Source organism: Orcinus orca, chromosome 16, assembly GCF_937001465.1.
Source record: "Orcinus orca chromosome 16, mOrcOrc1.1, whole genome shotgun sequence".
Taxonomy (NCBI): Eukaryota; Metazoa; Chordata; class Mammalia; order Artiodactyla; family Delphinidae; genus Orcinus; species Orcinus orca.
The window spans coordinates 8,346,991-8,923,706 of record NC_064574.1 but is presented as its reverse complement, the minus strand read 5'-3'; the positions used below and the strand labels follow the sequence as shown (position 1 = coordinate 8,923,706).

Below are 576,716 nucleotides of genomic sequence, written 5' to 3'. Positions count from 1 at the left end.
ATAAAGAAGGGTCATACGTTCTAGCTAGATCCTGTTACCTGCCTAAGACCCACACCTGAGTCCTGCTCGTTCTGTTAAAAGATGTTAAAGAACTTCCGGCATCAAACTAAGATTTCCTCCTTGACAAATTAAAAGCAGTAATTTGTAACTGAAAGAAAGTTTCACAGGGAATAACTTTGCCACTTGCTTACTTGGTGAGTTAATGCTATATAAATCTCGTTTTATTTACAATGTAAAGATTTTTCTCTATCACCACTGGTAAGTATTCCATAATTTGTGAAATCCTAGTGTACTATTAATCATTTTTTAATTGAATTGAAAATATTTATATTACTACTTGGGTTACTTCTACCTACCAGCTACTATGTCAACCTATTATTGACTGAACAATCGCTACAATGTGCTATTTTTTTCAAATTCCGACAAAACTCTTTGAGATATTCTTTCATACTGTTTCTCAATTATTCCTACTGCCTGTTTTACAGATGAGGAAAAGGAGGCTTAGAGAAGTTAAATTTAGCCAGGTTTTCTCACAACTAGAAGTGAGTTGAAATTCAAACCCAGGTCTCATACTACTTGTAATAGTTGGAATTGCTTTGCTTGCCCTTCAGATCAACAACCAACTTCACTACAGTTTTGCCCCCTCAAACCCCATAGCCCTCACAAGTTAAGAAATCCGTAGTGTTCCAGTGGCTTTCCCCTGCCAGAGGGCTGGAATAGAAAACCCCTAGAAGTGTTCATTTTTTCCTTAGGAACAAGGGCGGCTGTGGTTTCAGCTCTCAGGATCAATCATAGATGTGACCCGTATTGAACTATATCTTTATCCAGGTGAAATCTGCTTACAATTAGCAAATAGACTACCTTGAAGGAGAACAAGTGTCTAAAAATAAGACAACTTACATTCTGAGAAAGGGGGAGTGGGGCCTGTACCTTCTTCCACAGGAATGGAGTTACAGAATTCTGTGGGTCAATTACAGTTGGGAGAAGACTTGATTTCTTTGAATTCCAGAAGATGGAAGCTTTTGTCATTCCTTCATCAGCTGCCTCCTAGAGGTATCTGTCCATCTGTCTACTCACTCATCCATCCAGTCATCCCCTTAACCATCCATTCACTTACCTACTCATCCACCCATCCAAATACCCAACCATGCATTTTCCCAGTTATCCACGCTTCCGTCCAGCCATCATCCAGCCACTCATCCATCCATTCTTCTTTCCTTTCAACATTTATTAAGCACTTATCCCATGCCAGGCCTTGTGGTAAGTGCTAAGATTACAAGAGGATACAAAGACACAAAAAGTATAGATTTGTCTGGGCCACAGATTAATAGGGAGAAACGCATGTGTATAAACTGAAAAAAAAAAGTGTTCAAACAGCAGGGGGAATACAAGACTGAGGAGGAGACACCCTAGCTCTGCCTCGGGGGGGAGAAAGCCTTCCTGAAGGAAGCATCTTACACATGAGAGCTGAACAGAAACGTGGCATTGGTCAGGTGAAAATCAGGGGTCTGGAGGGGTGGAGAAAGTTGCTTCTAGCACAGAGAGCTACATGTGCAAAGGCCCAGCGCACACAACACTGCTAGTAGTAAAGCGCTGGCATATGGGTCCCAAATTTTAAGTTCTGAGGGGATTGCCCGGCCTTGCTTGCTCTTTCTGGATATTCAGATTCCTGCTTGGACTCTCTCTGCCTAAGGACTTGGGTTTTCATTTGTGTTTGCATTCTGATGTTGGCTGAACCATGGTCAATATTGTCTCAGTTCGTCTGGCACCAGGATTAAATGCTACAATATTACTCGGAGCAATTAACCTTTAGTGTTCAGCCTGGCGTATCCACCATATCCCTGTGGAAAAAGGGAATGGGTGTTTCTCCAGCTCATTTCTCCTGGCCCAGGGCTGCTTGTTGGGAGCATTTCATACAGAATTATTTTGTCTGCAGACAAACGGCTTGGAGGTTCTCTCGAATCTCTGAGGTTAAACCAGTACAGGGCTTGCTTTCTGACATCTTTTTGGTATCCCCACTGAGGCCATGACCCACCCCAAGCTGTTTTATGGTGAGGCTGAGGATTGAAAACCACTATCTGTTTCCTTCACCCTTTTACAAAGAACACAACTTTATGACATGGGAGTACACATCACTAAGTCTATGGGCAACTCAAACTTGTCACTCCCATCCTACTACAGTGCCTGACATTGGTTTCATTTGCAAACTTAAGAAAAAGTGGGTTTGGAATTGGAAAGGTTGTGTGATCTTGGGCAAGTTACTTAACTTCTCTGGGCTTTAGTCTTCTCCACCCATGAAAATGAGATGATAATAGCGCCTACCTCATGAAGTTTTTATGAGGATGAAACAAGTTAATATTTGAAGGGTTCAGACAGTTCCTGGCACAGAGTAAGCAGAGAAATGTTTGTTAAATGCAACAAAGAAAGGTGTGCGGTATAGGACAGGGGATTAGAGCAGCGGTGCAGGAGCCAGGCAGATCTGGGTGCTAATGTGAGTTCTGCTACCTCCTAGCTGTGTGGCCCTGGGCAAGTTACTTCACCTCTCTGGTACTCAGTTTATTCACTGCTCAAATGGGGATAATGATTGTTCCTCCCTCTTAGGATTATGTGGGGTTGAAAGGAGATCTTGCACACAGCACCCTTGGCACAGTCTGGCAAAAAATAAACGTTCAGCATGATTATTATTCCTCAACTATAGCCCCAGCTGAGTTGGCCAAATTAAGAATTACGAAAGCAGATTTGCAAAGGGATGGGAACTCCATGCCCTCGCAATGCCAACCTCCTGCCCTTCTCCTGCATGTTCTAGAAAGTCCACTCTGTAACAGGGGTCTCTGTAGGGGGCATAGGGGACCTGGGTTCATTTTGACAACAGCCCTGGGACACAGGTAATATTAGCCTCATTGGATAAACATGGATTCTGAGTTTTGGTGACTTGCCCAAGGCAACCCGAGCACTAAGCAGCAAAGGCAGCATTTGAGCCCATGCCCGCCTCCCAGCCCACCCTTGACGAGCCCCGGGTAGCACTGAAATCAGACAGACCTGGGTTTGACTCCTTTTTGCCATTTACCGGCTGTGTGACCAAGTGAGTGTCACTGCCCTTCTGTCGCCCTCAAATTCTTCACCTGTAAAGTATGAAGAACAGTAGTAGCTACTCTCAGGGCAGTTGGTGAAGATTAAGCGAACCAGTGCCCGGAAAGCTTGGAGCTCGTGCCTGGCACACCGGAAGCACTGAATCTATGTTTGCGACGATTAATTTACTGTCGTTGGTGCTACTCCTATGATTCAGCACACTCTCAACGCTGCTCCAAGTTTCCAAAAGAAGAGAGAGAAGAGGATTTTTGAAAACGGGACCTATAGTTTTCTCAACCTCTCCTGGCATCATTTACTGCTGCTGATTTCCTGGGAATCATGTTTTTTCTAAGTTACAGTGTGTAAACTCTCATAAAAGGACACTGCCTTGTTTAAAAGCCAAGAACAGCTGTTCGGAGAGCATGTACCATCAGGAACTTCTCAAACTGTCCCACACCCTTGCCTCCAAGCAGATTTCAAGCCTTGACAATTTCTCCTCCTAAAAGGAAAGTATGTCTGTAACCACATCTTTCCCCATCGATTTTCTCCCCCTGTGTCTTTGAAACCGCAAGTCCGTGGCTAGCATCCAAGAGAGCCCTCCAGTGGTGTATCAGTGAGGGTCCGAAGGGAACAGATGGCACGCTCAAATGAGGACAATTCAAGGGAGATTAATCTCCTGAGAGATTCATCCCCAAGGTGTGGGTGGAGTTTAGCAGAAGGACAAGGACAGCGTGGAAACCCAAGGGGTAGCAGCCGTGGACTCAGAAAGAAAGAGAGCGGGAGAAAGCTGGTTGCTTTAAGCAGAACAGTGACTTTCTGTAGAAGGACACGGCCAGCCTGAGGTCACCTCACTCTCCTCCTTTTCTCTAACTTCCTGTCTGGTATCCCCAGGGGCCAAACCCAACCGGAAGCCAAGGGCACAGCACTATGTCAATTGCGTGCTGACACCGTCCACACAGGCTGGCCTTGGGAGGCAGAGCGCAGGTGGAGAGGGGTGGAAACAGTAAGGCAAACAGAGGAGACACCCCAGGAGAGATGAGGCTCCTGAGCTGCCTGGACGGGAAGGTTCTGGTGAAGCTAGTCCTAAAGACCGGCTGTATCACTGATCAGCTTTCGGGTTAGCGACTCAAGGTACCAATTAAGGACTTCCCCGGTGGCGCAGTGGTTAAGAATCCACCTGCCAATGCAGGGCACACAGGTTCGAGCCCTGGTCCAGGAAGATCCCACATGCCACAGAGCAACTAAGCCCCTGAGCCACAACTACTGAGCCCTTGTGCCACATCTATTGAAGCCCACGCACCTAGAGCCTGTGCACCACAACGAAGAGGAGCCTCCACTTGCCGCAACTAGAGAAAGCCTGTGTGCAGCAACAAAGACCCAACGCAGCCAAACATAAAGATAAATAAACTTACATTAAAAAAAGTACTAATTAAAGTTCGGCAAGTCTTTTAAAACAAGAATATCATGCTACATTCCAGTCCAAGAACTACTGTATCTATCTCAGGGAAGTACAATATATTTCAAAGCCCAGATAACAGAATGATTGACTAAAGTAAAATAGATCTTATTATTCACCTCTGGATTGATTTTTCCTCCATTCCCTCTATAAATAGACGGTTCTTTTATTTGCACACACACAGACCATAAAACACACTGAGGATGCCCACAGCACCTGGCGGCTTGTGGAAGTTGGTTATTCCATGGTCTGCGGGCTCCCTTTGTTCCCACCTGTTGAATTTTACGTTTATAGGACTCGTTATGTTTGCCCCCATACCCGCTTACAGTAGTAGCACCTGTTAGTGATCATTGAAATAAACAGTAAATAATTCAGTAAACTATCAGGATCAAAATAAAGAGAGTTGAGTTTTCAGTGTTTTCAGTGAGTTTTCACAGTGTTTTCAGTGAGTTTTCAGAGTTTTCAGTGAAAAGTTAGTTAAATGCTTTTGGGGGAAAAAACCTCAGCAAAGGACAACCTAAAAAAAACGCTGTCAAATTAGCTGCGAACAAGGCAACAGTGAACGACAGAGGGAAAACAAGAATCTGGAAGGATCTATTTGTAATTTATGGTTGTCAATCTCATATTTTCCCCAGTCCTCAATTCACGCTATCAGCCAGACTTTTAATATTCTTGCCTTAAGGGACCTTTTTTTTTTAAGAAGGGCAGAAGCTTCTGCTCTGAAGTCACTTGCCTAAGCCTCAGTAATTCCCTGGAATCTCCAACATCCCTTTCCTTTCATCCAAAGACTTTTCTCGTCCCCCTTTCCCTCTTGAACCCCAAAGTCACCTGGAGAAATTTCTTCATTCATCTCTTAACATTATCAAGGATGGGACATGCCCTTCACTTCTGACCATTTCTGCTTTATACCAAAATTCTTGAGGGAACTGAAGTAAGAGCATCCCTCCTCTCTGTTCACCTGGAACCTTCTGTATTTGCCATGCTGTATTTGAGACGTTTTCTTTCCAGGCCCATCTCTCCACTAGACAGCAAGCCCCATGAGCACTGGGACTGTGTCTCAGGCACCTTGTACTGCACCCTCCCGCTGCCATCCCCCAGCATCCTTGGGAACATAAATGCTTGTGGAATTATCTGAAAAGTTTTTGAACAGTGCTATCAGAGACACAAAGGGACACAAAGACTTTGCATTTCTAGGTAATAACATATTACCCCAACACTTTAAACCTGAAGGAGCTTCCAGGGCTAAGCTTGTTGAAGATCTAGTCTGAGTAACTCAGCAAAGGCAGAAAAGATCGAAACACTGTTAAGTCAAGGAAGTTGGTACCCTAAAGTTTGTTCAGGTTTTCCTAATGACTTATTTCTCCTCTTTGCCTGAAGGATTCGTGCATCTGTAGGGATAGTCTTAGCCACAAGTAGCAGAATGTCCAAAAACAGTGGCTTAAATCACAAGTACACTTATTTATTACTTAAGAAGTACACAAATTTGCAGCCCCAGGGATGATACTGGTTTAATAATGTCATCAAGGGAAGTAGGACTTTCCACCTTTCCACTGAACTGTCCTTGGAACATTGACTTTTGTCCTTAGGCTATTATCCCATGGTTGTATTGATCTAAATATCGCATCCTGGCATGGTAGCTTCCAAAGCAGGATGGAGCATCACTTTTGAGTGGCTCTCTCAGATGCAGGGAGAAAAATAGCTCCAAGAACCCCTCACCTGCAGACAAATCACTGGCAAATTGTAACACGTTGCCACGTGTGGCAGTAGGCTTGAAGCAAGCATGGCTCACTCCCTAGGGCTGGACGCATCGCTGTCTGGAAAAATAAATAGGGTTCTGTTTGCAAATAAGTGACACCAACGGTGTCAGTGAAAGTGATTTGTTACTGTGGAACACCTCAAATATTGAGATACTTATTTTTAATGTAGGACTTTTGAAATCATGAGAGGTTCCTTAAGGAATTAGCCAAACTGTCTGTGTTTAGTGTTTGTGCTTCCCTGAGACGTGGTTTTTGTGTCTCAAGCTCAAAGACAGAGGTTTCTAAACACTCCAAGGACAAGATTTAGGTTTTTCTTAAAGAAAAAGAAAGAGGTGCATAGAGGATCCCAGGAGGGAAGCTGGGGCTGGTGGTTGAAAAAGGGGGAGTGATTCTACCCTGGTAGACAGAGGGTTATGCCCAGTTCCAAGGAAGGGGCAACACTTCTTTTGGGTGGTTGCTGTTTTTGTTAGTGCCAGAGACCAGTGCCACCTTTGCTTTCATGTTCCCTGGAGGGCAGCTATGGGACGCCAGTGGAATCTAGCTTCTGAGAGCAGAGGTTCTAAGAGTAACAATGAGGGTTACAGTCTGAGCCTGTGGTCAGGGGAAAGGGGAGAATCTTTGAGCCCACTTGAAGCATCTGGGCTCTGCAGACGGAAGAACAGGTCGGTAAGGGGGGTAATTAGCAGAAACAGCAGCTGTAACTTCAAAGTGAATCCCTGGAGATGCTGAATCCCCAGTTTCCAATTTGGAAAATAGAGATTGTAACAGTAAGTATCTCATAGGTAGGATTAAACAATACGATGTGCTTAAGTGCTTAGCACAGCGCCTGGCACATAATAAGGATCATAAATCACAGCTGTTTTATTATTATTTTCTATTATTGTATGATTATATAAAAAAAAGAGCAGTGACCCCATAACCAGGACTGAGATTGAATTTCTCAGCAATCAAGTTAGTGAAGGTTTTCAGCTGGATTCATTTGATAACGAGGAAAAGAAGAGATGTGACATTTCTTGAATCTGAATGTGATGGAGCAAATTCCCATTCATCACACAGGGAATCGATCGAGGGTTTGAGTCCCTTTCAAAATCATGCTCTCTTAGGACACAGACCTTCCAATTCTACCACTAACAGAACCACAGCTGAAGTGGCCCCACTTTCATCCAGCTGGTTCCGTCATCTGTGCACCAAATTAGACGTATTTTGCTGTAGATTGCTTGTCTATCAATCTATTGATCTATCAATCTACCTAATCTGTATAATATGCGATATGCACTACATACGCGACGTGCACTGCAACATTATCTCGTTTTATCCTCCCCAAAACCCTGTAGGTGAGAATACAGGCTTTCAAACTTTTCTAATGGTCACTTGCAATTAAGACACACATTTTTTCATTAGGACTGTGTTCACCGAAACACACACACACAGGCATCTGAAAAAATAAATGCTCTTACTTACTCTATGTAGTACATTCTATTTCAATTATATTCTACTGCATTCTATCCTGGTCCACTTAAAAAAATTTCTTGTGAGCCACGCTATTGATTTTATGAATCATTAGTAGAATGAGTTCTTTTCCTCGGTCCACAGAATAGAAATTGAGAGAAGTTCAGGGAGATTACAGAAAAGGCCTGAAAAAACACAGCCAATCAGAGTCAGACTGGAATTAGACCAATGACTTCTCTGATGTCCGAACATCCACCATGATGCCCACATCCTCCCACAGTGCATCTCCCTGAGGACAGAGAGCCCGCTTGCTTCATGATGGAGAGCTGTCCGGCCCTGCCCACCTGTCTGCTTGCTCACTGGTTCTCAGCCCTGGCTGTACTGTACATTGGGCTCATCTAAGCTGCCCGCCCAGCAATTAAGTTTCCGTAGGTTCCGGGTGTGCCTGGGCAGAGGTACTCTGTATTATTTTAAGGCTACTCAGGTAGTTTCAATGTATACCCAGAGCAAGAATCCCTGTAGTGGGGAGCCCTGTGAGGCTCTCGCTTCTTCCTATTTTGGTGAGGGCTGAGACTGCAGCTTTGTTAATTTGCTGGGGCATTTCTAACCAGAGAAGATCAAATAATATGAACAAGCAGAAACACAAAGCATATCATTAAATCAAGCGTGTGTGCAAAGCAGTGTTCTTTCAATTGCAGTATTGTTTCCCTCTTCCCCCAGCTGGCTCCCAACTATGTAATTCCACTGCATAACTGGCTGTGGGGAGAAAAAAGTGGAGTGTGCTTTCCTGATTTTGACTGGAACCATCCACTTTCACTCAACCTTCCCTGGAGGAGAAAAGAACAATGCCCCCATTGAACGGGATTTGTAGCTTGAATCTGAATCTTCTTTAATAATTCCGGCTTTTCTGTTTGTGTAAAATTACTTAAACGCTCTGGGTCATAAGGTCCTCTCTAAATTGAAAAGCTGCTTTATTTTTATGTCTATGGCATAAGAAGCCCAAAGAATACAGTCAAACTGAATTTCCTCCTCCTGAATAGATGCAAGAATTTATGAACTCTAAGTGGTTTCTCCGTATGCACAATTTATTCTTGAAGCAAGAGAACTGTCCTCCATGAATCACGGAGGAGACCATGCTCAGTTAGGTAGAGTCCATTCCCTTCTTAGGAAGCAGCATAAAGAATTCCTGGTTTGTTTGTTCCCTGACACGGAAAAAGGATGCACCTTTTTAAAGAGCATAAACTCCCAAGCCACATATTTAGAAAATAAACAAGAATGAAAACCTCCTACTAAGTTCAAGACTTGAAGATGCCTGTATTCCTGTTGAGTCATGCAACGACTTTAGGGAATTCATGATAATGACTTTTTCCTAAGCCTCAGTGTGTCCAGCTGTTAAATGGGAAACAAGTCCCTCTTCCAAAGAAAGGTCTATATTCTCAAAGAAAACGATGACATGCCACCTTTATGACTAGCCTTGAGATTCATGGTTCTTCATTTTGAAAAAATACACTGTCATGCCTCATTAGAGCAATGATTATAGCTCATTATAATAGCTGGCGTTGATTGGATACTTGCTATGAGTGGGGCATCTTGTCAAATTCTGGATTTTCTCATTTAATCCCAATAATTATATTGGATGGGAAATGATATTAATCCCGCTTTTCAGATGACAAAACCAGGGTTCAGTGAGGTTAATAACCTGCCCCACATCACATGACCTACAGGTATCATTGAGAAGAGAAGGATGTAGGTCCCAGAGCTACTGAGGACCCAGTCACTTCTGCCCAAAACATGGTGGTGCGTCACTGGTGGAGAGGAAGATGCTATTAGGCTTTACAGAAGTAAATTCTGTGTAGTTCACATGACTAAGTCAAACAACAGATTTATCAAGTAATGTCATACACATGCTTTGACAGATATTACTTTGGACAAGGACAAATGAACATGGATTACAGGAAAAATATTGAGTAAATAATATCCAGGTAGCACATGGCAAAACTTTTAATAGCTTATTTGAATAGATAGAAAATAATTTTTTAAACAGTGGAAGAGAGAATGTAGTGGGCCCTTGATTATATTTTTTAATGAGTTATTATTTCTAGAATCATAGTCCCCAAATGGAATCAGAGCCCCTAACTGTCCAAAAATGGGCGTTTAGTCACAATTCTGCTTTTCCCATGGCACACCGCCTTGTGCTAGAGACTTGGCAATTTACCCTCAGTAAATGTTACTGCAAGGGTGATACGGCTGAAGGAGCCCAAGTGGCCTTGCTGATCTGTCATCAAGTTGCTGTGTGACCTCAGGCAAGTCACCTCACCTCTCTGTGCCCCAGACTGTTGTTGTCTTCTTTTTATAAAATGAAAGGGATGGAAAAGTTTGGATCTGAGGCATATTCCAGTGCTACATTTCTGGGTGGGGTGAGTTAACTAACCTAAAACATATTTATTGGGCACTTCCTCCAGCTGTTTTTGGGAGGTAGCATGGCATGGAGATTTAGAGCAGGCAACTCTGGAGGCACATTACCTGGTCTGAATTCTGTTTCCACCACTTTTTGCTGTGTAACTTTAAGCAAGTTACTTAAATTCCCTGCACCGGTTCCTGTAGGAAGCACGGGAGCAGCAGAGTTCATACGCACACATTGCCGAAGCGTGGCTACCCTGCATGTTACAAATGTTAGCTATCACTTCTTTTATCTCAATGTGCCAGGCACCGTTTAGGTGACAATCAAGGGACTGATTTATTAACTACGCAAATCATGTTTATGCTCTAAATAAAGGCGAGGAGGATGGTAGTTAGTGAGTGTCTCGCGTCCTGTTGTGTTTGCCAAGATTAATTTGCAATAAGCTGTTTTCAAACAGGACAGACACCTTTTTGCACTTCCTGAGATCACCAGCAGGTGGTGGAGTTGGATTATATTTTAGATGGTCAGGGCCTGGGGCTCTTTCAGCTGGGGGTTTTGTGGGACGATAAATACTTGTCTTTTTTTTCTTTATCAACACCCGGGATCATTAGCATCTGGAATAAATAACAGTTATCTTGGTCACTTAATGCTAAAAAATATCAAAGAAAAAGTTCCGCTAGTTAAGAGCACCAGTTCTCAAAATGTCAGCATCATTTGTACCACCTGGGGGACTTGTAGAAATGCAAACTCTCCAGCAGGGCTGAGTCAGAAACTCGGGTAGTGTGCATAGGGGCAAGGGGCACAGTGATTGTGATTTGCACGCACTCAGGTAGGAGAACCCCCCCCCCCCCGCTAGGGCTGTGCCTAGGACAGCCAGGTCTCGGTTCTGACTCCGAAGCTGAGTGCGTAAAGAGGGGGCATTTGCTGAGTCCAGGGACCAGCAGTTTTGACTGCAACATGGCAGTTGTTAGAAATGCAGTCTCAGGACCCACCCAGACATGCTGGACCAGAATCTGCATTTTAACCAGATCCCGGAGATTCCGCACAATCGCCTTCTTTTCCTTTCCCCTCCCCTCCCCCTCCTCCTCCCTTGGCTAGCCTCACCTCTCACCTTTTCAGCAACAATTCTGACCACGACCACGTGACACCTGCCGCCCCACCCTGTAGTGCAAGCTGCCAAGGAGGGAAAGGACCAAAGAATGGAGAAAAAAAGACCTTTCCGCTTCCTGTCCTGAAAGAACTTGAGAACAATGTCCCTCACCTGAAACTCACACGCTGTCTGAGTTTGCTCGCAAGGAGCGTGGTTGGTAATGGCTTGAGCTGGCAACCGACAGTTTCTGCCACCATCTAAAGCTGGGGGTCTCTAGCCACAGTGTCCATCAGGATCTTCTGGGGACCTTGTTAAACGCAGTTGCTGACTCGGTAGGTCTGGAGTGGGTCTGAGAATTTTTCTCAAGTTCCCCGATGCTGGAGGCTGCCGGTCCAGGGACTATACTTTGAGACCCACTGCTACAGTTGGCCCAAAAGTTCGTGCAGGTTTTTCTGTAACATCTTATAGAAAAACCCTAATGAGCTTTTTGGCCAGCCCAATATTTTAGATTCTAAATCAGCTTTGTGATGCTGAGTTGTGTGAATAAACCGCTCACGAGTGAAAACCGGTGAAGTAGAAAAAGAGCAACAGCTGACAGAGGGAGAGAGATGGAGAGAAAAGTGAAGGAAGACCTCTACTTGGGTTTCTAGAGGTTGTCACCCTCTCTGTGAAGCTATCGGACATGGATACATCTGCCCCCAAGGGTCCTGCCCTCCTCTTGGCCTGCAGCTCATGGCACACGCTGCCTTGTGTTGTACGTTTAGCCCCTCAGAAAGAGTAGACCCTTCTCCTGGCCCCAGGGGAACGAAATAGGGTTGGTCTACACCATGATTCTTCTTTGGAAATAGCAAGTTGTAGCACATCAGGCCCCCAAGAAGCAACAGATGGCACCAGGTGATTTAGGAGGGGTTATTAAAATAGAATATTTATAGAGGCATGAACACATGGGACTCCGAAAGGATAGTGAGGTAATTATAGGCTAGCAGCGACAGAGCTGTACCTTCCTCAGGCCAAAGGCATCAGTAGCGTCATCATAGAATTGAGGAGAGAGTCAAGTAGGGAGGACCCTCTTGAGAGCAGAAAAGTCCCCAGCCAGCCTGAGGTCACATCCAGAGAAGACATCTGGGGACTCGTCCCCCTCCCCCATCACTGTCTTTTCTTCCTCTGACCTTCTGCAGGGATCCCGCCTGGGCTGAAACCAGGCAGGGAATCTGGGAGCCCTGAAGTCCTTACAGGTATCCCTCACTGGTCTACTTAGAATGTTGAAGAAAGGATGCAGAGCTGGGGGGAACTGGAAGATATCCAACTCACAGGTCTGGGGGTGGGCAGATGACCCAGGCTGGCCAGTGAGATATGGGAAAGTCTGATGGGTGCTTCTGGAAAAGATTTTCTTCTCTAACTGTTACAGGAAGAAGGCTCATCCTCTTCCTTCCTGCTTGGGACGTTGTTGAGAGGATGTGCTTTTTTTTTGTTTGTTTTTGTTTTTGTTTTTGTTTTGCGGCACGCGGGCCTCCCACTGCCGTGGCCTCTCCCGTTGCGGAGCACAGGCTCCAGACGCGCAGGCTCAGCGGCCATGGCTCACGGGCCCAGCCGCTCTGCGGCATGTGGGATCCTCCCAGACCGGGTCAGGAACCCGCGTCCCCTGCACTGGCAGGGGGACCCCCAACCACTGCGCCACCAGGGAAGCCCGAGAGGATGTGCTTTTTGGACATTTGGGCAGCCAGCTTGTGACTACATGGGGGACGTAGAGAGAATTGAAAGAATATGGGAGGTGAGGTCAGCAAGGCAGAGAAGGAGTGGGTAAAGGTGGAGCCTTGCTTGAATGTCCACTGCTTCCAGCACATGGGACTCATCTCTCCACGCACTCTGCCTGCCGGTCCCTGTCTGCTCCACACTGTACCATTTATGCTGCTGAATCCAACTACACATCTGTCTCCCCGCCCCCCCTTGACTGTGAACTCCCTTATGACTGTGGAGAAATCTATGTAAAAATCGGAAATTCTTTTTCCACAGCAGATCGTGTTTCTTGCACTCCTTTCTGAGGCTGAACTATGTGGGCCATGATTTAATGGGGTTTCATTGTATTGTTTCAATCCAATCACCACCAGTATAAACTGTAAGAACCCAACCCATAATTGACTCCCTGTGATGCTGACCATGTGATTAAAGAGCTTGGGTTCTGTGTCTTGTGGACCTGGGGCCAAATCCTAGGAGCCTCCATGACTACTGGTGTCCTTGGGTACCTTAACTGACTTCTCTGAGCAAAATGAGGATAATAATACCCAGCACAATGAGTGAATACGAGGATTAACTGTGTTTAATACGTCCTAGCACAAAACCCATAGACACCCCTCCATAATATTTCCCTTTTTCTCTACTTCCCTTTTCCTTCTCGTTAAAGATACAACAAAGCCCCAAGACGATCCTTGGAAATTACATAACTAATAAAATTAACAGCCTGAAAGCTGAGTGAAGTCTCACCCGAAGATGCAGAAGTGATGAATGTGATGCTATTTATACCAAGCTTCAAGCTGAGTGAATTCAGAGCACAGGGGACCACTCACACACTGTGGCATTAATCACTTGGATAAGCTTAAAACGTGAAAAATTTTCAGAGGTTTTGAAAATTCCAGGCAGGCGACTCCCAAAGAAACAGGATCAAGTGCCCAACAAACGCTGAGCTTCCCTTTGACCTTTGGACGCTGGCTGACCGTCTGCTTTCCTTCTGCAGGTGTGGAGGCCAGCGAGGACGGCCCGATGACGGATGTGCTACAGCTGAGAGTGCGGCGCATCCCCAGACGGGTCACTGAGGGCTCTTGAGTCATCCTTCTTGCCAGGTGTCTGTGGTCACTGAGGGCACAGGTGGTAGAGCGCCCCAGCCTGTAGCTGGTCTAGATTGACCTGAAGAAGCATTCCCATCGTCAGTGCCCGCAGGCTGGAGGGGACATGCCAGCTGGCAGGGGCATGGCAGGTAACACCAGTGGATGATCCAATGGGGCAAGGATCACCAGGTGCATCAAAAGAGAAACAACTGCAATTTACTGAAAGTCAATTATGTGCCAAGCATCAGGCTAGACGCTCCTTTTGCAAATGAGGAAACCGAGTCTCAGAGAGGTTCCATGACTTCCCCAAGGGTGGCACCAGGATGCAAGTCTAGATCTACCACCAAACTCAAGTTGCTTCCACTATGTGAGGCTAAAAAATGGTCTAGCAAATGGCAATAATATGGCTTAGGTAAGCCCTATCATGCTGGAAAAGCAGAACTTTTGATCAAGCAAGAGGCAGGCTATGCCTTTAACTTTCGTGAAACCTTGAGACTGGCCTACTCTCTCTGAGTCTTTCCATCACCTGTAAATTGAGATGGCATTATCTTTGCTTGGCAGAATAATTAGTAAAAATTATAAAGTTCTTTGCCTCTTCTAGAGGCTTCTATTGTAAGCCTTCCTACCCATCACTAATAAACAGGCTAAGTTAGTTTACTGCCACACATAGAAGGGGCACGGCTTCCAAAGAGACAAGTGCCAGCTCTGCTGGTTTTCTCATTAAACCTCAGTTAGTTCATCTATAAAATGGGGGTAATAACCACAGGCTGTAAAAATTAAATTAATAATTTAAGCCATTTAGTTCAGTGCTTAGTAGGTGCCAACAGATGGTGGCTATGATAACATTCGTGTAGAAGAGCAGGGACTACAGATGCTGAGATCTGTAAGAAATGTGACTTGTTTTTCCTGGGCAGTGGGATGAGGCCAGAGTTAGGTAAGTGGCTCTTATCTTCCAGAAAGGGAAATGCTTGGGATAATGGGGAAAGCACTACCCTCCACACTGGAGAAATCCGTCCACCAGCTGCTCACTTGCCTCTGGGTCTCAGTCTTCTCATGTGTAAAATAAAGTCTCTTTAGATCAATGACCCCTAAGGTGACTGAGGTCCGTGGGGTACTGGTTCCCAAGGATGGGCAGCATGGGGTGCTTAATAATGAAAGCATGCTGTGATCCAATTAGTTAGGGGACATGAGTGCTAAGCAAATGAAACAGATTTAAAAATGATTATTATAGGACTTCTCAGAGACTTTCATGTACCAATGTATGGGATAGATCTCCAAGATGGGGTGCGGCAGACAGCATTTCCCAAACTTATCTGAACGACGCTTTGGAACTCTTACTCTTTCATCTGCGAAGCTCTTCTAGACCTGAAATTCTACGATTCGAGTATCTGGGGCATGTAAGACGGCTGGTTCTTTAGAGGTCAGCAACGACATTTTTCTCATCATGACTCAAGGTCGTTGATGAAGCAAAGCCTCTTTACCTTTTCTCTCTGGAGGTCTAGGCAATTATTCAGTCATTTCTCCTTCCTTTGAACTGGGTGTACACATTCAATTGCCTCACTTGTTCCTGTGCATTTTAATGGTAATGGTGCTCAGAATAACTAGCGAGGATGGTTATAAGCCGGACTCAAAGTGAGCACCGTCTTGTACTGATGAAGACACACTGAGATGACAAGATGACAGTGAGAGTTATCTGAAGCCCTTAGCACAGGACACGTGTGACAGCAGAGGCCTCTGGTGTTAGCTTTTCATTTTAAGATTAAGGTTATTTGTAAGATTCTTAAATGACAGAACTAATAAACAGGAAGATAACGACAGCTGAGAACTGCTGAAGAGATTTCCGCGTGCTCATGACTGTTCTGCTTCACTTGCCGTTGCATCATCAGGTCCGTTCTTATGAGACAAGTCCGATTATTTTCCTCCTTTTTACAGCTGAGGAAATGGGGGCAGAGTAAGTAAATTTTCGGAAGCTATGAAGCTTAGGCGGAGGGTCCAAATCCTGCATTCACCGATTCCTTGCCATGTGGCTCTGGACAAGTTACTTACTGACTTCAACATTTACTAGGTCCTTTGCAAGACTGAGATAATGACAATAGTATCTAAATAAGGGTGGTGGTGAGGGTCCAAGGAGATATTGCATTTATTGAATGCAGAAAGTTCCTGACACCCAGTCAGTACTCAATATATTAGCTGATAGGTTTTTTTGGGGTTTTTTTTTGCGGTACGCGGGCCTCTCACTGTTGTGGCTCTCTCGTTGCGGAGCACAGGCTCCGGACGCGCAGGCTCAGCGGCCATGGCTCACGGGCCCAGCCGCTCAGCAGCATGTGGGATCTTCCCGGGCCGGGGCACGAACCCGTGTCCCCTGCATCGGCAGACGGACTCTCAACCACTGAGCCACCAGGGAAGCCCATAGCTGATAGTTTTTAATGATTATTATCACGATGTTGACATCTGTGTTAAAGGCTGTTATTTTATTTCAGAGGTGAGTGCTTTTTATATAAAATGTAAATATAATTATGTGTATATGGGATACGGGATAAAAGTGATCCTATTTTAAGTTTTATGTTTATACAGTTTTTTCCCCCAGTGAATTAAAGGTGTTCACTGAGTTGAATGTGGACCAAAAATCTGGAATAAGATAGTACTGAAATATGCAGTGGTGGGAACTCTCATAGAGTACAGGTGGGGGCCAGGACTGCACTCACTTTGCAGAGTCATTCGACAAGATCGAATCAAAATGAGGATGTGCATCCCTGTGTCCTAGCAACTTCGTGATGCCCTGGAGGAGCCCTCACACCCATGCACAAGGAATGTTGACAGCAGAAGGATGTGAGATGGTTAAAAATGGAAACAAACTGAAGGTCCAGAAACAAGATGATGAGTAAACAAATTAGGATAAAGTCATTCAGTGGAATCTTACACCAAAGTTAAATAAATGCATTAGCGCTCAAGTGAATTACAGCAGCAAGGCGAGATCTCGAGCAGAATGTTGAAAAAAAGCAAATTGCAGAAAGATATATGCCGCCTAAAACCTGCAAACAATATCATATATTGATTATGAATATGTTCATTTGTGGTAACCATATAAAACATGTTTGGCAATAATGGATCCCAAATTCAGGAATTCAGGTTGGCTGTTATTTCTGCAAAAGGAAGAACAGGGGATTAGATTTGCTGAAAAGAAATCAGGGCAATTTGACACTATCTGTAATATTTTATTTCTTATAAAAGTGTTGGGGCCTAAATGATCAATGTTAAGATTTGACAAAGCTGGGTGGTAGATGCTTTTCGGTATGCTTGCAATGTTTCAGAATTTTAAAACTCGTATGTCATCACTTGTGTTGTCTGCTCTCCTCTTTGTCTGCTTTATAGTTTCAACACGTTTAGCACTTATGCTTAGATGTGCATTTTTCGGAACAGCATTTTATTCCTGCTATGAACCCTCTGTAAAAGGTTTTGGGTTTATGGATTTCAGTTCTGAGTGTTAGAACTTGTTTTCTGCTGGGTTCTTACGAGAGGTCGTGAAGTGCACGCTGCAGTCAGGGTTGAGTTAATCATTGAACATGGCTTCCCCTTGGTCTGTGTCAACTCCCTGAGTGCTTCTGGCAGCTAACTCCTTCCCATGCCGGGGACCCGCAGAGGGAGAGGGACCGGGAGGTGACTGATTGCCGAGCGCTGAAGGCTGGGTCACACAGCATCCCTCCCTCCCCGACCCATCAGTGTCTCTGTCGCTCGCCTCAACTGATCAACAGCGTGAAGGAGACTCATTGAGGGAATCGGGTGCTTGTGGAGCTGTTCCTGACCTACTGGGGAAGAGTTCAGAGAGGCCAAGGAGGTTTGTGACCTTCCTGTTAAAATGTGACTTGACCAAGGGGAGGTGAGTGGACAATGGGGGCAAGTGAGGCATCAAGTTCATGGATGAGATCAGTGTCAACGGGGTCAAATCCAATGGGTGACTACATGCATGTGTGTGTGTGAATGAGTAAAGGAGTGTGTTAAAATATATGTATTACATCTAAAGCAGATAGTATCGTACACAACATCTTCTAAGTTACTAACTCAGCACACTGTGAAATGTGAAATGTCTGACACTTAAACTATGAAATGACTCAGCAAAGATAGGGAAGGCTATTGTATCTTTAAAGGGCTTGTATTCCAAGGAAGCCAGGTAGAAACTCAAAACAATTCTTCTCTGTGGATGATTTTGTGGTGGGCTGGGTTAAAAAAGTTTTTTTTTTAAATTTTATCGTGCTAAGAACACTTCAGATGAGATCCACCCTTTTACCAGATTTTTAAGTGTGTGATACAGTCTTGTTATCTCTAGACCTGATGCTGTACAGCAGATCTGCAGAACTTACTCATCTTGCATAACTGACATTTTATACCCATCGGTTAGCAACTCTGCATTTGCCCCTCCCCACAGCGCCTGACCACCATCATTCTATCGTTTGCTTCTCCGAGCTTAATCATTTTAAATCCCTCATATAACTGGATCATGCAGTATTTGTCCTTCTGTAACTGGCTTCTTTTCACTTAGCATAATGTCCTCAAACTTCACCCATGTTTCTGCATTTTGCAGCATTTCCTCCTTTTTAAAGGCCAAATAATATTTCCACTGTATCTATAGACTGCATTTTCTTTGTCTGTTCATCCACCCAGATGCTTTAAAAATTTATTTTTCAAATTTCTATTTTGAAAACCTCAAACTACAGAAACATTGGAAGAGGGGCACCTTGAATACCTTTTTGCTTTTCACCCAGATTCTTCAAGTTGTTAACATTTTGCCACGTTTGCTTTCTCTCTGAGATATACTATATATTATGTAGTATGTACTGTATATAGTAAGATAATATATACATTATTTTTCTGCTAAATCATTTGACAGCAAATTGCTGACATCATGTCCTTTTACTCCTAAAACCCTCAAGTACTGCGTACGGCACCAGCATCCTCTCATACAAGCACATGCAATTACCAAATTCCTAAAGTTGATTATCGGTAACAATACTACCACCAGTACAGACCACATTCAAATCTTCCCAACTGCTCCCACCCACAAAGGCCATTTAAAGGGATTAATTCTGTGACCCAGGATCCAGGGTCACATATTGTCTTATTACGTCTAGTTCCCTTTGTTCTCTAGAATAGTTCCTTGGCCTTTCCTTGTCTTTTTGTACACGGACAGATTTGAGTGTGCAGGCCAGCCGTTCTGTAGAACGACCCTCAGTTTGGGTTTGATTTCGATTGCTTCATCCCAGTTAGATTTGGGTTGAACATTCGGACAGGAAAACACGAGTGGCGGTATGTTCCCGTCATGTGCATCGTACCGGGAAGCCCACAATGTCAATTTGCCCCTCGATGGACGATGTAAATTTTGATGGCTTGCTTAGGTGGGGCTTTGAAATTTTTAAGATGAAATTCACTGGAATATGTTTATTGCCAGGATTGCTTCCTTGAACATAAAGGTTGCTTCTCAGCAGGTCTCTCATGGGGAGAGCCCTTCTCTACTCCTGGAGAAGAGAGCAGAGTGTCTGTCAGGCCCTGCTTCGGAGCAGGAAGGCCACCTCTGCCCAACGCCCGCCCCACCCAGGGTTTGCCTCCTTTGCGGGGAGAGACAGGCAGTAAACAAGTAAATGCTATGAACAGCAAGTCAATTCAGATGGTGCTGTGTGCTGTGAAGGAAATAGGACGGAGAGGTAGGCATAGACAAAGTCACTCTGGATAAAGCAGAGTCCCTGCCACCCCGCAGTGCCCTTTGCCGCGTGGGAGACCAAAGGGAAGAAAATGAACACATTTACAGTGACTCAGGTAGTGATAAATGCCCTGAGGATGACACGCAGCTGCTACACGGAGAGAGAGTGTCCTGAAGGGTTCAGTGCATGGGGACAAAGACGACCGGGTTCAGGAGGTGACATCTGAGAGGAGACTGAGATGAAGTGAGGAGAGCACTGAGAGGCTCAGGGGGCGAGTGGTCCAGGCAGAGGGGTGGCCAGTGCATCGACCCAAGGGCAGGGACAGGCTTCGTGTGACTGAGGAACAGCATGGGTGCGAGGAGGGCTAGAGGGCGCCGGCAGGAGTAGGAGGGAGTGAGAACGCGGAGGTGGCCGGGCCCAGACCCTGGAGGGTTTCTAGGCCGTAGGAAGGACTTTGGGTTTTATTTTTGTTGGGATGGGAAGCCATTGGGAGGTTGAGAGTAAGGAGTGACATGATCTGTGTTTAAAAGGATCATTTTGGGGCTTCCCTGGTGGCACAGTGGTTGGGAGTCCACCTGCCAATGCAGGGGACACGGGTTCGAGCTCTGGTCCGGGAAGATCCCACATGCCACGGAGCCGCTAGGCCTGTGCGCCACAACTACTGAGTCTGCGCTCTAGAGACCGCGAGCCACAACTACTGAGCCCGTGTGCCACAACTACTGAGCCCACGTGCCTAGAGCCCGTGTTCCACAACAAGAGAAGCCACCGCAATGAGAAGCCCATGCACCGCAACGAAGAGTAGCCCCCGCTCACCGCAACTAGAGAGAAAGCCCGCACACAGCAACGAAGACCCAACGTGGCCAAAAACAAATAAAATAAAATAAATTAATCAAAAAAAAAAAAGGATTGCTTTGGCAATTCTGTAGAGAAATCTTTGCGGTGGGCTGGGTGTTGCCCAAAGGAAGCAGGGAGACCAGCATCCAGATGAAAGGAGAAGTGGACTCCGGCAGAATTATGACCTCATTTTGTGCACCTGTGTCTCCCTCGTGCCTAATAAGGGATGCTCAGTATTTGTTAAATGAATGAATGGGTGGATGAAATAATACATTTGCTTCTATTATTATTAATTTTCAAGTATAGAAATTCATCTTATGGGTGGTAGATTTGCACTGTGTCAATGTAGCTAAGGTAGGACATTTCCCCGAATTTGCTTTCCTGTGTATTTCCGATTGAGGTTGCCTGCCAGAGAAATCGGCACAGAATTGAGAAGAGGGAAGTAAAGGAGCCCCAACTTGCAAGTCCTTACTCTGCTCCCACAATCGGATAAGGTCCAATCCCATAAGAAATCCCTCTTCTAGATCACTCGGCATGGTTCTGGCTTCCCTGAACAAACCCTAAATGATACAGACTGAATTTGAGTATTATCCACCTTGCAGCTTCTTGATCTTTTCTATTCTAAGTTTTAAGGAAAAAAACCGATTAATTATTTTTAAGTAAGTATATAAAGATAATTGATCAATCTCTTAGCTGGTACCAATCATATTCACATGAAGACTTTTCAAATGGTTGAACCTGTTTCTCTGGATTTTATACGTGTTTGATGGGAGAGCAGTTTTTCATTGTTGGTTTGACTAAGGGGCTGGTAGAAGATATCTCTGATTCGGTTTCGTAATGCGTGAACCCAGTGACTGCAGTGAGTCGTGGAGGTGATGAAGTTCAGGTGATAATCACTGGCAGACCCCCCCCCCCCCGCAACATCTCTGTTTGGGAACTGTGACCTTTAAATGAGTTCCTGAGGTTAAAGTTTAGTCCCAGGGCGAGGCCAGATCTAAAGAATCCTAATTTTTTGAATTTATGAGAAAAAGAGACATGGCAGAGGGAGAGAAAAGGCCGCTTGGGATCTGGGCCATTGGCACAGGAGGAGGAGGCGGCCACTGGGTTTTGTAACAGTTAAGGGCTCTGTGGTCAGCCACAGGCAGACCTGAATCTCAGTAACCCCGTGTCATTGCTGTGTAATTAGAAGCAACTTACAGCATGTCTTCAAGTCTCAGTGTCCTGATTTACAACATGAGGTGATAATCCCTTTCTTATAGTGTTTGCAAAGATTAAATAGAACTGTATATGGAGGACTCTGTATAGTGCCTGGCACCCAGGGCAGTGGATAAGAGACTGCCTGACCTAGGTGACCTGAGACAAGTTACTCAACTGTTTGGTGCCTCAGTTTCCTCAGCTGCAAAATGGGGCCATCAATAGTATCCACTTCCAAAGTTTTCATGAACATTAAATGAGTAGATAGTAGTGTGATTAGGATGGCAAACGTTAGCTTCAAATTCTGGCTCCAATATTTAACTGCTGTGCGACCTTGGGAAACTTACTTAACATCTCTGAGTCCATTATTGCTTTTCATAAAAAAAAGCATGGTGGAATTCCCTGGTGGTCTGGTGGTTAGGACTCTGTGCTTTCACTGTTGAGGGCGCAGGTTCAAGCCCTGGTTGGGGAACTAAGATCCCGCAAGTTGTGTGGCATGGCCAAAAAAAAAAAAAAGAAAAAGCATGGTAACAACAGTACCCATTGTGTGGGGCTGTTGTGAGGGTTAAATGTCATCATGGGTGTAAGGCAGTTAACAGAGCCATGTGCTTCTAAGTGCTCAGTAAACATGGTTATGATTATTGCTGCCCTTATCATGAGGGTTGGCCATATTCCAAGGTCTGAGCTAAGTGCACTGTATGCCTCGAGACCTGGTCCGGGGTTGTTTTTAACTCTTACAACCACCCTGCTGGGTAAGTATTACATGGTTCCCGTCTGATGGAGAAGCCAATGGAAGGTTGAGAGCAGGGGCCAAGGCTATCTACCTGCTTGCTCATTGTTGGTCTGGGGAGCTGAGCCCCTAACTACTTTGCTCTACTGCCACCAGTGATTTTATCTAAGAATACCTCTGGAGGAATAAATGAGCTCAGCAGCTCAGTCCCTCCAGGATCCTTGTTTCTCTCACTGAGTGCTTGATAAATGCCAAGCAGCCTGGGGCCTGAGTGCCTGCAGTGAACAGACTGAGGGTTGTCTCCTGGGACACATTTGAAAAGCCATAAAAGAGAGGGTGGTCTCTCTGCGTTGGGGGCAGGAGGGCATTTTGGGGACTCTGCCTGATCTTCTTGTTGACCGCAGGTTACTACACTGACAGTGGGAATGCTGAGGGGCCTCTCAAAGGAAAATCACAAAACCCGACCTTTTGTATTCATGAAGCAACACTTGAAGGGATACCTGCTTTTTAACAATGGAGAAGAACACGAGGAAAGATAGGGAGCTTTTTCATAGAGGTTTCAGTTGAAATATTCATCAGTGAGGATGCTTGTTGTTAACAGCTGGGGAAATGAGACAAGATCTAAAGAACGGAGTCATTTTGCTTCTTTTGGGACTGCTGGTAAGTGAGAAGCAGATGCGAGGGGCATTGAGCTATGTTGATGGCCGAGGCCAGTATCTCAGGACATGAGATATATTGGATGACGGGTTCTTCTCTTATAGGATTTCACAGCTGAAGAAAACTAGAGAGACTTTTTCTTTGCCGACTTTTTGTCTTTTTTTCATTTTGGAGGTAAATAAATGGGGGCTGGAGTTAAATAAAGGACTTGCACGTGGTCCTTAACACATGCTAAAAGCCCAAATGCACAGAAGGTGGGGCAAGGTTTCAATGAGTGAGATAGACCAGGTGGGAAGTAGCAGGGAATGGTGGAGAGCAGGGCAAACCAGAGAGGGCCTGACCTCCTCAAAGGGCATTCTGTTACCTGGCTGTATCGATGGTGCCACGAGAAGCAGGCCCACAAGGAGACAGATCTAACTTTGAAGAGAAGTGAAGATCCCAATTTGGAGGATGGAATCTCCCGATTTTTAAAAGTTGTTGACAAATTCAAAAGTTTAAACCACAACATGCCGGCCAAACAAAGACTTTCTGAGGTCCACAGGTGGCTCGAAACCTGCCTGTTTGTGACCTGGGTCGCAGAATCTTCCAGCACCCTACGCCTTTCCTGACAGTGTAGTTCCCACCTCACTTCTTGTCAAGTGTTGTTTTTCCTTCCAAGGCAGCACTGTTTACTTAGGTCAGGAACCCTTGGTGTGATAAGTTCCTTAATTCTTCATTCTGAATCAGGACCTCAAATAAAGACAATATTTTACTTGTGTTTCCTCCCTACCGTTCACCGGCTTGTGCTTGTTCAGCCAGAAACGCAGGAACCACAAGGAAGGCTACTGAGAAGTAAAGAAATTTTTAAACTCTCATCCCACCCCAATTTTTTTTAAAGAATCTTCTTTTTATAGTAAACCAGAGAGAGGATGTTCAGAGTCCAGGTTCAGAAGGTGCATGGGTTTTGCTCAGCAAAGTTCAAAAATAGAATAAAAAATACAGTTTGGTAAATCTTTAATGTCCAAATACTACTCCTTCCCCCCATGAGAGCAGCCACTGGAACCACTTCCACCTCTGCGCTTGGAACAAGACACTGACCAGGAGGCTGGTTCCATTTTTCATGCACTGTTGATTCTGTGCCTCGATTCCATCTGAGCATTTTTAAGGCAACAACAAGAAAAACAGCAGTGCGACCCCAGGCTGGGCTCTAAGTCTCTCTCCTGCATTTCCAAGCAAGCCCAGAGAGTGAGTCAGAGATGACTCACTTCATAAACACATGAACTTCAGTTTCGGATTAAGTCCTTCATTTAAGACAAGGCATTTTTCCCAGATTATAATTTTTCCTCTTTAGTGAACAAATGTGTTTACTTTAAAATACTCATCAATAGGGCTTCCCTGGTGGCGCAGTGGTTGAGAGTCCGCCTGCCGATGCAGGGGACACGGGTTCGTGCCCCGGTCTGGGAAGATCCCACATGCCGCAGAGCGGCTGGTTCCGTGAGCCATGGCCGCTGAGCCAGCGCATCCTCCGCAACGAGAGAGCCACAACAGTGAGAGGCCCGCGTACAGCAAAAAAAAACACAACAAAAAAACCCCTCATCAATAAAGTCATTAAACAGACATTGTCTATCAAAGAAATGCTAAAATACTTTCTATTATGCTTCAAACAGCTTAGGAGAGAAAGATACATTACAATAAAAGAAAGGGGGATAGAAATCTGAGTTTTCACCTGTGAAAATTTGGGTGACAGACACACACACACTCACACACATACATACACATACACACACTTCCAAGACACAGGTAGTGAGCAAATATTTAGTGTGACTGGTCACATCAGTTCATTTCATGGCTCAGAGCTTTATCATCTGTGTGGCTCTAGTCAATTTCTTACTCAACTTCTAGTTGCCTCTGTTCCTTATCTGCAAAACACAGGTAATAATAGTATCTCCCTTGGAAAGTTGTGAAAATAAAATGATGTAAAACAGGTAGCACTTCTAGCACAGTATCTGGCCCATAAACAAAGGCCATAAGTGATATAAACAATACTAGGGCTACTAATACTTCCAGAGCTACTGTTTTTACAGATATCTTGCTTCCAATCATTAACTAACACAGACAGAACTATCTGATTCCAGAGCCCAGACTCCTTCCATCAAAGCCTATGACCAGGATAAACACGACTAAATTCATATCCTGCGTCTACTAATTGCCTTACATTGGGAGAGAGAAACAGTGGACCGTGAACAGTGCTTATCTCCTCAAATGTGAATGTTTTTGTGCCTATAAAGACCCATCTCCCTAGTTGTGTGTGTGCCTAGAAAGCATATATTCTCTGTGGAATGATGGTGGGGAGATAGAGTATCTTTGTTTGGGGACACTGAAGACCCCAGGGAAGAAATACATTTCCTGGGGGGTGTTAGATGAATTTTGCAGGCAGCTGTTGCTCATAAGATTTTACATAAGCTGTGCCCACAAAGCCCAGGAAATTTTGCTAAATAACCTGGTAGTTTAATCAACAAATAGCCCCGGTGATTTACCATTTCTTCTTTGTTGAGTCTACTTTTTCTTCAGTTTCCCACTCAGACTAGGTAGAGCTAAAATGGCAATACATTCATAGCTTTCCCTCTGTTTCACTGCGGGAGGTGGTGTCGTGCAGGGGTTAGGAGCACACGTGCTAGAATCAGGGCCCCTGGGTCTGATTCCTAGTTGTACCATTTTTCTTGGTTGGTTAATTTGAGGTTGGTAAAATGGGGATAATGAAAATAGTAGTGCCAATTCGTAAGTGGGTTGGGAGGGTTAAATGAATACTTACAACAGTGCCTGGCTCTGAGTACAAATTCAAGAAACATGAGCTCTACCAGCTCAGTCAGTTTGGAGAGCTAGTAGACTCTCAACTTCGAGCCCCCAGCTATGAACCCCATCCTGAAAAATCCTCACGCACACATCCACCCAAATGTTGATGGTCTTTCTAGGGTTCACAGAGCTCCCCTGCCACCACCTCCCAGGTTTAGAACCTCCGTGTAGAAAACAACTCGCAACAGACAAGGAAAGTGTGTTTTCATATGCAAACCGTGTTCCTCACTGTCAGGAGGCCTTCAGCCTTTATGTAAACAGGCAGCGTCAGAGGGAACTTTTAATGGGGCTCGAAATGGGGAAGAAAAGAACAGGCTCTTTCAAGCTGGTGCTTCAGCGTCCGGTTCCTTCAGGGAAACAAAGGGAGAGAGTGCCGAGGAGTATTCAGCCTCGACGGGAGCTGGGTTTGTGGAGCAGGGACCTTACAAAGTCAGCCTCCCCGCCCCAGTTTTTCAGCGTTCCTTACAGGGACCTGCTGAATCACTTCTGTAGACGACACATCAAAAGGCAAACTGCCGGTTTTATCAGGCTCGCCAAACCCAGTTAGGAGAACCAACAGGCAGGCAGGTCTCCGTCTGAATCACTCGGACCAGATGGAGGCAGTAGAGGTTACCAGGATGATCGGGCACAATTCCTCACCCTCACCAGGAAGGGAAGTCAAGTTGTCTCTTGTCAAAGAGTTGGGCAAGAGGACACTGCTAATTTTGTCCACCTCTTGGTGTCAGAGCAGACCCCAAGGGGGCTTAGAACATGTGGATTAGGCTTAAGTCTTGAAGAGGAATGTGGCTGTCATTCGGTGCTCAGTAAATTCCCGGGGCATGAATTCATGGGACCCATTGCTGTGAAAAATCGGCCAGCCAGTTAATTAAAACAAACATTTTTAAAACCTGACGAATTGAAAACAGAAAAGAATTGCTTTGGGTTGTTCTTTAGACGCTTAATCCAAAATGCAGTTAAATCTTTGATACTGCCCTCCCCGACCCACTTTTTCACAAATATCTTTTCTTCAAATTCAGGGTCTTCCACAGACATAGAAAACAAACTCATGGTTACCAAAGGGGAAAGGGCGGGGTGAGGGATAAATTAGGAGTTTGGGATTAACAGAGACACACAATTATATATAAAATAGATGGCCAACAGGGACCTACTGTACAGCACAGAGAACTGTACTCAATATTTTATAATAACCTATCAGGGAAAAGAAGCTGAAAAAGAATAGATACATATATATGTATAATTGAATGACTTTGCTGTACACCTGGAACCAACACAATACTGTATATCAACTATACCTCAATAAAAATTTTAAAGAACAAGTTAGGGTCTTCTTCTATCTGGAATATTCTACCACATACCATAACAGATTTAGCTTCAACCAAATCCCACACTAAGTCCTATTTTTATATACACATACACACTCATATAAGCATACACATATATACACATATGTACACATGTAGGTACTAACCTGAGTACCAAGTGATTATCAACATAGTTTTACATTTTCTAGATGTTTATGAAACATATATTGCATGTCATTTTGATATTTCTTCTTCATAGGTTGGAAATAATTTTTTTCCAGGCCTCAGCCATCTTTTCAGGTGGTTGTGAAAAAATCAGACCCTAATTTAGTCACAGCCCTACGGCCGCTGAAAACCTTCAGGGGAATATGTGTTTTATGGCCTCATCAATCAGTGAGCATATTCCTGAGGTTCTCCTAAGGCTAAATGATTCCCAAGGTTTTCAGAGTTTCTGTACTTGATGTTATGTACCTGATTTTATAGACTTGGTAAATTTTGGTGGTTCCTTTCTGTAACTGGCTGATTGGATACTGTGCTGGTTTGGACTTGTGAAGGTAAGGAAGTAATCTCTCCTGTTCCAGACACCTCAGGGCGGATAAAGAGGGGGTCACGTGTGTGTCACCCGGAAACGGAAATTCTGAACTGAGTGTGTGCTTTAAATAATACATGGATTTGGCAAATCAGATGCTCTTAGAAATGTCATCTTCTAAGGAGGACAACACATCAGAGGGTCTCTGTAGGAACAGGTCTTAATGACCAGAGACTCTCACCCCTAATGGAACCAAGCCACCACTCAAGGCTCACTGCTCCACGAACCGCTCAGTCTTGATCAGGGAGCGTTGGGTGAATGTTCTTCTCTCCCACCAGAGCTTCACGGCAAAAGGGACCGTGTCTGCTTTTGCTTCCCGTATCGTACACCCTGCACCAAGCATGGTGCCGGCACACAGAAATCCTCAACACATCCTCTTACTTACTACTTTTGGCAGGAAGGCATTAGAGCGTAGTCTTTACGTGTGTGGCTTGGGGGGGGGGTCCCCCTGCTGGGGTTGGGTTCTAGCTCTGTCACTGATCTTTGAATAGGTTACTTCTGTCTGTACCTTGGTTTCCTCACCTGTAAAATGGGGATCATAAAAGTATCTGCTTCACAGAGAGACTGTGCTTTCTTTTCATGGTCCAGTTTTCTGATATATAAGACCGTGCAGATTCACGCCGGCTTCAAGCTTTTAATTATTTTTAATGTACTAACTTTTTGTATGTTTAGTGTTTAAATGTATCATTGGTGATTTGGGTTATTCTTAAATAAGTAGTTTAGAAATTTGGATCAAGGAAAAGAATATGTGTGTGTGTGTGTGTTTTAATTGCTGGTACGTTGTGTCGAGCCAAGCTTTAACTATTTGTGGTCGGCACATCTTTATTTTGAGGAAACAGGGTCACACTTTATTTTAACAATGTGAAAATTTATCTTGGTAATGTCTTGAATGGCGTGGGATTTGGGAAGGATTGTGACATTTGAAGAAAGGAGGAGAAAAACGAGAATTCAAACTAGTACCTTCTAATTTCTATGCCCCAGAAAACATTGACGTGTGTGTGCTTTAATCGTTGCCACTCTGTCTGAAAGTCACAGAAGAACACTCAGAGGAGACAGGGGAAGAAACAAGTCTTCAGAATGGTCCCTAACATGAAGCAGCTTGGCAGGAGGGCGCGGAGGCGCGTGCTCGGGGGCGTGTTTTGAAGGGGCTGCATCACCTGGGTTATTGATGGAGCTGGTAGCTGCGGAGAACGGGACAACGGAGGGAAGTGCATCTCGCCTATTTCACCTTGTGAACCGATCATCTTAAGTCAAGAATGAACTCCTGTCCCCGCACGAATATTACAGAGTTGGCCCAGGCGTGTAGAAGGAGAGAGAGAAGGAAAGAGCAAAGGAATCTCAATGTTCCGGGACCAGACACAAAGTATTTATACGGATTTCCACAGAGGAGCCGGTTTATCTGAGGCACATTCCTTACTTGAGGTGTTTCAGGAGATTCCCATAACATTCTGTAATTATCCCAACCTGTGTTCAAGAAATAGCGTGAGACACCATGACATTACCCGACAACCTCAGTTTCCTGCGGACGATAACTGGCTTTGGGAAGGAGGCCTCAGATATTCCTGTGTGTAGCAGGCTATTATTAACCTTTTCTTCAAAAGAAATACCATTACTGTCAAATCAGAATCTTTTTAAGCCTTTAGATGCTTATTGGGTCTGACACATAGAAGTCTTCAACCCCGAGAAGCGTGTTAAGTCTTTATAAAATTGTTTCCCATAGTAGTTACCTTATTTCCCTTCAAATTTCTCTTCCATTTTCTCCATCACTTATTGACCACTTTTTTGTTGTTGTTTATTTTTATTTTTTATTGATTTTGGGTGGGGATGTCACACAGATTTTTTTAATTAATTTTTATTGGAGTATAGTTGCTTTACAACGTTGTATTAGTTTCTTGCTGTACAGCAAAGTGAATCAGTTATACGTATACATATATCCCCTCTTTTTTAGATTTCCTTCCCATTTTGGTCACCACAGAGCAATGAGTAGAGTTCCCTGTGCTATACAGTAGGTTCTCATTAGTTACCCATTTTATACATAGTAGTGTATATATGTCAATCCCAATCTCCCAGATCATCCCACCCTCCCTTCCCCCCTTGGTATCTGTAAGTTTGTTCTCTACATCTGTGACTCTATTTCTGCTTTGCAAGTAAGTTCACCTCTACCATTTTTCTAGATTTCACATATAAGCGATATTATACGATATTTGTTTTTCTCCTTCTGACTTACTTCACTCTGTATGACAGTCTCTAGGTCCATCCACGTCTTTGCAAATGGCACTATTTTGTTCCTCTTTATGACTGAGTAATATTCCACTGTATATATGTACCACATCTTCTTTATCCATTCCTCTGCTGATGGATATTTAGGTTGTTTCCATGTCCTGGCTACTGTAAATAGCGCTGCAATGAACACTGGGATGCATATTTTTGAATTACGGTTTTCTCAGGCTATATGCTCACGAGTGGGATTGCTGGGTCATATGGTAGTTCTATTTTTAGTTTTTTTGTTTGTTTGTTTTTGTGGTATGTGGGCCTCTCACTGTTGTGGCCTCTCCCGTTGCGGAGTACAGGCTCCGGACACGCAGGCTCAGCAGCCATGGCTCATGGGCCCAGCCGCTCCGCGGCATGTGGGATCTTCCCGGACCGGAGCACGAACCCGTGTCCCCTGCATCGGCAGGCGGAATCTTAACCACTGCGCCACCAGGGAAGGCCCTATTTTTAGTTTTTTGAGGAATCTCCATACTGTTCTCCACAGTGGCTGTATCAATTTACATTCCCACCAACAGTGTAGAACAGTTCCCTTTTCTCCACATCCTCTCCAGCATTTCTTGCTTGTAGATTTTTCGATGATGGCCATTCTGACCGGTGTGAGGTGATACCTCATTGTAGTTTTGATTTCTCTCTAATAACTAGTGATGTTGAGCATCTTTTCATGTGTTTGTTGGTCATCTCTATGCAATTGACCACTTAGTTAATTGGTTATTTTTCTTAGTCTTCCATAAAACTATGAGATAATAAACTAGCCCTAAGTCTGTGATGTTGTGCACCCCAGAGTTCAAATCCAATATTCATTGAAGGTATGGCTGATGGGAAAGAAGGTCCTATAGTTCGTGATAAAGTGCTCCTAAGAAGGGATTCTGGCACCATCCACAGTGGATAATTTTCCTCATTCTTTTTTTTTCCGTACACAAAGTTCCTGATGAGTTCACCCAGTAATTTTGTCACAGCACTGTTGGGGATGGTGATTCCTGGGCCATAATTGAACTCAGGGGGTTTGTACCTGGGCTATGGGCCAAAATATGTGGGAGAAAATATCTCACCGGTACGCCTGAAGACGCTTGGTCTATGTACTTTGGCAATAAAGTGCTCAAGAGTGGAATTCAACACAGTTTTCTGGTTTCTCTTTCCTGGTTGCTTCTTTTCTTGGCTTGAACAGTGAGTCAGTATGTTGGTCTGTGTGTGTGGTTCAGAGAAGCATCCAAAGGCTCCACCTCAGCTTCATGGAAGAGTGAATCTATTTGCCACCTTTAAGTCTGAGGTTCAAGTTCACACCCCTTTGGTTTATTTCTAAGTGTTTTCCTCATCAAAAATCGCTTCTTTCTTCTTAGAAGTCATCTCATCAGGGCTTCAAGTTCTTCTGTCTGGTAGAATGCTTTGTTTTTACTTAAAAAAAATAGCTTGCTAGCTTGGTGCTTAGTATATAATGACGATATCATTTATCTGCCATTGTAGGAAAAGGGAATTATTATTATTATTTTTTTTTTAGGGGGAAATGAGTTCATGTTGGGAGTACCTGATAACCGCTGGTTATCAAACACGTGTTTCTTTCATTTCTTTCATTGACTTGAGAGATCTTTTTAGAACATTACCTGTGCTAAGAACTTAGCCTGAAGGGGCAAGAAGAGGAAGTATTTTTTGCAGGTGCCCAGTGAGAGCTGAGGCAGCGGAGGATGGGTCCTGGAAGGAGACGTAGTCTAGTGGGATGAAGTTAGTGGCGGACACGTGGCCTGAGGGGTGACAGAAGCAATACTCTGGCCTTTCTCACTTCCCAGCCTCTGATTTCCTGCTGGTGCGTGCCTCCCATTGGCTAAATCCAAATGTAGCCAAGGGCAAAGGATCTGGAGGACCATGGAGGTCAGCCTCTCAGGAATAGAGGTGGGCACATATGGATCTGGATGGGGAAGCAAAGAGATGAATAAGGGTGATGTGACCCCAGAGAAGCCCTCCACACAGGGCATCCTTTCTCAAAGTCTCTTCCCAGCCATCACTACACGGTTTCTCACAGCCGGTGGATCCACCGCCATTCAGCACGTGAACTTCTCTGGCTTTGTTTTCCTCTGCTCAGCATCTCTCCTATTCCCCATTTTCTTCTTTTCTATTTTTCTATTCTTCATCTTCTCTCCTCCCCTTCCTCTTCTCTTGCTCAGTGTCTCTACTGTTCTTGGAGCCTTTCCTTGCCTAACAAAATTCCTAAACTCCCACTGAAAACCACGAAGATCTCTTTCATGAACTTTTTTTCCAGTTGAAAAGCAGAAGGATTCAGCAGGACAGTTTCAATTTTGAAACGGAAAGTTGCGTAAGACCTTCTCTTCAGGTTTTGAATCTTGGTCTTGATTATCAAAAAGAACCAAGATTTTTGGCAGAGTTCTTTTAGATAAATGAGTACTGCTTACATCATGCAGTAAGAGAAAAAAATAACAAAAAATTCTAAAAAAGGAAAAAGAAAACCCCATAAATATTGTAAATCTTTTCTCAGTACCGCAGGCCTCTCACTGTTGTGGCCTCTCCCGTTGCGGAGCGCAGGCTCCGGATGCGCAGGCTCAGCGGCCATGGCTCACGGGCCCAGCCGCTCCGCGGCATGTGGGATCTTCCCGGACTGGGGCACGAACCCGCGTCCCCTGCATCGGCAGGTGGACTCTCAACCACTGTGCCACCAGGGAAGCCCCTAACTGCCATTTTTGTGTTTGCTGTTTTCAATTTCTAATGCTGGTTACACCACTCAACTGACCCCTGGGAACATCCCAAGAGCTGTGTTTCAGGTTGGATGAAATGAAGACATTCCCAGTGCGACACATGATGCCTGTGGGCTGATAAAGCTGCCACATCAATCAGACTCTTATTAAGAATTATTGGTTATTAATCACCCCAGTCCCTGAACATGAAGATGGATTCATTATTGCCCTAGCGACAACTTTCAGAACATAAATGTACGCCTTTCATCTGAAAAGAGGGAAAACTGTTTCCCTTTCAAAATAAGAATTTATTTTCCTGGTTAGGACATCACCCATGTATTTAGCAGTTCTACAATGTGCTGAGATCCACTTTGAGGGGGTAATGATTCACGCAGACACGGAATTGGGTTTCAGACCCTTTGAAGCCTAATTTGCCCAGTTGTAGACATTAAGTAACATGCAGTTGGGCGTAGAATCCAAACTATTCCTGGGTTTGTCTTTAATGATTAAAAATGCCTGCATGTGATGTGTCCACAGCTTGTAAATTCATAATTGGGGCAAGGCTGCTGTGGCTCTAGTTGCCAATAACATGTGAATATCGGGTTCAGAGTGTCCAGTTAGGGTGGAACATTAAACCACGTGTGGTAGCGAATGAATACAAGATCACTCACGTCCTGGTGGAAGTTTCTTTGAAGCTGCACTGTGTTCTATGAAATTGGAGGAATGGCTTCCCAGGTAACACTGACTTTACCATGTGGCCATATTCAGAGGCCAGAGAAGTCGTGATGAACTAAAAGTGGGTCCTTCTGAAGCCTCCCCAGATAGGATCAGACACAGTGCAGGGATGGAGGGTTGGTCAAGTATGAGACTCCTTCCTGATACATCTGAACCCTCGCCAACGTGGCTGAAGCACCATTTCCACGCAGAAGTCAGCATCTGGTTTCGTTGTGCTGGGCCTCCTTCCTGGAGGTTTGAATTGAATGGCGGTTTGAATTCCTCCGAGGCTGAAGGTGTCTCTGTCCAGCCTCTCTGCTTTCTCAGTGTCTGCAGTTACTGTCTAACTGGCATTTCCTTGTTGTCAGTACGTGTACTGTTTGTGTAAGCCAGGGTTCAACCTATTCTCTCTCTTTGCTTCTTTTTAACCATCCATTCATTCAGCAGCTTTATATTATGATCCCACTTTGGCCAAGGCACTATTTAAGACACTGGGGAACACAGCAGTCAGCAAGATAGATAAGGTCCCTGTTCTCTTATATTCTTGTTGAGGAGATACATAAGCAAACAAACAAATAATTTTAGAAAGGGCTAAGGAATATGAAGGAAATAAAATAGGGTGATGTTGTAGGGCAGCTTAGTGGGAGTAGGGGGATGGCAACATTACACGCGACAGTTGTCTCTGAATAAGCTATTTTTACGCTGGGATCTAAAGAATGAGAAGGAGCCAGCAATGCAATGATCTGGAGGAAGAGTGTCCCAGGTAAAGGAATCGCAATCGCAAAAGTCCTCAGGCAGGAATGAGCTTGGTTTACTGAAGCAACAACAATGGCACCAACGGAATCAGTGTGGGGTATGCTTAGTGAGTAAGATGAGAAGGGTAAGAGATTATGTCAGAATGCATCAGGGCCTGGGGTACGTACACCATGGTGGGGAGTTGTGATTTTAATCAGTTATATCCATCCAACTGCACACCCTACATTCCTTCACTTCCTTGCTTATCCATCTTAGTTATCCTGATTCATCATTATAATCACTCCCTTGAAAACATCTTCCCCCTTTGTATTAGTTATCTATTGCTGTGTAACAAATTGCACCAAAAAAGTTTTGTGGCTTCTTGGGCAATTCTGTCTGAGGGTCTCAGGAGATTGCAGTCAAGATAACTATAAGTTATCTGAAGGCTTGAATGGGGCTGGGAGACTCACTTCCAAGTTGACTCACTCACATGCCAGGTAGGTTTGTCCTGGTTGTTAGCAGGATGCCTTAGTTCCGTGTCTCATGGGCCTCTCCGTAGGACTTCTTGAGTGTCCTTACGACATGGTGCTGGCTTCGCCGTAGAGAGAGTGATCCAAGAGAGTACAAGGTGAAAGTCACAATGTCTTTTATGATCTAGCCTTTCATAATATCTATTGGTCACACAGGTCATCTCGCTCAGTGTGGGAGCGGAGGGGCCCCACAAGGGCAGCTCATCTTTCTACACCTTTGAAGCATGAACTCAGACTCATGTAGTGTCTACTGTGTTGATGTGTTTTTTTACAGATACTCATTTGAAGACATAAATCATAGTGACTGTGAGCCCACGCTCTGGGGTCAAAAAGAATATTGGGTTCAAAGATCAGGTTTACCACTCCTTAGCTCTGCGAACTGTGGCATATTTCTTAACTTTCTAAGCTTCTATCTCCTCATCTGAACACTGGAGATAATTCTACCTCACAGCTCATGATTGATGTAAAAATTAAAGTAAGATAATGCTTATAAACAAACTTAGCCATAATGACTGTCACACAAATTCTCAGTAGATATTATCTACCACTGCCCTTGCTCTTATTCCTTTTTTTTTTTTTTTTATTACTGCAGAATGCAGCTACTCCTTGAAGTGTTTCATAAAGTTTAGTGATGTGCTAACACTTCTGGGAAGCCCAGCCTGCAATCAGTTTAGATTGGAGGGATGGTGGATTTGGTGGTCTGCATGATCCCCGGTAATGCATACTCAGGATGCCAGAAGTTCAGACATGTCATAAAAAATTCCCCTTTGGTATGGTAAAATTTGGCAGACTCACCATTTGCCCTCAGATGAGCTGGGAGTCAAGCACTGGGCCAGCTCAACAGGAGCATCTAAGTTCAACCCCAATGCAAAATCTAATCAACTCTCAAAGTCAAAGGATGAGCTGATGATTCAGGTATTTATATCAAAAGGTGTTACAAGATTATTTGGAACATGGTAGAGGATAAGAAACAGGATTTCAAATCCATTCCAGAGTTACATTTCTTGACAGTCTTCTAGGAAATGAAGCTATTGAACTTTTAAAGATCATTCAGTGTTTTCAACTAAGGTTTCTGAGCACTTACTACGTACCAGACACTAGACTAGGTGCTGGCAAAGCAGCTAAGAGCAAGTCTGCCTGAACCCCAGCTCTCATGGTGTTCAGAATTAAAGTCATCAGTTAGAGATCATAGCCCTTATTATTCTTTTTGATGGCTTAACTTTCTACAAGTTGCCAGAAGTTGCTAGAAACTTGAAGGATTTCCATCCTTATGTCCAAATGAATAATAGCATTAGTGATAGGGATAACATTTGTACCCAGTTAATCAGCCACCTAATTATTCAATAACAGATAAAAATGCATTAACTTGCTGAGACAAACGTGTTTCCCGAAGCCATTGTTTAGAACTGAATTACCAACAACATGTTTTGAGTAATAATGTCTTGTTCACAAGTCATTTTTCTCCATTGTCTTTCTGAGGGCTGATACAAGGTCCCTGGGAACTGTTTGTAATGCAAGATAAATATATTGGTAATGAACAGATTCCCAAAGCAATTTCAACACTGGATGGAAATCTATACACTCCCTAAACTTTCTTTGCTTCAAAGGCGGGCGGAATTCCTTCTGAAATGGGTAAATGGAATGCATTCGGTAAACTGCAGCTTTTGTTGCAGTTAACTCAGTGATTCATGTGGCTCCTAATTTTGTCAGCCTAATCTGACCTGACAAGCCAATTCTTTGTTTGCTTGCTAATCCATAGTACAGATTTTAATCTCCAACACTTAATAACTCACCCCTACATATCTTGGAAAGTTCACGACTGCCGGTGTAGGCATTTTTACAGTTGTGTGTACAGGTCTCTAGGGAGACAATACATGCTTGTGGAATGAATGCATGCTCCTTTTCATTCTCATTTCAATGGATGGAATTTGCATCCAACGCTTGAAATTTTGCACTATACTGAAGTGACATCTCAACCGAGAAAAATCCTAGTGTGAGCAGTAATTCTCAACTGCGGTGATTTTGCCTCCCAGGGGATGTTTGGCGATGTCTGGTGACATCTTTCGTTGTCACAACTGAGAGAGGGTGCTGTTGGCATCTAGCAGGTGGAGACCAGGGAAGCTGCGAAGTATTCTGCAATGCACAGGACAACACCCCGACCCAGGGAATTGTTTAGCTTTAAACGTCACTAATGCTGATGCTGAGAAACCCTGATTCAACCAGGGTTGGTCTAGATAATTCTGTTAAGAACTTCTGTAGGAAAGGGAAGACAAGTTACTTAATTTATCCAAACCTGTTTATTCATTCGTATCCCGGGGTTGGTAATAGTAAGGACTTGTTGCTGTCGCTGTGCATTTAAAAATGAAATAATGGGGGAATTCCCTGGCAGTCCAGTGGTTAGGACTCTATGCTTTCACTGCAGAGGGCCCAGGTTCAATCCCTGGCTGGGGAGCTAATATCCCGCAAACTGCGTGGCCAAAAAAATAAAAAATAAAATGAAATAATGTACGCAGAGTGCTGACTACATTGTTGGCACACAGTAAGCACTTCAGTAAATGATTATTATCATCATTATTATTATTACTGTTATTAGCTTATCTCCTAAAAGAAAATGTGGCTTCTGCCTTGCTCTCACTGGGAGAGGTCAGCTGGGCTATAAGTACACACAGGAAACTCTATGAAGATATCCACGTAGTGAAGAACTAAGGCTCCGTCCAAATGGCTAGCAACTTGTTGCCCCACAAGGGAGCCATCTCGGGAGGGGGTTCTCCAGCCTCAGTCAAGCTTTGGGGAAAAAATGTAAATGACTTAAACTGACCCAAGAAGAAAAAGAAAATCTAAATAAACCAATAATCGATAAAGCAATTGACGTGGTGGTCAAACACCTCCATGCCCATGTCAGGGCTGGGTCCATGGCTATGGGATCTTACATGGGCAGTCACATGGGACCCCAAGCTTAGATGGGCACTTGGTTTAATGCCTTGGGCCACTATCTTGAAATTCTTAATTTTTTTTTTTAACAAGAAGTTCCTCATTTTTATTTGACACTGGACCCTGCAAATTATGTAGCCAGTCCTGAGCATACCTGTGTAGTTTTATAGGTGTTTAACTTTTAAGGTACTAATAATCCAAAGCCTTTCTGAAAACAGGAAAAGAAAGCATGCTACCCAGTTCATTTCAGAAGGCTAGTGTAACTTTTCCAGCTTCCAACATCTCTTGATCAAAGTCACTTAGAAATTTAGGGATAAAATGTGATTTCATCAGATCTGCCAGAACATGAATAACTACCAAAGTCATTCATTACTGAGGAAGTTTGATATTGACCTACACAAATGAATTGTCCTTTCCTCAGATGAAGTTGTTTTCTGTTTTGTTGTTTTTTCTGGTCCTAACAAGGAACATGTTAGACAAACTTATCCTAAGTTCATTCCGGGCTAGTTGATGAGTTAACTATTTTAAGCTCTTCCGGTACTTGTAGACTTTTAAAGCCTTAATATGAATTTTTTCTCAGGTCATTTGCTAGTGAACCTTGGAAAAACTTGGCAAATTGAATGAGTGCTCATCCAAAGTCAGACTCAGCACCTTTAACCAGAAACTCTAAGAAAAATAGATGGAATTAGTCTTGGGAATTTCATTAAGAACACAATGGCCGCATATTCTGCTGTGTCTATGGCCCTGATCTAGCCGACACTGTACTTCTAGAAGGCAATCCTTCTAGAAGCTAAACTTCATGGCCTTGTAATTTTAGTTCCTCATTTTAATTAATAGTCTGCTTCTGTTATTTAATGAAAACCAGAATCCACTTCACTGATGTCTCGAAAACAGGAGTGCCCTCCCTTCTTATTCACTTTCATGTTTTCTTCCTTATTTTCATCTATTCATTTTCAATGAGAAGTAAGATAACTCATGTGGGATTTTCCCACAGTCAAAATGTACCTGAAATTAAAAATCTTAAACACGTTTGAGAACAATGATGTTAGATAATTTCCTACAATTTAGGTGTTAAAAAAGAACTAATCAATCCTATCTTGACAGGTGGGATGAGCTTGTCTCCATAGTGAATTACACTGTGGAAAGCAGAGAATTTCCAGAAGGGAACAAGGAACAACTCTTGTAACGTGAGAATAGAATTCCTTTATCCTTAACAAGTATGCAAGTTAATAGATATTTGTTGGATAAATCAGTGCATGATACTGTTCTGATGATTAATCTGGGACTTATTAGGTTCCTTTTTGGACTTTCCTTTTTAATAGGAGGTTGCCCTCAGTTCCGTGCCATGTGGAGCCCCCCCATCAGCCGCTTAGTCATCAAAACCTGCAAAGGAGAGAGTCTCCTGGGAGGACAGATGTGACAATCTTCTATTACATAATCAGGAGGTGAGGTCCCGTCACTTTTGACATAGGCTATTGGTTAGAAGCAAGTCACAGGTCTTGCCCATACTTTGAAGGGGGTTATATAACGATGTGACTAACAGGAGGTGGGAAACACGGAGGCCACCTGAGTGTCTGGGCTCCACAGCCAAACGTCCTGGGTTCAAATCCTGACCCCATCGCATAAGAGTTCCAAGAAACATAAGCATTTATTAATCTCCAAGCCTCAGCTTCCTCATCTGTAAAATGAAAAATCTCCTCACACCTTCATCCTAGGGTTATTAAATTCCAGAAATTCCTCATTTCCAGATACCCTTGTGCCATTTTCATGGTTGTTTTGCCTAATTTATATGCTTTGAGAAATATCACTCACTATCATTTCTCCTCTATAATGTAAATCAACTTATTTAAAAAGCAAATTTAATAGTACTACTAGACATTTAAAAAATATTAGTATTACAGAAGATAATTGTAAACACACATTATCAGTAATAAATGTTATTTGTCTGCATACCTCCAAAATTCACCCTGCACATCACTTGTGAAAGGTATATATGCCCCCTTGAGAGGTTGGGGCCAACAGAGCCTGCATGCCACAACTACTGAAGCCCACACGCCTAGAGCCCGTGCTCCGCGACAAAGACCCTGAGTTCATCTCCTCTCGTGAGCACACCAAAATCACAACTATCTGCAGAACAACCATCAATGAAAAAGACCAGAACCTACCACAAAAGATCTTCCACAACTAAAGACATAGAGAAGGAACCACAGCGAGACGGGTAGGAGGGGCAGACTCGTGATACAGTCAAGTCCCATATTCCCAGGGTGGGCGACCCACAAACTGGAGAATAATTACACTGCAGAGGTTCTCCCACGAGAGTGTGACCTCTGAGCCCCACGTCAGGCTCCCCAGCCTGGGGGTCCTGCCCTGGGAAGACGGGCCCCCAGAGCATTTGGCTTTGAAGGTCGGCAGGCTTTAACTTCCGGAGCCCCCCAGGACTGCGGGGGAAATAGCGACGTCACTCTTAAAGGGCCACACAACCTCTCACGCGCACTAGGGCCCAGCACAAAAGCAGTAATTGGATAGGAGCCTGGGCCAGACCTACCTGCTGGTCTTGGAGAGTCTCCCGGAGAAGCGGGGGTGGCTGCTGCTCACTCTGGGGACACAGACACTGGCAGGTGGCATCCTCAGGAACCGTCCTACCGCGTGGACGCTGCCGCTTGCCGGCTTCCGGCGGCTGTCCTGGTGGGAGCCTCCCTCCAGCTCATTGGTGCCAAGGCCTGGCCCTACCCGACAGCCCATAGGTGCCAGTGCTGGACGCCTCAGGCCAGGCAACTGACTGGGCAGGGACCCAGCCCCACCCATCAGCAGACGGGCTGCCTCAAGACCCCCTGAGCTCACTGCCGCCTCTAGACACGGCCCTGCCCACAAGAGGGCCTCGGACGCAGCTCCGCCCCCCCGCGTTGAGGCATCAGCTCCAGAATCCCCTGCGCCCTGGCCCTGCCCTCCAGGAAGCCGGCTCTGGCCTCAGGACCAGCCTCACCCACCAGGGGGCAGACAATAGAAAACCATAATCCCCCAGTCCGCTCGTAGCAGGCCAGGCAGGCCCTTCGCCGAGACCAGCTGGGCCTGGCTCTGGCCAGGCCAACACAATCTTTGGGACGCCTCAGACCCCATACCCAGATGTGTTAGGAGCTAGCTCCCTCCACCAGTGACCCGCCATCAGCCCTGAGATCCCTGGGCCCTGCAACCACACTCAGGCTGCTGGAGTCACCTGTGCTACCTTCTGTCGTAGTCACACCTCTGCTCTGAGCACGGATGGTTAAGTCTGCATGGGTTAAAGGTGCATATAATGCAACTCCCCTCCATCACCTGCTTATGAGTAGTAGTTGCCCCATAAATAATTTTCTACTATTCAGAGGAGCGGTGCCAATCTTGTGTGTAGAATCTTGGCTACAAACATCGAGGAAATCCCTTGATCTCTCGATTCTCTCCTTCCTTCCTTAGTTCTTTTCCCTCCCCTCTTTTCTTGCCTCCCTCTCTCTCTCCAAAAATTATCTGGACATCTCAAAAGACAAGTGGACAGCATTCCCAGTGTATCCTCATGAACTGGTTTCCCATAAGCACCCATTAGACTTTTGTTTGAGCTAAAGAATGGAGGTGGCCTTCGGGGAGACAGAATGGGGACTGGAGGAGACATAACGGTAAGCCACAGACGCTGAATGGCATGTATGATTGACAACAATCGTAACAGATCTGTCACGTTCACCTGGGCCGAGCAGTGTCCCACACACCCATCTACCAGGCTGTGGACAGGAGGTTGTGTGACTTGGCTGAGTCCTGGCTCAGCCACCTGTCAACAGGACGACTTTGGGGAAATGTGCCTGGATTTATTGGTCACCATAAAGTTCAGAAGCACTATTTATATAATCAGTTAAAAAAAAAACTTTTCATTGTGAAAAACAGTTAAAGTTTGTTTAAACTCTGAGCTTCAGTTTCCTCCTCCACATCTGTAAAATGGAGGCAATATTAGCACACTTTTAGAGTGAGTGTATCAATCGGGGCTCCCCCCAAACAGAGACCAACAAATAGGATAGAGAGAGAGAGAGAGAGAGAGAGAGAGAGAGAGAGGGAGGGTCAGCCTCAGCCTCTGGGGGATTTCGATCATCCAGAAAGACATCCTCCAGGAGGCTTGAGCTGTGCTGATTGGTGCATAGGAGAGATGAACAGGTGAAGAAAGAGTGCTCCAGGAGGAAAGACATCAGGTGCAAAGACTCGGGGGCAGAGAGTGTTTAAAGAATAGAAGAGGCTGGCAGAAGCCAGTGTGGCCAGAGTGCAGAGGCCTCCGGTGGCTCGGGTGCGCTGGGGCCTGTGGGTGAGTGGGCTGTACTTTACAAGACACCGAAGTCCAGCTTAAGGAATTGGATCTTTATGTGAGAGCAATGGGATGCCACAGAAGCAGGGCTGGGACACCGTCGGGCTTGGGTTTTAAAAAGACCAATATGGCCAATGGACAAAGAACAGTCTAGAAGGAAGCAAGATAGAGATCAGTTGGCAGTTTCTGCTGTGGTCCAGAGTGAAGGGGATGGTGGTGTGGATAGAAGTGAATGGAGTAAAAAAAGGAAAGTTATTTTGCCATTCAAATGATCATCTTTTGGTAAAGCTACTGTAAAATATTATTGTAATATTATATTGTAAACTAGCCACATGACAAAATTTTCTAGTGAGACAAAGTTTGAATGTTTAACTTTGGTTGTAAGAAATGCAGTGAAGGGGAGGGGCTTCCCTGGTGGCGTAGTGGTTAAGAATCCGCCTGCCAATGCAGGGGACACGGGTTCAAGCCCTGGTCCAGGAAGATCCCACATGCTGCGGAGCAACTAAGCCTGTGTGCCACAACTGCTGAGCCTGCATGCCACAACTACTGAAGCCCACACGCCTAGAGCCCGTGCTCCGCGACAAGAAAAGCCACCGCAATGAGAAGCCTGTGCACCGCAACAAAGAGTAGCCCCCGCTCGCCGCAACTAGAGAAAGCCCATGTGCAGCAACGAAGACGCAACACAGCCATAAATAAATAAATAACATAAATAAATTTTTTTAAAAAATGAAATGCAATGAAGGGGAAACATCTCACATATTTGAAAACTTTTATTCTTTTAGAGAATTCAAAGAAGATATACAGATGAAATCTGACAACACATGTGGATTTGTAATTCTAAAAAGAATTTCACAGCAGTGAGAAAGCATATACTTATTTTGGTGATGTGCACATATTTGTTCAAAATAAAGATATAAATGTACACTTCTGAAATAGTCTAAAAATGTAACCTAAAAAGGGAAATCTTTATCAAATATACAGAAACATATAGTATGCTTTTAGGAAAAGTAGTAGTAAAAACCTGTGCAAATAAACTACATGTAAACACAATTTTTAACAGTTTTACAAGTATTGCTTAAATCTATATGCCTTTTCCATTTATGAAATCATATTTTCCCAAGGCGTTCAAGTCACATAACATGGTTTACCTAGTTAATCTATAATGTATGCACACTTTACTACTGACCCATCTATAGCTGGGAAAATTAAGGCAGGGAAAGTCAATGAATATTTTTAAGCCATGACTAAACTTTAGAACATTGCCCTAAACTTCTAAGTCAAATATCATATATATATTTTTAAGTGATGTAAGCAAATTGCCATTTGAATACACACACACACACACACACACACACACACAATTTAAAAACTACTGATCCAGTCCTTAATAGATTAAATAGACTCAATGCCATAATTAAATAATTTCAGGATCCTTTAACACAATGATGCCACAGTAAATCATTAAGGCATTCTTAGACAGGTGGTTTTGACTTCATTAAAGTACTTCTTAACATAGAGGTTTTCTCTAATTTTCCAATAATGTTTCTATTTCAAAACAAGAAAAAAAAAACAACAGCTTCATAGAGACCTGGTAACTTTAACCAATATTTAGTTTTGCTTCTATTATTAAGCAGTATTTCCCCAAATATATTAAACGGAGTTACAACAAATGGATCGTCAATACTACACAGGCCCCCAATAATCTAGCTATAGTCGGTCTTTCATTGTGAAATGTAAACTTCTGAGAAGTGAAGATTCCAGCAGTGAATCTGGTAAAGCTAGGACAGAAACATTTAGTGACTTTATTTATTTATTTATTTTGCGTTACACGGGCCTCTCACTGTTGTGGCCTCTCCCGTTGCGGAGCACAGGCTCCGGACGCGCAGGCTCAGCGGCCATGGCTCACGGGCCCAGGCGCTCCGCGGCATGTGGGATCTTCCCGGACCGGGGCACGAACCCGTGTCCCCTGCATCGGCAGGCGGACTCTCAACCACTGCGCCACCAGGGAAGCCCCATTTAGTGACTTTTACCTGACCAACGGATAAGTGCCCAACTGCCCTATACAAGAGAAAACAGGATGATGAGCAATTCTGTGTAAGTCAGGATGGTGCTGATGTCAGTTACATGTAAGTTATGTGTAAGCAGGCGGTATACCCTGTAGAGTGCCTGGCATTCCAACAATCTGCTTTCCCTGAGCCAGATACCATCTTAATAAATACCATCAGCTACACAGACAGTACAGCTTCTAGAACAATTGTACAGAAGAAAGAGTATAAACACCTGGGACTAAATGTTCTTTACATGCTGTTTCATGCTCAGGGTTTTGATGTGTGCTTTCCTGTCATGCAGAAGTCCAAAGCCTCATTCTTGCAAAAGGGTAAAAATTGCTGTGCGTGGTCTTGGTAAAAAAAAAAAAATCTGGAAAATAAAGTATACCCCAATTATACATCAGAGCAGTATAGTTAAACAAGAGGAATTATTAGCAAAAAAATAAATGCTAAAACCAGTAGTGCCCTGGGCTCTTGTGTTTCACCAAGATAACTGTGCACACTGTCCCAGCTGAAGACTGGAAGTTTCGCAATTAAGCTAGAATTCCTTCATTATCCTACTTGATTCAACTCTGTTTGTTGGCATGTTCAGAATCTGACAATTGCCTAATGATACCAGACACGTAGGGAGGAATTCACTGGGCCTCAATCAGAAATTTCATCTGTAATTGCATGTTTCCCGAAATAATCCACCTATCAGCAAATACCCTTGCAGTTAGCAAATAGCAACTAGTTCTAGGCAAATTCTAGGTGATATCGTTGAAAGGGAAGAGTGATTAAGACTGATTTTTACCACTGGCACCTAATTCTATAAAGCTATGTATCAGAAATGTCATATTTTCACATCTGATAATACTAGAGATTTCTCAGGCTAACTTCTTATCCCTTCAGTAGTTGAAAATTCATTTTATTGTGGATTAGGGGGAAATAACTAGACTAAAAAAAACACCATTTCATCAAGGAAATTAGAAATAAGGCTAAAGTATACTATTAGGCCTATGTTAATTTAAAGGAAATAATTAAGCAGCAATTAAATAGCTGATATATGAATATGGCAAAAATTATGAAGCTGGCATGAGAACACCCACACTGTCAGAAAAGGTAATAAAGGGTATGTTGCAGAAAAAGTATGACATTGTATTTAATACAGGCTGGTAAATATCTCCTCTTCTATGCCAGGGGTCTGTAAGTCAAGACCCTATGGTCCAATAAGTACCACCACCTCTTTTTACAAATAAAGATTTATTGAAATACAGTACTGGTAGGCAGAATCATGGCCCTCAAAAAAGGCTGAGTCCCTAATCCCCAGAACCTGTGAATATATTGCTTTGCATTGCAAAGGGAGTGTTGCAGATGTGATTAAGGTTATGGACCTCGAAATGGGGAGATCATCCTGAATGATATCCTGTCTGAGAGATGCAATAGAAGAAGGATGAGGGATTTGAAGCCTAGACGCTAGTTGGCTTTGAAGATGGAGGAAGAGGTCATGAACCAAGGAATGGTGGCCTCTAGGAGCTGAGAATAACTCGTAGTTGATGCAAGAAAACAGAAACCTCAGTCTTACAGCCATAAGAAACTAAATTCTGCCAACAACGGAAATCTGTAAGGGAACAGATTCTCCCCTAGAGCTTCCAGAAAGGAACACAGCCCTGCCGAATGACAACTTGATTCTATCCTGGCAAGAGCTGTGTTGAATTTCTGACCTATAGAATGATAAAATAATAAATGTGTGCTATTTAATACAAGTTTTAGTAATTTGTAAGTAATTTGTTTTAGTAATTTGTTATGGCAACAATAGAAAACTAAGACAATAGTCACCCCTATTCATTGACCAGTTGTCTGAGGCTGCCCTGAGGTGGAGCAAAGTGGATGTGAGAGAGACCTTATGTCCTGCAAAGCCTAAAATATTTGCCAACTGGTCCTTTACAGAAAAAGTTTGCCCCCCACCCCGATATTCACAAGCAAAAACCATGACAAGCAGCTTGCATCTTGGAGCACTTAGTTGATGCCAGGCTCTGGGCCAGGTATTTTGTATTCATATCATCTTTCTGGATGGATACTATTTTGGTCCCCATTTTACAAATGAAAAAAAAAATGTGAAGGCAGAAAGGTTAAGTAACTGTTCAAGGTCACCCAGTGAACCAACAGTGAGCAGGGACTCCAAGCCAAGTATGGTTGACTTCCAAGCTTGGCTCACCTCTTGGCCATTCTCCACACCCCAGATGCTCACCTGAGGCCTCCTATCTCTGGTGGAAAGCAACGGGGAGCTGTCGGCTGGGTACCAGGATGCCCAAGTGCAGCATCTCCACAGGCTCCTTGTCTGTGGCCACGATGTCATATTTGCGGACGATCTGGAACACAGAAGCACAAAAAAGCAGAATCACCCCTCTTCTCCTGCCTTGAGGAATAGCCCAGAATACAGCTGCAGAAATCCCATCAGGGTCTTACCCAGCAGAGAGCCAAGTGCAGCTGGAGCTCGGCTAATCGGCGACCAATGCACATTCTTTTCCCAACGCCAAATGGAAGATGGGCAAAAGGGTTGATCTTTTTCTTGTCTTGAAGCCATCGTTCGGGTCTAAACTGACTTGAATCTTCAAAATTTTCTTCATTGGACCCCAACACATGGGTATTTAGCATCAATACTGTCTAAAAACACACAGAAACACAAAGCACTTAAAGAAAACGTTTGAATAGCAAAATTTACAAAAGCCATCACCTTACAAATGTGAAAGTAACCCACAAAGGTATAATAATGATGAATGCCAACATGTATTGAGTGCTTGAAATGTGCCAGGTGATACTGGCACAATAAATAGGTCATGAACTTTAAAATTTTACATCACATTCTCACAACAATCCCATGTGGTAGGTTTTATTATTCCCATTTTACAGATGAGAAAACTGAGGCTCGCAGAGGTTATGTAACTCACTCAAGGCTATACTTGAATCCAGGTCTGTCTATGGAGACAGAAGACCATTATTCCTAATGCTAGACTACACAACACGTCAACCATATACTGCAATCTACACATTTCCAAAATGAATGCTCTCCCAGTAGAAACGTTTAGGGAGATCTGATGGATATTTGAAAAGGGTAAGGTACAGACTGTACAAATTCTACTTACTCCTTTCGGTAAAGCATATTCCCCCAGAACCATTGCTTTGTCAAGAGTTCGAGTTGTAAATGGCACACTCGGGGTAAGCCTGAAAAAACAAGATCAGAGATGTCTAAGTGGGCACGGACCAAGTTCTAGCTCAAGGGAATGCAGATTCTGGTTAAATAAATAGTTGCTGCCTGAGTTCTCAAAAAAGGAACATGATCCCAACTCTTTACAAAGAAGTTCTGTCTCTTGCTTCCCAATATTTACACCTCTTGTTTATATTCTTTATCTTATTGTGTTGGTTAAACCCCCAAGTACAAGCCTGCTTCATAGCTGTTAATAGTGTTTGTTCAGTTTCATTCCCCGTACACATTCAAATGTGTACATTGACATGCTTCGCCCTCAAGCTTGTTGTTTGTTCTCGGTTTCTCCTAACTACCCTTCATGAAGTTAAAGATATTTCCTTCTGACCCTAAGACATTGTGAGCTTTGTTTTCCAGAAAAAGAATTTTCAAAGAACATTTTATACAGAGGCTCAAAACCAAAGGTGTCTCTATGTCTTATATAATAATATGGTTCCTTGCTGAGGTTTCATCTCACATCCTTCAATCGTGCCCCTAATCTTAATTATTGCTCATAGCGTCCATTAGAGTATTATGATTACTGATGTAAAGGGCAAGACTCTGACTTTCCAAGATTTAATAGAATTTGCCCAAATGATTTAGGAAATGAGTAATAGAAAAGGAATATGGTCCAAAGGCCCTTTTTTTTTTTTTGTAGCTTGGTAAATGTTTACGAATCAACTGTGGGAGCCATCTGTGGGAGGGCATCCCTCATTATGTGTTGCAGAGAACAGCCTTCTGACATATTCATATTGGCTTAGGCACGTGTTCTTACCGCATAGATTCTTTCAGACAGGCTTTTAAATATGGCATATTCCTCAAATCCTCTGCCCGTGGCATCTGATTCTCAGGCAGTACACTCTGAAGTTCCTTAAGAAGCTTTTGTTGCACGTGGGGATTACGAGATAAATTGAAGAGGATCCACATTAAGCTGTTTGCTGTCTGAAAGCCAAAGGGACATAAACTTGAGTTTTCTGCAAATAAACTGCCTTAAAACCAGTATGAGCTGAACCAAAGGTGATGCCTACCACCTCGTCATGAAAACATTAGGAGTGACGCCTTTTCACATGTCCTTCCTGGCTGTGCTTCAAACAAATGCCCTGTATGGAAAGTCAGATTTAGTTTCTAAAACACATCAATGAATAATAGCTTATTTCCTGAGGGAATCAAAGTAGAATTCTTTAAATAATCAGCTGCATTAGGACGTAAAATATAGTTTGGTACAAAAATTGAACACAAATGAGGGCATGTAGAACTGGCCCGATGAGAGTCGGATGGACATGGACGATTGCAACAGTATCAATTTCCGGGTTGTGGTAACAGTTTATCTTATGCACATGTTACCATTGAGGGAAACTTGGTGAAGGATTAAGGGATCCTCTCTATTTTTTTTCTTAGAATTGCATGTGAATCGATAATTATCTCAAAATGAAATTTGTTAATTGTTTAATATAAAAAATAATATGAAAATTGAATGAGGAGAGAGCCTAAGAGTGTTATTAATAAAAGTGTCTTTTTTTTTTTAATTTTGCAATGCAAATGCACAAGAAGTTGCATTCCTGGAATTTAACAGAAAGATTTTTTTTGCCACACCCTCAAAAGTTACCACAAAAATAAAAAGGCATTATCTGACCCAGGGTTTCAGCCTCAAGGAAAGAGCCCTGGTAGGAGGCGGCCAACACCAAAATAAGAAATTCTAGCGTCAAGTTGAGTATTTCAAAGAACCAGCCACAATTTCTGACAAAGACTCATGGCCTTTTAAGTGGCATCCTTTATTTCCTTTCCAAAGGCAATGAGAAGAGAAAAAATATTGGCAGAAACAACCAGTGCAGCTTTTAGCTTCATAATACTCACCACTGGTAGTCTTATGTATTTGTCTTTAGGCCTATTTTTGTCTAATTTAAGCCAAATATTCCCATAAAAATGGTCATTGTGTCCTCTCTGCAGACATGAAGACGCTTTTGCTAAGTGCTATGTGCCACTCACATAAATGAGCCAAGTGCAGGACAATTTGGAGCCAATGGTATTTATTATCTTTGGAAGAAGATGCCTCCAAGTAGCCTTCTTCCTGTCAGAGGACCGCCAGCCTCAGCTGCAAATAAACCGTGGATGTCATTATTACAAGAGTCCAATTTACAAAACAGGAAGAGGGCATAGCCACCAAATTAGATACACTTTCAAATTTCTCTGATTTTCCAAATGTGACTTTCAGAATAGCCAGGACTAAAAAAAGAAACAGATTGAACCGTATCAGTGGGTCCCTTACCGCAAGTACCAAATAGAGTTTCCAAAAGGCAGATAACTGTAGCTTTCACCAAAGCCCTGTAAGACAGCCCTGGCCTTTTAGGATAACTGCAGGGGCTGAATGGAGGGGAAGTGGCCTGAGAAACCTCATGGGCACAAAGTATCCCGGCTTGACCTCCATGGAGGAGACACATCTCATAGCGAGCTGGCCTTGCTATTTCCACTCTCTCTCTGCTAGGTCCATTCTCCATCCACCAGCCAGAGCCCACTTTACAAAACATCAATCTGATTAAGTTCCTCCCTTGTTTAAAACACTCCCAGAGATTTCCATCACAGGTGCAGTAAATCCAAATGCCTCACAAAGGCTCCTGGTTAACAGGGCCCATCATCTTCTCCCCTGTCAACTCTGACCACATGTGCTAGGTCTGCAGTCCATCCTTCTTTCTGCCCAGGACCTTGGCATGTGCCGTTTCCTCTACTTCGAGTGGTCTTCCATCAGCTCTTCCCTTGGCTGGCTCCTTCTCGTTATTCCAGTGTCAGCTCCAATATGACATCTCAGAGAGAGACGACCTCCCCTACCTCTCTATGACTTCACCCTGATGGCTTCCTCCAGGTCTTGGATCACTGTCTGAAATGATCCTATTTCATTATTTATTTACATGTCTATCATCTGTGCCCCAAGACCACTTAAGTTCCATGGGGGAGGGGGCTTCCCTGGTGGCGCAGTGGTTGAGAGTCTGCCTGCCGATGCAGGGGACACGGGTTCGAGCCCCGGTCCGGGAGGATCCCACATGCCGCGGAGCGGCTGGGCCCGTGAGCTCATGGCTGCTGGGCCTGCGCGTCCGGAGCCTGTGCTCCGCAACGGGAGAGGCCACAACAGTGAGAGGCCCGCGTACCGCAAAAAAAAAAAAAAAAAAAAAAACAAAATTAGCTGTTTCCTTTAAACTGAAATCAAGTGTTTCCCAAACTCCCTCTGTTGACAATTTTAAGCAGAAAAAAATATTATTGGAATTGCAGAGTATTCCAATGTTTTTAGACTAAATAACATCCACAGTTAGGCACTTTGGGGTAACATGCACAGCCTAAAATATATCCAGTTTTTAAAAACCTCGATTATCTACCTTGCTGTGCTGTAGGATTTTACTGCTTCTTAATGCCTGTCGCATTTTGCATATTTGTCGTAGCACTTATACCCTGAACCGGATTTCTGTCTCTAAAGCACATGAATTTTTCTATCATATGTTTAAGCACAAAGGCTGTGCTCTGGGTCTCCTGCACATCTCTAGTATGAGAATTTTTATGTCTGCTAAGCTAATGCTCAGTTAATCCTTATGGAATAGGTGAGTTGAATGACTACATAAAATTCATCATGAAAAAGATTTTACAGCCCGTTGATTTAGCAAACTAAAACCGAGCCCACCCTTACCGTTTCCACCGCAGCCAGCTGGAGCTCCGTCACAGCCGCATACAGTTCTTTCTTTGAAAGCTGATTGTGGTGATAAACATCACTAATGAAATCCATACTGGGCTGCTCAGAATATTTCTCTAACCGGTTGTCGACACAAGATTTGACTGTTGGAGAAGAGAAAAAGGGAGAGGAAATCAGCTGAAAATTAGGAGGAGGAAAAGAGTGAAATGGAACCCAGGATCAAATTCTCCTTGCAACATCTAAAGGGTCTTTGCAGGCAATCTGACAATTTGACAATTTGTCAGATAAGCTAATACTGCCTTGTTGTTAAGTCAGCAAGCCCTGACCAATGCCCACAGGAGCAGGGCTTCTCAAATATTAACGTGCACAAGAATCCCCCGGGCATCTTCTTAAAATGCAGCTTCTGATTCTAGAGTCTGGGGTGGGCCTGGAAGTCTGATTTCTAACAAGCTATCAGGGGATGCTGTTGCTGGGTCTGCAGTCACGTTTTGAGTAGGAAGAGGTTAGAGCTTGGGAGAGGGAGGTCATCATGAGACAGAGGTGGCATTTGGGTCTGTTCTCAGAATCAGAACTTGGTCCCATATCCAAGCATCTAGCAGATATGGTCACTGATACAGGCACAGTGGGATCTGGCTCCCAAATCCTGGCAGCAGAGGAGAGGAGAAACCCTCCACCACTGTTACCAAACATAAACACACACACACGTGCAGTGCCCATGCATGCTGACGGTAATGGTGATGTTTGTCAAGTACATTCTAGGCATGCACCTCCCTCACTTCAATCCATCATACAAGCCACCACCATAATAATAATCATGGTGATGATGGTAAAAATGATGACAATAAATGGCACAGTGGTTACAGTTGGATCTTCTGCCTGGCTTCAACCCTGGTTTTGCCATTACCTAGCATGCAATCTTGATAAAGTTACTTAATTTTGTGTCTCAGTTCTATCACTCAGGCCTAATAGAAAACCCTACTTTACAGGGTTTCTGTGAGAATTAAATGCGTGTGTGTGTGTATACTCAGAACAATACTTAGCACCAAATATTCCCTTCATCCTGTAGCAGAAATAGCTCTGATCCATTGAGATATTGGACTGTGCCAGGTTTTGTTTTTTTTAGGTTTTGCAGAAATTATATTACATATTTTCTTGGCAGGAAATAGTGACAGTTCCCACTACATCATAGCCAGGTTTTAAGTTATCTATATTAGAACTGAAAACAGTTGTACTGAGGTACATACTACTACTACTACTACCACTATTAACCCATTTTAGAGGCGAGACAACTGAGAATGAAAAAGAGTGCATTTGGCCAAGCCACCACACCCAATGACAGAGCTGGGACTTGAACCCAGGAATCTTTGACTCCAAAGCTCTTGTTTTTAACCACTCCTAGTTCCCAAAGAAGACTACAGAAAACTACCTCCTGCTTTTTCCTAGAATTCATCTGTACCAGGGCGATCCCCAAATTCATGAGTTTGCAAAGCCCAAAAGAATCCGGAGGAGCAACTCCATCAAAGGATGGGGTGCTGAGGCCAAGATCATCCAGACCTTCCGGCAGCAGCTCCGGAGACAGGGTTGCTGGGTACATGTGGCCACGTTACCCGATTTGAAAATGGTGTCCCAGGCCAGAGTGTGCGCCTGCCAGACCTTGGTGTTGAGGCTCTTGTGCAGCTCGACTGGCGTGACCATCATTCTCCCAAATGTGCTCATCATCTGTGGGGAACACAAATGCCTTTTCACCCCCGTTTCTCTTTCTCTCAAAGACAACTTGCACTCCTTGAGAGAAGCGTTCTAAACAACTGCACCCTTTGCTCCCCTAAAGGCCGGAATTCCAAGGATGCCTCAGGGCTCCCAGCACCAGTCCCCAGCCCCACCCTCCAGGGACATATGAAAATCATCTTTGGGATGCTTTTCCACTGGATGTGTTTCATAAAAAAATTGGTCTTATGACCTAAACATAAAAAAAGAAGGATACAAATCTCATATCCATTTCCATTTCCAATAATTTCCAAACTTCAGCCATTCCTAAAACCAGTTTCACAGGGTCTACTATCTCTACATACAACCTAAACAATCCCCCAAATTTTAATCTGAAAATTTTCAGACTCTTTGCACTAGTATTTTAATCAACTGACCTTTAACTGAAATACCTACTTTCACCTTGCCTGACAACGACTGAATGTGCCTTTTTTTATTATATGTATGTCTATGTACGTTCATTCATGAAAATATGCAACACATATTAAAATGAACACTTAACTACTGTAATCAAATATGTGTGGATGCCACTGTTGGGAAACACTGTGATGCACATTTGTTAGGTTCTGTAAACGTTTTATAAGGAAAGGTTCTCTACCTAGGAGATGCTTACTGTTTTGATGGCCATGATGAAGTTCAAAGCTTCATCGCCTGCATTCTTCTGAAGGAGCCCAAATCTCTTCTCATATAGCACAAGGCAGATGCCTGTTATTTAAAATAATCGACACTGTTACCCATTCACAACGACACTGGCGTCCATGATTAGCTGGCTACCAAAGGCTCAATTCTGTCTCCCATAAAAGTGAGGTCTTGGGCTTCACTGGTGGCGCAGTGGTTGAGAGTCCACCTGCCGATGCAGGGGACACGGGTTCGTGCCCCGGTCCGGGAGGATCCCACATGCCGCAGAGTGGCTGGGCCCGTGAGCCATGGCCGCTGAGCCTGCGCGTCCGGAGCCTGTGCTCCGCAACGGGAGAGGCCACAACAGTGAGAGGCGCGCGTACCGCAAAAAAAAAAAGGTCTTTCCGAAGAACAGAGGAAAAGCAAATTCTCTGAGAGAAAGGGGCCTGATTACTCTCCTCTCTTTCTAGAATTATTTCCAGGTCCAATGACTCACCCCTGCAGAACCTCCTGATCAGAAGAGCCACTGTGAAGATGCAGCCATTTTTGTACATGAGTGAATCTCTCCTGTAATGTCTTGATCTTCTCAGAGTTTACCCTTGATATCATGTGTAGTAGCCATTGTTAATGACCTACTCCATACTCATTCTTGCCCATTTCTTCCCTGAGAGAACCCCGATTTTATTTAGGCTGTCAATGTATCAGTCCTCAGGCAATAAGTCAGGATTGATCTAAGACAATTCTGTTCCCTCATTTCCCAGGCTTCCTGTAGCAGCCAAAGCAGCCACATAACCCAGGTCTGGCCAATGAGATTCAAGGGAGACACTTTTGCTTTCTTGATAAAGGGGAAAGCACAGCTGGTTTAGCTCTTCCCTCTTTCCTTCTTGTTTTTGCTAGAATGCAGGGGTGAGGCCAGGAGGGGCAGGAGCCATTCTGCAAGAAGCCAACTAGCTCAGGATGGATGAGAAGGAAGACAGAACAGGGTTGGGTCCCAGGGACATCACTGAGTGCCAGCTGTGGACTGGCTTCCTCAGGACTTCTCATAATGCTGGACAATAATTTGTCAACCACCATGGTCAGGTTTACTTTGACATGCAAAGAAATGCATTTGATATGATTTCCAAAACATACTCTTCTTTTCTCCTCTATAATCATTCCCTCTTTCCCTTAACACCTTCTGTGGATTTCTTATTGGCATGGGGCTTTCTCATGTGCTAAGATGACAGTCTGTAACTTTACAACGAGGTCTATCTGATGGGGGAGACAGGTCAGGACAAAAGCCTCCGTCCCGGGGCACCCTCTCCAGTCCCTCACGTTAGCAGTCAAGAGTGATCCTTCCGGCAAATCGGACCTTGGCACCTTCCTGCTAAAATCACTCTCCTATCGCTCCCAGGGACTCTGGGCTCAAAGCCAAATGCCCATCCCTGGTTTACAGGACTGACATGGGCTGGCTGCTGCTTCCTCCTATCCTCTGCCCTGGATATCCTCGTCCCTTGCTGGACATGCTCCAGTTACTCAGAACACCCTTCTTTCTCCTTAACGCAACACTCTCTGTTCCTTCAGCCTGGAACATTCCATCTTCCTTCACTTTCACCTGGGAAACTCCTGCTTATCCCCCAGGCCTCGGCTGAGATGGTACCACCTCTGTGAAGCATCCCTGACCATGCTCAGCTGAGGCAGCCGCTAGGATTCTCCCCCAGCCTTGAACCCCCTCAGTCAAGTGCTCCGCATTCTACTGCTACTGCCTCGTTCCCCTGCCTGCATACCGACTGGGCAGCGAGCACATCAAGGCAGGGCTTTGCTTTTATTCCCAGCGTGGTCCTTGAAAACAGTGACCATGCTCCCTTCTGTTCGGAACTTTCCATGGCTCAACATCGGACTCAAAGTAAATGTTCTTGCGGGGACTTTCAGGCCCCGGCTTAATCTTTCTCAGCTCCTCTTTCCCCTCCCCCCATAATCCACTCACACCAGCATCCTCGAAGTTCCCCAAAGACATTATTCATACTTTCACCCCAGGACATTTGCACCTCCTGTCTCCACAGTCCCAACAGGCTTCCCACAGATACCCCAGTGGCTTGCTCCTTGCCTTCCTTTAGGTCTCACCTCAAATGTCTCCTTACCAAGCAGACTTGCCTCACCTAGGAACCTACATTCTTTCTTGACTCCCTTACTCCTTGGCAGAGTATATATTAAAATATATTTACTAGTTGATTGTCATCCCTACTAAAATCTGAGCTCCATGTGAACAAGGATGTTGCCTGTTTTGTTCACTGCTGTGTCCCTAGTACAGTGCCTGGCACATAGCAGGTGTTGTATAAGTGTTTGTTGAATGACTACATAAACAGTCCAGAGGGTAGAGCATCACCTAAATGCCTGAAAGCATTAAGAGGGCTGCTATGGCCTTTCCTACTCAGCAATAGTGTATGATTACAGAAGAGTTGTCCACAGGGCCATGTCTGTTCTCAAAATCACTTGCAAAATCAAATGAACAAGATGTGAAGAAAACTTACTTTCAAATGACCATTTGTTCAGCTCGCTGTACAAGTCTTCAATGCAGCCTCGCTCATCACAGAGCTCACTTATTCTACCTGTAAAATCAGCCAAGACCTTAACAGAAAGAAACCACCAAAGACACATTTCAGTCACTGGAGGAAAACAAAAGTTTCAAGTTCAGTAAGTTAGCTTCAGGTTTTGCTACCTTGTATATTCACTGCCCATAATGTTACTCATTCTGAATCATCACTAATTATATATTCTCCTTGGCAGTTCATCTTCTGCCCCAACACCCTTGTCCTGGGTTATTTCCTGAGCTTTCCCTGCAGCCTCCCTGAAGCTTAGGTTTCAGCTTTTGATCTAAATTTAAGAAAAGGAAAACATTTCTTCTAATCAGAATGGAGAATAAACCACAAAGGAGGAATCAGCCCAGTGTCTCTGTAGGGACAACGTCTCAAGGACTCTGGCTACCCTGAGGTTTGCCACTTCCATAGCTGGGCAGGCAAACGTCTCCTTACTGGTTGGTGTTGTATGAAGCATGTTAAGCTTAGAGCCAGGGAACTGTAAGTTCTGGACGCAGCGCCTTTACGAAACAGCTCTGTCACCTTGGACAGGTCCTATACAGCCCCTAGAGGCCAGTTTCTACAATCAGGGTTTTAGACGACTAATGCTTTGCATTTAATGAGGCTTGTATAGAACAAGGCATGGTACAAAGTGTATTACCTTAGCTGATCCCCAAATAACCTCATGAGGTAGAAAGTACTGTCATTACTCCCATTTCCTAGGTAACAGATGAGAAAACTGAGGCTTAGAGAGTAGCTAAGCCACTCTCCCTTGGACACATAAAAGTGGCTCTGCTGGGGTCTGAAATAGGGTATATGTGACCACAAAATCCACAGGTGCAACTAATGGGCATGTTTAGTTTGTCCACATAGCATGTTAAAAAGTACTTTGAATTAGTTACCATCAAAAAATCCAGAGATTTCACATGAACATATGAATTTTCCATTAGTCATCAAAAAATAATAATAATTACTAGATCTGGTGACACTGGGTCTACATTTCCATGTGGCAGGCATTTGCCAGAGCTGGGGCAGCTGTCCCCTCTAGAAAGGGCATGCACTATTCTGCTTGCTAAAATCCCTATTGGGCCTGTCTTATACATTGATATTAATCACCTGGCCCTTGGAAGCTTCTGAATTTGCAATCTTTCACCTACATGATCCTATGTGGGTCCAGTTCAAAATAAATACTGAGAGTGAACAGGAGTAAAAAGAATCCTCTACATGTTTAAATCCTTCCCCCTTTGGGCCCCTGCTGGCTAAAGGATAACATCTAAAAACCTCAGCATGGCACAAAAATATTGTAAAGACCTGCCCTCTGCCCAGCATCATTTCAGAGAAAGCTTCACTTCAGCTGCACTAAATGTACTGTTCTCTGAACACACCATCTCATGCCTCCATATTTTCAGCAGGCTATGCTCTCTGCCTGAATGCCTTTTCCCACCTTCTCTGGCTTGCAGACTCCTGCTCATCCTAAAAAACCCAGCTCAGCTGTCACTACCTAGGAAGTTTATAGTGTTATCTCATTTAATCCTCACAGTAAACCTATGGAGTGGGAATTGTTACTCCCAGTTTATAGACTGGGAAAGTGAGCAAGTTAAATGGTACAGTCAGGTTACATAGCTGGTGGCGGTGGGGTGACGTTCAAAACGAGGACTGTAGAATGTCAAAGTCTATGCTCGTAACTGCTCCCTTATCATAATACTACTTTAAAAGGGAGTGAAGGAGGGGGGAATAAGGAAGGAGGATGTGGAGAGGAATGAGGAGAAAAGGAAGACTCCTGAATCATCCAAATTGCCTGCCTTTTCTTCTGCACTTTGTAGCTGTGGCTTGAAGCTCCACTAAATCCCTCCATCCCCAGGAGAACCAGGAAAGCGAACCCCGTCCTGCAAACCTCATTGATTTTATTGTCCAGCTTCATAATTTCCACTGGTTTCATTAGTTTCTTTTGAAAGGCACTCCTGACCCTCTGCCAGTCTTCTCCTTCCCTGGGAGAGAAGCAGAATTATATTTAGAGCAAACGGAAAGGAAAAGAATGAAGAAGCAGAGACACCTCCAGTTCTCTGACTTCATAAACTATATAACCAAATGAACACAGAATCGTGCCAAGAAACAGCCAGAGAATAATTAGTATTGGAATAGTTGGGGCTGGTTTGACAATACGATGAATAATCACTTTTCCCTTGAGCCAAAGATTGCACAGAAAGATAAAGTCCACATATTTGGGTTCAGAACTTTTGCTGTGCCCTCGCTGGGGTTGAACTGGGAGGCCAGTGGTCTGTTTCCAGCAGTAAGGGTGGGCACGTGAACACCCACTTCACCAGCAACTCAGATCTGTTTGAGGAAAAAAATCTTGTCTTCTTTCAATTGGGTTGAAAGGCACATTCACAGAACACCTCGAATTTAGAATTTTGCCATTGCCTTCAAATAACAGTGAGAGATTCACCGGAGCTGTAAAAAGCCTGTTCTCATCATGAACCCTTTTGCACTTGCTCTATAGATGACCACGCTGCCTGTGATGTATCATGCATTAATACCGTTTTTAATTCCAGTAATTAGGGCTTCCCTGGTGGCTCAGTGGTTAAGAATCCGCCCGCCAATGCAGGGGACACGGGTTTGATCCCTGGTCCCAGAAGATCCCACATGCTGCAGAGCAACTAAGCCCGTGCTCCACAACTACTGAGCCTACGCTCTAGAGCTGGCGAGCCCGCTAGCCACACCCAGAAAAAGCCGCAGCGCAGCAACGAAGACCCAATGTAGCCATAAATAAATAAATCCAGTAATTATATATATCCTGAAAAATATGACTATTAGGCATTGGGGGTAAAAAAAGTGCTAACGTATTAAATGCTAACAATGTCAAAGCTGAGGAATCATATCACATTAGAGTATTTCTCTCTAACATGCAACCTCCACACCCCTCCATGCCAGCTTGACAAGTAGGTCTATCTCCTAATTCCCACCGTTTCCTTTACAAAGGAAGGTCATTGTCAAAAGCAAAAGGAGTTAACTTCTGGCGTGTGAGCTACCAAGGGGGGAGAGGGGCGGGTCGCAGAATTTTAAGGGATAATTTTGTTTGTATAACATGTTTGCCTTGGCATGCTAACTTGACAATCTCATTCCACCCAAGAGTCCAAACATCCTAATTCGCGTAACCTTTTTTTTGACATTTCTTTGACGGAAAGGCCTGGCCCAGCCCCCTTGCCAGAAAGAACACAAGTGTTGCGTACTCAGCCCAGACGTCCCTCCACCCACTCTAGTCCACGCAAGAGCCCGTGACCGCAGCAGGTACGGGCTTCCGTGTTCTCCCTGCATTAGAAGGGTCCAACCCCAGGGAACCCTCATTCCCGTCCCTTCCCAATTTCCAGCCGCCGAACCCCATCCTGCTTCCTGGACTCACAAGATCAGCAGTCCGTAGCCCTCCTCGCGATAGTCGCGATAGGCCTTCCACGGTTTGATCTCCAGACGCTGGGGGTACGCGCTCTCCGTGCGGTAGAGCGCTTCCAGCAGACACGGCGAGCCCAAGTGCACCGAGTCGAAGGAACCCAACTTCATGCGGAAAATCTTGCCATATTTCTCGTGGTACTCAGCCTGCAGCGGGCCGGGCAGGGTGCGAAGTAAGCGCGCATCCGCTGCAGAGTCCCAAGAGAGCTTCTCCCTCCTCCCCGCCTCCTTCCTCTCGGGGACCGGGGCCCGCTGCAGCCTGGACACACAACCGAGCGCACCGTGCGCCCGAACCGCGCGCCTCGGGGAGGGTTTGGAGAGCAAGGCGGGGAGCAGAACGGGAACTGGGGGCGCGACGAGGCATTTACCAGCGTGTCGTGCTGTTTCTTGAGCCCTCCTTTCCAGAGAATCTCCAGCAGACTGCCCAGCAGTGGCCACTTGGTGGGACCGGGCAGGGCGGCCGCGTCTTGCGCCTCGCCCTGTTCCATCATGGGGCAGAGGGGCACCTCCCGCGGCCGACGGGGCGCGCACGCCGTAGATGTCACGGGTCTGGGGGGCTGCCCCAGGCTGCGCAGCTCCTGTAGGAAGGCGGCAAGGGAGCGGCTCTTGCCGATGGGGGAGCTCATGGCAGCGGGGGAGACCGGGCGCTTGGGAATGTGCGGGGGCTGGGAAGGGCGAGGTGGCTAAAGAGGCGCCGGCGAGAGCTGGGGCCTTGACGATTCTGCGGAAGGGAGGCAAAGAGGGGCAGCAGGTGTGATGGAGAGGACGGAAGACGGACAGAGGGCAGAAAGGAACTCGGCGAGGATGCTCGACGCTGCACCGCGCGGCAGCCTCAGGGAGCGGATGCCCGCCTAGCACTGGCCGCAGGGGCTGGAGGAGCGCAGCCGGGAGTTGGGTGGCTCTTGGAAGAGGAAAGGAAAGGACATGAGTCCGCCTGCTGGTTGCAAGTCTGACTTCCAGCTCTGGAGTAGCGAAGTGGAGGTGTCTAGGAAGGTAGAAGAGATGCTGCTGGCGCTGCGCTTTCCTCCTGTCCCTCTCCATGCTCCATGCCCGGGGACCATGTATTTATGGAGACAGGGCAGGCCCTGGGTGGCCAATGAGCACGCTAAGTGGGGCGGAGTGGGTTACGGCTGGCCAGGTCCGGAGGGACGCGGGACGCGGGGTTGGGGGTGGTGCATGGAAGTAGGATGGAGTCAGCGAGGTGAGCGAGGGCACCGGGCCTCGGGTGACCGGAGCGCGGCTCTCCGGGCGGGAACGCCGCGGACTCCACCCTGGAGATGATCCCCCAGGGAAGGCACGCTCACTGGAGTTCACCGGACGTGCGCCGAGCGCGCCTCCCCGCCCTCCCCCGGCGGCCGGGAACTGCAGCCTCGCGCTTGCACAATCGCGTCGCCGCGCTGGCGAGGTCTCCGAGTACCGCCCCGAGGAGGCTGCCGGCGCCTGCCGGAGCCCGAGAGCCCGCGCGTTGCCCGAAACCAGTTTTTTTGCCAGCCTGGACGGAAGTGTTTTTGGAGGAAGGTTGGCTTTCTGCACCTCCCAAGGTGGGGAGGGTTTGAGTCTTAGTGAAAGGCACCCGAAGAGGGGATTTCACCTTAGGGTCTTAACTTGGGCAAGGAGGAGCCGCTGAATTTGGAGAGTTTTCTCCCTAGCTGCTCCATTTTGGTTGTTATGAAGATGTAATGAGTGAGTGCAGGTAAAGCGCCTACAACGTAGTCCACCGTCAGCACTCCACCTGATGTTGCCATTTTAGCTGGTTATGAAATGAGAGGCAAAAGCAGGGCTCGTGGTTGAGACTGGGCATCTGCCCCTCCCTCCATTTGGACACCGACCACCTTGTGCAAAAGCTAGGCACCTGCACCTTCGAACCGCGGCCCCTACCATCCCCATCCATCCCTACAAAGTCCATCTTAAGCAAGCGCGGGAGGGAACACACCATACACACACACACACACACACACACACACACACACACTTCCTAGGGTCCTCGTGGCTGGCAAGGGTAGAACTCTCTGTACTAACCGAGGAAGAGAAGTTGGAGACTTTGCTGATTGTTTTGAAGTGGTTCGTATTCTTTCGTTCTGATCCAGTACAAAAACGACCGCCAGCCAAGGAGGAGGTGAGGGAAGTTCTGTTTCCTCTGAGGGTTTTCAGTCACGTGACTGCGTCATTTTGACCCTGGTGTCAAATCCTTCTCTCGTAAGTTTATTGTAAACTTTTAGCTGGTTTTTTGAAAACCTTTTGCAGGCCGACTTGAGCTTGAACTCTGTCATTTCAGATTTGTCTTGATTAAACGTTAATGGCTGTTAATGTTAATAAAAGTAATAGTTATATATTTATATAATTCATACATAATGTATTATATCTATATAGATAGCTATATATACACTATATAGTACATATTCTATAGCATATGCTATAGAATATATACTATATGTAATAGACACTATATCATATATACCATATGTTACTTAGTGTACAAATGTAAAGCTTTCTAGGGCTTATGATAAGCCAGGCACTAAGCTAGACATTTTTCGTAGAATTTCCCATTTCAGCCCAATGGCAAAAAAATAAATGAATAAATAAAGTTAAAATTTAGAGCGTTCTATAATTTGCCCTGTGTCACAGACCTTATCATAGTGTTATGTGGAAGTCAGACCCAGATTTTCTGATTTTGGCCTTTACTATGTACCTTCATATACAACATGCTATATTACATCACCCTTTCTTAAACCAGGAATATCTCAGAATATTGGAAATGTTTCTTAAATGGGAATATCTCCAAAACGGAGGTGGGTGGGATCAGTATATGTGGAGCTGTGTGGTGCAAATGTTGTTTTACGCCTCAATGGTGGTAAAATAAATAAATAAAAAGCCCCAAACAGAAGAAGCATTCAGTTCACCACTGTGTGCCTTTCTTCTGGCAGGGTGCTTGACACATAGTAAGTGCTCAAGAAATGCTGAATCCTATTGTTATGTCAGCTGTTGAGTTATCTGCCCACCCCCCACCCCACCCCCACCCCCGCTGTGTTTTCTTTTCTTTCTCTCTCTGCAGGTGTGCTTAAGCAGAAAGGAAAATAATTTCAGATTTGCTAGGTTTTCACATGAGTTTAGCATCGTTTTGCTTTATAAACTCCAAATAGATACTTAGAAGTGCAGGCAGTCATTAGTCTCATAATAGCCAGCAAGAAAATTCCTATTTCAGAGAAATTGTTTTCTCATGTCCAGTGGAGAAAGTCCCGGATTGCAGAAGAAAGCAGTGCTGGTTCTTTAAAACTTGGTTGACATCAACACATACTCGTCTTTGATGAGGTGCAGCTGAATAAAAAATGACTACTTTGAGCCCCTTCCCAGAAACTCACTCTCCCTCCCTCCCTCCTCTGTCGCTTGAGCCCCTATGAGTCATCCCGATAGGGATGTTGCTGGGAATTACTAATGAGAGATCTTGAAGCGCCTGGTACAGGCCCACCATCATTACCAAGACAGGCCCAGGCCCTCTGTTTTGTTCCGGGAAATCTTACCAAGTCCTGAATGGATAATTATACTCCAGCCCTCACACCAAGTGACCGCAGATGACAAAACTCTGTGTGTGTGTGTGTGCATGCACATGCGCATTTGTGTGAGCTTGTGTGATGAGGGTGAGGTTGAGGGTCCCGAAGAGGGCAACGGCTGATTTCTCTGTGCTGAGAAACACAGCACTCTCTCAAATATATCAAATGTTAATACATAGTTTTGTGCTTCAGAGCTTTGGCTAAACTAGCGAGTGTGTTGTATATCCACTTACTGATTGTGGAAACTTGAAGGACTTACTTTCCACATCTGTCGAACGGATGGTATTAGAACCAACCACACGGTAAAGGTCAAGTCTCCTGGAAATAAGAGTAATAAAAATAGCCAATCTCGTGGGGTTGCTGTGAGAATAATACATCTATAGTTCTTAGCACAGTAAAATGCTCGGTGAATGTTACCTACAATATTACTGTATTGTATGCCATGGTTTTTGCAAACTACATACAAGAGAGGCAACATAGATGTCTCCGTTGTTATACCGAGTGTTCAACTTAATACTGTAGTTTCGACTCAGGAAACTGTATAATTGAATAAAGCCAGAGGAAGACTAGCAAAGAAATGCTGGTGAGTTCAAATCCCAGCTCAGCCACTTAGGAGCCGGATCAACCAGAGATAATTTACTTTTATCTCTGTCAGGCTCAGGTTAGCTCATCTCAAAGTGCTGATAATGAGAGGACCTACCCAGTAGGGTTTTTCTGAGGATGACAAAGCACTGAAAGTCCTTGGCATATAGTAAAGGTTTTAAAATGTTTATTGTTAACATTAATAAGAATTAACAGGGTTTGGGCTCTCAAATAATGAAGGTCATAATCTCTGTTGCATCTGTCTTGGGGTTTCCTGCCTGATTAGACACACACACAAAAAATCCTTGAAATTACAGACATTGTCTCCTTTTTTTTTTTTTTAATCTCTGCTAGAGCAAATGACACAGTGCCGCCCCTTTTACCTTGGCCAGCATCCAATAAGCACATAATAGGCAATTGATCATTGATGATTTCCTCATTGCCAAATGAAAAGAGAAAGATTTGTATCAATACATTCTTTGTTTTCTGAGGAAGAGACTGTTGGAAAATCCCAGGAGGGTTTTATTTGAGTGTCATACAGGAAGCAATTCTATATGACAAAAAGAATAGCTTGGCTTTCAACAGCTTGGGTTGAAGCCAAGGCTCTACCACTCACTAGCTGTGTGACCTTAGGCAAATTATTTAACCTCTCTGAGCCTAGTTTCCTCATTCATAAAATTGGGGGTTACTATACTTACGTCTTAGGAAGGTTAAGATGAATATTTGAGATATCAGCCGAAGTGCAATCAACCATTGTCTTCACAAACGTCCATTTGGCCCCTGTATATGCTTGATAATTTCTGAGTAGAATTCAGCCCTTTTGGTAAATTATACTATGAAAAAATGTATCTTAAAGCCTCCAAAATGCAGTTACATGGAGAGAACTTTTGTAAAAGTTCGTTAAAAGAGCAGGTTCATTTCTAAGGAGATGAAAAACACAGGTATACACTCAAGTTTATAAGTCATTTTACTATTTATTTATTTAGGCCACATCATGAGGCATTTGAGATCTTAGTTCCCTGACCAGGGATTGAACCTGTGCCCCCTGCAGTGGAAGTGCAGTATTAACCACTGGACCGCCAGGGAAATCCCAACAAATTGTAATTTATTGAAGAGCTACTATGTCTGCCAGATATTTTGTATCTCTACTCACACAATTGGTAAGTTAAGTGTTATTTCCCATTTTGTGTGAGTAAACTTGTTTCTTATAGAGTTTAAGCCAGACCTGAGTTTGAACACACCATGCTACATATTACCAAACTGGTCCACCTTGTCCTCACCTGCAAAATGGGAATAATAATAGTGGCTCTTATATGTTATTATAACACTGTAGTTTTACTTGTAACTTGAGTTCTAGCTTGTTTCAGGAGGTCCCTGATGGCAGGAAGACTGTCTGTCTTCTGCTGTATTCTTAGTACCTATAACTATGCTTGGATCAGTCAAGGTACCCAATAAATAATTGTCAAATAAGATATTGCAAAATAACAAAGATTAAATGCCTTACGTGTTACAGCTGTACTTGTTCTATTTGGTTGATTCTGTGGTTCTGGTGAAACACAGTTCCTGTGTTTAATTACAAACCTTATATATAAAGAGACATTTTATTTCCTTTTTTCAGAAATATCTGGGGAAATCGAGGTCTGTATGTAGATGTGCCCTCTTTAAAGTAATAGAGCATCTCCACATAAAAATGGAGAAAATCACACAGAAACGAAGACCCAACACAGCAAAAATAAATTAATTAATTAATAAACTCCTACCCCCAACATCTAAAAAAAAAAATGGAGAAAATCAATTAAATGAATTAATATTTTGAATAGTGTTTTTTACGTGGTAAATAGTAAGTATTAGCAGTTACTATTATTATTATTATTAGCAGTAGTAATAGTAGTATTAATTTTGGAAGATCTAGATATAACTGTCTGGTCCAGAGTCAAGCTAAACTGACTAATGAAAAAAATCCATTGATTTTGAAAAATTCCATTGGTGCTGATAAATGGAATATTTATAAGTGGAATATTTCCTGCCATATCAATAAACAAAGGACGTCACAGTCACCAATGATTGCAGCCCTCCAGCGTGAGCTGGTGAGCCGTGAGGAAACTCAGGGCTGAAAAGAATACCCGCCATCTAGCTGCCGTCCGACTGCAGCCACTCCCTGCGGTGAGTCCTGAGGAAACTCAGGATGTGAAAATACAGGCCCTAGATAGCTGAGGTGCATATCAAAGGAATGATTTCAGTGAGCCCAGACTCTTGCACCTTCCCATACATAGAAAAGCACTAAATTCCTTAACTTGAAATATCTGGTTTTCTTTATTTAACCATAATTTTTTGATGTTCCCAATTACCTGCTCTTTGTTGCAAAACTCCTATATATCCTGGCCCCTCCCCTCACCTCCTCGGAGCAGTTTCTCAGAGCTATCTGAAACGCTGTCTCCTGGGCTGCAGCCCTCATTTTGCCCCAAATAACTCTCATGTTGTGCTTATAATGTTTTTAAGTCAGCAGTACCATATACGTTTCATAATTAACTTTTAAAATTACATCAGCAGGGCTTCCCTGGTGGCGCAGTGGTTAAGAATCCACCTGCCAATGCAGGGGACATGGGTTCGAGCCCTGGTCCAGGAAAATCCCACATGCCGCAGAGCAACTAAGCCCGTGTGCCACAACTACTGAGCCTGCGCTCTAGAGCCCACAAGCCACAACTACTGAGCCCGAGTGCCACAACCACTGAAGCCCGCATGCCTTAGAGCCCGTGCTTCACAACAAGAGAAGCCACCGCAATGAGAAGCCTGTGCACCACAACGAAGAGTAACCCCCACTCGCCACAACTAGAGAAAGCCTGTGCACTGCAACAAAGACCCAACACAGCCAAAAACAAATAAATAAATTTTTTAAAAAATTTCATCATCACATGGGTCTCCATTCTATGCTTTCTTGCATGATATAACTTGGTTAATTCCATCACGGTGAAAATCAGGAAAATTCCATGACAGGATTATTATTGCTAATTATTTTGGACCCAGAGTACATTCTGTTTCGTTCCTGTTTGTCAAGAGCCTGCCTTGACATATCTTACTGTGGCTGTTGGCTTGGATGAAGGATTATTGAGCTCTGATTGTGTCTTGCCAGAGTTTGAACCACTACACGTGTACTTCCACACTGGATTGGCACCTTAAAACGGAACCGATGGAAAGTACCTGCATCGTCAGGGTGAGTAAACTCCAGAAAGAATGGAAGTGGATATCCAGTTGTTTGCCAATATTCATGAATTGGGCCAGGTGAGCAATTCTAAAACAAGGAAACTCTAGAAGAGTCCTTTTATCTTTGGGGGGAAAACCGTTTAGCTAGCAGAGTACTTAGGCAGCCTGTGTGTAGCAGCAAATGCGAAATGGCCCTCACCGTTCAGATCTCATTACCTGATTTTTCCACCGAAAGAGAACAGCTGTGCAAATTCCTGTATTCTAGTTCTTGGTGATATCAAATGACAGTCAGAGTCCAACCTCATTGCAACTTGGATAGAATAGTCTGGGCTCTTGTATGTTTACATGAACACTGAGATTCCTCCAGAATAATGGGCTTTTCTGTTAAAAAATAATTTAACGTACGTTTCCGGTGGTCTCTTGTTTTGTTTTTTACTCTATCCAGGTAGAATGGAATTCTTTGGAAGTGGAGTTATTCCACACATGGTTACTGAGCACCTACTACGTGCCCGGCACCATTCCTGGCGCTGGAGATACAATGATGGATAACACAGACAAGGCCTCTGACTTCTTGGAGCTCACATGACAGACAACACACGTGTAATCAAAGAAATAGAATAATTTCAGATAGGCACAAAATAGGGAGATGGGATGGAGATAAATTGGGGTTATGTATGGTTACTGTGCTTTGGTTATCTGCAAAGCCCTTCCTAAGGAACTAACATTTGAGCTCAGACTTCAATTATGAGAAGTAGTTGGCCTCACTAAGACCTGGAAAATCAGGACCAGGTCCTTCACAGCTAACAGCTGAAGGAGCCCCACACAGATACTCACACAAAGAATCCTGATCAGAAACACAAATATATTTTATTCACCCTAAAGACAAAGGGACAGTATTTCCTACTGTCATCTCTAAACCTAATTATCAAATGGTTCCTGGTTGCCATGCTCTAGTATTGCAGAGGCATTTTATTATTTCAAGGTTTTGTTTGGTGACACAGGTGTGAATGTTAAAATTATTTAAATAAACACGAGTTGCTTAAAGTAAGAATTAAACTGAATAATGCTATTAAGACCATCTTCCATACTTTCCCAGTGCACAGGTGGAACCAGCTTCCGTAAGGTAAGCATCGGGAAGGAGTGAACTTTGGTCGATTTCTCAGGTCCTGAAATGTTGCACATAGAAGCTATCTGTGAGTCATTTGATCAACCAAACGCTGCACAAAATGCTCTTGAGCGCTAAGTTTAGAGGCACGTGGCCTCCTGTTTTCCAGCTCCTGAGAAATATAATGGTTCTGAGGACATGTGTTTAAAATAAAACAGAGCTGGGATCAGCGTGATGAACTTTTATGGGTTTTGAACCCAGCATCCGGGCTGTCTTCTGACTTCTCTTGGAGGTGTTGCTTCTCCCACCAGCACTCTGTGTGGTTATACAGGGTTATCTCATACTCCAAGGGAGGGATCACGATTTAGGACCAATCAGCATATTCCATCCCCTTGGGTAAGACGGGGTGCGTCCATCTGGAATGAGCTCATGATCCAGGTCAGTCAAATCAGTGAATTCTGGGACTTTTGCTGGAGCAACTGGGAGAGAGAAGACTCTTTCCACCGGGAGGGGTAGCTGAGAGCCCAGATTGGCTGGGTGCCACCACGTAGAGAAGGCTGCCCTAAGGGCAAAGCCAACTCAGAGGAAAGCAGAGCTAAGAAGTGGAGGTGAGGGAAAGGGAACATCAAATCGTGATGGTATCGTTTGGGACCACGTATCCATCCATTCCTGATTTTCTGTTCAGCGGCCAACACATTCCTCATTTTTGCTAATTCCATTTTGACCTGGGTTTCTCCTCTTGCATCTTAGAAAATACTGGCTAATACAGTCATACTAAATGTTATGTTGCTATCAGACCTTCCGAGGTTGTATTTTGTGCCCCAACATTGTGTTTGCAATACTCTTGCCCCCATCAGCACCTCTGCCACCGCATCTCGATGGCCTGCTTAGTGTAGTGGTTACAAGGGGTTGATTTAAGCCAAGTGTAAGTCCAGCTCCCCTACTTCCTGGCTGTGCAACCTTGAACAGACGGCTCAGAATCTCTGTGTCTCAGTTTCTTCATCTATAAAACATGGGTTACGATCATACCTACCTCCTAAGTCTATTAAAGTGATTGAGTTAATTCATGGAAAGCGCCTAGAAGAGTGCTTGGCCAGCAGTAAATAAATACAAAATAAATGGCTCTTTATGTGTTTTCGTCATGTCTAGTGCACACTCACTCTGTTACCCTTTCTTTTATCCACATCAGCTCTCAGAAAGGAAGCTGAGAATACTGGTCCCCCTCATTCTGAACTGGTTTCTCGCACAAGCATATCCTCAAAGGAAGCCCTTTCTCTAAGGGACTGAGAAATCCCTGCTAAGGGAACCTGAGGCATTTGTAGAAGGTCAGAGTGTATTTTCAGGGGCAGAAGAATCTCTACTCATAGAGCTCAATGAGAATGCCACCTATGCAGGGGCAAGGCAACATGTGAATGTAGAAAAATTAAATTCAGACTTTGGACAGGTGTCTGAAGGTATGGGGATGGAGGGAAATTATTTTTCATTGAAATAAATAGCCATTTTATGGAATGAACAAGAGCACCTCCACCTGTCGCCCTGCTCTGAGACTTGTGAGCCATGAGTCCTTGGTGTTTCATCAACCATAGTGTCCCCGGGGTGTCCGTCCATTCACTTTTACTTACACAACATTCACAATCAGTTAATCTCGCCAACATAAATAAATATAGTATCCTCATGCCTGAGCTTGTGACTTGATTTCAAAACCATTCAATCACATTTAGAGCTCCTCACGTGTTTTTGCTCCATGAAGTGTAAGTGACTCAGATATGTTGTTATTCAACAGGATGAATACCATGACGAGGCCACAGGGCTGCTGACATTTTCTGGGGTCTAAAACATAAAACAAGTAGTTCAATAAAATAGCTTTTCTCTAAAATGAAAATGTGTGCATCGCTCCGTGGTCCAAATCCTTGTCTTTATCTTAGAGGAGAAAATTGTTTAGAAAATAGACTTGGGCATCAGATGTACTTGGGTGCAAATTTCAGCTTCAGAATTCATCAAGTTCTATGACTACTGGCAAGTGGAATCACTTTTTCCAGCCTTGGCTTCCTTATCGGTGAAAAGGAGGATATTACCAAGCTCACGGGTGGTTGTAGGGACACCACTTAGACTATTATTGGCACATGGCACATGGCAAGCAGGTAGTACAAGGTAGTATAAGACTCAGATGGGGGAGCATGCTTTCTCTTCTGTAGGAAACCAAGGGTGAGGGAGGAAAGAACTCCAACAGAAGTGCTGTTTTTTGGCCCCCTTTTAAAAGCTACACTCTGGAAAGGTAGACTGTGTCCTGGAGCAGATTCCAAATGCAGCTCCTTTCTGGTCTGAAGAGCATTTGTGCTGGAGCACCAGGTGGATAATATTCCTTTTATCAACTACTTATTATGTGATCACTGATTTTGGAGAAAGTTTTTTATGTGGGATTCAGAGAAAGAATTGAAGCTTTAGCAGCTCATTCTTAGCAGTTATGAAATGCAACAAAATGTAAAATAAGCCAACAAAAATCACCTATAATCATATCAACCAGAAGAAAAAAATAGTGGCAATTGTTTAAAAAGAAAACTTTTCTTTAAGTATAATATACATACAAAAAGCAATCACTTTTGAAATGAAAAATATCTACTACTTCATCATGAACTATCTTCAGTATAAAGCATTATACTTTTAGGTATGAATTAGAGACTTTAAAAATGAAATGTACCTTAGGTTTCCATTTTTTTTCTTTCATTACATTTTAAATAGAATTGCTTTGCAGCATTTCCAGCAGGTGAAGATGCTCCTTTAGAATTAAGATCTTCAGAGAAGGATACCTACAATTTTAATCATTAACTTACTGAACCCATCATAACATAAGCTAAGGTGAAAGAGCCCACAAGTAAGAACATGGTAAGCGCAATTCATCCAATCCAGTGATGGGAAATACAAATTCCTGTAATGTAAAGAGTGTTATCCACGGGGAGGCAGGAACAGGAAGTCCCCGACTTAGAACACCTGAGTCAGGAATGGTACTTCCTGGACCTGAGCCCCATTCCCCACCACCCATGGCAACACCTGCCCTGTGTTCCCAATTCAGGAGAACGAGTCGGGGCTCGTGCTGGTTCTGGAAGCACTTGTTCCTTATGCAGATCCGGGCGTTTGACAAGCTTTTGAAGCTGCAGAGAGATGTTCTCTGAAAATGCATGTGAGGAATGTTGTAAATATTAGCGGGGGAGTATCAAGGAGTTCAGCGGTCCTGGACTCAGAATCTCCGGAGCCTGTGTAGATGGGGTAGCTATGTTACGTGCTCAGGTCTGAAGGCCATAAGAAGTGGTGGGAACGTCCTACGTGGTGAACTGGGAACTCCATGGAGTCACAGAAAACTCAGCAGTTGGGTTGTAAATCAGATTATAAATCAACTGCTGCTAATGTTAAAACTATACTTGACAATCCCTTAGGAAGCTGCTCCTTGGAGACCACGGTGCTTCCCAGAGACACACCTGACCACCCCTGACATTGCCATCTGTGCCCACACCCTGCCCTGGAAGGGATCAGTGATTCTTCATTTGGGCTCCAGAGGTTTAGGGAAGAGGCTGCATGAAAAAATATTTAATTACTAGAATCAAACTCACTATAGCAAGGGCTCAAACTGTGAAAGATACCCAGGAAAGGATCCTGGTGGAAGGAACAACATAAATCCTAGCCTGGACTTGAAGCCCCATGAGGACAGGTGCCTTATGTGCTTTGCTTGCCAACATATGCCTGAAACTTTGCACAATGTCTGACCCATAGATGACATTCAGGGGTCACGTGCGCCCTGTGCAGTCACGCAGCGCCCCTCATTCAGAAGATTCCCACACTTGGTTTAATGCTCTGCTGTTGCCATATTGAAATTCTTAATAATGTTTGAACAAGGGGTTCCCCCATTTTCGTTTTGCACTGAGCCCTGCAAATGACGTGGTGCGTCCTGGTAACATTTAGTAAGTATGTGGTGAATGAATGAGGGAGTGAGGAAGGCGAGGGTCACTCCTGCTTCCCTCATCTCCTTGAACTCTGGGTCAAGGTGAGAAAAATAAGGTTTTTCCTCCACCTGATCTAAAGTTGACCTCCCTCGCTCTCATTTGTCAGATCCAGGACAATCTCTTTCAGCGAGGAACTGCAGTGAGGCCATCCGTTCATTTCAGGGGAAAGCCCACTTGTACGCACACACACCTGGTCTGAATCAGTTCTGCAACAGAACAATTCCCATTGACGCCATCCATTCATTTCAGGGGAAAGCCCACTTGTACACACACACACCTGGTCTGAATCAGTTCTGCAACAGAACAATTCCCTAAGACTTTGATCCCTAAGATCAAACAATTCCCTAAGACTTTGGGAAATTTCCCAAAGGGGGTTATTTAATAGTCTTACGTAATAGTGGTGGTGGACATCAATATTTAATCCTGGTTGGGCTCCACTGGATTCAGCCCTGTTTTTTTCTGGGCTCGTAAAAAATGGTAGAGTCCAATCTTGGAGGACCAATGTGTCCTGCTGATAACTGGTATTAGTGGTGTTGGGCATCTTTAATGCCTTGTTGTATTTTCCTTGACCTGCCTTTTTACTCTGGCCATTGAGCTGACGGTGAACTCTGCACAGGTGCATCTTACCTCAGCTCTGCCTCTCCTCTTGGGGTTTTTCTGTTGGCTACAGGGTACAGGGAGCTCTCGCAGCCATTATGATGTAAGAACGATCCTGGAAGTGCAAGGGAGTTGACACCGCAGGGCAACCCTTGACCAAATAAGGATGGGTGGATAAATGCCGTCTCTATGGCGAGAACAATTCTGAGACACATGGTGCCTGATTTCTCCGAAGAGTTCCCAGGAGGAATAATCTCCGGTTGCCCACAGGGTAACCAGCTGGGCGACCAGCCCTTGGAAAAGCTTCCCGTCCTTGCCTTTGAACATTTTCTGAGCCCCAGCCCCTACCTTCTCAGGATCACCTCCCCAAATCGACTCCCTGCAGCAAGCCCTCGTCCCAGGCTCTGTTAAGACACTGATGTAGCCAGAATGTATCATTGGACACTCTTTTGATTAGAAATCACAGAAAGCTAAACCAAAGTTTTATAGGCAGATAAGGAACTTGTTGACTCATGTCATCAAAAAGCTCAGGAGGAGAGATAGCTTAGCTCAGTTTGAGCAGGGAAACACTTTTTCAAACTCAGGCCCTGTGTCATCTCTCTCCATTCCTCAGCTTCACTTCTGTGAAAACACTTCAATGAACCCGCTTTAATTTACATGCACATCCACAAGAGCAACTCACTCCACTACAGTATTATGGTATTTGTTCTGTGTTTGGATTTGAATCTGCTAGAGGCACCCTTAATTCTGAGCAGTGTATTGGAGAAAACAAGACTGAGTCTGAAGCTTTTTTTTTTTTAATTGAAGTATGGTTGATCTACAATATTGTGTTAGTTTCAGGTGTACAGCAAAGTGATTCAGTATATAGAAAGAATAATATATATTCTTTTTCAGATTCTTTTCCATTATAGGTTATTACAAGATATTGAATACAGTTCCCTGTGCTAGATAGTAATTCCTTGTTGTTTACCTATTTTTTATGTATAGTAGTGTGTATCTGTTAATCCCATACTCCTAAGTTATCCCTCCCCCCACCTTTCCCCTTTGGTAACCATAAATTTGTTTTCTATGTCTGTGAGTCTGTTTCTGTTTTGTAAATAAGTTCATTTGCATCATTTTTTAAGATTCCACATATAAGTGACGTCATATAATATTTGTCTTTCTCTGACTTATTTCACTAAGCATAATACCCTCCTGGTCCATCCATGTTATTGCAAATGGCAAAATTTCATTCTTTTCATGGCTGAGTAATATTCCATTGTGCATATATATATCACATCTTCTTTATCCATTTGTCTGTTGATGGACACTTAGGTTGCTTCCATGTCTTAGCTATTGTAAATAGTGCTGCTATGAAGTGTTCTTACAAACAAGAGAAGAGTTATCTACTTATATCTATATCTCTACATCTTTCTTTTTAGTATTGGGCTAATTATTGAAAGTTCATAGATTTAGTTACAGGTTAAGTTGGCAAAATAATTTCTTATAGCAAACATATTTACAGATTAAGTGAATAAATGTAATTTCTTATAGCAATCATATTTTATGGGATTTGTGCTCATCACATTAAAGATTAAATTTACAGAAACATTTTAAAAATGTAGTTAACTGTTTAACATCTCAGAAAGCTTCTTGTTCCTTCTCAGAAACTTAGGGCGATAATGTTGAGAACCTATTTAGATTTAAATCCTTTGCTTCTGATGATTGAGGTCCTGTGATTGGTGGAATGTGAGAATTACCTAACCTTTTTTATCTTTATTGAGAAGGTTAATAGCACAGTCATGTCTTTTAAAAAGAAGTTTCCCAAATATTATTAAAGTGATCATAATCATTAAATGAAACCTGAGAAAGTACAAATAAGAAAAAATAATTGCATTTCATGTCACCACCTGGTGACAACTACTGAGAATAGTTTTAGACATTTTTTTCTATGTATTCTGCCTATGGGTAGATTTTAAAATTCTAGTCGGAATCACCATATGTCCATTTTATAGCTTGCTGTTATCACTTACCATTACATCTTACATTATTATGTATCAGCTAATATTAATTTCTACATGAATATAAGAGTAATCCACATTCACTTTCAAAAATTTAGAAAATTGTGAAGATGCATAGTAAAGTCACCTTTAATTCCTGACACCTAGATATCAAATCACTATTACATAGCAACATTTTTATGGGTTTCATCTCTATATTTTTCCAAGTATATCTACCTATATCTATACAGATTTTTTTTTTTTTTTTTTTTTTTTTTGCAGTACGCGGGCCTCTCACTGTTGTGGCCTCTCCCGTTGCGGAGCACAGGCTCCGGACGCGCAGGCTCAGCGGCCATGGCTCATGGGCCCAGCCTCTCCGCAGCATGTGGGATCTTCCCGGACCGGGGCACGAACCCGCGTCCCCTGCATCGGCAGGCGGACTCTCAACCACTGCGCCACCAGGGAAGCCCATATACAGATATGTTTTTAAGAATAAAATTGGAATTGGGAATTTCGCATGCTACCTGTTTTTCAGCATGGTTTTCCATGTCACTACTTTTCAAAACTGTCATTGTGATACATGCATGTCACTGTGGGTGTCTTATAGGCTGAACAGAGGGTAGTTCATATGCTTCATTTTTATAAACTAACTGCTTTAATACCACTCTTGTACAGAGTCTATTTCTGGTTTTAGACTTATTTTCTCAGAATAGGTGGCCAGGAATATAATTATTCTTCAAACAATAAAAGTGCTCACTCATTTTCTTAAGCTGCTTTCTAAGCATTTCTAAGCATCCATCTCTCTTCCTGGGTGGCCACGTATGAGCATGAGGGCAGGGGTTGCTTTTTTGTTCCTCTCCTTAGCCTTAGTGCCTGCAAAGTATTTTGCTCTGAGAAAGACTAAAGAGACATCAATGATTGACAGCAAGGTTTGCCACGACATCCTCCATCTTATCCTTTGTTTATCGCCAAAAACGAACCAGGTTTCTCCAAAGAGACTAGTCACGATGCCTTTCGAGGCTTTATAAGCATTCAGCAGTGGCTGAGGCATCACTTCTCCCTCTTGATTGTTTTTTCCACTTACACGTGTAACCCGTATAGCTGCTTATTACGTGGTAATGGTGGGTGGTGTGCCGGTCTGGGGGCTTGCGGTTGACTTTGTGTGGTTTTGTTATCCCCTCAGCCTCATCTCTTCATTAAAGTCTGTGTCAGTGTGACACAAATGCAACCTACAGGTTACTTGAGTGTGTGCTATAGACGATAAAAAACCTTAAAAGTCAGCACAAGGTCCCTGGCTGTAATTGGTGTGCGCCAATAGTTTTTTATTCTCAGATAGAATTTCACCTCTGTAGTTATCACATCAGAAGCACCGCAAAACAGCCTAAAGAATATCACAGCCCTTTGTCCTTCAGCCCTTCATGATTGTCTTGGCTGAACTTACAATAATAACAAAGGAATAACTTTTCTCTAAAAATAACACCTCTTTAGGTTCTTTGTGGTAAATAACCCCTGTAGTAGATTCAGCAGATGGAGAATTTGGAAAAGCGGGTCAGAATGCACACAGACTCTTTGTAAGGGCAGAGGAATCCACGGTGGAGGCAAACATCTAGGGACGACGTTGAAATGACCTTGCAGGACTGCTGGCTGCTACAATCTCAGCACCTCCGAGCCTGAGTCACTAAGGCCAAGGCTTCTACTAGGACTGTCTTCCTGCTGCTTCAGAGAGCCCCAGCTTCCTCTGCTGGACTACCCTCATCACCAGGAGTGGGTTCCCCAGGCACCTGGCACCTCTTCTCATTGGTTCTCTTAGAGCAAAATCTCCCACTGGTGAGTCTGATTGGCTGGACCTAAATCCACAGACCGGCATCCTAGCTTAAGGGATGCTGGGAAATTGAGTTCTGACTTCTAGAATGGAGAGTTGACACCCATGACCTGGAAATTACCCCAAATATAGAGAAACGTGTTCAAGAGTTACTAGATGGTCACAAATACGTAAGGTGCCCACTTCGTTGCAAAACAGATCCTTTTATGAGCAGCATCTGTGTGAAGAGTTTGCCTGGCTCAGTGATAAGGGCAACCCAGGTTCTGGGCGAATCCTTGTTGAATGAATCACACTAGGGAATTTAGGGAATATATATATATATATATATATATTTTTAAAATAAATTTATTTATTTATTTAATTATGGCTGTGTTGGGTCTTCGTTTCTGTGCGAGGGCTTTCTCTAGTTGCGGCTAGTGGGGGCCACTCTTAATCGCGGTGCGCGGGCCTCTCACTGTTGTGACCTCTCTTGTTGCGGAGCACAGGCTCCAGACGCGCAGGCTCAGCAGTTGTGGCTCATGGGCCCAGTTGCTCCACGGCATGTGGGATCTTCCCAGACCAGGGCTCGAACCCGTGTCCCCTGCATTGGCAGGCAGATTCTCAACCACTGCGCCACCAGAGAAGTCCGGGAATTTATATTTTAATTTGAAGATATGCCGTGACTGCTCCTTATAACAAGTTCCGACTCCTTTCTCAATATCAAGATCGCTATAAGCGTGTATCCTTGAAATAAACAGTTTGGCTCATGGCCTATTTTATACAGGCCTTAAGCCAGTGCATACACTGGAGGGCTTTGGAAAAACCAGTAAAAACTAAGTTGAGAATTCAAACTAGTGAGAGGTGGTTATATTTTGGTCCAAAGACAGAGAGGGTTCCTTGCTTTTGTGCAATCTTGCTTTGTGGAGTGTACACGAGAATGTGGACAGTTCCTGAGGGTTTGCAAAGAGAAAAGTAAAAATGTCAGATTCTGGAGTCACAACCCATCTGGAGGAAAGAGCTATTCAGGCAATGAGTCCACATGATGACAATTTGTGACGTACGTTGTTTTACTAGATATACTAGCAAAAAAAAAAAAGGTGAGTGGAAATACTCTATGGACTCTTGTACATTGTTACTGAATTAATTCATCAACAGCTGTATTGTATTATATATTACTGTATGAATTCCTAAATACAGAGTCACTTATTCATACACATATTTATTTATTCATTAGCTAATATTTGTCAAGCACCTACTTCCCTGTTGGTGTTGTGATTACAGAGATGAAGCAACAAGCATGGTTTGTTTCCCTTGGTGCTCCTAGTATAACGAGGAGACAGAGTTCAAAACGAAACGTGCTGGGGAGGGCTACAAGGGTGCTTCAATGGGGGATACTGCTCTTTCTGGGTGGTAGATGTGTTAAAGGAGAGCTTCCCTGATGGAGCGACACAGAGGTTGAGTGTTGAGGATGAGTAGACTTTAGCCAGGTGAATAATGGGAAATAAGGCCCGGAGGGCGGCAAAGGCTCTGAGGCAGAAGGGACCAGGTGGCATTCACAGAACGGAGGCCCAAGGGATGGAGAATAGTGAGTGGAGGGAAAAACAGTATGAAATGAGTGAGAGGAGGCTAGACCCTGGTAAGAAAACTGTAAACTAAGAGCAATGAGAAGGCAGTGAAGAATTTCAAGCAGGGATTTCAAGCTTAGCCAAGTCCAAACTGACTACATTACCCAAGAAGAGTCAAAAGAAGTACAAGATAGAGAAGGTAAGGCATATACGGTGGTAGCTTAGAAAAGTACCAAATTGTGTAACAAGTACAGAATTTATTTTTTATTGTTTTTTTTTTTTAAATCAAGATTGTGACATTTTAATGTTTTTCTTGGCCACGCCGAATGGCATATGGGATCTTAGTTTCCTGATGAGGGATCGAACCCAGGCCCTTGGCATTAAAAGCTCAGACTCCTAACCACTGGACCGCCAGGGAATTCCCAAAAGGGCAGAATTTAAAGATGGAAGAGGTTAGCAAGAACCAAGGAAGGCTTTAGGTGTTGGATTAAATCTTAAGATAGATTTAAAGACATCCTTGGGTGTCAAGAGTCATGCAGGGGCACAGGAAGTTCATGATCACGGAACAAAGCAGGAAGGAGGTGAATTCAGGAGAGAATAATCAGGCAGCCTAGGGAGGACATTTTCCAGTAAGAGATGGAGTCCCTGATCCATGAAAGTGCATTTAGGGATGGAAAATTTGGTCCTAAGAACATTCTAGAAGATGTGCACCTGGAGAGGTTTACCAGAGGTCACAAATGGGTGGGTGGCCTGAGCTCTCCATCTGGTTGGTACAAATGGAAGTTTCGAATTTATTTGAAAAGAGATTTGAGTGAAGAGTTCGACACCAGGAGACTTCGCGTAAAAAAAAAAAAAGAAAATCTGTATTTCTGGTAAAAAGGGGAACTTCTAGTGGCTTTGAGTCCCCGTGGATGGAGTGGTCCCTCCCTAACCAGCGTCACTCAATTTACATTTCCTGCCAGGTCCCTGTGGGCCTTGGGAGCTGCTGCTACCCCCTCGACAGCAGGGGGGTGGGGGAGGGAGGAGGGGACATCTTGCCTCCCCAAGGGATTAGGGCCAAGCATGCGAGAGGCCTAGAGGTGGAGAATTTAAGGAGGCACTCACTCCCGAGGCAGCCCTGACCCTAGTTCTCCAAGCTTCGATCAAATCTCAGCTGAAAGAACTTCTTCCGAGCCTCCCAGAGTGGAGATTTGCTTAAGATCTGCTCCTTTAAGCAGGTGAAACTGGTTTTCATTTTAAGTCAGAGATGTTTAAATGCCCTTTTAAAATATATTTATTCTAAATTTTAAAGAGAGATTATTTGTTTAAATTAACAAAAAAATTAGTTCTGCTGGTGTTTTTGGCATAAAACTACCAAGTGGACTTGAGTGACTCAGGTCTGGGGAAGGCTACCACGATCCTCGGGCGCCCCCTGCAGGCAATGAGTAAATTACCACGTGATCACAGAGGTTGGCTTCTCTTTGCCTCTCACTCCTCTTTGAAGTCTTAGAACCGGGAGCCTGGCACGGATGTTGCAGGTTTTGGAGGGCACTCATGCACGTACGGCTATGAAATGAGCTCATTATCCCTTTGTGACAGAATCTAAATTAAGCTGGGACGTGTCTGGACAGTTTTGTAGCTTACATGTCAATTCAAACAGAGGTTTTTGTCTTTTGTTTTTCCCCTTCAACATACTTGCCATTTCTATCCTTGTATCTTCCTCATGGAGTTTTCATACTGGTAGTTACATAGTCTTTTGTTATTATTTTATGTGTTCTTGTTATAGCTATTAATACCACATGAATAGCACCTTCTAACATACTGTATAACATACTTATATATTTTGAGTATGGTCTGTCTCCCATCACTAGAATGTAAGCTGCATATAACAGGGCATTTTGTCTCTTTTTTTCAGTGCTGTAGCCCCACCGCCTAGCACCTGCCCTTATTGATCAGTTCCAGAGGCTTCGTTGGTTGCCCCATCCAGACACAGGACCCTCAGCGTGGTCTCAGGGCTGCAGCCCCAGGTGCTCTGATCTGTAGCGATGTACGTGTGCCAACTGTAAGCTCCCTGCTGCAAAGCACCTTGTTTGATTCAGCTCTCTTTTTGCAATAGCATCTAGCATGGGACAGGTGTCAAACAAAGGCACGCACAAACCCCCTCATTTAGATCTGTTAGAACAGAAGCCTGGGGGTAGCCAAGTTCATACGCCTGGAAGGCCTGACAGGGAAGCACACAGATGAGGCAGGTAGGGACCTGTGGGGACCCTGGAGAGGGCCTGTGAGCTAAATGGGCCACGTCCAATCAGCACCAGCAGCTGCTGGCACACAGGAATGGGGGCTGAAGGTCACCGGAATGCTGCTTTTACAAGCTCAAGCAAAATAAAACTCTATTTATTATTATTTTTTAAAACTTTTTATTTTATATTGGAGTATAGTTGATTAACAGCGTTGTGATAGTTTCAGGTGTACAGCAGAGTGATTCATTTATACATATACATGTATCTATTCTTTTTCAAATTCTTTTCCCATTTAGGTTGTTATATAATATTGAGCAGAGTTCCCCGTGCTATACAATAGGTCCTTGTTGGTTATCCATTTTATAGCAGTGTGGTGCTTCCCTGGTGGCGCAGTGGTTAAGAATCCACCTGCCAATGCAGGGGACACGGGTTCGAGCCCTGGTCCGGGAAGATCCCATATGCCGTGGAGCACCTAAGCCTGTGTGCCACAACTACTGAGCCCGTGTGCTGCAATTACCGCGTGCCTAGAGCCTGTGCTCCATAACAAGAGAAGCCACTACAGTGAGAAGCACGCGCACTGCAACGAAGAGTAGCCCCGTTTGCTGCAACCAGAGAAAAGCCCGCGCGCAGTAGCAAAAGACCCAACGCAGCCAAAAATAAATTAAATAAATAAATAAATACATAGCAGTGTGTACATGTCAATCGCAAACTCGCAATCTATCCCTTCCACCCCACCCTTCCCCCCTGGTAACCATAAGTTCGTTCTCTAAGTCTGTGAGTCTGTTTCTATAAAAACTCTAACATTGTTGAGTGAAATCTCCTAAGTTTCAAATGTTGGTTCAATTAAAAAAAATACTGTATGCGTCAAAAAAAAAAAAAAAAGCAACCGAAAACAACCCATATCTTGCATCCAGTCACTGGGTGGCCACTTTTCAACCTGGTATAAGGGAATGTGTTCATTCATCCCTGGGGGATAGTATTTCCAAGTGCTTATTGGGGTTTACCTTCCTGACCTGCAGTCTCCTATTGTTTTCATTTGTACCCCAGGCTTCTTTCTTTTGTTAGTCCAAACAAGTACGGACACGCTCCAGCTGGAAAAAAAAAACAGAAGCAAATGTTGGAAATACTCAATATTACGGAATGAGAGGATGCTTAGCAGAAGACTTGAAAAGTCCCCACTTGTACTTGCAGCACTGGTTTTCCTGCAGGAAAGGAGATTAGCTCAAAGGATGCTTTGGGCTGGGAAGCCACGGGGGTAGGGACGGCGGGAAATGGAGTGAGAAAGAAGACTTTGGAACCAGAGGGAGCCAATTCAGCACTAAGGTTGGGGTCGGTTCTGCCCACTGTCCGTCTGTCCAGGTTAAATGACACTCTCCTTATCTGCCCAGCCCTTTGAACAGCCCCGTCTGATGACTGAACTCCCAAGAAGAGGACCCTGCTGGCTGTTCATCCAACAACCCTTACTTCCTTCTTCCCCTTCCTTGTTTCCAGAAACCCAGCCTAGTTTTCTTTTTCAGCAGCCATATGTCCAGCCTCGAGGAATTAGCCATCATTGTTCAAGGTAATCATTAATCCGGTAGCTTTTGCCAGTGATTGAGGCGGGTGTAAGACAGACATAAAGGCAAGGGGGCTAGGAGATTCTAGGAAATACATTTCTCCTTGAGAGTGAGAGAGAGCGAGAGTGAGAGAGCACAGGATAGCGAGTCAGAGGAAGCATAAGCAGAGAGGTGCATGCTGACCCCTTTTCTCTCTGCTTGTGCACCTCTTGGATAAAGACATGACTCTTGCGGATGCAATAGCCGTCTTGTGATGATAAAGGGAAGGCCAAGGACGACAGCATATCCAGCTGGGAGCCGTAACTTCTGCTTTGGTCTGAATGCTTGCGTCTCTCTGCACCCCCCAGATTCATACCTTGAAATCCTAATGCCCAATGTGATGTATTAGGAGGTGGGCCCTTTGGGAGGTGTGGAGTTCAGGAGGGTGGAGCTTTCACGAGAGGGATTTAGTGCTCTTACAAAAGAGACACCAGAGAGCTCCCTCGCCCCTTCCTCCGTGTGAGGACCCAGCCAAAAGGTGCTGGCTGTGAATCAGCCCACACGTGACCATGCTGTTGCCCAGATCTCAGACTTCCAGGTTCCAGAACTGTGAGAGATAGATCTCTATTGTTCATAAGCCACCCGGTCTGTGGTATTTTATTAAAGAAGTCTGAACACAGGAAGACAACGTCTTTGAGCTGCTGATCCAGCCCAGGAAGCTCCTTCCTCCATGAGGGACCCCTCCTCTCCTCTCTTCCTCCCATTCTCTGTTCACTCAGCGGCCACCTCCAAAGAGCCCCTCGGGACCACCCCTTTCTGTTCTTCTCTGTCTCGGCATCTCATTTGTTTCCCCTGTCAGTTGCTTGGCACCATCTGTAATGATTTTGCCCTTTTGTGTTCTATCTCCCCCTCCACTGTCTGTTCCTGCAGCGCCTTTACATTTAGCTAGTTAGTGATCTTTTAAATGAATGAGTGTCATTGATCCAGATTCCACTCTAGGCCAGATCCTGTGAAAAGATCCAACCCTAAAAAAAACATCGTCGTTCAACAAATATATATTGAGCGCACATGAGCTGAGCACAGGGAAGACCTAATGCAAAGGGCTTGGATTCTGGAGCTGGGACCCTGACGGAGCAGGCCATGCCACGTGGGGCTAAGGGCTGTGGCAGAGAAGGTAGGGTGTGCTTGCTATAAGGCCCCCTTATCCTCAATTCCCGAAGAGGAAATTGGGACTTCGAGAAAGGAGGCTTGTCCAGGGCAATTCTCAAACCCCTGGGGTCCCTGAGACCTATTCAGGGGATCCCCGAGGGCCTCTCTTTTCCAACGACATATCTACGTGAGATCAGATTTTCTTCATATATAGCAATTAAACAACGTATTGCAAGAGGTTGAACGCAGAAGCAGGTATGCGAATCCAAACTTCCACTAAGCCAGATATTACAGAGATTTGCAAGAATGTAAAACTGTCATTCTTCTCAATATTTTTTTTGGTCTTGGAAAATATGGTTATCTTTAATTTTAAAATGTTGCTTACAATAACATGAAATGGATTTTAAAATTATTTTAAATTAATAAATACACTCAAAAATTCTGCTTCTAATATGATAAATGTTGAAGAATATAGGACAGAAATTCTTCAGGGTCCTCAAAAATTTTTAAGAGTGTAAAGGGATCCTGAGACCAAAAAAAATTAAGAATCGGGAGGCACATGTGTCAGAGTATACAGTAATTGCTGAATAATATTGTTGAAAAAAATTAACTACTAGGAGTACTTCCTCCTTTTTATCATCTGAATTATCAGGGCACATACATCTCTCACGCTATTGCCAAGGTCATTCGTTCTTAGCTCTTTTTTTAGGGATATGTATTTCTTCCACGGTTCGTGGGACTGGTGGAAAGCAACGGCCCTTCTGCTCTCTCGCGGCCCCGCCGCGCTGAGCGCCCCCTGCTGCCCGCTGCTGGAGCTGCGGCCGCTCGCCACACCCACCCAGTTTCTGTCGGCCCACAGGGAGTCGCCTGTCCCTTTAATTGGCACGTACCAAGTCTTTCCAGGTTACATGTCCTCCCCGAGTCCCAGACCTTAGGAATCACTGATCGAAGATCCAGTCAGAGGGAAAGTAGAGACCACTTTGTGTTTGGCGGGAGTCCTGCGTCGTCGGGGAGCGAGGGAGGGCGCGGGGCCGAGGCACACCTTAGCGGCCCTCCCCGCCTCGGGCCGTAGTCCAGTCCCAAGATGGCGGCCACCATGAAGAAGGCGGTGAGTGGGGCGCTCGGGTTGCGGGATGCTCGGCCGGCGGGCGGGGGTCGGCCGCAGGGGGCCGGCCGCAGGGTGCAGGGGGCGCGCAGCTCTGAAGCCCGGCGCGGGGCTCGGGGCCGAGACTCCCGACCCTGAGGGCGGCCCCGGGGCGAGGCCTGCCCGCGCCCGGCGTCTTGGGGTCTGGGACCCTTAGAGGACTCTGGGTCGCCTCTGGCGGAGCTGAGGATGATCTTGGAGAGTCTGAGGATCCCGCTGCCCAGTCCTTGTCCTTGGGGTGTGGGTAGCCTAAGGGTCCGGTTGACTGCGGCTGGCCATAACGCAGGTACTTTACCTGGGTCGTAACGTTTAACCCTTACAAGTTCACAAGGGTGGGCGGTCTGGTACCCTTCTTTGCAGGCAAGGAAGCTGAGGTCCAGAGAGGTGGAGTCACCTGCCCAAGGTCACGCAGCCGTAAGGAGCAGAGCAGGAACCCGCAATCCCCGGATTATCTGGCCCCTGAGCCACTCAACTCTACACTCGGTGCCCCTGCGCCCTCCAGGCTAAAACCATCTGTTATTGAGGATAGACGATGGGCCGGGGCAGAAGCCGTCCGTTTATTATTATCACGGATCCTTACAGCAATTTAGCAAGGGCACGTTTTTCCCCCACTTTACAGACGGAGAAACTTAGAGCGGTGAGCGGCTTCAAAGTGACTCAGCTAATAAGCAGAGGTGGAGTGCAAACTCAGGTGTTATTTTGTTTTTCCCACAGCCCACCTTTTATCCTACTAAGCAAGCAGAACGCGTCTTCAGGACTTATAATTTGTTAAGTCTACCCAGATGCTTAAAGAAATCTAGATAGAAAGAAAATGGAGAGGGACAAGGAAATAATATCTGATATTTATTGAGGCTTTACTGTGTGCTGGGCACCGGTTTAAGCACATTGTATACATTGTTTATTTTAATCTTACACTCCTTTAAGGGTGATGTTATGTTTAACCTTATTTTACAGATGAGAAAACTGAAGCACAGAGGCAAAATTAGGATTTAGATAAATAAACATAGATGTTCTGCCTTCAGAGCCTGTGTTTTCAACTTCCATGCTGTCTGATGAGAGTCCCCTGGCTGAAGGGATTTGCTCTGTAGGTCTTGTGTGTGTTTCCTTTCATTCCACTTCTAAGACCACATGGGAATGTGCTTCCATTGCTTTCCTGCTCAAGGGCACCTCATAGTCTAAGCCCTCCTGCACTTGCTGTAGGGTGACCAATCCACCCAGGTTTGCCTGAGATGGAGGGAGTGCTGAAACTGGGAAAGCCCCAGGCAAACCGGGGTGAGTTGCTCATTCTACTGGTCTGTCATCCACGAATTCTTATCAGGTACCAGAGTTGGGTTTAGGGCCATGATGATTGACAGAAGCTATGTGAGATTCACTTGGCCTCTGTTTTGTTTTTATATTGGGCTCTCTGTCAGGTATGGCCTTTAACTCCATGGAAGATACTAGTTGTGGTTCACCCTCATTCGACAGATGTAGAAACTAAAGTACAGAGAGATGAAGTAAACGTTGAGGAAATGGTGGAAGAATGGTTTGAACCCTGGGCTTGATCGCAAAATTCTTGATCAACACTTTTTCCTTTCATTCATTTAACAAACTTTTTGAGCATGGTCTACGGCACAGTTTCAGTTTTAGGTGATCGACATAAGAATGGTGAACAATAATGAAGTTTTTATCCCCTTGTCCTTACAGCATTGTAGAACTTACCCTCTTGGGGAGAGGCAGGCGTTAATCAACAGTCACACAGACAACTGTAAAATTTGCAACTCCGATAAGAACTGTGGAAGAAAGGGGCTTGTGAAATGAGGGCTGGAATAAGGTCTGCTTTGAGGTCAGAGAAGGCTTTCCTGAGAAGGTGTGATCTGTAGGATTCCATGAGGAGCAGAAGAGGAAGTTGGAGTACCTCCTGCAGAGGCCCTGCGTGCATTCAATAAAAGGATGGCCAGGATGACAGAGAACCCGGGCAGGGTACAGGCTGAACCATGGTGGTAAAATAACTTATAGAGGGGTAGGTGGCGGCCAAAACATAAGATTTTCCTTTTTATCTTAATAAGACTCTCATAGATGCAACATCTTCCTGTAGGTGTTTCCAGTGCTGTGGACAATTTCTGATAGGTTAGCGACATGTGCCTCTTTTCTCTGCCGACTGTAAGAGAAAACAGAGGCATGCCGATGTGTGAGAGTGAAATATCACAGGATAGCCCTTGGAGTTTAAGGAAAATTGTTTGCAGTCTGGAGTGCTTTATAACCCATTACCTCCCAGTGGGTCATGACTTTTTCTGGTGAGAAGTTAAGATGAGATGATTCAGTCGTGTCATCTCCAGAGTTCTGCTTTCTCAGACCTGGTTCTTGGCCATGAAAGGTACTGCAGTCCGATTTCTGTTTATCGTCCTGAGTACAAATGACTCTTCCTCAGAGAAGCCACCTTTGGCCTTCCCTTCAGTCCCCAGCCCCTCAACACTTCCACCGCCTAAACTGTTCTGCTTTCACTGTCACATGTATCACCATCCAGCAGAAACGCTTACCTTTTGCACACCTCTTCCACTAGAATATAAGCGTGCCAGTACTCTTGAGGTGAGGACTCATGAACACCCTCCTTTCACAGTACCTCGTACATACGAAACACTAAGTAATTTTTTTTTTTTTTTGTGGTACGCGGGCCTCTCACTGCTGTGGCCTCTCCCGTTGCGGAGCACTGGCTCCGGACGCGCAGGCTCAGCGGCCGTGGCTCACGGGCCCAGCCGCTCCACGGCATGTGGGATCTTCCCGGACCGGGGCACGAACCTGTGTCCCCTGCATCGGCAGGCGGACTCTCAACCACTGCGCCACCAGGGAAGCCCCCTAAGTAATTATTAAATGAATGACTGTTCACAGGGAAGGTGAATAAAAATACAAAGCAAAGTTTTATATTGTAGAAACTGGGTAGATACCTTTAAAAAACAAAAATAAAAGCAGACTACAATTGGCTGGAACTTCCTCCTAGGTCTTTAGAACCTGTGGGACCCTGCTGTGGGTCCAAATTGTGCTGGTGAAACCCAAAGTCAGTGTGGGCATGACTGAGGGTGGGTCGCTTTCCTCCCAGGATTCCGTGAGAGGCTGATGCTCCAGATGAGGGTGCAGTCATAGCGCAGGGAATTTTAACTTTCACCTTGAATCTTGGGCAGTCATATTTCTCTTAAGCCTAGCAGAATTTTCCTCTGGGTCTGGGTCTGAGTCTGTTCTTCTTTGTAATGATTTTTGGTAAACGTTATTCAGGAAATAAAGCACTTAGCTGTCATTTATTGAAAGGCGACTCCATCTCCAGGCCCTATGCTAGGTGCTCATTTTATCCCCTCTGCAAGGTGGGAATAGCTTCCCCATTTTACAGATGACAAACCTGAGGTGGCTCCAGAGAACTGAACAATTTGCCTAAGGTTCCTGCTTCCTTGGATTTGAATCCACTCTTACCCTTTCCACCACTCTGGTACTACTAAGTAACTCCTTCCTCCTTGAGTTATTTTGGCTTCGTGAGCGGTACTAACTACATCGGGCTTCTCTCCTAACCTTTGGGGGCGTGGGTCCCTTTAAGAATCTGATGAAAGCCATGAAGACCCTTCCAGAAGAATGCACATATAATACACAGCATTTTGCATAGTTTCAGGGGTAAATGGACCTCTGACAGTCGGTGCACTCCCAGTTTAGAATTACTCCCTCCCTGCCAAATGGAGCTTCCAGCAACATAGGAGTGTTCTAGATCAGTGAGATTAAAACAGAAGCCACCGCTGTAATCAGGGAGGGTGCTGACTTCTCACTTTCCACAGTAAACAGCCCTTCCCTGGGTGGCACGCGGTTTAACCAGCGCATGTGTTTGCCTCACACCCCAACTTGAGTCCTTAACCCCAGGGAGAAAACCACCATTAAGGAAATGAACTCCAGGGTCCAGCGTGTGCTGGGGGCTGCCGTTTGGTGAGGCTACAGCAGGAAACGCCTGCTTTGGAAAGGTAGAAGTCAGTTGGCCAGACTCTCCACAACTTTTCAGAAACCCTGTGTCGGTGAGTCTGATGGAACATGATTTAGATTCAAGCTCAGAAACAATGGATTAAGCCTCAGTTGTGTTTCAGCCCTGTGCTGGGTGCTTTCATGGGGATTACCCCAGTAAAGCCTCACCATGACAAGTGCGTCTGTAAATACATATTCAGGCTTTCAAGGACTCAATATTTGAATTCTGGAGGAGCAGGAACTCTAGAATTCTCTGTTCCCTGTTGGCTTAGAGAGTTGAGACTTCTTGTGCAGGCAAATGACTTGAATGCCAACATATCTGCATATGGGCTTTGCTTTGGCTTCTGTAGCATAGCTCAGTGTTTCCCAACTTCCATATTTGTAAAAATTATGCACCAGGGTGAACATTCAAAGCTACACGTATATCCCACTGTAAAGGATTTTTTTTCAAGATATCTGCTGGGTGTCTGATGATGGGGCTGATGCGTGTGTATTGGGTGATGAGAGCCTGGGTCAGAGGAAGGCTGAATTCTAGGTGTCTGCATTTATATTCTGATCACCAAGCTCCATACTGCTTGAGACAACAGGTTGCCTCAAATAAAGGAAATAAAAGTCAATTGTCAAGAGAGACGGGGTGAAAGGATGGGGTGTGGTTATTGTGAACCATTACTGTTATTGGCAAAAGAGCCCTAAATAGTCCTTGTTGAAGCTATATCTGTCTCTTTCCTGCTTTAAATTATCATCAAGTGCCCATGTTCCTCTTTTATAAATGAGGGGAAACTCTAAGGAAGTCTGTTATTTTTAAAAAAATGTTTAAAAAATATATAGTCCCTTGTTAATCAACTATATTCCAATATAAAATTTAAAAAAAAGAAAAGGGGAAGGAACCAAAAAAAAAAAAAAGGTGCCCCTTTGAGAATCTGATTAAAACCAAGGACTTCCTCCTCCTCTTCTAGGTATACACGATTGCGTGTATAAACACACACGCACGCGCGTGCACACACACACACACACTTTTGCCTTTAATTTCCAAGAGCTCATGGACCTGTCTGGACTCTGGAGCCAGATTACCTGGGTTGAAACCGAGCTTTACCACTTACTTGCTATGTGGCTTTGGGCAAATTATTTAACCTCTCCATGCTTTCTCCATCGGTAGAACAGTGGTACTAATGATCCTACTTAATAAGACTGATTGGAGGATTAGCAGAGATAATAAAGTACTTAGAAAGTTCTTGGTACATAATAAATGCTCAGTAAATGTTAGCTGTTATATGGTTTCATAGGTACTTTGTTGTCTAAGTAGTCTCATTTTATTTACAAATTTAATCACATAGTTTAAAAATATTCAATTTTTATCATTTTACAGTGAATTACACCTTATTCATAATTAAGACACATAAACAAGTTCTGCATTAAACGTAATTTTTAATGTGTGTGTGTGGAATATAGTCACTGAAATGCATAGTGACCCTCAAGCCAGTGTATCAGTTAGATTAAAAATTATAGAAACAGACTTCTGATAGCCTCAATAAACTTAAGCAAGTTTTAACTCTGAGAGAATAAACTAGTCTGAGGCATTTACCAAAATTAATTATCACATCACTTTTGTTCCCTGGGCTATCTTAAAAAATTCTGCTCTAGGCCAAAAGTTGACTGACTTGATTCAGGACTTATTCTTTTTTTTTTTCCTTGGGTTTTTATTTTGTGCCATACAGCTCAAAAGAGTTTGAATTGAGTTATATTTATCTCCAGAAATGGGTGCACTCCTGTTCTTGTCACTTCCTTATTACAAAGCCTGCAGTCCCTGGAGAGTTTCTCTCAAGATTTCGTCCCTGTTTCTGATTTTCTGGTACAACCCTCAGCTGTGGAGGCTGGTGGAAAATAGTTTTAAAGGTAGTGCAGTTTTGCTCTGTGTCGATTCAGGACTTATTCTTAATTGTTATTTATATTTGAAGTGTTTTTGCACGTTAGGCATTACTCCATAGCATATCAGAAGAGGTTATAGATTTATGAACAAGTCTTAAGCTTGTGGAGCAGAGACTTAGTAAGGCCTGTGTTTGTGATGTTCTGTACCTCTCGTGATTCTGGACTCTGAGGGCAGGTAGTTTATTGGGCTATTTCAGAGTTATATTAAAAGCTAACCTATAACTTCTCCATTAAAATTAACTCTACAAAACAATGTATATGTTTTTTCAGGCTGCAGAAGATGTCAACGTTACTTTTGAAGATCAACAAAAGATAAACAAATTTGCACGGAATACAAGTAGAATCACAGAGCTGAAGGAAGAAATAGAAGTAAAAAAGGTATTGAAAATACAGATCTTATTTAAGAAAAATAAAAGTTCTTCATGCTATAGCTTTTTAAAACTAAATTCGGTAATATGTGATTATATCTGTCTGGGCTGTTTGTTGTAGATGACAAAATGCACTCTAGTGAGTTTAAGAAGGAAGACGTTGTTTAAGGGAGGTGAGATAGCGTACAGATTGTTGAGGGGTGTGACCCTCGGCTGAGGGTCTAGGAGCAGGTCCCAGAACCAGAGAACTTGGCTGGTGATGGAGTTGCTGTTGTCGCCACTGATCCCAGAGCCAGCTGCCCCCTCCACCATGGGGACGCTGCCCCTCAGTCCTCGGAACACTGGGCTGCTGCCGTGCCCAAACCTGTGTGTCAGAGGCACAGCCTCTTCTCATGCAGCTCTCCTGGGTTGAAGTCCAGTTCAGGTGTCTTTGATTAGTGGAATTTATGTTATTATTTGCTTTCATCCTATCATCAAGCAAATGATGCAGGTTTGTGTTTGTGTTTTTATTCTACTATAAGAAGGCAGAAGTCACAAGGTGGGAAACAAAGTAGGAGACATTTTGAGTGGCCATGGATACCTCCACTGTCCGCCACAGGGGGCTTACAGCAATCTGGAACTATCTAAAGGACAGTGTGTTAGTGAGCTACGTGCTTCCTTATGAAATGCTATCTAAAAATGTAAGAAACTTATTTTAATGTGATGATACCTGTGTGGAAGAGTCCCTCAAAGAGTTGAGGTCCCCAAATTAAAATTGGCTTTTAGCCTCTATTAGGGAATTTTGAATACATTCTTCATTGCCGTTCACTTTTGTATTTACAGAAACAACTCCAGAATTTAGAAGATGCTTGTGAGGATATCATGCTTGCAGACGACGACTGCTTAATGATACCTTATCAGATTGGTGATGTTTTCATTAGCCATTCTCAAGAAGAAACACAAGAAATGTTAGAAGAAGCAAAGGTATGTTGGAGTCTCTCCCTGGGTGATGAAGTCTAAGCCTTAAAGTAGGATTTATGTCATTATAAAATAGAATGTGTAATTATAGGTGTAATGGAAAATAAGGGATGACAGCTAATATTTCATGCATTCTTACAATGTCCCAGGCCTGCTCTGAATGTTTTGTAAGCATGATTTTGTTTAATCCTAACGATGACTCTGTGGGATAACACTGGGAATCCCAATTGAGAGTTGAAGAAGAATCGAGGCTTAGAGAGGTTATGGGACTTCCTCAAAATGACAAAGGGAATCCTCTTTGCCTCCAGAACCTGTGTTCTAAGTTAATAGTATTTAGAAAGTACAGAATATTATAAAGTAGAAAAGTCACCCATAATCCCACTACCCAGAGATAATCATCCACAATAAACATTTTCATGTATTTCTTTTATGTTCTCTCCTCCTCTTTCTCTGTGTATTTTAGCTTCACGTTTTGGTCACTTAATGTCCTAATTGGGTATTATCTTGTTCCATTTAATGTTCATTTATCCAGCAGATCTTCACTGGGAGCCTGTTCTAGGCCAGCTACACGTGCTTTAAAAACATCAATTTTGATGACTGTTCAATGTCATGTTGGTGGACATTGATTCAGCCCACTGTCCTCCTGTTGTTACATTAACTTGTTTTCGCTGTTTTCCTATAGGAATATTGTGGTGAGCATTCTTAAACCTAAACCTTTGTTCACATGTAGAAAGTTCTTCTAAGGAAATAATCAGAGAAGTGTAATTCCTGGGTGAGAGTATGGATTCACTGACAACATTTGGGCTCGTTAAAAATTCAGATTATTGAGCCCAACCCCAATAATTTCTAATTCAGGAGACCTGGAGTGGAGCCCTGGAATTCATATTTCTCACAAGCTTCCAGGTGATCTGGGGGCCACCCTTTGAGAACCACTGGCCATATTTCTAAAATAATAACGTCAGTACTAGGCATTCTTCTTTTGTTCCTGATATTAATGGGTACATATATTATTTGTGTGATTCCATTTTTTTTTTTTGTCATGTTTAGGAAAAATCCTTTTGATCCTGGCCAGGAAGGAATTTCTGACATTCCATGCATTTTGTGTGGCAAAGCTGCTCTTTCATAAATGAGGCTCTCATTACTGCTCTTTCATAGTCTAACTCCAGGGGCCTCGTAGTTAGGGAAATTTCTGCCAGGTTTTTTGGTGTTTTTTTTGCCGTACGCGGGCCTCTCACCGTTGTGACCTCTCCCGTTGCGGAGCACAGGCTCCGGACGCGCAGGCTCAGCGGCCATGGCTCACGGGCCTAGCCGCTCCGTGGCATGTGGGATCCTCCCGGACCGGGGCACGAACCCGTGTCCCCTGCATCGGCAGGCGGACTCTCAACCACTGCGCCACCAGGGAAGCCCTCTGCCAGGTTTTGACAATAAGTTGTTACTTTTAATTATTGGTGAGTGTGTGAATTTTTATCATTTCCTCTAGTTCCATAGTTATTTTTGTGGGAAGTTGGAAAAGGCTGTGTCAGAAGCCAGGCCCGTGGTAAACTGTTTACCCTAAATGTTTGAATGTCATTCTTTCTTTATTAGGATATGATAATTTAGGAATTAATTTTCTTTTATTTTATTCTGTTTTTTAAGTCAGCCAAAACTGAGAAAAGCTTGATTTATTCTATAATAAGCAAATGTAGATCATGAATGAAACATGCCCCACATTCAGACTTTTGGTTTAGATTTAATTATCAGTGTTATTTAGCTGCCTGTCCAAGTTTAGAAAGTTTTTGACCTAAAATTCTTCCCAAATATTATTTCATCCACAGATGCTCAGAAATCATCCAACTGAAGAGAATTAATTTAAACTAATTTTTTTTTCCAGAAAAATTTGCAAGAAGAAATTGATGCCTTAGAATCCAGAGTGGAATCAATTCAGCGGGTGTTAGCAGATTTGAAAGTTCAGTTATATGCAAAATTTGGGAGTAACATAAACCTTGAAGCTGATGAAAGTTAAACATTTTATAATACTTTTTTTAATTTGTTTAATAAACTTGAATATTGTTTAAAATGATAATTTCCCTTCTTCAAATGATATGGAAAGCAAAACTTTTTTTAAAATTTTCATTTATTTAATGGAAACGCCTATTTTCACATGTCTTGCTTATTTATTTTATATTTTTAAAAGAAGACAGTATTCATCTATGTATTTTGCATAACAATTATATCAAGTGTAGGGGCTTTATGTCATGTTATTAAAATCAGTTAAGCAATCGTTTACGTTTCTATATTATCATTTAGAATATTTGTGCAATTTTTATTATAAGAAAATTTAACAGTTAACATGTGTCATGTTGTTCATCTACTATGTCTATTTCAGTTGCCACTTAGAGATGGTAAAAGCACTGCAGAAAGATCCGGTCCTACTTCTGTCTACTCTTACTCACTTCACAACTAAAACTTTGTCATATACTAAAACATATGTATATATTTTCTTTAAATATGTGTAGTATATATTACATCTAAGCATATGTATTTCACATATAGGTCTTGGTTTAAGAGTCCAGATGATGCTGAGACAAGTGAGGCATGTTGAACTTCATACACAGAGCAGAACAACAGAGATATACCAATAGAAAGAGATGTTTGGGTTTTTTTTAAATTATAAGTTTTAGATTTTATTTTAGTGCTTTGCAATTAACTGGGGTTTGTATTGATAATGATGTGGAAGTTAAGCAGCTGTGTGTTTAAAAATAAGACTTTTTTCCTTAAAGAGTACATTTACTCCCTACTGCCCCTGCAAAAGATAACCGTTTTGGGATTTAGAAGACCTAATTGTATTAACTTTCCAGCAGGTGGCACTGATATGCCAAAATACCAATGGAGGAATCATAATACCCAAGTGAGGATACTTCCAGGATTAAATGTCCATAGTTTTAGAGGAAATGTCATTTTTTTCACTTTCAAGGCTAAGCATTGCATATGTATCTTTTTGGTTAAACGTTTAGAAACAATTCAGGCTTAAAGGTAGAATATTTAATTCTAAAATTCTTCACGACTTAAAGGCAAACTTTTTTTTTTTTTTTGCAGTACGCGGGCCTCTCACTGTTGTGGCCTCTCCTGTTGCGGAGCACAGGCTCCGGACCCGTAGGCTCAGCGGCCATGGCTTCATGGGCCTAGCCGCTCCCCGGCATGTGGGATCTTCCCGGCCTGGGGCACGAATCCATGTCCCCTGCATTGGCAGGCGGACTCTCAACCACTGCGCCACCAGGGAAGCCCAAGGCAAACTTCTGAATTGCTGCAAATTTTCCCAAAGAGTGATATTCAAATTCTAGAAAATGACGCTTAGAAGGATATGTTTTCTTCTGTGCATTTGGTTAGAAGTGTGAGACTGGGAAAGTGTATTGTAGCAGGAAATAGATAACACCCTCACATTAGAAAAGTTGGAGAAAATTTGAGCAAGGATTCCAAAGGTGGAGGGTAGCCACTGGGAGTGTCTCGTACCCACAGAGGCTGGTGGGGAGGGAGTAGCCACCCCCTTCACTCTGGAGCTCAGGGAAGGGCTGCCTTCATTTGAAGAGGGGCACAGCCAGCCAGGGACATCCCTGCAATGACAGAGCCAGGGGACTGGACACCCTGACCTCATTCTCCCTCCAAAAGCCAGCTGGTGTCCACCATTGGCCAAACCCATTGGGAATCCAGAGGTAGTCCATAGAAGTCGATCTTTTGCGGGGCCCGGGGGAGGTGAATGGATGAATCTGGAGGGCCAGTTGGAAGATCCAGCCAGAGGCTGGCTAAAATTGAACCTTTTAGAAATGTTAGCAATGAAGGCTCATCTGACTTATGTGCCAGAAACTGAGTTGTATAAACTGGCCAGGACTGAAAATTTTGTAACCACATTAGTGAATAAGCCTAATACAAAAAAACCAAACATCTAATGGGGGGAGGGAGGGGGATACATTATTGCTAACTTTATACCTTATTTTTTAAAGCGTACCTGTGAAGTAAACTTATGAAGGACATCAGAAATATTTGATTCCCATTTTAAATTCATTCCTAAAGTGTCCGTCAGCCTTTTCTTATTTTTATTAGTAAATTCATTGGGCTAAGGTGAAGGCTATGAACTGAATGTACTGCATCTGATAAAATCCAGCCGCGTAGTTTTTTTGTTTTTGTTTTTTTTTTTGCAGTACGCGGGCCTCTCCTGTTGCGGAGCACAGGCTCCGGACGCGCAGGCTCAGCGGCCATGGCTCACGGGCCCAGCCGCTCCGCGGCATGTGGGATCCTCCCAGACTGGGGCACGAACCCGTGTCCCATGCATCGGCAGGCGGACTCTCAACCACTGCGCCACCAGGGAAGCCCCGCGTAGAAGTTTTGATCTGGATTTGTCACCACTGTTTTTGGACAGTAATCCTGATTTTTATATACAATTACTAGTTTTAGAAAGTGCAACTTTTTTTTTTTTTTAAAGCAATGCAGGCTAAACGAAAGATATTTGTAGAACAAAATTGACCATCAGGCTGCTGGCTTGCAAACTCATGTGCACAATATGCTACGTCTTATCCAGGCACTGATAGGAAGTAAATAATAATTTGCTCTGCAGTGAGGGTCTTAGGAGCTCGTCCTGCTGACTTTAGTTTTTAAATACTTCTCAAATCTGTCCATTTCTTTCTATCTCCACAACCACCACTAGGCTTATCCAAGCCTTAAGAGCTCTACTCAAAACCACGACTAATTAGGGGAGTTGGAGGGTGTTGGGGAGGGATGCCATTTGACATAGAGTTTTGACAGCTGGAGGCCAGGGGGAATTTCTCAAGGGCTTTGAATAGAAAGGTGGTATGTATGATTGGAACAATATTTTAGAATAATTTGGCAGTTGATCGGTGGGTTTTACTACAAAGTGATGGAGGAAGGGATACCAGATGTTACTGCACTTTCTTTGGTGCATAGATCCAGTTGGCAGAGGAAAAGAAAGAAAAGTAAGCTAGGACCTGGAGAGAAGGTGAGAGACGTAGGTCTTGACAGTGGTTGGAGAGATGAAGGTTCAGGAAGGAGGAGAAACCAAAGAGAACTTGCTTTTGAGCACAGGCCAAGTACAGCCTGCAGTACGTTTTCTTTGGCGCTCCTAGTTTAAAAAAAAAGAAAAAAATTTTTAAGTGTCTTGCCACAATAAAATCAGGAGCTCTCACATAAATGCAGTTTGGCCAAACATTGGGACCACATTTCCAGCTGGCATCTTCAGCCGCTCACCCATTGGACAGAGCGGCTCGCCACTTCGCCCCGCCCACTCTCCTCATTTGCATACTTGCCGGGCGCCCGCGCACGCTCGGCTTTGCTACTCCCGGAAGCCTGTGCGCCCCCCGGAAGCCTGGGGGACCCCTGGAAGCCTGTGGAATGGTTAACAAAGGCAGGAAAGTCGGAAGTGTCTGGTCTATCCAGCAGGAAAGGGGAGACTGAGAGAAGAGCATGAGTTTGGCTTTGGACACTCGGAGTTGCTAGGACGCCAGTCCTGTGCCGACGTAAACTTGGCTCTTGGAAAGGTAGGTTGAAACTTATTTTTGCCGGGGCTAAACCTGAGGCGCTGCTGCCTCTGGGTAGAGCTGCCGCTAGACGGCGGCGGCCTAACGCTAAAGTTGGGAAGACAGGTGGCCCGAGGTCGAGGCCTACGGAGCCAGAGTGGGTTTGGGAACCCCTGCCTTCAGCGACCCGTCCTGGGGCCTGCGGAAGACGGCTGACCGACCAGGCCCGGGCAGCAACGCGCCGTCGGGGCTTAGAGGGGAACAGGCCTATAGGATACAGGCGGGAGTCTGCGTTTGAGCCCCTATTTCCCAGATTCCACGTGAACCTGGGGCTGTCTCCACTCCATGCAGGACTGGGGAGATATATTTTAGGACCATTTTCATCCTAGAGAAGTGCTTCTTAACGTTTCAAGTACACACACATCATTGGGGGATTTTGTTTAAACGCAGATTCTGGTTCAGTGGGTTCGTGCTGGTGCCTGGGACTCTGCATTTCTAATAAGCTTCCAGATTATTCTGATATTGCTGGTCAGTGGGCCATACCTTGGACAGCCCAGGTAGCTTTGTAATGGAAGAGAAGAGGACTTAGGAAAGAATGCAGGTGGGAGAAAAAGAACCATCAAAGGAGACAGAGGCTGCAGTAGTGAGGGGGGGGTGTGTGTAGAATCTTACACATCTTACAGATGCAAAGGTTTTCGCAGGACTAAACCCTGAAAAATCATTTTCTCCATTGGGCATGATGCTGAGGGAGATGATGGATAGAATAGTTGCCTTCAACAACTATTTATAGAAACTGGGGGTGGAACCCAGTGGTTTAACAAGCCCTCCAGGTGATTGTGATTCAGCTAAAGAACTCTCGGCTCCAGTAATTCAGTCTGTGTGGGGTTGGGAGGGAGAAACCAAACACCAACTGAGAATTGTCAATGCACAGTTATAGTGGGGAAAAGAGTAACAAGATACCGGAGCATCAAAGAAGACTGACCCATCCTGCTTAGGGGTGAGGGTAGCTAGAAGTGTCCTGCTTGCTGGGGGTAAACAGATTATAAAAGATTAAGCAGTGGTGATTGAGATTTGGAGGCAGAAGTGAAAAGTATCTTTACAAGAAAGTTAATAGTGGAAGGAAGGAGATGGACTATCATTTAATGCCATTACCGTGTCGATGGAAGGACTTTTTTGGGTTTGTTTTCGTTTTTAAGATCAGGGAATATATGAGTCCATGTAGGAGTAGATGGCAAGGAATCCAGGAGAGAAAATGATGGAAAAATCAAGGGACAAGAGATAAAGAAGCACAGCTGGGGAAGGGTCCGTGTGAAGGAAAAGGATGACACGGTGCTTCTATGAACAGTAAACCGGAAAAACGCACAATTAAGTTTACATTTTATAAAAGCTCTTCCTTGAGGAATAAATGATAGAAAAAAGATTCAGAATAGTGATTAATTCTGGAGGGGGAAGAAGATATGACTGGGGAGGCAAAGACAGGAGCCTGGGTCGTGGGTACATAGCTGTTTACTTTCAATATGTTATATTCAGTGTGAATCCTTCATGCTAACATGAAATCACTCACAATAACAAGTGTTTATAAAACTGTGTTAGTTATGGCACAAATAAACCGGAAAGAAGTGTGTGTTGTGAGGTTGTTACTGATATTTAACTGCATCACTTTCAACATTTTTTGGGGTCATTTGACATAAAACTGAGTATTGTTAACTCTCCTTTTTTTTTTTTTTTTTTTTTTTGCGGTACGCAGGCCTCTCACTGTCGTGGCCTCTCCCGCTGCGGAGCACAGGCTCCGGACGCACAGGCTCAGCGGCCATGGCTCACGGGCCCAGCCGCTCCGCGGCATGTGGGATCTTCCCGGACCGGGGCACGAACCCGTGTCCCCTGCATCGGCTGGCGGACTCTCAACCGCTGCGCCACCAGGGAAGCCCCACAATTCTTTATTAAAGATTAGATACGCACAGATACACAGACACACAAATGCACACGCACATACACCCGTACTGGGCAGAACTTGAAATTTGGTTTAAAGATATGGTATAAAAATTTTGGAGGACAGTAATTAGGGCTTGTTTGTTTGTAGGTGTTTCTCAGTCACTAGTTCTCTTGTAGAGCCTGCATTCTGATGCCTGAAATTAATTCTAATGATACTAAGAACGAGCATTGAGGGCTTACATGCTGGCACTGTTCTGAATGCTTTTTATGTATTAATTCCTTTCTCATGATAACTCTTTGGAATAGATTCTATTATTACCCCTCATGGTACAGGTGTGGTAAAAGGTTTATAGAGGGTAAGCAATTTGCCCCAGGTCTTACAGCTTAGGTAGCAAATGGGCTGTTAATGAATGCATGGACTCTACTGCTGAGACTTCTTTTCTTTGGTGATTCTGTGTCCTTTGACTGATGAAAAAGACTTTCAGGTAGCTTCTCAACTGTTCGTGTAAATGTATATGTATGTATAAAATATAACATTAAAAGAAGAGGGAAAAGAAAGAATGGAAATGAGTAAGAAAGAGAAAAGTAAATAACTTGGCCCAGAATCTGCACGCTAGATTAACATGCTCTGAGCTTCTGGCAGCTAAGGCAAAGAAAGAAAAATGATGAGTAAATACCATGTTAGAAAGAGTGATACCTACCAGTATCTCAGGAGAAAGGAAAAAAACGTTTTTCAAAGGAGTAAACCCTGAAAAAAAAATTTCCCCTATGGGTCATTGACTTTGAGTAGTGGAGTAGATGTTAACTTCAACACCTGCTTCAGAAGAAATGCAGGAGCAGAATTCACATGGCCAATTCTTGTAGCAACTTAATAGTTAACCTCAGTCCAGTGGAAGGAAATCAGAGAGAGGCTGATCATAACCAGCCAGCATCCACAGGCGTGGTCTGAGCACTTTATATACGTTCACTCAGTTCTCACAACCCTATAAGGCACAGGCTTTTATTATCACCGTCTCCATTTTACAGACGACAGAAAGGAGGCCCAGAGAAATTAAGTGCCCTGCTCGAGGCCCCACAGTCTTTAGTAGGGGAGCCAAGACTCAAGTCCAGGCAGTGGGGCTTCAATCTGTGCACTTAAACACTTGATTTCAATTCTGGTATGCAAGTGTAGAATCTTCCAGCAGTCCCTCTAGATCCAAGGACAGCCCATAGGTAAGTTCAAATTCAGAATTTCCCCTAGAAATGGGTAGGAATTAGAGAGCAGAGTAGTGATGGCCTTGGCGTATGAGCCATCATAATAGACCCATTTCAGTGGGAACCCATTTCACTGCAGTCCTGTAAGGTGAAGGAAGGTCTCTGGTTATGCCTGTAGAACATCTGGAATCTTGAACTTGGCCTTGTGCACCACTGTGCACAATAATATTGGGTACATGGGGAAGGGTCATTTCTGTTGGAAACGGACAGTGAATGCTAGTCATAATTTCTCATTTATTTTGTAATAATATGTCTAACATTCACAGTCGTCTCGCAGTTTGCGGTAACATTGGAATTATTGGTAGAGTTTGTCTGGTAGATGTCAACAAAACCCATGAGGGCACAGAGGAAGATGAGCAGATGTACTAGGAAATGGAATTAAATCCTCCTCAGGATGTGACTGCAGTGGAAAACAATTGGCAGTGGAAAACTTGGATTTAATGAATAATCTACTAATTATTATCTTAAACCATTCAGCTCAAACTTACGAAGTCCCAATTGCAGTAGCTGGCAGTGGCAAAAGAACTATAATTAAACTAAACTAGCCCCTAAATATGATGAAACTTATGTCCAAGCTGACTCTTGATTTGGTCCACATTTCCATTGGTGGTCTCTACCACCTTGGTCCAGTGGCCATGATCGCTCATGTGGACTATTGCTCATTTCTTGTAATGAGTCTCCCTGACTCTGTCCTTCTTGACACACTCCCTTCTATTCATTTTTTTTACCCAGTAGCCAGATACTTTTTTTTTTTTTTCTTGCGGTACGCGGGCCTCTCACTGTCGCGGCCTCTCCTGTTGCGGAGCACAGGCTCTGGACGCGCAGGCTCAGCGGCCATGGCTCACGGGCCCAGCCGCTCCGCGGCATGTGGGATCTTCCCGGACCGGGGCACGAACCCGTGTCCCCCGCATCGGCAGGCGGACTCTCAACCACTGCGCCACCAGGGAAGCCCCAGATACATTTTTTAAGACTACAAATCTGATTCCCTTCCCCACAAAAAAAAAAAAAAAAAAACCTCTTCTCAGTAGGAGTCATAGAAAAGAAAACACCTCACCTGGCCTGCTTAGTGTGAACCCTGCCTGCCTCTCCATTGCTGCTCACCTCTGCACTAACCACACTGGCCTTGTTCCAGTTCCCCAGGTTTGTCATGCTCCCTTTAGTCATGGGACTCATACCTTCGCCAGATCTAATCCCCCCAGTTAACCTTCACAGCCCATGTGCCTCTCCTTTGCAGCACACGTGGCTAAAACACTGATAGTTATCTGTGCAGATTGTTGGTATGTCTTCCTCATTAGATGAAGTCAGGGACCACTTTGATCTTGTGCTCACTCTTGTATTCTCAGCCCGACCCACCATGCAATCTGGCACACCCTAGTGCTCAATCTTTATTATGGGCCAGCAATTCCACTCCTTGGTAGGGATCCAATAGACATGAGAGTTTGTGTCCATCAAAAGGCATATACAGAAATGCTCATAGTGACTTTATTCTATTCTGGAAACAACCCAATTTCCATCAACAGGAAAATGGAGGAATAAATTGTGGTCTATTCATAAAATGAAATACTACACAACAATAAAAAAGAACAAATTACAGTGACATGCAAGAAAACTGATGCATCTCACAGATATAATGTTGAGCGAAAGAAGCCGGACACAAAAGAGTATGTTGTGTATGATTCATTGATAGGAAGCTTAGCAATGGTGGAGGGTAGGGGAAGGTCACCTTTTAGAGAAGGATAATAATAAGAACCACTTAGGGAGTATTTACTAAACCACAGGCACCTGATAGAGCCCTTGACATGCCTTAACTAACACACCCTCCGCAAACCCTGTGACATTGATTCTTTTATGATTCTCATTTGTCAGATGAGGAAAGCTCTGGGAGGAGGGACACCTTGCTGAGACTTGCTGGTAAGTGCAGCGCTGAGTCCACTGCTTCTCCCCGTGATCTTGTTCTGTCCTGACAATTACATTAGCTGCTGCATAAGAACCGTTGCCTGGGGCTGCTAGGCCAAAAGATTGCATGAGATAGCAAACACCAAGCATTCCCCAGCAGGCCTGGGACAGGGTAAGGACTCAATAAATAGTGTCTGTTATGATTCGTCCTATGAAAAAATGGAGGCTCAGAGTGGTTGCTCAAGGCCATATAACTAAGTAACATTGCATTTGTACCGTTTGGACCGTGAATGCTATTGTGTGGCTTGATTCTAAGTGATTTCCATACTTACCCTGAATGCAGCACCATATAGTGATTTTCATGGTCGCTGAGCACTTTTGTCTTCCTGAACCTTTTCCTCCATAAGACATACTGAAAAGTATATTTTATGACTGCCTTGGCATAAAGACAAATGTAACTCAAGCTGGTTTAGTACATTCAATATTTTTTTTGATTTTAAAAGAAATGAAAATGTTTTCTTGGGTTCCTAAGTTACCGTATGGGCCCCAGGCATTACGTCCACTGGGACTAATGGAGAAGTAGGCTCTGTTGAATGCAGATGGGATTGTCAGGTGCCAGTGATGAAGGTGGTGGGTTTCTCTGGGGGAGTGAGGGAGAAAAATGCACTTGAAGATAGAATTCTTTTTTGATGGGAAGAGATTCTACTTCTTTTTTTAAATTGCCATGGTTACTGTAAAATATTCAGCCATCAGCATGACATGACATTTGAGTTCAAATGATAGTGAAGACTTTTTGATGTAATAAAAAAGCAGAAAACAATCTAAAAAAAGAAAGAGACCACCATTCACAGAAATGGTGTTTTGTATCATTTTATCTGATTTGGAATGGGGTGGGGAGGAGGAATTGATGAAATGCTGTAAAACACTAGAGTTCAAATAGGCCTTGATGTAAATAATGAGTCATGCTTTCAGCCTTTCAAAGTACACGATGCTAGTTTCAGGTTAAATAATAGTTTATTGGAGCCAATATAAATATGTAGGGACGGATAGCATCAAGTATGACATAGAATACAGGTTTCCCTGAAAGTTTTAAATTACCTATTTGCCTTGAGTCTGGACCATTCTAGAAGGCCTTTGAAAAACCATGGAAGGAAAAAAAAAATCCCTCAAGCAACTTAGATGGTATTTGTCCATGGAATTTGAATTACTCTTACCTAGTAACTGGTGTTTGTAACATTTTATGGAGGTCTTTAAAAAGAAACAAACACAGGAATGGGGGAGCTAAAGTAACGTGCCGCACAAGTTCTTAATTGTACACAACAGGGTGCTTACACATCTGCATTCTGTGCGCTTAATGACAGCTGTGTGCCACGCAGGACAAGGGGAAAGTGTAAGCTATGGGTTAATTTCGGCGTTACAGCTGCTATTAACACAAAACCAAGACAGCACAAAGACAATAACCTGCTCTTCTGTCAAGAGTGGCAGGTGTAATTGCTCTAAGGACCAAGTAATGTGAGAACAGATGAACGTGAGACCGAGAGGAAAGCCATTGTGAAGGCAGAGAAAATGGGTTAAGCCATCACGCAATTATCTGATGCTTTTGGTCCTCATCATGGTGCATGAGATAATCTTACCCCAAACCAAGGTGCATTCAGACCAGAAATGCTAGGCCTGGGGCTAACCCAGATGTCTCCCTCCCGTGGAGCTCCCAAAAATGAACAAAGCAGGCTGGGCGAGGAGCAGCTGCCCTGGTTAGACGTGGCAGGTCTCCCTGGTTCACCACAGTTTATTGTCTCCTCAACGGTCAAGTCCCTGAGGCTTTTACGGAAGAGGGATTTCTAGTCGTCTTTCGTTTTAGGCTAACGTTGTAGTTGTTAGAACACTTGGGAGGTGGGGAGGTGTCCGTGACAGTCAAGGACGTGCCCCATGTCAAGGAAAAAATGACCCTTGGCTTCAGCCAGCAGTTGTCATGTTGGAATTTGGGCAAGAGTTGCTGAGGCTTCGGATTGTCCAAAAAAAGCCAGAAATTGAATTTCTTTCAGTTTGAAATCTTCCGATTTTAAATGTTTCCAAATCATTCAAAAATTTAAAATCCGTTAAGAACAGAACAATAAGGCTTGAACAACCAACATCTGCAACCCCCAGTCCACAGACCACCAACTTGTAGCCAATTCATAGGGGAATGGAAACATCAATCAGTAGGGCTCTGTGAGGGCTGACAAAAGCCCTTTAACTAATAGTAGAAAAGAAAAGCTCATCTTTTCCTTTGGAGGTTTACACTCCCGAGTTTGGACACTCTTCAACAATGTGTTCCCTTTCTTCAACCTGAAGAAAAAGTTAGTAAATATATATGGCAGGGATATTTTTTACAACATCACTAAGTTGTTTAAATGTGGTTTTAGTTTCTGTCTTAGTTTCTGTGATGGGTTAAAAGAGATTTCAATGCATTGCTCAAAAAAATGACATTTCTTCAGTAGATGAAAAAGCAGTAGCAGACAGAGTTTGTTTTTTTTCTTTTAATAACGGTCAAGAAAACATCTAAACAATCTTGAATACCACCGGAGAGCGTTCACCAGTAAGTCAATAAAGCAAAAGGGTTATTAACCTCAAGACAGATGCTGTTGCGATCACAGAAAAACCATCTGCCGTGCACCATTTTTTTATTGACACTTCAGGGTAAACTAATAAAACTCTCCATTTCAATTAAATTTTGGAAACTCATGTGCCCTCTTTCTCAAATGCTGCAAACGGGCATAAAACTGCAGCAGCCATTTTTTTTTTCCTCCAATCTCCTCTTGCCTTAGGCTGTAGAGCCAATGGCACATTCTAGCATTTCCTTCATCATAATCCTTGACTCAGGAGTCCATGAGATGTGATGTTAACAGAAGGGGAAAAGGTTAAAACCTTTTTGTATTTTTGCAGGTGAGCTTGTAGAGCTGTTTTGAAATTAAATGTGGTTTTAAAGTGTGCTTTCTGTTTCTTTTCAAGACCTCCTAGAATCATAGGTTGAGCTGGAAGGGATCTTGGGGAATTTTAATACAGCTTTAATGGAGAGGAGAATCAAGGTGCAGAACAGCTGACTCAGTCAGGGTCAAAGAGCAAAACAATCCGTTTCAATTCCATGTCTGTGGTAGGCAGCCTTCTAAATCGACTCCCAGTGAGTGACCCCTGCCTCTTGGTATTCATGTTTTTGTGTAATCCTCTCTTTTTGAATGTTGGCTGGACCCAGTGCCATTCTTCTAATGAATAGAATACGCCAGAAGTTATAGGATGTCACCTTTGTGTAGGTTACAAAAGACTGTGGCTACCATCTTGCTTGCCCTCTTTCTCACTGCTTCTCTCTCTGTCTCTGTCTCTCTTTCTCTCTCTGGCTCTTCTCACATGCTTGCTCTGATAAAGCCAGCTGCAGCTGGTCAAAGAACTGAGGGAGGCCACTGACCAACAACCAGTCAAGAACCGAGGCCCACAGGCCCATAGCCCTGGAGGGACTAAATCCCACTCACGTGAGTGGACCTACAATTGGATCCTTCAGATGAGACCACATCCTCACCAACACCTTGGTTGCAGCCTCATGAGAGATCCTGAGCCAGGCACCCAGCTAAGCGATGAATCCCTGATCCATAGAAACTGAGAGGTGATCTCTGTGTGCTATTTTCAGCTGCTCAGTTTTGGGGAAATTTGTTACACAGCAATAGATAACTAATACAATGTCCCAGGACTCTTGACTTCTAGGCCACAGTTCTTAGTCCAGTTGGCTGCCTTTCTTAATATTCTTTGTGTATATTTTTTCAATTATTTTGTCCACATCCTATTATCGGTCACTGGCAGGACTCTGTACTGGGCAATGTCCGAAAAACAAAGATGGAGGGTGTCAGAGTCCTTATTCTTACAGAATTTTGCTTCAGTAATAAGAACCACATTTTTAAATAGCCATCTTGGTGGCCAAACAAAAAGACTTCTGTGAGGACCAATAAAGACCAGTTTCTTTGTTGGGAAAATGAATATAACGATGCCTACATTGTTGGGCTGTTGTAAGAAAAATTAGCAGAAGTAGTGCTTTACGTGTGCCAAGCATTGCACTAAGCATATTGTGGATATTAACCTACTTAGTCCTCACAACTTGATGATGCAGGCAGTAGCATTAGTCCCATTTTCACAGACAAGGAACCTGAGGCGCAGAGATGTTAAACGAGGTCACACTGGTAAAAATCGGCAGAAAAATGATTCACGTCTCGGGTGTTTGGATTCTCGAGTCTGCATTTTAACTACTTGACTCTCCTGTTCCTAGAGAAATGAAGAATAATGGGATTACATATGTAAAATGCTTAGCACAGTATCTGATATTTTTAAGTGCTCAGTATGTGGTTGCTATGGTGATGATGATGATGATTATCAAAGATACACTTCTGTTGCTGCATTAGCTGGCAGCAGCAGATCCTGTATCTAACAGAGACCTTATGAGTTTCTGATGAAAGCTGACCCAAAGCACTCAAATCCTTTAGGATGTCTGTCAAGTGAAGGAGGTGAATATTTTTAAAATGTTTGTACCTGAAGGTATTAAGATACTTTTCTATTGAATGTGATATTAAAAAAAAAAAACGCAAAACAAATAACTGGCCCCAGATTTCTCCTCTAACTGGTTTCAGCTGGAAAGGAAATTGATTGGTGTGTTAACTGAACATTCAGAGGCAGGATTGGCTGCAGGCAGGCTGGGTTTGGGGCTCACACAGTGTCGCTTGGATTTATTCCTGATGCTGTCTTCTGTGCTGGCTTTATGCTAAGGCTCCAGGCAGTGGTGCCCAGTATCTCCGATGCATGCTCTTCTGTCATCATGGAGAGATGACCTCGGTGGCCCCGTCTTCATATCTTTACAGGTTTAAGCCACTGGGGAGAATAAAAGCCTTCTTGGGGGGCACTCACGAAAAACAGATTCACTCTGACTGGACCAGCTTAGGTCACGTGCCCGTCCCTGACCCGAGTCAGGGAGACGTGGTGGTTTGATGGGTGAGGCCTAGGCCACGTGCTTTGTGCTAGAGCTGCAGGTGAAGCCGCATCCAGGTCCATGAACTGAGAACAGGAAGGGGAATACTATCCAAAGATGTGGGAATTCTTTTTTTTCTGCCAAGTGACTTTATTATTTTATTAGTTTTTAAAAAAATTTATTTACTTTTTGGTCCTTGTTGGTTATCTATTTCAAATATAGCAGTGTGTACGTGTCAATCCCAAACTCTCAATCTATCCCTCCTCCCCACTCTTCCCCGTTGGTAACCAGAACTTCATTTTCTAAGTCTGTGAGTCTGTTTCTCTTTTGTAAATAAGTTCATTTGTATCATTTTTTTTTTAGATTCCTCATATAAGTGATATCATATGATATTTGTCTTTCTCTGTCTGACTTACTTCACTTAGTATGTTAATCTCCAGGTCCACCCATGTTGCTGCAGATGGCATTATTTCATTCTTTTTTATGGCTGAGTAATATTCCATTGTACAGATGTACCACATCTTAATCCATTTATCTGTTGATGGTCATTTAGGTTGCTTCCATGTTTTGGCTATTGTAAATAGTGCTGCAATTAACATTGGGGTGCATGTATCCTTTTGAACCATGTTATTCTCCAGATATATGCCCAGGAGTGGGATTACTGGATCATATGGTAGCTCTATTTTTAGTTTTTTTTGGGGGTGGGGAGGGGTATGTGGGCCTCTCACTGTTGTGGCCTCTCCCATTGCGGAGCACAGTCTCCGGACGCACAGGCTCAGCGGCCATGGCTCACAGGCCCAGCTGCTCCGCGGCATGTGGGATCTTCCCAGACCAGGGCACGAACCTGTGTCTCCTGCATTGGCAGGCGGACTGTCAACCACTGCGCCACCAGGGAAGCCCTATTTTTAGTTTTTTAAGCAACCTCCATACTGTTCTCCATGGTGGTGTACCAATTTACATTCCCACCAACAATGTAGGAGGGTTCCCTTTTATCCACACCCTCTCCAGCATTTATTGCTTGTAGATTTTTTGATCATGACCATTCTGACTGGTGTGGGGTGATACCTCACTGTACTTTTGATTTGCATTTCTCTAATAATTAGCGATGTTGAGCATCTTTTCATGTGTCTCTTGGCCATCTGTATGGCCAAAGAAGTGGCAGGGGATATCAGGGAGGCCAATGGAGGATGTGCACTTCAAAGTGGTGAAGCCTTGAAATCTCTACAAATTCCATAACCAGTCCATTTAATTAATTTATTTTAATCCATTTTAGAGAGTAAATAGACGAGCGTTGCATCATTTTGATCCTTCCTTTTGTTCTGTGTACCCTCTTTCGAACATGATTTTCAATAGTCAGCTTTCTTATACAACTCTACATTTACAGTAAGTTATTGCAGCAAATCTTTTCTTAAATATACCTGCAAAATAAGAATTGACTGCTTTTTCTGGAAATGTGCCCAGTGCAGACATGTAGACTATAATTACCCCTTAGTTTTCTTGTTTAACCTTTTCAAGTGTCTTACAGCTTTCTCTCCTTCTGTATTTACATCTCTTTGAAAGGAGAGAAAAATGAAATGAATTCTTGGCCTCAGAAGGACGTGAGTACCTAACAAAATTGCATCCCTTTGGAAACCAACTCGGTGGATAACCACACTTTGGCTTATTCGTAGTTGAATCCTTTGTATGGTTGACACGTCTTGGATATTGTATAAGGGATTCAGTTACATCTTGTATTAGTTATCTGTGGTTGTGTAACAAATCGCACCGAGACGGAGCGGCTGGAAACAACAAACATCGATTGTCTCACGGTTTCTGAAAGTCAGGAATCTGGGTGCCGCTCAGTTGGGTGCCTCTGGCTCAGAGTCTCCCACAAGACTGTGACCAAGGCATCTACCAGGGGTATAGTCATCACAGGGCTCGATGGGGGATGGGCCTGCTCCCAGGCTCACTGACGTGGCTGTTGTCAGGCCTCAGAAGGTCTCCTCCATGCTCACTCACATGGCCCCTGAACTGGTCTGCCTCTCAACATGGCTCTTGGCTTCTCCCAGAGCAAACAGTGCAAGAGAGAGTGAGAGAGAGCACCCGGTATAGAAGACACAGGTTTTTGTAACCTAATCTCAGAAATGACCTCCCATCACTTCTGCCATTTTGTGTTCCTGAGAAGCAAGTCAGTGAGTCCAGCTCATGCCCAAGGGGAGCAGATTACCTGTGGGGAGAAATACTGGGAAACCAGAAGGTAGGCTCCCTGGGGACCATCTCAGAATGCTGCCCATTCACCTCTCTGTAAGAGGACCGCGTTATAGCACAGTTTAATCTCGAAGGTAACAAAAGAACCTGATTTATAAGGTGAGTACTTTTATAAAATTCCAGTGTTGACTGTGTGAGCATTTATTTTTCAAAATGGAATTGACATTTTTCTGTCTGGTGCACCATATTGACCCAGTTTGAGTTAAAAAAAAAAAGGACTAGCTGAATTATTGATTTCCTTTGAAAAGACTTTTTTAGTATTTGGTGACTTCTAGTTATACTTTGGGAATAGACAAAAAGAGACAACTGTGGATTCACCTACTGAAGAAATGGCTTTCAGTTTGATAAGATTCACTTTATAGCTTTGTACAAATAAGGTATCTTGAAGGAAAACTGAAAGGAAGCAACTTGGAAATGTCTGAACAAATTAACAAAGGCTGTACAATTTGAGAAAAACTTGTGTTTCGTGTTATAGAAAGTGGGGTTATAGAGATGAAAAATGCTGTATAAATGGGTTAACACATGGCAACTGTACCATTTTTCACTTTGGCATATTAACATGCTTTTGATTCTATTCAAAGTCTGACTTTTCTGGGAAAGGAAGGAGTAAGAGCAGCTGGAAAGTTGTTCATTCTTATTTATGCTTCGGAGTCAAAGAAAATGTGTTCCTCTTTCTAAAAATGTGTGTGTGTGTGTGCGCGTGTGTGCATGTGTGCGTGTGTGTGCACTTTCCTTTTGATTGCGGTTACTTACAAGGCACATGGAAATAATGGAATTAAATTTCCTCCTTTTCTTAAGCTATAAACCTTTATAAAGGTTGCTATAAATGTCATAACTACTTTGTTTCCTGAAAAGTAATTTTCCTGTCAGTCTGATCAGTTCCTTGGAGATACCATATTATTAGTCTGTGATGATTTCTTTAAAGTGCATCAAAGTATATGCTGCAGTGTGCTTTTATCATTTCACTGCCTTACAGTGAATTTTTCACTAACTTCAAGGCTTGTTTCTAAGTCACTAATTATTCATAAAGATGGCAAAATTGCTTTATTTTATCCTCCAAGTGCAATGCATTAAAGTTTAAGGAAGACCTTAACAGAGCTTAAAATGCCAAAAAGAGCTGAGGAAATGGAAAGTCATCCCCAGCTAAAATGTGAATTTAAAAGAAGAAGGAAGAGGCTGGGGAGGAGGATGAGGAGAAATGGGGGGGGAGGAGACAGACTGCGCTTAGAAATGGGGATGTGATGAGACATGCAGGGAAGTAGGAAGAAGGAGAAGGTAGAAAGAAGCTATGGTTGAACATATATCAGTAATTGAGCATTATCCTCAATGTTCACAAGGCGTATTCGCAGACAATCCCAGAAATGAACAGAAAGGTCAGGAAGGCAACAGGGATTGTCATGCTCTTAAAACAAAGCATCTAAACCATCACTTTCTTCAGCACGTCTCTGATGTCAGGAAGAATACTCCCTAAGAAGGAGAGACGATGTGAGGAAGAAAAATCTCATGTTTTTAGCTGTCCATCAAGAACTAATAGGCTCAAGCTCACAAAATGCAATCGTATTTTATTATATTTTCTAGTTATCCAAGGTTCAACTATAACAATCTTTTAAACGACACATTTAAACAGAATGTGAGTGCGTTGTGTTACACAGTTAATGTCATTGACTTAGAATCTCTAAGAAAAACCAATTTTCCTTTTTTTGTGTGAGACCTATTGATGTAAGACAAAAAGCAGTAATTGATCCTGTCTTCGGAGGGCAAAGGTTAACTGATGAGAGAGGAAATTGACTAGGAGAGAGTGGGAAAAAATATATGAAAACGATCTGTACGTAAACATCTATTTCTGAGATTTAATTTCTTATCTCCAAGTTTTATCTTCCCCAAATGGTTATCTTCAAGGAACAGAGTTCATTCAAATTCAGATACACATACACATGCAGAGAATCTGTATGTATACCATTGGGGCTGAGTCCCTCTGAAAAATAAACAAGAAACATAGGGCTATTAACGAATTAGAGGAACCAAGAATTACAGGCACAAATGCACCATCCTCTCTTTGAATGTTTACACTGAGTTTTCTTAAGCATTGAAGACCTTGAAAGGGTTTTAAGATGCTTCATGGTGCCCTTTGTCTAATTGGATATGGAGGAATGCAATGACTTCTTAAAGAATACATTAATTCAGAGCAAACGAAAAGCTATTTGTAATTATAATGAGTAGGTTTCTCTGCCTCCTTTTAGGATTGATGATGAGCTTGCTGGCACAGTCCCTCACTGTCTGCACTTAATCTCTCTTTTAAATCTCCTTCATTATCTGCTATTTATTTTACTAAAGGTAATCACTGCTTTATTAATCATTGCTTGACTACAGTGGGATTTGAAGTGAGTGTATTTGGACTGTAAAAATCATGCCTGCCGGTAGTGGCTCCAGCTTGGACCTCTTGAAGTTTTTCTTATCCCCTTGACTTCTAGAAGAACTTCCCTGCGCTGCTGAAATGTTCCATGTGCCCTTGAAAAGAATGTGTATTCTGTCGTTCTTGGGTGGACTGTTGTTTTATGTCAGTTAGGGCCAGTGGGTTGATAATTGACCCAAGTCATCTGTATCCTTACTGATTTTCTGTCTACTTATTCTATCGGTTTTTGAGAGAGGGGTATTGAAATCTCTTACTATAATTATGGATTTATGTCTCCTTTCAACTCTCTAGCAGTTTTTCTTCATGTATTTTGAAGCTCTGGTACTAGGTGCATTAACATTTAGAATGCTTGGGTTGAAGGTCAGCTACCCATACAGAGACAAATTACAAGTAGTATACTAGTACCCCCTTCAGTTCCAAGACCCTCAGTGGATGCCTGAAACTGTGGATAGTATCAAACCCCATGCATACTATGTTTTTTCCTGTGCATACATACATATCACAAAGTTTAATTTATAACTTAGGCACAGTAAGAGATTAACAAGAATAACTAATAATAAAATAGAACAATTATAATAATATACTGTAATAAAAGCTATGAGAATGTAGTATCTCTCTCTCAGAATATCATATTATAGAAATTGAATGCCTTTTCCATTTTAACTAAGTACTTACCACACAATGTGGCCGTGATTTTCGCAGTTGGAGGTGCAACAGCAAAACTGGCACGAATTTCTTTTTCCTTCTTCACGATTTCACGGATAGAATATTTGTTGTCTACACAAGTCATCAATAAACAATCTATAATAGGGATAGAAAAGAGTTTTATTTGAGGCAAACCGAGGACTATAGCCTGGGAGACACAGACTGAAGAGCACTTTAATTATGTTCTGCTGGTCTACAAAATGGGGGAGGCTTATGAAGGCAAAAGCTGCAAGATTACAGCTAGCTTCATGAGTTGTTTATCAAGAATTATAATTGCAGCTGGTGAGAAGTAAGGGTACTTGTTAAGTAAGGGTCGGTTGGGGTCTGAAATAGTTGCATAGTTACAAGGGGAGATCTTGAGACCATAAGGTTGCAGCTGGCAGCTACTGGAAGATATTGTTTTGAGAATGGATGATAGTGTCCAAGAGTTTGATACATTTCAGAAAATTCAGGTCCTCAGTGATGCAGGAACATGTCTGAAACCACATCCACCATGGCCACCTTGCTCCATTTTGAAAGTAACCACAGTTACTCTATTTTAATCTATAAATGCTTTCTCTTCTTTAGTAGTTAAAGCAGATGTACAATGCATGTGTGACAGGCCACCAGACAGGCTGTTCTAGTTAGCATCAAGTTCAAGGCAAATCACGTATAAGCCAGAATGACTTCCCCAAACTGCAATATGTAGAAAGAAATGCAAGGGAAAGGAATATGAGGAAAGAAATGGGGGTTTGAATTCTAATGACAGTGGTGACATGGAAATTGCAAGGCAGGATGAAGTGGGTTGAGGCAAGAGCTCTAGAAGACTGAAGATAGCAAATATGACCCAGAATTTGATGTTTAATGTGGAAAGAGCCTCTGATACAGCAGTTGTAAAAGGGCAAGCAAGGCTGGACATCTAGTGGTGTAATGTATCAGTCTTTTGCCCCTCCATGTCCCCCCAAGCAAATATATGTCATATTAACCTATCACAGTGGTATTAGGTATAAAGGATTGATCCCAAAGACACACACATGGTTCTGTCCTCATGGAGATTTCAGGTCAATGCGAGTGGAGAATAGATGTTCGTGGAGCATTCCCACACATCATGAAGAACGATGAAGGAAAAAGTCAAGGTTCAACAGAGCATGTAGCTGAAGGCCCTTCTCTAATCTACTGCGTTAAAAAAAGAATTTTTAAGGATTAGCTTTTTGAGTTGAGATTTAGAGGAGGTTTCTCCGTCAGCTCAGGCTGCTGTAATAAAATACTATAGACTGGGTGGCTTCAACAACAGAAATTTATTTTCTCACAGTTCTGCAGGCTGGCAGTTCAAGATCAGTGCTCCAGCATGGTTGGTTTCTGGTGAGAGCTCTCTTCCTGGCTTGCAGACCGTCCCCCTTCTTGCTGTGCCTTTATATGGCCCAGAGAAAGAGCAAGCTCTCTGGTATCTCCCTTTAGAAAGGCACTAATCCCATCCTGAGGGTCCCACCCTCATGACTTCATCTAACCCCAGTTACCTCCTAAAGGCCCTACCTTTGGACACATCGAGAGTATGCTTGGGTTGAATGTCATCCATCCATAGAGAGTAAAACATTTTGCATGTTTGGGCTAATTTTTTTTTCCATCTACCTTATTCTTTGTCTCCGTGGTGTTCAGTGAAACCAGAACATGAGCAGACAGATGGTCTGGTGGGTGAGTGTTTTAGCTTCATTCCAAAACAGTTGCCATCTCTCCCACCCCCTCTTCCTCCCTCTCAGCTTAAATGATGTCACATCTCCCCGGCTCCCTGGCAGACTTTGGAAACCACAAGGGGACCTTTCCTAGTACCGTTTTTTTTTTTTTGGCCGTGCCGCGCAGCTTCTAGGATCTCAGCTCCCCGACCAGGGATTGAACCTGGGCCATGGCAATGAAAGCCACTAGGCCACCAGGGAACTCCCCTGGTACGTTTTTGAGAGATCAAGTATATGAAGAAAATCTCAGAATCTACAGATCTTTTCCAGAAGACCCTTACCCAGTTAAGATCTCTTGGACTGATAATCTCTTGATGACATTGTGAAATGACACAATAATAACAACAATAACAACAACTAAAACATTTATTGAATACCTAAGTATCAGGCGCAGCGCTGAGTACTTTCCGAAGATTCTGTTCTCACTGCCACTCTGTTAGGTAGATGCTTATAGGCTTATTTTAAGATCACAATAACTTATAGCCAGCTAGTATTTTAATTTACGTGTTCCCTCCCTCCTTCTCTCAAATGTTTATGAAGTATCTGTAACAGGGAAGAGACAAATCTGACTACATGTTCCATCTGTTTCTTTTACTTTAACCTTTGCTTCCCGTTGCTTTTGTTCACTAAAGGGATACTGTCTATACATAATGGCCTGCCTCTGGGAGCCCTGCCCCTCTGCCTGACTGTTAAACCAAAGTGCCTTTGTTCAGGGAAACATCCGGACCCCGTCCACCTGTGATTGGCTGCAAGAAAGAAGAAATTAACACATCCCCTCCCCGAGGCCGGCCATTCCAGGGGATATTTGCAAAACTTATGGCCTTTTTACTTTACTTCATCTCCCCCCCTCTCTGTGCTATAAGAGAAACTGGCATCCAAACCCCGTAAGATGGTTGAGACATTAGTCTGCCATCTTCTCCGTCTGCTGGCTTTCTGAGTAAAGTCGTCTTCACTGCCTCAACACCTCGTCTCCGATTTATTGGCCTGTCATGCGGCAAGCAGAGCGAGCTTGGACTCGGTAGCATATCTACTGTACCTAAGGTACAGTATATACAGCTTGTTACAGACTTTTGAGGAGCTTTTAGCCTTAAGTAGGGAAGGATTAAAACAACTAACATTTCTTGAGTTCTTACCATGTCTCAGACACTGAGCTTTTCAATCTTTAGTTACTCAATGCTTTTGAGAATCCTCTGATATGGATATAGGTTCTGTTTTCTGCCCCATATTCCTCAAACAGTGAAACGAGCATACCAGGTTAAATGAGATGACCCCTCCAAATAGCATGTTTTCTAAGTGGTAGAGTTCAGATTTAAACCCTGGAAGCCTGTCTTTGGATCTATAAATCCTGCATACCTAACCACGTGCCATGCAGGCCTAGTTTACATTTTAAATGTAAACACACACACACACCCACACACGCATGCACATCTGTAATGTGAACCAATGCAGAATAAGAGCCCTTTACTTTTTTCTCCCTGCAGTGAGATTGTCAGCTTCTGCAAGCAGGGAGTCTCACTCATCTTTGTCCTCAGTGCCCTACTGCAGAGATTCAGGGGCTACTGGTGTTGATTTTGTTCCCCAAGGAACATTTGCGACATCTGCAGACATTTTTGGATGTCACAACTGGGGAAGAGGGATGCTACTGGCTGCTAAGTATCCTACAGTGCACAGGACAGGCCCCACAGCAGAGAATTACCAGCCCCAAATGTCAGGAGCAGTGAGGCTGAGAAACGCTGCCGTAATATAAAGTTTAATACAGTGTAGGTGCCCAATATATATTTTGTTGTGTGAATGTGAACTTCAAATCACATACCAAGAACCTCCACCAAAGAGCAATTCCTAAAAGATAAACTTCCACTTATCTTTCACAACCCAGCTCAAGCATCATGTCTTCCTGGAAGCCCCTCTGACAGCCTCAGGCAGCTTTTCTTTCTTTCTTTTTTTTAACTCTAGTAAAATATTGGCTGATTTTACTAACTTTCCCTTTCACCACTTGGCTATTTCAGCCCTGCTCAGTGAATGTTGATGCTAGCCTAAGGATGACACAATCGGGCCAAAATATGTTTCTTAAAAAGTTATCGGATACATTTCAATAGCTGTGGATTTTCCATGGCTCTGTAGGTAGCAGGATGGGATTTAAATTGTAAGTTTCTGACCATAACCAGTTATCCAGCTTTTAATGAAATGCAGACCCTCTATCCAGTTGCTCAATCTCATGAGGTGGTTTCTGTTTTCTTTAGTTCTCGGTAGGGCATTTTTAAATTTTTTTAAAAGTCTGGTTTATTGAGGTAAAATTTACACACAGCAAACTTCACCCTTTTAAAGTACACAGTTTTATTTATTTGGACAAATGTATGCAGTGGTGCAGCCATAGCAAAACCAAACTAAACACACACACAGTTAACAGTGAACCTTTTATTTTTTAGCGTGTATTTTAATTTTTTGCAAGAAGCATGTATTAACTAGTATTTTCTGTCTGATCTATGGAGGTATAATTTACAGACAGTAAAATTTATCCTCTGCAGTTCTAAGAGTTTTGTCAAATGTTTGGGATAGTGGAGTCACCACCGCAGTCGTGATAAAGCAGATTTCCATCACCTCTAAAAATCCCCTTGTGTCCATTTGCAGCCAACCCTCTGCCCTCCCCATACCACCAGCGCTGTGGTCTCCTGGTGTGATTTCTGTTCCTGTACTTTTGCTTTTTCCAGAATCTCTTATAAATAAAATCCTGTAGTAAAGTGGCATTTTGTGTCTGGCTTCTTTGATGGAGCCTGGTACTTTGCAGATTCATCCACGTTGTTCAATATATCAGTAGTTTTTTAAATTGCGTTTTGTTCCATTGTATGGGAGCACCACAGCGCTTTATCCATTCACCAGTTGTTGGGTATTTGGGCTTCTGACGGTTTTTGGAAGTTGCGAGTAAAGCTGTGATAAGTATTACATGCAGGGTTTCACGTGGACATAAACGTTCATTTTTCCCGAGTAAATGCTAGTAGTAGGATTGCTGGGTCACGTGGTAAGTGTGTGTTTGACCTTGTAAGACACTTCAGAACTGCTTTCCAAAGTGCTTGTGCTATTTTATTTTGTCTTCCCACTAGCAATGCATGACAGTACCACCTGCTTTAAGTGTCCTTGACACTGAAACTGTCAATTTTTTAAAGCCATTTTACTAAGTGAGCTGTGGTATGGCAACACTGCCAGCACATCTGGCCCAGGTTTCAAGAGATCAACTTTCCTAGGCTGGTAGGAGGCGGTTTGTAGAAGGTCCCAATCTCAGAGTCCACGCTGGAGGTTTTAACCAGAGAGGTGACAATTGCCAGTATCTCAGGTGGGAATTAAGGAATGGAGGTGTGAGGTTAATTGCAAAGTGTTCAAAGATGTCAAAGCAGGAACGGGAGGAGGTGGCAGAGTTGTGAGGATCACACTGATTTTGTTCTGGGGAAGAACCGAGGCTCTGGCATTGGCGAGGAAGATTAAACTGGGGGTGACAGGGGTGTGTGGGAGGGAAACTCAGAGAATCCAATCCGCTCAAGGTGACCCTTTCTTTTGTCCTTTTACGATGAAAGCACAGTAGTACATACTTGTGGTTAAAACCGTTAGCAGAAAAGGCGAGTAGAAATTACAATGTAAAAGTCCTCCAAACTTCCCCGATGCCCCAAGGAGAATTAACAAGGTCTTCTTTGTTTGATTCCACAGAGTTTTCTGGGCGCATACAACTATATCATATGTGTCCAAAGATCAGGCATTTTGTTGTTGTTGTTCCCCTCACCCCAGGGAGTCATGTTACTTTCAAGTCCTTCCAAAGTCTCTCATATTTCAGAGAGCTCATTCCCTTGTTTTATTCTGAATAACAAAGAGCCCTTTGTTGTTCACCTTGGTTGCCGATAAAGATCACCTGGGAAATCTTGTTCTGTTTTTCAATGACAGAGGCTCAGGCCCCACCCCCAGAGAATTTGATTCGGTCTGATGGGTCTGAAGCGTGGCCTGGACATTGGAGTGTGGCCCACGTGATTCTATTGTGAAGCCCAAATCAAGTACAAGTGGTTTTCAAGCCTGGTTGTATCGAAAGCACTTGATTTTCTTTATCTATGGCTGACTAGGCCCCAGTCTCACGGAGTCCGATTGATCATTTGGGGGTTGAGGCAAGGAGGTGGTATTTTGTCAACGCTCCCCAGGTACAGCTAGGGTGGAGCCTCCCTGCTGTCTGAGATGTTTGCAATCAGTGCTAGTGGGGTGTGCATGGAGACGGCACCCATCCTAATAGGCATAAAAGGAGGCAAAGACGTTGATGCGGGCTTGGTCATTATTCTCCGTGCGAGCTCACAATTGTAATTAGTGGCTGCTGTAAACAAGCCACTTAAAGATCGCTTTAATAGGCTGTGGTACTCGTGCAGGATGAAAGAGAAACGTGACCTCGCTAACGGTGTGTGATTGGTCACTTAGGGCTCCAGATCCCACCTCGAGGAATAGCATCCCTCATTTGGATAAAAGTGAGGGTCATCTGGGTCACTACGTTCAAGCAGTGCTTCTCAAACTGGAATGTGCATAGAAAGCATCTGGGGATTTTATTAAAATGATGTTTCTGATTCAGTGGGTCTGGGGTGGGGCCTGAGAGTCTGCGTTTCTAAGAAGCTCCTGTGGGATTCCAAAATGGGTCCTGGGATAACACTTTGAGTAGCAAGGTGTCAGATCACCCAAAATATGGCTCTGATGTGAGAAGAGTTTGAGTTGTTTTGTGTGATCAGAGAGTGGAAACTATTTAAAGTTGACTATTATTTTATACAGATGATTTCAAATGGATACCTAGCTACCATAATAAATGAATAGATATTGGATCGTTCAGCTAGATACTAAGCTTATGTTCTGGCCCCAAAGCTTTTTTACTTAATTTTTAACTCTTTTCACTAGGAATAGTTTTGCTTTATTTGGGGGGGTGGTCCTGTGATGCCCTGGCACATCACGTATCTCCTTCGGGGATGAGCATCTGTAGACCTAGATGATGCTGTGTAAGTACTGGACAGATGGCAGAAGGAAGTAAGAAGTCAGTGACTGAGAAAAGTCTGGGCTGCTTAATAGCTGCCTCCACCTGAAAAAATGGGGATAATATGAATACTTACCTCAGAAGATTGTTGGGCAGATAAAATGAGGAAATGTGTGTGCAAAGCACATAGCACAATGTCTGCTTCATAAAAGGCCCTGGAGGTTGGCTACTTTCATTATTATGTTGTCAGTCATTCAGGAGGCTGTGGGCTGTTGAGAAGCATGGTTGGTCACTTTTAGAACAAAATGGTTAAAAAATGTTTTTCTTCATTAAAAGCTACATATTTATAATTTTGCATAAATCCACACATGTGAACATTTCACATATACCTTTTTATGTTAGTTTAGCCTTTTTCCGTCCCTTTGATCTTTGGGTCCTTCATCCTCAGATATCAGCCCTGCCTGCATTCCTAGTTGACCCAGGTTAATCTAATTTGTACGTTTTTTTTGTAAACAGCTTTATTGAAGTATAATTTACATACAATCAACTTGTACATATTTGAAGTGTAAAATTGGATACATCCTGTAAATCCATTACCAAAATGAAAATAATGAACTAATTCGTCACTCCCCAAAATTTCCTTGCGCTTGTCTGTGATCAATATCTATTATTCCTTCTTGCACCCCTTGCAGGCCCCCCAAAACCACTCTTCTGCTTTGTGTCACTATGCAGTAGTTTGTACTTTCTATAACTTTGTAAAATTTGATTCATACAATCATATATATATATGTATATATTTTTATTTTTATTTTTATTTTTTTGTCTGGCTTCTTTCACTTAGTATAATTACTTTGAGATCCACCCACGCTGTGGTCATTGATTTGAGACCTACCTTCTTATCAAATATAGGCAATTAGTGCTATAAATTTTCCTTCAAGTATTGCTTTAACAGCATCTCACAAAGATTTTTGTTGTGTTTTCATTTTCATTCAGCTCAAAGTACTTTCTGATTTCCCTTTTGATATTTCTCTCTGGTCTTTGGGTTATATTATTAAATTTCAAAATATTTGTGGATTTTTCTTACTGATTTTCTGTTGACTTATTCTATCAGTTATTAAGAGAATGGTATTAATATCTTTGACCATACTGTGGATTTTTATTTCTTCTTGCAGTTCTATCAGTTGTTGCTTCATGTATTTAGAAATTCTGTTACTAAGTATATAAATGTTTGGGATTTTATGACCTATTGATAAATTGACCCCTTTATCATTTTTTTGAATTTTATTTATTTTTTATACAGCAGGTTCTTATTAGTTATCCATTTTATACATATTAGTGTGTACATGTCAATCCCAGTCTCCCAATTCATCCCACCACCCCCCCCCCCACTTTCCCCCCTTGGTGTCCATATGTTTGTTCTCTACATCTGTGTCTCAATTTCTGCCCTGCAAACCAGTTCACCTGTACCATTTTTCTAGGTTCCACATATCTGTGTTAATATACAACATTTGTTTTTCTTTTTCTGACTTACTTCACTCTGTATGACAGTCTCTGGATTCATCCACGTCTCTACAAATGACGTTCCTTTTTATGGCTTTGTTCCTTTTGTTCCTTTTTATGGCTGAGTAATATTCCATTGTATATATGTACCACATCTTCTTTATCCATTCGTCTGTTGATGGGCATTTAGGTTGCTTCCATGACCTGGCTATTGTAAATAGTGCTGCAGTGAACATTGGGGTGCATGTGTCTTTTTGAGTTATGGTTTTCTCTGGGTGTATGCCCAGTAGTGGGATTGTTGGGTCGTATGGTAGTTCTATTTTTAGTGTTTTAAGGAACCTCCGTGCTATTCTCCATAGTGGCTGGCTGTATCAATTTACATTCCCACCAACAGTGCAAGAGGGTTCCCTTTTCTCCACACCCTCTCCAGCATTTGTTGTTTGTAGATTTTCTGATGATGCCCATTCTAACTGGTGTGAGGTGATACCTCACTGTAGTTTTGATTTGCATTTCTCTAATAATTAGTTGAGCAGCTTTTCATGTGCTTCCTGGCCATCTGTATGTCTTCTTTGTCGAAATGTTTATTTAGGTCTTCTGCCCATATTTTTATTGGGTTGTTTGTTTTTTTTAATATTGAGCTGCATGAACTGTTTATATATTTTGGAGACTAATCCTTTGTCCATTGATTCGTTTGCAAATATTTTCTCCCATTCTGAGGGTTGTCTTTTCGTCTTGTTTGTCGCTTCCTTTGCTTTGCAAAAGCTTTTAAGTTTCATTAGGTCCCATTTGTTTATTTTTGTTTTTATTTCCGTTACTCTAGGAGGTGGATCAAAAAAGATCTTGCTGTGATTTATGTCAGAGTGTTCTTCCTATGTTTTCCTCTAAGAGTTTTATAGTGTCTGACCTTACATTTAGGTCTCTAATCCATTTTGAGTTTAATTTTGTGTATGGTGTTAGGGAGTGTTCTAATTTCATTCTTTTCCATGTAGCTGTCCAGTTTTCCCAGCACCACTTATTGAAGAGGCTGTCTTTTCTCCACTGGATATCCACTGGATATCCTATATCCAACTAGAGAAAGCCCGCGCACAGCAACGAAGACCCAATGCAGCCAAAGAAATAAATAAATAAAATTAAAAATAAATAAATAAAATAAAAATCCAACAACCCTATTACAAAAAAAAATAGAAAATAAAAAAAGCCAAATAAATCACTAGATTTTTCTTTTTAGAGACATTGCCTTAATTATCTGGGTGTAGTAACTATGTCAGCTGGGAACCTGATTCAGGCTGTTGGCTTCTCCATAAATGTTCAATGATAATGGGAAAAATAACAACATTTTCAGTTTCCTTCTGGAGCACAGAGGTTTTAAGAGTCTTAGGAAAGTGACAGCTTTCCATTTCTATAACATCTGAAATACAGCCCCCCAAAAACTGAGCTCAGAGGTTTGGCCTCAAGGTTAGATGTTTGGATTGGCAACACATAAGTTATGGCTCAGACTTATGCCGCTCCACCTCCCCCCCCCCAATCCCAGCTGTCTTCTCTTCTCCTTACATTTCCCCTAGGACAACTCCTGTGCTTGGTAGATGAGGAATAAACAACATGCTTCTCTCCCACTCACAGTGAGTAGATAGAAATTTCTCCTCTTTTTTCTTCTTTCCAAGGTGTCATATTGTTTAAGTTTTATTGATGACACTTATTTTCCCTTCCTTGAAATAGTTGAGCATTGGACAGTTCATGCAAATAATACATCTACCTAACTTTACACATTTCTGGTGAGAAATAATAAAGCTGGCCAATAATAATAACATTAGAATTGAACATATTTGCTCAGAGGGGCACTTGGTAGGGAAATCTGGCAATTATAGTCAGCAAACGGCCCTTTGCCAACAGAATGTCTTTCTTAAAAGTGCCACAAAAATAATTTTGGGGAAAATAAAAAGGCATAATCTGTGAAATGCTGAATGCAAACTATACCGCATGACCTAGTTAAGCGGACTGCTGTGGAGTCTATTTCCAAAATAGTCAATAAAACGAGCCTCATTATAGCAGTTTGGGGAAAGGCAGCCTGTTTTTGTTTTTGTGGTTTTTTTTTTTAACATCTTTATTGGAGTATAATTGCTTTACAATGGTTTGTTAGTTTCTGCTTTATAACAAAGTGAATCAGCTGTACATATACATATATCCCCATATCTCTTCCCTCTTGCGTCTCCCTCCCACCCTCCCTATCCCACCCCTCTAGGTGGTCACAAAGCACTGAGCTGATCTCCCTGTGCTATGTGCCTGCTTCCTGCTAGCTATCGGTTTTACATTTGGTAGTGTATATATGTCCATGCCACTCTCTCACTTTGTCCCAGCTTACCCTTCCCCCTCCCTGTGTCCTCAAGTCCATTCTCTAGTAGGTCTGCGTCTTTATTTCCATCATGCCCCTAGGTTCTTCATGACAATTTTTTTTTTTTTGGATTTCATATATATGTGTTAGCATACGGTATTTGTTTTTCTCTTTCTGACTTACTTCACTCTGTATGACAGACTCTAGGTCCATCCACCTCACTACAAATAACTCAATTTTGTTTCTTCTTATGGCTGAGTAATATTCCATTGTATATATGTGCCACATCTTCTTTATGCATTCGTCTGTTGATGGACACTTAGGTTTCTTCCATGCCCTGGCTATTGTAAATAGAGCTGCAATGAACATTGTGGTACATGACTCTTTTTGAATTATGGTTTACTCAGGGTATATGCCCAGTAGTGGGATTGCTGGGTTGTATGGTAGCTCTATTTTTAGTTTTTTAAGGAACTTCCATACTGTTCTCCATAGTGGCTGTATCAGTTTACATTCCAACCAACGGTGCAAGAGGGTTCCTTTTTCTAAGGGAGCCTGTTTTTGGAGGTGCAAATTCCGGGAGGTATAATATTAAAAGAAGATCAATTTAAAGGCAAAAGAGGTTACTGTGAAGAGCAGATAAATGAAGTGTAAGCACATTTTGTGTTAAAGGTAAATTTTTTCCATAGCTACAATAATATCTGGTACTGCAGAACTTGAGCTTTCTTTTCACGGCGAAGACACTATGTTTAGATTGCACGTTACCCAGCTAATAGCCTTGATGTGAGTCTTAATAATACTGAAGACTTGCTATTCAGCAGCCTAAGGGTTTCAAAGTGCATCTCTGACCCCATCACTGGACTGAGGAGTGTGGCAGTGCTTATTCAGCCTTGTTAATGAACGAGGCAGTTGATTGCTCTGTTGCTCCCATCTGTCCATCCATCCATCCATCCATCCATCCATCCACTCACCCATCCATATTTTCATTCATGTTAATTGAATTCCTGTTATGTCCCTGGTGCTGGAGACACAGCAGAGAATAAAATTTACAAGGTCCTGTTTACCTGGTGCTTACATTTTACTGGAGATTGGGATGGAGAGAGATAATGAACAAACAAATAATAAGCATATGCTATATAGGTAGGAATAAATGGCAAGAAGGAAGATAAAGCTTGCTAAAGGGATAAAGCTTGATGGAGGTGTGTGTGTGTATATGGGTGTGTGTAACATTTCAACAGAAACCAGAATGAAGTCAGGGAGAAAAACTTGAGCTTACCTGGGGGAAGATCATTGGAAGTGGTGCAAAGGTCCTGAGGTAGGAATGGGCTTGAGATGTCCAGGAATAACAAAGAGGCCAGTTTGACTAAAGCAGTTTTCAGGAAGAAAAGCCGTTAAGAGTCTAGAGCAAAGAGATACCTTGCTGCAAGACCATGTATTCTGGGCCTTAAAGGAAAAGGATTTTATTCCTAGAAGGATTGGAGGCCAGTAGAGGGTTTTGAGTTTTTAGTGCGTTGATCTGATTTATGTTTTAAAATACTCCATCCGGTACTTTTAGATACGATGGTAATATCATGTACCCTGATTGCCGTGGTAGTTGCATAACTGTATGTGTTTGTCAAACCTCATGGGCATGGACACCTGGAAATGGTAAATTTTACTGTATGTAAATCAGAGCTCAATAAGCCTGACTTTAAAAATGTTCCCTATAAATGCTGTGTAGATTATAAGGAGCCAGAGTGAAAGTAGGAAGACTAATTCGGAGGCTGCAGTAAAAATTCAGGTGAAATACAATGATGCTTTGAACTAGGATGGTACCAGAGATTTTGGTGAGAAAAAAATAGGTGTTGGGGGCTTCCCTGGTGGCGCAGTGGTTGGGAATCTGCCTGCTAATGCAGGGGACACGGGTTCGAGCCCTGGTCTGGGAGGATCCCACATGCCACGGAGCAACTGGGCCTGTGAGCCACAATTACTGAGCCTGCGCATCTGGAGCCTGTGCTCCGCAACAAGAGAGGCCGCGATAGTGAGAGGCCCGCGCACCACGATGAGGAGTGGCCCCTGCTTGCTGCAACTAGAGAATGCCCTCGCACAGAAACGAAGACCCAACACAGCCAAAAATAAATAAAGTTAAAAATAAATAAATAAATACTCCTGTTTAAAAAAAAAAGGGTTTTGGGTAAAATTTTAAGATAGAGCCGTTGGGATTTTGTGATAGATTATATATACATTCTCCTCTCATTCTTCACTCTTGCAAATTTCAGCAACTGCTACTACTATAAACCAGTTACTCAAGCCAGAATCTGGTAGCCCTCTTTGACGCCACCCGCTTTCTCATTCCCCACCGCTAAATTCTGCTGGCTCTTCTTCCAAAACATGGCTTGAATTCTTCCGTTTTATCCATCCTAACTACCCAGTCCAAATCCCATCATTTCTTGGCAGAACAATGGCTGTTGCCTACTGGCTTTTCTCTGTATTTGTATTCCTACTCCATTGAAATCCATTCTCTGTACAGCAGGCAAAATAGTCATTTTGAAACTTTTGTTTAACAAATGTTTATTCATTTATTATTTTCCTGGCTGGTTTAGAGCCAGGAGAGCTACCAGGAACAAAACAGATCGAAGTCTTTATAGGAGCTATTTAAGTGGATTTATGAATCCAAATACCTAAGCTCCTATTTTAACCTTTAAACAATGAACAAGTGGCTTAAAAATATCCTTGCCAAGAAACTATGAGAGGGTGTGGAGAAAAGGGAACCCTTCTACACTGCTGGTGGGAATGTAAATTGATACAGCCACTATGGAAAACAGTATGGAGGTTCCTTAAAAAACTAAAAATATAGAGTTACCATATGATACAGCAGTCCCGCTCCTGGACATATATCTGGACAAAACTATAATTCAAAAAATACACGCACTCCTATGTTCACAGCAGCAGTAGTTACAATAGCCAAGGCACGGAAGCAACCTAAATGTCCATCGACGAATGGATAAAAAAGATGTGGTATATATATGTATATATATGTATAATGCAATACTACTCAACCATAAAAAAGAATGAAATCATGCCATTTGCAGCAACATGGATGGACCTAGAGATTATCATACTAGGTGAAGTAAACCAGATAGAGAAAGACAAACATCATATGATATCACTTACATGTGGAATCTAAAATATACAAATGAACTTATTTACAAACCAGAAACAGACTCACAGACATAGAAAACAAACTTATGGTTACCAAAGGGGAAAGGGGTGGGGAGGGATAAATTAGGAGTTTGGGATTAGCAGATACACACTACTATATATAAAATAGGTAAACAACAAGGTCCTACTGTATAGCACAGGGAACTGTAGTCAATATCTTGTAATAACCTATGATGGAAAAGAATATATATACATATATGTTACTATATATATACGCCATATATATATGTATATCTGAATCATTTTGCTGTATACCAGAAACTAATGCAACATTGTAAATCAACTGTACTTCAATAAATAATTAAACACATAAATACATAAACAATAAAAGTCCAGTGCCAGAGGTGAAACTTGTTTCTGCAACTTGGTCAAGGTTTGCAAAGAGAAACACCCTGTCTCTCCTTGCATGAATTTACCTTGACCATCTGTGGAATTTATAATCTATGGCTTTTGGAGGAAAGGCAAAGTCTTGCAGTGGGAGGAAACTCATTAGGTGTTAGGGTTCATGGCTTGGGATTCCATGACCGTGAGGCACATGAATCTGGAAACTGGCCTCAGTGAGCATCCAGTATGCTGACAAATACACACGACACTTATAATCCATGGAATCTCCTTCCCTGAATGGGAGACCATGTCGTGCATCTTCCCCTATATTCTCTAGAGTTGCAGGAAGAGTGTTAGCAGTTCATCAGTTCATTTACACCTCCTCCTTCTTTCCAGCTTCCTCATTCAACCTGGCAATCTCAGCTACTAATGTCATCCAAGCTGATGAGCAGGTTTTCAGAGCAGGGTTGAAAGAATTGGTACACAGTGGATGGGCATCTTGGTCTTGGCCAGTGTGCTTCTAAACTGGAAGTAGTGCCCATCCATTTGGGGTGTCAAGAGTTTCATCTCTCAAGAGCAGCCCTTTTTGCCATTGTGTATAGCTCTGCTGACAGCTGCAGAGGGCTGAATTAGGTTGTGTGTTCTGCAGATATCAGAGAAGGAAACAGAAAGAAACACAATTATATTCTATCCTATAACTTTTGCCTGCCTTGAAAAGATTTAGCAGCTCGTTCTCAAGATTGGTTATTTGATATAGTAACTTTTCAGGTCAGCCAATGATGTCTTCTTTTTTTTAATTTTTAATTTTTTTTTATTTTCTGCAAAAGTCTCTCATTTCTGTCAAGACCTCAGAAAAGTCTGGGATTTTATTCTGCTTGCAAGCTGACAACTTAGCCTGCAACAACTTCTTAGATGCTGGCAGAAAACAGGAGACTGCTGGGTCAGAGACAAAGGATGTTTATTACAGCATAGCAGGCAGCATGAGCCTCGTGTTCATATCAAGTTCCCTTTCCCCAAGTTCTATGGGAGCGATAGGAAGCAGGCCAAGTACTCTGGGGGTGGGGTGGGTTACATCACAGCTGAGGAGCCCTGAGCTTAGGAAACCTCAATCTTTTGTTTTTTTTAAATTTATTTTTATTTATTTATTTTATTTATTGTTGGGCCTTTGTTGCTGCACATGGGATTTCTTTAGTTGCAGTGAGCGGGGGCCACTCCTCGCTGCAGTGCGTGGGCTTCTCATTGTGGTGGCTTTTCTTGTTGCAGAGCAGGGGCTTTAGGTGCAGGCTTCAGTAGTTGTGGCGCGTGGGCTCAGTAGTTGTGGCTTGTGGGTTCTAGAGTGCAGGCTCAGTAGTTGTGGCGCTCGGGCTTAGCTGCTCCGTGGCATGTGGGATCTTCCTGGACCAGGGCTCAAACCCATGTCGCCTGCATTGGCAGGCGGATTCTTAACCACTGCGCCATCAGGGAAGTCCAGGAAGCCCCAATCTTTTATAAGGGGGCTGCTAGCAAACCTTTGCCTGGAGGGAGAAATTGTTTTTATTATACTGGTCAGGAAATAAATCTGCCCTCTGCCCCCAAGGCATCTACTGTCTCTATCTTCTAAGCCCTTTTGCTTTACAAATATCCTTGAAAAGACAGTCTGAAACAAAAGCTTCTCACATGCCCCAAAGTGAGAAACCCAACAGTCACAGGAAATAATTCAGCAAGACCTGTTTACTAATATTACAGTGCATGCCTCCATTTCAGATGTGAAATACTGACAGTTATTTTTGAATAAAAACAAATGTAAAAACATCTTTGGCTCAAATGTTAAAACAAACAAACAGTAGCATGAAATTTGCCTGAAGAGTACAATCTGGGATAACATCCTGTCATTATATTTACGTCCCTTCAATTAAAGCGCCAATTAAAATATTTATTTCAAGTAAATGTCCTATTTGTTTTTAATTACAGTATACTCTGTCAGTCATTGTATTTATATTGGAAACAAAATCATTAAAAGATTATTTGTCTTATACATTGTTAACTAAGGCAAGGCCCCCAACCCACAATTTCCTTTAATTCGAGAGGAGCTGGGAGAAAAGAAAATAATGGGCTAGCTTATCTTCTGGAAAGTGGAGGTTCATCTACCATATGGCTATTTGAATTGCTCTCTCATTTTTGTGAACTGCGGCTTCATTTTTACAAAAGAAAAAAACATTTCATGAAGAGATTAACAAACGGCCCCACTTCACTATCTTTCCACTTAAGACTTATCTCCACGCCTTTTTCTGTATTGGATATTGTGATTATATGATTCTTTCAGGCTGATCAGTGTAGCATGTAAGCAGCGCCAATTCTCTCAAATATCTCTTGAACTTTATTCATTCTCCTTTTCTTTTTCTTTTAAAAATTTCTTTCTTTTAACTGCTCTAACTTAACCTCAGTAATCGTTTTTATGTGAAGGTCTCATCACACCTATTGACACAATCACCTTTCCAAAATTCAGATTTCCCAAACTTAGGCAACTTAATGAGCCTCAAGCTTATTTTACCAGCATCTTGTATTTTTTTGAAGGATTAATGGATAACTTCATGTGGTCCTTCGAGGCACTGACCAAAGAGTTGTGTTATTTTTTTCCCCCTGTCCTAAAAACCATCCACAAAGATTCTTCCAGCAGTTTTTGTCTCCTTGATATTTTATCTTTCGCTTTGTAGAGTTTAGAGAAAAGAGAGAAAAAAAAAAAATCTTTGGAAAGATACGTTGTGATCTTCAGTGTATATTTGAGATGTTGGGTGACAACACAGCAGCTTACATGGCACCTGACAATAATATTTGTTAGACTTACATCTACTCTGAATTTAATACATAACTGCAGGACCCCAAGGGGAACCACCAACAAGATGTCTGGCAAAATCCCAAACTCAGGGCTTTTGCTTCTGTATTTCTTTCTTCACTGACAATGTAATTGAGAATCCCAAGTTATGATAAGCCTGAGAACCAACCGTATCTATCCACTGGAGACCGAATAATTGCTAAAATGATGGTCACCATCATTAGGCTCCTATTGTACAGAAAAGTAACGGGCAATGTTTCTGCTATTTTGCTATAGTTCTAATTACTTTCTTGAGATGGTTCTCTCTCTCTCTGTCTCTCTCTCAAAAGAAAAGGTTGAAGATTTCAGATTCACTTTCTTCAGGACTTTTAAAGAGTAATTACTGTTTTGTAGATAGGTTCCTTTTGTGCCATACTTGAGATTCCACATATAAGTGAGCTCATATGGTATTTGTCTTCCTCTTTCTGACGTACTTCACTGAGTATGATCATGTCCAGTTGTATCCACGTTGCTGCCAGTGGCATCATTTCATTCTTCTTTATGGCTTAGTAGTCTTCCACTGTCTATACGTACCACATCTTCTTCTTCTTTTTTTTTTTTTTTTTGTGGTACGCGGGCCTCTCACTGTCGTGGCCTCTCCCGTTGCGGAGCACAGGCTCCGGACGCGCAGGCTCAGCAGCCATGGCTCACGGGCCCAGCCACTCCGCGGCATGTGGGATCTTCCCGGACCGGGGCACGAACCCGCGTCCCCTGCATCGGCAGGTGGACTCTCAACCACTGCGCCATCAGGGAAGCCCCCACATCTTCTTTATCCATTCATCTGTTGATGGACGTTTAGGTTGTCGTACAGCAGAGGCTGGCACAACATTGTAAATCAACTATGCTTTAATAAAAAAATAAAGAAAAGAGCGATTACTTTGATTTTTTTAAAAGGTGTTACTTCTTGTTTCCTTCCATTATTGGACCATTATCGGGTGGAGAACTGTAAAATGGCTACTCACAAGCATATGCACTAGATGAGCAGTTCCCTGGTGGCAGTAGGCATCTTGCCTACACTCAGGTGGTGGTATTGTGTTCACGTCTGTGCATCCTGTCTTCCTGTGTAGGTGGGCAACCTCGTAGGAAGGAACAGACCCTTTTGGGTCTGCAGCCCCCGCCCTCCCTTGGAGCCCCACCAGTTTAGGGTGGCTGATAGGACCAGTGCCATAGCCACATCTTGGCACAAAAGCTGGATGTGAAAACACCACCACCAAAAAAAGACAGCTCTGCTGCTGCGAGTCATTTGCCTGATTGATCTAATTTACCTTGAAGGTTAATGTATTCTAAACTAACTCAGAGATTAATAACCACTTAAAGATATAAGAAAGACATTTAGCTCTCTGTGAGCACTGTGTCATAACCTCATTTATTGCCTCCTCAATGACTTCGGGAGTTATTTGATGAGATTTAAAGGGAAGTCTGATTGTAGGTTATGGAGAGTGACAGGTACAATGCATAAAGGGCTCTGGAACTTATACTTGTTAATAATAAAAAACAAGCTTGTAATTTGATTTTCAGTAATGTGATCTTCAGAAGCAAATATTTATTTTCAAGGTGGAAATCATTTTTATCTGTTGAATGAGATAATTGAATATGCCATTTTGCTAAAAGGGAAAGATTGCTTTTAGGATAAAAAGTGACACATGTGTTTTTATTTCATCTCATTTCATTTTATTTAATCACGGCAAGCAGCCAGTTGCTGAGAGATCCCCGCACGTGGGCATCCAAAATGGACGTTCATAAAGAGTGTTTTCTCTCCTTGTTTTCAATCAGTTGAAACGTAGTATTTACCAATCTAATGTGGTTAACGTCATTTGGGTACCTTAAAGACGAGGCATCCAGCCCAACAAACAGCAAGATCATCCCCAACAAACCTCTGTCTCCTCTCCTTCTGATATTTACCCCTCGACTTTTATTTACCTTTTATTTTTTGTTGTTGTTCTCCTTTTCCATTTAACTCTGCTTGCAATTCCCAAGTTCAGAGTGAACACTGATATGTAGTCAGGGAGATTGCATTAGAGAGGGAGGAAGTGGAGGGGAAGCGCTGTTAGGGTTTATAGTTATTGGAGTGGCATGGAATGAAAATTAGTGTTTCCCTCACCTGTGCTTTAAGCTGTGATCTGTAGCTGTTTGAAGAGAACAGAGTTGAATTTAGGCTTTTGGACAAATCCTCGTCATCCTCATATCCTCATCCCCAGTTCACTGTACATGAGAAATTTCCAGGCATCTTGTCTTTTATTACTTACATCACTTCCACAAGGAAGGTGACTTTATTATCTCCCATTTTATGGACAGGGAAGCTGACCTTTCCTGTTTCCCGGCAACTGTGTCTAAGGTCCAAAGTGAGAACAAGAGTTGCTCTATACCGTCCTACCCTTTCCTCAACCTGAACAAGTGAGTTCTTCAAGGGAATCATGAAAGGTATGGTTGCACCTAAGAGGCGTCCCTTGTTTTATTTCCTGTTCGGTTGCTGCTCAGGCAGTAAACTTTTGGTTTTGTGTCTCTTCCTGAAGAGGGTCACGAAGGGTTTGGAAAAAACTCATGGACTGAGCCTGGGGTGGTCTTTTACGTCCAATGTGTGATGCTGCAAAGATGTGGCGGTTTCTCTTAAGCCTCTTAAGTAGTAAGGAAGCCCAGTTGGCTCTTTCTCGCTGCTCTGTCTCCCTGAGGGCTGCCAACTGGACAAAGAAGCTACGGGAAGTGGTAGGTAGACTGGGTGGCATGGGAAGACCCCACAGAACCCTACGAAACTCCCCGTGAGCCACGGAAGGCGGCATTTAGATGCTGCCACCTGGAAGGCACTGACGGCCAGTAAAGGACCTCAGAGAGGCAGCAACAACCACTGAGGAGGGGATGGGACTGCCGGTTCAGTAATGAGCGGCTTCCTTTCTTCCTCATCCTTGTTCCAGTCCCGACGCCAGAGTGTGACGGTGATGAGAGAAGATGGGAGAGGCGTGCCAGGCGGTGCACAAGCCCTTCTCCCACCCCAGGCGCCTCTAGCCACAAGTCTAGCACGCACTAGGAGAGGTGAATTTGGAATTGATGTGAGATTGAGCTTTCAAGTGGTACTGGACAAAGTCTTAGCAGCCAGGGCGACCAAGACCTTTTGAATCTGCACAAAACTGTTAAGCGATTTAGAAAGAGAGTTTCAACTACTCAGAGAAAAGGAGTGATTGTGGGGAAAAGATAGTTTCCTGTTTATACCCACCTTAAAGAGTTGACTCCACCATAAATTGTAAAATGCTGTATATATGTAAAGATCAGTTACCTCTCAGCAATGGTGATATCATTTATTGGCTGTCACCTGTTGCTGTGACCCAATACACAAAATAACATATGCAAACTATATTTGAATTCTGAAGCATGATAATAAAATGGACAGCCTCGACCTTACCACCCAATATAAGAGGTAAAGCACCACCTTTATCAGTAGAGCCTTTGTATGTCCCTCTTTGATCTCTTCTCCTCTGCTTAATTTATTTACCATTCTGAATTTTTTGCTTATTATTCTCTTGATTTAAAAAAAAAATGTAGTTTTCCTATTTTAGGTTACTGATGGCAAGGGACTCCAGTTGACATCTCTGTGTGTGGAAGGCAAGGCTCCCTTGCTGGAATGTAAGCTGCATTCCATCTACAACATAAGATGTTATCTGCCTGATTCACTCTCTCCAGTGTCTAGCTTGTTGCCTGGCACAGAGTTGGTGTCCCCCAAATATTTGATGCATATCCAAATGTGGGATGCCAAGTATTATGATGAGGACTGTGGCACTGATTGCCTCTGTGCAACATGTGCTCTAGGCCAGGCTCTGTCTATCTTTTTCTCTTTTTTCTAATCCTCACAAATACCCTGTAAGGTAGTTTGTATGAATACTGTTTTACGTATGAAGAAATGAAATCGCAGGGAAGCGCAGTCATTTAATAAAGCTACACTCAGCTAGTTAATGGCTGGACCCGAATGGAAGCCAGCTTTCAGGTGGCGAAGCTTGCTCTCTTTCCATGATGCTAACTTGAACTGACCTCCTACTTCTCGGTGCCTCTCATAGGATCAGGTCTAGGGCTTGTTATATAATTGAGATGTAGAGACTTCCAAGTGGTCTGATGATTGACACACGTGTGACATACGACTCCCCGGCACTACCTTCCTTGTGAATTCAAGGTTTTCTATTGCTATCTTCGCACTGACATAAATTGTATCTTTGATTGGTAACTACTAAAAGATGATTTAAAGGAAAGGTTGCCTCAGGAGGTCCAAACTGGTTATTTATCTGCAGCCTTTGTTGCATAAACATCGTATGTACAATGGGAGTTGTGCTAAGAAATGATTTATCTCCACAAGTTATTGATTCTCTCATGAGTCAGGAACGGTGCAGCTGAGCAGAGCAATGCATGATTTATGGAGAGGTATCAACAAAGAATAGAAATAAGGTGTCTCCATAGTTGGACCCATTTTATGTTTCCTCTTGCTGCGTTAAACCCAGATGCGTTTCACAGTTAAATCAGTTACCTAATGTGGGTACCATGCCCCAGCCACCTGTTTAGAAAGGCAAGTTTAATTGTCCACAAGAATAATTTATGATTGATAAGATCCTTTAAATTGTACTTGTTACCCAAGAAGTGTTCTTTACAAATGCTACAAGGTTTCATATCTCTTCTTTCACAATGAATTATGAGCTCAATTTCTTTTAAGCTTGAGCCTTTTTAATTTGAAATTCTTGCTGCAGGGCTTGTATCATCTCCAGGCTATTCTAATATCTTGCTTCATCTCCTTGAATCTTTGCTGATTTTATGTATATGTATAATTAATATATTATTAATATATAATATATAGCAGTGTATCATATTAGTATATTAAAAATGTTATAAATTATATATTATTAAATATATAATTTATATTTATGTATATATGTGTGTATTGTGGAAATTTAATTTTGCCACTGCTTTTATTTTAACTATTGGTTGGCTAAAAGCCTCTGTTGGGGTAAATTACTTAAGGAAAAAGCAGTGGCATCCCATGGAAACTAGACACATTTCTTTTAAGGAGGTATGTGACAATGGCTTTGGAGTTCCAGTGCCAACATTTATTTGCCACGTGACATTGGCAAATAAGCTTCCCATCTTTAAGTCTCAGTTTGCTTAACTATAAAGTGAAAGGATTGTTCTCTGTGGAAGGCTTCTGTGGTCACGTTCGCTAGAGCTAATACATGACTTGTTCAGTGTTTAGCCAATAGTGAGCCCTCAAAGTGACAGCTGCCGCCGTCCGTCCTCAGTTTAGACTGTGATCATAGGCTACACCCTGAGTGTGTCAACTTTCTTGAAAACATGTGCTTAGTTCACTATGAAAGTTCACCTTTGTGTTATGAGTCAGTTACTGAAAAAGATAGTATGTAAGAGACCAATAATAATCCTACGGTACAAATTCTTTGGCCAAGAGCCAGCAAATAACTGAGCACCACCCCCCCACCAAAAATGTCAGTGAACTTGGAAGCAGATTTTCTGGTCCCATTTGAGCCTTGAGATGACTGTCGTCTCTCTGACAGCTTGACAACTGCCGTGTGAGAGATCCTGAGCCAGAAACATCCAGCAAAGCTGCTTGTAGAGTAATATGTGCTTGTTGTTTTAAGTTGCTGAGTTTGGGGGTAGCTTGTTACACAGCAATAGATACTTTACCAGCCATTGCAAACTGCACCCTGCTTTTGCCCTTGACACTCCCAGCCTCCCTCCTCTGCTTTTTTTCTTTTCTTACCATCTCTCTGTCTCCCTCTCTCTCTTCCTTTCTTTCTTGGTCTATAGCACTTGGCCTCTTCTGACATTTATTTATTCATTACTTATGTTTATTGTCTATCTCCTTCTAAAACGTAAGTTTCACAAAGGTAGAGGTTTTGATTTGTGTTGTTAACTGTTATAGCTTCAGTGCCTGGTAAATAGGGACTCAATAAATGTCTGCTGAAAGAGTAAATAAAAGAGACATGCAGGGCTTCCCTGGTGGCGCAGTGGTTGAGTGTCCGCCTGCCGATGCAGGGGACACGGGTTCGTGCCCCGGTCCGGGAAGATCCCACATGCTGTGGAGCGGCTGGGCCCATGAGCCATGGCCGCTGAGCCTTCACGTCCGGAGCCTGTGCTCCGCAACGGGAGAGGCCACAACAGTGAGAGGCCCGCGTACAGCAAAAAAAAACAAAATAGACATGCAGTTGTCTTGATTAATTATGATTTAGAGGAAACTTTCATGTTGTGTTTTTTGGTTTTGTTTTGTTTAATTTTGGTCCCAGCTCAGATCTACCTTAGACTTGGAACATTTTAGAAATTTTAGAAGCTTAGGTTCAGATAACTGAGAGATAGGATTCCTGCTGTTTGAGGGATTTTTTTTTTTTTTAAATCATTAAAAATCTGAATCTTTTTCTAAGTGGTTATAAACTTTGGTAAATTTGCCTGCTGGGGAAACAAATGGCCTTCTTCTTAAATAACTTTCACCTGAATGTAATTTCATTTGTGCATAACTTCAGTATAAAGTTGGTTTAGGAGACTTTAGATAAGAAGCAAGGCAGAAGAAATGGTAGCAATCACAGTGAGCTGTGTGTGTGTGGGGGGGGCACCCAAATGGCTTCCGTCTTTCTCTTTTTTCCTTATTGGTTCCAGCTTTTCATCTTCTCTGCATTTCCAAAGAGGTGCTGAATTTCTAAGTTTGTCCTTCTTGGATACTTTCAGTGCTCACCAATTGTTCTGTCTGCCTTGCCACATGTGTAGTTTGCAATTCCTGGGATTAAACATGCAATTAAGACTTAAGTGAAATAAACTACAAGAAAACTTGCAACTAGGATGAAACTGCAACACTGGTGACAGATTGAAAAGTCAACATCTCCCATCGGAATCGGAAATGGGGTTTCCCTCTTTCAATGTTGAGTCTGGAAAACCCTCTGTTACACGTTACTAACCAGAATCAGGTGAAACCAGAATTCAGTGTCCTGATAGCAGCTCCTTTCAAGCTTATAATGGATTTACCTGGGGTAATTTTTGGAGTGATCTGTAGGCTTCCAGGGTCCACGTGACACAGTGCAAATGATATTATTTTAGTTTGTTTATCAACATGTCATAGCATCTCTCCTCACTTGGTGCCTTGCGAGGTAAATCTACCATTCACAGGTGAAATCTCTGTGATCCACTAGGCTGCCTTGAGTTGCAGCAACATTATTGTGAAAAAGTACATTCATTTGTCTACATGGAAAGGATTTAGGGGTTGCCGCATTCATTTTTTACCGCAGCCTGAGTACTTAATCATATGGACATTGTTCAGCAAGAAAATGATCTCTTCCTCTCTACCCATTAGCAACATTCTTTCACTCCTAAGAAATATAAATATGGAATCATATTAATGAAAATGACATCCAACGCTGATATATTAGAGCTCAAAAAGTGTGATTAAGTTCGCTCTTAATTAAGTCTTTTTGCCAGAATCATCGTAAATGTGTTCTCATATTTTAGAGTTATTTGAACTACCGGGAAAAAGTTAGTAGATTGGCCTGAGATAGTTGGAAGTCAGACCTCATTAGTTTAATTAAATTCCATTAACATAACAAAACAGAGTTTGCGTCTTCAATTTAAAAAGTATCCTAATAGGGAGAATCATGGTCCTTACAATAGCAACTAGGAAGTATGGAAGTTCCTCTTTTTTAATCCGCAGCTTCCATCTCTTCTGCAGTGCATTTTGCTGTCACTGTCATCGTTCATGCAACAAGTATTTATTAAGCAGGTGCTGGGTTTAGGCACTGTTCTAGGTGATGGGGTTAGAGCAGTGAGTGAAATATTCAAGACCTCACCTCACGGGACACTTACATCCTGGTGCGGGGGGCAGACCATAAGACAGACAAACCAGATAATTATGGGTGGTGCTAAATGCTATGAAGGAAAGAAAAACAGGTGATGTGATACAGAGGGCCTGGGAGGTATGTGAACAAACATTCATTTTATTAAACCATCATTATTAAACCATCCTCTTTAGGCTAGCAGGTTGCATACACACTCTCTGAGGAGGTGACATTTAAACTGAGACCCCAGTGATGAACTGAATGAAGGGCTTGACAGGGGAAGGAATGACTGGGGAAAAGGAAGACTGGAGCCTGTTGACACGGGTGGGTGTTGAATGATGACGGGGGCTGGATAGCAGGAATCTGGGCACTTGGACTATGGTGAAGAGTTTGGATTTTGGTCCTAGGGCAGCGGGGGGCCATCACAGGGCAGGGATATGATTTGGTTTAGATTATTTCTATTGACGTTGGCGCTGTTGTTTGGGTGATGGATATAGAGGATCAAGAAGTGAAGTGGGAGGACCATTTAGGAAGCTAATGCATTATCACAATAGTAAATGATGGGGCCCCAAGCGTGGAAACAGCTGCCTGGAAGCTGAGCGTGATTATCCTACTGGATAAACCTCATTCTGGCCTGAGGCCTCTCTACTGTTTGACCCCTGCCTTTTTCCCCAGCTTGATTTTCTGCTTCGTCTCACCACTGCAGGGGATGAAGATCACTTGATACTCCGTGGTGACCTCATGCATTTGTATCTCTTACTTCTGCTCAGGGTATGGGTCCTGCCTGAAATATTCCACCTTCTCCATTATCTAGGTCCATCCTCCCTTCAGGATGGAGTTGGCCACTGCTACCTCCGAGAAACCCCAGGGCCAGGCCAACCTCGAACCTGACATCTGAATCCAGATCAGTCTGATTTCAGACCCCCTTCAACAAAAGTCCTGAGATGCTTGTTAAAATCATACGGTTCTGGGCTTCCCTGGTGGCGCAGTGGTTGAGAGTCCGCCTGCCGATGCAGGGGACGCGGGTTCGTGCCCCGGTCTGGGAGGATCCCACGTGCCGCGGAGCGGCTGGGCCCGTGAGCCATGGCCGCTGAGCCTGCGCGTCCGGAGCCTGTGCTCTGCAACGGGAGAGGCCACAGCAGTGCGAGGCCCGCGGACTGCAAAAAAAAAAAAAAACAAACAAGGAAAAAAAAGATCATACAGTTCTGCAGCTCACTCAATATGATGTGCAAACTCAGGTGTTTGGATGGGGATTAGGTGTTCTAGGTGATTCAGAGACCCACTTAGGGTCTAGAACAAATGAGCTCATGCTTCTTGTCTGTTGTCTGGTAGCATTCGTTGTTTCTGTGATTCATGTGTTTGCACAGGAGAAGCGTGTGCATTCTTTGGGTTTAGGATGATCTGGGTTTGTATCTCTGCTCTGCAGTTAGCAGCTGTGTGTTACCAGGCAGGTCGGTGTCTCTGAGAAGGGATAATCTCCGCCCCTAACCCCCCCTCCCCCCGCCCCGGTCCTGGATTGTTAAGATTAAATGATATGTGTACGTGAAGTAATTGACACTGTGCCTGGTCTGAGCATTTATCATGGTAACAACACCACTAGATAATTAGCATATGTTATGTAAGGGCCAGCAGTATTCTAGGCAATGCTTCAATTGCTTTATATGGAGGAACTCCTTTAGTTTTCACAATGAGTCCTTAGCTTCACAAGAGGTCAACTCTGTTGCTACTTATCTCCATTTTGCAGATGAGGAAACTGAGGCTCAGAGAAGTCAAATAACTAGCCTAATTGCAGACAGCCAATAAATGACTGAAAATAACTGTAAATAATAATAACAGCCCATGTTCTTAGCTTGTTATGCCACCCTGCCCTTCTACCGAGCAGCAGAGAAACCTGGGTGGGGACTTCATACACTGAAGCTTTTGTTTCCTTGCTACAGTTTTTCATTAAGGAGGGAGAGCTGTTATGCTATGTGCTCAGTATACGGTAACGTGACTTATAACTCTTCTGAATTCTCCTCCTCACACCCTTGAGGTTCTACCTTCCAAAGCTTTCATTTTCCAAAGTGACTTACACGGTCATCTTACATATGCAAAGAGGTCAACAATATTTGTTGAAGAAGAGGCTATGGAAGTACCTAAGCTATAGTACAGCACGCGAGATGGGGAAGGCCCTCAGTGAATGTGTGCTGAGTGAGTGAATGAAGTCAGTCATCTCTACCTCTGTTTGCTCTTGACCTTCCTTAGGGTCGTTTTACCTTTAACCTTGGTACTATCATCTAAATAATCAATAAGCTGGACCTTGCATTGAACTGACCACCTTTCCCCCAACTCCCAACACACACACACACACACACACACACACACACACACACACACGCACACACACACACACACACACGCACACACACACACACACACACACACACACACACGCACACTGACATATTATCTGTCTCCCGATTTTTCATGTGCTAAACCCAAGCATCCAAATACCAGCATGTGTTTTGGAAAGTAATGAGCTTATGTAGCTGTTGATTTTTATGACGACACCGAGATAGCTTTAAATCTCTCTCTCACACCGAATATATCTACCAGGAAGAATTAATTTGTTCTGAAGTCCTGCCTAAAGTGTATCGCCTCCAGCAGATGACAGCTGCTGTTTCTCTATAAAGAGAAAATGCTACTGATGGACAGATGTAGTTAATGGGAAATAATAGGGCTGAGATTTCCAACAGCTTGGGTGTCTCTTTGGGTTGTAAGTGACAGAATGTGATCACAAATGAGCTTGAGCACAGAGAGGAATGCATTGTAAGGATTCTGAGGTATTTCTCCCACAGTCTCAGGACAAGGCTGTGGCTCTGCCTCAGGGGTACCTAGAATCAGAGACTTACACTCTGTATATGTTATGCTCTCTGTTCTTCTGTCCTGCTTCTCTCTGCACATCTGGTTCATCGACTTTGGTTTTCTCTTGGTTGCTCCTTTACTGGTCACCCTGGCCATTTCCAGGTCTCGAGGAGCTTTTCTGGGCTTTAGAGCTTCTAGTCTAGAACGTGAGTCCGGCTTCTTTCTTAGTTACAGTTCTCAGTTTCCCCAGGAGGTCCTTCCTGGTGTAGTCTGGATCAGGAGCCCACCTCTGGACCAATGAACAGAGGATGGGTGACTATAGCACAGCTGCTCCTATTACAGTCATACAGATGGTGGTTTGAGGAAGAAATCACTTCAGAAAGAGGCAAAGGGGGAGCTTGCAGATGGAGGACAGAGCTGAAGAATAACGCTGGGCAGATTAAACAGTTAAGCGTTTATTAAAATCTATCAAGAAGATCTAATTGGTATTGCCACCCAAATAATTGCCTCTGATGGATAAGGGCTGTTGTTTTCTCTGTAAAGAGAGATGAAATGGTATTGTGCTCTAGGTGCGTTTCATGGGAAATTGTTAAGACTGGGATTTCAGATGGCTAGAATGCCAAAAATCATTCCTTAGCTTTCAGAGAGTCTTTGTTTCACGCAGTACAGAGCCAACTTGATAATAAATTTCCAGGACATAACACACACAAAAAGTTAGCAGATTGCTGATTATTTATCTAACACAGATAACTTATTTAATCTTTTCAACAGTCCACTGGAGTGAGTTTCTTTAGGATTCCCATCATACAGATGAGGAAACTGAGACTCAGAGATTAAGTTGCTCAGAACAGGGAGCAGAGGAGCCTACTCCAAACAAACCCTAGATCCACTTAGCTTCAGACTTCTTGGTATTTAAATAGATGATAGATGGAGAGGACCTTTTTAGTGGTTGTGTGATATTCTGTAGTACTGAGTGCAAGTTAATAAATCCTTCAGGGATAGTACTTGGCGTTAGTTGTTAAAACTAAAAATGTCCCAAATTTGTATTTCTTAGAATATCCTATAAAATATCCCCCAAACAATGCAAAAATGTATGTATCCTGGAACATTTATTATATAGCTATATAATATTCATCATGTAGCTTTGTGTCTGTTGTAACAACAACAAATAAGGAAGCCGAATATGACTCTATTTTGGTTCTTGATCACATCTTTTAATTACGTGTTATTATTTTCCCGAGTGCAATAGCATACCAGTAATCACTAACTTTAAGCCTACTTTTTAACTTTCTTTTTTTAATATAAATTTATTTATTTATTTATTTTTGACTGTGTTGGGTCTTCGATGTTGGGTCTTCATGGCTTCGCACAAACTTTCTCTAGTTGCGGCGAGCGGGGGCCACTCTTCGTTGCGGTGCGCGGGCTTCTCATTGCAGTGGCTTCTCTTGTTGCAGAGCTCAGGCTCTAGGCGCGCAGGCTTCAGTAGTTGTGGCACGCGGGCTCAGTAGTTGTGGCTTGCGGGCTCTAGAGTGCAGGCTCAGTAGTTGTGGCGCACGGGCTTAGCTGCTCCACGGCATGTGGGATCTTCCCGGACCAGGGCTCGAACCCGTGTGCCCTGCATTGGCAGGTGGATTCTCAACCACTGTGCCACCAGGGAAGTCCCTTAACTTTCTTTTTAAACAAACATTCTGCTGTTGTAGTGACTACATCTTGTGTCCCTTTGCTAACTAAATGCTTTCACCAGGAAAGTAATATAGAACACTGAATCACCCGTACATCACTGTTTTTATACACTCTGTGGTTATTAATGGACTCGTGGACTGTAAGGGTTTAATGAATAGAACATAAATGCAGAGATAGAAAAAGATATTAGCTTTGCTCCCCAGAGTGATATACTTAATTATACTTAACTCCTGAGGTTATTAGGATAACTACCTGCAGAAGAACTTATAGTCACTCTCTCATGAAACAAATGAATTTTCTTGAACAGATTGAATATTGTTTTATCATTTACTTCAGAGAAAAAAGTTGACTGGATTTACTGCGAAAATGGTAATTTCATGTCCTTTATTCAAGTATTAGCGCAGTTGTCACATTTATTCAATAAACATTTATTGAGTGCTTACTTTGTACCAGGCAAGGGTGCTGGGGTTATAGCAATTGAGAGAAAAGACAAAATCTCCTAAAATAAACAGAATTTTAGTGCTGTAGGAATTAAATGAAATTTCTACATGAATGGCCCTAACTGAAACTTAGAGGAAAAAAAATATATATGTTTGGCAACAACCTGGATGTGACTCAGTGACTTACATTTTTATTGAAATGAGTGTTTCTCTCAATTACAAGTAATTGAGAAGAATCAGGTGCAAAATGTTTAGAAACATTTCTGTCATAATAGTATTTGAAACTGCAGAGAGGAGAACGCTTAGTGGAGTTATATTGAAATTTACTTAAAATCCACTTTTTATCAGTTATTTTTTGCTGCATAACCAACCACCCCAAAACTTAGTGGTTGAAAGCAGCAATTTCTTCCCCTCCCTATTCTGTGGGCTAGCAGTTAGGGCTGGGCTCAGCTGGAATGGTTCTTCTCTGTTGCACGTGGCGTTGGTTTGGCTCAGTCGGGCACTTGCATTTAGTTTGCAGGTAAACTGGGGGCTGCCTGCACCTCGATGGCCTCGTTCACGTTCTGGCAGCTGGCTGGGGCTCCCCATGCTCCTGTGTGTTGCCTCTCCAATGGTCATCTTGCACGTGTTCTTGTAGCAACCGTATTGCAAGGAAATGAGAGCAGAAGCTGTAAGGCTTCCTAGAGCCTTGGCTCCGGAATCAGGCAGTTACATGTCAACTGTATTCTGTTGGTTAAAGCAAGTCACGAGGCCAGTCAAGTACAAGGAAGTGGGGAAATAGCTTCTGTGTCTTAATGAGAGGAACTACAAAGGAAGTGTGGCTGCTTTATCCCACAGCCAGGCATATATCCGGAGAAAACCATAATTCGAAAGGATGCATGCACCCCGATGTTCACTGCAGTGCTATGTACAATAGCTAGGAGGTGGAAGCAACCTAAATGTCCATCAACAGAGGAATGGATAAAGAAGATGTGGTACATATATACAATGGAATATTACTTAGTCATAAAAAGGAACAAAATAGTGCCATTTGCAGAGACTTGGATGGACCTAGAGACTGTCATACAGAGCGAAGTAAGTCAGAAAGAGAAAAACAAATATTGTATAATATTGCTTATATGTGAAATCTAGAAAAATGGTAGAGGTGAACTTATTTGCAAAGAAGAAATAGTGGGCTTCCCTGGTGGCGCAGTGGTTGAGAGTCCGTCTGCCGATGCAGGGGACACGGGTTCGTGCCCCGGTCCGGGAAGATCCTACATGCCGCGGAGCGGCTGGGCCCGTGAGCCATGGCCGCTGAGCCTGCGCGTCCAGAGCCTGTGCTCCGCAACGGGAGAGGCCACAACAGTGAGAGGCCCGTGTACTGCAAAAAAAAAAAAAAAAAGAAGAAGAAATAGAGTCACAGATGTAGAGAACAAACTTATAGATACCAAGGGGGGAAGGGGGGATGGGATGAATTGGGAGATTGGGATTGACATATATACACTACTATGCATAAAATAGATAACTAATGAGAACCTACTGTATAGCACAGGGAACTCTACTCAGTGCTCTGTGGTGACCTAAATGGGAAGGACATCTAAAAGAGAGGGGATATATGTATATGTATGACTGATTCACTTTGCTGTACAGCAAGAAACTAACACAACATTGTAAAGCAGCTATACTCCAATAAAAAGAAAAGAAAAGATTAAAAGAAAGTGTGGCTGTTTTTACTCAACCACAGTCTGTTTTATTCTGTTAGTTAGTAATACATTGGTGGGGACAACATATAAAATAGAACCTAAATTTTATTATGTTTTGATCATACTTTGGTTTGGTTAAATTTGTCTGAAAGCCAATAGAGTTCTCTCCCTTAGACATCACCATCATGGAACAGGGAATAAAGTCTCCATTCTCTTCATAGCCAGTTAAGCGCAACTTACCATTTCCAATAAACTGCACTCTCTCTCTTCCCGGATGAGTTCTGCTGGTCTGTTCTTGTCAGAAAGACACACGAGCAGCAGCTCACCAGGTGGCTAGGTTCATTTTTAATTGTCATCTTTATTTCAGTGAAAAACAGATTTGCCTGATGAGCTGAGAAAAATGAAGGTGATGTGAAAATGGTGGGTCGAGTTCTTATGGTGGACGATTCACTCTCTTGGAAGATACACAGTTGTCGTGTTGATGAGGGTTTGGGAAGCAGCTTTCCTTATATTGTGGCGATGAGACTATAAATTGACAGCCCCATTTTGGAAGGCACTTTGGAGATTTCTATGATGTCTAACCATATATCATATTTTAACGGTCCTTACCTGTTTCCTCTTGTTGGGCATATTGAGGGATCATTTTCTAAAATGTGTTCCAAAGGACACTCATTCCAGGAGAAGAAAGTTAATGAATGATTCCAACAAATGACTAATCTAGTCTGGGAAATACTTGATCCCCTGGTTGTTCTTTGAGATTTGAACAGTCTGTTCGCATTTTCAACGCTCCAGGGAGCTGAGCAGTAGAGAATCTAAATAACTGCACCGCAGAGTGTATGGAGCTTCCCCAACTTAAGTACGGGGTATTCTCCTTCACACCTCCCAATACACACATCCATACTCATTGCGCAACTACTCACTTCCTACGTCCAGCCTCCCAAGCACCCATCTGGGAACCTGCTATAGAAGGAACATGTGCATCAAAAGAATGACTAGATTAGAAGATCTCTGTTAGCCTTGGATTCTGTTTCCTTAGCCTGAGCTAGAATTCTGAACTATTTTCCCCTTAGCTTCTACCTTTTAATGTACTGTTTTGTCATATGTTTTAGTGACTCATTTGTTATAGTTTGTAAATTCCAGGACAGCATAAACTGGCATTTGTGTTGGTGAATATTTCTTACTTTCAGTGTCAGTACTGAAGTTAATTCATTACAGTAGGACCGTGCAAATATCATCTAAAATCGTGTGGGGGGCAGTAGTTAGCTGGCGCCACTGAGTTGTGTTGCATCTGTTTGTGGCGAAATAGTTAATGTGGGTTGTAAATGAAGAGCATTTGAGCTAGGTAATTTGTCACCTAGTTAGGCACTTTAAAATACTAATTACAAAATCTAACGACCGTGTCCAATGATGGCGTACTTAATGGGAAACATTACTAAGCAATGTCTGGGAAGGTTGAGAGCCTCCTGAATCTTTTTGTTCCAGTCTTGGGAGATCAGTGCTCCAAAAACACCTGACTTCTATGCACCATGTTTGTTTGTGTGCGTGGAAAGGAAGACCTTCATGGAAAGAGAGCTGTTCTCTGTGAGCTCCGGGAAAGGGGGGTGATGCTTCTAACAGGTCAGATTGCCCATATCTTTGAAGTGGGCCAAGGAAACAAAGACTTTCCAAGGGACGTTGTTGCAATGTGTCCCCTTAACTCTGAAGACCACTTGCCAAAACCACAACGCAGGTGAATGTCCACTGGGGTGACACCAAAGTCTGACCTTCAGTGGTACGCTGGACCAAGTTCTTTGTACTCTAACAAGATGTAAAAAGTAAATATAACTGACAGACCTAAGTTAAATTGGGAGTTTTGTTATGAGCAGAATGTGTCACCTAGAATAATTAATTAGAAATTTGCCACGAGTTAATATTTGGGCCAAAAATCCTTGTGAAATTGCCAATTATGCAGTTTCTCTGTCATCACAATTACCGTTTTCTTATACCCCATCCCAGGGCCAAGGACAGAGAGATTATAGCCTGGGGCAGTTGGTCAGTTGGTCTCTGAATTAACAAAGAACATCAACCAGTATTTACTTAGACCTCAGGTTGCTTTATACAGTTTCACCAGGCACTGAAAGACAGTATTAGAAATCACTGTTCCCATCAGAAAGAGCCCTGAGCTCTGCCCTCTGAATATTTGCCACTTAGTTTTCGTTTTCTTATGTAGAGAGACAGAATATAGCAACATGATTACTCGTATAAGGAATATTGTGAAAGACTTTGAAATTTCATGGGTGTCCCAACTAGCCCATCCATAAAGGTTCTCCCTGCCTTTGTGTGTCTTTGTCTCATCCATTTCACAACTCTTATCAGCCAAGAAAGCTGATAGTAATGCAAAGCACTCCTGTCCATAGAAAAGCAAATTGTGTTTGGTAGAATGCAGTTGATTATTAGGCTGTGGATGTAGGACAGTTTTGCTAGTTTTGTGACTAGCTTTCCTTTCTGATTATAAAAACGTGGCACTTTGATTCTTTTTGAACCATTGTAAAAGCTATTGGTTCTCTCACTAATAAGTAAAATCTTTGACACTTGTTTACTTTTTAATTGTATGTCATGATTATATCTCCTTTTAAGTTATCCTTGAATGCTAACATAAACCCTTGAGTCTAATTGCCTGGATTCAAAGCTAGTTGTCTGCTCTACCATTTACTTAGACATAGTTACCTAGCTCCAGTCTACCTAAGTATGAGCCTCTGTTTCCTTGTAGAATGAGGATGATTATAGCATTTAACGAGTGGGATTGTGTGGATTAAATGATGTACTATATATAAAGCGCTAGTTCATAGTAAGCTCTGAACAAAATAGGTGCCATTGTTCTTTTAATTATCAGTATTTACGGAACAGCATCCCTGTGTTTGACATCAGGCAGCGAACAAAACATACATGGCCTCTGGACTCATGGACTTAAAGCCTGCCGGCTACTCTGAGAAATTTCCCCCTTGCAAATCAGATTGAGATATCACTACAAGGAAAGGAAAGAAGCAGTTCATGCCCTTCTGTTTCATGTGTTTCTTTCTTGTGAAGAAATGCTTAGCATGAGCATCATATTTAGATTTTTATTATCTTCCTTGTAAATTTATTTCCAAGCTAATACCCAATCATGAACTATTTGAATTAAGTTCTCACAGATTTTAATTAATTAATTTATTTTTGCTGTGTTGGGTCTTCGTTTCTGTGCCAGGGCTTTCTCTAGTTGTGGCAAGCGGGGGCCACCCTTCATCACGGTGCGCGGGCCTCTCACTATCGCAGCCTCTCCCGTTGCAGAGCACAGGCTCCAGACGCGCAGGCTCAGCGGTTGTGGCTCACGGGCCCAGCTGCTCTGCGGCATGTGGGATCCTCCCAGACCAGGGCTCGAACCCATGTCCCCTGCATTAGCAGGCAGAGTCTCAACCACTGAGCCACCAGGGAAGCCCTCACAGATTTAAATCTCATTCTACCCAATCTTTTTGACAATAGGATGGCTCTTCCTGAAAACCACAATTAACTATATTTCCTTAAGAAAACATAATCTCTTAACATCACAGCCCAGGGGGCATTTGAAACCTTGCTCTTCTAAGTGTGGCCCAGGCTCAGGAACAGCAGCATCAGCACCGGCAGGGAGCATGTTAGAAATGCAGAAGCTCAGGTGCTGGCCCAGACTTACTGCATTTGGACGTGATCCCCAGGTGATTTGAATGTATAAAAGTTTGGGAAGCGCTGCTCTAGAAATCTTTCCTGATGACCTCTCCCCACCTCACCTCCAGCTTTCTCTAGCTGGATTAGTTGCTTGCTTCGTGCAGTAGCCACGCTCAGCATTGTTGATGTACATATTTCTTTTCCCCTATTGCAACTCCTTGAGAGATGGGGCCGCCCTTCGTTAATTTACCCTTAGCAGCTGCACCGTGGCAAAGAGCACGTTGTGAGCTCTTAATAAATATTTATTGACCCACTGAATGGATCTGAATTTCCCAACATCATTAGCTCTATAGAACCCAGCACTGAGCTGGATTTTTCCAACAGGGCAAATGGGTTCTCACAGAGCTCCTCAAAGACATAGAGAGGAAGTGTTGTAGCACAGAGGCCTCATGAATTATTATCTTTCTGACGATTCATAGAGGAAGAGGAAGAGGTGAAGCACAGGGTTAACTGTGTTTCAGAAGGCAGCATTGGGCAGGGGTGAACACAGGGGTTTTGATCCCTCTCGGATCTAGGCTTGAATCCTGGCTGTGTTTCCTACCAGCTTTGTAACACTGGACTGAATTTCCCTGGGCCTCAGTCTCCCTAACTGTCCAGTGGAGGTTGTAATAAGATTATGTCTTAGCTTGGATTCCCTTGAAAACAGAGCCTGAGACTCGGACAGGGGTGGAGGTAGTGTAAGTGGGGGTGGATCCTTTTTTAAAATTATTAATTAATTAATTATTTTTGGCTGCATTGGGTCTTTGTTGCTGCACGCGGGCTTTCTCTAGTTGCGGCGAGCAGGGGCTGCTCTTCGTTGCGGTGCGTAGGCTTCTTATTGTGGTGGCTTCCCTTGTTGCGGAGCACGGGCTCTAGGCCCGTGGGCTTAGTAGCTGTGGCTCGCGGGCTCAGTAGTTGTGGCTCGCGGGCTCTAGAGCACAGGCTCAGTAGTTGTGGTGTACGGGCTTAGTTGCTCCACAGCATGTGGGATCTTCCCGGACCAGGGCTCAAACCCATGCCTCCTGCATTGGCAGGCGGATTCTTAACTTCTGCGCCACCAGGCAAGTCCCTGGGGGTGGATCCTTGATATTGGGAATGAGGTGGTGGGAAGAGTAAGAAAAGTCATTATAAGGGTCTTTGATTAAGGACCTCCTGAGAAGCATGGGGAATACCTCCCAGAGTTGTCCAGTGGGAGGATGGGAGGCAGGATCCCCATGGGTTGAAGTATGTCCCCAGTAGCGTTAATTCTTCTGCAGTGGTGTGTGCTGAGTGTGCTCCCAGGGGGCAGAAGCAAAGACTCTGATGTCCCTAAGGCTGGACTCTGTTGGAACAAGGTGAACCTGAGCCTGCATAGAACTGGCCACTGCAGCTGCAGATGTAATCAGAAGCCAAAGGGATGTGACATGAAGCACGAGCAATGTCCGTTACACGTTGCCATGAGGATCCGATCAGATCAAGCTTACAAAGCCAGATACATATAATAGTAAGCGCTCAAAAAATACCAGCGGTATACCTGCTTATTGCTGCTTTGGGCATCTTCAGTTCCACTCCCCTGTTTCTGAGAAGCGCAAACAATTTTGTTGACTCTTTCCCACCTTTGCGTTCTCTCTCTTTTCTCTTCCCCTCACTTCATATTCTCCAAAATAAGAATATTTTTGCTGGGGTCTCGATAAGAATCAGGCGTGTTCAGATTTGGGAGATGTGGTCGAAATTCAGAGAATAAATGGTTTTGGATCCTTTCTCGCCCTACCTCCAATCTACTGTTTTTACCTCAATGCCAAGAGAAAATGGAATAAATATGGATGTAGATACAATATAGGTATAGATATAGTATGTGTATATGGATGTATACATACACACAAATAAATCTTTTTTTTCCTTCCATAGTTACCTAGTAAAAGTGAAAATTATAAAATGATTGTTGTCAGGGGCAATGTGTATTATCCCAGATTTTGTTCTGTGAATTGAAACTGCATTTGCTGTTATAAATGCATCACTATGATTGCCCTGATTTAGCCTGGCAGGTATGAGCCCTTCTCAGAGCCAAATACCTCCTAGCCAAGACCCAAAGAACGTGCCAAGTTCTTTCATCTCTTATTGTCAGAACTCACTGGCCCTCCTTACACTGTCGTGCTTTCCTATAATATCTTAAATATATTAACTATAAATCCTAGTATTGTTTATCTCCCCAAAATTGAAGCCAGGAAGTCATGGAATAGTCATTCATCATGGGCTTTGGCTCGGTGACTTGAAACTGAAAACGTAAGAGAAACAAAAACACTGGTTGTGTAGAGGTGGCCAAATGCCCAGAGGTTAAGTGAAACTGACTAAAGAAAAAAGAAGTCCTACCTCATTTGCTAGAACTTCTGCGGAGATAATTTGCTTTTCAAAAGAAGCTTCTTCTCCATCGAGACTTTGATTTTGGAAATATATTATGGATGCTTTTTTGTCTGTTAATCTGCTAAATATTCATTTAACAATCATAAAACAGTATTTAATGGCAATAAGACCGTTGCTTTCTCTAATAGAGTTACTGTAATTTATGAGGATTCTATAAATGTGTTCTACTACTAGTAATTTGGTGTTTAGAAGTGGGGTTGTTAAACCAGTGGATGAGATACAAACTTGAAATTGCTGGCAAACATTATTTTTAGGCAGAAAAAGCCTTCTTGAGAATGAAGCCAATACAAGCAAAGCAGAGCCTTGAGATTGATAACACTGGATGACATCATTAAGCCTGTGCATACAACTACACCTGGTTATTTCTGGTTATTTCTTACATGAGCCAATATATTCCAGTTTTTTCTTAGGCCATTTTGAGCCGGATTTCTGTTACTTGCCATCAAGAGTCCTTATTAATACATTTTCGCAACACATAACCTGCTTTTGTCATTTTTAACGTTGAAGTTATCTAATTCAGTCTGAAAAGTGAAATTTCCAGGAAAAAAAAGGTGTTGCATATATGTGGCTAGAATGTATACTTACGTCATTAAAAAAAATCCATCTGAAATCTTAATTTAAATAATACACTTATCTCTTTCATTAATAATGAAAATAACATATGCTTTCAGGATTATGTAGTGCAAGTAGAATCAAGGTTATTACTTAATACAGCTGATGAATTTGTCAGTTTACTTAATATTTTAACTATTTCCCTCCCTACCTGTTTTCCTAAGATACTGTCATATTACAGAAAAGATTTAAGGTATAAGGGTGAAGAAAAATAGCAAAACCTGAAAGTCTGTGGTAAGACGAAGCCAGAAAAAAAATGCAAAAAAAGCCCTAGAACATACTGATCTATACTCTTATTCATTTATTATTATTGATCTGTACCATTTTACACATTTGTAGCCGAGGTACAAATTTGGCTGTGAGCTTCCAGCAGGTAATGAGAAAATTGAAACAAATTACTTACCTTAATTTAAAAATTATCCAGTGCTCAAAAGATATACCATGTTTTGGGGGGAATTTTTACATCTCTTTTTCTAGTAGGAGAATACAGAAAATTTCACTTAAATACCTGTGGTTCTCTCTTAAATACCTGTGGATACCATAAATCCAATTTAGTATAACAGTCTGCAGTGGAAGTGGGGGGCCAGAGAGGAAATAATGGAATGTGATGAGGTCACACAGCCCTGCCTTGTGCTCACTTGATTCAGGAGAAGGTCTTGAAAATACCCGGAAGTGCAGAGGGACCAACAGTGATTCAAACGTATCTTTTCTGAATATCATTATTCTTAGCAAATTTTAAATAAATAGGTTTGTAATTGGCTGTAATCTACACTTCCTTAGAGCCCTGAATATACTTAGGCTATATGGGTGACCTACCTTCAGAAGTTCTAGCAGACCCTGTAGTTGTAAAACACACTAAAAAATTCTCATGGGAATTTTAACATCCTTGGAGGCTAGACCAACATCTGCTGCATGTCTAGGTGCTTCTGAAATCATCTCTAAAAAGGTTAAAACTTGAAAATTGTCCTTCCTCAGCAGGGTAATTTACATTTTGCAGATGCTGTTTAGAGAAGCCATGAGCAAAGAGATACAAGGTCAGGTGACAGTGAAGCAGAGAGGCGGACTCTAGTTATCAAAATGTACTAAGCACATTTTATTCATGCCTTTTTTTCTTCTCTCAAAACTGAGAAAAGGAAGCTTGGGTGTGTGCAAACAACCTTCTGCATGACCCTCCTCCGTATGTGCTGTTTTCTGGTAGTTTGCACACGTTTGTTCTAGGTATGCCTTTCCTATACTCCACTAAGATCCCTTAGAGAGAGCAGGCGAGATTGGGGGTGTGTCATCCTGGGTGTGGACAGTGAGAAATGATTAAGTAGTGGTTTGTAGGCATAAAGCATCTTCTATTAAAGAGGATCACGTGGAATTGTTGCAGCTTTGTTCTGTAGTTCAGACCTTACAAATATCGGTTTAGAGATTGCTTTCTGAGGTGGTTTGTGTGCAAGGTTATAGGGTTAGCTGTGTGGCAATTGGTTTAATTAACTCAACAAATGGATGTTGAAATTGGGTGACAGGTTGAATGCTTGGAGCATATGATTCTACCATGGAGGGTGTTTATGCTGTTCAAGGGCAGTGTTTGGAAAAGGCAAAATCTTATTTTATTTTTGGCTGTGTCGGGTCTTAGTTGCGACATGCAGGATCTTTCGTTGCAGTGCACGGGCTTCTCTCTAGTTGCTTAGTTGCCCTGCAGCATGTGGGTCTAAGTTCCCTGACCAGTGATGGAACCCACGTCCCCTGCATTGGAAGGCAGATTCTTAACTACTGGACCACCAGGGAAGTCCCCTGAAGAGGCAAAATCTTTATTCTCATACAAATATTAAATGAAGATGTGTCAAAGATTTTATTTTACTTATTAATTAATTATGGAACAAATAAAGAAGTTACAGCTTATTCAAAGAAGAATCCAAAGAACAGACACCTGTATCCATAGGTTCTGCATACATGGATACGGAGGGCAGAGTGTATACCCAGATGTCTATACTGTTTTCTATAGCAGCTGTACAAAAAAACATTCCCACCAACAGTGCACAAATGTTCCCTTTTCTCCACACCCTCACCAGCACTTATCTCTTGTCTTTTTGATAACAGCCATTCTAACAGGTGTGAGGTGATATCTCATTGTGGTTTTATAATTATATTATTACATAATTTGCATTTTCCTGATGATTAGTGATGTTGAGCATTTTTTCATGTACTTGTTACCGTTTGTGTGTCTTCTTTGGAAAAATGTCTATTTAGGTTCTCTGCCCATTTTTTAATTGGATTTTTTCCCCCTTTTTTGCTATTTAGTTGTATGGGTTCCTTATATATTTTGGATATTAACTCCTTATCCTCTAGATGGCTTGCAGATATTTCCCCCCACTCTGTAAGTTGCCTTTTCATTTTGTTGATTGCTTCTTTTGCCGTGCAGAAGCTTTTTAGTTTGATGTAGTCCCACTTGTTTATTTCTGCTTGGTTGCTTGTGCTTTTGGTGTTATGTTCAAAAAAAGTTGTTGCCAAGACCAATGGCAAGGAGCTTTTTCCTTATCTTTTTTGTAGGAGTTCTGAGGTTTTTTTTTTTTTGTTTTTCTTTCAGTTTTGAGGTTTTAAGTCTTATATTTAACTCTTTAATTCATTTTGAGCTAATTTTTGTGAGTGGTGTATGGGGTCCAGTTTCATTCTTCTCTATGTGATTATCCAGTGTTCTCATTCATTAGAGACATTATCCTTGCCCCATTGAATATTCTTGGCTCCCTTGTCAAATATTAATTGAGTGTATATGCATGGTTTGGTTTCTGAGCTCTCTGTTCCATTGGTCTATCATAGCTTTGTAATATAGTTCGAAATCAGAAATTGTGATGCCTCTAGCTTTGTTCTTTATCAGAATTGCTTTGGCTATTTGGGGTCTTTTGTGGTTCCATAGGAATTTTAGGATTGTTTTTCTATTTCCATGAAAAATGCCATTAGAATATTGATGGGAATCGTATTGAATCAATAGATGGTTTTGGGTATTAATTCTTCTGATCCAGGAACATGGGGTATCTCTCCATTTGTCTTCTTCAATTTCTTTCATCAAACTCTTATAGTTTTCAGTGTACAGATCTTTCACCTCCTAGGTTAAATTTCTTCCTAAGTATTTCCTAAGTTAAATTTATTCCTAAGTTTTCGGTGCTACCACAAAAGGAGTTGTTTCCTTTATTTCTTTTGTAGATATTTTATCGTTAGTGAATAGAAGCGCACTTGATTTCTGCATGTTCATTTTGTATCTTGCAACTTTACTGAATTTGTTCTAATAGGGTTTTGGTGGAGTTTTTAGGATTTTCTATATATAACATTATATCATCTGTACACAGAGTCAGTTTATTCCTTCCTTTCCAATTTGGAAATCTTTTATTTCTTTTTCTTGACTAATTGTGCCAGGCATTGTACTGGGGACAGGGACACAGCTTTGAACAAATGAATTTTTTTTCAGAATTCCAGCTGTTTTGAGTATTAGGATAAGTTGTTTTGGAGAATAATACTCACCAAAAGGTTTTTTAGAAGGGTTAACACTTTGTTGAAAAACTCAAAGAGGATATGAGACAAGGAATTGCAATTTAATATTTAGGAATAATATTTTAAGACCAAGCCTAAACAAAGGATTTGAAAAGAAAGGATAGCAGGGAATTTTATTTTTTTTTTCTTTTGTGGTACGCGGGCCTCTCACTGTTGTGGCCCCTCCCGTTGCGGAGCACAGGCTCCGGATGCACAGCCTCAGCGGCCATGGCTCACGGGCCCAGCCGCTCTGCTGCATGTGGGATCTTCCCGGACTGGGGCACGAACCCATGTCCCCTGCATAGGCATGCGGACTCTCAGCCACTGCGCCACCAGGGAAGCCCGATTGCAGGGAGTTTTAAAGCAGAAAGAGATTGGATTAGAGCTCTTGACTTTAGAAGCTGAAATCAAATATAATGTTTTAAAAATATCTCAGATAAAGGTAAACTTATCAATTTGAAATATCTAAATTATATTCTCTTTCCTATTTGTAAGTACTCAACTCCATAATGATAATTAAATCTGATAGGATGCAAATATTCATTTTAACTTACATAAAGTCGATTTTATAGACATAGATTTTATTAGATTTTCCTATAAGAAGTGATGACATAATTGAATCTATTCTTTTGATTCTTTCTCTTAACATCTGTTTAGACTGATATAAGTAAAGAATTTTGTCAATAGGAACATACTAATCCAATTAATTTCTAGTTCTGTAGGACATTTTTTCCTCCAAGAGAAAATACGTATATCCACTCAATATGGATCTACTGTGACAAATTAGCATTTATCCTTTGTTCACAGCTTGCAGTAGGAAAATGTGATCAGGTATTAACTACACTTGTTCTTCCAATAAAGTATAATTTTAATGTCTTGCAACTTGAAGACCTAAAAAAGAAATCGCACCAAAGCAGATCATTCCTTTCAAAATCCAATAATAGAACTTGCCACGAAGGTCAAAATTATCTAGGAAAGCGAGGGCTAATTCACGTGTGTAAACAAAAAGGGGCTGTGGGTTAATACTTAGGCTTAGTGAAATATTGACTTTTGGCTCCTGGGTTTTTATAGATTATTAAATAAATCAGCCTAGAGAATGATTTATTTTATTCAAACCATGCTTTGGAAGCATCACAGCAGCCAAGCTACGCCTAACTTTTCAGTATCAATCAAGTCTATAATTTTTGGTTTGACTATCTTGAAATGCTTGAAAAACAATACTCTTAAATGTTGTTGAGACTGTAGCTACGTTGTAGTTAGCAACCAGAATTTGGCCCAGGTCACATAGGGAGTGAAGGCATGTGCCTTTCTTTTTATAGCATATTAGTTATCCATTGCTAAGATGGATACAGCATATTAGTTATCCATTGCTACCTAACAGATCACTCCAAAATGGCTGAGAACAACATCATTGCTTATCTCACCTGGTTTCTTGAGTCAGGAATTCAGGATCAGCTTAGCTGGTGGTTCTGGTTGGGAGTCTCTCTTGAGGTTGCGCTCACCATGTCAGCTGGGGTTGCGTCACCTGAAGGCTTGACCGGGGCTGGAAGATCCACTTCCAAGAAGGTTCACTTGTGTGGTGCTCGTTGTTGGCGGCAGGACCCGGTTCCTCAACACAAGGACCTCTCCACAGGCTGCTTAAGTACTCTTGTGGTATTGCAGCTGGCTTCCCCCAGAGCCAGTGAGCCAAGAAAGCAAAACGGTAGTCACAGTGTTTTTTATGACCTTGCTTTGGAAGGCACACTCTGTCCTTTCTGCAGTATCGTAGTCAGTCCTATTCAGTGAGAGAGGAAATGCCATACTAGAGGGCGGGAATCACTGAGGACGATCTTGGAGGCTAGCTACCTCAAGTTTCTTGTGAAATGAATTGTAAAGCATATTACAATTTTAAGGATCCTGAAATTGGAAATAAATAAATAAATACAACCAAGAAGAAATATGGCATATAGGTATCTAAGAGCAAACTGGTTACTAGCAAATGAGCTTTTAACTGCCCTTGAAACGCACCAACCCTTGACCTAGTAGAAACCATTATTAGTTCTAAATAATCAATGTGCGGGCTCAGAAAAACAAGTATGTAATTCTGGCAGGGAGAATAAGACTCTAGTCTTCTCTGGAATGCATTGGCAATTGTGTACTTCTCTGCATTCTCAGTTGGTGTGCATCCAAGAAGCTCTTGGATTTTTCTAGAGAGGTGGTAGATCATTGCTAGAGTTGTTATCGGACTGTCTCAAAATTTTCCTACATTTAATATTTGAAAATATATTTTCTGAATCATTGAATGTGAACTTTGTTGAATTATCTGTAGGTAATTTGTGCAATCTGTACATGGACCCAGTAGGTGTGGGTATGATCAAAAGATGCAGTTATTCATGAACCATCCATCTTTCCATTTTCTGCTGTAATAAATCCTCCAGTTTACCTTAGATTAATTAAACCTAGAATCATAAGATTTTGTTTCAAATTAAAAGATCTTGGGCAATTTATTTAAACATCTCCAAGTCTCTGTTTTCTCATATATGATGTTCATTCACAAATCTTTATTGATGCCTGTGTGGCTCCCACTGTGCTAGGAAATGGGGAGGCAGAGATTGACCAAGAAAGACAAGGTCCCCTCACTCATGACCTTTACATTTTAGTGGGGGACACATAAGTAAACACACAGACATGCTACATGGCATGTGATGATAAATGCTCTGAGAAAAGATTAGCAGGGTCTCAGGATGTGCCATTTCAGGTCAGCAGTTAGGGAGCTCTGCCCTGTTGAGAGCAGATCTGAAGGAAGGATGGTATTGGGCCGTGTAGCAAACTGGAGGAAGAGTACTTAAGGCAAAGGGACAGGAGGTGTCAGATCCTGAGGTAGGACGATTCTCGATGTGTTTGGGGAATGGAGGGACTGCAATGTGACTTGAACTGAGTGACCGATGGGAGGGGTGGTAGAAAAGGCAACCAGAGGCAAGATCATGGGACTTTTTGTGTTTTTTCACCATAAGGGTTTTGAATTTTAGTATGAATGATAGGAGAAGACACTGGGGGATTTTGAGCAGAGAAGTGACACCATCTGACTTAGGTTTTAAAGGATCAACGCGGATGCTGGACAAAAAACACGTAATAGGGAATCAAGGAGGGATGAATTGAGCAGGTCAGTAGATGGAACAATACTGTTGCATTAGCCCAGGAGAAAGATGACGGTGACCATGTGTGGAGGTTGCCGTTGGGGAGAAATGCTTGCAGTCCAGGCACCTTTTGGAGATAATGCTCCCTCATCTCCCAGATTTGTCAATACCATTGAACAAAATCAGCTATGTCAGGACTTACCTTGTGCTCTGTGCCATTAAGAAAAGCTGTCTGGGCTTCCCTGGTGGCGCAGTGGTTGGGAGTCCGTCTGCTGGTGCCGGGGACATGGGTTCGTGCCCCGGTCCGGGAAGATCCCACGTGCCGCGGAGCGGCTGGGCCCGTGAGCCATGGCCGCTGAGCCTGTGCGTCCGGAGCCTGTGCTCCACAACGGGAGAGGCCACAACAGTGAGAGGCCCGCGTACCGCAAAAAAAAATTACTGTATAAGGAAGAATGCTGTATCTTATGGGTGATTTAAGGGGTAATTTAGCGTTATTTTTTTCTGTGCTCTAGATTAGTACTATCCCAAAGAAATATAATGTAAACAATTTATGTAATTTTACATTTTCTAGGAGAAAATAAAAAACAGTAAAAATAAATAAGTAAAATCAATTTTAATGATCTATTTTATTACATAAAATTAATGTTAAATATTAATAATTAAATTAACCATATGAAATTAAATATACTAAATTAAAAATATTTGATTTGATTTAACTCAGTATATTCAGTGTAGCATAATTTCAACAAGCAATCACAATAAAAATTATCGAAATAGTTTACATTCTTTTTTTTTTCATACTAAGCCTTTAGAATCCAGTTTGTATGTATTTTACATGTACAGCACCTCTCAGGTTGGACTGGCCACTGATCAACTGCTCAGTAGCCATATGTGGCTAGTGGGTACCATTTTGGAGAGTGTAACTGAAAACTTTAGACTCTAACCTCAGTTTCATAGGAAGGAAGGGGCTTCCCTGGTGGCGCAGTGGTTGAGAGTCCACCTGCCGATGCAGGGGGCGTGGGTTCGTGCCCAGGTCCGGGAAGATCCCACATGCCGCGGAGCGGCTGGGCCCGTGAGCCATGGCCACTGGGCCTGCGCGTCTGGAGCCTGTGCTCCGCAGCGGGGAGGCCATAGCAGTGAGAGGCCCGCGTACAGCAAAAAAAAAAAAAAAAAAAATAGGAAAGAAGGCTTTAGGCAGTGGTTCTCTGGATTCATATTACATTCATCTGGGAAATATTTTATAATAACAATGTTTGGGCCTTACTTCTGATCTATTAATTATCGTCTTTGGTGCTCCTGGAGGTTAGACAGGAGTACTTTAATTTCTCTCAGTGGTTATAATTGGGCAGACAGTGCTTAGAAACCTTGCAACAGAATGAGGTCATTTAAAGAAAAAGTCCCAAAGAGGGGCTTCACAAGGAGTTTGTATGCACGGTTTGTTTTAAGGAAATCTTTTTCAAGAACCTCCATGTTCGTTTGTTCTCTTTCCTACAACTGAGAAGGTGCCTTGATTAAAGCATCATGCTCATCCTCCTTTCTTGTTTCTCTTTTAAAATGGCCTTCTTCCCAGTTTACCAAAGAAAGGTGTGTCTCAACCAGAATCTTACTCTTGTGTATTGCCCTGAAGACTAAATTTCCACAGTTCTTAAAAAACAAACGAATAAAAGGGATAAAGACAAAGTGGGAAAATTGGGTACAAGGGAAGCAGCCTTTAATCAAGTCAGGGCAAAGCACCCTCACCCTGTGTCCAGCCGTCCATCCATCTCATTAAAGAGATGCACTTGGAATAAATTTCCTACTAACATTTGCCAGACATATATATTGTTTGGCTTGGTCATGAGTTAATAATAATTGTAGTTACAAATCAATTGAGTGAAACATTTTAATGCCACAGGGCTTATGGTTATAGGAAATGTAAACAAAATTTAACATTTTAGTTTGCCTTACATATCTTTGTTGCAGAGAAGTAGGTTGATATTTTTAAGCATAAAAATATCTTATTATTATTATTTTTTTGCAGTACGTGGGCCTCTCACTGCTGTGGCCTCTCCTGTAGCGGAGCACAGGCTCCGGACGTGCAGGCTCAGCGGCCATGGCTCACGGGCCCAGCCGCTCCGCGGCATGTGGGATCTTCCCGGACCAGGTCAGGAACCCGCGTCCCCTGCATCAGCAGGCGGACTCTCAACCACTGCGCCACCAGGGAAGCCCCAAATATCTTATCTTAGAATAAAATTCTACGGTAGATGTGGAATAGCAAAACAATTTCAAGGGAAAAGGCAAGCCATTTAAAATTTCTGACTGCTGGAGGAACATACTTGTTCTTTTATTTCTGAAACGGATGCCTGTGGGTGTCAAGTTGGAATGATATTTATGTTCCTTCACATAAATATAAAGAGTGATCTTACTTTTTAAGAGTCGGTGCTTTCAATATTACAGAAATTGCATCCTTTTCAACTTAAGATGGAAAGATGTAGGTGTTAGCTTAATATGTCATGGTAGATAGAGATTTTCAAAAATGAAGAAGGTTAGGGAACAAAAAGCAATTGAAGACCATGGTTTAGTACACCTGCCGACCAGGATTTGAATCAGAGTTCTTTCACCTCCTACATAAATGACCTTTGCCAAGTTGTTTATCCTCCTGAAACCTCAGTTTCTTTGTCTGTAAAAAGGGAATAATATTACCTACTTTCATTATATTGGTGTGGGGGGTGAAATATGCTATAAACTGACATGTAATAAGTGCTGAAAATTGATGTCTTTCCCTATCTTACTAATAATTGTCGGAATGAGTGGAAGAAATGGTGCCAGTTATCATTGTAAAACCCACGAGAAACTCACACAAGCTTCCCAAGAGCAGTTCCAAATCTTGTCAACTCTACCCACCCCTAGCTACTGGCATGCTGGTGTATAACAAGTGTCCAATAAAACAAGTTGGATTGACAAGGCCTAGAAAATAACTCATCTTAAAGATTAATTCAACTGAAGATCCGTCTACCAAAGACCGTCCGTGGTCTCTTCTTCACACTCAACATCACTGATGTGGTTTGCAAATCTGAGTAAAAGATCAGATCAGAGTTTCTTGTAGGCCCAGAAGATATTGTCGTTCCTAAGAAGGAGGGTCCTGGAACCTCCAGGGTGTCTGCTTCTGGCTGAGAGTTGTGGATCTCTTTCTGATGGCTGAAGTTTCTCTTGACTTAGGGGTCCCCTCTCACTTCTTGGCTTATCTTGTAATTTTTTAAATTGTGTTTGGGATCCTGAACCTAGGAGAACAGTGGAGGCTGAAAGAGAATGCCCTTTCCTTCCTCAGTCAGCTAATGTGAACTGTTTCATCAGTTGGATCAAATCAGGGGTTGAGCAGATTTGGGGAAGGTTTCTGACTTTAATCATTTAACAACATCTTAGATGTGAAATATCTGGAATCAGAGTACCTTTGCTTTTTTTAAGAAAATGTGATAAAATACAAATAACATAAAATTTACCATCTTAACTATTTTTAAGCGTACAGTTTGGTAGTGTTAAGGATACTCTCATTGCTGTGCAACCAGTCTCCTGAACTCTCCTTATCTTGAAAAACTGAAACTCTACCCATTAAACAATAACTCCCTAGTTCCCCACCCCACCCCTGGCCCCTAATAATCATTCTGCCTTCCGTCTCTGAGATTTTGACTCCTCTAGGTGTCTCATATGTGTAGAGTCATACAGTATTTGTCTTTTTTGTGACTGGCTTATTTCACTTAGTATAACATCCTCAAGGCTCATCCATGTTGTAGCAGGTGTCAGAATTTCCTTCCTTTTTAAGGCTGAATAATATCCCATTGTACATATTATACCCCATTGTGTTTATCCATTCATCTGTTGATGGATACTTGTGTTACTTTCACCTTTAGGCTACTGTGAATAATGCTTCTATGAATGTGGGTACACAAATATCTCTTCAAGTTCCTGCTTTCGATTCTTTTGGATATGTATTTGGATATATATATACCTAGAAGGGAAATTGTTGGATCATATGGTAATTCTGTTTTTAATTTTTTGAGGAACCTCCATAATGCTTTCCACTGTGGCTGCACCACTTTACATTCCCACCAGCAGTGCACGGATGTTCCAATTTCTCCACATCCTTGCTATCTTCTCTTTGTTCGGTAGTAACCATCCTAATAAGTGTGAGGTGGCTTCTTTGCTTTTGAGCCTGGCGCTCAACTTCTTGGACAGCCCGAGTGCTGATATCTGTGATCTTATCGGAAGTTGAGTTCAGTTAAACTCAGTTCACCTCGGGGTTCAAACACTTTGAAGCTGAGTTTAAGCCCCTCCTGAGTAGAACACAACCAAGTACCACGTGAATTCTACACCTTGAATCCGGTAGACCTCGAAAATACTAGACATTCTGAAATGAAAGCATCCTTGCTTACCTAGGAGGAGTTTATCCCTCTGGATTTTTTACTTCTAGATTTCTTAGTGTCCACACCTCTTCGATGGCTTTAAGTAAAAGTATGATTTTTTTCTTTGTGTAGGCAGTGATTTCTTTTGGATTGGCATAAAAGTCATCCCTAGTCTTCTCTGTTTTTGATTTGGTCTTGTGCGTTTGAATGTAACAAATCATTTTAAATTAGCTTAGAGAAAAAAAGTGAATTTGTGATAGGTGGTAAAAAATTAATAAAGAGACATTTGAATTCAATAGAGTTGGGAGACCTGAGGGGGAGTTCTCATGCTCTGTGACGATAACAGAGCCCAGCAGGAAGAAGAAAGATTCCTCTCCTTTTTTGGCAAGGACTCAGCCAGTGAAAACCATGGGCTCTTTGTTTACAGCCCTCCAAACTTCCTTTCACTCCCTACAGAAGCGTTCTCCTTCTCGTGCCCTCCAGGGACTTGCACATGACTTGCCATGGTTGCAGACCCCGAACTGCAAATTCTCTTCTGATCCTGAATATACCCATCTTTCCTGGAGAAATATCTGGCAGTCTGTTTGCTTCATGTCAACAAATAACATTCACCTGCCTCAGACTTCAAGAGAAAAGGTAAAGCCATGTCTCCTGAGGAACAAGAATCAGGAACCAGAAGCCCATCGGGAAACAGGAAGGATGCTTGTCTCTCGTTCTCCTTCTTCTTATTGTTACATGTCTGATAGCTGTGCGTTTTGGCTTCATTTCCTTCTTTTAGTTTTCTTTGCTTCTTTTTACACAAAGAGAGATGGCTGCCCTCGCCCTGAAGTGAAATCATTTCCGGCTCTTGCCTTGAAATTGACCAGCATTCCAAGGCCCCATTCCAGATTCTCAAGAGGGAGAATCTGGTAGGTACAACTTTGATGTGGGGTCTACTCCTGGACCAGTTGGCTGTTGCCAGGAGATCAGACTCTTTGATTATAAATCTGGCCACAGTGATTCACTCCTTTGGTTACATGGCTCTTCACAGAGACGGGAGGTATGACATGTGCCATCCAGATATTCCAAAAGGTGATTTGAAAATAGCCCTCTAACCCACTTAGCTCCAATCACACACCCCCTAGAAAGGGTCTTAGTGTAAAGTCTTTTTTGGACATTATTGCAGGAAGTAGTGATACATGCCTGTGAAATGTCTGACATCAATTAGCGTACATATTAAATGTCGATCTTATTTTCAAAAACTAATTTGGAACTGCCCAGCCAGTGATCTCCTCCAATAGCAAAACACACTTCTTACTAATTTTATTATACAATCAGAAAGCGATTCTCATTTATTGCCTAATGGTTAGATAATTAGACTTGAGTAGCGGTAGTCTCCTCCTGTGTGTGCTTGTTGAAGTTTATATTTTTCACAGATTGATTTTTAATTAAGAAAAATGTTGAAGATCTACATTAAATTATTATTATGGGTATCTTATTAGGGCCTCAGGGGCAGAGAACAAAGTAGGCAGGGATGGTGGGATGAATGGGGAGTGAGTGAGAGATATTCCTTCAAAGTCTCAACTTAAGTTTTAAGTTTGGGAGGATCCATTTAATAATTGAGTAATAAAGAAGTTATTCTTTTTTAATGTCTAGATGTGGCTTTTATCCTTAGCTCATTCAATGGCATTCTACATAGGGATGAGATAGAGGGCCCCATCTTCTCAGTGAAATGAACATGAATTACTCACCTTCACCTGTCTTTCTTCTCTCAAAATACTTGGCAATATTGAGTCTATGGGGGCAGTAACTAGCTTAATGGCACCCTAATAAGCTTCTACACAAGAGAGAAGAGATTTATGCCCACTCATGTTAGCAGCAAAATAATATGTCCATTCGGTCAGATCCTTCTGGGATTGGGAAGTTTCCTCTTGGAATCTGGAATGCCCCATAAATCAACATAAAGCCCGCAGTACTGAGGTCACTACAGAATTATTGGGAAAACATAGTGTTTAGATATAATGAAACACAGACCACATGCAAGTCTATGAAATGCAGCCCCCATAGTTCAGCAGTTACAAGCCCAGAGTGCAATCTCCTCGATGACAGTTTCCAAGATGAAGAGCTGTATAACTTAACAGTGTACTAAATATATCGAAGATATAGAATTGATCTATGGCCCACTGAGGCCCTTTGACTACTCACTTATGTCAGCACCGCTGATGAATTATGTGTCTGTGGGTTCTTCATGAATATAAATCCCAATCTCTCTGGTATAGTTATATGTAGTTAGATCATTTATGTGATGATATTTCCCATGTGCTGAAGGGAAAAAGCAGACACTTTGCAGTGTTTAAAAAACATGAACAGTTTTCTGGCACCAAGAAAATTATCAAGGGCCCAGAAAAACACAAAGTGCCTTCCAACTCCTGCTATCATACAATATGTCAACTTAAACCCTAACAATGATTTTATTTCAGATTTTATTTGCCTTCCCTGCTTCTCACCTTCTGCATCATTTCTTGTTAAATGTAAGGGAAAAAAGTGGTAGTCTTAAGATAGTTTGCTAACAGTCTTTATTTGGAGCACCCTAGCTTATTAGGGTAGATCATTTGGGCTCCAAATTAATTACTTAGTTTCTCTTTTCTAGTTTTAAAAAAATGGTATTAAGGGCTTCCCTGGTGGCGCAGTGGTTGAGAGTCCGCCTGCCGATGCAGGGGACATAGGTTCGTGCCCCGGTCCGGGAAGATCCCACATGCCGTGGAGCGGCTAGGCCCGTGAGCCATGGCCGCTGAGCCTGCGCGTCCGGAGCCTGTGCGCCGCAGCGGGAGAGGCCACAACAGTGAGAGGCCCGCGTACCGCAAAAAAAAAAAAAAAAAAAGGTATCAGTAAGGATCTGTATTGGTCAGCACTTGCCAGAGAAATAGAACCAGTGGGAGCAGATTATAGATGGATGATAGGTAGATAGATAGATAGATAGATGATAGATAGATAGATAGAGATTTATTTTAAGTAATTGGCTTACACGATTATGAAGTCTGTAAGTCTGAAATTTGTACAGCAGGCTGAAAATTCTAGGCTGATGTCTTGAGTCTTGAGGCAGAACTTCTTCTGCAGGGAAACCTCAGTTTTGCTCTTAACCTTTCAACTGGATGAGGTTCACTCAGATTATCAAAGATAATGTCCTTTGCTTGAAGTCAACTGATTGGAAATGTTAACCACATCTACAAAATATCTTCATAGCAACACTTAGATTAACCTTTCATTGAATAACTGGGAACTATGGCACCGCCAAGTTGACACATGAAACTGACCACCATGGGATATTTTGGTTGTAAGTCACAAGACAGCTAATAAAACTGCCTTCATAATAATGGCTAACATACACTGAGGTTAGTTACATGACAGGCACTGTTCTAACACTTTATATGTGTCATGTCATCCTGAGATCTTGCAGCTAGTAATGACAGAGGGGGGACTTGAAATTAACCATCTAACTCCAGCGGTTGGACTTTGAACCACTGTGCTATATCGACGTTAATTATTTCAAAAAAGAATTTGTTGAATGATGTATCTGGATAATGAAGGGATAGTTCTGGCTTCAGGCATGGCTGGATCCAGGGCTCAAAGGATGTGATTAGAACTTCATCTCTTTCTCCATCTGCTTTGGCTTCATTCTCAAGAAGGTCTTCTTTTTTTTTTTTTTAACATCTTTATTGGGGTATAATTGCTTTACAATGGTGTGTTAGTTTCTGCTTTATAACAAAGTGAATCAGTCATACATAAACATATGTTCCCATATGTCTTCCCTGTTGCGTCTCCCTCCCTCCCACCCTCCCTATCCCACCCCTCCAGGCTGTCACAAAGCACCGAGCCAATATCCCTGTGCCATGCGGCTGCTTCCCACTAGCTATCTACCTTACTGCGTTTGTTAGTGTGTATATGCCCATGACTCTCTCTCGCCCTGTCACAGCTCACCCTTCCCCCTCCCCATAACCTCAAGTCCGTTCTCTAAGAGGTCTGCGTCTTTATTCCTGCTTTACCCCTAGGTTCTTCATGACATTTTTTTCTTAAATTCCATATATATGTGTTAGCATACGGTATTTGTCTTTTTCTTTCTGACTTACTTCACTCTGTATGACAGACTCTAGGTCTATCCACATCATCACAAATAGCTCAATTTCGTTTCTTTTTATGGCTGAGTAATATTCCAAGGAAGGTCTTCTTTAAGTGACAGTTCCAGGTTTATATTGGCTGAGCTCAATAACTGGAGATGGAGGAGAGAAAAGAGAACTTCCCTTTCTCAATAGTTCAAACAGAAGTTCTGGGGTGACTCTGAGATACTTGCTTGGGTCATGTAAGTATCATGACCTTAACCAAGACTCATCCCTTAACCAATCCACAAGTTCAGGAGAATGGAATATACTGATGGACCAGGCCTGGGCCCTCGTCCTACATGTGAGCTGAGCAGTGGGGCACTGATACCACCTGAATCACTTAGGATGAGTGTGGAAGAGCTCGTTCCTCAGGAAAAATCAGGGTGTCAAAGTCAGAAGAGGAAATAGTCTACTGTCACTGTGACTTCTCATTGCTCCCCATCAAGCTGTGCCTTCTGACAGCTGTCCCTTTGCATTTCCCCCACCAAGAGTGATTTTCCTGGACACACCATCTTCTTCTTGCAAGCACTGACTCACATTTCCCCTCTTTAGTGAAGCTTACGCCACGCTTGCATTCATTGGGGGAGTCATTCCTTCATTAATTAACTCATAAGTACCTGTTATATTCCATGCCCTGGGAAGTGCTGAGAACACTGGGAAATCAGGTAGACCTGACCCCTTTGCTCTTGAAGGTCATCTTCTCTCTGTCACTTGATTATGAGCCTGTCAAGGGGAGTGTCTATGCCTGGTTCATCTTTGTATCTCTGGAACATACAGTGTAGTCCCAAAGAAGAGGTAAAAGCATAGGGTCTTGAGTCAGACTTGGATTCCAGTCCAGTTTTGCTCTGTGAACTTTGGTGAGTTGCTGAACTTCCTGTGCTTGAATGTCCTCATCGCTACAATGGGGATAACAATTCCTATCTTGTTAGATGATTTTGAATATTCAGTAAGTTAATGTATGTGAAGTGAGTGTCACTGCATCATATCATAAACACTCAAAATAATAGGCAGCCATATTATAATAAATGTTCAATATATGGTTCAGAGAATACCTGGTTAAATCAACCACATTATTGTCATGGTGCCACTTCCCTTGAGGTGGGAAGGAAACAGCTTCCATGGCACTGCTTTCTTTCAAAGTGTATGTCCTGAATTTTAACACAAAGGTTAAAAACAAAAACTAGGGGCTTCCCTGGTGGCGCAGTGGTTGGGAGTCTGCCTGCCAATGCAGGGGACGCGGGTTCGTGCCCCGGTCCGGGAAGATCCCACGTGCCGCGGAGCGGCTGGGCCCGTGAGCCATGGCCGCTGAGCCTGCGCGTCCGGAGCCTGTGCTCCGCAACGGGAGAGGCCACAACAGTGAGAGGCCCGCGTACCGAAAAAAAAAAAAAACTAAAAATGTTATAATAATACTATAATTTAAAGACATTAAGTCTTTTCCCCATAATCAACTTCTTTAACAAAAGATGATTGCAGCTTAGGTGAGTTTGATGGGAAATCTCATGGTACTTCCCCAACCAGATTCATTCCTTAGAACAAGTTTTCCTTCATTAATAGAGTCAGGATTTGTGACTCCTTTTGAGAGTAGGTAAGGAAGCAAAGTTTAATATTTTCTCCCTCAAGCAATGTAATGATTAATGGAATGTTTAACTGCCTTCTCATATTATTAACCCATTTACCAAGGACACAGTACCATCCTTTTAATACGATTTCCCACTAAATGACGCATGCTCCCCATCATCTGGAGACTTGGATTCAAATGTGAGCCGAAGTTACAAATAAAAGAGGATTTAATTGTCTCCGTTTAGCCCATATCAGCAAATTCATCAAAGAGTTGACACTGCCTCTGGGGTGGAGGAGGCTGAGGTATCCCTAGTCGAGGCCGGAGGGGAGGTTTGTGAACTGCGCGGAGGAGAGAGAAAAAGAGAAAGTTGCTTGGCATAAGGAGACGAACGCAGAGATGTTCATTGCCGCCGTGTATCAGAGCTGAAAAAGTGAAGCAGCCTAATTTTCCATCAACGGGGTGACGGATGCATAACCTGCGGTTTATTCATGCAGTGGATTACGCCTCGGCAGAACTGCATGAATTCTACATTTATAACAAGGATAAATTTCAACAGCATAATGTTGAGCCAAAAAAAAAGGTTTACCATTTATCTATGTTTTCAAAGAACAGGAGACTATATAATATGTTGCTTCAGGATATATTATAAGGAAATATATATGCGTGTGTGTATATATGTACATACATGTATATATTTGTGTGTGTGTGTACATATGTATATGTGTATATATGTCTGTATATATGTGTATATATATATTAAAGTCTAAAAATATATAGAGTAATTATCTCAGGAAGGAGGCAGAGAAAAGGTGTAAGAAATAAGCTTAAGTCAAATCTATAATTTATTTTCTTTAAAAGAGAAAGATAAAAAGAGCTAAAGAAAATGTAAAAATCTATTAACTATGATTAAATCTTGGTGGTATGTGTAGTGTCGCAAAATTATTTTCTGAATGCTTAACCTGTTTATAATTAAAACTTTAAAAATGAGCAGAAATTTGCAGGAGAATTCTGTGAATGTTGGAAGACTAACACCCACTATCATTTCAGAACTTCTGAAAAGTAGACCGTTTACTCCCCAACTTAATAATAATTGCAGTCGTAACATGAAAGAATGTTCTGTAAACTACTGAATTTTACATCAGCCTTAAAAATAATTTCTGGCCCAGCAGGGATTAGAAATCAGGAGTAATCGTAAAGAAAAGCAGCTGGTGGTTCTAAAATATCTCATTGCTCCTATGTTTAGTTAGAAGGCCCTGTCTGGAGGGAGAAGTCCTTAAATTTCAGAGTTCTTTCAGACACCTCCCTTTTTCACCCCTGCTTCAGTATCCTACTTGGCAAATGCATTTCTAAATCTTGATGTTCCTTAGAGTGGTTAGTACTCCTAGTGTTTTAGTTAGTGAGGGCTGCCATAATAAAGTACTGCAAACTGGGTGGCTTAAACAACAGAAATTAATTTTCTCATGCTTCTGGAGGCTGGAACTCTGAGATCACGGTGGCTGCAGGATTCGTTTCTTCTGAGGCCTCTCTCCTTTGTTTGCAGACAGCCGTCTTCTCCCTGTGGCCCTCCCTCTGTGTGTGTCTGTGTCCTACTCTCGTCTTCTTATAAGAATACCATCATATTGGATTAAAGCCCACTCTAATGACCTTATTTTTACTTAATCATCTCTCTAAAGACCCTATCTCCAAATACAGTCACATTCTGAGGTACTGGGGGTTACCACTTCAACATACGAATTTTAGGGGTACACAATTCAGCCCGTAACATCTAGATTTCTAGATTTTTTTCTCCTTTTCATTCTACTGTCCCATCTCACGCCTTTTCTTCCTTGCTTCCTATTTCTCTCTCTTTCCATCCAGTTTGTTTTGAGGCTCAGTTTGTTTCCCTAAAACTCTGCTTTGATTATGTAAGTGATCCAAGGCTTGGGTCTAAAGTTAGTTTTCACTTTCAATACTGTCTTCATCTCAGATGAATTTTGGGGGTTGGCATTAGGCCTTTTTAAATGCCATTTACTAACCTATAAAATAGAAGAATAATAGTTCCTACATAATAAGTTAGTAAATGCACCACGGATGGTTTACAAAATTCTTTTCAGATGAAGTGTTTAATTTTAATTTTTTAAAAAACTCCCTTATGATGAGACCTTTGTTTTCCTTTCATAGTGGTGATTCAGAATTTCCCTCATACATAAGCTAGTAGTTATTGAAAATGACTCAAGACTTTCTGTGATGGTGAATTTTATGGGTCAACTTAACTGGGCCAGAAGGTGCCCAGATGTTTGGTCAAACATTATTCTGCTGTGTCTGTGAGGGTGTTTCAGGATGAGATGAACATTTGAATCGATAGACTGAGTAAAGCAGATGGCCCTCGGCAACGTGGATGGACCTCATCAATCTGTTAAAGGCCTGAATAAAACAAAAAAGCAAAAGAGAATTATCTCTCTCTGCCTGACTCTTTTTGAGCTGGGACATCAGTCTTCTCTCGCCTTTGGACTCAGACTCAAACTGGAGTGCACACCATCGGCTCCCCTGGTTCTAAGGCCTTAGGACTTGGACTAGAACTATAGCATCAGCTCCCCTGGGCCTCCAGCTTGCTGGGCTTCTCAGCCTCCATAATTGTGTGAGCCAATTCCATACAGTATATATATTATATATAATATTCCTTGTAATAGATAAGATAGATAGATCTCCTATTGATTCTATTTCTCTAGGGAACCCAGACTAATACACCTTCCATCCTGCAATATTATCATGAGGATAATTTCTAGAGTGCTTTTGTCTTTATCTCAAATGAATATGTTGATTGTTTAACAAATTAGGAAATGTAGAAAAGCAGAAGAGGAAGTAAAAATTACTTATATTTCCACCTTCACAAGCAATTAGAGTTAACGTTTTAGAGTGTGCCCATCCAATTATTTTTTCTGTCTATCATCTATTTATCTGTCTTGTGTTGAATAGTGTTGCCCCCAAATTCATGTCCACTGGAACCTCAGAATGTGACCTTATTTGGACGTAGTCTTTGCAGAGGACTTCATTACTTAAGATGAGGTCATGCTTGATGAAGATCAGCCCCAAGTTCCATGAATGTGATGTCCTTATAAGAGTAAGCGAAGGCACACAGAGAGAATACTGTGTGAAGATGAAGCCAGAGATTGGACTGATGCATCTACAAACCACGGAGCACCAAGGATCGCCAAGGCAACCCCCAGAAGCCAGGACAGAAGCAACTGATTCTCCCTCAGAGCCTCCAGAAAAAAACAGCCTTGCTGACACCTGACTTCATACTTCTGGCCTCCAGAACTGTGAGAGAATACATTTCTGTTGTTTTAAGCCAGTTGTTTTACCCAGTTTGTAGTAATTTATCGAATGTTACGGCAGCCACAGGAAATTATCCATACATACAGATTTTAAAACTGAGAATGAGATTATATTCTATAGGGTATATTGTTTTGTAGCTTATTTATTTTGGTTAAGATATTTAAATCATATTTGTATGTTATTTAATATTCTTCTGTAATGTTATTTTTAATTTCATTTCTCTTATTTTATTTATCAGTCTCCTATTATGGTTTTGGAATATTAGGTTTTCCTCAGATTTTCATCATTAAATATACTGCAGTCATGTATCTTCTCATCGCTAAATACTTGAGATAAATATTCATAGAGTTTCCTTAGGATAAAGTGTTAGATGTTAGATGCTCATAAGAACTAAGTATGGAGGGACCTTGTCTGTCTTGTTTCCTACCACATCCATCAAATAGTGCTAGACACATAGTAAGAAAATTGCCCATTTGTTTAGACCTGCTGGGTAAAATAAAATTGAAAGGGTTTGTTCATTTTTACAGCTTTGGGAACATATTGCCAAACTGTATATCAGATAAGTTTTCAAGTGTCAAACTAAGGGAATAATGTTTTTCCTATGTGAACTCCTGCAGTCTAATTCTAGCGATCGTATTTGTTCTATCCCAAAGTCCTCTCATATGCAATAATTACTTTATGAGTGTGGAAGTTGTTTGATATACAAGCCTCCTGATTTAGTTATTTTAGGCTATCCATGATGTCATCAATTTTTTTGATTTTGTATTTTCTCGTCAGGCACAAACCATACCTCAAACAGTTCAGTTAGCTCAGATTCAGAAGGTAGGCATAGGAGATAGATATCAACAACTTGGCACTTGTTTTGATTTGAGTCATACTTATGTTTTAAAATGATTATGTATCATGATTCAATGACTATTTCTGTGTGTTATCAGAAATATTAGTAAGAGAGGCAAGAAAATGTGTAGTAATAAGGATGAATTCATCACCAACCATTGAAAACTATTTTCAGTGATTTTCACTTTTTTCCCCAAATAGCAGATGGCTTAATTCCTTCAACCAGCTGCTGAGAAAAGAAATATTTGAATGTTAAGGAGCATAAATTTTTTTCCCCTTGTAGCACATACAACAAGAAAGTCTTGGTGCATATATATATATACTATATATATAGTATATATATATATATGACATACGTATAGTATATATATAGTATATCATATATACAATGAGTGTGTGTGTGTGTGTGTGTGTGTGTGTGTGTGTGTATATATATATATATATATATATATATATATATAGTAAATTATCAGGTAAAATAAAACCTAATCAGCAAAGCCCAAGTCTGGACAAAATTCTTTGTAATTTTTTAGTGGTTGATCTATGAATTGCAATATATATGTATGCATATAACTTTCAACAGTCTACTTAGAATCAATTTTTACCACCTCACATGAAATATAGAAACCATACACGTTTACGTTAAGTTGCCTTGTGCATAACATTTACATGCACTGAAAACTCTTATCAGACAGCGTTACCGTTTTTGCTCTCATCATTCAAATGTATTTTAGAGAGCCTGAGAGGAAAAGAATAGTCTGTTATATCGACCTAAATATTTACCATTTCTGTTTTTTTCCTACAAAAATACATTTTATTTTATTTTTTTATTTGGCTGTGCCGCGCAGCTTGGGGAATCTTAGTTCCCTGACCAGGGATCGAACCCAGGCCCCGGCAGTTAAAGCACCGAGTCCTTTCACTGGACCACCAGGGACTTACATTTTAAATAGGTGTTAGAAGATAGGGAAAAGTTAATAGAGGTACCCCCTCAAATGATCTGGAACAAATATTAAAAGCTTTTATCACTCAGGGTTTTTAGTTGCAAGCAACGGAAATCATCACTTATTTGTTTTAACAGAGAAGGGTTTATTAGGAGATAGTGGGTAGCTTAGAGTTTCCCTAGAAGAGACAGATAAACAAGCTTGGAGATTATGCAGCCAAAAACAATGCCCCAGACTAGTCCTTTGGAGACATAGCTCTCATATGTCACCTCTGGTGGCCCTGGGATGCTGCTGCTAAAACAATCTGTTGGTGGCCCTTGGAGAATGGATGTAACTACTACTCTTTAGCTTACTTGCCTTCCTTGTGTTACTAACACCTTCCTTATACGCCTATTTTGATTCAAAGTCTGGGGTGGATGTGTCTAAGTCAGAGCTTAGAACATGTGTCCGAGGATGTCTTAGTTGCAACAGAATCTTGGAAAGAACGTATTTGGCATTTTCCATTTCTATAATGAAAAGAAAGCTCTGAATCATAAGGTAGGAATATTCCCCAAACAGAGAAATGAAAGCTAAAAAAAAAAAAAAAAAAGACAAACTCCATTAGATTCAAGCTTTTTTTTTTTTTTTTTTTTTTTGCGGTACGCGGGCCTCTCACTGTTGTGGCCTCTCCCGTTGCGGAGCACAGGCTCCGGACGCGCAGGCTCAGCGGCCATGGCTCACGGGCCCAGCCGCTCCGCAGCATGTGGGATCCTCCCGAACCGGGGCACGAACCTGTGTCCCCTGCATCGGCAGGCGGACTCTCAACCACTGCGCCACCAGGGAAGCCCTAGATTCAAGCTTTGAGTCACATATTTTTACTATTTACAATGTATATGGTCTCGGTACGATGAGTTTCTTTTCTACAGGTTTTTCTAAGTGTCAGTGTTCTATGAGATGGTATGTTCCACAGTGAGTCTGTCATGGTTAACTGAGACAGTGAGTGTCAAACATTTATTACAGAATCTTGCACAGAATAGGTAATTACATGTTATTATTACACACAGTCTAGTGGTATCCTAATTGTTGTTATTGATTGAGAAGTCATATCAGCAGGAAATGAAGGGCTATTTTGCAGGGATAATTATTCACTTGGTTTTGAACCTGTTGAGCTTGAGGTATCGGAAAATATAGAGGTCAAAATATATTGCAAGATGATGGTGGCCGTAGGGCTCAGAATCTTCAGAAAGCTCAAGACTAGAGATATTAAATTAATTCTCCACCCTGTGGTGGTAGATAAATATAGGGGAGAAGCTTCTGTGGAATTAAACCATTCACAACATTTTCCTTTTGTCTGAAAGGACCAGATCAACAACTAAGGAACCCCTTTACTTCCTTGATTAAGATTTAAATCCGATATTAAAGGGGAATGAAGATGATGCATATTTTATGCCTTGGCCTCTCTACTAGTTATTAATATTTTTTCATGCCCTGGGGATAAAGCAGAACCCATTATTCTAGAGGCATTTTCACAGAAGGAATAAAGCACCCAAAGCTATAATAGATTGGCTATGTACATTTATAGCCTCTACTAAGTTTTCTTAGAGATTATCACTATTTTTATATATATCACATTTTGTATTATACCATCTATTAAAATATATATTATAGTCATTATATATTTATCTTAATATAGTAATATAATTAATATAATAAATATAAATAATTATCAATATAAATTAATAATATAAATTATTTATGGTGTAAATAAAAATATATATGTTTGCCTTAGATTTATGGCAGGTTATACATGAGCTTTCCTTTGGAGAGTGAAATAAAATTTTCTTTTCAAATCTATTATGTATAAAATGTGGTAATTTAAAAAGAAATATCAAGTAAACAATATTACAGATAGTTTAGAGATATAGCAAAAGTTATAATGGAGATAAATATGAAATTTAGTAATGTATGAATACAGCAAAAAGCTGTGAAGACAGTGTTCACGTGACTGACATTTGGGAAAACTGAGCTATAAGGTAATGTCTAGGTCCTTTATTTTTAGTTCTTGGTTATTTCTCTAACTTCATTGTGGCAGAGCTATTCCCCACCTTCTTCCTTGGTCACAGAACCCCGTTTTTCCCTTCACCAATTAGCCAAGCCCATTAGGGGAAGCTGAGGGAAGCTTGATTGGTCTAAACCAGTTGTAATATGATGGTCTCACTCCTTTTGCTGAATGACTGGTTTTAGGCAGTAGCGTGTGACCCCATTCTACACAAAAGACACAAGGGTTAGTCTACTTGGGTGGTTCTCGTCAATTTAGAGAAGTTTTCTTATTTTCCTTTAGATATATCTACGAAAGGAAGAAATGCCAGAAACTGTGGCAGCCATCTCGAGACCTGGAACTCCAAGGCCTGAGAACCAATATCCTGAGGATGGTAATACAGAAAGATGGTAAGAAACAGGCTCTAAAGATAGTTTTGAAACTCCCAATTAACCATTCCTGGAGCTGCCCTCCCTCCAGACTTCTTGTTTAGTGAAATAATAAATGCCCTACCGCGTATGCTCCTTATTTAGAGTGTTCTCTTACTTGCAGCTGAAAGCATCCCCAGTGATTCACTAATCTCCTGTCTCTTCTCACTTCATGGTTTACCCTCCAGGAGATCATCTAGCTGTTATTCATCTTGCTCTTCAGCATATTTCTGGCTTCCGAGCCTTTTCTCATGTGGCTTCCTCTGCCTGGAATGCCGTCCTCCTTCCTCCTGTTGCACATGGCTAGGCTCTTTGAGTACAACTCAAGAGTCACCTTAAGAGGCTTTCATGATTAGGTTAGGGCAGCCCTACTCTGAGTACCCGGTACCCCCCATTGCCTTACCACACTGGCTGTGGTTTTCTGTTTATGTGCCTGTTTTTCTCACTGGTTCTGCTCCTTGAGGATAGGAATGATGTTCTATTTTAACCTGGTGTCCCAAGATTCCCATTACATCCATGGGCAGAGCAGACTGTTCGAAATATTTAGCCAAAATATTTCTTCCGTGAGCAGTAGTGAATAGTCACTAAGACCTTGATGTTTGGAGCCTGCGTTCCAATCCTGAGTCCATTGTGTATGTGATGTTGAACCCCAAGACTCAGTTCCCTTATTGGGAAAATGGATACAACAGTAGTATGTACCTCTTATGTATTTAAATGACATAATGATGCACATAAATTGCCTAGTTGATAATAAATTCTGTCATCATTCATAATTCATTAGCTTTCCCCCAGGTGTTTACGTATGTGCTCAGAGATATGATCAATGATTCCGTACTTTTTAATCTTCTACTTATCTCTGTATCTAGCTGTTGATGAAAGAATTAGAATCCCACAGCCCACTGACATTGTATTTTAGAACTTGAATCTCAATGTGCCTGTTATATTTGAGAAATATGCCTTGTCTAGTATCTAGGATACAAATGCATATTAGTGTGTTTAAAGTAAAGGACAAATGTTTGTGATAGTGGATGCATAATATAACCTTTTCACCATTTGATGTGAAGTCTAAATTAAGTTAAGAGCACAATATCAACATGAGGTAAAATTTTTGACCTTTAATGATGCTTTGGTATCTTGATATTCTTTAGTCATCCTGAAACCTTGTGCTAATTTTAAGTGACTCTCTTTAATATATGTTCACGAATGTTTATTGAAGCAGAATTTGAAGGGGCAAAAAGGGGAAGGAAGGAAGGAGGGGAGGAAGGAAGGGAGGGAGGAAAGAAGGAAGGGAGGGAGGAAGGAAGGGAAGGGAGGGAATGCTTACTCATCCATTTTACCTATGTTCATAAACCGCTGATTATTCTCAGCCAACCACAAAGATATCGGTACTTTATACTTACTATTTGGTGCCTGAGCTGGGATAGTGGGTACCGGCCTAAGCCTACTAATTCGTGCTGAACTAAGCCAGCCTGGAACATTGCTCGGAGATGACGTAGTAGTAACAGCCCATATGCATTTGTAATAATTTTCTTTGTAGTTATACCCATCATAATTGGTGGTCTTAGAAATTGACTGGTGCCTCTAATGTTTGGAGGGAGGGAAGGGAGGGGAAGAGAAAATCTGAATCTTCATCAATAAATGAAAAGATGTTTGAATAAACAGTAAGATATCTTTATATGGAATATTATGCAAGTATTTAAAAGAATGACATAGATCTCTATAGATTCACCTTAAGGTATGTCCCTGATATAGTAAATGGCAAGTGTAAATTGCAGAGTAGTGTCTCTAAGATGTGCAGAAATATTTGCTTTTGTTTGTATAAGCTAAAAAAAAAGATGTGTGGAAGGAAAGACACCAAACTGTGTAATAACATTGGTTACCTCAAGGAGGAAGGAGACGGACGCATTTAATGTTTTTACATATGTCTGAGCTATTTGACTTGCTGCAGTGAGTGTTACCGAGATATAATTTACCATAAAACTCAACCATCGAAGTGTACAATTAAAAAATGTTTAGTAAATTTTCCACACTGTGCAACTACTTCCACAATCTGGTTCTAAGACGTGGCATCATCCCAACAAAAAGCGTCGGGCCCAATTACAGTTAATCCGCATTCCTACCCTCTGCCCCAAGCAGCCCCTAATCTACTTTCTTTCTCTATAGATTTGCCTTTTCTGGATATTTCATATAAATGAAATCACACAATATATGGTCTTTTGTGTCTGGCTTCTATCACTTAGCATGTTTTTGAGGTTCATCCACATTGATGGACCACATATCAGTACTTTATTCCTTTTTACGGCCAAAGAGTATTCCATCGTCTGGATCTAGTACATTTTGTTTAGCCAGTCCCTAGTTAATGGACATTTGGGTAGGGTTGCCAGATTAAAGAATGCCCAATTTTATTTGTCCCAAGTAATGTAGGATATACTTATGCTAAAAAAATGTTTCATTGTTTATCTGAAATGTGAACGTAACCAAACATCTTGTGTTTTTACTTACTAAATGCAGCAACTTTACATTTGAACTTTCCACTTTTTGGCTCATGTGAATGATGCTGCTGTGAACATTCCCATGCAAGTGTTTGTGTGGATGTGCATGCATTTTTGTAATTGGGGAAAAAAAAAAACTTTAAAAGTTAAATAAAACCTCCCTTTCTGAATGGATGCCAGGAGCTCCAGCAATTTAAAAGTCAGTGAAGTAGCTTAAGCTCTTGTTGACGAATCTGTTGCAGAGAAAGGCACATAAAAATTGGGCTCTGCTTTAATTATATGTCCACGTGCCCTCCTGTGGCAACTGTATGCTGCCTTGCTTTATTTTATTGCTTGCTGGACTGCCTGTGGTTATTTAAGAGGACCATAAAACTTGGATACCAGACTTGCTTGACATCTAAATAATCTAAGTCCAGCTCATTAAAAGCTGAGATCAATAGCTTGCTGAATACTTTAACACAGATTTCGTGTTTTTAAGTTTAGGAACATTTTGGATTTCAGGAGAGAATGAGATTTGCTATCTTGCTGTCAGAATCACTGAATAAAGCTAAAAATGACCAGCATATTCCCATCTCATGCTTTTGCCCCTCCTGTTTCCTGGGCCTGGAACACTATTGCCCTGATGGCTACATGACTCACCCTTTTATTTCATCCAGTTCTCTGTTCAAACATCCCTCATCAGAGAGGCCTTCCATAACCACCCATTCAGGCCTGCCCAGAACTTGGCCCCCCTGCCCTATCTTTCTTTCTAACTAGGTTTGATAGATTTAGCAAATAGAAATACGAGATACCTAGCTAACTTTGCATTTCAGATAAAGACAAAAAATCATTTTATAGTCAAAGTATGTACCATCATACTTGGGGCATGCTCTGACTAAAAATTATTTGTTGTTTATCTGACATTCACATTTAACTGGTGCCCTGAATTTTATTTGGCAACGCTATTCACAGCCCTGAGTACGACCAGGCATTATATTGATTATGATATATTTATCTGCTTATTTATTTTACTGTTGGCCTCATCCTAAGAGAGCGTGGCTGTATTCGTTTCAGAGGGTTGTCAAGACACATTACTGCAAACTCGGTGGTTGAAAACAGCAAAAATGTATCCTCTCACCGTTCTGGAGGCCACAAGTCTGAAATTAGGATGTCCGCAGGGCCATGTTCTCTCCTTAGACTCTAGAGAATCTTCCCTGGCCCCGTCCAGCTTTCGATGTCTCTTGACAGGCACTCCATGGCTTGTGGCCACGTCACTGCAGTCTTTGCCTTCCTCTTCACGTGGCCTCCTTCCCTGGATCCCTGCGTATCATTTTCTTTTCTGGCTTTTATGAGGACACCTGTCACTGGACGTGGCGCCCACCCTGATCCAGGATGATCTCATCTTGAGATTTGTAACCTAATTACATCTTCAAAGACCCTTTTCCCAAAGAGCGTCCCATTTACAGGTTTTGAGGGCATGTCTTTGCGGGAGGCCCCTGTTCAACCCACGACAGTGTCACATAGAGTCTGACAAATTTATTTTGAACGAATGAGTGGGAAAATCAGTGGAGGTGGGCGTTTTGGGTTTCGGTTTTATTCCACAGACATCTCTCCAGGACCTATCGTGTACGGAGGTTAGGAGAGAGCTGGCTATACATTCCTGTTTTCAGGTTCCCCAGGGACATTCAGGTAGAGATGTTCAAAACTTAGATGGAGTTTGGAGTGGTAGAGTGGGTGCCCACCGCCTCTGGATGACAGCCAACGCATCCGAGCCTCTGCACGGGGACACGGCAGAAAATTCCAGGAAGGGGGCCTGAGGATGGCACTCTGGTGAGCCTCAGACACGCGAAAGAGAAACACTGGGGAGAGAGAAATCCACGTGCTCACATCCCTCATTTCAGTGCCAAGGGCCCGTCGCCTCTGTGTCCTCGGGCAGAGATCATCCCAACAGCCAAGAGCGTTAGCACAGGCGCTGAGAGAGTTGGCTTGTCCGAAAGCTTTACCTCCTGGTTTGGAAAAATTATGTTGACACCTGTTCAGGCCTGAGGAACTCATAATCAAACTTCCCTGCTTCCTCTTACAAACCGGAGGCCAAGTGGAATTTGAAGGCGCCTAATTACCGTGAAAACGGTACGTCTGAAATGGCTGCTAAGTTTTGCCAACGTGGCCATAGGACTAAAGGAGAAATACGGTGCAGAGTGTTATAAGAGACACTTGCTTAATTTTTGATGGAGATTCCGGAACTAATAAGAGCATCATCCCTTCCAAATGAGCCACCATGAAAGGAAGTACTCCTATCTCCAGGGCTGTCTTCTTGGGAGTGTGACTTGGGCTACCACGCAGGGCCCCTGCTCAGAAGGGCCTGGTACATTACTTAGTGCTTAGTTTAATGCTCTCTTGTGACCGCTGTCAAATTTTTAATACTTTTTAAAATAAAAGGAACCCTGTATTTTCATTTTGCATCGGGACTCACCCCTTATGTAGTTCGTCCTGCTTATTTGAACAATGGTAGGTTTTTCAAAATTATTTTGGTATTTCTCTTAGGGAATTGGTCTTAGAGGAGGGAGTGAGCTTTTCCGAAGAAGTGGAATTGTTAATGTGAAGAATGGTATAGAGCCAGTGGGTGGACTTCTAATTCCGGCATTGCTTCTAAGGAGCTGTCTCTCTCCTGTTGGTCTGAGTTTCCTCATCTATGATATGTGACTAATAATTTGTACCTCATGGGATTGTCGTGAAGATTGAAAAACTTGCATGTAAACGTGTAAAGCCCTGAGGTTTGTGGCTGACACAGGAGGGGAAGCAGTGCATGGGTGTTGCTCTCAGGCTCACAATCTGTTGAGAGAGACCAGCTAAATAAAACCTGCAGTGACGTGAGTCCCCAGCCTTTATACAGCCAGTGTTCAGTGCTTACCTGCTGTGCCCCAGGTGAATGAGCAGATTAAATCCCTGACCTCCTAGAGCTTTCCTTACAGTGGTGGGGGAGGACAGCAAAACAAGTAAATCACAGAATTTCAGGCAGTAATGAATAGGAGGGAGGAAAGTAAAATAGCTTTAAGGGTTAGGGTAGGCCTGGGGCAGGGCTTGGGGGAGCACCTCTGGGTATGGGGTTAGGAGATGACGGGGTTAGGGAAGACTTAAAAATTTATTTATTTATTTATTTGTCTGTGCCAGGTCTCAGTTGCAGCATGCAGAATCTTTAGCTGTGGCTTGTGGGATCTAGTTCCCCAACCAGGGATTGAACTCGGGCCCCCTGCATCAGGAGTGTGGAGCCCTAGTCACTGGACCACTAGGGAAGCCCCGGGAGGACCTTTTTAAGGAGATGACTTTGGAGCGGAGACCTCATGTGTGATGGAAAGACCCACTGGACCATATGGAGGGATGATTCTTCTGAGCACAGGGAACCAGAGTGAAGGTATTATAGTGGAAATCAGTTTGGAAAATTTGGGCGCCTCTCATTCATAATTGTAGGTGGAGTATCTGCAGCAAAATATGCTCATGGGTAGGAGGGGTTGATTTAATAAATTGCCGCTTGCATCCCTACAATCAATACAAGGGACCGTGCTGAGGGGAGAGAGAAGAAACGAATCCGTAATTGCTGCATTCAAAGGCGCTGGCAATATAATTGAGGAAATAAATGTATCTAAATAATCCTAGTGAGCAAAGAAAGGAGTGATCTGGGAAGCGTAAGATAAAGTATTTATTAATGTCAAGGTTTCAAATACAGATGTTGGTTTCATGGGGTGAAAAAGTCACTCATAAATCCTTTCCTCCGATGAGGTTGATGAGTAACTTCCTCAAGGGTGTGGGGTAAAGACATTGGATGGAGAAAAACCCTTTAAGAGCCCTGTCCTCTCAGCACCCTCATGCATGATTTAGGAGGGGGCGGAAGGAGACAAAAGATTAATGTATTCCAAAAATGTAAATGCAAATACGTACAACCCAGAAATCAGTGGAAGTCACTGTTCTTAAGATAGAGAAAAGACCAGCTCCAACACACCACAGGACCCATTCTGTGTTCTGGGGAAAGAGTCTGTGCTTGCAGCAATAGTTCTGTAAATGATGGGTCTTATGGCTCGTGTTCGTATCTACACCTGACTCCTTTTCCTACTAAAGGTTCCAGCAGGACCATTTTTTTTTAAAGTTCCTATAGCCGTCAGCGGTATTTTTTTTTTTTTTTTTTTTGTGGTACGCGGGCCTCTCACTGTTGTGGCCTCTCCCGTTGCGGAGCACAGGCTCCGACGCGCAGGCTCAGTGGCCATGGCTCACGGGCCCAGCCGCTCCGCGGCATGTGGGATCTTCCTGGACCGGGGCACGAACCTGTGTCCCCTGCATCGGCAGGTGGACTCTCAACCACTGCGCCACCAGGGAAGCCCCCGTCAGCAGTTTTTAAAGAAATAGATCCACTACTCCAACCAGTTTTTATAAGATATTTCCCAAACCTTGTTAATTATTTATTCCTCTCTCCTCTCTCTTTCTTTTTTCTTCTCTCTGTATATTTATACATCTTTCTTCTATAATTTGTCAGTCATCATTTGTAATACAGCAGCTAGCATTGTTTTTGTAAAATTCAGAAAAGCATAAGGAAAGTTAGTTTTCAAACCAGGGTATTTGTATTACTGATTTTTATGATGTTACATAATACAATTTAAAAATACAAATCCAGGAATATATCTGTAAATTTATTCATTGCTTTATCTTGCATTTTTTATATTTGGTGATATTATGGCTTTAGATTTTTTTGTTTATTAAAAAAATGTAGATCATCCCAATATTAAAGTTTGTATTTTCTTCCTTTTGGTGAACAAGGCTAATAAACAAAATGAAAATGCCATTGCTTACTGAACTACAGATATAAATCTCAACTTCTATGAGATTCTGGAATTGGAGATCTATTTCAGAGATTATTTGCTCCAATAAACTTTTTCTGGAGGTGCCGTATGTAAATTGCCCTTCACCACAGAGTCAAAACATTCACTGCTCCAAGAGATAAACAGGCTGGTTTAAAAAAAAAAAGTATGTTCTCAGCTGCCAATAAGATTAACAAATGAATTTACAATTATCTTCTCAGAAAAATAACAAGAATGACTTTGCACTCCCACAGAGAACCTTGCCATTTGTAGAATCTAGAGTCATTTTCAAATTAATTTAATAAAACCATCATCCCTTAGCCACACATTTTATTGTATTTTAAAGTAGCAGTGGCCAAGCACTGTACTTATTTATATTTATACATATGTTTACTGCCAAAGAAATCTGGACATCTTGTCTAAAAAACTTTTTTTTTAAAAATAGATCTTTATTGGAGTATAATAGCTTCACAATACTGTGTTAGTTTCTGTTGCACAGCAGAGCGAATCAGCCATATGCCTACACATGTCCCCATATCCCCTCCCTCTTGAGCCTCCCTCCCACCCTCCCTATCCCACCCCTCTAGGTGGGCACAAAGCACCGAGCTGATCTCCCTGTGCTATGCTGCTGCTTCCCACCAGCCAACTATTTTATATGTGTATATATGTCCATGCTACTCTCACAGGTGGAGTTAAATTGTTACAACTCAGAGCCCGCAAAACGTATCAGCACAGTAAGATCTCTGTGCTACAAAGCTTCCTTTGACAATTCCTGTATTGACTTTATTAGTGCATCGTATAGTACATGTTTCTGAATTCTATCTGTTACCATCTGTGATAACAGAATTTAGTTGTTAGATATAGTGAGATATTTAATAGCTCTATTCACCTGAATTCAGTGGAGGTAGACCATGTTTGTATATGAGAAAGCTCAGTGTTGTAAGGGCGCTAATTCCCCCGAATTAATCTATTAATTGACGTTTTACTTGGAATCTCACTGAACAGGATTTTTCAGTGAACCTAAAACATGTAGTATAAAATGTGTTTGGAAGAATGAAAAAAACGATCTAAAACCATTGGAGAAAGAATAAAAAAGAAGGAAGCATTTCTCTTACCTGGTATCAATACTTATTACAAGGTGTAGTAATTAAATGGTGAAACCTAATATCTTAATGGTTAAATTTTCCAAAGTAGTTCTTTCGTCTGAGTCATGTCTCAGGGGCTGTAAGGAATAGAAAGAGATGTATGGGGATTAGAGAATGTGGATAGAGCAGGAAAGATTTAGAGGCAGTGGATAGTTGAGCTGTCTGTTCCTTTTCCCTCATTCTTGGCATTAGTTCTCAGATGTATAAAAAGAACCAAGCTTGTCAATACCAAGGAGTGGTGTTGATACCAATTAGATTTGCTGTGACTTGGGAGGAGTAGGGGAAACTCCCTCTATTTCCTCCATTAGTTATGATTCTTGATTTTGAATCAATAAAGTTGTCCTTGGACAAATCCTTAGGCTGGTACTCCCTTTATCACTGTCTGTAGAAGATGAACCTTATTTGGCATCATAGATTTTTTTTTCCCCCTAGAGGGAGCCCCGCCCCCAGTACTCAGGGAGCTAAAGCTCCAGCTGTGCTCTTCTGTACCGACATCAGCAGCAACTCTACCAGGTCTAGTATTTGAATTGGGCTGACAATTCTGATGATGATGTGTTGAGCAGAATGCAATCCAGCTTGTTCCTGCACAATTCTATTGGCTTTGCAAGTTTTAAAACTCATAAAAGATGTTTTGTCAGTAAAAGAAACCAACCTACAGGGAACAGATCGTTATGTAATAAGGCATCACTTCCCATGATCTAATCATCATAACCTGTTTTAACAGTTACAGATTATAATATCAATAAAGCCTTGGTCATTTATTATGTTTTTCACATCTTCTCCTTTCAGTAAAGATGTTAGAAAAGGTCAGAGCTGCCGTCAGATCCCAGTGATAAAGAGCAGGATGGTGCTTTGGAAAATGGCAGTCCTTGCAGCGTTAAGGGCTATAAACTTTTTAAATTGAATTGTAAAAGTTTATCACTAATCAAGAAACTCTTTTAGGTGATTTTAATGCTATTTGGTCGTTTGAAATATTTCACAGATGGAAACAGATGGTAAGGTCGCGAAATGGCTGAGTATTCGGCATCATAAAATGCAAACGCATTTTCTCCATGTTAGAGATCTAGCAGTGTAGCCATGATAACACTCTAGGTCATTATCTAGTTTCTACGGAGGTCAGGTACTTTAACTTGGCTCTTGAAAATAAGGAAGGGATTGAGAACAGCCAACAGATCTCCTTTTGGTGAAATAAATATGTATTTATATTTATTATAAATATATATTTCTTATTCTCTCCTTCAAATGACCTTGACCGGTTTCTTTCTTGTGATGAGTAAGGTACACTTCACCAGAGATAAGAGTGGACATTCATGATTAGCAAAAGGTAATTTTCATAAGAGGATCAATTCTAAGAAGACAAATGTTTAGATTGCAGATTCCTTGAGGGAAGATTCTTGGTCTTTCCTTTAGAGTCATTCATTTATTCATTCATTATCCAACAAGTAATTAGTGAATACCTACTATGTGCCAGGCATTTCTGTAGACAGTTAGAATAGGGGAAAAAGTCTCTTTCTTTATGGAAATTAAATGGGAGTAGGATAAGCCAGGCAAAAACAATAAATAAAATAGATAAGTAAATCAGTATGTTATTTTAAGTAAAATCATATATTTGAAAGTGAAAAGTGCAATAGGAAGAAGAAAAGCAAAGCAGGCTAGATGCGATCAAGGATGAGTGCTGAGGTGAGGAGTGAGGTCCCCTGGGAATAATCCCTGTTATTTTAATATGTATCGTGTGGACCTTTATTTGACGATGCATACACACATATATGTTGATATTTTACACAACGATAGATTCTTGATGAATACACAGCATTATCACTTCCTTTCACTTGTCCTGAAAATTCTCCATGTCAACGACTGTTTTTCTAAAATGTAAAGAAATGAACATGGTAGTTAGGGTCTCCCGGAGAAGGCGGTATTTGATCAGTGACTTGAAGGGGATGAGCAATAGACATACCTACCTGGATGAAGAGAATTCCAGGGAGAAGGAAGATCCAGTGCAAGGACATGGAGGTGGGCGTGTGCCTGGCATGGTTGAGGGTCAGCAAGGAGGCCAGGAGGGCTGTAGAGGTGTGAGCGAACAGGAGAGAAGGAGAGGGAAGCCGAGAGCTGATGGGCAGGTGGTCCTGGATCCTTGAGGACACGGAAAGCCATTGCCAGGGCTTCGGATCTTACTTTGAGGGAAATAGGGTGCCTTGGAGGGTTTTAAATGGAGAAATGACATGACATCACTTACGATTTAAAAGGAACTCTCTCAAAAAGATACCTGCAACCTCCTGTTCATCGCAGCATTATTTACAATAGCTAAAACGTGGAAACAACCTAAGTGTCCATGGATGGATGAGTGGATAAAGAAGATGTGATATATGGAAAAGAAGGGAATCCTGACATTTGCAACAACATGGATGGACTTTGAGGGTATTATGCTAAGTGACATAAATCAGACAGAGAAAGACCAGTACCGTATGATCTTATTTATATGTGGAGTATAGAAAACCGAACGCATAGAAACAGAGAGCAGATTGGTGGTTGCCAGAGGCGGGGGTTTGGGGGTGGGGAATGGATGCAGGTGGCCACAAGGTACAAACTTCCAGTCATAAGGTAAATAAGTTCTTCAGATGTATAATGTACAGCATGGTGACTGTAGTTAACAATATATTGTATATTTGTTAAGAGAGTAGCTCTTAAAAGTTCTCATCGAAAGGAAAAAAGTGGTAACTGAGTGAGGTAATGGATGTTAACTAAACTTACGTTAATCATTTTCCAATATATACATAAGCTGTATACCCACAACTAATACACCGTTATATGCCAATTATATTTTAATAAAACTTGAAAAAAGGAATCCCCTGGAAGCTGTTTGAAAATATCAGTACATTGTTAGTAGGCAAAGGCTGAAGCAGAAAGACCGACTAGGAAGCTATTGCAGCAATCCTGGAGAAATGAGGGTGTTTGGACCAGGTTGGGTGCTGGAGATGGTGAACGTAGAGCCAACAGGATTTCCTGCAAATTATGTGTGGACTCTGACAGAAAGGAGACAGGGATAGCTCCAGGGTTTTGACCTGAGCCATGGAAGGATGGAGCTACCGTTTCCTGAGATGAGGAAGTGTTTCATTTCCATTTTGGACAAGATGAGTTTGAGATGTCTTTAGTCATCCAAGCAGAGGTGCCAAGTAGGCAGCTGGATATTTGGCAGAGTCTAAAATTTGAGAGAGAGTTCTGAACTCTCACAGGAATTTGGAAGTTATTGATATATATATAGTATTTAAATCTGAGTATCATATGATACATGGTATTTAAAGCTGTGAGACTGGATGAGATCACTAATGGCATGAGTGTAGATAAAGAAGACGTCTCAGAATTGACTTGTGACTAGCTCAGTAAAACTTGAGTTGATGAACAAAACGAATGAGTCATGATAGTGATTAGTATACTTCTCCACAAAATAACTCAGATAAGGAGCACTAAATATGTCATTTATGAAAGCAACAATATGGAGTTATTTATAACTTGAAGTGTGCCTTCTTCTGGGTCCAGGATGGAAGTGGGGACCAGATGAAGAAGGTCACAGTGAGAGGAGAGAGTAATCACAACTGTGCCATGTGTGTTCACTCAATCATTTAGTCATTCATTTCAACAGTTACATTTTAATTGCCTAGTATGTGCCAGGCATTAATCGCTTCTATTGGGTGTTTAGTGTGTTTTGTCACCCAGCATCAGTTTCTTCTTTCTGACCACCTCAATTTCCCTGCAGGCATTCCTTCTCCCAGGTATGTGCAGTCCTGCCGGGGCAGTAAACCTGGAAGCCAGGTCCACATTGGTGCTGCCAGGACACCAGGCACGTGACCTAAGCTTGGCCAATTGGACTCTTCATACCAGGGTTTTGGCTTTTCAGCAAGGAAAGAAGAAATGGTTAATGTACATGGGCCAAGAGAATATACGAGCAAGCTACACGTATAATTGAAAATTTTCTAATAGCTACTAAAAATAAGTTAAAAGAAACAAGTTAAATGAATTTTAATTATATATTTTATTTGACCCATTATATCCGAAATATCATCATTTCAACATGTAATTATTATAAAAATTATTCACAAAGTGTTTTATTTTTCTGGCGCTAATTCTTTGAAATCTGGTATGTATGGTACACTTACAGCACAGCTCTTTTCAGACAAGCCACATTTCAATGTGCAGTTGCCACGTGTGGCAGCGTTACTGTGTTATATTCAAAAGTGCATGGCTGAGTTCATTCATTTCTGCAGCAGCTCCCGGATCAAACGGTACCTTCTACGAGCGTCATAACAGCAGGTTCTGCTTCCTGATCCTTCAGAGCGTCCTCAGTTGTTGCAAAGTCCTCTACAAGGAGTCCAGCCTCCCGAGAGGAGTGAGTCAGTGAGTCTTTTGCTTAGGTTGCTAGAGTGATCTCCCGTTAACTTGCGTTCAAAGGATCGTCACTGCTACATTCCTTTTCCAACAGAAAAAATAAGAGGGATTGCGCTGGATCAAGACCTTTTCACAGTTCTAATCTCAAGGGTGGAGTCAAAAAGTAGACTAAACCTTCAAAAAGAATAGCATGGGTCTGCATGTGCTCAGATGAAAAAACATCTCCAAAATGGAGCTTTGAGTGAAAAAACAGAGGTGTATAAAATGTGTATAGTATGGTCTTATTTGTATATTTTTTCAAAATCACATACGTATATATGTTTGTGGGCACATATATACAACTTCTAAATGGAAAGGAAAAAACCTGCTGAATAGTGGCGACCTTTAGAGGACGTGGGTAGGCGATGGGCAACGGGAGTGTTACGGGCTGAATTGTGTCCCTTCCCCAAATTCACACGTTGAAGCCCTAATTCCCCTCCACCCTCCGCACCTCAGAATGCAGCTATGTTTGGAGATGGGAGGGGGGTCTTTTTTTTTTTTTTTGCAGTATGCGGGCCTCTCACTGCTGTGGCCTCTCCCGTTGAGGAGCACAGGCTCTGGACGCGCAGGCTCAGCGGCCGTGGCTCACGGGCCCAGTCGCTCCGCGGCATGTGGGATCTTTCTGGACCGGGGCACGAACCCGTGTCCCCTGCATCGGCAGGCGGACTCTCAACCACTGCGCCACCAGGGAAGCTCGGGAAGCGGGGGGGGGGGGGCTTTGCAGGGGTAATTAAACTAAAATGAGGTCATTCAAGTGGACCCTAATCCAGCATGACTGGTGTCCTTGTAAGAAGAGGAAATTTGGACAAAGAAACATACAAAGAGGACAATATGAAGGCAAGAAGAGGACCGTCTGCAAGCCAAGGAGAGAGGCCTGAAACAGGTCCTTCTCTCATGGCCCTCAGAAGAAATCAACCTGAATCTCAGACTTCCGTTTTCTCCAGAGCTGTGAGAAAATAAATACGTGGTGTTTAAGCCACGTAGTCTGTGATACTTTGTCGTGGCAACCCTAGCGAAATACAAGGAGTAATTGAATAGAGAGGCAGGCTTTACCTGTCATTGTGAAGGTTTCTCTTCTAATTTTTTTTTATTATGTGTACTTCTATTTGAAGAGCAAAAAGTGAAAATGTTAAAAATGAGGACTCAGAGTCCTCCCTTACCTTCATTTATCCCTCTTCTTTCTTTCAACACATTCCCTCCATTTGTCACATGTGAAGGGATCTGAAAGGGATAAGAGAGACCCTGATAGCTGCAGAGCTAGGAAGATAGAACGAACTCAAGACCTAATTCCTCCTTCGATCTGAATGTTGATTTCCTGACCTTCTTGTTTAATTGTGGGAAGGCTATGATGCTTATTAGAATGGCTATGGGATCATCTTTGTTTTATTTCAGTCTCTGTTCTTTTGTCCAGTTCATTATTACACTGTTAGGAAGTTCCTGATCTGGAACTACGTACGTTATGGCTCTTTGGTTGCAAGCAACAGAAAGTGTATCTTATAGTTGTAAGCAGAAAAATAATTCATCCAAAGAAAATAAGGAATCTAACAGGTTCCAAGGGAAAGTTGTAGAATCAGGTTTTGAAAAGGACCAGGAGTTAAGAAAGTTTATGGGGCTAGGGGAATCGTGGTCAGAATTGGTGAGCTGTTTCTTTAGGATGCCACCAGTGAAGTTCGTCAACCCACATTTGCTCTTCTTCTTTTTTTTCAGAATAATTTCCTTCAAGCTTCCATGCTCAAAGGAAAAAGTATCTAATAAGCTTATGTTGGGTCATAGACCCATCCTTATTCAGGGAAGGCAGGATTTTGCTATTTCTCTCATACTCTCTGCAGCAGAGAAGAGGTGCTCACTGCAAAGTGGACTCAATATGCTTTTGCCAGAAGGGCATCCTAAGAAGCAAAAACAGCATGAGATTTCTCTTGGATGATAATTGATTTGTTTAGTCGACAATGTAAAAACTATTTGACCACTGGCACTGTTCTCTAGGAAGATCTTTCATATATTATAATCTCCCAAGAGGCAGATGTATACTTCTCTTGTATGGCATCCAAGATGATACGTGATTAATAGGTGCCTAGAGTCATAATGCAAAATAAATTTCATTCCATTTTGCCTGGAAAGCTTTCTTTTCACTTGAGTGAGTCCCTTCTCTAGGTTTTGCTTCTTACTATAAAATTGGTTTCCTTTTTCAATGCAGTGCTCGCTGTGTTGGTCAAGTCTTACTTTATTCCTCAGGCAGTTGAAAAACCTATCACCCTCATCAGTGGGAAAAAAAAAAAGGTAGACTTTTAGAGTCTTTTCCTTTCATCGATGTATTTACAGACCCAGTTTGTACAATATAGTTATAATACAAATTTTAGAAACAAATTTCATAAAGTTTAGAATTAAGTGTTCAAAGGTACATGTAGTTATTCTGTTAACTCTGATGGTATATTACATTGATGAGGGGTGGTTATGGAATCGCTATTTTATTTTTACCTAATGAAAATAGAAAATTAAAGTGTTGAAGGTTGGGTCTGTATTTTAATCACATTCCTCAAAAGCGACTTGGGTTGAGATTTTATAATGCCATAGAAAGAATATGAGCTACCGGAATCCTGCTGACCTGTGTATCCTTGTAAAATCTGTTGTCATTCCAGGTGTGAAAGATGTATCCACTGAGAAGTGCGGTGTGCAGACCTTCTGGCTGAGAGTGTGTCAAGCATTCAAGAAAGGTAAGTTCCCTTCCATTCCTGCCTTCTTTTTGAATGACTATGCCAAGGACTTAAACTGAGACTTGAATTCAAATCTGGAATCTGCCACACGCTAGCTATGTGGCTGCAGGCAAGTGACTCAATTTCTCAGAGCCTTGGTTTCTTCATCTAGAAAACAGGACAAAAAATAACGATTTCTTACTGTGATTGTTGGGCTCCGTTGAGGTGTTTGATGTGCCTATTCCCTGCGTGTAGAGAGTACGCAATAAACTGTAACTACTGTTATTGACAACTAACATATTTACATGACTCACTCATTTCTACTCATGACAGCAAATACTCTATAATACATTTAAAGCAGCTTAATGATGTGTTTGTTTATTCAGTCTAGAGGATTTGGTTCATATGAATACAATAGTTGTGATCTGAAGCCACAGCAAATCACATAACCCACAGTTTCCTAAAATGTTTCTAGAGTATACCCCTGCCATAAGATGTAATAAAATGAGTCATCAGGAAAATGTTTTGTGTTCAAGCAGGATTGGGAAATTTTTGATTAACAACATTCAGAGTACTGTCTTTATTGCAGGACTTTTCAGAGCCTTTAACACACAAGCATTCATTGTGACTTTCCAGAGGAAAATCATAGGCAGAGTTTTCTAACTTTTTTGACCAATGGACACATTATCTTGGGGTCAGGGCTATTCAGACAAAGTGATGACATAGCTCATTTACCATCTGCTTGTCAAGCGGTACAGGAAGTGATCGCAGCAAACAATCCAACTTGCCCAGAGCAGCCATGATGAACTGTGAATTTAATCCGGTTGCTCTTGAAAGCTGGACTTTTTTTTTTCCCCCCCATTTGAATTGCAGTCTGTGAGGGAGAAACAAATTGCCTCCCCACTGTTCACACTTATGCTCGGTCTGTAAATGTTAGGAAATAGCATAAAAAGAAATTTTAATTCCTGTAGCAATAAATATGCAAATACACATTTTCTCCAAATATGGCTAGGGCATCGTTTCCCCTCTTTCACCACCTCAGAGGCCCTAAGCAGGTTTGAATCTGTTGACAAAGCTTTTTCCAGCCAGCTAGCTGACTTCTTCTTTTGTGTGCTAGCAATCTGTTAACCATATTCCCAGGGAATTTGGATGGAGAGCAAGTGTGCTCTCTTCTCCCCCGTCTCCTCCCTCTCCCCTCCCCTCACCACCCCCCTCCTTCTTTCTTGGTCTCTCTGTCTCTTTGTCTCTGTCTCTCTCTAATTCTTTCTCTTCCCCCTCCCATACTCCTTCCCTCCCTCCATCGTTCCGTCCTTGCTCCCTCTTTCTCTCCTTTTCCCTATTTCTTATTTCTTGGAAGTCTTGCCACTGGATGGACACACTGAAACTCATTTAATTACCGGCATGCCAAGCACAGAACTGAGTCAGTCTCATTCTATGCCATTGACATTTGTAACCCACAGTTTAACCCTTTGTTCCCAGCCTACCACTGACCTCACAGGAGTTTTGCCTGAAGAAGATTGAAGTCCTGTTTTTTTATGTATGAGGTGTTCTGGTTTTCTCCAGACTTCTGTGTCCAAGTGAATCTCAGGCAAAAAATGTTGCATACATCCACCAGCATTTAGAAGTGCAGTGATGTTTCCATCCAAAGCTGAAGTTGGAGATAGAACAGGAAAAAAAAACTCTCGGGGAGGAGAGTCAAACCGATTGCTCAAGGCTTGCACTTCAGGTCCAAGAGGACTGTGTTCTAAGGTTTGCATGATGTGACCTGGGCAAGATTTTCTTTAGTGTTTTGTACACTCATTATATTAAATGATAATATGCACATTTTCAGAATCCTATTGGTGATGGGTATTACGGTAAGATACAGTCTTATCTGTGCACTTACGGGAATAATTTGAGCTTCACAAAATTGAGACAGAGTTGGGGTGCAATGTAGACAAGGTAGATGACGGAAAAAAGCAAATCTGAATGATGGTGTTAAATCTTCTCCGTATTGCCTACCTGTGCACTTCCAGTGCCTAGGAGAACGGTTGACACATAGTAAGTGCTCAGTAACTATGTGTTTAAGGATCAAATAGATATGTTCAAAGAGGTTGCTTCAGCTCTGAACACTTGACCCGTGTATTTACGTACGGAGTTGTGTGTCATGGCTACGTTACGCCATGACTCAGTAGTATAGCGTGATAGTTAACAATGGCCTTGGAGTCAGAGAGCCTTGAGAGGTAAGCCCAGGGTCGGCTCTGTCTCATCTGTGCAAGTTACTGAGTTCTTCTAAGCCTGACTCTCCTCATCTCCACAGTGGAGACGGTGAGAGCTACAAAAGATCTCATGCAATGATTGATGAAGACAGTGTATGTGAAATACCTTTGCATAGTACCTGGCACGTAAGCGTTCAATAAATATTAATATTATGACTATAAACTGTGTATCAAATGAGTTCAAATTGGATCAATCCCAGGTAGAGTAGTATGTAGCAGGATGCTCTGCAATGTAAATTTTGTATAAAAATTGTAAGTACAGACATTGAGTGCAAAATGAAAATGTGGCTCCGTATTACGTTGTCAGTAAATCACGGCCTGCCACCCTCACGCCCACCAGCATGGCGATAGTCCGTAGCGTTATCTCATAGAATGCCTTATAAATAGTTATTTCAAGGTGTTGCTTTGGGTCAATGGTTCTTAACCAGGGACAGTTGTGTCCTCTTCCCCCCACCCCCAGGAACACTCAACAATTATTTGGAGTCATTTCTGGGTGTCACAGCTGTGGGTTTGGGGGTGGCCGGGTGCGCTACTGGCTTTTAGGAGGTAAAGGTCAAGGATGCTGCTGAACATCCTACAGTGCACAGGACGGCCCACGAGGAAGAATAGTCCCTAGAGCCGAAATGGAGAAAGCCCGCTTTGGGTTTTCAGTTTTAAAAATATGTGACTGGGCTTCCCTGGTGGCGTAGTGGTTGAAAGTCTGCCTGCCGATGCAGGGGACACGGGTTCGTGCCCTGGTCCGGGAGGATCCCACATGCCATGGAGCAGCTGGGCCCGTGAGCCATGGCCGCTGAGCCTGCATGTCTGGAGCCCGTGCTCCGCAACGGGAGAGGCCACAACAGTGAGAGGCCTGCGTACCGCAAAAAAAAAAAAAAAAAAAACAAAAAGTGACTTGTTTCAGACTCGTTCAGAGTTAACCATTCTTGATGATGAGGGATTTATAACATTATTTTCGGAGTCTGAAGAAGGGTTAAGTCAAGTGGCCAGTTTGGCAGTGAGAACTGGGTAACAGGATCATTTCGGGGAGCCCTACACCTGTTACTCTTCCCGGAACGCGTTTGCCAGGCTGCGGGCTCATGTCAGAGAATTGGCAGTCTGATGAAAATGCTTCGAGCGAATACCCTGCTTTGGAATGTTTTCAGTGAGTCATTTTCAAAAATTCCAGTGCACTGATTGGTGCCAAAGATGCTAATTAGCCTTATTTTTATTTCACTAAAAAGAAGAAGAGCTCATTGCAGTTATGCAGAACTTTTTCATTAGATGGTAAAACAACCCTGTGAGGTAGGCAGAGAACATTAATTCTGGGTAATAATAATAATAGTTATTATTTATTAAGTATGGGCACTGTTTTACCTACCGAGCAAAATGAGGAACTTAGGGTCTGGAGCTGCAACACCTACTGGCTGTGTGAGTCTAGGCAGAGTGTATTTTTCTTTCTGCATTTCATGCTTTATTTAAAATGGGAACAGTCATGGTATCTGCTAAGGGGATTGTTGTGAGAATACAAAAGGATAAATCCTCGAAAACACCCAGCACAGTGACCAACAAACAAGCATCCAGTAAGTGAGAGCTGATTATAATTGGAATAATCCTTCCAAAAACTGTGTGGAAGGGGGAGATATTTAAAGATGAGAACAGGGGCTTCCCTGGTGGTGCAGTGGTTGAGAGTCCGCCTGCCGATGTAGGGGACGCGGGTTCGTGCCCCAGTCCGGGAAAATCCCACATGCCGCGGAGCGGCTGGGCCCGTGAGCCATGGCCGCTGAGCCTGCGCGTCCGGAGCCTGTGCTCCGCAACGGGAGAGGCCACAGCGGTGGGAGGCCCGCGTACCGCAAAAAAAAAAAAAAAAAAAAAAAAAAAAGATGAGAACATTTAGAAATGAGAAAACACCGTCAGAAAGAACTGAAGTAAATTCTCACAAGTAGTGGGTAGCCAAATTGCGTTGAATTCCAAAGCCCACTTGGTAACCTAGTCCTAGAAGAGTGTCTGACATATATTAGGACACAACACATGCCTGCTGCATCGAGAAAGCTCTTCCGTAATCTGCATTTTAAGACGATTTGGCCCTTTCCTTGCATTTTCCCCTCTTTGCTGACATCACAAGAATGGGTTCTCAGGACACCAGTGCGTGCATTCGATTATTCAAATAACGTAAACGGCACATATCACTTTGGGAGAATTGCCCAGGCAAAAACAGTAAAAAGTGTATCGATGTTTTCACCAAGAACTCATTCTCAGAGAAGACAGGTCGTCATGAGAAACCCATCTGCTCTGTTCACGTTGCCGGGATGTTATTATTGTAGCTTTCTTCAGGGATTCGCTAGAAAAGGCCTTGAGAGGGAAACAGATCTATAGGCTGCTTAGCAAAATTAGGGCAAGACCATAGTGTGTGCATGTGTGTCCCCTGTGGGTATGTGTGTATGAGTATCTGTGTCACAGACCGGAAGCAGCCTTCACCGTGCAATTACACTGTCAGATACAGTGGCATTTGGCAAGTTTGACATCGGAATTGCCTTCGAGTTGAACTCCTCCTGATGATGTTCAATTGTGTGGCTCTGGAGTCAACACCGAGTCTAGTTTGCAATGGATGGTGTGATGGGTGGGGTGCTTTTTCCTGGCTTGACAGGACTGGGATGTAAACAGTAGCTGATGAGCACGGCCTTCCCCGCAGCTGTGAGAACTTTCTGCTGGAACCTTCCTGGATGCTTAAGGGTCAGCGATCACAGCGCCGCCGGGCCGGGACAGCCCTGGACTCAGGACGATGCAGACCTTGGTTTCCTTCATCGCTTCCCTTTTTTACCATTTGATTTTTCTGGCTTATCCTTTGGCCCAGTCATCTGCTGATGGGTGAATGCAGGGAAGCCAAACACCAGAAATGACTCCAGTTGTTAACCTCATCACGTCCACACCTTGACAGGAACTCTGCTGCATCATCTGATATGATTGCCTGATGCAGGGGACAGCGTGGGGCCCACCTCAACGAGCATTCTTGACATTTCCTAAGACCAAAGATATTTCCCCTGTTCATTCTGTCTTTAAATACTTTAGATCTCTCTGATATTGATTCCTTGGAGACTTCATATTCTATAAACATATATATGTCTGCCCATTGAAGGAGTAGTTCCTTTTCTTTTTTTCTTTTGGCCACACCGCACGGCTTGCGGGATCTTAGTTCGCTGACCAGGGATCAAACCCGTGCCCCCTGCAGTGGAAGTATGGAGCCCCTAACCAGTGGAGCACCAGGGAAGTCCCCTAGTAGTTCCTTTTCTAAGAATCTATTCTACAGACTTTTTTTCCCCAAATATAGTAGGGTAAACCATAAAGACATCCACTTCATTATTTGTAACTCATTTGTTCATTCCATACATATTTTTTGAGTATTTGCTACGTTCAAGACTTCCGGGATCAGCTATAAACATATATTTAAATTGGTTTTCTTTCCTCATAGACCTTATGTTCCTGTTGGGAAAGATGATAAGCAGAACACATAATTAAAATAGATAATATTAAATTATGAGAAGGGAATGGGAGATTTGCGGGGGGTGTATGTGTAATTTCAAATGTGGTTGCAGGAAAGGCCTTCCTGAGGTTTGAGATTTGAGTAAAGACCAGAAGGAGGTGAGGAAGGGGCTCAGGTGGACATCTCGGGGCAGAGTGATCGAGGCAGAGGAGACAGCAAGTGTAAAGTCCCTGAGGTAGGACAGTGCCTGGCATGTTCAAGGAACAGTGGAGAGGCCTGGGTGGCTGGAACAGAGGTGAGTGAGGTCAGAGAAGTGACAGGTTTGGCAGCGGGAACAGAGAGCACAGGGACTGGTTGGCCATTGGGATGACCTTGGCTTTTACTTGAGTGACATAGGAGAGAAGGGGATGGTTCTGAGTGGAGGAGTGACATGATCTGACTTGTGTTTTATTTATTTATTTTTAAAAATTTTTATTGGAGTATAGTTGCTTTACAATATTACGTTAGCTTCTACTGCGCAGCAAAATGAATCAGCCATACATGTACATACATCCCCTTCCCTTTTGGATTTCCCTCCCGTTTAGGACACCACACTGCATGAAGTAGAATTCCCTGCACTATGCAGTATGTTCCCCTCAGTTGTCTATTTTATACATAGTATCAATAGTGTATATGTGTCAATCCCAATCTCCCAATTCCTCCCACACCACCCTTTTCCTCCTTGGTATCCATACATTTGTTCACTACCTCTGTGTCTCTGTTTCTGCTTTGCGTATAAAGTCATCTATACCATTTTTCTAGATTCCACATATATGCGTTAATATACGGTATTTGTTGTTCTCTTTCTGGCTTACCTTCACTCTGTATGACACTCTCTAGGTCCATCCACGTCTCTACAAATGATCCGGTTTTGTTCCTTTTTATGGCTGAGTAATATTCCATTGTATATAGGTACCACATCTTTATCCATTCCTCTGCTGATGGACATTTAGGTTGCTTCCATGTCCTGGCTACTGTAAATAGTGCAGCTGTGAACATTGGGGTGCATGTCTGACTTGTATTTTAATCAGATCACTCTAGCTGCTGAGTGGGGACTAGACTGCTTGGAGGCAAGGGCCACAGCTGAGCGACCAGTGAGAGGCCATTGTAAACATCCAGCAGAGACAGAATGGCAGCTTAGACCAGGATAGAAGAAGTGGAGGTAGAGAGAAATGTCCAGAACTGGATATACCTGCAGGTAGAGACAACAGGATTTATAAAGTACCTATATGTCTATCAGGAGAGTAATTTTTAAAAAATTACAGCATACCCATTCAATAAAATAATGAGATTAGAGCTATAAGAATATTTCTGTGTTTTATAGTTGCATGAAAACACCAAGATGAACAGCAATAGGATAGTATATTTCCTGGGTTGTAGAAAACACCAAGATGAACAGCAATAGGATAGTATATTTCCTGGGTTGTAAAAGTGAATATATCTACACAAATATGCTATTTCCGTTTTTTAAAAAATCTGAATGCAGCAATTTTTTTTTTACATCTTTATTGGAGTATAACTGCTTTACAATGGTGTGTTAGTTTCTGCTTTATAACAAAGTGAATCAGTTATACATATGTTTCCATATCTCTTCCCTCTTGCGTCTCCCTCCCTCCCAAACCCACCCCTCTAGGTGGTCACAAAGCACCGAGCTGATCTCCCTGTGCTACGCGGCTTGAATGCAGCAAATTTTAACAGTGGTTTCCTCCGAGTTGGGTAGTTGAAGCTGGGTTGTGAACTTTTACCTTTGTTAATTTTTGCAGGTTTTTTTTTTTGTAAGCAGCATTCATTGCCTTTCATTGTTTTTTTAATAAAAGGAAAAGGGGAATATATTCACCCTCTAAAAGCTTATAAAGACATTTTTATAAAGACCTTAACAAACCCCGTACCCCATAAAGCAGGCATATATTTTCAGAAGGGTCATTACCAAGGTTTGGTTCGACATTTGGTTTACTGTTGCCAATTGTAAAATGTTTGGGGGGAACGTAACCTTTTATCTCTGTATCTGATCCAAGATTTTCCTCTTCTCTGAGGCTACTGAGAACAAAATTGGGTGTTGTTGATTTGTAATCAGAGTCTAGTCCCTCAAGGAGCAAGTCCTAACTTCAGCTGACGGCAGTCAGAATGGAGATGGAAGACTGAAATACTTTCAGGAACTCAGCACTGCTCTTCAATTCAGAAATTGCTCTTCCAGTGTATATTGGAGACCATGTGAAATGAAACTGCAGTTTTTCAGGTTCCATCTTCCAAGGATTTGTGGAGGTCCCCATAACAGCACTCCCAATAGATTAATGAAATGTAACTAATAGATGGTGGTGTCGAAGCCTAAATAACCTCACCTAATCTGATCAAATCTGTAAAATCTTGCCCCCATGAAGAAGATAGGCCTTTGCTTATAGAGAGAGTTTTATAATTTTAGGGAACTCTGTAACATCCAACTGCAAATCTGTGCTCTATATTTGGCTTTTTCTGAATGTGAAATTGACAAAAATAGCTACAATCCCTACTATATATAGTTCTTAGTCAAAGATAATCCGTACAATGGAAGCTCTCATATTTTTCAGGAGTAGCAACAGTAACCATAGAATTATTTGCCAACTTTGAGTCCACTCTGATCGAATCATTTTTAAAAATACATGAAGTCAGATGTTCTAGAGGCCGTCACAAAATGCCACCAGTCTAAATTTTCTTTTGCTTAAGGGCACTAGTGATAGGGCACAGTGCAGCATATGGGTTTCTTTGAGTTTGAAGTCTGCTGTCAGCAAGGATAGGGCTGCCCGTGGATTTGCTGCATCAGACTGGAAACAACTGAATTACAAAGAACGTCGTTCTCCGGTCGCACCTTCCATCGAAATGGTGACTGTTCACATGACTTAGTGCCAAGAAAACACTCATTGCATTGGTGTTCCCCAGTGTGAGTGGTACCAGGACACAAAAGAGTCTAGATCAGTGGTTCTCAATCTAGCACAATTTTCCCCGCCTGGGAACACATGGCAATGTGTGGAGACATTTTTGTTTGTCACAGTTTGGGGAGGTTGTATTACTGGAGTCTAATCGCTAGAGAGCATGGAAGCTGCTGACCATCCTACAATGCACAGGACAGACACCCCCACAACAAAGAGGGACGTCCTTCCCCAAATGTCTGCAGTGCTGATGTTGAGCAACTTTGGCTTAGAGTGAACTTGGGCAGCTTCTTAATCTTTTCAATCCTTAATTTATCATATGCACCTGAGATGCCAATAATAATACCTAGTCATATAGCTAACTCAAGATCAGATAAAATAATGTATGGTGTATCTGTCAGCTTGGGCTGCCGTAACAAAAATACCATAGACTGGGTGGCTTAAACAACATTTCTGGGGGATGGAAGTCTAAGAGCAGAGTGCTGATGTGGTCAGATTTTGGTCAAGGCTTTCTTCTTGAGTTGTAGATGCCCAGCTTCCCTCTGTGTGTTCACATAGCCTTTCCTAGGTGTGTGTACATGGCTGGGGGGTAGGGGGTGGGGAGAGAGAAGACAAGTTCTCTCGTGTCTCTTCTTATGAGGGCACTAATCCCATCATGACCTCATCTAACTCTAATTACCTCCCAAAGTCCAAACACCATCACACTGGGGATTAAGGCTTTTCTGTGTTCTGAATATTTGTGTCCTTGCACGGGTCAAGCCCTGGTCCAGGAGGATCCCACATGCTGCAGAGCAACGAAGCCATGTGCCAGAACTACTGAGCCAGTGCTCTAGAGCCCGCGAGCCACAACTACTGAGCCCGTGAGCCACAACTACTGAAGCCTGTGCACCTAGAGCCCATGCTCTGCAACAAGAGAAGGCGCCGCAATGAGAAGCAAGCACACCACGACAAAGAGTAGCCCCCGCTCGCAGCAACTAGAGAACACCTGTGTGCAGCAACAAAGACCCAAAGCAGCCAAAAGTAAATAATGATAAATAAAATAAATATTTAAAAAAATCTAAAAAATAAAATAAAATCCATATGTTGAAATCCTAACCCCCAAAGGTGATAGGCCTTTCAGAAGTGATTAGGTCCTGAGGGTGGAGCCGTCATGAATGCGATTAGTGCTCTTATAAAAGAGATCCCACAGAGCTTCCCAGCCCCTTCCACCAGGTGAAGGTGCCAGCTATGAACCAGCAAGAGAGCCTCACCAGAGAATGGACCATGATGGTGCCTTAATCTTGCACTTCAGCCTCCAGAACTGTGAGCAGTGAATTTCTATTGTTTATACGCCACTCAGTCTGTGGCTTTTTGTTATAGCAGCTTGAAAGGACTAAGACAGCCTTAAATATATGAATTTGGGGAGGAGGGCACAGACATTTTGTCCATAGCATATTGGAAATCTACACAGATGATGATGATGGTTATAGATCTGATAATTGTTGTTATTTAATAACCACGCAGAGGTATAATGAGAACACTTCACAGTAGGTAGAGAAGGATTGCAGGGGTCTTTTGTATATAACCTCTACAATCTGAACATCATGAAGTTGTGTATGTCTATATGTTGGCCAAGAGGAAAAAGCAATGTTTCAGTCTCTTAATTATAAGACAAATACCCATTCCTCAGAGAGCTCCTCTCTGGTATTGAATTAAAGGAGTTAGGGTTCTGAGACAGTAGTTTAAAAATTTTGTGGATGGAAACACGTTTTCTTGATTTATTTGCCAAAACTTGAGACTGATGTTTTTTCTCTTTTCTAAATGCTAACTTATGGCCTAGCATTGGTTTTCCAAGTCACATGTAGCTCTTGTTTGGATATTTCTGGTCTCTGTAAAAATAGTAATACAACAGATAGATATTGGGTATCTGCTGAAGTCTTTATATTCCAAGCTGGGTCAGGAATACAAGGATGAACGATAGTCCTTGCTCACAAGGCAGGTTCACTTATGAAAATATTTCACGATAAGGTATTTCAAATGCCGTGGCAGGAACCAGGAATGATCTGAGAGAATTTAAAAGAGAGCGACTTGCCAAAGGCAGACGAGAACAGTGCATTGGGGAACCACACCTGGGGAGTGTAAATGGGCCCTAAGCTAGGGCATCCCCTCTCCTGAGTGAGGAGCCCTCACAACATGTGATCAGCTGGATTTTAGAATCATTATGGACTGGTAAGTGTTATGTGCCCTTCATTCTCCAGTTTTTGAATGGAAACATCTACTGCAATTATTTTGTCCCTGCCTATAAAAAGTGTGGATGTTTTCCAAAGAATTAAGGGATGCTTCTACCCCTTAGCAGGGGAATGGCGTGATCTCATTTGCATTTTTCAAAGATGCCTCTGATTTATCTGTGGAAAAATGCACTGCAGGTGGGCAAGAATAAAAGCACTGAGAATGAGAAGATTATCACTCTAAGTAAGCCATGTGAGAAATGATGGTGGTTTGAATTATAGGATAGCAGTAGAGATGGAGAGAAGCAGAAGGATTTTGAATACATATTTATAGATCTTTGAGGTGAGTGATAGAAAGGAATCAAGAATGACTCAGATGTAAAGCTTGAGCTGGTATGTGAATGGAATTTTCATTTAATAAAGTGATAAAGTCTGAGGAGAAAACCCCCTTGAGAGTACACGTCATGTGGGATGCAGTGAGGGCTGGAAACATTCTACGTTCGATACACCAAGTTTAAGATGGTAGTTGGATGTCAAGTAGGCAATTGGGATATATGGATGTATTTGGAGTGCAGAGGAGTGACTTGGGCAAGAGATCAATATTTGAAAGTCGTATCCTATAGATAATATTTAGGGACATGCATTGGATGAGATGTTTCTGGCTAGAAAGCTGAAGAAGAGGGTTGATGATGAATTCTTGGGGCACTGCCATGTTTGAAGGTCAGGTAGAGGAGGAGAAGCCAGAGATGTAGCAAGAAAACAAAAGTGAAGAAAGGAGATTTAGGAAGGATGGAGTGGGCCCACTGGGTCAGTTACGCTGAAGTGTGGAGAAGGTCCAGTGGCTTTCGCAACATGGGAAACATCAGTGAACATGAAAAAACAGTCTCTGTGGAGTCTTAGATCTGGAACCCAGCTGCGCATCATTTGAAGAGAAAATGAAGGAAAGTTTACTTAGAAATGAATAGTCTCCTTTTGTCATTCTTTGGTGCTCTAGACTTTCTTATATCAGTCATGTTTGACACTTATGGATTTGAGACACTTATAATAATTAAAGAAGAACAAACAAAAACAATATGATTTCATTTAAATTAATCAAAAAAATTTTCAGCTGATTTCATATATACAGGAACCACACTAGTAAATATCTTTAGTTTAATTCTTTAATTTTTTAAAACAAATATATAGAGAGCATTCCTTACACAGGTTGCATAGTAGGTGCTTGATGTTACAGAGGTGAAAAAGACACATAGTTTCCCTGTCTTCATGGAACTTACATTCTGTTGGGCAAGACAAAAAGAAAGAAAGAAGTAAATGAACAAATGACTCCGTAAGTTGGGTAAGCACCTTGGAGGAAACACACGTGGTGCATGGATAGTGAATAATGGGTGGGTCTTGAATTTAGGTGAGTTGATTACGGAAAGACTCTCTGAGGAGCTGAGACTTGAATGATGCGAAGTCCATCATGCTGTTGCGTAGAACACTGCAACAAAGGATAGCCCAGCAGTGCAGAGTCCGGCAAACACCCCAAGTGAGAGAGAGCTACCATGTTTGAGAAGTGTCATGACACACAGGGACAGGCATAGGACTGGTCTAGAGAAGTAGGCAGGGCCACATCAGGAGGGGACTTACTGACTCATCTGAATGTCTTTCCAAAGTTGCCTTAACAACTCTTTCCTTTAAAAAGTGTTTGGCTGAGTAACGTAAGAATCAGAAAGAAGTATTTCCTAGTACAGTATTTTTAGACAGCATTTAAGCAATTTGTATGAAAAAATCTGAAACACATGCCTCCTTTAGGCCCAAGATTCCATTTCTAGGAATTTAAGCTAAGGAAATAATTTTCCACATGCACAAATATATATATATATAAGAATGTTCACTTACATTTCTAAAACTCCATAAATTCTGTGCTTAAAACTAGTAGATTTTATCTCATGTAATTTATACCTTAAAAGAGCTGATGTTTTTATAGAAAAGAATGCCTGATGTAGCAAAATATTAAATATGATCTAATGTTCATCAATATGAATTGTTTAATTCATTCTGGTCCATTCAGACACTCCCATTATACAGCCATAGCAATCACTGATACAGTTATTTATTGACATGGAAGAAAATCCATGATATTTAGTAGTAAGTAAAGTCAACAAAAGGTAAATATAACAAAAGGTAAATATTTAATTTAAATTAGAAAGATAAATATATCCTGTAGATATACATGTAAAACAGATTATGAATAGTTATTTTTCCTGAGTGTTGAGATTATGGGTAATTTTTACTCATTTCTTTATACTTTCCTTTGTTATCTGATTTTTTTTTTTTTAATGAGTACGAAGTACTTTGTGCTTAGAAACACACTAAAGTTATTACTATGTTTAAACAAAACAAACTTTAGCAGCAACAGAAGAAGACCTTTTCGTGAGGTAAGTGCCGGCGTTGAAGGACATCTTTAGAGACCACTGAATAGAGCCCGCGCCTCATTTCGGAAGAAACGAGTGTTAGAATTAACATCTATTGTGATGACCACCTGCTTTGGAAAACAGGCCAGATGGCATTTAGCTTCCCTCTCTGATGTGCTTTAAGAAGGTATTATTGGACCTTGTAGAGGCTTCTCGGTAGCAACGATTACAAAACATCTTTGCAGCTAGGTCATTGCAGTTATCTTCTAGCAAAGATGCAAGATATTTAAAAATTTTCTCTCTGTCTCATGGTTTGTCCTGGTGATACAGAATACATTTGTCCAGAGGAGTTCATGTTTCTATCCTCTCATTTTTCTTGGGTAGGATGCTTTCGGTTTTGCAACCACGTCCTCCCGCATTTGAGTAGCTGACCATGCGGGGGACAGAACACGATTAACCTGCAGTCTTCACAGGTGGGTCTTGTGATTATACATGTCCACAGGCGATTTAGCTACATGGTCGAAGGCACAACTAGGATAGATTAGTAAAGAAAACGCATTGCAAGGTGAATAGCATTTCCAGAATTTCCTACGAGACCAGTGTACTGAACGTGCATCACATGTTCACACTTTTAATTGGCCGAACTCGAGTAATCGTTTTTGTTTTTATAGCAAAAGAGTCGGAAGACCTCAGTCTAATACCCATTACCTTCCATTTTTATTGTAAATTAAAAAAAACAAACCCAAGCCAATGCAAATTAGTAGTCCTTTTTGTTCAGTGTTTCATCTTCTCTGCACAGATTATTTTCATTGTGGATTTTCCACGCTACCGATTTTCTGAACACGGGACTCTTAGAGGTGCTGAATGACTCAAATGAGACATGGTTTAACTGGTGACAATTTAACAAATATGTTTTGAACACCTCTTGAAGTGCATGCTTTCCAAATCTTGGAATTCGGTGTGGCATATAGGAAGGGATTAAGCATTAATTTCCAGTTCACCTTTTTTAAAAGTTTCATGAATTTTCTTAAATGTTTGGGTATCTCAATACAGTGGATTCACATCTTAGTTGGGGTGCCTGTTCTGAAGTCTACACCTAAGGTGAAAATCATGTTTAGTAAAGCCCAGGATCCCACAAATCTACCTATGGAGTGGAGCGTGGGCTTCCTCTCAGGGACCCCTGGTCTCATTGGTTCCGCTTTAATTTCTCCCTTTTTCTAATCTAAAGAAGTATTTGCTACTCTAAGGGGTAAGGAAGCAGTGCTTTTATTCATCATTTATTTCCCCAAATCTGTAACTCACTGTTTAACTTGCATTTAAAACATAATAAAGCCTATTCAATCATATTGTTCCCCACAAAGGATTAATAATAATTTTTAGTTGGAACGAAAAAGGTGTGTTACCACAACTATATGAAATTAAACTTAACAACTAGTAAGATATTTGTTACTTCAGTCTTTATCAAACCATTTCAAAGCTCTATTTTTAATCCAGGTCATACAACAGACATATATAATATAGTATCACATGTATGTAATACATAATAAATGATTATGCATGTATTAAGCACGTGCTCAAAATGTTTTAACTGAGAGAAGTGCGTGGATTTCTTTTTTCATGTGAGTTGGGCTTGGCAACCAGTGATGTAGTAATTACATTTGGAGGAGAGTCAAGATATAAAATGAAAATTCTTGTAGGGTAGAGAAAACAGGGTTTAGTATTTCTAAAATATTTTCTAACCTCTCACACAATATCTGCCCTTGAAGGATTTACAAACTCCAGGCAACGCTCAGTCCCCCACTGGCTTGCCCATTTCATAGCCTGAGCCAACAGAGGGCTGCCACATTGCCTGGCCCTGCCCTTCCCCTGCATGCCCCTCCCATCATTGCTTTGCTCAGGCAGGTCACACCACCTGGACTGTCTCCCTCGTTACACACTGCCCTGCCGTATTTCTCAAGACCCTCCTTGATCCAGTTTCACCTACAAAGACCTCCTTGACCATTTCTTTTGGAAGTGAGATTCTGCCTCCTTTGAAATTCCAAAGCAGTGGCTCCTGGACTGGGGCAGGTCTGGATGTCTCATGGTGATCTGGTAGCTCTTTAAAAATATGGTTTCTTGGGTTTTCCCCCAGAGTCTGATTTAGTAGATTCAGGGAGGGGGGCGACTTTGGGCATTGCTTGGGAATCTGTATTTCTAGAAACTCTCCAGTTGATTCCAGTGGTCAGTCATGCTCAGGAATCAGCAGCATCCCAGAGTTCTTGCTCATTGGATATTTAGCACAGGCCCCTTGGTGGTGTTCATTATCTTTTTAGAAATTATCTCATCTTCCTAATTTGACTGTAGATCACTCAGAGTCAGGGGTTATTGTTGTTGCTGCTTTACCATAGTAGGTAATCAAGAAATCATTTATTCATTATAAAATTAGGATTGATAGAGGGATGGGTCTTAAAGTACTGAACTCGTTTTCGGATGACTCTGTGACACATTGTGAAAGACTAATGAACTTAACGGAGTCCTAAGGAAAAAGTAGGTAACGGTAATAATTGAATCACTTGCATGACACTAAGTAGGTTTTCATTTTCACTCTTGAATTTTTATTTAAAAAAACACACGATGTTCTGAAATTCCTCCATGTGTTTCTTCCAATCGAAGTAAATGATCTTTTAAAAACTTCAACTGTTTCTACAAATTTCTCTCAAGTTATCTCTAACCAAATAACTTTCAAAGGATTTTATTTTTAATGAGTGGAGCTGTGAATCGGAAAACAAATATGCAGAAACCTATTAATAGGCCAGTAAATTAGAATAAAAAGAAAGAAATTTTCTACTACCAAAAGAGAGCTCTAATTTACATGCAAATGTGTGGAGGACAAAACAGCGTAGGCTGGAATTTATTTTTCAGGAATAGCAGATCTACACCAGAGACAAGAGGTACAAACTGATGGCCTCTCAAACCCACTTCTGGTTAGAACTGCAATGAAATGGGCCAATATCCTTAAGCACGAACTCTTTTAGTAATAATCTTGCCACATGAGAAAACTTATTAATTCATCTAATTAGCATTAGTCTGTAAATTATTCATTAGCACAACTATCAGATAAAGTTAGAATTTCTAGATTCAGGAACTGTCCACGCTTCTGTCTTCTACAGTGTGAGAGAGGCCATATTTTTGAAGAATAGCAACAACTTGGCATAGGAAGGTAAGGGCATTGAATGTTATAAATCTGCTCTTGGCAAACAACTAAGATACATGTTTAGTTATTTTGGCATTCCTAGCAGGTTAGGCCTATTGATGACTTAGTTGTGATTTTAAAAAGTTTCCCTAGTGCAGTAGTAATAAACTGGTGTTTTTGATATTTGTTAATCAGGGATTTTTTATCTCATAAATGGGACTCTACTTGCCCTCTCCTCCCCACAACCCCCCAAAAGCCAAGACCCAGTATTTGTTATGGCAACCAAATAATGTCACGTGGATGGAACCAAAAGATTTCTCATTTGCACTCTTCCTCAGTTTGGCGTCATTCCTTCCTCCTTATCCATCGATGACTTTACCTTCCTCTGTCAGTTTAGTAAGAAGCATTTTGGTCAGGCAGTATTTATGAAAGCCTGCAACAGCTAAGGAATCAGAACCTGACCCAAGAAGAGTTTTCACTGATTATCACTTGCTCCAAAGCAGGTTAACTGCTCATGGCAGGGAAAGTTGTAGCCCCAAACCATTTCCAACCTGATTATCTCAAACCAACAAATCAATTTGTTTTAGTTCTTAGAGAAACAAATACTTATTTGGACAAAAGAAGCTTAAGAATTTATATATATATGTAAATTATGTATATAATGTATTATATATAATATACAATGTATATATAAACATCGAAAGGGCTGTTATGCTTTCTGCATGTTTTATTTAGGTAATATATGTGCATGTATATACATATGATGTATACATTCCATATGCATTATATGCATTAAGTTCTTTTTTTTTTTGGAGTATAGTTGCTTTACATTATGGGCATTAAGTTCTTTGTCCAGTAATTTTAGTCCATGCAATTCTCCTACTCAAAACCCTTCATGGCATCTTATCTCTTTGAGAATCAAATCCAAAGTCCCCACCATGGCCTGTAAGGCCAGAAAAGAGATTTTTTTTTCTTTAACATCTTTTTGGGAGTATAATTGCTTTACAATGGTGTGTTAGTTTCTGCTTTATAACAAAGTGAATCAGTTATACATATATATATATCCCCATATCTCCTCCCTCTTGCGTCTCCCTCCCTCCCACCCTCCCTATCCCATCCCTCCAGGCGGTCACAAAACACCGAGCTGATCTCCCTGTGCTATGCTGCTGCTTTCCACTAGCTATCTACCTTACGTTTGGTAGTGTATATATGTCCATGCCTCTCTCTCACTTTGTCACAGCTTACCCTTCCCCCTCCCCGTATCCTCAAGTCCATTCTCTGGTAGGTCTGCGTCTTTATTCCCGTCTTGCCCCTAGGTTCTTCATGACCATTTTTTTTTTTTTTTAGATTCCATGTATATGTGTTAGCCTACGGTATTTGTTTCAGAAAAGAGATTTTCCTCCTCGTCTCTCAGATCCAGTGTTCTACTCCAGCCGTTATTTGCCCTACTTCAGCCACAGTGGCCTTTTTTTCCCCTTGAACTCAACAAGCTTGTTCTTGACTTAGAATTTGCACTATTTGGTTTCTCTGCCTGGATTGCTCTCCCTCCTGATCTTTCTATGGCTGGCTCTTTTCTTTTTCTAAAATCCAGCTCTCAGGAATTCTCTGGCAGTCCAGTGGTTAGGACTCCATGTTTCCATTGAAGGAGTCACAGGTTCAATCCGTGGTTGGGGAACTAAGATCCCACAAGCTGTGGCTTGGCCAAAGAAAAAAAGAAAAATCCAGCTCTCACCTGAAATACTACCCCCTAGAGAGATCTTCACTGGTCTCTCTAAGGGGGCTACCATGGCCCTCTCTAGCTTAGTGGTCCTCTTCACGCCTGAACACACGTCACCATCACCTGAAGAGCTTTTTAGAGCCTTCCCTGTGCCCAGAGTTTCAGATTCAGGTGGTGTGGGGTGAGGCCCAAGAAGGAGCGTGTCTAAGAAGCTCCTTGGTGCTTCTGCAGCTGATCGGGAGCTCTCTCTTTGAGAACCACTGCTCTACCATGTCATCTGATCATAATTCCCTGCACGACATATCACTATCTGATATTTTTCTCTTTATTTAAGTATTTACCTGTTGTTTGTCATCCCCACCAAAATGTAGGCTCTGTGAGTTAATTACTATGTCCCCAGAACGTAGAATGATGCCTAACACGTAATGGGCACTCCCTAAATACCTCCCTAAAATACCTGACTCATTCATTCAGCAAACATTTGGCTACCCATTCTATGCCAGGTGCTGGTGAGGAACCAGGGGGACTAACATTAACAAGCATGGTCCTTTCTCTGAAGAACTCATAAACCGTTGAGGAATACCACCCCACAACAAACACACAATCTCTAATATAACGTGATAATTGCTGTAACAAACCCACTGTCATCTGACAACACAAACGATCCTAGTTTCAGGATGGTTTTCCATCATTTGGGTGGAAATGAATGAGTTTATGGAAGCACGTCCTCGATTGGTAGATTCATAACCTATTAAAATTGTGTGCACCTCTGGACACAAACATGGCCTTGGTAACTGGGAAATGCTAAAGAGTGACTTGATTGGCAGTCTCTCAACAGAGCTTCTTTAAAATGACTTCGGATAGAAAAATAGATGAAATTTTTTTCTTGTCTGCATTTAGGAAGCCTGGCAGAAATGAGTGTTTCAGTCTTAGCAATGGATTTTTCCAAATTAATTATAAAACAAAACGAAACTCCAGTTAAAAGAAAAAGAAATTTGGAGTCTTAACATGTGACCAAGTAAACAGAGATTTTTAGACACAATAAAGTGAGAACATCTAGTTGGTAAACTTTCATCAATTTCAAGGGAAATGCAAAAACTGAGTCAAATAATAGTGGTGAGAGTGGGCAACCTTGTCTTGTTCCTGATCTTAGTGGAAATGGTTTCAGTTTTTCACCATTGAGGACGATGTGGGCTGTGGGTTTGTCATATATGGCCTTTATTATGTTGAAGAAAGTTCCCTCTATGCCAGCTTTATGCAGTGTTTTTATCATAAATGGGTGTTGAATTTTGTCGAAAGCTTTCTCTGCATCTATTGAGATAATCATATGGTTTTTCTCCTTCAGTTTGTTAATATGGTGTATCACATTGATTGATTTGCGTATATTGAAGAATCCTTGCATTCCTGGAATAAACCCCACTTGATCATGGTGTATGATACTTTTAATGTGCTGTTGGATTCTGTTTGCTAGTATTTTGTTGAGGATTTTTGCATCTATGTTCATCAGCGATATTGGCCTGTAGTTTTCTTTTTTTTTTTTTTTTGCGGTACGCGGGCCTCTCACTGTTGTGGCCTCTCCCATTGCGGAGCACAGGCTCTGGACGCGCAGGCTCAGCGGCCACGGCTCATGGGCCCAGCCGCTCCGCGACATGTGGGATCTTCCCGGACCGGGGCACGAACCCATGTCCCCTGCATCGGCAGGCGGACTCTCAACCACTGCGCCACCAGGGAAGCCCCAGACCTGTAGTTTTCTTTCTTTGTGACATCTTTGTCTGGTTTTGGTATCAGGGTGATGGTGGCCTCGTAGAATGAGTTTGGGAGTGTTCCTCCCTCTGCTATATTTTGGAAGAGTTTGAGAAGAATAGGCGTTAGCTCTTCTCTAAATGTTTGATAGAATTCGCCTGTGAAGCCATCTGGTCCTGGGCTTTTGTTTGTTGGAAGATTTTTAATCACAGTTTCAATTTCAGTGCTTGTGATTGGTCTGTTCATATTTTCTATTTTTTCCTGGTTCAGTCTTGGCAGGTTGTGCATGTCTAAGAATTTGTCCATTTCTTCCAGGTTGTCCTTTTTTTTTTTTTGCGGTACACGGCCCCTCACTGCTGTGGCCTCTCCCGCTGCGGAGCACAGGCTCCGGACGCACAGGCCCAGCGGCCATGGCTCACAGGCCCAGCTGCTCCGCGGCACGCGGGACCCTCCCGGATCGGGGCACGAACCCGCGTCCCCCGCATCGGCAGGCAGACTCTCAACCACTGTGCCACCAGGGAAGCCCAGGTTGTCCATTTTATTGGCATATAGTTGCTTGTAGTAATATCTCATGATCCTTTGTATTTCTGCAGTGTCAGTTCGTACTTCTCCTTTTTCATTTCTAATTCTGTTGATTTGAGTCTTCTCTCTTTTTTTCTTGATGAGTCTGGCTAATGGTTTATCAATTTTGTTTATCTTCTCAAAGAACCAGCTTTTAGTTTTATTGATCTTTGCTATCGTTTCCTTCATTTCTTTTTCATTTATTTCTGATCTGATCGTTATGATTTCTTTCCTTCTGCTAACTTTGCGGTTTCTTTGTTCTTCTTTCTCTAATAGCTTTAGGTGCAAGGTTAGGTTGTTTATTTGAGAAATGCAAATCAAAACTACATTGAGGTATCACCTCACACGGGTCAGAATGGCCATCATCAGAAAATCTGCAAACAATAAATGCTGGAGAGGGTGTGGAGGAAAGGGAACGCTCTTGAACTGTTGGTGGGAATGTAAATTGATACAGCCACTATGGAGAACAGTATGGAGGTTCCTTAAAAAACTACAAATAGAACTACCATACGACCCAGCAATCCCACTACTGGGCATATACCCTGAGTAAACCATAATTCAAGAAGAGTCATGTACCACAATGTTCATTGCAGCTCTATTTACAATAGCCAGGACATGGAAGCAACCTAAGTGTGCATCATCGGATGAATGGATAAAGAAGATGTGGCACATATATGCAATGGAATATTACTCAGCCATAAAAAGAAACGAAATTGAGATATTTGTAGTGAGGTGGATGGATCTAGAGTCTGTCATACAGAGTGAAGTAAGTCAGAAAGAGAAAAACGAATACCGTATGCTAACGCATATATATGAAATCTAAGGGAAAAAAAATTGTCATGAAGAACCTAGGGGTAAGATGGGAATAAAGACACAGACTTACTAGAGAATGGACTTGAGGATATGGGGAGGGGGAAGGGTAAGCTATGACAAAGTGAGAGAGTGGCATGGACATATATACAGTGCCAAACGTAAAATAGATAGCTAGTGGGAAGCAGCCGCATGGCACAGGGAGATCAGCTTGGTGCTTTGTGACCACCTAGAGGGGTGGGATAGGGAAGGTGGGAGGGAGGGAGACGCAAGAGGGAAGAGATATGGGAACATGTGTATATGAACTGATTCACTTTGTTATAAAGCAGAAACTAACACACCATTGTAAAGCAATTATGCTCCAATAAAGATGTTAAAAAAACAAAACTGAGTCAAATCCATCGTGCTCTTTTTCTTAAAGATCAGTTGTGATTGAAACTTGACAACCTGTCTCCGTTGCAAAGGACAGGTCTCCTCCTTACATTAGAGGTTACTGCCTTCTTTCATCCTGTGAACAAGCATTTTATTTCCTGCCTGGAAAAGGAAGACAGATCATGTTGTAAATAAGCTCCAGAAGACTGACCTTCCAGTTTCTGGTTCCCCAATTAAGACTCTCTTTACTGTTAATTTTCATAAGAATAAACAAGTTATAATGCTTTGAGTGCATCAGAGGTAAATAAAACCAAACCCTATTACAAAATAAACTGGTGGAAAGATGCCTTTGTATTTCACAGCAGTTAGCTGCATGATTGGTTATTGTTTTGCCCTGAGTTTTACGTTCGGAAAATCAAATTTGAAAATCAGGCTGGGATTGATGCAAGACATTTTCTCCATTTATTACCAATTACTTTTTGAAGCCTGTACTTATGCATTACACTCTTTGAATTTCAATGTCATGAGCAAAATTCCTGGGAAGTTTCATTTCAAGTTGTAACCTGTGGAAGAAATTCATTAGTTGACAGTTTACCTTATGACTTTGGGCTGTTGTAAGGAGAAAGTGGCATTAAAAAATTATTTGTGGAGCAATTGCTTTTCAAGGCCTTTGGTGTTTATAAAGCGTAAAAGATGCATATGTTTATGAAAGATGGTTCATTGGAGATCAATTTAGGTACTCATATATTCATAGCCTCTGTGTTTTGAAAATTCTAATTGCCAACACCAAATTAAAGTCATCAGTGTTTTAAAAAATGTTCCTACATTTTATTATTGCTGTGCTCTGCACATTGGATTATAAATATTTATATACCTAAGTGGAAATACGTCTCTTAGTGGCTCTGTAAGGTAGACACATAGAAAAGAAGAATGTTTCCAGCAAACACAAAACAAAACCACCACCACCAACCAAAAAACCACTATCATGAATCAGTCCTTTGAAATGAGTTTTTGCTCTGTAGCATTTTCCTTTCACAGCTCCAGGAAAGCCCCAGAAAGTAAAAGTGGACAAAGCAAATTATAAGACAGAAGTGAAATGAAAGTCTTCAACTACCATAGCTTTGCTCAGTAATATGTTGTGCACAGTGTCATGAAGATCTGATCTGAAAACCAACTTTCAGAAACATCAAAATGGCTGTTATGCTTTCCGTGTAATTCCTGGGGCTAATATTTCCACTCCTGTAATGATTATTGCTTATGAATGTTGCATGTTAATTATCTGACGTGACTCACTCCTTTAATTAAGTACCTCAGAAAACTGCCACATTTCCAGCTCACTTCTGGCCAGGTTCATCTGTTTGGTTAAAACCAGGTGATGTGTTTCTGAGGTTTGAGGGTATGGGTTTCAGCCATTTAGAAGGCTGCTCTTTCAGTTCATTTGAGGAAAAGCTCATTGGTAGGCGTTACCCTTCTCTGAGACTTGTAACAATAGCAACAACAACAGCAATAATCATAATAACTGCGACCACTTATATAGTGTTCACAATATGCCAGTGGTTATGTGTGTCATCTCATTTAACCTTTGCCGCAACACGAGGTGGGTACTATGTTGATACCCCATTTTAGGAATGAGAAAATTTGTGCTCAGAGAAGGTGTAACATTTTCCATAGTTTCCATAGTTAACAGATGGAGTTGCCAGCATTTAAACACTGTTTTTATCCTCAGAGCTTGGTACACACTACACAGCCTGTGACCTTATATTGTATAATCAGACAGGGATTTCACTTTAATCCAGAAGATTTTGGTCGGGTGATTTTGAGTGATTTTCTAACAATTTACACAGTATGTCTCCAACTTTATTATAAAGTTCAGGAACCATTTAAAGGAAAAACATTCTTGCAGACCCCCTATGTTGGCTTAAATTGCTTCTATTATAATGTTATTTAATAAACAAGCCAAACTATGACAATCTTCTTCTTCTAATTTCTCATATACAACCATAAAACCACAACAGATTTACAAGTTAATTTCAAATGAAACTCTAAAACCAATGAAGCTGAAAACATCAACATAATAGATGTCATTAGGTTGCTGAATCCAGATTTCTGCTCACAAGGTAAAAATGTACTAGCTGCTAGAACCAAGGTTTTTTTGGGTTTAGCTTGGTTATAGCAGTTCCTGCCAGGCGATCTTCTCCTACCATTTTTTCTCTATTTGATCTGCTCATTTCTTTGTGGACTGTGGCAGTTTATACCATCCTTTTGTATGAATGAATCATCTACCTTCAGGTTCACTTCTATTCTTCTCTTTGTAAAGGAGAGATTAAATGACAGTAGCGTAATGACCTCAACTCGATCATACACTCATACTTTTCATACTGAAAAGGAGTGACAGTCCTCAGATGCACAATAACGAGTATAGATATTACTGCTACGTTCTCAATCCCTGCCCCCTTTCTGGAACATACAGGAAGATTACATGTTCCCATTTGCATGGAGCTAGGTGTAGCCATGGGCATGCTTTGGCCAAGGAAAAGTGAGTGGACGCAGCAAGAGGCAGCGCACAGCACTTTCCCAGCTTTAGTCACGTTTTGATATTTCCATCCATCTGAAGCAGCCTCCGTCACTCAGCCAGCCCATGGTCCTGCAGTGAGAAATAGGCCCTGATTCTGTTCATCACCGAGATTTAGAAGTTGTTCATGATAACAACCTAACTTAATCTAACTCGATTAATGTGGAAATCATCCACGTAATCCAGGATGCCCTGATGTTCACTTGGAGGGGGTGTTATTATTTAAATGAAAACATGAAACTTAAAAGGTCACTTGGGGTCATTCTCAGCATCCCAGCATATTCTCAAGGTTTCCACAGAGTTCCTCAGTCTGCAGTTTGTAAACTATTACTGTCTATAGAGTATTGCTCCTTCTCTTGTAAATTATATTTTCTGATGCCACCTGGATATAGCTGCCTTTTTATTTAAAATTCTCTGAGCAGTTATACGCAGACCCAGAAAATTTCTGGCTGGCTGTAAATTGACTGGGTCAAAGAAAATTCATGTTTCTGGCTGGCTACATCAGCCCACTTCATCTAGAAAATCCTTTTGTGCCTACAACTTCAGGAGAACACAAAGAGACAGATAACGGCCAGGCACTGAGTTCTTATTCTACCCCATAGTTGAGTTAAGTGTTTGTGGCCAGCTCTCAGGGCTGATGGATCCAGCACCTATTTCCAGCCTACTCTTTAGTGGCTGGGAAAGCTAAGTACCCACATTCACAGCTTCCTCTCCAGCTAGCTGGACCCTGTGATGCAGGCTGGCCCATCAGACCTAGTCTGAAGTCATTTTGGATGGGTTCTGGAACAGCCGTTGCTTCATTAATGAAACTGATATCTTAGTCTGGCCATTTCCCACTTATTGCTGTGAATAGAGGGGTAATAGCTAGAACCACAGCAGCTGTATTTTGAGTCTGAGGGAAAAGCCAAGAGACTTTATCATGTGGAGCCACTGAAATAACACCAGCAACTGTCTAGTTCCAGACTTCTGGTTACCTAAGAACCGTAAACTTCAATTTAGGCTTTCTGTACTCATAGCTGAAGGCAATCCCAACTGATATTTACATGCATTTCCTCACTGAAATCTCACATAATGCAGAGAGATGGATATAGTGAGATTATACCCATTCTAGAGGTCAGAAAAAGGAAATCTAGATGGGTAAGTTAGTTTTTCTGTATACCATCTTCCTAGAAGGTATCACATTCTATAGTTCATAGTTTAAACTGCATGAAGAGGGGGACTTGTTCATCCCGGTCTCATCAGAGTTCATCATAATTCATCCCCATTATACCTGGTGACATATCTGGGGTATGCTCAAAAAATTGTTAGATGAATTAATAAAGGTCTTGCAAAGTTAAGGAAGAATCCCAGTTCAGGGTGATTCCACATTCTTAACCCCATCTTGCCAACATGAATACCTGACACCCTATCAGAGACCTACTCCTAATTCCCTCTTTGCAGACATGAGGGTTGTACAGATACACACCATGGGATTATCCCTTTGGGGGAAAAAGTACCTCTTAGGAAAAATCTACTTTACAAAAGCTTTCTCAACATTACAAAAGCCATCACCAAACACTAAGATTTTCTAATTAGCAAATTCCTCCTGGCGTCATGTAAACACCCAAAGGAAAGAGAAGAGCCAGAGAAGTTTGGGAAATTTTCCTAGGGGAAGAGGTTGCGGCGGCGGAGGAGGAATCTCAGTCTGCTAATTGAAAGAATGAACTTGAGCTAAAGAACCATGTGGGACTGTTTTTGTAGCAATGCGCTCCAAGTAAGAAAGCATTTCTCGGAGTTGCTATTCAGAAAAAACATCTTGGTCTAGAAAGTGTTGCTTGTGATGCAAGATGCCAAGTTTTCAGGCCTAAACTTGGAAGATTTTGAAGCATTTATAGTATGTCAGTCACACCATTCCCCAGACACAGGGAAGATTGCTTACAGTGTTATGCAAATAGCCAAGAGGGAGAAAAATGAGGTAGTTTCCAAGCATCATTTGTTAATGTTATTAAATGTCATGGAAAAGAAAATAATTGGAAAGATTCACCCTAACAGTCATATCTCCCCTCACTTCTTTTGGGTAGTTAAGAAGACATTTAGATTTAAGTAAATATGTCATATTAAAATCATTTCATTAGAATTCATTAAGTATCAATTATATAATATTATCAGTTAGCTATTGTTGTGTAACAACTCTCCTCCCCCAAACGCAGTGACTCAATGAGCATTTATTATTGATTATGAGTCTGTGGGTCAGAGGGGTGGTTCTTTTTTTTTTTTTTTTAATAAATTTAATTAATTAATTTATTTTTGGCTGCGTTGGGTCTTCGTTGCTGCGCGCAGGCTTTCTGTAGTTGTGGCGAGCGGGGGCTACTCTTCGTTGCAGTGAGCCAGCTTCTCATTGTGGTGGCTTCTCTTGTTGTGGAGCACGGGCTCTAGGTGCACGGGCTTCAGTAGTTGTGGCACCCGTGCTCAGTAGTTGTGGCTCACAGGCTCTAGAGCACAGGCTCAGTAGTTGTGGTGCATGGGCTTAGTTGCTCCACGGCATGTGGGATCTTCCCGGACTAGGGCTCAAACCCGTGTCCCCTGCATTGGCCGGTAGATTCTTAACCACCGTGCCACCAGGGAAGTCCCCAGAGGGGTGGTTCTGATCCGTGTAGGATTTGGCTGATTTCAGCTGAACTTATTGCTGTGTCAACTACAGACCAAGTCAGTGGCTCTGCTGATTAGATGGACTCTGTCAGCTGTAGAGAGGTTTGTTGGTCCAGAATGGCATTGGCCAGAACAGTTGGGTTCTCTTTAATGTCATGTCTCATCTGCTGGTGGTCTGGTCCAGGCTTGTTCACATCATGGAGGCAGGACTCCTAGAAAGAGCAGAGGTGTGTGTGGGGCCTCTTGAGTTGGCTTTTAGCATTGTTCATCCTGCAGCTCCTGGTCATTCTTTGCTCAGCCTTATAGAGTTTTGCTGTACGCTCGCACAGCTTATTATTCAGAAGAGACGATTGGGACCCCTGTGCAGATATCTGGAGTTCTTTTCCCCATAGCTGTTTCTTTTCTGGAACTCTACCCTGTGTCTTCTAGCAGCCTCAGCCTCCCTGAACTTCAGTCTCTATCTTCTCAGCTCAGTGAGATCACCATGCTTTTTGCATCTTCCCTTGTTGGACTTCAGTCCAGCGTGTGCCTGTCAGCACAGAGCTGAGAAACGGCTGATTCTTCCTGCTCTATTGGCAGAGATGATGAAGATATGATTCTTTTCAGCAAATATCCTGGATCCCATACACTCATTTCTGCATCATTGAGAAGCCATTCAAATATACAGCATTTAAAAAATCAAAGTTCACGGTGGTAGAAACAAACATGGAACCTAATTTTATTGTCATTGTTGTTATCATTTTTGTTATATTTCAGTAAGGAAATTGGTTTACCTTAGATACTTTTTTCTCTGTGAATTTTCTTGCATTTGGATTAGAACTATTGCTAAGTTTGACGTTTCTTCAGGTGCATACACGTCTTTGCCAATTTATTCCGCGTCATTGTGTCTGCTGTGGGGATTATGCCTCTGAGACATTCAATAGTAGTGTGATGATGATAGTTCTTTGGCTGTAACACCTAAAAGGGCACCACACACACCACAAAAAAATAAAGACGTGAGGAGGGTGAAAAAACAATGCTTGCTTTTCTTAATTGCATATTTGGGTTAAGTCTTTAATATAAATCCTTATTAATAAAGTTCTTCATAGAAGTAAGCATAAATATTTAGAGAAACTGATTTTTTTCCTTAAAGTGGATTTAAAAATAATGTTTATGACCCCAGGCTTAGTTTTTATGGGTATTTTTCACTTCATGGTCCAGTGGAACGGAAATAGAAATCATTTATCACATCAGTGCACTAAGAAAATGTTACATAACTAAATTGCCCAGAAATGGCCCCATGCTTGCCCATGGAACATCCCACCCCCACATACACACACACATTACCTGTATACTAAAGCAGAAATCTAAGCCTCAACCTTCATCTGATCCCTCTCCTCCTTTGTGAAGAAGACATCTTCGTCCCTGTGGACAGACAGGGGAAGTGACACGTGGTGGTGGTAGCAATTTCAGATTAATGACCTACTCTAGTACGAAGACGAAAAGAAATGGTGGCCGGTTCCAAGTATTAATCATTTCTTGACAGATTGCCCTAATAGTTCCATTTTTATAGCTCTCTGGTAAACTCTGTTTTCAGACTGCAGTCATTCAGTTATAGATCATCCGTGTTTGTAACAGTTCTCCCGGTTTTCAGTACAAAATCCAGAATCAAGGAGGCACTCGGGAGAGAGCGAGGTGGCTGGGGGATGCATTTTCAGTGAATCTGGAGCTTCTCGTCAGCTTTGATTTTGAGTTAAAGGCAAGCACGATGATATTAAAAACATAACCAAAGAGCATTGCCTTTGAAGTCAGAGGTAAAAAGCACACGCAAAGTAAGAGATCAGCTCCTTTTCTCACTGATAACGCCATTCAATACTGTGAAATTTATGGTTGGCTCTTGGTATCCGTGGGTTCCGCATGCGTGGATTCAACCAGCCGTGGAGCCTGTTTACGATCCTTGGTTGGCTGAACTGCAGGTTCTGCATCCTTGCACCTGGAGGGCCACCTGTGCTAAGCCATTTTATATAAGGAACTTGAGCATCTGTGTATTTTGGTATCCGAGGAGGGCCCTGGAACCAATTCCCCTGGGGGATACGGAGGGACAATTGAAAATATAAATAAAATGTTTACCCTATAGCTTATTTGATCTGTGGATGCATTTCTTGATAGTACATGTTTATTTTAATAATGGATAGTAACGTTCTATGAAATAATGGGTTGAAAACACAAGGACTCATCATCCATGAGTAAATTTCAAGTACGGATTTGGAATTACAAATGGGAATTCCAACCACAGCAGTCTTTTTAAAAACATTTATTGAAGTATAGTTGCTTTCCAATGTTGTGTTAATTTCTCCTGTACAGCAGAGTGATTCAGTTATACATAGCTGTGCATTCTTTTTCATGTTCTTTTCCATTATTGTTTATCACAGGATATTGAATATAGTTCTCTGTGCTCTACAGTAGGACGTGGTTGTTTATCCATTCTCTATATAATACGCAACGATCTTAATTAAAAATAGAGTTATTATTTCTGTGCGAAGCCTCTTGACAAGTCTCTGTGCTTCAGTCCCCTCTTTAAACTCCTGTACCTCTGTCACCTGCTCTCAACACAGCAGGCAGAGCCATTTCTGCTCCAGTGTAAGTCAGGTCATGCTACTCTTCTGTTCACACCGCTTCTCATCTCAGAGTAAAGGCCAAAGGTTTCTTAAGAGCCACAAGGCCCTATGGGAGTGGTTGGCAGACTCTACGAGAGCCAAATTGAGCCCATACCTGTTTTTCTATAGCCAGTGAGCTAAAAATGTTGATTTTTTTGTTTTTTACATCTTCAAGTGGTTGAAAAAAATCTAAAAAGAATAATATTTGGTGGGCATGTGAAAGTTATATGAAATTCACATTTCAAAGTCCATAAAGATTTATTTATAAATCTTTATACCATACCCATTCACTTACATGTTTCCTGTGGCTGCTTTGGTGCTACAATAGCGGAGTTGAGTAGCTGTAATACAGACTGAATAGCCCAGTACAGCCAGAAGTATTTACTGTCTGGCTCTTTACAGAAAAAAAAAAGTGCAGACCCCTGCCCTATATCTGCCACGACACCACTCAGAGGTCACCCTACTCGCCTCCCCAGAAACCACGCAGCTTCAGCCACATTCTCCTCAGGGCTGTTCTTTGATCCTTGTGTACCCTCTGCTCAGGGCCTTTGCATTACTCCTCCATTGGCTTAAAATGTTTTTTTTTTTTCAGCAAACGTCTTCATGGTTTTCCTCCTCATTTGCTTTAGGTCTTTATTCAGATATCACCTTCTCCCTAAGCCCTTGTGAATCATCCTCTTTAAAAATGCTGGAGAGGGTGTGGAGAAAAGGGAACCCTCCTGCACTGTTGGTGGGAATGTAAATTGATACAGCCACTATGGAGAACAGTATGGAAGTTCCTTAAAAAACTAAAAATAGAACTACCATATGACCCAGCAATCCCACTACTGGGCATATATATACCCTGAGAAAACCATAATTCAAAAAGAGACATGTACCACAATGTTCATTGCAGCTCTATTTTCAATAGCCAGGACATGGAAGCAACCTAAATGTCCATCGACAGATGAATGGATAAAGAAGATGTGGCACATATATACAATGGAATATTACTCAGCCATAAAGAGAAACGAAACTGAGTTATTTGTAATGAGGTGGATGGACCTAGAGTCTGTCATACAGAGTGAAGTAAGTCAGAAAGAGAAAAACAAATATCGTATGCTAATGCATATATATAGAATCTAAAAATAAATGGTACTGATGAACGTACTGGCAGGGCAGGAATAAATACGCAGACATAGAGAATGGACTTGAGGACATGGGGGTGGAAGGGTGAAGCTAGGTCGAAGTGAGAGTAGCACTGACATATATACACTTCCAAATGTAAAATAGATAGCTAGTGGGAAGCAGCACCATAGCACAGGGAGATCAGCTCGGTGCTTTGCAATGACCTAGAGGGGTGGGATAGGGAGGGTAGGAGGGAGGCTCAAGAGGGAGGGGATGTGGGGATATAGGTATCCATATGGCTGATTCACTTTGTTATACAGCAGAAACTAACAACATTGTGAAGCAATTATACTCCAATAAAGATGTATTAAAAAAAAAAGACCCAGTGCAGACAAATAACTAATTAAATAAATAAATATTAAAAAATAAAAATGCAACCCTCCTTTTGTAGTTAATTTGTTTCCAAAACTTGTCTCAATGGACATTCTCAAATTTTCACTTCATTATTTTGTTTATTGTTTGTCTCCACAGTAGAGACTGCAAGTTCTATGAAGTCAGAAGTTTTTAATGATTTCCTTTTTGCCTGGCCCATAGTAGATGCTCAATTAATATTGTGTCAGTGCCTGAATATACACTAAACACACGTGCACATATTGTGATGGTGCCATCTATTTACTGTATATCGAGAGAGAATGTTGGTGGATAGTTTCTTTTACAGAGGAGTTAAATGATGAAGATAGTCTTTCGTATTAAATTTGTCTTCCCTGGGCTTCCCTGGTGGCGCAGTAGTTAAGAATCTGCCTGCCAATGCAGGGGACACGGGTTTGAGCCCTGGTCCAGGAAGATCCCACATGCCGCAGAGCAACTAAGCCTGTGCGCCACGACTACTGAGCCTGCGCTCTAGAGCCCACGGGCCACAACTACTGATCCCTTGTGCTGCAACTACTGAAGCCTGCACGCCTAGAGCCCATGCTCCACAAGAGAAGCCACCGCAATGAGAAGCCCGTGCACTGCAACGAAGAGTAGCCCCTGCTCGCCACAACTAGAGAAAGCCCGTGTGCTGCAACAAAGACGCAACACAGCCAAAAATAAATAAATAAAATAAATGTATAAGATAAATAAATTTGTCTTCCCAATGATTCTTACAGATTCTGCCTTTTGGGTGGTTTCCCATCCCCCTTGTCAGATCAGCACTACTTTCCATCTCCATTGGCAAGATCATTCCTGTCGTGCTCAAGCCTGGTGTAGGCGAGTTTACTGAGACAGCACCTGGAAGGTCTCTAGATTCTAGAATCTGCCCTGAACTAGGCTCTCCTTTCTCTGGCCTCATAATTCTGAGGGCAGTTTCTCCAATTCTGTTCACCCCTATAACTGTAATTATAAATACCCACCTTGCTTGAATGCTTTGTTGGCCAGGCTCTCTGCACAGGAACAGACTTACTCCTGAGGGAAGCAGTGGCGTGCAAGCACGTCCTTTGGGAGCTCTCCTGGGAACTTCTGCAAGACGGTGGTGACGTGAGATCGGGATGGCAGGAGAGGGTGTGACCTGTGCATTGAAGGGCCGTTACCATTGTGGGCCACTGGAGCCCAATTCTGCTGGGACCCCGTGGGAGACTATGCAGAACACAACCCAGGGCTGTGCCCCGAGAGGCCGGGAAGCAGAGGTATTGTTTGAGGGTCGTTCCTGGGAAATCCCTCCCTAGTCCTGCTCTGTCTCATGTGCATGCTAAGCACAGGCCAGGCCAGAGACCTCCATCCTGCAGAGAGAAGCTGTAGGTGTGGACTGCAGTAGCCTGCCTTGGCCTGTGTGGTCGCTGGGGTGACGTGGGTGGGCCTTGGGTGGTACCTGCTCGGCTCCTTTCCATCATCACCTTCCTTCATCTTCCCAGCGACTATGAGGTTGGTTGTATTTCCACTTTACAGACAGACAAACCAAGACTGGGAATTGCTGTAATGTGCGCAAGAGTGGCAGAGTCGCAACTCAGATTTAAGGCTGTCTGATTCCTAAGCCCCTGCAGGTAACCACTTGGCTCAACCACCTCTCCTAAGGCCACACTGCCATTGGGCAGCTCTGTAACAACTACATCCCATGGCTAGTGCACACACACACATGTATATTGTCTGCCCCTCAGCCTCGCCAAGAGCCATCCGAGATTTCCAGATCTCATCCTTAGAACAAATACCATTTCCAGATCTCATCCATATAACAAATACTTCTCTTCTTCGATTTTTTTCCTCCAAATGTCTTTTTTTTCCCCTCCAAATATCTGCATGGCTCTTCTCTTCATTTGCTTCAGGTCTTTATTCAGATAGTGCCTCTCACTAAGGACTTCAGAACCACCCCATTCAAAAGCATGACTCTCCTGGATGTAAATTGATGCAGCCACTGTGGAAAACAGTATGGAGGTTTCCCAAAAAACTAAAAATAGAACTACCATATGAACAAGCAATTCCACTCCTGGGTATATATCTGGAAAAAAAACCCCTGAAAACACTAATTTGAAAAGATATATGCACCCCAACGTTCATAGCAGCATTATTTACAATTGCCTGTATACCGAAGCAACCTAAGTGTCCATCAATAGATGAACGGGTAAAGAAGATGTGGTGATATATACAATGGAATACTACTCAGCCATGAAAAAGAATGAGGTTTTGCCATTTGCAACAGCACGGATGGACTTGGAGAGCATTGTGCTTGGTGAGATAAGTCAGGTGGAGAAAGACAAATACTGTATGATATCACTTATATGTGGAATCTAAAAAATACAACAAACCAGTGAATATAACAAAAAAGAAGCAGACTCACAGGTACAGAGAACAAACTAGTGGTTACCAGTGAGGAGAGGGAAGCGGGGAGGGGCAAGATAGGGGGAGGGGATTAAGAGGTACAAACTGTTAAGTATAAAATAAGCAACAAGGATATATTGTACAACACGGGAATATAGCCAATATTTTATAATAACTATAAATGGAGTACAATCTTTAAAAATTGTGAATCACTATATTGTACACCTGTAACATATAATATTGTACATCAACTATACTTCAATAAAAAGGATCACCGTTTTGATGTATGTATGTGTATATATATATACATACACACACACAATCATTAAATTAAAAAGTTGTAATAATAAAACATTTATTGTGAATAAAATAAAATGGTTAATTTTATATTAAAAAATGAAATAAAATAAAAGCATGACCCTCCTGTGTCCACCCGTTTTGCCTGGACTTTAGGCCAGAAGTAGCCAGACTGAAAGCCTGGCATCAGCAGCACAGCCAGGCCCTTCCCCTTCCTGTTTCCCCTTGAAGCCCTTACATTGTTTCCTGTCGCTCTGAGAACAGCAATCACATCTCTTAACGCGGCCTCAAGGCCCCATATGTCCTGTTCCCCCCACTCCTAAATCTCCACCCACACCTCTTGCTACAAATCCCATGACTTCCTAAGTGCTTTTCTTTTAGTTCTTCAAATGCTGCATGCTCCCCTGTACCTCTGGGTGTTTACACACCATCTTCCCTCTGTCAGAACACTCTTTTCCCTTCCTGACCCTTCAGCATCACTCAGACATCTCACCTCAACCATCACTTCCTCAAGGAACTCTTTCCTGACGCCCCTGTACCCTCCACTCCTGTTGCGGATCAGATTCCATTTTCACAGACTCTGTTCCTTTTCGACATGACATTTCTCTTACTTTGATGCCAAACTCTCATTAATGTGGTGACCTGATTGTTATATCTGTTCTTCCTAAACTGAAAACGGTCATCTTTATTTCCACTTTTTGATCCTGGCAGATGTCCAGCCTGACCCATTTCTCAGTCACCAGTATCTTAACAGTATCAGCGCTGCCCTAACCATGAGCACATCTAAACACAAATTTTTCACCGGAGTTGAGATCACCCGGTGCTCATAGCCAGCGCACGTTAAGATTTGTAGAGAAGTTTCTGTTTTGTTTTTCAGCGAGCTATTTTCTCTCTCAGCAGAGCTGAGCTAATTTGTTTGATCCTGGCCCCTACTGCACCCATCAGTAATTATGTAAAGTATCTCACAGACCTGCATCTTTGGACTCTCTTTTTAATTCCTAGAGGGGGAAAGCACTTAATGAAACAGTCCAATGAAAGTCACTTATCCTTCAAAGCTGCATTTCAAAGGGACTTTGAATGAGTATCTACAAGATCGCCAAGACGAATAATGTATTTGGGGAGATGCGGTGATTGAATTCAGCACCTTGGATCGTACATAATGCATTTAATTTTTTTTTAAGAGTATTTATTTATTTACTTATTTTATTCTTGGCTGCATTGGGTCTTAGTTGCAGCCCTTGGGATCTTCATTGCGGCGCACGGGCTTTTCTCTAGTTGTGGCATGCGGGCTCAGTAGCGGCATGTGGGCCTAGCTGCCCCACGGCATGTGGGATCTTAGTTCCCCAACCAGGGATTGAACCCGCGTCCCCTGCTTTGGAAGGCAGATTCTTAACCACTGGACCACCAGGGAAGTCCCAATGCATTTAATTTCTTACAGAACAAAATATACATTGAAAAATAAATTCAGCTTTCCTTGTGAGATGTGACTATTTTTTTCAGCAAGGCTTTCTATGACTTCATTAAAATAATAGTTGTATTAGTCAAGACAAGCTATGTAATGCTAGAGTAACAAACACTCCCCATCCCAAATGTCGGTGACTTAACAAAATGCAAGTTTATGTGTTATTCGTGTCACAGTCTAAGGCTGGTCAGGCAGCCCTCCTCGTCTGGATCATAGGGTTCCAAGGTGGCTGAGGCAGAGAAAGAGGGAGATGGAGGGGTCACACTGGCTTGGCACCGCACTGGCCTGGAGGCTGTATACATCACTTCTGTTTCGCCCCAGCCCAACTCCAAGGACCATGCCTTAGGTTTTAATAGGACCTTGCATACTGTTCTGGGGGCCAAGGATGGAAGCAGGGACTCTACTGCAGTCATTAAGGCGGATACGATGGCGTTAGAAGGCTTGACCTGCAGCCAGTGCCCCAGACTTTTCCTGGGTTTGTTGACTGCCATTACCAGGAACATCATTCTCACTTCTGCCTGAGATAATACTAATTGCCCTTCTCCTTTGGCCTCACTTCCTGCCTCTCCCCACCCCCACCCAATTCCCATGTGACTTGGGCTGTGTATTTATCCCTTACTGAGAGCCACCCTTGACCATTTCCAGAACAGGTCTTTTTTCGCATCTGCTTAGTGGACCGTAAGTACATATCCCACAGTTAAATGTAATGCCATCAATACTCTGTTTTGAATCTGCATTATACATGTGCATGTTGGGATTCATTACATTGAACAGGTAAGCTGACTGTAATTTGCAGAATCCTATGTTTACATATCATGTCTGAAGTCAAGCTGTTATCATCTTTATTATAGCTCAAAGTGATCTGGCATTAAATCCGTCCTCCCACATGTTTCTGGTAATAAGCTCTCTTGGAGTCATATAGTATTTCAGTCTCCACCGTGAAGAATTCCTGCTGTGGCCTGCTGGGCACTGAGAATGAGAGGGTGATGTGTTTATCTGTATATGTTCTGCTCCTGCTGCAGCAAGCAACGCCTTTTAGCTGCACACCCTGGAAAGGTCCAGCTTTTGTTTGGGTGGAAAGCCAAAATAGTTACAGCAAGTGATTAAATACAGCATGGAGATGCCAGTCATGGCTCAGTTCATTAAACAGTGGGCACCGAGGAAGACAGCTTTAGAATAATACAAAGAAAACATTAGTCTGAGAATCAGGAGACCCAGGATTCTAGCTCTTGCTGGGCAGCAAGTGACTCTGTGACTTGTTCTCTTCTGTGCCTCCATTTTCTCATCTATTTTATATGGAGATAAATCTGGCAAACTCTAAAGCCCCTTTTATCACTAAAATTCTGTTATTATATACAATTTACAAAACATATTGGAAAATTAACCAGCCCTTCTGAATGCATCCAGAAATAAATAGATAAAATTACTTTTCATGAGATATTATGGAGCCACTAAAAGAGGGGTTTTAAAAGAATAATTAATGACATGGATCATTGTGTAGGAAAAAATTCCAAAAACAATATAATCTCAACTTAAAAAAAAAAAAAGGAAAATACACATGGGTAGGAAAAGAGGGACAAAAATTTTAACAGTACTTATTTCTGGATGATTAATTTATGGATGATTCTTATTTTATTCCCAATTTTTTTTCTGTACTTTTCAAAATTTCTAAAATCTGTCAAAATTTCTTTGATTCCTTCTCATTACCTCTCACTTTTGAATCTTGGTCAGATGTCCAAAACTTGATCTCAACCGTGCAGACCCAAGCTTCTTCCCACCTTTTTATAACAAATATTTGTAAAATCCTCTTCATTATCGTGAAATTAAATTCGTAAATAATATACTCTAACTATACACAGAAGATAAATTCAATGCTGTAACTATAATGAGGGAGAAATAAAAGCAAAATAAATCTTGATAAAATAACACGCATTCTGAAGAATAAACGCTTGAACTTGGGTCACAATGAAATCCCTTGATGCTTGTAACATAGATGCAAGCCTCGTGGATTTGGCAGCTCCCAATACAGGTTAATTCAGGTGTGTGGACAGCAATGCAAATACCATGATTATCAGGGGGTAGATAGGATTTTACAAAAGAGGAAAAGTTAGTAAAGTTCCAACAAAACAGAGTACAGGCTTCTCTTGATTGACACAATAGTTTTATATTTGGGAAAGTCACTGAATATTAGAATCCCACAAAACTACATTGTTTTCCTATGTAAATGAAGTTTAGGTTCTAATCTCAGTTCATTGTAAACAGGTCTTTCACTTTTGAATGGCATTTGAAAGTTAGGCAGAAGGTAAGACACTTCTTCCTTGGGCAGGACTGTCTTGTGCATTGCAAGACACTTGCATTTGAAGCCGCCTCCTGTCTTCACTAAATGTGTATAGAACCCCCATTACCAGGACAACTGAGAAACGCCCTTATGTATTTCCACAGTTTCCTTCGGGAAAGCACCAACGCTTGTCAAGAAGCCCCGTTGTAGCCCAATTCCGCATTTGCAGCTTCAGCTCCTACCATTGCCCACTAATCCCCTAAATCAATTCATTGCTCCCTGAGTACAGCATGCCAGCTCTTGCCCCTGTACTTCTCTACCTGCCGGTTCCTCTCTCTGGGGTGTCCCACCTCCTTAGCTTCCTACCAAAATGTCTTCCCATTTCATCAAATTGGAAATGCCTTTGACATCTATGGTGCACCATTATTTGTGCCACCAGGAAAGAAACATGCTGCCAAGAAATCTATGGCATGCTATTGAACGTAAGATGCATCCCGATTTCTGAGGTAGAAAATGTGCACAGAAATGTGCATTTAGAACCGTGAATCTGGTCTTCACATGTCAAAGTCAGGCTGCCTGAAGGAGGCTGTATACCTGAGTAACTACGATCCAGACACAGAGCTGGTGACTTTGCTCAAACACTACCTCCCCACTTAGAGCAGTGGTGCCCCTTTTCTAAACACTTACGTTGAGGTTAGTGATTAAGTTCTTGGAGAATTAAACAAGATAATTTATGTAAAGCACGAAGCTCAATGTCTGGCACGATAGTAAGCCCTCAGTGACTGTTGCTGTGTATTATTATTAATCATGGGCACTTGTAACGTCACCTCCAACGTGAATTTGTCCCAGATTCTCTCAATCAGAAGTATCCCTTCCTTTTGGGAGTCTCAATCCCCATGCACCATACCCCCAACCTTACTAGCCATTAAGAAGTTCAGCAGGGTCCCTAGACATCTTCAAGACACATTTGGAAAAGAATATTGACGTTTGTGTATATTCACATGCACACACACACACAACGAAGCCCTGAAAGGAGAAATAATTTACTCAATTTCTAGAAACAGTGGCTAACATTTACTCACTATTGACTCTGGGCCAGGCACTGTGCGAGCACTTACCAGGTGTGATCTTCTTTAATCCTTGTGAAAATCCTTGGAAGTAGGCATAGTGTGTTCCTAATTCACAGAGGAAGAAACTCTGGATTAGCTCACACAGCTTATGTGACAGAGCTGGGCTATTATCCCAGGATCTCTGACTCCAGAGCCCCGAATCTGAACCTCTAATGTATCTTTGGTTCACTAAATCAGTGTCAGAACCAAGTCTATAACCAGCTGGCTTGTCTTTCAAGTTTGTGTGTCTTCTTCCCCATCACCCACGAAGAAGGTTTACTTTATGATCTTTCACATCCAGGGATTTTAGGTACCACGATATTTGATCATTTTTCAGCAGCGTCTTAATGCTGCACAAAGCTGTGTTTGAAAGAAAAGAAGATTTTCTATCTATAATTTTATTCGCAAATGGTGAGCCAGGTAGAGAAGAGAGAGGGCGAGGAGGTGGGATTTTTTGAATGTGCCAAACCCCGCTCTGTATCGGGATGAATTTCTGAAAAGAAGAGTGAAATAGCCCTCTGATAAAGCAGGCATGTGGCTTTATTACAGTAGACAAGTGGCTCCTCCGGATAAACAACCGAGCTCTGATTTCTCTCTGAAGAGCCATACAATAGTGGAGTTTTACATTTGATGGCTTGAAGTCAGGAAACCAAAGGCGAGATTTTTGTTGGGGCTTTGTGGATTCAGCCCCTCTCTTCTTTTCTCTCCCCAGTGATGCCTGGTCCTGAAAAAAGAGCAAAGATGGTGAAAATTGTAACCAACAGCTTAGTAAATATGCAGGTCATTTTTCCTTCTTATTTCCTTTGAAAAGATGGCATTGCAAATTCGCCAACTCATTTTTTTTTCCCCAGGCAGTGAAAGCAGAACTGTCTGTTAGGAAATGTGTGGAGCTGCCAGAACCCTGCTGAGCAGCCCCCAACATCTGGAATTCAAACTGTTGTGAAGGCAGGGAGTAAGGAAGCTATTCTCCTGCTGTTCCGGCAGATGAAGTATATGCTCATTAAGGCTTAGAGTGACGTCCAGGGATTCAGTTTGACTGGGAGAATGCCTATCATCTCGTGGAAGTCTTGCCTCATGTGACTGAAATCTCATAAAAGAGCACTGTCTAAAATAGGGTTGATGCTTTCCTCTGTGTATGCTTTCTCAATTAAAGGTACTTTTATGTAAACACACAGCCATTCGATATACAATAAATGATTGGTTACCCAGACTGCAACCAAACAAAAAATTTGTAGTTAGTCCAACAATGAGTTTTCATAATGAAGAGCCTGCTGTGTTAAAGTATCTTTACATTTCTTTTCAATCATCAAAGAGACATTAAATTCAGTTGAGTATATGTTTAGTATTTTGCACATATATTTGAATTATTTCATAAGTTTTCACTATTTAAGTCCAGGATGCCAGCTGCTCCCTTCAGGCGTACTGTGGGCCCTGGCCCTGCCCAGGTGCCGGCGGCTGCATCCTTAATTGATGATGGAGCTCTTTGCTCCAGGCCTCTGGTCTGGCCTTAGCATCCAAGCCACTACCAAAAAGTGGACCACACTGCTGCTAAAATATGGAATAACATGTATCTGACATTAAATTAACTGATAGGATTTTGCAAAAAGAATATTCAGTTAAGAGCTAGATAAACAGGATTCTGTTGATCTTATGGAAAACTGTATTGCATGAATTGCATTTCAGTTCACATGTCTTTCATATGATATTAGGTATTTTCTTCAGTGTGTGTAAAGCTGAGCAAAACTATGCAGGCTGCTGGTGAACTTAGGCAACGTTAGTAACATAAAGTAACAATCCATATATTTTAAAGGGTTAAATGTGATTAACTTAGTGTAATATATAAAATATTATAAATAACGTATATAATAGGTATCCTGTGTATCTATTATATATTATATATGTGTGTATTAGCAAGAGACTACATCATAATTAACAATAGTAGCCAACACCTAGGAAGTGTATGTTACATTTATGCAACTACATGAGTTATTTTTTGATAGACTATATTATAAAATATACAGATCTTAAGTGTAAAATTCAATACATTCCTATAACCCACAAACCTATCAATTTATCTAAAATCTGGACTATTTCTATCACCCCAAAAAGTATCCCTGTGCCCCTTCCCAGTCAGTCACTGCCCTCCCACTTTTATCTGCCAAGAGCATTCACTATCTGACTTCCATCACCATAGATGAGTCTTGGCTGTTCTAGAACTTTGTATCAATAGAATCATACAGTAGGTACTCTTCATGTCTGGAAGACATGCAAGACTTGTACACAAAACAATGCGGAGAGAAATTAGAGAGCATCTAAATGGGGAACAGGTATGCCAGGTTCATGGATGGAAAGGCTAAATATAGTTAAGATGAACATTCTTTAAGATTTATCTATAGATTAAATGCAATCCCAAACAAAATTCCAGCAGACTTTTTTTTGGGGGGGGTAGAAATTGACCATCTGATTAGAAAGTTTATATGGAAATACAAAGAACCTGGAAAGCCAAAACAACTGGCCCCTCATTTTCCACTCATCGGGTGGAGCCTCAGGCTGTGCTTCCCAGCTGGACGGTGCTGCTGGCTGGACTCCAGGTTTAGGCAGGGCAAGACCCAGGGTTCTACGGTTGCACAGGGCCCCAGGCCACGCTGTGTGATCAGGTGGGGTCACAGGCTAGGCTGCAGAGTTGGGTAGGGCCACAAGCTAGGCTTTACAGTTAGGTCAGCCGCTGGTTGTGATCTGCTGTTGGGCAAGTTTGCTGGCTGGGCTTCCTGGTCCAGCTGTAGGTCCGCTATATCCTACAGTTGGGTGGGGCTAGAGACGATTTTCCAAAGTAGGGTGGCATTGCTGTCCTGGCTCCCTTATCGGGTGGGGCTATAGGCTACGCTCCATGATTGGGCAGGGTCACCACCTGGGCACAACTGCAGGCTGTGGTCAGCAGTTGGGCAGGGCCATAGAGGGGGCCTCCCAGGAAGTGGCCTGCCACACTGGGGGAGCTGGATGTCCACCTTGTCTCTCTCCTCCCACAGGAGAAAACTAGTTCCAGGGGGGCCCTCTAGGTGCAATGCTGTGCCGGCCTGGGGGTGGGCAATGTAGTCAGAGTGTAGCTGTTCGTCTGAGCCTTGTACTGTGGTTCTTCTAGGTCTACCAGGGGTACTTTAGCCTCATCCCCAGGTTTTGGGATTTGCACAATGGCATCTTGTCTGTGGATAGTTACCAGCTGGTCTTCTTATGAGGGAGACTGAAGTCAGGAATGACCTATGTCACTGTCTTAATGATATCACCTCAATAGCATCATTTTAATATTCATAAATGTCACACTTTCCTATAGAGTTAGTGTTTTGATAACTTTATTAAGCAAAGCTATATGTATTATTTTATTTTACTTACCCAATAATCCTGTGAAATAAGAACATCAGAAATTTTCATTTCCAGTTCACGGATGAGGAATCTGAGACATGGAAGAATAACTTCTGCAAAATGACTCTGCAGATCAGAATGTATGAATTTATTTATATATGACTTAACTTTTAAGAAAGAACACAGGTCACTACCAAAAGTTCATACATGTAGGCTTCATATAATAAAGATCAATTTTAAGGATGTCCACATTTGCAATAGGACAAGAAAAAGAGTACAGTTTATAAGTATTAGATTGTAGAAGATAAAATTATATTCAGATCCATTCTTTCTCTTCCTAAAAATCCAAGTGAAAAAAAAAAACTTAAAATAAGTTAGTTCCAAAAGATGGCCAGTAAAATAAATTTGCAAAAAAATCAGTAGCTTTTCCACATGCTAAAAAAATCATCAGTTAGAAAATAAGATGCAATATAAGGTCACATTCACAGTAATAAAAAATATATATATATATATTTATACATACACACAAGCACACACACCTGGGAATACATATTTTTAAATGCAGGACCAAAGTTTTAAGAAAGCACAACTTTTCAGAGGGACATAAAATAAAACAGGACTAAAGGAGAGTCCTGGTTATTGAAGTAATGCAAATTCAACAGAGAGAACAGTTATCTGGAAAAGGTAACCCATCAACTCCTACTCATTAGAACCTGAGCTCCAATCTGCTTAGCTTATCAGTGGTAATTCACTTAGCCAAGTGCTGGGTAATGAGATTTCTCTCTGGCACGTTCGTTAATGGGCATGACGTAAGAAGAGATGGGAGTAGGGAGTGTGGGAAAGGGATGCTACTTGTGGGATGTGTCAACCTTTATCTCAGTCGCTCTTAAAGGGATAATTTTCTTAATGGATTAAGACTTTATGTGTTAAGCAGTCTTTTCCACGGAAACACAAGATGAGAAAAAAAGGAAAAACTGCAATTCCGGGCTGGAAGATAATTTTTAAGATATATTTTTACGCTCACAAATCGGAAATTATCAGTATCACGCCTAGCAGCTGCATCTATCGTTGGGGCCACTGTTGCTGTTGAATGAATTACTGTGGCAGTTCATTACGTTTCTCTCCAAACTGCGCTGCTGGGCTGAAATTCAGCAGCAACAGTGTGGATGTAGCATCTACTCACGTGGCAGACCTCGGAAGGGAGGAGTAGGGAACGGCAGCCTTGCTGTCTATCTTGGCTCTGAACAGAAGCGAGTGATATTTTTAAACCTAAAGCGAGAAAATGGCAACTCCAGCTCTGCCTCAAACAAAAGGCACCTACAGCTGTTATGATTTTTGAGTCTAAGAAGGGCAAAAACGCAGGGTCTTTGTTTTTTAATCATTTTTGACCTTTTATTTCACAAAGTTCTGATTGTTGTAAGCAATTTACGGAGGCTTGCTGTCTTCCACAGGTCAGAGGCGGGCACGGGTCCGCACGCTTTCTGCAAGAGCCAGTGGGTAAATAGTTGATGCATTGCTGGCCAGATGTGGTCTCTATCAAAATTCCTCCAGTCTGCTATGGCCTCACAAAACAGCCACAGACAGTAAGTAAATGAATGAGCGTGTATTCCAGTAAAACTTTATTTATGGTTGCTGAAATTTCAATTTCGTATCATTTACATGTGTCACGTTCTTCTTTTGATTTTTTTTTCTCCCCAGCCATTTAAAATGTAAAATAAACATGCTTACTTAACTCCTGAGCTGTATCAGGTAGAAACCCAGATTTGGCCCACAGGCCATAGTGTGCCAATCCCAGGATGGTGGCATTCATTGGTTAGCCTTTTGTCAAAAACTATTACGGAGACTGAGTGTTGTATAGTTGTCAGGACCCCTTCACAGGGGTTAGAGCAGCACTGTTTCCTTGCTGTTGCCCTTTTATAAGTCGTGTGACCTTGGGTCAGTTATTCACCCTACCTAACCTCAGTCTCCTCATCTGTAAAATGGGGATGTTGATAGTACTTAACTAACTTGTAGCATTGTTGTAAAGACTCAGTAAGCGTAATACATGTAAGGAGCAGCACAGTGCCTGGCACGCAGGGAATGTTCGTTCATTGGAAGCCTGTGTGTTGAAATTGAGCTTGGGTGGGAAGAAGGCATCGTGGAGATCTTGTGGACCAAACCTGGACTATGGTGTCCACCAGGTCAAATGGTTACTGGAATAAATTAGTCAGCTATGTTCTGATGGTTTCGGTAGAGTGGAATATGCAGCCTGTATCCATTCCCCACATGCCTAGCATAGCCAGCTTTAGCTAGAGTGAAACCATTAGGGTGTCATTTCGGGGGTTCTGAGGAGCCCGGTGCTTTATGTCTCATGGCAGAAAGAATTCAGCGAGAGGCAAAGTGATAGATAAGAAGTGATTTATTAGGATAGGATGCTTGTGAGGCTTACAAGCAGGCAGGCAAGCATTCCTCTGCCCCGAGTACTTAGTGGGTTACATTTTTATAATCAAAGGAAGAGAAGGGGGGGGAGAAGACCTTCTTTGTCTTTCTTGAGTAGACGTCACTCTTTCATCATCAGTTCCTCCTCCAGGTTGGGTTTTTTGTGCCTTCCCGGTCAGGTCCGGATTGTCACGGCACTTTGGAAAAATTATTTCAGGTCTCAGTACAATGAGGGTCTTTCACTTTGAAATGTCACCTTTCCGTAAGTGATTGTTTTTTTGTGTGCACAGAGCGTGTCCTGGGGGTCATTAACTTGATGCTGTAGGTCTTATTCTCCACTATTGATTTATTGTTTTTAGGGCATTGTGCAAAGAGCATGTCCTAGGGGTTAAAGAGTGTGTTTTTTTGGGATCATTAACTTACCGAGCTCACTGGGCAGGATGTAGGTCTCATGCAATCATTGTTTTATTGTTTTGGGGCATGTCTCGTGCTTCTGTTGCGTGATTTTGTTGCTAATCACGTTAGCTTGAGATTGTTGTTAAGCAAGCCAGTCTGGCTTTGATGCTAAGCAGCTTGTTCTGTTTTATGAGTCAAGGAAGCCCACATTGTTTCAGGATTTTCCCATTACTTTCTTGAGTGATCATTAATCTTGCTGTGGTCTCCCAAAGCCCCCTTAAAGTTCCCTCTCTACCTACAACCCCCTAATGGGGTTTCTAAGCTGAAATAATAAACCCCAAATAATATTTGATTATCCTACTCAATCCCTATCAAAAGGACCACTGACTTTAGGGAGGCTTGGAAACAGGAGGCTTGTGTGTGAGTTCTTATGTGTACTCAAGGCTTGTGTGTACCTTGTTACGTTGATAGGCATCGGCTGGGCCTTATCAACTCATCAAAGGAGTTTTACAAAGGGGTGTATTCATCCAGGGGGTATACAGAGGAGTGAAGGTCACCGTGGCTGACTACAGACACTCAAGGTCTCTGTAAAATGTTGCAGCCCTCTGGCTGCTTAGTAGCCTCTCAGAGTTTTTGCACCACAGCTCTTGACTCACATCCTTGAAGCTGGGCTGGCCATTTGCTTAGAGCTGCAGAACCGGGGGAGCTGAATCATTTGCCCACACTCCAACAGACACGTTTGCATGGCCATACAGGCACTCACCCAAAAGTAGGATAAAACTGGTGTTTGAGCCAAAGAGGGATGGACCGATGGAGGCCTTTAAGAAGCTCTCTCCAATGTGATTTGCCAAGGAATGCATCTCCTCGAGCAAGTAGGCACAGTAACTAAGCTTTAGAAACTCTGCTCTCAAGGTCAGCCTCCACCTGCAGAATTGCTGGGATTCCCACTCCACATTGCTCACTCAGGGTCCCAGGAGCTCGGTGGAATCTCCCGCTCTCCTCATGAATGGCGGCCTTGGCTGTCCTGCTTTGGAAGTAGTTCTCAGCTTCCAAGATGTGTTTTATTATTATTAAAGTTCAAGGCAATTTGTGTCATACAGGATGGTTTTAGCCCAGTTTGTTTTTTTCCCATAAAGTTGCATGTTCTGCCGTGGGTGTGCCACAGTTTCTCCATAGTGGGCATGGGGCTGCAGTCTGTGAATGGTGGGTACCTCCTACCACAGTGTACCTGCCTCACAACTGCACTTCAGCTCAGTCTTCGTAAACACTAGGGAACAAACTCCTGGACTTGCCTTCCATGTGATCACCGTGGACACGCCCACAGATAACCGAGAGGCCCTAGGATTCTCCTAAGAACTCCCTACCCCGCTCTCTGAACTCACTCCCACAGGGGACGAGAAGAATGGTCCCCCCTACTCTAGGTTCTTTGTCAAAAGAGCTGCTGTAAATGCTACCGAAATTATTTTGTGATTTCTTCTCCTAGTTTGGCACAGGTTGGTCATTCAGCAAGTTGAATGTTTGGCAGATTGATTTTCAGTGTTATGGACCTGAAGTTGCCCCCTTTCCCCACGTCTGGCGTGTCCCATTTCTTCTGTCATCTGGTTGCTGCTCCTCCTGTTAAAACTCTTCTCTGGGACTTCCCTGGTAGTGCAGTGGTTAAGAATCCGCCTGCCAATCCAGGAGACACGGGTTCGAGCCCTGGTCCAGGAAGATCCCACATGCCAGAGAGCAACTAAGCCCGTGTGTCACAACTACTGAGCCTGGGCTCTAGAGCCCGGGAGCCACATCTACTGAGCCCGCGTGCCACAACTGCTGAAGCCCGCGTGGCTAGAGTCCGTGCTCCGCAACAAGAGAAGCCACTGCAATGAGAAGCCCGCGCACCACAACAAAGAGTAGCCCCTGCTCACTGCTTGCCTCAACTAGAGAAAGCCTGCACGGCAGCAAAGACCCAACACAGCCAAAAATAAATAAATTAAAAATAAATAAATTAAAAAACAAAACAAAAAAACCTCTTCTCTCCATGTTGGTATCATGCAAGGTCTTTTCTCTTTCACTCCAGGAGAAGCAGGAAAGAGTCCCGTTTCCAACTGTCACACCCTTGTGATAGCATCCAGAAAATTCCTTTCAGTGAATGGTCTGTGCTTGCGACTATTGTGAAATGGCCATAGCCCTCTCGAAACACGCACAGCCTGAGGTGGACATAAGGTTGGTTTATCTGGTTTGCCCAGTTCTTCTGAGACCTGGCTTTTCCCACTCTCAGAATTTTGTATTACATGTGTGTGATGACTTTGACCAACATTTTCTATTAGAGAAGTATCCCCAAACCAAAGACATTCTCTACGTATTTCTTTTTGCAAATCTACTTCTTTTTCTCCAGCCATCACTATGGGGTGTTTCAACAGGCATGTGGAACTGTAAATATAGATATAAGTCAGAAGGCAGATTAACTGTAGGTGAGAGTGAACCTGTGTACATGCTGTGTAGAAGGCAGAAGGCAGACCTAAGGAAAAGGCAAGCATTTCAATCAGGCCTGGAAATATTTCGTAGAAATTGAAATTTGCAGCTATTGGAATTTCACTCAACCAATAAGGGAGGGGCAGCACATCATCTAGCTCAAAGATCTTCAAACTGTTCCAGTACAGGGACAGCTAATAAGTATTTTAGAGGCCACATAGTCTCTGTTCCAACTACTCTACTGTGCCATTGTAGCAGGAAAGCAGCCACAGGCAGCACACCACTAGGTGGCTGCAGCTGTGTTCCAGTAAAACTTTATTTACAACAGCAGGTGTTAGGCCAGATTTGGCCCACGGACTGTACTCGGCTGACGTCTGATCTATTTTATATATTTCATATAAAGCAGAAGATATTTGTTTTATCCCACAGCCTGAAAAATGTATACCTTCCGTATCTACCTACTCAAATTTGATCAGTAGCCTGTCATCTTTGTGTCTTTAAATACCATCTTTTAAAGTAACTCAGCTCATTGTACTATTCTGAAATTGCCAAGTTTGCCTTGATTTTCCTTGGCATGCCATCCTTCCGTATTTCCAAGAACTGCCAACACTCCTATAAAGAATTCTTTAATTAAGACATCAATAATGAAATAATAAATTCTCACTTTGAAAAGTTCAGCAGTGGCATTAAGGACTCTTAGCTGGGGTATCAAACGTTGGAAAGATGAAAACTTTAATTGCAGCAATGATAATGGTACTATTTATTTAGCACTCATGGGATTGGCTCTACTAAACCTTTGTACCTTGAAAGAGATGGATGTTATTTATCCTCATTATAAATTTGAGTGAATAGAATATCTAAGATCTTAAGTGATGTGTGTAGTGCCCATATATGTCTGAACATGAAGTCTAAGAGATCATGATAGTTGGGCTTTGGGTGTCCCTGAACAAGCAAATCAACAATTCCTCATCTCTCTTTCTAAATGAGTAAGTAAAAGGTTGATCTCATTGAACTTAATATCCCTTCAAATATCCTTGTTTGAAATAATATTTAGTCACTCAAAAACTAAGCGTTTGCTGAGCATTGATAAATTCTGGTGACACAGATGTTTTTCCATAAAGTTTTCTTTGTAGAAATAAGAAACTTATTTCTTATAGAACACAGGATATACTTAAGGACAAAGATAATCTCATTAAAACGCACTATGGTTCATGGGGCTTGAATATAACCCTTAACTCTTGTATGTAGTAATGTAGCTAATAAAAATCTGCGGAATTTTGGGTCGGGGACTTCATTTAAAAGGAAAAAGCTATGGAAGAATTGAAATATTTAATTTGAACGTGAGTGTTGAAAACAAAGTTTCAGCTAATGCCAAAAATAAGCTCGACTAGGATAGTGAGCAGGAAGTAACTAAAAAAATATATATTTGTGCTAGGGCCAATATGTTCAGGAGTTTTATGGTTGCATGCAACAGCAACCAAAAATGGCAAATGTAAACCACAGAGAATTTATGAGAACAGTGTGGAGCCATAGAGTTGGAAGACTCACAGTATTAAAAGGAAACTGGTACACAAGGCTTGGGAATGACCCAGAACCAAGGCTACAGGAACGTTAGTATATCTGGAATGACCTGGTTGAAGATGCCAGCAACATTTTTGTCTCTTTTTTTATCAGTTGTTAAAATTAAAATCCTGGGAGGGAGTGCCTGATGGTGCAGGTTTATTCACAAGTAATTCCCTTTCTCATGCCAAGAAAATAAAGTATTTTTTTCCCACACTAGCTTCCCTAGGAAGAGGCAACCCTTAGGATTATCCTACTACCAAGACTGCATAGAAATGGGGAGAGAGGATCCCCGCCCCCGCAACAAAAGACATAGAATGGGCAGGCAAAAAATAAAGTGACCCCTACTAAGAATATTACCTAAAAAACATCAATTTATAAATGGGTTCATGCCCAATTCTTGAATTTATTCAGATAAATATCAAATGAGAACCAGCTTATTCTATTTGGACAAAACTGATCTTAGATAATTAGCTTTATGTGTCCAAATTATTCTTAAAATGCAAATTGGATTTCTGATTTCTCTATCCCAAACAGTAGTGAGATATAATTCTGTACTATTAAACATCTGCTAAATTTAAATGAGGTGGGTGGCAGAAGCAAGGAATATGGAGTCGTTGAATGTTGCCATTGTGGGGATGTGAAGTTGATTTTCATTATATGAAAACCCCAGCCAGAGGTGTCTATCTACATCTCTATTCCAGGAAAACTAGCAATTGGGTGGATGTGATGTGGAATGAAGTACTTTTATTTTACCCACTTCGTTTGCCTCTCTAATGTTCAATGAATTTAATGCCATGCAAGTGAGGTACTATTTGATGATTAATTAAGAACTGCCTTTACTGCTTCTACTCTTAGGTAGAAGTCTTCTATTCATTCAATATTTGATGAGTTCCTACTGCATGTCAAGGGCTAGACTAACGCTGGGGAGTTACAGGAATGAAAAAAAAAATCATGGTTTCAACACTGGAGAAGAGTCTAGTTAGGGAAACAGATATGCCAAGTGTTATGATGGAAGCGCGAAGTAGGTGTGTCTTGGCTGCTGTGGAAGCATAGAATAGGCTTATAGCCCAATTTGGGATTTAAACACAAAGTTCCTGGAAGACAAAAATATAGCATAGGGATTTTCAAAATATGATCCGCTTATCAGCATCATAAGCCTCACTGGGAACTTTTGTACATGCAAAGTCTGTGTCCTCCTCCAGACCTACTGAATCAGAAACTCTGGGGAAGGGACCCAGCAATCTTTGTTCTAATAAGCCCTCTAGGTGAGTAATTCTGATACGTCTCAAGTTTGAGTCATTGATACATCAAATTGGCTAAGAGTTCAGGCTTTCCTATTAGACGAGTGGATCTCAGTTCTGGCTGCACGTTGGAATCACCTGGGGAAAGAAATTTTAAATTCCTGATGCTCAGGCTCAGTCAACTCTCAAGGGTTGGAGTATGTGCCTCTCTCTATATGTATGTACATAAATACATTTTTTTAAATGTCCAAGTGGATTTCAAGGCTAGACCAAAGTTTGCTAACTTCAACCTTCAATTATTGAATATCTTCTAAATGAAAAAGCTGTAGGTGGAGCAGATGTGAACAAGGAAGAGAAAGAAAGAAGAGAATATTGCAGGCCAGACAATGAACGAGTGGCTAGAAATACAAAGAAAGAATAAAAGGAAAAAATAAAGGAAAGGAAAGGGAAAGAGGGGGGAGAGAGACAAAGACTTAGTGAACTGTATGCCAGATACTCTATCTCATTACTTCATTCGGTTCTCATGACACCCCTTACAAGACTTTGATATTAGACCCATTTTAAAGATGAGAAAATGGAGATTCAGAAACAATAAGTAGTCTCTCCTGGCTCTGAGACTATCAGTAACAGAGTCAACAGTTGAACCCAAGTCATCTACCTTCTAGTTCCCAGGCCCTTCTTTGCTCACTGAAAGGTGGTGGACAGGCATTTGGGCTCCAGCCAGACTTCCTGCCATCAAATCCTAGCCCTTCCCCTTGGAACTGTGTAACCATCAGCACATGACTTAGCCTTTCTCTGCCTCAGTTTTCTTCTCTGTGAACTGGGAACCCTAATGGCACATAGACTGTTGTAAGGTCAGATGAGTTGACAGAAATAAAGCTTTTAGAACAGCATATGTGCTGATGGAGTTGCTAGGCTAATAGGCATAATTTAAAAAATCACAGGGGGCTTCCCTGGTGGCGCAGTGGTTGAGAGTCCGCCTGCCGATGCAGGGGACACGGGTTTGTGACCTGGTCCGGGACGATCCCATGTGCCACAGAGTGGCTGGGCCTTTGAGCCATGGCCGCTGAGCCTGCGCGTCCGGAGCCTGTGCTCTGCAATGGGAGAGGCCACAACGGTGAGAGGCCCGCGTACTGCAAAAAAAAAAAAAAAAAAAAAAAAAAAATCACAGGACTGTTACAACAGGCCCCTATTATCATAAAAATCATTCAATAAAGAAGAGATATAAATATAAGCAAATAAGTTGACTACAATGTGACTACTTTAACAAAAGTACAAAAGACTTCAGATGAAGTAACAATTGTATATACTGACATTAAAACTTTTCTTGTCCTGGAAATCCCATTTTTGTGACTCTTTCCTTCAGAAGAAGAGGAGGGGAGGAGAAAGGAGAAAAGAGGAGAAAAATCACTGGAAAAAAGTTAACGTGAAATGTCTACCAATTATGGGATGGTTGAATAAAGTGTGGCATATACATAAATAGAATACTATACAGTTGTTTACAAAGTTACATTTCTCCATGTATGCTTAAAAGCATAGATATGATATTACTAAACAAAAAAAACACAAGTTGCAGTGTATGTTATGTAGTATGATTCCATCTGGAAAATAAAAAAGCCCACATAGGTTTGTGTAAGTTTACACAAGCATAAAAAAACGGTGGGGGCCTTTCACCATGTGAGGACATGGTGGGAAGTCTGCCCCCCAAAAGAAGGTCCTCATCCAACCCTGATCTCAGACTTAACAGCTTCCAGAGCTGGAAAAAATAAATTTCTATTGTTGATAAGCCAAAAGAAAAAAATGGGAAGATGCCATACCAATTTTGTTTACATTATTGCTTCAGGGTTTAGAGTTATGTGAGTAGGTGGAGGTTGCCAGCTTTTCATTCATTTGTTTTTGTTTATTAAATCAATGAGGAAGAAGCAGTGTTTGAGATAGTACCGAAATGTTGATATGTTTAACTCTGTCTCTCCCATCCGATTAAGAGGTTCTGGAGGGCAGGAGTCCCCATACATTCATCTTCCAGATAGAGGCACGGGGATAGTGAGAAATGCTGTGTGTTGAGTTGAACTGCACTGTTGAGAGATCTCTGAGCAAAGAGGTTACATGTGGCGTGAAGGGAGAGGGGTTGCTTGGTAATTACCATCATGACCAATAGGTTTAGTTTCATTTTCTACTTCCGGGTCTTTGAGACCCAATGATGAGAGAGAAAAATCAATATAGCCTTGATAATTTAGATTTTGTGTGTGAGTACCCTGGGGCAAACATATCCAACTTTTTGTGGTGGGAGGTCTTCATTTGCAAAACATGATGTCTGGGTCTGGTTTGCTGACCAATCCCGTCCTTTTTCCACCTAGGGAAATTATGGAGATAAATGAAGTAACAACGTGAATGTTCTTGGATTCCTTAGAAATAAGTACATACAAATTACACAGGTTGCAAATAATGTGCTATGATTGAATAAATCAAGCGTTGTTATTCAACTGAAATCAGAGTTCAGGAACTTCTAAATGAGAATTTCCTTAAATCTTCCCATGCAAGGAAGATGCATTCCCATGCATTTCAAAATGCTATGAAAACATTTTGCAGTACATATGCTTTGGCAAAAGTGTGCTTGCAGTTTCAATCATGGTCACCTGATGATTTGATCAGTAATCAACTAGAGTGAAGATGATGTAACTTATTACAGGACAATGAAGCATGCTTAGAAATTTATTGCCTTATGTCCTAGAAAATGTGAAATATAGGCAAGCTCGTTTTGTAATACCTTGAAATCATTTCAGAGGCAATAGATTAGTCAGCTTCGCTTAGCAAGCAAGCAGTGTTGATCATTTGTCACTTGTAGGTGGACTTTTTCTTCCCTTTTCCTCATTGTCCCAAGAATGTGGGTGATTTAAGGAGAAACAAGCTTCTGGATTCATTTTCACCCTCACAGACTCTGTATCTTGTCTGCAACTGGGATCCAGAAGACTGTGCAAAGCAATCAGATTTCATTTGCCACAGATGGTGCTTTGGCCATGCTGGCAAAAAGTTATCTGTGTGCTAAATCAATATTCCAATCTGGCCTTCTGGCAAGGTTGACTTGAACCTACAGCAGAAATTCAGGGGCAAAAAAGCAAAATAAATAAATAAATAGAATTGAACATGGACTGGAAAACTACTACTTCTAAACTTACATTTTTCTTTTCAATGTCTACCAAGAATACAACCAGAAGGAAAATAGACAGTGTCCTGTTAGCGCTCTCTTACAAGACTAGATCTTTTTTAAAAGGCTAATTTCTTTTTTTTTCTCTTTTTTTTGCGGTACGCGGGCCTCTCACTGCTGTGGCCTCTCCCGTTGCGGAGCACAGGCTCCGGACGCGCAGGCTCAGCGGCCATGGCTCACGGGCCCAGCCGCTCTGCGGCACGTGGGATCTTCCCGGACCGGGGCCTGAACCCATGTCATCCGCATCGGCAGGCAGACTCTCAACCACTGCGCCACCAGGGAAGCCCCTAAAAGGCTAATTTCTTAATAGATCTTCCTGAAACATCCTCTGGCGCTGGACGAACAGCATGGAAATCCTTGCTTAGAGCACTTAATGTGAGAACTGCCTGGCCTATTCCTGGATTCCAAACGTTGGGCCAGTGATGATCAGACAACCATGTTTTATATTTTTCAGTATGCTGGCAGTTTCAAAAGAATGACTCAGACTATTTTCAGTAATAATTTATTGGCTGATGTAACAGAAAAGTTCAGAGTCATCTTCAGGCATGGCTGAATTCAGGTGCTCAGACTTTGTCATTAGGCATTTATCTGTGTCTCTTCTCTTTGCTTTATTCTATTTCAGCTTTGGTCAGGCTCTTGAGTCATCATAGCAAAATGGCTTCCAGCAGTTCTAGATATACATCCTATTAGAATAGCAACCCCACCATAAAAATAATTTCTTTTTTCGTGATGATTTCATCAAAATCTTAAAGTTGTATCTTATTGGTCTGGCTGTGTACATTCCTAAACCAAACGTGGTATCCAGGTAAAAGAAATGCTCTGATTGGACATGCCTTAGTCATATGATTACTGCTGGTACAAAGTGGGTAGGTTCAATCCTACGTAAACTTTATGGACTAAGTTAAGGAGGATTTCCTTCCAAAGGCCAAAAGATGGGCTGTTACTAAAGAACAGAGAATGCGTGATGAGCTGTAAAAATAAATCTAACAAGCAACAAAAACGTTCATCTATTGGGAATGGAGGTGGGAAGACCATTGACATCAAAAATCATCTACATCCCCAACATTTCCTTTATTGGGGTCTCTAATCTAGGAGAATAATCAAACTATGACCACTGTATCAAGCCTTGGGAAAGTACATTATTAAGCCACTTTACCATCCCTTACCAGCTTCTGTTCAATGCCTTCCTTCGAAAGAGGTTCATACAATCCAACTCATTATGTACCTTACATTGAAAATTATTGCAAGCTCCTTGCATTTTATTCTTGATGACAACGTTGAAATTTACCAGTGACCTCAATATTCTAAAGGAAAAAAGAAGTTCCAGGATTCACATCAGGCATTTTGAAACTGGATAGGATTGTTTAAAGAGAGCTTGAATATGAGTGCTTACATTTTTAAACACCAAACTGAAAAGAGGAGAAATGCTGGTGTTAAATTTTAATGTCCAGGAAATGGGCTCTGTCAGGAGGTCTAAGGCTGTACAGCTTGTAAAGTAATGTGAGTGCATTCAGACTTTAAATTCTTCCTACTGCCACAGGCCCCATTTTCCTTGAGTCACGTTGAAACTAAAGAGGGAGATAGTGTTAAGTTCCAGGAGGAAAGCTGTAGCTAGAAGTTACGCCTTCCCCAGCCCCATATGGATTCTGTACTATACTTGTGAACCTCAGAAACCAAAGGGTTTATTCTAAAGCCCAAAGATTTGTGCCCGTGCCACAAAGCTGGAATTTTAATTGCCTCTCTTGGAAGATGAATACAAAAGTAGGAGAGGTTTGAGAAAGATGAAAAGACCAATTGAGTATCAAAGAAGAAGGTGACACTAAAGTTTAATACCATGGCTCATCTTCTAATTAGATAAGGATCCCGCTATATGCCTATTGTCAATGAGAACATTTCAAAGAGAGATGCTTCTCCTTGAAAACAGGGTAAATTTTAAGATACCTATAGTCCCTATTATCTACGTTCTGCAGTTCCTTTGGTGGTCTTAAAGGGGGACCTATATAAAAATGAACCCCCCCAGTGTTCTCATAGCACTTTGTTCATATCCCTATCATAGAAATTCATGCATTCATTCGCTCACTCACTTACTTGTTTAAGAAATATTTATTTTGAGTATCAGCTATAGTCCAGGTAATGTGGACTCATCAAGGAACAAGACAAAGTCAGTGCTCTCCTAGAGCTGACAGTTGAGACTCAAATAAAAAGCAAATAAACAAAGCATATACACAAAATAATTATGAAACAACTGACCCAATTTCTACAGTGTTATTTTAAAAACGGAGAAGGGGGTTCTGTTCTAGATTTAAAGTGACATAATCAAATGCAAATTGTGGAGCTTGATTTGATTCAAGTTTTAACATATCAATTGAAAATGATGACTGAAACAACTGGGGAAATTTGAATATGGCCTGGATATTAGTGATGTTAAGGAAATGCTTTTGTGTGTGTCTCTGTATGTGTACTGCAGTTATGAAGCAAAATGTCTGTAGTTTTTGGAGATTTATACAGAAGTTTATATAGGGTAAAATGTCAAGATAGTTGCAACTTTCCTTAAAAGTATTCAACAAGAAAAATGTAAATTAAAAAATAGAAAAATATTAAATCTTGTTGATGGGTATAAGGGACTCCATTATGATAGTCTCATTACTTTTCAGTTTGCTTGGACATTTTCATGATGAACATACAAGTTCTGTTTATTATGCCATGTAAGACAGAATCAGGGGGTTGAGATAAAGTAATAGTGTTGGCCATCTTGAGTCTGAAGTGCTCAGGAAAAGATGTGATGAAGAGGTGACTAGGAGGTGACTTCTAATGTGAGATCTGAAGGAAGAGAATGAGTTGGCCACATTAAGAGCAGGAAAGTATTTCTGACAAAGAGAACAGCATGTTCAAAGACCGTGATGACATGATCTCATATAGTATCCATCATAAGGAATTCAGTAAAGAACTATTAGAACTAGTAAATAAGTTAAGCAAGGTTGCAGGGGACAGAACCATTACACAAAAAATTAACTGTATTTTAATACATGAGCAATGAAAAATCCAAAGAGGAAATTAAGAAAACAGTTTCAGGGCTTCCCTGGTGGCACAGTGGTTGAGAGTCCGCCTGCCGATGCAGGGGACACGGGTTCGTGCCCTGGTCCGGGAAGATCCCACATGCTGCGGAGCGGCTGGGCCCGTGAGCCATGGCCGCTGAGCCTGCGCATCCGGAGCCTGTGCTCTGCAACGGGAGAGGCCACAACAGTGAGAGGCCTGCGTACCACCAAAAAAAAAAAAAAAGAAAGAAAAGAAAAGAAAACAGTTTCATTTGTAATAGCATCAAAAATAATAAAATAGTTAGAAATTAATTTGACAAAAGAAGTGCAAAACTCACACTCTAAAAACTGCAAAACATTATTGAAAGTAATTAAAGGAGACCTAAATAGATGGAAAGACAGCTCTTGATCATGGATTGGAAGATAGCATCTTGTTAAGAAGGCAATACTCCTCAAGTTGATCTATAAATTCAATGGTATTTTGCAATAAAAATCTCACCTAACTTCTTGGCAGAAATTGAAAAGCTAATTCTGAAATTCGTAAGGAAATTCAAAGTTGGAGGACTCACACTTCCTGATTTCAAAACTTAACTACAATCAAGTAAGTAATCAAGATAGTAGGTAAGATAAAGAGGTGCTGGTATAGGATAGTCATATAGATCAATGGCATAGAATTGAGAGTCCAGAAATAAACCCTCCCATTTAGAGTCAATTAACTTTCAATCAGAGTGCCAATACAACTAAATGAGGAAGCATAATCTTTTCAATAAATGGTGGCTGGGGCAGCTATATATCCACATGTGAAGAATAGAGTTGCATCCCTACCTCTCACCATACACAAAAATTAACTCAAAATGGATCACAGGCTAAATGTAAGAGATAAAATTATAAAACTTAGAAAAAAATAGGAATAAATCTCCATGACCTTGGGTTAGGCAAAAACCTTCCTAAATATGACAACAAAAATACAAACATTGAAAGAATAATGGATACATTGGGCTTCATCAAAATTAATAACTTCCAAACTTCAAAGGAGATCATCAAAGAAGTGAAACAACAACCCACACAGTGGAAGAAGTGGGAGAAAATCATATATCTGATAAGGAACTTACATCTGGAGTAGATAACAAACTCCTACAACTTAATAATTTAAAACAAAAAAAGAGTAAATGGCAAAGATCTAGTATGGACATTTCTCCAAAGATACACAAATAATTGATAAGCACATGAAAAGATGCTCAACATCATGAGCCATCAGAGAAAAATACAAATAAAAACCACAATGAGAGTCCACCTCTCACCCACTAGAATGGCAAGAATCAAAAAGATAGACGGTGAGTATCAGCAAAGGTATGGAGAAATTGGAACGCTAATACACTGCTCTAGGAAAGTCTGGAAATTACTCAAAGTTTTAAACATAAAGATAACCTATAGCCCAGCAATTCTGTATAAGAGAAATGAAAACAAATGTCCATACAAAAACAGGTACTCATATGAAAACCTGTACACAAATGTTCATAGCATCGTTAATCGTAGCAGCCCAAAGGTGGAAACAAGTCAAATGTCCATCAACTGATGAATAGATAAATCAATTGTGGTGCGTCCATACAATGGAATATTATTCAGCCATAAAAGGAATGAAATACAGATAAAATGTGGAAACATGCTACACTGTGGATTAACCTTAAAAAGTCATACTAAGAGAAAGAAGCCAGAAAAGACCACATATCATATGATCTCATCTATATGAAATGCCCCAAGTAGACAGATCTACAGAGGCAAAAATTAGACTAGTGGTTTCTGAGCGGCTGGGGAGATTGAGGGAAAATGGAGGGTGACAACCAATGAGCAAGAGGTTTCTTTTTGCAGTGGTGACAATGTTCAAGAGTAAAATCCATTTAATTCTGTACTTTGAGTGGCTGGATTTTATGGCATGTGGGTTATGTCTCAATAAAGCTGTGACATTAACAAGATCTGCAGCAGTTATGGCAAAATGTTAACGTTTCTTAAATTTGGGTTAGTGGTATGTTACACTGGTTCTTGATTATACTTTTCTGAATGTTTGTACTATTTCCAATAAAATCATAAAAGAAACTTGGTAGAGATAAGACTGAGTAGGGCTTTATTAGCCATAGTAGAAGTATTGGGCTTTATTCAAAGCAGGAAAAGAAAGTACAGACTGTTGGCTGATCAAAGAATGATAGAACTTGAGTTGCTTGGCAGTGTTAAAATAGATTGTCGCAGGGGATGGGTTCGGGGGAGGGAGAATAGAAGTCAGGAGGCTGGTTAAGGGGCTGCTGTTGCCCAGGTGAGAGGTTTGCTGGCTTGAACCAGGATGGTGGCAGTAGTGATGGAGAGGGCTGGAGAGTCGTGCTAGTGTTATGGAACAGATGAGTCACTCTGTTCATTTTAGAGTCAAGTACACATCTTGGAAGAATAATGGACTGAGGCTGAAAAGGTGGCTGAACGCTATGAAAAGGCACATGGCTCAACCAAGTTAAGTGGTAGAGTCAGTTTTGTATACAGGTTGTATTCGTTTCCTATGGCTGCCCTAACAAATTACTATAAATTTAGTAGCTTTAAACAACACAAACTTACCATCTTACAGTTCTGGAGGTCCGAAGTCCAAAATGAGTCTCACTAGGCTAGAAATCAAGGTATTGGCAAGGCTGTGTTCCTTCTGCAAGGTCTAGGGGAGAAGCCCTTTGCTTGCCTTTCCCCTTCTACAGGCCACCTGCATTCCTGGGCTCATGGCCTCCTTCATCTTCAAAGACACCCGCTGCCAGTCGAGTCTTTCTCATATTGCATCTCTCTGACACAGACTCTCCTGCCTCCTTCTTTCACTTATAAATATCCTTGTGATTCCATTGGGGCACTTGGATAATCCAGGATTATCTCTCCATCTCAAGGTCAGCTGATTAGCAACCTTAATTCCACTTGCAACCTTAATTCTTTCTTGACTAGAGCATATAACATAGTCATTATTCTCAGAGGTTCTGCCGTATGCAAGATGTTATCCTAGGTACAGTAGGAAATGGGAACATGAAAGACAGGTTCTGTCTTCAGGGACATAGACGGAGTGACAAGGAATTCACGTCATGGGGAATCAGGAACCAAACTCATACAAGCATCATGCGATAAGTTTGAAAAAGAAATATATACGGGGTAGTCAGGGCAGGCCCTCTGTAGGAGGCTGGTCTTGGTGTGGATGTTTGATAATGGAGTTGGGGTTTTAGTATGTAATAGATAGGATATTGTATCAAGTTTAGGGGAAAGAGAATGTCAAAGAAGTGGATCGACTTATATATTGCACTTTTCTTAACTGCAACTCTGGTTTTGAATACAAACATAGCAAAACACCTGGAATACAGTAGGTGCCCAAACAGAGTTTGTGGAATAAATGACTGCATGGCAAAAGATTGTATCCTTGGACCACTATAGCTTTTTGCCATTAGAGCTCTGTACTTTATTCAGCAAAGCACTTTCCTAAACAAATTATTAAATCCAGGTACATTCAAAAGCTGAATAAATAGGAGAAGCTGTATTATATGATTGAATACCGATGGTAGAAAAAATTGAATAATGAAGTTTGTATTTTCAAGATGGATTACATGGATATCCAACCGAAATATGGTTATCTCGTCTAAATAAAGGTCCTAATTTCATAAAAAACTTTGCATATTGATTTTATTTACTCATTAAATTCTAAATCATTTTTGATACAAAACAGAGTGTAAGTAATTAAAAATATTTCATGCAACAAAGTTTTATTGGGCAAGTGTGTGCTGAATACACTGTTAAGATCTGGAGATTTTAAAAAAAGATAAGACATAAACCCTGTCCTCAAATTTTTCATCATTTTAACACACTTTTACTTTATGTAGTGGTTAACAACTCTATCACTGACTGACTTAGCCATCTTGGGCAAGTTAGTTAACATCTTTGTGCATGTTTCTATGTATATGTGTGTGTGTGTGTGTGTGTGTGTGTGTGTGTGTGTGTGTATTCGTTTACTGTGGAAAATTTCAAACATATACAAAAGAACAGAGAATTGTATAATGAAACCCCCATGCATCTCTCAACCAGATTCAGCAGTTTTCAACTCATGGGCAAATGTGCTTTTTGTCTAAATGTCCTTACTTTGCTCCTTACCCCTTAACTATTGGATTATTTTGAAACCCGTCCTGGATATCATATTCTTTTCATCTATAAGAACTTCCTCAGGTACTTCTAATTTTAACATAACCATAACACCATCATTACATGCAAAAAATAATAATTCCTTAGTTTTATGAACTATCCAATCAATGTTAAAAAGTTCCTGCTTATATCATATACATTTTCTTTTTAGATGATTTTGTTTTTCAAATCAGGATTCAAAGTCCACACATTGCCTTTGATTGCTGTGTCTTTCAATGTGCAAGTTCACCTCCCACTCCCTCCCTTCTCTTGCCATTTATTGGTTGGAGAAACTAGATTGTTCTGTAACATTGCCATTGTGGACTTTGTTGATTGCTTCCTGTGGTATCATTTAAGAGATCACTCTGTCCTTTGATATTTTTGTAAGTGGAGTGGAGTTCCCTCCTCCTCACCCCAACAATATAGGTGGGAGGTGGTGCTTCCTTCCACATCCCATCAGGAAGCATAGGATGTCTACTGCTGTTTGTGTGATGTCACGATTGACTCATCCATTACAGAGTTCCTTATAAGCTTTTCACCTAATGATGTTAGTAATCCCTGATGCATTCTTTCAATAGGCTTTGAAAGTGGCAAATTGTCTCATCCTAGCAGTCCTTCTACGTGTATTACCTGGAACTCTTCTGGGCTGAAAACTTTCCCTGATCTATCATGTGGTCACTCTGAGGTGCAGTTCAAGCAGGGCTGGCAGGAAAAATGCTTGATTGTTTTCCCTTATGTGTACCAGAGTTTCACAAAGATAACCAACAAGGGTTTCTTTTTCTGTATGATAGTTTTTAGTATTATTTTTTAGTATTATTATGAGTATATTTTTAACACATTTTGTTTTTCATCCACTGTCTTTCTTGTTCTTTTTTTGAGGCTCAATTCTTTTTTTTTTTTTTCGGTACGCAGGCCTCTCACTGTCGTGGCCTCTCCCGTTCCGGAGCACAGGCTCCGGACGCGAAGGCCCGGCGGCCATGGCTCACGGGCCCAGCCGCTCCGCGGCATGTGGGATCTTCCTGGACCGGGGCACGAACCCGTGTCCCCTTCATCGGCAGGCGGAATCTCAACCACTGCGCCACCAGGGAAGCCCGAGGCTCAATTCTTTTTATCTTTGGCCAAAGGGAGCTCCTTCAAATCACTCCTGAGTCCTTTTGATATAATTTCAAGAGTCTTTTATAGCTTTCTTAGTTTCTGGCACAAGGTGTTCCTAACTCCTTCTGTGCTTTGCCCCAGACCTGGACTCTGCCATTTCTCCAACGAACCCTGGTTCTTGGCATCTAAAGAGCACAGTCTAGGTGCTGGGGTTGCTTAATCATACCAGGCTGGTCTTTGTCTCTTGGCCTTTCAGTGGACGGAGAGAGGATATATGCTTATTTCTTAACAAAAGGTAAACTGTGAGTTTTTACTGCTATTACCCATTTAAATCTGTGGTTACAAGATTTTAACTTAATTTCTTTGATTTTATATTTGAATTTCTTTACTTTTATGCTGCAAAATCCTGGTTTTTAATGATAGTAACATAATTACCTCTTTGCTTTAACTTTAATCATGTTTATAAAAGTGTGTGTATTGGAATAATAATATCGCTATTACTGTTTACATGTGTATGATCATGTGTCTGTGTGTGTGTCTGTGAGAAAATTAATACCACTATTATTAAAACAGTTTTGCCCTCATAATGTATCCCACTAAGGATATACCATCAAATTACTGTGTTTTAAAATCACTTAAAATAATTTCTGTCTGTTTGCTTAAGCCACCAATCAACACTCACTAGTTTGCTTTCTTTTATTTTGCTTTCATTTTAGGGGTTGCTTTTTTTTTTTTAAAGAATTTGTTTTATTTTTGTTTTATAACCATGTAAAAGTTAAATCGATAAATCGAGAAATATCCAGAGAGGGGTGGGATAGGGAGGGTGGGAGGGAGGGAGACACAAGAGGGAAGAGATATGGGAACATACGTATATGTATAACTGATTCACTTTGTTATAAAGCAGAAACTAACACACCATTGTAAAGCAATTATACTCCAATAAAGATGTTAAAAAAAAAAAAAAGACACAGACCTACTAGAGAATGGACTTGAGGATATGGGGAGGTGGGAAGGGTAAAAAAAAAAGAAAAAAAAAAAGAAATATCCAGAGAATTTTAGCTTTTATCTGTGCCCCTCGACCTATTTTCTCCTTTGCTTTATGGATAATCTTTTATTTTTAACATTTCTGGTTTATCCTTCCGTTGCTTATTTATAATATAAGCAAATGTATATATACATTAGTATAATGCTCATTTCTTAGATAAAATGTAGATATTATATGTACTGTTCTATACCTTGCTTTTTTTTACTTAACGACATATTCTGGAAACTGTTCCACAGCACCATATTAATGTTAAGATATTCCTTATTTTTTTCAACTGTCGCATTGTACTCCGTTGTGCAGACGTTCTATTGCTTGTTAAATCAGTTCTCTGCAGGTGGGCATTTGTGATGTTTCCAGTCTTCTGCTGTTTCCAGTAGGGCTGCAAGTAATAGTCTTGTGCATATGGGGGTTTCATTTGTTGTTGCTTTTTTTGGCTTTATTTGGTTTTAGTTTTTGTTGATATATCTTTAGGATCCATCCCTTGAAGAGGAAGTAATAACAGATCAAAAAGTAGATGCGTATGTAATTGTGCTCTGCGTTATTATTTTGGTTTCCTACCAGCAATGTATAAACATGCTTCTTTCCCCACAGCTACACAAACAGGCTATTTTTGTCAACGTGATAGGTTAATGAAAGTGATGACCTCACAGCAAAATGTCACATTGTGAAAGCTGACTCAGCAAACCATAGATCTTACCTAACACTGACCTCCACTAATAATTCACAATAAAATAAAGTGAGTGGAAGCAAAGACACAGCATGCTTCTCTGGAGGGACCCCAAACTATCAGATGCAGCTTCCAAAAAACTATTCTTCTCACCTCCATTGGAACCCCTGTCAGTGTCAAGAGTGAGATGAATAGCGACAGTGTGTGTGACACAAGTGAGCCCAGAGGAAGTTGTCTCTCGTTTGGGGCTTGTGGGTTTTTAGACTCAGTTATTCAGAGAGAGTCTGTGCGACAACTTCCACTTTCCAGCCTTCCTTGCTCCACACATTAATACATTCCAGGAGTTTGTTTATGACAGGCAATCTCGATTGACCAGCTGTATCCTGGTAAAGGTGTTAAAATGTTTAAAAAGAAGTTCATTTGTGGTAAATCCAAGAAAAGGGGGAGGGAACCCCAGGTCTGCTGTTTTCCTTCGCATTATCTTGGTGATATTATCCTGAGTCAAGGCTGAGCACCTTGTCTTCTGTTTAAGGTCTATTTGCGTTTTCTTCTGTGAACCATCTGTTCATATTCATTGCTTATTTTTCTAGTAGTCTAGTTGAACTTTTTTTTTTTAGAAGCTCTTTAGGTCTTAGGGGTATCAATCCTTTGGTATAAGTTGAAAATGTTTTCTCCCTGTTTTTTAATTTATATTTTTACTTTGCTTGGGGTGCAAAAGTTTATTTTTAAGTAGTCAAATTAACCAGTCTTTTTCTTTATGGCACCTGGATTTTGAATTATAATAGGGAAAGCTTTCTGCAAACTCAAGTTACAGAGAGATTCATCAACTTTTTAAAAAAATATTTGTGTTGTTTCTTTCTTTTCTTTCTTTTTTTTTTTTTACATCTTTGACCATTTGGAAATCATCATTATGTAGAGTGTGAGGATTATACTCAATTTTCTCTTTTTCCTTATAACAATCTAGTTATTTGAACTCCACTTATTAGAATGTCCATCTCTACCCAACTGAATTGCAATTTTGAATTTATTGCAAACTAAATTTGCCTATACAGTTGGGTCTGTTTCTAGATGATTCTTCTGATTCATTGTTTTTTATGTCCATTCATGCACTGATATCACACCATTTTAATTTTAGAGGCTTTATATATGTTATTACCTGGTTGGGCTAGCTATTCTCCACACCACTGTTATTCTTCTTTTTTAGGGTTTTCCTGACTTTTTTTTTTGGCTTTTTTGTTCTGCCAAGGAATCTTTATAATAAACTTGTCTTGCTCAAAAAAGTGCTTTTGTATTTTTACTGGGATAATGTTGAATTTATAAGTTAAGTTTGCAGAGAATTGACATTTTTATTGTCATATCTTCCTGTGATGCTGCCTTTCCCTTTGTGCGTATTAATTTTTGTTTGCCTCAAGACTATTTTATAGTTTTCTTCATAGTCCTTGAACATTTTTTGTTACATTTATTCCTTGGTATTTTATTCATACATTCATTTTTATTTCCCTTCTCTTCCATTATACTTGCTACAGTTTATGGTCTTATAACTATGTAAAGGCTATTGGTTTTAGTGTGTTGATTTTACACCTGCTACTTTATTAGGTTATCTTATTATCTGCAGTATTTTCCTGCAGATTTGTTTAGCTTTGTTTTTACAGATAAATATGTCATGTCAAAATAGGCATATCTTTACCCTTCCCTAATTTTTTGTCCCTCTAATTACTTTTTTTGGTTGTGCTGTGGTTGCTTAAATTGTAAGATGAAACAGAAATTGTATTCATCTCATAATTTTGTTCTATGTATTAAATGATATAAAATATGTAAAATGATTAGAGCAGTGTCTGAATTTAATAAAACCACGATCAATATAATTGCTATTGCACAATTACTTATTTAATTTGTGTGTGCATATATATATATACACACACACACGTATATGTGTGTGTATATATACGTATATATATATATATCTCCATGTGTTTGATGAAACATTTCAGGGTTAAGCGATTTTTTCTAATAGCAAGCATTTGCACGTAGGCAATTTGGAATTATGTGAGTTACATTCACTGTCAGAAGAGATCAGCATTTGTAAAATTTTGATAATGTGTCACCATCATAATTTTTGCCATAATCTGTGTATCATACCACTTCTAGTTTTATTTCTTTACTATTTTTCTTTAAATGAAAAAAATTTCTCTTTTTTCCTTTAAATGTATATGTAAAGATATATATATATAAATAAATGCATATTCTACACATAATGTATCTTTATATCTCTCTATGTTACACATATTAAAATAAAGGCATTAGGTTTTTTAAAAGCTTAACCCCTGAATGCATTTCATATCCCACATTGTGGGAAACATTAATGAGTTTCTGTTTAGACAGGAGCCCTCTTTTCACCGTCTCGGGGAGCTGACAAGCTTATTTTTAAAGACTGTGAGTAGGTTTTATAATCGCTCTTAATTGCAGCAAGAATATATACTCTAAAAAGGTGGGATCTTTGGTCTGCTTCACTGATCCATACATGTTCCAGAATTCATTCATTCATTCATTCAGCTGTTCCGTCTCTTTCTTCATGTCCTGCTCTGGGGGTGAGATGGGACTTGTCATAGTGTGTTTTACAGCTATGCTTTATACTAGGGTCCGAGCCGCTCCGTGGCATGTGGGAATAATTTCAAGAAAAAATAATTTCATAGAAAAAATGGCAGAATTGGGAACTTTGTGTCCCTTCTAGAAAACTCATTAAAAAATAGTCGCGATTTTTGCCGCTGTGTTTTTAAGAGCTTGTTCTCCAGGTGTTTGATTTTGAGACTAGGCCACATCCTTGTTCACATTTTCCCCTCATTTCTGGAAGTTTCCCTATAGATTATTTTTGAGTCATGAGGTTTCAGACGTTTGCAGTGAGTAATGCTGATGCTATCACAATATAATTAGAAATATAGAAATGTGGGGTAAAATCCAGCTAGGGTATATTTGGCTTTCGTTAGATCTGCAACTTACATAACCAGCAATAACTCAGTCCCAGATGCTAAATGTTGCCTATAATTAGAAAGGCCCACTTTTATAATTGATGGTTAAAATGATTGTAACTGGTACTTAATGGGTTTCCTTTAGGTATTCTTATAATCAAGAGTGTGTAGGCAGCCTGTTTATGCCTTTCAAAGATTCCCCCAAGTTGTTTTCTTTAAGAAAATGAGGTCACTTTATAAAGCATGATTCTCTTTTGTTCTGCTTTGTTAAATGACATAGTTTGTAAGTTTTCAAAGTACCATCTGCATTCTATAATTAGAGCAGTATATTCTTCTTCCAAACACTTGTCAAATTAAGGATCCCAAGGTCTCAAGCATAACTTTTCACAGCATGTGCGTAATACTGGAAGCTTCTGTATATACCAGTTTAAGATGAGGAGAGGCCATTAGTAGGAAAAACAAGATTAGAAGAGAAAAAAAAAAGAGCTAGACTGGGGGTAAAAATATGTGAGTTCAAGTCACATGGCTCAACCATTTACTAGCTTGGGGAGATCTCTGAATTTCTCTGGCCTTCTGTGTTTCTCCTCTGAAAAATGGGAATAATCAGGAAGGTAAGAAAGCTGTCTTAAAGGGAGGAGGGTTCAGTTCGACAAATACTTCCCTGAGTCTCTATCCCATGTCAGGTCCTTCCTAAGTGTATGTGAGACAAAAAGTAGGAGGAAGGCCTGCCTTTAGGGAGTTTGTAGTCTGTTCTGCATGACAGGAAAACAGATAATTACGGTATAATCTAGAGAGAGAGTGTCAAAATAAACGTGGGTGAGGGACCAAAAGATAAGCTGGTAATCGATTCTTCATTCGTTCATTCACCAAATATTGCTTGACTGCTTCTGATGTGCCAGGGATGGAAGATAGTGGAGATTCACCACTGAACAAAGACAAGGCACGCCGTTTCATTTCGGGAGACGGGCATGAGGGCTACGACGAATAAGAACAAAGTAGGGATAGAGAATGGAGAATGAGATCGGGGTAGGAGATCCAACCCTCTTTCAGATGAGCTGGTTGGAGAAGCCTCTGTAATAAGACGATGCTGGAGCCACGGCCTGTGGGAGGTGGAGGATGGACTGTGTGGCAGCCCGGAGGCGGGCAGGGGCGGGGGGGGGGGGTGTCCCGGGACAGTAGCAAAGAATGAGAATGCGGCACAGATCCTTTAGGACCTTTCCAGATTTTACTCTATGTGTAATGGGGACCACGATGTGGTTTCAGGCAGAGTGCAACATGATCTGACTTATGTATTTTTAAAAGTCCCCTCTGGCTGCTGTGTGAGTGAGGGGATAAGAGGGGGAGAAGAGGAGAAAGTTGGACAGACAGCAGATACTCTGACTCCCGAAGGAGAGGGTGGTGGTTTTTTTTTTTTTTTTACATCTTTATTGGAGTATGATTGCTTTACAATGGTGTGTTTCTGCTTTATAACAAAGTGAATCAGTTATACATATGTTCCCATATCTCCTCCCTCTTGCGTCTCCCTCCCTCCCACCCTCCCTATCCCACCCCTCTAGGTGGTCACAAAGCACCGAGCTGATCATGTCAGGGTGCAATGCAGTGGCTGGGGAGAGGCAACAGGGAGCTAGGAGGCGGCTGAGGCATCCCTCACCCTGTGGGAACAGGGGTGTGGAAGAGAGAGTAACTCCCCTGCACTGGTCTCCGGAAACGCAGTGCTCTCCGAGGAGAGCGAGAGATCAGTGACAACCAAGGAATAGAGAGCTAGAGAGCGAGGAAGATGTGGAGGTGGGTTGAGGAACTAGGGGAATCAGGTAACCGTGTAACTGGTTTCCCCCAAAGCACAAGGGTTTGGAAGGGAGGAAAGTACAATGAGATAGAAAAACACAGAACAGTGTGTGGGTGGATGAAAAGCAATTGCCGGGAGGATAGCTGGCCAGAGGGGCTTCCATTTTTTAGTAGCAATAATATATAGCATGGATGCCACGGCTGATAGATAGAAATTGGGAGTCATGTCTTCATATGACTCTAAGGAAGGAAATTGGCAAAGGCAACCTCTTGGTAAATGCTAATTAAAAAGTACTTATTTAAAAATTTTCTTACCATGCGTAAATCCTGCAATGTGACAATCTCACTTCTAGAAATATACTACCTCAGAGAGTTAAGGATATGTGTGGATATTAACTGCAAATATATGTATATATAGTTTAGCATTATTAATGATATTTAATTCTTGGAGTCAAAGTGTCCAGAATATACTGTTAGATATAGTATGTACTCACAATGGAATATTATATATTCACTTGCAAGGATGTTGCACAAGGATATTTAATAATATGGGAAATACTAATGGTACATTATTAAGTGATCAAAGCAATTTAAAAACAATAGTTCTGTAGTATACCATTTACATAATAGGGTCTTCATTATCCAAGATTTCTTTGTCTGAACCTTGTGGTTCAGGAGAAAAAAAAACTTATTGTGGTATAAAAGTATTGATTAATAAACTGCTTCAAAAAGTAGTAAATATCCGTCCCTGCTCAACAGCAGTGTCCATCGTAGTAGTGTCCTAGTCGGTACAAAGTTGATTTTTGGATGTTATAAATATCTGAAAATGACTGTGAGTCTGTTTCTGTTTCCTAAATAGATTTATCTCTGTCATAGTTTAGATTCCACATAAAAGTGATATCATATGGTATTTGTGGAGGGGGGTGGGGAGGGATGGGCTGGGAGTTTGGGGTTAGCGGAAGCAAACTATTATATACAGGATGGATAAACAACAAGGACCTACTATACAGCACAGGGAACTATATTCAATATCCTGTGATAAACCATGATGGAAAAGAATATGAAAAAGAATATATATGTATAACTGAATCACTTTGCTGTACAGTAGAAATGAACACAACATTGTAAATCAACTATACTTCAATAAAAATAAATACCTGAAAATGATCAGAAAAGGGATCAAATCTATTGGTTATTATAAAATAACCGATAAAAGAAGATTCTACTACTCACCAATGTCAGTCCCAGAGCAAGATTCTCCATACGTTGTGTCTTTCGTGATGTGTGTGGTTTTTGATGGACAAACTAGTAAGGGCTCCTCCCCAACATGGCTCACCTACAGGCTCTGCGTTGTTCCAGTATCGGAGACTTGCAAAGGAGTAGGGACAGGTCTCTAGGTGAGGGCAGAACAAGGTGGATAGAAGGCCAGCGGTAGCCGCCTTGCATCGTGATGAGGATTCAGATCTTCTGGGCCTTGCTGGACCTCCCAAACTCATCCTTCCAGAGAAGTGGTGTAATGTGAGGATTCAGAGCCAAACTCTGGAGTCAGACTTCAAATCCTTATCCATCTGATGCCCTTGGGCTGTTAGCTGTTGTTTTCAGTCATCCATAAAATGGGGTTAAAAATATTTAGCTGTTTTATAGGAGGGATGTGAATTTTCAACAAGATGGGAAAGTGTCAGGTGCTTAGAACAGGACTGGGCACATAGTAGGCTCCAATTGTATGTCAGCTACCATCTCCACCCACCCCTGACCACCCCACCCCCCACCCTCAGCAGCAACATCCTATCCACAGTGTTAAGTGATAATGCCGGCTTTCCCAATGGACTCTTCTAAATGGTTTTCATTGATGTGTTTTTTAAAAATTACATTTAAGCTTATCAGGTGTATCATAATCTCTGATAATCTAGTAGCATCTGCTGTATCATAATACCTTTACTATTCAACATTTAGCATTCAATGCCCATCATCACTAAATAGTAAAAATGATAATATTTTAATTTTACCTGCCACATTATTCTATTTTTCATCGTCTTAGGAAAAAAAATCCTGATTTTAGGTGTTTAATTTTTTAGAGAATTTGAGAATAGACCCATCAGGATATATGGATTGAAGGTCATAAATTAGTCCATATCAAAAATTTTATCTTCCATCTCTCAACCTTGTATGCCTGTCCTCCAAAATTAAGAGAAATTGATGCTGATATTACTTTATTAAGGCAGAAAAGGGATCATAATCACCCAATAACACTTTAACCTTTCTTTTTTACTAAGATAAACCATAATTTTGATGATGAAAACAACATGCCTGTGTAAAAGTCTATATTTCTATCATCCCCTGAAGATAGGGCTTGCTACTTGACAAGTTCAGGCCGGTGAGATGTGAATGGAAGTTACTTGGTGGTGAAACGGAGCAGGACCCTGTGGTCCTCCCCGTACCCTCACCCCATGTCCTCAGCCCATTTTTGTCCGTGGAAAAACTTTAGTCAAAGAATAAGTCTAATCAGAGAAATGAGAAAATCCAGAAACAAAGGAAAATAGTCCAAGGAGACCAAATAATAATAGTTTAGTCATTAAGCAGAGTCAAGGACCTTTAGTTCCTCCTTAGGGGATACAGATCATATTCTGAGCCATGTCCTGTGAGCTGTCTTATAGATGCTGAAACCCACACCAGGTGGAAGCAGTTAACTACACGATGACCAGCCTGTAGCCATGACATAAGCTGCCACAGTTCTGAGAATTGGCCTCAAAGAAATGGGAACAAACTGACCCTGGAACTGAAGACTAATGGTACTTGAAACAATCAAGATGACGCTGAACAGACCACCTCATGACCAATTTCAAGATGACTGTCAGAGCTGACTGTATCGTTTCTGCATGTAGCCCCCTTCCTCTGTCCATAAGAGCTCTTGCCCACTGGTTGTAGGAGGTGGGGAGTCAGCCTTTGGACAGGTGTCTGCCCTCCCCACCAGTTGCCGGCATCCAAAGGAAAGCAAACTTTCCTTTCCACCAACCTTGCCTCTTTAATGGCTTTTGAGGGGTGAGCAGCCAGACCCCACTTTTGCTTACAGTGGGACTTCCCAGGAAGCACCTAAAGAGCTCAACTCATAAATACATTTTTGCCCTTCCTCCTTTTTCCCGGCTGGAATGTAGACTTAGTGGCTGGAAGAGCAGCAGCCACGTTGCTATCATGAGGCAAACGTAAGAATCAAGCCACACACTAGGAACAGCAAAACCAAAAATAGAGGGAAACTAAGACCTTAGAGTCACCATAAAATCCCTAGACTGTGATAGGTTATACTAACATATTTTCTTTTTATAACAGAAGTCTTTTCCTTATTCTTATAACCAACAAATTAATAAATTTGTGTTAAACACATACTACCTGCCAAGCACTGTGATAAACATCATGAGAAATGCAGTTTTTCAGATCGCTTGTAAACTGGTAAGATGTTTACAATCCAGTGTGTAGTTTCATAATTTTACTGTGTCAGCAGCCAAAGCCTGAATGTTGCCGAGAAGTTGTAAAGGACCTATAGCCAGATTTCCCCTAGGATGTGATGGCTATGTATTATTTGCACTTAATATTTGGTAAGAATCAAGCCTAAAATACGCTTCTGCGGGACATCATGGTTCTTAAAAGTCCTTCCTCCACCCCCAAAATACTGTTTTCAAATGATAAGGAAAATATACTTTAGATGATTATCCCCCAACTAGTCATTTCCTGTGGAATACATTACTATAGATAGGAAATGTGATTTTGAACCATAAATGTCTTAGAAAAGCTCGTATTCTCAAAAAAAGTCATTTATCCAAAAGTCAACAATGTAAAATGTGTTTTTCTATGTGTTTTGTGGGCATTTCTCAGCCTACCATGATGCCCTTCAATCCCTATGATGTTTTAGCTTCCACAAGGAGCCTGAGTCCTGGTGGGCATAGTTGTCAAGGGAATGTTTGGAATGAAAAACAACCCATCTCCAGGAAGTTCTCTGCAAAATTCACAAAGGTTACCTTTAAGAAAGAATCCCCTCCATACTGTATTTGCAAAAAAAGTTAAGATATAATATTGTTTACAAACTGGTGAATTTCCACAAGTAAACATGGGTTTGAGAAAGGCTTGAGGCTTGTTATTTTTTTGTTGCACAGTCCTGCCTTGAGATATTAAATAACTATAGAGTTTTGCTTCTTTAATATCCTGATGATAAAGCATAACACTTATTCATTCACTCAACAAAATAGCTAGATTCCATGCACTCTTCTTGTTGCAAAAGTTATAGCAATTAACAAGATAGAACACACATCCTAATGAAGAGAGAAAAAACCATTAAATATCTAAGTAAATAAAGAATGGTAATTGCAGGAAGTTCTATGAAAACAAAAAAATAAAGGAAGAGAGTAATTGGTAGAGACAAATCTTGATAGAATGATAAGAGAGAGTCTTTCTGAAGGAGTGCATTTTATTTATTTATTTTTTTAATTAATTAATTTATTTATTTTTGGCTGTGTTGGGTCTTCGTTTCTGTGCGAGGGCTTCTCTCTAGTTGCGGCGAGCGGGGACCACTCTTCATCGCGGTGCGCGGGACTCTCACTGTCGCGGCCTCTCTTGTTGGGAGCACAGGCTCCAGACGCGCAGGCTCAGTAGTTGTGGCTCACGGGCCCAGTTGCTCCGCGGCATGCGGGATCTTCCCAGACCAGGGCTCGAACCTGTGTCCCCTGCATTGGCAGGCAGATTCTCAACCACTGCGCCACCAGGGAAGCCCAGGAGTGCATTTTATGATCGAATGATGAGCACTAGTGAGCTATGTAAAGATACACTGAGAAAGCGTTGCTTGGAGCATTAATAACAGGTAAAAATGCCCAAACATTGGAATGAACTTGACTTGTTCAAGGAGCACAGTGAAAAATGGAGAAATTGATGAATTGGGCTAGAAAGGTACACAGAGATGGAAAGATGTAGGGTCTTATCAGTCACAAGTAGGATTTGGTGTGTGAGTCTGTTCTACTGAAGAGGCTGGGGGCAGGAATTTCTAAAATGATTTCTGATTTTGAAAATGCTATTCTGGCTGCTATGTAGAAGATGAATTGAAACAGGGCAAGAGTATAAGCAGGGAAACTGGTTAAGGGACAGTTGCTGTTACATAGGAAAGAGATTGTGGTGGTTTGGTCTGGGGGGGAAGCATGAAGATTGTTTGCTTACAGTGTGTTAGACATTGCATTCATGCTTCAAGAATATTAAAACTAACAACATTTTGAAAAGGTACTATTACTATTCTTTTTAGGTGAGAAAATTGGAGCTCAGAGAGGTTAAAAAAGTTGCACATAGTTATATAGTTGGTAAATGGCAGACTCTACAATGAGTTGGTCAAATTTCAAACACTATGCTCTTGAGTGCTGCAATATCAGGACTTCAAGGAAGTAGTTGCTGTAGATTTTCATGGGAGGGATGATGGGAGTGAAGGCCATAGCCTGAGGATGTGAGAGAATCTGACTCTCACCAAGAGGAACATTTTGCTCTACAGATCTGTTAACAACTGTGAAGGGTCTGAAATTTTATCCTGCTTCATACATGCATACAGTTTCATACATGCTGACAGGAGACATGAGGTTCTTGGGTCAGAGACAAAGGACTTTATTATGCACAGCAAGCAGCATGAGCTTCATGTTTGGCTTGGTTCCCATTGCCCTCCAAGTCCCACAGGAGGTGAGGAAAGGGAGAGTTGCCAGTGCAGAGGGGCTCAAGTGGGCTTGCATTACAACTGAGGAGCCCCCTGAGCTTGGGGAATCCACTGCTGTTATAGTAAACTGTAAGCAAGCCTGCTCATTGTCTGGAGGAGATGTTACCTCGTCCTTTAAAGTTGCTTGCTGTAAACAGAGCCCTGAAAAGTGACCTGGGTAAACAGCAGTCAGGGCCTTGCCTTCTTGGCACACCCAGCAAGAATATGCAGGAAGGCTTCAGGGCCCACGATAGCTGCCTGTCCATCCGTCCACCACCCCAGCCAGGCCTACTCTCCACTTACCCCAATGCAAACAGCAGCCATCTTTGTAAGAGCCACTTCCTCAGGACTGATGCAAGAATCTGTCCCGGCTTAATCCTCATACTGTTTTAGAAAAGCCAGGGAAATGCATAAGAGATCAGAGTATTGGTGTAAGAGTTTTGAATGCTTTTGGCTGCAAGTAAGTGAATATTCACTTTTCAGGATCTTTAAGGAGGTTTTCATTTTCTCATATAAAGTTCTGGCAAAAGGTGATTTGCTAGTGATGATTCAGTGGCTCAGCAATATCAGGGCCCCAGATCAGTAACCCTGCAATTCTCTAAACTTTCCACTTAGTTATAAAATAGACCTGACTCATCTGAGCATGAAGTCCTTACCCAATTATTTCCAAAGCAAGGAGGAGGCGTGCAGAGTATTTCTTTTTCAATGCCATACTCTTGGCAGGGGTGAAAACTCACTGTTTCAGGGGCCCCCAGAGGATTTCTGCTTAGCTCTCATTGGCCACACCCAGCTTACATGACCATCTGGGTCACATGACCACCCTTACATTGGGGTCTGCTCCTTTCTTTCCTGACAGACCTCTGCCAGACATTTGAATGAAATTGAGGTTCTATGACTGAGGAAAAAAGGAGTTTTTAGTCTTTGGGTTGGCACACTTGTACCCCAGTTAGTTTCTGGCATTTAGACAGAGGCTCCTGGCAAGAAGGATGAACTGGAAATCCCATAATCACTAAAGCAAGTCGTGGCTTTGTAGGTGGTTTCCCAGGGGTAAAAATGAGGAGGGATTCTGTCGTTTACGCCAGCCTGGTTTGACGATAGATACAGAGCCTGCCAATTAATTTGGCAAAGAAACTCCCCTTCAGTGAACTTTAAATAAAGAGCACAAAAGGGGACAAATGGGAATTATTTTGTAATCCGACTCAAGCCTTGCGTGATCCTGAGTTCACTAAATAGAGCGAGGAGAAGGTCTTCTTGGCATGTGCTATCAACGGCCAAAAGCAGAAGGCAGCGGAGAGAAAGCTGTTTGTACTCCTGGAACCTGTCACAAAAATCCCAAACAAGCCAAATGAATGCTGCATTTCTCAGTGGGTAACACGGCCCAGGATTCAGCACAGTCTGTTTGCTTGCAGGTTTAGTCAGTGTTATTTTCCTCCACTTTAATAATATTTACCATATTGACAGTAATTTGCAGGTTTTTTAAGTTCTGCGTATGTTCCCACGGAAATAATCCTCTTTTTTTGCTTCCCTGAGACCTTGTTCAGGAAACACCTGAGCCAAGCAAAAATAATAAATAAATAAAAATGTTAAAATTGTGCGTTAATCAGAAAACGTCTTCGGGAATTTCTCCAGGCCTTTGCACATAACGTACTGCGCCCACTGAAATGGCAGTGGCAACATTAGGAGGTTTATTGCTATGATTTGGAATCATAATCATGGGATATTTTTCATTGAGAGTTATTTTACACTATTAGGTCTGTAATGTAATTTTAAAGGTTTAAAAAATAACTTCTTGGTGTTTTTTTTTTTTTTTACTAGAAAACAGCACATTTATCACACAAAGAGTTTATTATTGTTATTTATTAGAGGTCCTAAGTGTTCTGCAACTGTGAATGTGTTTTTATATGGACAGCTCTGTGTGTGTGTGTGTGTGCTTGTGTGTGTGTGTGTGTGTTTGTTGGTATATAGGAAATCTTAAAGTGACATCAGGGAGAAATCGTATAAACAACTGATTCAAATATTGGCCCAAATAATAATACATTTTCAACCAGATAATTATCATTGTAGATCTGGGGAGCCTGGTGGTCAGACTCTGGGGTTCCAATTCTCACCCTGGCATTTGACCTTGGGAAAGTTATTTAATTTCTCTGAGCCTCAGTTTCTTCATCTATCAGTTGAGTTAATAATAGCAAATAAGAGTATTAAATTATGGCAATAATAATAGTAATGATAATGATGGTGATGATACTAGCTAATGGGTGTTGAGTGAGAGGCACTATTCTAAGCACCTCTCACTTTTTCACCCATTTGCTATTATTAATGTTAATAATTATAGAGGCTTGTGAGGATAAGATGCAATTTTATGTGCCTAACACACTACTTCATATGTTGTAAATATTTTAAAACGTGTATTAGCCAGGGCTTCCCTGGTGGCGCGGTGGTTGAGCGTCCGCCTGCTGATGCAGGGGACGCGGGTTCGTGCCCCGGTCCGGGAGGATCCCACATGCCGTGGAGCGGCTGGGCCCGTGAGCCGTGGCCGCTGAGCCTGCGCGTCCGGAGCCTGTGCTCCGCAGTGGGAGAGGCCACAGCAGTGAGAGGCCCGCATAATGCAAAAAAAAAAAAAAATAGTGTATTAGCCAAAATAATATTGTGAATGAATGAACTGGTCAAGTAAGTCAAAATGGAACAGACCAATTAGGTATCTAGACGCAGACAAAGAGCTCCAGCCTGTGTTAGTTACTTAATTTTAGAGGCAATGCCAAGGTGTTCTGGGCAAAGAATTTTCAAAGTATATCCTACCCTGCCAGAATTCACAAAGCACACATAACAGCAAAGGATTCCTTGTCTAGATTCTTTTGAACCAGAGCCTGAAAGATTTCCACATGTTTGCATGTAGATCTGGTTGTTTCTGGCTTGAACCTCAAAAGTTTAAATATCTGCACAACAGACTTTTTCAAGAACGTTTGGGGGGGGACATTATACCACCTGCTGTGATTCCAGATCGGCTTCTCATCACCCAGTTAGTGTTTTCCTCTTTCTGGGTCTGGCATACAGCAGCACTGAGCAACTTCCAAGGACACCCAGCACTCACTACAGGAAGGGTTCCGATGGGCTTTCCAGCCCCCTGCTTTCAGCAGATTTGTTAAGTCCTCCCCTGTTGACTTTGTAATAATGAACACAGAAACCTGGCTATCACCATTCATTCGTTCGTTCGTTCATTAATTCTTTCATTCGTTCGTTCATTCATTCCATTCTCCAAAGAGCACACAGAGACACCTATCAGAGACTGAATCCGATCACAAACATTCTGAAATGTTTAAGAAGCCTCAGCAGTTTCTCATGCATCTGAAAGAAAAGCTTGTCCTCTTACCTTAGCCCACGAGTCCCGGCCTGATCCGCACCTTGCCTGGCTCTGTCTCATTTTGTGTCACCGTCCCTGTCTCTCGGCTTCAGCCCTCCTGTCTTACTGCCTTTCATTGAAGGAGCTAAACTGAGACAGCTTCAAGGACTTTACTCTGCCCAGCATGCTCTTCTCTACCTTTTCCATGACTGGCTCAGTTCAGATACTTCCATCCCACCAAGGCTTTTCTTATCAACTCGACTTAAAGTAATTCTTCCTTCTCCAGTGCCTGGAACAAGGCCAAACACGTAATAGGTGCTAGTACTTAATTAATTTAAATCACATGAAGGATGCTTCTATGATGTGCAGATTGCTCTCTTTTAAAGAAAATATTTAGGTGTATACGTAAACTGAAGGAGGACTCGTGGGATTTTAGGTTCTCTTGGAAGGAAGCATGACTAACGTTTAGAATGGTGCATTCCAGTTGAAATGGCTGCAGGAGCTGGGCAGGTAAACAGTGTGAAGTCAACCTAATTTTAAAGAAAAGAGAAAGGGTGAGAGCTGTGCCCCAACTCGAGAGTTATGCCTTACCTAAGATCATTCAAATTCAATAAAAAAAGTAAAAACAAATAAAAACTGTAGCCTTGGCCACTGCTTCAGCTGGCCGGCTTCTGATCTGATGCCGCGCGTGCTCTGCTAAATGCTTTCCTACACACGCTACGTATATTCTTTCATTGACTGTCACTATACCCTGTGAAGGAGGTCCTGTGATTGACATCATTTATACAGTCGGCCCTCAGTATCTGCGGGTTCTGCAGCTGCAGATTCAACCAATGGGACTGAAAATATTCAGAAGAAAAAAAAAAAAACCAGAAAGCTCCAAAGAGCAAAACTTGAATTTGCCGTGAACCGAAAACTATTTGTGTAACGTTTACATTGTATTAGGTATTACAAGGAATCTAGAGATGATGTAAAGTATACCTAGTATGTACAAATGCTATGCCATTTATATACAGGACTTGAGCGTCCCTCGACTTTGGTATCCACGGGGGTCCTGGAACCAATCCCCTGAAGATAACTGAGGGACTACTAGAAATGCGGTGCTTGAGGTTTACAGAGCAGGGCAGACTTTTTCTGTAAAACACCTGATAGTAAATATTTTAAGGCTTGGTGAGCTATACAGTCTCTGTTGTAACTACTCAGCTCTGTTGTTGGAGCTCACAGGCAGCCACAGCCATTAAATATACACATGGGTGTGGCAGCGTTCCAATAAGAACTTGTTTAGAAAAGCAAGCAGCGGGCTGGATTTAGCTGGCTGTAGTTTGCCAACCTCTCTTACAGAGGGTAGGTAATTTGCTTGTATTTAAATAGCTAAGTGGCAGCTAGATTTTGAACTCGGTTGTCCTGATTCCCGAATGCTCAATTTTGAATACTACGTTTACTGCCTCTGCTTCCTGTTGGTCTGTCCAATAGGTCAGGGCCACCACAGTTTTGAATAACTATAATGCACATTTATTGACTGCTTACTGTACACCAGGCACTGCCTAAGGGATCTGTGTATATATCCAGTGATTTAATCCTTATGATGTTGATGGAAGAAGCCGCGTTCAAGATCTGAAATAAGAAGCTTAATTTCTTGCTTGCTAGGAAGGCAGACCTATCCAAACTGTTGTGGTTGAGTCTTTCTTTGAATAAGCAGCGAAAAACTGGACCTCTTTGCGGTTTGGGGAAGTGTGGACCTCAAGGATTGGTGGGCTTTCAGAGGCAGAGCTGAGGGTGCCTTACCTCTAGTTCTCCAGGTCTGGTTAGTTGCCTGAGGCTGCCCTGTGGAAGGGTGGTGCTGGGTGAGTTGTCGTGGATGGATTGGGATGGACTAGGTATAGACTAGGGTCAAAGTACCGTCAGCATTTGTGTCCCTTGAGTTTGCATAGTAAGAACATTTTACGCTCACAACAATGCTATGAGGAGATACTCTTTTTATCCCAAACTTGAACTTGATGTTTGAGGAAATGGAGGCAGATTACGTGCCTTGCCCAGCATCTTAAGGCTGGTAAATGGTAGAGCCAGGATTTTAAAACTGAAAGTTTGGACCCATACTGGGTACTCTTAACAATGACCCCCTTCTGGGGCTTCCCTGGTGGTGCAGTGGTTAAGAATCCACCTGCCAATGCAGAGGACACGGGTTCGAGCCCTGGGCCGGGAAGATCCCATATGCCGCAGAGCAACTAAGCCCGTGTGCCACAACTACTGAGCCTGTGAACCACAACTACTGAAGCCCACGAGCCACAACTGCTGAGCCCGCATGCCACAACTACTGAAGCCCGCGCGCCTAGAGCCCATGCTCCGCAACAAGAGAAGCCTCCTCAGTGAGAAGCCCACGCACCGCAATGAAGAGTAGCACCTGCTCGCTGCAACTAGAGAAAGCCCACGCGCAGCAACGAAGACCCAACGCAGCCAAAAAAAAAAAAAAATGACACCCTTCTGCCTCTCATGTCACGTGTTTGCTTTCAGTGAGACTCACAAGTTGATCACTTACAGGCACTTAAATTAATTCCTGGTTTGAATCTATATACATTTTATTCATTTTGTCTCATCCTTCATTCTCATCCCTTTTTCCTCTTTTAGGTAACAAATGGCTGCTTAAAAAACGAGCAACCACAAGGCCAAATTCCTTGTGTGCAGTGCAGTGCCATTTAAAGTAATTGTTCCTAACATTTTAGCTTCTAACCTAAGAGTCAGACTTGCTTTGGCTTGAAGGTTAATAGGCAGAAATCTTGACTTCACAGTACATCAGGACAGATAAATGACTACATGAATGATAATGCAGAATTATAGCCTAGTTTAACCCCACTGGGTTTGTTCTTGACTCTTAGACCAACCTTGCAAAAGTTTAAATGGAAAATTAAGGGAAAGACAAGTTTATCTCTCTGCAAATTCATGTTTCACCTTCTACAGCTTGCAGGACTCAATAGTCATGGCCAACATTTATGACACAACCAGGAGAATTATAACTACAGAGTTACAGTTGTTTGCCATCTGACCATAGACTGACTCAGGGGACAGAAGACTTGGACTTAGTCCTATTTTCATCTGAATTAGATGCAAAATCTTGGGAAATGGGTTGAGTCTCTCCACGTGTATTTGTTTCCTAGGGCTGCTGTGGCACAGTACCACAAACCGCGTGGCTTAACATAACAGAAGTACATTGTCTCATAGTTCTGGAGACCGGAAGTCTGAAATTGAGCTACTGAAGACACTAGGGGTGAATCTCCCTTTGCTTCTTTTAGCTCCTAGTGTTTGCCAGTGATCTTCACCATTGCTGGGCTTATAGATGCATCCCTCTAATCTCTGCCTCTGTTGCCACTTAGCTTTGCCCCTTGTGTCTCTGTCTCTGAGTGTCTCCTCCTTTTCTTACAAAGCCACCAGTCCTATTGGGTTAAGAGCCCGCCCTATGTTATTTGGACTCATCTTCACTAATTACGTCTCAGGGACCTGATTTCCAAATAAGGTCATGTTCTGAGGTACTGGGGGTTAGAACTTCGACATATCTTTTGAGAGGACACAGCTCAACCCATAACACCAGGTTTCCATGTTCTCATCTGTTTTATGATGTTAAGATTACCTTCTCCAAAGGAGTGCTAAAGGGAGGGTAAAGAAATCCAGGTCCTTTGAGGAAAAAGTACTCTGTAATTATTAAACATATCACTGCCAGGTTTATCTGAAAGATGAGGACATATTCATGGGACTGACTGTATGAAATCTAGAATTTTTTATTACACACTCAACCAAGTTCCTTTTTACAGGAGCTAATAAGCTCCCCATGGTGTATTTTTACCAGAATAATACATAACTCCAAAATAAGTGAGATATACACAAAAGGATGATAATTTCTGACCTAGATATGATTCTGCAGCAAGTTTCAGAAATTGCTTTCTTTATTTATAAACTGGACATTTCTTAAGAGAAAACCAGTTTCTCCCCAGAGATACAAAGAACTGTTTGTTCTGGAAGAAAAGGAAGTTTTCATCAACACAGACCATCCATATGTGGCTTTTTTCACTGAACTTGTAGAAAAGAATGTCAATTCAGACAATAGAGGATGCAGGAAGTACTTTCGGGCTTCTCAAGAAGTGAAGTTCACATGAAATGGGAACAAAAGCTCCCATAATCTTTTTTGGGTTGTGTTGTTCATTCACTAATTTATTCAACAAATGTAGAGCCCCCTAGATTCAGGCAGAGACACTGGAGGTGCAAAGATGTATCAGATGTGGTCCCTGAACTCAGAGAACCCACAGGGGAGTGGAGAAAATGTAAAGAAATAGCCCAAATATGATAAGTTCCACTGAAGAGGGATTTCTGAAATGCTGTGGTTACATCTGATACCATTGAAAGAAGTCAGGGAAGGTTTTCTGGAGGCAGAAACAACAAAAGCAGGGAATGTGATGGTGCAAAGGGTGTGGGGTATAGAGTCCCTATTCTCTGTGTGGCTGGAGTGTAGGGTGTGAGGTGTGTGTGGAGGGTGGGATGAGGGAGGTGAGGTCTGAGAGGCAGGCTGGGGCCATAGTGTACGTATTTGCTTTATGTGTCAACCGAAGACCTTAAACTCTACCATCATAGAGTATTAATTTTTTTCATTTCCTTAATACTATTGTTTCTTTATTTAAATTCATCTCAGCATGTTATATAAAACTTAAAGTGTAAAAATGTATAAATGTGAAAATTAAAATCACCCTTAATCTCAACATCCAGAGATAAAGCCTTTTGTGTTTTACGTGTATCTTTCAGTCTTTTAAAAATAATTAAATAAATTGATTATAACGTATTTATTTTAACTTTATTTTATTATAATGTTAAGATAGATATGATTTTTGTCTGTCTTTCTCTTTTTTCACTTAACATTATATTGTAGACTTTGTCCTGAAAGAATTTTTTTCTAGATAGTATTATGATATACCTACATTTTTTTTTTTTTTTTTTTTTTTTTTTTTGCGGTACGCGGGTCTCTCACTGTTGTGGCCTCACCTGTTGCGGAGCACAGGCTCCGGACGCGCAGGCTCAGCGGCCATGGCTCACGGGCCCAGCCGCTCCGTGGCATGTGGGATCTTCCCATCCCGGACCGGGGCACGAACCCGTGTCCCCTGCATCGGCAGGCGGACTCTCAACCACTGCGCCACCAGGGAAGCCCTGGTTCATTTTTTATGAAGGGGACTTTTTATACATTTATAAAAAATTATTAAAAATTTCATTTTTTATAAAGGGGAAGTGACAAATGAAACAAAATCTTGAAAAAGAAAATACAGATGCAGAAAAATGGCAGGTTTTAAGCAGCGCATTTATTTTCTAAAAATAATCATTCCTCTTTATTTAAACTGACAGTCTGAGCATGCTAAATATGTGATACTTTAAGCCTAAGACTTCCATAAACTGCATCAATACAAGACACATAAGCTTTGGTGACAACATTGCAACAGAGTCTCAAATAATCCGTCTGGAGAACAACTCTTAGTTCAAAATAACATCATAGTACACGTGATTTTTTAAATGTATCCTTGGAATTTAAGATAGTAATACCATTAGAAGGGATCAAAATAGGCTCAATGGGCATGAAATAAAAAAACTGCACAGGAATGTGGACTTACACAATGTCTCTTGGGCTGTGTCTAACTCTAAAATAGTTTAATGCTTTAATGTGAAAAATCAGTAGTTTGTTGCATTTCAGCAATATTCAATAACATCCACAAATCCCACTAAACCAGAGAGTTCACAAATACTTAAGATAATCAGAATGATTTTTTAAAAATTGTGCTTTGACTTAAGTTGGAGGTTGTCAACTATATTTTTTAATGCACCATGTCAAAACAAACTAATAACATTCATCTATGATGACACTTTATATCTTCAAGTCTAAAGAAAAATAGCTTTGTCTAGAGACAAAAATCAGGCTAAATTCGACTTTCTTTTCTGGGAGAGAGGGAATTAGATAGACCTGGCCATTATTGAAAGATAATTTTTGGGAAGAGATAAAATCATGACTTACATACAGATATCAACATGAACATGTGTATTAAAGATTTTATTTTACTCATATGAGGGGCCAGGCTGGTGTTGCATCTTGTTCAAAGAGAAAGACAACACACAGCACAAACAGCACAAATTTATCTGGAGTAAAGGAATGTTGAGATGAATTGCAAGCAAAGACAAAAACCAGGGTGGGAGTGAAGACAGTTTGAACCACTACCAGATAAGACATACTTTGCATATCTATCAGTTATCCACAATTTACAGAGTTGTAACATAGCTCAAAGTCAAGGAACAGAACTAGATTCTGATAACTCAGAGGGTGTGCTATAGACATGAGTTGTCTTCCACTGAAGCACTTTCTTTTTTTTAATGTTGTAAGGCCAGTCTACCTCTCATTGCCCTGTTGTCTTCTGTTTCCCATTATGCCAGTCTTTTACAATATTAAAACCCAGAATTAAATAAAATGATGTCTACAGGTTTAGGAGTAAAAAAAGATTTTAAGAAAGCAAAAATCTAAGCCAAGCCATCACGATTACTGTTAAAGGGCAATGATGGACACTTTTCCACTGCAATCTAAGTTCCATTAAGCCAGGAGCGTCAGCTGTTTGGTCCACTAGTAGTGATAAATCCTGGTTTTTGAGGTCTGAAGCTTTTATAATGATTACAGCCTTCTTGAAAAAGAAAAATGTATATAAAATTATGAAAAAAGAATTAGGCACAGGGCTGATACTTAATTAGAATGAGAAAATAGATCATGAAATAATAAATCATTAAAAATCATAAATCACAAATGATTTTAAAGCCTATTTTAAAAAACCCACACATGTTACAAAGTCGAGAAAAATAGTATTTTTTAAAAAATTTTATTTATTTATTTATTTATGGCTGTGTTGGGTCTTTGTTGCAGTGCACGGGCTTTCTCTAGTTGTGGTGAGCGGGGGCTACTCTTCGTTGCGGTGTGCGGGCTTCTCATTGCAGTGGCTTGTTGTGGAGCACAGGCTCTAGGCGCACATGCTTCAGTAGTTGTGGCATATGGGCTCAGTAGTTGTGGCTTGCGGGCTCTGAAGCGCAGGCTCAGTAGTTGTGGTGCACGGGCTTAGTTGCCCCGCGGCATGTGGGATCTTCCCAGACCAGGGATCGAACCCATGTCCCCTGCATTGGCAGGCGGATGCTTAACAACTGTGCCACCAGGGAATCCCTTTTTTTTTTTTTAATTAACTGAGTCACACCTCTATAGTACTCTTTTCCCTGCATTTTTTGTGGGTACATCTTTTGATACCACTGATATCATTCTTTCTTTCATGTGACAGTGATTTCACAATATTATTTCCTAGAGGGAGAATTGAAGGATAATTCAGTCGTTCTTCCGCTATGGTTGATTGTTTCTGTTTTGTGAGCAGTTTTGTGTGCTCTTTTGTCTGGATGCATAAGATGTCATCAGGACTAGATGTGTCAAAGGAGCTGAGATGTGATTTAATATGCTGCTACTCAATTTGTCCAATGTGAAATCAAGAATTCTGAAGTTCTCATAATTCCCATCCAAAGAGGAATGAAAATGTATGGTGCATTTATTGTTTCGTATGCTATATTATCAAGTAGCTTCTCAATGATAGAGACCTTTGCTGTCAGAATTTTCCATAGACTGTCATCTGACTCTGGATATTACAGGCCTTGCTTCTCCTCCATGACCCACATACTTGTGAGGTCAGGGGCACGGCTCCACTGTGATCCTTCTGTCCTTGTATCTTTGTGTCATGACGCCAGGACAGTCAACCCTGTAGGCACTGGGAATTTTCCAGGAAGCAGTTCACCAGACTAGTTAGCAAAAACTTAACTGAACACATCAATGACTGTGAATCCCATACATATATCCCACTAAAACCAAGATCAGTGTATCCTAAATTCATCTTTCCCTTAGCTAGATACAAAAAATGTTCACCACCACTCTAATACCACTGATAAAAGGGAAGTGTAACAGGCAGGGATTCGGTGGGAAAGGAAGTAGCAGTCTATAACTTAGTTATGCTTAAACATCTTACTCTTACAAAATTTACAGAAACTCAAAAATATGTGTCTGTGTGAACGTATTACCCTTCCTCATTTCTCAGCGTATCACCAGTATTTTGCCCATTACATAGATTGTAATAAGCATTTAATAGATCTGTGTTTAATGATTAAATAAATGCTTGATGAACAACATGAAAGGAAGGATATATTTATGTAAGGATTCTTTGGTGCCCCCAAGGGATGCTTGTACATATAGAAAAATACTACTCAGAAGTATTTTATTTTTAAAAAAAATAACTATTCAATTTATTAAAGTTACAGTTGTGAAAAGAAAACTAAGTCTTTCTTAGGCTTTAAGCATAGCTCACAAATCTATTATTTTAAAGTCCAGCAGATATTATTAGCAATCACTTTTAAGGGATCTTTGGCAAATATTTGGTTCCTTTTCCAAGCTTGAACACCTCAAATATTTTAAACAGCTTTTAGAAATTTAATATATTTGCTTTCTCTAAGTACCCCCAAGAGACTGAATTAATAAAAACAACCTTGTAGAATATTTATCCAGTCTTTTTCATTTATTAATGTTTAAACTTACAAAAATTTAAAGTTTTTATTTTCTTAAAATTTTTCAAAGGCATATTTATAGTGTGTACAAATTTAGTATTTACAGAAAAAATGTTAATACTATGATTTTGTTACTCTCAAATTTTTTATACTTAATTATAAAGTTTAAGTATTGTGTTCATATTTAAGGAATATAGTTATACTTTTAATTAACTGGATTTATTCATGACCAGAGACTGCCTGGATTTTTAGTGACTACCCTGCTGGGACTCATTGAGATCTATTTTATAGTCTCCTTGTTATGTGTCCATAACTCCAAGGTGTGATCAATTTGCCTATTTCCTCAAATTCAAGTTATACGTATTTTCTAGTTCACCTGTCTGTTTACAGATTCCGTAACTTTTACCCAAATCACTGATTTGATTTGACTTTGGCTTCTTTTCCCCCCCATGTTGAAGTACATTACGTTGATCCTTGCTAACTCGGACTTACAAATTTGGTGGCATTTTAGAGACGTATAAATATAATTTCTACCCCAGGATAAAGACTTGGCAGTTCAGTGAGCTCATTTTTAAAATATATATTCTCAAACTCATATAACTGAGGCGACGTTAAGAATGATATCCAGTAGAATTTTGTATACCTCACGTGGCCTTTGTCTGATTTGCATTTAAACTCATGAGGTCATTCTGATGGCAGGAAAATGTAGGCCCTCTTCCTAAAAATAAAATCAAAGACACCCTCCTGCTATTCAAAAGAATGGATCAAAGAATTTCAGAGAAGGAAAATGACAGTTTTTTAAAGAATTTCAGAGAAGGAAGATGACAGTTTTTTAAAAACTGTCAGTAATCAAGAGAGATGCAATTTAGTAATAGGGTTTAAATGTGGTAGTAATATTAAATTTCAAAAATAATTTTTGAATGAGAAGGTGCAGAAAAAAATGAATAATAGATCTATGGATTGAAAATCTTACATTATATGGATACTATATAGTAGATGCTAGAAGAGGTAGAATGGAGCTGATATAAAACAAAATGTGCTAAAATTTCCCTCATGGATGTTTATGTATTTATAAAATCGAATACAAATGTCAAAAATAATTATTGAAAGAGCATGTCTAATGTAAAATCGTCAGCTTTGTCATTATAATTCCATATTATATCATATGAACAAAAGCTAGGAAAAGGGGTCAGGTCTAGGTAAAATAAAAGCTGTGCATTTTCATCTTCTACAAAAAGTTAGACTTCAAAAATTTTTTGACATAGACATGAAAAATACATGCATAAAATTATAAAATTAACTGCTGAGGGAATAAAAATAAGATGGTGTTGACAGCTGACTCCCCAAAGAGATCATCAAAATAACCTACAGATCAAGCAAAGCCAAGTTCGTTGTTTACTGCAGTGATGGAGGGCGGAGTCTTAGTAGCATCTCTAAAGGGAAAAGCCCAAAGTGGGAGATCTGTGAGGTTTTTGTGATCTGATTCAAGGTAGATCTTTCGATGCAGGGACTTGATTGGGAGTTGGCAAAGTTTGTGGTATAATAGTTGAGGATTGATGGATGCAGAGAGGTGAGATTTTTGCAGTGAGTCTTTAATGAATAAACAATAATTTGATGAATCCACTTGGGCAAGCTGTTGTTTAATAGGAAGAAAAGACTTTTGTTCCTTATACTGAAGAGAACAGGGTGAATAGTCTATTGTTCAGATAAGTGGATTTTCAGCAAGTTCCTGAAAGAAGCGATAAAGTTATTGCAACTTCATTTTTCTGGGCAAGAATTTCCTGGCATAATAGAGTCATGTTAATGTAGATAGTAAGTTGTGTTGATGTAGATGGTATCACTTGCCAACAACAGTTTTTTAAACTTCAGCCTTATTAAAAATTAAAAAGAAAACATAGCTTATATAAACCAAAGGAGGAAAGATGAATAATAAAATGAGCATAAAATCAGAAAACAGAAATTAAGGAGAAGACCAAACACACCAATAAATGTGAAAAATGAAAGTGGATTAAACTATCTTGGGAAAAGATGCATTCCATTATATACTAATTGAAGACTAACATACTTTAAAATGATACCTAAAGGTTAGAAATAAAGGATGGCCAGTGATGTCTCAGACCATCACAAAAACATTAAGAGAGAGTACATTAGTGTATGAATTTAGGATTCAGAGTAAAAATTATTAATGTTGTAAAAGAAATTAGTTTTATTTTGGTGTTGCCCAACGTTGAAAAAATACGGTCATGTATCTTTTTGTATAAAATAAAAGAGCATCAAAATACAGAAATCAAAAACTGCTGAGGTGAGAGAATGTAGGAGGAAGAAGAACTAAGGATGCATGAGTGTGTGGTTTGGGGTTAGGACTCTAAGAGATGCCAGTTATTGAGGCAGTGAGCTGAGGTATGCGGTGGGTGTTGTCCAGTATCCAGAAACTGACCCATGTAGGGAAATTAGATCCATGACAGATGAGACGTTGTAGGCTGATGTGCAAAGGGGGCTACAACAGTGGTTTCCACATAGAAAGGAAGGAATTAGATGCCAGTCTTCCATGGTACCACTCTCTCCCAATAAAATCATCGTTCACAATGAATTCAAAACTTAAATGTGACAAGCAAAACTTTAAAACCTGTGGAAGAAAATATGGATTATGTACGACATTAAGATACTGAAGGAAATAACAGCAAGATCCTTTTTGACTCACCTCCTAGAGTAATGGAAATAAAATAAAAAATAAACAGATGAGACCTAATGAAACTTAAAAGCTTTCGCACAGCAAAGGAAACCATACACAAGACAAAAAGACAGTCCTCAGAATGGGAGAAAATATTTGCAAACGAAGCAACTGACAACGGATTAATCTCCAAAATATACAAGCAGCTCATGCAGCTCAATATCAAAAGAACAAACAACCCAATCCAAAAATGGGCGAAGACCTAAATAGACATTTCTCCACAGTAGATATGCAGATTGCCAACAAACACATGAAAAGATGATCAATATCACTAATCATTAGAGAAATGCAAATCAAAACCACGATGAGGAGGGATTTCCCTGGTGGCTCAGTGGTTAGGAATCTGCCTGCCAGTGCAGGGGACACGGGTTTGAGCCCTGGTCCGGGAAGATCCCATATGCTGCGGAGCAACTAAACCCATGTGCCACAACTACTGAGCCTGTGCTCTAGAGCACATGAGCCACAATTTCTGAGCCCGCGTGCCACAACTACTGAAGCCTGCCCGCCTAGAGCCTGTGCTCCACAACAAGAGAAGCCACCGCAATGAGAAGCCCATGCACTGCAACGAAGCATAGCCCCGTTCACTGCAACTAGAGAAAGCCCGCGCGCAGCAAAGAAGACCCAACGCAGCCAAAATAAATAAATAAATTAATTAATTAATTAAAAAAAAAACCACAATGAGGTATCACCTCATACTGGTCAGAATGGCCATCTTCAAAAAATCTAGAAACAATAAATGCTGGAGAGGGTGTGGAGAAAAGGGAACCCTCTTGCACTGCTGGTGGGAATGTAAATTGATACAGCCACTATGGAGAACAGTATGGAGGTTCCTTAAAAAACTAAAAATAGAACTACCATACGACCCCACAATCCCACTACTGGGCATATACCCTGAGAAAACCATAATTCAAAGAGTCATGTACCACAATGTTCATTGCAGCACTGTTTACAATAGCCAGGATATGGAAGCAACCTAAATGTCCATTGACAGATGAATTGGATAAAGAAGATGTGGCACATATATACAATGCAATATTACTCAGCCACAAAAAGGAATGAAATTGAGTTATTTGTAATGAGGTGGACGGACCTAGAGTCTGTCATACAGAGTGAAGTAAGTCAGAAAGAGAAAAACAAATACTGGATGCTAATGCATGTATGTGGAATCTAAAAAAACTGTACTGATGAATCTAGTGGCAGAGCAGGAATAAAGATGCGGACGTAGAGAATGGACTTGAGGTCACAGGGAGGGAAGGGGAAGCTGGGACGAAGTGAGAGAGTAGCATTGACATAATACACTACCAAATGTAAAATGGATGGCTAGTGGGAAGCTGCTGCATAGCACAGGGAGATCAGCTCGATGCTTTGTGATAACCTAGAGGGGTGGGATAGGGAGGGTGGGAGTGAGGCTTAAGAGGGAGAGGTTATGGGGATATATGTATACATATAGCTGATTCACTTTGTGGTACAGCAGAAAATAACACAACATTGTAAAGCAATTATACTCCAATAAAGATATAAAAAAAGATACTGAAGGATTTCTTAAGACACAAAAATGACTAACCATGAAAAAAAATGACCCATAATTTGACTCCAATGAAAATTAAAACTTCTGTTTATTAAAAAGCACCACAAAGAAAAAGAAAAGACAACCCCAAGCCAGAAGACTTTTGTAACACAACTGACAAAAGATCGTTATCTGGAACACATTAACAAAAAACTCCTACAACAAAAATATGGGCAAAAGACATGAACAAATGTTGCACAGAATATAAAACATGGGCAGGAAGTAAACATATGACAATGCTCAACCCCATCAGAACGAGAAAAATGAACATTAGGATCTCATGTTGATATCCGGGGAGAAAAGCATTCAAGCCAGAGGAAGTGCAAAGGCCCTGAGGCAGGATCCTGCTTGGCTTGTCAAGAAATAGCAAGAAGGCCAGTGTGTTGCCTCTAGTGACCCAGAGAGAGGAAGGAGGAAGATGATGACAAAGACAGGTAAGGGTCCAGATCATTAATTTTCGTGTCATATCATTCAATCCTTGACTTAAGAGGCTAGCAAGATAATAAGAAAAAGAAAAAGAAACTTAAACATATAGGGGACAGCACTGATTGGGGTGGTCAAACTAATCTTGAGAGAGAGGGACAAAACGACAGCAAAACATAAGATGTTTTAGATTATTCAATATTGAATTTAAATAATTCAGACCACATTTATTAAGGCATCTGCCAGACCCTCTATTAGGAACTGAGGATCAAAGATAAAGAAGGAGAAACCCTGCCATAGAAGGAGCCACATGCCTTAATAAATAAGTAATAAATAGAAACAAGTAATAAGTATAATATGTGATGTTCATAATAAAAACAATGCGTATTTGTAGATTATGCTCAAGACCCAGTTCTCAGTGCCTTAAACCCATTTTTTCCCCTAATCCTACATGGTTGATATTGTTTGTTGCCAATTTACATCTGAGAAAACTGAGTACAGGAGAGATTGAGTAATTTGTTTAGAGCCGGGTTTCCCAACCTCCATGCTACTGGCCTTTGGGGCTGGAAGATTCTTTGCTGAGAGGCTGCCCTGTGCATCGTAGGGTTTTCTGTAGCATCCCTGGCTTCTCTCTACTAAAAGCAAGAGCTCCCTACCCCCCAACCATTGCGAGAACCAAGACATCTCCAGACAAATATCTCCTGGGTGACAGAATTGCCCCCGTGGAGAACCACTGGTTCAGAGACAGAGTGGGATGGGAATTCAGATCTTTTCGACGCCAGAGCCCATAGTTGTTGGTTGTTTTCACTTGTTTGTCCAGATTTCTTACTTCAATGTGCAATGCCTTTCTGAACAGGTCTCTCTTGAGCACTGTCCATTCATGTTTAACTGCATTTGTTTAAAGCAATGCCGTAAGAAGGAATCTTTACCTACAAATGGCTCACCCTGGAGGAAGATACACATGAGATGGTGATGCAGACATTATTTTAGTTTTCTATTATTTGTTGAACATCTCAGGACACATGTAATGTCAAATAATAGCCTGCATTTCAATAATTCACTCATTCGTTCATTCATTCAGCAATGCTGGGCATTGTACCAGGCACTGCGGCTCACAGTGCACAAGTCAGAAAGGTCTCAACTCGTGCTCGGTCTAATGGGGGACGGAGAACAGACGGGAGGCATGTTAGCACATCATGAAACAAGATGGTTTCAATTTGTGCTGTTTTGAAAAAAAGTTTATGAGGGCAAGTGACTTGGCTGGAAGAAGGAAGCTAATTTGGACTCAGGTATCAAGGAGGGCTTCTCAGAGGAAGTGACACAAGCTGAGAACTTAGTGACAGGAAGGAGTCAGCCATGCAAAAATCTGAGGGAAGGGTGTGTGGAAGAGAGGAGCAAGCAAACGCTAAGATGCTGAGCAGGGAGTGAGTTTAGTGTGTTTCGGGAACAGGAAGAAGGTCTTGGTGGATGGGGAGGGTGAGCAGAAGCAGGAGGTAGATGGATCCGGGAGGCAGACGAGGAGGACCTGGGGACGTGTCTGACCTTGTAAGCCAATGGATTTTATTCTATATGCAAATGCAACATGATTTTGTTGAAGCCACTTCAAAAGCAAGACCAAGTGTTATCTGTTCTCGAGCTAAAATACCAATGCAGCGCCCTACACGTTCTTGCTTCCATCATTCACAGGTACAAGTTTGCTGTTATTGAAATGGACTGATGTGAGACTAAACATTTGAAGCTTACAAGGGAAATCAAAGAAATATTTAAAATATATTAGTTTAGTTTTTATTCTCGCTGCAGAGCTTCTGCAAAACAGACATTTTTTTTATTGCACTGGCTCCTTAGAAGGTCTACTGAGTATTTGATTTCATTAAAAAGAGCCCACAGGCATTTGTATTCTTTAAGAATTCTGATATTGAGTGTCAATAGCTGTCAGTGACTTTAGGTTATTTTTAAAAAGATATTACTGTGATGATCGTATTTTAATATTTTAGGCATAACAATTTAATGTCTGTTGCTTGTAATGGGATAAAATAGAAATAATTTAAATGTCTGTCAGTGGAAAAAGGAGAAATAAAATGTGTTATCGTATGATGAAATATGATTCAGTAGTTTAATGACTAGATCTAAGTGTATCAAACTGTACCGGTCTCCACAGAATGAGAAGGAAAAAGTAGGCTGTAGTAAAATAGGTATAGAAAAATCCATTTCCCCCCAGATTTATTGAGATATAATTGACACCTAACATTGTGTAAGTTTAAGGTACACAAATGTTGTTTTGGTACATTTATATATGGCAAAATGATGAACACTGTAGCATGGTGGCATGAGATAGCAGGGGCACTAGAAAACTTCTGGGGGCGTGGGTATATCCATTATCTTGATTGTGGTGATGATTCCACAGGTAAACACATTTGTCAGAACTTATGAAATTTTACACCTTATATATGTGCAGTTTGTTGCACGTCAATTATACCTCAGTAAAGCTATGAAAAATTATTATGGTTGGTCATTGGCACGGAAAGTTAAGTTGGTAGTAGTTTTTCTTCCTTACTGGGATATAAAGTGGTAGCATACCTTAAAGTTAGTAGCATCTTAAATGCCTTTAGTCTGAGATTCTGGTGGTTGAGCTTTATGCTATTTTCAGCTAAAAAGATGCTAACTGATAGGATTTAGAAATATTGGAGGGGGATAATGTTGGGAAGACTGTGAATTTGGTTTTAGCCATGTTAAGACTGGGGCGGTAGGATGACTAGCTGTCCCCGGTAGCTTCCTAATGGTCACTCCATCCTCTCCGGTTGTCTCTGATCCAGTCCCCAACCAAGCAGCCCTTCTGCCTTTGCCATAGACTCCCACCCTTAGCAGGGCTCATGGCTGCCTTGAGTAAAACCTACATTTCCCCACTTTCCCTTCTCTTTGTGAGGCCAAGGTCACGTGGCTAAACTCTGGCCAATGAGATAGAAGTAGAATTGATGCGAGCAGCTAATCACAGTCATCAGTCTAAGAAAGGAGTTACTAAAATTGCACATGGATCTGTCTGCCTGCCATATTTTATTGTAAATGCATCTGGGGTTTCGCTGCCTTATAATTCATCGACACAGAAACTCTGTTTTCAAAATAAAAACATTCCACAAAATTTAGTCATGTCTTATGAGTGATGTTAAAATGCCACTTTTTTGGATGCCAGTGCTGTCGAGGGCTAATTCCTGTTCTCCAGCAGGCTCCTTCTGTGTCCCTGGACAAGTCATTTATTCTTTCTGCTTCAGGTCCTTCAGCCGCGAATTGTGGATAACATTACAGGGCTTGGGGGTGCCGTGAGGATTAATTAGCATTGGCAGAACACTTTGAACATAAGATTCTGCCCTCTTTGCACATTTTATCCAGGGACTTCAACACACTGTACCAATAAGGCTAGTCCCATTTACCTCTGTTTTCCAGATCAGGTTATAAGGCAGGAGACTTTAAAGGCTTGCCCAAAGTCGCTCAGTGAACTGGGGGAGCGCCGTGAGGAGACCTTCGGAATATTGACTTCTAATCTTGCAGCAACCAATGAATACACGCTTCAGTTTGAAAAAGGGCTCTGTAAAAGCCAGATGCCTTTGTTATCTAGTTACTTCTCTCTGGTCTCTTTCTCATGTGTTGGCCTAGATTTTCCTGTGTTGGCTTTGCATTGACCTGCAGAGAGGAGGCCTCTTCCTCATCAGAAAAGAGACTCGAATATCTGGGAGAAGCCTAAGGATCACAAGGCTCCAAAATTTGAATCCCAGTCAAGTTCACTAGAGGTTTATGTTTGCTTTGGTGTCCTTGGTTATAAAGCTTAAGATGTGAGGTCCCCCTGTGCAGAAAGAAAGAGTCATTCTCTCTCTCTCTTTTTAAATTGCATTTGGAATTTATATTTTAAAAAACACACAGGAAAGAATTAACACCTTCAATACTTCACTTCTGCCCACAAATAACCAGTGCTAATATTTTAGTGTAGATATATTCTACCCAGGGTGTGCGTGTGTGTGTGTGTGTGTATAATTTTTTTTAAAAAAACAGGACCATACTGCATAGATCATTTATAATCAGTGTATGAGAAGCCCTTTTATCCCCTCTGGCCTCATCACTCAGTGCTCTCTTCTCATTCTCCAAGTTCCAGTCACCTTGACCTTCCTTCTGCTCTAAATGTACCACATGCTCGCCTGTCTGGGACATTTGCTCATGGCCTTCTTCCCCCCTCCCTCACCTGGGTAATATCACCTTCTCCTTCCTATCTCAGCTCCCTAATTTCTCCATCCCCCATCTTCCAAAGGGGTCAGGTCCTCTCTCCTTGTCCTAACATCATGTAACTTTCTTTGGTGCATAATTTTACACTTATTGGAATATTTTATTAATGTCTTGCACTCCCACTGGACCATCAACTCCACAAGGGCAGAGCCTGGTCTCTTTCTATCTGCTCCACCAATTCCTCAGTGCCTAGCAAGGCTGACTCATATAATATTTGTTGAACGAACAAATAAGAAGGGACCTCTTTCACCTCCATTTTAATGGTTGTGATATGGATTTGTCACAGAATGATAAAATTACTATTGACTCAATTGCAGAGGAAGGCTCACAAGCCCAGGGGAAGGGTGGGGGGCACATTTAGAAAACATTCCAAAGCAAGGTGCTGGGCTGTCTGTGCAGAAATTCCAAAAACATGTAGTTCGAAACCATTTTGTCTGCGTTAGTCCATCACACACCTCCGGCCTAAATAGGACATTGTGGATAAAGAGGTTAACGAAGGAAGGGTCCCTGGCAGAGAGCTCTTCTTCTCCCCCTGGGGCAGGGAAGGGGGAGCTTCTCCTTACCTTACAGCAAGGGAGCGGTTTTCAAGAGATTCACTTAGAAGCCTGGGATGTGAGTCCCTGTGAGTGTGGAGGACACAGGGGCTGGTGCCTCATGAACCCACAAAAGCTCAGTGAGAGAAAGAGCAGCCTATATATGCCTGCAGCCCAGAGGGCATCCACCCGCAGACAAACCTCGGCGCAAGCGGAACTTGGGTTCTAGCCTCTCCTTTCCCCTGGGCTCCAATCCTGGGGGTCTCAGGAGCCTGTAGTTATTACGTGGAAGAAGAGGCAGAGCAGAAAATCAGTGAAGACTCTGTTAAGCCCCACCACACTCCCAGGCCTGAACTGGGCTCGGGGATAAACCCTACATTGAAAGGGGGGGGGGTGTTCTGTGTTTGTTAGGCTGCAATGGACTCTTTAGTACCCTGTGTTCTGTGTTTGTTAGGCTGCAATGGACTCTTTAGTACCCGGTAGTAGTCAGAAGGGCCAAGGACCTTCTGGAGATTTCATTTAGGCTTGGAGAAAGCACTTCTCAATAAGCAAAGTTTAATGGGGAACGATTACATCTCAGCGATCCTAGCTTCTTCGGAAATTTGGCTACATGTATATACACACTCTTCCATGTGAAAAAATATGTGTGTGTGTGTGTGTGTGTATATATATATAAAATCATAAACAACACTGCAGTGAATATTCTTGTACCTAAATATTTGTGCCTTTGGATACATTGCCAGAACTGGAATTGTTGAGGACCTAGGGTAAGCAATTATCAAAGTTAAAAATTTTTAGGATAGCATCACTCGTGCTCCAAAACAGTTATATCAATCGATATAAATTTACATTCTCATCAGAAGCTTTATTTCTCTTTTCCTAAAGGTTTTTTGGCAAAGGTCCTTAGAACTAGATATTTATATGGTCTCATGATTTCCAGTCCAGTCCCTTCTTATCCATTTTTTACTCAACAGGCAGAATAATATTTAAAAAATATAAATCAGCTGCTCCTTCGTGTTTTCTCCTTTCGAGCAGGATGTAGTTGGGCTGTCCTGTCCTTTCCCTGGGACTGTTTTCCCCATCAGTCCCTCCTCCTCTGGGTTGAGACACACTCTCCTCCCTTAGCTCCTTGAACTTGCCAAGCTCTTTCCTTCATCCTGGCTTTTTCGAGGGCTCTTCCCTCTGGCTGGAATGCCCTGCCCCTGACGTTTCACACAGCTTCTTCTTCTCTTTCCTGTCTGGGCTTCAGTGCCACATCCTCAGAGAAGACTTTCCCGACTCTCTGGCTTCGAGGAGGCCGCTGGTACTCCACTCACTTCCCTATCACCATCTGCAGCTGTTTACATTGTTTATTTACTTGTTTACTTGTTATCTCTCCTGGGTTATAAGCTCCCTGAGGACATGGACTTTGTTCATCTATGTGGGGGTGTGTGTGTGTGTGTGTGTGTGTGTGTGTTAAAGCTTAATGTGGACACTGTCCACTCAGAGCAGGTGCTCAATCAGTATCTCTCCAGTGCAGGAACGAGGCAGGGAAGCAGTGAATAACCGAAGCAGACCTGCTCCCAGGCTTTCTCCCACCTGATTTCGGTGCATCATTCTCCCAAGTCATCCTTCTTTAGCTGGTTAAGGGCTGGGGAAGGGAGCCGGTGGCAGAGCACACAACCTCTCTCCTCAGCCCCAGCCTGATCCTTCTCATTAGCGCTGTGTCACCTTGCCAGAGGAAAGGCTGCTTATGTTTCTGTGACGCTCCCACTGAGAGCAGCAGGCGACGGGGCCAAAGCTCAAGTTATTTTTGGTAAAGATTTTGGACAAGGGCCATTTCAGCCTCTGCCCTGGTGCTTTGTGGTACTTGGTGAAAGTACAACATCCTTTGATGAAGCTTGGGCACCTGCTCTGGAAAAGTGCAGTTGCTTCTGCATTTTCTGTTCTGAAGAACTAAAGAATAATAATAATAATAATAGTGATAGGCTAAATGGAATGCCAAGAGCAAGGCATGAATTGTTAATGTTTCAAGCTAGGGTGGATTTCTGCTCTGAATGTGTTGGACTAAGCAACCTCTGGGCTAATTCCTGCCTTTGTGATGCTATGGTTATAAAGTTCTATTTCAGTGCATGACATAGTTTTGTTTCATAACAAGAAGATGTCCAAGTAGGAGAAGAATACTGTTATATGTATTCTATTTTGAACTGACAGTCCTTTCATTTTAATTAATATGCTTTTAATAAGGATAGCGTTATGGACTGAATGTGTCCCCCCCAAATTTATACGTTGAGACCCTACCCCCCAATGTGATGGTATTTGGAGGTGGGCCCTTTGGGAGTTGATTAGATTTAGATGAGGTCATGAGGGTGGGGCCCTCATGAATAGGATTAGTGCTCTTATAAGAAGAGAAATAGAGACCAGAGCCCTCTCTTTCTGTCTGGCATGTGAGCTCATAGCAAGAAGGCAGCTGTCTGCAAGCCAGGAAGAAGAATCTGCACACACCTGATCTTGGACTTCCCGGCTTCTAAAACTGTGAGAAATAAACCTCTGTTGTTTAAGCCACCCAGTCTGTGTATTTTGTTATAGCAGCCTGAGCTGACTAAGAAAGGCGGTAGTATCAGGGTCAGGACTGGAGGAAGCAAGAAGCTCCTAGAAGGGATGATCTAAGGAAGCATTCACCCTCAGGGTCTTGCAAATGGAGGCTCAGTACTCACGCAGCCTTGAGAGTGGGTGTCCCCTTAAATTTTGCACTGTAAGTGCCCCACTTGCCTCACCCTAGTCCCAGCCCTGGGGAGCATGCTCTTCATTACCCAATTCAAATGGGCTCAAATAAACAAGACAAAACAAAAAAAGTAGATCGTGTCATTGAGAAGTGGAAGAGGCGGTTCTGGCCTCAGGAATGGTTGTATCTCTAGCTCTGTTTCGCATCCCACTTTCTCCTTTCTTGGCTTTATTCTCAGCTAGGCTCACATTTTGCAAACAATATGGCCGTGCAGATGTGTATCTCAGTGTGTTCATCTGTTCACCTCAGGGAAGATTTTGATTGGATCTTCTAGGTCACGTGCCCATTTCTGCGCCAGTCTTCATGTCCAAGAATGGTGTGTGCTGACTGGCCAGACTTGATCAGGTGTCCAGCCCTGTGGTGAATGAGATAGTCGCTGTCTCGACCCACTCCCCCAGAATCACTCATAGTTGAGAGAGTAGGGATTCCCAATGACAGAGATCAGACCAGTTTGGAGCTGAGGTCACTTTCACCTTTGTCTGTAGCTTTATGGGAAAATGCCACAAAAAGTTTTGGCATTTTCTCAAGTAATCTGGGCCTTATAGGTGTGTCTATATACAATTTAGTTGAGATGCTTGTTCAAATTGTACCATGGTACCTTAAACAGGACTCCTTTGATTGCAAATGACAGAATACCTCAGTCTGAGCTGGTTTAAGAAAAAAGGGGAATTTTTTACCTTGTGGAGTTAAACAGTCCAAGAGTGGCTCCACTGAGGCAGAAAATGCCAGCTGACCCATGCAATACCAATTCAATTTTGTTCTTCCAGAAATAGAGCCATGTTGGAATGGAGACTATATTCCCCATTCTCCCTTGGAGACAGCTGTGGCCATGTGACAATATATTGGTCAGTGGGATGCAAGAGAAAGAGAGCTTTGAAATATCTGGATGAACTTTTTTATTTGGAGGCTGTTTTCCCTCCACGCTCTCTTCTCCCTTCCTGGGAAGTGGCAGTTAACTGGACCCAAGGATGGACACCATGTCCACAGCTGGCCCACCAGCTTGAGTCCCTGGATGACCTTTGGAGACTGAGCTTCCTATCTGCCCATCTGGATTGTTCCATGAGAGATCAATAAACTTTTACCCAATCTAAGTCATTGCATTTTGGGGTCTAATGGTTACACCAGCTTCTCGAGTATTTATAATGTAATAGGTTCCTGGGGTACTGGATAGGGGGGTCCAAACAGTACCATCAGGATTGGGTTTGCTTCTCCTTATCTCTTGGCTTTGCTTCTTCTGTGTAGCCTCCACTCCCGAAGCTCCTGGGCTCCGTGCATCCAGACTGTATTTCAGCCAAACACAGTATGAACCTTTGGCCCAGTATTCAGCAAAAGTAATGTAATTAACTCTTAATGCGCCAATTTAGGTCATGTGTCCATGTCTAAACCAATCCGTATCTTTGAAGGAAGGCATGTACAAGGCTGCACACCTGTACTGGGAGCAGGGGATAATTATACCCCAAATGACAATGGTGACCACTATTGGAAGAAAGGAATTGCATGCTGAGGAAGCAAACAAAAATGGATACTATAAATATGAAGTGCTAAGTGTTAAAAATTGAGTTAAAAACAGGGATTGAAATAATGATTTTTCTATGTCAGACTTACCTCTAGTGAAACCGAATTGTGTGTGGCTGTGTGTCTGTCTGACACGCATAGTTGTGGGAGTTGTACACTGCACAACTCTATAAGCACTACTTACATTGTGTATCTCTGTGAATTACTCCTTTCCCCCTGCAACAGTTGTGTATGCATATTTTGGACAAGTGTATAGCGGCTGTCTGTCCTCTGAATAGTAGAGCACAGTTTGTGTATTTTGCACGTATATCAGTTTGACTTCACCCAAAACAAACCAACAAAACCATACACTGGATTCAATCTTGCAATTAAAAAAGAAAAGCATTGGTTTCTTCACATCTAGTTTGATATTTTCTAGAGTGATTCTAGTTTGCTCACTTCTACCTAAATTATTTATGGATATTGATTGAACTCAACATTAATTATCAAAGGATGGATTTCTCAGTCTCAGTATTTATGTATTTATTTATTTATTTTTGGCCACGCCGCGTGGCATGTGGGATCTCAGTTCCCCGACCAGGAATCGAACCTGAGCCCCCTACATTGGAAGCATGGAGTTTTAACCACTGGACTGCCAGGGAAGTCCCTCAGTCTCAGTTTTTGTCAGTAATTATTTCTGTTACCCTGAGCCATTCACTCAAGCTCCTTGTGCATAAATTCTTTAATTCTTGGTTTCTATGATTCTGTGGGTTTGGTCTATAAATGATGTGTTGGATAAATGCCTTCTGTGAACATGTCTATTTCATGGCAACCATGGATGGTATTTTTTTTTAAGTTTTAAACCTTCAAAAAGAACTCTCCAAATGATATTTTTAATCATTTCATCTTCTTTTGGTGAGAGATTTAAACTTAAAACATCATTTTCATTGAATGACAACATGATGGCAGAGCTAATGGTTTACTATGTAACAGAAAGAGTTCTCCCTGCCAGAAGATTTGCTTTTTTGATTGTCCCAATTTAGTCTCAGTTCCCCTATGACACATTCTTGGGTGATTCTCTTCTTTAACTGACACCCATCAAACCAAGATGACTAAAAGCTAGTGTTCCCAGTGAGAAAGGAAAGATTCATATAATCTTAGAGTTGAAAAGCCTTTGAATGTCATCAGGCCAAAGAATCCACTAAATGAATGAATCCTCTCCTCAACAGCTCTGACCAGAGGTCGCCCAGCCTTGGCTTGGTCACCTCCAGTGAACAAGAATTGTCAAATTTCTGATGCCATCTTTGCCTTTGTGGACTGTGCAAGTGATTAGACAGATCTTCCTTGGAAACCACCTAGTAACCTCCCTCCCCCATGACAACACTGTATAGGACAGTGTTTACCATCCAGTGTTTACCAGAGCTGGTGTCACACACACCTCCTTTCCCGTGGGACCTGGGGCAAATCTCTTAATTCCTCTGAGCTTCAGTTTCTATAAAATGTGGATGATAGTACCTATCTCATTATTCCTTGAACAGGATTAGCACAATGCCTAATGCCTGGTGCCAATAAATGATAGCCGTTATCAACTCAGACATGTTTCAGGAAGGTAGTGCAATGCAGCCAGGGGCAGGTGAATGTGAAATCCGGTCTCCCTTTTATCGTATTCTATAGGCAGCATCCTGCAGTGGCTATGAACATGAGCTCTATTGCCAGGCTAGGGAGGCATAAATATGGTCCTGGTATTCACATAAGGGGGGTGGGTAGCTCATAAAGTACAGGGGAGTTTAAATGAGCCCAAGCTAAGGGCTTAGAGGGTGCCTGACACTAAGGATTTATTCGGCACCTGCTCTGGGCCAGGCTTTGTTGGTACACGTACTAATGAGGCCAGGGGTCAGCCCCTGGGAAACTCACAATCCGGCGGGAAAGACAAGCTCAAACAAGGAAAATGATATCAACGCAAGGGCTGGGTCCAGGATGCCAAGGAAACCCGAGGAAGCATGCAGCTTAAGCCAGGGCAATATCCCTCCCCTCATATGCCAAGGTCAAGGCAAACCATGGCAACACCGCTCCCCAGACACATGCACAAGAGGCAAAAGCCAGCCCTTCTCAGGGCAAAGATGGGGCTGAAGGGAGAGGCGGGGTCGGCGGCGTCTGGGAAAAAAGTGAAATTTCCTCGCCATCTAAAATAAGCCCAGAGCCGGAAGAGACCGAGCGTTATCTCGGCGGGTGTGGGCGAGGTGCGGGGCAGGCAGGGGCAAGCTCTGGGTCCCGGAGGAGGGTCGGGGTCGGGACGAGAATGGGGGCGGGCGAGGCGGGCGGGAGAGGAGGGGAGGAGGAGGGTGAGCGCGTCCACGCGTGTCTGCCTGCGGGTGGCCACCGCCGGGCGCCGGCCCCGCGCGGCTCCTCCCCTCGCCCTCGCCCTCCCCACTCCCCCCTCCTCCTTCTCCTCCTGGGCCCCGGGAAGAGGCTGGGCTGGATCCCTGAGCAGCCGCCGCTCCTCCTCCGGGCAGGCTGGCTGATGAGTCAGCTGACGCCGGCGCTCCAGCCTCGCCTCACGGCGCTGCGCTCTCTGCGTTCCCCCAAAGTGGCTGCAAACCGGCCGCCCACTTAAAGGTTTTGGGGGACAGAGAAAGTGATGTGCGCCTTCTGAAGCCACGCCGGACCACAGCCGTAAACGCTTCACCTTGTCAACTTTCTCCTTCCACACCCCAAAGCCTTCTCTTGACCCTGGCCTCAGCCCTCCCCAAAGCCACTTAGGGTGCGTGCGCCTGGGTGAGGAGGGGGGTTGTCACTGGCTGTCCGGGATGGCTTCCAATTTTAATGACATAGTGAAGCAAGGGTACGTGAGGATCCGGAGCAGACGCCTAGGGGTAAGTATCGATCCTTTTTTTTTTCCCCTGCCCCCTGTTCACCGGGTCAATTGTCTTTATCTGTAGCCAGCATCTCCGGAGGGTGGAAGGAGATTGCCGGCAGCGCGCCGGAGAATTGCGCTGTGGTTTCTCAGCCTAAACCCACATCTCCTGGGGCTGCCACTGTAAGGCCGGGTCTAGGTATGTAATGGATCTATCTTTATCTCTCGGATGACTTGGCCTTCTGATGGTGGCCCTGTGGTCGGCTTCAGTAGCCACTGGAGCCCGTCTACTGGAAATAAATATTTCTCGGTAACCATGGGAGTCAGAGCTGAGAAACCCGGGCGGGGTGGCTGAGCCCGCCGGATGCCCCCGGTGCCCCTCTTCCCACTCGCCGCCAACTTAACTTTTCCGGGGGAGGGATGGACTGATTGAGGAAGGGCAGACGCTCTGAGTGTGAACAAGGTCAGGGACCCTCTGACCCCAGGGAGAAGTCTTTTCAGACTCCGGGTCCTGGACAGTGACCCACCCCTGGCCCAGGTGCTGGCAAAGGCGGTGTGGGTAGGTTCCATGGTCCTGAGCCTGGGTAGTGGATTCATTGCTGGAATACACACCGGATGCCCGCGGGAGGACTATTTAGGGCGGAACATAATACCTGGCACAGAGCAAGTGCTCCCTCGCTAAATATGTACTAAAAGGAAGAATGAATGAACCAGAGGCTACTTGTCAGGGATCGGATGTTGGCCCAGGGATGGCTTCTCTCTTAAAACCCCCTCTCTTTTGCCCTTTTCCCCTTTGCTCTTCATTGATGGACTTCAGAGAACTCATTCTGCTTCTCTTTGGGCTTGAGGGATGGTAAAGGAATTCTTGAGGGAGGTGGGGATACTGGAATGATTTTTTTTTTAATTTCAAACTACCTCATTTCTCTTTGCCTTGTGTCAAGTGCTGTTGCTGTTTATTGTGTGCTTTGGGGCGAGGGAGTTTGGGGAGAAAAGTTTACTTTCCTAATGTCTGAAAAAATAATGTCCGTAATGATGAAGAATGGCCACAGTGGGAATAGAGTTAATAGTAATAAATTGAACATCTTTCTCCACAAATATATGTCATTGGCACCTTTCTCTTATTTGGTCTTTGGCCTTTTTTATGTACCAGATAATTTTACTGAAAATTGAAAGGCAATTTCACAGTGTTAAACAGTTAGGGAGGAAAACCTGCTGATGGGAAACATCTATAATTATTAAAAACTCTTACCTGATTTGTTTTGGTCCTTTTCTTTCTTCTTCCTTGCTTCCTTCCGTCTTCCCTTCCTCCCTCCCTCCCTCCCTTTCTTTCTCTCTCTCTCTCTTTTTTTTTCCTTTCCCTGCCGGTTACCATGTTTTAGCAACTAGGCCCCATGTTATAGTGAATATATAAATATATAATCAGGGAGAAATGTGACAGAACTAACCAACCCCTATCAACCCTTAGTTTCCTTGGTTTTCTTTTTTGGCTATGCAGATATTCTCATCAAGGGGACCAAGTATTGTTAGGGTACTTAACATAGTGACTTTCATGCAAAGGGCAAGAAATAAGAGGAACTTTATATTTTTTATAACCTTACGGGCCAGCCGACTGTTACAATGTTAAAAGGAGCATTAGAAAACACCATTCTAATTTTAGATTTACTCCATCATGTCAGCTGAGGAAATTGATAAGAGACATCCATTCTGTGCTAGAGAGCATTCCAATAGAAAGAGGACATGAATTATTAATGCACAAAATGTGAATTATTCATAAGGATCAGCGTTTATGCCAAATTGTGACACATGGTGATTTATTTGAAAGACTAGTTACCATAACTTTCTAGTTTATAGTAATTGAGACTTTTTTCTGTAATATTACTGACACTATATAGTCCCGTGTGTGCCAGTGTTTACGGACAGATATTTGAAGCAGAAGGAAAGGAAATATAGTTTACTTTGCATCCCTTTATATTTTACAGTATCTTGGATGCCGACCAGAAGTGTACTTTCTCAGGATTTATTCATTGTGTCTGTGTTAACACTCAGATAGATTTTAGAATATTTATTGAATGATGGTTATTGCTCATGGAGAGAAAACGTCAAAAATATAATCAACAAAATCTGGTTTTATTTGTTCAGTTTGATTTTATCACCAGTTAATTTTCAAAAAGTGTCCTAATGATATAATTTATTTATATAAACTGAAGAGGTTGATTACATAATTGTCAGAAAGCACTGCAAACTAAAGTTTTATAATGGAGGCATCAAGAGGAATGCTTCAGGAAAACGGCACAGGGACCCTCCGTCCAAAGTAAGAAATGTTAGTGGTATTAATCTAGGCTGCAGATAGCCTAGAACAGCAAGCAGCATGTGGAAGTCTCAAAGAGTTGGAGGGCTTTGTGTTAGGTACACAGTAGGCGCTCAGTTAGTGCACGTTGAACATGGATTGAACTACAGAGTGAAGGCCTGACTTTGCAATTCATAAGCCCCTTGAGGAGCTGATATGACATGGTGGTTTTATTAATGGAATTCAGACAAGTGTCTGGATTAGAACCATGTTTGGGAGGGTTTATAATTAAACAAGAAAACAACATTTCATCGTAAGCAGCTGGTGTGCCAGGGAATGACCCCTCAGATTTGATAAGAGAAGAAAAGTGAACAAATCTTCCTTCTATTACTCGTTAGCTCTATGACCCTTGACCTTTCTTGGCCTCAGTTTTCTTATCTGTACAATGAACACTATTTAGTGATGCTGTGAGCATTGGATAAGATAATATTTGTGAAAATGCAGTGAAAGCATACAGCATTGATTCTGATTTCATTATTTCTTTGGTGTAATCAGAGATGAGTTAGGATTGATGGAAGGATATAGGAATGATTGATTTTTTTAATCTTTCTATCTAAATGTGTCCAAAGGCATAAATGTTTATGCAGCTCTCGAACATTTTCATTGGATGCAGTTTTTTACAAATTATATACATGTAAGTGATTTTTCAGTGGGGCATGAAATAGTCTAAGACCATCCGCATTCAGATGGGTTGCAAATAAGTGGTCACCTTTAGTTGAGATACTAAGCAGCTTAAGTGATTAAACAATCAAATATTTGTAGACTTGTTTTTTTCTATAAACATCAAAAAGCTTAAAGAAATTCAACTGATTTAACTCAAAAGTCTCAGTATCTTCACATCTTTATTCTCTGGCTTCATCATCCGTTGGTTCATGGAGGTGTCAAGCTGGGCTCTGGGTGCAATACTTTTTCAGGATAATGTCGATGTTGCTGTTTTGAGGGCTGGGGAGGGGTGTGTCTACAATTATCTGGCAAATCCACAAAAGGCACTAAAAAAGGTATTCTTAGCGGAATGGTGAACTAGGCAATTTGCACATCATTAACCTATCACGTGGCTTAGATGGCATCATATAACTGCCCTCACTTGGTTTCTTCCTTTGCAGCGGAGAGGATTTCCCAGTCAGTAATTGCTATGGCTTGTCCACCCTGCAAGTCTCAGAGTTTAAACTCACACCTGTTCACTTTATCTCCATGCAGTCCCCCTCGATTACCCGACTTTCAATAGCATCTCTGTGCTCTTATGTACCAAGGACCTTTTCTCCCGTCTAGCCTGCATCCTCATCTGGACGTCTCCTGGTCTCAATATGTCCAGCCACCCCTGATTTTTTCATCCAAACCTGCTTCTCCTGGAGTCTGCATCTCAGCCACTAGAGGTCCCAGTATTTCAGTTGCCCTGGTAAAAATCAGTCAAGCAAGCAAGCAAGCAAGCAGCAAACAATAAAAACTCAGCCCCCCTTCCCACTCCCTCCTTGTCATAACCCCACAACCAGTTTATAGGGAGGTCTTGTAAGCTCTGTTTTGGAAACATGTCTAGAATCCGACTACCTCTCACATCATCTGCCACTGCCGCTCTGGCCCAAGCCCCCAAATATTGCAGAATAATAACCTCCTAATTTATCTCCCTCACTGCTCAGACCACCAGGAGTCACAGCCCTACGGCGGGCTCCGGGGCCCTGTGCTGACTCAGAATCTTTTATGTATTGATTTATCTTTGGCTGTGTTGGGTCTTCGTTGCTGCGCGCGGGCTCTCTCTAGTTGCGGCGAGCGGGGGCCATGCCTCTCTGCGGTGCGCGGGCCTCTCATTGCGGTAGCTTCTCTTGTTGCGGAGCACGGGCTCTAGGCACGCGGGCTTCAGTAGTTGTGGCACGCGGGCTCAGTAGTTGTGGCTCGTGGGCTCTAGAGCGCAGGCTCAGTAGTTGTGGCGCACGGGCTCAGTAGTTGTGGTGCAGGGGGCTTAGTTGCTCTGCGGCATGTGGGATCTTCCCGGACCAGGGACCGAACCCGTGTCCCCTGCATTGGCAGGTGGATTCTCAACCACTGCGCCACCAGGGGAGTCCCCTGACTCAGAATCTTTTCTCTTGCTGTTCCCTCTGCTTGGAATGCTGTTTCCCCACGTTACCTCTTCCTGGCTGGCTCCTCACCTTCTTCAGCCTTTCCGCAAATGCCACCTTCTCATTGAGGCCTTCCAGCCACCCTATTTTATCTCTTCCCTCCTTCTCCCCCTATATTCCATTGTGTTTTTTCTCTCTAGACTTATCACCCCCTCACTTACCAGTCTGTATGTTTTACTTGTTGATTGCCTGTATCTCCCAAATGGTATGTGAAACTCCATGAGGGCTGAACCCCAGCGCCTGGAACAGTTTCCAGCATGGAGGAGCACTCAATGAAGATTTATTGAATGAATGAATCCATCACTACCTACTGGTTTAAGAGCATACGCTCTGACATGAGACTGTTAAAATCCCAATTCAGCGACTGGTTATGTGACTTTTGGTGAGTTATTTAGCATTTATAAGCTTCAGTCTTCTGTAATAATAGGGAGACTCATAATATCCACCTAATAGAGGATTCTCATAAAAGGCTTAACACAATGCTTGACACAGTGGAAACCCAATTCATGTTTATCACTGCTCTCTCTACTACGGGTGCTGTTCGAGGTTGATGATGCTTACATGGTTGTTATTTTCATCTCTTTCACTGCAATAGCTCTCATCCTCAAAGACCTTGCTCTTTAGTTAGGAAAACAAAACTTAATATCCATGAAATAATTAACGTACAAGCACCGATGTTAGGTTATGGAAGGGATATTTGCCTTTGTAGGATTTTTCATGATCCTTAGATAAATGGCAAAGGTATCAGGACCAGAGAAACCCATCTCCGTGTAACTTTGGTTTGAGCAAGCTCATCATACTAGTGCATAACTGTTAATTTGGGGATCTTTTTTTTGGGTGGCAGAGTAGATTCGAAAAACTGGTTAATTAATGGCCAAATTTTAGGCAGAAATATTTTCTCACTCCTTTGTGTCTCTGTTGCACTTGACCCAGTATGCCAAAGGGGTTTCATATTTCATTTAGGGTTTTAGATTTATAGATGATCAGGGATCTGTGCATTTTTAATGGTATCGTGGCAAAGTTATATTCATAACATCAAAATCATAGGAATTGGGGCTTCCCTGGTAACGCAGTGGTTGAGAGTCCACCTGCCGATGCAGGGGACACGGGTTCGTGCCCCGGTCCGGGAAGATCCCACATGCTGCGGAGCGACTGGGCCCGTGAGCCATGGCCGCTGAGCCTGCGCGTCCGGAGCTTGTGCTCCGCGGCGGGAGAGGCCACAACAGTGAGAGGCCCGCGTACCGCAAAAAAAAAAAAAAAAAAAAAAAAATCATAGGAATTGAATAAATTCATCATATACCATCAGTACATGAGTGTATGTACACACACATGCACACAAACACATACAACCATTCAGTAAGATTCATGAAGCATCCTTTTCCTTCCTCAAGGAAAAGAGGGTCTGGGGCTAACTTCCAGTAGTGAAATTTACGGTCAGTTAGACTGAATACACTTGCTAAGTATTGCCTAAGAGTACTCAGTATTTTAGCTCCATTTGAATCAGCTTCCCTGGTTTCCATGTCGGAAGTGCTTTCCATGTCGGAAGTGCTTTCCAGCTGGTATTTTAGTCATCTTTATTCAATGGCCTTGTGGATGGTATGATTAATTATGCATAAAGTCAGCCTTTAATCATCCCCAAAACTGATTTAAGGAAAGAATGGCCAATTTAGTGATTTTGTGTGTAGGCATAAACCAAATTACTTGTGTGATGATTTTCCCCACATCTGCCAATGTATTTTTTTATGATATTCATTAGATGGCTAGAAATATTTATTTTTTAAGCAGCTTTGTAATTTTTGTGGATCATTATCTTTGGTATTTTAAGAATTTAGTTTTCATTTGGGATATATTTGATTTCATTTATTTTATCATGCATCAAATGTTTATTGAGTGAATATTCATTTTAAGAAGCTCAGGGAAAACCACCTTAAATAAGACAGATACAGTCGACCTCCTCAAGGAATTGACAGTCTATTTGTGGAATGGTATTGTTAACATGAGATTAATATATTCACTCGAGTTAAGGATGAATTAGTTTGAGTAACGGGTCAAATATTGAAGTGAAAAGACATCTGCAGGTATCTCCAGTTTCATTTTCATGAAACGAGGAAGGGGAAATTTGATTTTCCTCTTCCTCTAGGAATTTGATCCTGGTTGGGTGGAAATAAAATTTTGGGGAATTCCAAGCCAGGAAGAGATTAGGATGCCTCCCTGCTGCAAACCCCTGTTTCTGTGAAATTCAAAATGAAATTGGGAGTTTAGAAATGCCACAGATATATGTGAATGTTGAAGTTAAAATAGCTTTTTTCTAGAATGCAGATGCCTACATTTTGGATGAGTATCAGGAAGCTGATTTTTTCGGAGCAGTTGGGAGGCTATGTTTATTTTTTTAGTGTTCTGAGCCTCTGTTGATGCCCTGGGTCTCAGAGAACATAAATGTTAGCCGTGTGTACTGTTATGGATAAGATGCAAATGGTGACTTCATAGCTTTTATGAGATTCTTAGAGAGATCAGGACTTTTGTGTCCCAAACCCTGTCACCTCCCACCCTCCACAATTTCCAAAAAGGTTAAGAACCACTGTCTCATTTTTTTAAATTAAATTTTTAGATTTTAGGTAATAGTAGGTTCACATGAGGTGTAAGAAATAATACAGAGAGATTTCGCATGCCCTTTACCCAGTTTCTCCCAATGGTAACATCCTTCAAAACCCTGGTATCACAACCAGGATACTGATATTGGTACCATCAAGATACAAAGCATTCCCTCATGACAGGGTCCTTTGTGTTGTTCTTTTATAGTTGCCCCTTCTGCTCCCCCTTCCCATAACCCTAAAGCCCTGACAACCACAAATCTGTTTTCCATTTTTATAGTTTTATCATTTCAAAAATATTATATAAATGGAACCATACAGTGTGTAATGTTTGGGGATTTTTTTTTTAACTCAGCATAATTCTCTGGAATTGTCGTGGTTGTCTTCAGTATTGTGGGTATCAAAGTTTCATTCCTTTTTATTGCTAAGTTGTATTCTGGGATATGGATGTGCCATAGTTTGCGTAGCCATTCATCCATTGAAGGACATTTGGGGGTGGTTTCCAGTGATACAAACATTTGGGTCTGGGTTTCTGTGCAAACGTAAGTTTTCATACCTCTAGGAAAATGCCCAGGAGTACAATTGCTGTGTTGTATTGGTAGGTGCATGTTCAGTTTTTCAGGAAACCGCCAGACTGTTTTTCACAGTGGTTGGACCATTTTACATTCACACCAGCAACGCGTGAGTGATCCAGTTTCTCCGCATCCTCGCCAGCATTTGGTGTTGCCCCCCAGTTTTTGGCACGTCAGTTTTGGTTTAGACGTTCTGATGTGTGTATATTGACATCTCCTTGTGATGATGAGATGATGATTGACATCTCCTTGTGATGCTGAACATTTTTTCATGTTCTGATTTGCGATCTGTACATACATTTTGGTAAAATGCCTAGTCATGTCTTTTGCCCATTTTCTTTTTTTTTGCGTTACGTGGGCCTCTCACTGCTGTGGCCTCTCCCGTTGCGGAGCACAGGCTCCGGACGCGCAGGCTCAGCGGCCATGATTCGCGGGCCCAGCCGCTCCGCGGCATGTGGGATCCTCCCGGACCGGGGCACGAACCCGCGTCCCCTGCATCGGCAGGCGGACTCTCAACCACTGCGCCACCAGGGAAGCCCAGCCCATTTTCTAATTGGGTTGGTTGCTTTTAACTGTTGAGTTTTGAGAGTTCTCTGTATGTTCTAGATATTAATCCTTTTCAGACATGTGGTTTGCAAACGTTTTCTCTCAGTGTGTAGCTTATTATTTTAATCCTTTTAACAAGGTCTATCACAGGGCAGAAATTTTTAAGTTTGATGGAGTCCAGTTTATCAGGGTTTTTTTTCCCTTTTGGTACTAATGCTTTGTCCAGCCCAAGATCCCAACTATTTTTTCTACTTTTTTTCTTTCCTACTATAAATATTTTATAGTTTTACCTTTTACATTTATGTCCATGATCCATTTTGAGTCAGTTTTTATATACAGCGTGCATTTTAGGTGTAGGTTCATTTTCCGCCTATGGAGGTCCTGTCTTTTCTCCATTGAGCATACTTATGTGTATCTATTCCTAGGTCCTCTACTCTCTTCCGTTGTTTTGTGTGCCTCCATATGTCTACATGTGTAGCTGTACAGTGTCTTGAAATAGGGTAAACTGGTTCCTCCCACTTTATTTTCTCTTTCAAAATTGTTTTAGGTATTTTAGGTCCTTTGGTTTCAATATGAATTTTCAAATAGTCTTGACTATAACTACTACAAGTCTAGCTGGGACCCTCCCTCCCTCCTTCCCTTCCTTCCTTCCTTCCTTCCTTCCTTCCTCTGTTGAATTGGTGCATTTTTAGAATAGTCTTGACAATAACTACTACATTGCTGGGACACTTTCTCTCTCTTTCTTTCTTTCTTTCCTTCCTTCCTTCTTCCCTCCCTCCCTTCCTTCTTTCATTCATAATTGAATTGGTGCATTATTTTTTTCCTTGGTGGACATAGCGTACATTTGGGACTCACACTTCAGTTTGGATCTCAACTTGGCCACTTACTGACTTTGTGGCCTTGGGGAAATTGCTTACTCTTTCCGAAATTTAGCTTCCTCATGTACAAAAATGAGGATAATAATATGCTTCTCATAAAAGATATCAAACTCTTAATCCTGTGCTGACTCACAGTAGAAACTTCATGAAGGTCTGTAATGTTGATTTTTATTTTTTATTGTCAAGAGATTGAGGTGATATTTGTTGTTTGTTGTCTGTAAGAACCATAAACTGGTAGAAATTAATTCACTCGTATCTCAGCAGAAGAGGCACGGCTTTGGTAATGAACAACAGGTAGCATTGTACTTTCCTCTTGCCGTTAACTTTAGCGATTCATTTTTATAACATCGGGTTTATTTAGGAGCCACTGATGAAACACTGTATTAGAAAATATGTAGTTGAATATGTTCGACAAAAATGGCAGACCTTTGATTAAAGATTGACCATCATATTTTTGCTTATTAGCTCTAGACGTCTTCCCCAAATGTGACGATCATGTCTTGAGAGACCATTTTAGGGCAGTAAACAACATTGAATCATAAAATGAGAAAAAGTGCTACTTCTTATTTAACTCAGCTTAAGGAGCTGTCGGCTAGGAGGCCTTTTAATAGAAAACCATACTTAGGTGCAGAGTCTTCAAAAGTATCATATTTTATTGTATTCGTTAACATTATATTGTATTACATTTTACATTTACCTTCAAGTGATACTGCTTTTCCATTTAAGATAAGAATATATAGTTTCCTCTTTAAATAAATTAATTTAAAAAGCGAAGTTTTAAAATAGATAATTAACACATAGTGCAAGTGTTACAAAGAAGCAGCAAAAACTGTTGGGGTAGGTGGTGGAACTGAGATGCAGCACAAATCCAACTGGTGGGCTGTGTGTGACTGAAGTTTGGGAAACACAGGATGATTGTACTTATCTTTTTAAGTGGGTTTCGTGAAAAATTCTTTACTTGTAGCTGCCGTATGGCTTGATTCCATACAAATATGTTGAAAACTGGGTTCTAAGAAAAGATATCCCATGTACTCAATACCATCCTCTAAGGAACTTCCGTCTGATATGACTATGGGTGTGTGTGTCCCTTCCCACCCCCAGCTCCCCCAAACCCACAAACTTGTCTCAATTTGCCTAAGTTTTTATTTTATCTTCCCTTAATTCATTTATACCATGAATACTTTAGTGGTTAATAGAAAGAGAAATTAGCCTATCTTATGAATGGACTACTAACTCAAATTCAATTAAAACACGAGCTTGGGTTCAAAGCTTTTACTTACTACAAGTTACACTATTCAGGAAAGTGCTGTAGTCTTAAAATGCATTTTATTATCTTAATACCACACATTACCTTAATAAAAGAAAATTATTTCTAAAAGACTTTGAGAAATCATACCTCTTTGAATCTCCTAGTGAAAGACTTCATTGACTTTTCATATGAACAATTCCTTCAGATTTCCAGCCTTCCATTTACCAATAGCAGGTATTTTAGCTCATTTGCCAAAGAACCACTTTTTGAGCCTGGGTTGTATTTCACCAACAGTGACCCCAAATCTAGATGTTATGAAACTAGTCTGGTCTTCAACATCCATTAATTTAGATGGAAAATGTTGTGTGAAGTGTGGTTGGAAAGGAACATTCCCGGGGACTCGGCCCCAGGAGAGGTCTTCATCCATTTGAATCCATCGTCTCCATTGATGGATGATTTTTCTCTGATTTTCTTCCGGCTGGCCCTCTCTTGGTGTCCAGATTTTAGCCTTATATTTCCTACCTGAGACCAACCTATATGGATCATCACATCCAAAGTTTTCCCCTCGCATCTCTCTAGAACATTGTTCTTATTTTTGTGCCAGATACATTTTTTTTTAATTTATTTCTTTGTAGGGTATGTCTTCTCCCACTAGGCTGTAAGTTCTGCGAGACCAAAGACCTTGGCTATCTTATTCACTGCTGTATCCCCAGCTCTTAGCCTATGGTAAATGCTCAATATTTGCTGATTGAATGAATAAATGATTTTACTGCAGGTCAGAATAATGGAATGAGACATTCAAGAAGACAAGGAGAAAACTGTGCCTATGTCCCACCTGATTTTGTGGTGTTTTCTATTTTTGAGTGGTAGGATGTTCTAAGATGTCTCATAATTGCTACTGGTATGTAATCTGCAAATTCAGTACCAGGGAATTCAGCAATTAATGCTCGAGGTTTGAGTTGGCCCCCTTAAAATTAAATTTTATTTGATGTTTTTTGGAATAGGTAATATGTATACTTGGTACAAAATTCAAAGGTACAAAATTTCTACATTGAACAGTAAGATCTTTTCATCCTTGTTGCTAGGAATCGTCTAGTTTCCTTCCACAGAAGCAACCACTGTGAATAGTTTATTCCAGAAGAGTCTATGTATAAAAACTTTTTTGTGTGTGTGCATGAATGTATGTGTGTACATGATATATATAATTACATACTCATCTGAGCTGTGCTTTTCTTATTTAGCAACATATCATTTTTTTCAATAATCAGATAGAATTCCAGTGTACGGGTATATTGGCTGTATTTGCTTGCTTATTTATCCATTCTTCCTTCTTTCCTTTCTTCCTTTTACTTACTATTAAATATGTGCAGGAAGTAGGAGTTTTTATGTCCATTTTACAGATCAAAAGACTGAGTTAACTGTGATGTTAAATTTTTGTGCAAGTCACACGTGGCAGTGCCTAAGTTTGAGTTCAGGCTGCTTCTCTCTTGTGGAGCATCTGAGTAATTCCTTTTTCCCTGTTACAGACAGTGCTGCAACCCCCTCCCCCCCATCTCATCCCATGAAAAGCATATTGGTGAATAGATTCCTAGAAGTGGATTTATTGTCCAAAGCATATTCACATGTAAAATTTTATCAAAGTTGCCTTGCAGGATGTTCCCAGAAAGCTGTGAACCCACCCCTTTCCTCCCATTTTGCAAAAGTGTGCTTTGAGAGCTGTTTCAAGATTCTGCTAATCCAGTAGGTGAAAAGTGAATCTGTTTTGTACATAGATTTTCTCAAGCATGATGCTGAGTTCTTGGCAATTTTATAATTAGAATCTTTCCAGTTTTGCAGTCTTTTTTCTTTTAGGAATGACATTTACACAATTTAAAAAGTAGTTGTTAAGTAAGGATTTAGAAACACATAAACGATGATTTATTTTCTTAGAACAGCACCTTCCTGGGAAATGCTGTGTCAAATCTTTGACCTAGAAGATATGATAACTCATATGTTAACTGTGGCTGTTATTTTTATTCTGAAGTTAAAATGATAAAACTGAAAATTTGCTCAACATATATTGGGTAAAAAAATATGTTTATTGAATCAAACAAATGCATAGTAACTAATGTTGCCCAATCAATATATTTATTAACTCACTCAATCTTGTAAGATGCTTCAAGTGGGTCCAGCTGGGAGGAGGGATGATAGACTAGCATCTCTGCCCATAGTAAATGCTCAATAAACATTTAAGTAAAGGAATAAAACCCTGAAATAACATTTTCCATATTCAGTTATGAAACAGACAGTAGCCCTATCATCTCACGAGTACGTATATCCACAAATACTAAGAGTTTTGAGGAATTCTATTGGGTGATGTTTGTTGGTAGCCCTTTTGCAGTATCCAAACTGCAGTCCTCGGCACAGGACAAACATGTGGAGACGAGGAACCTGGCTGGAAAAGAATGGCCTGATTTTTTTCCCCTGTCCTGCTGCTGGCCCTCTGCTGCGACCAAAGCGTGTCACTGAACTTCTCACGCCTCAGCTTCCACTGTGGCAAGATGGAGATACAAATGTCTGAGCTCCCTCTCTTCCCACCTGTCTGCCTCTGAGCCAGAAGCATGATTGTGGATGTGAAGAGCATGCCCAAGCACACACAATATCCCATTTAGTCCCAAATTGGTCTCTGCAGTGCCCTACTCTAGGCCACCTGAGTGGAAAATAGCAGGGAAGACTTTGGGTGCCACTGTGCTGCTATGACTTGTGTCAAACCACAAAACAAGAACAGATGACTTGAAAAACAATTATTTTTTATGATTTACTTTGGATTTCAAAAAGCAGTGTTGAATTTCTGACAAGAAAGGAAGGAAGGAAGGAGGGAAGGAAGAAGGAGGAAGGAAGGAAGGAAAGAAGGAAGGAAAGAAGGAGAAACAGGCCCACACTACCTACAATGAAAGATGGCTTTTGGATATATGAAGTCTTTTTAATTTACTAGTGTTTTGCATTACGTGTACATGGTGAAGGAAACAAGGCAAAAAAAGATAGCATGAAGAGGGAAGATCCCTCCTATGCCAGACTTGTCTCCATTTCCAGGCAATTCTAGTCAGATTCTTGTATATTTGTATGGCGATATGTATATGCCTCTATATATGTATAGGCATATATAAAAATGCATGTGTTTTTGTGTGTGTATAATTTGCTTTGCACATCATATTATTAAGTACTGTTATATACTCTGTCCCTGTTCTTTTTTTTTTTTGGCGGTACGTGGGCCTCTCACTGTTGTGGCCTCTCCTGTTGCGGAGCACAAGCTCCGGACGCGCAGGCTCAGAGGCCATGGCTCACGGGCGCAGCCGCTCCGCGGCATGTGGGATCTTCCTGGACCAGAGCACGAACCCGCGTCCCCTGCATCGGCAGGCGGACTCTCAACCACTGCGCCACCAGGGAAGCCCTGTCCCTGTTCTTTTTAACTTAGCACTTTAACGTAGCACTTTTCAGACAATTTTATAGATACCCAGTATTCACTTATTTGGCTGTCCCATGATTTCTTTAATTCACTCACACTAATATTGGACATTTTAATATAGTTTCTAATTTTTGCTAATTAAACAATGAAGCAGTAAACATCCTTGTGCATGCACGTATGCATACATGATACTATATTTTTCTTTTTTTTTTTTTATTTTTTGCGGTACACGGGCCTCTCACTGTTGTGGCCTCTCCCGTTGCGGAGCACAGGCTCCGGACGCGCAGGCTCACCGGCCATGGCTCACAGGCCCAGCCGCTCCGCGGCATGTGGGATCTTCCTGGACCGGGGCACGAACCCGCGTCCCCTGCATCGGCAGGCGGACTCTCAACCACTGCGCCACCAGGGAAGCCCACTATATTTTTCTAAGATAAGTTCTAAAAAGGAAGTTGCTCTTACAAATTTGTGTATATTTAGAATTTTGATAAATAGATCTAGTTTTCCTTCAAAGAGGTTGTACCAGGTATACTTCCATCGAGAGTGTCCAGAAATATTTGTTTCTGCCAGTCCTCACTTGGGGTGTGTTTCAACTCTGTGAGCCTGTGTGTGTGTGTGTGTGTGTATGTGTGTGTGTGTGTTTAACTTTGGAAGGATATTCTCCTGCTCAGTCCTCCACTCCCCAAATTTATTCTGCTTACAGCAAACTGATTACCTAGTAATCCAATCCAATTCTATCCTACCTCTACTTTAAAACTCTCTAATGCCTTCTCCTTACACATAAATATTCTGCAATGTACTTAAGACACTCTGCGTGATCTAGACCCTGCCATATCTCATCCCACCCAAGTCAGTTCTCAAATCATTGCGCCCCCAAGTCAGTACTCAAGCCAAACTTACCTACTTTAGTTCCTCCGGTGGCCAAGCTCTCTTTCCTCTGTTACTGCCCTTTCACATGTATTTTCACTGATCAGAAAATTCTTCCTCTTACTTTCTCTACTTCTTTCTCATCCTGAAATCTCAGCTGGGATGTTATTGATCTGGAGATGCTTTTCCCAGCACCATCCCACATCTAAATGCCGGGAAAAGCCAGTCGCCACATGTGGATCTTTAAATTTAAATTAATTAAAATCAAATAAAATTTTAAAAATTCAGTTCCTTAATGACACTAGCCACTTTCAAGTGCTCAATAGCGACATTTTGTTAGTGGCTACCATGTCGGGCAGCACAGATATAGAATGTTTCCATCATTTTTGAGAATTCTGTTGGACAGTGCTGCCTTAATTTCTTCGTAACACTCATGGCTGTTTTAAAGTATGTGATTGAACACGTTGTTTTGATGGTTTTACCCTCATTCGTCTGTGAGCCCCACAAGGGTACAGCTTATTCTTGTCATGCTTCTTGCTTTTTTCTTATAGTAGGGGTTCAATAAGTATTTGTTGAATGAATGACTGAGTGAATTAAAGAATTCCTCCAAGCTCTTAACTTTATTGTTGTGCCTTATTGATCAGCAGGCCTTCTGGGAAGGGGCTGGATGTTCCATGCTTTTATCCAAGTCTCCTTCAACGTTCCAGTTAGATACCTTAGCAGGACCCTAGTTCTTTCACCACCAACATCATGGAGATTGTTTCTCATTGGGCTTGCCGTTTCAGCATCCATTGCCTAACTGTGGAAAGGTTGACTGGGATTGGGCTAGACCCGTGTAGTGGCATTGCAGTGTGCTCCCAGATCTCCACCCGTCTCTTCCAGGACTGAAGGCTTCCGTCCCCGCACTGGGAGTGCTATGAGTGTTGTAGACAGACAGCTTGCAGCCAATGCTGAAGAGAGCTACCTGACCAAAGCTTGCAGCCAATGCTGAAGAGAGCTACCTGACCAAAGCTTGCAGCCAATGCTGAAGAGAGCTACCTGACCAAAGCCAAGCCCCTTTCCTGGGGCACAGCCTACACTCACTGACTGCCCCAGTTTGGGACAACTCTGCAGGCATCCAGGTTCCTGGGTGGAGATGGATGCATTGCGGAGAGTGCATCACAGCTGACCTGCATCCTTTTTTTTTTTTTTTTTTTTGCTGTACGCGGGCCTCTCACTGTTGTGGCCTCTCCCGTTGCGGAGCACAGGCTCCGGACGCGCATGCTCAGCAGCCATGGCTCAACGGGCCCAGCCGCTCCGCGGCATGTGGGATCTTCCCGGACCGGGGCACGAACCTGCGTCCCCTGCATCGGCAGGCGGACTCTCAACCACTGCACCACCAGGGAAGCCCTGACCTGCATCCTTGACGACCTCCTAGGTGTTGCTTCCAGAGCCCTCCCCACGAAACATTCTGAACGCAAATTTCCTTCTTAGAATCTGCTTTCTGCTAAACCCAACTTGCAGCAACTTGATTTGTAATTGCAAACCTGCAGCCTTAGCTCAGCCTTCCAAAGAGGGAGCCAAGACCTTTCGCCAGAATGTGTTTTGCTTGATTTGCTGGCCCATGGTTTCTCCCTGTATTTTACCCGGTGTTCTCAAGAGCAAAATGGTGGGCTTCCCTGGTGGCGCAGTGGTTGAGAATCTGCCTGCCAATGCAGGGGACGCGGGTTCGAGCCTTGGTCTGGGAGGATCCTCCATGCCGCGGAGCAACTAGGCCCGTGAGCCACAACTACTGAGTCTGCGCGTCTGGAGCCTGTGCTCCACAACAAGAGAGGCCGCGATAGTGAGAGGCCTGCGCACCGCGATGAAGAGTGGCCCCCGCTTGCCGCAAATAGAGAAAGCCCTCACACAGAAATGACCTAGCATAGCCAACAAATAAATAAATACAAAAAAAACCCCAAAATGGTCCTTTAATTTACTGTTCAAAAAATGAAAGTTCGATGGCTCATTTCATTTCTTTTTTTTAAAAAAATTAATTAATTTTTGGCTGCATTGGGTCTTTGTTGCTGCGCGTGGGCTTTCTCTAGTTGCAGCGAGCGGGGGCTACTCCTTGTTGCGGTGCACAGGCTTCTCACTGCGGTGGCTTCTCTTGTCGTGGAGCACGGGCTCTAGGCACGTGGGCTTCAGTAGTTGCAGCACTCGGGCTCAGTAGTTGTGGCTTGAGCTCAGGCTCAGTAGTTGTGGCGCACGGGCTTAGTTGTTCCGCGGCATGTGGGATCTTCCCGGACCAGGGCTTGAACCCGTGTGCCCTGGGTTGGCAGGCGGATTCTTAACCACTGTGCCACCAGGGAAGTCCCATTTCATTTCTTATGTTGTTAAAATGCACCGGTCTCTTCAGCAGACTCATCTAATGAATGAATTAGGAAAATACCTCCACTGGTTCATTACATTGAATTTGGACTTGGTAAGTTATTAATATCAACCATGGTTTTCTCTGGGAGGAAGAAGCTCCAGATAAGCAGTAGATAAGATTTATATGCAAATCACTTTAGCTTTTTTTTGCTTGAAAGGCCTGACGGCAGTTCTTTTTCCTGAGTACTTGTTTACACCATCGTAAAAGGAGAATTCTGATTATAGCTTCTTGTAGCCAGAGGGAAGGAATATGCTTTTGTCTGCGGATTTGAGTCTACTTTAATCCTGAAAGGGGCGTAGCCCACTCATGGAGAGGAGACAATCTGATTTTTCTTTAAAACTGTCAATTTCATTGGGCAACTGTGAATTTCTGGAGAACATTTGTAACATAAATGGAGCTCCAGAAGACACGCTGACGGGCAGATGTTTCAAGATTGATTAAAGATTTAGAAAGAAGTATATTTCCCCAGGCTGCTGGACTACCTTTTAATGAGATTGACAGGTTTTACACATGGGATTAAAAAAGTTCTTTATCATACAGAAATAAATTTCTTAAGTTAAATCCGTTTGAGAGAGGTGGATACAGGATAAAGTGTGTGTGAAGCAGATTGGACATTTTACTGGTGTTTAACTTCGAAGCTTATTTTCCAGAGATAGATGAAGTTGGATCTTTCAAAGACGAAGAAGTCATTTTGTTAGACTAATTTCTCTAATATTAAAGAAGGGGTCAGCTCCCCGTCAGTTAAGGTTATGCATTCCAGGGATTTGTAATCGTGGTTTTTAGATGGGTATTGAGGCATATGGAGTTAGAAATGAGCAGATTTTCATTTTATCTTGTAAAGGTTCAAATGGAGAAAGGCATTGGCATGTTAGTTGGAGAAACGACCAACAAGGAGAATATAAGGGTTATTCAAAGAATATTTCTCACTATTCTGTGATCTAGGCATGCAAGTGAAGATTATATTAAATTTAAGGGGTAACATATAAAAAGAATACTATCAATTCAAGTTTTGAAACCAGAGGGGAGAGAAAAAGCCAGAATGATAAGACATTCATGGTGCGAAGCGATTTGATATGAACTCGTTTGATCCCTGTATTTTGCGGATGGGGAAACTGAAGCCAGGAGCAATTTCATGACTTCTCCGAGGCTCTGGCCCCTCAGAAATCATATTTTTAAGCTACAGTGTGGAATCTACAATGTGGAATTATCCTGATATATTGTGAAGTGTGCAAAAAAGCAAGTGGCAGAAACAAAGAGGGATTTTGGCACAGATGTGTGCACATGAGTATTTCTGCATGGGAGTAGATGAAGGACGGAATAGTTCTGGTCATAACTCTTGGAAAGTAACTGTGCTTTCCTCTAAGAAGTAGAACACTGGAGGTAAAGTGAGGTGGGTGGTCATGTGCTTCTTAAATTTTATGCTTTTAAATTTATTTTTCTATCCATTTGTTTGTTTATACACATTCATACCTTTTGTAGTGCAATAAAAATAGTATCACGACCCTAATTGGGCAGAGATGGAGGATAGCAGTTGGAAGATAAGACTTTTTTATTAGTGAACTCATTTTACTTAAAATATATTGAAATTCATTCTCCGCATGACAGGGGCATATCCTCATGTATTGTCTTGTCCTGAAAGACATGGTCCAGTAACATCACTGACCTTTTCTCTCCTGTATCTCTTGGAACTCGGAAGAGCGACAGATTACGTTCATTCCTATGTAAAGTCATCACATGTGACTTTCACTGTATATTTTCTTTTGCAGGAGAGAAAGCTCGGCTACTTGGCTTTCTGCACCTTAACGTAATCCTTATGGCTTTGCCCAAAACACTGTGAGACATCCTCACAATTCTAATGAAATATATTTTCCTTTAGTGATCACTATTGACGTTTTCATTAGGAGCATTGAGAGCTCAGGCTTTCAGCAGCATCTCACGGTCATAAATTGGAGGATTAAGTGGTCTTTTTACATATCATAAAGTTTATCAAGGGAACAACAGCTCTAGTTTGTCAAGAGAGAAAGATGGTGTTTGGATTCTATACTTAAATACGTAAGCATGGCAGCTTCGTCAATGAGAGACTGTGGTCGGACTGCACAAAGGGGAGAAGAAAGTTGGGTCAGATTTTCAGAACAAATCACACTGATTTGGAATTTCAGTATATCTTGATAATTTGTTCACTTCCAATTCTCTGTGCCATTTTACAAGTGTTGATGTTCACTCTTATGTAGCAAAATTACATCCAATATTTCAGACCCAAGGTCTTGGTGAACCGTTTAATTTGTATAACCCAAGTCCTTTGTTTAGGACAATAATAGAATGCAGGGAAGGAGAGAGGGAATCTTGTCACTTTGAGCTGGGTTTATAAAGGTTTGTTTCCAAAAGCTATTGAATAGTATTTTTGTAGGTTTTGGCCCTACAGCCAAATAAAGATTTTTCTGTGGAAGCATAATGCCATCTAATTACCATGTCAGTGTGGTTGGTTGTAATTTGGACATAGAAATATTGATAGAAATTATTGTGAGCTCTATGAATCAATATACTGAATTTGCACCTCACAGTAGTAGGACACTTAATAATAGTTGGTGCCACTAGGCAAAACATTATATACGTGTACAGGGGAATTAGGTACTACTCGTGACGCCATTTTATAGATGAACAGAGTAAGGGTCAGAACACTGACGTAGCTTGTTCAAGGTCATATGGCCGACCAAGATGAACCTGGAATTGAGCTTGGCATTTCCTTAACCTTAATTTAACTCTTGGAATAACATTTAATCATTGATATTACTCTCTTTGGAAGGAGAGTGAAGATTCTTAAGTGCCATGCTAGATTTTCTGCATTCATCATCTTTCTGGGTCTCTCTAAGGCACATGTTGTTAGCTTCATGTAAAGTTTCAGGAAACTCAAGATCAAAGAAGTCAGAAGTTGTCCAGAATCACAGAAATGGTCAACGACCAAAAGCAGAATCTGAACTCCTAGCTGTGGTCCCACCGTCCATGCTAGTCCTGTTACTTATACCAACACGGATGCAGTGAACCCAGAATGTTGGTACATTTCATCAGGCTGTTGTATGGATGAGAAAGTGTGTTGAATCACGCATCACCTGCAGAGACTGCTTCTGGGATGTTCTGCTCCTGCTACAGTTACTATAGTACCGTTGAGTCAATATTAGTGGAATGATTGTTAAGTGGGAGAAGTGACCACTTCCATGGTCTCTGGCCAGTTTGAAAGGACCTCTCTAGCATTGGTAAAATTAAGGCACAGAGAGATGAAATAATTTACCAAGGTCACACAGACAAGACACCCACATCTGTTTCTATGATTAACCACACTACTTGACTAAATAGATAGCATAATGGTCAAATCTGGGTTTGAATTCAGTCTCAAACCTTTAAGATGTACTGTCATTGTCGTCATTTTACAGGTGAAGGATTTAGGCTTACAGGGAATGCATAACCTACTCAAGGTTGCCCTACTAGTACCAGGAAAAGCAAGAGGTTCAGACCTATGCCTTTCTCTGCATAATCTTTTTTTTTCTTTTTTGTGATACGCGGGCCTCTCACTGCTGTGGCCTCTCCCGTTGTGGAGCACAGGCTCCGGACGCGCAGGCCCGGCAGCCACGGCACACGGGCCCAGCCGCTCCGCGACACGTGGGATCTTCCCGGACCGGGGCACGAACCCACGTCCCGTGCATCGACAGGCGGACTCTCAACCACTGCGCCACCAGGGAAGCCCTGTCTGCGTAATCTTTATAATACTAATGCAGGTCTCTAGATCCAGTCCTCGTAATTTTAATATTAGTAACAGGACTAGCTAAATGCTTTGAGTTACTACTGTAAGACTGCTTCTTTTAGATATTTTCTTGAACTACTTTTTACGTGATGCTCTGAAAATAAGAAACATGGAAGTTGCTAGTAAGGAAAAGACTAAGAAATGGATTTGAAGGAAACCAAAGTGAATGTCATGCAACTGACTTGAAAACCAATGGCAGGAGATTGCAGCTAGGTGTCTGAGCAGTCTTTATGAGTTTATTCATTCCTTTAGAAAAGTAGACTAATAGTCTAAAGCTAGGTTCCATATATAGAATCTTTAGAAGAATTTTAATAACCAAGATCATCTCATTCAATATAGTAAACTAAATTTGAACACTGGACACAAAAAGAATAGGAAAGAGCACATTGACGTCAATGAATGTTTTTCCTCTTTTTATTGTTAATAGTTTTGCAAGGTTTTCCAATATTTTTCCCGTAATAAAATTATATAGCCCTTTCGGCCAGAACTGCCATCTTCCAGTAATTCGCCAAAATGACCAACACAAAAGGAAAGAGGAGGGGCACCCGCTATATGTTCTCTAGGCCTTTTAGAAAACATGGAGTTGTTCCTTTGGCCACGTACATGCGAATCTACAAGAAAGGTGATATTGTCGATATCAAGGGAATGGGCACTGCTCAAAAAGGAATGCCCCAGAAGTGTTACCATGGCAAAACTGGAAGAGTCTACAGTATTACCCATCGTGCTGTTGGCATCGTTGCAAACAAACAAGGGCAAGATTCTTGCCAAGAGAATTAATGAGCGTATCAAGCATATTTAAGCACTCTAAGAGCCGAGATTGCTTCCTGAAATGGCTGAAGGAGAATGATCAGGAAAAGAAGGAAGCCAAAGAGAAAGGTACTTGGGTTCAGCTGAAGCGCCAGCCTGCTCCACCCACAGAAGCACACGTCGTGAGAACCAGTGGAAAGGAGCCTGAACTGTTGGAGCCCATTTCCTATGAATTCATGGCATGGTGGGTGTAAAGAAAAGACCTGGACGATACAAATGTCCCTCTTGAGTAGAAGTGTTGTGTCCCCTCCCCCAAAGAACTATTTAAAGCACATTTTAATTGTGTCCGAATTCAGTGGGTCGTGTCTTTACTTTTCAAATTTAGTGGTTTTTCTTCCTGAAGGATGTGAGGTAGTTTGTTGTGCAATATACTCCATTGGTTAATAAACTGCTAGATATTATTTATTAAAAAATTACATAAACCTAATACCTCAATACAAAGCTGTTATTTTAGTATATCTCATTCCATTTCCCCCCATGCTTCTAAAATTTCACATGGTTGCTATTATTATATATTTACAGTGTCATGTCCTGTGTATGTTTTAAAATGTATTGCGTTATACACATTTTCTCAAATAATTACATAATCTTTCAAACCATAATTTTAAAGTCTGTGATACTCTGTTGAGTAGGTACATGATTACTTGATAGTTAAAACAGTTAAACAGTTTCAAATTCAAATAATGCCCAGGCCTATAACGTTGACCATGTAAAGGACTGTTCCCTAATAATCAATGTGATTATGAGGCTAGAGAGTTTGAATATTTTTATGACCCTTGATATGCGTCGCGAATTAACATGCCCAAGAGCCACAGCAGTTTACATTGCTGTCAGCAACGTGTGAAGGGACGAAGTCCAGTTTTTAAGATGAGAAATCTAGCAGCCTGCCACAGACGATGCTGACATTCTGTTTGTTTTGCAGTCTTCCCTTCCCTGGTCACAGAACTTGGCTTGGGGTCCCGAACTGAGTAATAAAATAAAGTCATACCTAGTCCTCAGTGTAAGTTTCCACCCTTAGCATGAAGATATATACAGTATTTTGACTAATGACTTCCATCATTTAGACACTCTGGAAATTCTTTAGCTCAGTTAGGAATTTCATTATAACCAGAGAAAAATTGAGTACGCTATTTGCAATGGTGAGCTATGCTGTCTCAAGCCCATTAAGAAACTACTGCCAGATGGGTTCAATGACCATTTTGATTTTATTTGTTCCAAAACCAGAAAGAGGACCCATGATATCTGTTTCTGAATTTTGAGCAAATTTTAATTCCTCAGCTAATACTCTGAATGCAATTTACTTGTTATACCTGCTGACAGCAGAGGGCATTGGATTTGGTTTTGTGGCTTATGCCCTTTATTAATTATACTCCATCGATAAAGCGATTTACATCTCCTGTGAAGCTGGGAAAATTAATAAAGAAAGAGTGTTCTTTCTAGTGAGTTCTGTCGTGAGTGAATGTGCACCTCTGGTAATTCGTGGTATATGCGTGGCTCTACCAGAAACCACATCAGCAGTTGAGACCTATTACATCAGTGACCTAATCATTCTTCTAGTTTAAAGTATTTAATGAACATACATTCATTTGCGGCTCCATGCATTCCACACATGCATTCACTTATTTAACACCTTTTTATTTAGTGCCTACTATGTGTAAGGCTCAGTTCTCAGTACTAACAGATAAATGGTGGATCAAAGGAAACTGGAAAATATATTAATGATAAATGTACTCTTTTGACCCATAATATTACTATAATAAATTTATATATATTAAAAATATAGTAATATTTTTAATGTTAAATTATGTGCTATTTAAACATTTTATAGGTATTCACAAGGCTCAAAATTCCAGAATTAAAACTAAAAAAAGTACACGTCAAAAATTCTCTCGTCCCTTTCACCAAATTTGTCCAAAAAGGCAATTAATGTTATAGTTTCTTACGGTTTTTATTTTTTCAGCTGTATTTCAGGCATATCTCAACATATACATATATGCATATGTAGATAAGCTTATATATATGTTATTTTGTATACTCCTTTCCCCCACATATATGGTGTACATACTATATGTATTATTCTGCACCTACCTTGTGTTACTTAATAAATTTGGAAATCTCTCCTCATCATTACTTAAAGATCAGTCTCATTTCTTTTTTTTTTCTGGTGCATAGTATTCCGTTGTGTTAAATATTCTATTAATTTGGAATTCTTAAGTTTATTATCTCCTTTTTTATTATTATAAATAGTACTGCAAATAAAATTTTTGTACATAAGGTTTATTCCTTTAGATCTTTTTTCTTGATAAGTGAAATTGCGCATTAAAAGTGGGACAATTTGGGGCTTCCCTGGTGGCGCAGTGGTTGAGAGTCCACCTGCCGATGCAGGGGACACGGGTTCGTGCCCCGGTCCGGGAAGATCCCACATGCCACGGAGTGGCTAGGCCCGTGAGCCATGGCCGCTGAGCCTGCGCGTCCAGAGCCTGTGCTCTGCAACGGGAGAGGCCACGGCAGTGAGAGGCCCACGTACCGCAAAAAAAAAAAAAAAAAAGTGGGACAATTTTTCTGGCTATTGAAAAATGTTTTTCAAATTATAACCTGGAAGTATTGATCCACAGTATGTATGGAATACTATATTTTGTGTAAAAAAGGAGGGGGATAAGGCTGTATATTTACATTTGTGTGTATATGCTAGCATTTGCATAAGAAACTAATGAATGTAGTTGCAAATAGGTGACAGGGACTGGTTCAGGGGATATAAAACAGATAGGGAGGCTAATCAATATATACAACTGAAATCATTTTGAATTTTGAACCATGTGAATATATCACTTTTAAAAATAGTTAAAAATAATAAAATTTCAATTTTAACTATAAAGTTAAAATGTGAAGTGTAATTCTCTGTTATATTGCCATTTTCAATCTATGAATATGAATGGCTTTTTTTTTTTTTTTTAATACTGGGGTATCCAAAAACAGTACCATTAAGTGAAATTTATCACAAAGTACACTTGGTCGTGGAACTTGTTCATTGATAGGATCTAATTCAGAGGTTTGCTGCTTTTATCCCTAACTCTTTTTTAAAAAATATTTTATTAGATTATAGTTGATTTACAATATTGTGTTACTTTCTGCTGTACAGCAAAGTGAATCAGTTATATATACACATATATCCACTCTTTTTAGATTCTTTTGCCATATAGGTCATTACAGAGTACTGAGTAGAGTTCCCTGTGCTATACAGTAGGTCCTTATTAGTTATCTATTTTATATATAGTAGTGTGTATATGTCAATCCCAATCTCCCAATTTATCCCTTCCCCTCTCCCTCCTGGCCTAACTCTTAAAAAGAAGGGGAAAATAATAGGTGTTTCCAAATCATCAGTCATTCACACACCCCTTCCACAATCTTTGTCATAGCTATGGACCACTTTTACTGTTATTCACTTACTAGTTTTCCTTTAAAAAGAGTTATTTTCTTTATGTGGAAATTTTATAGAACTGCCATTCATGAAGAAAACCAATATCATTGTCCATAAGAGAAGCTATATTAGCGGGGGCTTTATCAGAGAAGCAGAGCCACTAGGAGATATTTCATCAGGAATTTATTTTCAGGATTAGTTCTTATAGAATTGTGGGAGCTGGTTTACAGAGTAGGTGTACCCGATGCTGGAGCCTGACATCAGCAGCGAAGACGGACGGGATGTGGGGGAAATAGAGACAAACTGGAAGCCATGTGGCTGGGATGGAAGCCTCTGATTGGCAAAGTCTCCAGTCCACCATCTTTAGCAACGAGGGCATCCTGCAGGGTGGAAATGGGAAGATGGCAGCCATCATCACGGAGCTAGACAGACACTTGGCCCAGGTTTCTGAGGGGCTTAAGGAGGATCTGGCAGGAGCTGAAGAAGCTGCAGTGCAGCTGTTTCCTCACGCCCACCAGGTGAACCCTCAGATCTCAGACAATGTACGTGAGCAGCGCCCTGCGCTGAGCTTCCAAAGTGTAGAAATAATATGGTGCGGCTTCACTTCCTCCTTCCAGATCTTGTGGTCCACACTAAACTCTGACCTGTGGAGGAAAGGCAATTCTTTAAAAAGTTATTTCTCGCTTAACTGGGTTGGCATAATATGAATCCACCACCAAAGTAAATACAATAAAAGTAAGTGGGAAAGGGGAGGGTGGGACAAATTGGGAGGTTAGATTTGACATAAATACACTACCACGTGTAAAATAGATAGCTAGTGGGAACCTGCTGTATAGCACAGGGTGCTCAGTTCGGTGCTCTGTGACGACCTGGAGGGGTGGGATGCGGGCTGGTGGGAGGGAGGTCCAAGAGGGAGGGGATATAAGTATACATATAGCTGATTCACTTCATTGTACAGCAGAAACTAACACAACATTGTAAAGCAATTATACTCCAATTAAAAAGTAAATGCAATAAAACCCAAACAATATTATTGAATTCTAACTAGACACATCACTCTGTGAAGGCACTGATCCTGAGGCTTTCTCTTTGTTGAAAAGGAAGATGAACAAGTTTTAGAGACCTTTTAGAATCATTACTACCAACTGACTGGAATGTTCTCCATGACTCATTCAGAAGGACTGAAAAGACAACATGAGTATCTTTCTCACTGTGAGGTTCCATGTTGTTTAGTTCCTTTCCCAATATAATTTTTCCCAATCCTCTCATGATTTAAGGAATACATGGTGGTGAATGGAGATGGGGTCATGCTTTGCATGCTCTTCTCTGCATTTCTACTTCTTAAGTGAAGGTAATGGCAATGGGGAGGACAATATGGTAGACAGGGGGGAAAAGAGCCAGGCCAGATGTGATTTTATCATCTTAGACCCCGCTCATTGAAGCCCTGTCACACATCAAGGGCAAGGATTATCTGCATCAAAGCCTTGTTGGCTTTTGAGGTGGTGGGCGAGAAACAAGCACAGTCTGGCTCTGATCTCAGAGGGTTTGGTGGTCTTCCTGGTACTCGTTGGGGAACGTGGGGTGGCTGAAGAAACCGCACGACTTTGAGTCTCTGAGGCACCTCCTTTGTAAGTGTGGATGGAAGCAGCCAGGGGCTGGCTTCTCACTGAGATGCTTCCACTTCTCATTTGTCCCATTGGTGTCTCTCAGGTCTCTCTTGGTTTCCCAGCATCCTTGAATACCCCTCGCCTGACTGCACAGATTCTAATCAGTTCTGCAGTTGACCAGCTAAGTGATCTTGGGCAAGCCACTTAAAGGTCCTGATAAATTAGGGATATGACACTTTCCAAATCATTGGGCAGTTGTGAGATTTAAATCAGGGGTTGGTAAACAGCGAATCCACGGGGCAAATATGCCCTTTCCTCTTCCCTGTTTTTGCAAATACACTTTTACTGGAGCACTGCCGTGCCTGTTTGTTTACGTATCGTCTGTGGCTGCTTTCACCGAACACAGCAGAGTTGAGTAATTGTGACAGAGAGAGACCTCATGGCCCACAGAGCCTAAGATATTTACTGAGGAAGAACACCGACCCCTCGATTAAATAAGTTCGTACATATAAGTTCAATTCAAATGCTTATTGGCTACTATGTTTAGGTATTGGGCGTACAAGAGGGAAGATATGCAGACAAAGACCTCTACCCTCACGGAGCTTACAGTCTAGAGAAGGTGTCAGACTAAGCATAAAAAAAAGGTGAACTATATGTCAAGTGGTGATCAGTGCTGTGGAGAAAAAATCAGGAAAGGGAGAGAAAGAGTGTGTGTGTATGTGTGTGTATGTGTGTGTGTGTGTATACGGCGTAAGTTGCAATTTTAACTGGGGTGATCAGGAAAGAAAGAGTATCGTTTATGCAATGACTGGAAGGAGGTGGGGAATGGAGCTGTATGGACACATGAGGAGGAATGTTCCAGGTAGGAGGAGCAGCAGGGCAAAAGGACAAAAGCTCTGAGGTAGGAGTGTGTTGGGAGTGTTCAAAGACAAGCAGGGAGGCCAGTGTACCTGAAGCAGAGTGGGCAGCAGGAGTGGGGTAGAAGATAAGGTCAGTGAGGTTGGACTTCTTTGGCCGACACAAGGATGTTGCATTTTGTCCTGAGCATGAGAGAGGGAAGACACTAGATAGTGGTGAGCTGGAGAATGGTGTGCATTGGGTTACATTTTATTTTATTTTTATTTATTTTTTAATTTTTTGGCCACACCACTCAGCATGTGGGATCCTAGTTCCCCGACTAGGGATCGAACCTGCGTCCCCTGCCTTGGAAGCACAGTCTTTCTTAACCGCTGGACCACCGGGGAAGTCCCTGGGTTACCTTTTTTTTCTTTTCTTTTTTTTTTTTGCGGTATGCGGGCCTCTCACTGTTACGGCCTCTCCCATTGCGGAGCACAGGCTCCGGATGCGCAGGCTCAGTGGCCGTGGCTCACGGGCCCAGCCGCTTCGCGGCATGTGGGATCCTCCTGGACCGGGGCACGAACCCGTGTCCCCTGCATCGGCAGGCGGACTCTCAACCACTGCGCCACCAGGGGAGCCCTTGGGTTACATTTTAAAAGCATCACTCTGGCTGTCTGCAGAGGGTGCCAGCAGGAGCCAGGAGTTCATATGGCAGCTGTTGCAGTGCTCTGGGCGCTTGGACCAAGTTTATAGCTGTGGAGGTGGTGAGAAGCAGTCAGCTTCTGGACCTATTGTAAAAATAACAATAGGAGGATTTCCTACCAGACTAGAAATGCACAGGGGGAAAAAGTCAGGGATGACTTCAATACTTGGATTTGGTCAACTGGGAGAATGAGATTATCATGAACTGAAATGTGGGAAAATAGGCGATAGGGCAAGTTTTGAAGCAAAGATTAAGAATTCAGAATTGAACATGTTAATTTTGAGATGTCTATTAAAGACCCAGGTGGGACTATAAATGCTTAGAATAACGCCTGTCACATAGTAATAACCGCTAAATGTTAACTGTTATGTATAATATATGTAAATTTAATATAAAATTATATATGTATATAAATACCTACTATGTGTCAGCATTAGAGAAACAACATCCCTGTCCTCATGGTGCTGGGTGGGGCGACAGATAAATCCTCGGAGATTATATGTGAGATCACTGGTCTGGGGCATTGCAGCTTTGGTGGAATCACACAGACTCTGCCTGGGCCCAAATCATGACTTCTGTGAAATTAGTCACTTGCAGTTTACTTAATCTCTCCATATATCAACTTTATTTTTTATAATGCATCTAAGTGCTCAGTAAACAGTATCTTAGGACAACAGGTGCTGTAAAATTATTCATTCATTTCACAAATACTTGTTGAGTATTCACCATGTGCCAGGAGCTTGTGTGGCATTGATGGTATAATGTGAATAAGACAGATGAAGACCCCACCTTTAAGGAGATCCTGTGGAGGCTGAGGTGGGAACAGATGGCAAATAAATGAAAATGGTAGGTCAAGCTAAAAATGACACGGAAAATTAAAAAAGTGTATGTTCTAGAGCTACACTGTCCAATAGAAATATAAAGCAAGCCCTATATGTGAGCCACACGCGCAATTTTAAATTTTCTAGAAAGCGTGTTGAAAAAGTGCAATGAAACAGGTGCAGTTAACTTTAATAATTTGTTTAATCCAATATATCAAAAATGTTATTTTAACATATAATAAGTATAAAAAAATTAGTAAGACATTTTACATTCTTTTTTCTAGTAAGTCTTCAAAATCTGGCATTTGATTTATTAGAGCATATTTCCGTTTGGTCTAGTCACATTTCAAGTGCTTGAAAGCTACTTGAGGCCAACGGCTGCTATGTTGGACAGCACAGGTCTTCAGAGTGACTGGGTGTCTGCTTCAGATTGAGTGGTCAGGGAAAGCTGAGACCTGTGCCAAGAAGCATCGGCTGCCATGCAGAGATCTGGGGGAAGCCCTTCAATGTAGAAGACAGAAGCAGGCAAAGAGCCTAGGTCGAGAATGGGCTTCCTGTGGTAATTGAGAACAGATCAATGAAGTCAGTGGGGCCAGAGCCCAGAGGACAAAGGGGATAGACATATGAGGTTGGAGAGGTACATGGGGCCAGATCTTGTAGGAATTCAGAGTCCATAGTGAGGAGTGTGGATGAATTCTAAGTGTGTTGAGAATCATTGAAAAGGTTTAAGTAAGAAGTGATACGATCAAGCTATCGCTGGCTACCATGGTGAGAGACGAAAGTGGAATATTAAGAGGCAAGAGTGGAAGGAGAATAGAATGCTCCTGTTGGAGAATGGAAGTCATTGGCGATGTATCTAGTCCAGCTTTGGAAGGTCCAGGATGACTTGGAGGAAGTATGTCATAAAGAGGACTTGTCCAGGCAAAGTTGGGGATCGTTAAGACACAGAGGGTGTCTTACAATGGGATTGTAAGACACAGAGAGTGTTTTAGACCCATAGTCTTTGAACTTTTTTGATTACATATTTCATTCAATTAAAAAAAGCAAATCCTAATATTTTAATATTTATTCCTTCTACATGTGTTCTATTTTCAATCCATATACTATGGTATTATATTTTAGAAAAACTTTTCGTATTTATTCCAGACATACATAAGTAAATACAAGTTTTAAAATGTTTTCCTTCACTTCACTGCACTCTGTTTTGGAAATGACTGTTCTAGCCAAAGGGAATTGCACAGGCAAATGCCTGAAGGTATAACAAAGCATGACCCAGGTGGGGAATGGCAGTAGCTCAGCACATCTGGAGGGAAGAGTGTAAGTAGGGAGGTGGGTGCGATGACGGTGAGGAAGTGTTCAGAGGTGTTTCTGGAGAGCTGTGCAAGGGCTAGGTCATGAAGAGCTTATATGCTGTGGGAATGATTTTGATAGATAATCTAAATACCTGTATGACCGGAGGCCGTTGGTGGGTTTTAAGCTCGAGAGGGTGTCTAGCATTTTGGTAAGCACTTTACCTTCATTTTCTCATTTCATTTGTCTTTAATAAGTGCAACGCAAGAACAAGTGGAAGGGTTTAAAGCAAGGTGATGACAAGAACATTGCTTATTAATTAGAATATTCTCCTTTCTCTCCCCTCCACTTTCTCTAATTAAATTCTGTTAGTTGAACTCATGCTGGTAAAGACCGCAGCCTTGATCACAGAGAGGATTTTCATTCCAGGGTAGACTGCACGCCAGCTCACCCTGACCCCTACCTCCATGGCTCCGGAAGAAAAACACTGCCTCGGGGCTAATCCAGTAAAAACTGTCCAGTTCTACCGAGATGTAGAAACGTCCATCGGAAGCTTTTGGACAAGAGTATGGACGTTTTAAAAAATACTGATTTACATTTCCTTTTATTTACATTCTTTGCTTACACAAAATTTCCTGGAAATCATTTTACTCTAAGAAGCAGAACTATTCCTTTTCCTTTGCTGGCAGGTTCTCTTTTTTGCCTTCCTTGATGAGGCAGGCTGGTGTGAAAGGGGCTGTTTCTCTATCCACAAATGCTCAGTAATTAACAGTCACACATTATGCCTAATCCTAAAATATATGTACGTGAAATAACATTTTTAAAAAGCCTATTTTAAACTTTGTACTTGTACAATTTTCAGCTTCTGATTAGAATTAAAGGGAGAATAAGCCCTTTCATGTTAAGTTTTTGGTCATGGCGAAGAGAGGTGTTTTATTGCTAATCTATTTAAACCACAGCCAGAGATGTATACTCAGAAAATCACTTTATCATAATGACTAATTGGAAAAATGGACAATGCTGTTGGAACATTGAGAGAAATAGCATTCGGGCTTTCGAAGTGGGTACAGCATAGGATCCCATGGCCTGGTTCAAGAGAGAACATTTCTCCTTCCTGATCTGCAGGAATCCAGTTAGCCCATTCCCCTTCTGCTTTGCTCTAGTTCATTTACATTGCCCCAGGTTGTGCTGGATTGAAAGGCTGCCTGGCTTTGTGCGATCCCTGGGCCAGAATTACTCTCCCTGCTTGGCCATTGGGAGCACACTGCTTCTCCCCACTACCCCCCAAATTCATCCAGTTGATTTCACTTCTGGGATTCTGGAGTTGAAAGACCAGCCCGTTTCAATGAGGATGAGCCAGAGGGCAAGGCTGGCTTGATCACCATTGTCTGGCCATGGTGTTCAACGTGACAACACAGAATAACAGCATTTGTGTCTGAGGATGGTCAGAGCCACCGGACTCCAACAACAACAGCAATGGTAATAGCTACCATTTAATGGGTATTTTCTTTTTCTTTTTTTAAATTGAAGTATAGTTGATTTACAATATTGTATTATCAATAGTTTTGGGTGTACAGCAAAGTGATTCAGTTATATACATATATATTTTTCAGATTATTTTCCATTATAGGTTATTACCAGATATTGAATATAGTTCCCTGTGCTATATAGTAAACCCTTGTTGCTTATCTGTTTTATATATAGTAGTTTGTATCTGTTCCACCCATACTCCTAATTTATCCCTCCCCCTACCTTTCCCCTTTAGTAGTATTCTTTCATATTGAAATCTGCACTTTGCTTTACTATTTCAAAAATGCATACTTTTTTAAAAATAGAAATGCTATGAAGGGTAAACTCTTTCAGTGATATAGACTTGATTTTGGCCTCAGTCTTTGTGTAGTTACTGTACCATGGTTCTGGAGAAGACGATCATAAGAGGGTCTACCGCTGGAGGTGGAAGAACAGGACATAAACTGATAAAGGAGAGAGGAGCAAGAGCGAGCTTTTGTGCAGTGCTGAGCATGTTTCAGAAATTTTGCATCAACTATTTGTTCCTCATAACAAGCCCGTGATGTAGGTTTGTTTCCTAGATGCTGCTGGACATCTAATTGATACTCTCTTCTCCCCCTTATTTACCAACAGATCCCAGGTTGTTTGGGGTCATGGTATACCCAGCTAAGGTAACCAGCTTCTTGGCTGGGGCTCAGTCACTGGATGGGGCTAATGGTAAAACCCTTTAATAAGGGGCAGAGTCAGCTGGCAACTTGTCTCTTACCCTTTTCTCAGGGTGTAACAAGGAGATGTTACTGGAGGTTGAGCAGCCACTTTGGGACTATGAGCTGATAGACTTGGTTTTCTGTTACATTCAGCTGAATGCAATTCCCAGTAAGTAGAATAATAGTAATAGGAGTTTATTGAGCTTCAACAGAGTGTGTGCAGTCTGCCAGGCAGTGTGCCAAATGGTTTATATTCATGATTTCATTTACCTTACTTTATGATCCTTACTACAGCCATATAGTTAATGATACTTACAGTGATACCCCTATTTTACAAATGAGGAAACTGAAGCTTAGAGATTATAAGTTACTTGTCCTTGAGTGATTAAGTGTGAACGTAGGTCTGTTCCACAGCAAAGCTTCTGCTCTTAAGAAGATAGGTTGACTTTTTATAATGAGCTTGTGTTACGTTGGCAGGTAAAAGTGAATGAAATAATAAGCTAAAAAAACAAATAAGCAAAAACTCTGCCTCCTAGGGCATGTTCATAGCTATATGCGATTTCAGGAGAAACAAGGGTATCATATATTCCATTTGACAAAGTAAAGAGCGGAGAAGTTAGTTAAATTCTTTTGTCCCAAATCTTAAAACTGGTCAGAATTTGCCTGAAGTCAAGAATGGCTTCTAGAATTTGGGAAATCTAATCTAACTACCACTTAACTAGCTGTGGGCTAATAAACTAGCAGTGGGAATTAACTGCTCCTTTTCATTGTTCATCATGACCTCTCTATCACTGATGACCTTGTGAGTCTGTCCTTTTCACCTCCATATCCGTGGTAAGCACTTTACTCCTGGTGAGAGGGATGGCTCAGTGTAGAGGAAACACATGCTTTGGTTTCAGAAACATATGTTCAAATCCCATCTCTACCACTTCACTTTGTAATCAAGTTACCTAACCTCAGAAACTCAGTTCTATAAAGCGGGAATAACAGTGAGACCTAGCCAATAGGGCTGTTGTGAGAATTATGGGAATTAATCGGTAATTGACAGATAGTAGATGATCAGTAAATATCAATTCTAGATGACTGACACCTGGGAAGTACTCAAAAATGAGCTGTGATTGTCGAAGACATTATTCTAAAAAGTCAAAAACTCAGAAGCCCGTGGGGCAAATTGCCACATAAATAAGTGAAGAAGGCTGGATAGGGATTTGGTAAAATTGCATCTACCCTCTCTCAGGAGGCAGTCACTCCTCATATCCAGGCCAGGGATCTGGCTTTGTCAGTTCTTTCAATTTTTAAAGCAAAATCTGAAGTCCAATTCTGTGTGAAACTTGATTATAAAATATTAGTTTGTTTATATATGTTTAAATGTTCTGTGAGCAAAAAAAAAAAAAAATCTCCATATGCCTTTGCAGGCTGCCATTTTGCCACCACTGATCATTCATTCATTTCATTGATCCATTCAACAAGCTGTGGAGAGGTTTACGGTAATTCAGAAGTGAGTCACAAAAACGGCCGGAGAATCTTCAAAGGAAGATAAAAGACATTGAGATTATTAATGATGGAGAAGAGTGGGCTGTGGGTTGGCTAATTAATAGTTTTTAAATACATGAAGGGATTTTAAACAGTTGATGTCGACTAATTGTCCTCTGTCTTTTAGAGAGCAGTACAAAAAGAAAATGGATTCATTTCAAGGAGAATCATTATGAATTAATGTGAAAAAAATTCTGGATACTGGGAGTTATTAAGTTTTCGACAGAACAGGAGAAAAGGCTGTGGACCCTTATTTTGTAAAAGACTTTAAAGAAATAGGACAGGTTATCGGAGGGATTTGTTTGTATAGTTTGGGTGATGTTGGAATGACCTCTCCCCCCCATTTGGAATGCTGAGGCTTCGATTACTTATTCTGAAGGGATTCAATAGCTGCAAACAACCTTTTGCACTCAGCGCAAGGTGCAATTCAAGAGAAGTCCTTAGGGATTTTGGATTCTGATTACTTGAGAGTCTTCTGCCCCTCATATGCCATAACTGCTCCAGTTACTGGACACGTGCTTTGAATAGAGGGCTCCTTTTGGAGATACAGAAATGAAGTTTCCCCTGGGGAAGTCACATCTCCCAGCTTGACGAATGCCAACTTGACGCTTTCCTCCTCTTTCATTATTCTGAATAATTCTGCAAAGCCCTCCTCCATTCCATGCTGTACTGAGCATGAGAATTTGCCTTTTCCACTTGTCAAAAGATGTCAAGAGTTTCTAGGAGTCCATGGTCGTACTTCAGTTTTCAGACAGAAGAGGAATTCCAACAGTTCCAGAAATGGCAGTAGATCTCTTCTTGTACTAACTTTGGTTCAGGTGTGCTTTAAAAATTCGAAGCTTAACAGTCTTAAATATTCTCTTTCCTTTTGCTGAAGAACTGAAAGTTATTTTAAAATATATGGAGGGTTGCCTAGTAACTACAGCTTCACTGGCTGTGTAAGACAGGTTTTTTTATTTTTTTCTCTCTCTCTTTTTGCTACAGAAGGGCTGTCAGGGAAGAGTAATGGGAGATGGGGTTCATCGAGAAATGAATGAAAAATAAAGTGACTTTTGGGAGTTTGAGGTCACATAAAACTGATGTTAGAGGGCACATGTAACACTAGGTTTGTGTCTGAGGCAATGAACAAGTTCAAGGAAATCATCTACTTTATCTTTGCTTATGCTGAATAGTTTGAGTGAAGTGCATCATAGGGAATTATGAAAATATCCTCTTTCTTCTTCTTTCTCTCTGTCTCTCCCTTCTTCTCTTCTCTTCTTTCTCCTTCTCATTCTTCTTTATTTCAGTGTAATTGTCTTCTTGGGCTGCCGTAAAGAATACTGCAGACTGGGCAACTTAAACAGCAGAAATTTATATTCTCACGGTTTTGGAGGCTAAGTTCAAGATCAAAGTGCCAACAGGGTTGCTGTCTGGTGTGAGGACTCTCTTTCTTGCTTGTAGATGGCTGCCTTCTGCTGTGTCCTCACATGGTCTTTCTTCTGTGTTGGCAGGGAGAGAAGGATGTTTGGTGTTTCTTCCTCTTCTAATAAGGACACCCATCCAGTCGGATCAGGGCCCCACCCATATGATCTCATTTAACACAAATCACCTCCTTAAAGGCTCTGTCTCCAAATACAGTCACATTGGGAGTTGGGGCTTCAACATGTGAATTTGGGGAGGACACAGTTCATTCCACAGAAAACAGTGTAGGTAATCTTAGTGTTCTGTGGACCTGACTTCGGGCTTTGAGATACAAGTTAGAAGTAATTGATTTCATAACTGAATTTATTTCTCTTCCTAATTCTGCTTCTTTTAGCCTAGTGTGAAACAATTAACCACTGATTAAGGTGAAAAGCCACTGATCAGGATGTTTTTACTGAGTTAGTCCAGGTTTGGAACTAACTTACTGAGCTGAATGTTGAACTTTGCAGAGTTCTGTGGGGATTATGGGAGTTTTAGGAACTTACAGTAGTACTTGGTGCACCTTTCTATACCCAAGGATCATTTGTGTTTGTTTGTTTGTTTCCTTTCCTTCCATTTTTCTTTCTTCCTCTTTTTTTTTTTTAAACTACTCTTTGACACAGAAAGAAGAAAACTGAGGGAAAATGCAATTTAAGTTAATAGAACTATTAGTACTGTGTGATACAGAAAACCTAGACTTGATTCATTTAAAAAATATTTATTAGTTACCATCTCTGAGCCAGACACATGTATTCAGTGTATTATGATGAACAAGACAAGCAAGGTACCTGCCCCTAGAACATTCCTTCCCAGTTCATGAAATCTCAGTCTTCTAAAAGTATAAGGGTGCTAGACTTTGAAACAAGTGTTTTTTCTTTTTTTTTTAGTTAAAAATTACAGATTTATTTTTTTATTTTGAAAAAGACATAAAAGTCAAAAAAGCAAAAATAAAAACCAAAACAGGGGCTTCCCTGGTGGCACAGTGGTTGAGAGTCCGCCTGCCGATGCAGGGGACACGGGTTCGTGCCCCGGTCCGGGAGGATCCCACATGCCGCGGAGCGGCTGGGCCCGTGAGCCGTGGCCGCTGAGCCTGCGCGTCCGGAGCCCGTGCTCCGCAAAGGGAGAGGCCACAGCGGTGAGAGGCCCGCGTACCACAAAAAAAAAAAAAAAAAAAAACCAAAACAACCAGGTATATCAATAATTGTGACATATGTGATGTAAAATATATATATATATATGCACACACACATATATATATATATACACATATATATACTCATATATATATGTGTATGAAATTACATGAAGAAAAAGCTTTGTAAGATGTTTGAAACCAAGTCTGGGCTTGAACAGATTTCTAATGGAATACAACTAAAAGTTTTGCTTAAAGTGTCTAGGCAATATTTGGCAATGTTCAAGAAGTTATGACCACTTTTCTATATCCCATTTGCAAAGGTCAGCAAAATAGGCTTCAAGACATGTTTTTTTAGCAGGGTAGTTTGGGTAATGATCCTGTTTCCTTATGAACAACTACTTAACTCATCCACTATGTTGATGTCTTCCTGTCTTTAAGAGTGTGATGAATACAAGGATGAGTGAACTATGGTGATACAGAGAATACGACAGTATAAAAATATTGAAGCATCCATTTAAAGCAGAAGAGGGGACTTCCCTGATGGTCCAGTGGTAAAGAATCCACCTTCCAATGCAGGGGTGCGGGTTTGATCCCTGGTCGGGGAACTAAGATCCCACGTGCCGCATGGCAGCCAGCGCACCACAACTACTGAGCCCTCGTGCCTCAACTAGAGAGCCCGTGTGCCGCAAACTACAGAGCCCATGTGCTCTGGAGCCTGCGTGCCACAACCAGAGACAGAAAACACGCAATAGAGAGAAGCCTGTGGGCCGCAACAAAGAGCCCAGGTGCCGCAACAAAGAACCCACATGCCACAACTAAGACCCGACGGAGCCAAAAATAAAAAATAAATAAATAAATAAAATAAAATAAAAAATTAAAAAAAGAAAAGCGAAAGAGAATCCCAAGTCTGAAAATAAGCCAAGGGTAGTTGTCCTACTGATACAAGTGAAAACATCCTGAGACTTAGTAAGTGTTAGTATACCACTCCTTTTTATATGCATAATAATCTCAGGTAAATTATCTGAGCAATTTGTAACGTGAAACCTCTAGAAGTTTTACCATAACGTGCCTTTTTCTTTTCTTTGCTCTACTTTTCTTCTTTGCCTATTTCTAAGGCTGCCAGTGAACACCCTCTGGAATTGCTTAGGAAACAAGTGTTTTTTAGGGAAGGTAAAATGCATTAATAGTTTAACAGAGGTCTGGGCTGGCTCACGATGGTTTTAGGTATGATGTTGGCGCTGTATGTTTTAGGGAAAACCAGCTGCCATCTAACCTTTTGGAGAGACCATGACCTTGTTCTTTCTACTTCTTTCTACTAACTGTTCTTTAGAGTTCTTGTTAGGAGCACAGCCTTGGAAGGGATGCACAAGTTTTCTGTGTTCCTTTGAAGCCCCATGCCATGAGCACAACTTCCTTCTCTTTTCTGTGTATGGCTGACTCAGTTTCTCAATTTCTACCCAGTTGATTCCTCCTCACTCTGATTTGGGAACATATGCTGCAGTAATACTTTATTATTAACTTTAATTGTGTGAATAATGCATAGTACATTCTCGTTGTAGGAAGTTAAAATATTACAAATAAATGTCAAGGCTAGTGTCCCTTGGCAATATCATCCTGCCTTTAACTCCTTACCAAGGGGTAACCATTGTTATCAGTTATTACATAAGGTTTCTAGGTATTTGCATAAATGTGTGTATCCTTAGAAATATAGTTATTTGGGACATGTGTTCTTTTATTTAAATGATATCCTATACGGAGTGTACTGCAAGATGTTTTATTTACTTACCTAGAGAAAAACACATGTGTATAAGCAGAGATACAGCGGGATGACTATTGCATCATGGCTTGTAGTGGTATAAATTAAAACAGCATATAAGTCCATTAATAGAGGAGTGGCCAAATAACTATTAATTATGTGTACTATGGGATTCTATACAGTTTTAAAAAGAACGAAGGAGATACAGAATGAAATACACACGTACATATACTGACCTGGAAAGATCTTCTTTGTACTCTTGGCATCATATCCATGTTTCCATTAAATCATTTATGGCACAGCACTGAAAATGTTGACACGTGTTCCTCCTATATTAGACTGCGAGCGTCTGGAGGGTAGGACTTGAAGTTTTCATTTTTGTCTTCCTAACCAACCTTGGCTCAGAGTGGGCTTTCAATAAAAGCTGATGAACAAGTGAAAAAAATATTAAATGAATGACTAAATGAATGTGTGATACCAGACAAATAAATGGGGAACTAATACATAAATACGTTTTTAAGAACTGAAAAGAATGATTTCAAGTTACTATAATTCTCATATATAATAAGTTATATGTGGATTCAATTTTGAGAAGTGGAAATTAATTCCAGATACATTTGTCTGAAATTGTACCTTTAAAAAAATTTAATGATACATGTGTTACTTTCCTATTGCTGTTGTAACAAATTATCACAAGTTAGTGGTTTAAAAGAACACAAATTTATTTTCTTACAATTCTGGATGTCTGAAGTCTGAATTGAGCGTTACGGGGCTAAAATCAACGTGTCAGCAGGGCTGTGTTTCTTCTGGAGGCCATAGGAAATCGTTTTCTTGCCTTTTGCAGCTTCTAGAGGCTGCCTGCACTTTTTGGCTCATGGCCCCTTCCTCCTCTTCAAAGCCCATCACTCCAACCTGTTTCTGTTGTCACATCTCCTTTTCCTGACTTTGCCTTCTTGCCTGTCTCTTATAAGGACACGTATGATTATACTGTACCCGCCTGGATACTCCAGGGTAATTTCCCCGTATCAGAATCCTTAGCTTAATCACATCTGCAAAGTATCTTTTGCCATCTAAGACAACATCTTCATAGGTCCTGGGCATTAGGATGTGGACATCTTTAGGGGGACATTTTGTTTTCTATTTATTTATTTATTGGCTGCGCTGTGTGGTATATGGGATCTAAGTTCCCCGACCAGGGATGGAACTCGCGCCCCCTCCACTGGAAGCGCAGAGTCTTAACCGCTGGACCGCCAGGGAAGTCCTAGGGGGACATTTAGATACACCCTAGTATATCTTGTTGCTATTAACTACTAGTTCTTATTTTGAGATCTTATAATGGAGGACATCCTACCAATGTCACTTCAGATGCAAATTTATAGAGTTTTGAGCTTGTGTTCTCTTTTGCTTAATCCGTTTCAGAACGTAAATTTATTTACCAAGCAGACAAATCATTTCTTAATGTTGTCCGTGAAAAGAGGCATGGCTCAACCGAAGAAAGCATGCCAAGATGGGTTCCGGATGCTAGGTACCCAGAAATGTATGCTAGGAATACAGAGAAGTCAGATTGCTGGCCATCAGCCAGTTTTGTCAGGTGATGGATAAGTGTCTAGAGTGTGCTTTTATACAGTTCCGTGATGCTGAAGTAATTGGGTGACGCATTAGCTGACCACGATCCCTGACACCATCCATCTCTTTCTAGCTCTAGTTACTTCTGACTCTTAAAGTGGACGGGGGAAGCGAAAAGAAAGGTGTGTATAATAGTAAAATGTTAACTTGCAGTGCGTTGTGCGCCCTTAGGCTAAAGATAGACAGCATCTCAGAATCCAGCTCCCATATTCTGATTTCCCTGTATGGAATTCCTTAAGTGGGCAGAAGTGTGTCTTGTTATATAACCCTGTTATAGTGGGAAAAGGAGCTATATTTAAATATGCATGCGGAGAAACCATTGTCAGCTACAGATACATATTTAATTACTGTAAGGAAAAAAACCTGGGAATTTAAATGTGATGTGGGAGTTGATTTTATTCAAATTAGGGTTTTAATTCAGCCTGAAAAGAACTGAGCAGTGTTGTTTAAATGATAGCCTTTCTGGAGACAGCATGTGTACATGTATCTATAGCCCTGCTTTATTTAAATAAAGAGGCAGATGCAACAGATGGAAAGACATAAGTGAGAGAAGAAAATCATTTAAATTTAACCCTTTGGAAATACTCTAGCTTTGGGGACACTTGATTGTCTTCTTTGGGTCTGGTAGAGTATGCTGTCGTGTCTGAGCTGTATTTTCCCCTTTTAACATACTTGGCTAAGAGCTTTATCCTTACAAAAACTCAGGTCCCTCCAGGTGATAGAGATGGGACTCCAGCTCAGATGGTTTGGCTCCAGATGTGTGCTCTACAGTCAACCCAGGTTCTAGCCTAACAATAAATAGTGAAAAAATTAACATAGATATTTACTCATTCATTCATTCATTCATTCAATTACTAAATAGGTACATATTACTAACTCTGATCATTTTCTGCTCATAGAACCCGTCTGACACCAAATGTTCATGGGGTTTTCCCACACCAACTAATTTTCCCAACTCTCCAGACACCAACCAGGTGTCCTATAATTCAATTTAATTCTGACACTGACTCCCCAGAGTTAGTGCATACCCCACGGGTTAAGGGCTCACCCACAAGACTGCTCCCCACTTCAGATACGAGTTGTAAGTATTGGGTTGCCAAGGTTATCCACACTTCTGTCTGACTTGGCTATAAACTGGGGGACCCCATGACCCCCTATTCTTTTTTTGATAATTTGCCAAAACAGCTCACAGAACTGAGGGAAACGCTACTTACTACTACTGGTTTATTATAAAGGATATAAATAAGCCAGATGAAGAGGTACACAGGCTGAGGCCCAGAAGGATCCTGAGTGCAGGAGCTCCTGCCTCCATGGAGCTGGGTGTGCCATCCTCCTGGCACGGGGATGCATTCACAAACCCGGAAGCTTTCTGAACCCCATTGTTTAGAGTTTTTGTGGAGCTTCCGTTACACAGGCATGATGGATTCACCCCTTGGTCGCTGGTGATTAACTCAATCTCCAGCCCCTCTCCCCTCCCTTGAGGTTGGGGGAAGGGCTGCAAGTTCCAACCCGATAATTATTTGGTTGGTCAAACAGCTCCTCTTCCTGAAGTTCTCTAGGGCCCCACCAGGAGCTGCCTCCTTAGCATAAACTCAGGTAAAATTGAAAAGGCTTATTATGAATGACAGAGGAAGCTCCTCTCACCTCTGTCACTCAGGAAATTTTAAGGGTTTTAGGAGCTCTGTACAGGAAGCAGGGACAGAGACCAAATACCTATTTATTATTATATCACAATATTAAAGATTGACATTTTTTGCTAGACTGGGCAATATAGAAGTTAGATTTAGTTTCTGCCCTCAAAGAATTTACAGGGTAAGGGGGAACCCACTTCTAAGCCAGCAATTAAGTTTTTAACATCTTTGCTTTTATTCAGAAACACTGACTTTAAAAACAGTTTTTCTCAGAAGCAATTCCGTTTTTACAAACTGTCACCTTGGCTCAAAATTCCTCATATCATCAAGTTTCTTGAGAGCCATGAATTTGCTTTTAAATACAACATGTACAAGGATTCATGTTTTTTGCTCTATAATTTTCAATTTCTTTTTTATAGTAATCTTTTATTTATTTATTTTTGACTGTGTTGGGTCTTCGTTTCTGTGCGAGGGCTTTCTCTAGTTGCGGCAAGCAGGGGCCACTCTTCATCACGGTGCACGGGCCTCTTCACTATCGCGGCCTCTCTTGTTGTGGAGCACAGGCTCCAGACGCGCAGGCTCAGTAGTTGTGGCTCACGGGCCCAGTTGCTCCTCGGCATGTGGGATCTTCCCAGACCAGGGCTCGAACCCGTGTCCCCTGCATTGGCAAGCAGATTCTCAACCACTGCGCCACCAGGGAAGCCCCAATTTCTTTTATTTATTTGAGAATTTGAAAAATATACGTTGCTTTGTACAAAATCCCTAAAGAATTAGCAGGGCTTATTTGATTCCATATAACTTCTCACCTGATATGCAGACTTAAACCACTGAGTTCAATAGATGTGAATTCTCATCCCTTCTGTGTCTTATGTCAAGTTTTTATTAGCATTTGGTTAACTCAGTTGAGCTAACTTGGCCTCAGTTTCTTCACCTGAATAATGGGCATAGGTGTGGATTCTTACAAGGATCAAATGCTACTGTATAGGAGTTCCATGAAACAAATAATGCCATCACAGGTTTAAATTCTGAAATAAATTGGAAGCATTATGATTTAGGCAACATGGGACACTAAAATAGACTGACCTGTATGTTGAAGTCACACAGCTTGAATATGAATTATATAGTCTTTGAAGTACATGCCTACCGTAAATGCTGGCTTTGACTTTCGTAAGTTGTGTGGCTTTGGGTAACTTATTTAACCTCTCTGAGCTTTAGTTTCCTTGTCAGTAAAATAGGAATAATAATAGGTTTCCTTTTATAGGATTGATGATAATGAAGGTGCTGGTGGGGATGATAAAGTGCCATTGATGGTGATGATGTTGATGATGTTGATGAAAATGCCTGACAGTTATTAAGCCCTTACTTTTTTGCCAGGTACCATGCTGAATACTCCATATGCATCACCTCATAGTGTTCTCACTAACCCTCTGGGCTAGCTACTGCTATAATCTCATTATTTTAAATGAGAAGGTTGAGATCTAATGGAGTTAACATGTCCAGGTTCGTCTAGGTAGGAATTAGCTCATCTAGGGCTCCAGTGTAGATGTGATTGACTTTTAATGTGTACTGTATTTCATTTAATGCTTTTATTGTGCTCTAGTGATTTGAAGTGCTTTTTTTTTTGTATCAAGAGGTCAGATGTTATGAAGATTAAAAGAGATATGATATATGTTAAATGTTTAGCATCCATCCCATAGTAAATGCTACATAAATATGAGGTATTTAATTAATATTACATCTATTTCTTTTTACTTATGAATTATAATCTTTATTCATTCCATTTCTATTATCGCCTTTAACATTTAAAACCATCTTGAAGTGATTAAATTATTTATTCTCTATAGAGATCCAAAAGTTATCAGTGCCCATACAGTTGAAGATGAGAGAATGACAGGATTTCTATAATATCTACAGAAAGTCAGAAACAAATTCTTTATTTTGGTCAAAGTTACAAGTTTGAATATCATGCACTCATTTTTTCAAATAACTAGCTTGTATCTTAAGCAAATATCACTAAGTCTATAACACCACCATCTTGTGATTCAGTTAAGAGAAATGGGTTATTTAAACACGATGGTTTACTACTTCATTTCAGAGTGAGTGATGCACTCAGTAACTGTATTTGTGAATTTGTCTCTATGCTATGAAGTAACCAATTTTTCCGATTTTTATCTTTGAATTATTACTTGTTTTGGCTTCAAGGAAAGGTGGTGCAGTAGACATTGCAGATCATCTGTAGCAAATCTTACTTGTAGGCTTTTACTAACAGTCCATTTTAAATTCTCAAGAGAGAATCCTGTCGTCTTAGCATTTCGGTCTTTGAAAATCGAGTGTGTTTTAAGTAGTGCACATACCTGCCTATGAAAGCTCTTTGACCTACAGCCTTCGCTCAACACTTGGACTCTTATCCCAATGCTCATGTTATTGGGCCTCTCCTCTTTCAGTTGATGGGACCAAAGACATCTGAATAGAACTCCTAATCCAGCTCCATCCTTCCAGTTGCTGGGGCTGTCAACCTGGGCTCTTCTCTTTCTCTCACATTTTATTTGGTAATCCCTTAGCAAATCCTGTTAGCTCTCTGTTCAAAGTGCATCTAGGATTTAGTTCTTAGTACCCCTACTGTTATCGCCCTGGGCCAAAACTCCTTGTATTATCACCTGGACTATTACAGCAGCTTCCTAACTGCTGCCTTGCTTCTGCCCTTGCCCATCTTTAGTGGAGATTATTTTTGAGGCTGTAAATCAGATCATGCCACCCCTCTGCTCAAAATTCCACAAGTCTCAAATCTTAGAATAGGGGTTTCTTAGGAGTTTCTTTGGAGGATTCATTATGTAGGCATGATTGATTAATTCACTGGCCATTGGTGATTGAACTCAATCTGCAGCCCCTCTCCCCTCCCCAGAAGTGGGGGGATTGGGGCGTGGAGCTGAGAGTTCCAACCCTCCAATCACACGCCCGCTTCCTCTGGCCCATCAGGAGTCACCTCATTAGCATAAATTTAGGTGTGGTTGAAAGGAGTTAGTTATGAATAATAAAAGATGTTTCTAAATTCCTGTCTTTCCCATCACTCAGGAAATTCCAAGGGTTTTAGGAGCTCTGTTTTTTTCTCTATATTATATCGAAATATTTTCTGAAGAATGAATGATTGCTCAAAGGAGAAAGGCTTGTATTTCCCATTGACTAGAGGGAGAAGGCCCACACACATGTTATTGCTAGCTAGTGCAGGGCAGAAATCAGAAACCCATTAGGCACTCTAAAAGGAGACACCGACCACGACCACGGCCTTTTTGAGCGCGCATAACTTCAAAACTCCAATAAAAATGTTACAAGGATTAATTAAATAACTGTCTTTAAGGTCAGCATCAGGGACCAAATTTATTCTGTCTGCAGAATTGAAGCACTGAGATGCAGTCCTGCTAATCTGCTGCATACCCGGCTTGAAAACTGGCGCTGGGCTAAAGGCTGTGAAACAGGGTTAGCCATGGTCCAGCCCCGTTACCTCTCCCGCGCGCCCCCTGCACCTTCCGGTCTAACCCAACTTGAGCGCCGTCCAGTTTTGAGGTGGCGGAGGGCTGAGGGAGGAAAGCAGTGTGCTGGGAGAGGGGAGGAAGGATCGTGGAAGGGAAGTTTAGGACTGAAGAAGGGAGTGGCATTGATGCTACAACAGGAAGAAATGAAGGGACTGCTCTGCTGCAGGTAAAGACGCAACTTGGAGTTTTCGTCCCTTTGTCCCTTTGTTCTCATCTATCATTCTGGTCCACTTGCTAACGTAGACAGTTATGTGTGGGTAAGCGTCTTTGTTAGGATGCAGTGAAAATTAACCGGAAATTAATTTTCAAAGGGCAAACCAAAAATTTGCCCTTTGAAACCCCTACAGCTCCCAGAAACTCCAGTCTCTGCTTTTCTGTTCATATAATCTCCTCGAATGATCTGATTTTAGGAATATCTATTATGGTGACTAACACTGACATGGACCATTGTCTGCCATCCAGACGTTCCCTCCTCCTGCACCTATGCTATGGGGGCAATGAAGGTGTTGGTTGTATTTTCTTTGTAATTCAGCACAGGGGAAACTAAGACTCAGGGGAGTTAGGGGATTTATTTATATTTGCCCACGATCACACAGTAGGAGGAGAGTGGGTTTCCAAATCAATGTTCTGTGACTCTTTTTTTTTTTTTTTTTGCGGTACGCGGGCCTCTCACTGTTGTGGCCTCTCCCGTTGCGGAGCACAGGCTCTGGATGCGCAGGCTCAGCGGCCGTGGCTCACGGGCCCAGCCGCTCTGCGGCACGTGGGATCTTCCCGGACCGGGGCACGAACCCGCGTCCCCTGCATCGGCAGGCGGACTCTCAACCACTGCGCCACCAGGGAAGCCGTTCTGTGACTCTTAAAGCAAATTTACAACACACCTCATAGCCTGGCATTTTGATATTTCCCCTCTGCTGTCTTATTTTTATCTTAATAACTAATTTTCACTAAGATAATTAGCATTCTCTTGAGCTTGCAGCTGAAATTTATCTGTATCAGATTAAAAATCAGGCCTTCAAAAGAGAATGAGAAAGGCTGGGTTGTTGTCGATCTATAGCTTTTAATTTGTGGGTGCTTGGTTGCAATTAGTTTTCAACCAGAGAACAGCCCTTTGGAGAAGAACATTAGTCAAGGATGTTCCTCGGTGGTAATGGTCACTGTCTGGAGGAAGAGCAGAGTTCTTGCTCTTCTCACATGTTAAATATTCCGAGTGGCACTGCTCTGAACATCCAGGTTGGTTATAGTGGGTCTGCTCATGACTGCCCTGAAAGGAAGCGTTTTCCCCGAGGGTGATGGGAGACTGGCTAAAGAATGCCCGAGCTCAGGCAGGAGAGGGTGGAATCCTGCTCTGCTCCCCTAGTTGGTTAGAAGCCTTTATATTAGTCATCCTGTTCACTACGGGATACAGAGGGATATTACAGGGACCAATGGAATTTCACCAAACAAGCCGGAATGAATTCTCTTTTGGACATGAGCATTACAATTCTTATTTCATTTTCAAATGTGAGTTTTTCAAATGTTTTAATGCAGGGAATAAGTACTTGTAGGAAAAACATTCCTTGAGATGCCCCAAAAAGCAGGAAACACATTATGTTTTTGTTAGTTGTGTCATTTCTTCAGGGCTTATAATAATTGTGGGTTACCTTTGGCTACAGGTGAGAGGGATTATGGAAAAATCTGGATGCTGATCTGGTTTCAGGATGTCAAAGTCTGTTAATTAACCTTTGGGGAATTTCTTCATGCATAAAATGGAGATGATAATAACAGTCCCCTTGTTGGGAGAGGTAAATGGGCTGTGTTAATAGAGAAACCCAGAGTTGAAGCTCCTGTTAAATATTGACCCCGGACTTCCCTGACGGTCCAGTGGTCAAGCTCCACGCTTGCAATGCAGGGGACACAGGTTCGATCCCTGGTTGGGGAACTAAGATCCCACACGCCGTGCGGGGCATACAAAAAAAAAAAAAATTGACCCTTATTATCATCCATTTGAAAGTAAACTACTTTAAAATTTGTGCTGCCTAGTTTTACAACTTAAACATTGTTATTACAATAAGTTAGGCAATGATAGAAAGCTAATAATTTAGGCAGTCCTTTCATCTTTACTGAAATCATAAAGTGATTTGGTAGAACTTGTATTCAGGTCTTCTAACGCTTCCCACTTGGTGATTCGATTTATTTTGAAGATTTGCCTGCAGATTTGGGGCCAAACGCTAAGAACCAAATCGCTTTTTTGTCTTCAGTGTGTTTGCGTGAGTGTGCAATTTTTTTCACGCCACTGCCCAGCCACAGGCTGCATTGTTCCCTTTCTGCTCTAACCCCCTCAGTAAGTCTTCTTTTTAAATCTGGCCGCTCCTCCCACTTAAAGTTCAGGCTTCTCTGATCTCTGGCCGAGAAGCCTGTGTAAAAAGAAACCAAGAATTTTTTTTAACCGTTTCCCACATTCCTCTCTTTTTAGGTTTGATGAGGTCAGATTTCAGAATTGCCAACCTGTCAGTTTTCTCCTTCTTCCATTGATAAGTTTGGATAAAGGCAGGCTGTTTAAAGAACACTCTCCCATCTGAGAGGTGTCCTTTCTCTGCATTGTGAAGGGCGAGGCCCCAAAGCTGGGCCACCGACAGTCTGGCGCCAGGATTCGTGGAGTTCTAACTGGTGAATATTCAGGGAAGAAATGAATTTGTTCCCTGTGATCCAGAGCTGGCTGCCAGGGGGGCCAGTTGGAAAGGGGAAGAAGATGTAGAGACTGACTACTCGGGTATTAAGAATGTTAGAAATAATGATTTTTCTCTTGGGGAGTTGAACTTTCTTGCTGCAAACTTGTGGTTTGATTATAAATCAAGTGAGAATTTGGCACAAACGAAGTATTCTTGGTTAAATACACACCACACACACACACAACTTGAAAACCCAAAAAAAGATGTCCAAGTGCTGGATGCTTCCTGAGCCATGTAATTAAACTGTGCTTTTCAGAAATACCTGGAGCAAGTCCATCGTCCAATAACAGATATCTCTTCATGCACATGGTTATGTCTGAACTCCCAGAGAAGACTGTAGGGCTGCCTGTTATCAGAAAGCAGCCTTTTTGCTGTTTCTTTCAGAACACCAGTGTGAAAAGCGAGTGCAGTTTCTTACTCAGAGGCAGAGATGTTTTAAAATCCGTTGCTTACCACAAACAGATACTGTCTATAAAATAACGAGATTTTATTTATCAGAGACAATGTTTGCTAAGGTACAGTTTGCCTGGTCTTGTATTTTACCGAGAAGTGGTTCAAAATAGTTGTGGTTTCTATGTACATCTGATAAGGACACTGAAATAATTGCACTTTCAGCAGAGAGGATAATCTTGAGAATTTCCTTGGTTAATTTTTCTCTCTAAAATTCAAAGCTTGAGCAACTTGCCTGAAAACATGGATTTGGTCTTCGAATGATACATGAAATGTGTTTTACCTAAACAATTGCAATTTCAAGTCCAATGGCAATCTGTGGTTTCACAATCTGCTTTCTCTCTGGGAATGGTGGCTTTAAAAGTTTTTTTATTTTATTTTACTCTCTGACAATTAATAGCTGTTTTGTGGTTTGACAAATGAAGATGCATTTTAAGTGTATATTCCTGTGCTTAGAATTTCACGAAGCTTCTTTATACCTGCAACTCCCTGGTTGCTCCCAAGGTTAACAGCCCTGAGCTTCTTTCCTCTTACAGAACCATATGCCGTCAGGACATCCACTGCTGAATTCAAATCGAAGGGCAGACCTCTCACATTGGTGTTGTTAGATAGTATCCGCTCCAGTACTCGCTATGGGGGATGCTGACCCCAAAGGGCTTTTTGTTAGTTTCCCAAAATGGAAGCTGGGAAGCAAAGTTGCTTGTCTAAGAGCAAAATGAACTGGGAAGGCAGAGCTGAGTAGAAATAGATTTTTTTTTTCAGTAACAGAGAGCAATTTGAATTTAACAAAGTGGCAGAGGGATGCAGGGGAGCCATTTGAAACTTTAACAGTGGAAAGCTATGCATTCATTCAAAAGAAAGAGTTAGGGCTATGCATATGGAAGTGGAAAGGTGCTTTTGATTTGTTTCCAAGTGGAAAAATAAAGGAGAAAGTTATGAAACGTAATGCTTGGTGTGAGCCTCTCTATTAAAAAAATAGAAATGTTTATATATAGATAGAAAGGTAGACTGATATCACTTTTTGAGTTGGGTTTGTCTGCCTATACTTGAAAACTCAGAATCATGGTGCTTACTAAGTAGAAGGTTAGTTTTCTGTCATAGAAAAGAAGTCAAAGTTTGTATGGTATTGCAGTCCCATGGTCATCAGGAAACCAGGTTTCATCTATGTGTCTGCTCCACCATTCTGCTATGTGGCTTCTCACCTATAGGTTACCTCATGGCCCAAGATGGCCGCTAGAGCTGCATGCATCATATCTCTTATAGGCCAGACAAAAGAGGAGAGGCGAGAAGTGCAAAATAATTTTGACCCTTCACATTTTAAGAAGCCTTCTTGGAAAACCAACACAAAACTGCTTCTTCTATCTCCTTGGTCAGTATTTAGTCACCTGGCTTCACCTAGAAGCCTAGAAAATACAGTCCCTCAGGTGGCACATTGCCCAGGATTTTGTTACTATTGAATAAGAAGAGAAAGGTGATTGGGTGGCAACTTGCTAGAATGGCCAAGTGGCAACCTCCTACACTTCCATATCATCGATTGTCTGAAATGAGCATTTTTACGTAAACAGTAAAAAAAAAAGATTAAGAAATGCATATTTTAAAGAAGAGGAAATAAAAATGTAAGGAGATACACGGTGACCCAGGAGACCACCATTAGCAGCATGATAGAAATGATAGTTCTCTGGCTTGTTTGAACCTCTCTTTTCAAAGAGCATGTCAGAGCATCTTGGCATGTTTGAACGGATCCTCTTGTCATGACCCAGTGCTGGGCCCCAAAAAGTGTCAGGTGAAAGGGTGTTTAGATTTCATCATTTTCTTATCTGTATTAAACCTGTTTGCAGAGGTAGAATTCTAAGACAAGTACTCATCCTTAGCTGCCACTCATCCTCCTAATAGCTGCTCCAGCCTTTGGATGTTCAAGGCTGGAGACATAATTACACAGTTGACCTTTGAACAACACAGGTTTGAACTGCACTGGTCCACTTATACATTAGGATGTTTTTTTCAATAAATACATACTACAGTACTACACGATCCACAGCTGCTTGAATCCACAGTTGCAGAACCGAGGGTATGGAGGGATGATTGTAAAGTTATACTCAGATTTTTGACTGGGAGGAGAATCTGTGGCCCCAACCCCAGAGTTGTTCGAGGTCCAACTGTAGGAGTAAGACCAACAGAGACTGAATGCTTTAGTGAGGTAGTTTCGTCTGATGGAGAAGAATGTGAGCTCTTGAATCAGAATGGCTCTTTATTTGTACTTTAAATATCCTAAACCTCAATTTCTCACCTCTAAAATGGTAATAATAAGAGTTCCTCCCTATAGCATTGAACCCTCGTAAGAATTTAAGAAGATGTAGCCATCAGGTGACGGCCATTAATAAATGCTCAAGGTCAAGATGATGATGATGTTTTTGTTGCTAGCACACTATGTGTCAGGAGTTCTATAGTTATTTTGAATTTTACCCCCAAGACCCACAAGTCTATAAGGGTAATACTTAGGTTTTTTTTTTTATAACAGCTTTATTGAGATACAGTTCACGTAGCATAAAATTCAGTCTTGTGAAAGTGTGCAATTCAGTGATTTTTAGCACATTACCACAATCCAAGTTTAGAAGATTTTCATCACTCCATAAATAAATCTCCTACCCATTAGCAGTCACTCCCAATTTTCTCCTCCCCTCCATCCCTGGCAACCACTAATCTACTTTCTATTTCTATGGCTTTGCCTCTTTTGGACATTTCATATAAGTGGAATTATGCAATATGTGATCCTTTGTGTCTGGCTTCTTTCACTTAGTGTGTTTTCAAGGTTCCCCCACATTGTAGCAGGTATCAGAAGTTCATTCCTTTTCCTGGCCGAGTAATATTCCTTAGTATAGATACACCACAGTTTGTTTATCTGTTCTTCAGTTGATGGACATTCAGGTTGTTTCTACCTTTGGACTATCGTGAATAATATTACTTTGAACATTTGTGTGCAAGGTTTTGTGTAGACATATGTTTTAATTTCTTCTGCGTATTCACTTTGCATTTTCACTTAGCAGTCATTCTTGGAGGAGACCGGTTCATTTTGGTGGATGCAGGGTGGCCTCAGTCTTATTAACAACTGCATAGCCTTCCATGACATTCTTGTTTTACTCTGCCAGTACCCTAATAATGGATACTCTAGTTGTTTTCAATCTTTTGCTTGCTTTTACATATAGTGCTACAGTGAATACTCTTAGCCGTTATTTCACACATGTAAGCATATAAGGGTAAGCTAAATCGTTGCAAGTGGAATTGCTGGGTCAAAGAGTGTGTACATTTTGGGGAAAGATCTTGCCAAATTGCCCTCCATGGAGATTGTCCAAACTGCACTCCCATCTGTTATAAAGATCCTGAGGAAATATTTCTGTCTGGACCTAGTATAAAGAATTATTGTGACTTTCCTCAGCAATTGGTTTGTTTTTATCTTATGGAGAATGTGACTCATAATTCATCAGGTTTGTATTATATTACTTGCTTAGAGCCAACTTTGTGGTCCAGCATTAAGAAGCATATGAAAGTACCTTATGGATTTTTATGTTAATGTCTTCATTTTTGCCCATCTTGTGGGACTGGAAAAGCATTACATTGGATCTTAAAATTCTCATTTGGATGAGTCTTGAACCAACTTAGATTCTAGTTGTAGGACCTCAGAGCTCCGAAAGACTGAAACTACAACAGAACCTGGTTTATAAGACAGGGAAGCTATTAAATTTTGGGTGAGTCTGAGTAGAATCTACTGTAGTTAGGACACCTAAGGAAAAATTGATATTATAAGGGAGAGAAAGCACCAGCTTTGCTTCATTTCATAATGAATCGGAATGAGAATGCCATTCCAGGGTCTTGTAATATTCAACAGCTTCCTATGTAGCTTCCTGCTGGCCTGGGGTCCAAAGAGGATGAAAGTTGAGCCTCTTACCTCCACATATTACTATTGGAGGTGAAGTCTTAGGGGAGTTGGTTTCCAATTAGTTTCTAGTGGAAAAACTCCCCCTTTCTTCGTATCCTTTGTAAAAGCAAAGGCACTTCCAGTAAAACTTAGTAGAGACAAGTTTATAAGAAAACAAAATATGAATTCTGTTGGCTCTACTGACAGTCTTATTTATTCTTTATTTTATTTTTATTTTATTAAAGTATAGTTGATTTACAATTTTGTGTTAGTTTCAGGTGTACAGCATAGTGATTTTTTAAAAAAAATTTATTTATTTGATTTATTTTATTTTTGGCTGTGTTGGGTCTTCGTTGCTGCACGCGGGCTTTCTCTAGTTGCGGTGAGTGGGAGCTACTCTTCGTTGCAGTACGTGGGCTTCTCATTGCGGTGGCTTCTCTTGTTGCGGAGCACGGGCTCTAGGCGCCCCTGCTTCAGTAGTTGTGGCTTGCGGGCTCTAGAGCGCAGGCTCAGTAGTTGTGGCGCATGGGCTTAGTTGCTCCATGGCATGTGGGATCTTCCCAGACCAGGGATCTAACCCGTGTCCCCTGCATTGGCAGGCAGATTCTTAACCGCTGCACCACCAGGGAAGCCCTGATTCTTATTTTTTTTTTTGCAGGTTATATTCCATTATAGGTTATTAAAAGATACTGGGTATAATCCAATTGTATTTATTCTTTAAGTTTGACATTCACTCACTTCTTAATTCCACTTGGGAACTATTTTGTGTGTGCTCACCATGATTCAATAATTAGAGTGGAGCATAAAGCAGACAGTGCCCCTCACAGAACTTACAGTTACTATAGAGAGAGAAAAAAATGACACGATTGTGACACGATGTTTATGATGTGGAAGGTCAAGGTGCTCTGGGTGTGCATAAGAGGGGCCTCGGCAGTTCATTTATTTAGCAGTTGTTTATTGAGTTCCTGCAATATGGCAAGCGCTGTGCTAGAGCTGAGGATAAAGCAATGAAGAATATAGACAAATATCCTTTAGTCATGGTGGTTGCGTTCTCCTAAGAGGGTCTGTCATTTATTAAAGGTTTATTATGTGTCAAGCATTGTTCCAAGGTGCTTTAAATATAGTAACTCATTGGATCCTCTTGAAGGCCCAGTGGGGTGGGTCCTATGACAGTTAGTTATCCCACGAAGAACTTGCCCAGGGCCACACAGCATGTACATTTTGCAATCCGCATTTGAGCCTAGGCAGGTTGACTCTTGAGGCTGTGCTCCTGACTTCTGCTGTATATGCTTCTTTGTATGGTATGTATGTATATTGGCTTCGGGGGGGGGGGGGTTGACAGGAAGTGATGGCTTTCTAGAGGAAGTAACACGACCCATGGAAGATAAGGATCCAGGTTGAAGGGTGTGAATGGGAGGGTTGACCCATGTAGAGGCATTCCGCCCAGGTGCAGGAAAGCAGGTGTGGATAGTTTGGGCAAAGAAAGGAGCGTGGTGGTGTGGAAGGTTGCAGGGTATGTGCCCAGCTTGGCAGCCAACTTCTGAGTCTCGTGCAGACTTGAGTCTTCATGTACGAGGACTGCTGCTGTTCACGGTCTTTGCTGTGCTTCTTTTCCTCCTGATTACTCTTCACCATGCCACTTTTTCTCATGTTTTCCCTATCTTGATCGGCAGTGACTTTTCTAGGCAGGCTCAAGTTTGAGCAGGGTGCCAGGAGGTTTGGAGACCTGCGGTCTGAGTGGCAGTTCCTCAGGCTTTATCCACACCTCCTGGCCCAGAACTAATTACTGCCACCTGACTTCAGAAATTCTTTGAAGTTTGAAATATCTCGTGCTGGGACTGTGGGCATGTCTCAGCTTGTTAGGATCGGTGTCTACCTGACCCTAAAGTATCCCATTAACAGAAGTGTTCGGGCATCCTGTTGTTTGGTTTCCAACTTGTCAGATACTTGGTTTCACTGTATTTTATAACTGATCAAATAGACTTAACTTTGATCAATGAGTCCTTTTAAATCTGGGATAAAGGCTTTAATTTTGAGAAGACTGTTTACCTGATGTCTTCTTTTTCTCGCCTTCAACAGTGTTGACATTTTAGGGAAGATAATTCCTTGTATTGTGGGCCTGTCCTGTGCATCGTAGGATGTTGGCCGCATCCTTGGCCTCTACCCCCTAGACACTGGTCGGCATCTCCCCAGCTGTGCCAAGTAAATATGTTTCTAGACATTGTCAAATGTCCCCTGGGGACACACTTGTCCTAGTTGAGGACCACTGATCTAATCACACGGGAGGATTCTTCATCACTTACAGGCTTCTGTCATTCAGATGTAGATTGTTTTTTTTTTTTTCACCTGGATGATATACAGCAAAAGGCTATTTCACAGCTTTTTTTTTAAAAAATAAATTTATTTATTTATTTAATTTTTGACTGCGTTGGATCTTGCTGCTGCACGCAGGCTTTCTCCAGCTGTGGCGAGTGGGGGCCACTCTTCGTTGCGGTGTGCGGGCCCCTCACTGTGGTGGCTTCTCTTGTTGCAGAGCACGGGCTCCAGGCTCGCGGAGTTCAGTAACTGCGGCACGTGGGCTCAGTAGTTGTGGCTCGCGGGCTCCAGAGTGCAGGCTCAGCAGTCATGGCACACAGGCCTAGTTGCTCCGCAGCACGTGGGATCCTCCCGGACCAGAGCTCGAACCTGTGTCCCCTGCACCGGCAGGTGGGCTCCCAACAACTGTGTCACCAGGGAAATCCCACAGCTTTTTAATAATCTGAGATTTAGACAGTTTTTCCTAACCTGTTGTAATTAAATTAATATGAATAGTAATAATAAAATAACAAGATCAGGAAAACAATGTGTAAATAATAAAATAATCAGTAACCTTTATTGAACATTAACGATGCACTAGGTACCTTATACACAATGTGTACTTATTATCACCCTTTAACCCATGAAGACACTGAATGTCAAAGAGGGTAAGTTATTTGCTCGAAGTCTGATAAAAATACTGATCATATTTTTATTAACCTTGATTTTACCAAGGCTTCCCGTTTTTAGAGCTTGGGGTGCACCTCTCTTAATATTAAATTTGTGATATAACAAACAGTAATTTTATTTTTTGACCATTGTTTATTATTTGATTTTTTTCCACAAGATAAATTATTACCTTTTTCTAAAGAAATGTCAAAAATTAAAGGATGAGAATCATATTTTTGGATTGATTTTGTAATTTTAGAAAAAAATATGTCCCCCAAACCCTGTTTCCAAGCAGCAGTGTCTGTGGACAGCAACTGGATTAGAGTTCTTCATTGATAATCATCTCATTTTTGACTGTTCCGCTAATGACCTAGTTTAAGTATCACTTGACCGTCAGGAGTAAATTCAGTCACTGAAGAATGAATTCGAAAAGAAAATAGCTGGTATGGCTGGACCACCAATGATTATAAAATGGTTGGTCCTGAAGATTTGCTTCTGTTCAGACATGGGGGATTTGAGCTCAAAATGTAGGTCATGTAGATCATACAGACCTGATGAAGTGTTCAGGTGCTGTTCAAGTGTTGACTCAGTAATATATTAGCTAATATATCAGTGTGACATGTAATATATTAGTGTGACCGCAGTCACATTGCTGAAGTCTCTGGGCCTTAGTTTTTTCATCTGTGTAAAGGGGACGTTAATAGGTCCTAGCTCACCCCGGCATGGGTGGCTCTCAAATGAGAAAAAGCTTGTGGAATACTAACTCAGGTCCCTGTGGTGAAGTCAGCACTTAGTGAAGGGTGGTGATGGTGATGATATGTTATAAATAGTTAATGTGTTGATGATGTTTAATACCACTCATCCTTAAACCAAACTGAGCCAAAAAAAAAAGAAAACCCCTCAAAACAAAACAACCAACCAACAATCTTCCAGGTCCTGTCAATCTCTTCACAACAAGAATAATTTCTGAAAACATGCTTCTTTGTTGTAAATTACCCATGAAAATCTGAAACTGTTTCTTCCGTGGCCACCCAGGTTTCCTTCTCTTGAATATCCCGGCTTAGAATTTTTTACAGGGCTATTATTTTTCATCCTTCTGCCCCTTTCTGGCGACATCTGTTCCTTATGTGTGTGTATTTTTTTTAAGAGTGCTTTCTCAACCATGGAATTCATTTCTCTTCCTTTCTTTGAGAGTGACATTCTCATTTTCTGTACTGAGCCCTCTCACGGAATGACTTTTACTCAGTGTTGTGCCCCAATAATGTGGAGATGTGGAAGGGCGAGCTTTGCTGAAATGTTTCCTTCTGAAATCATTACAGTGGCTCAACTTCAGAAGTAGCATTTCTAATGAAATCTCCCTAATTTGGAATTTTTAATTTTTATTTTTTCTGGGGGGGGGGTCATGGCAAATAGATCTCTCTCCAGTTTGGTTAGAGCCTGCTTCTAATTATAGGAAAATATTTGCTTTGGTCTCTAGGGAATTATAGTCATCTTGAGGTTCTGTGGTTTTAGAACAAAATCCATTGATGTTGGAAAACACTGATGTAACAAATGGCCCCTGGAGACTTTCTTCATGGTATAGAAAATAGCATTTTGTGGAATGCACTTTTTAAGGAAAAATGTGGTTTTATAATTGTTTCTTTTAAAAGAATGTCTGTCAATATAATGTGAATGTGTGTGCTCTACATATCTTGAGTTGTTTTTTTTTAAAAAAATACTCTCGTATAAAGATGTTAAGGCTTTTTTGAAAATGTCAGGTCCATTCTGAGGTACTTTGATATCCAAGGGCATCATTTATGAAACAGTGGAAACTCATGAGCCCTGAGTATGGCTTTTCCCATGCTTTTGTTTGCTCATTAGTGTATTCACTCAGCCATTAAAAACAAATGAGAACCTATGCTCTCCTAGGTCCTGAGAATTCAGGATGATCAAGATAAAATAGGATGCTTTTTTGCTTTCTAGGGAGGAAGATAAAACATAAATATGCAGACAAATCAATGAGCAAGATGATTTCAGAGATTGATTTGAAGTTGCAAGGGGGATGGCTAGGGGAGTACTTTAGATTTCGTAGGAAGGAAGATGTTTCTGAGGAGGTGAGATTGTGATAGCATGTGAGTACATTGATGGCCTCAGTTAATTCCATGACCTTTATTCTGATTGTCTCTATTTGCCCTGACTCTGGGCTTGTGAGATGAAACACATGTGAGATGAACTGTTAGCAAACTTGCCACAAGCAGAGGCTTATAAAAGCATTTTACACAAAGCCTATAAAAACCTTTTACCTGCTGCTTCTGGGATGAGTGAATAGACATACCTTTCCCTATTGTTCTTGCTAAGTGCAACTACAAACTCTGGACTTTATATATAAATCAAACTAAGAAGACTGAAAGGCGGAGAGACCCAGACTGGCTAGAGACCTCAGCTTTTGAGGAGCAACATAGTGGTGATTTCGCTGGGTTTTCATTTTGTCTCGTATATCCCAAAGTTGGAGCTAAAAGCCAGCAAACGAGAAATGCCAGCAGGTACAGAGAGAAAAAGCCCCAACAAAAACCCATTTTCTGGTCAAAGAACCAGGAAATGAGGCAGCCGAGCAACACAGAAAACTTTTAGAAAATATCTGTTCTAATATCAGCCAAACATCACAGGATAGACTGTGCTCCCGCCCCCCTTCATGCCAGCAGAAGCTGAGTAAGGAGTCTAGACTTCCATCCTCGTGAGCTTTTGTGAGTCAAATATTCTCCTCTACCCTCTTAGGTGCGGTACCTTGCCATTGTGAATTAAACTGACAAAAGGCATACAAATGTCATTGATAGCTTCATATCTATGGGGACTAACAGAAAAAAAGTGAAAATCTAAAGAAATGGTTAGGCTTAGAATCTTTTTTTTTTCTTAAATAGATCTTTATTGGAGTATAATTGCTTCACAATAATGTGTTAGTTTCTCTTGTACAACAAAGCGAAACAGCCATATGCGTACACATGTCCCCATATCCCCTCCCTCTTGAGCCTGTCTCCCATCTTCCCTATCCCACCCCTCTAGGTCATCACAAAGCACGGAGCCAATCTCCCTGTGCTATGCTGCTGCTTCCCACCAGCCAACTATTTTATATCTGGTAGTGTATATATGTCGATGCTACTCTCACTTTGCCCCAGCTCACCCTCCCACCCCTTGTCCTTAAAGTCCTTTTTCTATGTCTACCTCTTTATTCGTGCCCTGAAACTAGGTTCATCAGTACCATTTTTTTTTTTTTAGATTCCATATATATATGCATTAGCATACGGTATTTTTCTCTTTCTGACTTACTTCACTCTGTATGACAGACTCTAGGTCCACCACCTCACTACAAGTAACTCAATTTTGTTTCTTTTCATGGCTGAGTAATATTCTGTTGTATATATGTGCCACCTCTTCTTTATCCATTCATCTGTCGATGGACATTTAGGTTGGTTCCATGTCCTACCTATTGTAAATAGTGCTACAGTGAACATTGTGGTACATGTCTCTTTTTGAATTATGGTTTTCTCAGGGTATATGCCCAGTAGTGGGACTGCTGGGTCATGTGGTAGTTCTATTTTTAGTTTTTTGAGGGACCTCCATACTGTGCAGGAGGGTTCCCTTTTCACCACACCCTCTCCAGCATTTATTGTTTCTAGGTTTTTGATAATGGCCATTCTGACCTGTGTGAGGTGATATCTCATTGTAGTTTTGCTCTCTCTAATAATTAGTAATATTGAGCATCTTTTCATGTGCCTCTTGGCCATCTGTATGTCTTCCTTGGTGAAATGTCTATTTAGGTCTTCTGCCCATTTTTTAACTAGATTGTTTGTTTTTTTGATATTGAGCTCCATGAGCTGTTTGTATATTTTGGAGATTAATCCATTGTCTGTTGTTTCATTTGCAAATATTTTCTCCCATTCTGAGGGTTGTCTTTTTGTCTTTTTTATGGTTTCCTTTGCTGTGCAAAAGCTTTTAAGTTTAATTAAGTCCCATTTGTTTACTTTTGTTTTTATTTCCGTTACTCTAGGAGGTGAGTCAAAAAAGATCTTGCTGTGGTTTATGTCAGAGTGTTTTTCTTATGTTTTCCTCTAAGAGTTTAAAGTGTCTGGTCTTACATTTAAGTCTTTAATCCATTTGGAGTTTATTTTTGTGTACAGTGTTAGGTGGTGTTCTAATTTCATTCTTTTCCATGTAGCTGTCCAGTTTTCCCAGCACCACTTATTGAAGAGGCTGTCTTTTCTGCATTGTATGTTCTTGCCTCATTTGTTGTAAATTAGGTGCCCATATGTGCGTGGGTTTATCTCTGGGCATTCTATCCTGTACCATTGATCTATATTTCTGTTTTTGTGCCAGTACCATACTGACTTGATTACTGTAGCTTTGTGGTATGGTTTGAAGTCAGGGAGCCTGATTCCTCCAGTTCCGTTTTTCTTTCTCAAGATTGCTTTGGCTGTTTGGGGTCTTTTGTGTTTCCATACGAATTGTAAAATTTTTTGTTCTAATTCTGTGAAGAATGCCATTGGTAGTTGGATAGGGTTACATCCAACTGAATCTGTAAATTGCTTTGGGTACTATAGTCATTTTCACAATATTGATTCTTCCAATCCAAGAACATGGTATATTTCTCCATCTGTTTATGTCATCTTTGATTTCTTTCATCAGTGTTTTCTGAGTACAAGTCTTTCTCCTCCTTAGGCAGGTTTATTCCTAGGTATTTTATTCTTTTTGTTACAGTGGTAAATGGGAGTGTTTCCTTAATTTCTCTTTCTGATTTTTCACTGTTGGTGTATAGGAATGCCAGAGATTTCTGTGCATTAATTTTGTATCCTGCTACTTTACCAAATTCATTGATTAGCTCTAGTAGTTTTCTGGTGGCATCGTTAGGATTTCCTATGTATAGTATCATGTTACCGGCAAACAGTGACAGTTTTATTTCTTCTTTTCCAATTTGTATTTCTTTTGTTTCTTTTTCTTCTCTAATTGCTGTGGCTAGGACTTCCAAAACTATGTTGAATAAGAGTGGCAAGAGTGGACATCCTTGTCTTGTTCCTGATCTTAGTGGAAATGCTTTCAGTTTTTCACCATTGAGTATGATGCTTGCTATGGGTTTGTCATATATGGTCTTTATTATGTTGAGGTAGGGTCCCTTTACGCCCATTTTCTGGAGAGTTTTTATCATAAATGGGTGTTGAATTTTGTCGAAAGCTTTTTCTTCATCTATTGATATGATCATATGGTTTTTATTTCTTAATTTGTTAATGTGGTGTATCACATTGATTGATTTGCGTATATTGAAGAATCCTTGCATCCCTGGGATAAATCCCACTTGATCATGTTGTATGATCCTTTTAATGTGCTTTTGGATTCTGTTTGCTAGTATTTTGTTCAGGATTTTTGAATCTATGTTCATCAGTGATATTGGTCTATAATTTTCTTTTTTAGTGATATCTGTTTCTGGTTTTGGTATCAGGGTGATGGTGGCTTCGTAGAATGAATTTGGGAGTGTTTCTCCCTCTGCAGTTTTTTGGAAGAGTTTGAGAAGGATTGGCATTAGCTCTTCTCTAAATGTTTGATAGAATTCGCCTGTGAAGCCATCTGGTCCTGGACTTTTGTTTGTTGGAAGATTTTTAATTACAGTTTCAGTTTCATTACTTGTGATAGGTCTGTTTATATTTTCTTATTCTTCCTGGTTCAGTCTTGGAAAATTTTACCTTTCCAAGAATTCGTCCATTTCTTTGTGGATGTCCATTTTATTGGCATATAGTTGTTTGTAGTTTTCTCATATAATCCTTTGTATTTCTGCAATGTCAGTTGTGATTTCTCCTTTTTCATTTCTAATTTTATTGATTTGCGTCCTCTCCCTTTTTTTCTTGATGAGTCTGGCTAAGGGTTTATCAATTTTGTTTATCTTCTCAAAGAACCAGCTTTTAGTTTTATTGATCTTTGCTGTTGTTTTCTTTGTTTCTATTTCATTTATTTCTGCTCTGATCTTTATGATTTCTTTCCTTCTACTGTCTTTGGGTTTTCTTTGCTCTTGTTTCTCTAATTGTTTTAAGTGTAGGGTTAGATTGTTTATTTGAGATTTTTCTTGTTTCTTGAGGTGAGATTGTATTGCTATAAACTTCCCTCTTAGAACTGCTTTTGCTGTGTCCCATAGGTTTTGGATCATTGTGTTTTCATTTGTTTCTATGTATTTTTTTACTTCTTCTTTGATTTCTTCAGTAATCTCTTGGTTATTTAGTAGTGCACTGTTTAGCCTCCATGTATTTGTGTTTTTTACAGTTTTTTTCCTGTAATTGATTTCCAGTCTCATAGCGTTGTGGTCAGAAAAGATGCTTGATACAATTTCAATTTTCTTAAATTTTCTGAGGCTTGATTTGTGACCCAAGATGTGATCTATCCTGGAGAATGTTCCATGTGCATTTGAGAAGAAAGGGTATTCTGCCACTTTTGGGTGGAACATTCTGTAAATATCAATGAGATCTATCTGGTCTATTGTGTCATTTAAAGCTTGTGTTTCCTTATTTATTTTCTGTTTGGATGATCTGTCCATTGGTGTAAGTGAGGTGTTAAAGTCCCCTACTATTATTGTCTTACTGTCGACTTCTCCTTTCATGGTTGTTAGCATTTGCCTTAGGTATTGAGGTGCTCCTATGTTGGGTGCATAAACATTTAAAATTGTTATATCTTCCTCTTGGATTGGTCCCTTGATCATTATGTAGTGTTCCTCCTTATCTCTTGTAACAGTCTTTATTTTAAAGTCTATTTTATCTGATACGAGTATTGCTACTCCAGTTTTCTTTTGATTTCCATTTGCATGGAATATCTTTTTCCATCCCTTCACTTTCAGTCTGTCTGAGTCCCTAGGTCTGAAGTGGGTCTCTTGTAGACAGCATATATATGGGTCCTGTTTTGGTATCCATTCAGCCAGTCTGTGTCTTTTGGTTGGGGCATTTAATTCATTTACATTACAGGTTATTATTGATATGTATGTTCCTATTACCATTTTCTTAATTGTTTTGGGTTTGTTTTTGTGGGTGTTTTTCTCCTCTTGTGTTTCCCACCTAGGGAAGTTTCTTAAGCATTTGTTGTAAAGCTGGTTTGGTGGTGCTTAATCCTCTTAGTTTTTGCTTGTCTGAAAATCTTTTGATTGCTCCTTTGAATCTGAATGAGACACTTGCTGGGTAGAGTGATCTTGGCTGTAGGTTTTTCTCTTTCATCACTTTAAGTATATCCTGCCACTCCCTTATTGCCTGCAGAGTTTACACTGAAAAATCAGCTGATAACCTTATGGGGATTCTTTTGTATGTTATTTTTTGTTTTTCCCTTGCTGCTTTTAATATTTTTTCTTAGAATTTAATTTTTGTTAGTTTGATTAATATGTGTCTTGGGGGCTTCCCTGGTGGTGCAGTGGTTGAGAATCTGCCTGCCAATGCAGGGGACACGGGTTCGAGCCCTGGTCTGGGAGGATCCCACATGGTGCGGAGCAACTAGGCCCGTGAGCCGCAACTACTGAGCCTGCTCGTCTGGAGCCTGTGCTCTGCAACAAGAGAGGCCGCGATAGTGAGAGGCCTGTGCACCACAATGAAGAGTGGCCCCCGCTTGCCACAACTAGAGAAAGCCCTCGCACAGAAACGAAGATGCAACACAGCAAAAATAAATAAATTAATTAATAAACTCCTACCCCCAACATCTTCTTTAAAAAGTACAAAAACAAAAATATGTGTCTTGGTGTATTTTTCCTAGCGTTTATCCTGTATGGGACTCTCTGTGCTTCCTGGTCTTGGGTGACTGTTTCCTTTCCCATGTTAGGGAAGTTTTCAACTATAATCTCTTCAAATATTTTCTCAGACCCTTTCTTTTTCTCTTCTTTTTCTGGGACCCCTATAATTTGAATGTTGGTGCATTTAGTGTTGTCCCCGAGGTCTCTGAGATTGTCCTCAATTCTTTTCATTCTTTTTTCTTTATTCTGCTCCTTGGCAGTTATTTCCACCATTCTGTCTTCCAGCTCACTTATTTGTTCTTCTGCCTCCGTTATTCTGTTATTGATTCCTTCTAGTGTATGTTTCATTTCAGTTATTGTGTTGTTCATCTGTTTGTTCTTTAGTTCTTCTAGATCTTTGGTAAACATTTCTTGTATTTTCTCAGTCTGTGCCTCCATTCTATTTCCAGGATTCTGGATCATCTTTCCTATCATTACTCTGAATTCTTTTTCAGGTAGATTGCCTATTTCCTCTTCATTTATTTGGTCTTGTAGGTTTTTACCTTGCTGCTTCATTGGTGACATATTTTTTTGCCGTCTCATTTTTTTTTTTATGAGTGGGGTTGTGTTCCTGTCTTACTGGTTGTTTGGCTGGAGTCTTCCAACACTGGAGTTCGTAGGCTGTTGTGTAGAGCTGGGTCTTGCTGCTGAGATGAGGACCTCCGTGAGACCTCACTCTGATGAATATTCCCTGGGGTCTGAGGTTCTCTGTTAGTCCAGTGGTTCGGACTCAGAGCTGCCACCACAGGAGCTTCGGCTCAACCCCGGGCTCATGAACCAATATCCTACAAGCCTCCTGGGGTGGCAAAAAAACCCAAACAATAACAAAGTAAAAAATAAAATTAGACTGGGAAACTAACAGGTATGTTAGGAAGAATATAAAAATAAAAATATAGATGAATCAACAACTGGAAGGTACATCAGTACCACAGTAGTAATAAAGAGGAGGAGGGAAAAGAAAAAAGAAAAAACAGGGAGGGGGCCAAAAGGCCTGGGCTGTGGAGGGCGGGGCCTAAGCAAGGGCGAGGTTTGGGTGGTGGGCCAGGCTCCCTGTGCCCAAGTGGGCGGGGCTATCGCCCTCTGCTCCTCCCTCCCCTCCCACCTGCCTCTCCTGATGTCTCTGGCCTCAGGGGCACGGATCCTGTCTGGCCTCCACTTCTCCTCCCCCCTCGGTCCCCCTCCTTCCTACCGGTTCACTCTGGGGTTCCTCCCATCTCCTTGGGCATCAGAGTCCCCCACCAGTGGCCGGCAGGCGCCCTAGTTGTGGGGAGACGTTAACTCTGCATCTTCCCACACTGCCATCTTGACTCTGCCTTCAGAATCTTTTTTTTTCTTTTTTCTTTCTTTCTTTCTTTCTTTTTGTCACTCCTCTCCCTAAAAGTCCTTTATTTGCCCCCACTCAGATTTGTGTTCTGCCTGTTGTTTTCCAAGTAGTGCCCAGGTTCATGACTTCTTTCTCTCCCTTCTGCTGCTTTTACTTTTCTCTCTCTCATTTCTCCTTCTCTCAAAGTATCAAGAAAAAAAAAAAGTAAAGAATTTGAAAGAAAAAACCCCAAATCACTCTTTTACAGAACAGTTTGTCCATTTCTTATTTTGCCCGACTCCTGGTAACACCTGTGCCCTGGAGCTCTCACCTTTCACCCAAGCTGTTTAAAGCATTCGCCTCTACAATGAGCGACACTTTAGGCTCAGAATCTTCTACACCATTTTGACACAGGGTTGTAAGTTGTGGAGAAGTGACTAGAGAAAGGAAAGGGAATTTGAGCATCTCAGGGTGGTAAATTGTGGGAAGGTGACTAGGAAAGTTTTGCTGTAGATTAGGGTTGTTTAGTGTGGTTTGGTATACAGACTCATCTTGGTGCTGTCTCTGGTCTTCCTGGTGTAAGAGAGGGAAACGCTTTACACGTGTAAGTCCATGTCACATAGAAAAAAAAAATGTATGCCTTGCTTTTAGGGAGAAGGGGGAAGGCAGAGAGATCCTCCTGCGTCTGCTGTTTCTCAGTTGTCTTCAGCTCAAAGTAATCCTGACGTCAGAGTAGCATATTTTGGGGTGGCAATCCTCTGGTCCTCTTCAGCTGTAACAAGGTCCTCCACTCCACCTAGTTGGTGTCTGTGAAGGCCAAGGAGGGAGCCAGGATTTTCATCTTGGCCCTTTAGTGGTTAGCCCTCTCCACTGTGGTGTCAGTGGAGACCACGTTGGGGGTCTGTACACCTCACTCAGCAGTAATGAGGCGCCTGTCCCTCTCCCCACTCGGGCGGGGTCAGAGGGGGCCTGGTGGAGGGCCAGGATTTTCACCAATGCCCAGTGGTAATGAGACCACCCCCACTGCTGTGTCAGTGGGGATCACAGGAGAAGATAGAGCTCCCCCCTCAACCCAGCAGTAATGAAGGGACCCTCGGGAATAGAGGACTCTTCCGCTTGCTTTCTCGGACTTCTGCTTGCTCTGTGATGATAAGCCCCAGCTAACCTTCTGGAGAATCCAAGACCGTGCAGTGCAGAGCTGAGTCACCCCAGGCAAACTCCAGTCCACCTGCCGTGACTGCTCACCTGTGAATGAGCCAGGAGCCAGGTCAGATCAGTAGAGCTGCCTGATCCACCGTCCAGTTCATGAGAAGTGAAAGATGGCTGTTCTTTTAAGCTACTAAGCTTTGGGGTGATTTGTTACATAAAAATAGCTAAGTGATAGAGAAATTTCGCCCAAGATCTGAAGGATGAGAAGGAAGCAGCCCTGTGAACAGCAAGGGGAAGAGAGTTCCAGCACATTCTCTCATCCCTCATCGGAGAAGAATGGAACATTTTGGAGACTGGGGTGCCACGAGTGAAGCAGGAAGTGGTGGGTGACGAGGTCTGACAAATAGGCACGGGTCAGCTTGTATAGAGCCAGGCTGTGAAATTGGAGCTCAGGGTTGGTGATTTTGGTTTGGTGATCACTTAAAGACTGCTTTGGAAGCCACGATGACATCATTTCTTGTTTAACTTCACGAAATATTTATTGGGTGCGTACTACCAAATGACGGTATTCTGCAAATGTAGTCTGTAATCATTATGACCCCATGCTAGGCATTGTGTTTGGGGCTGGGAGACAGATAATTATCTGTCTCTGCACATGAGAAAGTGAACTCTGTGGACTCTGCTTTATACCCTGCCATTTCTTCGGTGCTTGGAACAGGGCCTAGCACATAGTAGATGCTCAGTAAATATTCGCAAAATTAATGAGTAACTGAAGGAACCAATATGGGTGTTGTCCTTGTTTGCAGGCAAAGCACTGCCTGATTGGATGGTATGAGCTGCTGACCTCTATGAAGTGCTTCCCCAGTAATATAAACCCTTTAAATGCACTAACTTATTCCATTCTCCCAACAGGCCTGTAGAGAAGATAGTGTTATTAATTTATTTTAAAAGTACAATAAAACCTTCTATAATAGATATATGTATATATAACACACACAAATAACTGACTATTCATCATGTTTGATAATGTTTATATAAACTTAGGTGTTTAACAGGCACGACAGACTCCTTACATCCATCATCACGTTCCATATCCTCCCTCAGATCCTGGTCTTCTTCCAGGCTTGCTCAGCTAATGGAAACCCCATTCTTCTATCAATACTTGCTTGAGCTAAAAATCTTGGAATTACCCCTGACTCTCCTTACTCTCATCCTTATATCCAGTCTCATCAGTGAGTCTCGTTGGTTCTGCTTTCAAAATATAACCGGGGCTTCCCTGGTGGCGCAGGGGTTGAGAGTCCGCCTGCCGATGCAGGGGACACGGGTTCGTGCCCCGGTCCGGGAGGATCCCACATGCCGCGGAGCGGCTGGGCCCGTGAGCCATGGCCGCTGAGCCTGCGCGTCCGGAGCCTGTGCTCCGCAACGGGAGAGGCCACAACAGTGAGAGGCCCGCGTACCGCAAAAAAAATCAAAAAACAAAAAATATAACCGGATTCAGACCACTTCTCGTTCCCTTCCCCACCTCCATCCTGACCCAAGGCACCCTCACCTCCCATGTGATTTATAGCAGCAGCAGCCTCCTGACTAGTTTCCCTGATTCTGCCTTTAGTTCCCTGCAGTGTTCGTAAAAGTGAATTGGATCATATTACTTCCATTCAAAACCCTCCATCTCACTTCGCATCTCATGCAGAGAAAAATTCAGAGTCTTTACAATAAGACCCATAAGGCCTACCCACCACCACCATCTCTGAATTCTCTGGACTTCTGATGGCTTCATCACGCCAGGCATGTTTCTGTGTCAAGGCCCGTTTGCTGCTGCTTCTGCTTAGCACCCCCTTCCCCCAAACCTCCTGTCTCTTTCAAGTCTTTGCTCAGACGTCACTTTCTCTTTGAGAACTTCCCTGATTACCCTATTTAAAATTGAAATACCACTAGCAATTCTCATCTACTCTCTTGGCTTACTTTCCTTCATGGTACTTAACACCATATGACATATTGTGACATATTACCTGTGTACTGTAAGACACATGAACATGTATGTATGCATATATATCATGTCATCTTATCGGTTGTCTGTAAGCGTAAGGAAGGCAGCAGATTCCTCCACTTTGTTTATAGCCGTGTCCTTAGTACCTAAACAGTGCTTGGCACATGGTAGGCACCCAGTAAATATTTGTTGAATGAATTAATGAGTGATATCAGCTCCCCAGGTTTTTGTTTGAATAGAATGCTCACCCAGTAGTCAAGATTCTCTAGCATTTCTTAGAGTAGTTTGGTTTTTTTCTCTAAGGCTGCTTAAAAGTAGAAGCTAAATAAGGACATTTAACTGTGTATGGCTTCTTCAGGCAGCTCTCCTGTTTCTCTTCCTCCTGTGTGGATCCGGGGGACAGAAAGGAATTGGGGAGAGAAGGAACGGAGCCATCACGTTTCCCTCTCTACAGTGTCCACTCTCTACAGTGGTCAGCTTTGTCTGACAAGGGAAGGGTTTCCTATGTGTGGCAAGAACAGCTGGTGGCCGATACTGATTCTATGAGAATTTTTCCAAATCACCTTGTATTACTTGTTTGATTATTACTAAAAATATGTGTATATAGTTACATGTGAAGAATACATAAATGAAGAAATCAGCAAAATAAGGCAAAAAAGGTAGGGAGGGGGCCAGTGTTTGCAGGTTCTGGAATGTCTTGTTAAGACTTTGGTTTTTTACCCCAAAGGCAACAGGCACAGAAATGCTTAAGCAGTGGATTGATGTGGTCAGATGAGTGTTTTAAAGGTCACCCCAGATGTCCTGCAGAAAGTGGATTGAAAAGTGGCAAGAATGAAAGCAGAGAAACTCTGAAGCTCAGGAGGTGGTGGCTTAGATTAAGGTGGTGGTCCCTGCAGAAAAACAGATATTCCAGGTTTAACCAGAAGGTGAAATACACAGGACTCAGTGACCGATGGATTGTGTTAAAATTTTTTTTTCGAAAACAGTTAACTGTTTTTATCATGACTCTCATACAGATGTAGAAAGAGCACATGTTGAAGATTCTACTTAGCTTATTAATTGAATGAGAGAGCAACACAGAATATTATAATAACTAGTTCTAAGGGGAATCCAAAGAACCTACATGTTTATATATCCAGCATAGTGAAATGCATGTTCCCAAGGAGGCAAAACTAGCTTCATGACAGTGGGGGAGGGAAATCAACAGAACCTCTACAGAATTTGCATCTTTATGGACTGGAATTATTTTGCATTTCTATCAGTAATCTACAGTTTAGAGTTGTAGAATAGCTCCCACAGAATCAGAAGCAGATAATACTGGATGTGTGTGTCCTAGAGAACGCATAGTTTTCCATCGAAGCAGACATTTTTGTCCTGTCATCGTGTGTGCATGTTTGTGTGTGTATGTGCACGTGTGTGCGTGCGTGTGTGTGTGTGTGTGTGTGTGTGTGTGTGTGTGTGTGAGGGGAGGTGGGGAAGGGTGGAAATATAGATAGCTCTCAGCCCTTTTGGAGGAGCAATGGACCTTATTTACTGAATGAGTATATATACTGGAGTAGAAACAGATTAAAAAGCAGGGACAACCTACTTTTTTTTACTTAATAACTTACTAATAGCATTTTCTATGGTATAAATATTATTTTACAACATCATTTTTAATGATGGAAGTTTCTAGTTTACAGAGATGCCATAATTAATTAAGCTAGTCCCCTGGAACATTTAGAGCACTTTCAGTTTTTATGCCAAAGAACCCTATTCCCATATGTTTGCATATTTCCTCAATGATTTCCTCAGGGGAAAGTTCTAGAAATGGTATTTCCAGGTCAAAGGGTAGGCATGATTTACCGTCTAGAAAGGTTGTGCTACTTTACTTCACCATCAGCAAAGGATTGGTAATTTATTGCCTGTGGATGCTTTTGAAGTATTTTTAATCCTCTTTGTACAAATTTTATTTTATGATTAATTATCTCATTTTTACAGGTGTTTTTCTTTGCAGTGAATTTAAAATGAACCTTGCTACCCACTGTGCAAAACCTTCTCCAAATTAGCATTTCTTTCCTTATAAATGAAAGGTATATATAAATGATAGGCATAGAGTCATGTTGTTTACTCAATGAAAAGATTTTTTCCCCTCATAAAATACATAATTCTGAACCAGCTCATTATCTTGGTAGATGGAGTTGGTAGCAGCCTACCTGTTACGATTCCACGATGCCAAAGAACTACTTCTCTTATACTCTTCATCTGTCACCTTCTGAAATCCCATAATGACAGAGTCCTTCATAAGACTAGAAAATTTTAAGCATCTTGGTCTCAGAGATCATCCCGGTCAAAATTCTAATATTGTGGAAGGATTATTTGCAGACAGTGGCAGACAGGATGGAGGGGGGATTATCCCTCTGCTTCCAGATTGCATCATCCAACACCAATTTCTATGGCTGTTGGGTTGAACTTGGATTGTGGTGTTTTATCAGTCACAGAGGAGCCCAGGACTCTGGGTGGGCAGCTACTTACTGTGGCCATGCATCATTGGCCAAAGTGGAGGACTGGGCACTCCTAGAGAAGTGACTGGTCAGCTCTATAGGGAGCTGACTACACATACCAGCAGGGAGCCAGCTAGCCAGGACATTGGTTTACTGCAGCTGTAACTAATGAATAACAAGAGACTAAAGTTTAGAGAGGGAAGCAAGGCCAAGAAAAGCTGAGAACTTAACATGAGATACTTACCACATAGTTAGAAATACTCGGCACGTTTGAGTTTCTGGACTGCAGTCAAGGATACTGAATACTTTGTTACTTAAGGAGGGAGAGAGTGGAATTCTTTTTCAAAGAAAACACATCTTACAAACTGCTAGGCTAACTTGCAGTCCTGGAATAGGGTCTTCAGACCCCAATTGCAGAAATACTCCATTAAAAACTATCACTCTTGGTGAACACTTGGTGCCAGGGAACTTAAAATCACAAATGCAAATGTCACACCAAAATAGCTAGACGATAAAGTCGTCGTCCAGATGAAAGAGCATATGGTTACAGCTAAATGTCTCTTTTTAGATTATGATAAGCATGAAAATCAACTTCTTACAGACAGCTCGACCCTCAGCATAAGTTTATGCATCTCTAGGAGATCAACTTTTCTGGGAAAATCCTGGAGGAATGGTTAAGAGCTTGTTCTTCAGAATCAAGCAAACCAAGGTTGGAATGCTGGCTTGTTTCTACCAGTTTCATGCCCTTGAGTAGTACTCAGTGAGGAACCTCACTAAGGCCTTATTTCCTCGTTGTAAAATGGGAATAATAACAGCATCTGTTTTATAGGGCTGTTGGTAGGGTTAGTTGAGATAATGCACAAGGAGGGATTAGCATTCTGCCGTGCACAAAGGGTTCGACCAATGCTAGGTGTTGTTACTAACACCCTGGATAAGAAGAATATTTGATTTGTTTTGGAGAATAAATAAAAACAGGATTAGAGTGTGAGAAATGAGGCTAATTTAGCATTAGAAGACTGAGGATATATCTTTAGAATTGGAGAGAATGCCCTGAGAAGAGAAAAATCAATCTGCGTACGGGAAGCGGATGCTGGCAAATTGGAAAACAGTCCTAACTTACCTTTTCTCCCCAAAGAGCACCTTCCCTGCGTAGAATACGGTAACTATAAAAAGGTAGAGCTGAGATGCTAATGTCCCTGCCTGTAAAAGGCCTCTTTAGGACAGCATCTGCAGCCATTGTAGAGCAGTGGGTCCCAGCAGCAGACGTCGAGACCAGAAACGTGTGGAGTATGTGGTGGAGGGCATTGAAAGGCATCAAGTCAACATTTTAATAGAAGTTGAAGTTAAATTTGGCTTGTGGGGAGATATGGGATATATGGGGATCCTCACCTGGGAGATATTTCCTCCCCTCTTTCCCTGAAGAGGGATGTGTCAATCAGATTTTTATGTTCATCAAAAGCTGACCTGAGCTTAAACAGTTGAGAAATACTACCAAAGACCAGAGGTTGGCAAACTGCAGTCTGTGAGTGACATCTGGCCCACTGTCTGTTTTTTTAAATAAAGTTTTATTGGAAGATAACTGCACCTTTCATTTACATATATCCTCCTATGGCTGCTTTCATGCTACCACTGCAGAATTCAGTAGTTGCAACAAGGGCCTGTGACCCTCAAAGGCTAAAAATATTTACTGTCTGGCCCTTTACAGAAAAAAGTTTGCTGATACTTGCACTAGACTGTGAAGTCCTAAATGGTCACATCTTACTTAAGCTTTCTGCTTTTCTTGAGCTTATGTAAAGGCAGTATATAATTTTCCTTTTAACAGAAATTTTGTGACCAAAATTTGCTTTCTGTTATCTTCATAAGATGCATCCTATAGGGAGTTTCCTGCTCAGGGAACTGAGATCCCACAAGCCATGTGGCATGGCCAAAAAAGAAAAAAAAAAAAAAAAAGATACGTCCTATAGATGTTTAGTTTGTGACTCTGTTGTTCAAGACATTGTGATGGACTGCTAATGAAATTAGAAACTCCAAGCAAATTCTAAATTGTTTCAGCTCTTCCTTGGCCCTGGAAACCTTGGTGAATTTACCAGACTAGACTTTGTTAGGAAAAGTAGCTAGTAAAAATATCAGAGATTTGAAACCAGAGCTAATTAGTTATTAAGGATTTCAAGTTTTAAAGAAAGGGAAGACAGTGGAAAAAATAACAGAAATCATATATGGTTTGATGACAATTTAAGGCTGAAAATTAGGTGTAGTAAAACTACCACCACCACCAAGAAAATACACACTGAAGGAGATTTTTACGTAACTGCTAAATCTCATGTACATCCACTCAGGTTGTCAGAGCTGTGTGATGTGCTTGTCTGTTTTAGCTTTGACAGTGGCTTGTGTGGATTGACTTGTCCAAAGCCAGGACTTTGCAGATATTCCCATAACCTCATATTCTTCAACTCTGCAGTCGTGGCTCAGCGTGCACTCACCTGTAGCAGTGGTTCTGACTTTGCCCCCCAGGGAACATTTGGCAATGTTTGGAGACAGTTCCGGTTGTCAGCAGGGTAGGAGGGGTGTGCTGCTGGCATCCAGTTGGAGGACCAGCCCTGCCCTTCCCACTACCCCAAATTACCTTGTCTAAAATGCCAGCTGTGCCGAGACTGTGGAACCCTGCTGCAGAGAAGGTGAGATATTTCAACGTGAAAATTATTCCATCATTAGATTCTCTAAGAGTATAGTTATCATTAGGATTCCCTACTCCTCATGTCCAGTTTGAAACTGTACTTTGCTCTCATGGTTGGGATAAACATTTTTTAGTTAAAAACAAGTCAATTGAAAGAAAAATGTTAGCTCAAAAATACTATAGATGGTCAGTGGATGTGTTATATGAAATATGAAGGAGATGGTTGAATGAATTAATTTAAGAAAAAAATGCCCTATGCTATTATGCAAATGAGATTATTCTCCAATTGTGGCCCTTTTAACCATGTCAGTGTTACTCCAACTTGTCTCCACATGTTCCCATGTTCAGTGAGTCCTCCTGTTTCATCTCCTCTAACCAGTTTTGAAATATTGAGGCCAAGTTTTTAATTCTCTGATACTTGGTGGCTCTTCTGTTCTTGGGACCGAGAGTGTAGGGCAGGTGAAATGGGGAACTTACTGTAGTTCAGCAGATTTCACGTTCACCTTCACCGTGTCTCAGGACAGCATCTCACGCTGCTCCACGTCCAAAGCGACTGCACATCGCTTGTTGGAAACCACACAGCCCAGAGGCCCTCGTCCTGGATGGAGCATTTGTTGGAGGGCTCTTTGTTGTCCGTCCCACGTGGGAAGCACTGGGTTGTCTGAAAGTGTTTATGAATATTCATGGCATTGGTTTGCATATTACAAACAAAATCCCTGGGGAATAAGGTACAGAGCCAATCTGGCCCTACCCCAAGAGGTTCTGATGCAGTCGACTTGGCTAATCTCTAGGAATCTGCATAATTAACAATTGTCTTGAGTGAGGCTGGGCCAACACGGAGAATCACTGAACCCCCTTTTCATAAACCAAGTTTTGGGGTTTTCCTTATCTCCTGATGAACCAACATGTTTTAATCTGTTCCGGGGTGACTTTCCAGCCAATAGTTATAAGCAATATTGCATGTGAATTTATACAATAGTACTCTTGCAGTTATTTGATTATAACATTGCACTTTTGCTCTTACTGTTGATACTTAATAGAACAAAAGAAAAACAAAAATCCCCTAAGTGTAATATGGATGAATCAAAGATGGACATCACTAGGCCTGCTGAAATTGAGGAATCTTTAGCTTGTGTTCGATAGACTTCAGACAGAAGAAATGAAGAAAATGAATAATTTTTTTTTTTTTTTTTTTTTTTTTAAGTAGAAATACTGTCATTCAAGATTGGGTCTAAAAGTTGAGGCATACTTAGGAAATATAAAATATCCCCTTTGGTGAAAATATTTTTTTCCCCATAGTAGGCATATTTCTTGCATACCTTAGCGTGCTGTCTTTAACACATTTTCAGGGCCATGTCCAGAAGAAAGGGTTTGCCAATAATAGAATGACAGTGAGAGACCTAATTTCCACATCCTTTATTTGAACAATCAGGGTGACAGTCTTTCCCGATGTAATTACAGTCCTTTCTCTGGTGGTTAGGTTTTAAGGGAGCTGGTGATCTCATCTGTTATTCAGACATCAGCGAGATGTTGGTAAGTCTTCTATTTGCCAACCATAGCCCTGAAAATGTTAATTTGCATGGCTGACTCTCCACCCTGAAAAGGATTTTGGGTTTGAATTCTTACCAATGGCTCTTGCCACTTGGCTTTCTAAAGTTATGTAGTCTAGTGGTTAATTAGACTTCGGTCTGGTAGCAAAAGAATTAGGTAAGTGTTATTAGATTAGGCTGTAATTTTTAAGATCTTTTACATTTTTTGTTAAAAATTTATAAGCATTTTGTTTTAAGATAATTGTAGACTCACATTTGGTTGTAAGAACTATTACACGAAGATCCTATACCATTTATCCAGTTTCCCTAGTGGTAACATCTTTGAAACAACAATGCAATATTATAACCAAGATAATGACATTCATAGAGTCAAGATACAGGACAGTTTCATCACTGCCAGGATCCCTCATGTTACCTGTATAGACAGCCCCTCTTCCATTCTGCTCCCTTCTCACACACCCCTAACCCCTGATAACCACTAATCTAATTTCCATTTCTATAATTTTGTCATTTCAAGAATGCTATTAATACATTCATACAGTACGTAACCTTTTGGGTTTGGCTTTTTGCCCCCACCCAGCATCATTCTCTGAAGACGCATTCATATTGTTTTTATAGCTGAGTGGTATTCTATGATATGGATGTTCCCCAAATTGTTTAACAATTTACCCGTTGGAGAACAGATGCATTGTTTCCAGTTTTGCGCTGTTACAAATCCAGCTGCTTATGAACATTCATGTTCACATTTTTTTGTGTGTGGGAAGTTTGCATTTCTCTGGCATCGAGTCCTAAGAGTGCAACTGTAAGTCCTATGTTGCTTGCTTAGTTTTTTAAGAAACTGCCGTACTGTGTCTCAGAGCTGCACCATTTTACATTCCCACCGGCAATGTGTTACAACATATGATCCAGTTTCTCAGCATCCTTGTCAACATTTGGTGGCATTATTATTATTTTTTATTTCAGCCAATCTGATAGGTGTGTACTGATGTTTCACTGTGGTTTTAATTTACATTTCCATGAAGCCTTAATGATGTTGAACATTTTCTCATGTGCTTCTTGATCATCTGTATATTCTCTTTGGTGAAATGTCTGTCTTTTTTCCATTTTGTAATTGGATTGTTTGGTTCTTTACTATTGAGATATGAGGACTCTATATATTCTAGATACTAATCCTTGGTCGGATATGTGGTTTGCAGATATTTTTTTCCCAGTCTGTAGCTTGTCTTTTCATTCTCTTAGCAGAGTTTTTCACATAGCGAAAGTTTTAAATTTTGATGAGGTACAATGTGGCAACGTTTTCTTTTATGGATTGTGCTTTTGGTATGAGGTCTAAGAACTCTTTGTTCAGACCATGATCCCAAACATTTCCTCCTTTTTTCCCCCTAAACTTTTAATAGTTTTTTAAATATTTAAGTCCATTTTCAGTTAAGTTTTTTTTTTTTAATTTTTCGAATAGCTGTATTTTTTTTTAACATCTTTATTGGGGTATAATTGCTTTACAATGGTGTGTTAGTTTCTGCTTTATAACAAAGTGAATCAGTTATACATATACATATGTTCCCATATCTCTTCCCTCTTGCGTCTCCCTCCCTCCTCAGTTAAGTTTTGTATGAGTGTTTTGGGTTAAGGAGTTTGTTTATTCCCTATGGATATTCGGTTATTTGAGCACCGTTTGTTTAAAAGGCTACCCTCCCTCCATTGCTTTTCCACTTTTGTCCATGTTTCTATGACCCTTGGTAAGTTCAGTGACTATGCAAGATGAAAGCCAATAGAATTGATTTTAATGATTTTACTGATATCTTTGGATATTTAAGAAATAACAGAAATTCTCTTTCCTTTAATTTACAGTATTAACTTTTTACAGTATTAACTTGGACTGCACCCTAGCCTGGCAATAATCTTTGAGTCTCTGGGTTGAATTTTCTGAGGGAGAATCTGGTTGGTGTTCTTCAGCATTTATTAGCTAGTCTAGTGTCTGGCCCAACTCTTGACCGTCAGTTATGAGGAATGTCACATGACACATAGGGACTGTCTCTTTCTAGGACTTAAAGTCTTTGGCATATATCAGGCCTATGATTTCCATATATAATGGCATTTGAAATTAGAGTGTGTGCCGTAAATGCTTATATTATTTGCGCTGATTTGGGATTTTTATTTCTGGGAGTTTTTCTGCAGTGTTTCGTCTACTGGTGTTATTGTCAAAGTATGAAGAAATTTGCCTCCAAATACTTATTTTCTTTTGATTCCAGTGATTTTCTGAACGACATAATACACCCATTGTGGAAACAGCTTGGGGTTTTAAAATTTTATTTTCCCAAAGCAACATCACATTTATGGCTTATGAATATTTTACAGGTGAAAACATCAAAAAAGAAAATATCTAAATGTAAATGCCAGTAATATCTGAGTCAGTAGTGATGCTGAGTGCTGTCTTTGTATTTCCTTGCAGATTTATCAACGATGTTGGTTAGTATTCAAGAAAGCTTCAAGCAAAGGTCCAAAAAGACTGGAGAAATTTTCCGATGAACGTGCTGCATATTTTAGGTGTTATCATAAGGTAAGACTCGATTGTTGTAGCTTTCCAGAAATCTGTTCATAACTAAGGAACTCAAGTTCATTGAGTCTGAAAACTTGTCTTGCTTTTTTAACAAAGGTACAAATGATACTTTTTCCAAGGACAAAACATCTCTAAAATAATATCTACTTGCTCATTGTTTAAAATAACTGACTGATGTGAAGTCCCTCTTCTGGTGTCCTACTATTTGTTGTTGTTTTTCCAATCTCTACTGTAGAAATCACCATGTTTTGTAAATTTTCAATTGTGTGGTAGGCCCTTCTCCCAACATTGAAGCCCCTGGAGGGTCGGGATTGGATCTCATTATGTCTGTCACAGTGCCTGATACGGAATAGATCCTCAGTCAGTGCTTGGAATGTGGGGCGAGGAGGGAGGGGAAGAAGCTGGAAGAGGTGGATCCAGTAGCACAGAAATTTAGCCAGGTGAGGGAAAGTGAATAACCTTCCCTTTTGTGCAAATTCTCCAAAAGTGGTGACTTTCCAACATCTTAATAAACTAAGGGCCTGTGTTGACACCTTGGTTTATACAATAATGAAAAGCAGTAGAACAAGCTGTATTCCTTCTCAGCTTAGAGACATAAAGTGTATGCTGTGCTTTAAAGGTGCATCTATATAGACATAAGGGAAGGAAAAGCACAGAGCAAGACTTTTGAGATAAGTAGGAAAAGGAGTCAAGAGTAGCATCTTCCATGTGCTTCATTTCCCCACTATTTCATAGCGAAGTTCTACCTTCCAAGGTCAGCCCCATTTCCAGCCTGCCTTCTCTCCAAAGGAGAACCCAAGTACACTTCTGTATGAGTCTAGATTTCCTCTACTGTTTATCCTCCATATGCCAGATATTACCACTATTCAAATAAAACTTTTTTTGTCCCCAGGAAGGAGTTGTTGCGAATCTATTATTTAGGAGCGGTGATCCAGGAAGCCAGGGAGAGCATAACTTTGAACCCTTGAAAATAATCTTGAGCCAGTCTCTCCATTTCTATGACACCTGAAACTATTGATGTCCAGTCATTTTGAACCAGATGTAATATGTCCCACTTATCCCGTGCATACACAGTGTCTGTTCTTGTAACAAGATGGCGAACAATGATATAGGAATGACGTGCTTCATTTTAATTTGAGAGGTCTTGCCTTAAAACGGAGCTCAAGATGCCCACAGGGGTGTTTGGCTTATCTCTAGGACAAGGACAGAGTTGCTTCCTTTCTCCTTCCCTTACCTGGCACTGATTCCTCTCCTCCACCTCTCAGGTCCATCACATCCTGGTGACTAGACTTTCCGCTGTGGTTGAAAATCATTCATTCTTCATTGCCTTCACCCTATAATTAACAAGGTCATCCAAAGGCTTCACCCCTAGGCAGCCAGAACTTGTGGTTATACATCAGTTCTTCTCTTGAGAATCCCAGCCAGTCTGTAACTTTACAGTCTCCATTTGCTCTGGGTTGTGTGCTTGTGTCCCAACCCCCCTCCCAAATTCCTGTGTTGAAACCTAATCCCCAGTTGTGATGGTATGTGGAGGTGGGACCTTTGGGAGGTGATTTGGTCATGAGAGTGGAGCCCTCACGAATGAAATTAGCGCTTTTATCAAAGAGACCCGGGAGAGCTTCCTCCTCCCTTCCGCCAGCTGAGGACACAGAATCTATGAACCAGGAAGCAAGTCCTCACCAGACACTGACTCTGCCGGTGCCTCTACCTTGGTCTTCCCAGACTCCAGAACACTGAGAAATAAATTTCTGTTGTTTTTCAGCCACCCAGCCTGTGGTGACTTGTTACAACAGCCTGAATGGACTAGGGTACCGTCAGACTCGTTCTCTTTGCTCACTGTGTGTGGCCACTGATGTCGATCAGTGCTTCCTTGTTTTGGTAGAGTTGCATATATTTCCAGAAATATCTGATTCTTCACAATCCCCTATACCAACCTTTCTGAATGCAGAAGAAGAAATAGGCTATATTTTGCTTACAGACCTATATGTTCCTAAGAGAAAAAAGAGGACAGGTGAGGAGTATTTTATAGGAACTCCCCAAATCCAATCCATCAGCAGATGGTGTTGGCTCTGTGTTCAATCTGCAGAGAGACTCTGAATGTTTCTTACAACCTCTGTTGCTACTGCTGTGGTCAAAGCCACCAGGCTGCCTAATTCCCAGCCCTCTGAAGTCTATTCCAAACACTTATATCACATCCTGAAACTCTAGCTCAGAACCCTCGGCCAAGTCCTTAAAATGGCCTACACATCACTCATGTGACTGCCTGTCGCCTGTTTAACTTCAGCTGCACGGTTTCCCCAATCCAACTTTATTCTGCGACAGGTGCCCTGGGCTCCTCACTCTCCGCAGAACATGCCAAGCACATTCCTACCTTCGAACCTGCTCTTCCCTTTGCTTTGGCTCTCCCAGCAAATATCCTCAAAGCTCACGTCCTTACTTTGTTCGGGTCATTGTTCAAATGCCTCCTCTACGTGAGGCCATCGCCTGCCCCCATTATTTAAAATGGAATCCTTGGACACCCTCCCTCTCCATCTCCCTTTGTTTTTCTCGTTAGCACTTATCACTACATACATATCTACTCGGTTGTTTCTTATTGTCTTTACTACAATACCACCAAAAATAAGCTCCACAAGGGCAGAGATAGTTTTGGTGGGGGCGTAAGTCTGCTTCTACTCCTTATCAGGGCCTAACACGTAGCAGACACTTTTTAAACTATTGATTGAAAAGCTATGGGTGTAATCGACAGAGGACATGGACTACATGTAGATGTCTTTGTGTCACACTTTTATTTAGCTTATCAGAAAATCTTGAGAAATCTGAAACCAGGAAAAGGAATTTTGATTGGGAGGAAATGGGGTGTGTGGGGATGGGAGCACAGAAAGCCAGGATTGGGAAGTTTTATGAGGACAGACTCAAATGTAAAACCAAAGTGGATTGAAAAGATTCCCCTTGAGTGTGAAACAAGGGGAGATTGAGGACAAACTTGCCCTATGTCCCAGACTTCTACCTGCTGGCTTTGGAATTTAATATGCAGATCTTTGGGGAATGTGATAAGCCACATTCTCTTTCATCTATAATAGTCATTAACCAAAGCTCAAAGCATTAGAACGGAAGAATCATCTACACTAAGCCTCCAGGCCCTTGATGAGTTCCTGTAGCCTATTCATCGTCCTTACTCTTTCAGGCCTGATATGTTTAGTATTAATCTCTCGGGGATATATAAAAAGCTGGAGTAACTCTGAGATGTGCATTTTTTATCTAAATTCTGTGTAATTTATGAATCTTGATAATAGTAGGGTGATAAGTAGCACACCGTGAACAGATTTCAGAGTTCATTTGAACACAAAGCAATTTCCAAAAGAATTGAAGAACTGTATATTATGCTGTTTGATCAACACATAGATGATGTGGCATATACACCCAGATCTCTCCTGTAGGACATCTGTAGCATTTATGGGAATATAGAGCTTCTTTTGTTTCACTTTTAAAGATATTATTATGGAAAAAATGCCAGCTTTATGTATGTGATTCGTTTTAGAAGTTTTTAAAGCAAGAAATTGTCTGTAGAATTTTAAAACTTGGTGCTTTCCTCACTGACAAGGGAGCTAAAGGTGCGCTCATAAAAAATTGGAAAATAAATATATGAATAATGCACATACAGAACCATTCATTTTTCACGTCTTCTTCTGCGAAGCACCCCTCGAGCTCCCACAGCTGTCAGAGACGGCTGTGAATTTGATTAACTGTAATTGCAACGATATTAAGACTCCAGTGACTTTGTTTTTCATTTATTTCTTTCCAGTTTTATTGAGAGATAATTGACATACATCACTGTCTAAGTTTGAGACAAAGGATTCCAGCGACTTCCTGACCTTCTTGTGAAACACAAGTTTATTGTTTTCACTCAGCAAATCAAAGTTGCTTACACCAAGCAGAAGGGGGGTTGAGAATTTCTGTGCCCACTTTTACTTTTTTGAGGTGAATAACAACTGGGAAGAAATCTAAGTGGAGAGACGATTGTCTGTTGTTTTTGAGACCAAGGCAGTTAGTGTGGTGGGAAGTATGCTGACCCTGGGCTCGGTAAACCTACTTTCTCTTTTCCTTTTTCTTCTTTTCTTTCTCTCTCTTTTTTCCTTTTTCAGCTAACCTCACTTTATTTATTTATTTATTTATTTATTTAAGTAAAGTGGATATACACATATTATGTTAGTTTCAGGTGTACAGTATAGTGATTCCGTTTTTTTTCAATTAATTTTTATTGAAGTATAGTTGATTTACAATGTTGTGTTAGTTTCTGCTGTACAGCAAAGTGATTCAGTTATACATGTACCATATATCCACTCTTTTTAGATTCTTTTCCCATGTAGGCCATTACAGAGTATTGAGTAGAGTTCCCTGTGCTGTACTGTAGGTCCTTATTAGTTATCTATTTTATATATAGTAGTGTATATATGTCAGTCCCAGTCTCCCAATTTATCCTTGCCTCCCCCTTTCCCCCTATAAAACTCTTAGACGAAAATATAGGCAGAAAAAAAAAAAAAAGAAAATATAGGCAGAACACTCTCTGACATTAAGCACAGCAATATCTTTTTTTTTTTTTTTTTTTTTTTTTTGCGGTACGCGGGCCTCTCACTGCTGTGGCCTCTCCCGCTGCGGAGCACAGGCTCCGGACGCGCAGACTCAGCGGCCATGGCTCACGGACCCAGCCGCTCCGCGGCATGTGGGATCTTCCCGCACCAGGGCACGAACCCGTGTCCCCTTCATCGGCAAGTGGACTCTCAACCACTGCGCCACCAGGGAAGCCCAGCAATATCTTTTTTGATCCGCCTCCTAGAGTAATGAAGATAAAAACAAAAATAAACAAATGGGACCTAATTAAACTTAAAAGCTTTTGCACAGCAAAGGAAACCATAAAAAAACCGAAAAGACAGTCCACAGAATGCGAGAAAATATTTGCAAACAAAGCGACTGACAAGGGATTAATCTCCAAAATATACAAACATCTCATGCAGCTCAATATCAAAAAAACAAACAACCCGATCAAAACATGGGCAGAAGATCTTAATAGACATTCCTGCAAAGAAGACATACAGGTGGGCAGAAAGCACATGAAAAGATGCTCAACATCACTAATTATTAGAGAAATGCAAATCAAAACTACAATAAGGTATCACCTCAAACAGGTCAGAATGGCCACATCAAAAAATCTACAGATAATAAATGCTAGAGAGGGTGTGGAGAAAAGGGAACCCTCTTGCACTCTTGGTGGGAATGTAAATTGATACAGCCACTATGGAGAACAGTATGGAGGTTCCTTAAGAAACTAAAAATAAAGCTACCATATGAGATCCAGCAATCCCACTCTTGGGCATATATCCGGAGAAAACCATAATTTGAAAAGATACATGCACCACAATGTTCATTGCAGTACTATTTACAATAGCCAGGACATAGAAGTAATCTAAACGTCCATCGATGGAGGAATGGATAAAGAAGATGTGGCACATATATACAATGGAATATTAGCCATAAGAAAGAATGAAATAATGTCATTTGCAGTGACATGGATGGACCTAGAGACTGTCATACTGAGTGAAGTAAGTCAGACAAAGACAAATATGATATCACTTATATGTGGAATCTAAAAAGTGATTGAGCATTTTTGCAGATTCTACTCCATTATAGGTTATTACAAGATAATGGTGTAATTCCCTGTGCTATATCCTTCTTGCTTATCTATTTTATATGTAGTAGTTTGTATCTGTTAATCCCGTACCCCTAATTTGTCCCTCCCCTCTCCCCTCTCTCCTCTCTCCTTTGGTCACCACAAGTTTCTTTTCTGTATCTGTGAGTCTGTTTCTATGTTGCATAAAAATTCATTTGCATCATTTTTTAGACTCCACATATAAGTGGTATCATACCGTATTTGTCTTTCTCTGACTTATTTCACTAAGCATAATATTCTCTAGGTTCATCCATGTTGCTGCATATGGCAGTATTTCATTCTTTTTTATGGCTGTGCAATATTCCACTGTATATGTGTGTGTGTGTGTGTGTGTGTGTGTGTGTGTGTGTGTGTGTACACATGCACACCCCATCTTCTTAATCCAGTTGTCTGTTGATGGGCACTTGAGTTCCTTCCATGTCTTGGCTATTTTCAATAGTGCTGCTATGAGCCATGTAATCCCCTTGAGAGTCATCCAAGTTGTTGTGTTGTGTGTTTCAATATTCTGTCCCTGTTTATTGTTAAGCAATGTTCCAATGTTACATTCATCCACTGAAGAACTAGTTGTTTCTAATTTTTTATTATTATGGATAAAGTTTTTATCTTTCTTGGATTAACTCCCAAGAGTGCAACTACTGGATCATATTGTGGCTGCATGTTTATTTTTATGAGAAATTGCTAACCTGTCTTAACAGAGCAGCTGTGGATTTTACATTCCTACCAGCAATGAATGACTGATCCAGCGTCTCTGCATCTTCACCAGCATTTGGTGGTATCACTATTTTTATTTTAGTCATTCTGATAGTGATACCTCATTGTGGTTTTAATTTGTATTCCCTAACGGCTAATGATGTTGAACATAATTTCATGCACTTAATTGCCATCTGTATATCTTTTTCTATGAAATATCTCTCCATACATTTTTACCAATTTTTAATAGATTTTTTTTTAACCATTGAGTTTTGGTGATTTTTTAAGTCTAGATGCTACTCTTCTGTCAGGTATGTGGTTGCAAATATTTTCTTTTCCATAGCTTATCTTTTATCCTCTTAACAGGATCTTTTGCAGAACAAAAGTTTTCATTCTAATGAGGTCCAGTATTTGAACTTTTACTTTTATGGATTATGCTTTTGCTGTCAAGTCTAAAAACTCTTTGCCTAGCCCGGATCCTGAACATTTTCTTTTTCTAAAATTTTATAGTTTTAAGTTATATATTTAAGTTCATGATTCATTTTGAGTTTAATTTTTGTATAAGGTGTGAGATGTAGGTTGAGTTTCGTTCTTTTTACCTAAGGTTGCCCAATTATTCCAATACAATTTGTTTTAAAAAGAAAAATATTTATTTTTTCCCACTGAATTACTTTTGCACATTTATCAAAAATCATTTGGGCATATTAGCAGAAGTCTATATCTGGGTTCTCTTTTCTTTCTCATTGAGCTGTGCATCATATTCTCTTGATTACTGTAAATATATACTAATCTTTAATACTGGGTAGAATGATTGCTTCCACTTATTCTTTTTCTAAAGGTTGTTTTAGCTATTTTAGTGCCTTTCCATAAAATTTAAAATGAAGCTTGTCTGTGCTTACAGAAAACCCATGTTAGAATTTTGAAAATAATTATATTAAGCCTATAGATCAAATTGTGGGAGAACTGACATCTTTTCTGTGTCAAGTCTTTCAGTTCATAAACATGGTCACTCCATTTATTTGAATTTTAAAAACTTCTTTCATCAGCATTTTGTAATGTTCAACCTCCATAGCCTGTACATGTTTTGCTAAGTTTATATGTGATTATTTCATTTAATTTGGATTAAATTTAAAGCCCTTTTGAATTAAATACTTGTGTGTAAACCAGTCATTTTTGGCCTATAATCTGATAAAACAATCATCCAGTTTAAATTGTTTTTTTCCTACCCCACAATTATTAGACTAATCATTTGAAATGAAAGATGGAAAGAAACTCAGGTTTTTGAGGGTTTATGAAAATGTAATCTGTTTAGTCTGTCACTGGTCTATTAGTTTGTTTGACTTAGTTATCTCAAGAAACACACATATGCACATAGGAAAATAAGAATAAGAAAAAAACAAACTTAGCTACAAAGTTCATTGAATGTATAAATGCTTTTCCCTCCCCATTCTTATGTATTTCTTACATGAATTTCTTAAAAGCCTGTATCTCTAGGACTTGATCTATGTGATTTCACATTTGTGTTTATGTGGAAACACTTGACTATAATCCAAGAACATATAGAAGCTCTCTGTAAATGATGTCAAAAGGAAAAGGGTGGGTTTTCTCAAGTTGGTAAAAAAATTAGTCAAATGGTTTTTGGGTGTGGGAGAAACTACAGGATATTGTTGACCAAGTAAGTTACTGCACAAGAAGTTGTGTTGACAAAGGATAGAGATCCCCTTACCTCATTTTACACTTTTTTGCAGATTTCTTTTTCTTTTTTCTTGTCACTCATTTTTAAAAATTATAAATATCCTGCATCTTCCTTGTAACAAATGTAAACAATTCTGAAGTGTATGAAGTAAAATGAAAGAAAATAATCCTACCTTTGCCCCTAGTCCCTGTCTTCAGAAAAAAAAATACTAATAGACTGATGTGCACCCCTCAAACTCTTTTCACTCTCTACACAAATAGAAGCATATTCTCGCACATATATAGATCACATTTTTAAAGCAAAAATAGAGTAATTCATTACATACTATGCATATTGTGTTTAAGGAGACCATAAATACAGATTTCCCCAGGATGTTTTGATAGTCCTGTAGTGTTTATATAACTTTTAGTAACAACTTCGTTCACATTCAAAATATTCTGGTTTATGAGATAAAATAAATGGTCACATTAATTACACCCTTTCTCTCATGCTTTGACTATAATTCTAAGTCAATAAGTAGTGTCTGCACCTCATTAGTTTAACAGCTCCAGACTACTCTTTAATATTGATACACCACAATCTGTTTAAAAATACCCAAATTGATGGGCAAAAAGGTTTATAATTTTTTACTAATATAAATTCTATTGTGGTGAAAACCTTGTGCATCTGTCTTTATATGCTCATGCTAATCTTTCTGGAGGCGAAAGTCTTAGATGTGAGATGGTCAGCTAATATCCTGTACCTTTAACATTTTTGTAGCTACTGCCAAGTTGTCTCCAGATAGATTATCCAAAATCCCACACCCACGGACAGCTTAGGAAAGTGCCCTTCACCCCAGACTCCATTCTCTCTGTAAATTTCAGATGCAGACTTTTCAGTGTAAGTACACTTTGGTGTGTGTGTGGCTTTTTATTTTTAAGGAAGACACAATGAACAGATTATTTAAATTATTTCATGTGAACAAATAAAGCTCCACTCTTCAGGGAAGACAGTCCAAATTTGTACCTCAGACAGGCGCTAGTCCAATTTATTTTAAGTGACCAAGGGCATATAGATATTTTTGGAAAGAATGAAACCATCTCTATGGGGGCTGGGATATAACTGTCTAGACTGGTTCTTTCTTAAGAAATCTTTTATAAAATGTTTGCTTAAACTGCTGTGTTCCAGGTCCTGAGGGGAGACTTGTGGATAGAAATGTTTTATGCTGACAACTTTTGAGTAGAACTCGGGATGTCTCTCCTCATTTGTCCCTGCTTACTGGCACTGCATTAAAACCATTGGTACTTTTTTGTGTGTGTGTGGTACGCGGGCCTCTCACTGTTGCGGCCTCTCCCGTTGCGGAGCACAGGCTCCGGACGCGCAGGCTCAGCGGCCATGGCTCACGGGCCCAGCCGCTCCGCGGCATATGGGATCTTCCCGGACCGGGGCACGAACCCGTGTCCCCTGCATCGGCAGGCGGATTCTCAACCACTGTGCCACCAGGGAAGCCCCCACTGGTACTCTTTTTAGGAAAGACAATATGAAAAAGTTTGGAACACATTATAAGAAATCTTGCAACATTTTAATGGAAATGTTTATTAGAGCTTTTCAGAGTGCTCTGAAAATTTCAACAGATAATAATAATGTAATAACGATAATAATAATGTAATGGATTATTTTATTAATCCTGTACTTGAGAAAACATTACGGACCCAGAAATGGATTGCTTTTACCTGACTTTTATTTTCAAAGGCAACCTACAAAAGTTAAAGGGATTTATGCCTCTTCATTTTCCGTAGGATAATGGCTTTATTTATTTATTTTAGAATGAAATAATTTGAAGCTTCTGCAGAGTTTCACAATTTGCATATACAAAGTGAATTGCTCACTTAATTCATTCAGTCCCACAAGGGGAAAAATAATTAGGATACAGCCTACAAAAGCAAGCTGGAAAAATTGCCTTTTAGGTAGTGGTCTCCATTTCACTCTGTAAACATAAATAAATCATTATCTGTAAATTATCATCAGCAAAAGAAGGGGGAAAATTGGAAATCAAATCCTTGTTTTCCTAAATGGCTTTTGACTGCAGCACACCAGAAACATACTTAATATTCCCACGCAGTGCTGACGACTTGCATAATTCTGACAGGAATATACCAGTTCCTCAAGGGAATGTACTTTTAAAAATCCGATTGTATTAATCTTCCCTTGAAACACCAGAAAAAATGTCAGCAGTTTCTCTGTCTAGTTACAAAATAATCCATTTAGAAAATTGAACTGTGTAATTTGTAATTGTTCTCCAAGTTGTTAATGCAAAACTATATCAGTAGCAAACTAAACTTTTAAAGTATGGCCACTTTGTTAATCGCTGGCTGTTAAACATTTATTTCAATGACTACTATCATTTATGACGAATGAGACATCTGGAATATGGCTTCAAACAGACAAATTGATTTGGCAGTCCTTCTTTTGGAATTCCTAATTGCACGGCATACTTAAAGATTTATCAGAAATTTAGGAGAGTGTTGAATATTTCTTTTCTTTGAGGGAGTCATAGTACTTTGGATTCTTGATACTCAGAAAACTAGAAAACAAGAAATGCATGGTAATTAAGTAGTTCTTAAATCTCTCCCTGTTTTCCCATTCCTCCCGCTCTAACCTACGCTAAAGTCATAACTATTACCTGGTTGCCTCCTGGCCTTTCTGGACCTCATTTCTGCCCTCTGGTCATGATGTTCCCTTCCTTCCCCATGGTTAAGTCCACCATGTATGGCCAAGCCAGCTGTCCACCGCTCAGCTCCAGAGGGCGCCATTATCATCAACTCTGTGTGCAAGAACTCTCATCGGCCTTGTTCATTCTCTACTTTTACTGTAATGGGGTTTTCACCCACTGCACTGTTAGTTAACATCATGGCTGTGGGGCAGTCCTGTTCACTGTAGGATGTATAGCAGCATCTCTGGCCTCTACCCACTAGATGCCAGTAGCACCTCCCGGTTTGGGCAACCAAAAATATCTCTGGACTTTGTGAAATCTTTTCCCCTGGGAAGGAGGGAGGTGCAAGATCTCCACCAGACTGAGAACCACTGGCCCGTAGAGGAATCTTTCTAATGCGTAGATGTTAGCCTTCCATTTGTTTGCTTTAAACCTCTTAGTGTATGCTCTGCAGACTTCATGAGTCACAGTGAACTCCTGACGGCATCACACGGGGCCTGTTCGGATGCAGCCCCAGTGCAGCGGCTCCCGCTCCGCGCTTTGTCTGTTGCCCACTGCTGCCCGCCTCGCCGCCGCTCTTCCCCAGGTTTTTATGCACCAAACTGCAGTTTCGTGATTGTGCATATGTAGGCTCTGTTTGGTCTGGAAATTCATCTTTCCTTTCTCTGCCTCATAAACTTCCCGTCATCCTTCATGACCCACCTTAGGAATAACCAGGCCTGACTCAGGAATGATGGCCTCTCTGATTCGTTGCTGTATGTTCATTTGGTGGCAGTTGGCGGTTTAGTAAAGAGTCGTTGGATCATCTGTGTTTGAATCCCACTCTGCTGTTTGCCTGCTGAGTGAGCAAATTCACCTTTGTAGACCTCAACACTCTTCTGTGTACCATGGGAATAATATCATAGTGAGAAAGGATGTGAAAAGTTCAAAAACATAATCCATAGGAAGGGCTTAGAACCCAAGATCTGGCACGTAATTCAGAGTCTGCCTGCTTGGAGTCAAATCCTGCCTCTGTCACTGGTCAGGAATTGTCCAGCCCCTGGCGGGGTAACAGCATCATCGCGCCTCAGTCTCCTTGTCTTTACGATGGGGATGGTGATTGGGAAGTGGGGCTTTCGTTTAACGTGTGTGTGTTGAGGGTCACTGGAGATCCAGCAGAGAACAAAGCAGGGGACTCCCTGCTTCGACTCCAGCATAAAGGAAAAGTATAATATATAGTGTGTCGGCATGACTGATACATGCTAAGGAGGAAATGAAAGCAGGGAAAAGGAATAGGCATGTGGAATGAGAGTGTTGCAATTTTATTTATTTTTTAAAATTAAATTAAAATAAAATTAATTTTTCGTTGTGTTGGGTCTTCGTTGCTGCATGCAGGCTTCTCATTGCGGTGGCTTCTCTTGTTGCGGAGCACGGGCTCTAGGTGTGCGGGCTTTGGTAGTTGTGGCAGGCGGGCTCAGTAGTTGTGGCACTCGGGCTTAGTTGCTCCGCAGCATGTGGGATCTTCCCGGACCAGGGCTCGAACCCGTGTCCCCTGCATTGGCAGGAAGATTCTTAACCACTGAGCCACCAGGGAAGCCCCTACAATTTTAAATACAGTCATCAGGAGAAGATGTTGTGTGAGTCGCTGAAGAAGGCAGGAGTGAGGCCTCTTCCTATAGAGGAAGAGTGTCTCCGGGCAAAGGAAGAGCAAGCCCAAGTGTTCTTGCTTGGCGGGACTGAAAAGACCACAGAAATGAGAGGGATTTCAGTTGGGCTTTTAAGATAAGGAAAACAGTAAGTTGTGCACTGCCTTTGTTTCACTAGAGTTGTGTCTCTTCAATATAATGACCTCTAGCGTCACAATAGGCTGTGTGTGCAGAGAAGTATTTGGAGGAACATTCTGAAAGTCCCAAAGAACTGTCCAGTAGGTAAGTGGGAGCTAGGTGGAGACTTCAGCGTGCAGCTTTTTATTTCCTCCAGCTATTGGAAAGAGATCCATTTCTCTTAGAGGAGCACAGAGTGTGTGGGAGGAATACACGTGGTCGGGCTCTATCTTGAGAAGAGTGAATCAAAGTTTGTTCAGACTGATTTTCAGGCAGTGCCATCCAATGTAATCACAGGCTAGAGCCAGAAAAGCACACCACCAACAAGGTAGCCTTCTGTCATTTTCTGCATTGGCGCAGGAAAGGCGAGTTGGACCGCCTTCTCCATCTGCCTGGAGCCTCTGTTGAAGGGAGGATGCTTCAGTGCAAGGGGAAGATTGGAAGTCCCCCATAAGGTGCTCTGCAAGTGCCACCAAAAGCTTTGAGAAACAAAGAATCGCCAGCATCCCTTCTCAACAGGCTCTAGAAGTGTAACCTCAATGGACCACCATATTCACCTGTGCATGATTTTCTTCAGATTCGAAGTAACTACAGTTAGAACTTGCAGTTGTGATAACAGCTAGCTGGCTGTCCTTCTGGAATGCCTGTAAAGAGACTGATGATGGGGTCAGGTCCCAAATGGCTTGGTTCCCTTCTTGAGTAAGCTACCCAGTTGTGTACACCAGCTCACCTACTGACAAATGTAAATTAAAAACTGAGGATGAGGCTGTCCAAATGCATAAAGGGTGTATGGTGGGCACCTCTATCAACTAAACGTGCAGTAAATTCTACGTAAACTTGCTCACCTGATTAAATGCAGCAGTCCACATTTTTGAAATAAATGAGTAATCATAGTGATTCTAGTAATATTCATGACCTGTGTTTCCAGATTACTTTAATAAAAAGCAGTATGCAGGTGGGAACAGTAAAAGCATCCTTGGTCAATATTTATCTTGACTCTGGCATTCATAGATATAGGGACTTAGGTTGACAAACCAGTTGGATTAAAAAGAATAGTATTTTGATGCAGATGAGTCTTCAGTGGATGCTAAGACAACTCTCTGAAAGGTGGTTGGGTAACAGCTTATTCACAAGATGCCAAAGTATCACCGAGCATGGATGAATCTCATAGACATGATATTGGGTGAAAGAAACCAAACACAGAAAAATACATATGATACGATTCCATTTATATAAAGTTTTCTAAAAGGCATAACTAACCAGTGGTGATGGAGGTAACGGTAGTGGTTTTATCTATGGTCAGTTCTGACCCAGGAAGTGGTGATATTAACTGAAATGTTTTGTATGTCAATCAAAACATTGGTGGCTGCCCAGGTGTGTACATGTGTCAAGATTCACTGGACTGTGGTCTTGAGATTTCTGTCTTTTACTGTATGTGCTTGATCCACAGGACCTGATATTTGGATTCCTTGCTTGTCCCAAGCAGAATTTCACTAGAGCGGTAGCTTGGGATGCAAACCATGGTGCCAGGTGTACCCACATAAAAGCAAGTGGTTTTTGAAAAGCTGAGTTTCTTCAGCATTTTAAGGTCTAAGTAGGAAAGATGAGTTTAGTTCAGAGTGTCTTCTTTTGAGTTGACAAGTACTTTATTTTTCCTTAGGAATTAAGATTTGCATTTCTTTTTTTTTCCTCTCTCAAGATATGATTTACAACTTGCAGAAATAACTTTTAATTGTTTCCAAAACTGTTTGCAACTTTAGTTTTATTCATTTGCTCATTTATTCAGCCAGTCACTTATTCACTCATTTACTTATAATATGTTTTAAGGAGCACACCCTATGGAGTGTACTGCTAGAAATAACATACATCTATAGAAGCCAGAAGTTCTAGCTTTGAGTGTGACTTGACCCTTCCATTCTACCTGAGAAATCATAATTAAGTTACTTCTCTGATTCTCACTATTCTTCCTTGTAATGGGTTTAATAATAGTGCCGAGGACGTTATATCATCCTGAGAATTTAGTATTACATTGTAGCCATTCAGCATTCTGTGGTTGATTGAAGTGAGGTGTGAAGTGATTGATGGAAGGCTTCGTTCTTGAGAAGTGGATTTATAACTGAGGAGTAGGGTGGGATTCATTTTCCTCATGTAGTTAGACTAGTTCTAGTTATATATAATGGTGACACTGTAAGATTTTCTTTGAAAAAAATTTTTAAAACCAAATGATTCAACTACTAAATTAAAAATGGTAACCAATGTTCTAGTGCATGATTATGTATCTGAGTAGGAAATGTGGTCTCCTTTGTACTAGAAGCAATATTGTTATGCAGTGGGATTTGAGAGAAAAACTCTATGAAAATTCTTGGCCAAAAGGACATCAAACAGAGGGTGTATTAGCCAACTTCTGCTATGGCAACAGTTCCAAAATCTTAGTAGCTTAGAGCAGCTCATCTTTATCCTCTGCCCTTGTCGCCTGAGGGATCTGGGTTGGCTGTGGGTGTATTGAGCATAGCTGGATTAATTTGACTCAGTTGCAGTCCATCTGTCCTGCATTCAGAGATCCAGGAAGAAGGAGGGGGATATTGTTATTGTAGTGGAGGGCTGAAGCTCAAGGAGAGTGGAACTGACTTACACACACAGTTAAAGCATCTTCTTGAGCACATCAGCTCACATTCTGTTGGCCAAAGCAAGTTGCGTGACCAAGTCCAAGCTCAGTAAAGAGTCACGAGGGCCAGGAGGCGAGGGATGATTTTGAACAAATAATTCAATCTAGACAGTGAAGGTTGCTGTGAGGTACAGAATTTGCCTTTGGTCTGATTGGAAATACTTCCAGATTCTAAAGAGAGAATCATTTTTGCCAAGTCTTACCTTTACTTAATCTTTCCATCCTCTGTGCTCATAAACATATTTTATGTATCAGGGAAGCTCCTGTTTAGTGTTCATTATCTCTTACCAGCAGAATTTTCAAGGAGCCACTGTCTTCCATGATTTTTTTTTTTTTTTTTGCGGTACGCGGGCCTCTCACTGTTGTGGCCTCTCCCGTTGCGGAGCACAGGCTCCGGACGCGCAGGCTCAGCGGCCATGGCTCACGGGCCCAGCCGCTCCGCGGCATGTGGGATCCTCCCGGACCAGGGCACGAACCCATGTCCCCTGCATAGGCAGGCGGACTCTCAACCACTGTGCCACCAGGGAAGCCCCTTCCATGAATTTTGAATCAGTCCAAGGGTTGAATTGGGCCCAGGATGTATTAAGTCAGATTAAGCCTAGAGCTAGCCTGGGCTTTTGAAAGTAAACACCCAATTTCAAGAGAAAATCAAGCATTTCAAAGGTCCTAATATTGACATTTTCAGTAAGCCATATGGATGTCTCTGGTCTTCTTTGGCAGATTTTAGCTCCATTTCAAGAGAAAAGTCTCTGGAGTCAGGATGCTTAAATATATCCTGGAAAAAGAAAAGGAAGGTTAGAGATTGAGAGGCCACAGAATAATTTGAAAGAGTAACCAGACAGGTAGTAGCCCAGAAAATAAACAGAAGTTGTTTTGATTGTCTAACTTGGTCAGCTGTTCCCTTAGCATGAAGATGATATAAAAGCGTAGGTCAAAATATTTAAACTCTATGTATATACCATTTTTAATCACACAATTTGACTTCTTTTTGTTTTTTGCTTACTATCAAAACCCTCTGTTAGTAATGAAAATTTGTAACTGGATCTCATGTTAGACCTTTCTTGGGAACTGTTCTTTTGATCTTTAAATCATAATTCTCAGACATATTTCAGATTTTGGTCATGAGGCTTGAAATGCTTTGTTGTCTCTCATTTAGGACATGCAATCGTGAAATGGACAAAAAAGGCAAAAAGAAAACAAATGGTCCTATTCAGATGGGTGACCTTTGGGATACCAAGTGGGCACCAAATCTTTACCAAGTTTCTATTGAAATTTACTGTCATGCCTCTGCGAAGCACATGAGAATGGTTCTGGGTGACTCTATGACCTTTAGGTCAATTGGTTGTCACCTGGACTGTTGACTCAGTAGAAAATGAAATGAAAGTCAGTTTCATAATAGTTGTATTAGATTAGGAGTAGTAGATTGATGGTGTTTTTCCTAATTTTTAGTCATTTGTCATTCGTAACTGTTTGTGGTCACAGTATCACCTCTACTCTTATTTACTTAATTTTTTTGCTTGAAATCATATCACTTCTTTGTTTAAATAAATTCACTGTAAAAGAACATTTTCTTACTACCAGCAATAGAAACGGGTATTGTTTGCCATGAACAGGAATTAACAGTTAAAAAGAAGTACAAGGGAAAGAAAATAATATTACTAAGGCTGAATAATATCCCGTTCTAGGTATATACCACATTTTCTTTATTCATCTATCAATGGACATTTAGGTTGTTTCCATATCTTGGCTATTGTAGATAATACTTCAGTAAACACAGGAGTGTAAATATCCCTTTGAGGTCCTTTGAATTTCCTTTGAGTATATACCCAAAAGTGGGATTGCTGGACCACACGGTAGTTTGGTTTTTAATTTTTTGAGAAACCTCCATACTGTTTTCCACAGCAGCTGCATCATTTTGCATTACCACTAACAACGCACAAAGCTTCCGTATCTTATCCCTAGTGAATAGAACAGTACTTGACACAGAGTAAATTTTACAAATAAATAAATGAATGAATGAGTAAATGAATAGTAAATAAACAATGAATTAAACATTTTGATGAACGAATGGATGCAAGGAAGATTCTTGAAGAGGGAATGTTGTTCTCCTGCAGTCGTGCTTAAGTGGTTCCCTCCTTGATGCTGTTATACCTTGAAGAAATTTTTACATTTTATCTGTGAATCTCTACACAAAGAGCATAATTCATGTAAAGTTTAGGGTGTGTCTATTCTCCTGCACTGTGGAAGAAAAATAAAATCTAGAAAACTATAAATGTAATCTATAAAACCCAGGAGGGCGTTTTCCTTAAAAGTTTTGAACTTGGCAAGAAAGAACTTCTGGGTGATCTGAGGCATAAGGAAAAGACAATAAATGCATACTGAAGTTGAACTGAAGTCATTATACGCGAGTGGTCCCGAAAGCTCATCCTCTTTGAGACAGGGCCGAGGATCCCATAGAGTCATTTTTGATGGTCAGTTACACTGTTGTCGCCCCCGTTTAAGATACTGCTCATATTAAATGATAATCTGAGACCTTATCAGAATCTCTCTTTACTTCAAAAGTAATTATTTAGGGGCCAATTATTTCTTTGGGAAAGGAATATTAAAAAAAATACGTCCTGCCTCGTTTTTCTCATTTACAAAATGAAGTGATGGTGAAAATAAATGTCTCATAGAAGTTTTTGTGTGACTTATAAATATATCTGAAAATGTTAATTCTCATAATTGTCACTGTAGCATGTGTTTTGAGGAAGATTCTATCATGAATTCAAGCAGATTGCAATTCTTCTGGAAGTAAGGTGTGCACGCGAGCATATGTTTATGTGTGTGTGTGTGTGTGTGTGTGTGTACACGTGCTCACTGAGATGTAGTTCTGAGGTGGGGACAGAAACTGTTGCTTCAGAACCTGATGGTCCTTCCACACATAAAACATAACCCTACCCGCTCCTTTGCTCCTTAAACGTTCACCCTGAGAGGGGTGTGGGGTTTCTTATTATCTAAACCAGTTTCCAGAATGGACGATTGTGTTTGGACTCATGCAGCTCTCCCTGCACTTCCTGACCCTTTCAGGGGACTTATTCCTTCCTCTTTGCCCTTGGTGGATGTTTAATGAAATGACATATTTCAAGGTCATTGCTGAGTTTGAGGCTAGGGTGGACTAATCTTATATAATATCTCAGTAGAGGGTTAGAATAAAACCTACCCCCATGAAAAGAAAGAGGTCCTCCAATAGGAGATGGCTTTCGGAGTTAAAGATTCTCTCTGCTGAACTTTTGCAGGGTTAGTCATTATTAGTGTTTTGGACGGTGAAGAGCGGAAGCTTTGGGGCCAGTTTGCCTCATTCGCAACTCGTTTGTGCCATCTTTTAGCTGTGGACTTGGGCAGATGAGTTTAACCTTTCTCATCCCCAGTTTCTTCATCTGGAAAATACTGATAATAATATCAGTCATAGGATTTTTATGAAGATCAAATAAGATGTTCTATATAAAAATATTAAGCAGAGTGTGTATAAATGTAGGGTGTAGGCTCAATAAATGTTGACTCTCAAATGATTGTTTTTCATTGATTCAGCTCATCAGTAAGTAGGTGACTCATGTCTAGCTGGGAGCTGGAGAGCTAAATGGATTAATTACAACAACAGATAATAGAATAGAGCTTCATGCAGCAGACATGGGAACAGAGAGAGGGAACAATGAATTCACACTGAGGTCAGGGCAACTTTCCCAGAGGAAGTGAACCTTGAAGGAAAAGTGGAATTCCCCTGGAGAAAAGAGACAGGAGAGAGAGGCACTCACCCTGGAGAAGCATCATACACGTGAATTTGTGGGTGAGTTTGGTCTTTTGTTCAAGTCCACCGACATTCCTTGAATTCTCGCTATGTGACAGGCTCTGGGTTAGATTCAGGGGGCAAAGTGGTGAGCAAAAAATATACCGTTTCTGCCCTATGGAACTTTTATTCTAAGACAGGCGCTAAACCATAACCCGTGTAGCCATCCGAGGTCTGTGAGGGCAAAGATGTCATTGGATCGTAGAGCCTTGAGACGTTGATTTGACGGGGGCTGGGGGGTTGTGCAGTGGGGCTCTGCAGGTAAATGAGATTTAAACTAAGACCAGCAGGGCCAGTGGGAGTGAAGTAAGGAGACCATGGGGAAGGCTCTGTGCCGGGAGAATCATGGTGCCTCCTGGGAACTGAATAAAGGCCAGTGTGGCTGGGACATAGGTTGCTCGGGAAGGTGTCAGAGAGGAGCCTGGTGAGAGCTATAAGGAGGACCACAGGGGGCTTTCATAATCATTCTAAGGATCTGGGCTTTTGTTGCAAGTGCAAAAGGGAAGTCATTGAAATGTTCTGTTTTATGCCTAGAAACGCTGGAGTCAGAACTGCATTTTAAAAAACTCATCTGTGCCCCCTGACCCTCACTTGTCCAAGCGCCTCTGTTCACGTTAAGGCTCCTTTTTCCTTTTTCACCAAAATATCTTTGCTTCCGCCAAAGCTACTTCCTTCCCAAAGCTGACTAGGGTTTTCAAAAGAAAACATTAAAAAAAAAAAAAAAAGAAAGAAAAGATCATCTGGTTGCTGTGTTTACAGTGAATGAATGGGGTTAGGATAGAAGTGGAGAGACCAGTAAGCAGTTATGGCAAGATGATAGTGGCTTATATTGTGGTATTAGCACAGAAATAAGCAAAAAATAAACAGTTGCATCTGGTAAACGCTGAGAGACTTGGTGCAGTTGGGGAATGAGATAGGTAGTGTTTAGCCACTAAAGAGTTTGCAGCTTTTGGGAAACAGTGTTATCTGTTTGGGTTACTACAACAAAAATACTATACATTGGGTAGCTGATAAACAACAGACACGTATTTCTCACGGTTCTGGAGGCTGGGAAGTCCAAGGTCAAGTCACAGGGAGATGCAGTGTCTGGTGAGAACTCACTTTCTGGTTTCTGGAAGGCGACTTCTTGCTGTGTCCTCACATGGCAGAAGGGACAAGGGAGCTCTCTGGGGCCTCTTTTCTAAGAGCACTAATCCCATTCACAAGGGCTCCACCCTCATGACCTAATCACCCCAAAGGCTCCACCTCTTAATACCATCCCCTTAGAGGTAGGCTTTCAACATATGAATTTGGGAGGGCCACAAACATTTGGTCCGTAGCAACTGTTGTGATATTTCATGCTGAGAAATTTGCACTATCCTATAAAGAGAGCCAGTGGAGTTTAAGAAGCAGGGAAGTGAAATCATCAGGTTAGGATGTGCATGGACAGTATTTGCTTCTCTCCTCACCTACTTCCTGAGCCAAGCATTTATTGAATTTAGAGTAATAGATGGGAGACATGGCATGACATTACTGATGGCAAAGACTGATGGGAGACACATTCTTTTGTATAACACAGAAGAGATAGACTAAGTTAGTGTGAGAGGGTTATTTATCTTGTAAATACTCTGCCCCAAGCCACCTAAACCTTCTCTCCTGCAGGACTCAATGATCACAGCCCTGGAGTACAGCAGGGGATCTGGATGTAACTGAATGAGAGATGGCATTTTGGAAACACAATGAGCCAATACCCCTTGTGGGAGGGAAACGGTTCATAAAAGAGTTAGAGGGAGAGAGGGAGGTGAGGAGAATGGCTAGTGGGGAAAGCTTTCCCCTACTGTTAGGAAGAAGGTGATTACCATGCAGTATTTTCAGACCCTAAGACAGTGGCCCCATAACCATGGAGAAGCTAGGAGTAAGTCAGAGAGACTGGAGTAACACCTCACCTACCAGCTCTCTGTGTTGGAATATATGACTTCAACCCTGAGTAGAGGGGCATCTTTGAGAATCCTAAGACTCTATCTCTGATTATCAAAGGGTGAGATCATCTAGTTATGAACCAGACCACCATTGCCTTCTCTTCCTCGGGGTCAGTGTGTTTAAGATGCTTGCGTTGGGAGTACTCTGAAGAGACGGGGTATTTGAAAGTCTGTCCACATTGATGGAGATAAACATGATGACAACGGAGAAGGCAGAGTCTTTGACAGGGGCGGATAAAAAACTAAAAACATAAAACAGGTGTCTACGTCTACAAAGCTTTGAGCCTGTGCCTCTTAATAGGCTTCAAAAGAAAAAAATCTAAAAAGGGGAGGTAGTCTGTTAACCTTCCTTGCTAGGCACTGAGGATGACACTGAAATAATTCATCGCTTTTGAATACACACTCTTCTGTCAGGCTGTGTTCGCCTGGGACGCGCCTTCTGCCTTCTGTGCCTCCACTCAGTTTGACGGTGTTGATGGGAAGCTTTCTTTCCGGAGCATCCTCATACTCACCATCGTTCATTTTTCAGGTTACAGAACTCAACAACGTGAAGAACGTAGCTCGGTTGCCAAAAAGCACCAAGAAGCATGCCATAGTGATTTATTTCAATGACGATACGTCCAAGACCTTTGCCTGTGAATCAGGTTTGTCGGAGGCAGGGAGGGCTTTGGCTTTTTGTTTTTCAGCGGGTGCTGGGCATACACGTTAATCTCTGGACATTTCCGCAGATCTTGAGGCTAATGAATGGTGCAAAGTTCTCCAGATGGAGTGTGTGGGGACGCGAATCAATGACATCAGCCTTGGAGAGCCTGACTTACTGGCTACGGGGGTTGAGAGAGAACAGAGTGGTATGTAAAGAGAATTCTCTCCTTTGCTCTTTTCTAAAACTGGTTTTGTCCCCATGTAATGAAACGTGAGACATCTTCATGATGTAAAATTTTTGAAGGTATAAAAATGTATAAAGAAAGAAGTAAAAATAACCTTTTATTTCACCTAAAACCTGAGCAGACATTTCAGTGTGTTTCTTTTCTTAACATGTTTTCAACGTATAATGGGAATGTATCTACATTAATAATATCAGATAGAAGTTATGGGGAACCTGCTGTGTGTGTGTCAGTTTTGTGCAGAAGATGCATTAGACCGTTTAATTTTCCTGGCAGCCCTATGATATAAGTACTATTACTTCTCCATTTTACAGATGAGGAAATTGAAGCTTAAAAGAGCTAAAGGTCTTGCTCCAATTCCAATAACTACTGTTTGATTCCACACTATACTCTTGAGCTTATATTTATAGTGTACAGATTTTACAATGCAATGGGTTCTTGTCTTGCTTTTTTTCACTTAAAATTTTTATTGAACACTTTCCAGTGTTTTTAATAGAATCCAGACTTCATGAATGTTTCATCAAGTTTAAACCCACCTAAATCTGTGATATACTTTTTTAGCTCTAACAATTAAGCCAGCTCTTTAAGCTCAACACTCAACCTGGGAATACGTCATTATAAATAATAATGACTGAAATATTCATGAACACTTCAACAGAATCAATGTTGGTTTGCAGTATGAGCTTGGAGGCGAGGAATCATTTCTTTGGCTCCAAATAACTGGGCCTTGTGTTGGGATAGATGGGATCCCACAGTTCTACTCTTAGCCTATTGACTTGATCTATGAGGATATATCACAACCGAAGAGGCTGTGGGTCACCTGGCTTGATTACGAACATGGCAGAGGTGGAATTGTGCTGACCCTTTCCGTGGATTCACACTCCAGTTGTTAGTAAAAAATGCCCTTTCTCCAGTTGGAACTATGTCTTCATGACACATTTACAGTCGGCGACTATCTTGGAAGCCTCGTATCTGCCAGAATCCATCTCCAGGGAAGTGTTATTGACAAAGTCTTAGAAGTGCTAGCTAATTCAGAGGAGCCTCTTTGCAGACTGGGAAACTGAGCGGCAGAGAGCTTAATTAAGTCCTTTACCAGGGTCATACAAGCAAGCCCCAAGCTCCTCCCTCCACAGTTCAGTAACTCAGGATGCTCTTGGGCTGCACGGCACCTGTAGTGCCTCACCGACAAATGCACATGAAGCCAAACATAAGGAGGAAAGCATGACAGGTTTTGATTATGTTTTAGAGGGCTCAGATCAGCACTTATTTTTCACGTTTCATATTTGCAAAGCTATATTCAGATAGTGCTCCAAACTGAATTCAAGAATTGCCTGTGCCTAGGAGTTACCTTTCTGGTACCAATTTTCTGTGCCGCAGTTTCCTCTTCTGTCAAATAGGAATAAGAACACCTCTGGTATATAACTACTAGGGATTATAATTGAACTCAGCTCTGTCTTTTAAGGCACTTTACAAGGTTAATTGTATGACTTCAAGTAATTGTAACTAAAGTGGTCACTCTTACCACTTTTGCTGTTTTTCTTGGATGAGGTAGTTTATATGGAAGAACTTCCAAGCAAAGAAATTGGTAATGGTCTCTCTTACTTTTTGCTTGATGATGACAGTCTTTCTTACTTGTTTCAGCACTCTCCAGGGAGAAATTTGCTCCACTAGGATATACTTTTAAAATAATAGTTATTAGAAAGCAGTAAATATTTGGTTACTGGGAGTTTGAAGTAACTTAGAAAACTTGAAGAATAGATGCTTGAATACATTTATGAAGACAATCTTGACACTCCTATTTACTAAACTGAAGTCTATGGAAATTCTAATGACTTCCTTATTATAAAACAATTAATTTAGAATACCAGTGATATTATTAGTGCCACACTGTTTTCTCAGATGTAGGCAATCTACCATAACGATGGATAGATAAAAGTGTGTTTGCTGTAGTAATAATATTTTTGTTTATATTTCACTTAAAATTTTGACTCTATAGCTTCCTAAATTAATGAATTTTCTAGAAATGTAATAAAAATACCATGACGGTATCTGAGGGGATGAAAATTCAGTTGCAATAATAAGCCAAGTAGTTTATTCAGAGTAATCTTGGTTAAATGTTAACAGTCATCCAAATAAGCAAATGAATATTTCTTTCCGGTACTTGGCTAAAGAGAGCTCTTGTTAAAACTAGTTCAAATAGATCCACTGGAATTTTTCCAAACTGTTGGTCAGTTAAGTGCATAGTGTTAGTTAGTATTAGTTTATTTAAGTAATTTGGGGTAGAGTTGTGTTCCTTTAGTTATGAAAATTATAAATTGATCAATATAATTTTAATATCATTAAACCATGCAGCAATTATTTTGCACCTGCATCTTTTGTGAACACAAAAGTGTGGGTGTAATTAACATGTACTTGGCAAGAAAAAAATTGTTTTTAATGGTTTCATTGCTTTTGTCTTTTACTGGCATACAAATTTTTATTATGCAAATTTTAAAATTCTAAAAAGATCTTTGCTCATGTAAATAGTGTTGCATGTATGTTGACAACCAGACTGTATCATTATTATGTTATTTAATATGGTCTTCATTTAAAAAAATCATTTACTGGAACTGTTAATTTATGAGAAAGGTTTATCTTCCTGAATATTCAACCAAAACCTAGAATAAGAGCTTGAATTACTTTGAAATGCCTCTTTGTTCCTACAGTGTCTTTGATGTTTTATTCCTGGGGATTTTAGACTAACCTTTTGTTTTTCTCCCAGAGAGATTCAATGTGTATTTGATGCCATCTCCTAACTTAGATGTACATGGCGAATGTGCCTTGCAGATTACATATGAGCACATCTGTCTTTGGGACGTCCAGAATCCCAGAGTCAAACTCATCTCTTGGCCGCTAAGCGCCCTGCGGCGGTATGGACGAGATGCTGCTTGGTTCACTTTTGAGGCAGGGAGGTGAGTTTCATGACTGTTTTTCTACATTTTTTTCCCCAGGTTCACGTCATATAATGCTCCACTCACATTCATCTGTTCACTCTATTATAAACAAAGCCCAATTATTTAAAATTCACTTTTCAGAAATACGATCAATTTGATGCTCTTACAACTATCCTAGAAAGTGTTTAAATTCTTCTTTTCCACACAGCTCTTCTTTGGTCTATTTAAATTTTAAGTACCTGGAAATGGAAGTGGTATAAACGCATTGGTGAATCTCCCAGAGACACAAAGGTTCTCAAGTGAGCAAATAAAATTTTAATTTTTAGTGCAGCATCCTTCTTATGTCAGAACTACTTATTTATTATCCTTATAGGAAAATCTTGATAGAAAATTAAGAATTTGTCTGGGAAGGTGGGTATATTTCCCTGCTTCGGTCTCAGAAATAATAATTATTATTATTATTGGCCGCGCCGCGTGGCTTGTGGGATCTTAGTTCCCTGACCAGGGATTGAACCCATGCCCTCGGCTGTGAAAGTGCGGAGTCCTAACCAATGGACCGCCAGGGAATTCCCTCAGAAATTATTTATGTATTAACTGTAACCAGTGAAATCTGGTTATGAAAGCTGTTTCATCATAGAAAATAGGCTTTTCTATTGACTGTACACCTCGTATTTCATATTGACGTGCAGAAGAATTCTGCGTTGGTCAAGATGTTTGGGGCCCATTTGGGGTAGCATTTATTCCAACTTTCATATTTTTCAGCTTTTCTTTGATTCACTCTATTTATAGGAAATAATAATAGGAAATGGGTATGTATGGCTTTTTATTGTCACTTCCAAAGGCTAAAAATTTAGTAAACCTTTGTAGTATCTCATGACTATTTGAAACTTTTTTTTTTTTTTTTTTTTTTTTTTGCTGTACGCGGGCCTCTCACTGTTGTGGCCACTCCCGTTGCGGAACACAGGCTCCGGACGTGCAGGCTCAGCGGCCGTGGCTCACGGGCCCAGCCGCTCCGCGGCATGTGGAATCTTCCCGGACGGGGGCACGAACCCGTGTCCCTTGCATTGGCAGGCGGACTCCCAACCACTGCGCCACCAGGGAAGCCCTACTTGAAACTGTTTAAAAATTATCTTGATCTTCCAGGTTTTAATACTGCTCATAGCTTGCAAAAGTTTAACTTCTTCATATTGACATTTAGTAGAACTGCTAAGGATCTAGGAGATTATTTTAAAGACTTTGATATTTCCCCCAAGTGTGATAGCAAACCATATAGATTTTTAAGTAGGTGTTTGTGCATAATCGTGTTCATATTTTGTAAATACTAGGATAGAGGTAGCAGATGTGGATGTGGGGAGATATTGAAGGACCTCAAGTGAAAGAAATGGTGGAAGAAAAGTGAGGCTGTACTGGGGACATGAAGTTCAGAAATACTCCTCTTTGACCAAAAGCCGTAAAGTGCTGACTCAGGAAATGAAGGAGCTTTTTGGTTCATGACTTTGGTCTCTTTATGGTCTGACTTTTGGGTATTTTGTCCACGAACTCCAGTGGTTAGATGATTGTAGTACCTACGACCCGTACCACACAGTGTTGTGCCTCAGATATGGGAGGGACTTAGAATATTTACTGATTTTGAGCAGCATCTTGTTCAGTGGTCATGCTTTATGGGGCCGGCACAAACCTGAGACTGAACGAACAATCGGAAGGACAAGTATCGGGAATGTATTCTTAGGACCTCGCTCATTTCCCAAACAGTGTGGTTCCTAGTGTAAGGAGCACTGATTTGGGAGTCAGAGAGACCCTAGGTCCTGATCGCTATTCTTTATTAGCTGTTGGCCACTTACAAAGTGTTTAACTTCCCTTGTAAGTTTATCTAAGTAATAACTTCCTTCTGGGGTGGTCTTAGGTAAAAGCAGCAATGCATATAGATGACCCAGAAGGTGCTGGGCTTCTCTTAATAGTCTCTTTGAGGTTTTATCATAATAACTTTTGGAACAGGACTGGGTTTGCAGGATCCGGACAGTGTTAAATGCAAGGTAATCATACTATTTTATATTTTGCCTGAAACTCAAAGATGAATTTTTATAGTTACCATCAAGATGCTCAGGATATAAGATCATTCATGTTCCCCCAAGTGTGAAGGTTTCACATCTGCCTCACTTTATTAGTGAAGATAATTCTTTCCCTTGGCTATTTTTGGATGTGTTCAAAATAAGGCAGTGTCACATTAACTAAGATAATTTTCTCCCTGTCTCAGGTTGATAGATGAACAGGAGTTAAGTCTCTCTAGGCAGATCGTTTTCACATATCCAGCATGCGTCTGCAAAAACGTCACAACATTTCCCCTCTAGAATGCAGAGAATCTTCCTAAGACCTTGGGCAAAGTTCTGCTCTGTCTAGGCAAAGCCTCTGTTAGACTTGGAGCTAAGTGTTATTCCTGCTGAATGGCCCATTTCACCGCACCAGGATTGACAATGGGGCACGCGTAATAAGCTGGGCTGGGAGGTGGAGGAAACGAAATGAAATTATAGTCAATCACATACTGGCTGTGGGACCTTGAGTGAATGACTTAACTCCTTGAGCTTCCATTGGCCACCTGTAAAATGGGTATAATTTATGTCTCTCACAAGATGGCCATGAAGACTAAATAAAGGTACATATACAAACACCTGGCATAATGCCTGGCAGGTAGTAGGCAGTTGTGTCAACACAAACTGACACAAGCAGACAAGAAATTTGTCGGCCTTCAGAACCCAAAGTCCAGGGAGTAGAGGTGGCTTCAGGGTTGGGTTGATTCAGAGTCCAAATGAGGACCCTAGGTTTTATATCATAGTCTTGTTTCTTCTAGGTGGCTTCACTCTGCTCCACATGGGGCTTCCAGGAGCTTTGAGGTCTTCTCACACCGTCAGCCAATAGAAGAGAGATAGATTCTTACCATATATTGACCATTCCATTCACTATGTGTCAGGAACTGCACTGAGGACTTTATGGAAAGCACACAGGGTACAGATAGAATGGGCGTGGTTCTCCCAAAGCAGGAAGAGGTTACTGACACCATCAGAAGGGATGTGAGGTTTAAAAAAAAACTAACAAAATGTGTCCAGTACAGTATTTAATAATTTCTCAAAGCAAATAGGGTGAAGCAGCTATTTGACTGTAATTAATAATATCACTCATAACGGTGCTGAGATGCAGAACAGTGGTCCTCAACCAAGGGTGATTTTGCACCTAAGGGACGTTTGGCAAAGTCTGGAGACATTTTTAATTGTCACAACGTGTGCTGTGCAAACAAGCCCCCCAACAAAGAATTATCAGATCCAGTTATCCAGGTGAAAAACTCTGCTCTAACAAGCATATCAACCATTGAAAGTAAATACTGATACTTATTGAGCCCTTACTATACAAAAGTTGCTGTACTAAGCATTTTACATGCACTGTCTCATTTAAGCCATTTGCTCGTCATATAAACCAGGGGATGTTATTATGCTCATCCTAAGGGGAAACTTGGGCGTCTGTGCGACTGATCCAAAGGCATGAGAGCAGTAAGTAAATGGTGGGTTCAGGAACACACTCAGCTCTTCTTACTTCCAAACCCTATAGATTTCTAAGAAGGCTAAGTATCACCACTCTACCAGGTTAGCCTAGTTCTGAGTGAGCTCTCCAGAGCTAAGGAAGAGAAGGCGTACTGCATAACCAGCACTCATGTATAAATTATCTTAGTTTACTTTAATTCTGGAACCTCCTATTTGTTCTTTTAGTTCGGAGTGCAGTCAGAATTGTTCATCTCTCCTGGGCGGCAGTATCATGATCAAAGGTCATTAGAGTCTTCTAGATGCTGTTTCTCCCTCTCTTCCCCAATATAGGCAATTCTGACCGTACCTCTGTTTTTTCCTTGAAGAATTCCACAGTTGAAATATAATCTTTTTTTTTTTTTTTTTTTTTTTTTGCGGTATGCGGGCCTCTCACTGCTGTGGCCTCTCCCGTCGCGGAGCACAGGCTCCAGACACGCAGGCTCAGCGGCCATGGCCCACGGGCCCAGCCGCTCCGCGGCATGTGGGATCCTCCCAGACCGGGGCACGAACCCGTGTCCCCTGCATCGGCAGGCAGACTCTCAACCACTGCGCCACCAGGGAAGCCCGAAATATAATCTTTTTAATAAAGTGCAGTTGCACAATTAATTGCCACTTATTGCCCCTGGAGATAAAGAACAATTAGCTTATCTGGGGGGAGGGATGGGGGAAGAGTACACATTGCTTATTTTATTTGAGTTTTTTCGAGTTTTTTGTTTGTTTGTTTCTTTCCACTTGGAATGCCTTGAGGCTTCAGTGAAGCTCATCAGATTGGCAGGGTCTGTGATTTTTTCATGGGAAGGTCCAGTTGACATGAAGTTTTAACTGCGGCAACATCCCCCATGGAACTATTCTTGAAACGTTACTGTTTAAAGCATGGTGGCAGGTGTCCAGTAAGTTTCCCTGTGAATTTCACAGCTGGCTGCCCAGTTCCCCGCTTGCTTCAGTGTCAGGCTCTGTCCTACCTCCTGACCGATTTAAATGACTACCCTCAGTTTAGCACCTGCAGGGCTGAGGGCAGCTCAGGTAACATTTGGCAGAAAGTGGTGAATAATTACCACACATGGGTGCCTCTCTTTACCAGCCAGAGAATGTCCCTCTTGTGCTTTTGACATCGTTTTAAGAGAAACCTTTAGGTTTGCTAAGAATGTGTGAAAATTGACATTGCATATACAAATTCTTTTCCTTAAATGGAGTGCACAAATTGGTGGAAAAGGCTTTTTCTGGATGTAAAGACATCTGAACAGTCTTGGAAAAGAAATCATCTGTGTCTTGTGTATATCACTCTAAAAACAAGTTTAACTGGTGAAATAACTTTTCATTGGAGAAGAAAACTGTAGATGAGTGTACCTGTAAAAGGACCATTATTCTCATATAAACCTTTGGATATTCTCTATTTGTCTTCTTGATTCTAAGCTACTTAGTAATCCCTCACTTTTAAATATTTTGTAGAGCATATATTCATTCTTACTAAAGGATTGAAAGCAAATTAACAAATAAAATGTACTTGGCGCTTCCTACTATGTTGAATAGAGAAATTTAAATACAAATGCGTTAGATCCCACACAGCCTAGCTCAGAGGAAGTGAAATTCTCTTCTTTTGAAAGGAAACAAACTACAGTTGTGCCATTTATATGGCCATTCATTCTTCATTAGCATCGATCTAAAAAATAATTTTAGATTTTTTATTTATAAATTTTCATTTATAATTGTATTATAAATATTGCTTGAGTGGAGGCGCGTGTGAAATCAGAAGGGAGAGTCCCCTTTCCACTCTACAGAGTAACCTCTTTAATCATCATCTTTAAAGATCTTTCATTATTGCCCGTCTGTTCTCTGCCAGACACTGTGCTAGGCGTGTGGGTGTGAACACAGACAAGACAAGGCCATCATAAGAAGCTTAGCTAGGTCCCCTCTTACCTTTGAGCTTCTGTGGTTGGTTCTAACATATGAAATCCTTAAAGGAAAGGATGACTTTCTTGTGACCTTCGGAAAAAGAAATTAGACACTCACCAATGCCTCCTGTCTTGTGGCCATCTTTAAAAAAAAATTTAAGGCGTGTTTTTATTTAATTTATTTATTTTTCCAGCTTTATTGAGGTATAAATGATACAGAACATCCTTTAAGTTTAAGGTGTACAAGGTGATGGTTTGATACAGGTATGTATTGCAAAATGATCACCACAGTAAGGTTAGTTAACACCTTCATCACCTCACGTAATTACCTTTTTTTGTGGTGAGAAACATTTAAGATCTACTCTCTTTGTAACTTTCAGGTATACAATACAGTATTTTTAATTATAGTCACCATTCTGTACATTAGATGCCCAGAACTTACTCATCTTACAGCTTGAAGTCTGTACCCTTAGACCAACATCTATCTCCCCTTTTCCTCCTCCTGCAACCCCTGGAAACCACCTTTCTACTCCCTGTTTCTATGAGTTTGGCTTTTTTCAGATTCCACATGTCAGTGAGATCATACAGTGTTTGTCTTTCTTTGTCTGACTTACTTCACTTAGCATAATGCCCTCAGGTTCCATCCATGTTGTCACGAATGGCAGGATTGTCTTCTTTTTTTTTTTTACGACTTAATAGTATTCCAGTGTCTGTGTATATACACACACACTACATTTTCTTTATCCATTCGTCTACCAGTGGACTCTAAGGTTATTTCTATGTCTCGGCTATTGTAAGTAATGCTGCAGTGAACATGGGGTTGCAGATATCTCTTTTGAGATCGTGATTTCATTTCCTTTGGATATATACCCAGAAGTGGAATTGCTGGATCTTTTGGCAGTTCTGTTTTTAATCTTTTGAAGAACCTCCATACCATTTTTCATAGTGGCTGCACCAGTTTACATTCTCACCAACAGTGCACAAGGATTTCCTTTTCTCTGTGTCCTCACCATCCCCTGTTATCTCTTGTCTTGTTTACAGTAGCCATTCTAACAGGTATGAGGTGATATTTCCTTGTGGTTTTGATTTCCCTGATGGTTAGTGATGTGGGGCATTTTTTGTATACCTGTTGGCTATTTGCGTGGTGCGACCATCTTTTCATAGGTGATGGCCCACTAGTGTATGTGACCACTTTATATATGACAGTACCTCAGAATTCTAGTAAGGGACTAGTAAAAATTGAATCATGCCTTCTTTCATCACATTCCCTGAGTGTACCCTGAGAGCCTGGTGTGGTTCCGAGCACTATGTATGTAGCAATAAATAAAACATACATGTGTTCTGTTGTTACGAAACTTACCCTCTAGAGGAGAGGGGATACAGACTATGACAAACATTAAGAAAAAGTACAACAGATGTTAGAAGGTGTAAGTCCCACAGTGAAAAATAAAGATGTTCGATAGAAAGTGTCAAAGGAGGGGTGTAGTTTTTTGTTTTTGTTTTTTTGCGGTACGCGGGCCTCTCACTGCTGTGGCCTCTCCCATTGCGGAGCACAGGCTCCGGACGCGCAGGCTCAGCGGCCGTGGCTCACGGGCCCAGCCGCTCCGTGGCGTGTGGGATCTTCCTGGACCGGGGCACGAACCCGCGTCCCCTGCATCGGCAGGCGGACTCTCAACCACCGCGCCACCAGGGAAGCCCACCTTTCCTTTCTTGATTGTTCCTCTGACCTGTAACGGCTCACTCTACCATTATATTATCTTTGAACCCATTCGCATGTGTAGATCTTGTCTAACCAAACGAATTGTAAACTCCTCAAAGACAAAGCCTCTGCCTTTACCTTTGTTTACATCCATTGCAGCCGCTGTTATGATTTGCCTAATGGTAGTGTGACAAGTACCGCATTCTTTCAGTTATAATATATAATTGTAAAAGTGAAAAATCAATACTGATCTAATAACCCCTATGGCAGGGATGGAGAGAAGAAAAGATTATCTTAAATATACATGTTGAGGGTAAGATACATTCTGCTTTTAGCAATGTTTAAATATCCTAAAGACACACACATACACATGTACACACGCACATGCACAAAATACATCTTGAAAGTGAGGAACTGTTGAGTCGATTGGCTTTCTAACTTCATAACTTTGCTTATTAATACTGTCCTCCGTGAGGTCATTTATTTTGGTCTTCATAATTTCAATTCCATTAGTATTTTTCTAATGAACTATGCTGGTGTGGAATGTCATTGTCAAAGGGAAGGAACAAAGATTAGAAAGTTGGGCATTCAGTGCCAGTGCAAGCTGTCGCATGCAGGTGGTGACTTGGAGACAGTGAAGAGCATTGTTTCAGAGCCCTTGTGGGTCGTGGCATGCGGGCCGCCCCTCCCCCCGCCCTCTCTCCAACGTGTCCTCTTGTCTCTTAGCTTTGTCCCACCTCAAGGCATTCTGTGTGCAGTTGTTTCTGTCACACTGTTCTTCCTGCTTTCTCATCCAAACCACTTCCCTCCCCACGGTGGCTCAGTGACCCCTCAGTTTAAATAAAACTTGCTCAAGGAAGCCTGGATAAAGTTCTCAGTCACTCCTTTCCTTGCCCTGTCTGCTGTTTCCTAATCTATTCTACAGTTATTTATTGGACACTAAATATAGGCCAAGTCCTGTGCTGGGCCCTGGTGGAAAAGCTGTGAATAAATTAGAAAACAATCTGTGTCCACGTGGAGCTTACATTCCAGTGAAATAATGGAAGTGCACATTATTTGAAGATGTGCTTTGTGCATTCTGAGTATCATATTTGATACTTTTAATAAATCTAGGTGACAGTTACTATCATTATATTTATTTTACAGATGGATATGCAGACTTAGGGAAGTTAACTAACGTGTACCAGGCACAAAGCTGGTAAGGGGCAATCCCAGACAGGCGGTCTGGAGCCCAAGTCTGTACCTTTACCAAGCCTTTTATTCCATGCTGCCTTGATACATGCTTACTGTGTGCATGAATGAATGACTTTCCCAATACTTTCTGAGCTCTCATGGATTTTCTTATGGATTCTTAACTAATTGCATAATCCATGGTTTGGAGTGACAGGCATATCATTTAGGCAAAGTAGTTACTGAGAAATTCAAAGCTATATGTGCATCTATATGGTCACAGAGTTCTTATATCTGAAACTTATCTTCACAAAGGACATAGGAAAGGCCCAACTTAAACTCATTATTTTACTTCCTCTGGGTTTCCATCCACTGGTTCTGTTAGCATAAGGCCATCAGGAAAGAGGCTTGGGGCATTTGGGACGGCTTCGGTTGCTAGAAGTGTCCAAGGTCAAAGTCAGTGGGTAAAGAGAAAGAAAGGAATCAGGACCATTAAAAGTGAAGACTTGAAGGGAATTCCCTAGCAGTTCGGTGGTTAGGACTCAGTGCTTTCACTGCCGTGGGCCTGGGTTAAATCCCTGGTTGGGGAACTAAGATTCTGCAAGCTGCATGGTGTGGCCAAAAAGAAAAACGTCAAGACTGTGTATTTGCAAGTCTGTGATAGATGAACCCATTAGAACGTCTTTGCTCTGTGTTGTGTTTTCTCCAGAGATGTGAAGCAGATGTAGCTGTATTAGGTTATGTAAGACCATTACCCCTTTGATGTGCTTTTTTTTTGACTTCCTTTCCTTTCCTTTCCCTTTTTCTTTTTTCCCTATTTTCTTCTTACTTGCCTTGGGAAGTTGGCCCATTATATTATTTTGCCAAAGGCCTCTAATAACACTTTAAATGGCTTGTAAAGCTGCTGATGAAACAGCACCAGGGACTTCCCTGCTGGCGTGATGGTTAAGAATCCACCTGCCAATGCAGGGGACAAGGGTTTGAGCCCTGCTCCGGGAGGATCCAACGTGCCACAGAACAACTAAGCCCGTGCGCCACAACTACTGAGCCCGCGAGCCACAACTACTGAAGCCCGCGCACCTAGAGCCTGTGCTCCGCAACAAGAGAAGCCACCGCAATGAGAAGCCCACGCACCGCAACGAAGAGTAGCCCCCGCTCGACACAACTAGAGAAAACCTGCACGCAGCAACGAAGACCCAACGTAGCCAAAAATAAATAACTAAATAAATTTATAGAAACAGCACCAAACAAGTCTGTTGGGTTGAGGGGCATGAATGAAATAAAAGAACTCGTGGGTAGAGGTTAGAAGAGACTGTATGGAAGAGCATCTGAGGTCAATTTTGTACATTATCCACGCTTTCTGGGTCGCTGCTGTCCCACTGAAGGGCATATACCTTTGAACAGTATAGATGAAAGTCCCAACAATTAGGCAAACCAAAGGCCTAATTCCTGTTCTGTTTAGAGCTCTTTAGTGCATGTTTGTGCCTTTAACGCAAACTGGTGGCCTCTTGGCCAGATCTGGTCCTTAGAGGCATTTTGGCTCCCACAGCTTAAACAAAAAAAAAAAAGGAAAAAGTTGCCAACATTAAAAATTCAGGTTATTTCATATAAAAATCAAAATTTCTGATTTCTCTTAGACAATCAGAAGTGTGGCTACATTGGGCTCGTATTTCCCCATTTAAATGTGACCAGGGCTGACGGGTGGCTGGTGTCCATTAGCTACGCTCCCTCTGTGTGGCTGTGTGCTGTAGGGGTCTGAGCATCTTTATCCATTCACGTTCTTTGTCTGAACCCTGATGGAATTTGAGGTTGTGACTCCTGGTTCTTTCTGTAAGTGGTAAGTGTGTATGTGTGAGTGTGTGTATGTGTAAGTGTGTGTATGTGTGTGAGTGTCTGTGTCTTTCAGGTCCTTAGGTGGAGGCAGGGAAAGTCTGTGTACTTTCAAGAAGAATACTTGATACTCTGTTTTGATTTAGTTTGTTTCTGATCACAGTAATTATTTAGAGAGTCAAATGTCATTAAAGGATGGTTGTGGCTTTGTTATGTTAACCAAAAGCAGACATTGGATAAAAGAGTGATTTTCAAAGAGTAGATTTCACTAGTTAGTGAGTCATAATGTAAATTAAGCACTTCACCACTGGTATTAAAAAATATAATAGAGGGGCTTCCCTGGTGGCGCAGTGGTTAAGAGCCCGCCTGCCGATGCAGGGGACACGGGTTCGTGCCCCGGTCCAGGAAGATCCCACATGCCGCGGAGCGGCTGGGCCCATGAGCCATGGCCGCTGAGCCTGCGCATCCGGAGCCTGTGCTTCGCAACGGCAGAGGCCACAGCAGTAAGAGGCCTGCGTACCGCAAAAAAACAAAAAACAAAAAACAATATATATATATATATATATAAAATAGAAAATATTAACATATTATAAATTGATGTTAGATAAATAGCTAAATAATAACTAGGTGATAGATAAATAGATCAACAGATGTACTAGGTCACAATCTAAGCTATACTTATTACTGCGGGTTGCCGTTACAAAAACCTTAAAAGCCACTAGATTGTCAAGTTTTAGAAACACAGCTGCAGGGTTTGCTATGAATCAATTTTCCTACAAATATTTCCCAGTAACAGGTACCTTCATCCTTTCTGCAACCAAGGTTGGCATCTAAGTAAGTAAAAATGACCTCTGCCCTAGAGGAAACAGAAGAGCACCTCTTCCTGTTTAATAATTGATTGAGGTTACCCTCCTCTTAACAAATTATATTTCCATATGTGATGGAAAGAAAAAGTGGTGGGAAAAAATTAAAACCTTGCGGAATTAGGTGCCAAGTAGCAGAGTCAAATTTGTATGATGGATCAAATAAAGAGGGGATAGCAGTGAGGACTGAAGTATTTTAGGAAGTCTTCAGGAAGGAAATGGGACTTGAGTAAATATGCTTTGAATTTTAGTTTTTAGTTCTTCCTTGGATTAGGATGACTCAATAATTAAAATCACATGATCGACCTCATAAGCTAGTTCTTTATATTAGCTGGTTGAAAGAGCCTTCTAGTTTTTCTCTTTCTTCTTACATGGTCCATATTAGTGAAATTCAAGCGAGGCAGGTTTTGACCAATTAACGTATGCTATGCTATATGTGCTGAAAATTGCCATATGGCCGTGGTATCGAGCCAACTGTGGAAAATAAGGGTACGTCTTCCTTTCTTATTGCACTAACTGCATAGACTGGAATAGATAAAATATTTAACAGGTTTGGGTTGAAAATTTGCTTGGTTTCCATGCTGTGTTAAAAAGTTCTTTAGATGTGAGCCTCTAGATGTGAGCAAAACTCAGGCATTAAGGCCAGTATTCAGTTTTTCAGCAAGAGATTCTGAGGTGGAAGGAGTGGAATTGTATTTTAGAATAATGAAGTAATTATTAATAATTATAAATAATGTAATAATTAAATATTGTTCTTTAAAACAAAAACAACCTCTTAGTTTATCTTTGATATACGTATGTATCAAAATCAGAACTTTAAAAAATATCCTTTTAAAAATTATCCTTGATAATAGGATTTTGTCCAAGTCTTTAAAAATATTTAGAGTAATTAAATATATTAATTATATGTAACACACTATACATATATATATATACATGTATGTATGTATGTGTGTGTGCGTGTATATATAGTAGTTAAAACACATTTATTTGGTTCTTGCCTAATTATGTGTACCTATCTTCCATTATTAATATAATTCATTTTCTAACAGTCTGAGGTAGAAATGATCCTCTTCTTAATCCTTAACATTAATGTTGAAACCCATCTAGCTTTCCTTGAGTAACTTCCCTTATGTTCCACACATTAATTCAGCAAAGTTATGTTCATTTAAAAAAAAAACCTCTTAGCTGTGTTTGGTTCATCTCATGGAGTGAACACCTAGAGTAAAATTTGATCTGTGATTTGGGAAAGCATAGTTGCCTTTGGGAGTGAAATCATTCTTCAAGCCATTGTCTGTAAGGAAGGTTAGGACAGAATCTGAGAGTCATAGAATCCTTCTTTTACCTCTGAGCTACATGGCGCCGTTTCTGATGAGTTTCTGATTCACGGACTGTGATGGGAAGGCCGTAGCACAGGTGTCCTCTTTGAGACTCATACAGGAAGTAGAGGGATTATACTAAGAATCCAGAAACAGCTTATTAACCTTCTATGACAAAACCTTCGGGACGAAAAACATTGGGCACCATTTTGGCTTAGCGTGATTGGTTCCCTGTCCTTATTAATACCAATTCATCGAACACTTTGATTCTAGTTAACTCTGTTTAGCACATGTGAACAAGGATCCTAATCTCATACAAAATAAATGAGCCTCGTATCAGACTCTTCTAGGCTTTAGGCGCATTGAACTTGTAGGAGCTGGTTTTCAGAAGCTCTCTGTCTTTGTTTTCACAGGATGTGTGAGACTGGTGAAGGGCTGTTTATCTTTCAGACGCGAGATGGGGAGGCCATCTACCAGAAAGTCCACTCTGCTGCCTTGGCCATAGCTGAGCAGCACGAGCGCTTGCTACAGAGCGTGAAAAATTCAATGGTACGTGTGGAATTTCTTGCTTACGACCCAGTGTACGCCGCTGTAGAATTTAGTCTTGGAATCTTTGTGCTGAAAATATGGTCAGTATATATTTGGGCAGAAGATTTACTCCTGTACTCAGCAGTGTAGTACTTGGATTAAATGCCATCCTTGGAAAGCTCCAAAAGGCCACCTGGTAACACAGTAACTATACACTGCCTCATCATCTGCTTACCCGCTTTGTGCCTCAGTTGTTACCTGTGTGTTTAATCAATGTGGGCTCCGACAACAAAATACCATAGACTGAGTGAGTTATAAAAAACAAATTTATTTATTCCTCACTGGGAGCTTGGGAAGTCCAAGATCAAGGTGCCGGCGGATTCTGGTGGGATCTGCTCCCTGGTTCATGGATGGCTGTCCTTTCACTGTGTCTCATATGGCAGAAAGGGTGAGAGATCTCTGTGGGGTCTCTTTTGTAAGAGCGCTAATGCCATTCATGAGGGCTCTGCCCTCGTGACCTAAGCATCTCCCATAGGCCCTACCTTCTAATGCCACCACTTTGGGGGTTAAGATTTGAGCATATGAATTTGGGAGTGGGGGACACAATATTCAGTCCATTGCAGTGTGTGTGTATGTACATTAAAATCAATTTGGATATGTATGGACATCTATAGACACAGCTATGTGGGTTATCTATCTATAGATATATATAATATTTTTAACTGTAGCAGAAGTAGTCATTTCAAATGTCAGCAGAGGTCAGAGAGAAAATGAAGGTGAGAGAAGAGGGCTGAGAGGAAGCTGGGGTGAAATGTCAAAAGCTCAAGACCAGACAACTGGCGACATGAGATCGTGGTTTCCGTGTAGGAGAGTTCTTGATTTTTCCAGATAAGTCAAGAATTTGACTGTTATAGTATCTTCCCGTTTGTAACTGTTGGAAATTAATTCCAGCTGAAACCAACAACAAGAACCAGTAATGCTTTGTGGGACAAAGGAAACCTACCTGTAAGACTCCATCCTGCCCACAACCATGCATTTGCCATCTCTAGTGGATAAACCTTCATAGTCATCAATGTATAAAAACACTGCAAACGCAAATACACATGAGCGTACGTAAATTCTCTCCCAGAACCCCTACTCTTTTCATTGCTTAGTGCCAGGGACTGTGCATTGTACGGGCAATTATGATTCATGAGTTTCTTCTTTAAGAACAGTAAATTTACAAAATCCGAAATGAATGTACAACAGTTAAATAATGCAAATCATGCAGTGTGGCTGCAAACACATGCATAGAGATTCACATCTGGAAAGAAATCTGCAAAACCAAAAGGAACTGGGTTGGCATGGTAACGTTAGGGCCGTTTGAAAAGTTATGATTTAACCATGTGGGGTGGTTGGATTTAAAGATGGGAAAAGCATGTAGTATGATCTATCCCAAAGGATCCCCAGATTATTCCCGAACAACTTGTGCATGCAGCGCTCTGGGATTTTAGAGCAGGGATCAGCAAAACTTTAGTAAAGGGCGAGATAGTAATATTTTAGGCTTTGTGGTCAAAGATAGTTTCTGCTGCAACTGTTTAACTTTGCCATTGTAAAGCCAAAGCGAGCAAAAGGAGAGAAGGAGGGAGGGAGGAGAGTTCAAGTTGTTTTGAACTTACAATGTCATTGCATTAAAGTTGTGCACTACACAAGATGCCTTTAAAGGTCTGAAGAAGTTTTTTTAAGGTTACCTTTTTGTAAAGCCATCGATTAGCACACATTGTTATCTACTTGAAAAGCAGGTTCTGCACGCCCATGTTTTTCCATTTACGCCTCCTCATTACTTCCACTAAAAATTAATCAGGAGTATGAGTAATTCGTTCAGATCATCCTTTTGCAGATTTAACTGGAATATAATGTTGTTTGCTCTTAATTTGCTGTATGCTTAACAAGTTCTATAAAATGAATGATTTTAAAAGTAAACACATCCTGTTTTAGATGGAAATGAGTAAGCTTCAAAACGGGATCTGAATCTCAAGGAAGTTAAACCGGGGATTGTGAAATGCTTAAAAATCAACATCCTTCAATCCGTCTCTGATTAGGGGAGAAAAGAGATACTGTGCTAAAATGAAACAAATGAAGGTGATACTAAAGCCCCTAAGTTAGAGTTTTGCATATTCTGGTCACTGGGAGTGGATCCACGTGGATTGGCTCTATTCTTGACTAGGAATTGCCTTTATGCCACTACTGGCTTGCTTCTCTGAGATGGTCAAGGTCACGAATGGAGAAAGATGGTGAAGCTAACCTCATTATTCGGAAGCCCTAACCCGCTGTTAGCTGCCACTAACTCCCAAGACAGAATGCTTCACTGTGGAACGCATGACAGTTTGAAGTTGCAGCCTTGAGTGAAGGGGTTTGGATCAGACTTATGACCTTGAATCCCAGAAGTCAGAAAGAGGAGACTTGTGGGTCGGATAGTAATAATAACTTTTATTTTATTATCATCATCATTATAGTCATTATTGCGGTAGGCTGAACAATAGCTCCCCCAAATCTTTCCCACCTTAATCCCTGGAACCTGTGAACATTACCTTATATGGCAGAAGGGACTTTGCAGATGTGATTAAGATAAAGCTCTTGAGATGGGGAGATTGTCCTGGATTATCCAGGTGGGCCCGGTGTCATCACAAGGTCCTTGTAAGAAGGAAGCCAGAGGAGTGAGAGCCAGACGGAAGGTGATGTGGCGATGGAAGCAGAGGGACAGACAGAGATTTTTGAAGGGTCTGTGCTGATGGTTTGAAGGTAGAAAGAGATGTGACCCGAAGGATACAGGTGGCCTCTAGAGACTGGAAAAAGCAAGGAAATGGATTCTCCCCTGGAACCTCCAAAAGGAACCAGCCCGGCTGACACCTTGACTTTAGCACAGTGAATCTGATTTCAGACCTCTGGCCTCCAGAGCCGTAAGGGGATAAATTTGTGTGGTTGTACGCCACCAGTGTTGTGGGAATTTGTTACGACAGCTATAGGTAACGAATACAATAATAATATCAAAAATAATAAAAATGTATCATGTCTCTACTCTGTAGCAGACAATATTTTAAGGACTTTGTGTGTACTTTCTAACCCTCCCAATGACCCTTGGAGGGAGGGCCCAGCACCACCAGCTTGGAAGTAGTGGGGCTCCAATTTGGAGCAAGTGTGCTGGGATAACCCCACTTTACACTTTATCTTGGAATCAAGCCCCTAGACATGTTTTCTTTGCCCTGCATGAGATCAGGTCACTGCTGTTCTAAAAATTCCAAATTAACGGCTGACATTTAAAAGTTAAGAGGTTTCACATAAAACTCAGATTTCTGTAGTATCTTAAAAAGTGAAAAGGCCACACTGATCTCACACCCCCACGTGGCAACCATCGGATATGCCCGGTGGTGCCTTCCCTCTTCAGGTAGAATGGGGATCTTCAGTTCTCCGCAGTCCCTACCACTCTCCATTGTCGCTCAGCAAGTGGTCCTTCTCTGGGCATTTGCTAGCCATGCTGTGGCCAATCGATGTCCTGCCTATGTTACATGTATGAGTTTTCTGTTGCTGTGTAACAAAGTGCCACAAACTGTGCACCCTAAAACAACACACGTATGTTATCTCATAGTTGCCATGGGTCAAGAATGTTGGCATGGCTTCCATGGGCCCCCGGCTTCAGATTCTCACAAGACTGAGATACTCTAGTCTCATCTGAAGGTTAGACTGGGGAACGACCCACTCACAAGCTCACAGTGGTTGTTAGTGGAAGTTAGTTCCTTGGGGCTGCAGGATCAAGGGCCTCAGTTTCTTGTTGGCTAGTGGATGGAGGCCATCCTTAGCTCCCAGGGACCACCCTCAGCTTCTTGTCATGTGGGTTTCCCAACATAGCCACTTGCTTCATCAAAGCCAGCAAGACCACAATCCTGTGTATCCTAACCATGGTCGTGACATCCCATCATCCCGTCATAGGCTATTGGTTGGAAGCAAGTCACAAGTCCTTCCCACAGTCACGAGAGAGAGGGGTCCACACAAGGGTGTGCACACCTAGAGGAGGAGATCAGGGGGCCACCTTGGTGTCTGTCCCCATACCATGCAAACTTCTGGAATAATGTTTGTTTAGTGCTTTGATTTTACCTTTTAAGTACGTTTCCTGCTTTATGGCGTGTTGCTAATAATGCCATTTATTTATGAAGCATCTGCTAAATGCCAGGCTCTTTAACAACAACAACCGTACCACTTATCAAGCCAGGCACTTCACTTGCTTTTTCTCTAATCACCATGATATCTCTGTGAAGTAGACCTATTCATTCGTTCTCATTTATTAGTTCGTTCAAATATGTTTATTGTGGACATAATATGCTGTAGGATATAGTGGTAATTGACAGGTAAAGCCCATGATCCCATGGGTCTTATAATTCAAGGGAGTATTATTCATGACCCTTGACCTGGAAGGAATCACTCTCCAGATCTTATAGACGAGAAAACAGATGCTCACAGTGGTTAAGTCACTTGCCCACAGCCATAGAGCTCATTACTGTTGGAGCCAGAAATGCAGGATCCTTTTATTTGGTTGCTAAACCTCTACCTCTGGCCACAATGCCTTACTCCCCAGAAGGGTTTTAAAGCCCTTCTGTTTCTTTTATATCCGCACTGAGAACTGTCTTAGCATTTTCAAATTACCCTGAATATCAGAGTACCTTTCAGAAATACATATCAACTCAGAGTATATGTTAAAAAATTACTGTTATAAGAAATCTCGTTTCTTTTGGTACTTTTGGGACCAGATAGCAATCATGTTTCTCATAATCCTTCCCCCACCTCCTCTCCTTTAAAATTCAGTGTATTATGATTCATTCTAAATAGGGTGTAGAAGAGGGTGGGCGGGCCTGGGGTATGAGGGGAAGGACTAACTGTTGAATGAGATGGAGCCGCAGGAACTCGTTTGCTCACAAGCTGCGAGCTGCCCTGCTGGAGCAGCTACAGGGAAGCTCTGCCCGGACAGTGTGGGACTCCCCCGAGCAGCCAGCTATTTTTGCCACCTTGGAGATCAGTGTCTATAACAGAGTCTAATTTTGGAACAAGGAGTGGCGGTGTGGGGATGTTCCTCATTCCACGGCCGGGCCTGTCATTTTTAGAATTTCCTTCCAGGCGAGAGTGACAAGGTGAATGATGGCCATTTAGCAGCTCCCTTGGGGGCTGCAGGGCCGGGCTCCACTGGGGGTGACATTCAGGCCCCAGGGTGACGTCTCCCCCATCCTCTGCAGTCCTGACTGTGCTCCCACGTTTGAGAGTTTAATCGGAGCTCTTTCTGTGTCCCCTCTTTTCTGTTGTTGTTTAATTGATTTACTTCCAGACTTGGAAATAAATTTTGCAATTTATTTGCAAATTATTTGCAAATAAATTTTGTTAATCAATTTGTAGAATTCAAGAGGAACTCTTCTACAGTTCTGCAAACCAAAGTAATTTATATTCAACCTAATTTTAAAAATGATAGTCTACACTTTTTTTTTTTTTAATATAGAGGGCATCAAAGAAAGCATAGAATCGATTTCACTACTACTCAGACTGAAAAAGACCCACACCTGCTGGGATTTTATGTGTAGAAACAGCCTTCTCACAACTGTGTCCCCACTCATCCACCCACAAAAAAATCAGTTTTTACCTCTTCTGTTTATGAGCTCTAGTTAATTGCGTTAACTTACAGATTTTTTTTTTTTTAGTGTACTACTTAAAGCAGTTATCAACTTTTTTTCACTCCTGAATATCCACTCCCTTTTCATAGCTTGGTATATTAATTATAATTCAAAAATCTTTTACTGAACATCTATCTACTGCTTGCAAAGTAGATCTTTGCAAAGATGTAAAAATTTTTTTTTGCATCTTAAGGAGCTTGAAATTTAGAATAGAAGTTATGATTTAAACCCTTCAAAACATGCAACAGTGTAATCCTGTGATTCAATGTGCTCTGGTGCCCTTAAGAGGGCAATTTGTCCCTGTTGATCAAAATTCAATTCACATGTCTCTTTACTCAGCAATAGCACATCTAGGAATTTACTCTAAAAATGTACTACCGGAAGCAAAGCTGATGTGGACACAAATGGAGGGAGTTATTCCTTTTTGCTTACATTCTGCTGTTTTACAAACATTTGCTAAGCCCTGCTGTCCGCAGGGTGCTGAGGAAGTGATTGAAGAAGATGAAGTTCCCATTCTTGGGGAGCTTGTGTGTAATAGCAGAGATATCACCCAAAGGGGATAATTAGATAAGTTATGGCACATGATGTAACAGGAACTAAATGAGGCAGCTAAGTAGGGTCACACTTGGTACTATCGAACTTGTGTGAAGCACGTGGATGAAGAAGAGGCAGGACAGTAGGCAGAGTCCGACACACACTCACACCCACACTCGCACTCACACACGTGCTTTGTCAGTACAGAGTGAACTTCCGACGGGATACAAACGTACTGGGTAATGTTGGTTACCTTTGGGGAGCAGGACTGGGGTTTGAGGGTCTGAGAAGGGGCTTTTATATTTCTCTGTATGTTTTTCTCTTCCATTAATTTTTTTTCTTTTTTTTTTTTTTTTTTTTTGTGTGTGTTACGCGTGCCTCTCACTGCTGCGGCCCCTCCCGTTGCGGAGCACAGGCTCCGGACGCGCAGGCTCAGCGGCCATGGCTCACGGGCCCAGCCGCTCCATGGCACGTGGGATCTTCCCGGACCCGGGCACGAACCCGTGTCCCCTGCATCGGCAGGCGGACTCTCAACCACTGCGCCACCAGGGAAGCCCTTGAATAGACAATTTTCTGAGCATAGAGAAAAAGGAAAATGAAGCCGGAATCCCAAATCCCATTCCCTCCCAGTGCCAAAACAAGGCACAGGTTCCAAGCAAGTCTTCTCTGAGAGGCTGGGGAAAATAGTCCCAGAGGTTATTAATTTCAGTGTACAGGTGGGGAGAGGGTTTCCTCGGTAAGGGGTTGTAAAAAGTTACCAGAAGCAAAGGGAAGGATGATTCTATTTTATGCATATGGCTGAGAATTCAAATGACTCCGAGTAAATTGATTCAAATCACTTTCATTCCCCATGCAAGTAACCATTTGAGCACATCTGGCGCTCAGCAAGATGCTGTATTTGGAAATTTGGCCCCAAATGGTTGATTCCACTAACAGTCTGCTTTATCAGAGCTGCAGGCGACAGTGGAGGCATTGTTTCAGCCAGAGTTCTGCTCACCAAGTAGTGTCTGCTGCATTTTTTCCCTTAGCAAACTTTCTCTCCTGCTCACTTTTTCTTTTCTCTCTGTGTGTGTGTGTGTGTGTGTTTGTGACATTCAAAAGTAAGCCTCTGCTCGCTTTATTTCCTTGACAGTTCAGTAATATTCTGTGATATCTTGGTAACACTTTGATGATAGGAATACCCATCACTTCTGCTGTAAATGTCAGAACACGGGAAAGGAGCTGGAGAAAGTGAAGACAGCTCTTTGGGTGGTTCCTGCCAAACATCTGTCGGAGCTGGATTCGGCAGCCCAGAAGCGCGGGTTTCACGAGAAAGCCGAGGGTGGCCACCTGTTTGGCAGATGGTTGATTTTCACTTGAGCAGAGGCCCCTGGGACAGTGAGGGTTCCAAGGGCTGGGAGAATCACTGGGAGATTCTACTCCCCAGGATTCCGTGGGTGTTCCCATCTCCTTGCACCTCCTTCGACTGTTTGCTATTTCTCTAAGCTTTGAAAATTTTATTTCTAAAATAAAATTTATTTCCAAAATTCAGGTGCCCTTTTATCACTATGGACAGAACATGAGCCCATCCTTTAAGGTCTTCATGACATCTTCTGTGCTTTCCTGAGACATACACAGGATTCTGATATGAACTTTAGCTCTGCAGTAGGAGGCCAGGTCTTACATCCTGGCTGGGCATCTTGACCAGCTCAGTGTCCTTGGGCAGGTCACTTCCCCACCTGTAGTGTTTGTCCCCCTTCCTGTGAAAGAGGAGGTTGTATTAGTACATACCTTACTGAGTGGCATAATGCCTGTGGTTTCCTGACATCGTGTCTGACACCTACTAAATCCAAGTCCACCTGCGTTGTTAATGTTGACTTGGGAGTCAGAGAGGATAAGATGGCAAAGGGGATGGAAGATGAGGGAGGTTTCTCATCCACTTATGGATTCCTCTCTTCAGTCAAGTCAGCCAGTGTGTCCATCAGTGACTCAGTTATTCAGCCACTTTTTATTAAGTGCCGTCATACGAATCACACCAGACACTAGGTATATGCGCATAGATGTGGCATCTTCTCCACCACGGGAAGGAGAGCTCTGCTTACGGGAGGGTCTGCTCTCTTTTGTAGAGGACGGGACACCATTGTGCAGGCAGACGGTGACGTGACCTAAGCTGGGCTTTAAACTAGCTCTCTGGCCATTTACTATAAAATCCTGGGGGAAACAGAGGTTCTGTGTTTTATTTAAGTTTCCAGCCCCCAGCAGAGTGCATGCCTTGTAAATGATGCCCAGAGTATATAAATGCGTGGAATGAGGGAGTGAATGAACCAAAGAACGCCAAGTGCAGAATTCACTGAAAGGGGTGAGGGGAGGCAGGGACGCAGGCAGGGAGAGCGTGAACGGCAAACTGAGTTCGGAGGCTTCGTCTAATTGAGGGATAATTAAAGTTGGAGTGAGCAGCTCCATCTGGCTCGACGCTGAGTGTCTGCATGCTTTATTTTGTTTAATTTTCACAACTATCCTTGGAGATCGGGATTGGTTTTTTGAATCCTATTTAATTTATTTTTACACAAACACATGTATGGAAATTTTAACTAACTGCAAAAATATAACCGTATAGAAGATGATTTGTGCTCTATTTTTTCCCTTTTATTATTGGTTTGCATGCCTCTTTCCCCTCTTTAGCAACTCCTAAAACTTAAAAGTGTGCACTTATCTTTCCATGTTTTCCTCCGTACCCATATAATCCTACACAGAAATCGACATCTACATACACACAGAGGTGGATAGACACACATAGATATCTACACAAGATATGGGTATTTGGGGGTCATTGTTGATTTTCCAAAATCGTGATCATATTACACATTTGAAGAAACTACCCCCTGGTATTCTTATTCAACAGTAAATATCTCACGGGAGTAGTTTAAAGTCATGTAGCCTAGGTCTGATTCAGGGGTTGGCAAACTATGACTGATGGGCAAAATCTAGCCTGTGCTTGTTTTTGTAAGTACAGTTTTATTAGAACACCGCTACACCCAATCCATTTTTACATTGTTATGGCTGCTTTCACATGGAAATAAAAGAGGAGGTTCATTGGCACCATAGAGACTGGATGGCCTGCAGAGCCGAAGACATTTAACATTTGGCCCTTGACAGAAAAGTTTGCCAACCTTGGTCTCATTCATTCTTTTTAATGGTATGCATTTTAATTGGCAATATTAGGTCCATTTCACGGAGGGAGAAATTGAGGCTCCATGGCTTACAGTCAGTAAGTGAAGAGCCAGGACAGGAACGTAAAGCCCAGGGTGTGAGTCAGTGGGAGCTGAAAGGAAGGAGGAAATTTGGGAGGCTTTGGAGGTAGAAGAGAGAATGTCTAGGGCCTGAGTGTGTGTCTGTGGTGTGGGCGGTGATGAGCTGAGGGAGCAGAAAAGGTGGGCTCTGGGACGGTGGTTCCCCACCTTCTGAGGGCATCAGGGTCACCTGGAAGGCTCACTAAGCCACACGTGGATGTGCTCCACCTCCAGGGTTTCGGCAGGTGTGGGTGAGGCATTGGAATTTTTTTTTTTTTTTTTTTTTTGCGGTACGCGGGCCTCTCACTGTTGCGGCCTCTCCCGTTGCGGAGCACAGGCTCCGGACGCGCAGGCTCAGCGGCCATGGCTCACGGGCCCAGCCGCTCCGCGGCACGTGGGATCCTCCTGGACCGGGGCACGAACCCGCGTCCCCTGCATCGGCAGGCGGACTTTCAACCACTGCGCCACCAGGGAAGCCCCAGAAGCATTGGAATTTGAATGTCTAATAAGTTCTCAGGTGATGCTGATGCTGGTCCAGGAGCCACACTTTGAGAACTGTGGCTCTAAAGTGACCCTGAGATTCCAGCTCCTTGGTCCATGGAAGAAGTGGCACTGGAGCTAGAGAGAGCACAGCATGGGACCGTGTGCTTTGATGCCCTTTATACATACAAAAATCCGCAGTGAGACTTAACACCGATCATTCAGTGAACATACATTGCGCTGAGAACAGAGGTGGCATTGCAGCCATAATTCCCTCCTGGTCTAATTATATCGGACCTTAAGCAGTCTTTACATGCATCTCAGCAGGATATGTTCACGGTGTTTCATGTGTTTACAGAAGCAAGAACATGTGGTTAAGCTCTCTCGCTGGAGAAAGCTAGATCCTTTTAAGAAATCACTCCTCTAACTGAAGTGGGAGCGCACCTGTCCAGTAGGTGGAGGAAAGGTGGGCGCAAGAGCCGCTCTGCAGACCTCTGTTCAGACAGGACGATATAGCTCCTGTCGTCAACCCACAATGATTACAAAACTTGTTCAACAGCATTTGCATCTCGCTTCCAGAGGATTTGGTTACTGTCACTTAGCGTAGCAATTAGCATTTTAAGCGGTTTGTATTGATTAAATGAACGTGCTTCATCAAGCAGAAAGAACCCTGAAGAATGCAGCAGATGTAGTTATCTCAATGAATTACTCCCAGCACCAAACCGTACAAGCTTGCTAGAACTTTACAAGGGTGTTTGATAAACCTCAGAAATACAGATTTACCTCAAACTGGGTAAACAGATCACATACTACACAAACACATGCTGGATTTTATGTCTTTTTTAAAAAAGTATCGTCTAAGACTATTGTTCTCTTTTAAGAGAGGCATTTGGTCTGGAATTTGTAGGAATAAACCTAACATTTTAAAGATTCTGTTCAAAACACGTTTACTATTCATGAGATAGTTGGAGTAATTCTCTCTGGTTAGAAATTTGAAATTAAGGTTAAGCTTCTTTGAGAGCTGTTTTCTACTCTCCTTTTAAATTCCCCTCGTTTTCATTCTCTAGTAAGTGTCATCTGGAGAGGATCAAGGGGCTTAGGGCTGGGGCTGGGGAGGGCCTATAAAACGACAGTGTGTGAAGTGGGAAGATCTTTCCTCTCTACAAGCCTGTTCTTGGAGGAGCCGGGGCACTTACACATATTGCTCAGCGCCTTATGCATAGTTTCAAAGTTCTTTAAACTAGTGCATGGAATGGTATGCAATTGAGGAAAAGAGCTCTGATTTCTTTGAAGATTTCAAAAGAAGGCTTTTGGATTAAACTATTTGATTCAGGGCTTCCCTGGTGGTGCAGTGGTTGAGAGTCCGCCTGCCGATGCAGGGGACGCAGGTTCGTGCCCCGGTCCGGGAGGATCCCACATGCCGCGGAGCGGCCGCACCTGTGAGCCATGGCCGTGGAGCCTGCGCGGCCGGAGCCTGTGCTCCGCGGCGGGAGGGGCCACAGCAGTGAGAGGCCCGCGTACCGCAAAAAATATATATATAATAAAAAATAAATAAAATAAAAGATTTGATTCACACATGATATAGAATTGTACAAAATGTTATCCAGTGTAAAATAAGTCTCTTTCCCATGCTTAATCATCTCAGGTTTCCAGTTTACTTCCTCGGAAGCAAACCCATGACCAGCTTCTTTTGCATCCTTCCGGAACGTCATATCCCTTAATAGATATAAAGGTATCTATGTATTAATAAGTACATTCATTTTCTGAGTATCTACTTTGTGTCAGACCCTGTTCTAGGAAGCAGGAGTACAGCAGAGAACAAGAAACAGTCCTTTGGTTCAAAGAATGTACTCATTGTTATGGAGAATGAGACAGTCATCAATAGATAATAAACATAAAACTGTATCAAGAGTTGGTGAATGCTGTGAAGGAGACTGCATTGTAAAGGACAGAGAATGAAGGAGGTTTGTTGCCCTGATAAGGTGATACTCTGGCAGAGAGAGGGGGGAAGGGAAGAGTGGAAATTTCTAAGGGCCAGTTTTTTTTTACAAATATGTGTATCTGTTCTTTTTCAAATTCTTTTCCCATTTAGGTTATTACAGAGTATTGAGCAGAGTTCCCTGTGCTATACAGTAGGTCCTAGTTGGTTATCTATTTTAAACATAGCAACATATAACATGTCAATCCCAAACTCCCAGTCTATCCCTTCCCCCATTCTTCCCCCCCTGCACCGGGTAACCATAAGTTCATTCTCTAAGTCTGTGAGTCTGTTTCTGTTTTGTAAATAAGTTTGTTTGTATCCTTTTTCTTTTAGACCACATATAAGCGATATCATGTGATAGTTGTCTTTCTCTGTGTGACTTACTTCACTCAGTATGACAATCTCCAGGTCCATCCATGTTGCCGCAAATGGCATTTTTTCGTTCTTTTTAATGGCTGAGTAATATTCCTTTGTACATACGTACCACATCTGTTCCAGGCAGAGGGAACAGTAAGTGCACAGGCCCCGAGGCAGCTCTGTGCTTTGCATGTTCAAGTACAAAGCTGTGACTCTGAAGCAGATGAAATGAGAAGAGGGGTAGGAGGTGTTGTCTAGAAATAAGTAGGGGCCACATCCTATATGACCTTTCATTTGTGGTCAAGAGTTTGGATTTTGCATGGGGTCAGTTGAGAAGTCATTGGAGGGTTCTGAGAAAAGCTGAGATCAGTTGGCTTTACTCTTTTTTTTTTTTTTTTTTGCGGTGTGCGGGCCTCTCACTGCTGTGGCCTCTCCTGTTGCGGAGCACAGGCTCCGGACGCACAGGCTCAGCGGCCATGGCTCACGGGCCCAGCCGCTCCGCGGCATGTGGGATCCTCCCGGACCGGGGCACGAACCCGTGTCCCCTGCATCGGCAGGCGGACTCTCAGCCATTGCGCCACCAGGGAAGCCCCTGGCTTTACTCTTGAAGGGGGCACTCTGGCCGCTGTTTGGGAAAGACTGGGGGTGGATGAGGCGAGAGTACAAGTAAGAAGCAGAGTTAGGGACTATTTCTGTCATCTGGGAATCCAGGTGAGTGCTAATGGTGCGGATCAGGTTGGTGGGGAGGGAGGTGGTGAAAAGTGGATTCTGGATACATCTTGAACAACAGGATTTGCTGATGGTTGAACTTTCTTGTAGGATAGAGAGGAAACAAGGTAGTCTCAAAGGTTTCTCTTCTTCTTGAAACAGAGCAATGGGTTGAATGGAAGAACCATTTGCCTAGAAGGGGAAGAGCTTTTAGGGAGTGAAGTGTGAGAAACAATGGTTCTGGTTTGTACATGTTAGATGAGAGATGCCTACTGGACATCTAGGTGGAAGTGGGGAGCAGGCTGTGAAATACAGGAGCCTGAGGTTTAGGGGAGAGATTGGAGCTACAGATACGCATTTGAGAGTCATCAGAGTGTGGATAGACAGTATTTAAACCTGTCCCAGTGATGACGAGCTCTCCCCACCAACATACATAGATAAGGAATGGTGGCCCTTTGGTTTTAGAATTGTTTCATGTCACTTCATAAAGATCTACCCTTTTCTTTCCTTTTTGCGGTACGTGGGCCTCTCACTGTTGTGGCCTCTCCCGTTGCGGAGCCCAGGCTCCGGACGCGCAGGCTCAGCAGCCATGGCTCACGGGCCCAGCTGCTCCGCGGCATGTGGGATCCTCCCGGACCGGGGCATGAACCCGTGTCCCCCGCATCGGCAGGCGGACTCTCAACCACTGCGCCACCAGGGAAGCCCATATTCATGGAATTGTGAAAGCATCACTGCAGTCAACTCCAGAATATTTTCATCACCCCAGAAAGAAACCCATCTCCTTTAGGCATCATCCACCCAGCCTTAGGCAACCACCAGTGCTTTCTCTGCATTTGCCAGTTCTGGACCTTGCATGTAAATAGAATCATACACTGTGTGCTCTTTTGTGACTGGCTTCTTTCACTCAGCATCAAGTTTCCAGCTTCATCCGTGCTGTAGCGTGTGTCAGGACTTCATTCTTTTTTATGGCAGTCCTTTTCTTTTTTATTTGTTTAGTTTTATTGTCTGTCTCCTTAGGAAGGAATGTTCCATGAGAGAGGAGCTTTTGAGGCTTAAACGCGGGGAGGGGTGTGTCCCGTGCCACACAGCTCATCTGGAGCCCAACCTGAACGGGAGCCCGGGTCTCCTGCTCCATGGTCGGCTCCCTGCCACCCTCGGCAGCACAATGCCTTGTGTGTCCTTGAAACCCAATCAGTTACATCCATTGATTGATTATCTCAGGCCACTGGGCAGCGTCAGAACTCTCTCAGGCTGCTTAGGAAGAGACCTACGTGCATCCCTGTTGTGTAGGGGGAAAGTTTGAGTGTTGAAGTACAAGGAGGCATTTCTTTGACATTCACAAAGCCTTGCCTTTCTCCCCTGGTGGGATCTTGAGTAACACTGTTAGTAGAATGAATAAATGTGTAGAGCTGAACTCCCCCGCCGTTGGACTGTCCTGACCGACTGTGCATACACACGTAAGCAGGTCTTTCCCCGAGGCCCTGCTTCTGCTCATCTCTTGAATGCAGAGTAGAATGATGCAGTCTTATTTTTTATTTTTTTAACATCTTTATTGGAGTATAATTGCTCTACAATGGTGCGTTAGTTTCTGCTTTATAACAAAGTGAATCAGCTATACATATACATATATCTCCATGTCTCCTCCCTCTTGCGTCTCCCTCCCACCCTCCCTATCCCACCCCTCTAGGTGGTCACAAAGCACCGAGCTCATCTCCCTGTGCCATGCGGCTGCTTCCCACTAGCTAGCTATTTTACATCTGGTAGTGTGTATGTGTCCATGCCACTCTCTCACTTCGTCCCAGCTTACCCTTCCCCCCTGCCCCGTGTCCTCAAGCCCATTCTCTGTGTCTCCGTCTTTAGAATGATGCCGTCTTATCACCACGTTCCCCACAGCCCCTGAGAACCACGTTAGTTTAACCTGGACCTGGAGCTTCGGCAGGAATTCAGCTCTGGGCTAACAGTGCTTCTGATTTGCTGGGTTGATTAGGATTTATTCCCTGGGCAGGAGCTGGGTTCATGGGCTCATTTATCCATCCTCTATTTGTTCAGCCTTCAGGGGCCCCACTTAGGTGTTGGGGACACAGAGAGAAAAGATATAATCCCCACTTTCTTGGAGTGCATGGGCTACAGGAGGAGGTGGGCTAGTTTAGCTGCTGTCACAAAACAGTGAAATGATCAGAGTAAGAGCAGAGCTGTGGGATGTCTGCTAGAAGCACCTGGTGTCATGAAGGGGGAAAAGTCGTCAGGAGGTGATTCCTGAGCTGCCTCCTGAAGGGAAGGTAGGTGTTAGCCAGGTGAGGAGTGGGGGCAGCTCTCAGGCTGAGGGATCAAGGCAGTGGTGGGGAGGAGGGAGGGGGGAGGCACCACAGGTGGGTGGCAATGGCAGGCCCCCCACCATATTGCGGCCTGAGATGGGAAGGGTAGCAAGCTCAGAGGGGAAGGGTCACTTACAGCAATAAAGAAGGATGAGGGCCAGCACAGGGAGATCAGCTCGCTGCTTTGTGACCACCTAGAGGGGTGGGATAGGGAGGGTGGGAGGGAGGGAGATGCAAGAGGGAGGAGATATGGGGACATATGTATACGTATAGCTGATTCACTTTGTTATACAGCAGAAACTAACGCACCATTGTAGAGCAATTATACTCCAATAAAGATGTTAAAAAAAAACAAAAACAAATACGTCCATATAATGGAATACTATGTAGACATTAAAAATGCTGTTATAGGGCTTCCCTGGTGGCGCAGTGGTTGAGAGTCCTCCTGCTGATGCAGGGGACGCAGGTTGGTGCCCTGGTCCGGGACGATCCCACGTACCGCGGGGCGGCTGGGCCCGTGAGCCATGGCCGCTGGGCCTGCGCGTCTGGAGCCTGTTGCTCCGCGGCGGGAGAGGCCACAGCGGTGAGAGGCCCGTGTATCGCAAAAAAAAAAAAAAAAAAAAAAAAAAAGTGCTGTTGTAGAAATGCCAACATGCTAACAATACATTGTTCAGGTGAAGAAAATAAGTTATAAAAAAGATATGATATATTTGAAATAAAAAGAAGCATGAGGGCAGACACCTTCCAGCTAGACTCTTCACCACATGACTTCCTGAGTCTTCTCAATCTTCGAGAATTCAGACAGTTTTGCATTGTTAAATAAGAAGACTTTTCTCAGCATACTTCTCCAAAGACAATTAAAATGCCTCTTTCATAAAATTAGATATTGTTTCAAAGGTTTAAGGAAGAAACAGAGAACCGGCTTTGTAATGTTCTCTATGACACATGACATTAGTGTCATTTTATTTTTGTTCCTAAATAAGCTTTCTAAAAATACAGTCAGATCATGCTGGGCTGCAGAAATATATTCACAGTAATATAGTGAGTAATTTGAATTTAACAGCTATTTCCCAAATACTTGCTTTATATTAAAAATTTTATTATATTAAATATAATCCCTTTACATTGAGAAAATCTTATAATCAGTACCTTGAGAATTCAGTTCTTTTCCTCCCTTTATTTTCTTGTATTCCATGTTATTGAAGTTGAATGTCAGCAGAAGTCACTGGTAAATAGATTTTTTTGGTTTGTTTGGTTTTGGTTTTTGCTCTTAAACTTTTGAGACTTTTCGTTTCTGCAGAAATAGAGAAACAGCCACAGAACCTCTCTACGAGCTTTTGTTTTCAGCTTTTTGCCCTTTTGGTTTAACAGGACATGTTTAGGAAGAAATGTCCCCATGAAACCTAGTGCTATGTAATTCTACTTGGAGACTCATTTTGGTAATTGTGCTATTGTGATAAAGAATCCAATCCATCACATGTAAATTTCTATTCGCCTCCTGCCCATCCCACTAAGCTGTCTTCTCTTTGAATCTCCCCCCCCCCGCCCCACCCCCCCCATGTGTTCGAACAGGCCATTGACTACTCCCCAAAGACCTGGGGCCTCACATTGTATCTTTCAGGATGGATACTCCTAGATGTTTGGTGCCAAAAGCTACGACTTCCTCTTCATCCCTCAGTGTCTGGAATGAGGGTCAGGTGCTTGTAGGGGCAGACAAGGCTCTTTTTCTTATACTAGTGATAGAACCCAACTCAAATCAGCTTAAACGGAACAGAAATAATCGGCTTGTGTAATTGAGAAGTCCCAGGCTAGTCTCTTGGTTCAGGTAGGATCCAGGGTCTCAGTGGAGCTTGTCGGGACTCTCCCCTCCTTTTCTTGGCTGTCTCCTTTGGAATAGTGTCCAATGACTGGCATGTTCTCCCTTTATTGTTCCAAGATAGGCTCCAGGCCCATCTGCTGTCCTCTTAGCAACCCCACAAAAAAACTCATAAACATTTAATTCAACGGGTGTTTCTTGTGCATCTACCACGTTCCAGAAATAATCTAGACCCTGGGATTCAGCAACGAAAAAAAAGTCAGAAAAACCCCTTAATTTACCTCTACCGATTCTCTCTTCCACAAAAGTCCTGATAAATGTCCCCAGGGATTGTGTCTTATTGGCCTGACGCAGGTCACCGGGTCACACCTAGAATCAGTGGTGGGGTCTGACCATAACGGAATCGATTGAGCTGGAGGGAAGTTCCCCCAAGGAAAATCAATGCACTGTTGCCAGCCGGCTGAAGAACGGATGCTGCTAAGTCAGTGAAACCGACAGCCGTCCACCACCACCATGGGGCCGTACGCACTGATTGGCTGACGGGCCAGCTCGTGCTTCTGCAGCTCCCTGCGTGGAGCTCCCTGGGTCAGGTCTCTCGCGGCCCCGGGGTTGCTGACACACGCTCTCTTCCTTGACACAGCTCCAGATGAGGATGAGTGAGCGGGCCGCCTCGCTGAGCACCATGGTGCCCTTGCCTCGAAGCGCCTACTGGCAGCACATCACGCGGCAGCACAGCACGGGGCAGCTCTACCGCCTGCAAGGTGAGCGCGGGCGGACTGTGTGGGGTAGGGGAGGGCTGGGGGCAGATGGCTGGGGGGGAGGGGTGGGGAGAGGGCTCAGCTCCTCCCCTCTAATGCGCGCCAGGCTGGTGAGCCCCCTTCCTCCCAGAGCCTGGCCCCTGTCGAGGGGTCTCACTCCCCATCACTTATACTGTATCACAGTGTCCTGGGGGGGAATTGTTTAAAATGCAGATTCTTGGGCCCTCACCCCCAGAGATGCTAGATTTTAAGGTGTAGGGAGCGGCTGAGCAGCGTGCACTTTTAACGACCTACACGGGGTCTGGGCACGAGGTCTGGCCCGCGGTTGGGGAAATAGTCGAGCGGACTCACGTCTAGCAGCTCGGCATTCCTTGGGAGCATGCCACTGGTGGTGCGGACATTCGGGCCCCCCAGGACCTCGGAGGGTGGGGCCCGGCCCCGAATGTGTTACCAAGCCCCCCGGTGATGCTCATGACTCTCAAGCCTGGGACCCATGCTCTCCTGGGAAGGGAATGGCCTGGGGGACGGGTAGTCCTGGGCTCTGGTTCTGCTGTGACTGTGAGCCAATCCTAAGAGGCCCCTTTTCCAGAACAGTGATCTCTGGAGCAGGGTACACAATGGCCCATGGAGGGACAAGGGGGACAATTAGAAAAATGTTAAAACATTTTCTTATCCTTTCAGATGTATCTTTGTATGTTTTATATATAAGGATACCTGTGTATATGTAACGTATAAATAAATGACTAGGCCTGTGTAGGGGGTTCTTGCTGGAGACCTTTTCACTGATGAGGCGCTAAGATCCCCAAACATGGGAGAACATCTACGGGGTGGAACCTGGTTCGTCTGCAGAAACTTGCTAAATGAATGAATGCAAGAACGAATGAATGACCACAGGAAACAGTGGCCCCGGCCATAAATACCTGCTCTCTGTGCCCTGGTCACCCAGCCTTCCCTGCGGCCCTTTCTACTGATCATCTGTCCCCCAGAGAGCTTTTCCTGGTCGTTCTCCCTGGAGTCTGAGGTGACTCTTCGTCATCCCTAGGTCTTACCTCCAGGGCCCTCCCTGACTCCAAGGCAGGTCCCCCAGATTTGATCATAACTGGTGTGGAATCTCTGGTCGTGTGTACCCCTAAGATGCAGACGAGGGCACCCTCTTTTACAGCCCCACCACAGTTTTCATTTCATATTTAATTGTGTGGCCAGTTGACTCAGGACTAGCTCTTCCAAGAAGCAGTAACCCCAAGGAGGGCTGGAGACCTGTGTCTTTGTTTTTTCCTTGTTATTTTATCCCCCAGTGCCTTGCATGGAGTCCACGAATATTTGTTGAATGGCCGTATAATGTTAAGAGGGCAGTGAAGGTCCTTACATTCTAGGCTTTATGACTGTAGGCTCTGTTCACTTGTGGGGATCATGGCATAGTGTAGATGCTCAAAAATTATGTCCTGAGTGCCTGTAGGAGTGACAAGTGACTGCCTTGATAATTGATAAATAAGCTTACCTTCCAAGACACATCTACACAGAGAGGGAGGGTTGGGTTAGATCAGGTTGTTATAAATGCCATTGGTTTCATGTCAGAACAAATTCAGAAATTTTTGCAGCATTTGATTTATATCATCACAGTTTTTGTCATTTACGTATCGCTTGTACCATTATTCAATTTTCTTCCGTCTCTTCTATTTAAATATATTTATTTTTAAAAGTATATTTTTCTGTCTTTATACTGCTATACCAATCACCTATATTTTTTCTAACACACAATAAGATCAACTGTACAAATACCAATAGTAATTACTGAAGGTTTAAAAGAAGCATGTGTTATGAACATATATTCACAAAAAGCTACGGAGTTGCTTTGTTACTTGACTGTCTACACAAACCCAAATTATCTTTACAAAAAAGGTATGTCTTTTCAGATTCTGTGTGTCTGGAATGCAAAAGAAAGTTGAGAACCAAAGTGATGTAGGCTTCGTAAAGAGAAAATGGATAAATTGCTTGAATTCCTGAGAGACAGCCTGGTAATTTGAGAATAGTCAACTTGTATCAAAGTTGATGAATCACTGGATTTCCCCAGAATACCATGTTTGGAAAGATGAGAGTGAGGATGTCATGAATATTTAGTATGTGTTGCAGTTTCAGAATTTATTAGCAAATATCCCAGAGTTTAAAAATCCTCAGGACAATCTGGACAGCGAAAATGTCATATTGAAGAAGACGCTCACTTTACAATCCTTACTTTAACTAATCTAACTCTCTTTAACCAAAACGAGTAGGCATTCATCAGAAATGATTTAAGGCTAAGGGTCTTATCAGAGACCCTTTAATATTTTAAAACATCTTCTTAAGTTTAAAGCAGATGTTTTAGATACTCTTAGCATGCCTTTTTTATGCTCCTTGGGTTTATACAACTACCTCTGACAATGTCTACATCTGTTTGCTACGAAGAAAACAACTCTGTTTTCCAGGATACAGATGTAGTCTTTTTAAACCACGACGACAAAAAACGCAGATTTACGTGCATGCAAAAAGCCCAATTATGGTTGGAAAACCATACGTAGCTGACAGGTCTGGGATGATCATCAAAGACGAGTGACCCACTAATTCCAAAATAACAGTAGTGATAATGTTATGTTTACAAGTGGAGCAGAGCAACGCAAAACCTCACCGCAAAGGAAAAAAATCATGTTCTTTGAGAAGTTTCTGTTGTTTTTGTCAAAAATAGCAAGCCACCAACCAAACGACTCATCAGAATTGGATTTGGGTTTATTTGATAAATCTTTATCTTTAGGTTTGTTATCTATTATTTTTATAATTCAACACTCAAAAGGTTCAGGCAGACCTTGGATATTCGGGGTTCGATTCCAGACCACCTCAAAAAGGCGAATATTGCGATAAGGCAAGTCACACAAGTTTTTTGGTTTCCCAGTGGACACAAAAGTTATGTTTACGCTATACTGTAGTCGATTAAGTGTGCAATAAATAGCATTATGTCTAAAAAAGATGTACATACCTTAATTTAAAAATACTTTATTGCTAAAACATGCTAACCGTCATCTGAGCCTTCAGCAGGTCGTAGTAGTAACATCAAGATCACAGGTCACCATGACACATATAATAATAATGTACAAATTTGAAATATCGTGAGAATTACCAAAATGTGACACAGAGACACGAAGTGAGCAAATGCGGTTAGGAAAAAGGGTGCCAACGGACTTACTTCACGTAGGAGTGCCACAAATCTTCAATTAAAAATATGCAATATCTGCGAAGCATAGTAAAGTGAAGCACAATGAAACAAGGTTCTGCCTGCATTACTGTAAACTTAATTTAAGTTTATTGGTATGGATTTTCCAAATGAGCACAGTAGTAATACTTACAAAACAGTCATTTGAAGATAGTGATAGCTTAGTTTCTAATGAAATAAATAACCAGTGATGAGGAAAAAATGCCACAGAATTCCCTCAGAGACGATGGGTTATCAGACTTTGTGATTGATAATTTTATAGGGTCTTGAAGATGATTGTGTTCTAGGTTTTGAAGATGATAATTAAAACTATTATTATTTGCTCTTTGTTATATAGTAGGACCTTCACTGAACACAAATTTCCAATAGAATTCTTACATTATTCCTGTTTTGACTGCATACTGATACTCACTGAAATGTCCTATTATCTTGGAATACCTCTGTGCATGAGAATGGCATTGTAATCGCTTCATTTTTTTTTTTTTTGCTTCACATATACATTTTTTGGTACCAGTTATTTCATCAAATTATTTGTTTTCACATACTTTTCTTCTGTGTAGGAATTAATGTAAATGTATTTTATTTTGATATTTACTTTGTACCGATGTTTACTGAGATATTTCCTCACCAGCGTATTCTGTGTAGATTTGTCCATATTTATTTTACCTTGTGGATTGCTTTTTAGTCGCCAGCATTCATTAAGATACAGTGCTAATACGTGCTGTGTATGCAGTTTGGGGGCTCAATTTACCAGTAAATTTGATAGATTAAAAAAAATGTTCACAGACTACCTAAAATTATCTTGCTTATTATCAGGGGTGGTCATTTACACAACAAATAAATGGAATAAGTTCATCTATTCCACCTATACCACCTGCTCTCCTTCTTCCCTTCTGCCCACCCCCAGAAAAAAAATGAAATTGAGAAAAACTAGTAACGTCACGACCCTGTGTGCCGTAGGATGAGATTACACAGCACGTAATTTCTTCTTGTTTTGCTGGTATCCATGAGTTGTAATCCTCTGGCCAATTCACCTACCCTAATGTATTTCAAGCCGACGTCTTCTGACAGATCTGGTGGTTATTCTTGGAAATCAGACCCTTAGGAGGGAATTTATCCAACTGGTCTGAGAAAATTTTCTTCTCCAAATTTAGTCCTAGAGAGTCACCTGCTGGTTGGTTTTGGAATTACCACCTTATTATTGCCGTTTCTGGTGGAGAGAGGAAGGTGCTGGTTCAGACACACCCACCTACACTAAGACGTATTCAATCCACCCTCACTGCTTCTCCCACCCCATTTGCCAGTTTTCAAAACTAAATTCTCTTCTATGTTTAGGTATATATAGAGTCAACTTGTGAGGTTTATCATGAAAACTGGGAAGGAATTCATGAAACGGAAGCATTCAACAGTGTGCTGAGCACCGTATTCACAGGATTCTTTTAAGAATTCATTGTATAAAATAACCAGAGTCATCTTTTTCCAGTTGTCTTCTGTATTGTCCTAACCCTGGTCGACACCACCTTCCTCCAGAAAAGTACTATGCTCCAATAAGTTTGGGGCAAAATGCTGCATGTTAAATTCTCCTTTAGGAGGTTCAGAAAGCAAATCTTTATTTTTCAGACTCCGAGATGTCCTGTAGTAAAAGATCTGTTTAGTCTTGCTTAAATCAGAGCTCTGCAAATTTATTTGAAACATGCAGTCTTGTCTCTCCTTCTTTATATAAACAAAAATTAACATACCTCTAGTAAAGTGCCAGGTTTGTTCCATACAAGGGAGACTGGACGTACTCATTATCTTTATAAAAGCTACCATTTCTTGAGGATCCGCTGTGTTCCAGGTTTTGCACTAGGAACTTAACATAGTCTCATTTAGTCCACAAAGCAGCCACCTGAGAGTATTTTACACCCATGTGCAGCTAAGACACAGGATCTGAAGGGTTAGTGATGTGTCCAGGATCACCTATCTAGTAAGGAGTTGAGGTTTTCATCTCTCCATCCATTCACTGACGCATTCGTTTATTTGGCAAATGTTAATTGAGCATCTACTTTATGCCAAGCACTGTGCTAGGTGATGGAGGTACACTGGGGCTACTAGACAGGCTTGTTTCTGCCCTCCTACAGCTTATAGTCGAAAGGAGAGTCACAGTCAGTAATTACACACATATATTTAATTTCAAATTTGGTCCATGTCAGGTTGAAAAGAAAGTGTTTGTAGTAGAGAAAGGTGAAGCAGAGCTGTTGTCGGTTTGGGGAGGATGATGACAAAGGGACTTCTTTAGAGGGGCTGCAGCATTTACCCCAAGATCTGAAGTCTGAGAAGAGACAGCCATACTGAGAAGCAGGGAAAAGCATTGTCCACAGAGAGATCAACAAGTGCAAAGGCCCTGAGGTAGAAACGAGCTGGCATGTTCAAAGAGCAGAAAGGAGGCGGTGTGGCTGTTGCACAAGGGCCTTTAGGAGACAGCGGGTGTGTCCAGCTTCACAGCGATGTTCTTCTCAAACGCCCTCACCTCCTCCTCAAAGTTAACATCTTAGGAATTTTGCTCTTAATCTTAAGGAGCTCCGTTGCTCAGTATTTTAGAAACTTTCTGTTGGAATTGCCTCGGAAGATAGCATCCCTTGTTTCAAAAAAAAAAAAAGAAAAAAATAGGCACGTATCATTGATCAGATGTGACTTTAGATAATTTTAGGAAATCAAAGAGTGGCATCAGATGTTTGCATCACTCTGCGGGACATCTTCCGTGTTGCTTATTTGGTTCACCTGGCAACAGCTCGAGTTGGCAAGAGTGGGACTATCTTCTCTGTTTCAATGAAGGCGGAAACTGAGACCCTTGGAGGTCGAGTACTTGCTCAAGATCACATAGTCACTGGGCGGAGGGACTGACATTAGAACTTCAGTGTTCTGACTTGTAGTCCAGGGCTCGCTCTTTCTTTTATCATATGTCCTTGCCTTTGGGAGGAAGTTCTGCTCCTCCCGAAGTGTTTCCAAGACAAATACCATGTGATGGAAATAGCTCCTCCAGCGGGTTGGTTCCAGGCCATGAGATTTACATTTTTATTTTAAGGATGATAGATTCTTGGAGCAAGTGGCTACTTTGGAGGAGTTAACATTGGTTTTTCTTTCTCTTTTATAATCTATTTTTTATTGAGGTATAGTTGATTTACAATGTCGTGTTGATTTCTGCTATACAGCAAAGTGATTTAGTTACACACATACATACATTCCTTCTCACGTTCTTTTCCATTATGGTTTATCACAGGGTATTGTATATAGTTCCCTGTGCTCTACAGTGGGACCTTGTTGTTTATCTAGCCTATATATAATAGTTTGTTTGCATCTGCTAATCCCAAGTTTCTAATCCACCCCTCCCACCTGCCTCCCCCTTGGCAACCAAAAATGTGTTCTCTATAACACTGATTTTTCAGTATTAATTCTAACACAGTCATATACATTGTATATGCAGCTGGTAAGAGAGAAGTAATAGATTAAGATCTGAGCAAATGTGAAAAGATGACAAATAAACCAGGGTCTCAAGGTCACGTGTCTGTAGGGGCCAGGAGGACATGCCAGGACTGAGTGGTGGGGTCCCTAGTAAAAAATGGCAGGGAGAGTGCAGGCCTAGAAAACAGGGACATCCACCCTTTACGGGAAGTTTGCAGTCATTCAGCTATTGACAAGCAATTCCAAATGTTCCAAGCCCTGCGCAGGCCAGAGAACAGGGCTGGGCCCAGATGGTGTCCACAGGCCAGTACCAGCTTGTGACCTTTGTGTGAACTGCAAAAATGTAAAAATAATCTCTCAATCCATCTCCTGGCTTTAAGCTTAAAAACAGTATTCCAACCAAGCCAGGAAGTTTCAGTTACCCATCATGATAGAAGCTGCAGGTGTATTCATTTCGACTTGACCCCAAGTGAATGCTGTCAGTCACTTTTCTTGAAAATTTTTAGAGTCTCAGGAGCTACCGTTGAAGGTTCAGGAAGGGCTTTGCACTTGACTGAAGATACGGATTTTGCATCAATATTGTTTGCATGCTGTCTACTTCCTGCAGGGAATTTTTATCAAACTGTAATAAAGATTTGCCTGGATTTTTACTTGTAGGATTCAAGCCCATTAATGCAGTTTCTCTACATTATAGCGTGTGCTTATGTGTGTGTGTGTGTGTGTGTGTGTGTGTGTGTGTGTGTGTGTATTGGAAAGAGAATAGAATTCATGTCCAAAATGGCTCGGAGGCTGGAATAAATGATTTCTAGTGATTTGGGATATTTTAATATTCAAATTACTTTAATAATCATCACTGCTATTGTGTACCAATGACTGTATGACTAGAGTTTCTTATGGTTCAGATTTGAGGCTTGCAAACATCTGAATCCACGATTTCTTATGTCAGAAAGAGACTCACCTGAGGTGTGATGGAGGCCAGGGCTGTTGGTGATAATGAGGGAGAGCTTAAGGCTTAGGGGGCCAGAGGCCACTGTGAACCTTTTTTGCTAGGTCCAGTGTTTTGAGCGCGTGTTGGTGGGGCAAACATGCTCCACTTAGCTGGGGTCCCATCTCCCTTTGTGTTAGGCCGGCTTGATCCACACATTTGGTTCCAGGAATGCTGTACTGTTGTGTAGGTTTTGCTTTGCTCACTTCAGAGAGCTGTTCACCTGGTCTGCAGTGTGAATTCCTTTGCTTGTGGTAACGCTTATAGCCAGCAGATGGTGCTCTGTCCGCAAGAACTGGAAAACTGGCCTCCTGGCCAAATCCAGCCTGCTGTCTGTTTCTCTTCACGTTTCCTTGGAACATTCACGCCCATTCCTTACATGTTAACTGGTTGCCTTTGTGCCACAGGCAGCAGAGTTAAGTATTTGCTATGACACCATACAGTCTACAAAATCTAAAATATTTCATATCTGGCCCTTTATAGACAAAGTTTTCAGCCCTATCCTGTGTCACAAAGGGGGCTCACAGTTGCCTCGTGTGTTGGCCTTCCTGGCTTCTTCATTTTTCTTGGTTTGGAACTTAAACCTGAAATAATAAAGCCTAAATGGATTTTAAGAAGTCCTCTTTTACTGCAAGATTTCCTAGGTATAAATATAATATTGTCTTACTTCTGGTCCGGTTTCCAAAGAGTGTCCTCGCCAAAAGATTCCACAGTCCTTTGATTCCATGTCATCTCCTCTAAATATTCTGGGTATAGGAGTTGAAAAAGACGAAACATTAAGGAGGAGGTTGTCCTTAACTGCTACTGGTCTGATCATAGCTCAGTGCAAAGGCCACATGCAAATGATATGTTAATCATACCATCTCTTATGACTTTCATTTGCATATCCCTGTGAGTGGCCTCTGGGAAAAAAATCCCGTGTCCTATGTTACTGATTTCCACTATAGAGAAACTTGTGACTAGCTAATCTGGTTGTGGGCTTTCTTGAAATATAACTGCCGATTTCTAAATCTTTTTTGGAAAAGATGTCACCAGCCCTCTGAAGCTTCATCGAACAGAGACTTTTCCTGCCTACCCATCTGAGCACTGACGGAACCGCCAAGAATTGCTGTGTGACATGCTTGTGATGTGTCAGGCACAGATCCAGCCGGGAGGTCAGAGGATGACCCCGAGGGAAGCGCTGAAGAAAAGAAGCTACACGTCCTGGCTAACTGCGTGGTCCTTGGGAAACTCTGCAATACCATATTTTGTCTTTTTGTTTTTTTTCCTTTCTTTTTTTTTCCCCTTAAAAAAAACTTAGCATAATTGAAACCTTTTCCTTAAAAGGTTTTTCTTTTTTCTTTCCTTAAAAAAAACTTAGCATAATCGAAACCTGTTCTATAGATATCGACGTTTTCTTCCCTCTTTTACAGTTGGACAGAAAGGAGTCTATGCCACAAAATGATTTTCTATTGTAGATACCATGTCCCTGGCACCTCTCTGAATCTATCCTTTTGCCGATTCTTGTGGTTTTTCCTTCTGAGTGTTTCAATTGTATGACAGTACTGACAATAAAATGGCTCTCATTTGTTATTCGTTTATACCGTATTCCTCAGTTATTGATATTATGGTTCCGCTTAACTGTTGGCCATCATATTTTATTATATTCCCCATTAGTTAAATCAGTGCTTTAACTCAGTATTACCTATTATGTTAATAAATCACCTTTCCAAGCACCCTTTATGTTCTTTATAGGGTTACAATTTCTCTCTCACACCATCTCCCCTCTCCCTCCTTTTTAAAAAAGCCTTTATTTTGTTTGGTGTACTTTCCCAAAACATTTTAAAATAAAAGATCATTCTTCACCCATAGGGTCGTGGGATTCTGGCTATATGGTTTTCTCTGTATCTCCAGTGTTTCTGAAGGTATGTGAATATTTGCCTTATGAGCCATGAGTGTGGTTTGGCATCGCGTTTGATGGAATCCAACCATTTATGCGTTTGTTCACTTGTTCATTCAGCTGGTCTGTGCTAAGCATCTACTAGACAGAGTCAGGAGACAGAGAGATAAAAAGACACAGGCTCTGTCACGAGGGACCTTAAGTGCAGAGGAGTATGACAAGGAAAAGACACAATTTCAATACAGAGTGACATCTGCTAAATGGACCCCGAGAGGTGATGTACTTCGAAAGAGATGGTCACTCTATTCCCCAGGTTTTCCCACCAGGAAACTGCCAGATGGGGATGAAGTCTTGTGAGCTTCTGAGGCTAGAATTGCTCTAAAACTGCATGAGAGAGCGGAGATCGTGTCTGTCTCGGTCACGACTCTCTTCCCAGTAGCGTTGCCAGATAAAATATAGGACATCCAATTAAATTTGAATTTCAGATACACGATGAATAATTATTTAAGTGTAAGTGTATTGCATGGGACATAATTGTACTTAAAAATGTCCATTGTACATCTTAGATTCAAATTTGACAGGATAGTCTATATTTTTCCTTGCTAAGTTTGGCAATCCTATTTCCCAGGCCCTAGAACTGTGCCTAACACGTAGCTCATGCTTGAGAAATAAGTGTTGAATGAATGGAGGAATAAACTCCTATCCTTGGGATAGAATTCTTTCTACAAGGGGAGGCAAATTAACATTGATGGTATGTATACATTCTCAGTGTCAGGCCCGGGGCTAGCCCTTCCAAAATGATTATTTTCACTAGGAAAAAAAATAAATTTTGCTAAGTCCCCAAAAAAGGGACATTAAGAAGGTTCATTTTCATTTATGTTCCTTCCAAAAATGCATAATTTCCTAAAATGGAGATTGACCAATAAAACCCCAAAGGCCCTGCTAAAATCCCACCTGGATCTGAGTTGGCTGGGATTTCCAAGGACACTGCTGGTTAGGACGTGTTTTTCTCAGGGGTGGAGAAATATTGGGGGAGGGAGGATTAAATTCAGCTAAGAATTAATTAGTGGATTAGAGATATAGAAATGATTTAGTGCTAATGGCTTCACTGGGATGCACTTGTGTTCTGTGTTCTCTGTAGCTGCTCTTCACATCCTTTTAGCTCATCCTACTTCTCCTAGATGTATATGTCTTCATCTTTAAAAAATTTGGTTTGCCAAACATGTTTGATAATTTGCTCACTGTTCATTTTCCTGACTCCATCTGGCTCTTATTTATTTATTTTTCTCATCTAAAACTGCCTCATAAGAGGTTCTCCCTGATTCCCAGGGCCTTGGCAGCCAGCACGGGGGATTAAGTTGAAGAAGTAGATAAGCAAATGGAATTAAAGAAATAATTATAATTTTAATGAAGTCAGAATTGCTGAAGCAAGTCTACAGCTAATGAGTGTGTGAAGAAATGTTGCTGGATGTAGTTAACTACCAGCCAGAGCCTCTTTGAGGCCTTCTCGAAAAGGAGACATATTGACAGAAAAGAGTTAGAGTGCTATTAGATTATCCTAACAGCTTCTACTTATTGTCTCTGCTATTCTTAGAGCTTTACTTGTGTTATCTTACTGAATCCCCACAACAACTCCATGAGGTAAGTATAACTACTGTTCCCATTTAACAGATGAGAAACTGAGCCTTAAGGAGCTTAAATAATCTAAAAATATGCCCAAGATCTCTTAGCTCTGTTAAAAGGTAAACTGAGGCAGATGAAAAGAGTTTATTTGAGTATCCATCTCTGGATCAGGCAGCGCCCAACCAAAAGTAGTTAGAGGTGCTCCGTGAACAGGAGGAGGTTTTTACAGAGAAGACTTGGAAGCAAAGCAAGGCAGTTATTTGACTGACTCTAGTGGTTGCCTTATCTGGGAAAGGCTAGTTGGCTGTTTGTGGCTGGTTGTTCCTAAGTTTCATTTTCTCGGATTTTCATGCACTGACTCTGGCTTACGTTTTGCTTTGCTTGTGTAGGCTATCAAGGCATTAGGATCACCCCAGTCTAACGGCCTTCCTGTTTGATTATGTTAACAGCTACTCAATGGTAGACACGTTTGAACCCAGGCAATCTGATTCCAGAGACTGCTGTGTAAAATCCATTACACATGCTGCCTTAGCGGGCAGCAAACTTTTTCTTTAAAGGGCCAGAATATAAATATTTTAGGCTCTGGGGGTCATATGGTGTCACTGTTCCTACTGTATTGCAAAAAAGAGCCATAGACAATAATACTTAAAGGAGAGGCATGGCTATGTGCCAGTAAAACTTTATTGACAAAAACAAGCCACAGGCTGGATTCGCCCACACCGTACTTGACAACCCCTCCCTACTCTAGATTGTAAGAACACCAAATTCTGTCTTTTATCAGTTTCAGGTTTTTGGTAGAAACCATGAGAAATTTAAACACTTTAATTTCTGGCCTTAAATAAGAGAAATAGTGATTTGAAGTGGTTTTGAGTTTTCTTTTTCTAATCCCTAACGTCAGTGGTGAATATCCAAGTGTGAGAAGGGGGAACATTTCACAGCTGTGGTGGATTTGTACACAAACCAAACTGAATTCTCAAGCACTTGCACCAACATTGCGGATAAACAAACCCAGAGGTTAAGCGGCAGCATTCACTTAGACGTAGTTGTTTCTGTTTTAATTATATACTGAGAAAAGTGACTATTTTTTGGCAGAAGGTGTGGTTTTGTCTTCCCCTTTGCATGCTTATTGTAGCCGGCGCTAAAAAGACCTTTTACCCAATTTAAGGCAGCATGATGCAGTAGTTATTAAAATGCTTTCCACGTGAGACTGCTTGGGTTTCTGTGATTCGTTAATTCATTTACCAAGTATTGTCTTGTCTCTGGGTATTCCAGGCTGTGTGTTAGTTGCTAAAAATACGGTGTAAATATAACCCTCAGTGTACCTTCCTTAACAGTGCTTTCACCTCAAAGTGCTTAAGCCAATTGTGCAGGAGATAGAAAAAACTAAGGAGAACGTACATTTACATAGAGAGATATTTTATGATTTTTTTGGGGGGGCAGTCTTGACCTTTGCAGAGGGGAATACTGTACCATTAACAAAAATTTTTCCTTTCAGTCCCAGAAAAAGTAAATCCATTTTGAGATTTCCACACAAACTCAGTACTTCTCATTCATACTGAACTTTTAAGTTCTTTTGATTAAATGTTGGAGGTCAAGCTGCTTATCTTCTGATGAAAGTCAGTGCTGGCTGATTTCAAAGAGAGCTTTTGGCTCAACCTACAGGGATTTGGGTCAGCCAAGGCGAGAGCAGGTGATAATCATTTGCCTACATTTGTGCTACAGAAAATACCGCTGCCCACATTCTACTCTCTGAGCTTGTAGTTACCAAATGTTGGCAAAAGATAACTTATTTAGCTGGTCTGGGGTGGAGGTGATGAATCTGTATTTTCAATCAGCATCTCTAGGTAATTCCAATGCAGGAGGTATAAATCCCGTTTTAAGAAACCTTGAGGAGATTGAAATGGAGAGAATTCCCATCAGGTGAGATGTGTTACCTGGAGGCAGTCAGCAAGGTATTCTTAAACAAGATGCCTTCGGGGAAGTCAGCAGGCGGAGCCGGGATGCGGCCCGGCTGAGGGCACCAGTGAGATTCCGCAGGGGCGGGTGCTCATACCCAGGAAGGGGAGCTGTGTTGTGACTAAAGCTCAGGCGGCGAGGTCTATAGTGGCATTTCCCGGGCCTCTGCAATACTTTCTTTGTTGCCATAACAACTAATAAGGAGACTCAGTTTGACCTTCTTTGTTTCTCGGAGATGCCTAAAGTGCAAGGGCTTCTCGCACTGTTGTTTTTAATAGGAAAAAGCCAGCCAGAAGCTGCTCAGGAAAGCAGAGGACAGACTGCAAAGAGCGCGCCAGGTGAAGCAGAGACCCGGATACCCAGCTGCTGTTTTTAACGACCCGGCGCTCAGCCACTAGCCAATCAGGCTTCCCCCGCCCCCCCCCTCCCCCCGGAGTGCTTTCCTCCTTGATGTTATTATCTTTGGCCTTTGGTAATGATGCAGTCCCCTCCTGTACTGAAGAGCAGAGGTTGCTTGGGTGGATTTAAAGATGTCGGAGAAGGGTAAGAATTACTATTTTTGCTCTGAGTTTTGACCGGACGGTGACTGCTCGTCTTTGTTGTCTCTCTGCTGTGTTTACATGTTGTGTTTATTTACTTTTTTTCCATTGGAAACCCTAGGAGGCCCAGCGCTAGCTTTGCTTTTTTCAGTAGGTAGCTACCCTCCTTTGGCCTACCAACTGAGGCACACGTGGAAGGCTTCTGTAGCGAGGATCTGTACATGCTGGCCAAAGCCAGCCTATCCCTGCTTTCGTCAGAGTTGTATTCAAACACAGCCATGCCCATTTGTTTGTTACCTGTTGTTGCTTTTGCACAACAACTGCAGAGTTGAGTGGTGGTGTCAGGGGCCACGTGCCCTCTACAGGCAAGGTCTGCAGAGTCCTGCTCTGTACGATCCGGGCCTTCCGGAACCAGCTGATCCTCTGGGGACCCTGGTCCTGCAGGCGTCGCTTGTCCTCAGCATCACTTGTGAAATGAATGTTCTTGGTGGAAGGGAATGCTTAGTCCTCCCCTGAGCGGGGCCTGCACCCTCTCACTGCAGGGGTCATTTTTCTGCTGTTCCTTTTGCCTGGAAAAACCTTATTTTCTTCTACTCTTGCAAAACCAACACTTGCTTTAGACATTAATTAAAACACCAGGCTCTGAGTTCCTTCCTGGGACCCCCCAGACCAGACGAAGCCGCCAGTTATAAGCTTTTAAAGTACTCAGAGCGGTTCCTGCGTAGCACTAATTACTGTTTATAGTGACATGTTCGTGTGCTTATTGCATTGTCTGCCTTCTCCATGCTTCTCAAGCTCCCTGAGGGCAGGAGCTGTATCTAATTGGCTAAGCTTTGTCCCCCCAGCACCAAATAAAATACCTCCGTTAATGTGGCTCTGTGCCAGGGAGCCCTAACTTTTCTGGAACTTCTGTGTGTGCCAAGCGTAATCCTTACACCATCCCTGTGCAGGTGATGACTCCAGAGCCCACATGCTTTACTTCTACACTTGTGGTTCCCAAACTATGTGCTGAGGTGCCTAGGGCGCCACAGTGAGTTCACAGAGGTGCTGTGGGATATATTAAATTTTTGCAGCAAACAGTGATATTCAACATCTATTGAACCTTTGGGAACTGCTGGCTGGAGGCTGTTCAATTTCAACATTAGATCACATTAAATTCATTTCTATGATATCATTTTTGTGAAACTGGGTTTTTGGCAATAAGAAGCAAAAGTACTGTGTGAAAAATAGGTGTGGACCAGTAAATGAGGGTGGCAGTGGGTGTCCAGTCTGATTCCCAGATTTGAGGAACTTCAGTGCCCTATAGACACACACATCCCCTTAGCAAGCAATTGTGGTTAAGAATAAAATTAAAAATAGATTTTCTTTTGATTTAGGTGTATTTTTTAATGGTTCCTAATTTGTTAGGACAGCTTAAATGGCTTGGACCAAACAGCGTAATAAATGGAACTACTAGCGGCAGGACAGGAATAAAGACGCAGACGTAGAAAATGGACTTAAGGACACAGGGAGAGGGAAGGGTAAGCTGGGATGAAGTGAGAGAGTGGCATGGACATATATACACTACCAAATGTAAAATAAATAGCTAGTGGGAAGCAGCCACATAGCACAGGGAGATCAGCTCGGTGCTTTGTGACCACCTAGAGGGGTGGGATAGGGAGGGTGGGAGGGAGGGAGATGGAAGAGGGAGGAGATATGGGGATATATGTATATGTATAGCTGAGTCACTTTGTTATAAAGCAGAAACTAACGAACTAATTGGAGTAAAGCAATTATACTCCAATAAAGATGTTTAAAAAAAATGGAACTACTAAATATTTCTCTTGGCCTAAGGGTATTATGGAAAACTTACTGAGCTACGAAACGCACTGTGAACAGAGAAAATGTGAGAAGCTCTGCTCCCCGTTATATTCTCCTGCCGTGCAACAGCCCTCAGATATGGGCTCTCAGATTTAAGCCCCTGGTTCTGTATCTAGTACACGCGTACACACAGCAGGGCTGGTTTCATGGGTGCAAAATCCATGCAGTCACACAAGGACTCCATGCTCACAAGGCCCCACATTTGGCTCTGCTGGGGCCATCTTGAAATCCTTCATACTTTTATCTTTGAACTTGTGTTTGTAAGTAAAGTCCCATTGGACAATGGAGCATGCGTATGAGCAGAGGAGGTGCCTGCAGTATGCGTCTACTCGCTGCTCCCTGATGCTATGTTTGTACATAGCATTCGTCGTGCCCCATAAACACAGAATTCCTGAGGCCCCAGGATGCATGGGAGTTCAGGGATCCCCAAAGCAAGTACAACAGGAGTAAGCAGGAGTAAGCAGGGGCCTTGACAGCCTGAGATGCTTTCCCTTTGAACCAGAACTTGCTTCAAATGCAGAAGGAAGGTAGGGGTGGTCTATGAAACACAACCAACTGAGGAAGTCCATCATATCCTTTCTTACACATGGTCCTCCCCTCTGTCATAGAAGGAAAAGGAAAGCTGGGAAAACCCACAGTTCCTTTTCCTTTCAATCCTTTCTCATTCATCAGAAAGGCCAAGCTAAAGGGTGTTGGTAGAATGTCCATGTGTCAAGAAGTGAAATAAAAACAAGTATGTTAGTTTTTGTGCAGCTTTTCTCCTGTTCTGACAAGAACAAAATGCATATGCATATATGAGCTAAGGAATATGAGGTGTGTAATTTTGGTGATTCAGCACATGAATTGAATGTTCTTATATTAACATTAAAAATGGACATGGCATGATTGATGTAAAAGATGACCAGTAAAATTTGTGCTAATTTAAAATCTTGATTTTTCTTAAGAGATTAATAGCAGATAAGAAACACAATGACACAATTTGTATGGAAACACAGAAGACCCCAAATAGCCAAAGCAATCTTGAGAAAGAAAAATGGAGCTGGAGAAGGAATCAGGCTCCTGGACTTCAGACTATACTACAAAGCTACAGTAATCAAGACAGTGTGGTACTGGCACAAAAACAGAAATATAGATCAATGGAACAGGATAGAAAGCCCAGAGATAAACCCATGCACATATGGTCACCTTATTTTTGATAAAGGAGGCAAGAATATACAATGGAGAAAAGACAGCCTCTTCAATAAGTGGTGCTGGGAAAACTGCCTAACACCTGCCTAACACCATACACAAAAATAAACTCAAAATGGATTAAAGACCTAAATGTAAGGCCAGACACTGTAAAACTCTTAGAGGAAAACATAGACAGAACACTCTGTGACATAAATCACAGCAAGATCCTTTTTGACCCACATCCTAGAGAAATGGAAATAAAAACAAAAATAAACAAATGGGACCTAATGAAACTTAAAACCTTTTGCACAGCAAAGGAAATCATAACCAAGAGGAAAAGACAACCCTCAGAATGGGAGAAAATATTTGCAAATGAAGCAACTGACAAAGGATTAATCTCCAAAATATACAAGCAGCTCATGCAGCTCCATATCAAAAAAACAAACAACCCAATCCAAAAATGGGCAGAAGACCTAAACAGATGTTCCTCCGAAGAATATATATAGACTGCCAACAAACACATGAAAGGATGCTCAACATCACTAATCATTAGAGACATGCAAATCAAAACTACAATGAGGTGTCACCTCACACCTGTCTGAATGGCAGTCATCAAAAAATGTACAAACAATAAATGCTTGAGAGGGTGTAGAGAAAAGGGAACCCTTTTGCACTGTTGGTGGGAATGTAAATTGATACAGCCACTATGGAGAACAGTATGGAGGTTCCTTAAAAAACTACAAATAGAACTACCATAAGACCCAGCAATCCCAGTACTGGGCATATACCCTGAGAAAACCGTAATTCAAAAAGAGTCATGTACCAAAATGTTCATTGCAGCTCTATTTACAATAGCCCGGAGATGGAAACAACCTAAGTGCCCATCATCGGATGAATGGATAAAGAAGATGTGGCACATATATACAATGGAATATTACTCAGCCATAAAAAGAAATGAAATTGAGTTATTTGTAGTGAGGTGGATGGACGCAGAATCTGTCATACAGAGTGAAGTTAGTCAGAAAGAGAAAAACAAATACTGTATGCTAACACATATATATGGAATCTAAAAAAAAGGTTCTTAAGAACCTAGGGGCAGGACAAGAAGAAAGACGCAGATGTAGAGAATGGACTTGAGGACAGGGGGACGAAGTGAGAGAGTGGCATTGACATATATGCACTAGCAAATGTAAGATAGCTAGTGGGAAGCAGCCGCATAGCACAGGGAGATCAGCTCCGCGCTTTGTGACCACCTAGAGGGGTGGGATAGGGAGGGTGGGAGGGAGGGAGATGCAAGAGGGAGGGGATATGGGGACGTATGTATATGTATAGCTGAGTCACTTTGTTATAAAGCAGAAACTAACACACCATTGTAAAGCAATTATATTCCAATAAAGATGTTAAAAAAAAAAAGAAACTGACCAACAGAGAGAATAAGGAAGAAAGGAAAACAGGTTACATTTTAGTTCCTTGAGCAGCACTTCTTTCTTGCTTTTTAAACACAGAGGCCCCCCTTTAATTGTACACTGGGTCTCACCAGCTCTGTGGCCGGTCCTGTGCAGAAGGTGCTTCTTGAAGAGAAAGCAAGCTGAGTGGGGCTGAGGATTAGGTTCCAGTTGAGTTTTTCTGCCTCTTTCCTGCTTCCACATGTGGCTTCCACCCAGGACCCCTGCTCACCTTTTAAACCTTCCAGTCCAGTCTTTTAATAATTGACCTCTATTGAAGACAAGCCACGCAGTTCCTATTTTAAGCGAATGCTCCAGTCACGGTGACTGCCCAGAACTAAATAGTGTAGAATTATTTTCCTCATCACTGAATTCCTTTTAAAGCCGTCCCTACAGAACAAAGAAAGAAAGAGAAACATTTGGTTATCAAAGGAAGCCAGCCCCCAAATTTACTTTGCTTTAGCTGTCATGCAAATTTCAAGCAAGAGGCCTAGCTGGATGGCTTTGAAGATAAAGATCTCAGTGCGGTCCTACAGAGGCTTCAATGGGGTTTCTGATGATCCTGTGATTTACTTGGAGAAGGAAGAAAGAGCCGAGAACAATAGGAAAAACTCGGCTCTGAAGGCATAAAAGCCCAGTGTCTAATTCTGGTTCTTTCCTTTTGCTGGGGGAAATGTCAGTTAGCAGCAGCGACGGGGGGGGGGTCAGATACTGCTAGACCAGGATTCCCCAGGGCGGCCTATGAGAGGCCAACTCAAGTTCCTGGGCAAAAAAAAAAAAAGGTTTATCCTTCAGTGAAGTTTTGGTAAATGTCACCTCAAACCAGTTTCTTTACTTTGCAAACTTCTTGGCACCTTACGTTTAGTAAATGTAATGTAATAGCCAAGGGCGGGCTATAGGATGCAGACGGGTTTTTTGCTTGTTTGTTTTTTTCTTTTATATATATTACCTTTTATTTACTTATCTTTATAACATAAGATGCAGAGCTTTTTATTGTGACATGTCTTAAACCAGTTTGGCTGGTGGTGGTTGTTTCTGCATCAGTCGTTTCCAGCGATTAGAGACAGGTGAGGGCAGGTCTTCCACAAATTTCTTCCTTCTCCCCCAGCTATAAGATGGAAGTTCTCATGCACATCAGCGATGCAACAGCCTGAGCAAGTAAATGGGCCTCAGCTCATAGGGCCCGACGTCTTCAGAAGGATCCGGGTGAGGCAGGAGCTTGGGTTTTAGAGCCAGGCTGCCTGGGCTCGAGTCCACCTCTGCTGCTTCTAACTATATCCTTGGCTCAGCGATTTAAAGTTTGCACCTCTCCTTCCTTACCTGTAAAATGGGAATAACATTAGTCCCTTCCTCTTAGAGTTCTTGTGAGGACAAAATAATACAGGTAAACTGTTAAGAGAGGGCCTGGTACAGTGTTATCACTCAATAAATGTTTTTGTTAATAATGATGATATTATTTCCAATCGGCTCTAAGCCAGTGCTGCATGGGTACCGTACTCACCATGGCCAGCTCCTCTGGCTGGCCTGGACTTTCCTGGTGTTAGCACAGAAAGTCCAATGTCCAGGGAAGCCCCGAGTCCCAGGCCAACCTGGGCAGTTGGTCACCCTAATCCTACCCCAGCAGAACAGCTGAATATTTTGTTGAGTCATGTTCACGTTTTGTTCACAAACACTGACTGTGTACCTTAATGACCAAGAACTGTGCTCAGTAGCGAGGGTTCAATGTATCTCACTGTCCGGTAGGAGGGGAGCCGATAAGGTGAATTTTGGATCCCTGGGCCCGGAGAGCACCAAGAGGCATTTGCAGCCACCTGTGCTGCAAACAGCAAGTTTTTATTGAGAGAATAGCACTCGAGCTAAAACTTAGCAAGCAGGTAAGATCCAGCCAGGAAGAAGTAGATGCGAGTGACACACCTATTTTTATTGGCCCAGAAAGACAACTCCAGTGTCTTGTACTGGGAAATAAGACATTTATTAAAAATAAATACAGCCTGGGGAGGTGGTTACTGTCGACATGTTAGCTAATCGACAGTATGCTATTATGTCTCTTTTGCTCGAGTGTTAACAGAGGGCAGAGTGGCCTGGATTATCGAATTCTGGTGAAAACCAAAGAACTCGCCCGGTTTTCTGCTGAGCTGAAACTTTCCTGAACTGGGTAGTATTTTCAAAGATTTGGTCACACACTGGGACCAGGGAGTCATTTTGTTTTATAGGAATTAGGGCTGTTGAAGCAGACACTGCTGATTGCCCACTCAATCTCCATTTTTTTCTATACTAAACCTTTTTCCTTCCTGACAACCCTTTGGGGGAGGCAGTGATTCTACTTGAAAATACTTTTCCAGATTCTCTGGAATGTCATGGGACCCAAACCCAGCTCGCAGAAGGCTTCCTTTCCCCATAAAACAATGCTTCTAAGGCAAAGGCTTTTATCCCTCATCCTTGGCACTTTCTTCTTCATCTTGCCTGGAATGTAGATGGGATGGCTGGAGGTGGAGAAGTCATCTTGCTTCCACGAGGAGCAAAGACACTTGGTAAGGATGTCAGAGTGGAAACGAGAAGGAGTAGGGTCCTTTATGACCCCCCGTGAGTAGCTGGACCAGCCCTTGTATAAGGACTGCCCTTGTCTGGACTTATTTCATGTGAAAAATTCCTACCTGAGGGTCTCTAGCATGTGTAGTGAACCATGATCCTAACTGACCTGTTAGGTACTGATTTCAATAGTGTTTGGTAAATGTTGCGAGCATCAAAACCTTGCAGGGATGTGGACTCACTATAAAATTTTTGTGTGTGCAATGTTTCTAGTTGATGGAGTTTTTACGTGATGCTGTCAGGGCTGCGGTCTCCGTAAGACAACAGTAGGTGCAGTGCCTGGGACCCATGATTCTCTTAGAGGCCCATAAAAATCTTTTACTTTCTTTTAAAATCAGAAGAAAATATCCAATTTGGATTATATTGGTCTTCATACAAACCCAGTCGTATAATGTAGTTTTTAATACCATTTTATGGAGGAAGGGGCCCAGGAAGGCAAAAGTATTTATTGGCCCATGAAAGTCATTGTGTGGCCTGGGATACCTCCTCATCTCAAAAAGGAACTGGTCTCATTGCTTCCTGCTCATTTTCCATTCCAGAATCTTCCTTCTCTGGATACAGAAACATGCCCCCATTCAACAGAGGAAACAAGGGGCACTGGAAAGGCTTCTGGGTCCAACAGAACTGGGTTTGAACCCCAGTGTGATTTTAGGCAAATTTCTTAATTTCTCCCAGTATCAGTTTTATAAAATTGATTGATTCATACATTTATTCAGCAGTGATTTGAAGGCCTACAATGTAGCAGGCACTGTCTGTAGGGTAGTTATCTTTAGAGGATTATAGGAATTGATGCATAGGAAACCCAATAGCTGGAACTCAATTCTGTTTTTAATTCCCTTGCCCTTGGCTGTGAGCTCCAAGCCTAGGACACGGTCCACTGTTATCTTCTTTCTTGCTGTGCGGAACGTTGGGATTATGAAAGAGGCTTCTTCTCAAGATGGGATCCATCTACCTTTTGCAAAAGAACAGTGCTTTTCACTTGAATTTAATTAAGGCCCAGTGCAGCTTCCCACAATCATTACTGTGGTGTCCCATTATCTCTTCTCTAATGATTTTGTTCTGTATAAGTGTCTGTAAAACTCATTCTCTAAGCACAACAATCAGACAGCAGTGTAGGGTAGGATAATTCAAAGACCCGTTTAACCACTTTTCACTGGACGAATCTGTCAGAATTTCAGACCTGGTTTATTTTTTTGTTGCAGGGATTTTTATCTTTTTCTTTTTTTTTCCTTTTGCCTTCTTGTAACTCCCTTACAGATCCATCTGTGAAAAAAGCAATCGGTTAATGGAAAAATGTGTATTTCCCCATTATAATATACTGTGCCCCATATACTGTGCACACTGAAGGTTCTGTAGTACGTTATAAAAGTGCCAGATATAATTTGTATGCAAATATCTGATGCAAAGGAGTGCTTTTATTGTTTTCAACTGCAGGCAGAAAAACATACCAAGTGAATTTTTGACAAACATAGGATAGATCCTCCTGTGATAAGAAAATATCCTAATGCAAAGTTGCCTGCAGAGAAGAGGAGATTTCCCTTGTATTAACTTATTCAGATTCTATGTAAGAAATAGCGGCGCTTCTCTTCTCCAGAAGTCAAGAGACTCAAGATTTCATTCCGTCTTCTATCAAATGTGCCCATTCTCAACCTCTTTGCTCCCTGCCTGGTTCAGGAGTCCCAGAGAGGCATTCCACCCAGAGCAGGAACAATTCCACTGAAGCCTTGTTGGTGTGTAGCATATTAACCCAACAATTGCCAAGTCTCCACTCTCCCGTGTCACAGCAGCCTGGTTTAGATCTTCTTGGGGCCGTCCTGGTGACTGCATATTCCTTTTCTTATTTGGCCTGTGATCAGATGATGTCTAGGATGTGGCCAGCAGTGCACAGGGCACTTACTTTAAGAGATCTGATAGCTGGAAGTTTCACACATAACCAACACATTATTTAACTATGTATACAAATAATTCAGGGACGCTAAGAATGCCCAAATCCCCCAAATAAGCTCCCTGTCGTGTCTTCCATTTCACCTCTTCTCAGCGTACTCTTCTGCTTCAAGCTGAACTTCTCCAGGGGAGCAGGGAATAATAATTGATTGAATGATTGTATTCTCTCGGTCAAAAACAGCCCAGAGTAACACGTATACATACATTCTTTCATGCATTTACTTTTCATTCCTCAAATGTGACTAACGACCTTGGTACGTGTCCAGCTTCATGTTAGATGCTAGGAAATATGAAGAACTAATACACTGAAGTGATTTTTCCCCAGCTGCTTAACCCCGTGTGGGAGAGGCTGAGAGGCCAGAGGTGCAAGGTCAATGTTCCCGATCATCCTGGCGTACCGGAAGCCTGCCTGTCCCACCTCGTTGTGTAGAAGCCCCTGGTGCCCCCATTTCAAGGAACTATTGAACAGGCCTCTCGCTATATTTTCCTGCCGGAGAGTGGATGCTGTGATGCGGCGCAGAAGAGGCAAAGCTGTATGAGCAGGGCTCCCGACAGCTGCTCACTGGTTCACTGACTCGGCCATTCAGCACATGCTAATAATAAGTGTTATTATGTGCTTGAGACGTCGGAGGTGGTGGTGAATAAAACAGACGAGATTCTCTGCCCTCACGGGGCTCACAGTCTAGTTGAGGGAAGTAAAGAATACGTAATATTTGGTGATATTTATATTTTGCCAGCTGTTGATAGTTGCTGCTGAGAAAGCCAAGCAGGGAGGGGTACAGGGAGTTCTGGGTGGGGCCTTGTCATTATAAGTGGGGTGGTCAAGGAAGGTCACAAAAGAAGGTGATCTTGAGAAGCACCGAGTGGCTCAGCCTTCTAGCATCTGGGAACATGCTAAGAAGGGAAGGAGCGAGAGTGAAAGCCATGAGGCGGGGATGTCTGAGGACCAAGAAGTGGGGGCCACAGTCTTGCTGGAGAGGAGTGAGTCTGTTGGGGGAGCCATGCAATGGCAGGTCAGGGTGCCATGGACCATCCAGGTTTGGGGAACGGCACGGAAAAGACTTAGGGGAGGAAAGTACAGATGGCATCTCTTTTGTCCAGAATCGCGGAGCAGGTGGCATCTGTGGAAGGTGTCGATTTCCAGCCCCTGAAAGCTGAAGGGTTTATACTTGGTAGTAAAAACCTGTGTGTCAATCAGGTCATCTCCAACGCTCATCTTGTATCCAGAGGAACGTTCTCGCCCTTGTCCCTGTGCGCGTGCGTGTGTGCACCTTTCTGTCACTGCATGAAAACGGCCAAATCAATTTTTTACGGGTAGGTTTGAATCAAGTGCTGGAATACCCACTGTTCCCAGCACAGATCTGAAATATAAAGGTCATATTGCATCACCCACCCACCATACTCCTCCTTCTATAAATTAGTGGGCCGGCAGGGATCGTCTGAAGATGTACCCAAGGATGCGCCGTCATTACATCGATACGCAGAGGTTGCCTTCACTTCCGTATTCATGGCGGCTATTGCCCATCAATCACATATCCTTTCCTGCCAAGCTTGAAGGAAAGGCCGAAGTCCTCAGAGTGGCCTTCAAAAAGTCCTACGCGGTCTGCCACCGACACCCCCTGCCGCCAGCTTCTGTTTCCTCACGTCCTCTCTCCCTTGGTCACTCTGCTCCTCGCTGGGTGCTGGCAGGGGCCTCTGCACTGGCCCCTCTGCTTCACTGCTCTTCCACCAGCAATTTCCATCCGTGATTTTCCTCACTTTGGTCAAGATCTCGGCTCAGAAGAACACTTCTCAGTGTCCTAACCTGACCATTCGAATTAAAAGTGACTGCCTCCCATCCCCTGGCCATTCTTCTGGTCCCCAGCACCAGAAGATGGAAAGCCCCAACTTTGGGTTCCCCTGTGAGTGAAGACTTGTCACTGGGCGTGTCCCTTGCATGGAATGTCTGCTCCACCTGAAGAGGAATGACTTATGCTGTCCTCCTGTCTTGCTGTCTTTCCTGGCCTGCATCCCCGAGGGGCTAAGTGTGATCAATGGTTATCTTATGCATCTGAATATTTAGTTAAGCCAAGAATGACCCCTGCTGGTGTTGTAGCCTCAGAGTCATAAAGACCTAGATTCCCAAATCTGTGTTCCCTCCATCAACTCACTCAACCGGACTCCATCCCTTGAAACCTGGTTTCCTTATTTGTAAAACAGGGAGGTTAACAGTGCACATCCCCTAGGTATTGTGAGTGGAATAAAATAATCGACAAAAAAGAATCTGACCCCAAATCAAGATGTTTATAAACAGGAGTGGTGGGAATTGTGGCCATTTTATAAAAATGAACGTTGATATAACTGACCTGCTGGCTCCATGGATATGTGACCTGTGCAGCCACTGGGACCGCACACTCATAAGGGCTCCATGCTTGGCTGGATGCTCTGCTGTGGCCATCCTGAAATTCTCAGTAATTCTTGAACAAGGGGCCTGCAGCTTGACTTTGCAGTGGGTGCCACCAGCTATGTAGCTGGTTCTGATTACAGGATAAGATGTGCCTAGTACATTAAACATATTTTATAGAGAGTCCAGAGAGTCAGTGCTTTCGGAGCTCACTCAGAAGCTGAGGATGGGGGGGAAGGATTGGCAATAGTTCACATGATGCATTCAAAACATCTGACTTATTTGTCACCACAACTCCGTGGGGGGAGGTAACGTTCTTATATCCATTTCATCGATTAGAGACTTGAGGGATGCAGAATTTAAATTGTCCACAGTCACTGGGCTGGTCGGCACTACCTTCGTCGGCTCTGCAGCGTGGACAGTTCACAGGAGACTCCGAGTGTCCACGGGCCCTTGCAGGTCCACACGTAGCTACCCTTCTCAATGGGGTCCTACCTAGTGGAAGAGGTGGGTCCTCTCCTGCAGGGCCTTTCCTGTGGGCTGGAGAGTTTGTTCAGCAAGTGGTAAGCTCTCCAGGTCTGGGGCTCTGGAGACACTATACAAATGAAACTCCTGCACTCGCATGGAACAGCAAAGAATGGTCTCAGCTTTGTTTCTGTCAAGCTCTGAACAGTGCATAATAACGTGACTGCTCTAGCCGCTCAGCGCTCAGGTCTCCTTGTGATATTTTCATGTCCTCATTAACTTTCACAAGGACAGACTGATGTGGCACTGAGCACTAATGATGCATTTCCACGGGCACTGCTGTCTCGTAGCCCTGTTTGGTGTCTTGATCGTTGTCAAGCTTTGGCTTTTCGGGTAATGATTATTCCTGTCTCTCAGAGCAAGGAGAGTTTGCTCTGAAGAGTGTGGGTATCATCTGCCGAACTGGGCAGTTCTGGGTCTTCCCTACTCCTTGCGTGCTCTTCTGCCTTTCTTCGAAGGAATCTTCTAGAACACTGTTTCTTAACCTTTTTGATCTCCAACTTCACCTGAGCTAGTCTAAATCATTCTTTGTTACTTCCTTGACTCAAGTCACGTCCTTGACCCCGACCACTGGTTGCAGGGCCCTTGCTGCGACCCCTGTGCTCCTCTTAGGGACCTCATTCACCTTTTTGGACTCTTTACTACCTGTTTTTCCTATTAGACTTGAACCTTCATAAGGGCAGGGACTTGTTCATCTCTGAGTGCTCTGCATTTCCAACAATATCTGAGGAATAGTCAGCAAACATTGCTAGAATTATCTCTTTGGAACAATCCAGCCAGGTACATGAAAGTCTGAGATAATCTACAAGATCTCAGACCCCCTGAGGTTATTCATGCAGATGTCCATGGACCTCAGGACAGAAAACCTCCTCTCAGTGCTCTCATACATCAAATACCTTAATCTCTACTACACCTCTGTCAGTGTAGTTCAGGCACCATTTGAATGTCTCCAGTGATGGTGAGCTCACTACCTCCTTGAATGTCCCATTGTGGGAACTTTAAGTGTTGGAAGTTGGATGGGTGGGTGGATGGTTTCACTCATTGAATAGTTTTTATTGGGAGCTGTCACTGTGACAGGCTATTTTCTAGGGTAACAAGGGTAGACAAAACCAAGCCACTGTTCTCTCAGAGTTATATTCTAAGGGAGAAGGCAGAAAATATTCAAATAAACAAACAATTAATATGTCAGGTATGATTATTGCTATGGAAGAAGTAAAGCCGGGTAAACAGAGTGTGGCAGGGATGGGAAGGAAAGGCTACTCTAAACAGAATAGCCTTTGTTGGGCAAGAAAGACCTTCCTGAGATGTGATCTGGGATGTTAAATTCTCTACGTAAATTCTACAGAAATGAGAATCCTCTCTTAACTTCCTCATTGTGAAATAATGACAAAAGTCATTCATTTATTGACCAATATTTACTGAAGGCCTACTAAGTACCAGACCTTTCCTGTTCACACGGAGCTTATATTCTAGTGAGATAGATGTGAGGCAAACAAACAGAAATATCAGATGGTAATAATTTCTATGGAAAAAATCACAGGATGGAGGAGGGGTGTTCTGCTTGTGTGTTTCTGGGAGGGGCGTCATATGAAATCTTGAACCTTCCAGGCAGCAACAATGCAGAAGTGTGGGGTAGCGGCATGCTTGGGATTTTAACAGTAACTAATCCTTACGGAGAACTAATTTACTTACGTACAAATGAGTAAATGAAGTAAAAATGGTTGTAGCAGAGTCTCTAATGACTTCTTCTAGTTACTTCGACTGATATTCACCTATGTTTTGAGAAACGTGCTCTAGAATTTAAGCTCTTTTGTGCAAACGCAGTGGTGGGAGTTGGTACAGCCACCTGGATGCTGGGCTTGGGAGCTGTTTCTTAAGGGACAGAACAAGTTAGAAGGAGCCTGGGTCCCTGATGCAGTGGAAGTCCCATGTCGGCCGTGGAGTGCTTCTGTCAGATCTGCTGCTGGAGAGAGAAGCAGCCAACTTCAATCTCAGTGCAGCCAGAGCACTCTGGACTTGGTTATGGCATGCACCTGCTGTCCTTCACAGTCATTCTTTAGCTACGCTTATGTGTATCATAGGACTCCGCTGATAGCGCAGGAGATACAGGAGTATCTTGGAGTTTGGTGCTTTCAGCCTAGTGGGGAAGGAAAGATTTGAAGTAAAGTGTTATTTCACTGAGAACGTATCACAGATGAGCCTGACCAAGGCTGGAGGAAGTGATGCCAAAAGGAGGATGGCACGATGGTTAGATATCCTGTTGCAGGGATTGGTAGCCTGCTGTCTGCTTATATGGATAAAGTTTTATTGGCACACAGCTATGCCTCTTTGTTTCCATGTTATCTGTAGATGCTTTTGTGCTATAACAGTAGAGTAGTTGTGACAGAGACCATATGGACCTCAAGCAAAACCATATCTGGTTTTCTTATCCTTTAAAGAAGAAGATCTACCAGTCTCTGATCTATAGGCAATGGGAGAGAAGAGCATGGGGCAGGGCTTGTTAGGGAGAGTGTCTGGATTGAGCAAAACCCTGGTGGGAGGTCTAAAGCTTCTTATAGCAAACCGAGGATTAAGAAATTCAAATCTCACAAAGGGTCAGACAAATACCAGAAATAAATAAAGTGGATTGTATGTTTGCGTGTTACATAGATAAGATCCCAAAGAAATATGCCCTCTGCCTTTGTCTTTTGCATATTGGGCTACTACTTACTTCCCCACATTTAACAGAGACATGGATATAAAAATATTTCTCAGATATAAGAAAAACTCAGAGCGAGCATAATGATAAATGGCAACTGAAATTCAGACCTGGTATTAATGGTACAACAAAGTACGGTGGGGACTGTGGAAAAAAAACAGAAACATGCCTCTTTCATGTGGGCCCAGCTCTAGCAGAAATTAAGCTTTTTTAACAGAAATTCTAGAAATTCAAATTTTTATGTGAAATCTCCCAATGTTGAAACAACAGCTTTTGTTTTCATTGTGTGAATGTCAAACCCCAACCTATCTCCAGGCTGGGTTGTCTCTGTGGCCTCCAGTTGGAGACCATGGCATAAATGTTTAAGAGATCCAGGGACTCAGACCTTGGTTGAGGAGAAAGTTCAAACAGCCCAGGAGCAATGAGCAGATTATTTTATCAAGTTGTGTATTTTGTGGCACAAAGGTGCATTGGGAGGTTGGAAGAGGGAGAAATCCAAGGTGGTTGGAGTGGTCTCAGTGGACTCTTGGAGAAGGTGGGTAGTGTACTAGGCATTAAATAATGGATTCAATCTGAGTACCTAGTAGCAAGGAGAGCCGGAAGGCCCGGAAAACCACAATCAGGGAAGACGAGAGCTGCAGAAGAGAAAGAAAGATTTGTAAGAGATTTGATCTCCTGGGAACAAGTTGTATATGAGAGACTCTACAAGGCCAGCAAGTAATTTGAAACCTGTGCTCTTCTAATATCCAGTTCCTCCTTTCTGCCAGCCCCTGACCTCTGTGCTCAGGTTTTGGGTTTCTGTCTCTGAGTTGTTTCGGAAACTGCCGGTGGTGATTTGGAGATTCCCACCAGGTGGCGATGTTCTCATTTGGGAAAAAAAGGAAAGCAGAGCAAAAGAATGCGCCACTTTTTGTTGAATGATGTCCGCTGGGTTCTCTGATCCCTGCCTAAGCCTGGGTTTTATAGCTAATAAAGTAAAAACAGCTTACACAGTTTCCCTTTTTTATTTATCTTATGGCACTGTCCATAGATCCTGCCATGCCAAGCCCGTAATATTTATTTCTGCAGCAATTGCTATGCAAACTATATACAAGGGGAACATCTGTATTATTCCCAGCATCCTCTCTGGAAGCAGAGCCACAAAAGAGAGAGCAGAACAGAAGCACATGTGCATAGGTGGTTGGAGGACTTTCTTGAGGGTGAGGGGAGAGAAAAAATAAGCTGTGTCTTCCACTCCAGCTTTCCAAGATAAGTGGATTTAGATAGAAGATCTGCTGCTGAAAGACCTGTTTTAAGACATAGAATATGCAACAGTTTCTAAAAGGCCTTTTTTTTCAGCCTGTCTGGAGAAGCTCAGTGCCAGAGCACCCACCCAGAGGTGAATGGCCCGTTTCTGAATAACAGCGAGGGGCAAAGAGCAGAGCTGTGAGGGCTTGGGGGAGGTGGGAGGTGACGGAGGGGCAACCACTAGGCAGGGTATAATTTGTTCATTTATTTCTTTGACCCCATAGATGGTGACCCATGTAGATTTCCTCCACCCCATATGACAGTGTTGAATCAGGACAGTTCATTGAGGAGTTCATTGTCAGCCTTCACTGCAAGAAAAGAGTTTGATTCGTAGGAGCCGGTTCACGACCCAGTGAAACAGGAAATGCCTGGAAGTGCTTGTCTGCGGCCAGAACCTACAAAGTGCTGGGCGAGTGCTATCATTTCTCCTTTGAGGTCAGGTCAGTGTGTTAATACGATTAATCTATTCATTCTACTCAGACTCACTTCATTCTTCTGCACCAGGCTCTGGGGTTACTGAGATCTTCCACTTCCCCCAATTCTGTCTCTTTTGTCCCCTTTTTTCAATTCTGCTTCTCATACTTGTACATTCAGAATCTGCCTCTGTCCCTCTGATGGGAATAAAACCCTTCCTTCCTCTTTCCTGGTGCTTTTCTTTCCCTTCCCATTGGCCCTTCCTGGTTTCCATCTCTCCATCCCTCTTCTTCTCCTCTCATTTGTGGAAAGGTGATGCTGTGCATTTGTTGTCTGCAAATCTGCTGGATCTCTCACTATGAAGGGTGGGGTAAAGCCTGTTCCTTGGCTACATAAAAATCACATCCCTTTGAGGTGGGCTGGGGTGGGGTGGGGTAGAAAACTGGGGGAAGAGATACAGACTAGGAGACCTGCTTTTAGCGTCAGGCTCAACTGAAGCAGTGCATGTGGCCTGCCTGCTGTTCCTCTTGCCACGAGGTCCCGGTGGGCAGTCACAGTTAGGGCCCAGGCGGCTGAGCCATCCTCCTCTCGGCCATATTCTGCCCTATGAGCTTCAACTGTGGCCACTGGACTGTAGCACTTCGCAATGGACTTTGTCTGGAAGGCTTCATCTGGTCTGCAGGTAGTTGGCTGAAGTTGATTTCTAGGCTCTAGGTTTTCTACTAGGGGTTTTTAACTGGCCTGCCCACAGAGATCCCAAATGCAAAAACCCCACTACAGAGGAGCATGCAGTCCCCTAGTCCCACTTGCTTCTCCTCACTGGGCCCTGCAGCCTCATCTGCAGCTCTGAGAACCTCACAGCCCAGCTTGGTAAGGGTCTGGCATCTAGAACCTCCCTGACAGCCTGTGCTGAAAGGGCCCTTTGCCAGTGGCTGGCTCTCGTCTGAGCTGCCTGTTCCTAGCTGTGATGTTTCTCAGGATGTTGATTTCAGAGCACGACTTCACTTGTATGTGGTGTGTCGGGCATGGTCTTGCCCTCCTGGCAGGGGTGATGGATGAGTTGCCATCTCCATACCCCTCCCAGCTCAAAGTTTTGTGACTGGCAGCAGTCTGGTCCAATGGGATCAGTCCAGCATCATTCATGCAACAAACATTTGAGAGTCTCTCAACACTGTTCTGGGCACAGGAGCTCTAAGGTGAATAAGAAAAGGTTCCTGCTGTCACAGCGAATTCATTAGAATGGAGTAGATACAGGCAATAAATGCTATGTAAACAATGTGTTAGGTGACAAAAAGGTTGGGAGGGAAAACTAAGGGAGTGAGAGGGGTGGTCAGGGAAACCTGTGTGTTAGAAATGATATTTGGCAGGGAGCTGAGGGAGTGAGCCGAGCAGCTATCTGGGGAAAGAACATGCCAGGCAGAGGGAACAGCATGTGCAAAGGCCCTGAGGCAGGAGTGGGAGGAATGTGTTAGAGGAACAGCAAAGAATCCAGGGTGGCTCTGATGAAGTAAGAAGAAAATGGTATAAAAAGAGGTTGGAAAGACTGGGGGTGGGGGTGGAATTATAAAGATTATACGGAGCTTTGCAGGTCCCGGCTTTTGAACGTCATTTTGAGTGAAATGTGAGGTTTCAGAGGGTTTTGAGCAGAGGGTTTTCATCTACTATGACTTCTACATTTTAAAAGGCTGGTTCATTTTCCTGAAGGGGAACATGGTATATGTGCGCGTGTGTAAAGTTGTGTGTAAATATATGTGTGTGTATAGCCACAGGTATATACATATATGCGTGCATAAAGTTATGTATGTTATACGTATAATTTGAAAATAATTGGAGTCTATGTCTATGAACCCCTTTTCCACTAAATCTCTGCTGCACACAGGTCCCTGTTCCTCAATTCACTTATCCCTAAATTTAAGCAGGAAACTCATTGTGGAAAAGAAAATAGAAGCCCAGAAGCCCCTTTCGGGTTGTGACACAGTCCATCCATGTGCTCCCTGGGGACATCTCAGCAGAGAGTGGTGACATGAGCCATTCCCTTTCTTAAGTAGAAGCTAGAAGCTGAGATGTTTGAGATGGTGGGGAAAGGATGAGGAACATAGAACACAAGCAAGGGAAATGATTTCTAAGATGCCCTTGATAACTGCATGGCTCTGTAGGAATGCACTGGAAAAGCTGGTGTTCATCATTACACAGAATGCCCGCTTCTCCAAAAATGTAAAATGACTCAAGAGAACCTTCTGGTGATAATGAAGTACTGTGTGTATTTTTAGAAGAATTCAGGAGAAGAAAAGAAGTGATTTCCAATGAGAATGCAGGATGTTTCAGGTAGAACGTGTGTGTGCATGTGTGTATAATGTTTTTAAAATGGAGATTTCTTAAAAAATAGCTCTTATTGAAAATAGATGCTCAGATTCTCCCCAAACTAAGATAATCTGGTTTTGTGTCTGAGTTAAGAGTCTGTGGAGCATATTTTGTCTAAATCAAGGATCTGCTTGGGCATCTTTGGCCAAAAGTTCTAAGGCCTGACTGCAAACCCAGGTGTTCTCCCAGTATTATCCTCTTAATGGATCATCTACTAAAAGCTGACTATAACTTACTGGTGATATTGGATTCATCTGAAAGTTTTCTTTTTTTTAGGTGTGTGTAGGGGGGAAATTTTAGGAGCCTTTCTTTGAAATCTTTTAGGGGATGAGCCCAAGGGTTCTCTAATCGAGTTCACCGCCATTCAAATGTTCTATAAATCAGACTTGCATAGCAGGACAGTTTTTTGATTTCTTCCTAATGTGATTTGAATCAACAACGTACAGGACATTGGTCAAATAAAGTCTCTATGGAGACAGTACGCATAAATGCACGTCTTTGGCTAACTAGGGGAGGAAACCAAGGCAATCTAAAGGTTGGCTTTGAGGACAGCTTCGTTAGTCTTACAGTGACTCTTGGCCAGCTGTGGGCTCTAGTGCCACTGTCCACATCACAGTCATTGGGGCTTAAATGACTAAGTTCTTTTGTGTGTGTGTGTGTGTGTGTGTGTGTGGTACGCGGGCCTCTCACTGCTGTGGCCTCTCCCGTTGTGGAGCACAGGCTCCGGATGCGCAGGCTCAGCGGCCATGGCTCACGGGCCCAGCTGCTCCGCGGCACGTGGGATCTTCGCGGACCGGGGCACGAACCCGCGTCCCCTGCATGGGCAGGCGGACTCCCAACCACTGTGCCACCAGGGAAGCCCTTAAATGACTAAGTTCTTAAAAGGCCCTTTGTAGTTGTCACCTCGCCTTGAGCTCCCCTCCTCTGAAAAGTCTGTGTTCTAGACACAGGTGTCCCTCTTCCTCCCTCATTTCCCCAAAAAGCCCACACTGTTATGGTCTTTCTCATCCCTGAGCCCCTCACATGCCATGTCTTCTGCCTTTCAGAGTCCCCCTGACCCCACCCCATCTGAACTCAGTTTGAACAACTCTTTCTCAGAGATGCTTTCTCTGACATTCACTACCCAGATTGCAGGATGCGGTAGGTAATCAGGACCCTCGACTGTCCCTTCATAGAACATATCACAGCTGGAACCAAATAAGTAATTGAGTAATTAGTTGGTTAAGGTCTTCCTCCACTAGAATATTTTGGTTTAAAACAGCTTTGCTGAGGTACAATTTACATATTATAAATTCACCCATTTTAGTAAATTTATAGAGTTGGGCAACTATCACCCTACTCCATTTTTAGAACATTTCCTTCACCCCCCCAAAATCCCTTGTGCCATCTTCATTTCAACCCCATTCCCATCCCCAAGCCCAGGAACCCCCAGGGAACCACTGGTCTAGTTTCTGTCTCTCTGGATTAGCCTGTTCTGGGCACTTAGCACAGATGGAAACATATTACAATACAATACAATACAATACAGTACAATACAATACACTAGGTGGTGGTTTGCACCTGGTCCTTTCACCTGACATACTGCTTTTGAGGTGCTTCCATGTTGTGACCTGCATTAGCAGTTTGTCCTCCACTAGAATTTAATCTCATTGGGGGCAGGAACCTGACATGTTTGTCCAATTCATAAATATTTATAGTGTAGGGCACCTATGACATGCCACATGCTGAGGACATGTCAGTTGGGAGGGGGTTGTGCCTGTTAGGGGCTCCCCAAATATTTATTTAAATCAGGATAAATGAATAATGATATAAGGTCCCTACAGATACCAGAACTGTCTAAAATCATGGTGCAGAGGCCCTGGTGAGAGATCCCGCATGGGCCTGGCAGGATGAATCTGAGCCAGATAGAATGTATACTTGAAGGCTGAACAGGGGAGACAGATAGGAAATCACTTAATTGTATTACAGCCTGTGAGTTGTGCAAAATGGTTCAGGCACGTGGCAGAAATTCACAGTTCAGCTCTGCCCATAATTTACTCTTTGCCTTTGGCAAAAACCACTTAACCTAGCAATAATTACGATAGATGAAATGTACTGCACAATTTCGAGATGTTTTTACTAAGTATTTAACATAAATTATTTATTTGATCGTCACACTAACCCCATGAGGTAGTTACGTATATTATTGTTAAATAATAACCATAACAATAATGATTATTATTACAACATTCTTATTGTTATTATAACAATTGTGATTATAATCATTACATGTCCCGTACTGCTCTAAGACTCTATTATTCTTCATTTACTCTTCACAGCAACCCTAGGAGGTAGTACTACTGTATCCACTAGATTGTAAGCTCCATGAAGCTTCGCACACACAAGCTCTTTTGCTCATTCTTCAGTGTACCTCCTACACCAGCAGAGTGGTTAGAGAATATCTGTTGATTTTAATTGAATCAATGACTCTCCTGTTTACAGATGAGGAAGCTAAACCACAGACTGTACATAATAGTCACCCCTCCATATCCACGGATTCTGCATTTGTAGATTCAACCAACCCAGCATCAGACCCACAGTTGGTTGAATCCACGGATGTGGAGCCCACAGATACAGCCGGGCGGGGGGGCGGGGTGTCCACCGAACTACACCGTTGTATATACGAGGGACTTGAGCATCTGCAGATTTGGGTATCCGCAAGCATTCCCGGAACCAATCCTCCTGCAGATACCGAGGGGGGACTGTATTTCTCCCAGTGTCATGAAGGCTGTAGGGGACCAACTTGGATGTGAACCTGGGAGTCTGAATCCAAAGGCCACGCGCTTAACCTTTTCATTTGTTCTGCTTTATTGAGTTTTTGGTTTCCTCTTCTGGAGGATGCTACCTTTGTCTGTGGTGGTCTCTGAGGTCCATTCTGGTTCTAGATTTCTACATCAAACCAAGTCACAGCCCTGTGTACTTGAATTATATCCCTACATTTTGGGGATGAACCAGGGAGAGACAAATTTAGGAATGAAGGACTCACAGATGCATGCCCAGGAAAGGTATCTGGAGGAAACATCAGTAGCAGTCTGGGTCCTTCACAATACGTAAAAAGGGCTGGTAAGTAAGAGAAAAGCAGCTGTCCATCTACACGGCTGACACGCTGGAAGAGCATGTGAGTCGTCACCCCACCTGTTGCACACAAACCCCATGTAGGAGCAAGAATGGGAGGGGTGTGACCGTCTAGGCAAGCTCCATGGGTAAGGAAGAGGTCTAGTTAAACGCTCTCAGGGTTGGCCTTTCTGGCCATTCATGTTTTTTGTTTTTTTTTTAAATTTAAAAACAATACTTGTTTTTAAATTAAAATTTAAACAATTTTATAAACAAAAATTATACAAATAAATCAGGTTTATCACAAATAGTGGCATAAAACAAATAACTTCTTCAGATGAGTGCCACTCAGAATCAAAGCATTCTGCATGTCTACCTGTAAACGCACAGGGAACATTTGACTGGAATGAGCTTCTGTCTTCAGTTCTAGGGTGTACGCTTATAACTTTGGCAGCCCTAGATTGTGTTCTAAAGGTTGACAATGAATAAACTCAAAAACCCAAAACTGAATGGCAGCCGTCTTGGAAGTTTAGCATCAGAAGATGCCTTTCAAGAGTCCTCGTATGGAATAACAGGAATTTGGTGAAAAGATGGGTGAGCCCACCCAATCTAGATCACATTTTATTTTATTATCCTGTCTTATTTTCTCTATAGCCACTGTTCTTCCCTAATGCAATCTTGTTTATTGGTTTGTTTATTCAATTGTCTGGCTCCTCCTATTGCATGATTAACTAAAGTTACCTCCAATGCCTAGAACGCTGCTCAGTGCAGATGTCAGTTGCGATGAACGAGTGATACAGGAGAAGTATACTTCTGTATTCTGCCTCCCCTCCCCCTCCACTGGCCTCCCTCTACCCCAGCTGGATAACCAGTATTATCAGCAGAGACTGTATCCTTTCAAATATTTCTCTATGCTTGATATAAGTAAACAAACATACTCCCTTTTCCTTAACAGCAATGACATGTAAATGTTATTCTGAACAAATTCATCATGGACATTCCTCCAGGTCAATAGATGTTGATTACTTATTGATATTTAATCTATCTAATAGTCGATAAAATGGACTGACAAGTTATTCAACCATTCCACTGTTGATATGCATTCAGATTATTTTACTTTTTTCCATTATGAAGAATGCTGCCACAAATATCCTTGAACATACAACCTCATGGACTTCTACTTCATTTCTGTAGGCTAAAGTTCCCAAATAGTGTCTGTACTAGTTTTCTGTTGCTGCATGAAAAATGACCATAGATGTAGCAGCTTAAAGCAACATACATCTATTATCTCACAGTTTCTGTGGGGCAGGTATGACTTGGCTGGGTCCTCTTCTCAGGGTATCATAAGGCTACAGCTAAGGTGTCTTCTGGGCTGTGTAACTGAGGTCCCTATTCACTTGGTGGCTGCAGGTCCAGGGTCCTCCTCCGCTCACAGAGGCTCCCACAGTTCCCTGCCATGTGGCCCTCTCCTTGAGAGTTTATGACATGGCTGTTGCTTCTTCAAGGTAAGCAGGAGAGTCTCTCCCTCCAGTCTGTTAAGATAGAGTCTTATATAACATAATCTAATTATGGGTTTGGTATCCCATCACTTTTTCCATATTGTATTGATTAGAAGCAAGTCACATGACCTGCCTGCCCTCAAGAGGAGGGAATTATATAAGGGTATGACTCATGGGGGTCACTTAGGGTCTGCCTACCACTGGATTGCTTAAATGATTGATATAATTAAATATTACAATATGTTGCCAATTACATAGCACAAAGGCCATAGATTTCCTCTTCCTACCAGGAGTGTATGAGACTACTGGCTCCCCAGCTGCCTCGGCTACTGTTTTTCTAATTTATCTCACTAGTTTCGAGAGATTTAAGAATTTTAATTGTTGAGTTTTACTTACTTTATACAGGATCATGTGTTTGCTACACTAAAAGCCACAAGTTAATGGATTACAGCGTAGACTATGTGACCTTGGGGGAAGTTCTCAACTTCTCTAAACCTCAGTTTTCCTCTCTGTAAAAGGGGATAAACATAACACTCATCTTATTTACTACTTGTGACTATTTAATGGAAAAAAACATGTAAATTATCTAACCTAGTGCCTGGCAAATAGCTTTAAATTTACTGAACAGTTCCTGTGATTATTGGTCCATCATTAGCAGCGGCAGCAGTATCTTCAGCACCATAACAAACATGTAGTCACCTTCTTGACCAACGTTATGTGTCTTAGTTCTGCTTCTCTTAGGCCTCAAATATCTAATGATGGGGTCTGTGCACTGACAGGTACCACTATCTATGTGATTACATCCCCCTTAAATGCAAACTGTACTGAGGAAGGCTTATGTGGTATTTTTAACACTGATTTTGAAATACTTTCGGATTCAATGATGTTGAGAAGCCCTTCTTTCCATCAAAGGGTCTTGAATTTCTGAACACACATTAAGCATTGTTTCTTTAGTTCCAATTTTTCTAACTCAATTTTCCCCCTCTATCATGATGATCCCTCTGAGTCCCAGAAGGGATTATCCAGTGAGTTTGTGGAACCATCTTGCTTATTAATCATCTGGAATAAATGCCCTAGACTGAATGTGAGAAGAGGCAAGCTTAGTGTAGTGGGGGTGGCCTTTTGGTCTTCTGATAATTTATGGTTCACTGATTTGGGTCTTATAAGGGCAGATGGTGAAGATGGCAGAAGAAGAAATATACATATATTTCTTTCTCTCTTTATCTATGTATACATGTATGTATCTATCTACTTATCTATAGTCTATCTATTTAAAGACAGAGAGATTGAGAAGACCGCAAGTTGAACATAGAACTTGGATCTCCGGCCTTTTGAAAGCTTGCTTCTTGATTATTTTACAACCATATTTGTTTGTTTATTTATTTATTTATTTATTTTTTTTTGCGGTACGCGGGCCTCTCACTGTTGTGGCCTCTCCCGTTGCGGAGCACAGGCTCCGGACGCGCAGGCTCAGCAGCCATGGCTCATGGGCCCAGCCGCTCCGCGGCATGTGGGATCCTCCCGGACCGAGGCACGAACCCGTGTCCCCTGCATCGGCAGGCAGACTCTCAACCACTGCGCCACCAGGGAAGCCTCCATATTTATTAAAAGCAGACCTATGCAGAGCAGTGGCAGGCCATGTTTAAGGAGAGAATGCCTTTCCCTGATTTGTAATTTAAAACATTGGCTGAAGATTCAGGCCTTGATTCAGATTGACTCAAATTTGGATCCTAGACCTGCTGTGAACTCTACCACCTTTGCTAAGTTCCTATACAGTTTTGAGCCACAGGATCATAATTCATTAGAGGATTTGACAAATCCTCAGTGAATAAGTCCATGACTTCAAGGAACGTAGGTGTCACTAGCAGAAAAAGACAATAAAGAAACAACAAGTACCCTGTAACATGGTGCCAGTGAGTGCTAAGTGGGGAAGGACAAGTATGATAGGAGTATTTCAGAGAGGACAGTTAGAGGAGGCCTCTTCCAGGAGGTAAAAAATTAGAGGCAGAACCTGCTTGGTAAGGTTGTTAGGAGGGTTCACTGAGCGTACCAAATCTTTAGAATAGAGCCGGACGCATACGCTTGGAATGTTACCGACTATATTTTTGTGCCCTTTCATAATTATGACACAAATAGCCCTTCAATAAACACTTGAATTTTGGAACTAGAGAAACAGGCTTAGGGCCATTGAGATATGAATGTGTGAGCCAAAATGTAGAGGTCAGGGATGGGAAACCAGATTTCTGTAACAGGGCAGCGTGATTCCAAGCAAATCCCAGCATCTTACCATCCTCTCTGAGACCAGAGGGAAAGAACACTGGGTGTGTGTCCGTGTGTGTGCACATGCACACCTGCACGCGTGTTCCTGCGTTGTCAGAGGGAAAGCTGCAATAGCCCTAAGTCTCTACTTTTAAAGTATTCTTTCCTTTACCATCAATTTCTTGGGAAACTGAGATCCTGTTCTCAGGGCCGGCCACCTCAACCCTTCCTTGGGCGGGGGCGTTTCCCTCTGCTATATTCTATCCTTTATTTTTGGAAGTGATCTTACGCAGCCATGTGCAATGCAAATTTCATTTAGACCAGGTTTGGGGCGGAGCAAGCCTGTTACTTCTGCCATTTGCTTCTCAAATGGAATATTTCATTTACTTGTTTACACAGTGAAGCAAAATCGATCCAAAGTCGTTTTCTTCCTGGGGCACGTGACTGTCCAATGCCAGCGGAAAAGTGCTTAGATTGCGTGATCCATTGCTTAAAGTGGGACAGAGCATTTAATTACAGTTTAATTATCTTTGTAGATGTGGAGTTTGGTGGTCATTTGGTTGTTCGGTGGGCAGCTGCAGCATCTGGGTTTCCTGCTGCCTTTTTTTTGAGAACAAAGTTCTTTGTAACACAGTCAGATTTGCCGGTTATAGCTTCCCAAGCCCTATCAACTGAGAATTTCATTGCTTTAAATTGCAAGGCTTTTGTTATCACTACAACTGTGGACCAGACAGCCAAAATCAAAGCAAAAAGAAATACCACCAGATGAGGAGGATTGAGTCATAGCTTTGGTCTGGCCCAAGCTACAGAGAACGCAACTTTCCAGAGATTATTCGTAACTTCAGTTCTTTATCCATGATGTCATCTGTTACTTTTTATTTGCAACTTTCAGATTGTCATACTCGACTGAAGTTTAAATGTGGCCTCTTTTGCATTTTTGCTGCAGAGCTGTCTGAAATTGTTAATATACATCTTTTTCCTCACACAGAGAAAGGGAGTAAAGCCTGTTTTCATAAAAGAAGAGGCAAGAATATAAGCATTGTGTAGATGAGGCAAGAATATAAGCGTTGTGTAGATGACTTCAGAGCCTGTCTGCATCTGGCTAATAGGATAACAAAAACAGTTATCAGAGAGAAGAGCCAGAGAATAAAATATCATTCTGCAGAACCTGGGCTGCATCTCCACTTGTAATTTCAGCTTGGTGTGCATTAAAGCACACTCGAGCCGTCAGGGGAGAATAAACTTCGTGGTAAGAAAGTTTTGGCTGTTGTTAGTCAGCTGTCACCTCATGTGAAGGTGCAGGAGCTAAAGCTGAGCTTGTCACAAACTTCTACTTATGAGGGGATCATAAATTGAAGGCAAGGACAAAAAGCAGTGAAATCTAAATGAATCCTCTAGACTCAGGGAAGACGTTTTTGGACCGGAGGGCCCAGAAAGGTGTGCTACAACAGGAGAACTTCTGGCAAAATGGTTTCTTTTTCTAGATTCAGCTTCTGAACTCGGCAATTGTGTTTCCAAGGAAGCTACTCTGGTGTCTACCTGCCAAGTTATGTGGTGTGACTTTTCCCAGAGAGTTCATGCTCAGGTGGTAGTTTTTATGTGGCACTAGGTTGCTCTTATGTGTAAAAAAATTTGCACAAACTTATCTCCAACTTATGCATAGTGATACCCGATTTACAGTTGCTCAAATAAAAGTAAAAGGGTAGAATCCATTGAAGCAGTTCCAATACATGAGACAAAGTTCAGGAGTCTCTGTTCTCTCCCCTCTCATCCCTTTTGCACTTACACTGGAAAACCCAGTTGTAGAGAAAAAAGAAATGTTGTCTGGAGGGGCAGGAGTCCTTTTATCTTTTATAATTTATTTATTTTAATTAATTTTATTATTTTTTTGGCTGCATTGGGTTTTCCTCACTGTGCGCAGGCTTTCTCTAGTTGTGGCGAGCGGGGGCTTCGTTGCAGTGTGCGGGCTTCTCATTGAGGTGGCTTCTCTTGTTGCAGAGCGTGGGCTCTAGGCGTGCGGGCTTCAGTAGTTGTGGCTCACGGGTTCAGTAGTTGTGGCTTGCGGGCTGTAGAGCGCAGGCTCAGTAGTTGTGGTGCACGGGCTTAGCTGCTCCGCGGCATGTGGGATCTTCCCGGACCAGGGCTCGAACCCCTGTCCCCTGCATTGGCAGGCGGACTCTTAACCACTGCGCCACCAGGGAAGCCCAGGAGTCCTTTTTTTTTTTTTTTTTTTTTTTAAACTGAGTGCTGACTGTGACAGCCAGGTAAGGGAATTAACTTTTGTCTCATGCCTACCTTGTAATATTTTATCTTCACTATTTCCTGCGAGAGAAGAAGAACTCCCCCATTTTAACAGAGGAAAAAAAACTGAGGGTGGGAGAGGCTATGCACAGCTAAACCATAGGACCAAATATATTAGTTTTCTATGGCTGCTATAACAGATCGCCACAAATTTAGTGATTTAAAACAGCACAGATCTATCATCTTAAGTTCTGAAAGTGAGATGTCCTAAAAACAGCGGATGAGCAGGACTCTGTTCCTTCTGGAGGCTCTAGAGGAGAATCGCCTTCCTTGCCTTTTCTAAGCATATAGAGCCCGCCTGCCCTCCTTGGCTCATATAAAGCCATTTCCTCCATCTTTAAAGCCAGCAGCCCACAGTCTTCAAATCTTTCTATCTCTAACGTGTGCTCTGTTGCACATCTGTCTCTGACCCTCTATTGGACCCACCTGGATAATCCAGGATCTCATCATCATTCCATCTCAAGATCACCACCTCAGTCACATCAGGTCCTTTCTGCCACATAAGTGAACAAATGCCCAGGTTCTGGAAATTAGGATGTGGACATTTAGGGGCCATAATTCAGCCTATCATACCAGGGCCACAGCAATTAGAGTTATGAAAGAGGAAGAACCCTATTTCTGTGAATATCTCTGGAAGTCTCTGGACAGAAGAGTCTGTGGTCCACAAGCTTTGTGAAAGTTTCTAGAACTGTGCAGGTTTATTCTAAAATGAATGGGTCTCAGTCACAAGATTTACTTTTCCCTATTGCATAATCTGCAAATTTCAGTTTCCAGTTTCAAAGCCTTTCAACTAAACTTACTTTTTAAAAGTTGATTTAAATTAGAAACAGGAATCTGAGGACATTAATGGCAGATGCCTGGATCATTGGACCTTTTGGTTTGTATAGATGCAGTCTTTGCTTAGAGGCACTGTCACTGATCCACTTTTTCTCATATGTCTTAAAACACAGAAATAACTCCCCTGTCTTTTTTGAGTTCTTTGCTCCCATTTCCTGGCTATATTGGGCTCAAGAGGCCATGAGTGACCTCATTATTTCTGTAGCCTCTTGTCACTACAATGTTTACATCTCCAGGACCCCTCATGTTGAATCTGGAGAATGTTTTCCTGAAAAGAAGAGAGATGCTTAAGAGCATGAGTCGTGGAGTCAGACCGCTGGGGTTTTAATCCGGCTTCAAGCTTTCTCAGCAGTGTGACTTTGGGCAAATGTCTTAACTGTGCCTATGCTTCATTTTCTTACCTTTAAACAATGCTGATCGCGATGACCCCAGAGCATTCATGCTGTAAGGTTTATGGGTTGAATGAGATGGTTCTGCCACACACAGCAGGCTTGGTAAAGGTTAATTCTCACCAGTGTCATTGACAAACCACAGCCACATTTAGCAGAGACTCCACACAGTATACGAATCATTTTCAATGAACACTTCTTTCTTTTTAAATTCGGTCTAAAATGTAAAATATAGGGAATTCTAGTCCAGCGGTTAGGACTCGGCGCTTTCACTGCCATGGGCCCCGGTTCGGTCCCAGATCTGGGAACTAAGAGCACAAGCCGCATGATGGGGTCAAAAAATAATAATAAAATAAAATGAAAATATATACGCGCGTGTGTGTGTATATGTGCGTGTGTATATATGTGCGTGTGTGCATGTGTGTATATGTACGTGTGTATATATGTGCATGTGTATGTGCGTGTGTGTATACGTGCGTGTGCGTGTATATGTGTGTGCATATGTGCGTGTGCGTGTGTATGTGTGTATGCGTGTGTATATATGCGTGTGCGTGTATATGTGTGCGTGTGTGTATATGTGTGTATGCACGTGTGTGTATGTGCGTGTGTGTATATATATGCGTATGCGTGTGTGTGTATGGGTATACATATATATATGTATATATATTCCTTTCTTCTGATTTCTTTAAAGCTACCTTTTATGATTGTTAGGTTATATAAATCCTTTTTACCTCATTATTTATGTCCTAGCAGCCTTCTCTCCTTGATTCAGGTGGATGACTTCAGGCTCTGCAACACCCACCTCCCGTCCTCTTGGAAAGAGTGATGACTGCACTCATGTCCCTTTAGGCTTTCTCACCCGACAGCAATCTCCCTGTGTTTCCCTTTATACCAGGGATCAGATGCCTTATGTGTTAAAAATAACAATTCTAGAGGAGAAGTAGAAGTGATGCATTTCCCTCCAGTTTTATATGCATTTCGAAGTTTATCATCAACTCAGTGAGCTGGGAAGTAGCATGACACATGAAGACCTGTACTCGTGTATGTTTGCTGGGTGGGTGTGATTGGCAGAATTTTGGTCCCCATGATCTTTACCCCTAGTTTCATGCCTGTGAATGTGTTTTGTTACATGGTTAAAGGAACTTTGCAGATGTAATTAAGGTTGCTAATCAACTGACCCTAAAATAGGGAGATTATCTTGGATTATCAGGGCAGGCCTGATGTAATCACATGAGTCTTTACAGCAGAGCTTTCTCCTGCCTGAGGGCAGAAGAAGAATTCAGAGAGACTGGAAGCAACAGAAGGACTGGAGGCACTCTTTCTGATTCTGAAGATGGAGGAGGCTGTGAGTCTAGGAATGTGGGGAATCCTGGAGAAGCTAAGAATTATTCCTGGCCAGCAGCCAGCAAGGAAATGGGGACCTCAGTCATACAGCCACACGGAACTGAGTTCTACCAGTAATCTGAATGAGTCTGGAGGTAGATTCTCCCCCAGAGCCTCCAGATAAGATCCCAGACTGACGGAACCTTCACTTCAGCCTGGTGAGACCCTGAGCAGAGAACCCAGTTGAGGCTGCTCGGACTTCTGTCCTACAAAACTATGGTATGATAAACGTATGCTGCTTTGAGCCATTAAGTTGGTGGTCATTTGTTACAGCAGTGATGCAAAACTGATACAGGGGATTACTGAGAGTGGATATATAAAGTGAAAATTATACCACATACTCCACTGGTGATGCCCTAGCTTTCACTTATGGCTCTTGAGTAACTATAAAAGTTACACGTTTTCCTCATGTCTTTCCAATTGAATGTCTCATTCCCACAAGTTGTTGGTCACTTACCTCTTTGATGAAGTCAGTGGTGCCATACAGCGTGGTGTAGAAGTGACAGTGCCAGGCTCTATCTTGGTTGACCTGAGCTGATGCTTTTTTCTTTTTTTCCTTTTAAAGGGGACCTTTCCTTTTTTAACACTATTTTCCAAATAGGAGCCGTAGTCAAGTTTATGCAAATTCCTGTAAACGTAGAAAGAGAAAATGGAGATGATGGGAATCAAAAATACAGAGAAGAGAGTTGGTTGGACAGCCATGTGGAGAGGATGGACAGAGAATTTGGAGCTTGACTTAGTTATAACCTCATTTCCTCCGTTTGCTGCCTGGATCTTGTTAGGAGATACATGTTGCCCTTGCCCCTGTTTCTTTTTCCGTAAAATGTTTTCATATTATTTTAAGCTAATTTGTGGAAGTGCCTGTTGTGGACTGAACTGTCTCTCCCCCAGATTCATAGGTTGAGGCCCTGACCCCCACTATGACTGTATTTGGAGAGAGGGCCTTTGAGGAGGTAATTAAATGAGGTCATAAGGTAGGGCCCTCACCCAGTAGAACTAGTGTCCTTATAAGAGGAGGAAGAGACACGAGGAGTATGTGCACACAGAGAAAAGGCCACGAGAGGACAGAGCATCTTCAAGCCAAGGAAAGGGGTCTCATCTGAAGCCAAGCCTGCTGGCATGTTGACCCTGGACTTCTAGCCTCTCAAACTGTGAGAAAATATGTTTGTTGTTTAAGCCACACAGTCCGTGATACTTTGCTATAGTGGCTCTAGCTGACTAATACAGCCCCTAATGAAGACATTTTTATGTTTTAGCTCATTTAATCTTCTCAGCATCCTTGAAGAGGGTTCTGTTATTACCACCACTTTAGAGACAGGTTAACTGAGGCTTAGAGAGATAAAACAACACGTAACCAGTGCAGTGAAGAGCGGGGAAGCACGCATGGGTCCCCGTGGGTCCCCATCAGCAGCCTGAGTGGAACCACTGTATGTATTAGCTCCTGTACAGAGGGCTAATCCCTACAGTGGCTGAGCAGCTAAGCTAAAGGAGTGAGGTGCGAGCTGGTGGCAACAGGACTGGGCACCTGAATGGGGGGCCACCACCTACTTCCAGCTGAGTACTGCCACTTGGGAATGCAGAAACAAGTCTGCCGCATCTTTTAAATTTCAAAAGAAGCTGAAAATATGGATTTTCATGGGGGAATTTCTCACATTTACAGCTACCAATTGCAAACAATGTACAGTGAAGGTATCTATTACATATCATGGTGCCTGTCAAGCCAGCATGCTTCCAAGATGGAAACAGCCCACAGGAAGCCAGTTTGTGACCCCTGGAACACTTCTGTGCTTGTTCCAAGATCCAGTGGATGACCTGGGTAGCAACTGAGGTCGTAACACACCCAAATAATGGATTTGGTACATTCAGGTGAACCATGAGTTTGCAAAACTTCAGTCAACCTGGTTTATTTTAAGAGATTACCTTGGCAGAGTCCTTTTCAGAGCCTGGCTCAAGACAGACATCCAGTAAGTATTTGATAAGTGAATGACAGAAATTTTAATAGGACTATAGGTAGACAAGACAGAAGACACAGTGATGAAGACACAGTAGCCCCACTGGAAGTTAAACGTTGAGTAAATCACCAACTTCAGCTTGATTTTTGTCAGGTATCTTATTCTTCTAAAATAAGGTTTTTTTTAAAGGAGTTCATCAAGGGTTTAGCCCATCATTAGCCTTTTCTATTGATGTGTATCTATACTGCAGCAAGCACTGTGCCAGGTGTTGGTGATGGGAATGAACGAGGCAAATTTGATGTCCGCTCCCATGTAAGCTGATGGTCTAGCAATGAAGGACACATGCCTAGTTTCCCGAGCACAATGCATCTTACACCTAGATTCCATGTGTAGTATCTTGATTAACTGAGGTTTTACAGTTATGGGTGGAAGTGTTCCCATCTTAATCATGATGTCTTTAGGATGTCTATGTATTTCGGAGCAGGTTCCTTGAATTGAACAGAGGTAAAATGGTTCTTGTAGATGCACCTGCAAGTGAGGGTCATTTTCTATGACTAATTCACATAAGCTATGTTTGCTTTCCCATCACACGCTCAAAAGAACTCTATGTGGTATAGACCTGCACACTCCATTTGCAGGAAAGTAATAAAAACTCAAATATCTTGTTTGAAGTTACTCACCTGGTAAATGGTTTTATTAATCAGGAAGCTTTAGAAGCAAAATGGAAGGGAAATATCCTCAATCTGGACTGAGAAAATAAAAGAAATTTGTTAGTTTGTGAAACTGAAAAGCTCAGAAATAGACCCAAAAACCATGTTACTATATATCTGTGTTTCTATATTTCTTGGTTCTTCTGGATTAGCCTGACTCAGCACACACATTTCATCAGAAGCTCCAATATCCCTCCCAGCCTCTCTGCATGCCTGGAATAAAGAAAGACTATTTTACAATAGCCCCATGAAAAGTCTTAGGATTCAGTCTTGTTGGAGTGGAATTCCAACGCCTGAACCAATGTCAGAGAGATGCAACATGCCGATGTGGAAGTTGGGATTTTCCAAAAATAACTACAACAATAATCGTCTGGTATGCTCTTCCAGAACCTTGTCACTCTCAATTGAAAGGAAGAGTCTGTTCCTTTTCTCCTAGAAAAGGTGGGTTTTTGTGATTGCCTTAATGAAGAAGAGGTTACGGGAGGGATGCTGCAGGACTTCCAAGGCCAGGTCATAAAAAGAATGCTTTCACCTGTGTCGCTGTCTCAAGACACTCACCTTTGAAACCCCACCATATTGCAAGGAAGCCCAGGCCATGTGGAGAGCTACATATGGGTATTCTGGGAAACAAAGTTACGATCTCAGCTGACAGCAAGCATCAACTACCAGGCACATGAGTGAGAAAGACTTCAGATGATCAAATCTCTGCCTTCAAGCTGCCCCAGCTGACACTGAGTGGAGCGGAGAAGAGCTATCCTTGTTGGACTCTCCCCAGATTGCATGTTTGTGGACAAACAAGGATGCTGCTGTCATCTTAAGCCACTAAATTTTGGGGGGATTTGTTATGCAACCATGGTAACAGAAACATTGATCATATCTGAGTTGTGTGACCATATGTGGAATTGGAGTTGGGAAGGTGTAAGGGGAGAATGGACCTGACCCATCTGCAGGGACATAGAGTGAAGGAGAGGTTGTCAATAACATAAAAATTGGGGTGATGTAGCCAGAAGAAGGATGACGAAGATTAGCAGACACAACAGATGCCCTTTACAGTAGTAAAGAAAGGCTTTAAATATTGTCCTCAAAATTCATGCTCTTTTTACTTAATGAGGATTTTCTTTTCTTATCGTGGGCTGCTCATAATCTAGTTGGGACAGAATGTAGGTATGAGTTACAATATAACACGAAAGGTGATTATCCTTTCCACTAGAGCAGATAATTGAAGATTGGATGCGTTACATAGCATGCGTTCTGTTTTCCATATATCACAGCCCAGGACGGTACAGTCCAGTAGGACTGGGGTGGCCTTTGAGATCTGTTTCCTTGCCCTAGTGTCTATATGGGGACTGACAGCACCAAGTCATGTTTTATACTTTCATTACTTACTTACGTAAGTTTTCATATTGAAGAAAGCGATCTGGGTGCGGAAGGCAAATGGGAAATGTTAATTACATTATTTTGAACTTACTTTCTAAATTGTTTTACATTTTCGTGTTGTATTTTTTTCCCCTGGTATCGGTCTCTAAGCGTCAAGGGTAGAGAAAGCACATGTTGCTCACGTGAATTTCGCTGGAGCTTGGGGAAGAAGTGGCTACCACAGCGTGCTGACACATTAATAATTTGTTATGAGCCCCCAAATGGGAATATACTTCAGAAATGCCTTCTGATGGCTGCACAGTGGCAGAATAATTTATAAATGTAATCAGTCATTCAATACTCCATTTACTGATGGCAAGGCACATTAACACATTTTAGGGAAATTAAAATTCTTCCCAAGTTCTAAGTGGTTATCAGTTGTCTTGCCAGTGTTCAAGTCAGAAAATATATCTGGGGAATATTTTTACATATTAAATGGAATAATTGGTTTCCTGCTTCAAACCATTCCATGCAAATTTGCTGGTTCGTCTTCCCCATTCCCAACCAAGTTATCTTTGTACAGAACCAACTGTATTATGTTACCTGCTTTATAAAACCAAAACAAACAAACCAAACCAAACAAAACAAAACAAAACATGGGTTCTCTGTTGCATAAATCTTCTCTGAGTACCTATACAACCTTTTGTTTCTTAACCCCGTCCTACTTACTAACCTTGCCTCCTTTTATGGTTGTTCAAACTCCCCAATGCTACACGAACACAGGCTGTCTCAATTATCTGTCATCTAGCCCATGCGAATTCCTCTTTCAGAGGTACCTTCTTTTCATTATCCACAGACTATATGGTTATTCAGTCTCCTAGACATAATTTAATATACTTCTCTTACTTCCTCTGTATTACAACAACACAACGTATAATGTATCTATACAAATGCATTTTAATTATTTTGTTCATGTTTAAAGCACCAATTAAACCGAGAACTTTTTGACAATTAGATCACATTTAATTACTCTTTGTATATCCAATACCCCATTCAGTGCATAAATTATAATATATGATGGATAGATGGATAGATGGGTGGATGGATAGATGAATGGATAGATGACACATTGACCACGTGAATCATAACCAAGTGAAGGTTTCTCTATCCTTTCGCCAGGACAGCACTGTCTAGAATATTCTAACTTATAGTAAGCCTTGAAGTCAGGTAATATATGTTCCTTTGTTATTTTTCAAGATTCTTTGGATAGTCTAAGATTTTTGAATTTCCATATAAATTGTAGAATCCCCTTCTCAATTTCCACAGACACACAAAACTTAATAGGAATTTGATTGGGATTGTTGTAACACTATTGAGTCATTCAACCCATGATAGTGGTGTATCTACCCATTACTGGGATCTTCTTTGATTTCTCTCAGTCATCTTTTGTGGTTTTTAATGTAGAAGGCTTACATTATATTAACCCCTGCCTCTTCCATTTCAGCTCCTTTTGATGTTAGGATTCATTTAGCTGTCCTCTCCTTTCCTTTCTCTCTTTCTCCCCATACATCTCTTTCTCTCCATCTTCCACCCAGCAAATATATTTAAGGTGTGAAGCTCAGCATGCACCTTAACAGGGGCCCCCAAATCAATTTACATCTTTGTAATTTTTAAAAAACTGTTACATTGAATTGACAGAGTTAAGAGGTCTGCTTAATACTAATGAATGAAGATGGGATTTTTGAGAAAACACTGGCAGCAAGCAGGGCTTGTAAAGTTATTCTTTGGTTAAAAAAACTATTTCAAAAAAAAAACTATTTCAATATTGCTTCATCAGAATTTCTCACCTTGAGCTCCATTCATAATGATTTTAGGTTCGATTGTATTTCAAACTTTGGTCATTCTAAATGTTTAAACAAATGAAATTACAGTTTGTGACAGTGTCAAATATTGGCAATTTCATACGTTCAACTAACAGAAAACATTTTGCTATATGTACCTTTTAGTGACTGTACTACATATTTACTTATAGTAGACGTATTTTATATAACAAAAAAGGAAGCTTTATCATTTAGTCTTTCTGGGTGTTGCACATGACAGATGGAACCCTCTTCAGATGGGCAGCTAGCTAGGTGACTCCTTTTCTCAGGAAAGACTTGAGAATCTGGAATAATTTCTCCTCAAGTGTCTTCTTTCTTCCTCACCAGAAAATACACATGCACTCTGGAAGAAGTCTCTTGCCAGAATACATTTTCTCTTGTTCTTACACTAAGAGATAAAATTTTAGATAAATGTAATTTGTCTATTTGTTTTTTCTAACAAATTACATTTTGATTTTTAAAATTTCCACTGACTACACAGCAAATCCTGAGCAGGCATTTTCCCTATAACTTTTTACCTCTTGAGGATATAGATCTTTAGGGAACCAGATGTACGATTCAAAACCTTTGCAACATTTAATAAATAATATCAGTCCCTTCACAGAAGGAAAGGCCTGGATTTCAGTTTTGAAGGAGGGATTTCTGCTTCTCAGATCATGAATGCAACCCAGGAGTGATTTCAGATTCTGCCTGGTCTCTTAAATCTCCTACTCCATCAGAGGTCTGAGATCACAATGGGGCTGGGTGCTGGGTGAAGAGCACATCCATCTTCTAGCAATGTCTGTTACGTATGAAGAATGACAGAGTGCAGGGCTGGTGTCATCTAAGTTCAATTTCCACACTCGCCTTTAAAAAATCAGATTTAAAATGAGTAGAAATAATAAAATCATTTGAAAAGAGATTCTAAAACATTTTGGCACTAAAAGAAGGTGATCAGTTATTTAAACATAATATATGATTATCTGCTCATGTGGGGAAAAAAATCTGAAAAAGCCAGTGTGTCTGGGGAGGTAGATTTCTGATAAATTCATAGACAGGAACAGAGGATGGAAGCAGGAGAAGATAACCAAGACCAAATACAAAGAAGAAGGTGTCACAGATCTATAGAAGTATGTTCAGTAAGGCTAAAGGGCATGATGCATTAAAGCTTGTGGAAATATTATCTGAAGGGAAAAGTGCTTTATAGTGATATGTCAGGTAAGAAGATAAACTGGAAAGAAACGGCACCTTCTGCTTGGGGCATAGTAAGCAGTTAAATGATAGCACAGCCATTCAATCCTTATTTTCTCTCAATCTTCTTATCAAGAAATCTGACCTTCAAACTGAAAGTGTCAAGCAAGCATCATTAAGGGGAGAATTAAAGACATACTACAACATTAAAATAAGTCAGGGTTTGGCCACCTTTTTTTGTAAAGGCCTAGAACATAAATATTTGGTCTTGGGAAACTTCTGGTCTCTGTGGCAACTACTCAACTCTGCCATTGTAGCCCCAAAGCAGCCACATTTGAATATAAATGAGTGTGTGGCTATGTTCTCATAGACCTTAATCTGTGGGCACTGAAATTCGAATTTCGTGTAATTTTCACATATCATGCAATGTTATTTTACTTTTGATTTTTTTTAACCATTAAAAAATTTTTTTTTAAAGTTGGTGTTTGAGCCTAAGAGATCACTTAGTCAATTTTAAATGTGAGATGGTTCTCTACTATTGAATAAAGTATGCTAACATCCTGAACAACTTGGAGATATGACTAAGGAATCACTGTCATCCCCCCATACAGTCGTTGTCAGCTGAGTGAAGGATCAGATTTGGAGTCAGACACATGTACTAATTTTCTGAAAGGTGGTAAACTGTCACTTCTGGGAACCATAGAGCAGAAGGGTTGAGCTCAATCACTGGGATATATTGGAAGACGTTATTAAACAAGCAGGTACACTAAGAATTGATTACTTCCTAGTGTGAGTTAACAAAAATAAATATCAAACTTAAATTGGTAGATCAAATTATTAAAATAGATGAATGGCATGGACAGAGGATATATTGAGAGTGCAGAAAAATATATGGCAACACTCCACATATACTACTAGACAAAAGGAAGAAACAGGCTAAATGATAGCAGAATTATATAGGGTTGTGATTTTTTTTCCACAAAGGCTAATGTGTATTAATTGATTAGTTCATATTGGGTTGACTGTATAAGATAAATACTATTATCTAAATGCTAAATTGGACACCTAAACACCAGCTCAGAATTCCAAATTGCCTTTTGCCTGAACGTCAACTTGATTATTAAAGACATGCTGCTCACATTTTCAAATGACCCAAGGTTAGCAAAATCTTCCAATGGGATCATACTGAAAAATACCTCAGTTCCTGAAATGACAGATTGAAACCAAAAACACAACATGGAACAGGCATAAAAGCAAAAGTTCAGTTAGGTTGAAATAAACCCCTTATTAACAGGTATAGATGGCAAAGTGCTTAGCATAACTGTTTATGTTCCCTTTTTGCGGTGTGTATGTGTGCCTGTGTGTTTTATTTTTCAAAAAAAAATGAAGATTTGGTTAATCATAGACTCACAGTTAACCAATGGTTTAACATTTCTGCAGAAAGATGGGTGGTGTGTCTCTTTTTTCTTTCCAACTCCTTGGGATGCAATTTAGGAAATCATGAAGTAAAGGGAGCATAAAGTACTTTACTTTACTCCCATAAAGTAAAGGGAGCATTGGGAATTTTCCTCACCAAAATGATAACTTGGAAACATTCCTAGTAACTGTTTGGTCCAGTGAGATGGTATTTTGGACTGTTTGGTTGGGTAAGGTTTTGCTCATAATAGCCATCTGCTTTCTTCAGTGTCTGCTTGATTTCACTTTTGATTCAATTGTATATTAAATGTACCAGACCATCAGTGTAGGAGGCAACATGACTTGGCAACAAGTGATATACAGATGATGGTAAGAATATCAAGAAACTTAGAACCTTGTGGTGGAATTTCTAGTAATTCACTTCATAGCATTGTGCAACTTATTTAACCTCTCTGAAGATAAGGGCTTCAGTTTCTCTATCTTTAACAGAAATATGTGTGTAATTGGGAATGAGGTGGAGGTGTCACCTTCCCTATATTCATGACCATATTCTTTCCTCCTAAGCCTCTGTACCCCCAGTTCCTGACACAGGGCTCCTAAACCCCCCTTGTAATTTCCTGAGTGATGGGGATGGTAGGAGTGTCTTACACAAAACTAAAACCCTTGGAATTTTCTGGGTGATAGGAGCATCTTTTGTTGTAAGGAGGTGACTCCTGGATAGTTTTAGGATGGGGCTGTTCACCAGAAAGACTGAATATGATTAGAAGCTTGGAAGTTTCAGCCCCACCCCCATCTACTGGGGGTGATGAAGCCTCCATAAAAATTCCTAAAATGCAGGGTTCAGAGAGCTTCCAGGTTGGTGAACACATCCACATGGCAGGAGGGTAGTGCACCCCAACTCCAGAGGGAGAGAAATTCCTGTGTTCAGGATCCTCTGGACCTTGCCCTATGTACCTCTTCATATGGCTGTTCATCTGGATACTTTATAAATATTCTTCATTATATAATAAACTGGTAAACGTAAATAAGGGTTTCCTTAAGTTTTGTGAGCTGTTATAGCAAATTACTGAACCAGAGGAGGGGGTCACGGGAACTCCTGGTTTATAGCTGGTCTGTCAGATGTATTTAACATCTGAAGTGGGGGCAGTCTTTTGGGATTAAACCCTTAAATTGTGGGGTCTGATGCTAACTCCAGGTAGATAACATCAGAATTTAACTGAATTGTAGGACACCCAGCTGGTGTTGGAGAACTGGTCAATGTGGGGAAAACCAGAAGTGATGTGAGTAGAAATAGAAATAGAAATGTGAATAGAAAACAGCTGTTTTCCTCTTAGCCTCAGAAGCTTTCTCAACACAGGTAATGACTTGGAATCAGATAGATTTGACATGGAATTTGAAGAATACTTGTCATGGCTGGATGAGAGGGTTTGTAGAGTTCCTGCCCACTTGGGTCTGTAAATGATTTCCAAATTTTGGGCCTTGAATATTTTATCATTGCTCTTTGTTTTTTGATATCTCGCCACATGTTACATGTCTTAAAAAATCAAATATTATATAGTAAATCCTTATAGTATGTTAACATCTTAACATTATTATTTTAAAAAATACTTCTGAAATTGCTAGGATAAACTTTGGGAGTTTTGCAAAAATTAGTCCCCCTGAATCTTATTTTGTAACAGCCATTCTAAAACCTGAAGGCTGCTATCTAGAAAGTCGTTGTAATCAATGTTTTATGAAAATCTGAATTGCAGAATTCCTCATCCCCAAAGATGTTAAGGTCAATCAATATATCTAGGGGATGAGGATAATTCTGTTATTTTATTTTTTGGCTGTGCCATGCAGCATGTGGGGTCTTAGTTCCCCGACCAGGGGCGGAACCCGCGCCCCCTGCATTGGAAGCGCGGAGTCTTAACCAGTGGACCGCCAAGGAAGTCCCAGTTCTGTTATTTTAGAATGATAAATTGGAACATTAATTTCCCACTCTAAATTCAACCTAACCTTCTGTCCAACAGTCAGTATCTCTGCAATTCTATATGGCAGCCACTCATTAATCTCAACTCAGTAGAATGTGGGTTTCTAATTTGGAGACCTGTGAATAACACTTAATAATAACCTGATAACCTTGCCATTTTCCATCCGTATCCTTTCCCAGCTCTTCCCTCTCCGCGTGTTTCCTTGTCACCTTGTTCCTTTATGTTCCTCTTTTTCCTGCCCCAACACTTCTTGTGTTCCTTTTGCTTCACATTCACCTAAGCTGCTTTGAAGCATGTATCACTGAGGTGCGCTCACGGAATTAAAGATTCTGTGGCTGTCTGCCCAGAAGTATGCAGATGTCTGTGAGTAAAATATACAAGAGATATTTAGCAATATTCTGAAATTATACAGTAGCTTTGGTTTTGGTTCTTGGTCCTATTCCAAAGAGGATTTCCCTTTTCTGTATATCGGGTTATGAGAGGCCCCTCTTTCCCCTCCAGGAGGCCTCTTGGTCTTGCAGCACACTATGGTATAGGGTGCATGCCTTGTCTCCATGTATGCCTATGAAATGGTGCTGGAGGGCCGGCCCATTGCCATTCTTTTTTTTTTTTTTTTTGGTCATCAATTTATACAGGTGATATTCAAATTTTTAATTATTTAGTGAGTGTCCTATTTTTTTTTTTTAACATCTTTATTGGGGTATAATTGCTTTACAATGGTGTGTTAGTTTCTGCTTTATAACAAAGTGAATCAGTCATACATAAACATATGTTCCCATATGTCTTCCCTGTTGCGTCCATTGCCATTCTTAATTTTTTTTTTTTTTTGCGGTACGCGGGCCTCTCACTGTTGTGGCCTCCCCTGTTGCGGAGCACAGGCTCCGGATGCACAGGCTCAGTGGCCATGGCTCACGGGCCCAGCCGCTCCACGGCATGTGGGATCTTCCCGGACCGGGGCACGAACCCGTGTCCCCTGCATCGGCAGGCGGACTCTCAGCCACTGCGCCACCAGGGAAGCCCACCATTCTTAGTTTTAATCTGTTCAAGGCTTTACCAAATAAAATGCCATTAATATCATTTACAGATAACGAAACCAACACTCTAGGTCCAAGGAGGTGCCTAAATGAAGTGGAAAGATGGGGTAATCATACATGTAGTCCAGTCTGTGGGAAATATCACAAGTGTGTCTTACGCTTAAAGAAGATGAATCGTTCATTTAGGATGCTCACGTGAATCAAGTTATTTTGCTGAATTATCTACCCATCCACTTTGGTAGGGATTCCAGCACCTCCCTGGTCGCTCCCCTAAAATCCAGTTAGGTCTTAACTGGGGGGAATAAACAGTACCACACACAAACGCCCCTCTGCTAAGCAGACTACCCATGTATTATATTTACTGAGTGCTTAGAATTTCTTCCTTGGGAAGAAGTTACTTACTGGAAGAAGTCTGCTTGACTCCCAAAGTCATCTTTTACAATTTAGCTGAGCAGTGGAAAGACTTACAATGTATTTTCTTTTTGACGCCTTCCAGCTGCCTGGAGCAAACATTCATCTTCTGCTTCCTTTAATAGGATCTGACTTGTGACATCATGTTCTGAAAGGCTGCAGTTTAATTGGTGTGTTTTCTCTCTAACATACATACATTATGCAGAGACTCTAGGGTTTCATTTTCATTTTATTTTTTAAGTCTATAGAAGCCAACTGCTTTGGGGGTCTCCTTCTGCTAGAGACTCTAGCAATGCCAAGGTAGCCTTCTGACTGGGCTGAAGTGCATCGTAGATCAACATCCTCCCATAATAAATACTTAGGACCCAATTTGTACTGGAATGGCTTGTTCTGCCAGCTGAGTGCAACACTGAGAAGCCAATGACATTTATCTCCACTAGGTTTCCAAAGAAACAGAGTAGAAATGTGTGCACAATATTGCCCATTCATTTTTAAGGGAGGTAACCTTGATTCTGAGGTTTCTGGAATGGTGGCGTCAATTGAAGCCCCTTACCCAAAATTTTACCTTGGATGAGAGAATACCATGATGAGTTCTAGAACTTTTCAAAGAGAATGAAGAAACACTGACCATTTGAGGGGGGACAAAAATGATCCTCAGAATGTCTTAATATCATGAAGCATGGATGTCTTAAATGCTTGGTGAGTGGGATGCTTGCTACTTGCTGCAAAGATGGGGATCTTGATCTCACGTGGCTTCAAAGACATCAAGATGATTTTTACAATGAACTTTTAACAGCACTTCTAATGCCTAAACTTGTTCTATGACATGCTATCAATTTTTTTCCTCCTGTTTCTAAGAAAGGATATGTCAGTGCAACAGCTGAGGAAGTTTCAACATCTCCATTAAGTAGGGCACCTATTAGATTGATTAGGGTATTTCCAACTTCAAGAGAAAGAAACCAACCCAAATTTACTTTAGAAGAACATAGCTGAAGAGTCTGAAGGTCATGCTGGTTTCAGTCATGTGGCTAGATTTGGGGTTTACATGATGTCAATCAAACTTTCTTTCCAACTCTTGTTGCTTCGTTCAGTGGGATTGATGCTATGTTAGGGTCCATGTGGTGTACATGCCTCCCACCACTCCATTCCAGGGTCTCTCCGAATGATGGTAAATCGGCTGCAGGACAACCTCTTGCATTCAATTCTAGCCAGAAGCAGAAAACCCCATTCCACTCCTTCTTACAGAATTCCTGAGATCCATTCTCATTGGCTTAGTTCCTGAACCTCCTACTAGGCTTGCAGAATGTGGTGTGCTGCACCTGGTATTGGATCTCTCCTCAATCCAGGTAGACCCAGAGTGGGAGAAAGCAGACTCCAAACAAAATCAGTTCTTCTGTTGAAGAACAAAAGAGGCCAACAATACATGGTTAGTGCTTATATTGTAACTATCTGATATGGGCTGAATTGCGTCCCTCCAAAATTCATATGTTGAAGTTCTAACCCCCAGTACCTCAGAATGTGACTGTATCTGAGATAGGGATTAAGTGAAAATAGGATTATTAGGGTAAACCTTAATCCAGTGTGACTGGTGTCCTTAGAAGTAGAGGGAATTTAGACAGAGAGAGAAATAAACAACCAAATGTTTAAACCAGTGCTATTTTCCAGGAACTTAAATAAATATCCCAAACAGTGCAGCAGTCATCTCTTTAAGCATCTTGCCTTTTATATTAAGATTTTGTCATCCTTTTTAATTTCTCCCTCAAAGACATTATTAGCTTGAATTCTTCAAGCTTCTTTCTTCTTTCTTGAATTCTTCAAGCTTCTTTCTTCTTTCTTCTTTCTGTGTTATTAGCTTGAATACCACAGAAAAGGGCTGAATCTCAAAGTCATGAAAACAAATGGTTGAAAGTCAGTTTTTCACATTCTTTGTATTTGGTTTCTGTTCACTTGAACTTAGATCATGCAAATATTGTACAAAGTGAAATCTCTGGGTGAGAATTTGAAAGCTAGACACTCTCATCAGAAGTTTCTGTGCCTTATATCTTTGATTCAATGAAGGATCATTTTTGTTGTGGTGCTTGTTGTTTTATCAGCAGTATGAAGAAAATGTTTTTAGCTGACACAGTAAAAAATATACCATTAAAAAATAAATAATGCATAGTGTTTTCTTCTTTCAAGGCACATAAAAATATCCCGTTTCAAATATTTTAGCAGCTCTTTTAGCTGCTGAATACTTGCTTCTACGACTTGTCTCTTCTCCCTCATCTCAGACATTTGTCTGGTTCATGAAATTCATTCCTGTATATGTTTGCACTGCTATTGTGTTCTATTAAATGTAGGATATCATTATAGCATGAGTTAGTCATAAGAAAAAAAAAAAACTCCAAGCCTCTATGTATGTGTATGCCAGCTCCATAAATTTTAGACAACAGATGTAGCTGCCTGTTCCTCCTTCTGCCACTTTCCCCAGTTCAATAGGAGGTACAGATGGTTCCATTTGCCCTGGTGTCTTGCATCTTGGTATGAAGGTGCTGACTTTGCTGATCTTTCTCTGGAAGCTTCCTTTGACCCAAAGGACCATGGCAAGCTAAGTGTCAAATGAGACTGCCTTGCACGTGTCTGGCCATTTGGAATCCTGGAGCCCTTAACAGTTGAAAAGCACCTCAAAGTACCTCTCAGCATTCTGTGTAGAGAGGCTGTCGAATTACATTTTCTCCTCTGCTTTTGATTGTTTACATGCTCAGTCTGAAGAAGCCCAGGGCTAGGAGAACGGTTGTCTGGATCTTAGCTTTGCTTTAGGAAGAGCCAGAGCTAATCTATTAGAAAGAGGAGAGAATCCAGCTGTAACTTACAGTTTCCCAGCTCATCCAAGAGAAACCGAGGCAACCAACTTTGGTGTTAACAAAAAAGTTTAAGGTATTAAAAAAAAAAAAATTAAAGGTCCTAAATTATGTGTCCTATGGGATAAATGCAGCTTTGTTTCTTCTCTATGGAAAATGCTTGCTCCTTAAGGATTGGCATTAGTGGTTTGTACTACTCACAGGTGTTGCAGAGAGGAGCCTGTGACACATAGAGGGGCTGCCATACCCACATGGTCTTATCCATAAAATAGCTGGCAGAGCTCCCAGGTCATAGTCAGCCAGACTTTGAGCCATGGGGCCATGACACCCAGCCATCTCAATTTGTATTGGAGGTTACTGTCTGATCCAAAAGTAAGTGTCTGTAAGATGGGCATAGGTAGCAGGCCCAAATAACCTACGGTCAAAACTAGGGCAGTACAGAGAGGGAAAGGGCTCCATTAATACTCAGCTGGGGCATCAGTATAAACTGGTATGAGCTTGGGCACCATGGGCCCAGGCATAGAACAGTGGGGTTCACCACCTGGTCACCCTTCTGAATACCTCCCCATGTATCATTCCATTTAATAAACTATGCTCTGGTAACCCTTCTTTTGCATATAGGGAAACTGAGGCACTTAGAGGTTAATTAACTTCCTAAGTTCACATAAATCTGGAAATGGCCAAGTCTGGAGAGAGGCCAGTAGCCTTAGGGAGGGCCTGGCTAGAGACCTCCAGCCGAGAAGGCTGTTGGGCGTTGGGGACTTAATGACCAGGTTGCTTCTCTCAGAAGGTTTGGCATGACAGGGACACAGGATAAATTGGGGTAGAATAAAAGTTGAGGCACATGGCAAGAAGGCACAGGAAATGAGATTGGGAGAAGAGTAGAGAGTGTCGGCAATTGACTGTTGTTGGAAGATGACCCAGTTACCCAGGAGGACTGAGTAAGCTGGCAGAGAGCTCTGTGGCAACCCAAACATCGTAGGGATCCTGCATCACAATGGTCCGGGTGTTCATGAACTCTGCTCACCTGCTAAGAGAGTGGCTGCCTTCCTTCCTTCCCTCAGGTCATCTGCTCCCGGTTTGCAAGCTCAGGAGTTTCCCCGGGTGAAATGTGGCCTCTTTACACTGAAGGCGAGGAGAGACCAAGAAAGAGGCAGTCACTCCAGATGGGCAGGTGGCACTTATAACAAGTGAGGGAACTAACATATGAGGCTTGTCTTGGGCTCTGCACGATGAGTAGATCTGTGCACCCACCAGCCAGAATCTTAAACGTTTATACAGAGGCCTTAATGGGGTTCAGTCATGTATCCCATCCAGATGGTCTCAAAACCACCTTGCTCTCTCAATGCTGCATCTCTCCCACTGCGAGAATAGTGGGCAGAATGTTCGGTGCAAGGACAGGGGAGGGAGTGAGGAGCCTCTGACTGCCCAGGTCCAGCTCGTGGGTCAACCCATGTCCTCCCCATGACCTCCTCCAACATCTGAGCTTACCGCTCTCTCTTGAGACTTGAAAGAGACTAATGGTGGCAGCGAGCTATGCCAAAGACCTTGATGGGCAGCTGCTGGCTGCTTTGAGGAAGCTGGAATTTGAAGTTTGGGGATCGTGAGCTTGGGGTGCAGAAGGCGGTGAGCGAACCCAGCTGCCTGGTGAGCATGTGAGTGTTGACCGGGGCTTGCTGGTCTCCATTTATCATCCCGCATAAAGCAGCCCAAGCACTCCACAGCTTTTTCTTTCTGAAAGATGGCCAACCAGTGTTTCAACTGAGGGCTCACTCCTATGCTCCCATGGTTTTTGTCTCATGGGGGAGTGCTATATGCTAATTAATATTCTTGAAAATGCGATTCATGAAGGTCTCCGAAATTACACCTCCCAGATATCAGAGATTCCTGCTATGAGTTGTGACATTTTTCTGTGGACCCCTAGAGTTCTTTAGAGCTGCTTAAGGGGCACTGTGAAAACTTGCTATATTTCATTTTAAAACTTATATGTCAGATGGTTTGAGCACACCAATGAAAGCAAGCATACCCTAGTGTGTTTTAGACAAAACTGTCCCCATTGGAGAATACTAGGAGCGTAGCTTCTCCTGCCAAATAAACTCTTTAATTGAGAACAGACTTGGCAGCCAGAGGGTCTGGTTCAAATGCTGCCTTTGGCACTTCCCAGCTGTGTAACGTGGCAAGTTGCTTGCGTTCTTTGTGATGCATGTCTTCATCTATGAAATGGGTACAATAATAACACCTAATTCGTTTAGCTATGTAAGCAGCGAATGAACATAAATAGGTAAAGCACTTAGACCAGTATGTATGGCCCGTAGAAATCACAAAATAAGCGTCAGTTCTTATATGTTCATGTTGCTGCTGCTGTGCGAGCTCAAAATTAACCATCTGTCATCTCATTAATCTATATGAACTTTTCATGAATGCATCATTAATTTGGAAGTTTCGAAGCTATGCCCTATTCATATATGTATAATCATATATATATGTGTACAAATATATGCATATATATTATTAGCTAACTATGTTATATGTATATATATTATTAGCTAACTATGCAAAGACCGGCAGTAACACGGAAATGTATAACATCACATAGAGATTCTATCATATCATTTTGGGGTGTTTCCTATTGTTTCTTAACCGATTACAATGTGTATATGTAATATACTCTGCAATTTTCTCTCATTTTGAATTGTGTATATATATATATATATATATTTATAGAATACCCATTATATATTTTATATATTTTTATATGGAAAATATCTTTCATAAATAATGCTACCTAGTTTATATATACATATATCTTGTATATATTTATAAATGAACATCTATAATACATTCATTGTTTTATAATATAAGCATTTATAAATATCTTTAGAGATGCATATATTTTACATATGTGTATATTATATAAAACATTTTTATATCATTTGAGATATAAAGTATCTCAAAAATAGAGATAGGTGAAGATAGTAGCATAATCAACACCTATGCATCTATTAACCACATGTAATGGATGTCAACCTTTAAGATTTTACTTAACATTTTAAAGAGGTAAGTAAAACACTACAGCTATGACTACTCCTCCATTCCATTTCTTTCCTGCCTGCCTCCTCTCCCCACCTCCACTCTGCTATTCTGAAGCTGCTATGTATCTTAGACATCCATAATTTTAATATTTTAACACAAATGCATGATCCACAGGCTAATATTTAAAATACAATCTAGTATTTTTGTTAGTAAAAATCAATGTAAATAATATTTTACTGTATGCAATTTTCTGCACCTTCCTCTATTCATTCAACTTTTTTTTTTGAGATTCATGCTGATAAATCATCCCTATTTCATTCACTTTGACTGCTGTGCAGTAATACTAATGTAAGAATATATCACAGCGAATTTATCCATCTCTCAGCTGATGTATGTAAAAGCTGTTTACAATCTTTCATTCTTATAAAGAATGGTGTAGTGTTTATGGTTGTGCAAACCATATCCTTATGCAAATCTGTGAGAGCTTCTCCAGGGCATATAGGTAAGGATGGAATTTCCCAGCTATAATTTCTTGTCTCACTTTTATTTATTTTAAAACATCAAGCATTCTTTAGATAGTCTTAATTTTCAACTTTGAAACAAACATACAGTTGACCCTTGAACAACAGGGTTTGAAGTGCGCAAAGTCCACTTATACATGGATTTTTTTCAGTAAGTACATACAACAGTACTACATGATCCATGGTTGGTTGAATCCTTGGATGTGGAACCCCAGATAAGGACGGCTGACTATAAAGTTATACGCTGATTTCTGATGGTGCAGGGAGGTCGGTGCCCTCAACCTCCCTGTTGTTCAAAGGTCAACTGTACTTACTACCTCACTCTCACTTTTTGAATGAGTTGATTGAAAACTAGTGTTTGCAGGGAAAGGTGAAAAACTCTTAGCATTTGGATCTGCTACGTGTATGCCCCAGGGTTTACCTGATAGTCTATGGCACACAAAGCAAAAAACAGAAATAAACTGGATGATGAGGATTGTAGGAGACTGAGCTACGGTTTCTAATCATCAGTGTGAACATGGTGTGCTCTTCAAAGCCGCGGCATTGCATACAAAATACTTACTCTTTTTACTTTAAATGTGTCTATATTAGCTTTTTATTTTAATAATACATAATTATATTTGAAAGCGTATAAAAGAAGAAGAGAAAGACTCTTGAATCTCCCCCACTCATTTTTAATCTCATATAACATTTTTGTATACATAATCTTCCAGATTATTCTTTTTTTTTTTTTTTTTTTTTGCGGTACGCGGGTCTCTCACTGGTGTGGCCTCTCCCGTTGCGGAGCAGAGGCCCCGGATGCGCAGGCCCAGCCGCTCTGCGGCATGTGGGATCCTCCCGGACCGGGGCACAAACCCGTGTCCCCTGCATCGGCAGGCGCACTCCCAACCACTGCGCCACCAGGGAAGCCCCAGATTATTCTTAAGTATTTACAAATGTGTGTGAGAGTGTGAATGTGCACCTTTAACAAATATTTTAGTACAGATTCAATTCTGTAATTTAATAATTTGAACTTGTTTCAGTTTGCATTTATATGTAAAATAATATAACTAATTAGAGTGTAGTAATTATATTTATACTATTAAATACTATGTCATCATTTTGCATACTAAGGCATTGATCAAATTGTTAAGAGCATGGAAACTAAGCTCTTATCCAGTATCAAGCTGGGTAGTTAATTCAAGGATACAGGTGATCACCAGGTGAAGGTGAAGCAGAGAGAAGCTGAAGACTGCCAATACAGCTCCCCAGGCCTTTCTTGCTCTATTTGAGCATGCTCTAGTGAAATTTAACATGCAAGGTGCCTAAGAAATGTACGCAGTACACGACTTATACAAGCATCTCCAATTTATACTCTGGTATTTTCACAGAATATGTAGCATTTTCTAGGGACCCATATCCCACAGATCCACTGAGTCCAGACTTGTTTACCTCTGACAACCCCAGGCAGACGAGGTACATCCTACCAAAAGCATTTTGTAGATAAGGATTCTCCTACTAGTGAATGCCATCTGTGAGTTTGCCAGTTGGTCTGTCATTAGCATATTTTCAAGGAGATTTGACTGGGCCACTTTCTTTTCTGAGACATCCACAATAAAGGGGAGGAAAGATTGCAGGCATGATGTGCTGCAAACACTTTCCTTCCCATGCACCATGGAAAGATTCACTGTGACCGCAAATAGCAATGAAATAACGAGTCCATGGCTAAAGCCATTTAAAAAACCTTGGCTTATACATTCAGTAGCAGCAACAATAAAACTAATGGTGATGTTCTTTGGTACACATTTTCATTTTCTTCATGTTTGAGAGAAAATTCCTATTTCTCTTTAACATTTCCAGGCAGAATTTAGTCCTGATTCCAGCTCCAAATCTTCATGGAGCTTCTCACCAACTCTAAATTCTGACTTCCACTGAATTTTCTAAGTATCACCTTGGACTCACTCTGTTTAATCATATGAGACACCAAACCTACTAATATGTTTGAAGGAAATATCTTAGCCAGGGTTACAGGATTGTCTATTCTGGTTCCTGGATGTAACTCTTCCATTTGTTTATGTTTCTGCATAAGTACAAAGTGCTTTGGAATGGAAGTAGAATTTAGCTCTTTCCTCTTTGTGTCCCAAAGGAAATGGAAGTGAGGGATGAGATAAGTTAAGACTTGTGTCATTTGTTTTTCGGAAATGGAATGGTTCCACTGGAGCTTACTCTTTTTGGTCCACTTGTTCCCCTGTATAATTTCCCACCTTTCAGAAGGCACCTATGATTAAGCAAGTGTGGGCAGATGAATGCTGAGTGATGGGGGCTACAAGGAGATAGTGTGAATACGTACACAGCTTATAAGCAGTGGAGCTTTCACACTGAGAATGCATATTTGACTGTGCCAAACCCCAGAGATGAATTTTGTCTTGAAACAATATGGGAAGAAAAAGCAAAGAGTTAATTTGAAAGAGATGAAGCAAATGTACTTTAGAATAGATCTCTTAAATGATTATCACTGGTTTGGTTTATACAATGTCCACTCGTATACCAAACATTGCATATTAATTAGGGAATATGCTGAAGATTAAAGCAGCAGAATGTCATCATATATCTGTCACATGACCTCATACCTTGTTTTCAGAATAACAATTGAAACTACACGACTATTAACCACAGGACACGAGTGAGTCACACAGGGAAATGCAGGCGAGCTATTTTCTAAGATAAAACTTGGACGTGGTCAACAACATCTGGAGGTTACAGCCAAGTGTCAGTGTTGGTCTCTTACACAGATAAGGGGCTTTAGGTTTCCTGCTTTCAGGTCTCGAACCTTAAACCTCATAACGTCAGTATGTTTACTAATCAGACAACATTTGCCTAGGAGATGAACTGTGGCCTATCAGCTCACTTAATGGCATGAGTCATTCTCAAAAGGAGATACAAGAAGAAAGCCTGTTTAGTTCCTCATCAGTCCTCTAGGATTTATTAATCTTTAGAGACCCAAATTGCTAGGAATCTAGGATTTGAGGGGGTATGAAGTAGGATCTATATGAAAAAGGAATTGAAAAAAAAAGAGCCTTTGGTCTTAAATGTTTAGATTGAGAAAAACCATGATTATGACTATTGAGTAAATCATAGACAATGTAGATAAGGACACAACTGGATTAACAGCAGGAGGGGGATACTTTTTATGACCTTAGTCTAACAAGCTACCATGGAAAGTGGTAGGGACTTCCTAAGAGGCCAGACGGTGACGGTGGCTCACATTTATGAATGCTTATTCTGTGAATGGGGCCTCTCTGGGAATTTCTGAAGTATCATCTCATTTAATCTTTGCAACACATTTATGAAAGAGGTGCTGTCACTGTGTTCATTTTACAGCCGTGAGGCTGAGGCTCAGAGTAGTGACGCAACTTGCCGAGGTTCATGCAGTTACTAAGGGGTGACATCACCGGCATCTCATCCGTCTGACTCCAGAGAACTACATTCTTTTTTTTTTTTTTTTTTTTTTATGGGAGTTTTCAAATTAGATATTTAATTTCTTTAATAGTTGCAGGACTATTCAAATGATCTATTTACTGGTGACCCGTGGCAGTCTGTGCTCTTCAAGAAACTGGTCCGTTTGCTGGCTGCTGTCTGAGGGTGCAGAGTCGCCTGTGGTGCTTTCATCAGCCTCTGATTCTTCAGGGTCTCCTAGCACTTGAAGGATGTCGTCACTTCCTTCTGGCTCCGTGGTTTCTGACGTGAAATCTATCATTTCCGTTTTCCCTACAGGTAAAGTTCTTTCTCACTGCTTTCAAGACTCTGTCTTTGTCTTTACTTTTCGGAAGTTTCACTACGACGTGTCTTGGTGTGGACTGCTTTGGGTTCATCCTGTCTGTGGTGAGCTTCTTGAATCTCTGAGTCTGTCTTTTAACAAATCACAGCAGTTTCAGCCACGATTCCTTTGATCAGCTTTTCAGCCCCACCTCACCCCGTCTCTTCTCCCTCCAGGACTCTGAGGACACAAGTGTCAGAAATCTGCTCTAGTCCCACAGCGGGAGGGGAGCACACTGTTACCAGGGGGAGGGGCTGACTCCCCACTGGCCTCCTCTGCCACCTGAGTGGGGGGCTCCTCTTCCCTGCTGGACATGGCTGGCGTTCTGGCTCCCCAAGTGGCCCAATGACATGAGGGGTGGTGTGTGTCACACTGCTGATGTCTGAGGGCAGAATTCCAGGCTCCCCACATGGTCTCCACTGACACCGCAGTTCCACTAGGGGTTCATCAGGGATAAAGCCCCAGCTTCCTACTCAGCCTTCTCTGGGGTGGTTGCTGGCCCCGACACAGTCTTTGCTGGTAGAGGCAGCAGCGGGGCCACAGGTTTTTCAGTCACATTTGGTTGGAACTGAGCAGGTATTGTAAAACATTTTTCTGTCCTGCTAAGCTATCCCTTTCCTGGTCCTTTGGCCAGAGAGAGAGAATTTTGTTGGGATTTTGTGTGCACCTGTTGGCTGTTCTGGGTCGCCAGCTTCTTCAGTTCCAAGCTTGGGATACATGAGGAAAAAGAGAACCGGGGCACTCACCAAACGGGTCCCCCCTTGGGTCCCAAGGTCCCTGGCTGGTCTGCCGTCACTCTACCTTTCAGAGTCTTCTTACGGTTGTTGCATATATAACGTCCAGGATTTTTAGGTGTACTTAGTGAGAGGAATAGGGAAAAATATGTCGACTCCCTCTTCCTGGACGCGGAAGTCCCCAAACTTTCAATTTTCATGGTGTAATATGGGCCTACCCTTCCCTCCACTTGCTTTGTTTTCAATGTACAATTCTATCTTCCCAATTCTTCAGCAGCCTCTACTCCAACATATAAAACCATCCGTGTTCTCTTCTCCCAGAGCTGCCCTAGCCTGTTCCTTAGATTCCCATCTTGGGAATTCCCTCTGTTCTTTTCCGTGCTTAGAGCCCGGTTCTGGACCTGCATCTCCCACCTTCCTGGTGCGTCCTTGTGCTCTGAGGCAGCACATCTCCCAAGAACCTCGTCAGAACGGGCTCTGAGGGGTCACATTTTAGAAACCTGACTGTCTGGTCATCATGACCAGAAAGGGACCCTCTCAATCTGAGAATCATGTCTGTTGGTGAATTTTCTGCAAAATGTCCTTCCATTACTGTCTTAACAACTTCCTCCCGCTCTCCTCCATTCTTTCTTCTCATGAGTCAGAGGCTGAACCTTCTGGATGGCTCCTATAATTTTTTCCCTCTCTCATCTTCTGTTTACTGATTTTGGATCTCCTTGTCTCTTGGTTTTTTTTTCCGGGTGACTGCCCTGACTTTATCTTTTGACCCCTCTAATGAATTTTTACGACATATAGTTAAGATCCTTTCATTCCAAAAGCTCTTGTCTCCGCCTGTTATCCTGTTGTCTCACAGTTAACAGTATTTCCTTTTATCTTTCTGACAACATTATGTATTTTTATTTTTCCCCTAGTTTCCGCACTGCTGCTGTCACATTCATGTTTACGTCTTGTGTTTGTCCTGGGCTCTATCTTTAGATGAAACGTCTTCCTCAAACGTGTACTTCTCCTTGGCTGCCCACGAAAGAAGCCGTGTGCACGGGCAGAGGTGCAGACTGTCAGCTTCTCTCAGGCTGGCTGGGTGGTCACCCCAGGGTCATTCGAGGCAGCACTTCTGCGGGTTGTGTGGCTTCCACATGAAAGCACTCCTCCGAGGACCCCCTTGTGGGAGAGGCCTGGTTGCAGGCCTATCTGCAAGCTTCACCTCCTTCTCGATATAGTCGCTCAGCAGTCTGTCGGGCTCGACACGCTCAGGCAGGGACAGCACCACAGTGTGCAGAGGGCACCTCTCTGTCACCTTCTCATGGGCTTTCTTATCTCTACTCTTTTCACCTTTTAGGAATACTCGTTTAAACGGCGACACAATTCCAGGCTGTGCACTTTATATGAAATCCACTCTGGTCTACTGGTTCTCTGGCAGCTCGATGAGTCCTGTCCTTCTTGCCCTTCTTGCCCTCTTCCTCCATGTCGCCGCGAGCGGCCCCCGCGGCCCGGCCCGCCCCGGGAGCCCCGCGCCGCCCGCTGCCGCTACATGCTCGCCCGGGCCCCGCGGCGGCTGCCGCTCCTGCGCTGCTTGCCTGGCCGCAGTCTCCGCCCGCGGCCGCCAGGGGCCGTCCGCGCCCTCGAGAACTACATTCTTAACCACAAAACAATCATGGTTACCTACATTTTATTAACCCATTTTCTGGTATGGAAGTAATACTCAGGCAAGGGTCTAAACCACTTAATGACAAAAAGAGCAACACAAGGCTCCTAAGAGAAGTTTACATTTTTACCTATAGGGAAACCACGTCTCTCTCAAGATGTCCCTTGGTGACCTGTGAGTAACACCTTAGGGACCAGACACATATAGAGTCTCATAGCATTTTGGGCCATAGGACTCTTGCAGCCAACTGGATCCCTGATTTCAGATTTCTGACTTACTGGATCTTGGCCCTATAAATTTTATGACTCTTCAATGGTCTGTTAGACCCAGTGTCATCTAGTCCTAATCTGGGACTCTGCCCCAGTGGACCAGATCAGGGAAAACATAAGCATTTGTCTATTTTATGAAATAGGAATCAATAGGATGTGTGGCCAATTTAGGTACCAAAGTAAATTACAGGGTGTCTGATTTTTTTTTAATGTTATGTTTGTTGACTGAATTGGTAGTACAGGAATGTTAGTATTTTATGTGGGATGAGTAGACTCAACTGAGATATTAGCTTTGTTGATATATTTGTAATAATAATTTTGATTCTTGTTTTCAGTAATTTTTGATTCCAAGTGACAGAAAACTAGTGCAACTTGACTAAATTTTAGAAAAGTACGTGTGTGTAACTATGTTGGGAGGCTCAGGGTGTAATAAGAACTCAGGGGCAGGAAGCATACACAGGTTTGAGGGGCTGGAAACTCTAAAGTTAAAAAAAGCAAACTTATTCTCTTTATTTCTCAAGGGTCAAATGGGATTTCATTTCTGCCAGTCTCCATAGATGTAATTTGCTCTTCTCCATCTCTTTAGCTAGACCACCTCAACCTACCAGTACATGCCTTTTCAAGTTCAGAGCCCAAGGGAGTCTCAAACCCAATTCCAAAACCTCTGGGGTAGAGATGGGCCTAACTCTGATCCTGGGTGAACGCGGGGCAGTGAGACCAGATGGACTTCTGCCCACTCATCAGGGCCTGTTGGAAGTGAGCCTATGAGAGGGTGGGAAAGGTCCTCTCCGTGGAGGAAGCAAGGAGGGGGACCAGTGATTAGGGCAGGAGATTATGGCAGCCTCTGGTCCTCCTGTCTAGACATTATCTTGCGTGAACTTGGTTTTTAGGTCACCTAATGTACTACCAGTGTCCGCCTTCCACATGATTCCCTATTGTTTGATGAATAATGCTGTTTATAAATTAAACTGGGGAATTTAATCTGTGGAACGTAAGTATGATAATTAAAAGTGTGGATTTTGCATTAAAAAGGCTTATGTTTGCATCCCAACACCAAAGCTCATTGGCTGTGAGACCGTAACCTTTCTGTCCTATTCCATAGAACAAGAATAACATTAGTAACCACCCATGGGAATTTTGTAAGAAGTAATTGTTTGAATACGGGGGTGCTCTTAAGACAGTTCCTGTCATGTAGGCTTCTGAATAGAGTTGTTATTTGGCAAGAGATTTTGTAAATTATGAGGTTTCGTAATTATAAGATTAAATATACTTAGAGATTTTTACATATTAACTGATTGAAATAAAAATCAGGGTATTAAAGAGAAGATGTATGACAAACACTGAGAGAAAAACTAGTAAAATGAAAACGAGGAGACTGCAGAATAATTATAGTGTTGTGATGACAAGAGAGTGGCTCAACCAAGTGGAACAAAAAGTCCAGTTGAGCTTAGACTGTGTAGCCCTTTCCCCATTTGCCTCCGTTAGGGGATGCCTCTCCCCGATCCCCTCAAGAGAAAGGTCACACGCAAATTAAGTAAATTGTAATTAGGTAGAGCAATGGGTATTCTGGCTAACACTGCCTTGGAAGAGGGTTGGGAGGGAGGGTGGAGGACGCAGGATGAGATCAAAAGGGAAGAGGTTTAGTTGCAAATACAAGGGTTTGTTCCGATGTGCTGCTTCCTCTGTTGCAGCTGGGTTGGGGATAATCCTGGCGTGCAACATGAGGCGAGTCTGTATCTTAGCGGCTTTTTAAGTTGGCCTGAGCCTTTTGCACTGTGGCTACTTCTATCTTAATTAATTCTCCTCATTGCTTCTGGCTGCTCCTAAGGAGGGTCAAGACTTGCTAAGGAGTATAGAAAATCCAACTATAGTAACGGTAAAAACAATGGATTGTTTTAAATTAAAATGAAGGCTAAATTTGTTGGGCATTTTACATATAAAGAGGTGGCTGCCATTTTTGATCTGTCAGGCAGTGTCCTTGACCAGGTGAGATAACATCTGCTGAGTCTGCTACAGGGCAGGTGTCCCTGAAGTGCTGGCCCTCCCATCCTGCCTCTCAAGCACACTCAGCCCAGTTATATCACATGCAGCCTTGGGAGCAAAGTGAAGTGTATGAAATATGAGCATCTCTGTTCTGAATCTGAGCAGGACATACCGTGTTTCTCCCTATTTTGACTTCAATTTGTTAAGAGAATTACTGAGGCAGAACTGATTTCATATCCTAGCTAGAATCAAGTGATGTATTTAATCCTATGCTTTGTGTCGTCAGTTATTTTTATTCTTTTAACATTGTGGGTTGGCCCCATGATATTGAAACCCTCAGTCAGTTCAAATGACTCACTGAAAAATAACTATGTAGGTTTTGTTTTTAAATAAGTACTTAAACTTTTAACTAATGGCAGAAACAAATTTTGCATTATTTCTGTGAAATCAAATAATGGGCAAAATTACCTACAGATGTCCCCTTTTTTAGTAGAATTTAATCCAAATGTCGAGTTTTATTTTTCTTTAAATCTAATAAAAACAAATGAACACCTTAAAAATGTTTTTGTTCAATTGGCTTTAATGAATTTGAGAAGATAAGCTTTGGTAACAGAACATGTTTAATTTTGGGCTTGGTAAAGCTTTGCTGAAAATGTAGCTAAGCAGTTATTTACTTTTTGAATTAATCAATGTTATAATACTGTTGTTATATGGCTAAAATTATAGTGGTGTTTACTGAAAGTCTTCCTGAAAGAGAGGAAACTGTGCACAGAGCATATAACATCACCCATTATACCAGAAGTTTGTAAAGATTACAACATTAGGATAATATTTAAGAAAACAGGCATTGTGTCCTCTTCATGTTTGCATCCCTAATAGTTAGCATGCTGCCTTGCACATAGTAAGTGCTCAACAAATATGTATGGTGTTGAACTGAATGGAACTGGAGCTTAGATCTTCCAGTACACTGAAAGTGAAACATTAAATTTAGACATGCAAATACAATGAAAAATTAGAAGATTTATATTTTAATCAGAAAAGACTGTACTATTTGAAATGTTTCTTTTGCTGTAGAGTTGGAGACTTATTCTACAGGGTTATTGATGAAAAGCTTAGAACACTTTCTTAGTGTTTTCACTGGGTGTGATTTGCAAGAAAGGATGATCTCACTCTGGGCACATAGAAGAGAAATGATGTTGGCCCATGTTAAAAGGGACCCAAAAATCTGATCAAGCATTTCCTCCTTTTGCTATTTTAATGAAGCTAAAATTTCATGATAGCATCAGAAAATACTCAGTTGATGCCGTAATACTTCAGATTAATCAGAATTGAAGGAAAAGGTTAATAATGATGGTAAATATAATGTTAATAAGAACAGTAGCAAATACACATTGGATCTTTCTATATACTGGCTGCTAAGCTTATAAACTTTACCTGGATTCCCTCATTTTGTCCTTATTATTGTACAAGTCACTGCTAGTGTCCCCTTTACAGATGAGACTGACATCTGAGATCCCCTAAGCTTAAGCACTTTGCCTAAGATCCCACTTGTGGTGTGTGTCAGAATTGGAATTTCAATCCAGACAAGTTGGGTCTTAGAAAAGACCTTTCTTTAGCCTTCTTCACTGCTATTGTTTTTCATTTCCATCATATACTGGCCTCTACTAAAGGTCCAGTTAAAATTTATTAACTAAGATCTGACAGATTCTAGAGTAGTGGCTTTTGAAGACCACAGAAACTAAGACTCGTTGGAAACAGGAGCCAGATCCCTAATGGATTTTCGAGCACAAGATTATGTTCTTCTTTAATTTGTAATTCCTTTTTTAGTCTCCCCAAACCTCACCGAAGAAGTACTTGTTTCCTGACTTACATGTCCGTGTTTTTTGGTTAAGCTATGAACTAGTTTCTCTATGGGCAGCACTCAGGGCCTGAGGGAAAAGAAATATTTAGTGGTGGGGTGGGGAGTGGATATATAGGAGATACATGTGTATATATGTGTGTGTGTGTATATATATATATATATATATATATATATATATATATATATATATATATGCCTTTGGATGGATTTGGGAATATGGGCTTTGAATTATTGATCTTGCTGTGGTTTTGTGATATTAAATGTACTTTCAGACAGTTAGGATCCATGTTTTTTCTTCAGGAAATTTGGTTGGCTGTGAATCCCAAGTTCATTCTACATTTAGGTAAAAATGACACAAAATACAAAATAAAATACCAACAGTGACTTTTTAAAGTATGGTGGTGAGCTAGGGAAAAAGTTCTAATGTAGGGACCTCCCTGGTGGTGCAGTGGTTAAGAATCCACCTGCCAATGCAGGGGACAGGGGTTCGATCCCTGGTCCGGAAAGATCCCACATGCCGCAGAGCAACTAAGCCTATGCGCCACAGCTACTGAGCCTGCGCTCTAGAGCCTGCGAGCCACAACTACTGAAGCCTGTGTGCTCTTGGGCCTGGGTGCTGCAACTACTGAAGCCCGCGTGCCTAGAGCCCGTGCTCCACAACAAGAGAAGTCACCGCATTGAGAAGCTCGCGCACCTCAACAAAGAGTAGCCCCTGCTCGCCACAACTAGAGAAAAGCCCGTGCGCAGCAACAAAGACCCAACGCAGCTAAAAAAATACATGAATGAATGAATGAAAACAAAAAGAATCCACCAAAAGAAATTATTAAAAGAAAAAGTTACTAATGTAGAATTAGAAACTAATAAGGGATTATCACACATATGTATATTGTATATAAAACACTAGTTACATGAAATAACATTTACCTTACTATATACATATAAAGTACATTCTGATACTTTCAGTTATATTTTAATTCACAAGATGATATTGTAACAACTTACAGTTGAACATTAATAAGTTAGCAGAAATCTGAAAAGAAATTACAGTGTATATAAATATCCATGATTCATACGTGTACACCAGTATCTCATTACCATTAAGAACAAATGCTAAAGAGTTACTGGAATCTATAGGTTGAAAATATGAAAACATCTAAAATATTTGTTAGTTCTAAGGGCAAGTTATTTCATTCCTCTAGACATTCGCATTTATTTTACTAATTCTTTGAAGAAATTTGTTGAATACTTACTCTATGTCAGTACCATTACTTTGTCATAACACAAACACAGCCCCTGACCTTATAGCTTAAAGACTAGTGGGAAAAACAAGTATTTAAAGAAATGCAGGGCTTCCCTGGTGGCTCAGTGGTTGAGAGTCCGCCTGCCGATGCAGGGGACGCGGGTTCGTGCCCCGGTCCGGGAAGATCCAACATGCCGCGGAGCGGCTGGGCCTGTGAGCCATGGCCGCTGAGCCTGTGCGTCCGGAGCCTGTGCTCTGCAACGGGAGAGGCCACAACAGTGAGAGGCCCGCGTACCGCAAAAAAAAAAAAAAAAAAGACATGCAAACTATATAATTAAAGATTATAAGAATTGTTGAAAGAATATATACAGTGTTAAATTAATTTTAAATGAAAGGTCTTGATTCTTTTAGTAATACCAAAGAAAATTTCTGAACAAATTAAATGTAAGCAGAGATTTTGGGAGGAGTTGGAATTACCTGGGTAAAAAGTGATTAAAGACATTAAAGACAAATGAAGCAAAGTAAACAGGTCTAAGTCTGGAAGGGACTTGGTGTGTTAGAAAATGAGAAAAGCCAGAGAGTAAGGAAGGAGGGAAAGTCTAGACAGATGAAGAGAACAGGAGATTATGAGAACATGAATCAGAACATGTGTGATCAGGCCAGGTTAAGGATTTTTTACTTTATTCTAAGTAGATTGGGAAAATGTTGGTGGTGTTTCAATAGGAGAAGTTCATGATTTTATTTTATTTTATTTATGCTATTGTATTATTTTATTCTGTAAGATGTCTCTGCTGCTGAATGAGAATTGAGTGCAGGGAGTAAAAGCAGAATGAAGCCATTGAGCTAGATGGTTCCTGAGGTCACTGAGGCTTCGATAGTCGTGACCCAACATCTATGTAATCACCTCAGAGAGCTGATTTCTTCTTTTTGTCTTGCTGATAATTTGACTCTCAAATGTTGGCTTGGTTGACTAGAGGAAATCAATTACAGACCCTTTTCTAAGACCTCAGCTGACTGGCTGGTGTTTTATCTTCTTCCAATTTCCCTTTCACCAAACTAGATATGACACTAGCCACTCTAGCTTTCAGGAAGTTGAGGCATGGAAGGAAGCACTTTCCTCAGAGGACAAATCAGGCTAAATGGAAAATAGCCAGACAGAAGATAGGCTTTCAAGACCTATTAACAAAATTACCTCTGTCCCTATCAATCAGAAAAGTCATTTATCAAGTATATATATATGTGTCTAATCATTTTTATAGATTCCCTTTGATTTTTATAAGGAATGGAAAATGACTAGGAATAAATGGATGACAGCTATTTATTTCAAAATCCCTTACTTGCAGGGTGACTTCAGAGCCAAAATTATTAGAGCCAGTCTCCTCCTCCTCCATCTATAACCCTGAGAATTGATATTTTGCATTAAGACCACAGCATGGCAAGGAAAGCTTATGATGCCTACATTCATTAAAGCAGGAAAGTAGAACTCTTCATTTTAGAAATATTTGTTAAAAGGATAAAAGCTAAAATTATTCTTGGGGAAGAATTAATCAGAACTCTTCTGCTTGCAACTGAACCAAATCCTTCCTTAACCCTGACCAAGAAGAAGAAAAGAAAAACAAAAGGAAAATTCATTCTCTCTCACAATGTAAGAGATGTAGGGGTACACAGAACTTCACCTGAATCTATGGACTCAAAAAGCATCACAGGAATTTTTCTACTTCTCTTTGCTCTGTGTGTGTGTGTGTGTGTGTGTGTGGTGTGTGTGTGATGTGTGTGTGTGCTGTGTGTGGAATGTGTGTGTGTGTGGAATGTGTATGTGTGGAATGTGTGTGGTGTGTGTGGAATGTGTGTGGTATGTGTGGAATGTGTGTGTGTGGAATGTGTATGTGTGTGGAATGTGTGTGTGTGGTGTGTGTGGAATGTGTGTGTGTGTGTGTGTGTGTGTGTGTGTGTGGTGTGTGTTGGATTCTTCTTTCTTTCTCAGGCAGTCTTTTTCCATGTGGTGGCAAGATGGCTACTAGTTGCTCCAGGATTACTTTCTATCTTCCTCCGGTCAAGCAGCCACTCTTCCAAAATTCCGTGGACAGTCCTAAAAACTGATTCTCATTTGCCTCACTTGAGTCATATGTCTGTCTTGGAACCCATAAATATGACTAATGGAATGGACAACGCTGATTGGCCAGGGCTGGGTCATGTGCTTCCACCTTCATTATCTCCTTGGCAACCATGGTTGGCACAGGTCTACGCAAACCACATGGACTCAGAGAGGCAGAACAGTGTTTCCTCCAAGGATAATCAGTTTTCAGTAACCAGAAGAAGCAGTAAAGAGGACTGGATATACACAAGAAGAGATGCTCTCTGCAATGTAATCTCCGTATGAGCAGAAAATCTCTCTCTCTGGTTTATTGTTATATAGCACCTGGCACATATGTTAGTCCTCTGTTAAAAATGAATTTAATAAGTGAGGTTCGTTTTATATAAAATACAACTTCCTGCTTTCCCAATGAATTTTATTTAATTCAAACTTGATTAGAGCAGACAGTGGATGGGAAGTGGTGTTGAGTCTTTGAGTCATCAGCCTAACATAAGAGATTTTGTCTAATGAACCACAATATTAAACAAATAGGAGTGATTAGTGAAAGAGCAAAAAGCAGTGAGCCAAATGCAATCTCTATTCCAGTGTGATCAGAGCCTTTGACTCACTTCCATTGACCTTCTCAGGCTTTTGTCAGTCAATCCAGTTGGAAATTCTGATGAAACTCAGTATGCCACCACCAAGAAGACACTGAGGTTGAAATGACCTTTTTTGACTAAATAAATTAGAAAAGACAACAAAATTCAGCAGCATCCTTGACACAGCCAACACAGAAATCCACATGGAGGGTTACATGACCTTTAGCCTCCTGGCCTTTACTTCCTTGTCCTCCAGCCACCAGACAATTTCCAGCTTCTGTTTCTCTGCTTGTGAGGACTCCAAGCTTCGATCACATTTGAGGGTGAGAGCTTCTATGTTCAGCTGCTGCTGAGCTTAGTGCATGTTTCTGGCTTGTGATAGTTTAGTGTTATGGTGTCCATGGATCTGGCAGTGGGAGAGGAGGTGGGAGAGTAAAGTGACTAAGACATCACTTGGATGTTGGGTCAGGCATTCCAGGGTTCAAGTCATGCTTCTGCCACTTTCCCACTATGTCTTTGGGCAAAGGGACTTAACACTTTCAAGTCTGTTTCCTCATTTGTAAAGTGAAGATATCTACAGTTCCCACCTTACCATATTGTTGTAAGTGTTATGTAACAGTTCATTTTACCAATGCTTAGCAAAGTGACTGGCACATAGTAAATACTCATCGACAATAATCAGAAAATGAAAGTTGCTAAAATAAGAGCACTATGCAGTCTTCTAATTAAGGGTATCATCAACTAGTCTTCAATTAGAATCACGAGATGGACAAGCCAACTACTGATTCACCTGTGAGGCATAAACTCATGTTATCACAGTAGGATGCATTCTCTTTTGCTTTTATTTCCCCTGGGAAAGAGGTCATGGAGACTAGAAGTCAAGAATGGTATGACTTCCCTAATTAGATGACCAAGAAAGACAAGAGTGGCAAATCAGGTTTATCAACATCACAGACAGAGACACTTCCTCTGGATATAAAAAAACTTTCTTAACTATCTTTTCTACATGAGTACTTAGGGTGGGAGGGGCAGATGTGAGAATTAAGTGTTTTATTCATCCATTTTCATATAGACTCAAGTATAAAATGAAGATAAAATGTAGTTTTCATTTATCCATGCCAATAGACAGCAGCCCAGAGGCTTATATCTTCTAGTATAATTTTTTTTTTTTTTTGAGGTATGCGGGCCTCTCACTGCTGTAGCCTCTCCCGTTGCGGGGCACAGGCTCTGGACGCGCGGGTTCAGCGGCCATGGCTCACGGGACTAGCCGCTCTGCGGCATGTGGGATCCTCCCAGACTGGGGCACGAACCCGCATCCCCTGCATCGGCAGGCGGACTCCCAACCACCGCACCACCAGGGAAGCCCCATCTACTATAATTGATACTTGGTCTTGGAATGCATTATTTAGTTTGACTGTTTTGTTTCAGCAGACTCACCTAATTATGGTTTGTTGAGGTTCATGCTGAAGCAACTGTGAATTTCCTAAGTATATTCCAATCAGCAGTGGGGAAAATTGGCCTAGAAAACTCTGCTTGGCAGAAGGGTAATGGCAGACTGGGATAATGAACACAACAAAAATTATTTGCATATGGATAATTGAGTCTTTACTAAGCAGCAGTCATTTATATTCTTTTGCCAGAATACTCAGATACTTAGTCATTTTACCAAACAAAAAATAGATCACTAAAATCTCTTGGGGAGCACCCTCCCCCGCAAAAGGACACACCTATTGCTTGATGAGGTGTATAGGTGGCAACTGGTTATTTGGATTGTTCTCTTTTCACCTGAAGTCTTAGAACATTACTTAAGATTTTTGATAAAAACTATATGACCTATTTCAAAATCTTATGAAATTAAAATAAATTTATATATATCTGTATATATAGCCATGCGTATTGATTAGCACTTAAATTTGAATCTTTGTAAGACTGGAATTCAGTTGACATTTTGCCTTCATTTTAGCACTAACCAAGATCATTTTTATTGTTTTTCTTATGTTTCTGACACTATATTAGGGTTCTGATGTACCTTTATCATCTCAGAAATATGTACTTTTAGTCATATCTGGCCTAAAGAGCCATAATTTGGTCCCAAACTTTTACCCAACTTCATTTTTATGATTGCAATACTATAGTGCATGCCTAGTATATACCAATCTCTTTCTGTGTTTTTTTCCCCTCTCTCTATCTCTCAAGGTAAATAGACATCTGTACGTTTAGATGTCTCTTTGTCTTTCTATCTCTCTGTATGTCTCTTTTTAAATACATTTATCTATATATCTATATATGAGACATAGAATGATAGACATAGACATAAAAGTACATTTAGCTGTCTCTGTCATTCTCTCTCTTTATATATGTATATATGTTTGTCCCTGTATACATATTTACATATGACATATATGTTATATATACATATATATGTAATATATACATATATATGATAGATTTTTTTTTTTTTCGGTACGTGGGCCTCTCACTGTTGTGGCCTCTCCCGTTGTGGAGCACAGGCTCCGGATGCGCAGGCTCAGCGGCCATGGCTCACGGGCCCAGCCGCTCTGCGGCACGTGGGATCCTCCTGGACCGGGGCACGAACCCGCGTCCCCTGCATCGGCAGGCAGACTCTCAATCACTGTGCCACCAGGGAGGCCCTATATGATAGATTTTTTATACCGTTGACCCTTGCGAGGGTAGGGGCACTGACTCTCCACGCAGTTGAAAATCTGAATATAACTTATAGTCAGCCCTTTGTTTACATGGTTCCTCCATATACGCGGTTCCTCTGTATTTGAAGTTCCTTTGTATCCATGGTTCCATATCCAGGGATACACCCTGGATTGTACAGTACTGTAGTATTTACTATTGAAAAATATACATGTATAAGTGGACCCTTGTGGTTCAAATCTGTTGTTCAAGGGTCAACTGTATATATATACATATATACACACACACACACACACACACACACACACGTATACACATATATACACACATATATGTATCTTACATCTATCGATCTATCTATCATCTATCTATCTGTAAGAGAGAGAAATCTTTTCAGGAAAGTTTAACACACAGAGTTGTTAGTTATTTGGGGACTTCCACAGTGGTCCAGTGGTAAAGAATCCGCCTTCCAATGCAGGGGACGCGGGTTCAATCCCTGGTTGGGGAACTAGGATCCCACATGCCACGGGGCAACTAAGCCCTCGTGCCACAACTACTGAGCTCATGCACCTCAGCTAAAGAGCCCACATGCTGCAAGCTCCAGAGCCCACAGGCTCTGGAGCCTGCACCACAACTAGAGAAGAGAAAACCCGCACGCCACAACTAGAGAGAAGCTCATGCGCCACAACGAAAGATCCCGCCTGCCACAACTAAGACCCGACAAAGCCAAAAAAAAAAAAAAAAAAATCGAAGCCTTCCTACCTCTGAAGGTTGATTTTCCCAGTGTACCTCTTACGTCTTTGGTAAATATGAGCTGCATTTTTGTGGAACTCAGACATAACATTCAACAGCGTTCAATGATGAGACATTGGTTTTCTTTTCTCTGGTTCCCTCTCCTACACTGTGTCAGGGAGAAATTCTTGGTTTGGTTCCAGTAGGTATCAATGCCTCCCTCCCTCTCATTAATCTCCATTTTTAACATTGATAGGAGACTTCAAGCAACCAAAAAGGCCTGAGGAGAATTTAACCACATTGCTTTCTTTTCAGTTAAATTTTATCTCTACTTTCTATTTGTGTCAAATGATACTGAGTTTTTTGCTTGGTTGTGATTTTTTAAAGTAAAATATAAACAGTTTTTAAGAAAAAATGAATAAATTTTAACAAAAATGATCAAGTCAGTGAAAGTGAGTTGATATGTAAACTTTATAACAGCAGTCCAGGTATGACTGGATAATGAGAAAGACAACATAGCACATGATTGCACTTTCTGACTTTTGATGAATACTGCTTTCCAGATGTATGCTTATCTTTCTTCACAGGGACAACACAGTTTCCAATTACAATTCCTTAGCTTACTGTTTCCTCTCTGTTGCCCCTATGTCATCATAGCTAAATTCTAAACAGTCGTAAGAGTCAAATTCACACGCTGTGTTCATGAAGTCTTCCTTTATCTCATAGCTGAAAATGTTCCCATACTGTTTTCCCCAGATAAATTTCTATCGTTGAAGTCATCACCTACTTTTTACAATTCCTTGTAAACATATGTTTATTTTCCCCTTCTATTATATTTTGCACGTCCTGAGGGCAGAATCTGTGTCTAGTACACTTGTCTGTATAGAACAGCAGCTGGAATAGTGCTTTGGGTATAGGAGATACAAGATAGACATTTGTGGAATCAATAAATTCATGTGTGATTGAATAAAGGCAACTGAATGGCTGCTTGATTGATCAGAAACGTCATCATTTTGCAATGACTCAGTCTCATCTTAGGATCATTTAAATTTTGCTTTTTAAAACACTAAATAAGCCAGACGTTCCAAGTTAATCCCCAAGGTAGTGGAAATAATCTAGGACCTGAGATGTGAATTAGAAACAGACAGAATCTCCAACAAATCATTTTTTGGTTATCATTTGGTAGATATAAACTATCATATAGTTTATAAAAAAGGAAGAGAAATTAACTCACTGTCTTTGAGTTTTCTGGTACCAACTTTTCTCTACCATTCACTTGAAGCATTTTCTTAAAATGAATATGCATCCAACCTTCCTGGGTAGGATGGGCTCACTGTGAGCAAGGGGATGGAGCTGATGGAAGAGAACGAACAAGCATACAGCTCAACTTTGTGGCGTTGTAACTGCTTCCCTAGTTGATTAGTATTGCAGATGTTAACGACTCTACAGCAGAAATTAAGTGAATCCTGTTCTTCAGTAAGCCCTGAGTGGATGTGGCTGCTGACTGGGGATGGAATTCTATTCCTTACCAGTCAACTGCTCTTTCTTATAGCCTCTCCTTTGCTTCACCACTGCTAATATTTCTTCTCTGCTACTTTATCTCTTTCTTTCTGTCAAGATGATTCCCAAAGTACCTTAGGGTGTAGCTGCGCTTCAGGATGTTCATTATCTTTGGATGCCCTCAGCTGCAGATACTTATTTTCTGCAGACCTCAGTCTGCAAACAAAACAATGAATTCTGCTGCTTGTTACGGCAGCAGAGCAATCTAAACTGTTTTTCTCCTTCTGAGGCAGTTCAGAGACCTTAGCGTCTATATTTTTTTCCCCTCTAAGTTTTCTGTTTCTCAAAAGTGAAATCATATGCCACTGACCATTTTTCATGCTGCCTCTCCCCCCAGATAATCTGGACCATCAGATTTTTCGATCTTCTTTCCTTGATCATTCCTGAAAAACCACTTACAAACGAAGATTGCATTTCTGGAAGTGGCTGGTTTTGAGCCAAAGATGCTTGGAAAGTAATGAGTGTGTTTTCAGAAAACTGAGAATATACTTGAATTTAAAGTACCAGTTCAAGTTCCTTGAATTCAGATCATATTATATCTGAAATTTAGGCTGCACAATTTGTATTTATTCCATAGATATTTCAGAATACTAATTTCTACCACCTCCATTTTTATTTCTAGGGTCACCATTGTTTCAAATAACTGACCAATAGTAAAAGTGCCAAAATTCAAAATGCAACTTTTATTTCTCTAGCAGCCATTTGATAAAATGTAATGAGTAGGAAAATAAGAAGAAGAAGGAAGAGTGCTAGAAACGGTTGGAAAAGCAATTTCTGAGTGATCTTTTTTTTGCATGTTATGGCTTAAAATATGTACTTCATACTTTATTCAATAAAGTTTTGTCAGTGATAATATTTACTACAAGTACTTAATAGTTATAGTGAGATGTTCACCAAGCATGAGAAAATAACATCAATAACTTCCCTTTGAAAGTCTGCTTATTATATGATTGTTTTCAGGTGCATGAGATACAAACCCTACTATAGTACATTAACCAAATGAGCATTTTTTTTTTCTTTTTTTTTTTATGTTCCCATATCTCTTCCCTCTTGTGTCTCCCTCCCTCCCACCCTCCCTATCCCACCCCTCTAGGTGGTCACAAAGCACTGAGCTCATCTCCCTGTGCTATGCGGCTGCTTCCCACTAGCTATCTATTTTACGTGGTAGTGTATATATGTCCATGCCAGTCTCTCACTTTGTCACAGCTTACCCTTCCCCCTCCCCATATCCTCAAGTCCATTCTCTAGTAGGTCTGTGTCTTTATTCCTGTCTTACCCCTAGGTTCTTCATGACATTTTTTTTTCTTAAATTCCATATATATGTGTTAGTATATGGTATTTGTCTTTCTCTTTCTGACTTACTTCACTCTGTATGACAGACTCTAAGTCCATCCACCTCATCCAAATGAGCATTTATTTTTCTCACATAGCAAGTGGGATGAAAAAGAAATCCATGAAAAAGTAGTTCTGTGATTCTGGTGTGGATTCAGGTTGCATCTATAGTTCTGCTTTGCTTTCGTCAGTCATGTGGCTTCCACCCATGGTCTCAGAATGGATGCAGAAGCTATTGCCGTAATATGTACATTCCAAGCAGGAGGAAGGGGAAAGGCAAAGGGTACAATTCAGGTGCCAGTCAGGTTTACCACCTTTTTCAGGGAAATAATAACTTTCCATGTGGTAGATTCCCATCTACATTTCCTAGATGAGATCTCAGCCACAGGTCCACCTATTGCTGTAAGGCAGTTTGGGGAGGTGAACCTTTTATCTGAGTATATTGCTACTTAGAACAAATTCAGTGAAAAGACACCTGTACGCAACTAACAGTGCTTGCTTAACATATAAAACTAACATATTGTTGGTCAGGGCAGGAAAAAATGCCAACTCATTTCAGATTAGGTCCCTAATTTATTTTATTTAATAAAGAACATGTCAACAAGCAGAGGGAACATAGTAAAAGCATGTTCATGAGAAATGTTGGCAGCTCCCATCCCAAGTACTGTCCAAATGGTAAATCTGAGTTAAAGGGCTTTGTGCTTTTAAATGAAAATGATACTCTGTGTGTGTGTGCTGGGTGAAAGAGAACCAAGATAGTATTCGGTTCTATTCTTAAGGCAGCAGAGATAGTGATTTCCTGGCTCGACTATCTACCTGCTGTTGATGTCTGTAACTAGCTTGTTACTTAACCACGTTTTGCCTTGGTTTCCTCACCTGTAAAATGGGGATTATAGTAATCCTACTGACAAAGATTATCTTCTTGACCAAACTTTAGTCAGGATCCTCTGAGTCCTATGCTCAGCTAGGTCCAAACTAGAGCTTCAGTTTCTATCCTTGTGGGGTCCAGTTTAGGCAAGATTTCTGCTAAGTCAGTTTAGCCAGAATCTCCCACCCTCAGTACATGATCTCCCTCGATATCTGACCAAATGCCTCAGCCCTCAAGTAATACTTACTATCTAATCTCCCTGGTCTGCTTTCACCTGTTAGGTTACTCAGCAGGAATTACCCTAACCCCTCAGTAATTTTGCATCCACTAGTCCCCCATCCACTTCTGGTCCTTGGCTATAAAGGCCCATTTTCCTTTGTTGTATTAAAAAATCAAGCCCAGTTTCTCTCCTTTACTGCAAAGTCCCACTGTAGTCGTCTCCCTGGATAAAGTCTGTCTTACTGTTTTAACAAATATTGTGAACATATTTTTTTTAACATTACCTTATGGGATGGTTATGATAAACGAGTTAATATTTGCAAAGCAGTTAGTACACTGTATTTTATATAAGTGATAATTAAATAAGTAGAAACATCTGTATTGTGGAAGGAACTCATCGTTACGTTTTTGTCAGACACCACGTTATATCTGTATCAGATTAGTATGTCCTGTTCACCACTGTAGCCCCAGGCTCTGGCATACTGTTGGAGTTCAAGCAATGAATATTGAATTAATAAATGAATCTTAGCTGATGTTAATGCATTTTGGGTTCAGCTTGCTCTACCTATTTGTTGCATCAGTAATATTATGATTTCTATGTAAACTGTTGAAAGACTCAACAAATGGCTTTCCAGCGTATATGAGAGCAGTGTTGGCATATTCTTCAAATGTCTTCTGATTATGACTTGATTTTGCCCGAAGCTTGACATTTACATGACAACAAAGGGAACGTGTTCTTGTCTTCCCAACCCAAGTATTCACCATTCATTTGACAGCTGGATTTTTCTCTGAAGTTAATAAATTGTCATTCTGCTATCTACCTTGGCCTTTTGGAAACTTTAACAGTGTTAAGTCTGTCTCAAGTTCTGATCATCTTGGGACACAAGAAAAGCAGATCTCTGGGGGATTCTAGTGGGGATATCTAGACAGTCCTCCTAAGTGATTCCACTAAACTCATTTTAATTTTCTGTCTTTAATTCTTCTCAACTGATTTACAAATTAAGTAAATAATTCACTCAGATCATTCTTTTTAGAATATAATCCCAGCTCCACAATTTATTAGCTATATAGTTTGGGAAATTTATTTAAGCTCTCTGTATCTCAGTTTCCATGCCTATAAAATAGGGTTTATAATAGTGCATGCTCTATAATAGGATTAAATAAAACTTATTAAATAAATTAACTTGAATACAATTAAATTAACTGTAGGTTCAATAATCATCTTTAATATTAGAATCATTTCTGGCATATAATAATTGCTCAGGAAAAAAATAAATGGTATCCACATTTTCCAGTCAGTTTATCATTGGAGACAATTGTTTCTATGGTGCAGTTTACCACAAGGGTAAACAAATGGTCAGTTCAGTGAGAAAAATGATCAATCACTCTAAGTATTTTTTGTTTGTTTGAAATCAAAGAGGGAGTTTAGACTGAATTTTTCGATGCGGTATTGTGAAACTATAAACAGAAAGGACTGTATTTTAGGTTAGGTCAAAGGGACTTTTACTGAGATTTGTTCAAGATACCATTTTAGGTGCACTGTTATATTCTATAGCTATATATGATACATACTGCACCATGTATGCTACAGCTACACTATCTACACTATATACTATGTGTGGTATACTAGAGCTATACTCGGGTTTATTCAGTGTTTATCAGTCACTTACTGTTAGGCAGATCACAGACACTGATTTCCACATTAATTTGGAATTCATTCTTTTGCAAATTACATTCTCTCAGGCCTTCTGTGGTAAAATATATTTCTGCACAATTTTTAAAAAAGGGTTTGGAAAAGAAATTAGTAATGAAATGAGGTAAATAAATAACTAAAAGCAAATTTTAATCAACTTTACAATGCAATAGTTTTCTATTCCTGGAATGTACTAAAATTTTTACAAGTTTCATGTAAAATGTTTAGCTTTTTTTTTTTTAACCTCATTTCCTTAGTAGTATTAGTAGAGACAGTTGAAAGTTTAAAATAAAAATCTTTCTAAGTTCTAAAGAACATATAAATTTAAATTAATTCATATTTGTCTCTACTTCCCCCCCTAATATAACTATTTCAGTGAGATTTTGGTATATATCCATTTTAAATGCTATTTGCCTTTTTCCCTGTATATTTTCTAAATAAAATTTATCCTTGGCTTTCTACTAGGCTGTGGACATTAGGAAATCAGAAACTTTTTATTGTATCCCAAGCACACCGTTCATTCAGTCATGCGTTCATTGAGCAACAAGTAACATAGAATTGGTGTTTACACAATGTTTATGGAGTAAATGATGAAAATGTGTACAGAAAACTGAAAAAAAGTGTATAAAGGGTAAAATGAGAAATCATTGTTAATAACACCCTGCTAACAATTTAGTTTTCTTTCTGCCATTTTTTTTTTACTGTGAATATACTTTTAGACTTAGATGAGATTAATTCTTTATATATAAAAGTGTAAGTAACTTTCTTTACTTCTAAGCAGTTTTTAAAAAATGAGTTTTGAAGACTTTACTTAAAAAAAGATCATTTGATAATGAGATTTTTTTTTTTTTTTGCACTGAATTCATGTTACTGCAGAGACTTCAAATCTCAGATTCTGAGTTTGTACAGCAGTAACCTCCCTAGAGAGCTTGTGGCTTTCAGGCAGCCAACTCCGACAGTCAGAAGGGATCAGAAAATGTGTCCTGGGCTTCCAGGTGAACTCCATGCAACTAAACTGGCACTAACTCTGACTTGAAAAACAGACCCACAAATCCCTTATTTGTAATTCTCAAGCACAAAATGTTCTGAATTTCAATCTTTTTGTTTTTGGTAAAATTGTAGTCAAAATTAATACGATAGTAAAACATAACCTAAACAGAGCTGAAGCAAGCAGTAACCCTCATTCATACACTTGGCTGCAGAAATAGTAAGATGATTGATTACTGCATCAACTATATTATCTTTATAGCATAGAAAAGTTCTCAATGCAGAATCAAATTCTGCGCCTTGGGTTTCAGATAAAGGATTGCAGACTTGTATTCACTTGGAAAACACTTAAATTTTTAATAAACAGACAATAAGGCATGGCTGTTAAAAGCTGGGCTCCAAAGACAAAAGCCGACATAACCATTCACTGGATGTGACTCCTTTAGAAAACTACGGATTCTCTTCACGCTTCAAAATCCTCTTCACCTAATTCTTATTCACACAGGGCTACTGTGTGAATATATACATACATGACACTTTAGTCAGTCCTCCACAAATACCAGCAAGGTGGACACCACCAGGCACATAGGGTTTTACAGATTTGTTGTATACATGAATGAGAAGGGGGCAATCTGGACTAATATGGCTTAATATGGAATTTGCTCATCAAATACTCAATAATGCTGGGCAGATAAAAGGCTTCCTCTCGAAATGTGGATGTTTAAAAGACATACCCTAAGACATATCACTTCGCCTCTCTGAACAAATATTTAATCTCCAGGTCAGCAAATATCCAAGGATTATCCCATAATAATTACTCTGATAATTGTGACTTTATAAACTGGTGATCAGTTTAACTGAGTATAATAATTTATTAATAACTATTAGAAGAGGAAAAAGCAAGGCAATGTAGGATTTCACCTTGTAGCATATCCAAATATGCTTATTCCTTATTAAACATGCAACACCAAATGTTCTTTGTTAAAATATTTCATTTAACATCTTAGTGTATAAATTAGTGATGGAAACATCTTAACAGTTTCCTAGTGAAATTCTAGTCTGATTTTCATTTTTAGGGCACAAGGTTCTTCTTCTAGATAAAACTATCTCTAGGTAGTCAATTTCTCCTCTAACCACTGGCTTTTTGTGTTTCTTACATATAACTAACATTGGCTTAGTTCTACATTCCACAAGACCATGAAAAGAAGCCCAATACCTGTGAATTTTATAAAAATTCAAGATGTTTGCCTTTCAAAAGACAAAAATCAAGAAAGTAAAATAAAACAACCCACAGACTGGAAGAAAATATTTGCAAATCAAATATGTAAGGGGCTTGTATCCAGAATATATAAAGAACACTTACAACTCAATAATAGTAAGACAGGAAACTTACTTTAAAAATGGGCACAAGATTTGAATAGATAAATCTCCAAAGAAGATACCTGAATGACCAGTAGGCACATGAAAATATGCTCAACGTCATGGATCATAAGGAAAATGCAAATTAAAATCACAGGATGATGGCACTTCACATGTACTAGAATAACTAAATCAAAAAGACAGGCGGGCTTCCCTGGTGGCGCAGTGGTTGAGAGTCCGCCTGCCGATGCAGGGGACACGGGGTTTGTGCCCCGGTCCGGGAAGATCCCACATGCCGCGGAGCGGCTGGGCCCGTGAGCCATGGCCGCTGAGCCTGCGCGTCCGGAGCCTGTGCTCCGCACCGGGAGAGGCCACAACAGTGAGAGGCCCGTGTACCGCAAAAAAAAAAAAAAAAAAAAAAAGACAGGCAATATAAAGATTTGGTGAGGATTTGGAGAAGCTACCAAACTGTTTTCCAAAGTGACATTACTAGTTTACAATTCCACCAGCAGTGTTTAGCCCCAAATTTAAATGCTATTCTGTCATGACATCTGTAATGATAGGTTAGTTTTGCCTGCTACTGAACTTCATATAAATAGATTCACACAGTATACGTCTTATATATGGCTTCATTTACTCAGTATCATGTTTGTGAGATTCATCAATGTTTTGTGTTATAATGGTATTTCATTTGTCTTCATTGCTGACTAGCATTTCATTGATAAATTTACCATAATTTATTAACCCATTCTACTATGGAAGGACATTTGTTGGTCCCTGTTTTCCAGTTTTGGCTATTATGAATATAGCTGTTATAAACGTTCTTGAGCATTTCCTTTGGTGGGCATAAATACCCAAGAAAGGAATTCCTGGGTTGAAGTGTATGTGTATGTTTACCATAGTAGATGCTCCAAACAGTTTTCCTAAGTGCACAATTTATTGTTGATTCAACCAATTTCTGCTGCACTTTTTGGTTGTTTACATTTGTAACATAAATATCTACAAAAAAGAAAAATCCATATTGAGCTATATAAAGGGAAATTTCTTTGGACAAAGGGTAATTATATTTACAAAGTTTGTGATAGATTTTTGTGCTGTATTTTGATTAGTGTTAGCAACCTCTTACTTTTAACATGAATCTTTATATTTAAAATGGGTTTCTTTTGGATACCACATAGTCGGGTATTTTTTTTAATTCACTCTGAAATCTGTCTTTTAATTAGGTATTCCATTCAAATGGATTACTGATATAATTGGATTAATATCTACCATGTTTGTAACTTTTGTTGCATTTGTTCTTTGTTTCATTTCTTCCCCTTTTCCTGTCTTCTTTGGTTTTATTGGGCATTTTATATGATTCCATTTTATTTCCTCAGTTAGCATATCAATTTATTTGAATTTTTAGTGGTTGCCCTCAAGTTTAAAATAAACATTTTAATCTAATCTGAATGTACCTTCAAATAACACTACACCACTTCATGTGTACTGCAGGTACCTTATAATAAAATATTCCCTAAGTTATTTTAAAATTCTGAATAAGAAAATAAAATATTGTATTTTACCTTCATTTATTTCTTTTCTGATGCCCTCCATTTCTTTGTGTAGATCTGAGTTTCTAATCTATATAATTTTATTTTTTTCCTGAAGAACTTCTTTTAACATTTCTTTCAGGGCAGTTCTGCTGCTGATACAATCCCTTTAGTTTTTGTTTATCTAAGAACATCATTATTACTTCTTCACTTTTGTAGAAGGATTTCATTAGCTCTAGAATTCTAGGTTGGTGGAGTTTTTTTCTTTCAACACTTTAAATATTCCACTGTATTCTCTTCTTACTTGTATGGCTTCTGATAAATGTGCTGTAATTCATCTCTTTTATTCTTCTATAATGTAGGTGTTTATTTTTTCCTTCAGCTTATTTCAAGAATTTATCTCTGGTTTTCTACAATTTGAATGTAGAAATGTAGAAATTTGAATGAATAGATGTAGCTATATATATTTTTTGTATTTATCCTGTTGGTGTTCTCTGAATTTCTTCAATCTGTGGTTTAGTGTAATTAATTCTGGAATGTTCTCAGCCATTATTACTTTAAATATTTCTTCTCCATTCTCACTTTCTTCTCCTTGTGATAATCCAGTTATACATAGAACACACATTATGAAATTGTCCCAGGGTTCTTGGACATTCTGTTCTGCTTTTTTTTTTCCTATTCACATTTTAATTTGGGAAGTTTTTTATCAACCTATTTTTAAGTTCATTGATTCTTTCATTGTCTGTATCCAGTCTACTTATGATTCCATCAAAAGCATTCTTCATTTCTGTTACAGTGTTTTTTTAATTTCTAGTATTTCTTTTCCTTCTTTTCTTAGATTTTCCATTTCTGTTTACATCACCCATCTGTTCTTGCATGCTGAATATTTTTTTCATTAGAGCACTTAGCATATTAATCATAGTTATTTAAAATTCTCTGTCTGATAATTCCGACATCTGTACCATATCTGAGGCTGGTACAAATGTTTGTTTTGTCTACTCAGATAGTGTTTTTTCTTGCCTTCAGGTCTTACGTCTAATTTTTTTGTGGAAAGCCAAATATGTTGTATTTGGTAATAGGAACTGTGGTAAATAGGTCCTTAGCATGAAGTTTTATGTTATCCTTCCTGTGAGTTGAGCTGTTCAATATTTGCTGTAGCTGTTAAGAAGATGAAAAGACAAGTGGGAGGAAATATTTGCAAGCCATATATTCAACAAAGGACCAGTATTAAAAATATATAAAAGCACTCAAAACTCAACAGTAAAAAAGAAACTATCCAATTAAAACATGGGCAAAAGACATGAAGAGACATTTCAGTGAAGAAGATATAAGATGTCAGATACACATATGAAAAGATGTTCAACATTAGCCCCTTACAGGGAAAGGCAAGTTAAAACTACAATGAGATACTACAATGCACCCTTTAGAATGGTTAAAGTAAAAAGAGTGACGGCAATACCAAATGCTGGCAAGGATGGGGGGAATCTAGATCACCCACATATTGTTGAGAGGGATATAAAATGGCACAGCCCCTCTGGAAACCAGTTCAGCAGTGTCTTAAAAAACTAAACATGCAGCTAATGTATGACACAGCCATATATTCCTGGGCATTTAGCTCAGATACATGAAGGCCTATGTTCAATTAAAAACCTGTACGTTTATGTTCACAGCAGCTTTATTCCTAAATTGGAATGGAATTGGAAATGACCAAATGCTTTTCAACGGTTAACCAAACTGGTACATCCATACCATGGAATATTACTCAGCAACAGAAAGGTACAAGCTTTTAATATCGACCACAACCCAGAGGAATCTCCAGAGAATTTTGCTGAGTGGAAAAAGCCAAAAAAAAAAAAAAAAAGCGGATAAACTGTATGACTCCATTTATATAAGATTCTTGAAATGAGTACATTACAGATATGGAGAACAGATTAGTGGTGGATGGGGGTTGGAGAGGGGCTGTGAGTAGGAAAGGGTGTAGCTATAAAAGGTCAATGAACGAGCCTTGTGGTAATGGAAAAGTTCTGCATCTTGACAGTGTCCATGTCAATATCACAGCTGTTATACTGTATGATGATTTTACAAGATATTACCATTGGGGGAAACTGGGTAAGGTGCACAACAACATCTCTGTATTATTTCTTACAACTGCATCTGAGTCTACAATTAACTCAAGATAAAAATTTTAATTAAAAAACTGCAAAAATAGAACAAAGAGTTTCCTAGATTCTCCAAATGTTAACATTTTAACTCCCTTCTTGCTTTATAATCCAGCCCCACCCCTGGTGTGTGTGTGTGTGTGTGTGTGTTTACACATAGATATACTTATTTATACTTATATTTTTATCTTCTCAAATGTTTGAAGAGTAAGCTACAGAGATGATGCCACTACATTTATAAATATTTCAGTGTATTTTCTAAAAATAAAAAAGGATACTCTCTTATGTAATCAGAGCTCAAGTTACAAAACCAGGAAATTAACAATAGCAATACTGTTACCTAATCAACAGACCTTTCAGATTCTTCCAATTGTCCCCCTAATGTCCTTTCTTAGTCCAGGATTCAATCTAGAATTCTGCATTGCATTTATCTGTCATGTCTTCTACTCTCCTTTGGTCCGGAAGAGGTCTTCAGTGTTTGTCCTTCAAGACCTGCAGTTTTTGAAAAGCACTTGGCTGTACATAGAATACCCGTCAGTTTGGGTTTGGGGGTGTTTCCCCATGATTAGCTTCAGGCTATACATTGGTGGCAGGAATGCCACAGAAGCAATGCTGTGTCCTTTTTAGTGCTTACTATCAGGGTGATTTGCCCACTTGGTTAAGGCGTCATTTGCCAGTTTCTGTAGTGTAGAGTTACCATTTTTCCTTTTTTAATAAGTATGTGTTTTGTGGCGAGATACTTCGAGTCGGTGTAAATATCCAAGAAGTACCATTTGAAAGATGAGAAATGAGTGGTTAGTTAGGAGAATTCTGTTGGGAGGTGTTTCAGAAGGAAGGAAACCACATGTGGGAAGTTTCTGAAGCTAAGGATCTTGAGTTCTCGGAGAAGGAGAGAAAAGTCCCAGTTCCAAATGCAACTGGGATACAAAGAGGGGACAAGATGGAAGTGGAGCGGCGCGCAGGTTCTGTACCTTTCGCAGGACCTCCAGGCTGTGCTCAGCACTTTTAACATTTTAAACTTTAATAGCAATGCACTGGGAAAGCCTTAAAAGTTTTTAAATAGAGGAGTGATAAGATCAACAGTGTGTTGTAGAAGGATCACTCTGGCTGTAACAGGAAAAGATTGGAGGTAAGTCCAGAGACATATATATATATATATTTAAGAAGATGTTGGGGGTAGGAGTTTATTAATTAATTAATTTATTTTTGGCTGTGTTGGGTCTTCGTTTCTGTGCAAGGGCTTTCTCTAGTTGTGGTGAGCGGGGGCCACTCTTCATCGCGGTGTGCGGGCCTCTCACTGTGGCAGCCTCTCTTGTTGCGGAGCACAGGCTCCAGACGCGCAGGCTCAGTAATTGTGGCTCACGGGCCTAGTTGCTCCGCGGCATGTGGGATACTCCCAGACCAGGGCTCGAACCCGTGTCCCCTGCATTAGCAGGCAGATTCTCAACCACTGCGCCACCAGGGAAGCCCCGAGACTTATATTTTATATCCAACCCTTGTATCCATTTACAATTTATTTTTGGTTATGGTATGATGTAGATATCCAATTATTTTTCTTTACAGATGATTTTCTCAGCATTACTTAATTTAAAAAAAATAGTCTATCTTGTTTTGAACTATTTTACAAAAGAATACCCTTTTATTCCCTCAAAAATATATATTAAGAGCCTACTATATTTCAGGGACCTCTGTAGAGACTAGGATACAGACAGTGAATGAAATGGACAAAAATTTCTGCTCTGTGGAGTTACAACCTATAATATTTATTTTAGAATAATTAGATAATATAGAAAAGTATTCTGAAGTTTCTTCCAGGGTTTACTCTATGTATGTAATTGTGTGTATTTATGTATATATTTTTATATGTTTTAAAAAACCCTATAATCCCACAATGCAGAAAATAATACTATTAAAAATTGTGATATATATCATTACAAACAGAAATGCAATTTAAATGTTTGCTTTGAAATGGTGTGATATATTTTATCCTTTTTGTAACCTGAATATATTTGTTTACTCAGTATATTTAAAATGTCTTGCCAGATTCATAACTTTGTGTGCAATATAATTTTGATTTGCTCTAAGTATTATATAGTATTACCATACCGTAAATTACTTAACCAGTCCCAGAGTCTAATCTAAAATGGAGTGACTGAGTTAATGGAAGTCAATTGTTCTACATAATGAAGGAACTGAATATCGTTTTTCTTGACGGCCCCAGAGTAGAAAGTATGGGCTAGTTCACTGAAAGTCAATTTATCCAATGGTCTATTTACCAAAAGAGGGGAGGGAAGCCTATAGTGGTGAATATGAGAAGCAATGAGAGGAGTGACTTGGTATGGAAGACACTCATTCTAGAAATATGGCGGCATGGTGACCCAAAGAGAGAGATGGCCAGTAGGGGTCTGGAATGTGGAACACCAATAGATTTTAATAGCTACGGCACCTGATGTTTAATTTTAAGCTCTTCTGTTGCTTCAAATTCTCCAAACTATTGAGTGGGAAATGACATTTTTGCAGAGAAATGTGAACCAAAGGCTCAAGTTATATAATTTTAGCAAAACAAGAAGGGGAAAAAGCAAAAATGTTAAATAAAACTTAACACTTTGACTAAGTTTTGAAGCACAGCACACATTTCTTCCAGTATACTGAGCAGAAATGGTACTGCACGATAAAAACGACAACAACAAAAAACCTTATATTGTCTGTTAAGAGAACATTTACCATAGCAGTCGGGAGCTTGAGTCTGGAATCAGAAATGGCTGTTAGAATTCTGGTCCTGCCACTTGCTTGCTGGGGAATTTGGCACACGGCTCTCTCCAAGAATGCTTCCTTGTACAGAAGCCTGGAGTTAGTATGATTATCCAGCGCATGATGCTGTGAAGAGGAATAAATGGAGGCATGCATAGCAAGTATGGGGTTGGCCAAAAGGCTCACTCGGGTTCTCCTGTAACATCTTACAGAAAAACCCGAACGAGCTTTTTGGCCAACCCAATACTTGACACAGTGCCTGGAATATCAGCTAAAAGGTATCGAGCTTATAATGATGATGATGACGGGGATGAGGATGAAGGTTCCGCTCAAAGCTTTCGGTGCATATTGCCAGACTGTCCTCTGTGAAGGTCATATCAAATTGTGTTTTCGCCATGGCATACGAAAGGTCACCCCCCCCATTCACTCTGGGAATTACAGCTATAAATCAACATCAATTTAGATTAAAAATCAGGAATCTAGGGCTTCCCTGGTGGCGCAGTGGTTGAGAGTCCGCCTGCCGATGCAGGGGACACGGGTTCGTGCCCCGGTTCGGGAAGATCCCACATGCCGCGGAGCAGCTGGGCACGTGAGCCATGGCCGCTGAGCCTGCGCGTCCAGAGCCTGTGCTCCGCAACGGGAGAGGCCACAACAGTGAGAGGCCCGCGTACAGCAAAAAAAATTAAAAAAAATTAAAAAAAATAAAAAAAAAATCAGGAGTCTATTCAGTGACTATTTATTAAACACCTACTTTGGCCAGTCATCTGGTTTGGCACAGAGGATATACCGTAAATTAGACAGACTCAGGACCTGTTCTCATGGAGCTTAACATTCTGGGGATGTTCCTTTTTGCTCCCTGATTTATAAGGATGCCAAGCCCTTCCCTGCGAACACATAACCCTATCTTGGGGTAAACCTTTTATTTTGCTTATGGAGTTTAAGCTGTACAGAATTCTTAGATTTCATGTAGCTTTCAGCCTGTTGCAATCCTTAGCCCCTAGAAGAAGTCTTGCGGTTTTGCCCTTCCACTCACTGAGGCTGCCTTCTTTGGAGGAAAGCTGACATCTATATGAGTGTGTTTTCTCATCAAGTGATTCAATGATGGCGTCTCAGCCGATAAAATTTGCACTCACAGGGAGAGAAGAAATACAGTTGTGCTCTTCGTGTTAAGCTCAGTGCCATGCTCAACACTGGGGATCCCATCATGATTATATTTTCTATTAGTCCAAGAACACCCAAAAACTTCCTAAACCACCTGGCCCCAGAGAGCATTGTATTAAAACCTGTTACAGAATTTGGTATTCTTTTAACTAACCTCCTCTTCAGAGACATCATTAATTGCTTCCTTCTCCTTTGCACTGCAATAATATACTATATTTGGTTTTACAGTGTTACATGTGTCACAAGTGTACAGCTGTGAGTTCTTCAAGGACAGGATTTATGTGAAAACTCATCTTTGTATCACGAGCATTTAACATTTAGCATTTAACATAGCTCTTGTGTGAGAATCAGAATATATTTACTGAAATAAATCATTACCTTGCTTTTGTATTATTTTGGTTTTGTCTCTCCCACTAGACTGGGAACAACTTCATGACAGAGGTTGATATTTGATCAGTTTTTGTGTCTCTACCCTCTTTCAGAGTATCTGCTACACAAGTAGACGTTAATAGATGTTTTTGGTATAAAATGATTAATGAAGGGCTATGCCTATTGAGACCCTTAACTAGAAACATTTCTTTTGAGATCATAATCCAAGTAGACACTTTAAAAAGGTGACCATGTAAGGAGAATTATTTGTTTATCCTGGTAATTTTCCTCTGTCACATAATAGCTGCTCTATGAACCTATTTCAGGCCCCTCAGACTCTACTGTTCTCAACTTGTTCTTTTGTGTTAGGGCATGTTCTTCATTTTTAAACAGATGGATATATATAGATATATATATATAAAATTAAGTGCAGTAAGTGCATTAATAGTAGCCAACTATTTTCAAATGCATGTGAATCAGTTTACAAGTGCCTTTTAATGTTTAATGCGTTTGGGACAGGATGGGGAGAAGCAGGGAAGCAATTCCAATGTGCTTCTTCTGGATGTAAATTTAGGATGGGGGACCATGGGTAGCAAAATGGCAGTGGGTACCAAGCAGAGCAGATGTGATACTAAAGAGGGAAGTACTGATAAATTTTTAAAACTTTAAAAGTTGATATCCATGGTTGATATGTGTTCATGTCAATTTATATAGAACATTCATTATAACTATGACAACTCTCAGGTGAATGAGATTTCAAGACTGACATTTTATACATTTATATTAAGAGCATGCCAGACATTGTTCTATGGCTTCTCATAAATTACCCCATTATAGCCTTATAATGCCCCTAGGAGGAATATGTTATTATTATAGATGGGGAGACTGGAACACAGGGAGCTGAGGGGGCTTGCCAGTTTCATACAGCTGGTGGGTAAGTGAAGCAGGTTTTGAGTCTAGCCAGTCTGGCTGCATAGACTGAGCACTTAGTTCATGCTCTATGTGGTCATATATATCAGATGGATGAAGCAGAACTTAGGGTAGCGAGACTACGACAGGAAATGCTTCCAGCCATGCCTACCAGATGTGTAATGGGGCCTCCCCTTGTATGTTTTAATCAAAATGAACAAGGTAATTATCCCTATTTATTTAACAACTATTAGGAACTGTATCTTTTAGTTTTCCTTTGGTGGTGTGTCAAAATATCTATGCCTCTTTGTCCTGCGCAGAAGAAAATAGTACTGGCTCACATAACTGAATAGAACATGGCAGATCGGGCTAGAAGCAGAGACTGAAACCGTCAAAAAAGTTACTTGCTTCTGTTTCTCCATCACTCAATTCTGTATCTTCTCTGTTGATTCCATTCCCAAACAACCTTTCCTTTTGTATTTGCAACATGGCTGCCAGGACAATCTGAGGCTAAATGCTTCCAAGGTCAAATCCAGTGGAGAAGAGTGAGGCTATTTTCCCCAGTATTTCTCGCAAAAGCCCCACTGTTCATTTTGATTGGTCCAGCTTAGATAATATGCCCATCCCCGCACATGCTCAGGGCAAGTTGTTCGGCTGCTTGGTTCAGTCCGGGGATTGAGAACAGAGCTATTCTCTGATCATGTATGTTGAGAATGGAAAATGGGAAGATGCCCTTAAGTATCCATGGATGGCTGGGAGAAGGGGAAATGGATGACGAAGAGGCAAGCTGCAAATTCTGAATTTAATTTCTGTGGGAAAAGAATCCAGCTCCCTTATAAACTATTCCATTCTGTATGATCAGTGGGATTTAATACCTGAATACCTCTCCTTAATGAGCGACATCTAGGTTCGCAAAATTAATAAACCACTGGATTGGTTTGAGGGTGAGTTGCATAGAAAATTTAATGAAGTTCTTTAATGTTAACACCTGTAGATTGTTTTGCTCATCCTCCTACAGCAGAAAATACTTTATAGAACTGAGGTTGTGATTATATGTCCAACCAGAGACAGGCAGTGCTACAATCAATTAAGATTGCCAATGGATTATGGAGGACAGACACAATGTGCTTTCCCAGAGCAGGTGAATCAATTTTACACCTCGGTGGCCCAGAGCAGTAGAAAGAAATATTTCTGATATATATGAAACTCATGGCTAATATATATTTATCTGCACAAGACTCTATTCCCATTCATAATCACTGTATTTTAGTCTCTCTGACTTCAGTGGTTTGCATTTTTTTTTTCAAAGCTCACTTGGGAGCAATCTGTTTATTCAAATGCAAATATAGGATGGGGGTGAAATCCACAGCATTCCCCTTCCTACTCTGTATTAGTGAATTAGAGTGGGTGGTTATGGGTGGAAAAAGGAGGGAGTCTGATAAGGAGGTCACTCATTTGTCATGAGGAAAGTGACCATTTCTCCACTGGAATGCCCCATGATGCCAGTAACTTACATTTTGATATTTTTTAACTTCTGTCTTGAAAAGCCTATCAGATGAGCAGTGACTAGAACTGAGAAGAAGCCCAAATCTCTCCCTTTAAAAAGAAAAGGAGTTTTAAAAAAGCTAAGGGAACTTAAGCGTTACTTATAGCAAAGCGTAATCTCTAAAGAGAATCTGAGACACATCTTACTTGTAACATAACCTGATAATACAGGTCACCAAATGTTGGCAGAGAGGCCCATTCTGGAAGTGTCATTTTTTAATTTTTTTGCTGCACGGCATGCAGGATCTAGTTCCGTGACCAGGGATCAAACCTGTGCCCCCTGCAGTGGAAGCCTGGTGTCTTAACCACTGGACCGTCAAGGAAGTCCCAGGCCCATTCAGAAAGGAAGGAAAGAAGGAAGGAGGGAGGGAGGGAGGGCAGGGAAATCAAATTTTTGCCAAAGAGCAGTAGTTAACAGTGGGTAGTGGGAACAAGAGGGGAGCATGGTGGGGTCGACTCAGGTATTGGACTGCTTCCTTTTGAATCACTTATAATCCATGGAACCTTGGGCAAGATGCTTGCTCTTTCTAGGGATCAGTGTTCCCATCTGTAAGATGGGTATAATACAACTACAAGTTTGTAATAAAAGTTCAATGAACAAATGTAAATAAGGTTTTGGTTCAGTATCTAGCATATAATTAATGTTTATTAAATGTTTTCTATCACTATTATCTATTTACTGACTACATATTCTGTGCCAAGTACTGTGTTAAGAACTTTACTGGCATTATTTTATTAAAGCATCCCTATGTGGTAGGTCTTAATAATCTCCCCATTTTCAGATAATGGACATGAAGCTAGGAGGAAATGATTTTCTTAAGTCATACACTTTGTGAGTTATAGAGCAGCCAGAATTAAACCCAAGTTTCTCTGACTGCAGATCTTCTGAAATTCTTACATTTAAATTAAAATTCTTACATTTTAATTCTTAAATTAAAGAAAAAACACCTTGGAAATCCTGACCACTGCTGAATTCTTTCCTTGAGCACTGGTTTTTACCATGAGCTGGTAGAGATGGTAAGAAATATAGCATAGGTACTTTCTTAGGCTGTATATACGAGTGGGTTGGGAAAATGAATATAGAAAAACTCAGGAATTACTGGTATTTTAAAGAAAATTATGCTTTTTATAAACTGTAATTAGTGAACACTACAAAGCACTAAATATTCTTAATCGCTTTCTGTTTAACACTTTATAGAGGGGGAAAAAAAACCCCAATAATGCCAGCTTAATTGAACAGAATAGGCAAGCTATGATTCAGTTCTGTCAAATCCTTCTCGCAAACTCTATAGCTGAAAAAATTATGTTATCTCAAGGTCGAACTAGGGGAGGCACGCAAGGTGCCTAGAATGCAGAATTTACGGAGGTGCTGACATTAAGGTTATTCAAGGGCCAAAATCTCTCATTTCTATTGTTGCGCAAAAAGCAACAAGAATAATGGTTTAAAATAACACGTATTCACTTTCCCGAAGTTTCTGTGGGTCAGCAGTCCCAGCTGGGTCCTCCGTAAGACTGCATTTAAGATGTCAGCCAGGGCCAAGGACTCACTTGGAAGCTCAACTATGGAAGAATCTACTTCCAAACTCACACAATTGGCAGAGTTCCTTTTCTTGCTTATGTAGTACCAAGGGCTTCAGTTTCTTGGGCTGACTGTTGGAGGTCACCCAGAGCTCCTAGAAGCCTCTCGAAGTTCCTTGCCATTTGGGGTTCCCCAACATGGTTGCTTCCTTCCTCAAAGCCATTACAGGAATGAGGAGTCCAGCAAGATGGGTGCTGCACCACCTTATATCATTACATGCAATATAATAACATCATTACATACATAACATATATGTAATATAATCACACACTCATGTGTTAGCTTGGTTTGTTGTGTTCATTTTTATAGGGAAAAATTTTGATTTTAGTGAATAACAGGCCATTGTGGACTTGAGGACAGGAAGAGTCAAAAGTGAGAAGAGGACAGAGAATGTAAATCAGTGGGTGTTTCATTTACTAGGACCCTCACAAATATACAGTAAAATACTGGGGTATCTTTAAAAGTCTCTGACTCCAAGTCACACCAGACCCAAGTCACAATGATTTAATAAATAAAGGGATTTATTTTTCAAATATTAAATCCCAAGTTGAGGCATCTTCTGCTTGGCCAATTCAGAGGTTCAGTGATGCTATTAAGAACCCAATTCCTGGGACTTCCCTGGTGGCGCAGTGGTTAAGAATCTGCCTGCCAATGCAGGGAACATGGGTTCAAGCCCTAGTCTGATCCCACATGCCGCGGAGCAACTAAGCCCATGCGCCACAACTATTGAGCCTGTGCTCTAGAGCCCACAAGCCACAACTACTGAGCCTGCGTGCCATGACTACTGAAGCCCACATGCCTAGAGCCTGTGCTCCGCAGCAAGAGAAGCCACTGCGATGAGAAGCCTGTGCACTGCAACAAAGAGTAGCCCCTGCTTGCTGCAACTAGAGAAAGCCCTGTGCACAGCAACGAAGACCCAACGTAGCCAAAAATAAATAAACAAACAAGTAAATTTTAAAAAGAACCCAATTCCTTTCTGACTTTCTGCTTCACCATCCTTGGCATGCCATCTCACTTCCCTCGTGATCACAAACGAGCTGCAGTGGCTCCTAAACACACATCATTGTTCAGGAGCAGAAAAGAAAAAAGGTCCAGTCTCTTCCTTGAATCTCTTCTTTCTCTAAGAGCTAAGAAACATTTCCATGAAGCCCTGGAAATGGATTCTCACTGTATCTCATTTGATAGAATTGGGTCATAGACCACTTCCCAAGCCAATCAAGGAAGGGGGATGAAACTGCCTTAATTAACTCAGGTGGATCAAGACTCACCCCTGGGGCTATGTCTGGGTCTCCTTATAAGAATACAAAGTCCTAGGGATGTGGATAAACAAAATTGGAGCTCTTGCAGCAGGGAAGTGTGTGCATGTGTGGGCATGTGTGAGATCTATACGTGGGTGTGTGTAAAAGGTAGTAGTTTGAGTTAGGAGACAACAGTCTTGCACTATACGTACATTTAATGTATGAATGGCTCTTCTCCCCTCAAAAGGGATTTTAAAGTCAGAGACAGGTTAAACTGTGACTCAAGCAGACTAGCTAACTGACTTAAATGCTTTAACCTGCCTGAAACTTGTAAAATGGAGATATTAATATTACCCACTCCTGCAGATTTTTGTGAGACTTAAATGTAAAGTGTTTAGCCCAGTTTCTGCTACATATTAAGTGGGCAAGGGCTCCATATGACAATGGGGCAATGACAGTTATCATCACTATGCTGTATCTTGAGGTTTCTCATAGCGATGACCTCCATAGGGTAGTTTGGCCTTTACCTCCATGGAGTGAATAAAATAATGAGCTGAGAGTCTTAGCAACTTTCTCAGGGTCGCCAGTGTGGAACTCTCTTTTAATGCAAAACAAGCACATCTGCAGACATAACTTTTTGGACATGGTAGCATTTCTTCTTCATTTAAAGCTTTTGTAGAGCTTTTCCAAATCTCCACTATAAGTTTAACACAAACACCCTTGCACCGGCATCAAGGTCGTTTTTTACTTTTACATCTACTAATTCTCCCTTGACAGTCTCATCTCCCAAGTCGAGTGCCATGGGCGATTGTTCGTTTACGGCACCTCTACATCTTCCTTTCTCCTGCACTTCTTGCCCTGGAAAGATCATAAAATATTTGACCGTGGTGGCTGGTTAAAGTTCTCTCTGAAGAAGTAGTTCATGAAGTTCAATTAAAGGTTTTGGGAAACTTTAGTCTGGTTGAGATTTGTCCAGAATAATGGAGAGATTATATATAAATAACTACTGAGCATTAAAAAAATATTTTTTAAAAGGCAAAAAGGTCCATCAGTCAGAAAGCAAGCATTCAGAGACTGAAAACAGTGTCCCATTAGTGAACCAGCCCTTTCAACAAGTCAAAATGGGATAAGGGTGGCTAAAGGAGGCAGGATATGACCTAATCAAAGCAGGGATTGGGTGAGACCAGCAGGACTTCTACGGGAATGAACCGTACTATTTTGTCAGAACTTCTTCAGTGTAAATGACAAAAACCCAACGTAAAGAGGACTGAGCAAAGAAAATGCGTTGGTTCCTGTCTAAACGATTGGATCAAGGGTCCCTGTCTCTCCCTCTCTCATTCTCAGCTCCTCTTTGCTCAGCCTGGCTTCCTTATTAGGCAGGGTCTCCTGGAGGTGGTAACAATGAGCTATCAAACTCTTTAGGCCTTTGTCGGATCCTCTTAGCAGCCCCAGGGGATGGGGGACATTGTCTTATTGTTTGGGCTACTATAATGGAACACCATTGACTGGGTGGCTTAAACAACAATCATTTATTTCTCACCCTTCTGCAGGCTGGGAAGTCCAGGATCTAGGTTCCAGCAAATTTGGTGTCTGGTGGGAAACCACTTCCTAATTTGAAGACAGTGGCCCCTTTGCTGTGTGCTTACAGGATGAAGAGAGAAAGGGCTCTGGTCTCTTCCTCTTCTCATGAAGGCACTAATCTTATCATGAAGCTCCACCCTCATGACCTCATTGAAACCTAACTATCTCCCAAAGACCCCACTTCCAAATACTATCACATTGGGGGGTTATGAATTTCAGCATATGAATTTGGAAGGGACACAAACATTCAGTCCATGACATTCTCTCACTCAAATAGCTGCACAAAAATCTGAGGATTGGGTCTCTGGCACTGATGCCCTGGTGCTATGGCCAGGGTGAGCAAAAGGAGAGAAGTAGAACTGAGGCCTGAGCCTTGTTGAGAGAGCTGAAAGTTAAGGTCGCCAGGCTTGTTTTCCCCAGGAGTCTGGCTGCTTCTTGGCACGGAGAGTATTGGTGGGGCCCTGATGGCAGAGGGACTCAGAGAAGGTTCTCCCCGATTCTGTGAGGAGCCAGTGAGCCTGTGCCCCAGGGAGCCCCGCAGGAAGCTGGCCTGGCTTGCAACCTTGAGGGCTCTGCAGCTCCAGGAGATGACACAGCCAGCACACAATGTTCTCAGGGAGGATGCTCTCCAAGGAGGTGGTGGTCCCTATGCCTCGGGGACTATATTCATTTTCTGTGCTGCGTAACATATTACCCCAAACTTGGCACCTTAACCCAACACCCATTCATTACGTCACAGTTCTGTCGGTCAGAAGTCCAGGTGGCTTGGCTAGGTTCTCTGCGTGGGATCTCATGAGGTTGAAATCAAGGTGTTGGCCTGGCTGGCTTTCAACTGGAGGCTCATAAGTGGGGGAGAATCCACTTCTAGGATCACTGAGATTGCCGTTAGAATTCAGGTCTTTGCAGTTGTAGGACTGAGCTCTCAATTCTTTTGTCTGCTGGGGATCGGTCTCAACTTCTAGAGGCAGCATTCAGCTCCTATCCTGGTGTCCCCTTCCATCTTCCAGCCTCCTCTACTGCCACCACCTGGAGACATTCCCTGCTTTTAAAGGCTTGCCTGATTAGGTCAGGCCCACTTGTGTCATCTCCGTATCCTGAAGTAAACTGGGCTGTATCTCATATACATGATGTAACCTCATCACAGAGTCAAATCCACCATATTCAGTCAAGGGGTGATGCAGGGCTTGTATACCAGGGGGTTGAGAGATCTCAGGGCATGTTTTAGAATTCTGCCTACTTCAGGGCTGTCAACAAGAAAACTTATACAGAACCCTGGTGGACAGGCTCTAAGCCTATATGAAACACCCCTTGGGGTTCACTAAAATATGTGAACACTTGAGAAAGGCTAGAGGTAGACTCCCCTGAGGACCACATGCCATTCTAATTTGGGTACTGATGTTTGTGACAAGTAGAATCGCTTTGTGGTTAAAACCAGAGATTCTGGGGCCGGATGCTTAGGGTCAAATTCTGGTTTTGTCTGTAACTGGCCTGCAAGTTACTAACTTCTGTGCCTCACGTAAAGATTCTCCAAGTTTGGATATTTTAAAGGACTCACCTGATTCCACAGAACATACTCCCATAAAGCTTTTCCTTGAAGGCACATGGTACGATGCAGCAAGAGAAAGAGAGTGGAGCTAGGCATTGGGGGTCCAGGAGACAACCAGGTGTGAGGCATTGGGGGTCCAGGAGACAACCAGGTGTGAGGCATTGGGGGTCCAGGAGACAACCAGGTGTGAGGCATTGGGGGTCCAGGAGACAACCAGGTGTGAGGTCCTCAGGGTCCTAATCCACTCGGGGACAACTGCTCTCTCTCTCCCAGTGAAACCACCAAGATTTGTGTGAGATCTCTTGGCTTTGGGAAAGCTCAAGGCAGAAGTTCCCAGTTTTTAGCCAAACTTTACTGTTTGACTTTACTGTTTAGGCCAGTCATAGCATCAGTGGAGGACGTGGCCCATGGGTTGGCTGGTCAATTTTATGACTTTATATAGCACATCACAAAGCCCACTACCTTTATTTTAGCCAATAGTTACAGCTGGTCATCCAGGCACCCTAGAGAAAAAGGACAGAATTTTCTTAGTCCAGCTGTAAAATAGTTCTGTCCTCCATAACTCAGTTTTCTCATTAGTAAAACGGAGATAATAACAGTATCTATCCCATAGGATCAAACCTTTGTAAAGTACCTAGATGAGTGTTAGCACATAGAAAGTAGTATAAACCATTTTTTTAAAGAATATACTTGTGATCTTAATTATTTCTAAATGTCAGTGAAGAACCAGGTTATATGGACAACTAGACTCTTTTCTTGCAAGCCATTTTCTGGGAGCAGCAAACAAATTCCTGCCGGTCCACTCCATAATTTGGAGGAAAAGGGGATCAAATTTGCCTGTTACAGAGTGGACTTGGTGAGATGATATCTATTGTAAAGGTTTCTAGGAAGGACAAAATCTGCTACGTCAACAGCAACGGTTTCATCTGATGAGTCCTGATCTGTTCATTTTCTTCAACAGGAGGCATGTTTTTAAATAGGTTTGTCCTTCATGTGTTATCAAGCCCATGATAAGTATTTACATCTGAGGAACATATTCTATCCTCAGTTATTTCCAGAACCTTAGCTCTATAAGCAAAGCATCCCCAGCCACTCTCACTCCCTCCCCATCTCCATTATTTGCTAATTAGTCACTTCATCTTGCACTGTTCATTAATTAATTCTAGGTGGCATATTTTGCCAATACTTGTATAAAAGAGAGTACTTGAAGCTTAGTTACATTGTCATCAAGAAAATGTTTGGGTTTAAACTAATTGTTTTCAACTTAGTTTTTATCACTTCATGGCCCTTCCACCAGGCACTGAAATGATGAATCAATTAAAGAAATATAGAATTTATTAGTATATATATATTAAAAAATAGATGGGTGTTTGTCAGCATTTCTCAAGGTGTGAAGTGTTTTTCTCACACACACACACACACACACACACGCACGCACTATACACATGTACAAATTGGAAGGGCTTCAATCCATCCTTTTATATGAAATGTGGTAGAAAGGAGACTTACTAATTATTGCCTGTTTTTTTTTAAAGGCCCCTTGAGAATCTGTAGAATATACTTAGAGATTTACTATTCTTCAGTAAAGGAGATCTAGACCCTGTGCTGCATCTGCAGAACTGGGGCTATGGTAATATAAATGGTATCTCTGTCACTCATTTTTTTCCTAAATTAATTTTTCTACATTAATTTTTTCTAATTAATTTTTTCTCTTGATACATTTTTCCTTTTGCTCTTAAGACGTTGTATCTAGGCATATGAACTGAGATTATGAAGTGGTTAATAAAAGAATGAGTTCAAACATTTTGTCATGCCAAGCAAGATGCAGGGGCAGATGTTAGACACAGAGCTGATAAGACAAAGAGGGAGAACTGTGGACTGAAACAACATGTTTTTTTAAAATTTTGGATGTTGTGAGACCCTCAATGGGACAGCATGATTTGGAAAATGAGAAAAGTAGGGGAAGACTAGCTTATAATTAAACCATATTTCATCAACTTTAAGATGCCACTTGTTAAAATATAGCAACTTGTTTTATGTGCCACAGAAAAAAATGTCAAATGAATTTTAGCTTTTCGGGTGCTACGTAATTTTGTATTTCTATATATAGTCTTGAGCTCTGTTCTGGGATTAAGTTAAATTACTTGTAAATACTTTGATGATCCTTTCCAGTCTTCTTTTTAAGATTTGTAAGGTTAGACCAGAGTAGATTTTGCCTAGGGCTAATTATTTACAACTCCTGGATCAAGACCCTTCTGAGTACTCTACCAAAGGCCCCATGAATAAGAGGGGTTTTATTATGAGGATAGGCACTATTTCTGACCCTAAGTCCTGTTTACTGCTCCCTCTAATTGTTTCAGATGGTTGTGACCACAGCCTTCAGTAGTTTCCTTACAAACACGATGCATCAGTACTCGGATGGCTGCTCAAGCGGGACCCTCTGCAGATGTCTGGAATTCTCTCCGTGTGCATCCCTCTCCTCTCTGGTATTGTCTTGTGGACTCTGGCCTCCTCTGTCTCCTTGACTCTCATCTCTGTTTCCTCAACTCAGGGAGTCCACTGGACCCTGCCAAATTGATTGCTTCAAGAATAAGCATATGGGGCTTCCCTGGTGGCGCAGTGGTTGAGAGTCTGCCTGCCGATGCAGGGGACAGGGGTTCGTGCCCCGGTCCGGGAAGATCCCACATGCCGCGGAGCGGCTGGGCCCGTGAACCATGGCCGCTGAGCCTGAGCATCCGGAGCCTGTGCTCCGCAACGGGAGAGGCCACAACAGTGAGAGGCCCGCGTACCGCAAAAAAAAAAAAAAAAAAAAAAAAAGAATAAACATATGATCCAGGCTGGTCCAACGAGACCCAATGCCCAGAAATTTTGCTATAATTATTGAGAATTCTTCTGGGAGTGCTGTTTGCAAACATATGGAGCTCCTATAGGTCTTCATGTGGAGAGTGTCTGCCTAAGACAGACACCATACCAGGAAGCAGGACAAAGAAATAGAATAAAAATGGTAGGAGGAGAGAAAGCAAAACACCACATTACTCATTAAAGTGCCTCAATCTGCTTACACATTGAAAAATTATATAAGCAAATAAATTATTTTTTTATCTTAAGCCAATCTGAGTTGGGTTTTTATCACTTATAACTTCTATGGCATAGTGATGATGATGACAATGATTGCTGATATTTCTGTTATCATAATAATTGTTATTATGTAATTACTGGAAATGCTGGCAGCACATTTAGGGAACTAGATTGCTTTCCTGCCCCCTGCTTCTCTCCCCTCTGCACAATAAGCAGGCAGCTTCTTCTGTCAGCATGCCTCCAGGAATGTGATTTCAGACCTCCATGTGTACAGTCGGCAAAAGAAACTGTGCACGCTTCCATTTATAAGGTGCTTCTTTGCTTCACATTAAATCCACCTCTTGCCAATACATCCTCATGATTTTTTTTTTTTTTTTTTTTGCGGTACGCGGGCCTCTCACTGTTGTGGCCTCTCCCGTTGCAGAGCACAGGCTCCGGACGCGCAGGCTCAGTGGCCATGGCTCACGGGCCCAGCCGCTCTGCGGCATGTGGGATCTTCCCAGACCGGGGCACGAACCCGTATCCCCTGCGTCGGCAGGTGGACTCTCAACCACTGCGCCACCAGGGAAGCCCCATCCTCACGATTTTTAGGCTTAACTAATTACAACTCCAGTCAAAGCTCTTTGGATAAGATGCTAGAGTCCCAGCTGCCTTAAAGAAGAATTGTTAATGAAGCCTTGGGATGAATAAAATATTACATCTTCCATCACCTCTTTATAGGATGTCAGGGATTACTTGTACTTTGAAAGTGGTCATCATTCTTTAATGACAACATGTTAACATTTAGATTATCATTTTGTGTTCTAACAAGTAACCACGCTGGCGAGCTACAAAGTGAACGCTGGTATTAAAGATGAGGGGCAGTCCTCCTGCCTGGAATGAATGACCTGTTTTCATTTGGTTTATATCAAACACCAAAACAAAAAATCTCTACCTGCTCCTCAGAAGTCCAAGATGCTCCATCCCTACAAAGAGGGTTTAGTCCTGAAACTGGTGGGGTGTGTCGTTTCTAGGTGTACAGAGCACTGAAACTGGGGCCAAAATGTATACTTGAACATAAATGTTAAAACAGTAATACATAGCCTCGCTACTCAAAGTGTGACACACAGACCAGAAGCATCGCATCAGCTGATTAGAAATACAGAATCTCAGGATTGAGCCCAGTTTTACTGAACATGAATCTGCCTTTAATAAGATGGCCAGGTAATTTGCAGGCACTTTAAGGGTCAATAAAGAGTATTTATTCCCAAATTTAGTCACCTGAGGGGCTTGTTTAAAAAATACATATTCCCAAAGCTTGTTAAAACTTGTAGTTACCTGGGCCCTAGCCCTGAAGATGGTTTTTCAGTAGGTCAGGGAGGGTTTCAGGTGTTTGAATTATTAACAAGCCCCTCCAGTAACTTAGATGCATGTGGTTGAGAACCACTGTAGAACAAGGGACCTGGTTACCATGGAATGTGCAGAAATGTTCAGCAAAAGAAACAAAAAGAGAAACTGAAATGATTCTGAGTTAAGACCACTAATGTGTGAGTGTGTGTCCACATACATGCATGTGTGTACTTACATATATGTGTATACAATTAGAATTGTCTTATACGCACATGCATATACATGTTTAATTCATGCACATACGTCTGCCAAATTGAAGTGACAAACTCAAAGAACCTAAGTTACACTTATAACAGCGCTGAGGGAACTGGGTGGGTACCACTTCTACATAGTTCCTCTTCTTCCTTCCCTGGTTTGATCAGCAGCATCACTCTTAACCCTATTGTGAAGAATCAGCACACTCCCATTTATTCACAGGCTGGGTAGTGGCTAAGGGTCTAGGCTCTGTTCCTGGCTTGAGTCCTGGCACTTTCACTTTCCAGCTGAGTGGCCTTCGGCAATTTACTTACCTCTGCAGCCTCAGCTGACTAATTTGTAAAATGAGAATAATTCCTAATTGTCATTAACTTAAATAAGTTAGTTCAGGGCTCAAAATCACATTTGGCACACAGTATAGTCTCAATAAGTATTAGCTATTATTGCTGTTGCGTTGTTATTTGTAAGGACTAATAGCTAAACAGAAATATAACGCATGGTCAAATGTTCGTACATATAATATATGTATATACTATGTAGATGCATATGTTTGTGTATATCTATCTAATATAGGATAGAGATATAAGTGCATTAGACTCAAGTAAAAATTTTAAAGTGATTTTCCTCTATGTTAGCATTAGTGGTCCGATTCTAATTTTTATTTCTGATACTAAAGAAGTGCTTTAGTTACCCCTGTAAATCTGATGAGAGTTATGGACCTTTAGCTTGAAATGCACATGAAAAATGTGCATTTGTTCACACACACACACACACACACACACACACAATGCAAAATGCAATGTATGTGATGACAGGGCAGGTTGCTGGCTGTAGGAGGGGCAATCCATGGGTCTCAGGTTAAGAGCCCCCTCAGGTTAAGATCCCCTCCTCTGGGATCCTTAAAGGTAGGAACTGTCCTTACAGATATTTGTATCTCTGATCCCTAATACAGTGCCTAGCGCAGTGGAGATGCCCCATAAGTGGCTGTTATTTCAATCATACAAGTTTTTGATTATTAGCAATTGATTCCTGATTTCCACTTCCGTTGGAAGACAGAAAAATGTCAATAAATCCTGAGAATTATTATTGTGGAACTTGGATATATGCTGTTAAAACATGTCCTAGGACAGTGCTTCTCAAACGTCAATGTGCACAAAAATCACCTGGGATTCTTATTAAATGCAGACTGTGATTCAGTAGGCCTGGGGGTGGGTGATCTGAGATTCTTTATTTCTAATAAGCTCCTAGGGAATGCTGATGATGCTGGTCCAGGGACCACTATACCTTGAGGTGCAAAACTACAGAAGACACAGCATGGCATGATGGAAAGAGGAGAGGAACCTTGGTTTACACCCAGCTCCTCCATTACTAACCTGATAACCTCAGGCAAATTCATTCATTCAGTGCATATTTACTGAGCACTTGCTATATGCAATACAGTATTCCAGGCACTAGGGGTAGAATATTGGACAAGATCGACACTGTCTTACTCCTATTAAGTCTAGTTATCTAATGATCTGCACCTTAATTACAATACTAGAATCTTTTCCCAGAGGTTTGCTGAGGAAGAAACAAGCTTATGTAAACCCCACACAATGTCTAGCATATAGTAGGTGTTAAATATATTGTTCTTTCTGATGATATGACTCAGACACCTTCCTACTTTTTCTGTAGGCAGGCTCTTTAGTAGTAGCCTTGATGTTGACAATATGATAACCAGCTGGGAATCGATGATGGAGAGTAAAGCAAGTTTCTCTTGAATAACACATTAGATTAATATTCTAAGATATAATGGGGAGCTGACTATATATAATTTAAAGAGACTGAGTTCTTTTTGGAGTAAATTCTTGGTCATGAATCAAAAGTTGTGATCTCTAACCTTCAGTTTCTAACCGAAGCTTTTTGAAATTCTAGACAAATCCCTATAACTTACTTTCCGCTTTCTGTAAAATAAGGTAATGCGGAATCAACTCATGTAAAAACTGACTGTTAAAACATTTAATAATTCAACAGTTATTTACTGAGCATCTATAAGGCACTATTCCCTGTTGGAGACAAGAAAGTTTAAGTCATAAGTCGGTATTTAAAGAACTTTGAAATATCAGGAAAGCAAGAGTTGCATTTTGTTCCTTTGTTTTATTCACTCATTTGACACATACCTATCAAGGGCATTTTAGAGGGAATGAAGGAGATAAATACGATATAGTCCTTGACTTCCTTGAGGAGGGGATTAACATAGATGAGCATTACACAAAACTGATATGGGGTGAAATGGAAAACCATAGGGGAAATGGCAAAATGAGCACTGAAGATTACAAGAATTCCAGAATTTTAAGCTTATATAGAAAATTAAAATATGCATATATTTGAATATTTATGAAAATATATTAATATAAGGAGTGTAAACTGAAGGGTAATTATTAGGATTTGGTCAGGTTGTAAGATGATGATAAAAGTTCTCAAAGAGGAAAATAATATAACATTTCCTGTGTTATTAATTATTTGCTATGCACCAAAGACAGTGCAGGGCAAGCACAATTTTTGTTAACAAAGAATTTCCTATCCAATAACAAAGGCAGGTAAACAAATTAAAATTGAGTATGCTTGTCTCTGGCTGCGTGGCATTCAGCCTGCCCTCAGCTCCCACCCCCTCCATGAGTGGCTATCTCCACCCTCATCTATCTCATCACTATTTTGGTGATAATGATGAAAAGATTAGGGGTGTATTTGGTCTGTGGAATTAGAGCTACTGTTGCCACCTTGAGCCGGAATAAGATATATTTATCTTTTTTCACTCTGTAGCAAATACAATAATGAAGGTTAATAATTTCTGCTGTTTTTGACATCTTCAAAGGAGGGTTATTTTGTAATTCCAATATTCAATACATTCTGATATGAATGCTAATATCTTCCAACATTACTTTAGATAGTTTAGGAAATACTCAAAGCTATCTAGCTGGGCTTCTCCAATGCCCAAATGATTGAGGTTCTCATTCTGGTCGTTAGAATTCTCTCTAGCACATGGCAATGAGTGGGGTTGTCTTCTCTATGAAGCTGATGTTGCTCTGCACAACGAACACCCTCTCTGTTCCTCCAGTACTTATTTTACAAATAAAATAAGTTGTTTCTCTTAAAAAAAGAAAAACTGAGTAGGCTTAAAAACAAGGTAGAACTATGTACTAGAGAAAATAAAGCATAGAGATGGAGGAATTAAATCTTTGTAATAATAAGAGAGTTTTTTCTTTTGGGGGTGGGGAGTTGATGATTTAGAGGAGTCAAGACAGGTTTCTTGAGAAGGTTGTGTTTTATGGTTGAAATAGGAGTTTTCCAGGTGGACAAGAGTGGGAGGGACACTTCAGACAGAGTAATCAGCACAGGGAAACACGGACATGTAAAACAGTCTGAGTCTTCAAGGATTAGAGTTCGGTGCTTCTGGAATCTACCGGTAAGGCAAGGATTGATGAGGGAAGAAACCAGAGTGATGGATACAGGTCAGGTTAATTAAGGCCTTATATCCCAAGCTAAAGACGTCGGCATGTGGGAAGGAAATGTGGCATGTGGAAAAAGGCATACTGAAGAAAGAGAGTTTGCATGGGACAGTAGCGTGCCTTTCTCTTAGGTCAAGTTCCCCAGAAGCACATTCTGAGACGAGGATCCATGAGAAAATCACTTAGAGGAGGTGCTCCCAGGAGGTAGTGCTAAGGAAGTGTGGGAAGCAGAACAGCAGAGAGGTTTGGCTGGGGGTGGGGGGTGGATCTAGATCCCACGGAGAGTATCGTCAGCCTGATCCTGCAGGGGACTCTAGAGTGTAGGTTATGTCTCAGAGTCGTCCCAGCCTCAGCCAAGGAAGCTGGGCTTTTAGACCCTTGCACCCGTCAGTCACTGGCTTTGTAAAGACATTTAACCTTCTGGCTCTCTGCTTCAGTGGGCAGAGTGGCTTCAGAAGAAAGACACGGGGGCAGATGTTTGCAAGCAAAAGCACACCGAAGCTGGACAGGTGTGGTGAATGAATCAGAGGGAATGTGAGTGGAATTAAAAGTGTAGTGGGTGCCAATGTCAGTCCATAAATGCAGAGCTAATTTCTTCCCTAATACAATAATTTTTATGAAATTTAATCTTAGGCAATTTGGAGACTCTTAACCTTCTTTCTTGAATTGTGTCTAAAACTTGGATTATAAAATGCCAAGGCCTTGGAGGAAGGGAGGGACATCTTGTTCTTAGTGTCTGCTGAGACACTCCTTGCCTGGGTTGTCTAGTTATTCGTCACCTGTCTACACGGGTAACCATGGAGATGCTCCAGTTCCTTCTAAGGCCAGTGAGCCTCTGCTATCTCAGTACCTCTTGGGCTGATGGAATCTCTCCATTGGCTCTACTTCATGCTGTTTGTATGAAATACTTATAGGACGTTGTTTAAATCCCCTGTCTAGATACATATGCTGCTGCTGCTATTGTTATTTTCCTCTGGAGACATTTGCTTCCCTGGGACCTTACCTAAGAAATAAGGCCCAGGACACCCCTGCTCTTGGATACTTCAGATCTTTTGGGAGTTGTTCAGTCTTCAATCTGCAAGAATATTGTCCATAGCTCTTTTCTTTGGGACCCACAGAGAAGATATACTCAAATGATTTAACCTCCAATTTTCACCCTTCTGTCTGCACTGAGAAAATTTTCTACTAGGGAGAGATGGACAAGTTATGCTCCCAATTCTTTTAAAAAAGAAACTAGTGGGGGCTGCTTTTGTTCTTGCTTTCTACCTTTACATCCCTTTCCACCTTTACATCCCTTTCCAGAAGCAATTAGCAGAGAAAAGTAGAGTAGTGCACAGAGATTAAGGACAAAGGAGAAAAGAAAAATACTAGGGAAAAGTAAATGATCAATGTTTCCAAAATATTATCCTAACACCCAGAGAGATAGCAACAAGAATATTTTCTCTTATTTTATCCATCATGTAAATTTTATCCTCCCTCCTTTTATTTCATTTAATATCTGTACGTGTCAACTTAGAATGTGCATTAGAATCACTTACGGGGGACTTCCCTGGTGGTGCCGTGGTTAAGAATCCACCTGCCAATGCAGGGGACACGGGTTCGAGCCCTGGTCCAGGAAGATCCCACATGCTGCAGAGCAACTAAGCCCGTGTGCCACAACTACTGAGCCTGCGCTCTAGAGCCCACGAGCCACAACTACTGAGCCCACGTACCACAACTACTGAAGCCCGCCTAGAGCCCGTGCTCCGCAACAAGAGAAGCCACAGCAATGAGAAGCCCGCGCACCGCAACGACCAGTACACCCCCTCACCGCAACTAGAGAAAGCCCATGTGCAGCAACGAAGACCCAACACAGCCAAAAATAAAATAAATAAATTTATATATATATAAAAAAAGAATCACTTGGGGGAGTTTTAAAACTCGTGCCTGGATCCATCTCAGACCAATCAAATCAGAATATCTAGTACTGGGGTCCAGATATTAGTATTTTTTCAGCTCCCTACGTTATCCCAGTGTGGGCCAAATGGAGTGGGAACAATGGTGCTATGGATTTTTATTGCTTATAAATGCTGCAATGTCGGTGCTAGATACAGCAGTTAGCCAGAAAGGACTCACACCTCACCTGGTCATCTCCAAGAACGGTGCTGGATTTCAGCATCTTTTGCATCAACTCCCAATGTGTTTCCAAATGAAGTCCCATCTAAGGCCCAGTGTTCCCAAGGAACATTTTCATCTCAAGCTGTATTCCTTGACCTGAACATACTCTTTACCAGCTTTACAACCACGTAATGGTGCGTGATAATATATTAAAGTTTCAAAGATAAAACAAATTTACGTTGTTTCAGATTATACTACTAAATATAAGGTGTTTATGGGACAGGTAATTCAACATGTTCTTTACTTTGTGTTTGCTTATTACCACGGAAAACTGGCTTTTTGTTCTAGAAGATACTCTAATGATTCCAGACAATGGTTAAAACTATGAGTTTTGAGAGAGACAAATTCAGGCCCAAGTCTGCCATCTGTGGCCAGAGACTGTAATGTTTCCATGCCTTGGTTGTTTGAACATCTACCAAACAGACACAGCAATTCTTACCTCCTAGGATTTTTGGAAAGATTCAATGTGACAGGTTGCTAGATCATTTGGCTCACACACATGCTCAAGGAATGGCTATGCTGTTCTTATTCAATGTTCCCACTGAAATATATGTAAACAGACACCATGGAAAGAGGTAGTATTTTATGAGGGAGCAGGGTCAGGGGCACAGAATTTTTCTGTTGGAATGCCTGAGCTTTCCATTCGAAGCGCTGACGTGTATCTTTTAAGAAAAGGACATAGATATGTATGTTGTGTGTATGCACAAAAAACTGACGCCCATGAGTTTCTTATGTCGACTCTAATCTGCAAACGGCAGTCTGCTTCTGGGATTCCAGATTGTGTCCAACACTGATGGATAATTATCACATTTCAGAGTCGCGTGCTCAGTGTCGAGCTGCTAAAATCTCACAGACGTGTTTCATCCGAGGCTCACTTGTCGTCTCTGATAAGCGAAAGGTGCTGAGCTTCTCCGCGTAGTCAGCTCAGCACGCTATCGTGCAGGATCCTCTCGCCCTGATGCTCGCTCCGAGATTGATTTTTCCATCGCGAGTGCTCTCTGAGGCAGCCACAGGCCTCAGTCTCTTCTCATTAACGTTTGGTGGCATGTATGATGACAGCCTCAGAGTGAATAAGTGGCAAAGTGGCAATGATTATTCTGGGTCAGGTGTGGACTTTATCAGTTGTGGCGTCGAAATAAGAAGGGCTGTGATTTGGGAAGAAATAGGCTTATTGGATAAAAATGAGATAATACGGTAATAACTTCAGTGTTAATTTTGAGAATCATAAACATATCCAGTATAATCTGAGATCAAGTGAAAAGAAGCTAATACTCTATCTCAGGTATGGCACATTAACATTTTAAAAAATATAATTTTATTTATTTATTTATTTTTGGCTGCGTTGGGTCTTTGTTGCTGTGCACGGTCTTTCCCTAGTTGCGGTGAGCAGGGGGTACTCTTCGTTGCAGTGCGTGGGCGTCTCATTGCGGTGGCTTCTCTTATTGTGGAGCATGGGCTCTAGGTAGGCGGGCTTCAGTAGTTGTGGCTCGCGGGCTCAGTAGTTGTGGCTCGCGGGCTCTAGAGCGCAGGCTCAGTAGTTGTGGCGCACGGGCTTAGTTGCTCCGTGGCATGTGGGATCTTCCTGGACCAGGGCTTGAACCCGTGTCCCCTGTATTGGCAGGCAGATTCTTAACCACTGTGCCACCAGGGAAGTCCCCGGCACATTAACACTAGTGTTAAAAAATGGTACATAAAAGGGCCTGGGTGTTTCGTTTTTATCCAATACTGGTTCCAAAAAAAAGTAAAAGGGTCAAAATGGAGGGGAAAGAGATTCCCTGGCTAGAATTGTATTTTATTTATTTGTCAGGTATTAATGAAGTGCTTACTTTAATGCTGGGCTTGGTGTGCTGATACAAGTGTGGAAATGAATAATAACGGCACTAAAAATATTACTACCAGTACTATTAGTAAGAGCTAATAATTTCTGAGTGCTTAATATGTGCTAGACTCTGTCTAAATTTGCTTTATCTTATACAATTAGCAAGGGTCCCTGCTCACTAGATGGAAATCTTCACGTTTAGTAGATCAGGTCTCCCTGGTGTACCCTCTCGGGCAGCATACTTGCTGTCACTGTGCCTATTGTAATCGTACTTAATAATAGTATTAAGTGTGGAAATTTTGTGAGAGGAAAGTAGAGCATTGTGGGCATCCAGCAAGGTCAGCATCTAAGCTGAAAAGTTACCTTAAATATAACCCTGTGCATTGACTAAATTTGCAAATTTGAGCTATGCAGCGATCTACATACATTTTTGTAACTCAGTTCCTCTCTGCTCTGTTTCTAGTGTTTGTTTTTTAAAAAGCAACGTCTAAAATTATATGAATTTAAGACAAATAAGGCAACACCAAACTCCCTGAAAGATTCTGTCTTACCATTCAATCTCCCCTATGCTCGGAGTCAGGGAAGAACAGTGAAGTGAGAATGTTTCATCAAGGTTCACAAGGGGATATGCAAGGTTATCTGCCTTCTAGCCCACATCAAAATTGATGATTTCCTTCTACCTTGACTTTTTTTTTTCACTCAGTATTTATATAGTTAGGGGTCAAATCTATCCAGGCACTGTGCTAGAGGACATTAGATCAGCGTTTTGTTTTGTCTTCATTATCATCTAGCCAAGGAAACTTTTCAGACATTTTCTAATTGCCTTCCTGCACCACATGAAATTTTAATACCACAAAATACATGGAATATGTGCTTTTGTTCTGTATGTAGATCTATGCTTTACACATAAAGGGAGTGAGATTGTTTTCATCTCCACAAAGAACCCACTTTTGCCCCTTTGGGGGTGATACAGCTACCGCTGAGAATGCATGTGCTGGACACTGTGCTGCCCTGAGCTTGGTACAAAGACAGACCTGCCTCTACCCTCAAAGGACTAAAACCCAGAGGAGATGGGAAACTATAAACTTATGAACAAATAACTCCAATTACGATGGCAACAGGCACGGTGAAGGGAAGTGTGCTGCGGAGAGTGTACACCAGGGAGACCTGATCTGCCAGTGCCACAGGGAAGACCTCTTGGAGAAAGAAACATTTAAACTGAGATAGAAGAACGAGTGGGGTTTGTAAGCAGAGGGAGAAGGGAAGGGTGGTGGGTGTTTTAAGCAGAGACATACCATGAGCACAGGCCCCCGGGAGTGGGAAGGAGCTACTGCACTTGAGGAACAGAGGAGGCTGGTTTCCTAACTCAAGTTGCTGCAAATAAGTGCGCATGGGAATTGCAGGAGACTCTGTTGAGCCGTGTAGCCATATTAACAAGTTTAGAGTTTAAGACCCGTGGGGAGCCACTGAGGGGTTTTAAACAAAGGTACACTAACACCAGGCATGCTGTGTCCTCCTGACCTCATGTGGGCAATTTGGACGGATTTCCACCATAGAGTTTCAGCACACATGCTGATGACTGTCCTTTACTTTGGCCACACTCTTCCTCAACCTCTTTGTCAGTGGGCTCCATGCCATTCTGGCCTCTCACTGGAATGACCACTCCTTCAATCACAGCATCAAATTGCACCTGCTCCACGTAGGGATTCGTAAGCTGAAAGTACCCCTCTGACAACAGTTATCCACTCTCAGGGCTGCCTCTCCCACTTGTGAGTTGGCTACTTATTCTTATGTAGCCATATCCTTCCATTTCACTCTCTTTCCAGCCCTTTCTGTGTTCTGGCTTTCTTGTTGCATAGACATGGTAGTTAGGCATTTCAGCATTGTGTTTGCTCCTAGCAGAGATTGGGCTAGATCAGACAATTCTGGAGGTGGTGAAATCCATCCAACTTGTAGAAGTATATTGCCAGTTTCAATGATGCTACTACTCCAAGGTGTCTGGGATGGGACTGATCCCTGAAATAGAACTACCTTTCTCTTCTTTCCTTCCCTTTTCCCTTCTTTTCTTTACTAAACATTACTGAACAGTGGTTTATCAGGCTCTGCAAGATGCATATATGCAAAGATGAATTAAATATTGCTCCTGTCTCAAGGAGCTGGAAATATTTCATGAAGAAAGAGATACGGAAGAGATATCTGCAAACCTACCTGTGGTACAGTATGGAAAGTGTTATACAAACTGCCTTCATTCTGAGGATGTAATGTAATATACAGTATGGTGACAGAGTTAACAATACCCTATTATACATTTAAAAGTTGCTAAGAGATTAGATATTAAAAGTTCTCATCACAAGAAAAACGTACGTAACTATGTGAAGTGACAGATGTTAACTAGGCTTATTGTGGTGATCGCTTTGCAACATATGCAAATATCAAATCATATGTTGCACACCTTGGACTAATACAGTGTTACATGTTGATTACATCTCAACAAAGCTAGAATATACAGGGTGCATTGATAGTAACCTTTTTGAATTCTTACCAGTGTAATATCATCTTTCCTTTGCCCTCATTCCTGATTGATACTTTGTTTATAAAATTCTATTATCCATGTGAATGATTATAGAATTCTGAGTTCAACTTCTTTTCCATATGAAGTTTTTCAGAACTTCAAAGTTCTAAACTCTATTGCCATTGAACTCTGTTGTCTTCCAGCATCTATGTTTCTTAGTGAATTGTGATACTGATATTTTTTGTTTCTTGTAGGCAGAATGTCTTTTTTGCATATGTTTTCTTTTGCTTTCCTTTTCCTGTAAATATTTTGAAATCTCTTTCATCACTGTCATTCTGAATGTATTATATTTCTTTCTACTCAGTATGTTAAAATGTCCTTTCAGTCTAAGGACTTATGCTTTTCTCCAGCCAGGGACATTACAGTCTATCATTTTTTGATTATTTCCTCTTCCTATTTCTGTCCTCTACTTTTTCTAACTCCTATTAGCTGAATACCAGGCCCCTTGGATCTTTTTATTCATGTATTAAACTTTTCTCTTTAATTTCCATCTTCTTTTCTCCCCCTTCTTTCTCTCATGTACAAAACTTGTTCAACTTTAGCTTTTTCAAGCACATTAATGTGACTCTGAGCTCTGCCCTTTTTATTTCTTAGTCCCTCCGCAGAATTTTTTATTTCTACATATTTTCCATTTCCAAACTCTCCTTTTAAAAATGTTCTCGTTGCTCCCTTTTAATATAGCCTGTTCTTTTTTAAAGGATGCAGTATTTCTCCTGAGATAAACGAATGACTTTCACTTATAGGCAGAGCTTCCTTCCTTCCTTCCCTCCACACCCAGCTCCAGAGCCTATATAGCACCCGTCTCCCAGGCTCCAACACTCCCACAAAGACCCTTCCCCAGGAAGATCGCCACTTTTCTTGAAAAACTGTTCTCCTAAGGCTTCTGCTATAACCCTTTTGTCTATGGGTGGGAGCCCTATCAGTCCTAGATGTTCTGAATGCTGCTCTCCAATGAATTACCCGCGGATTAATTATTCCAGTTGCCAAGGCTAAATAATAGAAGCCTTTAATTTAACTTGGGAGTTGTAAGTCAAGTAAGGCTTTTTGGAGGAATTACATTTAAACTGAGGCTGGAAGGATGTGAAAGATTCAGAAATCAATTTTCAAGGTCTACATCTTCTCACTCTAGCCTTTCATGTCTACAGTCACATTCTACTCCTCTGTGTGGCAAACACCGCTAGTCACCCACCTAATGCCCATGACCACTGCTTTTTAGAAGAATCCTGACTTCTGTTCAGAAAGACAAATGTGCCAGCCAGTAATCTGCTTTGCCTTCTATCCAACCACCTTTAGAGCTGGAGAGAGAAAGTCCTATGACATGCTTGGCTATTGAGATGTCGGTATAAATCCCTGGATAAGACAGTCATTCTAAACAAAAATTTTAAAAAGCCTCTCTAGGAGGCTTTGCCTGTTTAATGCCCTGAACAGGGACACAATGCCTGGAGGTACAGCAGCCATGGTGATACCACGAGGATTAAAGCCACATACCATACAGATCAGAAATGTCAAATGAGCCTGGATTTTTAATGACATTCTTGAGCAACTGCGTGATCCACAGAGATATTCCTTTAGAATTTGTAAGGGAGGAAAATAAACTCCCTCTGTTTAGCCACAGTTAGATTTTCTGTCATTTCTAGTTCAGTATGATCCTAATGAACCACACTAGTCCAGGTACCCTTAGCTCTCATTGAACTACTGGACCAGTGGTTCCCCAGGTGTGGTCCTCAGTCTGGCAGTATCAGCACCGCATTCAAACATACAGAAATGCAAGACCTACTGAATCTGACACTCTGGGAATGGGTCCCAGCAACCTATATTTTGACAAACCTTGCAGGTGATGCTAATGCACACACTAAAGTTTGAGAACCACTGGAATAGAATAATGATCCAATTGATTGCCTTGAATTTAGGCTTTCTTTCCTTGACCTTTTGTTAGTATAATATCAAATATCCCTCAAGTGAAGTTATATATATATATATATATATATATATATATAGTTCCTTTTCTGTTAAAACAACCATCATGACTCCCCATCGCCTAATGAATTGAGTAAAAGCATCTGAGTCAGTTATTTGAAGTTGTTGAAAATACTGTCTTAGTCAGATTCTTCATTTAAATTTTTCTTTTCTTTTCTATTTTTTTTCAAGTCATGTGATTCCAGTAAAAGTGCTAACTTACTGCAGACAGAATACATTCCCCCTGACCCTGCACCCTTCCCTGCCCAGGGATCTATATGTCACATCATTGGCTGTCCTCATCCCTTACTATATTCTTGGAAACCCTGGTCATTATTCATCATGCATAGTAATTGCGATCATCTTCACGAAGCCTTCAAAAGGCTTTCTTTCTTTGGATCATATACACCTTCATCTGTACCTCTTTAACAGTACTTTGAATTGTTGTTTTATTCATGTAGTAATTTATGGAACTGAAGAATATACCTTGATAATTACGTTTAAAAGAATGTAACATGTAATTAAAATTAAACAAAACCTAATTTTACGCGTAAGTGCATCTTTGGAAAATATATGCAAAAGTTGAATCTAATCATTATAATTTTTATACGCATAATGAGTACTGAATTGTTATTGATTATTCTTTTTTTTAATCATGCCATCTGGGACTCTGACACTGGAAGAATGTAATGATGACTTTTACTGTCATCAAGTTATTTTAAATTTAAAGATGGTAAGAGATAGATTCCTTTTAAAAAAGCCAATTTCACAATTACAGCACAGTAATTAACTTATTAGGAAAAAGAGACAGTTTCTTTTTTCTTAAAGGAATACAGTAGGATATAAAAATGGATATATCTGTCACACTTTGTCTTTTAAAAATGAGTCTCTTAAAGGCAATTGTGGGACAATCATTTTACTTCAATAACTCCTGGTTAAAAGACTCACCCTTTACTTATAAAATTTATTCCACAATTTTAAAATTTCTTGAAAAATTAACATGCAGTGAGATTTTTTTGAGGTGGGAAGGAGGATATATTTAATTATATGACAAGGCTGTATTTTTCTTATGAGAATAATTTGAAGACTTTATAGAGAAACAATAGACAGAATATTAGAAAAAAACATGAAATACACTCAAGGGATTACAAAAAATTGGTATATTTAACACATTTCTACCAACTTTGTAATGCAAATACATAAAAATGCATGTGCATAAAAGCACTGATGAAAAAACTCATCTATATGTTCTTAAGACCCACCAATTCCCACATCTTTTTCTCACTACATTTATATACAGTTATATACATCATATTGCATTATGCATGCTTAAACTAAGTGGTTTATTTTGTTATTTATTTCTAATTAAAAGTATTTGTTACACTATGGTCAGGAAATTTCTGCCTTTAGTTTCTGCCTTTAGGATTTAATTGTGTGCATATGTGTGTGTGTTTTCTTAAATTAAAATGTATTATATTTAATTTTCTCATCAACTTGGACTGTCAAAAACAAATGGGTGTTCATTCATTCATGTATTCTTTCATTTACTTATGGGAAAATCATGCATGGTTGGTCCCTGCTCTTTCTAGGAAGATTCCTTATGTAAAAACTCATGACATTTACATGTATGACCTTTTATCAATTTAAAATTATGGGTAGGTAATAACCTACAATTGAAAAGAATCTGAAAAAGAAAATATATACATATATATCTGAATCACTTTGCAGTGTACCCGAAACTAGCACAACATTGTGGATCACTATACTTCAAAAAAAAAAAAAAAAAAAGAATAAAGAAAATAAATTCTGTAGATACTGTTAAGTACCTGGTTGAATTACCTTGTATTCTATGTATTTTAATAAGTATTGTTAATTCACTTGATTTTTTTTTTATAACTATTTGTCCTCCTTATCTTTTCTGTCCTTTTTAAAGAAAGTTTTTTGTTTTATGCGAATGTGTGTAGTTCCCTGTTCAAATATTTCAGCACCAAACAAATGGAGAAATGGTACTGTTTATATTAATATTGCATGTCTTTCTTTTGTTTGAATCTGCCAACTGTGTTTTGCCTTTTTTTTTTTTTTCATTTTGCCTCTAAGGCAGAAATTTCATGAATCTACCACTGAGTAAACTGTGTGGCTTTAAGAAAGTTATTTAACTTCTTTGTGATTCTATTTTCTCACTTGTAACACAGTAATAAAATAGTACTACCTTGTGTAGTAGTTACTCATATAAAATAAGATAAAAATCTGTACAATACTTAGAACAGTGAATGCCGGGTATTAAATGCTCCATAAATGATTGTTTTTCTTTTCTTTTTCTCCTCTACCATTTATTTTAGTTGTGTTTCCTGTACTCAACATTTGGTTAAACTTATTTTTTCTATTACAGTCTAAGATCTTCTGTCTTGTAATAAGGCTGTGTGTTTTCATATTTATTATTCACAAGTTATTCGGGTTTACTTTAGCATTTTTGTCTGTGCTCTTCTTGTGTGTGCATGTTTATGGGTTTCTCTGTTCAGATATTTCCTATTCTTTCCTGTATATGTCATACCACCCATATGAAACATGATCTGGACTCTTGACTCTTGCAGTAGAAGATTGAAACATACCCCCCTCCACCCTCAAACAACATGGCTTCGTCTACCCTGGTTCCCACCATTTGGCTTTCCTCAGCTGCATCTTTATAGGGATTCTCTCGTAGTCCTTCCACCTGGAGGACTCTTCTTTCATGCGTTGAGGCTACTCACAATCTGTATCTTTCTTCTGTAATCACATACTAACTCTAATTTACAACGGTAGATTTTCTTGCAAACAGGTGGCTGATTCCTCTATGGCTTCTGTTCTGAAAGAGATTACTTTCTACTTTTATAGGAGTTTGGTCATTTGAATGAGAATTTGGGTAAAGAGTTTAGGTAAATAGGTAAGTTCACATTGCCACTTTGAGCTGAAAACACACTGTGGCCATTTTTCTTTCAATAATACTGTTATTCCTCTTTCTCTTTATTTCCTAATGACATCAAAGCCTGCATGAGCATCGTGCTCGACATTATTTACCTAACAAAATAAGCAGTCCCTGTGGTTCACATGATTATACGCCAAACCCTTGTGTTATCAAAGTTCAGTATCTACTTTGCATTTGGCATGTATCTCGTAAAGCTGTCTAGAAGTCAACACAGGCGTGACTTCAAAAAGGAAAAAGAAAGCAACTTTGATTTCTTTTGGTTAAATTTATTCTTTGAAAGTAGAATGTGGTTTATCTTGGTGGAGGGCTTTATATTCAAAGAAAATGTAATTTAAAATAACCTCCTTCTGCTTTTCCCTTGCGGAGGCTGCACCTCTGTATGTGTTCCTTCAGCAGGCCCTCTTTTTAATCTCTATACCAAGGCCCTACTGTTCGTCTTCCCTGTGAAATAAAATATAGATATATGCTTTTGGAAAGTCTCCAACAGGCGATAACTTTAGGGAAGTTATAGCAGCAAACATAGGTGATTCTTTTATATTCTCATAGAGTGATATGCTCCCCCAAATAAGTGATCCTATGTCTCTGCTTCCTCTTTTCCTCTGTTTTCTTTCCAAAACAACACTCTAATCATTACAGGTGACTCCAGCTAATTAGTTTCATAGATTGTGAATGCTGTCATATTATACCCCTAAATCTTTCAGGATCCCTCATCATAGATAAATCTGATACAGGAGGTAGCTTAGATTCTCACTACAGATTACATTAATATATTTATTTAGCAAGATTAAATTGGGAGGGAATATAGCAGGGAAGCTAAGAGAATGAGTTTTGGACTAAGATTACTGTGATCTGCACCCAGTGCTGCCATTTACCATCCCTTTATGACTCTGGTCAAGGTATTAAAACTTCCTGAGCTCAACTTTTCCTCAGCTGCAAAACTGGGATTATCGTAACAGTATCTATCTTACATGTCTGTAGGAAGAACTAAATGAGATTATGCATATGATTTCAGCACAGAGTTGGGCAAATAGTAAGCCTCAAGGCTGGCGAGCAGCAGCAACACAGATATTTCTGTAGAGTGTTTTATGTGCCAAATTACCTTTTCCCTCACCACCAAATTCATAGTCTGGTAATGATCATCATGGCTAAAAGCACTGGTGTGTTTTCACCCTGGCTTTTCCACGTCTCCCTTTCTAAATACACAAGGATAGCCATTAAGTGCTCTTCCTCTCAACTTTATTTAACCTTCAGGTCTAGTATGTGTTCATGACCATGCTCATTGTTGCCTCACCTTCTGAGAAAACTACACATTACCTGACAAACAGGCAGGTTTGAGGAAGAGAAGACAAACCTGTATCCTGTCTCTCTCCACTGTTCTTATTAATGCCCGTGTCCATCTACCCCAGTCCCCGACTGGAGAATAAGCCAGGGAGGATATTCATAGCTACTCAAGCAAATTTTTGCTCCTAGAATAATTAGCCCTGGTGTTCCCCAGATCTGAGACTCTGCTTCCCTGAAGCAGTGGCCAGTGATTTGCCCATACTTATTTATGTATAAGGACTAGAAGCCAGTCGACGTGTATTCACAACACAAAAATTCTTAAGTTTGGGGAGTTGTTAATCAATCACTTGTATTGTCAACCTAAGTCCATGCCCTCAAGATTTCATTCTCTGTCTATTGCACATACATCTCCCATGTTGCTCTCTGGACCACTCCCCACGTGGTGATGGTTCTTTCTGTGAAGAATGCTTATTTTATTTACATATGCCTTTTCTAATCTCTGCGTTATTTGCATGAAGGGGAGTTCTGGTTGCTGAGGCCACCAGGAGTGGTGTGGGTGCCTTCAGTGTTAGTTATATTCTGCACTGGTTCCAACAGCATGAACTCTTTCCCATTTCTCTGGCTGTTTTCCTAAGTATATGCTTGTCTGAATTCCCTGACTTAATGCTTTCTTTTCTTACTAACTAAACCTGACGTGCTGCATCTAAAACTAATCGTTCCGATCTTTTTCCTAGTGAGTGTTGTCATATCTCTGTCTCTCTCTTTCCTTTTTTATTTTTTGTAAATTTATTTATTTATTTATTTTTGGCTGCATTGTGTCTGGGCGTGGGCTTTCTTTAGTAAAGGCGAGCGGGGGCTACTCTTCGTTGTGGTGCGGTGGCTTCTCTTGTTGAGCACGGGCTCTAGGCATGCAGGCTTCAGTAGTTGTGGCTCACGGGAACTAGAGCACAGGCTCAGTAGTTGTGGTGCACGGGCTTAGTTGCTCGGCGGCATGTGGGATCTTCCCGGACCAGGGCTCGAACCCGTGTCCCCTGCGTTGGCAGACGGATTCTCAACCACTGTGCCACCAGCGAAGCCCTCTCTCCCTTTCTTAATTCTCTGGCTTTTATCTTCCTTTTTGGAATGCTTCTGCTTTCCTTTAGGCTTTCTTTCTCCATCAATTCCACCAAAGGTTTAATAAGAGTGCATTAATAGATTGATTTGTTGACCTCCTAGAGACAGGCTGAGGGTGTGTGACTTACGCATACTGACAATTAGGTGACCTAGGGTAAGAAGCTCCCTTAGAGGCCTTCTTCTGAGCTTTTGCCCTAAAGATAATACAATTAGACTATACAAATAGCAGTATCTTTCTCCTTCCTCAACGCCCCTCTTCCCTCCCTTAGACCATTCCGAAATGACAAATAAGATGCTGCTTAATTTCAGTATCCTCTCAGCCATCCATTATAGCAGATGAATGAGGAAAGATTATCTGCTGAATCAACTGAAGAAGAAGGAAGCACAACCTATTTCAGTGTTAATAAAAGTTTAGGGATTCACACAAGACAAATTTCCTCATTCACAGGAAATAAACACACTTTCATTTAATGGGGACTTAACATTATTCATGAAGGTGCTGGAGAGGAATCTATGAACAAGGCGGCCGTAAGAGATCCGTGGGGAGCCCCTGTGCCCCAGCATCTCCACCGCCACTGCCTGCATCAGAGATGGTGGCTAGGCTCTTCCGTGCCAGGGGGTGAGGTATAATAAAGACAGAGCACTACTATATGGGCTCTTACTAGGCACCAGGCTTTCTTCCAAGAGTTTCATCCATGTGGTTTAATTCAATCTTTATATAGATACCCCATGAGGTTGGAGCTAACATGATTGCCCACGGGCGCACAGCATGCCAACACCACGGCTGGGGTGACAACTACTAGCTGACCCCATACTCCGCAGTCCACATTCTTATATTTCACTTGGGATGCGTGTCACAGAGAGAAAGGCTCCATCTCATTTGAGGCTAATGGGCTATTCTTGTGCCATATCATTACAAGTGCTCTTACAAAATGAGAGAGAGGGAGAGGGACAAGGAGGAAGAAGAGAGGGAAAGAGGAGGAGGAGAGAGAAATGAATTTGCTGTTAAAATAATAAAATTACTCAGTCTTACGAATGCGGGTAACCATATTGTGATAGTTACTGCTTAATCCTTTTGCCCGAAAGACAAACAAATATGTAACCAAAATGCAGCCCAAACCAAAAGACTATGTTGGTATTTTTCCTTTCTTTCTTTTTGTTATAATATTCTGTTTTAAGGCAGTAGTGAATTTCTTCTTTGATTTAATTAGAAAATCTGCTTCACTTCCACACTAACACTCAGGTAACTGTCAAACTTCCAGTTATACATATTAAAATATGTTTGGAACCTATGTCAAAAACTCTATTTGCATTAGGCTTTAATCATCATAAAGGAAAAATGTATATGTTTCCAAGTGATCCAACTACATAAATAATCATCCATTTCTTAAGTGCACGGTAGAGTTTTCCCCTGAGAAAATTCCATAACTTTGAGAGTAATGTAAGGGTAATTACTTACGAAAAAGAGAGAGATTAATACTGCATGCCAAGAATGATAACAAAATGCAGAGGCCCTACAAACATAGTCTGCAGGCGGTACAGAGAAGGAAATGTTGTGAAGCAAGCCTATTTAATTCAAATTTCAGGCTTAGTTCACAAAAAGCTATTTCTCTTTTTTTGATCAATTATCTACTTGAATCTCTATTCCACACCACCTGAACACTTGCAATAACCTCTTTATTGGCCTTCATATTCCTCATAGTGTATCTCACCTAAACTCGCATCTCAGGAAATCCATTTATGTCTTGTTGCTGTCAAATAATTTCACAATAACTCAATCGTCATGTTCTCTGCTCAGAAACATTCAGTGGCTCCCCACTGCTCTCAGAATACATTCCAGTCTTTAAAGAAAGATTTTGAGGTTCTTCATAAACATGGCTTTGACCAAATTTGCTCTTTTCCTCCTTCCCTTGCCTCCAAGGCCAATCCTTCACCAGCTCACTGTTCCCCAAACTTGACTGCTAAAAAAAAAAAAAAAATCCATTGGGATGCATATGAGTTAAAAATTCAGATTCCTAGGGCCCCTCCCAGGAATCAGATTCTCTAGGAAAAGGGACTTGGAATTTACATTGTAACAACTGACGCAAATCTTTCAGACAAGTCTGGAAACTGTCCTAAGCAAACCACATCATTTGCCATCCCCTAAACATGACCCATACTTCCTTTCTCCCATGCCCTCTGCTTACCATAAACCACTGTGCTTACCGAAATCCTACCATAGTGGACAGTTCAATTAGCATGGTCTTAGTATGGGTTTCCCCTCAAATAGAGCCTAAGACAAGACTTTGAATGTAGGTGATTTTTTTGAGAGGTGATCATGGGAAACAAGTAAAGGAGTATGGGAGGTGAGCCAGGGAAGGGAAAAAAGGGCCACGTAAGAAATTTTTAGCAAGGTTATTGCTATTGGCAAGGGCAGCTCAATTCTGCTGGCTCACTGGCAGCCTCTGAGAAGTGTGCAGAAACCATTCTAAAACTTTCCCTCTGAAGGGTGGAAGTTTGGGCATTTATCCACCTGCTTGGGTCCTCCTCTGTGTAGGTGACTCCACGGTCATTAATTTCCTTGCTCTTCCAGCCAAGGGATCCTGTGACATTGAAGCAGCCTCCTGGGCCAGGAAGGAGAAGCACTTTGTATTCTCCAGGTGGGATTCTGTCAGTTAGAAGTGAGCCTGAGCTCACGTGGAACTGTTCTCTGCAGCCACAGCTCATGTCCAAAGTGGGCCCAGGATGGAATGAGGCCAGAGGCATTCACTGCATGCATCCTTTCCAGCCTGTATTAGTTATCTACTGCTGTGTAACAAATAGCCCCAATAGTAAATTATGTAGCTATAACAACACACGTTTATTATCTCATAGTTTCTGTGGGTCAGGAATCCAGGTGTGGCTTAGCAGGGCCTTCCCAGCTCAGGGGCTCCTACAGAGATTTTGACCTCATCTCAAACTTGACTGGAAAGGACATGCTTCCTGGCTCGCTCATGTGGTCACTGACAGTTCCTCAGGAGTGGTTGGACTGTGGGCCTCAGTTCCTTGCTGGCTTGGCCTTCCTGGGTTCCTTGCCATGTGGGCCTCTCCACAGAGCTTTTTACAACACGGTGGCTGGCTTCACCAGAGTGAACAAGCAAGATGGATTCAGTCCGTTGTAACCTGATCTCAGAAGTGACAGCTTTTCACTTCTTTTGTATTCTATCCATTAAAAGTGAGTCACTAGATCCAGCCCACACTTGAGAGGGAAGGATCCCTCCTTTTCCAATCCTGATAGTCATCTCTGTGACCCATTATCAGAATTTGATAAATCAGCCATGGATTCGTGTCATGATAAAATGTTATATTAAATGTTATTCTGGTGTTTTTTCCTGTCAATTCTAGATGTGCTTTTCCTATGTTTGAAACTTCTGTAAATTTAAGGCACTACAGGATACATGGAGAGAACATCTGAATAAATCACTTGACACCTTTTTCAAAGACTGCCCACTTAAAATTAATTCATGTGAAATCCAGTCAAGAGATACTAAGTACTACAAACATTTAAGGTACTGTTAGCTGATAATAAATATTTCATGATACATAGGCCTGAAAGAAAATGTAAACTGTTGTAGTTAGAAGATTTACCCAAAGCTTGTAGTGCTGCTGTGTTAAACTCTTTGTTTTCTAAACCATCTCTGAGAGGACACTGAATTTACAGCCTGAAGCCCTAAGTCTTATAAGTTCTCAAATCATCTTAGACTCAGTTTCACCCCCTGTTCAGTGGGGGCCTAATGTGAACCTCAGTGTTTATCAGATGTTGACTAAGCACCTACTATGTGGCCCTCTGGAAACCACTAGTCATACTGCCTGCATGGTGCCTGCCACACAGTGGCATGCAATAAACACCAGCTGAACCTGACTCTGGGTCTAAGGGGACAGATATACATTATTAAGGGGAGCCTCTGAAGAAGGCTAGGGAAGGAGGGAGAGCTGGGTTTATAGGTTAGATGATATCTATATAAGGGACTTGAAAGAAATTCCATGAGTGAAAAATACAGTTGCAAATGTTTATTCTTGCAGTCTGAAGAACTTATAGTAGGTGGAGTTCTGAGCTCATCCTGTGGGATCAATTATTGACCACATATTAATTTACTGAGTGCCTCCCTATGTATGACATGCTGTCCTATGGGCCCTGGGGATGGGGGGGGGTTGAAAACAGGGACAATGCCTGGCAGTCAGCAGAGACACATGGGAGGGATGAGTGCTGCCACATTGGGCCAGACATGGGTGAGCAATTGTGCTTGTGTGGGCGCGATGCTAGCACAGTGGCTGAGAGCTTGTCCTCTGGAAATAGCCTACCTGGCTATTTGTAGCTTCACCGCTGACTCGCTCTGTGATCCTGGCTATGTTACTTGATCTCTTTGAACTTCAATGTCTTCATCTGAAATGTGGGAATATGATAGGACATATTTCGTGGGGTTGTGGGGATTAAAAAATTAATATATTAAAGCATTTAGAACAATCTGGCAATAGTGTTTTGTACCAGCTGCTATTACTATTATTTCTGTTGATGTTATTGCTGTTGTTCTTACTATTATCATTGTTGTGATTGTCAACAGCAGTAGCAAGCCTCATGTCCCTTCTCTCTTTATACTTTCTTTGGTCTCCACCTTATTTCAGGGACTTTCAGATGTATGATTCTTATTTAAGAACAACCTGGGAAGTGTGCTGAAACGCAATTGGGGGCTTCAGTTTTGGTCCAGTGGGCTCAGTAGATTGGTCTAGGGCTCAGGAATTGGCATCTTTAATAGGCACCTAGGCAGACTGCACTGTCAGAAATTCTTCCTTCCTTAAAGATTATAACCATGAAACCTAGGATTTACAGAGACACTACCATGATTCAGACGCTGTGCCAAGTGCTTTGTGTATATCATTTATAATCTTTACAAAAGCTCTGCTAGGCCAACATCATTATCCCCATTTAATGATGGGCAAACTGAGGCTCAGAAAAACCCAGATATCTTATTCATGGTAACAAAGCTGGAAAGTTCCAGAGCCTGTCTGTTCTAGAGCCTATCCCTTTTCTAGCGTGCTGTGCTGTGCCACACGGTGTGAAGATCTGCTTGGTTACTTTTAGCCCATTCATCTCCAATGTGAGATCATTTAGCTGAGCCTGAGGATTTGGACAGGCTAAACTCTGGCCCAGGATCTGGGTCCAGTCCAACTTTAGGATGGAGAAATATTGATACAAGGACCTCCATCTGGGAAACAAAGAATTTTATTTAAAATTTTTTCCCAGCTTTATGGAGATATAATTGACACATAACGTTGTTGGGCAAACAAAAGTAAGAGATGTTCACTGTGGTGAGATTTTACAGAAGGGGTAATATCAGCGTGGCATTTTGAAAGGCAAAAGGCATTTCCGACAGGCAGATATATTGCAGAAGGGACTGGCAGAGGGAATAGGCATAAAGCGAAGGATGTGGGAAAGATCACGGCCTACTTTGGGGACTGTGAGAAGCTTCTTGTAACAGCGCAAAGTACGGTGCTTTGCATGATTGGAGAGGTGGGAACGACCTGGATAATGAACGATACAGCACGCCATGCTCAGGATTTGGTGGGGAGCCATGGGAGAATTTTAAGCACAAGTGGAACATGGTTTCTAATTATATGGATGCCTACAGTGTGGTAGGTAGGTAATGCTGATGCTAAGGTTTATAAGATCTAGGCAATCAAAATGACCTTACCGTAAAGTTTTATTTACTGTGTGTGTGTGTGCGTGCACGTGTACACCTGTGTCACACAAAGACCCCCATATTCTTCCACTGAACTCTTTCTTTTATAATTGCCATACCTTTCATACATCTTTGGAAGTTTTACTATAAAGAGAGCTACAAATGGACATATCAAAATCAACTCAAAAGTTAACCGAGGATTTGAAAGCAAAATTAACTTCTTGCTAATGATTGACTCTTTTCTATCATTTTATCCTGAGTAATTCCCCACATGCTTTTTCTTGACAAGGATATCATTTAAAGTCACAGTGGAGTAAATGCAACTAATATGCTTCTCATTCCCTCTCCTTGACAGATTTTTAATACAAGTGTCAGAGCCTAAATCTTCCAAATCCATTCTACTACCTCCCCAGTCAACCCTCTCCACCTGAGCACCTTCGAGGCTTTGGGAACATCATTAGAAGAAAAAATCTGTAACTTTTGATGTCCAATTAAATCAATTCAGCAACTACTAATTCAATGTTTCCTGGGTATCAAAGTCCATACCAGACAATAGGGGCTCTAAGATGAATTCAGCATGGACTGTGTCCATCCAGTAAGTGCCCTGATGGATGCATATTCGAGGTTCAGGTTTGGGGGAAAGAGCTCTGAACTGAGTCATGGAGCCATATGTTGGCTTGGGTACCTACAGTTGGTGTCATATGACTGCAGCATGAGTTGTAGAGAGTGAATGTAAGGAGATGCAGCGTGCAAACATTACTAAAAGCTTTGTAATCCATGTTAAAAAGAAGGTGGGCTTTATTCATTTCATCCTAAGAGCAATGGTCTCAAAGCCTTTGAAAAGAAGGTTTTCAGCAAGGGTCATCTTAGAAAATTAACTTTGAATGGATAGTAGGGCTACTACTAGCACACACTGGGTGATTGATACATTTTGAAAGTGCACTCATTTCTCTAGGGAGACTGCAAAGCCTGGTGCCTAGATTCACTATTTGGGGGAGGAGGAGTAAAGTCGTAACTGGATAGCACCCCCTGGTCCCCCTTGGTGGGCAAAACCTGCATGACGATCAGCCCTGTGGGGTGTAATGGGGAATGCAGGTAGGAAGCTGCTGCCCTAGATCTAGACAAGGAGTAATCGAGGCCTGAACCCAGGCAGTGGCAGAGAGAGAGAAGAGAAGACGAATCTGATCTGGCACAGAGTTTGATGTAATCTAGAAGGGGGAGGGAAAGACACGAGGTCGATGCCTAAGTTTCTGACTTGACTATCTCAAGATGTCTCATAATAAATATCTCTAGACGAGGCTGTATTATATTCAAAACAGCATATAGTTTAAAATCTGGACCGAGATGCGTACATGTTATATAATGATTATTGACTCTGATTATCTATAGGAATATTTTCAATACATTTCAAATGACTGCTAAAATACTCCTCAAGCCAAGTGAGAATCAACTTTCTTTGATTTTTTTCCCCTCCTTTTGATGGTAAAGGATATTCTGTCTGGAAGCCACAGGTGCGTATTTTCTAAGCCCTTCAGCCCAGTTGCCAGAATCCTCAGCTTTTCTTGCCTTAGCTGGACTGCGTGCAGCCAATGGGCGAGTCCAGAAAAGGCTGCATCCCCCCTGCTAAATGCCACACTGATGATGCAGAGTGCAAACAGGAACTCACCGGTGTGTGGGTCGGCTCTCTGCCTGAGGAAGGGCAGGTGGAGATGAAACTGGTTGCACAGCAAGGGCTCCTTCCTCCCGTGCGCTGCCGGCTCCTCTCGCTGTCTGGCTGGCCACTGATCTGCTCCCGTCCCTACCAGTGAGTCATCACAAGCATTGAGTGAAAAGGGAAACATCTCCAGCTTCCAAACGTTTAAAAAGCACTACTTTTAACCAATCCAACCGTTTAATTTAATAAAATACCTCAATGTGTCACCAGCAAAGCCCATTTACAGTTCCAGGGAAATAAAGATATGATTGGGGTAATAAAGTCTATCCTTTTTTTCCCTTTGTGCTTCACCTGGTGTCACTGGCTCATTGAGGACCGCGTGCAGAGGCCTTGCACCCGACCCTTCAGACCAGAGACGCCGGCGCAACACGGCCTCCACGGCACGTTGGCGGGCCGTGTGCACAAGTCCCGTGCTTGACCCTCAACTCAAGATGCTAGCGCCGGGCTGTGCGCAGAGACGCTTCCTGGGGCGTCTGAGCACATCCCGCGAGAACTCCTCCCCACCCCGCTCCCGCGAGAGACCCTGTGAAGCAGCCCCGCCCACCGCGTGTGTGGAGTCGGAGTGCGCTTGGGTCCGAGCTCTCGTCTCCGAGTTCGTTCATCAAAGAACGAAGCTTTCCCTTGGGGCCAGCAACACCCGGCAAGAGGACCCTTGTGGGACCCCGGCTTGAAAGGGTTGGTAAGAAACGGAACGATTTTCACACAAAATTAGCATCCGCTTCTCAGTGCACCACATCGCCTTTCTTATCTAGACCACATCTCAAAAGTTTGCTCCATTGTCTGGTTTTCCAGCTTGTTCTTTTAAACCATGATACCGATGTGGACAACTACAAAAGCAAAAACAACATGAAAAGGAAAAAGAAAAGTACTTTTTTTTTTTCTTGAACAGATGTTTTCCTGAAGTGTTTCTTCAGAGTGGGCTTTTATTTCTTCAAGGACAAGAGGCCAAACTGACAGAATAGCAAAGCAGCACATTTTTCCTCTCCCTGTGTAATTCCTGACCTTGAGTGAGTGTTGGTCCTTTCAGAAAATGGATTTGCTGTGGGGTTGAGAAGGCTGTAAGGTGTCACTTTTACCTCAAGAGCCACCTGGATTCTTGAGGGAGAAGCGCCGGTCAGAATTCTCCTTCCTTCTAGAAGCTCTAGAAGGAGGGCAGGAGCAGGAGAAACTGTTGGAAAGTGTATCGGAATCGAAATGGAAAACACCAGACAGAAGGGGAGGTGTTTCAGGGTCATTCTTGTGTCCAGTAGCTCCGCCTGTTTTCATTTTATTTGTGCGATTGTTCTAGTGGGTAGCACAAGCTGCGCCCCTACGGTGTCACTCTGACTAGTGGGAACACGAATCCGTCGTTAGAAGCTGAGGAAAGGCTCACGCCTGCTCTGGTTTGCTATTATTAGAGTTCACCCTTGCAACTGACTAGTCATTTTGGTTTCCCGTGGACACAGCAAAAAATGTTAGCGTGATTAAAGATCAGTCTAGCCGCCTGCAACTACAGTTGCCTCGTCCTTTTAAAAATGGCCATTTCTGGATTTTTTATTTTTTTCTCTTTACCTCAATTATTTTTCTCCAACATGGTTCTCCATCATTCAGTGGTCCTTGGGTGACTCTCAGTTGACTACACCCGGAAGGCCTCTGCTGTAAGATTTTATTTTCTTTATTTTTATTTTTAAAATAAATTTATTTATTTTTGGCTGCGTTGGGTCTTCATTGCTGCACGCAGGCTTTCTCTAGTTGCGGTGAGCGGGGGCTACTCTTTGTAGCGGTGCACAGGCTTCTCATTGCGGTGGCTTCTCTTGTTGTGGAGCACGGGCTCTAGGTGTGTGGGCTTCAGTAGTTGTGGCACATGGGCTCAGTAGTTGTGGCTCACGGGCTCTAGAGCACAGGCTCCATAGTTGTGGCACACGGGCTTAGTTGCTCTGCAGCATGTGGGGTCTTCCCAGACCAGGGCTCAAACGCGTGTCCCCGGCATTGGCAGGCGGATTCTTAACCACTGCACCACCAGGGAAGCCCTGCTGTAAGATTTTAGCTGTGCTTTTGCTGTATGAGGACAGAAGTGAGTGTTGGAGGAGGTCATGGAGAGGACGTGACCACCAGTTCATCCTGGAGTGGACCCAGGCAATCAGAGGCTCCTCACCCCTCCCCATCCTTGGAATCTACACTCCGCCAGATGTTCCCACAGTAGAAGCTGTTATGAGGACGTGGCCCTGAGGTAGTAAAGTATTGTTAGACCATCTGGACTAAGTGCCTGAACTCCGTTAAGGTCACCGTATAAACTAAAGATTCTGGCACACGTGTGCGGAGATCTACTCCTCTTCCAGGTATAAGTTCCCTTGTTTGTTAAAATCATCACCTACCCATCCAGAGCAGTATGGCTCTTTCTTCCGTCCCTCCCCGACCTCCGTATTCAGGGGCCAGTTCGCAAACCAACAGGAAGATACGTTCAGGGCATTCTTGTTTTCTCAAATTACGGTCCATCTGACTTATTTTCAATGTAAATATAATATAATGGAACAATGGACTGAAAATGAAGAATGGAATGCAATCACTGACATAAGCCATGGTACGTGGTGTTGTGATGTGGATAAATATATCTTGAGTAAATTGTTGTGTCATTTTTTTAGTTACAGGCTGTTTGGAACAAAGGATCTGGAGGAGGCTCTTTTAATTTCCTGCTCCTATCCTCTTGCATTAAAAATGATGAGTCTAAGTGAAAAATCCTGATTAATTCAATGAGTTATAGCTGAAGTGTACCTGCCATGAGAGGGAGAATGTGTTTTAGTCTGCTGATGTTTTCTAAGGCAATACTGTTTATTGAGTCTCCAGATTTATTTAACAATCAAACTTTTTGTGTGCACTTGACATGTGCCAGGCTTTGGCATATGAATATCGGACCAACATTCTATGTTAAGCTTAATCCTGTTAATATAACTGTGTTGGGACATCTTATTTTCTTATTTAGAACAGTAGTTCTTATCACAGTATCATAAAAATCATCAAATAATACTTGGGAATTGAGTTGAGAAATAAGTGAAATTTCTATGTCTGTTTCCATATAAATGGCTCGAGGAATTTTTTTTTCCTTTACCAATTTTGGAGAACACTTCTGGGATGGATAATTTTTTAAATATTCTGAGTAGTATAAAGACAAGTTGTTGTGGGTGTGTGTATCTTGGAAGGTTCCTCAATGACACTGTCATCCTTCAGACCAGCTGAAACCAAGATGGGAAAGGCCTACATGTCTTCTGGTCAGAAAAGGCAGGCCATGCTTATTAAGTGACTCCAGAGAAGAAAAAGAATCACTAACATTTATAGGAGACTCAGATAATAGTTACATGGGTATTGGCTCCCAGATTCAAAAACTGATTGATTAATGAGCTGCTTCTCCTATGGGCAACTCTGTAGAATTGCTCCAGGATAAATGGCAGCAGGAATGTATTTACTCATTTAATAATGCCTCTTACTTCTTCCGAGGAACAGCAATAGCCAGGAGGCTAGCCAGTATGGTGATGATAAAGTAGTAGGCCTTGCAGATGATTTACTGTTGTTACTATAAAGTAGTGCCAACTCAAGATTTTACTTATAATTACTTCACTGTGACAGTGTCCTAATATGCTCTCTTGAGTGCATAGGGGTGAAATTTCACCAACTATCTTGGGAACTTGGAGCCCCTGGGTACGCTTAAGAAAGTACTTCCTATACACTTAAATATGTTCTTTATGGGTTATGTGACAGAGGGCAGGCTGAGAGCTATTTTTCTGGCTCCTTCATCCTGGAAGTATGGTCCTGGGAGGGTGGGAAGTATTGGTATCCCCATGGGATCTTGTTAGAAATGCAGAATCTTGGGCCCCTCTCCAGACCTACTGAATCAGAATCTGCATTTTAGCAGGATCTCCAGGAGGATCCAAATGTACATCTCCCGTTAAAGTTTAAGAAGCACTAGTTTAGAAGGCATTTGATTGTTACATTTTGCCTTTTATTTGCCAATTTTCCAATGCAGTTTTTGACAGAGTAGTGCCTCCCCTTTCCCCCCTCAAAAGAGTTCAAAATGGTTTTTGAAGAAGAAATCATTTAGACCTTGAATGGGAAAGTAGGGGAGAAAGCAGTTGCATTTGGAACTCAATGTTGGATAACAGTAATTTTTGAAAATTGGATATTTATCCATTTTAGAAGTCTAAACCCAGTCATGGTCCCAGAGATCATAATTCAAACAGATTACTTTATCTCTTTACCTATATTCTTAAGAAAGAGATGTGTATTTTTAAATGCATGTGTACATAGCTTCCTTAATGAAAGTTTTACTGCAAAAGCACTTTGTTCCTAATGCATCCTTAAGTGAAGTTTTGCATTCTTAATTTTCCACTCAAGTAATTTAGAAACCATTAGTTAAAGTGGAACTCTAAGATAAAGTAGGATCCTTGTAAGTTTAGATGGTTTCCTCTGAAGATTGCTCTTATAATTGTCAGAGAAAGATAAATTCTTAATTGCATTTCATTACATCTGGGTAGCGGATACATATTTGCTTTCCAGATACCTGTCTGGCAAGAGTGGAGGAGGATGGGAGATTGAGTGATATGGTAACATCAAGCTAACATATTCCAAAGTTGTCCACCTGTCCAGCTGGCCCCTGTGAATCTCTCTCATTCATTAGGACAAAAGCATTTCCCCCTATCTATACCTCCTTTCTTAGGTAGTCAAGTCAAAAATGTTGTTTCTCCTTTGTTCCTATTCCTCAAATAGTTTACTATATAGCTAGACAAGAGAACGGTTGCTGCTCTTGAAGGTTAGAGATTTTTGTTGTCACCTTCTGAAATTGGCAATCATGGATGGTGTCGGCAGTACAGACAGAAGTGGGTGCCCTTTAGTTATTTCTCTCCTCAAAAGTGTGGTTCTGCCTCTGGCTCTTTTTAAATCTCATTACAGAATCTTTTTCTCTGGTGCCTGACTGGTTCGATTTTTCTTTCAAGTTAGATGTCTTCTAGAGAAAGGCTTTAAAGTACAATCAGATCCAAATTTCAAAAGTAAAGAGATGTGTTTTACTGATTTCAAGAAAGGAATTGCGTTTGTAACTACTAATAGTTGCCCAGTGCCCTTTCCAAAATGAAGGATTTGCCCACATAGATCAGTCTAAATGTATGTTTTGCAGCTGTAATTTAATATTGAGAAAATATCTCCTGACATATAGATCCTGTGTAAGCTTCTCATATTAACATTTGACTTCTCTTTTTCATCAAGTTCATAAAAGATGTTATAAATTTGAGTTAGAGATTTTACCATAGTTTCTAATTCCATATTTTAAAAAATTGCTAGCCCGTATTACATTTCTGAGTATATTTAACATATTTTAATACTAGACAGTTATAGCAAATAAAATTCAGAGACTTATGAAAATACAAATGAGGGGAGGGTTTGTACTATGACCAATATTTTTCTGATGAATTTGTGCTCTCTCAGGAAGAGAAATTGAGGTTAGAAGAACTTACTTAAAAATCTCCAGGCCAGGGACTTCCCTGGTGGCGCAGTGGTTAGGAATCCGCCTGCCAATGCAGGGGACACTGGTTCGAGCCCTGGTCCGGGAAGATCCCACATGCCGCGGAGCAACTAAACCCGTGTGCCACAACTACTGAGCCTGTGCTCTAGAGCCTGCGAGCCACAACTACTGAGCCCATGTGCCACAACTACTGAAGCCCACACGCCTAGGGCCCATGCTCCACAAGAGAAGCCACTGCAGTGAGAAGCCCACACACCACAAAGAAGAGTAGATCCCGCTCGCTGCACCTAGAGAAAGCCCACGCGCAGAAACGAAAACCCAACGCAGCCAAAAATAAAATAAATTAATTAATTAAAAAAAAATCTCCAGGCCAAAGTATTCTTAACTTTTGGGGGATCTGGAACAGATTGAGTTCCTATATATAGATTTGAGTGTATTACTTTTTTTTTTCTGGTCAAAAGGCCTATACTTTCATTGTATTGCCAAGGAGTCTGTGTTTAAAAACAAACAAAAAAAGATTTACTGCTCGAATCATTCACAACTCACAAATCTGTACTCCCATTTTCTTTAAAATATTTTGTCTGGTGTCCATGATGGTTTTCCATTTCTTGATTTCATCGTCTGTTCCATCCAGGGCAATACCTACTTGATGTAGAGGTATATAGATTTGTGCTTCCAAGAGAAGAGAGATAGTTCTCCTTCATGGGTTTTGTAAACCATACTGGTTACTATGAACTTTGTATCACCTTTGTCAATGCGTATATGTATGTATAGGTTTATTTACACGTATACATATATATGCATATATGCATTAAGTACTATACATATGCGTATCGGTAATATACACATAAATGCATGTATGCATGTATATAGATACATGGGTTCACATAGATGCCTTTGTGTGTTTAAGTGTGTATGTGTACATTTATATGCATGTTTATATACATAAATGCATGCATGTATGTATATGTGTTTATATGTATATGCATGCTCATCTATATATGCAAATATATGTATAGGTACATATTTATATATCTGTGTTTGTATGTGTGTATATAGATATTCAGGTGTATGTGTGCACATATATATATATAGTATATGTGTGTATCCATGCATGTGCATATGTGTATGTTTATGTGCACAATTACGTGTGTGTATATATATATAGGTGTTTATACATGCAGTATGTATGTGTGTATTTCTGTATTCATGTATGTGTATGTGCTTATTGTTCTATTTCAAGGCCAAACCTTGTGGTTGTGAATTGAGCATCAGAATATGCTTCCGGAACTTAAGCAGAGGAGCTGTGGTATTCAAAGGAGAAAACAAGCTTCCTTCTGCACAAGAGTGGGAGGAGAGACAGATGGAGGAAGTTTTGGCCAGTTCTGCCCTGTAGTTTGTGGCTTCCCTGAGAGCAAAGTTTCTTAGGTGACTCTGCCATCAGTAACTTCCCAGTCAAGTGGACTGAGGTTAAATATTTTTCTCAGAGCTTTAAATCTTAAATGTCCGGACTGTTCTCATTGTGTTAAATAGCAAGCAGAGGCCAGTGTTCAGTTACAGGTGTCCCGTCTTGCTTTGGCTGAGACCTGCCGCAGGTAGGAAAGAACAGGATTGGCAATGGTTTCAGTTACTTGATTAATTTTTCTTGCTAGAGCATGATGTTCTATTTTCCTTGCCCAGACAATCTCATTACTCAGAAACTTTGAGAAAACATGTTATTAAGCAGCTGTGAAATGTGTTTCTTTTATGCAGGCCAGACAGGAAAGGCAGTCGAAGCCCTCTTTCCCGACCAATTGGCTCATGGATGCTGATGAAAGAGATTGGTCAGTTTTCTACACTGCTTTTTCTAATTCTTAATAATTTTTTTTCTAGTTCTTACTGTTTTTTGAATTTGAAAATAAATGTTTTCTTTTTAACATCACACATTGAGTACTCAGTGATGATTTCCCTGCTGCTTCATGGATAGGTCTCTACTCAGCCACTTAATTGTGAATGACTTTGTTTAATAGCTTGATAAGTTATTCATGACATTTTTAACAAACCTTCTGTAGTCTGGGTGGGAATACTTTTCTTTTTCTAGTGTGTTAGTTTTTGGCAGTTTAAAATTAATTTTTTCTGTATAGTTGATCACAGACAATGTTTTAAAGCTATCTAATCTCCTTTAAGCCAAAGTAAAACATGTATTTGTATTTCCAAATAAAGTCCTTCAATCAGTTCTTTATTTTTCAGGCATTATAACTTGAGGGGTGGAGAACTGAGTCAGCAAGTGATATCTAAAATGTGTAGATAATAGTTTTACTGTTAATATTGAAAGAATCCGACCTTGCTATTTTGTTACCTCTATGGCTTAGTTCAAGAGGACCGTAATTTTTAATGGAAAAAGATTGTTGAAGGCTTTAAATACTTTTCAAACTTCAAGGATATAGTGGGTGGAAATACATTTGGGCTTTGAGGATAATCTAAAAGGTTTAAACAACATAGCTTCTTTTCTTTTAATTTATTAATTTGGCTGCGTCGGGTCTTAGTTGCGGGTCGCGGAGATCTTTGTTGTGGCATGTGGGATCTTTCATTGCAGCATGCGGGCTTCTCTCTAGTTGTGGCATGTGGGCTCCGGAGCACGCAGGCTCAGTAGTTGTGGAGCGTGGGCTTAGTTGCCCCGTGGCACGTGGGATCTTAGTTCCCTGACGAGGGATTGAACCCGCATCCCCTCCATTGGAAGGCAGATTCTATAAACATAACTTCTTATACATTGTTTTTTTAGACAGGATAAGCATTTGCTTTTATGGTATTATTGTCTATGTTTAGGCTGATATGAATTTTCATAGTGATTCTGAAAAAAGGTATAGAGTTATTCATATCATTAAAGGAATAATGATAATGTTCAAAATTATAATAATCAATTACTCATTGCAAACTTCTCCTCTTGTCCCCTCAGTTGGGTTGATAACACCACCAGTACCTATCCCCCTAGTCACCATGACATAATCTGCCCCTTCTTTATGCCCCAAGCCTACAACTTCACCTTTGTATGTTGAATTCTTTGCCCATGATGCTAGTTTTGAATTCCATATTACTTTGCCAATTGTAGCATCCTCCTTCCTATCTATGCTCTATTCTTCTGTTGGTCCTTCTCTCTTTACCAACCACCCTGTAAACTACTTTGTTGAAAATCTTCCTAATGCTCAAACCATCATAAGGCCACTCCCATAGATAGCAATTGTAACTGATGCCATGCAGCCATCTCTAATTAATTCCATTTGACAAACGTTTGTTAGCTGAGTGTCTGTCATATGCCAGGTACTATGCTGGAATTTGGGGAATCCTTGGCTATGGAAAGCTTAGTCTAAAGAAGAAGATGTTAAAAGTAGACCACAATATTGCAGTAGGGCATATTCAAGGCTATAAGAGAAGGAAGAAAAAAGAGACAACTCAATTGGCTGCAGTCAGGGAAGGTTTCACAGAATCAGTCACAGCAGGGATGATCTTGAAAATGAGTAACTGAATACCCACACTCCTTTGCCTGCCATTCAAAGTTTTTCCTAGAACTGACCTCATCCTTTTTATTATCATTCTCTATTAGTGATGGTAATAATTATAAAGACTATAGGACTATTTTTAGTAATTAAAAGTTTTAATAATCATAAAGACTAGATGACTATAAAAGGTGATAGGGGGCTTCTCTGGTGGCGCAGTGGTTGAGAGTCCGCCTGCCGATGCAGGGGACGCGGGTTCGTGCCCCGGTCTGGGAAGATCCCACATGCCGCGGAGCGGCTGGGCCCGTGAGCCATGGCCGCTGAGCCTGCGCATCCGGAGCCTGTGCTCTGTAACGGGAGAGGCCACAGCACTGAGAGGCCCGCGTACCGCAAAAAAAAAAAAAAAAAAAAGGTGATAGGACTGTTCTGAAACAGTTACAAATTATTGAGCAATTACTTGGCCAAGATCTTTTCATGTATTACCTTATTTAACCCTAACAAATCCACTTTAGAGATGAACAACTAGAGGCACAGAACAGTAAAGTACCTCTCAAGGCCACCCCAGCTAGTCAGTGGTAGAGCTAAGCCTCAACCCAGATATTTGAGGCTTGTAAACCCGGCTTTGACCAGCATCCTCTGCTGGGCTTTGCTCCTGCCCTGTGCTTCAGGAAAGTGACTGTGGCCCAGGCTCTGCTGACCTTCAGTGGCCATGTGATCTTGTAGACAGAAAAGGAGCTTGGGAATCAGAAAACACTGGTTGGAATTGCTATGAACATCTTTAGGCAATTTACCTAAGTCTTCTGAAACTCAATTTCTGCATGTGTGAAAGAATAAGAATAATTATGCTTGCCTCTCAGAGACATTGTAAAGATCAAATGAGATGATGTATAGGAAAACACCTTATAAAATATTCAACTTAGGTTCTTGTTACTGTTATTATTGCTAGTACTACTTACTACTATGACAGTAAAATGTGAGTTAGTAATGGTCACCAAAAAAGATTGCAACCATTATCCACAAATAATTAAGGATTTTTAGCTCCTAGAAATTATTTTTTCGATTCATTCCAGACTAGCAGCTATTCAATGACAACTGTGATTTGCTCATAAACGTTTGGCTGCCAGATGTTGCCTATGTTATGCGTATAAGTATTCTTCCTTTTTTCAGACACAGATGGATTTGTGGGTGTTACTTGTACTCTTAGTTAAAAAATAAAAGCCTATGTAGGAATAAGTGATAAATATGCCATTTACATCTCATTACTATAACCCTCGGTGTGTATTCAAATGAAAGAATATATCAAGAGCTGATACTCTAATCAATCAAGCTATTGGCACCTCTAAAAAATTAACTGTGGGTGTCGATGTAACTAGATTTAAAGGTACTGCAAAATGTTTTCTCCAGCCACAAAATGATAGGATCGTGCCACAGTACAGGAGACAAATTGTTAATATCTGTATTGCAACCTAATCATTTCACATTATAGCATAGGAAGGGTGGTTCCTCTGACGTTTAAGAGGTTTTGTAGATGATGAATTTGATTTCTGGTTGTAATGAATCTTTATAGAATCTTATAGGGTACCTAGGAAACTGATTTTTTCAAAGATGCCAGATCTGAAATGATGAGAGATATCCAAACAAGTGTATTTTTAAGCAAAACTGAGTTGGATGTGTAAATTATACGCTGAAGTACATGGGAGCAGACATGGATTCAGGACGTAGAGGAAAAACAAAGTGTTGGTTTAATTTCTTCCAGTGTTCCTTAGAGTCCTTGATAAGTGAAGTTTGATAACTACTCAAAATCATTTTATCAACTCTTCAGGGCAATTGATTTATGATATGATAGAAAAAAGACCTTCCTGTTAATTTCTCTTGACTTAATCAATTAAATATGTTAGATACTCTACTTAAATTTTTCTTGTGGTGGTGTTGGTTTGCTAAGGTGGATCTCTGGGGCAATTGATGAAAAGTAGCTTCCTGCTAAGCCAGGATAATGAATATTGACATTCTTGGCTTTTACAGCCAATAGAAATCACACTTCCAAGTCTCCATTTCCAAGGGGCTTACTCAATAAATGACTTCCCCGATCATCTGCGCTGTGGAGACAAACTCTCACAAAGATTGGAGTGAATAAAATTTAAAAACTGTGAATTAACATCAGCGTCTATAAGAACAAATATTGAGGTTAGAAGTTTGAATCTCCAGGACAGAATGGCAGGGTGAGGATGAGCCTGGGAGTCACGAAATGTAAGCAGGAGGCTCAGGAGTCATTAACCTGAAATCTCTTCCCCCTGCTGTGTCCACTGCATTAGAGTCAAGGAACGTTACCACATTCAGTGTGGCCAGAGCTCCAGATAAAGATACTAATTGAAAGAGGAACTTTTCCAGCACCTTTTCACTTTCCTCTATACGCCCCCCCCCCACCAACGTTTATCTTAGTTTAACAGAGAAAACAAACAAAAAAACCCTTAAGCCCTGATAGCAGGAAGAGGAAGCTGTTTATCTTTTTTCCTGTGCCTCTTATGTAAATGTTGTCCTTTGCTAATACACATCTTTAAAAAATGAGAAGGAAAAATCCCCTTTAAAACACTTAAAAAATAAAATGACACTTTCCCAAGGAATATTATATGTTTCAATCTCCAGGCTTTGAAGATTGGAGATCTTAGGGGGCATTTTTTTTACAAAGGTCTTTAAATAACTCCTCTCTAAAAAGCTGTCTCTCCTTGACAGTTCTAGTTTACCAATCCATGATTACTTGGCATACCTTGTTTTCAGTGTTCACGTGTAAAATGATTTTTTCCTTCTTACAGCTTTCATCTGAAAAGATTTCCTCTTTATGATGAGGTTCTGCCCACACTTCCAATCTTCTAGGAGCTTGTAGAATTGTGGAACTGAAGAGCTGTGGTGGATCTTGGAATATATCAGCTTTCCCAAGGCTCATATATCCCAGGTAAGGAAACTGAAGTTCAAACTTCAAGTGAGTTCCCTCAACTTACTTTTACCTTTTGAGTGATTGTGCCAAGTTTAGAACTCAGGTTCACTGCCATGCTCTTGGCTACCACAGAGCTGACCGGCTCTTTTTCTAAATTCAGAAAATTAAAAAAGCAATCCCTTGACAGCTTGCTGTAGTTGTAGTTCACAAATGTCTACTTTTCCTCAATTGTTTTGAAAACCCACTGTGACCAGATGAAAAGAGTTTCCCTTTATGAAACACTGTGGCATATTAGGATGTTGGCATTTTCTTTTTACATCTTGCCGTCCTGCCCCATTCACTATGAAGTGCACTTCTGTTTAGTAGGAAGTGTAGCCATTTTATCCATTTTTTCCCTTTCTACCTGGGTTGAGGACTTGGTATTTGAAATAATGTTCTGCGTCAGTGCCAGCCTTGTAGGAGAACCCCACAACCTCAGCCATCCTTAGGGAGTAGGAGATCGTGAGCTTATTACAGACCCGCTAAGCCACTTGTGGTCATCTGAATGGACTCGCCTGAGATTACTGCCTTATCAACACAGGATTTTAGAATTTCAATGGAGATAATTTTGTCAACTCTTTCCTTTGGCAGACAAAGAATCAATGGTTGTCTTTGTCAGGGCTTCTGATTGGCTTCAGTTGATAGAAGTCTAGATCTAATCTGAGTCTATATCTAAATCAAACTGGCTAAAACTTGAAAAAGAGAATTTGAGAAATGTATTGGCTCATGTAAGTCTAGATGATAGATTGATAGATTCAGGGGCTCAAATGATGTCATTGGTCTCCTTTTCTCTCTGTCCTCTTCCCTTTCCTCACCTCCCCTTTCCTCCCTTTCCTTTTCTTTCTTTCCCTCTCTGCATATTACCAACCATCTTATGTTCAGCTTTACTCTCCGTTGGTCTTGTTTAAATTGGAAAATGGCTCATATTGACCCCATCTGGCCTTGTGCCCTTAGGTACAGAGCATGAACATTTGGTGCACTTGGGTTCCCTACCCTACCTCCTTGAAGCTGCGGGGAGAAGTTAGAGTAGCTCAAGGACTGCAGGGAGGTGAGGGAGAGGAATTATTACTGAACTAGGGGGATGGATGCTTGGAAGAAACTAATAATAATAATAATTAAAAAAATAATAACATCAATATTTAACAGTTATAGAAGTCTCATTTCAATATGCCAGGAACTTTTCTAAGTGTTTAATAGCTAATAACTTATTTAATTATCAAAACAGTGTGAAGTAGGTATAAATATGACTTTCATTTACAGATGAAGAAGCTTAATCACAAGAGACATTAGTTGTCTGCCATTATGATTTAGAAGCCAAGTGCATGTTTTTTTCCCTGCAAGTGTATCTTAAAGCCCAATAACCTTTCAAATAGCATTCATTAAACCATTATTTGTTCACTACTAACTTTTCCAGATATGGGGCAGTGAGAAAATACTAACCTTATCTTCATGGCATGTGTAATCTAAGGGTGGAGTCAAAGACACCTTATATCTAAACACATATCCTATATCTAAATAATGACCATATAATTTGTAGAAATAAGTGCTATAATGCAATTATGCAAGGTGAAGGATTGTGTTATGGAGATAGCTAATGTATTCTCTTTTGGTTGTTCAAATATAAAAAGAGATGTTAGTGAGCTGTCTTAACATGGCTTTATCACAAGGAAAATTAGTTTGAATGATAATAATTGTTCAGCAAAGAAGACTCAGTTGTCCCAAACATTAGAACTCTTTTCTCCCAGGTGAATTGGATCTTGCCAAAGCTGGACAGGGGAGCTGAGTGAGAGGTGGAAATTCTTAAAGAATGTGTGTCTGGAATAAATGGATAACAAATAATTCTGAAGTTGTTGGAAAAAAACCCATTTGGACTAGTTCTTATTTTGATTTTTTTTCTGATTTAAAACGAACACACTTAAAACACCAATAAAGAAAACAGTAAGATTTGCTCATCATAAACTATGAATGATGTTTCTTTGTTTCAGATTGGTAAAGGTATATGAGAATATTTTCTTTAATTTTAAGCTAGAATATTCCTAGCATCAAATTTGAGATTTAACTCCTGCTTCTTCAAGGGCTTCATTTGAAACCTTAATATTAGCCTTTTTTCAATTAAAACACTTGAAGTCTTTGGTTCTAATGAGATCCATAACCTTAGATGCTTCTATTTTTTTTTTCACCCATTGGCCACTTCACCTTTTCCACTATTCAAAAAAAAAGTTAATTTGTATTAACAGCCAATTTCACAAGAGGTTGATTATTCAAAAATGGGCTTTGATTCTAACCAGAAAACTTATAGGGTGCTACTTAAAAGATACCTAGAGATTAACAAAGTATTAGAAAGCAAGAATACCAATTAAATATCTGAAAATCAAAATACAATGCATATTGAAAAATCTTTCAGAGGATGGAAAACCCAGCTTATCCATTTTTTAAGTCTCTATCAACGTGTCTGAATAATGCCTCCAATGCACAGCTTACCCCAGCTACACAGACATGGTTTTCTTGATGCAGAGAGGGCCATTAGATATGTCAGAGACTAGAGACTACTTCACATTTCTTGGAAAAACTGACTTGGAAGGTCATTAAAGGCTAATGCACATGGGCAATTATATTGGGAGGTTTACAAATCACTAGCAGTTATGTTATAACCAGAAACAAAAAGTGAATAAATTAAAGGATTTTGGGTCTGCTAGATCTTTAGTCATGACTTCCCGAACTTTTCTTTTTTCATAAGTGATCACTGTGTGTGTGTGTGTGTGTGTGTGTGTGTGTGTGTGTGTGTGTGTCCCATTTTATTGTTCCTGATAAATGGCTGGAGCTATAGAATAACCTGAAATAATTCCAGGAAGGTAGCAGTCACTATTCATTTGGCTCCATCTGCCACATTAATTCTGATCATATACCAACCCACTGAGTAGACAGTAGGTGTCAGATAGACGTGAATGTTTTGTGTTTTTCTCTTCCCCATCATATTTCAAGGGTTACAATTTTGAAGATAATACCCAATGGAATTATGGAAATGTGTTCCTATAGGTGAAATTTAGAGCATATTTCTAAGGGATTCAGATTCACTCATTTCTAAAGCCTAAAGATGTAGCTTTTGCATTCTGAAACACTGTAAGTGGGGAACAGGAGGTCTGAAAGTTCAGGAATTTTTCCTTGTTTATTTTTCTCTTGATGCACAAGAAAGAATAATATATATCCTCTGGTCCTTCTTCTTCTTCATTTGAACTTTGTCTCCATTGTACAACAAGAATATAATAAAAACCAGAAATTAATTGGACATCCAAAGAACGCTAAATGATAAGAGTGTAGTTCTGGAACTGTAGTGAATATACATACAGGTGGACACTGTTCTCTGAGAGGTGGTTTTGTTTTTGAAATTGAGTATAGTTATGTGCTTATCCAGGGCAGGAACCGGGTCATTCTTCTCTCAGGTGCCTAGAATAGGGCCTAGTGTATCTTAAACAAGGTAACAGGAGCTAAGATTATACAGCAGTTATTCCATGCCAGGCGTTGCTTTAAAGCGCTTACATGTATGAATTCATTCACCCTTTTAGAAGTTGCTTCTTTGTAGCAGATGTTCTGCCCCACTGCTGCCCACCTGTGCTCACTAGCAGCTGCAGAAGGCAACTTCCCATCTCAGCCCTGGGCACCTGCAACTCTTCCTGTCTCTCTGGTTTCTCCATCTTGGGAGCTTGCTGGACCAGAATGATGCACAACCCTCAACCAATGGCAGATGGGAGATATTGGATAAATGGCACAGCCTCCGCAGCCCCTAGTGGGATGATTCTAAGGCATGTTTTACATGATTTCATAAAGGGCCTCCAGGGATTACTGCCTGCGTGCTGGTGCCTAGAACTTGCTCATTGCCTCATGCTTTATCACTTTTTCCCCTTCCCTGATTTGCTTTCTTCACTTTCCTCATTCTCTCACTGTGCTCCTTGGGATCAGCTCCCAAATAATCTACCTGCACTCAAGTCCTTGTCATCTTTCCGTCTACTTGTGGAGGTACCAAAGTTAGACATTCTTGCTCTTATAATTTTTGTGACATGAATGAATGAACAAATGAATGAATTTGAGAGATACCTAACTTTTCCAGGCCAACCGGAAAGCGTTCAATTTTTCATAGATTCTTCCATTAAGTTAATGTACTCAGGCAGCAATACAGCTGCAGTTGTTAATGAAACAGTAGGGAGTTATGCTTAAGTAAAGACACAGGAAGGAATAAATTAACTGAATACAAAACAATCATGGAAGGATCTGGGTTAGTTTAACATACTTTGAGTACATCTGAGCTCCTGCTGAACATTGGCGAGAGATAACTTCCAGCTACGCTTTTCTGTACATTCCTATTATCAAGAATTGTTTAAGACAAAGTAAGATTTCACTGAGAAATGACGGATAATTGAGAGAAAACAAAGCACAATAATTGGGAAGATTATTTTTGATTCCTTTGAATTATATTGAAAAATGACTACTGAATTGCATATATTAATGATAACACTTATTTCTTACTTTTGTACTTGGGACTAAGGCCAAGGGAGTGCATTGATTATTGATGGTATATTACTGAGTATTGATTTTATGCATTTGTTGTTGCGAGAGTAACTATAACCGTACTTATTTTATTTTTTTTGTTTTTGTTTCTTTTCTTGTTTCTTTTAATTTAACATCTTTATTGGAGTATAGTTCTTTACAATGCTGTGTTAGTTTCTGTGTATAACAAACTGAATCAGCCATATGCATACCTATATCCCCATATCCCCTCCCTTTTGAGCCTCCCTACCACCCTCCCTATCCCACTCCTCTAGGTCATCGCAAAGCACCGAGCTGATCTCCCTGTGCTATGCTGCTGCTTCCCATTAGCTAACTATTTTACATTTGGTAGTATATATATGTCAATGACTCTCTCTCATTTTGTCCCAGCTTCCCATTCCCCCGCTCCCTGTATCCTCAAGTCCATTCTCTATGTCTGCGTCATTATTCCTGTCCTGTGCCTAGGTTCTTCAGAACCACTTTTTTTTTTTAGATTCCATATATATGTGTTAGCATACAGTATTTGTTTTTCTCTTTCTGACTTACTTCACTTGGTATGACAGACTCTAGGTCCATCCACCTCACTACAAATAACTCAATTTCGTTTCTTTTTATGGCTGAGTAATATTCCATTGTATATATGTGCCACATCTTCTATATCCATTCGTCTGTCGATGGGCATTTAGGTTATTTCCATGTCCTGGCTATTGTAAATAGAACTGCAATGAACATTGTGGTACATGACTCTATTTGAATTATGGTTTTCTCAGGGTATATGCCCAGTGGTGGGATTGCTAGGTTGTATGGTAGTTCTATTTTTAGTTTTTTAAGGAATCTCCATACTGTTCTCCATAGTGGCTGTATCAATTTACATTCCCACCAACACTGGAAGAGGGTTCCCTTTTCTCCACACCCTCTCCAGCATTTATTGTTTCTAGATTTTTTGATGATGGCCATTCTGACCTGTGTGAGGAGACACCTCATTGTAGTTTTGATTTGCATTTCTCTAATGATTAGTGATGTTGAGCACCCTTTCATGTGTTTGTTGGCAATCTGTATATCTTCTTTGGAGAAATGTCCATTTAGGTCTTCCACCCATTTTTGGATGGGGTTGTTTGTTTTTTTGATATTGAGCTGCATGAGCTGCTTGTATATTTTGGAGATAAATCCTTTGTCACTTGCTTCGTTTGCAGATATTTTCTCCCATTCTGAGAGTTGACTTTTCCTCTTGTTTATGGTTTCCTTTTCTGTGCAAAAGCTTTTAAGTGTCATTTGGTCCCATTTGTTTAGTTTTGTTTTTATTTCCATTTCTCTAGGAGGTGGGTCAGAAAGGATCTTGCTGTGATTTATGTCATAGAGTGTTCTGCCTGTGTTTTCCTCTACAAGTTTTATAGTGTCTGGCCTTACATTTAGGTCTTTAGTCCATTTTGAGGTTTTTTTTGTGTATGGTGTTATGGAGTGTTCTAATTTCATTCTTTTACATGTAGCTGTCCAGCTTTCCCAGTACCACTTATTGAAGAGGCTGTCTTTTCTTCATCGTGTAGTCTTGCCTCCTTTATCAAGGTGACCATATGTGCGTGGGTTTATCTCTGGGCTTTCTATCCTGTTCCATTGATCTGTATTTCTGTTTTTGTGCCAGTATCATACTGTCTTGATTACTGTAGCTTTTTTTTTTTTTTTTGCGCGGTACGCGGGCCTCTCACTGTTGTGGCCTCTCCCGTTGTGGAGCACAGGCTCTGGACACGCAGGCTCTGGACATGTAGGTTCAGCGGCCATGGCTCACGGGCCCAGGGGCTCCGCGGCATGTGGGATCTTGCCGGACTGGGGCACGAACCCGTGTCCCCTGCATCGGCAGGCGGACTCTCAACCACTGCGCCACCAGGGAAGCCCGATTACTGTAGCTTTGAAGTATAGTCTGAAGTCAGGGAGCCTGATTCCTCCAGCTCCATTATTCTTTCTCAAGATTGCTTTGGCTATTCGGGGTCTTTTGTGTTTCCATACAAATTGTGAAATTTTTTGTTCTAGTTCTGTGAAAAATGCCAGTGGTAGTTTGATAGGGATTGCATTGAATCTGTAGATTGCTTTGGGTAGTAGAGTCATTTTCACAATGTTGATTCTTCCAATCCAAGAACATGGTATATCTCTCCA

The 576,716-nt window shown here is 41.5% G+C and overlaps 3 protein-coding genes, 2 long non-coding RNA genes and 1 pseudogene across 9 annotated transcripts; 4 read left to right on the top strand and 2 right to left on the bottom strand.

Moving 5' to 3' along the window:
• Window positions 1-42,803: 42,803 nt before the first annotated feature.
• LOC101271151 (1,25-dihydroxyvitamin D(3) 24-hydroxylase, mitochondrial) lies at window positions 42,804-60,655 on the bottom strand. 3 transcript variants are annotated; one of them, XR_004478656.2, is made up of 13 exons: window positions 59,745-60,655; window positions 59,333-59,523; window positions 57,827-57,920; window positions 55,888-55,984; window positions 53,373-53,464; window positions 52,603-52,714; window positions 50,993-51,138; window positions 48,098-48,264; window positions 47,225-47,303; window positions 46,548-46,745; window positions 46,330-46,450; window positions 44,332-44,469; window positions 42,804-44,109 (listed from the first exon to the last, which is right to left on the bottom strand). XR_004478656.2 is itself a non-coding variant. In XM_004282915.3 (12 exons), the coding sequence occupies exons 1-11, from the start codon at window positions 60,000-60,002 to the stop codon at window positions 46,340-46,342; spliced, it is 1,545 nt and encodes a 514-aa protein (XP_004282963.1). In that variant the 5' UTR covers window positions 60,003-60,655; the 3' UTR covers window positions 42,804-44,469; window positions 46,330-46,339. The 3 variants fall into 3 exon arrangements, 2 of the variants coding, with proteins under 2 accessions (XP_004282963.1, XP_033267071.1); XM_004282915.3 differs by having other exon boundaries at window positions 42,804-44,469; XM_033411180.2 differs by lacking the exon at window positions 44,332-44,469.
• A 22,939-nt stretch (window positions 60,656-83,594) lies between these two features.
• On the top strand, window positions 83,595-93,279 carry PFDN4 (prefoldin subunit 4). Of its 3 annotated transcripts, none has more exons than XM_004282917.3 (4): window positions 83,595-83,760; window positions 89,965-90,072; window positions 90,885-91,025; window positions 92,890-93,279. In XM_004282917.3, the coding sequence occupies exons 1-4, from the start codon at window positions 83,737-83,739 to the stop codon at window positions 93,019-93,021; spliced, it is 405 nt and encodes a 134-aa protein (XP_004282965.1). In that variant the 5' UTR covers window positions 83,595-83,736; the 3' UTR covers window positions 93,022-93,279. The 3 variants fall into 3 exon arrangements, with proteins under 3 accessions (XP_004282965.1, XP_033267066.1, XP_033267067.1); XM_033411175.2 differs by lacking the exon at window positions 83,595-83,760 and adding an exon at window positions 84,166-84,433; XM_033411176.2 differs by lacking the exon at window positions 83,595-83,760 and adding an exon at window positions 84,470-84,880.
• Window positions 93,280-291,654: 198,375 nt separating this feature from the next.
• On the top strand, window positions 291,655-433,545 carry DOK5 (docking protein 5). The gene is made up of 8 exons (XM_004282918.4): window positions 291,655-292,030; window positions 368,542-368,649; window positions 390,233-390,347; window positions 390,432-390,551; window positions 393,349-393,538; window positions 406,276-406,411; window positions 424,181-424,301; window positions 432,991-433,545. Exons 1-8 carry the CDS (start codon window positions 291,965-291,967, stop codon window positions 433,053-433,055), a joined length of 921 nt encoding a protein of 306 aa, XP_004282966.2. The 5' UTR covers window positions 291,655-291,964; the 3' UTR covers window positions 433,056-433,545.
• LOC125961539 (60S ribosomal protein L21-like) lies at window positions 312,065-315,844 on the top strand (annotated as a pseudogene).
• Window positions 433,546-437,554: 4,009 nt separating the features above from the next.
• Window positions 437,555-565,405, top strand: LOC125961540 (uncharacterized). Its single transcript, XR_007472414.1, has 3 exons — window positions 437,555-437,966; window positions 454,088-454,303; window positions 565,335-565,405. It is a non-coding gene; the product is annotated as an uncharacterized LOC125961540 (long non-coding RNA).
• Window positions 554,931-558,408, bottom strand: LOC125961541 (uncharacterized). The gene is made up of 3 exons (XR_007472415.1): window positions 558,386-558,408; window positions 558,047-558,178; window positions 554,931-555,086 (listed from the first exon to the last, which is right to left on the bottom strand). It is a non-coding gene; the product is annotated as an uncharacterized LOC125961541 (long non-coding RNA).
• Window positions 565,406-576,716: the final 11,311 nt, after the last annotated feature.

Coding starts and splice junctions, on each gene's coding strand:
- LOC101271151 (XM_004282915.3), bottom strand. CDS start 60,002: ATGAGCTCCCCCATCGGCAAGAGCCGCTCCCTTGCCGCCTTCCTACAG. Junction 59,524..59,744: donor AGAAACAGCACGACACGCTG/GTAAATGCCTCG, acceptor GGCCCGCTGCAG/GCTGAGTACCACGAGAAATA. Junction 57,921..59,332: donor GGCTACGGACTGCTGATCTT/GTGAGTCCAGGA, acceptor CTTCTCTCCCAG/GGAAGGAGAAGACTGGCAGA.
- PFDN4 (XM_033411175.2), top strand. CDS start 84,329: ATGGGCCGGGGCAGAAGCCGTCCGTTTATTATTATCACGGATCCTTAC. Junction 90,073..90,884: donor AAGAAATAGAAGTAAAAAAG/GTATTGAAAATA, acceptor TTGTATTTACAG/AAACAACTCCAGAATTTAGA. Junction 91,026..92,889: donor AAATGTTAGAAGAAGCAAAG/GTATGTTGGAGT, acceptor TTTTTTTTCCAG/AAAAATTTGCAAGAAGAAAT.
- DOK5 (XM_004282918.4), top strand. CDS start 291,965: ATGGCTTCCAATTTTAATGACATAGTGAAGCAAGGGTACGTGAGGATC. Junction 368,650..390,232: donor ATTTTAGGTGTTATCATAAG/GTAAGACTCGAT, acceptor TTCATTTTTCAG/GTTACAGAACTCAACAACGT. Junction 390,348..390,431: donor GACCTTTGCCTGTGAATCAG/GTTTGTCGGAGG, acceptor ACATTTCCGCAG/ATCTTGAGGCTAATGAATGG.